The sequence below is a fragment of the Erythrolamprus reginae genome, chromosome 4 (assembly GCF_031021105.1).
Source record: "Erythrolamprus reginae isolate rEryReg1 chromosome 4, rEryReg1.hap1, whole genome shotgun sequence".
Lineage (NCBI taxonomy): Eukaryota > Metazoa > Chordata > Lepidosauria > Squamata > Dipsadidae > Erythrolamprus > Erythrolamprus reginae.
The window spans coordinates 30,246,693-30,823,408 of NC_091953.1; the positions used below are offsets into that span (position 1 = coordinate 30,246,693).

General features: G+C 40.0%; 2 protein-coding genes and 2 non-coding genes across 4 annotated transcripts; 1 reads left to right on the plus strand and 3 right to left on the minus strand.

Moving 5' to 3' along the window:
- Window positions 1-9,654: 9,654 nt before the first annotated feature.
- TEX55 (testis expressed 55) lies at window positions 9,655-101,269 on the minus strand. Its single transcript, XM_070749934.1, has 5 exons — window positions 100,937-101,269; window positions 27,744-28,011; window positions 22,080-22,511; window positions 17,018-17,080; window positions 9,655-10,599 (listed from the first exon to the last, which is right to left on the minus strand). The coding sequence occupies exons 2-5, from the start codon at window positions 27,807-27,809 to the stop codon at window positions 10,528-10,530; spliced, it is 633 nt and encodes a 210-aa protein (XP_070606035.1). The 5' UTR covers window positions 27,810-28,011; window positions 100,937-101,269; the 3' UTR covers window positions 9,655-10,527.
- IGSF11 (immunoglobulin superfamily member 11) lies at window positions 100,874-328,120 on the plus strand. Its single transcript, XM_070749933.1, has 7 exons — window positions 100,874-101,704; window positions 300,124-300,287; window positions 308,237-308,444; window positions 314,119-314,274; window positions 319,178-319,300; window positions 323,993-324,143; window positions 325,336-328,120. The coding sequence occupies exons 1-7, from the start codon at window positions 101,635-101,637 to the stop codon at window positions 325,775-325,777; spliced, it is 1,314 nt and encodes a 437-aa protein (XP_070606034.1). The 5' UTR covers window positions 100,874-101,634; the 3' UTR covers window positions 325,778-328,120.
- TRNAQ-UUG (transfer RNA glutamine (anticodon UUG)) lies at window positions 288,888-288,959 on the minus strand. Its single transcript has one exon. It is a non-coding gene; the product is annotated as a tRNA-Gln (tRNA).
- Window positions 328,121-526,763: 198,643 nt separating the features above from the next.
- LOC139167417 (U6 spliceosomal RNA) lies at window positions 526,764-526,874 on the minus strand. The gene has a single exon (XR_011559129.1). It is a non-coding gene; the product is annotated as a U6 spliceosomal RNA (small nuclear RNA).
- Between the last annotated feature and the right edge of the window lie 49,842 nt (window positions 526,875-576,716).

Here is a 576,716-nt window from a genome sequence, read left to right on the forward strand (position 1 = left end):
TGGTGGTATGGAACATATGATTGGAATGTACTCCTAGAACAGGCCTGTAAAACTGGCGGCCAGCTGGCCAAATATGTCATACACAGGCCATGTCCACTTTGGCTTCGCAAAGGCAAAAAGGACTTCATGATACGTCACGATTCAGCCCGTGACGCAATCAGGTTTAGAAAGATATAAATTGTTCAAAGTAACAGACTCAACAAACAGGAGGAGTTGTACTATGAGTAAGAAAGCACTTCATATCTACTGAATGGAGAATACCAGGGATAAAAGCATTTGGGTGACTACTAGAGGAAAAAGAATTGACATTAGTGTAGGCCACCCTATCAAGCAGAGTAAATAGATGAACTTTTTGCTAATCAGGAAACAAACCACTGTAGTAGTGAAAGAATTTAACTACTCTGGCATCAATTGGAAGACTAACTTTGCAGCGAATGGGATATCAAATGATTTGCTGACATGCCTACTGGCAACTTTGTCATCCAAAAGATAAAGGAGGGACCTAGAGAATCAGCTTTGCTGTACTTGATTCTTACTAATAAGCAGTAAAGGGCTGCAAAAAGTTTTACTACCACACTATGGGTGTGGCTTATTTTGTGGGTGTGGCTTGTTGATCATGTGACCAGGTGGGAGTGGCTTGATAATCATGTGACTGGGATGGCTTAAGGGTCATGTGACTGACTTAAAGGTGGTCAACTTGACATCACTTATGTCAAGGTTTTGGGTTAGAGTTAGGGTGCCTGGTCTCTCCTCGCCTCAAAAAGATACAAGTTCCCTATTTACTATTAGTGAACATCCAAAATATACTATTTAATTCTATGTATATATGCCATATGGGTACATACATATTACACACAGACACACAAAAATATACTTTATCTACTATATAAACTGAGAGAATATGTACCAATGACAAATTTCTTGTGTGTCCAATCACACTTGGCCAATAAAGAATTCTATTCTATTCTATTCTATTCTATTCTATTCTATTCTATTCTATTCATTCCACTCTATTCCGTCAGGAGATGGGTGGCTTATAAATCTAACTAACTAACTAACTAACTAACTAACTAACTAACTAACTAACTAAATAAATAAATAAATAAATAAATAAATAAATAAACAAGACAGATAGACAGACAGACAGACAGACAGACAGATAGAATAAACGAATTAAACAAACAAACAAACAAATTCTATTCCATTCCATTGCATTTACTATGTTTGTTAATTTTGCTGAGATGTTTGTGTGTGCTGCTTATGTATTCAGTGAATCCAAGCTGTTTGACTGATTTTCTCTGAATATATTGAGTGAATCCAGAAAGTAGATTAATTCAATATCTAAGGTAAACATGTTGTGTGAACTCATCTATAAGATCACTGCAAGCCAGTTGTTATGTCATTGACAATCAACCTCCTCAAATTGCACCAGGGAGGAAAATAAGATGTAAGGGAGCCTTGTACATGTTCTGCATTATGCTTCTCAAAAGAAAATGGAATATAAATGTAGTAAGACAGTTTGCTGTCTTGCCTCTACAGGCCATAAACTAAAGCAGTTTCTGATGAAATTCTGAAAATGATATTAAAAGGAATGGTTTCATTCAAGTCCATGTGAGTGTTCATATTGGCCAGTGGTGGATTCCTACTAGTACGATATGGTCAGTGAAGGGCTACCAAAATTTTTACTACCACACTGTGGGCGTGGCTTATGCAGGACGCCCCGCATTTTCTTTCAACATCTGGCAATCTCACACTACTTACCAGAGCTTACAAAACTTTTGCCAGACCCATCCTCGAATACAGCTCATCTGTTTGGAACCCATATCGCATCTCAGACATTAAAACCCTTGAAAATGTCCAAAGATACTTCACCAGAAGAGCCCTTCACTCCTCCACTCAAAATAGAATACCCTACGAGACTAGACTTTCAATCCTGGGCCTAGAAATTTAGAACTAAGACACCTTAAACAAGATCTAAGTATTGCCCACAAGATCATATGCTGCAACGTCCTGCCTGTCGGCCACTGCTTCAGCTTCAGCTTCAACCACAACAACACAAGAGCACACAACAGATTTAAACTTAATATTAACCGCTCCAAACTTGACTGTAAAAAATATGACTTCAGTAACCGAGTTGTCAAAGCGTGGAACTCATTACCGGACTCCATAGTGCCAATCCAAAACCCCCAACCCTTTACCCTTAGATTATCTACGGTTGACCTATCCAGATTCCTAAGAGGTCAGTAAGGGGCGAGTACAAGTGCACTAGAGTGCCTTCCGTCCCCTGTCCTATTGCTCTCCTATATCTCCTATACCTTTCTTCTATTCCTATATCTCTTCTTCTATTCTTTCATTGATATGTTCTATTACTATACCTTCTTTTCTATTCTTTCTTAGATATATTTTACTATGAGTATCTCCTCTATAACCTTCATCATGTATTTTACTATGTGTATATAGATATATACCCACTAAACCCCTCATTGTGTATTGGACAAAATAAATAAATAAATAAAAATAAAATATTTCAGTGCAGATTGGGTGGTCTGGGGTGGAGCTCCATTTTTGCTACCCCACTGCATTCCTCCCACCCGTCCGGGCAGTAGCCCACCCCTGGATAAGGTGCTGCACACCGGTAGGAACCCAATGATGATCTGATTTTCCACTGTTTTTTATCAGGTTTAGATGCCTTCTCTGCATCCTGTGCTTTCAAAAAAAAAGCCCTCCCACCCACCCTCCTGTTAATGCCAAACTTTATTCTTCATCTGAAGCGCAGCTGAGAAGCTCCTCAGCTGTGTTTCGGCTTGTAATGTCAACCTGAGCATGCGCGGAAGTGAAATTGTGCAGTGGGACACACACAGGCAGATGCGCATCAGTAGCAAAATGTACCTGGAACACACCCCAGATATTGGCCAGTACCACTGAGCAGTTGAAAGGTGCATCTCCCAAATAAGATGATACATCTGGCCTTATTTATTTATTCATAGAAACATAGAAGACTGACGGCAGAAAAAAACCTCATGGTCCATCTAGTCTGCCCTTATACTATTTCCTGTATTTTTATCTTAGGATGGATATATGTTTATCCCAGGCATATTTAAATTCAGGTTGGATTTACCAACCATGTCTGCTGGAAGTTTGTTCCAAGGATCTACTACTCTTTCAGTAAAATAATATTTTCTCATGTTGCTTTTGATCTTTCCCCCAACTAACTTCAGATTGTGTCCCCTTGCTCTTGTGTTCACTTTCCTATTAAAAACACTTCCCTCCTGGACCTTATTTAACCCTTTGACATATTTAAATGTTTTGATCATGTCCCCCCTTTCCCTTCTGTCCTCCAGACTATACAGATTGAGTTCATGAAGTCTTTCCTGATACGTTTTATGCTTAAGACCTTCCACCATTCTTGTAGCCCGTCTTTGGACCCATTCAAATTTATCAATATCTTTTTGTAGGTGAGATCTCCAGAACTGAACACAGTATTCCAAATAGGACTCTTCCTAATTTCTCTGCCCTTGACATCATAAATTCAAGGATAACATGGTTCCTCCCCAAATGCATACATCTTGATTAAATATTACATTCTGGTTTCATTGTTCTTTCATCTGATAGTTGTCTACAAAAGATGCCATGACTTGTTGGACCTCTGACTCTTGGCAGGGTTAGATTTACAGCACTGCTCAAGATGGCTAAAATCTCCCATTATTACTATTGTGTGCTTCTTTACAAATTTTGGTAACCAGACACAGAAAAAAAAAATCTGTATCTGCTGCCTCTCAAAGCAGTTTATAATAAATGCCACAGGGATGTCATATTGATATATCTCTTCTTTTATTCTTATGTCAAAGCTCTTAACAATACATGAATTTTTGGCACGTACTTTATTTATATGTAGCGCCACACTCTATTTTTGTTGAGGGCATTGCTTTCAAATAAGTTATAGCAACCCCAGGCTATGATTCAAGAACATGTGTCACCCTACCAGATTTCAGTGATGGCTATGACGTTTGTCATTGCGCAGGTTATCTATTCTACAAGCCATCAATCCCATTATCACATGGTTAACAATCTGGGGACATATCATTTGGATGGCAGCTATTTTCCCATTCCCATAATATAAAAGAGACTCAAAGATACACAGCACAAACACTCCGTTAACAAATGTGGTTATGGAGCCAACACATGCTGGTGAGACCACATTTGGAGTACTGTGTTCAGTTCTGGAGACCTCACCTACAAAAAGATATTGACAAAATTGAACGGGTCCAAAGACGGGCTACAAGAATGGTGGAAGGTCTTAAGCATAAAACGTATCAGGAAAGACTTAATGAACTCAATCTGTATAGTCTGGAGGACAGAAGGAAAAGGGGGGACATGATCGAAACATTTAAATATGTTAAAGGGTTAAATAAGGTTCAGGAGGGAAGTGTTTTTAATAGGAAAGTGAACACAAGAACAAGGGGACACAATCTGAAGTTAGTTGGGGGAAAGATCAAAAGCAACATGAGAAAATATTATTTTACTGAAAGAGTAGTAGATCCTTGGAACAAACTTCCAGCAGACGTGGTAGATAAATCCACAGTAACTGAATTTAAACATGCCTGCGATAAACATATATCCATCCTAAGATAAAATACAGAAAATAGTATAAGGGCAGACTAGATGGACCATGAGGTCTTTTTCTGCCGTCAGACTTCTATGTTTCTATGTAACACACACATTATTTGGTGAATTATTTAAAAATAATTACAACTTCCTACTGATTGTTTCAAAAGCTTCTCTCTCTAGATTCAGAAAGATGGGTGGGAAGAGAAAAAGCAGCTAAATTACTTTCCATCCAGAAGTCTCTTTGAAAAATTAACTGAATAGTCATTTGTCAATTGTAAAACTGCAAATATAGAAGACAAATTGTTTAAAACGTTCATCTTAAATAGCCATCTATTAAATATAATTAACAATGCTTTGTAGAGGTCCTTGGTTTATGGGGATATTTTTATTCATTTGCTATGTGTTTGAAATGTTAGAAATGGAGCATATTATGATGTATGGTGCTAAGAAACAAGAAACTTTTAACCACTGTAAACCTCCAACTATTCTGGAAGAACATAAATGTAATACTAATCCTATATGACTTCTGATTTGTTAGTGCGGAAGGATGATTTCATTTTAAATGGAGCTGAAGATGTAGTACTTGGAAAGATATATTATGTTCAGATTTTTTCTTTGACTTGTTGGCTTTGGGCTATATACAACCTGTTAATTGTTCCTTTACTTTCCTCCATCCCTGTTACCAATTAAGTTTCTTTAGCAAGATTATAAGCTTTGGATGCCATCTGGTGGTCACACACAGAAATGTTACAAAGGTTTTACCTTTATTTCTCCATTGCATTACAGTGATACCTCGTCTTATGAACTTAATTCGTTCCGTGACCAGATTCGTAAGATGAAAAGTTCGTAAGACAAAGCAATTTTCCCCATAGGAATCAATGTACAGTGATCCCCCGGTTATTGTGTCCCCGACCATTGCGAACAGGGTAATTTGCGATTTTTCAACCCGGAAGTAAACAACACCATCTGCGCATGCGCACCCTTTTTCTTTCTATGGCCACGCATGCGTAGATGGTGGAGTTTGCCGGGCAGATCAGCTGCTGGGCGGCTTCCCTGGGTCTTCCCCTCTTGCCGGGGTTTCCCCTTTGCGTGGGCGGCGGGGAAACCCCAGCCCCGCTTCCCAGCTGAGTGGCGCGAGCAACGGCGTGGGCGGGTGAAGGGCGGGCGGCGCTGGCTTCCCCTCAGGAGACGCGCCTTCTCTCTTTTTTTTCTTGCGGCGAGCCCGAGCCGTTCCTCTCTCGACCGCAGCCGAGCTTCCCTCGGCCCCCTTTGGCCCCGTCGCCTCCTCCCCGCCTGCGAGACTCTTCTTCTCCGGCTTTCGGAGCTCCTCCGCCGTCACCCGGCTTCTGGCAGAAGCCTTCTCTCTTTTTTTTCGTGCGCTTGGCGAGGAAAAGCAGGCGGGGAGGAGGCGAAGGGAAGCTCGGCTGCGGTCGAGAGAGGAATGGCTTGGGCTCGCCGCAAGAAAAAAAAGAGAGAAGGCTTCTACCAGAAGCCGGGTGACGCCGGAGGAGCTCTGAAAGCACGAGCGGCGGCCGCACCAGCAGCGGCGGCACGAGCGGCGGCGGCACGAGCGGCGGCGGCACCAGCAGCGGCGGCACGAGCGGCGGGGCCAAAGGGGGCCGAGGGAAGCTCGGCCGCACCAGCAGCGGCGGCACGAGCGGCGGCCGCACCAGCAGCGGCGGCACGAGCGGCGGCGGCACGAGCGGCGGGCAGACAAGCGGCGGGCAGGCGGGCGGGCAGGCGGCTCCTCAGCTGTTGGGCGGGGGTCTTCCCAGGTGCGGAAGTAAAAAACACCATCTGCACATGCGCGGCCATGAAAAAAGGGCGCGCATGCGCAGATGGTGTTTTTACTTCCGCAGCGCTACTTCGCGAAAACCCGCTCGTTGCGGGGGGTCCTGGAACGGAACCCTCGCAACGAGCGGGGGATCACTGTAAAAGCAAATAATGCATGCAACCCCATCCCAAAAGTCACCCCTTTTGCCTTGTGCCGCTGGGAATCCCTGCCTCTGGACTTCTGTTGCCAGCTGAAGCGCTGGGATTCCCCTGAGGCTCCCCTCGCTGGGATTCAAAACAGCGCCAGAAAAAATGAAGGGTTTCCCAGCGAGGGAAGCCTCAGGGGAATCCCAGTGCTTCAGCTGGCAACGGAAGTCCGGAGTTGGGGTTTCACTGTATTTGATTAATTAGAATTGCAAGAAAATAAATGTTGGGATGAGCCTGAGATGGGTTCTAACTTACCTCGTTGCTGGTTCACTTCCTCCCATGCCACATGGCTGTTCTTCATGGGTGCACACACTCTTTTCACGCACACAGATGTGCAGTGCTGAAAATATCCATTAAAAAAGCGCCAAAACCAAGATGGCTTCTGTGCATGCGCAGAAGAAAACATAACCAGAATATTTTTTTAAAAAAATGGCAGCGTCCATGGATTCACATCGACAGAACCGGTACCGTGATGTTACCATGATGTCACCAGCGGTTTACTAACGGTTCTATAGAACTGGTGCGAACCAGGAGGAACCCACCTCTGGGATAAGCGCTTCTATTATTTTGAAATGACTTATTTTAAGATATTCCATTCTATACAGATGCAGATATGTGCACACGACTAACAATAGCATGCAATAATCTCACAGAACTGTCTGGTTTTTTAAAAAAAAAAAACCTCCCCCCCCTTTGCACTACAATATTTTGCTGGATGTGGAGCGAGGAAGGAGAGATGGAAGGTAGGTGGGTAGGTAGATCTTGGACCTAAAAATATGCAGAATAAACTGCAGAACTAAAAGACACACATACAAATAAAAACCAATTTAAAGACACTTAAAATGCCTTTGGAAAAAATATTCAATCTATTATTTGAGATCTCAGAGCCAACCAAAATTACAGCAAAATTCTGAAATCACACACAAACACACACATTCTTCCTAGTGTAAGGTCTGCTTTCTTTTGACAAAATGTTGATTCATTGGTTGTGACAGGATTTGACTGTTTGTTGCCTGAGTCTGATATTGTGGGCTGAGGGTGTGATTGACTGAAGTCACCCAGACAGCTTTCATGTCCAAGATGGACTAGAACTCACAGTCCCCTGGTTTCTAGCCTGATGCCAGACCAAACTTGTTTTCTAAAATTCTGAATATATCCAGGTAGTACCGTACTTAACTTATAGCCTTTTGTTTAACGAACATTCAAAGTTACAACAACACTGCAAAAAGTGATTTAAGACTGGTCCTCATACTGTCACATCCCCATGATCATGTAATCAAAATTCAGGCACTTGGCAATTAGCATATATTTACAACAGCTGCAGCATCCCAGATCATGCAATCACCACCTGCAAATTTCCCAGCCAGTTTCCAATAGACAAAGTCTATAGGGGAAGCCAGATTTGCCTAACGATGGCGTGATTCATGTGACAACTGCAGTGTTTCACTTCACAACTATGCAAAAATGTCATAAAACTAGACACCACTCACTTAACAATTGCCTTGATTAGCAACAGAATGTATGATCCCAATTGTGGTCTTGAGTCAAGGACCATGGGTATGTCCTTTCATTCCTGGACATTCTGAAGACATAGGAAACACACAGCTGATTTCCTGGTTAATGAATACTTTCCATTTGCTTTTTCAACAAAATGTTGAATATATGGATGTGGAATGGGTAGGTGGGTGGATATAGAGATTGATTGATTGATTGATTGATTGATTGATTAGATTTGTATGCTGCCCCTCTCCGTAGACTTGGGCGTCTAACAACAATAAGACAATATAAACAAATCTAATATTTAAGTTAATTTAAAAAACCCTAATTTAAGAGACCAATCATAGATACAGACATACCATGCATAAATTTAGAAGATAGAAAGATAGGTACACAGACAGACAGACAGAGAGAACAAATGTGGCAAATGCTTTGCACTGCTTATTCCTTTCCCTTTTAGTATTAAACTGACAATAGGTCACACACTTTAGGGATTATAATTCTAGTACAGTTAGACCATGTATAAATGACAGACTGGATTTTATCACAGATTTTAGTAGTTATTTGTTATTTTATACTACAATTTTTAATTGTATATTTACGGAGTGTTTTTATTTGGCCTCTGACTGAACTAACACTGAACTGAGATAGATAGATAGATAGATAGATAGATAGATAGATAGATAGATAGATAGATAGATGATAGATAGATTAGATAGATAGATTAGATAGATTAGATAGATAGATTAGATGATAGATAGATAGATAGATAGATAGATAGATAGATAGATAGATAGATGATAGATTAGATAGATAGATTAGATGATAGATAGATAGATTAGATAGATTAGATAGATAGATAGATAGATAGATAGATAGATAGATAGATAGATAGATAGATAGATAGATAGATAGATAGATAGATAGATAGATGTTCTATTCCCAGGCTTTCAGAGTGAAACCACCAACTAAAACCCCACTACTTCAGTGTAAAATCACACTCTTTATTATGAAATTCAGCATAAAGCAAAAAGCAGTCTGAATAATTTGTCAGGAAGTATTTTTTCTCTGAGATGAAAAGCAGATAAGTTTCTGGGAAAGACACCAAATTCTGCCTAATGGCATTCCTTTGCAATAAGAAAGGGAATTCATCATAGAAGAGAGAAATCAGCTCACCAAGTTTCTAATAATCAAGCAGTGTCTGGCAAAAAGTTTTTAGCAAGACAAGAATCAGGTTTCGGGGGGGGGGAGTTTCAAACACCCCAATTCTAACACAGCTTCCATGAAGCGATGTTGAAACCCCACACCAAATTTCCCAAAATCCTTTGCTTTTATACTGGCTGGGAGTGGCATCAAACTCCTAAGAGGTAAATCTGCAAGCTTATTTCCTTTTACTATACAAGTCCTGTTGTCTTCTCAGAAACCTCCGATATCTAGCATCTAAGAGTAGATTATGCCCCCTAATGTCTTCTTCACCTTCCAACTGAGATCACTCCCCCATTGTTATATCAGCCTCCTCTGACAGACAGACAGACAGACAGATAAACAGACAGACATAAATACAGAAGGTGGAAGCCAAGGTAGAGTTTATTGTTTTGATGCTAGCATAAAACCAGAACTGCCAAGTCTGGGCTGGAAAATTCCAGATGGCTATTAGATGGTAAGAAATAATTAGTTTTCCAGTCTACATATGATTATCTTATTCACATTCATCACAATTATATCCATTTCCAAAGAGGTTCAATCAGAAATTGCAATGAATGTTTCCAAACAATATAATGCAAGATAAATTCTGGCACCTGGATTTTAAGTTTAACATGATATTAATTTCCATCACACTGTAAATTATGAAGAGTTCACTTGGTAGGATTGTCTATTAACCATAGCCAATTCATAATTAGGCTAAAAATGAAGAATTGCTGTTTCAACTAGTATGACACATAACTTCAGTGAAAGTTCACACCCAAGATGTAGCTCTTTAAACAGTACTGAACTGTATCCTTTCCATATTGATGAATAGTCAGGAAAAGGTGAGAATAATCTCTGAAATCCTACAATGTTTTTTTTTTATGTGAATGGAGTTTGTTTTTACAATCCCACTCACAGAAGGCAGGGAGAGATTATTTACATTACCCATTCTGCAGATCAACTACTTTCATAAGATCATACGACCTTTTGGATTATGAAGAAAATTAGTGCAACAGTACTAAGGAGAAGTACAGCACCAATGCGAATATGCATTTCCTAAATTCTCTGCTATCTGTGCCAAGACAACTATGGTTTTGTGGTTGCTGTTAGTCTAGGTATTCTAGCATCTGCATGGGAAGTATTCAGTTGCTACAGATATTGTTTATATTTATAAGATATGCATACAGACAGGATAAAAATGGGTAGCATGGCAGCATATTGCCCTCTTTAGAGTGTCCAAATTGTCTGTATTTATTATTCCGTTTCCGTATCATCCTTTTCATCTTCCTCATTTGGTTGTTTCCTCAGATTTATCATTGCCTGGACCTAGAAAACAACAGAAAACAAAATATTCAGGGTTTCAGCTATTATAGATTCTTCAAATATAACAGTAATTGCAGAAGACATCTTAATTAGAATTAATTAGATTCAAATTCTTTATTGGCCAAGTGTGATTGGACACACAAGGAATTTGTCTTTGGTGCATATGCTTCCAGTATACATAGAGGAAAATTTATTTATTTATTTATTGGATTTGTATGCTGCCCCTCTCCGTAGACATTTGTCAAGAATCAAGAGGTACAACACTTAAAGATTGTCAAAGAGGTCAAATAAGCAATCAGGAAAAAATCAATATTAATAAAAATCTTAAGGATACAAGCAACAAGTTCAGTCATACAGTCATAAGTGGAAGGAGATGGATGATAGGAATGATGAGAAAAAACTAGTAGTAATAGTAGCGAGGACTTATGAGCATGAAGTCTGTTTCATACTTTATATGTGTTGTGCTGTTGCACAGTAGAATGCCTAATGAATGCAATTAACAATATTCATACTGTTTTGGGTTACAGATAATGCAAACATTTTATGTAATTATCACAATTGAGACAATTACATCTTGCATACTAATTGCCAGCTTTTCTGGACCAGGAAGAATTCAGGTCCTTATTATCACATAATTGAACTACAGTAATTATGTGGAGCTGGTCTTGAGAACTACTCAGAACTTTAAACTGATACAGCTTGCAGGAGTACAGATAGACCCCTTTGAGACATAGCATTCTATTCTAGAATCTGCACTAACTGAAAATAATTTTTAAAACCTTGCTTCAAAGTGAATCTGTAACATTTTCAGGGGGCTTGGACCAAGGCTTTTTTAATGGCTATAACTCTAATAGAGAAGACGTTACCTACATATATGAACCATGTCTTCCCTCCTGGACTTCTGAAAAGGGGAAAAAAAACCCATGGCTTTGGAAGAGAGCCTTTAAGATGTTAGGTTTTCTTTTGTGATCTATCTCACTTGGTTAGGAGAGTACATAGTTATTGTTACAGTTTGATATTTTTAACCGTTATTTCTGATGTGTATTGAAGGAGAGTGGCATGGAAACACCAATAATAAATTCTTGTTATTCATATATGCATACTGTAAAATTATTGTCGATCAAAGGATCAAAGCAAAAGTTCAGTTCTCTCCTTACCGCAGGCCTAGCTTCTGCATAAATTAACACATCCATTTCTTCATTTCTAAAACCTAACAGCCAGTTTGGTCTAGTGCAGTGTTTTTCAACCAGTGTACATGGTCAAGTCTGCCGCGAAGAAGCAAGCTCAGCTTCTGGTCTTGCAACCTTTTGCTTAGGGCGCGAAGAGCAAAAAGTTGCGAGACTGGAAGCTGAGCTTCCTTCTTTGCACCTTCCAAGTTTTTCCGGCGGCTGCAGCACCCGCCTGGCTGGAGCGGGAGCGGGAGGGCGCCAGCAGCAGTGGCACTGGGCAGTAGCCATGGGACGGCGGCTGCGAGTGGGAGCTCCTGGGCGGAGGCACCAACAGCAGCGGCTGGACGTGTTGCTGGACGCCGTACATGCTGGTGCTGAGCTGGGCATGGGTGCGGGGCTGGCACTGGCCTACTGGCTGAGCCGGGACAGAGGTGCCAGCCCCATGCCCATGCCCAGTGCAGCGCCAGCATGTACGGCGTCCAGCAACACGTCCAGCCACTGCTGTCGGTGTCTCCGCCCTGGAGCCCCCGTTCGCAGTCGACCACCCTGCCGCCCCCCCACGGCTACCGCCCGATGCTGCTGTTGCTGACGTGGTGTATGAGAGAGAAAGAGAGAGAGATAGCAAGAGAGAGAGAAAGAGAAAGAGAAAGATAGCAAGAGAGAGAGAGAGAGAAAGAGAAAGAGAGAGAGAAAGAGAGGGAGAAAGAGAAAGAGAGAGAGAAAGAGAGGGAGAAAGAAAGCAAGAGAGAAAGCAAGAGAGAGAGAAAGCAAGAGAGAGAGAGTGAGAGAGAGAGAAAGAAAACAAGAGAGAAAGAGAGTGAGAAAGAAAGAAAGAGAGAGAGAAAGCAAGAGAGACAGAAAGAGAAAGAAAGAGAAAGAAAGCAAGAGAAAAAGAGAGAAAGAAAGCAAGAGAGAGAGATAAAAGGAGAGGAAGGGAGAGAGAGAGAGAGAGAGAAATGAGAGCAAAAAAGGGGATAAAACAGAAAAATAAGAAAATGATTTTGGTTGGTGGTGTGCCCCAGGATTTTGTAAATGTAAAAAATGTGCCATGGCTCAAGAAAGGTTGAAAATCACCGGTCTAGTGGATAAGGCACCAAGCCAGAAACTGAAGAGACTGTGAGTCAGGCATCAAAGCCGGCTTTATGACTTTGTACCAGTGATTTCCTCTCAGGGTACATCAGCTTCGGCAACAATCAATTCCTATCACAACCAACAGATCAACAGTTGGTTGAGTGGGGGGGTGGGGGAAGGGAAAACAAACTTTGCATTTGTAGAAAAAAATGCTAGGAAGCAGGGAGAAATCATTTACAAAAAATATATATATATAGGCTGCAGAGAAACAATTGATTTATTCTCTTAACTCTCTTAGGATAAGAATGAAAGACTGGGAACTTTACAGAGAGAGATCCAAACTTAGAAATAAGGAACAATTTTCCAACTTTGAGAGCTGTTAAATCATAGATTGGCTTGCCTCCTCGAGTCATAGATTTTCTATCATTAGAGGTTTTGGACAGTCATTTCATATGGTCTGAGGATTTCTGCCCTAAACAGGATGTTGAAATAGAAAACCTCTAAGTTCTCTTCAAATCATCCTATGAAGTATTTCAAACACTCTACCTCCAGTAATATCACTGCATTATGCCCCCTGTAGCCATTAAAGAAAAAAAATACTCGGAGGAAAAATATCTCCAATCAATGCTTTAGAGCCTGCCTAGGACTTTATACAGCACACATTATTTTTGTATCTATGTAGATATACTGATTAAAAACATGACAAATATAATTCACCTGATAGTAAGGTGGCTGTTTGTTACACAGGTAAAACTAAAAAAATCAGAATATTGTGCAAAAGTTCATTTATTTCAGTAATGCAACTTAAAAAGTGAAACATAATATATGAGAGAGACTCATTACATGCAAGGCAAGAGAGTTCAAGCTGTGATTTATTTATTTATTATATTTATTTATTGGATTTGTATGCCGCCCCTCTCCGCAGACTCGGGGCGGCTAACAACAATAATAAAAAACAACATGTAACAATCCAATTTAATAAAACAACTAAAAACCCTTATTATAAAAACCAAACATACACACAAACATACCATACATAACTTGTAATGGCCTAGGGGAAGGAATATCCTAACTCCCCCATGCCTGGCGACAAAGGTGGGTTTTGAGTAATTTTCGAAAGACAAGGAGGGTGGGGGCCGTTCTAATATCTGGGGGGAGTTGATTCCAGAGGGCCGGGGCCGCCACAGAGAAGGCTCTTGCCCTAGGGCCCACCAAACGACATTGTTTGGTCGACTTTGGTCGATTTGTCATAATTGTGATGGTTATGGGGTACAGGTCATAAAAACCCCAAATCCATCATCTCAGAAAATTAGAATATTACATGCAAACAATGAAAAAGGATTGTACATAGAACAATATCGGACTTCTTAAAAGTATAATCATGCGTATGTACTCAGTACTTGATTGGGGCCCCTTTTGCAGCAATTACTGTCTCAATGTGGCATGGCAGAGAAGCTAGCAGCCTGTGTCACAGCTGAGATGTTATGGAAGATTAGGTTGCTTCAATAGCAGCTTTCAGCTCTTCTCCATTGTTTGGTCTTATGTCTCTCATCTTTCTCTAGCCAAGGCCCCATAGATTCTCTGCGGGGTTCAGGTCAGGTGGGTTTGCTGGCCAATCAAGCACAGTAATCCCACAGTCATTGAACCAGTTTTAGTGCTTTTGGCAGTGTGGGTAGGTGCCAAGTCCTTCTGGAAAATGAAGTCAGCATCCCCATAAAGCTTGTCTGTGAAAGGAAGCATGAAGTGCTCCAAAATCTCCAACATCTTGAGGAGAAAAGAGGCACTCATAAGAAATGCATTGCCTTTTTCTGAATGTGATATCAGCTGCGTTGATCCTAGACTTAATGAAGTGGACCAATACCAGCAGATGACATGGCTCCCCAAATCAACACAAACTATGGATACTTCTCACGGGATTTCAAGCATCTTGCAGTGTGCGCCTCTCCATTCTTCCTCCAAATTCTGGGTCCTTGGTTTTCAAATGAGATGCAAAAGTTTCCACAGTCTGCGTTGATTTGGGGAGCCATGTCATCTTTTTTAAAAAAATATATATATTTTATTGATTTTTCAAAAAAACAGACATAACATATAACATTTAGTGGTGCTACAGTCGCTCCGCTCAAAGTGGAAGTCATCGTAATAATAAGAAAAAAACCCTTCATCTATAGAATATATATAGATATATAAAGTAAAAATATCAGTTTTAATATAGTAAATCAAATTTATAAATATATATATAAGAAAAAGAAATTTTAAGAGAAGAAAGAAAAGTTTATGCTTATATTAGTAAATAATTACCATCTAATACAATTCTAATACTGTATTCAAATATTCAAAATAATATAACAACACACTTATTCCTTTTTCCTTGTTTCCCACCAAGTATATACTTTCTGCCAAATATCATAAAATTCTGATTCTTCTTGGTTTTTTAACCGTCTCTTCATCATATCTAACTCGGCACAGTCTAGGATCTTCTTAAGAATATCTGTTTCTTTTGGAATCTCAGTATCTTTCCATTTTTGCGCAAAAGCTATCCTGGCTGCTGTTAATATGTGAACCATTTAATGGGAGCCATGTCATCTACTGGTGTCAGTCCACTGTGTTTCCTTAAGTCCAGGGTCAACACAGCCATCTACCAGGAGATTTTGGAGAACTTCATGCTTCCTTCCACAGATGAGCTTTATGGGGATGTCATCACCAAGCAATGCAGTCACATGATGATGTGCTTTATGATTGCAGCACTTAACGCCCCAATTGGTGTCATAACCTGAGGACTACCTGTTGCAGCAAATAAATCTGTGATAATGCCAGAGAACATTTGTATGCCCATAGCTGAATTAGAGGAAAAATTGTGTTGACTTATGGAAGGTAGTAAGTAAGGCTATGTAGTAAACTCGATTTGATCTGAAAGACCTTCTGTGGAACTCCGAGGAGCATAGGGCAGCATTTTTCCATGAGTCATTAAAGCAGCTGTGTTTCCATATTGCAAAGCTGCAGCAGAATCTTCTCACTGTTTTAATGAGTCCTGGAAAAAGTAACTGTTTTAATGGGTCCTGGGAAAAAAGGTGCTTTCTACTCCCATACATTTTGAAGCACCTCTTCCAAATCAAACCTAAACCATCAAACAGTTTTAGAAAACAAAGAGATAGACCAGATAATCCATATCTAAGTACCATCTAATAGTCAGTAAATTCTGCACGCTCCAGAAGTAGACAAATCTAATTTGATATGGAAATTTGGGGAAAGGAGCATAATTGTTTTGTTTATCAGTGAAAAAAATCATAAATGGCAAAACATTTTGTTTTTCATCAACTAGCAAGCCAAGTCTTTATGGCACCAACTGTGATAGAAATTAGAACACAGGTTTTGAATTGTGTATATTTCTTGTGCAGCGCTCATGATTTTGGCTTTTAGACAAAATCTGATAATACTTGTAATAATAATTGTTGCCTCGCAAGGAAAAATAGTGCTAACTTTCAAACCAACATCTTGAGGAGAAAAGAGGCACTCAATACATTGCCTTTTTCTGAATGTGATATAACTTTTAATCGGGGTTTGAAGCAAAATACATTCCCATAAACATCAAATTAGCAGATTAACAGGTCAAAATAAATCATCACACAACTCTAGAAAAAGGGAGATTAAGTAATAATAAGACTGAGCAGAGTAAATCTTACCTCCCAACATTTCTCTACCCACCAAGCTGTGTTTCATTGGCTAAAAATGGTACCTGCACAGGTATGAATTTGAAACCAATCAGTACTATAATTCCCTCTTGGGTTTGTTGTTTTTTATTTATTTTTAACACGATTATAGGGTGCGCTCTTTCAAAAATGCTAGGATTGAGAGGAAGTACAGATGAGGGCCAGAGCTTCATGGAGACCCAGAATCAGAATAAAATTATTCTGTCCTCTCTGCTCTTATTAAAAGAATGCATGTTCTGAATGATCCACTTTGCCTGGAATTTAATGTACCTTTAGCAGGCATATTTACAGGTGAAACTCAAAAAATTAGAATATCATGCAAAAGTTCATTTATTTCAGTAATGCAACTTAAAAGGTGAAATGCAATATATGAGAGAGACCCATTAAGATGCAAGGCAAGATAGTTGAAGCTGAGTATGCTGGACAATCAAGCCCAGTAATTCCACGGTCATTGAACCAGTATTGCAAACATACCTGATCTAATATAAACTCTAACGGCTTCTCTGGTTTTTCATATACCAAGTTTTCCGTGATCTCCTGAATATAAAGAAAGTAGTAATTGCATTTTTTTTCATGAAAAACAAGTAATAATACACACATACACACACACAAAGAACTGAAGGGTACATTAAAATCAAAATCATAGGACAATCAAGTCTACCATCAGCCATGGAAACACATTTGATGACTTTGAGCTAGTCACTCTCTCAGTCCAGCCTACCTCATAGGATCGTTGTTGTTGTGGTTAGCTCTGGCCCAGCTCCTGCCCCAAGGACTGTGCATGTGGGGGAGACATCCACATGCTGCAGGCCTGTTTTGCCCCCGGTGGAATCTGCTGATGAAGGCTCCTCTGACCAAGAAGACATGAGTAACAGGGAGGAGGAGAGTGTGGCAGACAGTTCAGAAGAAGATCAATTATCTAGCTCCTCTTTGGGTTCAGAACAACAGTTAATGATACAGCCATGCATGCGGAGAGCAATGCATAGGCAGCAACAATTGAGAGGTTATTATCAAAGAAAATGAGGCCACCTGTGGTTGGGCGGGGCTGTGGTAATTAGTGAGGTTTGGCCATTGAGGAGGATTATCTGATTGTTGTGTTTCGTGCCTGCTTTGCTGCATTTGACCTTTTATGTGCTGATTTTCCCCCGCTTTGAAACTAAACCAGGGCAAAGGGTGTTTCACTTTGTGAAAGAAGAAGGACTGTGAATTGCCTCACAGCTGCAAGCTAAGTATCACAGAACTGATAAGGGACTTGTACCAATTACCAGTTTGTTTGGAGATGAGCGCTCTTTGCTATACAAAAAGAGGGCTTAGTTTAAGTGAATTTTCATTATAAAGAACATTGTTTTGAATTTTCAAACATGTGTGTGTCTGAAATTTGTACTTGTGAATTTTCGGGAGGAGTCTACCCGAGAGCCCGACAGAACAGTTGTTGGGGTAAAATGATGGGAGATTCCCATATAAGTGGCCTTGTCTTCCTGGACGAGCAGGCAAATCCTGTGTGGTTGCAGTATCCCATAATCATTTGCGCTTTCCTGCCAGCTTCCCTATTGATTTTGCTATTGGAAGCCAGCAGTAAAGGCCACAAATAGTGAACATGTAACACTGACCACAGAACACTATAATGTCATAGTTGTGAACTGGCTGCAACCCAGGGCTGAAATGCTCCCTGTTCTCTCCTGCCTGTCAGGAGAACCGCCATTTGGGTTCTTTTACCCTCTGCGAATGCACAGAATGCTTTGCGCATGCAGAGAGTGTAAAAGGACCCAAATGAGGGCAAACTGGCAGTGGGTGGAGCCTCAGCTCTCCGATGACTGACAGGCACGAGCGAATCTAAAGCATTTCACACCTGTTGCCACCCACTCAAACTATGATCATATGACTGCAGGAATGCGGTATGACAACCACAACTACAATGACCCATTGAAGCCCCCCTTTGTTCAGCACCACTGCATCTTTGAACAGTCTTTAACCAAGTGGTCATTGGAGCAGATCCAGAGGTGTCCACGACAATGGCATTAAAACTTAAATCCTTAAACACTGAGGGCCAGGAATGTTTTGTCTTCAAAAAAGAGAAAAGGGATGTGCATAAAATAGGACTTGCAAAGATGTCACATAGAAAGAAGTGGAAGTCAAATTTAAAAGACAGATTCTGATTGAACACTAGGGGAGGGAAAGGATAGTATAAGAGCAGTTCAATGGTGGAACAAATTAGTGAAGGTGGGCTCTCCTTCACTGGTTGTATCCAGGCAGAGATTGGATATCCAACTATTGTAGTTACATTAATTCGATTCCCAGCACTAAGCAGGGGTTGGATTCACTGGCCTAAAAGGCCCCTTCCAACTCTATGATTCTATGAAAAAGATGCAAAAGTATATTGTCTCCGATTTTAAAAATGGGTCACTTTTTGAAACGGGAACACTAGGAGATAAATATACATTTAAGCTCAAGTGATTACATCATTTGGTATTTCTATATATAAATTCAGACATCTATTTGAAGAACTAAATGTCCAGGTTAAATGAATCTGATGATGCTGTCATGGCTGAGCTATCACACTTGTCCCAAAATCAGAATCACCATAGAAGCAGCATTAAAATGCAAACTCTCCAAGTATAACAAGGATCAACAGTCAAAAACACCAACAAAAAACCACTGATTTAGCATGTGACATATAGTACTTATGCACACTGGTATATCTTCACTGATACCGGTATCTGTTCTTTGTTTTTCAGCTTATATTAAAGTTTTCTTTTGTAGTAAAAATGAAGTGTCCCGGTGACTATGTTAATGTATCTCTGTGGCTTATTCTGTATTTTTCGGACTATAAGGCGCACCAGTGTATAAAATGCACCATGATTTCAAAGAGGTAAGTAAGAAGAAGTAGTTTGTGTCCTTCCCTGCCCCCAGGAGCACTCTGTAGGCTTGCCAACCCTCTGCGCACCCCATATTTTGCAAAAATGGACCCATTTTTCACCCATTTTTCTGAAAAATGGCCATGCAAATGATTTGGGATGTCTGCAGAATGCTCCTGCAGGCTAGGGGGAGGCAAAAACGCCTCCGTTTTCTCAGTGCCATTGTAACTTTGAACAGTCACTAAATGAATAGTTGTAAGCTGAGGATATGCTGTATTCAATATAGCAGTGCATAACTTATATTCAAAATTGGAACTGTTTTGTTTTATAAAGGCAAACTTGGAGCATAGGAATTTGTACTGTTTCTTGAAGGTTGTCCTTGATAATTTTTTCCCCAAGAATAACATTAATTCTTAATAGTAAACAGTTTTTCAGAATGTAAGACGCATAAATATAAAATATAAAATCAGGTGCAATTCAACATAACTATGCTTAGTAATAGAAATTCTCATCCCAATTATGGTCATAAGTCAAGGAATGCCGTATTTTTTGGAGTATAAGACACACCTTAGTTTGTGGGGAAGAAAATAGGAGGAAAAAGATTTGACTACCAGGTATTCATCTGACTAGCGTCTTTAGGCTGCTCAATCTTCAGCATGTTATTTTATCCCCTGGTTAGGGCTTTAAAAAACTTTCTTCAGAGCAAGTAGCAATGAAAAAAAGCCTGCAAAGACTTAGGGATGGAAAAAACCTTCTTTGGAGAGAGTAACAATGAAAAAGCCTGCACGCCGATAAGAGCTGGAAAGATCTTAGCACCTCGTTAGGTGTTGTGGTTAGCTCTGGCCCAGCTCATGCCCCAAGGACTGTGGATGTTGGGGAGACATCCACATGCTGCAGGCCTGTTTTGCCCTCGGTGGAATCTGATGATGAAGGCTCCTCTGACCAAGAAGACATGAGTGACAGGGAGGAGGAGAGTGTGGCAGACAGCTCAGAAGGAGATCAATTATCTAGCTCCTCCTTGGATTCAGAACAAAAGTTAATGATACAGCCACGCATGCAGAGAGCGATGCATAGGCAACAACAACTGAGAGATTATTATCAAAGAAAATGAGGCCACCTGTGGTTGGGCGGGGCTGTGGTAATTAGTGAGGCTGCTATAAATAGCAGCCTGTGGGTTTGGCCATTGTGGAGGATTATCTGATCGTTGTGTTTCGTGACTGCTTTGCTGACTTTGATCTTTGTGTGCTGATTTTTCTCCGCTTTGAAACTAACCCAGAGCAAAGTGTGTTTCACTTTGTGAAAGAAGAAGGACTGTGAATTGCCTCACAATTGCAAGCTAAGTATCACAGAACTGATAAGGGACTTGTACAAATTGCCAATTTGTTTGGAGACAAGTGCTCTTTGCTATACAAAAAGAGTGCTCTGTTTGCATTTTCGGTAGAAAGAACATTGTTTTGAATTTTCAAACGTGTGTGTGTCTGAAATTGTATCTGTGCATTTTTGGGAGGATTCTACCAGAGAGCTCGACAGAACATTAGGGCTGGGGAAAAAAGTTTCAGAAAAGATACATTCAGAGTATAAGACGCATCCAAATTTCCAGTCTCCTTTGGGGAGGAAAGAGATGCATCTTATACTCTGAAAAATGCAATAAGATTAATACTATTGTTATCTTGAATTGAATTAGATACACAGGACAGTTAAGTAATGAGGGGATAAATAAGGAATGTTATATTCTTGAAACTAAGATAAAATAACCTTAATCTCTAAACTGTTGGGTCTTGAACTCTAAAATACTTGGCTAAATAAGGATGGGTAAGATAATTCCACTCAACAACTGCAGTACAGTGGTACCTCATCTTACGAACGCCTCTTCTAACGAACTTTTCAAGATACGAACCTGGTGTTTAAGATTTTTTTGCCTCTTCTTCCGAACTATTTTCACCTTACGAACCCAAGCAGCTGCTGCTGGGATGAAGGGGTTTCTTTTCCCCCCCTTTTTTGAAGAAAGAAAAGGGAGGGGCTGCTTGGAGTAGGAAAGATTTTGCAGAGAACAACGTGCTTGCAAAGGCACTGAAAGGGTGTCTTTTTAAGAAAGAAAAGGGAGGAGGGAGGGGCAGCTTGGGGGAGGAAAATTTTTGCAGAGAACAACGTGCTTGCAAAGGCACTGAAACGGCGTCTTTTGAAGAAAGAAAAGGGAGGGGCAGCTTGGAGGAAAGATTTTGCAGAGGACAACATGCTTGCAAAGGCACTGAAAGGGTGTCTTTTTAAGAAAGAAAAGGGAGGAGGGAGGGGCAGCTTGGGGGAGGAAAGATTTTGCAGAGAACAACGTGCTTGCAAAGGCACTGAAACGGTGTCTTTTGAAGAAAGAAAAGGGAGGGGCGCCCCCCTTGCCTTTCTTCCTTCCCACTCACCCTTTAGCCTAGCCTTGCTTCTTCCACCCGCCCCCTTTAGCTGCTCCTCCCTGCCCTCTGTTCGCCTCCCTTCTAAAGTTTGGGATTTTCCTGAAGGATTTGCACGCATTATTTGCTTTTACATTGATTCCTATGGGAAACATTGTTTCATCTTATGAACCTGTCACCTTACGAACCTCCTCCTGGAACCAATTAAGTTCGTATGATGAGGTACCACTGTATTCATATTCAAGTTAAATAGCTGTGAAGGACAAGAAGAGAGGAGGTCACCTGAAATATCTGCAAGATGTTATGCTTCTCCACATATTGAAGAGAGATCTCAAAAGGGTCTAGATAAACTGTTGGCACTGGCTCATCCTCAGGAAGTTCCTCAGCAACTTCATCTGGTGGAGCAGTCTGTTGTACTTCTTGAGATGCTGTTCCGTGAACCTGCACAAGGTTTTCCACTGATCTGAGCAAAGTCCTTGGAAAATCATCTCTTTCCTCAGTTGGCAAAGATCCAAGAGTTTGAAAAAATGACGGAGACCGAATCTCAAGTTGTGGTCCTGAAGGTTTTGGAGATGGCTGAGAAGTTTCTGGTGCACGATCTATAGATAACACTACTTCAAGCAGTTGGGCATTAGTCCTAGATGTTTCAGTTGTAGACACTGGCAATGTAAGCTGTTCCTGCACATCAGCAATCAGAATGTTTTCAGGCAGTTCCTACAAATCAGAAAAACGTTAGAATCGGTTAAGAATCAGACACAAAAATGCATTTTTCTTATATATGATTTGATCTACAGTTACAATATAGACATGCCCATCAAACTATTCAGAGGAAGCTGCATTCTGCAAAAAAACAGAAAAGGAGTAAAAAGGAGAAAAAAAGTAAAGTAAACAAAAGAAAAAAGAAAATATATCTGCTGTATTTTTGGAGTATAAGACGCACTGGAGTATAAGACCCGCCTTAGTTTTTGGGAAGGAAAACAGGGAAAAGAATCTGCTTACCAGATCTTCATCTGGCTAGCATCCTTAGTTTGGTCAGCTTCAGCACAGTATTTTATCCGCTGTTAGGACTTTTTTAAAAAAACTTTATTCAGAGAGAGTAACAATAAAAGAGCTTGCAAGCCAGTAAGAGCTGGAAACATTGTTAGCACTTGGTTAGGGTTGAAAAGAAACTTATTCAGAGCAAGTTAGAGCAATGAAAAAACCCCTGCAAAGACTTAGGGCTTGGAAAACATTCTTCGCAGAGAGAAACCATGAAAGAGCCTGCAAGATAAGAGCTGGAAAGATTGTTAGCAGCTAGTTAGGGTCACCATGTCCCTGTAACTTATCCCTACTTCCTCTTTATTCATAGTCTGTGTTAACGCTTACCATCTCTTCCTTTTTCAGCATCTTTCATTAATTCCATCAATCCCCTTAGTCTAGAACCAATAATTATTCTTTCATACATCATTCATTTTTGTACTCAATCCACATTTGTTCAATAACCATTCATTCTTGAAAAAAACATCTGCACATACAGGGTGGAACTTCTGAGTCTTGATCTTTTCTATGAGTCAAGGTTTTGCTAGGTTTCAGCTGAAGCCTGTTGTTCCTATACAAAACTATAACAAACCATTGTTCAGGTTTATTTTTCTTTTGTGACTCCTGAATCTCTAATGTGTCTCCTGCTTCCAATGGCTGAGCTGATATACATCACATAAACAACAACAACAAAACAATAATAAGATACATCTAATACATAAGAATCTAGGCACCCAAGGCAACTTTAGTTTGCACAAAGGCTAGATTCTTTTATCAAGGAGCCAAATTCATGCTAACAGTGGCTTAGTGCAATGCATAAACCAGTCACTTCTCAGATCAGAAAAAATACAGAGCTGTCTAAGAAACAGGAAGTGGACATCTAATTCAATTTCTGGTTATGTATAACATATTACATCGTCTTGGTTAATCAGAGTAATTGCATCAATTTTGCCTAGCAGCTTGGCTATATATTTTGCATTTATCCATAATTTTCTCTTGTGCCTTTGGGGGAATTTTGAGTATGCCTTTAAAAAACAATACTACTATCACGCACTCTAATATTTAGCCAAGTATAGTAGTTTTCCTTTTATCTTCTCTCTACCGTGTTTCCCCGAAAGTAAGACAGTGTCTTACTTTCTTTTTACCCCCAAAAGCCCCACTACGTCTTACTTTCAGGGTATGTCTTACATTGGAAAAAAATTGAAAGGGTCGCGTTCCCGAAGGCATCTCCCCAGAGTCCAGAAGGGCAGCCGCGGGACAGGAGCCTCGTGAGCCCTTTTCCAAGTTCAACCTCAGGGCTCCAAGCGGCGTGCACGCGTGGAGCCACAGACGCGTGTCGGGGAAGCGTGTGTCTGGAGGAGAGGAGCCGCTCTGCGCAGTTGGGCAGCCCCACCTGCCTGCCGGAAAAGAGGCGGGCGAAGGAGGGCGCAGCTCCGGCCGCTCGCCTCGGAGCTGGTCGGCCTCGCTGGCCGCTTGCAGCCGAGCCTCGGCAGGACTCGGTTGCTGGGACGAGCGCCTTCGCTGCAAGCCGCCGCCCGCTCGGCTCGCTTCGGACCAGCGCCGTCCTTCGCTTTGCCAAGCCGGGGAAGAGGCGGTGGCGCCGCGGCGATGCAAAGGCGAGGGGCGCACGGGGAGTTTGGAAGCAACATCATCGGGCTCCCCCCTGGCAATACCCCCGTGTTTTCCCGAAAGTAAGACATATGTCTTACTTTCGGGGTACGGCTTATATTAGCCGACCCCCCTGAAACCCCCGATACGTCTTACAATCGGGGGTGTCTTACTATTGGGGAAACAGGGTAGTAGAACATTTAATTAGCTCATTCATTAAAAGTTTAAAACCCATTCTTCCAAAAATATATGCATCATTCAACCAATATATGCATCTCTCAACTTACAACCACAATTGGAACTGGAATCTTGATTGTTGAGCAAATTGGTTGCTAAATAAGGCACCCTTATGACTGCTTCACTCAACAAACATAACCCCAGCTGTTCCAATTGTGACAGTTAAACAACCATAGAGATTGTTAAGCAGATGGAGTAAAAAACCTGCCTCTGGAAGGAGGACAGGCAGCTCCATGCCATGCAGAGAAGGGAACTCCTGCAACGGACTGCAGAACCTAAATGTGCATCTTCAGGATCCAAGTTTTCATTCCTGTAGCCCACCAGAGGATTTCCCTCCCCTCGGTAGGCAGAAGGGAACCTCTGTAGCAGGGAGCAGAAACAAAACTTGGACCCTGGAGAGCCGAACTTCATTTCTACTGCTCTGACAGGCAGTAAGAATGCAGCTAGGATCTCCAGGATCTGATCTTCATTTCTCCACTCTGCTAGAGGAGTTCGGCTTCCCTTAGGGGCATGAAGGAGAAGACCTTTGAAAGACTGCAGAAAAAGGACTCAAAACCCCTGGCTCCATTTCTGCAGCCCTGTTATCCTTCTCTCCGTTTTCCTTTGAGGAGTTACAGAAATGGTGGCCAGACTTTCTGTAGTCCGATCTCCGTTTCTGCAGTCCTTCAAACTCTTTGAAAGGATAGCAGAAATGGCTAAGTTTCTCTCCTAGCAGGCAGCCCTTTCATTCTCCAAGAGCTGCCTGCCAGAAGGAGTCTCAGTTCTGCAGCAAGATCACATCCTTGCAAGGCGCTTGCCAACTGGTGGTTAGCATGCCAAGCACCCAGATCACAATCAGGTGACCAGGGAGGGGAGGGTGGTGTAAAGCATCCTTTCCAAGGCCACTATCAAGGACTTTCTGTACAAAATTAAATCATTCAAAAGAGAAACAAGAATGTCACTTAAAAACAAAAACAAATATCTAATAATTTGGCATACAAATCCAATAAATAAATAAATAAATAAAATTTGCCAATGGAAAAAATCTGGAAAGGTTAATGAAAGATCTCAAGTGAAACTCTTCGCTTGGCCAAGAAAGTTTCATGGTCAGTTTTTTACTGTCAGTCTTTTCAGAATTGGGACACAGTTGAGTCACAGCTGTGTATAATAAGCACAACAAATCTGTCATAAGGATAGATTTGTTTTAAATATGAAAGTTTATATATTTTGTAAAACTGCCGTAGCTGGTTTTTAACAATCTTAAGGCTGCAATGTCTGTCATTTCAAACAGCTTAATTAATTTAAAACATGATTACTATCATGCATTCTAATTTAACCTTAACTCTTAACACTTAGATTTGGAAATCCTGACCTAGAAAAAAAATGCTGTGAAAATACAAAGTTGATCCTATTTTTATTTGTAGCAATGAAAGAAAAATCATGTTGTATCAAATTGGATTATTTATCAGAGATAATTTAAATTCTATTTTACTTGATTCTTTTTAATGAAATTTTACTATGTTACTATATATTTCAATAGTTTGTTTTGTGTATTTATTACAAATATACAATAGTATATTTAGTATATCTGTACTGGGAAGTTGCAGAGGACTAAGCCTGGTTAGTACTTGAATAGAAGGCCACCAGGTAATACTAGAGGTATAGGTGGTCTGGGAAAGCCAAGGCAAACCTGTTATGTACTGTTGCCAAAAAAAACCATGAACATCTTGTAAAAATTGGATGTTGTTTGAGGGGATTTTATTTTATTTACATGTACTAATTTGGTTAGGTTTCATACCACTTCACCCTGGATGTCTAGGACTCAGGACTACAAGCTCATGTGCCCTTTATATTTACTTTGAAGTGAATAATTGGATTATTCCAGTTTGAGGGGATGGCAACAGGTGCAACTTGACAAGGAAAGAGTGATTATAAATACAACGGAAATGAAACATTGTTGTGTTTGAATTATTGCTCTTCCCGCACTGAATACAACTATGATAAAATAAATTTTAAAATTAAATTGTCTGTTAATCAAATCTCCCCAGACAGTGACAAGGAATTGTAAGAGTTGACTTCTCAAACTTTGGCTGGGAAAAGCTGCAACAAATATTTAAATTGTTCCCTTCAATTTCACGGCAGTTTACATTGCAATCGTACCTTATGTTGCAGTGCCCCTTGCTCATGGGTAACAAATTTAGAATTCCTCTCTAATAAAGTTTCTAGCCCATAACAACTTTTCTTCAATCAGATGCCCTTTAAAATTAAAGCACAGCCATCCTAGGCTCTTCTTGTCTGAGACTACAAGGTGTGAACATTTCTGGAGAGTGTCAATTTAAACCAAGTGTTTCCCAATCTCGACAGCTTCAAATGGGTTTACTTCAACTCCAGGAATTTGCAAGTAGCTTTGCAAGTAAAAAAGGATGTTGAGACTCTAGAAAGAGTGCAGAGAAGAGCAACAAAGATGATTAGGGGACTGGAGGCTAAAACATATGAAGAACAGTTGCAGGAACTGGACATGGCTAGTTTAATGAATGGAAGGACCAAGGGACACATGATAGCAATGTTCCAATATTTCAGGAAGAAAAGGGAGTCAGGCTATATTCTCCAAAGCATCTGAGGGTAGAACAAGAAGCAGTGGGTGGAAACTAAACAAGGAGAGAAGCAACTCAGAACTAAAGAGAAAATTTCTGGCAGTTAGAACAATTGATCAGTGGAACAGTTTGCCTCCAGAAGTTGTGAAAGCTCCAACACTGGAAGTTTTTAACAAGATGTTGGATAACCATTTGTCTGAAGTAGCGTAGGGTCTCCTGCCCAAGCAGGGGGTTGGACTAGGGGGGTCCAACTCTGCTGTTGCTGTCATCATCATCATCATCATCATCATCTATAATTAGCAATAGTAATAGCACTTAGACCTACATAGCACTTTATAGTGGTTTATAGATGATCTTAAAAGTGGTTTACAGAATCAGCTATCCATCCCTACGAGAGACTGTTATTTTTGCATACATAAAGATGGAGAAGATAGGCTGAAGGAAGATAGGTATCCTTGGAGGCTGTTCTATCAGACTCATGCCCCTTTCGCTCACCGCGGCGCCTCCTCACCTGTTTTTCCACCGACCCCGACCTCGGCACAGGCTCCGGTTCCGGCTCCGGCTCTGGTTCTGCCATCTTGTAGCAAAGGCGCGTTTCATCTCCCACCTGCCCGGTAAGGTCTTTCGCCGCTTGGGATGTTCCGTAAAGTTGTTGTGAGTTCTATTCCCCCCCGAGGGGGAGAGCCGGCGCGAAGACGTCGTAGTTGTTATGGAAACGACTCCTAAGCATGCCTTCCTGAATCTTATGGTAGGTCACGTAAGCAACAAAAAGCGATCTCCTAGGAAAGAGAGAGAACTTGTTTCAAGTCACCTGATTGGTAACCGGGCATTTGTCCCCGGGGTAGACATTTTTCTTGAGGGCAAAAGCGCTCTCGTGTATTCTCGGCCTGCTTTGAACATGGGGGTTTTCTGTTAGAAACGTGCTTTTTCCTACCAGAACGGTTCAATATAGGAACACGATAAAATATAGTTTTGGAGATAAGTTATAATAATAATAGCAACAGAGTTGGAAGGGACCTTGGAGGAATTCTAGTGCTCTAGCGCAGGGGTAGGTAAAGTTGGCTCTTCTATGACTTGTGGACTTCAACTCCCAAAATTCCTGCGCCAATCATGCTAGCTCAGGAATTCTGGGAGCTGAAGTCCATCTGTCATAGAAGAGCCAACTTTACCTACCCCTGCGCTAGAGCACCTCTGCTCTAGCGTGTCTACCGTACCTGTCCTAAGTTTCTCTCTTAGTACTAATACCCTGTATATAAAGTGTTATTTCTTTGTATACTACCAATACGTATTTGACAAAAATTGACATACATAAATGCATGCATGCATGCATACATAAAATAAAATAAAATAAATTAAACTTCCTGCTTGGGCAGGAGACCCAACACTACGTCAGACAAATATTTGTGGAATGAATATTTAACAGAAAGTTCATTGGGTATTTTTTTAAAGTGTTTGCTCTTTGGAAGTCCTGATAAAGAATACTGTATATTTAACATAACTAACACAATATTGTGGTCTTCGTTAAAAAAAAGAGAAACACTGGCAAAAAGGGGGTTATTTCCCTGATTATTAGATATCCATTATCTACGACTTTTCAAAATAATGTATCTCTGGTCTTACAGGAGAATGTAGAATTCAAACATAAAATGACATAATAATAAAACTATATAGTTTTATTATTGTATGTACAGATCTTTATTTCCCACCTGGAATACTTAGATTCAGTAGCCAACAAAGCACAGTAGGAGAAAAAGCTGTAATTCCAGGATGGTCAAAAATCAGAAGAAATCTGGTATTATTTTTTCTGAGCTCAAATTTTAAAAAAGCTTTCATGAACTGCAGCTCACTTTATCAGATACAGTATATAGAATGAGTAAAGTCCCTTAGGATTTAAATTAGAATGAAGCAGAGAGGGAAAGTTAAAACAATTGTTATTTGAAAAAAATGCTGCACTATGCCTAATTTTTAGTTACAGAAGGAAAACTCAAAAATACAACTCAAAATGCTTCTGTTTGGGGAGGAAAAAAATACTTCAACTATGGTTCTGAAGTAATTGGGCTTTGGAGTGGAAATGAGAGGAAAACTGCATCATTAATTTATTTAATTTATCTAATTTATCTAATTTATCTAATTTTATTTATTTTATTTTATTTATTTTATTTATTTTATTTATTTTATTTATTTATTTTATTTTTTAATTTTTTTAAATTTTTTTTATATATATATATATATATATATATATATATATATATATATATATATATATATATGCTGTTCTTTTGGTATCATAATAGTTTAACTTTCCTGCAAATTTATTGTTTTGATAAAATGCAAAAAAGAGAGAAAGTTACAAGTGTTGTTAGAGTTCTATCTTGTTTTTCCTGTTTTAGATAATGGGAATGTCAATTCATTTTTCTAAAAATTACGATGGACTACCTCAATAGGGGTGGGTGGGTCACGTTTTTCTTCCAGGGCATCATAATTTGCTCTCAAGAGTGAGTCAGACCCTCTCTCCAGAGCCCTATTTCTTATATACAAGCCTGAGTTTACAATTTATGTGAAAGCCATATTTGTTCTTCACACATTTTTGTTTTGAAGCAAGTGAAGATTCTGCTTTTTTAAGATCAACCAAGTGTTGATCCAGTGATAGTGACAGGAATCGATTGACCGGCTTGTCACTCAAGACTGACTTTCTGGACTGAGTGGGTGGCTGGCTCAAAGTCGCCAACCATCTTTCATGCCTAAGGCGGGACTAGAACTCATAGTCTCCTAGCTTCTACTCTGGTGCTTTAACCACTAGACCAAACATATTAAACAAATAGAATCCAAATTTCAAATTTTGCAATGAATACATATTAGGACTTGATTGATGCATTGTCCACAGTGTATTTCCTATGCACTTCCTTTTGTATTCTCTCATTAAAGACGTCAGACTTAAATAATATATATTAATTTGCCCGATTAATTTGAATTTGGTACTTAAACAATTTTTTTTGCTTTCAAAAATTAAATTTATTTATTTATTTATTTATTAGATTTGTATGCCGCCCCTCTCCGAAGACTCAGGGCGGCTAACAACAGTATAAAAAGACAATGTAAACAAATCTAATATTAAAAATAATCTTAAAAACCCCAATTTAAAGAACCACTCATACATACAAGCATACCATGTATAAATTCTATAAGCCTAGGGGGAAGGGAAATTTCAATTCCCCCATGCTTGACGACAGAGGTGGGTTTTAAGGAGCTTGCAAAAGGCAAGGAGGGTGGGGGCAACTCTGATATCTAAGGGGAGCTGGTTCCAGAGGGCCGGGGCCGCCACAGAGAATTGCACTGCTTAGTACTATACTATAGAGATTTCACAGCCAGCATACTCTGGTAAAACAGCATAAATGTTCTTGCTTCAGTCCATGGCATTTCCAGATTAGGTTGCAGAAAGACGGTTCTAGTCAGTGTTTAATGTTGCACTAACTCATTGGTCCCCAAACTTTTTCAGTCCACCGCCCTCTTGGTGCTACAAGCTCATCCTCAGTGCCCACCAGCCCCCAGCCCCACCCCCTTCAGGTGGTCATGGCTTGGTGGTCAGGTGCCTGAGTTGGCGTGGCCAACTTGTAAAATGTGGTGAAACTCACTTAACAAAGCTCTGGCCTAGCTACCAGAATTTGGGCTCAATTGTGGTCATATGTCTTTCTTTCTTTCTTTCTTTCTTTCTTTCTTTCTTTCTTCATTCTTTCTTTTTTCTTCCTTCCTTCCTTTCCGTTCTTTCTTCCTTCCTTTCACTTTCTTTTTTTCTTTCTTTTTCTTTCTACCTACCTTCTTTTTATTTATTTATTTCCTTCCTTCCTTTCCGTCCTTCCTTCCTTCCTTTCACTTTTTCTTTCTTTTTCTTTCTACCTACCTTCTTTTACTTTCCTTCCTTTCTTCTTTCTTTTCTTCTTTCTTTCTTTCTTTCTTTTCTTACTCTCATTCTTCTGCAGTAGAAAGCAACCTCCCCCAAGGCAAATATCTTGTGACAGCAGCTATGAAATGCTCCCAAAATTTCGAATTACTCACCAACTCCCAAGATGGAGGATTCCTGACATAGAGTTTATGGTTATAAAACAGGTCCATGTGTGCAGGCATATCTGAGTGAGAGAAAGTGAGGGTGTCCCTGAATGTCTGAATGCACATGAGAAACATCCATGCCTTTTCCAATCTTCTTACTTTCTCTTTCTCTCTTCTTGGTGGTGGAAAGGAGAAAATTCTCTGGCCAGCGCTTGGCTTACTTTCCTGCTGAGGCTCAAAGAGACTCACCCATCTGCTGGTTATCCAGACAGCACCACATTCTCCCTGCCCCACCAAGGCCCGCACCTGTCTGGAGGGTGGTGGATCCCTGAGGCTGGAAGGGACCTTGCGTGGGCAGGAAATCCTACACTACCTCAGACAAATGGTTATACCCACACATGGTATATGTAGTCATTCAAATGATATCTTACCATATTTTTTAGATCTAGAAGATAATTTAGAATAAACCAGAACAGAACAGAACAAATAGAATAACAGAGCTCGAAGGTACTTTGGAGGTCTTAGGCAGGAAACCCTACACTACTTCAGACAAATGTTATCTAACATCATCTTAAAAACTTCCCGTGTTGGAACATTCACAACTTCTGGAGACAAGCCATTCCACTGATTCGTTGTTCTAACTGTCAAGAAATTTCTCCTTAGTTCTAAGTTACTTTACTCCTTGTTTAGTTTCCACCCATTGCTTCTTGTTCTACCCTCAGGTGATTTTGAGAATAGTTTGACTCCTTTGTGGCAACCCTTGAGATATTGGAACACTGCTATCATGTCTCTCCTAGTCCTTCTTTTCGTTAATCTAGCCATGCCCAGTTCCTGCAACCATTTCTCATATGTTTTAGCCTCCAGTCCCCTAATCATCTTTGTTGCTCTTCTCTGTACTCTTTCTAGAGCCTCAATATCCTTTTTGCATCATGGCGACCAAAACTGAATAGAGTTTGGGCTGAAAGGCTCAAGGCTGAAATCCTATGAATTGTCTTAGTAACATAACATAATCGTAAAGAATCCAACTGTCTGTAAATAATTATATTAAGGATGGATCTGAGTATGGTTGTTCTCATTGCGAGAGAACGTTGCTAGAAATGTAAATAGTCAGAACTTTATTTCGAACTGTACTTTTTGGGGGGGATGGAGTAGGAGAGGAATGATTCTTCTGTAACAAAATATATAAAAATGGAACAACTAAAGAGTAATCAGAGAAGTTTAAAAAGGCTTTAAGGTAGCTTACCTTAGTCAGAAGTCTTCCAGACTTCAGTTTCTATAAATCTGAGCCAAAGGGACTGTTGATTTAGAATTATGGAATTATGGAACTTAGAATTCTTCAAATATGAAAGTTACCAGCATAGGAAACAGGGAAAAGAACATGTATGGATGTATGCGAAGACAGAAGAAACGGAAGAGAAGATATAGAAACCACTGAAAAAGTTGTATTTATAAATGAGAGAAAAGGATTGCATCTTTTACCTGTGAAAATTTCTCAATAGTTCATCTGTCAACAAAATCTTGTATAGCTGTAGGCCTAACATGCATTTTCAAATTAAATTCTACCTCTGAGGTTTGAAAGGCTATTATAACTATTAAAAGGCAAGTGAGAAATAATGTTGTCACAAAGTGAGGTCATGCTTGCTGAAGCATCACAAAAGATTTGTGGTGAATGCTTACTATTTCACATAACCGGGTCATTCTTGAGTAGCTGCTGAATTATTTATTTTAAAAAGTTATACCTTTTTTTTTTCTTGTTTTCCAAAAATGAGTTCAGGCAAAAAAATATTACAAGGATAGGAAGGAACTTATCATCCAGTTCAATTTCCTGTTCTAGAGCAGGAATCCACTACTGAAGTCCTCCTTGATAGATAACCATCCAGCCTTTGAACCATCCAGCCAATGAAGTAGAGGACATCACCTCTTGGGACAATATAATTTAAGAGTAAGTAACTATTATTATTAGGAGAGTTATCCTGAAGTTCAAATTAAATTAAATATCATTAATATTTTATTTTTGTATCTTTCTTTTGTCACGTACGTATTGGTGGTATACAAAGGTATAATATTCATATACATGATACTAGTAAAAGAGAATCATTAGGACAAGGGATGGAAGGCACTCTGGTGTACTTATGCATGCTCTTAGGAACTTACCGACCTCTTAGGAATCGGGAGAGGTCAACAGTGGATAGCCTAAGGGTAAAAGTTTGGGGTTAGGTCATGATACTACAGAGTCTGGTAGTGAGTTCCATGCATCAGCTACTCGGTTACTAAAGTCGTATTTCCTGCAGTCAAGTTTAGAGCAGTTTAGTTTGTATCTGTTGTGTACTCATGTAACATACTTATAACATACTTATATATAACATGCATATAACATACTTATATTATCATTAATGTCTTCCAACTTCCAAAATCTAAAGCTCTTTTGAATAGTTCCATTTTAACCAACTTCATAAATGCCAAGAGTAAGGATTACAATGCCACATGTATCACAGGGATCAGGATATTCCTGGGGTGGTGACCATAATGAAAAACATTAACTTCTCTTATAACAGAGGTGTCAAACTTGCGGCATCACACGACATGATCAGGACTTTTTCTCCCTTTGCTAAACTGGGCATGGGCGTGGCCAGCACATCCAGCCTGCGGGCCATGAGTTTGACAGCCTTGTCTTATAGCATCTCTCTTATAGGACAGGGAATGGGAATATGAGCTAGATAGGTCAATTCTTTTTGAAGCAGATAGTCCTGCATGTAATTATATATAAAGTCATATGGGATTTCTTTGGTCAAAACCAATGCTTTGAATTGCACCCAATATAACCAAGGCAGAGCCTGCACCACCGTTATTATATGGGGAAAGGAGCTCTCCGCTGCCAACAATTGGGTCTTGCATTTTGCACAAACTGCAGACATCAAGTCGTCTACAAAGGCAGCTCCATGTTGTGCACATTACAATAATTATAACACTCTATCTAGGAGGTGGTGAGGGTGTGACTCACTGTCACTAGTTAATAGTCAATCATCAGGGAAAATGCACACAACAATTGAATAAGTCATCCATTTCAAATAGAAGCCATGTTGATATTTTAACATGTATGCTTTTATATCACCCACACCTATAGTTTTATTTTATAGCATTAAAAATACTTTGTCATACTCCTGAACTTAACACTTGGTTAAGTTCAGGAGATGTTTGTTTATTAAATTGCTTAATCAACAAATAAATGCACTCTTGTCACAAGGAGACAAGCAAATTACCAGTCTACGGTTTACTGTAATGTGCTTTCAATATAATTTGTACAACAGTCTAGATGCCTCTTACCAAGAGTCAAATGAGAAGAGTTAAAACACATAACCAAAGGACTTTTGCAGCAGGGGATAAAACTTCAAGGAATCATTGGACAAGCACTTGCCAGATCCATTTTCTCAGACTCCTCCATACTTCTCAAAGGTTATAGGTTGTGCATGGATCTGACCTGTTTGTGGCAGAGGTTAAATTACAGATGACCCTATTTACTTTGTCAGGATCACATACCAAAATTAATCTCAGATCATATTGCAAGATTCTTTGACTCTACTCATTTCTCATCTAGCCAGGGTAGATTAAGGCAAGCTTATCTTGTTCCATCATCTAACTAAGGTGTCTCTTAAGAAGAAACTCCTCTTTTCTGAAAGTATCTGAGTTACAGTCACAAGGCACAGTCCACTGATGCAAAAAGAGAGAGAAAAGCTTAAACACGAAGTCTTAACTATGTCCAATCCAGTTCACTCTTGGTCTTCCTTTACCAGTGCTTCCTCAATAAACAGCACACAGGGAAATATCAGCACACAGCTCATGACTAGTCTTATAAAATAATTGAGGCAGTAGATGTTCCTAACCTTACCTCAGTTCTGAGAATAGAGGCTATATTTCTTCTCTACTAAAATCTGCCAATAGTCAGAGGTGGAATTGAAAACTTTTAGCAACTGGTTCTCTGCCTGGTTGCTGGGTGGGCATGGTCTTGGGGACATGGCCTACTCGGCTTCCTGTACCATGGCCGGAGTGGGTGGGTGGGCATTTTCAATCTCCCCAGGCTCTGGAGGCTTTCTTTGAGCCTCTGAGAGGGAAAAAATAGCGTTCCCTGGGTTCTGGAGGCCTTCTGGAGGCCGGAAATTGACCCATTTCCAGTACTTCTAGTAGGCCCATTTTTTACCCTCCCAGAGCTTCCGCACAGGCGATGCAGGTACCTCAAATCCAAAATGGTCCCCATGGAGATACCTATGAGAGATGAGGTGGCTGGGGTCAGCCAGTCCTTGCAACTACTGGTTTGGTGAACCAGATGTAAAATTAACATCCAGTTTGCCCAAACCGTCTGAATCCCACCCATAGTCCAAGATAAATTGAAGGAGGTCAGAAAGAGGCCTTACCCTGTGGCAAATTACACAAGCAGGATCCCGATACATAAGCAGCTTGCCCTCATGGCATAATGACACATGCATTCAGAAATCTTCATTTTTACAGCAAGTCACTGCCGTAATCCCAGTGGATGATAAGGTCCCACAGAGTTGGCCTTCTTCGGGTCCTGTCGACTAAACAATGTTGTCTGGCGGGCTCCAGGGGAAGAGTCTTCTCTGTGGCAGCCCCAGCCCTCTGGAATCAACTCCCCCCAGAGATTAGAACTGCCCCCATCCTCCTTGTCTTTCATAAATTGCTTAAGACCCACCTATATCGCCAGGCATGGGGGAATTGAGACATCTCCCCCAGGCTTATATAGTTTTATGTATGGTATGCTTTTGTTGCATGGTTTTTAAATGTTGGGTTTTTAATGTGTTTTCTTTTAAACATTAGATTTGTCACATTGTGCATTGTTTTATTATTGTTGTGAGCCGCCCCGAGTCTGCGAAGAGGAGCGGCATACAAATCTAATAAACAAACAAACAAACAAATCTAATAAATAAACATATTTCCTCAATCAGACAATATTTGACATAGGACCTGAAAATCAGAAGGACAAATTTTGAAAAAAAACTAAGACCACTGTCCTACCCCAACAGGTCCATACAATCATCCACAAGCCATTGCCTGGTAAGCATGGGCTTGTTCTCAGTTCAGCTTCCATTTTTTAAAGTCCAAGAAAATGTTTGACCAAATTTAGAGCTGGGCTGGCGCAGGAGGTAGTGTGCTGTACTGCATGCCACTAAAGCTACTGTAGATCTGCAGGTCAGCGGTTCAAATCTCATCACCAACTCAAGCTTTCCATCCTTCCAAGGTGGGTAAAATGAGGACCCAGATTGTGGGGGCAATATGCTGGCCCTCTTTTTTAAAAAGTGCTATTGCTAACATGTTATAAGCCACCCTGAGTCTAAGGAGAAGGGCGGCATTAAAAAATTGAATGAATGAATGAATGAATAAATTTAATCAATAAGTCCAACAATTATTTTCATGTAACATTCCTGCTGCTTCTATTTCTTGAACTAAATGTTCCCTTAGTAATTAGCATTAGTCAAAAATTGCTTATCCTTATGCCTTCTTCCAATAAGTTATTTAAAAAAAATCAGGAATTTTCTTAAAGAACCATCCTTGGTGTCTCAACAGATGTCAAGTAATTAAAATTCCATCAGAACTTCATACAGTTTCGTTTTAGAAAGCATCATCAATGTGCTTTTTTTTTAAAAAAAAGTAGTAGACTTTCATTTATTACTGCTCCAATTTTATTAACATTTGCTTTTTTAAAGCTATGTTCAGTTTTATTAAGTAGCTGGATTCATGTGCTCTAAATTAGGGGTCCTCAATTCCTGGGCCATGGGCTACTACCAGGCTGTGAGCTGTACAAAACTTGTGCAAGCAGTGAGTGAGCTCATGCACCGATGCTCCATTTGCATGCTACTTGTGCAAAATGGACCTGTATGTAGGCGTGTGCTTGCCAGCCACTGCATGGAACCATCCCCTCCCCTTTGCTGTTCAGCAAAGCCAGAAAGTTTAGGAAACTCTGCTCTAAATGGTGTTTTATCTTCCCATTCTATTAAATAACAAAAAAGCAAGGTTTGAAGATGTTTTGATTTTATTTTATTTGTTTGTTTGTTTGTTTTGTCAAGTACGCATTGGTGGTATACAAAGATATATTTATATACTGTACATGATACTAGTAAAAGAGAAACATTAGGACAGGCGATGGAAGGCACTCTAGTGCACTTATGCACTCCCCTTACTGACCTCTTAGGAATCAGGAGAGGTCAACAGTGGATAGTCTAAGGGTAAAGTTTTAGGGGTTAGGTCAAGGGTAGGCAAAGTTGGCTCTTCTATGACATGTGGACTTCAACTTCCAATTCTAGCATGATTGGCTCTGGAATTCTGGGAGTTGAAGTCCACAAGTCATAGAAGAGCCAACTTTGCCTACCCCTGGGTTAGGTGATGATTACTACAGGTGATGATCTTTTCTCTTCAAAGTACATGATTTATGAGCAAATCTTTTCTTTCCATAATTTTCCATAATCTTGTTTCCTTTGAACCTTTTAATTATGAATTAGAACTGAAGGATGATACTTTTGAATCTTGATTAAACTGAGTTTGACTTTTGTAACTTTAAATTTAATGCACATTATATGGGCTCTTTCTTAGTAATCCATTTGTTGTGCCACTCTAATGTCCAGCAGAGAGCAGCAGAAGCTTACAACTCTAAATTGCTAAGACTTGAATTGTATTAGGAATATGCTGTTATGTGGCTTTACTGGCTTAAATGTTTAATGTTTCATTTATTAAAACAATATCCAGTATACAGTGATACCTTGTCTTACAAACTTAATTGGTTCCAGGATGAGGTTCTTAATGTGAAAAGTTTGTAAGATGAAACAATGTTTCCCATAGGAATCAATGGAAAAGCGATTAATGCGTGCAAGCCGAAAATTCACCCCTTTTGACAGCCGAAGTGCCTGTTTCTGCACTGCTGGGATTCCCCTGAGGCTCCCGGGTTTGTATCTCAAAAAGTTTGTATGACGAGGCGTTTGTAAGACGAGGTATCACTGTATATTATAATGTTAAAATTAGTATAGAAGAAAGATTTCATATTCTTTCCAGATCAGTTTCTTCTTTACAGTCATTTGTATAAACACATCTCTCAATTCTTGCCTTCCTCGTCTCGAATTTGTATTTGATACAAAGGTTATCCTTTCTGTGCAATTTGCAGCAAAGTTTTCTACCACAAGCACGACAGAAAGGAACTAAGTGCATTACACATTATGCATTTCAACAGGGTTCTCACGTACACCAATTTCGCTGTGTGTCAATATGAGTGTGCATGTGCACACATAATTTAGTAAATGAAAACATTTGCTAAAAATAGGAATGTATCCACAGAAAGACAATGCTTGGTAACTAAGGTTACCATCTGTTCCAGAAATAAAACATCACTATCATTTTCATATGTTAATTCTCTAAAATTGATGCCAGTTTCAAAGGACTTTGCTTTATAGTGAGGCTGAGTTTGGGCAAATCCAACAATATGATTTCTGAATAGCAATTATACAGAGTCTGCTCTGTTAAAGGAATAGAGAAGGATAAGTAAAATTTAGACTTCTGCTTCACTGTTTCTTTACTTACTTTTCCAAGTCAGTTCTTTGCCTTTTCTTATTGGATTGGATTAGATTTATCTTGAAGGTAACTATCAGTTTCCTTCTTCTACACCTTTCATCTGTTTTCCTTTTGACTTATTTTTTCCCCTTGCTCTGTTCAGCAACAGAATCCAGTGCAAGAGACTAGAAATTATGTTTGCTACAAGTCTTTTAAAGGAAATATTACTCTGAACAGTTCCCCTAAATTAGTCATACCAATGAGGTAATGCGTAAAAGAGGCCAAATAAATTCAATTACTTGTCCAATTTGCTTTAGGTTTTGCCAAATTTAGACCAATTGTGGTAGCACCTTATATCTTATTCCCCACATAAATGCAAAACACAAAAATTTACACTCTCTCTCCCCTCCTCTCTCTCAGAAACACATACACAAAGCTCCTGGCTCAATATATTTTTATCATTAATTTGAGCTCAAATACTTTTTGAGCCATTTCATTATGCCTCCACCTTTTACTTACCGTAGTTACATAAATCAAGGTCAGAATGAATTAAGCAAGATAAAAATGTATTATCTGGTGAAAAAACTTGACTATAAAAAATATGACTTCAGTAACCGAGTTGTTGAAGCGTGGAACTCATTACCGGACTCCATAGTGTCATCCCCAAACCCCCAACACTTTACCCTTAGATTATCTACAGTTGACCTATCCAGATTCCTAAGAGGTCAGTAAGGGGCGAGTACAAGTGCACTAGAGTGCCTTCCGTCCCCTGTCCTATTGCTCTCCTATATCTCCTATACCTTTCCTCTATTCCTATATCTCTTCTTCTATTCTTTCATTGATATATTCTATTCCTATATCTTCTTTTCTATTATTTCTTAGATATATTTTACTATGAGTATCTCCTCTATAACCTTCATCATGTATTTTACTATGTGTATATTGATATATACCCACTAAAACCCTCATTGTGTATTGGACAAAATAAATAAATAAAATAAATAAATAAAAACAAGGCCTTTTCACTCATGATTTTACAACCATAGAACAGGTTTCCCTTTCACCTTGTATTATATGATCAGACTACAGTTGGAGCTTTATAAATCGCAGATGGTGGGTTCTTGTAGTACACCAAGCCCTAAGCCAGGGCTGTCAAACTCATGGCCCATGGGTCAGATTTCTCATGTGCTGGTCACGCCCATGCCCAGTATGGCAAAGAGGGGGAAAGCCATGCTACATTAAGTGATGATGTCGTGACGTGAGTTTGACACCTCTGCCCTAAGCAAATTAACTATCTCACTGTCTCTGTACACATACCTCCAACCATACTATGAAACTATGACCACATTTTGAGACTGGAATACAGCATTATGTTTTATTTGTGGATGGATGGCTGATTCTCACATGCAGAATATTCTCACTTACTCTCCTTTATCTTTATAGATGGGAAGGATTGCCAGGAATTTTTTTGGAACATATATATCTATGAGCCGGGGTGGTGCAGCAGGTAGAGTGCTGTACTGCAGGCCACTGAAGCTGACTGTAGATCTGCAGGTTAGCGGTTCACATCTCACCACCGGCTCAAGGTTGACTCAGCCTTCCATCCTTCTGAGGTGGGTAAAATGAGGACCCGGATTGTGGGGGCAATAGGCTGGCTCTGTTAAAAAGTGTTATTGCTAACATGTTGTAAGGCGCCCTGAGTCTAAGGAGAAGGGCGGCATAAAAATTGAATAAATAAATAAATAAATAAATAAATAAATAAATAAATAAATAAATAAATAAATAAATAAATAAATAAATAAATAAATAAATATGAAATAAGCATTAATCAAATACAGGTAATCTTTGACTTACAACCTTTTGTTTAGTGACTATTCAAAGTTACAACAGCATTGAAAAAAAGTGATCAATGGCCATTTTTCATAATTAATTATTGTTGCAGCATTTCCCTAGTCACATGATCAAAATTTGGGTGCTTGGCAATTGGCTTATACTTATCATGTTTGCAGTGTCCAAAGGTCATGTGATTACCTTTTGTGAACTTCTAATAAGCAAAGTCAATAGGGAAGCCAGATTCACTTAAGAACCATATTACTAAGTTAACAATTTCAGTTATTCATGTAACAACTGTGACAACATGGGTTGTAAAATGGATCAAAACTCAACACCTGCCTTGCTTAACAATAGAATTGTAGGCTCAACTGTGGTTGTAAGTCAAGGGCGACTAAGCTAAAATAGTATTATTTGTGACTCAACTTAAAATCCATCAAGTGATAAAAGATTTATCTCCTTCACAAAAATAGTACTTCTTAATATTCTATCATAATCTCATGGTTGTCTGAAAATCTAACAATACGTGTGAACATTGGTCATCATTATTGGATGTTTCTTTCCAAGCAGTCATTTTGAGGAAACATACAATATCTGGTTGAGGAATAGGAACTTAGTGGAGTCTGTCTGTCTGTCTGTCTGTCTGTCTGTCTGTCTGTCTGTCTGTCTGTCTGTCTGTCTGTCTGTCTGTCTGTCTGTCTGTCTATCTATCTATCTATCTATCTATCTATCTATCTATCTGTTGTGGTTAGCTCTGGCCCAGCTGCTGCCCCGAGGACTGTGGATGTGGGGGAGACATCCACATGCTGCAGGCCTGTTTTGTCCCCGGTGGAATCTGCTGATGAAGGCTCCTCTGACCAGGGAGGAGAAGTGTGTGGCAGACAGCTCAGAAGGAGATCAATTATCTAGATCCTCCTTGGATTCAGAACAAGAGTTAACGATACAGCCACACATGCGGAGAGCGATGCATAGGCAACAACAACTGAGAGATTATTATCAAAGAAAATGAGGCCACCTGTGGTTGGGTGGAGCTGTGGTAATTAGTGAGGTTGCTATAAAGAGCAGCCTGTGGGTTTGGCCATTGTGGAGGATTATCTGATCATTGTGTTTCATGACTGCTTTACTGACTTTGACCTTTTGTGTGCTGATTTTCCCAGCTTTGAAACTAAACCAGAGCAAAGTGTGTCTCACTTTGTGAAAGAAGAAGGACTGTGAATTGCCTCACAGCTGCAAGCTAAGTATGACAGAACTGATAAGGGGCTTGTACAAATTACCAGTTTGTTTGGAGACCAGTGCTCTTTGCTATACCAAAAGAGGGCTTGGTTTATGTGAATTTTCATTATAAAGAACATTGTTTTGAATTTTCCAACGTGTGTGAGTCTGAAATTTGTACCTGTGAATTTTTGGGAGGAGTGTACCAGAGGGTTCGACAGAACACTATCTATCTATCTATCTATCTATCTATCTATCTATCTATCTATCTATCTATCTATCTATCTATCTATCTATCTAGCTAGCTAGCTAGCTAGCTAGCTAGCTAGCTAGCTATCCATACACTGTATGTGTGTGTGTATGTATATTGGACACCAAATTTCTCAGCTTAGCCTTTGGCCCTTCTGCTTAAAGAGGGATTGTCAATAGTCAGTTGGAAAAGTTTCCTGACTCTGAAAAGGATTCTTGTGTAAACTTTCTCAGTTCTGGTATCGAATTATCTAGTTCTTGTCATGTGTGTAAATTAGCTACCCTCCAACTGCTGAGCAAAAAAAAATTTCTTTAAGAAAATAGGAAACTTACAGTTGGATGGTCATTTATGGCTTGCCAAAAAAAAAAAGCAGTGCATCCCTCTTAAAAGGACAAAAGAGGACAATCAATATTAATGCCAGCCTATCCTGATTAATCAACAGTACTAGATATTGTCTTTTTCCTTTATTTCTATTACCCACAAGAAGCATAACATGCCTGGTTTTATCCTGAGTTCTTAGATGTGGGTAGCCAGATGTTATTCTATGGGGTTTAAAACTCTCCAACAGAAATTGAACTCAGAGACTTTTGCACTTTAGATTATATATTGTGCATTAGCTATGCAGATTCTAGCACTCAGGGGTTACAGGATGAGATATCTAGAAAAGGGGTGAAAAGCTCTCGGTTCGCTCGTCCCTGTCAGTCCTCCAAGAGCCAGTCACGGAGGCAGTGCAAGGCTCCGCCCACCTGCCCGGATGCTGTTATTTGGGTTCTTTTACCCTCTGCAAATGCACAAGAGGACAAAAGAACCCAAGTGGCGGCATCTGGGTGGGTAGGCAGAGTCTCACAGTGCCTTCGCTACTGGCACTCCAACAACCAATAGGCATGAGCGAACTGGGAGCATTTCACCCCTGATCTAGAATAATGGTATGCTCCATCCACCATTTCTTTAGGCGCTCAAAACAGAGAGGTACAAATATTGCATTATGTCAGGTCCTCACATTTGGATTTTTGCTTCTACTCCCCGCTTTTGAGGAGGGCAATTTCTCTCCTTTTACAAAGTGCATATCCTGTATTGTATTTTCAGGTATAATTGACCCCCAGGAGCCTTAACATGACCAGTTTCATCCTTAAATAAATAATTTTTCCCCACCACAGGGAGGTGTGACCTCAAGCAACCTATGAATCTCTCTTTTCTGAGAATTGAAGAGAAGTCACTTTTAGAGAGCTTTCCTTTTTTTCCTATTGCAGAGATATGTGTATTCAGAGTAAAGAATCTGGCAAGGATTAGCTCAATCCTAGACATGTTAAACAGTAATGAATGTTAAACAGTAATGAATGCTAAGCCATAGGGAATAACCTGCAACCTGATTGGGCCAGAGCATTATAAAATATAAAGCACCTTTACAATGGGTGTGGTGATGTTTTAGGTGGTTGTTAGTGGTTGTTCAAACTGGCTGAAGCAGTTTGAACGTGAGTTAAGTATTGAGTTAGAGCTGTGGTGTTGATATGGAGAAACCAGGATTGGTTTAGTATCATAGAAACATAGAAACATAGAAATATAGAAGTCTGACGGCAGAAAAACCCCTCATGGTCCATCTAGTCTGCCCTTATACTATTTTCTGTATTTTATCTTAGGGTGGATATATGTTTATCCCAGGCATGTTTAAATTCAGTTACTGTGGATTTACCTACCACGTCTGCTGGAAGTTTGTTCCAAGGATCTACTATTCTTTCAGTAAAATAATATTTTCTCATGTTGCTTTTGATCTTTTCCCCCAACTAACTTCAGATTGTGTCCCCTTGTTCTTGTGTTCACTTTCCTATTAAAAACACTTCCCTCCTGGACCTTATTTAACCCTTTAACATATTTAAATGTTTCGATCATGTCCCCCCTTTTCCTTCTGTCCTCCAGGCTATACAGATTGAGTTCATTAAGTCTTTCCTGATACGTTTTATGCTTAAGACCTTCCACCATTCTTGTAGCCCGTCTTTGGACCCGTTCAATTTTGTCAATTCTTTTTGTAGGTGAGATCTCCAGAACTGAACACAGTATTCCAAATGTGGCCTCACCAGCACTCTATATAGCGGGATCATAATCTCCCTTTTCCTGCTTGTTATACCTCTAGCTATGCAGCCAAGCATCCTACTTGCTTTCCCAGGTGGTAGGGAAAGCAAGTAGGATGCTTGGCTGCATAGCTAGTGTGCAAGTAAGCTTTACTGCACATAGCTAAAATAAAGTTTGTTCCTGCAAATAGAAGACTATGTCAGAAGATATTTTGCTTGCACTGAAGAGTAAAACTGTTTACTACTGTTTTTCTACAAAAGTGTCTTCGTTATTTATCTGAACTGGATCCTGAATTGCCACACTATAAACTCGGGTATCCAGACAAGTCCTATCCAGTTGCTGTGCATCTCAGTATATCCGGACAGAATCAAATGAATGCTCAGAAAGGTAAGCAAGAGAGGGACTGAAGATGAAATCGCCAGTTTGGTGGCGGCATGACTTGGCTTTCAGCCGAAGAACTCCCCTTTCCTTCCTACTGATGTCATCTTTTGAAGGCTTCTGCCAACATGAACCAGATTACATAGACACCAAGCCCACAAGTCCAAATTAAAGCCTCGCAGGGTTCTCCCTGGATAAAGTCTGTCTTCCTTTCAAGCTGGAAACTGCACCTCCTTTCTGAGCTGTTGCTTTTCTTTCCGCAGAAAAGGTGCAATTAGCTGCTGTATATCACCCGGCTTGAATGCTTTGCCTTGTTTAACACAGGCTTTAATTAAAGACCCCACAACGTTAGAAAGCCACAGTAATTATTCATCTGAAAACATTTACACAGAGTCCCCTGTTTCCCTTCTTCAATAAATTATCAACTGTGTATCTCCATAATTTATCAAAATGACTAAAAATACATTGTCTCAGCCCCCATGACCTCACTTCTCGCTCTGGCTTTTGTGTTTCCAAAATGTGATCAGTTTGTTCTCTTAATGAAAACATTTCCTGCTGACCAAGAAAAGAGAGGAAGAATGCAGGAGGCCTTTGATGGAGACGGTGGGCTTTTGTCCTTCTCCAATCTGAAAATGATGACAGCTATCACATTTGATGGCTTGAGTGGAAAACATAAGAATTAATTGGATTACTTTCGGGGGGGGGGGGATAGATAATGCAAAACAACATAGTCTTTATGAGCTGAGTCTGAGCTTTGTCAGTGAACCATGCATTATCTCCCCAGTCCCTAGAATCTGTCCTTTTTTTCTCTCGGTTCAGTACTAATTTGACTGCTGGCTTATGTTCTCAGTTGTACACATTGTTGTAAATGGTAATATTTATTTTTGGCTTTGACTGTGTGCACTCAGTGATTATGGCCTCTCCACTATGGTTTGCTTAGATCAGTGTTTCCCAAGCTTGGCAACTTGAAAAGATCTGGACTTCAACTCCCAGAATTCCCCAGCCAGCATTCGCTGGCTGGGGAATTCTGGGAGTTGAAGTCCAGATATCTTCAAGTTGCCAAGCTTGGGAAACACTGGCTTAGATAATGTACAAGTTACATTACCATGTGGCATTGCCTCTCCCTGAGGTTATTTGCCTATTCTACCAGATAGAAACATAGAAACATAGAAGACTGACGGCAGAAAAAGACCTCATGGTCCATCTAGTCTGCCCTTATACTATTTCCTGTATTTTATCTTACAATGGATATATGTTTATCCCAGGCATGTTTAAATTCAGTTACTATGGATTTACCAACCACGTCTGCTGGAAGCTTGTTCCAAGGATCTACTACTCTTTCAGTGAAATAATATTTTCTCACGTTGCTTTTGATCTTTCCCCCAACTAACTTCAGATTGTGTCCCCTTGTTCTTGTGTTCACTTTCCTATTAAAAACACTTCCCTCCTGAACCTTATTTAACCCTTTGACATATTTAAATGTTTCGATCATGTTCCCCCTTTTCCTTCTGTCCTCCAGACTATACAGATTGAGTTCATTAAGTCTTTCCTGACACATTTTATGCTTAAGAGCTTCCACCATTCTTGTAGCCCGTCTTTGGACCCGTTCAATTTTGTCAATATCTTTTTGTAGGTGAGGTCTCCAGAACTGAACACAGATCATATAAGGGTGGGTGCATTTCAGATCCCCTCCCTTAAATGTTGTAATAGAGCAGTTGCTCTAGGACAGGGCATACTGATTGGTAAATTATGGGAATCCACAAGTCTTAAAGTTGCCAAGTTTGGAGACCTCTGCTCTAGGAAGTGAACATCCTTTGTAGCAGCCCTATCCCATGGAACATCCATCTCTTTCCCCACAAGATTCTAGAATCTGTTTTGGAAACTGATTTTTATTTTTTTCTCTAGATTTTTATTGCTATTGATGAGGGCTACCCAGAGTTATCAGTTGTAATAAGAACAGTTTCCCCCCGAACACCATCACTCTACTAAACAAATAATTCCCTCAACGCTGTCAGACTTTTTACTAAATCTGTACTAGTTTTTCTCATCATTCCTATCATCCTTTTCCTCCCACTTAGAACTGTATGACTGTAACTTGTTACTTGTATCCTAATATTTGTATTAATATTGATTGTTTCTTCATTGCTTATTTGACCCCTATGACAATCATTGTGTTGTACCACATGATTCTTGACAAATGTATCTTTTTCTTTTATGTACACTGAGAGCAAATGTACCAAGACAAATTCCTTGTGTGTCCAATCACACTTGGCCAATAAAATTCTATTCTATTCTATTCTATTCTAATAAGTATCATAAATACATAAATAACTAAACTATGAATTTGTATTATTTAAGTCACCATTCCCATGAAGCTTGTATGTAGATGGAAGCATGGAGCCCTCCAAAATCTCCCGGTAGATGGCTGCATTGACCCTGGACTTAATGAAACACAGTAGGCGAATAACAGCAGATGGCATGGCTCTTCAAATAAACACAGACTATGGAAACGTTACACTGGACCTCAAGCTTCTTGCAGTGTGTGCCTCTCTATTCTTCCTCCATACTCTGTGTCCTTGGTTGCCAAATGAAATGCAAAAGTTTCCACAGTCTGTGTTGATTTGGGGTGCCATTGTCATCTGCTGGTATTCGTCCACTGTGCTTCATTAAGTCCAGGGTCAACACAGCCATCTACCAGGAGATTTTGGAGAACTTCATGCTTCCTTCCACAGATGAGCTTCTAGAACTTATCTTGTAAATTTGCTTTCTAATATAAGTGTTAACTGCTATTAATGCTTGTCATCATTCTAATGATCTTTCTTTCTTATATGGAGTTATTTCCAACATAGCACTACTGGAATATGGTGTCCCATTCCAGAAATAAATAGAATGGATATAAATAAATCTAATATGCATTATGAACAAACTTTGGGACAATTGAATTGCTTCCAAGAATTGCTTCTAAGTGTCATGTATCAGAACAAAGCTTGGGGTCAGATCTAATGCTTTGATCTTTTATTCATTTCTCAATCAACCCAATATTGTAGGTTGTGGTCACTCCAGTTGTCCATTTCTACCAGCACTAGCAATTACTTCTCAATGTCTTATACAATCGCCATCTCATTTCTTCTTTATTTAGAGCTATTTCTCAGATTCTTAAACATATTTCTTCTTAAACAAATAGGGTTTTAAAAAGACTTCACAGAATATATTAGAGTGCAGTACTCAAAACTGTCTGTCTTTATTTGGCCCTTTAATAACACCAGCTTGGCAAGTGATAGAGAGAAATTGTAAATGTTAGGATATTGCTTCTCAGTACCCTCAATATTTGTTCAAGAAGTAATTACTTTGTGGAAGGTTTTGTACTTTTTTGCCGTTTTCATTAACCAGAAATATCTACGTGAAATATCTGGAAGAGTCCACAAATAGTTCTATCTTAGGAAAGAAATATATGATTGCTTTAATTTAATTATTCCTATCTGAGGATAGCTGTGAAGGAATTGGATAAATATAGAAGTCTCCTTATTTCAGAGGTGATGTTAGTCTTCTGTGGCCAGTGATGGGATTCAAGGAATTTAACCACCGGTTCCTCCTAGTGACAGGTTGGGTGGGCGGTGTCATGTGACTGGGCATGGCCAACTCAATGTCAGTCACAACAAGATAGGATGTGGCAGGTAGGCCAATGCTGCCCCACCCCCACCCCTTGGGCTGACAAAATAAAAGCCCATCTAAAGATCACAACTGGTACATCCTGGCAAAAGGAGGCTAGGGGGGAAAAAGAGATGGGCTGATGGAAACACTCAATTTTTTTGCCATTTTTGGGACTGTCTGCACTGTGCTGGATCAGGATGGGTAGATGGGGGGAGGGGTAAGCAAAAAGCCTACTCAGTCTGCATAGATTGTAACTATTAGATTTGTCATTGTATATTGTTTTTATCATTGCTATGAGCCGCCCCGAGTCTACAGAGAGGGGCAGCATACAAATCTAATAAATAATAACAATAACAATAACAACAACAACAACAATAATAATAATAATACACCAGCACAATGGTGAATCTTTCTTCCAGCTTGTCAGTTTGGACATTGGAAGCTTGAGGAGTAGATTGTGTGCCCTGAAGTTCATCTGCTGTTCCTGCAAGCCTGGCTCTGGCTGCCGCCAACCATGGGCCAATTTTCTTCCCGCGCTTAATATGCTGCTAAATTCCTGGGTTCCTTGCTGTCACTTGAACCCAGGACCTTAGCGGCAGCATATTGCATGCCTTAACAAGCCCACCGGTAGCCTCTGCAATCAGAGCTGGGCTTGGAGGAGAGCCGACAGACTTTGGGGTGCGCAATCTACCCCTCAAACTCCCAATGTCCGAACTGACAAGCTGGAAGAAAGATTCACCATTGTGCTGGCGTATACAGACTGAGTAGCCTTTTTGCTCCCTCCCCCAATCCACCCATAAAGATGGAGGTGTGGGGAATGATGCATATGTGTCTTGTTGGGCTTTCCAGAGGCACCAAGGGAAAATGGGTAGAAATCCAAAGTTGGTGAATATCTTCTGCTGATACAGAAGACCTCTACCTCTACTACATGTTCTTGAAAAAATAATCTATGTCAAAATATTTGCAGCTTTCTGAAGTATTCATTTGTGTATTTCTTGCATTTTTATTTTATGTTGATAGCTAATAAAAGCATGGTTACAATTAGGGCTGATCTTTCTTTTTGTTGATTCATCTGGTAGGGTAGGGGTGTTTGATAGGAGTGGGTTCTAACTTACCTTGCTGCCGATTCACTTCTTTCTTGTGCAGCATGGCTGTGCTGAAAAATCCCCAATCAAGCCAGAAACAAGATGGTGATTCATGCGCCATGCTGGAAACTCGGCTTCTGGGCATGCTCAGAAGAAAACATTTCCAAAGAAATGTTTTTTAAAAAAAGATGGCAGCATCCATGGACTGACACTGACTGAACCGGTTCCATGATGTCATCATGACATCACCAGCAGGTTACTACCAGTTCGGGCAAACCAGTCCAAACCGGGAGCAACCCACCTCTGGTATTTGGATATAAATTATAAATTGGATATAAAAGGTAGGAGCCTTGGTGGCACAGTGGTTAGAGTACACTACTGCAAGCTGCTCATGCTGACGGCTGGCAGTAGTTCACCAGTTCAAGTCTCACCAGGCTCAAGGTTGATTCAGCCTTCTATCCTTCCAAGGTGGGTAAAATAAGGACCCAGATTGTTGGGGGCAATATGTTGACTCTGTAAACCAGTTAAAGAGGGCTGTAAAGCACTGTGAAGTGGTATATACGTCTAAGTGCTATTGCTATTCTGAAAAGACAAAAAAGAGAAATCAAAAGTTTGGAGAGAGAGGAGTATTATTTTGGGATGGAAGAAAATCCAGCCCTCTTTTAAAGCCAAGTATTTCTACTGGCTGAAGTAGGATGGAAATTGTGATCCCACTACTCTACTTTCCATGCATGTCTCTGGATGAGCATTTATCCTATTTTCAAGAACCAGCAGGTGGGGATACCAAAATGGAAAAATGCAAATGAGATGGATAAGCAGATAATAAGTTGTCTCTTTGTAAGTTTCTTAATACTTACTGCTTTTTCGTTCTGTACTTCAAACACTCCCATAGCACTTTCTAAGCCAGATTCTGATGTATGTCATCCAAGTGTAGATAAATATTAAGCCCAATTGTACCATATCAGCCTGTTAATTGTGTTCATTCAGCTTAATCTATTTTTTTGAAAAAAGAGAAAAATCTTAATGAGTCTCTGAATTATTAACTTAAACCCATTATTGGCTAGCTTGAAGATAAAAAGTAAATTCTTCTTTTTGCTCTCTGTATCTACATCTGTATTTAGGGTTTTCTTAATTGAGTAAATATTGTCATGGATGACAGCCTCTTTGGTAGCAGCAAAATTGCTTTTTTGGAACTTAGTTCACTAATTCCATTTACGTAAAACTGACTTTGTTGGATGTGAAAAAGTTACAGTGGCATAGTCAGGATATCTAAGACATGCCAATACCTTATTCCTGCAGTACAAGGTTGAAATTATGGAATTTATTACCAGAAAATATAGCAATGCTTACCAAATTGTATGGTTGTCAGAAATGTATGATAAGCCTTTTCATAGGCAATTAAAAAGATAAAAGCTCCCTTCAGTTTCCCTTAATCTCTGGTGACTAGTGGACATATCCAAACAATTTTCTTGACAACAGTATACTGTAGTGGTTAGTATTGTTTTCTTTTGAGTATTTTCTTTTACTTCAACTGGTATTTCTTACTAATGCAGGACATAATGCATGCAATAATTTGATGCAGGTTATCTTCTTCTCTAACCTAGCACCAATTATAGATTTGTGCTCAAGGGAGCTTGATCTTTTGTTGCTAAATCTTCTGTAAAAACAGCTTGGATACGGAGAGGGGTGGCATACAAATTTGATTAATAAATAAATCTCAGTTTCCATGTAGGGGTGTTTTTGATGAAGCCAGCAGTTACTTTAGTGGCATGTAAAATTATCAATACTACTAGTACTCAATATTTTGCATACTCCTTTCTTAGCCATTGATAAATAGACTTCAATCTATTGGTTTCTATATCATTCTCTACATTTGCTGCATAGTTTGCTAACACGTAATTGATTCTTCCTTTGTTACTTGCATACTTCTGGGGATATTTCATTAATACCTATAACCTTCTAACTTAGCAGAGTGGTGTCTAGTTTCATCATGTTTGTTATTTATTTATTTTGTCAAGTACGTATTGGTAGTATACAAACACACTCAATACTCAAAGCAGCATGAAGCCAATAACTTCAGCCTGATGATGGTGAATGTGATTTTGCCAAAATGTCGCAAAGACATTCAAAATATTACAAGGGGAAAACCCCAACTCACAACAATCTATAGCTATAACAATGTTTATATAAATGATGCTAGTAAGAAAGAAACATTAGGACAGGGGACGGAAGGCACACTGGGGCACTTATGATACATCTGATATTAGAAATAAACATGGAAATTTTTCAAAGGTGTTTTGGATATTGGCATCCCTATTATATGGCTTTTCAGTATACTGCTTCTACAGGGTGTGTGCAAAAAAACGGAAACACCTTGAAAAATCATCAAAATATCTTTTAATATGGTTGTTGGTCCACCTTTTGAGGCAAATACAGCCTCAATTGTCCAAGGTATTGATTCATACAAATTGTGAATTGTTCTTCTTTTAATCATTTATCCATTAACGTCTATTAGGCAACCACTTTCTAAGACTCCTTATTTTTCTCTATTTTTTTCTCTCTCTCTGTCTCCCCCTCCCTCCCTCCCTCCCTCTCTTACAGGTGTGGTCACAATATGACCTGCTGCCTCTTCTAACAGTTTTCTGAAATTCTTTGTTCCTTTCGGAGATCTTTGTTATTCTTGGATGTAGCTTTTCTTTTCTTCTGGGCAATATCCACTATTTCTTCCGACACCCAGTTTGCTTTATTCTGCTCCTTGGTCTTTGGAGTTCCTTTTCACATTCACCCTTAGCAGTTTCTTGGATCTCATCTAGTTCCTCTTTAATTGAGGTTCAGGATTTCAAAACCATTTACTTGATAAAATAGAAGTACTTCCTCAGAGTCTTAAATGATGTTTCTGACATCTTCCTGCATTGCTGCTACCTGATACAGGTTCTTTATTGCCTTAGCTGGTAGCTGGGATGACCTCAACACCTTGGGTGACCCTTCTGGGAATATATACTCTTGGTGTACACTTCCAGCATTGTTTTCTCATCCCTTCCAGGAACACTGCCACCAAGAGAAGGCGGTATAGCAGGACTTCAGGAAGAACAGAAAATGTACCAAACCGCAAAATAAATATCCCAAAATATCCAGGGAAAGGACATCTTTAATGGAGCAACCTTTAGTTAAAATGATTTACTGGCTAAGAACAGTAAAGGAGAAATAAAAAATGGCACAAGCAGTTAAATATGGGACTGAAATAGGAATATATAGGACAGCATTTCCTAAAGTAAATAGATTTGAATTATGGGACTATTGTGCAAATATGGCATTGGATGTTGGTTGTTGAATGTGAAAAAGAACAATATATGAGGGACGTAAACGATAAATAAAACTAAATGGATGCTTGGTGCTTAGTGAACGCTTGGTGAATAGTTAAACATGGGAGCAGCAAGGCAAGGATATATAAAGCATTTATGTATATGTGCGTAAGGAATGCCTGTGATGACATTAGAACTGTGTCAGCTGTAGACATGAACATATGTATATTTATATATTCAAATAATTCGACTTTGCTGGCTGAGAAACCAAATGATGTGTAGCAACTGTATGATGCAAAAAGGAGTACAGATCTGATAATTAGTATATCCAGAGCTATAATAGTTGTATTTCACAAGGAAAATGAAGTGAATAATTACATAGTACCATACAGAGTAAAAAAAATTAGAGCAAGTACATGAATTTTTGCATCTTGATAGAATATTTACTAAAAATGGGAGCAGAGACTTTTTAAAATGTAAACATGCTGAGAAGTGTATAGGCTGTTGCAAGATATAAATGTTTGCCCAAAGAAGCAAAAACGTCTGTATGTACATTTTTTCTCCACTTATAACATGAACAGTTATCAAAGTTTGTCCATTTGAATACATCAATATGGTTTTCTGACCTAACATAACATTACTACAATATCCTATCATTGACTACTTCAGCTTCAACCACAACAATACATGAGCACATAATGGATACAAACTTAAGGGTGTGGTGTAAACCGCACCAAACTCAATTGCAGGAATAGGACTTCAGCAACAGAGTGGTCAGTCCCTAGAATACACTGTCTGACACTATGGTTTCTAGTGCACCAATATGCCTACCACCCGTCCCAATGTCCCTTTTTATTTGTATTAATTTCATCGATTAATAACCCTGTTTATACCTATACCTATATTACATGCTCCATGGTTTTCTTCTTTTTTCAATAGAATAGTTTTAAGTGAAGGACATATGATTGACTTTTTCTTTATTTCTTCAGCCATAGAATTCCTTAGCAGAAAGAATTCAAATGTGGAGCTCTGAGTACCATAAATACTGTACTAGATAGTCTTCCTTCCTGAAACTCCTGAATATTTGCATGAAACCATTTTAAAATATAAACCAAGTTAGGTGCCCAGAATAGTGTAGCTGTTTTATGACTGTATTTTCCAAGCTGCTTCTTGGAGTATCTGTTAGGAAGGAGCCAGTTGGAACAGTCTTAAAGCTGGCAACGGATTGTCCATCTTGAGTGTCCTAGTCCAAACTTAGAAATACTTTTCTCAGTCAGTTAAAACTCCACGCAAATGGTTAAATCATACAGGTTACATTTATTGTTTGGTATCTCCGTATCATAGGCTTACTAAGAGATGAAATTCCTCAGATTTTATGTCCATAATCTGTCCCATTACACGTAGGGGAAAGAGATTCATTTCTCCCATCTGCAAGCAGTTGCACAGTCCTTTGTTAAGACTTAAAAATGGCTGCTGGAGAGCATGGCACAATTACCCAGCTGCCTAGGTATAGCTCAATGGCCAATAAGAACACACAGAAGAGGTCACATGTCATGGACTACATTACCCAGAGTGCAATCTGTTACTACATTTTCCTAATGTAGGGCCAGTGATGGCGAACAATGTGCCACAGGTGGCATGCGGAGCCATATGTGCTGGTACGCGAGCTGTTGCCCTAGCTCAGTTCCAATGTGCACATGTTTGCCAGCCAGCTGATTTTTGGCTCTCACAGAGGCTCTGGGAGTGTGTTTCTGGCTTCCAGAAAGCCTTTGGGGGGATGGGGGCGAATGTTTTTACCCTCCCTTGGCTCCAGGGAAGCCTTTGGAGCCCGGGGAGGGCAAAACATGACCCTATTGGGCCCACAGGCCATTTCTGGCCTCCAGAGGGCCTCCGGGGAGTGAGATAAGCTGTTTTTGTCCTCTCCAGGCATTGAACTATGGGTGTGGGCAATTGTGCATGCACAATAGCACATGCCCACGCTCATTCAGCACCCGAGGGAAAAAAGGTTCGCCATCACTGGGTTAGGCAAAGTTGGCTCTTCTATGACATGTGAACTTCAACTCCCAGAATTCCTGAACTAGCATGATTGGCTCAGGAATTCTGGGAGTTGAAGTCCAGAAGTCATAGAAGAGCCAACTTTGCCTACCCCTGCCCTAATGCAATCTCTTAAAGAAACAGCTCTTAAACTGAGATAAATTTCCTTTTAGTCTATCAGCACATTGGGGAATGTTGGTTATCACGTGAGACTATCCATTCAGAAGTGGTTCAGATTCATGCCAGTTAGTTTCTAACCCTACACATGCAGCAACAAATATTCCAGATTTGAAATTCTATTCAGGTGGAACTGGTTATACAAGAACGTAATTCTGTTCTCATGACCAAATTATTCTCTGATTACCTGATTTGATCACCAAGTTGTGGTTAGATGGACAAGCTCCAGGTTTCATTTTTAGAAATGAAATACCAGAGGCAGAAATGCTATTGACAGTTTGGAGGGTGTATAATACAAGACAGAAAAATTAATAAAAGGGTAAACACCCATCCACCCACATCAGCCCTCTATTTTCCCCAAGAATTGTTACTATTTCCAATATTGCTTATTCTCTGGGCAGAAAAACCCTATCTCTTTCATGGAGATTAAAGAATCTCAATTCACAATTTAAAAAAAAACCAGTACAGTGGTACCTCTACTTAAGAACTTTTCTAGATAAGAACCGGGTGTTCAAGATTTTTCCCCCTCTTCTTAAGAACCATTTTCTATTTAAGAACCCGAGCCCGGAAAAATTTCACAGGAAATTTGAGAGCGACACGAAGGCCCAGCCTGTTTCCCGCCATTCCCCTTTTAATCCCGGCCATCTCGGGCTTTTCTGGACTGCCAGAGGAACCTTTTGGTGGTGCTTAAGGAGGCTTTGGCAGTCCAGAGCGAACAAAGCATTTTCCTTTCTCTGGCCTTTTGGAGAGGGAATAAACCTCTGCCAGCGCCCAGAGAAAAGAAACACTCCCTTCACCTTGGGCAGCGACTGTCCTCCTCCTCTTCTTTTTCCTCCTCCTCCTCCCACCCAAATTCCAAGCTTTTATTTCTTTCCTAATGGGTTTGCAGGCATTATTTATTTTTACATTGATTCCTATCGGAAAAATTGTTTCTACTTACAAACTTTTCTACTTAAGAACCTGGTCACGGAATGAATTAAGTTCTTAAGTAGAGGCACCACTGTACAATTTAGGTAGGGACTGCTACTGAAGCAACTGTTTCAGTCTGCCAAGATGTTAGGGATGTCCCTGAATTGGGACAAAAAAAAATCAATCTTCATAGCATGCTGGGACACATTATTATCATGTTAAGGCCAATTTAGAGTTGCCCACAGCTGCCTGTAGCTTTTGATGCATGCCTATGCTGTAATGGGATTGATGGGTAAGTGTAGATTGCAGATGGCCGCAGATGTGCACACCTCCCAAATCCCAGCTACGTGTTGTGCAGAGATGCACATCCTGCGTGCTGATTGGTTGATCCGACTTTCTGTTCTGTGCTTTGCTGTTTGAATGGCCCCTAGCCAGAATGTTACATTTGCAGAAATATAAATGGAGTGCCTATGCAAGTGTCCCTGAACAACAGATGTATATGTCCCACTGACGTGCAGTGCCAAAGAAATCTGCTCAACCCTGTGCTAATACTCACTGCATTGTGGCTATGAGTGATTTAAAGCTGTCTCCGTGTGGGGGTTGCATTCTGAGGATTAGCTGATGTTATAGCTTTGAGGATGGCAACCAATTTGTCATTTATAGCAACATATTTTGCCCGCTTACTAAGTGCAGAGTTGATTTCAACCATAGAACAGCAATAATTACTTTCACAAAATTTAAAAAAAGAAATGAAGAACAATATTGCATAATTCTCCTGCCAAGAGAACAACAATGGAAAAGACACAGAACAGGATGATTCTTTGGTGCGTACAAGAAGCATTTTGCTTTCTGATGCAGGCAGTGCCCAAGCAGATCCAATTCAGGCATCAAGAGTTTACAGCATTTTCACACTGGGTGATTATTTTAAAGGTATCCGTTATAGATCTAATAGGTGTTAATGTGAATGTAAAGATGTTGCTAGGAAACTTGTGGAGAGCTAAATGAAGAGATGCTGCTAATAAAGGCACTGACAGAACAGAGACAAAATGTTTTCAGCTTTTCTGTAAAATTACATATGCAGCAATTAAACATTGATTTTATTATTTAAACACATCCCCCTTAGTTCTTTGGTGAGTCAGCGTAGAGCAGATGAATGAGAACCAGGGAGACCCAAGTTCAAATCCCAGCGACCAGTCAGGTCCCACAGAGTGGGTCTTCTCCGGGTCCCGTCAACCAAACAATGTCGCTTGGTGGGACCCAGAGGAAGAGCCTTTTCTGTGGCGGCCCCGGCCCTCTGGAACCAACTCCCCCCAGAGATTAGAATTGCCCCCACCCTCCTTGCCTTTCGAAAGTTACTTAAAACCCACCTCTGCTGCCAGGCATGGGTGAACTGAGATATACTTTCCCCTATGCCTTTACAATTTTACGCATGGTATGTCTGTATGTATGATTGGTTTTTATATAATGGGCTTTTAACTGTTTTTAATATTGGATTTTGTTATATATTGTTTTATTGCTGTTGTTAGCCGCCCCGAGTCTGCGGAGAGGGGCGGCATACAAATCCAATAAATAAATAAATAAATTCCTGTTCAAATATATTTGCTCATTGGGTGAGTTAGGGCTATTTGTTAACTTTTAACCCAACCTATTTTATGGCACTGATTTCATGAGACAACAAAGACACAACCCCATGAATATTTTAGCTCTTTTGGATTTCTACATTTGATATGGATTATTAATGTAATAGTATAATGTAATGGCAACAACAATAACAGCATACATTATTATTATTATTTATTAGATTTGCATGCCGCCCTTCTCCGAAAACTCAGGGCGGCTCACAGAATAAATATAAATTATAAAAACAAAACAAATCTAATACATTAAAAAACTACAGCTAAAAACTCTATATGTTACTTAATCAGACAATCGAATCACACCATGCATCACATTTATTGGTCAGGGGAGCAAGATCTAATTGCACCAGGCCTGGCGACATAGGTGAGTCTTAATACTCTTGCGGAAGGCGAGGAGGGTGGGGGCAGTATGAATCTCTGCAGGGAGCTGATTCCAGAGCCCCCTCCACAGAGAAGGCTCCCCCTAGGTCCCACCAAACGACATTGTCTGGTTGACGGTACCTGGAGAAGGCCAACTATGTGGGGCCTAACCGGCCGCTGTGATTTATGCGGCAGAAGGCAGTCCCGTACGTAATCTGGTCCGATGCCATGTAGGGTTTTGTAAGTCATTACCAATGATTATTACCAATCGGCAACCAGTGCAGTCCGCAGAGTGTTGGAGAGACATGGGTAAATCTAGGAAGATCCATGACCACTCACGCGGCTGCATTCTGCACGATTTGAAGTTTCCGAACACTCTTCAAAGATAGCCCCATGTATAGGGAATTACAGTAGTCGAACCTCGAGGTGATAAGATACATGCAATAATGAGACTAACAACAATATCACACTTCTGATTGAGCTTTGTAGTCCACAATAGGACAATCTCTATTCCTCCACTTCAAGAAATAGGAGTCCTATTATCAGCTGAAACTGTACTTTCCTTTAATTAGTAAGAAATGAAGGTACTGTGATACAATGACCAGACTCTTGAACAAGAGCCCTACATGGCATTGGGCCAGAATACATCCGGAACCTCCTTCTACCGCACGAATCCCAGCGGCCGATAAGGCCCCACAGAGTTGGCCTTCTCTGGGTCCCGTTGACCAAACAATGTTGTTTGGCGGGCCCCAGGGGAAGAGCCTTCTCTGTGATGGCCCCAGCCCTCTGGAACCAACTCCCCCCAGAGATTAGAACGGCCCCCACCCTCCTTGTCTTTCACAAATTACTTAAGACCCAACTTTGTCGCCAGGCATGGGGGAATTAAGTTATCCTTTTCCCCTAGGCTATTACAAGTTATGCATGGTATGTTTGTGTGTATGTTTGGTTTTTTATAATAAGAGTTTTTTAGTTGTTTTTATTAATTGGATTGTTCATGTTGTTTTACCACTGTTTTTAGCCGCCCCAAGTCTGCGGAGAGGGGCAGCATACAAATCCAATAAATAATAATAATAATAATAATAATAATAATTGGAAACAGCCAGAATCAGATACCCACAAAATCTGACTATTCTCTCATTCAGCATATCCTAAGTTTATGTGTGAATTAAAATGGCATGCGTGGGGGAGATGCCTCCCATTTTAGAAGATGAACAGATAATTCAAAATTGCCTTTTGCAATTACCATCTTCAAGGAGATTTACGAACTCACTGCTAAATCGAGATTAAAAGGCAGGTAAATTATATGCCTGCCACAGAGGGGATCCATTAGACAGCTTCTCAAACCTGGCATTATCGCAATCCTTACAACCAGGATAGCTTTGCTTGATGTGGTTCTTCCCACCCCACACAGTTGGACTGGGATGCTCCTTCTATGGCGTGAATCTGTATTGTGCACCAGGAGCTGTCATCTTTGAATGAACCATAAATTAGGCATCTTGGGTGATAAAATTCTCTGTTTGGCAGCGTAGAGGTGTTGGTGCTAAGATCTTGGCTTAATTCCCACTTGAGTAATTATATTCTGCTTCCTTTTGCAGTTTCAACAGGGTAGCATATTTTTCACTACCTGCCATAATGTCAGAAATTGTTTAAAGAAAAACCAGCCGGAGAAATTCTATGACAACAAAATAAGTGAAGAAATTATGAGAAGCTAAAATAAAAAAAATTAAAAAGATATAAACTTACTTAGAAACCACCGTAACATGATGTTTAGATTGGTGCATTTCAACTGGGCAGCATTTCCATATAATTGAAATCTGCATTGGCAGCTCTACTTCAGCTTAATTTAGGTCATAGACACAGTCATCTGTTCCTAACCATTTTGATTGTGATGTCACAATGGAAGCTCTGTCTTTTCCTACTTGTAATGGGTTGCACATTTTGCTCTCCTTACTGAAGGTCACAGAACTCTTGTTAGGACTACCGGTGAATTGGGAGTAGGGTGAGCCTGGTATATTTTCTTTATAGATGAACAACAATTAATAATTACATTTCAGAGGACAATCTATATTTTACCACTTTTAAAAGCTCCATTATAGAAACAAGTGTTTATGTGTGCTTGCATATGTGCATGCATTCTATAGCACATATAAAAACATTTTAAATGTTAACCGTTTAAATCTTAAAATACAGTGTTCCCTCGATTTCTGCGGGGGATGCGTTCCGAGACCGCCCGCGAAAGTCGAATTTCCACGAAGTTGAGATGCGGAAGTAAATACACCATTTTGGCTATGGACAGTATCACAAGCCATTCCTTAACACTTTAAACCCCTAAATTACCATTTCCCATTCCCTTAACAACCATTTACTCACCATTATTACGGGTACTCACCATTGAATAAGACACTTAGTGATCCTGATATTTATAAACATAATTATTTATTAACAATAATTATTTTTTGTTATTTATTTGCAAAAATTATTAGTTTGGCGATGACATATGACGTCATTGGGTGGGAAAAACCGTGGTATAGGAAAAAATCCGTGAAGTTTTTTAAAATTAATATTTTTTGAAAACCGTGGTATAGGCTATTCGCAAAGTTCGAACCCGCGAAAATTGAGGGAACACTGTACATTTAAAGGCAAGTAACATATGATTTGTCAATATGAACTGTTAATATTGCATATTGCATAAATTCTATGATATGCTTAAGTTGTTAGGTATTATTTATTTTCTGAGCAAAGGCTGTTTGTAGATGCAGGGCATTTTCCATTGGTCTGGATCTGGTCTGCATAGGAACATTTAAAACGCAGCATTTGAATGTAGATTGAGCTTTACCGCATGCGCTGTTTATGATGAATGTGTACTCACGCCCTCTGACTTATCACATTCAGAATAGAGTTATGCCATTATTGCCACATATTGTCCAAAGAGTTTTTATAGTTCAAAATTAAATACAGAATTCAGCACATTCATAGCAAGGGACAAATTGGCTTTTGATCATATGTAGATATTTACTCACTTATTAGTTAAATTTTAATTTTCATTTTTTCCAGAGTTCAAAGTAGTGTGTTTACCTCTCCAACATTTTCTGCTTCACAGCAACAATCTTAAACTGCATGTCCCAAATTTATCCATTGTTCTTCTGTGGCTGCAGATTGATTTGAACCTGGTTCTTCTTGATTGTAGTTCAGCAAATTCTCATGTCTTCTCCATATTGTCTGTCTGATTATTTTTCCTTTTCCTATTCATTTCAAATATTTTACAAATATACAAATAAAAATAGGGAACCTATTTCAAAGTTCAAAGTTTCAGGTTGTTTTTAAAGTTCTGTTGCTTCATAAAGTCAAGTAGTTTCTTTGAATCTAGAAGTGCCTGAAACCCGGACAGATAGGAACCAATTAGTTATTAAAGGTTCTTTTTTTTGTTTTAATATATTTTTGTAAACTAAAATTAATTTGATCATGGTGGCAGTCTGAGCAGAGAAAAAAGAAGGAAAGCTACTTCTTTTCCTGGAAACATAATTTATCTCAGTATCATCTTCTTTATCTCCTACACATAAGAAGGGAAATTATGGAGATAATATTTATGGAGATTCTCAGTCATCCAGGTCATGGTTATCCCAGAGGTGTTTTTTAAAAAACAATTTCTATTAATTTTTTCCTTTAAAAATATATACATTAAAACATACAAATACATACATAAAATAAAACAGAAACATAAATTATCATTCTTGCAACATTTCCGTTTCAGTGTTATTTATTTATTATTTATTGGATTTGTATGCCGCCCCTCTCCGTAGACTCGGGGCGGCTAACAACAGTAATAAAAAAACAGCATGGAAATCCAATACTAAAACAACTAAAAAACCCTTATTGTAAAAACCAAACATCCATACAAACAAACAAACATACCATGCATAAATTGTAAAGGCCTAGGGGGAAAGAATATCTCAGTTCCCCCATGCCTGACGGCAGAGGTGGGTTTTAAGGAGCTGTCTCTCTTCATATTTTTATATATTCATTTACAATTCCCAGTTGTTTTCTTTATGTTTTCTATATATTGTTTCATATTGTGTTTATTTATATCATTATAGTATTCCACATACATTTTTATTTAATGTAATCCAATGCATATTTCAAGTTTCCAACTCATTACTCTTATTCATTTTCTTATTCTCTATAAGCATTATACTATGGTTTGCAATAACTCGTGTGTAAATATTCAAGTATAACTTGGAGGAAAGAGGCAAAGATCTAGAAGCAAAGTATTCCTTTATAATTTGCTAGTAGACTTTTTAGTGTTAAAAATTCTGCCCTGTACTTTGGAATGTTAGGCAAATACAGGAGACTTAAGAGGCAGAATATGTGTAAATATATTAATGTATTAGTGCAATTTATTGCAGTTAAAGACAAGAAGCTTGAGAAAGTCCAGGTTATGATTTTCAATTAGCATTAATATCAGTTGATCTTTCTTGTTGGAAATTTATTTTATGAAAGTTAATAAACTTCCTACTTTTAGAAATGGTCCCCTAAATTGTTAGAAATTATTTTTGATTATAAAAATAAGTGAAGAAGTACTGATGGAGAAGCTCATTAAATCTGAATAGAAGAATTTGAATAAAGCTTGCATTGTAACTTTATTTCTCTGTATCACTAGAGTGGCAGCATCTCTCCAAATGTTGGCAGGTTTCCATAGGAGAAACATCTGTGCATCTCTAGTTTCTATACGAGTTACTAAATCAGAGTTGCTTCAGATTAGACCAATCTATTCTGGTCCATGTCGGTTTTGGATATTTCTCCATTCTCTTTTGTTTCCATGTTTTCTATATCAGTCTACTGTTTTAAAAATCAAATATGCTATTACGTACATTAATGTACATTTTCCACAAAAAATATATGCGGTACATAGTTTGTTGTAATACATAACTTTATATGCACTTTGGTAATTAAAATATAAATAAATCACTACATTTGGATAAATATGAAATTCAATAGGTCTGCAGTTTAATAAGGGAAGTATAAATTAGACAGCTTTGCTTTTAAACCAAACAAAATATCAACTTAACTTAAAATGTGTGAGAGCTTCTACTTTGAATTTCCAAAACTGAGAGCATTTATCCATGAAAGAAATTGTCCATCAAAGAAATACATGTAGCGCAAGGTCAAATAATGCCAGTATCCTGATTTTAACTGCTGCTTGTCTGCAGTAAATCAGTCTTCCATATGGACTTTCAAGATGCTTTCAGAACATGAGCTGCTTATTTATCTAGTGACAAAATGCAAATTTGATTTGACATTAATTACATGAATTCAATTAATATGCACCATTAAAATAACAAGATGACCACAGGAGACAAAATTTAGTATTTTCTCCTTTTGCACTTTGGTCATAGGTAAAAGCCGAGGTTACCTTTTTGGCCAATAGGATTAGTCCCACAAAACCTCATGGAGAAGAACTTTCTTGAACAAATTATCTTTATTTGGATTATTTTCATCTTTTTTACTCTTAATAACATGCAACTGATAGCAGTTTGTTGCTATTTATATTTATTGTTTTTTAAACAATGCATATAATTATTTTAATTTTACTAGGAATTATTTTAGGTTCTTTTAAGTTAGGATTTAAGAGAAGCTATATTTTATAGATGTTAAGTTTATTTTTTTTAAAAATTCTTGTTAATTATATAGTTTTGAGTCTTTACAGGTGTGTTTTAATATAAACGTTACATAATGTTAATTAGATTCATTCATGTATATTTTTGAGTTTTATAGATCTTAGCCGTATGTCATTTTTATGCCAAATTGTTAATTTATAATGCTACCAGTATGTTACGTTATTAACTGCTGCTAATATTGTAGCCTGCTTACACTGTAATAGGAACACCCAATATATCTCATCCAACCTCACCTCACCTCACCTCTTAGGTACCATAATCCATCTGCTGCCCCAACCCTTTGCTCAGTGATGGGATTGAAAACATTTAGCAATCAGTTCATTGCCCAGTTGCTTTGTGGGCATGGGCATAGGTGCCTCCTGCATCATGGTGGGTGGTGGGCAGTGAACGGCTACCAAACTTTTTACTACCACACTGTGGGCGTGGCTTATACAGGACGCCCTACATTTTCTTTCAACATTTTTCAATGCAAACTGGGGTGGAGCTCAATTTTCACTACCCCACTGCATTCCCGCCCCGTCCGGGCAGTAGCCCACCCCTGGGTGTGGGTGTGTTTGTCCTCCCCAGGCTCCAGAGGCTTTCCTTGAGCTTCCAGGAGAACAAAGACTGCATCCCTAAGTGCCGGAGGACTTCTGGAGGCCAGAAACAGGTCCGTTACTGGATTTCTGCTGCACAAATCCCAGTGACCGATTACGTCCCACAGAGTTGGCTTTCTCCACGTCCCGTTGACCAGACAATGTCATCTGGTGGGATCTAGGGGAAGAGCCTTCTCTGTGGTGGGCCCGGCCCTCTGGAATCAGCTTCCTCTAGAGATTCGCACTGCCCCCACCCTCCTTGCCTTTCGTAAGAGCCTCAAGACCCATTATGTCGCCAGGCATGGGGCAGTTAGATCATGCCCCCCCTTTCTGACCATTAAATGTTATGTGTGGATTTGATTGAGTTATTGACTGCTTTTTAATGTAATGGGATTTTAGCTTACAGTTTTTAATTATTAGATTTGTACGCATATTGTTTTCTGTGAGCCACCCCGAGTCTTCGGAGAGGGGTGGCATACAAGTCTAATAAATAATAATAATAATAATAATAATAATAATAATAATAATAATAATACTTGTAGGCCCATTTTTCACCCTCCCAGAGCCTCCACACGGGCCCTACACTTAACTGGCATCCAAAATGGAATGTGTGGAAACTCCTGGAAGGGGCGGGTGAGGTCAGCTAGACCCTGGAACAACCAGTTTGATGAACTAGATTAAAATTAACATCCGGTTCATGCGAACCGATCTGAACCGGCTGAATCCCACCCCTGACTTTGCTGTAGTTGTAAATGTTGTAAACTATGGGTTATATATGTTATGGTTTTCAATTTTTTCATTTTAATGGAGAGATTATTTCAAACATTTCATCTAGGATTAAAAAGTCAGCAAAGGCTGGTCTAGAATTGGACAAAATATTAAAGCCCTGAAAAATTCCCTGCTTTGAAATTTTGTTAGATTATGGCAAGGAGCATATGTAAAAACATGGGTTCGTTGTGCCTTAAGTGCTTCAAGATAAGGCAGTTTAAAATGTCTTAAATAAATATATAAAAATCTCTGGTGAAACTCTACGGTACATATTTTGAATTATATATGATGCTCTGATGGAACACCTTAAGAGCAGGAATTCTATATTCTAATTGAGGGTTATGAATGAGTGAAAAGAACATGGCAGGACACTCCCAAAATAAAAGAATTAAGGAGAGGGGACAAATTGACCTCATGATGTACTTCCATAAAAAGAAAGTTGTTTGAGTTGATCAAAAGTTTTCCTCAGGGACAGAAGCCTAATTGGTGTTTCGTTGTTGTTGAAATATACTGCTTAAAAATAAAGGGAACACTTAAACAACAGAATATAAGTCCAAGTAAATCAAACTTCTGTGAAATCAAACTGTCCACTTAGGAAGCAACACTGGTTGACAATCAATTTCATTTTGTTGTCAGCGCACTCAACTTTGTACAGAACAAAGTATTAAATGAGAATATTTCATTCATTCAGATCTAGGATGTGTTATTTGAGTGTTCCCTTTATTTTTTTGAGCAGTGTATATTGGGCAAGACCCTGATAATAAAATTGCTATGTTCACAATGTCTCTTCCTATTGCCGTATAAAACTTATTGGCATGAACCCACCCATCAACAATTGTCTTGTAGACAGCAACATTGGATTCCCTGTATCAAGGAGAAGCAGTCAGTGTGAGTTTAAGAATGGATTCTTCTAGTGCCAGTTTCTTTTTAGAAAGAACAATTTGCTGGTTCTCAGAGGGCAGCTGGCAATAAAATGCAAAGCAATCTTTCAAAAATATCTTGAGAAAACAGGAGCTGCAAATCATGTGAATTGAGAACAGACAATGGGAACACCAACCAAGAGTAGAATGTTGTTACAGATATAAATATTTTTGTATTGTATTAAAAAAAACATTGTCCCTCCTTCAACCCTGCAATGAAATAGGCATGATACAAGAGAAAGAGGAATGTGGAAACTGGAAACAAGAAAGTCCATTACGTGCATTCTAATATTTACTTTTTTTTTTTAGTGTTTCATTTGAAAAATAATTAGTTCATTTAAAACACAATGATAATTAATGTGATATCAAATTTACCAAGAGTTGATTTTTATAGCAAAGTATATATACAGGAGGAGAACCTGTGGCTTAGAGGTTAAGGCTACTGACTTATAAGCAGGCAACTGGGGTTCAAATCCCAGTGGGGGTATGGCTAGCTAATGAGAGCGCTAAATAGCTTGAAATAGATATATACTAGTTTCCCTTAATTTTCATTATCAGCAAAAATGTGTTATAAACACACATCTATCTGTCTGTCTGTCTGTCCGTCCATCCATCCATTCATCCATCCATGCTGATCCTAATCCCTAAAATCTTTTATTATAACCCAAGGAACTTGATTTCTAAGCTATTATTTCTTTATACATTTCGTATATTACCCAGAGAACATTTTGCACACACAGAGAGAATAATATGTACCGAGAGTAAAATATTTTTCAGTAGTAAAGTACTAAAAACTAGAAATTTTCTGTCATATTACAACCACACTCACTTTAACTGATAATGCTGTTAAAATGTGCAAAAACGTGTGGCTTGTGTTCTGGAATGAATTTAGTTTAGAGTAGGTGGTTCTTTTAATAGCAGTGGGTCCAGTTGAGAATGTTAAATCCATTTAATTAAGTTGTACTTTTAAAATACTACAGGGAAGAGTTAGCTTAATAGTCTGAAACATACTAAGAATAGAAATTATCAGGTTGGAAAATGACACTGTATATTATGATATTGCTGTTTGCAGTAATTATGGAATACAGTGATACCTCGTCTTACAAACCCCTCATCATACAAACTTTTCGAGATACAAACCTGGGGTTTAAGTTTTTTTTGCCTCTTCTTCCAAACTATTTTCATCTTACAAACTCAAGCCTGGGATGCCCTGCCTCTGGACCTCTGTTGCCAGCAAAGCATCCGTTTTTCCACTGCTGTGATTCCCCTGAGGCTCCCCTCCATGGGAAACCCCACCTCCGGGCTTCCGTGTTTTTTTGATGCTGCAGGGAATCCCAGCAGGGGAATCCCATCAGCACAAAAACAGGCACTTCGCTGGCAACGGAAGCCCAGAGGTGGGGTTTCGAGGACTTCCTTGTTTTTGCGATGCTGCAATTTCACTGACGCTCCCCTCGCTGGGAAATCCCACCTCTGGACTTCCATTGCCAGTGAAGCACCTGTTTTTGCGCTACTGGGATTCCCCTGCTGGAAGTCCGGAAGTGGGATTTCCCATGGAGGGGAGCCTCAGGGGAATTCCAGCAGTGCAAAAACGGGCGCTTCGACTGGCAAAAGGGGTGAGTTTTGGGATTGCACACATTAATCACTTTTCCATTGATTCTTATGGGAAACATTGTTTCGTCTTACAAACTTTTCACCTTACAAACCTCATCCCGAAACCAATTAAGTTCATAAGATGAGGTATCACTGTACTCATTTAAGTATTGTGATAATAGTTTTGAACAGAACTACTCTAGAAAAACTATTGCTATTCTACATAATCTGCACTTAAAATTTCCTTAATCATGGCAGTCAGCACTACATCTTCCATTGGTAACAGGATGTTTTATGCCTTTCTAATTAAAATATTTTTAATGGCTGATAATTTTGCTAAATCTTGTGATATTGTAGTGATTTCACCAAATATTTAATGATGTCTCTCAGTAAAATACTAACATTTGAGACCACTTAATGTAAGATATTACAAGTGTTCTGTAAGTTTTATATTTCAAACATCATATATTGAGGGAGAATGAAATCTATTGAGATTTATTTTTATTGTTCTTGTTGTCAATGCAACTTTCTATAAGGCATTTGAATCTACTAACATTAATGAAAATAAAACAAAAAGTTTTAAACTCTGATAAAAAAATAATCTATGTAAATAGTCAACTAAAAATGAAATAACAACAGTTGGAAGGAACCTGGGAGGTGTTCTAGTCCCACCCCCTACTCAAATATATGGACCAGAAATTAAAGCAACCTTAGAAGTTTCTCTCCTGTTGAACCTAATGTCAAAATAGGTTTATATTGAGCTAGGTGGTTCCTTAGCTGTACCCCAAGTCATTTAAAGCTTTGAAGTCATGACATCATTTCATGTATTGAGGACCTGGACCTGAAAAGTCTACCAATCCTAGACTTAGACTTTTGTCTTTGGCTATCGTCATATCTTGCTTCATTTATATCTATATCTCTATATCTATAACTACATCTCTATATCTAATCTATATCTATCTATATCTAGTTCTCAATTATTTTCTGTTATGCCCCCCTCCCTGGAAGAAATAAACATTTCACACACACCCCAACTCTCCGCTGGGATGATTGCTTGCAATATTCAGTACATTTTCGCTGAAAAAACTCAAGTGGTTTATCAGAGTGATTGGGGTATAATGTGTTTAAGTGATGCCTTAATTTATTTAGCTTCATGCTGTCCCCTGCCAACATTTTTAGACACAGTAAACATACCGATCTTTCCTCGTCTCCCACCGTAGTCACAGTGAAGCTAAGCACTACAGATGCTTCATCATATTTCCTCATCTTAGTTTTCGGGAGTCTTACATTTATCTCATTATCTCCGTCTCTCTCCTCCTTTCTGTTCTGTCGGACTCTCTGGTAGAATCCTCCCAAAAATTCACAGGTACAATTTCAGACACACACACGTTTGAAAATTCAAAACAATGTTCTTTATAATGAAAATTCACTTAAACCAAGCCCTCTTTTGGTATAGCGAAGAGCACTCGTCTCCAAACAAACTGGTAATTTGTACAAGTCCCTTATCAGTTCTGTGATACTTAGCTTGCAGCTGTGAGGCAATTCAGTCTTTCTTTCACAAAGTGAAACACACTTTGCTCTGGTTTAGTTTCAAAGCGGGGAAAAATCAGCACACAAAAAGTCAAAGTCAGTAAAGCAGTCACGAAACACAACGATCAGATAATCCTCCACAATGGCCAAACACACAGGCTGCTATTTATAGCAGCCTCACTAATTACCACAGCCCCACCCAACCACAGGTGGCCTCATTTTCTTTGATAATAATCTCTCCGTTGTTGTTGCCTATGCATCGGTCTCCGCATGTGTGGCTGTATCATTAACTCTTGTTCTGAATCCAAGGAGGAGCTAGATAATTGATCTCCTTCTGAGCTGTCTGCCACACTCTCCTCCTCCCTGTCACTCATGTCTTCTTGGTCAGAGGAGCCTTCATCAGCAGATTCCACCGGGGGCAAAACAGGCCTGCAGCATGTGGATGTCTCCCCCACATCCACAGTCCTTGGGGCAGGAGCAGGGCCAGAGCTAACCACAACACTTTCTATTCACCCGTTTAATATTTTTCCATGGTGTCTCTTAAAAGTTTGTTATATGCACATCATATCTCCTGTTCTGTGCTATTGTTTGGTGCAAAAAATCCTACTCTCTGCAGGAAAAAAGCACATTCCCTGGGGTCACACGCTCCCCCCAGCATCGATGTGCCCCCCCCAGGGGGCCTCACCCACTATTTGAGAAACACTGATCTATACCTATAGCCGGGGTGACGCAGCAGGTAGAGTGCTGTACTGCAGGCCACTGAAGCTGACTGTAGATCTGTAGGTCAGCAGTTCAAATCTCATCACCGGCTCAAGGTTGATCCATCCATCCTTCCGAGGTGGGTAAAATGAGGACCCGGATTGTGGGGGCAATATGCTGGCTCTGTTAAAAAGTGCTATTGCTAACATGTTGTAAGCCGCCCTGAGTTTAAGGAGAAGGGCGGCATGAAAATAGAATAAGTAAGTAAGTAAGTAAGTAAGTAAGTAAGTAAGTAAGTAAGTAAGTAAGTAAATAAATAAATAAATAAATAAATAAATAAATCTCAGTGATGAAATCAAATTTTATAACTACCAGTTCTGTGGGCGTGGCTCAGTGGGCATGGCAGGGGAAGGATACTGTAAAAACTCTATTCCCTCCCCACTTGTGTGCTAGAACTATTCGAAATTTCCGCTATCATTTCTCAAGAACCTGTTAGAACCTGCTGTGGACCGATTCTGGTTATTTTTATGGAAAAGGTTCTCTATGCTCTCCCAGTGTTTGCATTTTAATAAGCCTAACTCATGTCCTTCCTTTTTCCACACTCTTGCAGTTTGCTGTTCATTTATATAAGCTAAAATTCAATCAGCGGAGTTTTCACTATATCATCATGCTTGGAGAAGCTTTGCTTGAGATTTTTATGGCTTCCATTCAGCTATTAAAAACACAGGAACCCTGCCAGAAAAATAATGTCTACCAGTGCAGTTCTGTAATTGCTTACTCAAACAGAAGTCCTATTAGGTTCAGCAGAATTTACTCCCAGGCCATCCAGGAGTCTTATGCCTTTCACACAGGGATGCTCAGTTTCTTTTGGCTAAAGGCATCACTCGGCCTTGAGTGGCATGCCAGGAGCCATGTTTCCAAAGGTTATGAATGCAACCCAAATGAAAACTAAATCCTACTCCTTCTCATTTCCATTTTAGCTTAATACTGGCAGATAAAGTATTAAAAACTAATACTAATACATTTGTGTTTTTTTTTTAAAATCATTTTCTGTCCCACTAAAAATGTGTGCCCTGGACCTTTGACCTTATGCCTCTGCTTTGACATTCACATGGCAGTATGACTTTCCACCGTATACATTAGACTGAATTGCTAAATGTTAGAAGCCATGACAAAGGTACATTCACGTAGTTGCACACAATCTTTTTGTACATTTTTAGTGTTAGCCATTTCAAAAACACACGTAGACTGTGAGCCGCCCGAGTCTTCGGAGAGGGGCGGCATACAAATCCAAATAATAAATAAATAAAATAAATAAATAAAGTAATGTTTCCCCCCTTTTATGTAATATCAATGTTTGTCTTCTGTCCAGTGTTCCCTCTAATTTTTTTTTTTTGGGGGGGCGGAAAAGTATAGTGTCTGAGCGGCAGTCCCTTTGGGACTGGGCGGCAAAGAAATAATAAATAAATAAATAAATAAACAAACAAACAAACAAACAAAAAACCCACACTGTTTTGCCTCAGAGAATTTCAAAATAAAATACTGTACTGTGTGTCTATAACAGTGAGCTCATAATAAAGCAACTTTATTTTAGGGCAACTCTATCAATATCAAAATGCCACTTAAATAGTTGAGCTAGTTTCAAACTAGATTTTGATTTTCTTTCTCTTTTCCTTACTCCCATTCTTTCTCTTTCTCTTTTCCTTCCTCTCTTTTTTCTATCTGTTTCTCTCTCTTCCTCTCTTCCTCTCTCTCTCCTTCCCTCTCACTCTTTCCCCCTTGGCTTCTGGGCAGGTTTGGAAAACTCTGAGTTGATGATGATGTTTAAGTGAGTGATTGCTCACTGCTCAGCTTAGAGGGAACTATGCTTCTGTCAGTAAGAAATTATACAACTTGAGAGAAAAAGGTACCCCTGGGTTATGAAAAATTATATATGTAGAAAGGACAACTGCTAATATGTTGAATAAATGAGCCAGCAGTGTGCAGCAGCTGCCAAAAAAAAAGCCAACACAGTTCTAGGCTGCATTAACAGGAATAGAATCAAGATCATGTGAAGTGTTAATATGACTATATAATGTCTTGGTAAGGCCACACATGGAATATTGCATTCGGTTTTGGTCATCATAATGTAAAGACTCTAGAAAGAGTGCAGAGAAAAGCAACAAAGATGATTAAGGGGGCTGGAGGCTAAAACATATGAAGAACAGTTGCAGGAACTGGGTATGTCTAGTTTAATGAAAAGAAGGACTAGCAGAGACATGATAGCAGAGTTCCAATATCTCAGGGGTTGCCACAAAGGAGTCAAACCATTCTCCAAAGCACCTGAGGGCAGGATAAGAAGCAATGGGTGAAAACTAATCAAGGAGAGAAGCTACTTAGAACTAAGGAGAAAATTCTTGACAGTTAGAACAATTGATCAGTAGAATGGCTTGTCTCTAGAAGTTGTGAATGCTCCAACACTGGAAGTTTCAAAGAAGATATTGGATAACCATTTGTCTGAAGTAGTGTAGGGTTTCCTGCCTAAGCAGGGGGTTGGACTAGATGACCTCGGAGATGCTTTCCAACTGTATTGTTGTTGTTGTTGTTGTTGTTGTTAGTCATCGTCATAGTAATAGTAGTACTGTGTTTCCCAGAAAATAAGACACTGTCTTATATTAATTTTTGCTCCAAACGTTGTGCTACGTCTTATTTTTGGGGGGTGCCTTATATTTCTCAAATAAGACAAATTCACAGGCAGAAAAGCTGACACCCCCAAAGAAAGTGTACCGTACGGTATACTGATTACGGTACGGTACCTGTCAGTATGGCACCCACACACACAAATGACGGCACTTATATGGTACAACAGTATACTCCCGCTATTGCAGCTTCCGGCCACCAGAGGAACTACAGTCTATGCACTGTAGTGGAGACTGTAATGGCAGTGAGACAGCAGCAGACTGTGTCTGCTGTACTGGACGGTACAAAGCAATGGAAGGGGCCAGCAGGGGATGCCACATTATTACGGTACCGTTATGAACAGCTTTGAATGCTACCGTATGTTTTTCCACTGTACCGTATGTAAACTTGACTACGTCTTATTTTTTGGGGGGTGCCTTATATTAGCAAATTCTGCAAAACCTCTGACATGCCTTACTTTCTGGGTACATCTTATTTTCGGGGAAACAGGGTAATAGTACAGAGAGAGTGGGTTATATTATTTCAGATCAGTAGGTGTCTGAAATAACCTTAGAATTAATGGTTCTTGTTTGTTTTGATTTACATGATAGATTGCAATAATCTGAGACTGGGAAAGTGACTTACTGAGATTAGACTCAGAGACAGTTACTCACATTTTACTGCTAAATACAAACTATTCCAAGAAGCCTGATGGAATATTTGGTGCCTGGAAAAAATGAACATTAAAGGAACATTCTTATACATCTTTAGAATGTAGATGGAATTTAAGGACATCTGGGAAAGGGAAGACAGCTTTGATGAGCTTGGAGCCAATGACTGTAGCGGAATGAAGAGCTGGCGAATGGACTGATTCTAATTCCTCTCCAGACAAGGAATGGACTGAAATTGCCCACGAGAAGTGACCCAGATGCTGCTTCTCATGAGCAGACTGAAAAGTTGATAGTGAAGGATCATCATATTTCCCCATATCTTGGTTTGGTGCCTTTAAAAAGGACACAGGATTCACATACCCTGTTTCCCCGATAGTAAGACACCCCCGATTGTAAGACATATCAGGGGTTTCAGGGGGGTCAGCTAATATAAGCCGTACCCCGAAAGTAAGACATATGTCTTACTTTCGGGGAAACACGGGGGTATTGCCGGGGGGGGAGCCCGATGACGTCGCTTCCAAGCTCCCTGCGCGCCCCTCGCTTTCGCCTCGCCGCGGCGCCACCGCCTCTTCCCCGGCTTGGCAAAGCGAAGGACGGCGCTGGTCCGAAGCGAGCCGGGCGGGCGGCGGCTTGCAGCGAAGGCGCTCGTCCCAGCAACCGAGTCCTGCTGAGGCTTGGCTGCAAGCGGCCAGTGAGGCCGACCAGCTCCGAGGCGAGCGGCCGGAGCTGCGCCCTCCTTCGCCCGCCTCCTTTCCGGCAGGCAGGTGGGGCTGCCCAACTGCGCAGAGCCTCCCCTCCAGACACACGCTTCCCCGACACGCGTCTGTGGCTCCACGCGTGCACGCCGCTTGGAGCCCTGAGGTTGAACTTGGAAAAGGGCTCACGAGGCTCCTGTCCCGCGGCTGCCCTTCTGGACTCTGGGGAGATGCCTTCGGGAACGCGACCCTTTCAATTTTTTTCCAATGTAAGACATACCCCAAAAGTAAGACGTAGTGGGGCTTTTGGGGGTAAAAAGAAAGTAAGACACTGTCTTACTTTCTGGGAAACACGGTATGCCCCCTTTTAATAATCTTCGGAAATTTATTGTTAACTGTTTTTTGGATATTAATGGCAAGTTTTATTACACGGGGTGAGTTTCCTTCAGTCCTTAGGAAAATAACTTTTATACAAGTTTAAGGACTTAAATTTATTTATTTTTAAATAAACAGCAGAAAAATTAGTACAGTGGTACCTCTACCTAAGAACGCCTCTACTGTAGAACTTTTCTAGATAAGAACTGGGTGTTCAAGATCTTTTTGCCTCTTCTTAAGAATCATTTTCTACTTAAGAACCAGAGGCCGGAAAAAATTCCCAGGAAATTTGTGAGTGGCACGAAGGCCCAGCCAATTTCCTGCCATTCCCCCTTTAATCCCGGCCCTCTCGGGCTTTTCTGGGCTGCCAGAGGAGCCGTTTGGTGGCGCTTAAGGAGGCTTTGGCACCTTAGTGTGAACGGAGGGAGGTGCGTGCTCCTCGTCGCTGTCTCAGAGTCCCTCTCTTTTTTTTAAGCCTTAAAGTTTTGGATTTTTTTGATTCCCCTCCCCTTACCTTCTTCCTTCGGCAGTGACTGTCCTCCTCCTCCTCCTCTTCCTCCTCCTCCTCCCACCCAAATTCCGAGCTTTTATTTCTTTCCTAATGGGTTTGCATGCATTATTTGCTTTTACATTGATTCCTATGGGAAAAATTGCTTCTACGTACAAACTTCCCTACTTAAGAACCTGGTCATGGAATGAATTAAGTTCTTAAGTAGAGGTACCACTATATACAGTTGATTTTGGAAATATTAAAATAGACTGTTGATAGAGAGTAAGAGATTCAGCCCATGGTTACTCTTCTGTGGTGTGCTAGGTACATAGGACTTGCTACATTGTCCACTCCCATTTAACATCTTCATGAATCTGTTGGATGAGATCATCTGTCACCATAATTTGAGGTATTATCAATACTAAACTGATACAAGTATTGCTGTCACTGCCCTGTCACAGTGCCTAGAGGAAGGCCTGGATGGAGGACAACAAGCTCCAGCTGAACTTTGGCAAGACCAAATGGCTTTGGATCTGGGACTTTGACATCCTTAGCTCCGGATGGGATGGTACTATTACTACTACAGTGATCCCCCGAGTTTCGCGATCTCGATCTTTGCGAAACGCTATATCGCGATTTTTCCACCCGATGACATCACTCCCTTCCTTTCTCATCTTTCTTTCTCTCTCTCTTTCTCTATCTTGCTTCTTCCTCTCTCACACTCTCTTCCTCCCTCTCTCATCTCTTTCTTTCCTTCTCTCTCTTTCTCTATCTCTCCCCCTCTTGCTCTCGAGCGGCGGGTGGCACCCAGGGAAGGTTCCTTCGTCCGCCCACCAGCTGATCTGCTCAGCAGCACAGTAGCAGCGAGGAGCCGAAGATGGGGTTTCCCCTTTGCGTGGGCAACGGGGAAACCCCATCTTCAGCTCCTCGCTGCTACTGCGCTGCCGAGCAGATCAGCTGGTGGGCGGCCGAAGGAACCTTCCCTGGGTCTTCAACTCCCAGAGCGGCGGACAAGCGGAAAAGCGGCGGACAAGCGGGCAGGCAGGCGGCTCCTCAGCTGCTGGGTCTTCCCAGGTGCGGAAGTAAAAACACCATCTGCGCATGCGCGGCCATGGAAAAAGGGGCACACATGCGCAGATGGTGTTTTTACTTCCGCACCGCTACATCGCGAGAAATCGATTATCGTGAGGGGTCTTGGAACGGAACCCTCGCGATAATCGGGGGATCACTGTACTCCAGACAGATTTGATCCACAACTTGGTTTTTTTTCTTGACTCACAACTTCTGTTCAACTCCTGGGGCAGTTACAGCTAGGAAAACCTTTGCACAAATCTGGGTTGTGTACCGGTAGTGGCATTTCCAGGATCAAGAGTACCTGCACTCAGTCATTCAAGCTCTAACAATCTCATGCTTGGATTTGCAATGCAATGTACATGGGGCTACCCTCGAAGAGCTTGGGAAGCTTCTATTAATGCAGAGAGTGGAGGTTCCTTCCCCTTTCTTTGGAATTCATTCATTCATTCATTCATTCATTCATTCATTCATTCATTCATTCAATTTTTATGCCGCCTTTCTCCTTAGACTCAGCACTTTTTAACAGAGCCAGCCTATTGCCCCCACAATCCGGTTACGGTTCCTACAGTCAGCCATGTTACACCATATTCCGAGACCTGCTGCTGCCAGTTTGCTTCTGGATGAAAATCAATGTGTTGGTTATTACCTTTAAAGCCTTACATGGCCTAGGTCCTGGTTACTTGAGGAAGTGCTTTAGCCTTATGGGACAGGCCTTCCCCACAAGTGCTTGCAGAGGAGGCAGGCTGCAGATACGGTCAGTCAAGGAATTCTGGCTAGTGGGGTTCAAGAGAAGAGCCTTCTCTGTTGTGGCCCCAACCCTTTGGAACATCTGGTCCCGAGGTGAGATTGGATCCCTTCTCCTGATATTTGGCAAGACCCTGAAGATCTTGCCAGTTGATTTGGGCCCCTAATGGTGGAGGTGGTTGATCAACTAATAGCAGTTCCCACATTCTTCCCATATATTCTGCTTCCTTCCTCTCCATCTTAAGTTATAACTTGTATTTTATTGCAATTTTAATGTGATTTTACACACGCACACACATATTTTTGCTGATAATGAAAAGTAAGGGAGACTAGTATAGATCTATTTGAAGCTATTTTGCTCTTATCAGCTACCCATACCCTTAATGGGATTTGAACCCGGGGAGTCTGCCTGTAAGGCTTTAAGCTGCCATGGTTATATGTGTGTGTGTGTAACAAATTTAATTAATAAATGCAATAATGATAATAATTGGCATGAGTTCCTCAAGGTATCATCAAATACAACTAGTTCCCCAAAGCATCATCATCATTTGAAACTATAGCTAAGCCCGAGTACAATCCACATGACTCTGCAATAGTTCTAATAGATATCTCTACTATCCTTTGCACTTTGCTGTATTGACTGCAGTTTGATGGATGATGTTTTGCTCTGCTTGAGATAGCAACACACTGGGGACCCAGTGCAATGGTACAGAAAATAATTCCTACACTCAGAAAAGGCAATTACAAAATGGGCTGAAGTGGTAAGTGGTAAGCAGAGCCAGTCACAAAACATCCAGAAGTAAAACTATGGCGCTTTCCCCCAATAAATACTGTAAATATAAGTTCCCTGATATTTTATTTCCTTATTTATTAGATTTACAGACTATTGGATTTCTAAGGTGCCTGGCAGCTAATATAAGTCATATATTACAAATAATTTAAAGCATCAATTGTAAAAATATAAAAAAACATCTTGGAATAACAAAAATCAAACGCAAAGATGGCGATAAGACATTAATTTCCAAATGGTCTCTGTCTTCAGATTAGAAAAAAATAATAAAGAAGGATGATTTCACTATTGGGGGATGCTGTTCCATAGAATTATACCCATCATTTAAAAGGGTAAAAATGCCTGGACCCAGCCTCATCTTATGAAACAGAGGCTTCACCAGTACTTTCTCTTTGAGAGGAATGTCAGATGAGTCTAATCTGGTTGATGGAGGTGTTCCTGCAGGGACCTAGTCACCCAAGCCATAAGGAGCTTTATGCTATAATTAATTGATCTTAGCCAAAAGGCTGAGAAATGATAGAGTTTTATAGATGAAAATCAGCTTTGAACTGCACCCAAAAATCTCTTCCATTTTACAATGGGGAATGCTTTCTGTCCCATTGCATGGCTTAACACTAGTAATAAAACACTTATGAGAAGCCATTTAGCAAAGTCATAAAATTAAATGTCTTATGAACACAAGAGAAGAGCTGTACTCAGAGCCAAAAAACCCCAAATCAAGTTAATCAAACCAAAGGATTATATGGCCAAATGCATCCTTCAATTCAAGGAAGGAAAACTCAAGAGATTAGGTTTATGACACCATTGGTGAATTAACAATAAGGCTGAGAAGTTAGTTCTCTGCAGCCTTGTCAAATTGAATGGGAGCTGCTTATGTTTTATTGTATGCCGCAAGCAACCTTAGTGGAAAATGTGGTTTTGAAGAATGACATGCAGAAATTACCATTTATAAGTTCTACCATGGCAGCACAATTGATCTACAAGCTTGTGGGGCATCTCTCATTCTACAAAGTCATATGCAATGTGTTAAGCCAGAAGCAAACCATAATATAAGTTAGTGTGTTATGTGAATTGGGCTAGTATAGTCAATGTTGAATGACTACATATGAAAAACCTGGCTGAACTACTGCCTCCTTAAAAATTTTTATGGGTTTTGCTCTGATGATTGGAAATTCAGGGATTATAGTCATAACACATCTGGACCGTAGCAAGTAGAGGAAGCATATTTCTATGTTTTATAAGCTTTTCTCTTAGACTAAATAATAATTGAATTTAATGAAGTGGAGCCAATCACCTAAAGTGAGAACACTGTGGTATTGAATGTGAAATCTCAGAAAAGGTTTTTAATAAATATGCCCCATCACTTGTTACTTTTAAACCTACATTGAAATTGGCACCCCAATCTATTTTTCCTCCCTTGTATGGTTAGATGACAATTAATGCATTTTATAAATTGCCAACAGATGGCAGTATTGATGTGCCTGAAACTCTGATGTGTTCTTTGGCATCTCTTTTTTTACTTCAGCTGGCAGGAAGTTGCTGTGAAGTTGCTACTGTTGGTGAAATGGAGACCTGCACTTTAAGCAATATGCTATGATTGCATTTTTGCTGCAGTTGAATTTTTGCTTCAGTTAAAGTTTCTCCAATTGAAATTCACTGATAAATGCAATTTGTTTATAGTGATGACTGGGTTGATGTGAGACCTACACACTGCAGGACCAAAAAAATATAAGTAGGAAAAAGCTAACTTGTAAAATCAATAACAAAAGGGTTGACCTATGAGAGGAACCAATGTTTCTCTTGAGAAAAGTTAATGAATTTATTAAGAACAATGGCAAAACACTCTTAAGAGAAACTGCTGTCAAGCTTGGCATTTCACAAAAATGTGTGGATCATATTTGTTGATGTTTTTCAAAATCAACATCTCTTTGTGAAAGTTGGGTTCCTCAACTGTTGTGTACTATGGGGATTAAGGCAAGGAATGTCTTCACAGCATTGTGACAGCTTACAAAACTCAAGGCTCATCTTTATGAGCCAGAGACACTGATTGTATTATTCACATGGATTTTCCTTGAAAACTGGTGCTATTATCAACTCAGGGCATACATACAAAATCCAAAACTTAGAAACAACAATTATAGAAACATAGAAACATAGAAGTCTGACGGCAGAAAAAGACCTCATGGTCCATCTAGTCTGCCCTTATACTATTTCCTATATTTTATCTTAGGATGGATATATGTTTATCCCAGGCATGTTTAAATTCAGTTACTGTGGATTTATCTACCACGTCTGCTGGAAGTTTGTTCCAAGGATCTACTACACTTTCAGTAAAATAATATTTTCTCACGTTGCTTTTGATCTTTCCCCCAACTAACCTCAGATTGTGTCCCCTTGTTCTTGTGTTCACTTTCCTATTAAAAATACTTCCCTCCTGGACCTTATTTAACCCTTTAATATATTTAAATGTTTCGATCATGTCCCCCCTTTTCCTTCTGTCCTCCAGACTATACAGATTGAGTTCATTAAGTCTTTCCTGATACGTTTTATGCTTAAGACCTTCCACCATTCTTGTAGCCCGTCTTTGGACCCGTTCAATTTTGTCAATATCTTTTTGTAGGTGAGGTCTCCAGAACTGAACACAGTATTCCAAATGTGGTCTCACCAGCTTTCTATATAGCAGGATCATAATCTCCCTCTTCCTGCTTGTTATACCTCTAGCTATGCAGCCAAGCATCCTACTTGCTTTCCCTACCACCTGACTGCACTGTTCACCCATTTTGAGACTGTCAGAAATCACTACCCCTAAATCCTTTTCTTCTGAAGTATTTGCTAACACAGAACCGCCAATACAATACTCAGATTGAGGATTCCTTTTCCCCAAGTGCATTATTTTACATTTGGAAACATTAAACTGCAGTTTCCATTGCTTTGACCATTTATCTAGTAAAGCTAAATAATTTACCATATTACAGACGCCTCCAGGAATATCAACCCTATTGCACTCTTTAGAGTCATCGGCAAATAGGCAAACCTTCCCTACCAAACCTTCCCTTATGAAGCATTTGGAAACACAAGAAAGAAATGTTGTTGTCACATGAACAACAATAGACCCTATATTTGTTTTACATTGTTTTATTGTTGCTGTGAGCCGCCCCGAGTCTACAGAGAGGGGCGGCATACAAACCTAATAAATAATAATAATAATAATAATAATAATAATATACTCTATATATACTCTATATAAATGACCTTTGCAATCACATTACAGGCAACTGTGTTCTCTTCGCCGATGATGTCAAGCTTTTCAACACCACACTGCTACCCTCCAAAAAGACCTTGACTTTGAGTCACAATGGTCAAACATCTGGCAACTCCAAATCTCAACCAACAAATGCTCTGTCCTACACATCGGGAAAAGGAATCAGAACACCAAATACAAGCTGAATAGACAAGACCTTGCAGACAACTCTCACTCTGTAAGTAACAACAGATACAAACTCAAAGTAAACCACTCCAAACTTCACTGTAGAAAATACGACTTCAGCAACCGAGTAGTTAATGCCGGGAACTCACTACCTGAACTCCGTAGTTTTGTCACCAAACCCCCAAAACTTTACCCTTAGACCAGTGATCGTGAACCCTTTTTTCCCCAGGTGCCGAAAGAGCATGCGTGCATGCTATCATGCATGTGAGAGTGCCCACACCCATAATTCAATGCCTGGGGAGGGCAACAAACGCCTTCCCCCACCCACCAGAGGCCCTCTGGAGGCCGGAAATGGCCTTGTTCCCCACCTTCTGGTGGACCCAGTAGGCTCGTTTCCCCCCCCCCCCCAGGCTCCAAAGGTTTCCCTGGAACTGGGGAATGTAAAAATACCCTCTCATCCCTGCCCCTGAGGCTTTCTGGAAGCCAAAAACACCCTCCCAGAGCCTCTGTGTGAGCCAAAAAACAGCTGGCCAGCACACACATGCATGTTGGACCTGAGCTAGGGCACTGCCTTGTGTGCCAGCAGAAATGGCTCTGTGTGCCACCTGTGGCACCCATGCCATAGGTTCGCCATCACTGCCTTAGACTATCCACTGTTGAACTCACCCAATTCCTAAGAGGTCAGTAAGGGGTGTGCATAAGTGTACCAGCATGCCTACCATCCCTGTCCTAATGTCTCCCTCTTATTGCCTAATATCTGTCCTAATGTCTCCCTCTTATCATATCTCCCTCTTATCTGCCATATCTAATCCTGCTCCAGTTAACAGTGGCATCCCACAAGGCAGTGTTTTAGGACCTACTCTTTTTATACTCTACATCATGGGTCCTCAAACTTGGCAACTTTAAGACTTGTGGACTTCAACTCCCAGAATTCTCCAGCCATCTCTGCTTCAGCTATGCTGACTGGAGAATTCTGGGAGTTGAAGTCCACAAGTCTTAAAGTTGCCAAGTTTGAAGACCTCTGCTCTACATAAACGATCTCTGTGACAATATCACAAGCAATTGTGTTCCCTTTGCTGATGATGTTAAACTATTTAATACTTCTGACAATACTTCTACCCTTCAAAAGGACCTTGACCATGTAGCTGAATGGTCTAACAACTGGCCACTTCAAATCTTTACCAACAAATGCTCCTTCCTGCACATTGGTAAAAAAACCCCAAATACTAACTACATATTTGGTAAAACTGAACTCACAGAGGACCCTCACTCAGTCAAAGACCTTCGAGTACTCATTTCCAATGACCTAAGTGCTAGAGCCCACTGTAACAGCATTGCCAAAAAAGCACTAAGCATTGTAAACCTAATCTTACATAGCTTCTTCTCTAGAAACACTGATTTATTAGCCAGAGCATACAAAACATTCATCACATCTATTCTAGAATACAGCTCACCTGTGTGGAATCCACACTGCATATCAGACATTAATACAATTGGAGTCCAGAAATATTTCTCAAAAGGACTCCTTCACTCCTCCTCACGTAACAAATTACCCTACTCCTCCAGACTTCAAATACTACATCTAGAAAATTTACAACCTTGTCGTCTCCGAACTGATTTAACCGTTGTTCATAAAATCATAAATCATAATGTATTCCCTGTCAGTGACTACTTCACCTTTAACAACAACAACACAAGAGCATGTAATAGATACAAACTGAATGTAAATCGCTCCAAACTTGACTGCAGAAAATATGATTTCAGCAATAGACTGGTCACCGCCTGGAACTCATTATCTGACTCTGTTGTTTACCCCCAACCCCAAAATCTTCAACCTTACATTATCTACAATTGACCTCTCCCCTTTTCTAAGAAGTCTGTAAGGGGCACTTATGTGCTTAATGTTCTTGTCCTACTGTCTTATTATCCTTTTTATTACTATTATTATTATGTCAGTACAACACAGCAAACGAGATCATTATGCTGGATTTCGTGTTTCATCACCAGTCGGGCGCTTCCCAAGCACCTAGGACTGAGTGATGTAGCGGCGAATTATGTTTGCCGATCCCAGTAAAGCGGCCTTTTCCAATTGACAGATGGAGATTTTGTCAATTCTGATGGTTTTCAAATGTCCGCTTAGATCCTTTGGCACTGTGCCCAGCGTGCCAAGTACCACTGGGACCACTTTCACTGGCTTATGCCAGTCGTTGCAGCTCAATTTTTAGATCTTCGTATTTCACTAATTTCTCTAGCTGCTTCTCCTCAATTCCGCTGTCTCCTGGGATTGCAATGTCGATGATCCATACTTTCTTTTTCTCCACGATCACAATGTCTGGTGTGTTATGCTTCAGAATTCGGTCAGTCGGAAGTCGGAAGTCCCACAGTAGTTTTGCTTGCTCATTTTTGACCACTTTTTCGGGCTTATGATCCCACCAGTTCTTTGCCACTGGTAAATAATAATAATAATAATAATAATAATAATAATAATAATAATAATATATTATTTATTATTTATTTATTATTAGATTTGTATGTCGCCCCTCTCCGCAGACTCGGGGCGGCTCACAACAACAATAAAACAATGTACAACAAATCTAATAATTTAAAAACACTAAAAACCCCATTATTAAAAGCAAACATACATATGTTCTACTTATGTTATGTTATGTTAATATGTACTATAATACTATACTTGTTTGACAAATAAATAAATAAAAAAAAATTATTGGTACCCATCTCATGTATATAAACTGCATTATATCTATGAATACTATCAATACATACTTGACAAAATAAATAAAATAAAATAAACTCAGCCATCAAGAAATCATTGCAAAGTTGGATCTTACAATCTTACTTTCTCTGCCATTGAATTTAGATTTTGGACCCGGCAACTTCCACCTTATGCAGCTTCCACTATATATAACTGCTGTAGATAAATAGGGAGCAAACCTCAAGCTCACTTACACTGATGTCTATAAGCAATTAGTCAAGGTCAGGGAGCACCAGGGACTTTACAATTTAACTCTGAGCTACAGGCATTCCCTTTGATTGGAACTCCCACCTTTTCCCTGATTGAAGCAATATCTCTGTGGGCCTTTGCCTGAAGGGGTAGAAAGGATTGTCAGGGCCTGGCTACACAAGCAAAATATTGTGATAACCAAAGTCACAGTGGCTGGAGAGACTATTTTTATCCAATTCTTGTATATCTGGATACTTGTTTGTACACTGGATAGCCATTTGTATCCATCTTGCATAGTTTGAGATAGGAAGGATATAGGCGTGAGAGTACCGGAATATCAGGACAAAAACAAAGTGAAACATAGAAACATAGAAGTCTGACGGCAGAAAAAGACCTCATGGTCCATCTAGTCTGCCCTTATACTATTTTCTGTATTTTATCTTAGGATGGATATATGTTTATCCCAGGCATGTTTAAATTCAGTTACTGTGGATTTATCTACCACGTCTGCTGGAAGTTTGTTCCAAGCATCTACTACTCTTTCAGTAAAATAATATTTTCTCATGTTGCTTTTGATCTTTCCCCCAACTAACTTCAGATTGTGTCCCCTTGTTCTTGTGTTCACTTTCCTATTAAAAACACTTCCCTCCTGGACCTTATTTAACCCTTTAATATATTTAAATGTTTCGATCATGTCCCCCCTTTTCCTTCTGTCCTCCAGACTATACAGATTGAGTTCATTAAGTCTTTCCTGATGCGTTTTATGCTTAAGACCTTCCACCATTCTTGTAGCCCGTCTTTGGACCCGTTCAATTTTGTCAATATCTTTTTGTAGAAACAATTATTTGTGACACTAGAATCGCCTTCATTTCTTCCTCTATGGTAGCAGAGTTTCTTCAAGCATGACTTTGCGGCATCTTTGTCCACAGAGACATTGTGCCTCATTCTTGTTCCTTTCCTTTGCCAAGTCCTTGTGCTTTCAGCCTAAGTCTGAGCATCCTTCACATTCAGCCCATCTGTGGTGTGACTGGAGTATGCTAACATAAAGAGAAGAGTGCATTTCTTATGCCAAGCTAGTTCCACCTGCTGGCTCTCAAATGATTGAATCCTGCCATGAGCAAGATATTTCTAGCAGGACTGTCATAATTGCTTGCAGTATCAAAGAGTGCACACATAAATCCACTGCTTTATGGTCTTGCTTTTACTATATGACTTTTGCAACTATCACGGGAAGGGATAGAGCAGAATGATTATATGCAACCTAGTAGTATTATCTAAGATGCTGTATAACAAAGAAGGGTGTAACATTCTGAATAGAGTGGTACCTCTGCTTAAGAACTTAATTTGTTCCGTGATGAGGTTCTTCAGTAGAAGCATTTTTTCCCATAGGAATCAATGTAAAAGCAAATAATGCCTGCAAACCCATTAGGAAAGAAATAAAAGCTCGGAATTTGGATGGGAGGAGGAGGAGGAAGAAGAGGAGGTCACTGCTGAAGGAAGAAGGTGAAGTGAGCACCCCCTTTTTCCTTTCCGCGCCCAGACGCTCCTGGAGGCAACCTCGCGACAGGTGTATGGGAGGCAGTGCGAGGGAGTCACCACAGCGAAGTGGTCCATTCCCTCTCCAAGAGCCCAGAGAAAGGAAAATGCTCTGTTTGCTCTGGGCTGTCAAAGCCTCCTTAAGCACCACCAAAGGGATCCTCTGGCAGCCCAGAAAAGCCCGAGATGGCCGGGATTAAAGGGGGAATGGCAGGAAACTGGCTGGGCATTCGTGCCATTCTCAAATTTCCTTGGAATTTTTTACGCGCTTAGGTTCTTAAGTAGAAAATGGTTCTTAAGAAGAGGCAAAAAAATCTTGAGCACACGGTTCTTATCTAGAACAGTTCTTAAGTAGAGGCGTTCTTAAGTAGAGGTACCAGTGTACTTCTATGCGATTTCATAGAAATGTAATATAAATCTGTTCTTATTCTGACCAAGGGCAAACAACAAACTCATTGGTCCTCTGGGAAACAGGTTAAATTTGCGTCCAGTCGGAAGACCTAAAGTATTGCTCTTATTCTGCCTAGTCCATGCAAACGAACGAAAAAGAATTGATCTTCAAATCCAAACAATAGAAATTTCATCGCTTTAGATTTTGATGTTATATGTAAGGGCTAACAAAGCCTCTGACATTGATTTGTCAGCTATCCTGTGGCCGAAAGAAGGAAATGTTTCTAAGACGTCTAATAAAAAAACTTTAGCTATATTCTATGAAAAGTCAAGGCCTTCAGAAATTGGAAGGAGAGAAATGGAAGGTGAATGATTTCTGTAACTACCATATCGTAAATTTTTAAAAATGTTATATTTACTGAGCCTACCACCATATTTCCAAGGCTGCTTAGGTTATCCCTGATTGCAGTACAGTGTTCCCTCGATTTTTGCGGGTTCGAACTTCGGGAATAGCCTATACCACAGTTTTTCAAAAAATATTAATTAAGAATACTTCACGGTTTTTTTTCTATTCCACGGTTGTTCCCGCCCGATGACATCATATGTAATCGCCAAACTTTTGTCTGCCATTGCTGATTGGCTGAAATCTCGGCCAATCAGGGTTATCGGGAAAAAATATTAATAAATAATTATGTTTATAAATATCAGGATCACTAAATGTCTTATTCAATGGTGAGTACCAGTAATAATGGTGAGTGAATGGTTGTTAAGGGAATGGGAAATGGTAATTTAGGGGTTTAAAGTATTAAGGGATGGCTCGTGATACCGTTCATAGCCAAAAATGGTGTATTTACTTCCGCATCTCTACTTTGCGGAAATTTGACTTTCGCGGCCGGTCTCGGAACGTATCCTCCACGAAAATCGAGGGAACACTGTATTATTTATTTTATTTTATTTATTTAATTGGATTTGTATGCCGCCCCTCTCTGAGGACTCAGGGCGGCTCACAGCATGTACAAAAACAGAAAAATAATATGAATCCAATTAATAATACATCAAACCAATCATTCAACAATCATACAGAAAACACTCATTGGTCGGGGGGGGGGAATCTAAAAACCCCAAGCCTGGCGGCAAAGATGAGTTTTTAAACACTTTCGAAAGGCGAGGAGGGTGGGGGCAGTGCGAATCTACGGGGGGAGCTGATTCCAGAGGGTCCGGCCCCCCACAGAGAAGGCTCTTCCCCAGGTCTCGCCAGCCGACATTGTTTGGTCGACAGGACCCTAAGGAGACCAACTCAGTGGGACCTCACCGGTCACTGGGATTCGTGCTGCAGAAGGTGGTCTCGGAGATAGTCTGGTCCTATGCCATGTAGTATAATAAAAAAGGATCTGTTAAATGTCACAATTAAAATTGCAATTGACTTGATCAGAAAATTCCATCGTCTGTATTCTCTTGTTCTTTACTGGAATCTCCAGCTACCACTGGGAGATGATTAGTGATGGGTTCCTACCAGTGTGGCAGGTGATTCCGCACTGGTAGCAGCTGCCAGATTGCATAATTTGTGCGCGACCGCTCCAGTGTCAGTCTTTTGGGCGTCATCTTTTTTCTTGATATTTTGGGGGCGGGGTTTGCTTTCTACACATGCGCAGAAGCAAAATCTCCTGAGGGGAAGCTAGTGTGTGTGAGATTTCAGCATTTTTTTGCATATTATATATATAAAACAACAGATTTTTCTGCCGCCCTTCTCCTGGGACTCAGGGTGGCTCATAACAAAGAATACAATACACGAAGAAATCTAATATTTAAATATTTAAATGTACTAAACACTCACTACTAAAAACATAAAAATCTAATTTACATTAATTCTAAAAACCCTTACACATTTAAGAAACAGACATCCACATTCATCTTCATTATTCTTCATTCATGGGTCAGGGATATCAAAAGTTCCTAGTGCCTGTTGACAGAGATGCGTTTTCAGAGCTTTGAGAAAGACTGGGAGGATGGAGGCTGTGTGAATCTCCAGGGGGAGTTGATTCCAGAGGGCTGGGGCCACCACAGAGAAGGCTTTTCCCTTAGGTCCCACCAGATGGCACTGGCTGGCTGACAGGACCTGGAGAAGGCCAACCCTTTGGGATCTAATCAGTTGCTGGGATACATAAGACAGAAGACGGTCCCATAGGTAATCTGGTCACGTTTGACAGGTTTTGAATTTTTACTTATGGAAATCTGTTCAATCCATTTTCATGTCAAATCTGTTCAATCCATTTTCATGTCAAAACCTTTCATATATATATACCCCCACCCTGCATATGGAAGGTACATCACAGCTTCCTTTTTGCCTGTCAGCCATTGCAGCCATTCCAATGCAGATAAGCTTTTTATAGCCGACAGCTATAACCTATAAGGTATAACTTATTTTTGATGATAATGAAAAGAGACTACTATAGATCTATCTATCTATCTATCTATCTATCTATCTATCTATCTATCTATCTATCTATCTATCTATCTATCTATCTTAGTGTATGTGAGGCTAAAGCACTTGTAACAAAGGTAGTATTGAGATTTAGGCTGGCTCCACTCTTACCACCTGGTGTGTAAGTGGGTGGGTGGGGGGAGGCGGAACACACAATCAGGTTTCCAAGTTTCTGCTACTTTAGCCCAATGAACAATAAAGTACAGTTTTAGTCTTTCCTTGGAGTTGATTTCAGCTCTGATTTACCTTGTGTGGCTGATAGACATACCAAACAAAAATAAATTCTGTGCACTGGATAGACCTGTGAACCGCCAAACCTATAGATCATTTCTGAATGGACTGGTGTGGAACTTTCTATGCTTGAAGAAGTGGTTGTTTAAGATAATTAATAGCCTTTTCAGGTTCATTAAATTTCCTCACTCTGGTTTCCAAGGTAAGTCAAATATTGCAGGATAAAGAAAGAAAGTCTTTTCCCCCTGGTTGCCTGGCTAATCAGATAAACCCGGTGGAATGTTCTGCATTTCTGTGGAACTCTGATGGGTAGATCTGGAAACATTTTTTATATTTCAAATTTGTTGTTATTTTAGCTACTTGAGATTGTGTCTCAGTCAGCTCTCTGGAGAAATTTAATGATAGTAGGATCAATAGTTTGTAAGGAACCATGTCTATAATAGGCTGCCTCTATAGATTCAGCACAATCTATCTGAAACAGGTTTTTGTGTCTCTCTGTGTGTGATTTCTTTTAAATATACTTATGCTGTTGATCAGATAATTCAAGCAAATATTATTATTCTACTTTTTTGACCTTGGATATGTTCCAAGGTTTCCTGGCAGGACACCAACATTTTACTATCTGTCATGTCACGAGCTGTTAAAGCATCAGTAATTCCTTCGATCTTAGCGTGTTGTTCTTTTAGCTGCTTCTTGATCTCATCATATCTTCTCTCCATCCTTTCAATCCTATCTCCAAAATCTAAAAATGTCTATTCAGTGAATTCAACAGAACAAGAAAGGCTGTATTGTTTATTTCTTGAGGCATGAATGACATCGCTTGGAATTTCTTAGTAAATCTAGTTTTCTCTATAACTTCAATTTGATTTAGAGCAGAGGTCTTCAAACTTGGCGACTTTAAGATTTGTGGACTTTAATTCCCAGAATTCTGGAAGTTGAAGTCCACAACTATTAAAGTTGCCAAGTTTCAGGACCCCTGATTTGGAGTGTCAGCCAATTCTCTCCATGTGCCAAGATGGAGAAGATAGCTTCTGACTCAAAACCTTATTCCCTATATCTGTTATAGTTTCTTTAGAAGCCAAGAATGGGAAAGAGCTGAATGATAGATATTTTTAATTATCTTACCAGCTCTCTTTAAAGTCAATTAATAATAGAGCTGGAGGGGGACCTTCAAGGCCTTCTTGTGCAACCCACTGCTGAAGCAGGAGATCCTATACCGTTTCAGACAAGTGACTATCCAGTTTCTTCTTAAAAAATCTTCAGCGATGAGGCACTCACAATTTCTGATGGCAAGCTGTTCTACTGGCTAATGGTCCTCACTGTTAGGAAGTTTCTCTTTAATTCCAGGTTGTTTCTCTCCAGATTCCATCCATTGAAAGAAAAAAAGATACAAAGAAGTAGCTTCCACCATTCTTCATAGCAGTTATACAGTAAGTACTATTACATATTTTTCAGAGTATAAGATGCACCCCCCCCCCCCAAAAAAAAAAGGTGGTGGAAATGTAGGTGCTTTTTATAGATGGAATACAGCAATTTCTGGCCTGCTGAAGTCCCACTCTCACATCTTGTTTTTGTGAAACAAAAAACTCCCCTGTGAAAAAGGGACAAAAACCAGGCTGGTTTTTTAAAATGGTGTTTTTTCCTCCTACCAGCCCCCAGGAGCACTCCGCAGGCCTCCCAAAACCTCTGTGCACCCAATTTTTGCAAAAAATGTGAAAATTGACTGATTTTCACAAAAATGGGGGCATTTTGGCCTTCACCCAGCTCCCAGAAGCACTCTGCAAACCTCCAAAACCCTCTGCACAGCCCATTTTTGCAAAAACAGGGGTGAAAAATTGCCATTTTCCACAAAAATGGGGACGTTTTTGCCTTCTACCAGCCCCCAGAAAGCAGGCTTGTGTGCTCCATTTTTCACGAAAATGGGTGAAAAATAGGTCCGTTTTTGTGAAAAAAATCAGGTGCTCAGAATCTTTGGGAGGCCTGCAGAGTGCAACCATTTGGGCTCCAACCCAGAGGCCTTGCATGAGAGATGTAGGCCTGAAAGGTGGCTGAATACCTCCCCCCCGGCAGCCATTCAGCTGAGCACGGCGGATTCTTATTCTTTCCTTCCTGTTCCAGCCCATGTGGCTCACATCGCTATACTCAAGGTGAGGTTTGATGAGCGGTGCAACTCTGTGTCCCTGCGTGCTGGCTGCATTAATTCCTCTCGGCCATGTCCAGCTCAGGGGTCGAGATTTCTGCACAGATCACCAAAATTTTCTTGCGGACCACTAGTGGTGCACAGACCACCAGTTGATGACCTGTGTTCTAGATAATTTCTCTGGTGTCATGTACCAATGCTACATCATTTTATAAAAATTATCTTTCAAATCATAACATATCTTTTCCTATTGATACATTTATACATTATAAACAAAATTCTTAGCCCACTCTTACCCCAATTTCCTTTATAGAATAGAATAGAATAGAATTTTATTGGCCAAGTATGATTGGATACACAAGGAATTTGTCTTGGTGCATATGCTCTCAGCGTACATAAAATAAAATATACATTTGTCAAGAATCATGTGGTACAACACTTAATGATTGTCATAGGGGTCAAATAAGTAATGAAGAAACTATCAATATTAATAAAAATCTTAGGATACAAGCAACAAGTTACAGTCATACAGTCCTAAGTGGGAGGAAAGGGATGATAGGAATGATGAGAAAAACTAGTAGAATAGAAGTGCAGATTTAGTAAAAAGTCTGACAGTGTTGAGGGAATTGTTTAGTAGAGTGATGGCGTTGGGGAAAAAACTGTACTTGTGTCTAGTTGTCTTGGTGTGCAGTGCTCTGTAGCGACGTTTTTAAGGTAGGAGTTGAAAAAGTTTTTGTCCAGTATGTGAGGGGTCAGTAAATATTTTCCCCGCCCTCTTTTGGACTTCTGCAGTATACAGGTCCTCAATGGAAGGCAGGTTGGAAGCAATTGCTTTTTCTGCAGTTCTAATTGATGTTTTCTGTTGCTGTTTCTCTGGAAGAAGTAAGGAAGATTGTCACATTTCTGAATTAAGGTAGTTTTTGAGAGAGCATGGAAATGGGGTGGCTTAATTTATAGACATTTCATTTTCAATATTACTTATAGATATTTCCCCTCTGTTCATTTTTGGTGTGTGTTTTCCGACAGTATATATGCAACATGTACTGCTCAAAAAAATAAAGGGAACACTCAAATAACACATCCTAGATCTGAATGAATGAAATATTCTCATTGAATATTTTATTTGCACAACTATTCCATTTGCACAACAGCATGTGAAATTGACTGTCAATCAGTGTTGCTTCCTAAGTAGAAAGTTTCATTTCACAGAAGTTTGATTTACTTGAAGTTATATTGTTTTTTAAGTGTTCCCTTTATTTTTTTGAACAGTGTATTTGCATACATGTATACTGTTATTTCCCATAGATGCTATGATTTGAGGAAATGTTCCTTTCATCTGGAATTGGTAATCATAGTTTGACAAGATGGAGAGATTAGGTATGTCTGTTTTCATCTTTGGTCTTCCCTTTGTGTGGCATTGACTTTAAATTAAACATATCTGAATTTAAATTCAAGAGTAAATTCAGCAAGTGTATTAGAAGTATAGAAAAACTAGATATATCTTATGTGTTTGCTAAATATGGAATAGGTACACAGTCTTACTACTCATTAAGTACTCCTCATTATATTGCATATCACTTCTATTAAAAACATGAGCGAGATATATACTTAACTTCTGATTTGGATTTTGTCAGCTATTCTTTTATATGTGTAGGGGCTCATAATTTCAATTTCAGTGACAAATTGTCATCAGGAAACTGAGCCCATAAAGAAAATGGCACAGTTAGTTACTATTGTCTCTTTGTCTTGAGCTGTAAATGTATTTCAGTAATCAATACGCAGAATAATAGATAAATTGTTTCAGCAACAAGGGAATTCCTTGTCTGAAAACAACATGTGGTTTAGATGCTATAATACTTTGTGGTATAGTGTTTTGTGAGACTTGAATGGCTAAATATAATATTTTGATTGCTGTTATGCTCAGCTACTAAACTCAATATTTAAACATTTTCAATCCCTATCCTTGCTGCCTGATGAAATCTCTTAGTCACATTTCTACAAGATCACATTATTTTAAATATTTAAATAGAAATATAGCCTTTTGCAAAATGAAGTGCCAGTTCCTAATGTTTTTATATATCTAAACCTATATCTGTCTGCTGCAGGAATGTCTTAATTGAGAGCAAGCTGGGAGTTAAACTACAGACCTATCAGCCTGACCTCAATACTAGGGAAGATTCTGGAAAGATAATCAAGCAGCAAATCAACGAAGAGCTAAAAGTAAAGGAAATAATAACCAAAAGCCAACATGGGTTTGTCAAAAACAGATCATGCCAGACTTATTGCATTATTGGACAAATTGTCAAAATTAGTAGACTAGAGCAATGCTCTTGGACTTCAGTAAGGCATTTGATAAAATAGACCATAACCTACTATTAGCTAAAGTAGAAAAATGTGGATTAGACAGCAACACCTCTAGGTGGATTCAAAACATGTAGTACTCAATGGAATTGTATCTACATCGAGAAAAGTATGCAGTGTATCTCCTCTATAACCTTCATCGTGTATTTTACTATGTGTATATAGACATATACCCACTAAAACCCTCATTGTGTATTGGACTAAATAATAAATAAATAAATTAATTAATAAATTAATTAATTAATTAAAAAAAGTGAAGTACCCCAAGGCTGTTTTAGGCCCAGTACTCTTCCACATCTTCATTCATAACTTGGATGAGGGGATAGATGGGGAATTCATCAAATTTGCAGATGACACCAAACTGGCAGGAATATAGGCTCAAGATACAGAAGGATCTTGACCAGTGATGAGCTACCAAAATGTTTGCTACCACACTGTAGGCGTGGCTTATGCATTTTGTTTCAACATCTTTCAGTGCAATTTGGGTGCTCTGGGGTGGAGCTCCATTTTCGCTACCCCATTGTGTGTCCCCCCCCCCATCTGGGCAGTAGCCCACCAGATTATCTACTTTATAAAGTGTATGTGAAAACACGCACACGCAGCTCTTCTAAAATTATACACATTCAACCTCATTTACTGAAATAGGAAAAAGTTACCCAGAGCCCAGAAGGGAAAAAAAAAATCAAAATCAAAATTATGCTACTGGTACTGTGTACCTGACCAAAATTTTGCTATCGGTACTGCATACCTGACCGTACCTGTAGGAGCCCATCACTGATCTTGACAGACTTGAATATTGGACGCTATCTAACAAAATGAAATTCAATGGTGAAAAAAGTAAGGTTCTATATTTAGGCAAGAAAAACAAAATGCACAGGTATAGTATATGTGGTACCTTGCTCAACAGTAATAATTGTTGATCCACTAGGATCTTGAAGTCCTAGTGGACAACCATTTAAATATGAGCTAGCAGTGTACAGCAGCTGCCAAAAAAGCTAATACAGTTCTAAACTGCATTAACAAAGGGCTAGAATCAAGATCACATGAAGTGTTAATTTGACTTTATAATGTCTTAGTAAGGTCACACTTGGAATACTGCATTCAGCTTTGGTCGTGGGTGGCTAATTGCCATTAACGGGCAGAACAGTCGCCATTATGCAAAAAGGATGGAGACTCTAGAAAGAATGCAGAGAAGAGCAACAAAGATGATTAAGGGGGCTGGAGGCTAAAACATTTGAAGAACAGTTGCAGGAACTGGGTATGTCTAGTTTAATGAAAAGAAGGACTAGGGGAGACATGATAGCAGTGTTCCAATATCTCAGGGGTTGCTACAAAGAATAGGGAGTCAAACTATTCTCCACAGCACCAGAGAGCAGAAGCAGCAGTGGGCTGAAAGTAATTAAGGAGAGAAGCAACTTAGAACTAAGGATAAAATTCCTGACAGTTAGAACTATTAATCCGTGGAACAGCTTGCCTCCAGAAATTGTGAATGCTCCAACACTGGAAGTTTTTAAGATGTTGTCTAACCATTGGTCTGAAGTGGTATAGGGTTTCCTGCCTAAACAGGGAGTTGAACTAGAAGACCTCCAAAGTACCTTCCAACTTTGTCATTCTATTCTATTCTATTCTAAATTATCTTCTATAAAATACGGTAAGATATATTTTAAATGAGTACATGTACTATGCATGGTTATACTCACTACATGTTTCCAAATGTTAAATAAAAGTTTAAAAGAAAATTTTAAAATATTCAACTCAGGTAACTTCTCTTGTTCAAAATTGGTTACTCTGTGAACTGCTTGGAGAGAGCCGTAAAGCACTTTGAAGCATTATATGCATCTACTGTACAGTAAGTGCTATTGCTATCTAATGCAATTATTATTTAATTGTGTTTATATTTATAGTACATTTATATAACTAGAATGTTTTTAATCTTCTTTATTTTGTATGAATGAGTCCCATTTTTTATTTGTTCATATAATGTCCATCTTTTGGCAGGATGGTAGCAAATGCAATCAGGTCTTCAATCCATTCAGTGAAAGGGACCATACATTTATCTTTCCAATGCTGCAAGATCAGTCTTTTATCTATAGTAAGGGCAAGGAGAATCTATTAATATTATCCAGTTGGTCAAATTCCAAGTACTAGGTATATATTTCAAGAGAATATTATGCTCTGAAAAATTCAGCTTTTGTTGTACCATTATATTTCTTTCTCCCAACATTTAGTAAGTGTAGGACATGGTAAAAGCATGTGTTTTTAAATAAGCATTGTCTGTATAAAATGCAATTTCCTTTTCTATGCAGTTCCACTGCTGTATCATTGTCCATTTTTATTGGAGCAGATGGGAAATTCTGCTGCTTTTATGTATTTCCCAATCATTAAAGATGACCTATAGAATTTAGCAAGCTCTCATTACAATAAAAATACCCCATAGCTTTACTACAGGATGGCAAGGCTAGGCTTCTCAAGTCCTCTAGATTCGTTGGGACTACAGTTCCCAGAATGTCAAGCAAAGATGAATTGGGAAAGACGATAAAGATGTTCAGCATTTCAATCTCTTGTTCAATCCACCTCAACCTTGAAGATATAACAAGATGTTATATATATCCTCTTATTATACACATTGACTTTATGTACTAAAATGGGAATGGTAAGTATGCCCCTATGAGCATTTGAATGGAGGTGGAATATTAATCTGATATATGTATGCAATTTACATTATTTGTTGAACATTGGCTGGATACTTTATGTTGTACACTGGCTGGATACTTTACAGCCTCTTTTATGGCACATAAAATTGTATTTTTGGTAGCTAAAAAACTGGCTTGCAGATACATGTGGGAATGGCTTAAGATGTCCCAAAATGTTGCCTACTTCTATTGGAGGCAATCCTTCAATAATTCTTGTCCAAAACCATTTCAGATATATAGGCACCAACCAGCAAAACTGAATTTGGAAAAGAGGAAGCTTATCCAGAAAAAAAAAGGATCCAAGTATTTGAAGATTTGAATTCTTTCCAATAGCAGCCCCACGCAGATCTCTTTAGAATAACGCAATCTGGATATTATTAGGTTATGCAACATTTTAAATTTAATCTCAAAAATGGTTCAGAGCATTCAGAGACACTAATACAACACTTGTTTCAACTCCTTAAAGCAGCTGCATCTTTTCTAAGGGCCACACAAATGCTGTGGAGGGAAACTGAAATCCTGGGAAAGATGCAGCTGCTATGAGTTGCTGGAGAGATATAAGTTACGTTTTATTCGGGCTGAATTCCAAAGGGCTGCAGAATTTTATCTACTACGTCAAATACTTTTTTGGCAGATCTTTCTTCCCAAGGAAAGTGATGCCCCTAAAATATCCATAGAATCATTGCAGTAGTGTCTATGTCAAATTACAAATAATCTAGACATTTTGATTAGTAAGATACTTAAGTAGGGCTGGGAGGAGTGAATCTATATAGCAACTGGCTTAAAACTGCAGTCAAAGAAAACTCATCAGCAGTTCCTATCAACTTAGAGTGGCAGGTCACGTGGAGTTCCATGTGGCCTGGAAATCTTCCACTCACGATTTATTTAGATTTAGATGAGGAGAGATGTATATCATATTTGCAGATGACACAAAGCTGCAATAGTTTTGAAATAAACTTCTACATTTTCTTGATGTCTTCAATCAATCAATTCAATTTACTGTGGTTGTAAACCAGTACACATGAGAGATAAATTAGAGGGCTGAAAATGTCAGAATGAGATTTAATCAGGAAAAAAAAAACCGCCCTTCAGATGCATTGCTATAGGGTGCGGGAATTATGGAAAAAGGATGTCTGCATTGCAGTTTAATCCAAGAAGAAGTAGTTTGATGGCTGCTATAAAGGCAATGGCATTTTAGGCTGCATTAATATCATTTTCAAATCACAGGAAGTAATATTTTATCATATCCTGTCCTAGTCAGACACCACTTTGATTACCGTGTCCAGTTCTGACATCAGACTTTTAAGAAAATTTCAGAGATTCTGTAACAAAAACAATGGAGATTAATAAGGATGATCACGGGACAAGATGCAACTTCCTTTGAATCCAGAAAACACAATTGTGACAGCAGGTAACACTTTTCAAATATCTGAAGGGGAGTCGTATAGAAGAAGCTAAAATACGTTTTCTGAAACGGAATAATAATTTTGTTATAAAACAATATAAACAATAATAATAATAATAATAATAATAATAATATTTACTGGGATCGGCAAACATAATTCACCGCTACATCACGCAGTCCTAGGTGCTTGGGAAGCGCCCGACTGGTGATGAAATACGAAATCCAGCATAGTGATCTCGTTTGCTGTATTGTATTGACATAATAATAATATCATCATCAACAACAACAGAGTTGGAAGGGACCTCGGAGGTCTTCTAGTCCAACCCCCTGCTTTAGCAGGAACCCCTACACTACTTCTATCAAGATCTAGACTGACTGTAAGGAACAATTTCCTAGCAGTTTGATAGTGGAATTGAGACACATGATGGACTTCCTTTTCTAACAGTAGAACGGACTTCGCCAGCACTGCACATAGCTAGAGGTCTATTGTTCGGGGATGGATGCATAGGTGTTCCATTTATATTTTTAGGGGGCATTCAAACAGTCAAAGAATATGAAGTTGGACAACCAATCAGCATTTAGAATGTGCACTTCCACACAACACACAGCTGGGATGTGGGAGATGTTTGTCAGTCTGTCTGCAGCCACTTGCAACCACAACACTTTTGCAATGTAGGTATTAGGCACAGCTACAAGCAGTTATGGGCCTTTATGGCCCCCCAGCTGTTCCATTTTATGTATAGTTTATTTGGATTGTATGATTGCTTTTATAAGGGTTTTTAAAATTGTTTTTTAATATTGGATTTGTATCTCATGTATTATTTGTTGTGAGCCGCTCCGAGTCTTCGGAGAGGGGCAGCATACAAGTCTAATAAATTATTATTACTATTATTATTATTATTATTATTATTATTATTATTATTATTATTATATCAATACAACACAGCAAATGAGATCACTATGCTGGATTTCGTATTTCATCACCAGTCGGGCGCTTCCCAAGCACCTAAGACTGCGTGATGTAGCGGCGAATTATGTTTGCCGATCCCAGTAAAGCGGCCTTTTGCAATTGACAGATGGAGATTTTGTCAATTCCGATGGTTTTCAAATGTCCGCTGAGATCCTTTGGCACTGCGCCCAGCGTGCCAAGTACCACTGGGACCACTTTCACTGGCTTATGCCAGAGTCATTGCAGCTCGATTTTTAGATCTTCGTATTTCACTAATTTCTCTAGCTGCTTCTCCTCAATTCTGCTGTCCCCTGGGATTGCGATGTCGATGATCCATACTTTCTTTTTCTCCACAATCAGGATGTCTGGTGTGTTGTTGTTGTTGTTGTTGTTATTATTATTATTTAGACATGTTCAACTTGAAATCTGACAAACATCTGTTGTGAAACCATGTTCAAATCTACAATTTGCTGGATTTATATATTCAAAAAAAAAGAAGAACAAGCAATGCTTTACATTTTCCTATGAGATTACACAGCCTCGGCATTTCACATATACTGTTATCACAATAGTATCAAATGTTTGTGAAAAATTCTGGTTGACGGGATCCATATCATACAGAGCACCTTCATGTGAAGAAAACACCTGATGTCAACATTTACTCTTAACATATCTGATAGAATTTACATGACAAAAATTGAAGGGATGAAGCCATTATACCCATGTTGACTTTAAAGCTGTGTTTACATACCCTAATAAGCCATGATGTATGGGTTTTTTTTGGTATGTTTGGTTAACATGTGAACGTATTCAGCAGTGAAGGGCTGCAATTGTTTTTACTACCACACTGTGGGCATGGCTTATTGTGTGTTGTGGCTTGATGGTCACATGACTGGGTAGGAATAGCTTGCCGGCAATGTGACCAGGTGGGAGTGGCTTGACAATCATGTGACTAGGGGTGGTGGCTTAAAGGTCATGTGACTGGGCGGAAGTGGCTTACTAACCAAGATAAGTTTTCAAATTGGACTCTTTTTCAGTTGATTAAGTCACATTATTGAATTGCTATTAAAAATGACAAATGATATACAGCATAATTTGTTGAGAACAGTAACATTTTAAGGTTTTGTGCTGAAGTCACAAAGTTCAGTATGATAACAGATTAGGCAAGTAGCTCCATTTTCTTTAATTGCTATAAAAGTTCTGTTCTAGATAATGATTAAAGCATTTATGGGTAAAAACGTACTATTTAATTATTTCCTATTTTAAAAGTAATTAAGGATCATATTAAGGTACTAGAGAAGAAAGAACAACCTCCGCCCTGTTAATTATTCAATAAATAATGCATAAACCTACTACTCCCACTATTTATTTATTTATTTATTTATTCAATTTTTATGCCGCCCTTCTCCTTAGACTCAGGGCGGCTTACAACATGTTAGCAATAGCACTTTTTTAACAGAGCTAGGCTATTGCCCCCACAATCCGGGTCCTCATTATGTCACCCCCACCCCCATCACTACCATCCAATAGCTTTCCTCACACTTGGTTCATGCATAACTGAAGCCAGAATTATGGTTTATAAGTAAATAAAATAAAAGAGAGTTTGGCGTAATGGCTAAGGTGCTGACCTAGAAAACAGGAGACGGTGTTTCGACCAGTCTCTCTCAGCCCCAATCCACCTCACAGGGTTGTTGTGGGGAAAAAGAGTGCTGGCGTTTTTTATATAAGGCTGAGCAGCATTACAGATTTGAAGGCAAATGTCATCTAGTGCATGTATGGGCATGCACACAGCCCTGTATGGCAATTCCATAAATGAAATGTATTTTTTGCTGGGATTTTCTTGCAGCTCTGAAGAATATGCCGCGAAAAGATGCAGCTACTTAAAGGAGCAGCAGGAAAAACGTAGGTGAGTGTCATGGCATACTCACCCCCACCCTCCCCATTATGCCTTGCCTAGTTATAGTTTCAGGTTGCATCGCTACACTAGACACCCTACTCCATCACAAGACTTTAAATAGCATCTATAAGCAAGCAGAATGGAAGGGTGCATGACTTGCACTTCCTTTGCTGTTTCGCGTTTCTGACCAAACCCGGCAATAAGGATTTATGGATTTCTTTTTTCTTTCTTTCATTGCATTAACTCCACAAGAAGGTACATTTCAACGAATCTCTCCGAAGGGGAAAACGTGTGCAAGAACAATGGCCTCCAAAGAAGAAAAACCCTAGCAGCGTAAATAACAATAACAACAGAGTTGGAAGGGGCCTTAGAGATCTTCTAGTCCAACCCCCTGCTTGGGTAGGAAACCCTAAACTACTTCAGACAGATGGTTATCTAACATCATTCTACAGAGCAATCATTGAGTCTGTCATCTGCACCTCTATAACTGACTGGTGAGGTGCTGCAACCCAACAGGACCGACACAGACTTCAGGGGATAATCAGAACTGCAGAAAAAACAATTGCTGCCAACCTGCCTTCCATTGAGGACCTGTATATTGCATGAGTCAAAAAGAGGGCAGGGAAAATACTGATCCCTCACATCCTGGACACAAACTATTTCAACTCCTACCCTCAAAACATTGCTACAGAGCACTGCACACCAGGACAACTAGACACAAGAACAGTTTTTCCCCGAACGCCATCACTCTACTAAACAAATAATTCCCTCAACACTGTCAGACTTTCTACTAAATCTGCACTTCTATTTCTACTAGTTTTTCTTATCATTCCTATCATCCTTTTCCTCCCACTTAGGACTGTATGACTGTAACTTGTTGCTTGTATCCTACGATTTTTATTAATATTGATTGTTTCTTCATTGCTTATTTGACCCCTGTGAAAATCATTAAGTGTTGTACCACATGATTCTTGACAAATGTATCTTTTTCTTTTATGTACGCTGAGAGCATATGCACCAAGACAAATTCCTTGTGTGTCCAATCACACTTGGCCAATAAAATTCTATTCTATTCTATCTTAAAAACATCCCGTGTTGGAGCATTCACAACTTCTGGAGGCGAGCCGTTCCACGGATTAATTGTTCAGGTCTTAAAATGCCGGGTCTTTCCACCTTTTCTCCATTCGCACCCAAAGTCATCTTCACCGCTTCCTGCCAAAGACTTTTGCCACCAACTTGGAAGCCGCGCGCCGCACGCCCCTAGCGGGCCGGCGTGCGGTTGTCAGAAACGGGATAATTTTGCGGGTCCCCCTTTTCAAGCCTGCGCGTGATGTCAGAAGTTCATCGTGGCCACGAGGATCCCGGGTTGCAATCCCGGGTTTATTACTACTACCACTAGGGCTTTATATACAAAACTGAGGCGAAGTGTTCCAACTTCTTGTAGGTCGGATAAACCTGAGGAGAAAAAAACCCAAAACGGGTGGGGAACAAACCTTCTTTTCGCCTGTAGTTGACCGGGGCCCCGTCAGTGAGCCGCCTCAGCAACGTTGGGGGCGGCAGCAAACCACAGCAGAAGCGGGAAGAGGTGCCGGTTTGGGCAAGGGAAGGCGCTTGAACTTCGAAGCCGCCAAAAGGTGCAATTGGTGGCCCTGGAAAAAGCCGCTGCGTCTCCCGCTGCGTCAAGAGGGGAAAGCGGCCCGGCCTCCCGCCCCCGCCCTGTAGTGAACCCCACCCCGGGGTAGCCCGAGCCAGACTGGCGGGGACGGCGGCGAGCGCGCGTGCCGTGGCCCGAGGAAGGCGGCGGCTCTTCTACCTCACCGCTTGCGGCGGCGGTGGTGGCAGTAGCTCGGGGAGCCGCCAGGCTGCGCTCTCGAGCCGGCTCGCGGTCTGGCTGCGGCCCCCCGGGCTGCCGGGCTCCGGAGCACCAGAAGCCTCCCGGGGAGCAAGCAAGGCGAGCGGTTGGTCCCGGGACAGCGGCAGCGGCAGCTGCTGCAGCAGCAGCGGCGGCGGCGGGAGGAGCCGGAGCGGCTCGCTGCTGCAGCGGGAGCCGCCCCGGCTCGGAGCTCTGCCTGTCCGGGTTGCGGAGACAACACCTGGCTCCCCTCAAGCAAAGGGGCGGCTTCGGTAGGACTCGGACGGCCAGAACGACGCGCCGCCGCGGCTGCCCGCTTAGCTCCTTTCCGCGCCCGGCATGACTTGCAAGGGTTCGTCGAGCTGGGCACTTTGGGTGGCCCCGTTGGCTACGCTGCTGTCTCTGCGAGGTAAGAGAAACCTGAGGAGTAACGGTGTGTGTGTGTGTGTGTGTGTGTAGGCCAGAGGGTGCTGGGCAGGCGCCGGACAAGTAGCAGAACCCTGGAAGGCGCAAAGACGCCCATCTTTTCTCCGGCAGTTTTCTTCCATGCTGGATTCGAACTCTCAACTTTAGCGCCGGAGCTAGGCTGCCGCTCTGGGGTCGGCTGAACGAGCTTGCTAACTGCAAGCATAGAAGATTGATGACACTTCTCCGAATAGTTTGCTTCCTTTGCTGACCGAGGAAGTTGCTATAAAGTTGAAGGAAAGGGGTGGGTGAGTGTCCGGGTGGGTTTTTTCCTCTTATCCAAATATCCGTCTGGATTATTTCGCAGAATAACCAGATTTTGTATTCTAACACGCTTATCCCAGTCTTTCCCAACCTTGGCAACTTGAAGATATTTGGACTTCAACTCACAGAATTCCCCAGCCAGCGAATGCTGGCTGGGGAATTCTGGGAGTTGAAGTCCAGATATCTTCAAGTTGCCAAGGTTGGAAAAAGAGCAATGTGCACCACAGAGTTATGGTACAGCCAGTTTCTCTCTGGACAGGGGTGTGTGTGTGAAATAAGTCCAATCTACTATGTGACCTTTTAAGGAACAAGCTCTCCAAAAGTGAGGTTAGAGAACTTGGGCTTTACTGTATTTGGCTCTCTAGTTTTCCCCCCCTTAATGCAGGAGTGTAAAAATTGATAGAGATACTATTTCCAGCAGGTGTGGAGAGCACTTATTGTTTTTCATTTTTAGACCTTGAATATAATTCTTTCAGTCTCACAATACATGGTATTTGAATTTAACTTTTTAAAGCGCTCATTTTCATGTCCCAAGATTCTTTTTCTTAGTTAAAGGGCCATATATTCTTAAACATGTCCTTATTATGTTAGTTAAGTATCTTGTTCCCATTTTCTTATCCGACATTTCATTCCCACTGCACTAAACTTAAAGTAATAAAGTTTGTAAAACTTTCTACTCTGGCCTTGTAGAGTTTCTCTTGAAAGCATGCAAGACGTATGATGTGGAGAACTTTATCAGGAAAACAGAAATGCTAGCAATCTACAGAAATAAGCCTGCTGAAGATCAGATGAGGAATTATAATAACTCCACATTCCTAAAGTTGAAGCCAGATTTTATCTCATACCTTACCTTTTGGTACAGCTTTTGTCCTCATTCCCTTTTGCTATGACTAAACCTCGTGGACACATTTAAATATAAATATTTAGTGGAATAATTTATTTTTGCATCGTTCTTATTCTTTTTTTTTAATTACAGATTTTAGTACAGGCATCTAGTGGCCCAGATGCATTCTGGAAGTATTGTTTTTCTGTTGTGTCCTTATGATATTTTCATCTCAGTTTTCCTCCATGAATGAGACAGTTTTATATAGTATCTCTCCCCTCGTTTCTCACACTGTTCAAGGGCATCTTCAATGTGTATAAAATATATTAAGCTTTGTTACTTTTAACCTTGGAGGGAAGTCACATGACTGGTGGTGACTAGGAACAGAAGCAGTAGAGTTGAGAATAGGAATCAGCAGTTCAAGAATGGGTGGTCAGCTGAGGGAAAGCATATAATCAGTTAATTCAGTATTGACTGCTCTATTCAAAGACAATGGATTTGAAGTCACTGAAATAAAAAAAAATGCATTGCTTATTTTAGTATTCTCATGTCCATAGGATATGCAGTACAGTACAGATACATGGAATGCCTTTGTAGAAGAATAAAAAACTGAACTCCAAGGACTTTTTTTGACACCCATTAATTAAAATAAATGGGATTTGAGTGTAGGTCATTGTGTTTAGGATCAAAGCTCAGTTTACAAAAACTTAGATGTGCCTAAACGCCACATCAAATGTCTAAATGAAGATAATTATTAATTGCTTATGATTCATCTTGATAATTCTCAAAGGTCATGGTGGGTGTTTAAAGAAAATACATCTTTTATTCTCATTTTCCTCTTTTTTGTCATGTGATTGGTAGTTTTCCTAGCATGTGGTGTATTCATTCTGGTTGTTGACATTAGTAATGCTTGAAGCTTGAAAGAATGAGGGCCCTGCAGTTAGGATCCAGATGCAGGAGTCTGCCAGCTGAGAGGCAATTTGTTTTGTACATTTGCCAGTACACCTTCTTCTGTGCTTGTATTTTTGCTAGGATTTTCTTAAGTACCTTTGAAAAACTAGAGCTCAATCTTATAGCCAGTATTCCTAGTCTGGACATGTAGCATGTCTACTTTTTTCCTTCTCATCAGCAAGCTACTGCTTTTTGAAGCATCCTTTGCACCCTCAAAGTCAAGCAAGTATCATTTAGTTCAAGATTTGTTTCCAATTAGTGTTCTAGCTCAAGGGAGTTGATGTAGGACAGTGGTGGCACACAGAGCCATTTCTGCCGGCACGCAAGCCATTGCCCTAGCTCAGCTCCTGCATGCATGTGTATGCCGGCCAGCTGATTTTTGGCTCACACAGAGGCTCTGGGAGGGCATTTTTGGCTTGCAGAGAGCCTCCGGGGGGATGGGGGAGGGCATTTTTACCCTCTCCCAGCTCCAGGGAAGCCTTTGGAGCCTGGGGAGGGCAAAACACGAGCCTACTGGGCCCACCAGAAGTTGGGGAACAGGGTGTTTCAGGCCTACAGAGGGCCTCCGGAGGGTGGGGGAAGCTGTTTTTGTCCTCCCCAGGCATTGAATTATGGGTGTGGGCACACGCACATGCGTGATAGCGCACACCCATGCTCTTTCGGCACCTGAGGGAAAAAAGGTTCGCCATCATTGATGTAGGACATCCATATCAGTTCTATATGCCAGGGTGGCGCAGCAGGTAGAGTGCTGTACTGCAGGCCACTGAAGCTGACTGTAGATCTGAAGGTCAGCGGTTCAACTCTCATCACCGGCTCAAGGTTGACTCAGCCTTCCATCCTTCCGAGGTGGGTAAAAGGAGGACCTGGATTGTGGGGGAAATATACTGGCTCTGCTAAAAAGTGCTATTGCTAACATCTTGTAAGCCGCCCTGAGTCTAAGGAGACTCAGATAAATAAATAAATAAATAAATAAATAAATCAAATAAATAAATAAATTAAATAAATTAAATAAATTAAAAAAACCTAGCTTTGGATAACCAGTCCAAAGTATGTAAAGCAGTGGTGGGTTTCTACTGGTTCATCCTGATTTGGGTGAACCAGTAGCAGCGATGGAGGGAGGCTCCGCCCACCCATTCAGTCATCATCACAGACGTTTTGCGCATATGCAGAAGTACCGCGCACACTCCCGTTCCTGAACTGGTACCAAAGGTAAGTGAAACCCACCACTGATGTAAAGTATGCTATTTGAAACTGAAATTTGCTTTTAGAGCAGGGTGCTTGTTCCATAGCAGTGCTGACTTGAATGCAGAGTTTAGTTTGCATTAAGCCAGAGCCTCCAGTTCTCTGACCATTAACATGAAAGCAAGCCAGGTTAGAATTATTGTAGCTGTAGTGTATGGAACACAATTGAGCACAAAATTTATGTTGCTAAGTGAGACAGTTGTCAAGCAATTTTCCTCCCATTTTACGGCTTTATTTGCCCCAGTTGTTTAAATGAATCACTGTATTTGTTAAGTTAGTTACATGGTTGTTAAGTGTATCTGGCTTCCACATTGACTTTGCTTGATATTAGATCACAAAATTGTTATAAATTGAGGACTACCTATGCTGAAGAATTCTGCTTAATGGAAACCAAGAATATTATGCCAGAATTTTTGTGTGATGGAAAGAATATATAAACTTATCACTCCATAAAGCAGTATTAATCATTTCAGTCAGTGGATGATTATTTTCGTTACACTGTTGTAGGACTAGGATTTTTTTTTAAATAAAAGTTAAGAATATTATGTAGATATTAGAAATATGTGAACACTGATCCTCTCTTCCATCTGAAATATTTTTTTCAGGTTTTCTTAGGACTTTGTTCAGTTTCCAGTGTGTTTGGATTACTTAAATATTGGCATGTATCTTTCAAAAAAGGAAGTTTATAATGACACGTGGGAAGTTATGCCCACATTCCATGATGCTCACAAACATAATGCATTATAAACTTTTGCTAATGTACTGTAAAGGGATATGTAACTAAAATGGAAAAATGTAGGCGAGACATTGAAATGCTAGAATAGAAAGAGCAATGATTGTTCAAATGAAGCCATACATTTTGTAAATAGTAGTGGATTTTGGATCTGAACATTGAGATTACAGAAAATGGTAGAAGTTCGATTTACCATTGCTCAAAAGCCTATACTTAAAGTAACAAGTACCATAAATATGATATGGAGATGATTAAAGTGGAATGAAGTTGAATTATTCATCAGAGATAACTGCTGTCCAGGACCTTGACCCTTGATAGTCATGGAAAAATATTGCCTCATATAGTTATAACTGTTACTCAGTTTGTCAAATTGACAAGATAATTAGGACATTGTGGGATAGATGCACTGTGGATGGAATTTTAGGCCGTATCCATGTAAGTGTAACCAAGTGCTCCACTTTATTCTGCTTTGGTCATACCTTTCCACAAGTATTATATTTTGGGCATCATATTGGAGCAGGTTCTGAGAAAAAAAATTAAAATTACTAGAGGTCTAGAAGACAAATTGAAGAAGTAGTGTACCTTTAGCTCTGAAAATATTGAAGAGGGGTATGTGATTCTTTAAATGTCTGAAAATATGTCCCATGAAAGAAAATTAAGACCCTTTTTTTCCTCATTCCAAAATGTAGGGCACTGGATAATGGTGTAAATTACAGGAAAACAGATTCCAACTGAATATTAGTGGGGAAATAAGCCCTTCCACACAGAAAAATTCAACAGTAGAACTATTGACCCAGAGAGGTGATTGTCCCTCTGTATTTGATGTGTTCGAGTGAAGGCTTTGGAGCTTTTTATTTTGAAGTGTTTTAATTTGGATTCTGCAATGAGCGGAGGTTTGGACTCATTGGCCCAAACCAGTGATGGCGAACCTTTTTTGGCTTGGGTGCCGAAAGAGTGCCTGCGTACGCATCAGTGTGCCCATTATTATTATTATTATTATTATTATTATTATTATTATTATTATTATTATTAATTAGACTTGTATGCCGCCCCTCTCCGAAGACTCGAGGCGGCTCACAACAGTAATAAAAACAAAATAGTAATGGAACAAATCTAATATTAAAAAACATATAAAACCCTATCATTATTTAAAAAACCAAACAGCACATTCATACCAAACATAAAACAAAGTATTAAAAAAAAGCCTGGGGGAAAGGTGTCTCAACTCCCCCATGCCTGGCGGTATAAGTGAGTCTTGAGTAGTTTACGAAAGACAAGGAGGGTGGGGGCAGTTCTAATCTCCGGGGGGAGTTGGTTCCAGAGGGCCGGGGCCACCACAGAGAAGGCTCTTCCCCTGGGGCCCGCCAAACGACATTGTGCCCACACCCATAATGCAATGCCCTCCCCCTGCACATTTGGACAAACCCACTGCTCCCCCTCCCCATGCAGGCGGACAGGCCTCACTGAGGCCTCAGGACTTCTTTTAGGCCCATTGGACTGTTTTTTGCTTTCCCAGGATTCTACTGGGGATCGTGAAAAATGGCCCAATGGGGCAACTGAACATTTGCCCGTTAGACCATTTTTCGCCATCCCCAGGCTAAAGGGGCCTTTCCTGAACCCTGATGACCGCAAAAAGCAGTTCAGGAGGCTTTCCTGAAGCGTGGGGAGAGCGAAAACACCCCAAAATTAGCTGCCCAGTATGCACATGCGTGCTGGAACTGACATAAGACAACGCCTTGCGTGCCCTCCGATATGACTCTTCCTGCCACCTGTGTGTGGTACGCGTGCCATAGGTTCGCCATCATTGGCCTAAACTGTTCCTTCTGTGAGTGGGATACGCTGCCTATTTGTTGTATGAAAACAAGGAATGGATCATGCTGAGCCTTGAGCAGTGCGGAACATACGGTAATTTTCTTCTTTCTTGTAGAATGAAAAGTACAGCAAGCTGCTTCTTCCCCATGTTACAACATGTACTGCCTGCTATGGTTTAGAGCTCCTTTGCTTGTAGAATAGGAGATGAATGACAAAAGAGAAGCATTAGTAAAAGTAGACATCCACATGTGGGGACAAGTGAGGGGAAGATGTGTTGTGTTATGACACATTATATGTTTATATCATTTTGTATCTTTGGCACAAGCATGTAATCTGCAGTTTTTAAATCAAGATCTCATGATGTGCATGGTGTCATGCTGATAATTGTGGCTTTTAATACATGCTTATGTTTGTGAGTATATTGGGACACAATATATTGTATGTTAGAATTTACAGAGTGGATTATTGAGATTTGCCATTGCTTTAAGAAATGTATTCACGTACTTCAGATAACCATTCATTCATAAACAATTGGCTAAAACTTTAGAAATAGCAATGCCTACAAACAATAAAATCCAGAGAGAGAAATGAAATCGAAGTACATATACCTATACCCATAGCACAAAGGTAAAATTAGTTTAATATAAATATTAACTTATTAATGACTCACACATCATATTGGCCCAATGGTGAAGGGAAAAACTGGTTCTGGATTTTGGAAAGAGCTACCACCCATGTGACAGGCACTGAAAAAGAAAAAGAACATTTCTAGGTCCTGCTAGATGGCACACTTCAACATATGGGATCTGGAACCAATCCTTTTTAGGCAGGCAGGAGAAATTGATGCTGGGGACCTTCAAATATCGAGTCATGTGCTTCACATGAAGGATTTGATTGGGTATATCTAACAGCATATATTCACCCAGATGTCTATTTGAAAATCAGTTTAGCTTGTGCAGAAGTAGTATTACTTAAGGCAGTGATGGCAATCTTTTTGTGGATTTATGGCAACGAGTGCCAAAAAGGGAACACTTCTCACAAACGCGCACGCTCGTCTGGGCTGTGGCCAAGAAGAGGAGTTGCTCAAGGGCATGCGCACATCAAAAAATGTATCTCCAGTTTCCAGGGCACACATGTGCACTGGCCCGCAAGTCTTCTGGTTATTGCCATGCATATGCATGCACCAATCAGCTGGCCGACATACATGCCCATGCTAGAAAACCAGTTCTTCTAGTTTCTAGCACTGCCGCAAGCACAAAGGTCAGCTGTTTGTTGCATGTGCATGCATGCCAGAAATCCAGAAGAAGAACGGGCAATGCTGCATGTGCCAGGTGACATGGCTCCTTGTGTCACTTTGGGCATGGGACCCATCACAGGCCTAGGGCTTGGGACCCTAACCTCCAGCCTGTGGACCAGCACATGTCCACCACGTGCCAGAAACTGGGCTGTGCTAAAAACTGAAGATTCATCGGGATGCAAAAAGCACGTGAAACCACACACCCTCCAGTCCACGGAAAAAAACTGTCTTCACAGAACTGGTCCCTGTTGCCCAAAAGGTTGGGGACTGTTGGCCTAAGTGTCTGATTATCCCTTGACTTCCATCTGTCTGGGTGTTTTGATCTTGCAGGGTTGGCGTGCTCCAGGTTCCTTCAATTAAACAATCTCATGTTTTGGGACCCCAGAATGTACCTGTAGCAGAGCTGTAGCTATAGCTCTCTGAAGTGAGGTTTCTCCTGAGAGCCGAATCACCCTATTCTGCTGCTGTTTAGAAGAGCTGTGCAGATGTGGCTCTTGGCCCAGGCCATTGGCTGGGGAGAATGGTCCCTTGGTTCATTTCTATGTAGCCGGTCTTCTTGCCATTTTTAATTTTTTAAAAAGTTTTCTTCCCATTTTTAATACTCTATCTTCTCCTATTTAGCTTGTTTTATTGTGATTATTGTGATTTGGGAGTTAAGTGGCATTTAAAGTATTAACAAATAAACCCCAAGTCTTGTGTGTAACTTACTAGCAATGCTGTACTCTGAACCAGCTGTAGCTTCCAAATTTTAATTTAATGTTCTTTAAATTAAATTTAACAATTTTCCATCAAAGTTACATGCCATTACCAAATTATTAGTGACAATACATTAAAACAGAACAACCATCATAATAACAAAATCAAGTTAAAACTATAACAACGTTAGAGAGTATAGTAATATATTTATTATCGCGGCTAGTTTGGTATAGTGGTTAAAACATCAGGCTAGAAATAGGGAGTGTGAGTTCTAGGCTTGCCTTAAATCAGGGGTGTCAAACTCACATCGTCACGGTAGCATCATGTGACATCTCGGAACTCCCCCCCCCTTTGCTAAATCGGGTGTGGGTGTGGCCAGCGCATGATGCCCCCGGTCTGCAGGCCAGGGCTTTGACAGCCCTGTCTTAGACACAAACCCAGTAGGATAACCTTGGCCTAGTCATTTTCTCTTAGCCCTAGGAAACAGTCAGTGGCAAAACACTTTCGAAATCTTGCCAAGAAAACCACAGGATCTTTCTTGGCAGTCACCAAGAATTATCAATAACTCAAAAGATTCAACAAAGTTATAAAATACATTTATTAATAGTATTCAGTTTTATATTGTTCCTAATTGCTTCCCAAAGACTTTCCTGTCTTTATTACCTTATGGAAGGCCACATTGAAGGAACAGCCTTGCTTTTGAAATTTGTTTCAGAGCAGAAAAACTATTTTGTGATGGTAGGCCTCATTATAGAAAATTGGGAAACCATCAGTAGCTTGTCTGAGGAAGATTTTCTCGGTAGTGGTGGATTCCAGTAGTAGTTGAAGTACCTGAATGGCCAGCAATGTAGGGCTTATAAGTCAAAACTAGCCCTTTAGGTTCAATCCAGAAGTAAATAAGTGCAGGGGTGTAAATGGTGTCAGTTAGTATATAATCACTGCACTTAGGATTGATTAGTATAAAATTATGTGATGGTTCTTAGCTACTGTAGGCAGATCCTTGAGTTCCATGAGCATCAACCAGAGCTAAGGGCTTATGGGCCATAGCTTCCACCTGTTTATCTAGCAACAGCTGTGAGTTCAACTGGACCAAAACATAGACATGCTCCCTCAAGGGCATTAATACTCATTCATGAAGTTACCGAAACCCACAAAGAATTAATAGTAACTACAACTGAATTACAGTATGTTTCATCCCATCTAATCTTGGACATTAGGGGACCATATTTAGAAGGCATCTCTCTAGGTACATGGGGGTGTAGAGGAATGGCAGCAGAAGGCACTACTAACTGCCATTAGCACATTGAAGATGCCACAACTTGAACTGTTGCATGAACCTCTTCCAGTGGCTTCATATAACTCTACACACTATTAAAACTCTTGTTCCTATAACCTTTAACTGGGTAAAATGGTGCTTATAGGACAATAATTTTTGAGCCAATTTATCTCAAACTTACAGAAAGTATCCAAAATCTGAATCCATGATTCTTGTGAAATTGAAATTTGGCAAATTTTATAAAGCATTTTATGATACAAACATCATCATAAAGCAGTTTATGACACAATGCAAAAATTATTTATTTATTTAAAACATTTATATTGCATCCCAGTTTGCAGAAAGTCTGATTGGTTCACAATCAAAAGTTAAAATACATAAAAGCCATATTAAAACTATTAAAACCAAATACATAAAAACAAAAATTTGATACCAAGTCAAGCTTCTGATGTGCAGTCACCTCATCTTATCCTAGCACTTGGGGAAAAAGCCAGTACAGTGTCCCCTCGATTTTCGCGGGTTCGAAATTCGCGAAAAGCCTACACCACTGTTTTTCAAAAATATTAATTAAAAAATACTTTGCTGTTTTCCCCCCTATACCACGGTTTTTCCTGCCTGATGATGTCATAGGTCATCGCCAAACTTTCGTCCACCTTTAATAATTTAAAAAAAAAATAAACTTTAATAAATAAACATGGTGAGTAATAATCTAAATGGTTGCTAAGGGAATGGGAAATTGTAATTTAGGGGTTTAAAGTGTTAAGGGAAGGTTTGTGACACTGTTCATACCCAAAAATAGTGTATTTACTTCCGCATCTCTACTTCGCAGAAATTCGACTTTCGCGGGCGGTCTTGGAACGCATCCCCCGTGAAAATTGAGGGAACACTGTATTTGAGGGATAATCTTTATGGGATGATAGGAAGGTAGCTATCATAAAACATTTACTGTAGTTAATTTCAACTGTGGTATACAATTCAACATGGGCTATTTTCAAGGCAGATTCGTCTCTGAATGCATCCCATTTTTTCCACAGAAGCTAGTACATTAGAAGTTCTGTTATTGATGAAGGCATTGAGAAATATGATAAATATCTTTGAAAGAATGATCTGTCAGGCCATGAGTTGTCTAGTACGCTACTAAAACTTTTGTGTTTGTAAACTTGAACTGGGAAAAGTGATGTAATCTCGAGGCAAAACATTTTCAACTACCGTAAGTTACCTCAAATGTACTAACTTACAGAATGCTTCAAAATCTGGGACCCCTGTGGAATTGAAATTTGGCAAATCATGTAAATTATTTTATGACAAATTACTATAAAGCAAATGCAGGTTCCAGTCTACGGAGAGGGGCGGCAAACAAATCTAATAAATAAACAAACAAACAAATAATAAATACAAAACATTTCCTATGGTCAGTTTATGATGTTTGATTGTGCAGTACAGTTCAACATGATTGGCTGCTTCCAAGGCACATGCATCTCTGAATATCTCCATGATTTTTTCAAGTGTATTAGAAGCTCTGCTATTGTTGAGGGCATTGAGGACTCTGGTAGGGCAATATCTATGAAATGATGACTTAAGTGATCATGGGTTGTTTAGTGTTAAAAGAGAGAGAAGACTAACTTTATGGACCTCCTGAAGAAAGTGATTATAAGGCTGACCTGCAATTGCTCTTGATTGGGATTATCTACTGAGGTAGAAATGGAACATTGTGTTCCAGTCTCCAATCCTTGAGGTAATCCAGGAGGATACCTTGATTAATAGTGTCAAGTGTTGCAGAGACATTTAAATGAGCCAAGAATTATGTATTCTGCAGCTGAATCCCTACCATGTACTCAGCAATGTAAAGGGGGAAGATTTAAGTAATCCTTATACCCTAATAGTATACTGCGAACCAAAGCTTAAAAAACATTTGTTAGACCAATTCTGGAATACAGCTCACCTGTCTGGAACCCACATTTGCATATCAGACATTAATACAATGGAGAATTCGCAACAAAATACCTTATTCTACTAGATATTGGGATTAGACAATTTACAACCAGGTCGCCTCCAATCTGATCTAAATGTAGTTCATAAAATCATATACCAAAACGTCCTTGTTAATGACTACTTCACCTTCAACCACAGCAATACACAAGCACACAATAGTTTCAAACTAAATGTAAACCACTCCAAACTTGACTGCAGAAATTACAACTTCAGCAAGAGAATGATCAATGCTTGGAATGCACTACCTGACTCTGTGGTTCCTTCCCAAAATCTCAAAAACTTTAACATTAGGCTATCTACAGTCTACCTCTCCCCATTTCTAAGTGGTCTGTAAGGGGCATGCATAAGTGTACCACTATGCCAACTGTCACTGTCATACGGTCCTCTTTTATCATGACTTTTTACTTATGTTTATATAAACTTCTACTATCCTATACATGTTTGACAAACAAATAAAATAAAATAAGAAATACCTACAGCTCTAGATAATCTCTCTTAGGGTGAGGTGTACTATAGCCACCTTCACGTTTCTTGCCATCTGGACTGAGGTTGTTTATAAAATAAAATGACAGTGTACCTGCTTTTTATTTCTTGATTGACTTACCACAGTCTTTCACATTGTGAGGGGTTTGAGATACTCATCTGTCCATTTCCCCTGACCAAAAAGAATCCCAGATAACTGTTGTGATTGGCTCTGGCCCAGCTCCTGCCCCAGGGAATGGGGAGGTGGATGCAGGGGAAACTTCAACATGTCACAGGCCTGTGTTATTGCCGACAGAATCAGTTCAGAGTTTAGTTTTCTCGGACGAAGAAGAAGGTGAGAGTGACTTGGCAGAGGAGGGCTTGGCACACAGCCCAGGCAGTCACTCTCCCTTATCTTCCGTTGATTCAGATGATGACATTTTGGACTCACGCAAGCGCAGAATTATGCGTAGAAGAGACCAAATAAGAACATATTACAGGAAATAAGGGAGGCCACCTGTGTTTGGGTGGTGCTCCAGTAATTAGGGCTGCTGCTATAAATAGCAGCATGTGGGTTTGGCCGTTGTGGAAGAATATCTGATTGGAGTTCGTCAGGAATCTTGTGTTGCTGGACTTTGTTGCTTTTTCACGCCTTTGAAACCAAAGCAGAGCAACGCGTGTGTGTGTGTGTGTCTCACTTCGTTGGAAGAAGAAGGGGTGTGAAGTTTCTTCACAGCTGCTAGCTAAGTACTTAATAACTGCTTAAGGGAAATTGTACAGACTACCTGGTTGTTTTGGGAAGAGTGCTCTTTGCAATACAAAAAGAGTGCTTTGTTTATTTTGAATTTTTGTGATAAAGAACATTGTTTTGAATTTCCAAACATGTGTGTGTCTGAAATTTGTACCCTTGAATTTTCGGGAGGCTCCTAACAGAGAGACCGGCAGTACAATAACCGGACAGATAATACCCCAGTCAGCACTGTAGACTCTGTTCAGGACTGAGCAAGACTAGGGTGATTTTCTTGGCAAAATGGTAAACAAAACAATTATAACTGCCAAACACAAGATCTTCCTGGACATCCCTTCCTAAGAGGGGATTTATTACCCTAAACAAGGCAGCTGGTTGACAGTCTGCCAATGCAAAAGGGAGGATGTATGATGATACTTTGCTTCTTTTATTATGCTGATGTAAGTTTTAACTTGAGCTTTTACCTTTTTTGATAAATTCACTTTTGGACTTTCCCCTGCTATATACCAAGCTTATTTTTAGTGATTTGTGTTCTGGTACCTCTCAGAAGATCAACATGTGCTTTAAGATCAGGAAGCACTTATTCAGAGGGCAAGGTCACTGAAACATCCTATGAGATGTTTGGGTTATTCATCAAGGATTGTTCAGAAATCCTGTGGATTCCTCAGATTCCTGGGGCAAATCGCATTAACAGGTCCTTACTCTGTAGAGGTCCGAGGTGGCTTAATTTAACTTAACTTAATTGTGCCAAGAAGTAAATCTGACTACAGCAGTGGACAAGATGTAATGCCACCCATGTTAGGGACACTAGTCAATCACTCTTGAGACAGAGGCATGATTTCTGTATAACTGCCTGTATGAGTTAGACCAGATATTATTTGGCAAACTGGGCAAGGTAGGTAGGTTGAGGACTTACAGCATCAGAATATGAGTGGATCCCAGCACTATCCCAGAGATCAGATCAACAAGCTTGGAAAGGGAATCAACTGAACAGTATGATTGCAAGTATATAATACCTGTATATTTATGAGTCTTTATATAAACTGCTTTAAACGGACATCGCAGCAGCTGGCAGGACTTAGATCAGTGATGGCAAACCAAGTCTGCAGAGAGGGGCGGCATACAAATCTAATGAATAAATAAATAAATAAATAAAGAAAGAAAGAAAGAAAGTCTGGAGGACAGAAGGGAAAGGGGGGACATGATCGAAACATTTAAATATGTTAAAGGGTTAAATAAGGTCCAGGAGGGAAGTGTTTTTAATAGGAAAGTGAACACAAGAACAAGGGGACACAATCTGAAGTTAGTTGGGGGAAAGATCAAAAGCAACATGAGAAAATATTATTTTACTGAAAGAGTAGTAGATCCTTGGAACAAACTTCCAGCAGACGTGGTAGATAAATCCACAGTAACTGAATTTAAACATGCCTGCGATAAACATATATCCATTCTAAGATAAAATACAGAAAATAGTATAAGGGCAGACTAGATGGACCATGAGGTCTTTTTCTGCCGTCAGACTTCTATGTTTCTATCAATCAATCAATCAATCAATCAATCTTTTTTGGCTCGGGTGCCAAAAAGGTGTGTGTGGGTGCAATAGCCTATCACCGTTCCCCGAAAGCTGCACCCGCGCGTGCCTGCGCGCCCCAAAATACACCCCCGCGCAGCCTTTTTCACGGCCGTGCGCTCCCATCCCCAGGCCAGCCGCGGGGGGGGGGGGGGCGGGGAGGCGACGGCAGCAGAAGGGAAGGGAGCCGCGGCCGCCCCTGCCTCCCCACAGTTCCTCCGGCCCCTCGGCCTTTCGGCGCAGCTCCTCCCGCACCTGGAACACACACCCTGCCCGTCTCACCTTTGCCGAGAGCACTTTCGTCCCGGGCTCTCGGCAAGGGGATTGCAGGAGAGGCGGAGCAGGCATTCTCTCAGCGGAGGCCGGCGAAGGTGATATTCAATGTCAGGGGCGCGCGAGCGGTTGCGCGTGCTCCCTATCTCCCTGCTAGCCCGCTCGGAATATTCAAAATAAGAAAAGCCTTCGCCGGCGAAGGCTTTTCTTATTTTGAATGTTCCGGGGGGCTAGCAGGGGGATTTGGAGCGCGCGCAAACACCCGCGCCCCCCCGACATTGAATATCACCTTCGCCGGCCTCCGCTGAGAAGAATGGAAAGAGAACGAGAGACAGTGAGAGCAACAGACAGCAAGATAGAAAGTGAGAAAGAGAGAGAGAGAGAGAAAGGGGGGAGAGAAAGAGATAGCAAGAGAGAGAGAACAAGAGAGAGAAAGAGTGTGAGAAAGAAAACAAGAGAGAAAGAGTGAGTGAGAGAGAAAGAAAACGAGAGGGAAAGTGAGAAAAAGAGAGAGAAAGAGGGGGGGAGAGGGAAAGAGAGAGAGAAAGCAAGAGAGAGATGAGAGGAAGGAAGAGAGAGAGAGAAGAGTGGAAGGAAGAGAGAGCGAAATGATAGAAAAAAGGGGAGAAAAGAGAAATGAGAAAATGATTGAGGCAGAGAATGACAGGAAAGAGAGAAAAACAGAGAGAGAAGTGACTCTTGATTTAAAGCATATGGTAAAAGCACTTAAATAATAACAGAAAAAAAACCCAGCCCTCACCTGTTTTTATTAATAGTTATGTTTTTGGTTTTGCTGGTTGATTTAGTTTTAATAGTAATGGATTTTGGTTTTTTTAAATTATTAATTTCTTTTAATAAAAAAGAAGGGATTTTTTCTTATTTATTTATTTATTTATTTATTTATTTATTTATTTATTTATTTATTTATTTATTTATTTATTTATTTATTTATTTATTTATTTATTTATTTATTTATTTATTTATTCTTCTATGCCGCCCAGTCCCAAAGGGACTGTCGCTCAGACACTATACTTTTCCGCCCACACTGAAAAAAAATTAGAGGGTACATTGTAGCCTATGTGTCCACACCCTTAATGCAATGTCCTCGTCCTGTACATGTGCACAACCCCCATGCTGCCCTCGTGCATGCGTACAACACTCGCCCCCCCGCTGCCCTCCTGTGTATGCATACTCAATGAAGCCTCCAAACTTCCGGTTGGCCCGTTGGGCCATTTTTTGCGATCCCCAGGGTTCAGGAGGCTTTCCTGAAGTGAAAAGGGCCAAATAGAAGGCCAAAAATCAGCTGGCCAAAAATCATGCGCATGCGTGGTGGAGCTGTCATAGGGCAATGTCTCGTGTGCTCTCAGATATCACTCTGCATGCCACCTGTGGCACATGTGCTATAGGTTTGCTATTACTGACCTAGATTATATTGGTTGATCTCAGAAATGCTGAACAGGATCAGATCTGCTTAAAACGTGCTTAGGAGACCACCCTGTAAGTTGAGCTGAAAAATTAAGATATATTTCTCAGGAAAACAATGGTAAAATGATGGTCATTTCCCCCCTCCCCAAAATATATGGAAATATCCATGTCATCACTGATAAGGAAAACATTATCGCCATTTTGCAGCTGCGAGAGCAGTCATGGGCCTACCTAGGTATGCCCATGTTTCACCATCACTCCGCAGTCTGCATTGGTTGCCGATCAATTTCCGGTCACAATTCAAAGTGTTGGTTATGACCTTTAAAGCCCTTCATGGCATCGGACCAGAATATCTCCGAGACCGCCTCCTGCCGCACGAATCCCAGCGACCGATTAGGTCCCACAGAGTGGGCCTTCTCCGGGTCCCGTCAACTAAACAATGTCGGTTGGCGGGCCCCAGGGGAAGAGCCTTCTCTGTGGCGGCACCGACTCTCTGGAACCAACTCCCCCCGGAGATTAGAACTGCCCCTACTCTTCCTGCCTTCCGTAAACTCCTTAAAACCCACCTTTGCCGTCAGGCATGGGGGAACTGAAACATCTCCCCCTGGGCACGTTTAATTTATGCATGGTATGTCTGTGTGTGTGACTGTTAGCATATGGGTTTTTTTAAATATTTAAATATTTTAAATTTGTCTGATTGCTTATGATTTGTTTTTTACATGTTGTGAGCCGCCCCGAGTCTTCGGAGAGGGGCGGCATACAAATCTAAGTAATAAATAAATAAATAAATAAATTTTAAAAGGGGGAGGTCATCTTGTTATCATTGACCATTATTCTTTACAATGCTGCAGAACAGATGTATATTTGCTTTTGTCTATATAAGTCATTTGGTACCTATGTTAGTGGAAACATAATTGCATAATCTCAGGGGAGGTTGTCTAAAATTTTCTAATTATAAATCATTACATTCAGAATGACATTGGGCTATGTTTACCTGATCCAGCCTTCTGTACTACCTATATTTGCTGTTTCTTTAAGTAGCAGTCATTTGGACAAATGAACATAGTTGGAATAGAATATAGGAATCCAGAAAAAGTAAAGGAAACATGAATAATCTTTCTTTATAAACTTTCTTTATAATTATTTTAGTTTCTCAGTTTTGAATAAGTGAAACGAATGCTGAAAGAATATAATAATAATAAATAATAATATTTTTGGGATTTGTATGCCGCCCCTCTCCGTAGACTCGGATATAGTTTCCAGGTAACTCAGGCATTGCCTTTAAAAGAAGAATATAGTTTCCAGGTAACTTAGGCATTACCTTTAAAAGAAGGATGACAATGGATAGGATTTTGTATGCTATCTTGAATAATAACTATTTTGCAAAAAAATATGTGACCATGTTAAAACTATATTAAAACTAATCTTACTGTCAGATGATCATCAGCAATCTACTCTGTCAACATCTGATTCCTAATGTTGGTACTTATAGCACTAGTATTTAAAATACTGTAATGGGATTTCCCCCCTCTTTTTTATTTCCCCTCAGAATCAGATATGGTATTCTCTGCCTAACTTTGAAATTGACTGTCATATGTTAGCTGATTCAGTCTGTTGCCCTTTGCTTTGCTTCGTTTAGTAGCAAGAAACTTGATAGATAAATTAGTGAAGATTGGACTTAATCCCTGGATAGTTCAGTGGATTTCAAGCTGGCTGAAGCATAGACATCAGAGAGTTATTGTTAATGGCGAGTATTCTGAGCAGAGACAGGTTACAAGCGGTGTGCCACAAGGGTCTGTTCTGGGTCCTATTCTTTTTAATATGTTTGTGAGTGACATAGGGGAAGGTTTGGTAGGGAAGGTTTGCCTATTTGCCGATGACTCTAAAGTGTGCAATAGGGTTGATATTCCTGGAGGGGTCTGTAATATGGTAAATGATTTAGCGTTACTAGATAAATGGTCAAAGCAATGGAAACTGCAGTTTAATGTTTCCAAATGTAAAATAATGCACTTGGGGAAAAGGAATCCTAAATCTGAGTATTGCATTGGCAGTTCTGTGTTAGCAAAAACTTCAGAAGAGAAGGATTTAGGGGTAGTGATTTCTGACAGTCTCAAAATGGGTGAGCAGTGTGGTCGGGCAGTAGGAAAGGCAAGTAGGATGCTTGGCTGCATAGCTAGAGGTATAACAAGCAGGAAGAGGGAGATTGTGATCCCCTTATATAGAGCGCTGGTGAGACCACATTTGGAGTACTGTGTTCAGTTCTGGAGACCTCACCTACAAAAAGATATTGACAAAATTGAACGGGTCCAAAGACGGGCTACAAGAATGGTGGAAGGTCTGAAGTATAAAACGTATCAGGAAAGACTTAATGAACTCAATCTGTATAGTCTGGAGGACAGAAGGAAAAGGGGGGACATGATCGAAACATTTAAATATGTTAAAGGGTTAAATAGGGTTCAGGAGGGAAGTGTTTTTAACAGGAAAGTGAACACAAGAACAAGGGGACACAATCTGAAGTTAGTTGGGGGAAAGATCAAAGGCAACATGAGAAAGTATTATTTTACTGAAAGAGTAGTAGATCCTTGGAACAAACTTCCAGCAGACGTGGTTGGTAAATCCACAGTAACCGAATTTAAACATGCCTGGGATAAACATATATCCATTGTAAGATAAAATACAGGAAATAGTAAAAGGGCAGACTAGATGGACCATGGGGTCTTTTTCTGCCGTCAGTCTTCTATGTTTCTATGTTTCTATTGTGTCCTTATTCCTTTAGTTGTACAGAGTAAGAAACTTCAAAACATTGAGACTCGGATGCCATTTCCAAGGTCTCCTGAAGGAGAGCTAAAATAGTTTGCATCCGTATTGCACAGCAGAAAGTAGAGGCACTCAGCAGTTCCGGTCTGCGCTGCAATGAGTAGATGTCATATTCTTGGCTCCTTGGACCAAGTCTTAGTCACTAGAGAATATTTTATATTTTATGGCAAAATATACAGTATTCTCCATGGTACCCCTTAGGGGATATTTAACTACTCCTTTTCTGGTGATTCATCTATTTGGCAAGATGCTTCTATTATACTTTTAAAAATACAGTATGCAAGAGTGCTTGTAAACAGTTTCTTTCAAGGGGAATTGCATACACAACATATTTGGAGTTGTTCAGAGCAATATGCTGGCCTTCCTTTGTTTTTAAGGTCTATTCAATCTTCTGAATAGTTATTCTGCTTTAATTTTCTGCTGGCATTACTACATGGAAGCAATTTATGTGGTTATTCGACTTTGAATTTTCAAAGAACTCAGGAAGTTTACTTGTACATAAGCTGGTACGTCAGAAATGAAGCTTGGCATAGCTCAGAAATGTGTTGAGCCATGACAGGTTCTTACAAATGTCCATCATTTCAGAACCATAACGTCATGCTCTTTTTTAAAAAATTTTTAAACTCCGTGGTAAAAAGTATAAACTAAAGACTATAAACAATGTCGCTTGGCGGGACCCAGGGGAAGAGCCTTCTCTGTGGCGGCCCCGGCCCTCTGGAACCAACTCCCCCCAGAGATTAGAATTGCCCCCACCCTCCTTGCCTTTCGTAAGCTGCTTAAAACCCACTTCTGCCGCCAGGAATGGGGGAATTGAGATACGCTTTCCCCCTAGGCCTTTACAATTTTATGCATGGTATGTCTGTATGTATGTTTGGTTTTATAACAAGGGTTTTTAACTGTTTTAGCATTGGATTATTATTATATGCTGTTTTACTGCTGTTGTTAGCCGCCCCGAGTCTGCGGAGAGGGGTGGCATACAAATCCAATAAATAAATAAATAAGTAAATTTCTAGAATATAGCCATCATACCAGAGTTGAGTTGCTCTCAGTGTGGTAGGCGACTGCACTCTGGTAGCGGCTGCCATATTGCGCAATTTGCATGCAACCACTCCGGTGCCAGTCCAAAAATATGTTATTTTTTGCTTCCTGCACATGCGCAGAAGCAAAATCTTGCGAGGGGATATGCGCCGGAGATTTTTGCGGAAGCAAAAAATTGCCCAAATCTCCTGTGCGTGCACGTCCCCTTGTAAGATTTTGGCATGTTTTTGCTTCCTCAGCATGCACGGAAGCAAAATGATGCTGGGGAAAGCGCGCATGCACATGTGACTCTTCATGCTCATATATAACATTGGTTGTGTTTACATACCTTGCAGCAACCTTCCTGAGCATATCTGGAAATCACCAAATTTGTGGGAATCTATTATCCTAAGTAGAAGCCGATTCTGTGTTATTGTTGTAGTATGTCCAATTATTGAAATTAATCTCCCTGATTACATTCTGAAGATGTAAATATGCAGTGATATACAGTAATAGACCTTGATTGAATGTCAGCCAAATGATGGGACTTTTATATGATAAAGCATGCAGGATGCAATTGATTCTGATCATGGTGGGTCTTGGCAGTCAGATCATAATATCACCAGATAACATCACCATGTGTGATTGTGGTACCAATTCAAAATATTACATAGACTCTGAAGTTTTAAGTGATTAGACTCAAGGGTATTTGAATAAATTCATATCCCACTAGAGAGGGATAATTTTTGTGAACTTGAGTATCAAACCGGGTTTTTATGTAGCATGTCAAGGATCATGCCTTAAAATAGGACAAGAGCATTTTTCCCTTTGGTATTTTTCATTTCATTTCATTTAAAATTTATTGTGAAAAGTACTTTATAAACAAATTCCAACTTTTTCAGCTTTTACACACAAATAAGATCTATTACTGCTACATTAAGAGCACAACACTATTTTTCGGTGATACTGCTTACTGTCTAGAAAAAGTGACCGTAAAAAGGCTGGCATATAAATTTAATAAAGGGAAAACTTTAGAATTTTTTAAGCAAAAAAATAAAGATTTGGCAATAGAATTTATGCTGGGGAGAGTTTGTAGATATATATCTTCAAACTTTTCAAGCTTTTCAGAGGCTCAACAAAATTATTGTTCTATATCTTTTTGTATTTTAATTTGCATTGTGTTGTTTTATATTGTACATGATCTACAGCAGTGATGGTGAACCTATGGCAGGTGTGCCACAGGTGGCACATAGAGCCATATCTGAGGGAATGCAAGACATTGCCCTATGCCAGTTCCAGCATGCACGTATACACTGGCCAGTTGTGTTTTGGCCTTCTTTTTGGCTTTTTTCATTCTCTCCTTGGTGAAAACAGCCCAATCGACCAACTGAAGTTCATGTGTGTTCATCCTCAGCTTCATTTTCACTGTCAGAGGTCTTCAGGAACTTCTTTGGTTTCGGACAGTTGTGACCAGGCTTCTCATATCTCGTCCCATTTCTTCTGCAACCAGGAAGGCTTTCCTTAAGGCCTGTGTAGCCGATAACAGAGCTCTGGATTGATCTGGCGGTCTGTTATCAGCTGCAGAAGTCTTTCCTAAAGGCCTTCCTTGAAGGCTTGTGTAGCCGACAGCAGAGCTCCAGCGATCGACCCGTAGCTCTGTTATCAGCTACACAGGCCTTCAGGAAAACCTTCCTGGCTACAGAAGAAATGGGACGAGGTGTGTGAGGCCTGGTTGCAACTATCTGAGGGTAAATAGTAGGGCAGCTCCACTTCCTTTCATTTCTGAATTTCCAATGGGCCCTTTGGACCATTTTTCGCTGTCCCCAGGCTTCAGGAGGCTTTCCTGAACCCTGGGGAGAGCAAAAAATAGTCGAACAGGCCTACTGGGAGTCAAAAGGCTTCAGTGAGGCCTGTGTACATGCGTGGAGGCAGCAGAGGTGGTTGTGCGCAGGCACAGGGCATTGCATTGTGGGTGTGGGCATACACGTGTACAATATTGTGTACATGAAAACCCTTTTGGCACCTGTGCTGATCTAGAAAATGTTGATCTGGCATTCTAGATGGATATCTAAACCTGCACTGCATATGTGTTTTAAGGATGTTCTTTGGAGGCTATTTACTGAATTGCCACTAAAGGAATTAAAATTGGCAGGCAGTAAAAAGATGCCTCCTTTGTGGTAGTCCCTAACGAGTGGATTTTTTTTTTTTTTTTGCATAGAGAGCCAGATATGCATGTTTCTTTCCAAGGCTCCTTTCTTCAATTCAGGAAGCTTGAATGAATGTTTTAGATATTTGATGCATTCTCAGAAATGAAGAGCATGCCTGAGGCTAGCATTTTGTTTTACATCATGCCAGCTTTCCATTTTTAAAATACCTTTTAATATAAAAGGTGAGGTGGGAAAAGAACGCTTGAAAGGAATAATTTAAAAATATTTTTTTGAACTAGTTACTAATTTTTCAGTGGGAAGAAAAATGAATAAAATAATAGCGATTGAGAAGAAATGTTGTAAATATGTACAGTAGCTTAATTATCAGAGAGATGTTAGGGATTTTTTTCCCCATTCTTCTTTGTCTCTCTATTTCTTCAAATGTTTTATTTCCTTTTCTTTACATCTGGGAAAAAGAACGGCAGTGTTATTTTATAGAACAGCAAACATCTTTTCTGTAAACTACTTTGGCTGCATATTATTTTAGCAGTTCTCTTAAATGGGATGCTACACATATTTTTTTCCCCTGTGGTAGTCCATAATGAACTTTGTCTTGAATGGGTAGAAGCAGAAAAGTATGTTTCTATGCAAATGCTTCTTCACACGTCAACGTTATCCCTGCAGTATGTCAACGAGATTGCATAGAAGAGAAAAATTAAACATGTGCCAAAAGCTTTGCAGTAAAACTGTTGTGCGTGTTACATTTCTTCAAATTGTCATTACTATACACATTTGACGTAATCAGTCTATGTTGCCTGGATCCCTAGCTTTGTTAGATCAACATTTCCATAAAGGGAGGCAGTGCAGAATTGCAGTGTTTCCCTTTTTTGGAACAGGACAGGCGCCCAGTCTCTTCTGTGCTTTTGAAAAATCTTTACTTCCCATTGCTATTTTGAGGATTTGAAAAGGAAGACTGGTTACAAGATATGTAAGTTTCTTAAAACACAACTAGAGATGTAGTGCCAGGAATTTCTTATTAAAATATTATGCCTATTGCACACTATTGCCTAGTGCCCTCCCAGGATTGGTGAACATGTAGATCTTAGATACTGTTTCACAACTATTAGCATCCAGGATGCAACATGATGGCCATAACAGAAGGGTCAGAAATCTCCCCCCACTTTCCCCCTGCAGTTCAGGTTGTGATATTTCCTATTACAGAAGAATACTAAAATGGGGAAGCATAAACATCTATGAAAGTTCTTGTAAAACTGTGATTCTCAACCTTTCTAATGCCGCCACCCCTTAATATAGTTCCTCATGTTGTAGTGACCCCCAACCATGTTTAGTCCTATATTTTATATATCTTTTCTCCCATCCATATATCCTTCCTCTACTCTTCATTGATGTATTCTATTCTCATATCTCTTCTTCTATCCCTTCCCTGATATTTACTACTACACGTTTTTATTCTCCTTAACTTTCAATTTGTATTGGACTAAATAGATAGATAGATAGATAGATAGATAGATAGATAGATAGATAGATAGATAGATTAGATAGATTAGATAGATAGATAGATAGATAGATAGATTAGATAGATAGATTAGATAGATAGATTAGATAGATTAGATAGATTAGATAGATAGATAGATAGATAGATAGATTAGATTAGATTAGATTAGATTAGATTAGATTAGATTAGATTAGATTAGATAGATAGATAGTGCCAGTTCTCCCAACAGAGCTTTAAGATGATTGGCAGAAAGGTCAGAAGGACACCCCCATTGTAAATGCCTTATTGGTCGGATTGTAAAAATATGTTCCTAGGCACCAGAATAGAAGCTTTAGTTCCTAACACCATGGGGAATTTGTCTTTTCCCATGGTCTTAGGCGACCCCTGTGAAATGGTCATTTGACCCCCAAAGGTTCTTGACACCCAGATTGAGAACCACTGTTTTAAAAGATACCATCCTAATGATGAGTAGTGTTTTAGACAGCCACATGTTGGTACTTTCAAGTGAGTATTGACTTCTGGTGACTGTCTGGAATAGTTATTGCAGTTTTTTTGACAGGGCTTCAGAGGTGGTTTGCTACTGCCTGCTTCCTCGGGCTAAGAAAGAGTGGCCCAAGGTCACTTAGCTATAATAACTTCATGTCTAAGATGGGACTCTTGGTTTCTAACCTTAACCACTATACCAAACTGGTCCTGTTAGATATAATTACTGACATTTTATATATATTCCAATCAATGAAGGGCTACCAAAATTTTACTACTACACTGTGGGCATGGCTTATGCAGGACGACCTGCATTTTCTTTCAACATCTTTCATTGCAAATTGGATGCTCTGGGGTGGAGCTCCATTTTCACTACCCCACAAGGTCCACCACCACCCCGTCCGGGTAGTAGCCCACCCCTGGTTCCAATTATCTTCTGCCTTTTTAAGTTAATGGAATAACAGTAATTTGCCTCAGTCCTAAGAGAAAAACTATTTAAACACTATCCCAATGCATATTTATTTTTCATTATGCAAATGTAGCCATTTAGTTTATCCAAGTGCATTTAGTTTATCCAACTACAATTCTAAATGTAATATTATTTGGAAGTAAAACTCACAAAAAACAATGGAAGCCACTGGTAGATAAATAATTTAAAATAAAGTTTATGGTGACATTTGGTAGATGACTACAGATAAGGCTGCATCTCTAAGCAGAATTCCAAGATAATGACATACATATGAACTCATATTTACAACATGCTTAGAATCACAGTAGCATGCACGTTTACTGTATTTTGTTTACAGTTTTGGTATAGTGCAAGGCAAAGATAAGATAGCCCATTGCTAACCCATGCAAATCTTTGTTTGTACATGTTGCTGATAAATATCATGATAATTATATCATCACTCAGTTGAACTGTCACTCTAAAACGATGCCCTAAGATTTCCCCATGGACTCGAAACTTCCAGTGTCAAAGCCAGGGATTAAAATTCTGTTTAAAATTTAGGAGTGGATTGACAAGGGAAAGTAGGGTTTTATTTCGTGTTACTCCAGGATGTGTCATTAGGAGTGAAATAACTCTTCTAATTGGTTCCAGATCACAAACATAATATGGTAATAAGGTAGATATCAATCAGAAGGTCATCAGTTATAAATTTATCAGTGATCTTATCCTGTATTATATCCAGTTGATAACCAGAACCAAATGGTAATAGCAAAAGATCTACACTTTTCTCCTGTTCTGAGTTGATTTTCCATATACATAAACTACTTTCTTATTTTTGTAACCGCTCTTATTTATTTATTTATTTATTTATTTATTTATTTATTTATTTATTGATTTGATTTGATTTGATTTGATTTGATTTGATTTGATTTGATTTGATTTGTATGCCGCCCCTCTCCGCAGACTCGGGGCTGCTAACAACAGTAATAAAACAGTATATGACAATAATCCAATACTAAAAACAGTTAAAAACTCATTATATAAAAACCAATCATACATACATACCATGCATAAAATTGTAAAGGCCTAGGGGGAAAGTGTATCTCAATTCTCCCATGCCTGGCGGCAGAGGTGGGTTTTAAGCAGCTTACGAAAGGCAAGGAGGGTGGGGGCAATTCTAATCTCTGGGGGGAGTTGGTTCCAGAGGGCCGGGGCCACCACAGAGAAGGCTCTTCCCCTGGGTCCCGCCAAGCGACATTGTTTGGTTGACGGGACCCGGGGTAATGGACGGACAGATGGAATTGTCCTTGGGAGGCAAGACCCACAGCCACTCCGTCTTGTCTGGGTTGAGTTTGAGTTTGTTGACACCCATCCAGGCCCCAACAGCCTCCAGGCACCGGCACATCACTTCCACTGCTTCGTTGACTGGACATGGGGTGGAGATGTACAACTGGGTATCATCGGCATATTGATGATACCTCACCCCATGCCCTTGGATGATCTCGCCCAGCTGTTTCATGTAGATATTAAATAGCAGGGGGGAGAGGACCGACCCCTGAGGTACCCCACAAGGGAGAGACCTAGAGGTGGACCTCTGACCCCCTACTAACACCGACTGCGACCGACCGGAGAGGTAGGAGGAGAACCACTGAAGAACAGTGCCTCCCACTCCCAACTCCTCCAGCCGGCGCAGAAGGATACCATGGTCGATGGTATCTTGCCAAAGTAAGAGTTGCATCCAGAGAAAATGTAAAGAGCAAGCGTTTAAAAAGTGCCGCAGCTCATCAGAGATCAAAATACTTTCCAATGGGTTGAAACATATTGATGCTTTGATTAATTCCCTTCTTGCATCTACTTTAAGAGAAAGTTAATATATGTGCAAAGTTCTTTTTCCCTATATCCACAAAAATATGAAAACTCATTTATATCAGACATAGAATGAATAAAAACCTGAACTGTATAAACTTTATTATTGTAGAGCAAATATTGTGTAATAGCGATGTTTGAATGCTAGCTTGTTTATATAATTTTGAATGAATTTGAAAGCATAATTGTTATATCAGGTCTTGCCAAATAGGTTTAATGATCTATGAATCCAAGAATGCTTATAAAAGTGAAGTGCAGTATTTACTAACATTCCATATTCTGCTTAGATTATGATACTAGAGAAAGGATTTGTTAATATTTTCTCTATTTGTGTTTAAACATTTGTATAATCATTCTGTTCTGGTTAGCTGGACATATATTAAAACGGAATAATAGTCAGAACTTAATTATTTTTAATAGATTAAAAATGATTTTTAGAATAATCTTTATAATGTAATAGTGAATATAAGGAAATATTTGAATACATTTTTTACATTTGAATATTTGAATACATTTGAATACATTTTTTCAGGAAAAAACCTCATACCTCTTAATTTTTTGGCATCTTAAACTTCTACTACTTTATTAACTGGAAGAAGCCATAGATCTCAAACAACATTTTTCAAAACATCTGTGAACAGAACAAAATGAGGGGATTATTTCAACATTTATTTTGGAATTGTTTAATGTATCTTATATATACTGATGTAAATTTATTTGAGTTTAATGTGTCCCCCACCAAACTGTTTTCAGACACAGCTGTTATATACCTCATATGTGCTTGGCAAAGGTCTTTAAGCTTGGCAACTTTAAGACTTGTGGACTTCAACTCCCAGAATTCTCCAGCCAGCAGACTGGAGAATTCTGGGAGTTGAAGTCTACAAGTCTTAAAATTGCCAGGTTTGGGGACCCCTGGTGTTTGGATTATGGTTCTGAGTGATTCCAACCAGCATAAAAAAGAAAAATAGGTTAGAAAAGATTCTTTATATATAAAGGTATGGCTAGCTGATAAGGGCAAAATACAGTAGCTTGAAACTACTCTCCCTTCCTTTTCATTATCAGCAAAAATACGTTTTATATATTTCTTTATCTGTTCTTTGCATGTTTGGGATACACACACACACACACACATACATTGTGTGTGTGTGTGGTAAAGGTATGGCTAGCTGATGAGGCCAGAACAAGGCTGAAATAGCGCTATACTAGTCTCCCTTAATTTTAAAAATTCAGCAAAACTCCCTAGGGTACAGAGTGGCTCACAGAAAAATAAATATGGATCAATATAAAAAACCAGTACAATTTAAAATAATTGCAATAGGCATTGAATCCTTCAAATATTTTCATATTTAAAGTAAGTTAAATTTACTTCATAGAAATGTATAGAACGTTAGGTCAGTGCTAAAATCATTTTCTAAATTTACTTTTATTTATCTTAATTGAATAGCTGCCTATTTTATACAAAAGTGATTTTTATCAAATACTGTTTATTCAGCTAGAGCTATACGTGATGTTCAATTTCCTCATATATATTTTTTGAAAATTCAGTTTTGCAATTTGAATCAGAATCTAAGGGGGGAAAGATTAATTCTTTTGTTTGCAGTAGTTTATATCGAAAATTGTTTTCACACTGCGTTTCTTTTCTAGCATAATGTATAGATTATTTTCCAGCAGAAGAATGAGATTGAAGTGATTTTAAAACAGTTTGGTAAAAGAATGATGTGGCATCCCATATATTGTTTCATATATTAGCTTTCACAGTTACAGTGTGTGTGTATGTATGTGTGTTTGAAATGAGGGAAAATCTATGCAACCCACACTTGTAATTAGTTTTTCCCATATAGTGCTATCCTGTGGAATTTATTCAGTCATGCATAAAATAATTATAAACATTTTAAACTACTACCCAATTGTTTATTAAAGCTGTATACCGAATAATTTCTGTACCTTTCTCCCTCTCTTTGTTCTACGTACTAGGTTTTGTAAAACTAATACTGAACCTCCAGATATGTTTTACTAGTATTTAGGGATACTTTAGGATTAAAGTTTCTATAGAGACAGAAATGTTTATGAGAGGCTTTTTTATGGCTTTGGAAAAGCTTACAGTACAAATGTTTTAACTAAAGTGCCCATGAGGGAAAGATTATCTGTCAAGGGCATTAATAGAAGGGCTACAGTTGGTGTATTTTCATGCATAATGTTGTGTTAGATGAGAAAAGGTTTATCCTTACCTACTTCATTTTTTAAACCTTCTGTTCATCATTATCGTTATAGTTAAGCTGTTGATAATAGTTCAGTTGCTATAGAATTAATTAATTTTGGTAACTTTTAAATTGTGTTATCGTGTAGTCTATACCAGTGTTTCCCAACCGTGGCAATTTGAAGATATCTGGACTTCAATTCCCAGAATTCCCCAGCCAGCATTCGCTGGCTGGGGAATTCTGGGAGTTGAAGTCCAGATATCTTCAAATTGCCAAGGTTGGGAAGCATTGGTCCATACCAAAGCAAAAAAGTAATATGCTCTTTAAAGCAGATGGATTGGGAAGAAATGTTGTGTTAGAGTGCTGGTGTTGTATATAGAGCGCTGGTGAGACCACATTTGGAATACTGTGTTCAGTTCTGGAGACCTCACCTACAAAAAGATATTGACAAAATTGAATGGGTCCAAAGACGGGCTACAAGAATGGTGGAAGGTCTTAAGCATAAAACGTATCAGGAAAGACTTAATGAACTCAATCTGTATAGTCTGGAGGACAGAAGGAAAAGGGGGGACATGATCGAAACATTTAAATATGTTAAAGGGTTAAATAAGGATCAGGAGGGAAGTGTTTTTAATAGGAAAGTGAACACAAGAACAAGGGGACACAATCTGAAGTTAGTTGGGGGAAAGATCAAAAGCAACATGAGAAAATATTATTTTACTGAAAGAGTAGTAGATCCTTGGAACAAATTTCCAGCAGAAGTGGTAGATAAATCCACAGTAACTGAATTTAAACATGCCTGGGATAAACATATATCCATCCTAAGATAAAATACAGAAAATAGTATAAGGGCAGACTAGATGGACCATGAGGTCTTTTTCTGCCGTCAGACTTCTATGTTTCTATGTTTCTATCCTGAGATTCTTCAAAGTTTCTTAAATGAGTTTGAACAAGGCTAAAGAAGTGTGAATCCTAAAATATGCAGATTTGTGGATATTTGTGTGTTTGTGCCCTCGGGTCAGTAGCTTGCCACACCCCACCAGGACATGGCACTCGTGAATGGCAGGGCCATGTCCCACAAGGTCATGCCCAGAAAAGGCCAAGCCCTAATAGGACATGGCCGGGCAACTCGCCCCATTGATTGCATGTACAGCCACGCCCACCTGGAAATGACAATTTCCAACACCTGGGATACCAGACAGTTGGCTTCTTTACATTGCCTCTGGCACCAGCATCCAGCTGAAGCAATATATAACCTTTTCCCAGTGCATGTGACATTGCTTTCTGACATTTGGCAGTAGCCTGTCAGTATTGCCATTCATTATGGTCTCCAGGGCATCATCATGTGCCACCTCTGACTCTACAAAGGGTAGTAAAGGCCGGCACAGAGCAGATGATAGGAGGCACCCTTCCAAGGCCTCCAGTATGGCCATTTCCTTGTCATAGTCCTCTAAATCGACCAGTGCTGATGAACAACGTCATCATAGGACACTAGACAAAATCTGTGATAAAGCAGCAGCCAGGGATGAGCAATACTTCTACTACTACTTCTAAGCAGGATGAGCAATCTCTGACACTGGTAGCTGGTCCTTCGGGAATTGGTGTCTGAACTCTAGACTCAATTGTTCCCAGCTCCAATTGTCAAGTCTGTGGCCCGGGGAAGAATTTCCTTCCTCTTACGAAGGCTTCCCCGGCAGCTGCTAGCCAGAGTGTCAGAGTGCCAGAGGCCACCTTCATTCCTATGGCTGTTGGCCTCAGGTCACTGGATGACCCCAGGCTGGTAGTACCTGACAACATGAAAACAGTTGTTGCAGAGGAAATTGGCCAGGGCATCGCTGAAGGCCTTCAACAGTCCAGACAGCAGTGTCAGATTGATTCTGTAAACACAGAGATTATCCAGAGTAGGTGCCGGCAGCGTATTATGACCCTTCATTGGATTAGGGCTGTGGCCACTATTACGGTGATGAGCAGTCTCAGGCATTGGGAGGAGTTGGAGCTGTCAGAAGGGTTTGAACAGCTGTTTTCCATCGGCCTGTTTTCCATACACCTGTTTAAGCCATTATTGCACAAGGTGAAAATTGTAGCTGGCCTTGCACCACCAACTCCCAACCAGAGCAACCGTCAGTGCACGACTTCTTGGAATGCACTTCTGAAGTGGTTCCTTCGCCGAAACTATTTGTATTCATTATTTCCAGACAGCGGTCCCAGTCCTTCGTCAGATGAAAAGAGGTTGTATGATGTGGCCCCTGACCTAGCCAAGACTCTGCAGTCCCTTCAGTGGATACATCAATTGCAGAACTACACACTTCCACCAATCTGCTCAGGGATTCAGCAGAGTCATTATGTCCTGAGGATCCTAGGTCTGAACAGTCCCTTCTCCCGGCTCACCAGGCAATGGCATGGGCGATCTAAGCATCAACTACGGCATGCTTTTTCTTGTGAACATCTCTCATCTGACTCTGCCAGATACAAGAGAGGACACTGCCAGCTGATGCTCGCCTCTGACAGTACGTCAGTAAATTGATATCTACCCAATTGATGGTGGACGTGACCTTGAACGCAGTCCATTTTGCGTCCAAATCCATTGGTGCCTCAGTAGTGGCTTGACTATTATGGCTCAAAAATTGGCAGGCAATTACATGCTGTTTTTATCATTGTTGTTAGCCGCCCCGAGTCTACGGAGAGGGGCAGCATACAAATCCAATAAATGAATGAATGAATGAATGAATGAATGAAGGAAGGAAGGAAGGAAGGAAGGGAGGAAGGAAGGAAGGAAGGAAGGAAGGAAGGAAGGAAGGAAGGAAGGAAGGAAGGAAGGAAAGAGGTTGTGGTTAACAGCCACCTATGTGGCTATTGTGGCTGTGGGGAATGTTTAGATGTGAGGGGTCAGTAAATATTTTCACTGCCCACTTTTTTACTTGTGTAGTATATAGTTCTTCAATGAAAGGCAGGTTGACAGTAATTGTATTTCTGCAGTTCTGATTATCTTCTGAAGTTTCTGTCTGTCTTGTTAGGTTGCAGAACCTAACTAGACAGTTATAGAGGCGCAGATGATAGACGGTTCACATTACTTCTCATAAATGGTTCAAGATGCATTTACTTTCCGCTATCTTGGACATTAGGGAGGGCGACTTCCTCTATTCCATTGACCTTGCAGAGGCATATTTGCATGTCCCTCTTATCCTGCATCATAGACAATTCCCGAGATTCCAGTTCGCTGGAAATCATTATCAATATAAGGCAATGCCATTTGGGCTTTCATCAGCCCCTAGAGTATTCACTAAATTATTAGCAGCTCTGGCAATGTTAAGGCCATACCCGTCAGTTCAATGTAACCTGGATGACATCTTAATTCAGTCATCCTCCCCATCTCAGGCTTGTGAGGACCTGAACAGCTTTGACAGTCTCAGTCCAATCAGAAAGCAGATGGATTTAACCCATTCCTGGATGCTATATCCACCTCTCCGAGGCTTATTTCTTTTCTCTTGAAACACTTGGTGTTTCTCTGCCTTTTTAAATATCCACAGTAAGCATTACCTGTCTCCTTGTTGTCCAGGGTGCAAATGGTTTGTCTCTTTCTTCTGGATGATACATGCGTAGTCTTCTTTTGCATATGCAACATCTATTTTTGTTTCTGTATTTTTTCTAATATTTTGTCATTTACTGTAGGTTCCTTCTTTACAAAACCATTTTTCAAGAAGGTATTTATAGCTTCCATAGAACTTGACCGATTGCCAAACTGAAATATCTCTATATACATTTATTTCTGGAGGTTTAAAGTGGTGATGGACACAAACAACGTTTTGCATTGTGTTTGGGCCTTCATTTGGATAATGACCTGTGTAGACAAGAGAGCGGGGGTTTTCTTTCTTTCTTAAGTCATGTTTTTTAACGGCAACTTTAGTTGAAATGGTCCTTCTAGCATCAGCAGTATCTTGATGTAATTGACAAGAGGTGTGGGATACCTGCTGAGTCAGCCAAGTCTGCGCTTGCCAAGTGACTGCAGTAGAAAGAAGGCTTTCGCTATCCACAAATAGAGCAAAGCCAGTATTCTTGGGGGGGGTGGGGGTGTTGTCCTGTTGTTTAATGCCATCTTAACTTTGTGCTCCTTTCTGAGTTGGTATAAACTTTACAGTAAGAGTAGTTGCTGCTGTTCTTTTTCTGAACTGATTTTCTGGGTTGGACTGTGTTATGAATCTTTTAATTCATTTTACCAAAAATGAAATAAGGCAGAGTATTTTGTCATGTTTGTGTGTGTGTATATATTTCCCATAAAATAGATCATCCTGTAATAGCCCGACTCTAACTTTAATCTACTGAGTTTCTATGACTGAGTGGGTTCCTAGTACAATTGTTGAGTCTGTCAAAAATTATCATGGATGGATGTAACTAATTACTGAAACTTATTTTTTGATCTCACTTAAAAAACCTGTCTCGAGCTTTCTAACAAAAAGTATCATTTCTGTTTTATTTCAGTTCAAATTTGTTCTTCAACAGTTCTATTTACAATACAAATAGACACATCTGTCACTATTCCTATCATGAGAAGCCTGAATTTAACTTACTAATATAAAAATATTGTTTGTGTAATGTTTTGATTACATTGGTTTACAAATTATTTTTGGCATAACGCTGGCTTATTTATTATTTATTTTCAGTTTGGGAGACTACAGGTAGTCCTCAACTTACAACAGTTCATTTAGGAATTGTTCAAAATTACAACAGCACTGCAAAATGTGAAGTATGCTCAAATTTAAAACCTTTGCAGCATCTCCACGATGATGTGATCAAAATCCAGATGCCTGGTAACTGATTCATATTTATAATAGTTGCAGTATATTCAAGTTCATGTGAACCTTTTCCCAAGAAAGGTCAGCAGGGAAGCCAGATTCACTTAACAACTGCATTACTAATTTAACAACTGCAGTGATTCATTTAGTCGGTGTGGCAAGAAAGGTCATAAAATGGGGCAAAACTCATAAATGTCTAATTGAATAACAGAAATTTGGGGCTCAATTGTCATAAGTCAAGAACCACCTCCAACTTGTATTAGAAGATGGTTATTATATTTACCTCTAAAGTTACAGTATGTCACAGAAGTGAGTACACCCACTCACATTTTGTAAATATTTAAGTATAGCTTTTCATGTGACAGCACTGAAGAATGACAATGCAAAGCAGTGAGTATACAGCTTGTAAAGCAGTGTAACTGTGCTGTCCCCTAAAAATAACACAACACACTGCCATTAATGTCTAAACTGCTTGTAACAAAAGTGAGTACAGCCCTAAATGATAATATCCAAATGGGGCCCAAAGTATCAATATTTTGGGTGGCCACCATTATTGTCCAGCACTGCCTTAACCCTCTTCATCTTAAACTTCTTCACCAGAGCTTCACAGGTTGCCACTGGAATCCTCTTCTGTTCCTCCACTATGACATCATGGAGCTGGTGGAGTTAGAAGCGTCACACATCTCCACCTTCCATTTCAGAATGCCCCACAGATGCTCAATAAGGTTTAGGTCTGGAAACATGCATGGCCAGTCCATCACCTTTACCCTCAGGTTCTTTAGCAAGGAAGTGGTTGTTTTGGAGGTGTGTTTGGGGTCATTGTCATGTTGGAATACTGCCCTGTGGCCCCGTCTCCAAATGAAAAGGATTATGCTCTGCTTCAGTATGTCACAGTACATGTTGACATTCATGGTTCCCTCAATGAACTGTAGCTCTTCAGTGCCGGCAGCACTCAAACAGCCCCAGACCATGACATTCTGACCAACATGCTTACTCTAGGTAAGACACACTTGTTTTGTACTCATAGAAACATAGAAACATAGAAGTCTGACGGCAGAAAAAGATCTCATGGTCCATCTAGTCTGCCCTTATACTATTTTCTGTATTTTATCTTAGGATGGATATATGTTTATCCCAGGCATGTTTAAATTCGGTTACTGTGGATTTATCTACCACGTCTGCTGGAAGTTTGTTCCAAGGATCTACTACTCTTTCAGTAAAATAATAGTTTCTCATGTTGCTTTTGATCTTTCCCCCAACTAACTTCAGATTGTGTCCCCTTGTTCTTGTGTTCACTTTCCTATTAAAAACACTTCCCTCCTGGACCTTATTTAACCCTTTAATATATTTAAATGTTTTGATCATGTCCCCCCTTTTCCTTCTGTCCTCCAGACTATACAGATTGAGTTCATTAAGTCTTTCCTGATATGTTTTATGCTTAAGACCTTCCACCATTCTTGTAGCCCGTCTTTGGACCCGTTCAATTTTGTCAATATCTTTTTGTAGGTGAGGTCTCCAGAACTGAACACAGTATTCCAAATGTGGTCTCACCAGCATTCTATATAGCAGGATCACAATCTCCCTCTTCCTGCTTGTTATACCTCTAGCTATGCAGCCAAGCATCCTACTTGCTTTCCCTACCGCCTGACCTGGTTGCTACCACAAACGCATGATACCATCTGAACCAAAAAAGTTTATCTTGGTCTGATCGGATCACAGGACATGGTTTCAGAAATCCATATCCTTAGTTGGCTTGTCTGCAGCAAATGGTTTGTGGGCTTTCTTGTGCATCATCTTTAGAAAAGGCTTCCTCCTGGGATGTCAAATGTGACTTTTTTAAAAACAACAACATGTTTGAAGTAGTGGTTAAGGCATCAGGATAGAAATGGGAGTTTATCAGTTCTAGTTCTGCCTTATGCACAAAGTCGGCCAATGACTTTGGGCCAATCTCTCACTCTAGGAAGGAGACAAGGGCAACCACTTCTGAAATCTTGCTATGAAAACTGTAGGTTTCCCAGGCAGTCTCTGAGAACTGCAAACAAAAGACAGCAACACAAAGTAGTAATTCTTGCTTTGAGGTTCAGAAGTTTATTTCAGTAATAATTTGGAACATAAGACATCCATTATAACACAACTTACATTAATAACCAATTGCAATGAGGTCCACTGACATAACTGGACCAGTAAAGTCAGCTGTGGGCCAGCGGTCCTGATCTGTTTTAGAACTCAATCTCTAATGGTCCCACACATACGGAAATTTACTTGCACAATATAATATATGGCAAACTTAGCTGTATAGGATGGAAGTCTATGTGATAATAACTTCTTAAAGCAAACAATAAAATTCATAACACAACAATAAAGAGTAAATTGTGTACATATGAACATATAAGTACTGTAAGATATTTTTAAAATTAGCATTTACTTTGAAGACTAATATACATATGCCATGTGAATTATATTCTATCAATTTCACTAAGTGCATACTGTCTATTGCTAATAACCTGATTTTTCCATGAAGAAAATGATTTTGGTTATCATGACGTATTCCAGAATACTTTTGATTAAGTGAATGTGTGATATCTAGCTTGAATTGCAGGACCTTGGATAGCTCTAGGCAGACAAATGTATTTGAGGAGAGCCCCAGCCCCAGCAAGGCATTTGAAACTATACTTGGCTGATATAGGGGTATTGAGTCCTTTCTGATTTACTAATCTGCTTGTGTTGAATGACAGTCTAAAGGAAAATTTTGTGTCTGGATTAGAACACAAGCTGAACTTGCTGAATAATAGAAATAGGAATTGAACACAAATCCTACCTGGTGTTGAATTACTAGTGCAATTGAAAAGAAAAGTTAATACAGTGTTCCCTCGATTTTCGCGGGTTCGAACTTCGCGAATAGCCTATACCACGGTTTTTCAAAAAATATTAATTAAAAAATACTTCGCGGTTTTTTTCCTATACCACGGTTTTTCCCACCCGATGACGTCATATGTCATCGCCAAACTAATAATTTTTGCAAATAAATAACAAAAAACATAATTATTGTTAATAAATAATTATGTTTATAAATATCAGTTTCACTAAGTGTCTTATTCAATGGTGCATACCAGTAATAATGGTGACTAAATGGTTGTTAAGGGAATGGGAAATGGTAATTTAGAGGTTTAAAGTGCTAAGGGATGGCTTGGGATACTATTCATAGCCAAAAATGGTGTATTTACTTCCGCATCTCTACTTCGCGGAAATTCAACTTTCGCGGGCGGTCTCGGAACGCATCCCTCGCGGAAATCGAGGGAACACTGTACTACCTTAGCCATTAGGAAAGGATCCAACTCTTCTTCTTGGAAGAAAAGTCTCCTTGAAGTTATTTGTACTTCTTCATTTTATTCTGTTTAGGACTCTTCCCTTCTCTCTGAGTGAAATATCATAAATGGCTTGGCCTGAAGCCTACATTCTGTCACACAATTTTTGAAATCTGCTTTTGAACTGAAGAACAAGTAGAAGCAGATACTTTGAGTGTTCCTTGACATCCAGGTGATTGAAGTTCCTGGGACATCCAGGTTAAAGCTCATTGTGTGACTATGAGTCAACCGTTTTCCCTCAGCTCTATCCATCTGACAGTGTTATTATAATGAGAAAAATGAGATGAGGAAATACTAACCAACATTCATGATCTCCTGGTAGAAAGATAGACTATATGTAACAAATCAGCAAACGTGCAAATTGAATAAGATGATTTCGGCGCACACAGATTCTCTTTCATGGAACTTTGTTTGAATTGTTCTGACACAAGCTAATAGACTTTGACTTGTCTAGGTCTAAATTAAGTTTGTATCACTTGCGTTTTAACCCATTGTTATAATTATGGCCTGTCTTCAATTGTGATTTTTAAGTTATGCTGCTTTATTTTAATTTCATTAAGTGTTATGGTTTTGCACAGTATCTTTTTAAAGAATCAGCTGCCTTGTAAAGAAAAATAAATGTATAAATGTAAATAAACATTCTGATTGTAATGATTTGTGGTTGATTTCATGGAGTAAAGTTGAATGTAGGTGTTTTAAGATATTTTTGCATTTTGTGGCTGAATAATATTTTTGTATATCACTTTACTAATGCTTCTTTTATCTCAAAATCAAAGAAAGACATGCAAGACTTTTGTGATCTTACCAAGAATATGTATTTCTCTGCCTAAACGAATAAGGGGGGGAAAACTTGTTTGTAAATAATCTGTACCACAGATGTAGATTTTTTATCTCCAGTGCAAGGAATTCAATTACAGGGAAGGACAAATACCTGAATCACATAGATTTTACCTGACTTCCCTACTTGACCACCTCTGGAAATGTTTGGACTGGGATTTTCAGTTTTCAATTAACAGAGGAGCTGTAGCATCCACATAATAGCAATTGGAGACAATTCCCAATAGTTGAGGCTGATCTACTCAGTCCATCTAAAGGAATTATAAGTTAAGAAGAAATAAATCCTTTGTTTAATATTCTTTTTTAATTCAGTTGGATTTTCATTAGAGTTTTAAAACCTGCCTATATTTTTGAATATCCTTTCTATTTTATTGATTATTTTATTTTTATTATTTTTTTGAACTTTTGAAGGATTATTTTGGTTGAATAAACTAATACAAATGAATGTAAATGATTTTCATTCCCATTTTCAAGGCAATGTTTGGAAGATTATTGATTTAATATCCCAAAAGATCTAATAAAATATTGCTAAATAACAGTGTCATTATTTCAATTGATTATTGCTGCATTTTTTTAAAAATGCAGCATTATATTTCTTTTGGCAGTGTCTTGGCTAGCAGGCTATAACAGATCTTCTGAGCCTTCCAACCAAAATAAAAATGATAAAGTTCCAAAGTTCTGCATAGGTAGAAATTTTATTCTTGGCTTTTGGATATTTCTCTAAAAGCAGAAGATAAATCTAAAATTTGTATGGACTGTTAGCACTTTTTTCAATGTGAATGGTGGCTGGCATCCTTTATGACTTGAATGATCAGCAGGTTTGGACATTTAGGATAACAACTGGATGCTATAACTTGAGTTAACCGTCTCACTCTTCCTGGCTCTATCTCTACTCCCACTGCAACAAAAAGATGGTTCCATAGCAGAACTTTATATAATATCTTTAGTTTGCATTTTTAAATGCGGGTGCTTTCCCTCCTCCAGTGATTAATTGAAGGCATGGGTTATGGCAGAAGATGCAGAGTACAAAATTGTACTTCTTTGCTGAGGCCAGATTAGAAGACAGTCGCTGAGATTGAGGGTTATAATGAACTGCTAAATTAGAAAATGAAAGCGAAGGGGAAAAGTTGGCGGCCTGGCAGTTGTAGCTGTGGAGCTTTTGGAGTGCTACTAAGAAAAGAATGGTCTGATAGCGATGGGTCAGCAGCAGAGATAGGGCTGATGGGGAGAGGATCCAAGTGAATGGAAGACAGAGAAATGTTAAGTGTAGACCTGCAGGCTGGTGATGAGGCTTGGAATGTTGTGCTTGGTGGGAATGGAAACAGCGACATGTGCTTAGTTTGTTAATACTGTCCAAGTAAGAAGTTTGCAGAGAAGAGATGACATGTAAACAAAGAAATATTTGAGGCATTATAATTTACCATCAAAGACATTCCAAATATGATACTGACTATATCTGTCAAGAGCATTGCCAACATTTACACTCCCCAGTTGAGTCTCCTCGACTCAGGCAGGTGAAAGCTCTGGTCAGGATATCACTTCTACAACTGATGCATTAGTTATATCAACTCCTGGGAGAAGAACAAGTAGTAATCATGTATTCCATTATCACCACCAGGATAAACTACTGCAGTACGCATTATATTGTATTACCTGTAAGGACTGCTCAAATACTACAGTTATATAAAATGTAGTTGCCCCTACTGGTAAATGGAGCCATGTTAAGCCAATAGAGCAAGTGCTTTACTTATTGTAAAGAGGTTTCTGGATAAAGTCATAAACCATATAACATTATATAATAAGTTGCTGAGCAGAGAAACTGCTGCTTCATTGCCATCTTAGTTCTGCCCCTTCTGTATAAATAACATTCTATAATGTTATTTCTGATTTTTACAGCTCTACCTGATACCTTTCTGTCCACTTCTTCGTCGAGGATTCCCCCCCCCCCCCAGTTATTCTGAGGTTATTCTGGCTATGAGTAAGTGGGATCAGTGAGAGGGCCTATGTAAGTTATAGTCCTCACTTTATGAAATAGTGGGATCTGTGCCTTCTTTTTGCCAACCAGCTAGACCAGTGATGGTGAACCTATGGCCTGGATGCCACAGGTAGCATGCCGAGCCATATCTGCTGGCACGTGAGTCGCTTTTCTAGCTCAGTTCCAACGTGCATGATTTTTGGTCCACACAGAGGCTCTGGGAGGGCATTTTTGGCTTCCAGAGAGCCTCTGGGTGAATGGGAGAGGGTGTTTCCACCTTCCCCCGACTCCAGGGAAGCCATCAGAAATTGGGAAGCTGGCCATTTCTGGCCTGCAGAGGGCTAGAGGGCCTATGGGGAATGGGGAATGGGGGAAACTGTTTCCGCCCTCTCCAGGCATTGAATTATGGGTGTGGGCACTTGTGCGTGCATGATAGTGTGCGCCAACACTTTTTGCACCCAAGGGAAAAAAGGTTCGCCATCACTGAGCTAGACTTTAGATTTTAACTCCACAGAGCAGTAAAAACTGAGCTGTTGCATAGAGTCTTTGATGGTTAAGGGTACATATGTTGGTGATGCTAATAACTGATGTACTTAGACATAATATTGATTTATCAATATCCTTTTTATTGAAGTGCTTGGTCCCATTTTATTATTATAAAAGTTGTATATCGTATATTTTTGGAGTAGAAGACGCACCAGAGTATAAGACACACCTTAGTTTTTCGGGAGGAAAATAGTGGGGGGAAAATCTGCCTACCAGGTATTCATCTGGCTAGCGTCCTTTGGTCAGCTTCAGCACATTATTTTATCCCCTGGTTAGGGCTTTAAAAAAACCTTATTTTGAGAGCATAACAAAGAAAAAGCTTGCAAGCCAGTAAGAGCTGGGAACATTGCTAGCACCTCCTTAGGGTGGAAAGAAACATTCTAAGCAAATAGAGCAATGAAAAAAAGCCTACAAAGACTTAAGGGCTTGGAAAACATTTTTCACAGAAAGTAACAATGAAAGAGCCTGCAACATCAAAGCTCCGCCCATGGAATTTCCTATTGGAATTCCCCACCTCCTTTCCAGCCTCCAGATCGGCCGAAAATGCTGCCGCCGATTGCAAAAACGGCGCTCCGGTGAGCGGCGGCGCCCGGCTGTCACCTTCTGAAACAGCCGGGCGCTTCTCGGCGGCCTCCGGAACCAGAACCCGAACTTAGAAAAATAGAAACATAGAAGTCTGACGGCAGAAAAAGACCTCATGGTCCATCTAGTCTGCCCTTATACTATTTTCTGTATTTTATCTTAGGATGGATATATGTTTATCCCAGGCATGTTTAAATTCAGTTACTGTGGATTTATCAACCACATCTGCTGGAAGTTTGTTCCAAGGATCTACTACTCTTCCAGTAAAATAATATTTTCTCATGTTGCTTTTGAGCTTTCCCCCAACTAACTTCAGATTGTGTCCCCTTGTTCTTGTGTTCACTTTCCTATTAAAAACACTTCCCTCCTGGACCTTATTTAACCCTTTAACATATTTAAATGTTTCGATCACGTCCCCCCTTTTCCTTCTGTCCTCCAGACTATACAGATTGAGTTCATTAAGTCTTTCCTGATACCTTTTATGCTTAAGACCTTCCATCATTCTTGTAGCCTGTCTTTGGACCCGTTCAATTTTGTCAATATCTTTTTGTAGGTGAGATCTCCAGAATTGAACACAGTATTCCAAATGTGGTCTCACCAGCACTCTATATAGCAGGATCATAATCTCCCTCTTCCTGCTTGTTATTCCTCTAGCTATGCAGCCAAGCATCCTACTTGCTTTCCCTACCGCCTGACTGCACTGTTCACCCATTTTAAGACTGTCAGAAATCACTACCCCTAAATCCTTTTCTTCTGAAGTTTTTGCTAACACAGAACTGCCAATACAATACTCAGAGTAGAGGGTCTCCTCCTGCTTGAGGAGGGGGTTGGACTAGAAGACCTCCGTTCAGACACAGCTCTATCTTTCCGTGGGTCGTATTTTGGATTATCTGGAAACACAACTTCTTTCTTTCTTTCTTTCTTTCTTTCTTTCTTTCTTTCTTTCTTTCTTTTTATTTATTTATTAATTAGACTTCTATGCCATGCCTTTTCAAACGACTCAGGGCGGCGACATTTATCAACATTAGCCACTCTTTTAAATATTAAACAGTATGCTATTTACTTGGCATAGATGTCAGGTCTGTAGCAGCTCCACACAGCTAATTACCTAAGCCTGAGGCTCCCCAAAGGCCCAAATCTTCCTTCTTCACAAGCTTTATTATTGATCTACCCCCATAGAAACATAGAAACATAGAAGACTGACGGCAGAAAAAGACCTCATTGTCCATCTAGTCTGCCCTTATACTATTTCCTGTATTTTATCTTACAATGGATATATGTTTATCCCAGGCATGTTTAAATTCGGTTACTGTGGATTTACCAACCACGTCTGCTGGAAGTTTGTTCCAAGGATCTACTACTCTTTCAGTAAAATAATATTTTCTCATGTTGCCTTTGATCTTTCCCCCAACTAACTTCAGATTGTGTCCCCTTGTTCTTGTGTTCACTTTCCTGTTAAAAACGCTTCCCTCCTGAACCCTATTTAACCCTTTAACATATTTAAATGTTTCGATCATGTCCCCCCTTTTCCTTCTGTTTTCCAGACTATACAGATTGAGTTCATTAAGTCTTTCCTGATACGTTTTATGCTTAAGACCTTCCACCATTCTTGTAGCCCGTCTTTGGACCCGTTCAATTTTGTCAATATCTTTTTGTAGGTGAGGTCTCCAGAACTGAAGACAGTACTCCAAATGTGGTCTCACCAGCGCTCTATATAAGGGGATCACAATCTCCCTCTTCCTGCTTGTTATACCTCTAGCTATGCAGCCAAGCATCCTACTTGCCTTTCCTACCGCCCGACCACACTGCTCACCCATTTTGAGACTGTCAGAAATCACTACCCCTAAATCCTTCTCTTCTGAAGTTTTTGCTAACACAGAACTGCCAATGCAATACTCAAACTTCCGGGTTCGGCGTTAGGGAGAACGCCGAGAAGCCCCCCAGCTGTTTCAGAAGGTGACAGCCGGGCGGCGACGCTTCTCGGCGGCCTCACAAACCCAAAAAGTTCAGGTTCAGGTTCAGGTTTGGGAGAATGCCGAGAAGCCCCCTGGCTGTTTTAAAAGGTGACAGCTGGGCGGCGGCTTCCCGCGGAGTGCCATTTTGCGATCTGCGGTGGGTTCGTAAGCCGAAAAAAGTTTGTAAGAAGAGGCAAAAAATTTCCGAACCCCGGGTTCGTATCACGGGTTCATATCACGAGGGGTTTGTATCACGAGGTACCACTGTACCTGGAGTTGGAACTTCTGCTTCTCCTTTCTGGGTTGGCAACCTGATACAGTGATCCCTCGATTAGCACGGTCTCGATTAGTGCGAAACGCTGCAACGCGGTTTTTCAAAAAATATTAATTAAAAAATACTCCACGGTTTTTTTTGCTATACCACGGTTTTTCCCACCCGATGACGTCATACGTCATCACCAAGAGTCACTTCTCTGTCTCTTTTTCTTTCCTGTCACTATGCTTCAATCATTTTCTCATTTCTCTTTTTTCTCCCCTTTTTTCTATCATTTCTCTCTCTCTTTCTTCCTCTCTCACACTCTCTTCCTCCCTTCTCTCCCCCCCCCTCCACTTGCCCACGAGAAGAAAAAAAGCAACCTCTGCCGGGCAGCTCCCCTTGTGCCCCCGCTTTGTGCCTGCCTCTTTTGGGGATTTCTTTTTCTTTTCTTTTTTGCGCTGGCAGCGGGAGCTGTTGGGGAGGGCTCTGCCGGGAAGGCCTCTCAGCTGCAGAGCCGAATGGGGGCGGAGGCAACAGCGGAGCCCGGCGCTGGGGCCATGCGAGGCTGTTCATCCAGGGGGGCGTGGACTGGCAAGTCGCCCTCCTTTCTCTCTCTTTCTCAAGATCGCTTGCCGCTTGCCGCTTGCCTATTGCAGCGAAGGAGGCGAAGCAAGGCTCCAAGCTGCAAAGCGGCAAGCGATCTTGGAGTTTCCCCTTTGCCTGGGCGGCAGGAAGACCAAGGGGAGGTTCCTTCAGCTGCCCAACACCTGATCCGCTCCGCAGCGCGGCAGCAGCGAAGAGCCGAAGATGGGGTTTCCCCTTTGCCTTTACCCCATCTTCGGCTCCTCGCTGCTTCCGCGCTGCGGAGCAGATCAGCTGTTGGGCGGCTGAAGGAATCTTCCCTTGGTCTTCCCCGCCGCCCACACGCAAACTCCACCATCTGCGCATGTGCGGCCATGAAAAAAATGGCGCACATGCGCAGATGGTGGTTTTTACTTCCGCATCCAGTATAACGCGGAAATCGGTTAGCGCGGGAGGTCTTGGAACGTAACCCCCGCGCTAACCGAGAGATCACTGTATATGTAAAAGATCCAGAAGAATAATTTTGGGAGGTTAGGTTTGCTGGTTGGATAGGCTATGCTTGATAAACATTTTTTTTTCAATAAGATGAAGGGGTAATCATTCACTAAAATCCAATAAAGAATACACAGTAGTGCCAAATGACATTGTAAATTACTGCATTGGCAAGATCCTTTTTTGTTAATTTAGTTTTGCATGCTTAATTTCTTGTGATACTGATATTGGTTGTGCTGCAGAAAGGAAATAAATAACAAGGAAGGCATATTTGTTATTCTCAGAGATGTTGAGTTCAGAATTTTGTACTTTTCCTGATATGATCCTTGTTCCTAGGGAGTCTCGGAGAATGACAAGGAGCTGTTTCTTCTTCTTCCAATTCTGGCTTTCATACCATGCTTCTATATCTATCATGATCTTTTTATTCACCAATGCCTACTTTTCTTGGCGGTGTGTGTGTGTGTGTGTGTGTGTGTGTGTCTATCCCTATCTCAGTTGCTTTGAGTTCTTTCTCAGTTTCCTCCTCGCCACTATTATTATTCTTAGGGAACTTTTTGCTATTTGTCAGCTTTTTTGTCATAAGATATTTTGCCTCTTTAACTATTTCTAGTTATTTTATCTTTATTTTGTATTTACTTCAACTGGATATATTTGCGATTAACACATGATAAATCTAATAAGCTGAAAGGATTTGCGACTGCTAATGTAATATAAAATGTTCTGTATCTTTTAAGAAAATTATAATATATTTCTCCTGAGTTCTAAGAAGAAGGGTGGCATAAATATGTCACATGTTTTTTTTGCTGAATTTGAAAATAGAGGGAGACTAGGATATATCTATTTTGCCTTATTTTGGCCTCATCAGCTAGCCATACCCACTGGGACTTGAACCTGCAACCTTTGCCTTGTAAGGCAGAGAATTATCGTCTAGGCTACAGTATCCAATCCCTTCAGCTCTGCATACATATGCTGTATATTGGATCTGTATATAATGATGTATCACGTAACCAAAATTTATATACATGAAATAGTATACCATTACAGAGATTATCCATTGTCATTGCAAGGAAATATTGTAATAAATGTTGTAAAATCATTACGGAATTGAAAGGACAGAGAAACTTCATTGTGCTGTTTCTGAAGTAGTGAATTTTGGTTTCTTGGAGATACTGAATGTCCATCTCTTGTGGCCACTTAAATCCTGTTCTATTTTATGAGCTACTCTAATATAATTAAATCAGAGATGCAATCTTCCACTGAGTGGATTAATTTGCTGCTGTTAGTTTGGGTGTGCTAAATCTGTCAAGGATTAGATTAGATTACTTTTGTGTCTCTTCCAGCCCCATATTTCTACACAATTAAAAGTATATGAGTTTTCTATAGACATGCAAGGGAGGTTTAAACATACAGTGAGTCTTCTGAATAATATAATCATCTAGTAGTGCCATTGTATTTAATTACATGTCTATCCTATTTACTATTGAATATTTTAGCCTATGACCAATCGTAATAGAATGGCTTTTTTACCAAACAAAATGAGGATAAAATTCTTTATTTATAGTGGCAAGGGATCAACTTTAATCCTTTTAACCCATGAGATTCTAATTTTAATGCAGTTCTGATTGTCAGATCCTAATATGTAAGCTGAATTTTGTTTCTGCTTTTTGTGCCAGATTAATAAAGATAGAGAGATATTGTAGGAAATAGAGTGTGTTTTCTGCCCAAGAAAGGCATAATATAAAATGATGTGAAATAAATATATGGGTTTTAATTAGTGATGACTTATATCGCTGTACTTTCAGGTCAGATTGTATATATATGTTAGAGTTTATATTTGTGTTTTACTCCAGAATTTTTATGTTATCTAGAATACTGTAAGGAAAAGACAATTAAGGAATTTTTATTAAATAGATGGCTGACCATTAAAAATACATTATTGATCTCCTCTGTTAAACCTATATGAGTAGTTGTAGTATAAAAGTTAACATGAATCTACCATAACTAAAAACCTGATAGAAGACAAGGAGCTCATGTCGTGATTGTGTTAAGCGGTAATGTAGTTTATTTGATTAAGGGTGATGAAAAAGATACATGCCTTTTAAGCATCAGTCTGTATTTGAGAGGCATGCTGGTTTAGGTGTTCAATACATATTACTTTTCTTTCCAATAATAACTTTATACAAATACAGTTGTACCTCTACTTAAGAATGCCTCTACTTAAGAACTTTTCTAGATAAGAACCGGGTGTTCAATATTTTTTTGCTTCTACAGTGATCCCCCGGTTATTGCGTCCCCGACCATTGCGAACAGGGTAATTCGCGATTTTTCAACCCGGAAGTCAAAATACCATCTACGCATGCGTGCCCTTTTTTTCTATGGGCACGCATGCGTAGATGGCAACCGGGAGATCAGCTGCTGGGCAGCTTCCCTGGGTCTTCCCCCTCTTGCTGGCATCAGCGAGGAGTTTCCCCACCGCCCACGCAAACTCCTCGCTGCCGCTCGCCCGCCCTTCGCCTGCCCACGCCGTTCGCTCCCCCTCTTGCTGGCGGGAGGGCGAGAAGCCCTCCCCAGCACCCGCTCGCCCGCCCTTCGCCCTGGTGGAGAAATTCCAGCCCCCACCTGGTCCCGCCCGATCCTCCTCCCTGAGGCAGCTCGCCCTCCCATGGCCGCTTCCTCCACCCTCCATCGCAAGCCCTCGCCACCGCAGCCAACGCGCGCTGCAATCTTCAAGCCCGGCTCCTTTCGGCCCAGCATCCCGGGCCAAGCAGCTGCCTTCCGTGACTGAGCCTGGCTGGCCCGGAAGATCGTAGCGCGCGTTGGCTGCAGCGGCGAGCAAAGCCAAGTCGGCAGCAATGTCGCCGCCGCTGCAGCCAACGCGTGCTACGATCTTCCGGGCCAGCCAGGCTCAGTCACGGAAGGCAGCTGCTTGGCCCGGGATGCTGGGCCGAGAGGAGCCGGGCTTGATCCGCTGAGCCTGGCTGGCCCGGAAGATCGTAGCGCGCGTTGGCTGCAGCGGCGGCGACATTGCTGCCGGCTTGGCTTCGCTCGCCGCGCCGCCCCCCAATCTTCGGCTCCTCAGCGGCGAGCGAGCGAAGCCAAGCCGGCAGCAATGTCGCCGCCGCTGCAGCCAACGCGCGCTACGATCTTCCGGGCCAGCCAGGCTCAGCGGATCAAGCCCGGCTCCAATCCCGGGCCAAGCGGCTGCCTTCCGTGACTGAGCCTGGCTGGCCCGGAAGATCGTAGCGCGCACATGCGCAGATGGTGTTTTTACTTCCGCAGTGCTACTTCGCGAAAACCCGCTCGTTGCGGGGGGTCCTGGAACAGAACCCTCGCAACGAGCGGGGGATCACTGTACTTAAGAACCATATTCTACTTATACAATATCAACTTTATTTGATTAGTCAATCGACCATATCAAAGCGAAGAAAAGGACCACATCGGTCATCATAAAACTTAAGAACCTGAGCCTGGAAAAATTTCCCAGGAAATTTGAGAGCAGCACGAAGGCCCAGCCAGTTTCCTGCCATTCCCCCTTTAATCCCAGCCATCTGGGCTGCCAGAGGAGCCTTTTTGTGGCACTTAAAGATGCTTTGGTAGTCCAGAGCGAACGAAGCGTTTTCCTTTCTCTGGGCACTTGGAGAGGGAATAAACCTCTGCCAGCGCCCAGAGAAAAGAAACGCTCCCTTCTCTCTGGACAGCCGAGGAGTCGCCACAGCGAAGGAAAGGCGCCGGCTACAAAGCGAGTGAGCGAAAGGAGAGGGGAGCCCTTCAGCATGGGAAGGAAGAGGCATCAGGTAGCAGTAGCAGCTCTTGCCGGGTATATTGGAGGTGTGTGCTCCTCCTCGCCGCCTCAGAATTCCTCTTTTTATTTTTAAGCCTTAATGTTTTGGATCTTTTTGATTCCCCTCACCTCACCTTCTTCCTTTGGCAGCGACTCTCCTCCTCCTCTCACCCAAATTCTGAGATTTTATTTCTTTCTTAATGGTTTTGCATGCATTATTTGCTTTTACCTTGATTCCTATGGGAAAATTTGCTTCTACTTAAGAATATTTCTACTTAAGAACCTGGTCACGGAACGAATTAAGTTCTTAAGTAGAGGTTCCACTGTACATGTATTTATATATGTATTTGTGTATTTCTCATGAACTGTTGCAAATGGGTTTATTGAAATGGGAAGGGTAAATTATTTAATGACATTCTAGAACATTGTAACATTTGATGACTTTGTGTTTCTAAATTATATTCTTTTTTCCAGAAATTGCCACAGTAAGTTATTAGTGACTGCAAATCAGCATTCATTTAAAAGACAAATATGGATGTTATTTATAAGCATACTACCTATGATATCTGAATATCATTGTTATAAACTGAATTACACAGTAATATATATTTTTGAATTTTTGAACAGGGATGTGTTTGATGTGTTTTTTAGTGTGCAAGATTCTAGGATATAGACTGCAACAGATTGCAAAAATAATAATTTTATTTAGTAAAAAGCTATTCTAAGAAGCTCTATTACTTCAAATCTTTTTTATTAAGTCTCTCTTTTTTGTAAGAAATAACTTTTAGCAGGTGCCCTGTAACCTTTGGACTTTAAAGTATGTTATTTTCTCTGTGGCTGGAATTTCTGGATCTTGATTGAACACAGATATTTTAAGTCCTGTGATTTAGGCATTCTACTTGCTGTTTCTTTGCTTAAAGCTGGTATTGAGGATGTCAAGAATATTACTCCTGGATTACTTAAGTTTTAATATTGAATATCTGGGTTAACCCAAGATTCAATGACATTAATAATAATCAGTTTATATTTTTTCCAATTTTAAAAAAAACATTTGACAGGGAGATGCTTATTATATTTTGATTTTTTTGGTATTTAAATTGCTTTGGGGTGGGATGGGTAGAATGAATCAACACAAATAAAATAGTTCAGATACTTTTCGTCATAGTATTTCTAATTTAACCTCCCTCTCTTTTTCCCCCTCCCTCCTTCCCTCTTTCCCTCTGTGATTGGGATTTTGCTTCTTTTATTCTTATTCCCAGATTGTGAAATTCATCAGCCCAATTCTGAAATTCTCAGTTCAGATAAGAGTTTAATTGAGCTATATTAGTCCACTAACAAGATTACTGTCTGTCCCCAGTCTTATCTCTGCGTATTTGCAGCTATATTAGAAGCTCCTAATGGCTGTGAGAAGCCTAATTTGAAAATTAATGGATTGGAACTACAATTCTATATTGAAGAGAAACTTCTGGATGCTGCAGGTTTGCTTTAGTATAAGAATAGAGACAATTGCAATAGTTGGCATGATCTGGAAAGTTGCTTGGTTTCATTTATATAAATCTTTACTCAGTAAATTCATATACTATTAGAAATAAAACCTAAGGTAAAATTGTAAAAATTGGCAATGTAAGGGACTATGCCATATTTGTATAAGTAAATCTGTAGTTTACTTATGGTAGAGCAATAGACAAGAGTTTGGCTACTAACTGTAGAATATGTTGCATTGATACTTTTAATTGTTCAATAAATGTATTCTGCAACCAGATTTGTATCTGTAGAATCTACTTCCAATGCTTAGTGCTCATAAGCCTCATATCTGTGGAATGATTTCCAACAGATGGCTTACATTTTACAGGTTTGATTTTGTCATGAGTACAATTTCTTCCATTTTTTAAAATGTGTCAAATAGTTTATGCAAACTGGTTCATATAACTGCCTGCATTGTTACAACAAAAGCAATTTTATAGACTTTTAAAATAAAGTGATGCATAGGTTTTTTTTATCACCTTGTATGCCAAAGTGTAGTTCTTTGCAAGATTCCACCACTTATGTTTAGGATAAGAATTCATGTGCAGGATCAGGTTCTAAAAGAGTATTTAAAGGACATCATTTTCTGAACAAATACAATATTTAGAAGAATACAGAAGTGGTATTCAGCCGTTTGGACTGGTTCAGGCGAACCGGTAGTAGCGACCTGTGGGTGGGCCCTTAGCGACCTGTGGGTGGGCCCTTAGCGACCTGTGGGTGGGCCCTTAGCGACCTGTGGGTGGGCCCTTAGCGACCTGTGGGTGGGCCCTTAGCGACCTGTGGGTGGGCCCTTAGCGACCTGTGGGTGGGCCCTTAGCGACCTGTGGGTGGGCCCTTAGCGACCTGTGGGTGGGCCCGCCCGGGCCCGCCCACCCGCTCCTAGGCCGTCCTGTTTATCCGCATTTTCAAGCCGCGCGCATGCGTGCAAGCAAGCACACAGGTGCATGGAAAGCGCATACATGACTGAAGTGAGCATACACGCATGCTCACATTTTTGGTGCTGGGCAAACCAGTAGGGAAATTATGTAAATCCCATTCTGGAAAAATAGATATGTTTCATTAATGCCATTGGTCCCTCTTTGGTAAAAATCATTTTAAGCTTTTTTTTTGTTTAATCAAGTAACCATATGGCTGCTGCTTTTTTAGTTTGCAGAGTTTTGAAATGCCCCCTTTCAAAGATGCTGCTAGCTTCTGAGCCTTTCTAAGCTATGGTCTCATGTCCTTCATGTTTGTTATTTACAGCATATTCCAATACGTTAACAGGATTAATTATAGCTAAGATTTTGTAACTAAATCTTAGGGTGGGGAAGGAAGACTAGTTTGGCAATGAAACTATAACAACTAAGTGGTCTCCCTTTCCCTAGTTATATTCAACAGCCATCTGCTAAGATGCTTTAGTTTTGATCCCTGCAATAAGCAAGACATTGGATTTGATGGCCTATCTGTCCCTTTCAATCCTATGTCTCTTTTTAAGAGCGAGCACTTTCATATAATCAGGCCAGCTGCTAAGAAAATCTAATTTATCAAAAAGAACAGAAATATAAAATCTCCCCTTATCAGAAAATGGGTATGTTAAATAACCTATGCCTGCTTTTGAGTTTTCCATCCAATACAAATAAACACAGCAGTCTTAAAAGTACATTTTTGTGTGAATGCACAAATCTTGCAGTCTTGTGAGAGTTTCAATCTTGCCTTTGTATCCCTATTCTGTTCTAGCTCCAGCATCTCTCTACAATCAAACAATACAATGAAAAAAAAACCCAAGAGGTAGAAACAATACACAGATTTATGCATCCTCAGCTGGAGCAAATGTTAGACAGATGGGTCTTCCACCCCGATTATCCTAACTTCCTAAATATAGAACTGTCTTTTTAAGATACATTTAAATTACTCAAGGGGGTGGTGTTAGTTCATGCCAGGATAGTTGTAATAAGTGCAATTATAAATTACTTGCATACAGGAGTTGGATCTCACTGATCTCGGTCTTGTTCACATTTCCTGTCCCCTCTGCTGTGTTCTCTCTCTTTGATAGAAACAGTGTGGCATGCAGCGGATGAAGGCTGTATTCAGCATATTGTCCAGATGGTATACATCACAAAATGAAGGAACAGTAAAGGTCACAACAATCAAATCATAGCCGTTTAGATTTTTACACTATCTCAGCAAGGCTGGTGAAAGGAGTGGATAATGTTCCCTAATAGGTACATGCTATTTTTCCAATCAGAAGCTTTTCCAGGAGATGGTGCTGTAGAGTAGAGACTAATCCAGAGTTTGCTACTACAGGTAATCCTCACTTAACAAATTATTATTATTATTATTATTATTATTATTATTATTATTATTATTATTATTATTATTATTATTATGTCAGTACAACACAGCAAACGAGATCACTATGCTGGATTTCGTATTTCATCACCAGTCGGGCGCTTCCCAAGCACCTAGGACTGCGTGATGTAGCGGCGAATTATGTTTGCCGATCCCAGCAAAGCAGCCTTTTGCAATTGACAGATGGAGATTTTGTTAATTCCGATGGTTTTCAAATGTCCGCTGAGATCCTTTGGTACTGCGCCCTGCGTGCCAAGTACCACTGGGACCATTTTCACTGGCTTATGCCAGAGTCGTTGCAGCTCGATTTTTAGATCTTCGTATTTCACTAATTTCTCTAGCTGCTTCTCCTCAATTCTGCTGCCTCTTGGGATTTATTTATTTATTTATTTATTTATTTATCAGATTTGTATGCCGCCCCTCTCCGCAGACTCGGGGCGGCTCACAGCAATAATAATACAATATAAACAAATCTAATATTTAAGTTAATTTAAAACTCCAATTTAAAAATCAATCATACATACTAGCATACCATGCATATATTTTATAAGCCTAGGGGGAGAGAAAGTATCAATTCCCCCATGCCTGACGTCAGACGGGGGTTTTAAGGAGCTTGCGAAAGGCTAGGAGGGTGGTGGCAACTCTGATATCTGGGGGGAGTTGGTTCCAAAGGGTCGGGGCCGCCACAGAGAAGGCTCTTCCCCTGGGTCCCGCCAAATGACATTGTTTAGTTGACGGGACCCGGAGAAGGCCAACTCAGTGGGACCTAACTGGTCGCTGGGATTCGTGCGGCAGATTGCGATGTCGATGATCCATACTTTCTTTTTCTCCACGATCACAATGTCTGGTGTGTTATGCTTCAGAATTCGGTCAGTTGGAAGTCGGAAGTCCCACAGTAGTTTTGCTTGCTCATTGTATTATTATTATTATTATTAGTATTAGTATTAGTATTAGTATTAGTATTAGTATTAGTATTATTATTTAAATTTGTATGCCCTGTTTAGCAACTGTCCAAAGTTAAAACAGTGCTGAAAAACTAACGTTATGACGGTCCTCACACTTACGACCATTGCAGAATGTCCAAGGCCAAATTATGAGTGCTTTGGACCTGGTAAGTATTTATAGCTTTCTAAGCATCTTATGGTCACATGATTAGCAATTGCCAACTTCCCAAATGGTTTCTGATAAACAGAATGAATGGAGAATAAAATTTCAAGTCATGAACCATGGTCATTGCTTAATGACTGTATTACTCAATGACAAGAGTTGTCTATCCCATTTAGTTAAGCAGCTTGTTCATTTAAAGCAAGATATATATTATAATGCTGTAGGTCACGAAGAGGTCTTTGTTCCTGAATCTCTTTGTGTGTTGGTTTTTATGAAAGCAAGCACTCTGCTGGCACTCGGGCCTTACTGGCATGGGAGCCAATGTATATACAAGTGTACTGTGACAGATGTTTATGCCATAGATGCAGCTGCCTTTTACAAAGTGATGTGAGACACTTGATGGGGCAGTTCTGTTTCGTCTCTCATATTTTATGCACTTTCAGTAATTTGTGCATATGGTTCAAGAAACCAGCTTACGCTTGCCAAAGATTTCCTTTCTCAAATGAATAATTAAAGTAGAAAATGTATCTCTCATCACCTTTTCTGTCTTTTAATTCTCGATTAAGAAACATTTTTGTATATAGGCTTCAAATATTTTGTTTAAGTTTATTGCATTTTTAGGAGTGTAAGACATCTTATACACCAAATGTAGCTCCACCCAGCTACCCCCATCCTTTTGGTCTCTGTCTCCCAGCAATTTACCTCCTTGCAGCAAGCAGGAAATTTCTCCTTAGTTCTAGATTGCTTTGCTCATTCATTAGTTTCCACCCATTGCTGCTTGTCCTGCCATCAGGTGTTTATGAGAATAAGATGTCTCTCTTCTTCATGGCAGCCCCTCAACTATTGGATCCCAGCTATCATGTCACTACTAGTCCTTCTTTTCATAGACTAGATACACTCAATTCTTATAAATGTTCTTCATATGCTCTAGACTCCAGTCTCTTAGTTTTCTTGTTGCTTTTCTCTGCAATCTTCCTAAAGTCTCAACATCTATGAAATATATTTGAATGTAAGTAGCTCGGGTTGGCAGTTGGGCTATTGGTCTGAGCTCCGAGCTTGGCAATTTGGTTGCAAATGCTTCATCTCCATTTGAGACATCATGAGTATGCTTTGAATTGAAATTGAAATTCAGTTGTTGTTGTTGTTGTTGTTGTTGTTATTATTATTATTATTATTATTATTATTATTATTATTATTATTATTATTATTTAGATTTGTATGCCGCCCCTCTCCGTAGACTCGGGGCGGCTCACAGCAATGATAAAAACAATATACAATGACAAATCTAATAGTTAGAATCTAAAATAACAATAATACATTTTAAAAAGTCTAGAAAACAAGAAACCCCAATGTATAAAAAACATACATACAGTCATATCATACACACACACAAAAAAAAACCTGATATGAGAGGAGTGTTGCAAATTTATATCAAAAGAACAGCAGTGTTTTATAAGTAAGAATCACATTTTGTCTCATTTCAACCATCGATGGGCCGGAAGGTGATGCTGTCCACGGTCAGCCACTAGAGACCATCGACTATAGCCAGAGTGTATGAGCTTGTGCAGGCATCTTCTAGGCACCTTGCAGTATGCCATCTCCAGGTAGTGACCTCAACTCCTGGAAATATAGTATGCTGAGAAACAGTATGTTAGTGGGTCCAGATTGTGGGAATATAAATCTTTATTGGAATTCTATGAGCCGGGGTGGCGCAGCAGGTAGAGTGCTGTACTGCAGGCCAATGAAGCTGACTTGTAGATCTGAAGGTTAGCGGTTCAAATCTCATCACCGGCTCAAGGTTGACTCAGCCTTCCATTCTTCCGAGGTGGGTAAAATGAGGACCCGGATTGTGGGGGCAATAGCCTTGCTCTGTTAAAAAAGTGCTATTGCTAACATGTTGTAAGCCACCCTGAGTGTATGGAGAAGAGCGGCATAAAAATTGAATGAATGAATGAATGAATGAATGAATGAATGAATGAATAAATAAATAAATAAATAAATAAATAAATAAATAAATTCTAAATTAATTTACAAAAGAGTAAGCCTACCCGGAACCATATTTTTTGAGAAAACTCACTTAGAATTATGCTATACGTTTTGGAAAAACAGGAGGAAATTAACCATTTTTAACTTTAGAATCTTCTACCACTTGTGATATTTTTAAAAATGAAAGGTGCCTTGGAAAAATTAATCATCAAGTTTTATAATGATTGGATTATTGCAGAAATAATCAGTGAAAAGGGGCTAGCTAAAAAGAAGAAGAAGAAGAAAAACACCCATGTTTTACCCTGATTCCTCTGTTTGGTTTCTCTGAAATCTCACGTATCTTGATTTAAAATCTAGCAATACATCTAAGAAAATGTGTTTATCCTTTTCTCCTCATTGGACTTTGATTTCCATATGAATAGCAGGCTTTCAGCCAGCACTTTCCTGTGCAGTTCAGGCGAGAAGACAAGGAGGCCACTGTTCATGGACTGAATGTTCAGCCAGTTTTGATGTCATCTGCCTTTATCAATGCATTTTATTCAGTGTTCTTCTGTATGCATGGTGTGGGCATGGGTGTTGGCATTCAGGGGAAAGGGAGAGTTCACTTCTGTTAAACAGACTCAACTAATCTGTGATGTACTTCAAAATTCTAACCCTTCCAATTCTAAAGCTTTACAACTTATTGTGGCTTTTTTTAAAGATTTGCAACTAGTTTTTTATTTTAAAAAATCTTAGCATTACCTTTGCTTTTGTATAATTACATGTGACGGTGTTTGTGATTTATTTACTTTATTTACTTTTCTCTCTGTCTCTCTGTCTGCGTCTCTCTCTCTCATTTCCCCTTCTTTTTCACACTTTGTTATGCTGCTTTCCAGCAGTATTTCTTACTCCATAGGTCCCTTTCTTTCTTGCATACACTCTCATTCAAACAAGTAACATGTGATTTCCTAGATTTACGGTGCTTCGTGGCAATCCTTTCGTTGTAGACATGAGGTGGGTGATTTAGAGCGAGAGCCTCACCTCCCATCTGGTCGCCGTCATCTTTCAATACATAGCTTTCAATACATAGCTGCTTATAGTCTGTCACTAGTTTCTGGAACTTTGCTGATGTGAGCCGCCCTGAGTCTACGGAGAGGGGCGGCATAAAATTAAACAAACAAACAAACAAACAAACTTTATCATTAAAAACAGATTGTCCTAGAAGTGCTTCTGAATTGAAAGACCTGACATTGTTATCCTTAAGAATTGAAAGAGAATACAGTGATACCTCATTTTACAAACGCCTCATCATACAAACTTTTCGAGATACAAACCCGGGGTTTAAGATTTTTTTGCCTCTTCTTACAAACTATTTTCACCTTACAAACCCACCGCCGCCACTGGGATGCCCCGCCTCCGGACTTCCGTTGCCAGAGAAGCGCTCATTTTTGTGCTGCTGGGATTCCCCTGAGGCTCCCCTCCATGGGAAACCCCACCTCCGGACTTCCGTTGCCAGCGAAGCGCTTGTTTTTGCGATGCTGGGATTCCCCTGCAGCATCGTAAAAACACAGAAGTCCGGAGGTGGGGTTTCCCATGGAGGGGAACCTCAGGGGAATCCCAGCAGCGCAAAAACGGGTGCTTCGGCTGGCAAAAGGGGTGAATTTTGGGCTTGCACGCATTAATTGCTTTTCCATTGATTCCTATGGGAAACATTGTTTCGTCTTACAAACTTTTCACCTTAAGAACCTCGTCCCGGAACCAATTAAGTTTGTAAGACAAGATATCACTGTACTCATAATGATTAATATATTAATAAGAAGTTCACTTTGTTCTGAGTTTCAGTTTGATCTCACACATCCAGTTTGTTCTTGTAAACACCGAAAAGCTTTGAGATATTTAGAAATTTGCTAGAAAGTAGTATCATCAACATATTTCCAACAATTCCCAATAAAGAATAGAAAATAGAAAATAGAGTGTTATAGGAAAACATAGAATATTTCCCAGGGGATAAGTGGAAAATAGGAAATATCACTTTCTCATAGTGCCCAGAAAAAATAGAGAATACAAATGCTGGTTTGCTTAAGCACCACAGGATATCAGTGCCATTAGTATCAACATCAAAGAGTATCACCAGAGTTGCACTCCCCTCTATTCTACTATACATCATCCAACAGAGCAACCAAGGCTGTTTCCATGCCAAGTCCAGGTCAGAGTCCAAACTGAAAAGGACCAGGATAATCTGCTTCATCTAAGCTCTTACAACTGCTGCACCATTGCCTTTGCCACCAGATTTGCTAAATATGGAATATGGGACACAGCTGTTAGTTGTTAAAACCAGCCAAGTCGAAGATGTTTATTAACAAAGACCTTATTACCACTTTCTGTAAGGGCAGGAAAATTTGCTGTAAAAAGAGAGGGCTTGTCAAGATATCATTGACAAGGCAAAAATGTATAAATCAAGCCAAGAGGGATCAAAATTTTTGTTGTTAATAATGTATAAACTACCCAACTCCAATAGACTATTGGTTGGCATACAAAATTAGAACACCATCCCCTTCCACCCCACCCCCCCAAACCCAAACCCTAAAAAAAGATCATTAAAACAAATAGACAACTCAGGCAACAAAGTCAAATAATACAGTAATACCTCCCTAGTTCTGGGACCAAAATCAAAATTTTCAAAAAAAGAGAGAAAGAGGATGGCATCCTTATATATGGGAGGATGTTGTTCCAGAGGGTGGAGACTATAGTCGACTAAGCATGCTTCTTTGGTTATACAACTTGGCAATGCTTAACAAAGGGGATCTGGAATGCAGTGACTATACTGGAAAGTTCTGGGCAGGTAGAAACAACTGGAAACAAGTGGTCCTTCAGCTACCAGGCCCTCTGCCATATGGATGATTGTGCAAACTCTTGAAGAAGCATGGAGTGTTCCTGCTTGCAAAAAATATCCATAATGAAGAGAGCTTGGGTGCTGTTCGGGGCTAATGAAAGAAAGAAAGTTGCCTTAACTCCATTTATGAAATCATGGAAGATCTCATAAATACTTTCCCACTCGATTGTTGCTTAGATTTTATGACAATCTTGCCATTATGACCAGTTGTACGCACTATTGGATCTGCACTATATTGTAATTACATATATCTTCACATTTAACCTTGGAAACTTTCTGTAAACTATGGGTTCCAACACAGGAATACCAGCATTTAGGATCTACTGTATTAATTAGCTGAAAAATTTGAAAGTGAGATGCTGCAATCAGATTGGCCTAGTCAGGATTGAAAAAATCATCATAAATCATCTCATTAGATTTATCAGCTTGTGCCAGTAGAGCAACCTAAACTCATATTTGCTCTTATGGGGGAAATAAGCTCTAACATTTGAAATTTTACCAGGTGATTGTCTGCACATGCCAAGGATATAACTACTAGACGGCGGTGGGCTACTAGCCAGAACGCTAAATTGGGCTCGCCACCGCGGCTCATGAGTGCTTGCACAACCAGCACAATTTTCTTCTGCACCTGTGGAGGTAGCAAAATTGCACACAGAGCCTCGGGTGTGCCCGTGTTTTGATATGTGCGGAAGCAAAAAAAAACCCTCACTGAAACACAGGCACACCTGCAGCTCCGTGTGCGATTTTGCTACCTCCACAGGTGTAGAAGCAAAATCGTGTTGGCCCCACAGGTGCAGAAGCAAAATCGTGCTGATCCCTGAATTGGGATCGAGCCATGGCTGCGATCCCAATTTAGTGTTCCGGCTAGTAACGCTGTGCTGCTTCTAGGTGTCCTGTAAATTTACCATTTTGTCAAAGAAAAAATTTGAAAGTTTCACTTGCTTATAGGCAGACCATTGGGAAGAAAGATACACAGATGATACAGGGACCGCCTTCTGCTGCATGAATCCCAGCGACCAGTTAGGTCCCACAGAGTGGGTCTTCTCCGGGTCCCATCAACTAAACAATGCCGCTTGGCGGGACCCAGGGGAAGAGCCTTCTCTGTGGCGGCCCCGGCCCTATGGAACCAACTCCCCCCAGAGATTAGAATTGCCCCACCCTCCTTGCCTTTCGTAAGCTACTTAAAACCCACCTCTGCCGCCAGGCATGGGGGAATTGAGATACTCTTTCCCCCTAGGCCTTTACAATTGTATGCATGGTATGTCTGTATGTATGTTTGGTTTTTATATTAATGGGTTTTTAATTGTTTTTATTATTGGATTATTATTGTACGCTGGCTTATTATTGCTGTTAGCCGCCCTGAGTCTCCGGAGAGGGGCGGCATACAAATCCAATAAATAAAATAAATAAATAAATAATAAACCTGCTTTAATTTGATTCTGCCTGCATATTGCTTTATGACTATTCTCTTAATAGTCATGGTTAAGGATTACACATTATAGTTGCCAGCGTAATCTGATTTAATGATTGGTAGCTCTTAGAATTCACTAGATGGGGATAAAGAATGGGAATTTTAAGAAGCCGCATTCTGGTTCTTCTAAATGGCTATTCAGGAAATGTTCCCCATGGATTCCAGAACTGAGCTAAGTATAGTGTAAACCTACAGTCGCATGTGTAGAAATATTAGTATTCTTAATCATTTTAATTTGCAACATGGATGTTAAATGAATGAATGACTTATTTGTCTTGATGAAAGGATGGGGCAAAGGACTACATAGAAATTACTGTAAAATGCTGTTATTCGTAGCACTCTCTCTCCCTCCCTCCCCCCTCTGCCCCAAGTGATAAAGAGCACTGACATCCTGTCTGCTTTATAGTCTTCTGTCATTAGCAGACAACTGTTGGTTTAATCCCCAAGGTTGTCCCCTGTGAGAAAGAAGAAAATAGCCATTTTCTTTGAGAATATCGTAAAACTCCAGCAATAAGAAAAGACCTTCCAGATAATAGAATGTTTCTATCACAGCTACTTTTTCTACATTTTAGCTAAAGTTCCTAATTAATTTAAAGAATTCCATTGGGAAAGGTTTTGGAAGAGAAAAGCTATTTACTTACCTTTAGATTGATTTCTTTATCTCATTAGAATAATGACAGTTTTCTGTCTATCCAGGAATTACTATATAACTAACCTATCTTGAGTATTTAATAGATAGAGAGGCAGGACATAAGACCAATAAGGTGAAGCAAGTTTATTATTGCAAAACAGCTATCCACATCACAATCCATTCAATTATTCATTTATCAAAATAGAAAAAATAGTAATACGTGATTATTATCTCACTACATTCAATTGAGAGTACTTCTGGCCAGTAAAACATTCCTTACTGATTTCTTCGTATTCACACAATCATGCAAAAGTGCAGCCTTGTCTACTGGAGACAGAAAATGCCTAATATTTCCTGAGCCCTTATAATAGGAGATACTGCCCAGATGTTATTTTATTAACGCCTTTTCCTTATGGCCAAGCTAGCAAAAATGGGTGGGGAAGAAAAATAGAAACAATCCCCTCTCTCAATGGAGGGAATGCTTCATCAAATTCACAAGAATTGGCACTTTTTGCAGCATCTATCCAGCTACTTATCCTTCAGCCTTCTGTATAAATGCATTTTTAATACTCCAGCTATTATATTGTACTGTAGTGATGGGGAATTGTTAGATAGTTATTAGCAAGTGGGAGATCCCTCTCTTGCTTACAAGGATCTTTTATTTGAGATCTAGTCTTATAGTTGGACGACATTTCTCCTGATACTGATGTTGCTTGATGAAAAAAAAGCTCATAAAAACCCAGTTTCCAGTGCCAAATGTAATTTCAACTGCAGTGACTATTGGTAGTGTGATATAGTCTCTTTTTGTCCATCCATCCATCCATCCATCCATCCATCCATCCATCCATCCATCCATCCATCCCTCCGTGGGTTCTAACTTCCATTGCTGCCGGTTTGCTCCCTCCTTTGCTAATGGCCACGCATGCAAAGCTTGTATGTATGCATTCATATAGCTGAAAAAAATAAAATAAAAATCCCCCCAAAAAAGCCAAAAACAAGATGGCAATGCATACCCAGTACCAAAAATTCAGCTTCTGTGCATGCACAGAAGAAAAAATCCCAGCAAAAGTCCCCCCCCCATTTTTTTTAAAAAATTCCAAACAAATGCCAAAAAATAGATGGCAGTGCCCATGGACTGGTTCAGTGATGTCATCATGACATCACCAGCAGTTTGTGAACTGGTCCGGACCGGAAGGAACCCACCTCTCCATCCATCCCATCTAAGCTGGTTCCTTCGAAATACAGAAAAGTTATCTGTCAATTTCAATAAAATAAAATGCAATTCAGGTTGAATATCAAAAATGAAAACCTGATTTTAAAAACAGCTAAATTGAATCTCAGTTAAAGGATCCTAGCAATCTTTACACACACCTGCACACGCCCGCATACATTACATTAACTGACAACTATTACTATCTTTGTTTTATTGGAGCAATAGAGCAGCAGAATGTGTTTTGACACTATGGGTTTTTTTGTATCATTCCTAAAGGTGGACATAAAGTTGATGCCTTGGGAATCAAGGCATATGTATGCCATTGGCAGGTTAGTTGGGTTATATAATTGTCTCTAATTAACACTCTTGGAAATGGTGTGACATTCCTTACCTGCAGCCCTGGCCTTCAAAGGTGTGAAAATAATTTGCAGATTCCAGCAAAAAACTGCTTGCTGGTCTGAACTTTACATTTAAAGGCCAAGTAATCTGACAATTTGTCACAAAAGCGATACAGCTTCATTTTCCTAGATTTATAGTCTCTATCTCCTACAAGAGTTAGCTACATGAAGCATCTACTTAATGAATACGACTTTAGGGACTCTCTTAGCTACAATTTAATGAAGACAAAAGGGGAAATCTTGTGTGAATTAACAAAGAACACTGAAATGTAAATGTGTAGATTGCTGGAAGAAGTTAAGTCTCAAATTTAATGCAGTTAAAGCAAACATATTCCTCTCAATCAAGCTTTAACTACAGGCCATCTGCTTTTTACATATCGATTTACTCCTAGTCCAATTAGAACACCTTGCTTGCAGTTAGTTAGAATTCTCCCACGAATGGGTTTTGTTGCATATATACCATTGCCCTTGTGATTGTAAAAGTCTTTTTAAAGATATGAATCGTAAACCAGTAATTTTTAAAAAGTTCAGAGATCTATATTATGGTCAGTTAAAACCCCCACACTGTAGCCTAAATTGTTTCTCTCTTATGCTGCCCCTGACCATTTCTTGTTAAAATTAATGTTGTCTTTCAAATTCCCACTCTGTAGATCTTCTCCATATGTATCTCTAAATGTCAATGTCAGGTATCCAGTATGTGATGACTTATTCTATTAGATAGTTCCTATACAATATTTTCTACAAAGCTCTTCTATTCCATGGCGATATTAATGTCTAGGTCTCCATGATGTAATAGCTTCTCAAATCCAAGATGGCAAATCACCTTCCAAGCCAACACGTCATTTCCTCAAATATATAGGGGAACAATTTTGATAAAACAAAAACAATAATCCAAATGAAAACCAAATCATTTCTGATCTAAAATTCCATCTTTTTTACAGCCATTTTCTTCAAAAATAAGAGAAAATATTAGGTATTTCGCTGCCGCTGTTTGCCTCCCTTCATGAGCAGCCGCTGCAATCTATTTCCAGTTTTTCTAATTCCGATCGCAACAAATTCTCCAACAGATCCATTTAGATTTTTTTAGCACTCCAAATTCACCAGCACACCGCTTAAGATTTCTTCACCTCGCTAATGCTTAGACTTTATTCCCTTCCCAGATGTTACCGGTCTTCTTCAATCTCCTGTGTTGCATTGTCGTCCATGGCTAGTGTCGACGCAGGCATTGCAGCCTGGCCGACATCGCGCCACCGCCAGCGCGAGACCAGGCCGGTTCGCTCGGCGGGTGTTTGCCGATCCCCAACCAGGCCCCCAGTAGCATCCCCTACATCACCTCCCCTTCAGGGAAGATCGGGCCCGGTTCATCAGAAGCGAGACCTCTGGACAGTGGCGATTCGGGGCTACCCTCCATGGAGTGAGGGCAGCCCCATGTTGCCGCAGCCATTGACCCCTCCCCTCTCCCCTGACCATTTCTTAACCAAACATCAAAAATTCCTTTGGTTGGCCATGGAAACCAGTTGGTGCACAGTCTGGACTACGTCTATTGTAAGACTGGGTTGGTGGCTCTATTACTTATTCTTCATATCCATGCTAGAAGATAAGCCTTGCTTGCTGGATTCTACATTGACCTTTTCCTTTTAGGGATTATTTCTCCCTCACTAGTCTTCTCCTTCTTGTTTCATTCCTATATATTTGTACATGTGGGTGCTTTATCACTTCTTCCCTACATCCCTCCCCAACTCTTTCGACACATAGTTCCTTCCTTCCTTCTACTATTCTCTTATGGCATTATCATGGTATCATACTACAATCAAAACAATAGAGAGCAAATTGTTTTTATTCCTACATTATTCTTCACCCAAGGGGAATTTTTTTTATATTTTAGAATGATATTTCAGCTTAAGAATAAAGTAGCAGGATTTCTACATTCCAATTTAAATTCCAGTTCCTTGTGTGTCCAATCACACTTGGCCAATACATAATTCTGTCCTATCCTATCCTATCCTATCCTATTCTTGATGTGTAAAAAATAAAGGAAAAAGAAGTAAAGCTGTACAGAGAGCAGAGTCTGGGACTAAGGGATAAATATATAAAGTTTGATTTATTTTTTTCCCTTTAAGTTGGCAGTTTTAATTTAGGTTAATTCATGGATTTGTTTATAGAATTGTACAGTAAGATTTTTGTCTTGTACTAGTGAAGAAAACATTGTGAATAAAATAGAACAGAACAGAATAAAATTCTTTATCGGCCAAGTGTGATTGGACATACAATGAATTTGTTTTTGGTGCTTATGCTCTCAGTGTACATAAAATAAAAGATACATTTGTCAAGAATCGCAAGGTACAACACTTAATTGTCATAGGGTAGAAATAAGCAATCAGGAAACAATATTAATATAAATCGCAAGGATGCAAGCAACAAAGTTACAGTCATATAGTCATAAGTGGGAAGAGATGGTGATAGGAATGATGAGAAAACGAATAGTAATGCAGCCCTAGTGAATAGTTTGACAGTGTTTAGCAGAGTGAGTATGGAATAATTAGAAGAATATAGAAAAATCCTGGCAGTAATTGACAAATACAAATGCCTTTGTTCTTGAAGATGGTAGAATACTGGTAACAAGTTGAAGAAATGGGACAGTCTGAAGGATTTGGATCTCAGAGCTCCAAAGAACTGGTATGAGACTTTGAGTCCTCGTATCTGAAGCTGTTTGGAAAGATTCATGTTCTTGGAGTATAAAAATGTTGGAAGCCAAAAATGAGATGAGTCAAATGAGGGATGCTTCCAGTTAAGAGTACTCGTCAGAGCAAATCTCTTGTTGCTGCCATTAAGAGTTAAAAGTTGGCTTAAAATGAAACCAGAAGAGACAAAATCTGCTGTTTTGACTTGTGTTTGTAAGCTGCCTTATTTGAAGGTTACTTTATCATGACTGGAAAGGGAAAAAAAATCCACCAAGGCTGAAAGAACAAATTAGCAGCAACAAAACAGCATGAAGCATGTAACCAAAGGAATTGTAGTGAATTGCTGCAGTGAAAAACAAGTTGGTAAAAGTTTTTTAACGTTTTCAGTTCCATATATAATTCTGAAAATGCCCTGAAGATGCTAAGTAGTTAGAAAAAGCACTAGTGCCTCATATTTCCAAGACAAGGGACAAAAAGGACTAAAGAAAATATTCCTCCTTAAAGCTATAGAAGGGTATAATCTTGAAGAAAAAAATGTAAGAACAGTTAAGAAAATATAAAAAACTTTAGGAAGGAACAGAAGTGTGAGAAATTCCAGATGACTTCCCCATGATTTTATATGGTGTAAGAGGGAGTAGAGATGTTAAAGATTTTATCATTACAGTATACCCTCCATAATAATGTAATAATATGGATTTCAAGTAGTCCTTGTGTATCAGTTTCTGACTTGACTTTATCGAGCAGACAATAGTAAAACTAGGAGTTGCTGCATTGCTTACTAATTAGGCTTCTAGGGCCAATTCGGAGAGATAGTTATTACCAGCAGCATTGTCTTGAAAAATTGAAATCAGCCCACCTGATCTAATCATTTAGAGCAGTGATTCTCCGTACTGAAGGAGCGGGTCCAGCAGTCACATGGGTTGCTCATGTCCAATCCGGTGGAACTGAGCCTAGTGTTAAAAAAGCTTGCCGGATCCGCCCCTTCCCCAGAATTCGCTCAGTTCGCATATCCTGCGGTTGTATTGTGATAGCTCGTTCAACATTCTAACACCTTCCCTTCGATCTTTTCCTTCAAAAGTAGTAAGAATTGTTTTATCCTTATTATTTACTTGCACTAATAGCGCCAGCCGTTTGTGGCTCGGCTTTTTTCCTTGGAGAAGTTGCGGTTTCGTTTTCCCCCGGCGGTTTTGCCGGTTACGATTCCCGCTGCCGCTTGTGGATTCTTTTAATCCTTTGGCCTGGAGGTCTTGGTGCAAGTATTGATTTATTGATTTATTGATTCATTATTGTATAATATTAAAGGGCTTAAGAAATACCTCCTGCGGAGTGAGACGTCTTTCTAGTCTCCTGGACTTAGTCGATCGCTTTCCCTTTAAGAATATTACGGAGCGATTTTTCGGCGCGAAGGCCTTCGCGCCCTTTTTAAATTTAGGCCTCTCGTGTTGGCCCCCTGCCAGCCGCGTAGGCCTCAGTCCACCGCGTGGATCCCGGAGCGGGTCTTGGGACGCCCAGGCTTAATTCTCCACCGGCTAAGCCTCCAACCAGAGTGCCTTGGTTTACTTAATTAAAAAGTTTAGGGAGGCTGGCCCCGCTGGATTTGGGGACACGAACTCTGGGTTTGCCCAGATTGCCCTCAAGTCTCAGCAGCTTCGAGGCCTCGAAGCAGGATCCATTCCTCTTCGGAAGTCCTTGAAATTCTTCTCCTTAATTATTCAGTTATTGGCTCAGCCTTGTCTTCTGTTAATTGTCAGACTATGGCTACTTTTCCCAAGAGAGGCACAACTAAAGGTCCCAGAGAGGCCAGGCCTACAGGCGATGAGATTACTAGTATCCCCCAGGCCTCTTCCTCCTCTTCTCCAGGGGCCCGCCCCTCGACCAAGGTCACCAGGGCCGAGAAGAGAAGGGACCTAGCCCTACAAAGAATCCATGACAAATCAGCAAAACGTTTGAAAGTACAGGCCCAAGTACTCAGTAGTCAAGACCCCCCAGAGGCTTCTAATCTACCTCCTTCTGGGGTCCCTGTGTTATCTCTGGATGAGCCTAACCTAGACAGACCCCAACCTAACCTATGGGGCATAGGTCCAGAGGAACCAGATATTATTGAAGATTCCCCCCAGCCAGGATCCTCCCAGGCCTTTAGGGATTCTTCTGCCTTTCCTGCTGATATTTCCAGTTTACCTCCTGAGTTCCAATCTATTTTTGCTGTGTTGTCCAAGGCCATTGATGCCAAACTCTCCACCATCAATGAGCTTCCCTTACCTCCTCCTCCTCCTCGTCCCTCCCGCCCCTTGGGTTCTTCCCCAGCGGTTAGAGCTCCTATTCAGGATGACTCAGATTCCTCTCAGGACGAATATGAGGATATGGAGGATGATGAGGATCCCTTTCAAGGTCTCTCGGATGATGAGGAATCCCAAATAAAGGTTCCTTCTCCAATTACTATTTTTCCTTCTCAATTATTCAAATCTCTCCTCCTCAAAGCTAGAATTTCTACGGGATTAGCGGCCCAGGAGAAACAAGCCTCCACTGCCACTGATCCTCCGGAGGAGAATTTACCTTACTTCACAGAGGAACAGGAGGATAACGAGGTAATTCCTATGCCTAAATTGTTTAAAGATGCTTTACTCAAACAGTGGGATTTCCCAGCCTCTGGCCTTAATCCCTCCACCAAGGACAGAAAGTTGTACAAACTTTCCTCTTCCTATGAAGAGCTTCTATCCTTTCCCAAACCAGATGAACCTGTCAAGATCCTTCACTCGGCAGCGGCTGTGCCAGGCGAAGCGGAGGAAGTCCTTCGCCCAGAGGACAAGCGGATTGAACAAATGCTCAAAAGAGGATTCACCGCAGATTCCTGGGCCATTAAAAGTTCTGCAGCAGCTTCCTTTTTCTCCAGAGCCATGCTTCTGTGGCTTCGCCAACTTCAACAGCATATTCCTCCCGATGACTTGAGAGGTCAACAAGACTTCAACAAGGTCTTTGCAGCTGCCCAGTACGTGGCTGATGCCACCTTGCAATCTACTAGATTTTCTGCTAAGTCTATTGCAGCTTCTACAACGGCAAGAAGACTCCTATGGATTCGCCCTTGGCAAGCAGGAGTACGCCAGAAGTGGCAGTTATCCCAGGGACCCTTAAAGCGCGACCTTCTTTTCGGTGATCTTCTGGATCCACTCCTCACGGAAACCACGGACAAGAAGAAAGTTTTGGGTCCAACCACAAAAAAGGCTACCAAAACGCAGTCCTTTCGTCGCCCAGGGCGCCAGCAAGATCAAGCGGCGTCCTATCAGAGATCTCCAGGTCAGTATTCCCCCCGCTTTCGTTCCCAAGGTAGGAACTCCAGGGGCAGAGGTTTTCGCTTCCAAAGGGGAGCGTCCTCTAACAGGGCTTCAAAAAAACCTAGATGGTAATCTTTCCTCAATTCCCATAGGGGGTCGCCTAGCCCATTTCGCCTCTAATTGGCGTCTCACCTCCAAGGACCCCTGGGTCATTGACACTGTTCAAACAGGTCTTCTTCTAGAATTTATTTCTCCTCCCCCGAAACGTTTTATTTCCTGCCCTTCTCCCAGGTCCTCCTCAGATTGTAACCGTATGGAGGAGGCCATTTCTCATTTATTGTCCATCAGAGCCATTCAACCGGTTCCTTCCGGTCAGAAGGGCCTAGGTTTTTACTCCATCCTATTTATGGTTCCAAAGTCCTCCGGAGGTTGGAGAGCTATTTTGGATTTAAAGAAGCTAAACCTATTCATCAAATATAGGAAGTTTAAGATGCACTCCTTATCTTCTATTTTGGCCGCCATCCACACGGGAGATTTCATGGTCTCCTTAGACCTCACTGAGGCCTACCTCCACATTCCTATAGCCAAATGCCACAGAAAATTTTTACGTTTTTCCTTTCAAGGCAGGCATTTCCAATATAGGGCGATGCCATTTGGCCTTTCCTCGGCCCCTCGGGTCTTTACAAAGCTCTTGGGGTCCCTGGCGGCCTATATCCGGGCGTCTCCCATCCACATTTTATGTTATCTTGATGATATTTTGATTCATGGGAACTCCCTAGAGAAAGTGAAAACAGACCTTTCTGTCACCATGTCAGTCCTTCAGGACCATGGATTTTCCATCAACTTTGATAAAAGCCACCTCCAACCTTCCACATCCATCTTACACCTGGGATCCATTATTAATTCAGAATCCTCCCAGGTTTTTCTCTCTCCCGAGAGAAAACTCAGTATAGGGGAGTTAATTTCTAACATTTTATCTAATTCTTCAGTATCCATAGTAACTCTGTCATCCCTTTTGGGGAAGATGGTGTCATGCATAGGCATCATTCCCTGGGCTCGCCTTCATGCTAGGGAACTCCAGTGGCTCCTATTACCCTTTCAGAGATCGGGGCACAGCAACTCAAATCGTCGCATTGTCATCCCACCAAGTGTTCGCAGATCCTTCAAGTGGTGGAAGTCTCCGGCCATGGACAAAGGATCCCCGTTCAGGTGCCCGGATCAATTTGTCATCACCACAGATGCCAGTCTATCGGGATGGGGCGCCCACGCCCAGGGGATGATAGCCCAGGGCACGTGGTCCCCGGAGGAAGCTTCCAGGCCAATCAATTGGCTAGAATTAAGAGCCGTTTCCCTGGCTCTGAAGCATTTCTCTCCTCGCATTCCCAACCGGCACGTTCTCATTCTCACCGACAACATTGCCACAAAAAGCCATATCTGCAGACAGGGGGGCACGAGATCCAAGGCCCTCATGAGGGAGGCCCTCAAGTTAGGCCTTTGGGCGGAAAAACATCTTCGGTCGCTCCTAGCAGACCACATCTCGGGGAGCCTCAACGTCCAGGCGGATTGGCTATCTCGGGCAACGATAGACCCAGGAGAGTGGAATCTCCATCAAGACCTGTTCCACCAAATCAGCCTCAGATTCGGCCTACCAATCCTGGATCTCTTCGCGACCAATGCGAACGCCCAACTCCCTCGCTTCTTTTCCAGATTTCCATCCCCGGGAGCGGAAGCAATCAATGCCCTCCGGAGTCCATGGCCTCCAGGCCTACTCTACGCATTTCCTCCAATTCCAATTCTCCCGGACGTGATTCACAAGGTCCTCACCGAGAGGGCCCGAGTAATCTTAATCGCCCCTCATTGGCCCCGCCGGCCCTGGTTCGCGGATCTCCAACAGCTGTCCGTCCAGGACCCTTGGCGACTCCCCGTTTCGGGGGATATGCTGCGGCAGGGGGCTTCATTTCATCCAGACCCGGAGTGGTTCCACCTCACCGCCTGGCTGTTATCAGGAGAGACTTAGAACTGCGTGGTCATGACCCCGATTCAGTGGAGGTCATTTTAAAGGCCAGAAGGGGTTCGACCAATCGAATCTACGACCACACGTGGTCCAAGTTTCACCAGTGGTGTCTACAGGAAGGTCTCTCCCCTCTGTGCATCCCCATACACAGAATCATTTCCTTCCTTATGCAAGGCTTCCATAAAGGACTTTCCACCAGCACCCTCCGGCGTCATCTGGCAGCCATTTCATCTGTCCTAGGGGGTCCCCGCAGACAGCCTCTCCGATCCTTCCCTGAAGTTCAGGAATTCCTCAAGGGCATAGCCAACCTCAGACCTTCCAAGGTCCACAGGTACCCATCCTGGGATTTGCCACGGGTTCTCCATTCCCTCACGCAGGCACCATACGAACCCTTAAAATCGGCGTCCCTCAGGTACCTATCCTTTAAGGTAGCATTCCTGGTGGCTATTACCTCTGCACGACGCATTTCGGAGTTGGCTGCCCTCTCGATCAGGCAGGACCTTTGTCAATTTCATCAGGACAAGGTAGTCTTGCGACTGGACCCCACCTTCTTACCCAAGGTCAGTTCCATGTTCCACAGAACTCAGGATATTGTCCTACCATCCTTCTGCCTCCAACGAGATCATCCCTTGGCAATTAGATGGCACACCCTGGATCTTATTAGAGCGCTGAGAATCTATATCCAACGCACTGGACCCTTTCGGAGGTCAGAAGCACTGTTTATAGCCTATCACCCCAGAGTCATGGGTACCAAAGTGTCTTCAACAGTAATAGGCCGTTGGATCAGAGGGACTATATCTAAGGCCTATGAATCGGCCTCCCTCTCAGTCCCAAGGAACATCACAGCGCATTCCACCAGGAGCGCAGCCACCTCGGCCGCTTGGGCGACTCAAGCCCCGTTGGAGGAGGTCTGCAAAGCAGCCACTTGGGCCTCGCCAAATTCCTTCATCAGGCACTACAAGATTGATGCTTACGCTTCAGCGGACGCTGCCTTCGGCAGAAGGGTACTCCAATCCGTTATCTCACACGATAGCAATCTAATCCCTCCCTAGGGACCATCTCTTGGGTATGTCCCATGTGACTGCTGGACCCGCTCCTTCAGTACGGAGAATAGGCGTTGATTGCTTACCTGAACGCCTCTTCTCGTACGGTGAGCGGGTACAGCAGTCACTTCCCGCCCTTGTATGTGTCTTCTTTACCTTCTATAATCCTTTTTCCTCTAACAATAAGAGTTGAACACTACAGAGCTTCACAGCTGAGCCTAGTCTATGGATTCGCGAATTCTGGGGAAGGGGCGGATCCGGCAAGCTTTTTTAACACTAGGCTCAGTTCCACCGGATTGGACATGAGCAACCCATGTGACTGCTGTACCCGCTCACCGTACGAGAAGAGGCGTTCAGGTAAGCAATCAACGCCTATTTCCAACCTTTTTTGAGCCGCGGCACATTTTTTACATTTACGAAACCCTGGGGCACATTGAGCGGGGGGGGGGGGCGCTAAAAAAGTTTGGACAAAAAATTCTCTCTCTCTCTCTTCCTCCCCTTCACTCTATTTCTTTCTCCCTCCCTCTTTCTCTCCCTTCCTTCCTCTTTCTCTCTCTCTCTCCATCCCTCTTTCTTTCTCTTCCTTCCTTCCTCTCTTTTTTGCTCTCTTTCTCTCTCCCTCCCTACCTCCCTCTATGTCTTTCTCTCTCTCTCCTTCCCTCCCTCTTTCTCTCTCTCTCTTGCTTTCTCTCTCTCTCCTTCCCTCCCTCTTTCTCTCTCTCTCTTGCTTTCTCTCTCTCTCTTGCTTTCTTTCTCTCTTTCTCTCTTGCTTTCTTTCTCTCTGAGTTTCGCGGCACACCTCACCATGTCTCACGGTACACTAGTGTGCCACGGCACACTGGTTGAAAAACACTGATTTAGAGAGCCTATTGTAGTTTGACCTCCTCATGATTTTCTTGGAGCATGGCCCCCTTTTTATGGAATATTTTCCCTCTGCAGCTACAGGTCTCAACCTCTATACAAATATTTTGGAATCAGTAGGGTTTCAGCAGGCATTTCATTTTTAACCTAATTGAATTTAAGTACTGTTGGTTTTTGTTATCTAGATGTATTTCTTAGTGTACTTTTTGGATTTTTTTTATATCTTGCTCAAAATCCATTTGGATTTGGATAGGTTATAAATATTGTTAAATAAATAAATAAGAGCAACTTAATAGTTTTGCTTTCTTGCTTTTGATTTTTGCAAGATGAAATATTTTTTTTGAATAGCAGGCTACTCTTTCCAAATCTTGTTTATGTTCTTAGTTTAAGTAATGTCCATCCATTACCTTGGGGGGGAATTATTGACCCCCTCGGAGAGGGTCCGCAACTTGGGTGTCCTCCTCGATCCACAGCTGACATTAGAACACCATCTTTCGGCTGTGGCGAGGGGACGTTTGCTCAGGTTCGGCTGGTGCACCAGTTTGCGGTCCTATTTGGACCGGGAGTCACTGCTCACAGTCACTCATGCCCTCATCACCTTGAGGTTTGATTACTGTAATGCTCTCTACATGGGGCTACCTTTGAAAAGTGTTCAGAAACTTCAGATTGTGCAGAACGCAGCTGCGAGAGCAATCATGGGCTTCCCTCGATCTACCCATGTTACATCAACACTCCACAGCCTGCACTGGCTGCCGTTCAGTTTCCGGTCACAATTCAAAGTGTTGGTTATGACCTATAAAGCCCAACATGGCATCTGACCAGAATACCTTCGAGACCGCCTTCTGCCGCACGAATCCCAGCGACCGATTAGGTCCCACAGAGTCGGCCTTCTCTGGGTTCCGTCGACAAAACAATGTCTTTTGGCGGGAGCCAGGGGAAGAGCCTTCTCTGTGGCGGCCCCGGCCCTCTGGAATCAGCTCCCCCCGGAGATTAGGACTGCCCCTACCCTCCTTGCCTTCTGCAAACTCTTAAAAACCCACCTGTGTCACCAGGCATGGGGAAATTGATTCCCCCCGCTGTCCCGTTTTATGCATGGTTTCTTGAGTTGTGTGATTGTTTTTAATAAGGGTTTCTTAATATGTTTTGTTTTAATATTGGATTTGTAGACTGTATTGTTTGTTGGAAGGCGCCTCTAGTCCTCGGAGATGGGCGGCATACAAATCAAATCAGAGAGAGAGTATTCTTCCAAGAAATTTAATCCAGAGTATATTTATCCTCCCTGTAAAATAAGTGATGCTAAATTAGTACCATAAATAACTGAATGTTATTCTACTTATCTATTCATTACATTTAGATCCCACCTTTATTTTCTACACTCTATAAGACTGCTATAAGTAATGTTTGCTCCTTATATTTTCCCACAACATGCCTCTTGTGTGGATTGTTTCTGTGAAAAAGTGAGTAGCCCATAATCACCCAGCCACCTTTTGTGCCTAGGAAAGAATTCACTTTCCCAGTTTTCCAGAATTCTGGTCCAGTACTTTAACCACTATACCACTCATCTTCTAAACTTTGTGCTAATCCTGCATACAGTATGTAACTTCTAGGAAACTGATTATGAAGGATTGTGAAATAAGATAAAATAGAACAAGGAGACCGAACAGTTCCCAGTTGAGTGTTCCTCTAGAAACAGCTTCTTAACAAATAAAGTGATATAATTAATGTGTTTGGCAGGTGTTCAAATCTTGGTTGTTAATGCAGAACTATGTTTGCTGTTAAGAAATTGATAAGCTTGTGGATTAATATCTGTTTACTGAAGTCTGTTCGATGGGACTTCTTTGAAAAGGTTGTAATGGGGTCTCTACCTCCTTCTTGCATTATGAAATCTATATGCCAAAGAATCTGACTTATAATAATTGAAATCCTGCTATTATCTTCATTTCATCCTTCTTTACTCAAAGTTGGCTAAGCAACTGGAATAAGAAAACTCTTGGGAAATCCAAAATGATATTTATTTCTGGACAACACATGTGTTGTTCCTGTCCATGACCCTGTAAATGATTAGAATAATTGCTTGTTCCACAGTTTCTGACTGGATATTTTGACAGATATTTTGGTAAGTGTCTGGGACTCATTTTTAGCTTTTTTGTTTCCCCTGTAATATGTACTATCTATACACATGCGCACACTTAAAAGGCATTACCAACCTCTGTTTCAGATGGATTTTCCCAGACCATTCTTGTCCTACACCCAGATCCATTTGCATCAATAGCCTCATGGGAAATATTCTAGGTTTTTAAAAAAATCATATTTATTTATATTGTTTGAAAACCATTTTGGGAGGATTGTTACCCTAAAAATCAGGACAGAAATAATTGAAACATATAAATATAATTATATTCTTATCTTCTTTTTTATGCTTCACTATACAGTAATACCTCGTCTTACGAACCTAATTGGTTCTGGAAGGAGGTTTGTAAGGCGAAAAGTTTGTAACATGAAACAATATTTCCCATTGGAAACAATGTAAAAGCAATTAATACATGCAAGGGGAAAAAAAATCACAAAATGGCGCTCCGTTGGGTGCCGCCGCCCGGCTGTCACCTTTTAAAGCAGCTGGGGGGCTTCTCAGCATTCTCCCGAACCCGAACCCGAACTTTTCGGGTTCTGATTTGGGAGGCCGCTGAGAAGCGCTGCCGCCCGGCTGTCACCTTCTTAAACAGCAGGGGGGCTTTTCGGCGTTCTCTTGAATGCCGAACCCGGAAGTTCAGGTTTGGGTTTGTGTTCTGGAGGCCGCCGAGAAGCGCCCGGCTGTTTCAGAAGGTTACAGCCGGGCACTGCCGCTCAGCGGAGCACCGTTTTTGCGATCGGCAGCGGCATTTTCGGCCGATCTGGAGGCTGAAACGGAGGTGGGGAATCCCAATAGAGAATTCCATGGGCGGAGCTTTGACATCACGAAGATGTCCTTCCTGGTCGGCCAAAGCCCCCCTGCTGTTTAAGAAGGTGACAGCCGGGCGGCGGCGGCCAGCGGAGCGCCATTTTGCGATCTGCGGTGGGTTCGTAAGGCGAAAAAAGTTCGTAAGAAGAGGCAAAAATTTTCTGAACCCCGGGCTCGTATCTCGAAGTGTTCGTATCACGAGGGGTTCGTATCACGAGGGGTTCGTATCACGAGGTACCACTGTATTTACTTTTACAACTAAGTTTATCTGGTTTTAAGTAATTTTGAATATTGTTTTCCAACAGACACACAATAAACGAGTGAGTGAATGAATAAATGAATAAATAAATGAACTTGTGTGAGGAAAAAAAGTAATAGGTTGGGAGATTATTCGGTAATATTTAAATATTTATTTTTCTCAATATTACATTCAAAAACTGAATGTATTTTTTAGGTTAGAAGAGCCACATTGAATTAGATTTGCCAATCTTCAGCTGACATGGCTGGATAAAATACTATATTTCTGTTATAAACACAGTCACAGGGCATAGGGCAACAACAGCTTTTTTAAATGTGTTTGTCCACATCAATCCAAAGATATCATTTGGTTCCATATAATGGTTTGGATTCTGTTCATTCTAGTTATCAATCTATTCTTTTCCTATCCATTGAAGGTTTCCTATCCATAGAAGCCTTCGTTCATGATATACTTATACTGTAGGACCATGATGACATACGTGCTGGAAATCCAAAGACCAGCTGGCATGTTTGCACCAGAAATCAGAAAAACACATGATTTCCAGCACGTATGCATGCACACATTTTGGTTTGTGCACTTGATGCCAAAAAGTTCGCCATCACTGTTGTAGGTGATATGAGCTGTACTTTTATTTATTTTTTTAATTTTTATGCCGCCCTTCTCCTTAGACTCAGGGTGGCTTACAACATGTTAGCAATAGCACTTTTTAACAGAGTCAGCATATTGCCCCCACAATCCGGGTCCTCATTTTACCCACCTCGGAAGGATGGAAGGCTGAGTCAACCTTGAGCCGGTGATGAGATTTGAATCGCTGACCTGCAGATCTATAGTCAGTTTTAGTGGCCTGCAGTACAGCACTCTACCTGCTGCGCCACCCCGGCTCATTTACTTTCCTGTGTAATAAGAGGAATTTATTATATGCCTCTCTCACCCCTTACATATAATCTTTCTCGTCATTCTGCATCACTGGTAAATGTAAAATGTTGCTAATATTTCATGATAGGGGATTACTTTACCAAGGTGAAATTTAAAATACAGTGTCACTTTGCAGGTGGAATCCTAGTTTATTGCAACTACTGAAAAATTTATAAATGTGTATTTTTTCATTCATGGATTAATAGCCTCAAGGCAGAAAGTTTTATCCTGGAAACGTCTACTGCCTGAAAAACTAGTGTTGTAATTCTGATCAAATCTGAAGTCTGTAGTATTTTGTGGTATAAATGAGAAGCATAGAAAAATCAGGTGACAACTTTTCTGCATCGTATCTTATTTAGTTCTATTGGTGGAAGTTAATATATAACAAGGGAGATTAAGGAGAATGTTTTCTCTTGCCAAAGAAACTACAATTTTTCTGTCTCATATTCAGGATACTTTAGAATGTTAAGATTATATATACACATATGTATATGTATACGTATGCATATGCATATACATATAAATACAGTGATACCTTGTCTTACGAACTTAATTGGTTCTGGGACGAGGTTTGTAAGGTGAAAAGTTTGTAAGATGAAACAATGTTTCCCATAGGAATCAATGGAAAAACGATTAATGCATGCAAGCCCAAAACTCACCCCTTTTGCCAGCCGAAGCGCCCGTTTTTGCGCTGCTAGGATTCCCCTGAGGATCCCCTCCATGGGAAACCCCACCTCCAGACTTCCGTGTTTTTGTGATGCTGCAGGGGAATCCCAGCAGCGCAAAAACGGGTGCTTTGCTGGCAACGGACGTCTGGAGGTGGGGCATCCCAGTGGCGGCGGTTTGGGTTTGTAAGGTGAAAATAGTTTGGAAGAAGAGGCAAAAAAATCTTAAACCCTGGGTTTGTATCTCGAAAAGTTTGTATGACGAGGGGTTTGTAAGACGAGGTATCACTGTACATACACACACACACACACACACACACACACATTACACACAGTATTTTTAAATAAATCACATTTTTATTAGGGTGTAATTTGATGTAATGCTTAAGGACACTCTTCTAGAAACTAGAAGTACATAAATTCATCCTGTCATCCTGACATGAAGCCAGCTGGGTGATCTTGGGCCAGTCACATACACACTCCCAATCCTAGGAAGAAGGCAACAGCAAATGTTTTGTGGAAGGAAAAGGATGGATGGTTGCCAAGAAAATCCTATGAACTTGTTTAGGCAGTCATCAAGAGTCAAGATTGACTTATCCGGAATGATATGTGCAGGATAAAATACTTGAAATAAATATGACAATGGTTTCAAAATTGACCGGTGTTTAATTGGGGAAACACTAAAGGTTACAAAAAACCCAAAGGCAAATAGGGACATTTCCTGACTTGGGTTAAAGTCTGACATATAGTATGAATGAATTAGGAGATTTCACAGTTGAGCAGGTGTTGGAAAGTGGTCCATTTTAGTCCAAACTCATTATTTTGTTATAATCTTTTGTCTATTATTATTATTATTATTATTATTATTATTATTATTATTATTATTATTATTATTGGATTTGGTATTGTGTACTGTACTGTTTTTTATTATTGTTGTGAGCCGCCCCGAGTTTGCGTAGAGGGGCGGCATATAAATCCAATAAACCTAAACCTATTATTATTATTATTATTATTATTATTATTATTATTATTATTATTATTATTATTAATTAGATTTGTATGCCGCCCCTCTCCGTAGACTCGGGGCGGCTCACAACAGTGATAAAAACAATACATAATGACAAATCTAATAATTAGAATCTAAAATAACAATAGTACATTTAAAATGTCTAAAAAGCAAGGAACCCCTCGCCACAGCTGAAAGATGTTTCTCTAATGTGAGCTGTGGATTGAGGAGGACACCCAAGTTGCGGACCCTCTCTGAGGGGGTCAATAATTCCCCCCCCCCCCAGGGTTATGGACGGACAGATGGAATTGTCCTTGGGAGGCAAAACCCACAGCCACTCCGTCTTATCAGGGTTGAGTTTGAGTCTGTTGACACCCATCCAGGCCCCAACAGCCTCCAGACACCGGCACAGTTGTCTAAGCATCAGAAACAGGTCTTGCCTTTTGCTTCAAAGCTTATGGAATTCTAGCAAATTTCTGTCAACTTTCAAAGCAATAGTCAACAGCCAAACTGTGACTAAAATTCAAAAGTTGTGAATTTTACGTGCTTTATGTGGAAGACTGTCTTTCTCCTTCTCTTTATGGACAAGGTCATCCTTTCTCCCAGTCCTGCCAAGTCCACTGGCAGCACATCATCTACAAATACTTCATAGGATTTTTGTTTTTGTGTGTGCCTATTTTAAAACTACTTATGAGTTATGTCCGGTGCTGTGTTTATGTATTCATGAGTTTTGTAATCTGTATATGTGTATGTGTCTACCTATATGACATGTATCCTAAAAATCATACATTTGATGTAAATATTTTTTTATTTTTATTTATTTATTTTGTCCAATACACAATAATACACAATGAAGGTTATAGAGGATATAGTAGAGAAGAAATATGAGATATTATTATTATTATTATTATTATTATTATTATTATTATTATTATTTATTGGATTTGTATGCCGCCCCTCTCCGCAGACTCGGGGCAGCTAACAACAGCATGTAACAATCCAATTAATAAAACAACTAAAAACCCTTATTATAAAACCAAACATACACATAAACATACCATGCATAACTTGTAATGGCCTAGGGGGAAGGAATATCTTAACTCCCCCATGCCTGGCGATAAAGGTGGGTCTTGAGTAATTTGTGAAAGACAAGGAGGATGGGGGCCGTTCTAATCTCTGGGGGGAGTTGATTCCAGAGGTCCGGGGCTGCCACAGAGAAGGCTCTTCCCCTGGGGCCTGCCAAACGACATTGTTTGGTCGACTGGACCCGGAGAAGGCCAACTCTGTGGGACCTTATCAGCCGCTGGGATTTGTGCGGTAGAAGGCGGTTCTGGATGTATTCTGGCCCAATGCCATGTAGGGCTTTAAAGGTCATTACCAACACTTTGAATTGTGATATAGGACAGACTATAGGACAGGGGACAGAAGGCACTCTAGTGCGCTTATGTTCGCCCCTTACTGACCTCTTAGGAATCTGGAGAGGTCAACCGTGGATAGTCTACGGGTAAAATGTTGGGGGTTAGGGGATGATACGACGGAGTCCGGTAAGGAGTTCCATGCTTCGACAACCTGATTACTAAAGTCATATTTTTTACAGTCAAGTTTGGAGCGGTTAATATTAAGCTTGAATCTGTTCTGTGCTCTTGTGTTGTTGTGGTTGAAGCTGAAGTAGTCTTTGACAGGCAGGACATTGCAGCATGTGATCTTGCGGGCAATACTTAGATCATGTTTAAGGCGTCTTGGTTCTAATCTTTCAAGACCCAGGATTGTAAGTCTAGTTTCGTAGGGTATTCTATCTACTTCAATATTCTTTTGCAACATGTTAGCTCATTTACTCTCATCTTTATAACTTTATCCTGCTTTTGAGTCCCTTTACATGTACCATTTTCTGGGGTTTTTTTCCAAATACCCATTAATTTAAAAGGCACTCTACCTGCCAATGGGCTTGTGTTTTCCCCCCCTGTGTTTCGAGCCTAGTTGCAGTAATGATGATCAGCCTGCTTGAACACTACTAACTGAGAATTTGAGGAGTAAAATGGTGATGACATGTGAGGATTCTCTATTTGAATGGCTATCCTTGGAATGTTTGAAAGTGCTAATAATGATTGTTATTCATGTTGAATTATTTTTTTATTTTAATATTTCATTGCATTTTTTTAAAACAATGCCTGCAAAACAACTGAAAACAAAAAAAGAAAGAAAAGCAGATAAAGAGGTAATATACACCTGTCTAACAGATAATCTGAATAATTGTCAGTTATATATTATCAAAGGAGAAAAATGAGAAAATGAATATTATTATATCAAATGTTGATATAAATTATGTAAATAACCCTTGAAATATGCAATTTATCACCTAAATTTATTATAATACAAATATTGTACATATTTAGTTAGTATACAAAAACTAGCATAACCAAAATTTTGCAAAATTGTTAGATTCCATAAAGTTGGGATTAAATTCAAAACAGCATTTGCACCTTTAATATCAAGATTCACCATATTAGAAAACAATTACAGATAATCATCCATTTATGATGGGGAGAAAGTGGCAAGAAGGTGACAAGTAACAGATGTTGTTTTGCATCTGTCTTTACATAAAGAGAAAAAACAGTCCAACCTATCAAAAACAGCATGACAAAAAACATATTAGCAACACAAGTTAAAATAGGGAAGAGAAAGGTAAGTGCGCACCTGTCTACACTAGACAAATTCAAATCACCAGGGCCAGATGGATTATACCCAAGGTTCTGAAGGAACTGGCAGACAAGATCTATATCTTTCAAAGATCCTGGAGCACCAGGGAACTTCCAGAGGACTGGAAAAGAGCTTATTATTATTATTATTATTATTATTATTATTATTATTATTATTATTATTTATTAGATTTGTATGCCGCCCCTCTCCGTAGACTCGGATGTAGTTGCTACCTTCAAAAAAGATCATGTGACTACAGAGATGCTGCAATGCTGTGTTAAAAATGTCATAAGTCCCTTTTTTTCAGCACCATTGTAACTTCGAACCATTACTAAATCAACTGTTATAAGTTGATGACTATCTGTACCATTAAGACAGACAGACAGACAGACAGACTGGATTTATATGCCGCTCCTCTTTGAGGACTCAGGGCCACTTACAACATACTATATATATTTTTAAAAAAACAATGTGAACATCCTAATCCAATTAATTTAAAATTACCGTATTTTTCGCTCTATAAGACGCACCTGTTGATAAGACGCACCTAGATTTTAGAGGAGGAAAATAGAAAAAAAATATTTTGAGCCAAAAAGTGGGCTAAAATATTTATTACAATAACAGAATAACTTAACAGCTGGGAAGCGGGTTTCGGGGGGGTGCTGGGAAGCCCCCCAGGCCGGCTGCGATCTTTTAAAACAGCCGCGCCGCTTCCCAGCTGACTCCTGAAGCCAAAAGCCAAAGGCGAACTTCCGCGCTTCAGGAGTCAGCTGAGAAGCGGCGCGGCTGTTTTAAAAGATCGCAGCCGGCCTGGGGGGCTTCCCAGCACACACCCCCGAACCCCCAACTCGGAACCGCGTTCAGACGATTCCCCCCCCGTCCCCGTCCCTGCGCCTCCTCTGCTCCAGCGCCTCCCCCCCCCTCCCTGCCTGCATCTTCGCTCCATAAGACGGGGCTGATTTTTCATCCTACTTTGGGAGGAAAAAAACTGCGTGTTATGGAGCGAAAAATACGGTAGTGATCTAAAACCCCCAGTGCTTATAACATAGAAACAATATACAGTGATCCCTCGGGTTTCGCGAGGGTTCCGTTCCAAGACCCCTCGCGAAACTCGATTTTTCGCGATATAGCGGTGCGGAAGTAAAACACCATCTGCGCATGCGCACCCTTTTTTTCATGGCCGCACATGCGCAGATGGTGGAGTTTGCGTGTGGGCGGTGGGGAAGACCCAGGGAAGGTTCCTTCGGCCGCCCAACAGCTGATCTGCTCCGCAGCGCGGCAGCAGCGAGGAGCCGAAGATGGGGTTTCCCCATTACCACGGGGAAACCCCATCTTCGGCTCCTCGCTGCTGCCGCGCTGCGGAGCAGATCAGCTGTTGGGCGGCCGAAGGAACCTTCCCTGGGTCTTCCCGCTGCCCAGGCAAAGGGGAAACCCCAAGATCGCTTGCCGCTTGCCCGTTCACCCGCCCGCCCAGCTGCTCGCTTGCCCGTTCACCCGCCCGCCCGGCCGCTCCGCTTGCCCGTTCGCCCCGGCCGCTCCGCTTGCCCGTTCACCCGCCCGCCCGGCCGCTCCGCTTGCCCGTTCGCCCGCCCAGCCGCTCCGCTTGCCCGTTTGCCCGCCCGGCCGCTCCGCTTGCCCGCCCGCCCGCCCGGCTGCTCGCTTGCCCGTTCACCCACCTACCCGGCTGCTCGCTTGCCGCTCGAGAGCAAGAGGGGGAGAGATAGAGAAAGAGAGAGAAGGAAAGAAAGAGATGAGAGGGAGGAAGAGAGTGTGAGAGAGGAAGAAGCAAGATAGAGAAAGAGAAAGAAAGAGAAAGAGAAAGAAAGATGAGAAAGGAAGGGAGTGACGTCATCGGGTGGAAAAATCGCGATATAGCGTTTCGCAAAGATCGAGATCGCGAAACTCGGGGGATCACTGTATATCGAAATCCAAATAAGTAAAATTCAAAGTTACCACTAAAAACTAAAGAGCCAATTAAAATACATACATAACCAATCAATCACCAAACTCACTATACATTCATCGGCCAGGGGGGAGAATCTAATGACCCCAAGCTTGGCGGTATAGGTGAGTCTTTAGACTCTTACGAAAGGCAAGGAAGGTGGGGGCAGTATGAATCTCTGGGGGCAGAAAAAAATCAATCAATTAAATGTGACAGTATTACTTCCAAAAAGAAAAGAAATCAATAGACCAAACCATGTGGGTTAACATACCTTCAGTTTTTTTTTCATTCCAATAAAGAAAATCTACAATTATGCTTTTAAAATACATTCTTTGGATATCCTTTAAGACTTTGATAAATTTTCAACCGTCCCAAAACATCTGTACAGATTACATAAACCAACCTCTTTTATTCATGAATTAATTTATTACACACAAAGAAAGTAAATTATATTTTTTCAAAACAGTTGTATAACCCAAATATTTACCATTCTGTTTGACAAACATGATCAAGTTAGACGATGAAGTAATTAGCCAATACAGTGTTCCCTCGATTTTTGTGGGTTCGAACTTCGCGAATAGCCTATACCACGGTTTTCAAAAAAATATTAATTAAAAAATACTTCACGATTTTTTTCCTATACCACGGTTTTTCCCACCCGATGATGTCATATGTCATCTCCAAACTAATAATTTTTGCAAATAAATAACAAAAAAATAATAATTATTGATAATAAATAATTATGTTTATAAATATCAGGATCACTAAGTGTCTTATTCAATGGTGAGTATCAGTAATAATGGTGAGTAAATGGTTGTTAAGGGAATGGGAAATGATAATTTAGGGGTTTAAAGTGTTATGGGAAGGCTTGTAATACTGTCCATAGCCAAAAATGGTGTATTTACTTCCGCATCTCTACTTCGCGGAAATTTGACTTTCGCGGGCGGTCTCAGAATGCATCCCCCGGGGAAATCAAGGGAACACTGTATTAGCAAAGTGTCATCATCATGTAAGCATAATTTATACTATGATTCTACCAGTGCAAGTCAAATAATCTCATGATATTGTCTTAACACAAATTGCATATAGTTGAACAATTAAAATAAATATGCACCAAGAAATTGAACAGCTTTGATAAGGGTCATATTGTAACTCAACTGGTCCAGAAATTAATTGATTGGTTATTATTGTTACTTTTGACTGCAAATAGTAAATTGCAAAGCATTTACTATGGGCAGGAATCCATATTTATAAATAACTTGCTTTATAAAATTAATCTGAGCCATATCAAAAGGTTTTTTCAGCATCTAAATGTATTAGTGCAGTAAAATCGAATGTATCTTGAGTTATATCCAAAATATCTATTAATAAACATAAATTATTCAAGCTGTTCTACTTTTAACAAATTAGAACTGAAATGAATTATGTATGGTAACACTCCCTGCAAATACCTAGCTAACAACGCAGTTAATAATTTCCTACTATCTGTATTAATTAATGATGCAACTTTATAACATGCAGTATTTAGTTATTTACCCAGTTTTAAAAATGTTGTATAACCTTCATAAAAAGATAAAATGAGTCTACTGGATTTAAATGTTTTATTACTCACTTCTAATAATTAAATTATTGTATAAAAAGATTTATATAATTCAGTAAAGTCCATCCAGATTGGGCTCTTCGTTTTCAGCAAATATATGGTCTCTAATACAAGCCTACTGGGCCCATCAGAAGTTGGAAAACAGGCTGTTTCTGACGTCCAGAGGGCCTTCGGGGGGGGGGGGGACTGTTTTTGCCCACCTCAAGGCATTGAACTCAACATATGGTACAATATTCCAGGCCTGCCGAAAAGCCAGGTCTTAACGGCTTTCTGGAAGACTGGTAGGGTGGAGATAATGCGGATCTCTGGAGGCAGTTGGTTCCAAAGGGTCAGAGCCACCATAGAGAAGGCTCTTCCCCGATGTCCCGCCAGCCGACATTGATAATATTATAGTCATAGAAGCAAAGTTTAGAGTTACAAAATTAGACATCTTCCAACTTTTCATCTTACTCTGTTTTAAATTCAGCACACTTCGTTTTCTGCACACTCCCCCCCCCCCCCCGATAAATGAATGTATGGAGTGGTCCTGCTACTCTTCTGAGCTGTACTGGGAGATTTAATCCATTACATCTTGTTGACTCTTTATATATAGTGTTCCCTGTTATGATGTCATCCAGAAATTGACTTTCAAAGCCCATAATTACTAATTTGCAGAGCATCAAAAAGTAAATAAGAGCTTGGAGGGTTAATCAAAATTGAGCAACTTTGATTGATTAATTACTATCAAATTAAAAGACTGATAACTATATAGTGTAGATTAGAAATTGATTCTAAAACCCTTTGCTACTGTCTCATGTGTTCACTTGTGCGTGCATGTGATGTTTCTGCGCATACAAAGATGTTTCTACACAGGCGCAGAAGCATCCTGGGTGAGGTGGATGGAGCCTCCCGCCACCGATGCTACTGGTTCACAGAATCTACTAATTAATATTAATTATTAATATTAGCATTAATCTACTAATCAGAGCATACTAAACATTTGCTAGACCGATTCTTGAATACAGCTCATCTATCTGGAACCCATACTGCATAACAGTTATCAGTACAATCAAGAGAGTCCAAAATATGTCACAAGAAGAGTTCTCTACTCCTTTGCTCACAACAGAATACCTTATTCCACCAGACTTGGAATTTTGGGCTTCGGTAGATAGAACAGTGATGGCGAACCTTTTTTTCCTCAGGTGCTGAAAGAGCGTGGGCATGCACTATCGTTCATGTGCAAGAGCCTTCTCTGTGGCGGCCCCGACCCTCTGGAACCAACTCCCCCCGGAGATTAGAACTGCCCCTACTCTCCTTGCCTTCCGTAAGCTCCTTAAGACCCACCTTTGTCGTCAGGCATGGGGGAACTGAGACATCTCCCCCGGGCATATACAATTTATGAATGGTATGTCTGGATGTATGTTTGTTTAGAAAATGGGTTTTTTAAAATATTTTTAAACAGTAATTTAGATTTGTTGTAAATTGTTTTCACTTTGTTGTGAGCCGCCCCGAGTCTGCGGAGAGGGGCGGCATACAAATCTAAATAATAAATAAATAAATAAATGCCCACATCCATCATTCAATGCCTGGGGAGGGCAAAAAGAGCTTCCCTTGCCACCACCACCCCCGAGGCCCTCTGGAGGCCAGAATAGGTCTCTTTCCCAACTTCTGGTGGGCCAGTAGGCTCATGTTTTGCCCACCCAAGGCTCCAAAGGCTTTCCAGGAGCCAGTGAAAGATAAAAATCCCCCCCGCATCCCACAAAAGCTCTCTGGAAGCCAAAAACGCCTTCCCAGAGCCTCTGTGAGAGCTAGAGACTCGCACAGCGAGATGAACTGTGGCAACAGCTCGCGTGCCAGCAGATATGGCTCCGCGTCCACCCGTGGCACTCGTGCCATAGGCTCACCATCACTGGCCTAGAACTTTGTCACCTTTGATCTGACCTAAAATGAAATGTATAAAATAATTTACCTGTCAATGATTTATTCAGCTTCAACCACAACAACACACAAGCACATAATCGATTCAAACTTAATGTTAAACTGCTCCAAACTCAATTGCAGAAAATATGACTTCAGCAACAGAGTGACCAATGCCTGGAATGGATTACGTGACTCTGTGGTTTCTTCCCCAAACCCCTCTGTGGTTTCTTCCCCAAACTTTAGTCTTATACAGTCGACCTTACCCCATTCCTAAGAGGTCTGTTGTGAGCCGCTCCGAGTCCTCGGAGAGGGGCGGCATACAAATCTAATAAATAATAATGATAATAATGATGATAATAATAATAATAACAACAACAACAACAATAATAATAATTTTATTTATTTATTTATTTATTATTTGGATTTGTATGCCGCCCCTCTCCGAAGACTCGGGGCGGCTCACAACAAGTGAAAAACAATCCAATACAATCCAATTAATTAAAATATTATAAATTTAAGAAAATCCCCTATACTAACATACACACATACAAGCATACCATATATAACTTCAACGTGCCCAGGGGGAGATGATTAGTTTCCCCATGCCTGACGGCAAAGGTGGGTTTTGAGGAGTTTACGGAAGGCAGGAAGAGTAGGGGCAGTTCTGATCTCCGGGGGGAGTTGGTTCCAGAGGGCCGGTGCCGCCACAGAGAAGGCTCTCCCCCTGGGGCCCGCCAACCGGCATTGTTTAGTTGACGGGACCCGGAGGAGGCCCACTCTGTGGGACCGAATCGGTCGCTGGGATTCGTGCGGCAGAAGGCGGTCTCGGAGATATTCTGGTCCAGTGCCATGAAGGGCTTTAAAGGTCATAACCAACATTTTGAATTGTGACCGGAAACTGATCGGCAGCCAATGCAGACTGCGGAGTGATGGTGAAACATGGGCATACCTGGGTAAGCCCATGACTGCTCTCGCAGTTGCATAATAATAATGGTCTGCAAGGGGCGTGCATAAGGGACATCCCTGTCCTACTGTCCCATTGCCTAATTTACTTGTGCCTACTTTGCTAATGTTTATGTTTATACAAATACCTACTACCTTGTACAAGCTTGACAAACAAACTAACTAACAAACAAACAAACAAACCTGGCCGAACTGGGAGCAACCCACCACTGCTGTGAATATAAGTTTTATTTATTAAAATCTGTTCCTAACTTGGTCCTTACATTTTCCAAAATTTTACCCCTCTCTATTGGAAATGAATCAATCCACACAACAGCCTTTTGTATGTCTACCTTCCTCTCTTCTTTTCCCTTTTCATGCTGGGATGTTGAAAACAAAGTCAGAAAAAGTATTTTACTCGATCCTTCCTGCACCCAAACAAAGATATCTGTGATCTGGATTCTGCTTACCAGTTTCTTTGTTTTGAGTAGAAGATCTTCAGGCTGTTCTGTTCAAACTGGCAATGTTGGGGACTGAGGGCATTTTCATACAAGTATTCTATTTTGGCTGAATTCTGTGTGAAATAAGAAAGAAAGAAAAGTTTTGGAGCAAGACAGTTGGCAAGCAGACTTATTCCTCTTTTTCTACAGTGCAGATAATAAACATGACCTTGGAGTCACATGAAGGACATACCGTAATAGTTTATTCTTGATTTACAACTTTACAATTTTTTATGAAGTTCTTTATTAGTGAATTGGTCATCTTGTATGAGTATACAATTTTTAAATGAATAAATTTGCAAGATCTCTTTAGTTTATTCTTAAACTAAACAGATCTTGCAAATATATTCATTCCAAAAAAAAAATTGTATACGCCTCTCTAGTGGCTGTCTTTTCCTAAATAATTGCTATAGAAATTACTGAGGATGTGAATCCTATTTATTTTATTATTACTGTATATCTTAGAGTTTGTCCTTTTAAAAGTTCATAATATAAATTAAAATAATATGGTGTGACATGCTCCTAGTTTTGGTATGAAAATCATTGAAAATCTGACAAATAGGCCTCATTTTGAATAGACAAAAATTAAGCTTTGGTTTCCTAGAAAAGACTCTCCATGTAAACTCTTTATATAAAGTCAGAATTGATAAACACCAGACTGCACCTTTATACTTCCATTGTAGGTCTCTTTTTCCCATAAATTTCTTTTTATGCTTATAGATTTGGCTTCAGCAATTTTATAAGGGAATGTCTCTTTAAAAATCCACCCTTAGTAAAAACTGCAGTTACATACCACAAGGTTTGTTCTCCATTTTTGGAGTTTGGGAGAATAATGTATTTCTGAGCCTCTGGATCAGGGAACATTAACCTTTCTAGATATCATTGCATAATTTCTCACAATGCCCCCTTCCTAAGTCATTTAGAATATGGCAAGATCATTCAAGTCTTGGGAGATTATGGTAAACTTTGTTCTTGGTTAATGACAATACAGTGGTCCCTTAACTTTTGCGGGTCTGACATTCGCGGAAAGGCTATACCACGAGTTTTCAAAAGTTATTAATAAAAAAATACTCTGTGGTTTTTTTGAACAAAATGGATTTTTACTACCACAGTGTGGTAGTAAAAGTTTTTTGTAGCCTTTCACTGGTGTCAACTCACAAAGTATCCCTGGCCTGAGGTTGTTAAGTGAATCTTAGGAAACTAACATTCAGGCAGGCATATAAGGTGTGGTACTTATTTATTAGTTAGTTAGTTAGTTAGTTAGTTAGTTAGTTAGTTAGTTAGTTAGTTAGTTAGTTAGTTAGTTAGTTAGTTAGTTAGTTAGATTTCTAAGCCTCCCAACTCCTTGTGGACTCTGGACTTTTTAAAACAATCAAAACAGTAAAACTCCAGAATATAAAAGAAACATTTATTCTACTTGGCCGGAGCAAGATGATACAGCTGGGATGGCTGCTGATGGGCCAGGGAAAGTGTGTAAGTAGCCTGTGAAGCATGGCACAAGTACAGTAAGGCCAGAAGTGGCTACTTCTGGGTGGAGAATGGTGTGAGTAACTTACCTGCCAGGTTCCTCATTGACTTTATTTGTAAGAAGCTGGCAAGGAAGGTTGCAAAACTGCAAACTGGTTGTCCATTGCCTAGGCCACACAGTCTTGTGACTGCAGTCTTCAGGGAAGTCTTGAACTTTCAGGACTGGCCATAAGCACTACTCGTTCAGTACTATTGTAACTTCAGTTGCTGAGTGAATGGTTGTTAAATGAGGACTACCTCAAATCTCAAGCATTTTACAAGATTTTGAACATTCTTGGCGAATTTTGAGATTCGTCAATCTTTCATAAGAGAACTTTGTGATGTCCCTCATTTTTAAAATATTTAATTTTTGCATTAAATGTAGTAATGAAAGTGAAGACATTCTTTTGAGGTAATAGATATCCAGGGGCTATGAATGGTGCATGTTAACTTCTGTTGTAGACCAACATTAAAAACTTCTGTCTGTCTGTCCGTCCGTCCGTCCGTCCGTCCGTCCGTCCATCCATCTATCCATCCATCTATCTGCACCAAGATAAATTCCTTATGTGTCCAATTACACTATCTATTCTATAAAAAGAGAAGAAAAGGTCATATAGAATAGAATAGAATAGAATAGAATAGAATGTTATTGGCCAAGTGTGATTGGACACACAAGGAATTTGTCTTGGTGCATATGCTCTCAGCGTACATAAAATAAAAGATACATTTGTCAAGAATCATGTGGTACAACACTTAATGATTGTCATAGGGGTCAAATAAGCAATGAAGAAGCAATATTAATAAAAATCTTAGGATATAAGCAACAAGTTACAGTCATACAGTCAACATGGGAGGAAATGGGTGATAGGAATGATGATAAAAACTAGTAGAATAGAAGTGCAGATTTAGTAGAAAGTATGACAGTGTTGAGGGAATTATTTGTTTAGTAGAGTGATGGCGTTCAAAAAAAACCTGTTCTTGTGTCTAGTTGTCTTGGTGTGCAGTGCTCTGTAGCAACGTTTTGAGGGTAGGAGTTGAAACAGTTTATGTCCAGGATGCGAGGGGTCAGTAAATATTTTCCCCGCCCTCTTTTTGACTCGTGCAGTATACAGGTCCTCAATGGAAGGCAGGTTGGCAGCAATTGCTTTTTCTGCAGTTCTGATTATCCTCTGAAGTCTGTGTCGGTCCTGTTGGGTTGCAGCATCAAACTAGACAGACAGTTATAGAGGTGCAGATGACAGACTCAATGATTCCTCTGTAGAACTGTATCAGCAGCTCCTTGGGCAGTTTGAGCTTTCTGAGCTGGCGCAGAAAGAACATTCTTTGTTGTGCTTTTTTGATGATGTTTTTGATGTTAGGTGACCATTTTAGGTCTTGAGATATGATAGAACCTAGATAGTGATGTCAATAAAAAGCTATTATCCTTCAGTAAAGCGGAATTGTCCAGCATCTGAGGCTTCCATAGATTCCAAATTTAGGTCTGCTAACAATGTACAGAGAAATTTCCCCGGGGGTGTATTAAATATTTTTAAAGAAACAAAAGAGATGCAGTCCTCATTTAGCAACCAATTTGTTTAACAACTGTTCAACAGTTGTATTATTGATTAAAAAATAGTAACTTTGCAATCAGCCCTTGCCTTTTATGACAAAGGAAAGCTGAAGTAAGATTGTAAGCACATTTGTGTTTCATTTGATGACTTCTTTGGTCTAGTACCATTTTGCTACTCCCAATTGGGCTAGCTAAATAAGAAATACCTATAATGCTGTTTTAAGCGCTTCTTCAACAGAATAGGGTACACATGAACTCTAATATTGTTCTATTTGGAATGCAACCTGCTTATAACGTTTCTTTTGTTTGTAGCTTAAAACAAATCCCATCCCTACTTGGAGTAGCATTTCCTTCCTCTCTAATCCCTGCCCATATAGATATCTCTAGTAGAAAAACTTAAATAATGTCATCCCTTTATCTACTTTAAATGTCAATCCATGTACAGTATATGGATATATGGTAGGAGGATATGAGAGAGTTACTGTTGGTATCAAAGTGGAGAGGGTGAGCTTCTTGGGTCAACATATCAGAATATTTTGTCATAGAAACCTAATCTTAAAACATATGTGTAACTTGGGAAAATTAACTGTATTCTGCTCAATGCAACATTTTGTCCCAAATGACTAGAAGATTCAGTGAACAGAAAGCAATTATTAAACCATCCAGACTGCGAGACAAGTCTATGTTTAACAATTCAGTAAGGCTTATGTATTATTTATATTACTGTATGTTAAGTTACTTACTGATCATTTCCTATTACAATTACCTTTCCGCAATTTGGTATTATTTGAGAATATATTTCCTAGGTAAAGCACTTATAAAAGGCAATAAGTAATTCGTATAATGAATGTATTATTATAAATGTATTATAACAAATTCTAAGACAGTTTTTCCCAACCTTGGCAACTTGAAGATATCTGGACTTCAACTCCCAGAATTCGCCAGCCAGCATTCGCATACAAACTAAATACAGTGGTACCTCGAGATACGAGTTTAATTCGTTCCGGACCTGGGCTCTTAAGTCGAGCAGCTCTTATCTCGAACGACTTTTCCCCATAGGAATTAATGTAAATAATTTTAATTGGTTCCAGCCCTCAAAAAACTCACAAAGTTAGTCTAAATTATGCAGAAAGACATGTTTTTAATGAAGAAATGTACATGTACATATAAATGAATAATGAAGTTTCTTTCACTTAACTTGTAAACTTTCTTAAACTTTTAAATTTACATATGTTCAACTTCTCTGCCACCCAATCCTGTAGGACAGAGGTCCCCAACCCTTTTTGCACCAGGGACCGGCTTTAAGCGATCAAGAGAGGAATGGGTGAATGAATGGACGGAGGGTGGGAAGGAAGGAAGGAAAGAGGGAAGGGACAGGAACAGAGGAAGGAAGCAAGGAAACTTATGAAAGGGGAGAGTAAGAGAGGAATGAGTGAAGGGAGGGAGGGAGGGAAGAAGGTGGGAAGGAGAAAGAAAAGAAGAAATAGAGGAAGGGAAGGTAAAAGAGAGAAAGAAAAAGAGCAAGAAAGAAAGAAAGAAAGAAAGAAAGAAAGGGGGAAGGGACAGGAACAGAGGAAGGAAGCAAGGAAACTTATGAAAGGGGAGAGTAAGAGAGGAATGAGTGAAGGGAGGGAGGGAGGGAAGAAGGTGGGAAGGAGAAAGAAAAGAAGAAATAGAGGAAGGGAAGGTAAAAGAGAGAAAGAAAAAGAGCAAGAAAGAAAGCTGCAAGCCCCCCCCGAGCCCCCCAGGCCGGCTGCAACCTTTTAAAACACGCGCGCCGCTTCGCAGCTGTCTCCTGAAGCCGAACGCGGAAGTTAGCGTTTGGCTTCAGGAGACAGCTCCTTGGCGCTTGTATCTCGAATTTGGGCTTGTAAGTAGAACAAAAATATCTCTCCCCTCCCAGCTCTTATCTCGAGTTGCTCTTAAGTAGAGCAGCTCTTATGTCGGGGTTCCACTGTATACTTGTATACAAACTAAATAAACAAAACCTGACAAACAACCCCCACGCAGTAAAAGACCTTGGAATACTAGTATCAAATGACCTAAGTGCCAAAGCCCACTGCAACAATATCGCCAAAAAGGCGTCTAAAATTGTCAACCTGATCGTACGTAGCTTCTGTTCCGGCAATCTCACACTACTCACCATAGCTTACAAAACTTTCGCCAGACTCATCCTCGAATACAGCTCACCTGTCTGGAACCCATACCGAATTTCGGACATCAACACCCTAGAAAAGGTCCAACGATACTTCACCAGAAGAGCCCTTCACTCCACCACTCGAAACAGAATACCCTACGAAAATAGACTTACAGTCCTGGGTCTAGAAAGCTTAGAACTACGGCGCCTTAAACATGATCTAAGTATTGCCCACAAGATCATATGCTGCAACATCCTGCCTGTCAACAACTACTTCAGCTTCAACCGAAATAACACAAGAGCACGCAACAGGTTCAAACTTAATATCAACTGCTCCAAACTTGACTGTAAAAAATATGACTTTAGCAATCGAGTTGTTGAAGCGTGGAACTCATTACCAGACTCCGTGGTGTCAACCCCCAAGCCCAACATTTTTCCCTTAGACTTTCCACGGTTGACTTCTCCAGATTCCTTAGAGGTCAGTAAGGGGCGAGCATAAGTGCATTAGTGTGCCTTTTGTCCCCTGTCCAATTGTCTCTCCTATATTTTATATATCTTTTCTCCCATCCATATATCCTTCCTCTACTCTTCATTGATGCATTCTATTCTCATATCTCTTCTTCTATCCCTTCCCTGATATTTACTACTACACGTTTTTATTCTCCTTAACTTTCAATTTGTATTGGACAAAATAAATAAATAAATAAAATAAATAAAAAAGTTGCCAAGGTTGGGAAACACTGTTCTAAGACACAGTTACAAATGGTTTAACTGAGAGTGGTATGTGTGCTCTCCTTAAAGGGTGCAAAAATTTAATCTCATAGAAACTTGAGATATAAAGAATTGCAATAGTATGTGTACAAATAGTGGTCTTCTGCTTTGGATTATCATCCAATTCTAATTTGGCATTTTAGAGAGGGGGGAAAGATGTAAGAAAGGACCTTGGTTTGGATCATTTCATTTTGTGTCATACATTCTGACCTTGGGATAGAATTATTTCTGGTAAGAAATTTCAGGTAAGAAAACTGTAATGATTTCCTTTAGTATTGACAGTAAGTCTCAGAGTCCCTCCCTCCAAACACACACACTCACACACAGAAAGATTTGAATGTACTATGTATGCATGCCAAAGTCTGAAACCTTTTTACTATGGGCTAATTTGAAAATACTTCTGCCATAAAGTATTTTTTTAAAAAATGCTGTTCTATCATAATTAAATCTTAATTTCCTCTTGAAATGACATGATGTTGATAGATGGGTAATGGATGTATATGGTATATTGTATGATATGATGACTTATCAAAAGACACAATGGCAATTATAGAAGCAAGGATAATTTGCAAAAATAGGTATAAAATAATCTAGGAGAAGCTATATTCTCTTTTTTCTTATGTCCTTAATTTATTTTACAGCTCCTTTCTCTTTTTATGTAATATTATTTATCTCAGAAGAAAAATAGTGAAGTAGCTATAAATAGTATATAAATTAAAAGAACATATTGAGATAATACAGTTTGGACCAAGAATATACAACTTTTTCTGGTCTGGGGATGACACTGACTTTTGAATGTCATGCTAGGGGGAAAATGAGGTTGCTATGATTACTCTGCAGTCATTAATTTAATAACTTTCACCTTCTGTCATATTAAAAGTTATTATTGGATTATACTTTTTGAGATCTCTGGGGCATCTTCCAAGGATTATGGAAGGTCAAAGATCATGCATATATAGTTAGTGGTTTAAACATATTGCTACATCATCCATATATATATATATATCTATAACATCATTTTAAGATTTTCAAAAGTAACTATTGGATTAGGGAGAAAAATCTACAAAGAGATCAGTTGTTTTGAGGCTGTGCTCACAGTGAGACACGACAAAGGGATCAATTGTTTGATCTTTTAGAACAAAAAGCATATTTAAGTTGATTCTTAGATTTACATCTGATTAACAAAACATAAAATAAAGTGAAAATATGTAAATAATCGTTCCTAGGTCTAAGTACAATAGGAAGCATTCTGTGACTAGCTGAACTTTTTTAAAGTTCAATAATTTGTTCACTAAATTGTTGAATTTGCAAATATCCTCATAAATTTGTTAGCTGGGTGATGATAACATGGTTTTTGTTTTTAAATAGTTTTTGTTAAATGGTGATGATAATATGTTAATGTGATAAGCAGCTGAATATATCTGGAATTTCTGTGGGCAAATTTTTGCCCATATAATAAAATTAAGAAAATATATGGACCTTTGATTGATTCTTTTTTATTATAATATAATTTTATTGAACTTTAAGTATCCTCTGTGAGATCCTTGAGAGCATCTTATTCCTTGCAGTGTCAGGGAAATTAAGGCAAACCTGTACTCTAATTTGATTTGAACTCTTGGCAATTTCAGGGAGCTTTTGAATACCACAATGTGAAAATTACAAAAAGAGTAATTTTCTGCTCTGTGACATACAGTGTGTCCAGTGTTGCATTTATACCAGGATTGTGATTTCTGCAGAGCAATGTGACACTCTGTGCTCTAGTTTAGCTTCAATATAGATTTATTTATTTACTAGATTTACATCTTTGTTTTGTTCAACTGAAAGCAGTATATATAATACTTCCTCCTATTTTCCATACAACAACTCATCTATCTATCTATCTATCTATCTATCTATCTATCTATCTATCTATCTATCTATCTATCTATCTATCTATCTATCTATCTATTAGATTTGTATGCCGTCCCTCTCTGAAGACTCGGGGCAGCTAACAACAATAAAAAGACAATGTAAACAAATCTAATATTAAAAATAATCTAAAAACCCCAATTTAAAGAACCACTCATACATACAAGCATACCATGTATAAATTCTATAAGCCTAGGGGGAAGTGAAATTTCAATTCCCCCATGCCTGACGACAGAGGTGGGTTTTAAGGAGCTTGCGAAAGGCAAGGAGGGTGGGGACAACTCTGATATCTGGGGGAAGCTGGTTCCAGAGGGTCGGGGCCGCCACAGAGAAAGCTCTTCTCCTAGGTCCCGCCAAACGACATTGCTTAGTCGACGGGACCCGGAGAAGGCCAACTCTGTGGGACCTAACCGGTCGCTGGGATTCATGTGGCAGAAGGCGGTCCCGGAGACATTCTGGTCCGATGCCATGAAGGGCTTTATAGGTCATAACCAACACTTTGAATTGTGACTGGAAATTGATCGGCAACCAATGCATACTGCGGAGTGTTGGTGTAACATGGGCATACCTTGGGAAGCCCATGATTGCTCTCGCAGCTGCATTCTGCACGATCTGAAGTTTCCGAACACTTTTCAAAGAACTCTATGATGTAGTGCAATTAAAAGAAAATGGCTGACTGAGAGTCATCCAGCTGGTTTCTGTGCCTAAAGCAGCAATGGGTTCTAAATCACATTGCTATTGGTTCAAGTGCATGCTTGCGTGCTATAGTTCTGTGCATGGACGGAACCTCCCACTGCCGCTACTAGTTCACTGAACTGGGAGCAACCCATAGCTGACCTAAAGGGAAACTGACACTCAAGGTTAACTCCTTTAACAGTGAATTTAAGGGTCAGTATGATGGGAATAGAAAAGCAAAAATATTTTTTTTGCTATTCTTATACAGTATATGCCATCCAATCCCTAAATGAAAATAATGATTTCATGGACAAATATGATTTGCTGGACAATGGACAAAACATCTCAAGAGACTTTTCTCCACCAGTGTAAATAAATGTTTTAATTATAGTTTGGGCATATTTAGAACCATGATTGGTCTGCAGTAATTAATATGAAAGTTTACTGTAGGTGAATATTTTATTGTATTTATTCCTGCTATTTCTCCAACAAATTCTCTTTATATGTAGCGCTCCCTACTACGGTGTCATCCAGAAGTTGACTTCAGATCCCACAATTACCATAAATTAGAATGGTTAGAATCAGAATGTATTTATGGTCTATATACTCTGTGAAATTCTTACTCATTTCTGCAACATTCTGCTAGCTTAATGGCTTGTGGTGAGTATGTAAAGTATTTATAGGAATGTGTAAGGGGATAATCTACAAATAGGATTAGAAAGTCCTATAGCCCACAGTTTTGAGCCTTAGTTGATGAAAGAAGATGGTGATGTGATTGATAATACTCAGCAAATGTTCATCAGACACAGTATACAAAAGCTTGAGGACAGATTAGACATTTCATGAAAAACAATGTACTAACTATGTGCTGATACAATGAGTAGTTATGGTAATGGACATAAATAGGAGACTTTAAGGTCAGAGACCACAACGAAATTGATCAAATTATGAAATATACAATTTAAGATAGGACCACCATAACCATATCACAAACTTTCACATGGCCATTAGATATGGCAGAAAAGAGATTAATAATAATAATAATAATTATTATTATTATTATTATAATTATTATAATTATTATTATTATTATTATTATTATTATTATTATTATTATTATTATTTGTAAGATTTGTATGCCACCCCTCTCCAAAGACTTGAGGAAGCTCTTTTTGCTGCCATCTTCTGATTATTCCTGTTTCTACAGCCCAAATATAATCATGGCTAAGATTGTGGCTGACATACCAATAACTTTTATTATATTCATACCAGCAAATTTATGATAGTGTTTGCAGCCCAGATCTGTTTTAATAATCTCAGATTTATAAAATTGCAAAATAATTGGCTTGAGTTTTTGAATACTGACATTGCTGAAAACCGTATGAAACCTGGAATCTACGGTTGACCTATCCAGATTCCTAAGAGGTCAGTAAGGGGCGAGTACAAGTGCACTAGAGTGCCTTCCGTCCCCTGTCCTATTGCTCTCCTATATCTCCTATACCATTCTTCTATTCCTATATCTCTTCTTCTATTCTTTCATTGATATGTTCTATTACTTTATCTTCTTTTCTATTATTTCTTAGATATATTTTACTATGAGTATCTCCTCTATAACCTTCATCATGCATACTATGTGTATATAGATATATACCCACTAAAACCCTAATTGTGTATTGGACAAAATAAATAAAAAAATAAAAAAATAAGAAAGGGAAGGTTTAATGAACAGTCACAATACCCTCAAATTTCAAGTTTTTAAGGAGAATTCTTTGATTAACTGACTTCAGGATAATCTTGTTCCATCACCAAAACTGCCCCCAAAAAACCATTCAGTTTTCCTTCCATAACCACACTTCCTTTTTTATTGCAATGAGATGGCAATTTATGTCATTGAAATAAAATTTGTACTCCCTCTTTGGCTTCTAAATTGTGGACAATTTAGATTGTGCCTGGTGGGAAACTTTGGGCAATTGAATTGTACAATATCCTTAGGGATTAATTCATTCTAGTGCAGCCTTGCCAGTCAATTCACTCTACATTAAATCAATAACATTGAATTCTACTGTTCTCTATCGTGGCCTGCATTTTTTTAATTACATGGTATGTTTAACCCTGTAAAATCTCTGTCCAGTACTTTTACTCTCAAATAGTTTCATAAGGAATTTTGGATTGTTGAATAAAAATTTGATACTTCATTTAATACTGCAGTTTAAATTTGATGCTCCCTTTTATTTCATGGTTGGTTAAGAACACTCTATGGAAAGGCAATTACCATTTAATATTATACACTTAATATATAAAAATGTGATATATTTGTTTAAGCAGCTTTTGCAAATCATATCGTATATGTAATGTATTAATTATCTGTGCCTCCTACTATATACCATAATTACCATAATGGCACTATATACCATTATTCTATTCTATTCTACACATTTTCTTTCTCTAATTCCAGCAAATAGATAGATTCCATTATATGTATTAGCTATTTAAAAGCCTGTGTGGAAGCTATAATTGTGTAGTTGCTGTAACATATGGTGGGTACACTTTGCTCTGTTCTTTCAGATGGGGTACCTTTTCCTGTTCCAGAAGACCCAACAGTTAGAGACTTTGTTCAATACAGTAGTCCCTTGCTATACCGCGCTTCACCTACTGCGGCTTCACTTCATCGCGGGTTTTCAAGAAATATTAATGAGAAAAATAATTCGCGGATCTTTGCTGGTTCACAGGTTTCTGAGGAAGTCGATCGGCAGATTTAAACAGCCCGCCGAACTCGATCGGCAGGTTTTTCAAAAAAAAAATATCTAAAATTGTAAATACTGTATTTAAATACTGTATCTAAAATAAATACTGTGTGGGAAGGGTTTATAAACACTTAAAACAATGAAAACTTACCAAACAATTACAATATAAAAACTTAAATAAGTACTATCAGTCGATAAATTCCCCATCGCGGATTTCACCTATCGTGGCTGGGTCTGGAACGTAACACCAGCGATAGGTGAGGGACTACTGTAGTACTTATATACTGCTCTATAGTGCTTTACAGCCTTCTTTACTGATTTTACAGAGTAAGACTTATTATTCCCAACAATCTGGGTCTTTATTTTACGGACCTCAGAAGCACGGAAGGCTGAGTCAACTTTGAGCCTGATGAGATTTGAATTGGCAAATTGCAGATAGCTGGCAGTCAGCAGAAATAGCCTGCAGTATTACACTCCGACCACTGCGCTACCATAGCTCACTAAAAGTGACTATAATTATTTTTCTGCTTCCTTTATGACAAAACTAAAAATTTCAACTGAATTTATATGCAGTATACCGTATATCAATGAAAATAGCATTCAAATGTTTTTCCTTACATGGAGCTTGGTCCAGAGTCTATTTTTTTTAATCTGATCAGCTAGGCATATACCGTATATACTCGAGTATAAGCCGACCCGAGTATAAGCCGAGGCACCAATTTTTGCCACAAAAACTGGGAAAACGTATTGACCCGAGTATAAGCCGAGGTTAGAAAATGCAGTGGCTACTGGTAACTTATAAAAATGGAAAACAATAAAATTACATTAATTGAGACATGTTTTAGAATATTTATTTTAAAGAAAACCAGTAAACTAGCTCTGTAAATTTAAAAGAGGGTAAACAAATTAACAATATTAACAATAAATTAAAAAGTAAAAAAAGTAGCTCGATCAGGAACAAAGCTAAAACCTAAGAGTTAAAATCCTTCAAAACTGGATTCCTTCTCATCATTAATTGGATTTACATTATTGTTCTGTTTTTATATATGCTGTGAGCCACCCTGAGTCCTTGGAGAGGGATTGCATACAAATCCAATTAAATAAATAAACAAACAAACAAACAAATAAATAAGTGTATCCAAAGAAGAGCTTCAGCATTAGCTGCTGTGAGGTTATCAGCATAGAAAACCAAATAGATAGATAGATAGATAGATAGATAGATAGATAGATAGATAGATAGATAGATAGATAGATAGATAGATATAGATAGATAGATATAGATAGAAAGATAGATAGACAGACAGACAGACAGAAAAATAGATAGATAGATAGATAGATAGATAGAAATAGATACAGATAGATAGATAGATAGATAGATAGATAGATAGATAGATAGATATAGATAGAAAGATAGATAGACAGACAGACAGACAGATAGAAAAATAGATAGATAGATAGATAGATAGATAGAAATAGATACAGATAGATAGATAGATAGAAAGAAAAATAGATAGATAGAAAAATAGATAGATAGAAAGATAGAAAAATAGATAGATAGAAATAGATACAGATAGATAGATGATAGATAGATAGATAGATAGATACAGATAGATATAGATAGAAAGATAGATAGACAGACAGACAGATAGAAAAATAAATAGATAGATAGATAGATAGATAGATAGATAGAAATAGATACAGATAGATAGATAGATAGATAGAAAAATAGATAGATAGAAAAATAGATAGATAGAAAAATAGATAGATAGAAAGATAGAAAAATAGATAGATAGAAATAGATACAGATAGATAGATAGATAGATAGAAATAGATACAGATAGATAGATAGATAGATAGAAAAATAGATAGATAGAAAAATAGATAGATAGAAATAGATACAGATAGATAGATAGATAGATAGATAGATAGATAGAAAAATAGATAGATAGAAAAATAGATAGATAGAAAGATAGATAGATAGATAGAAATAGATACAGATAGATAGATAGATAGAAAGATAGACAGATAGAAAAAGAATTCCTGTCTAGCTCTGCCTCATAACACATTATTAGATCCTATCCAAGCAAGGACAGCAACTACCACAAAATACCATTTTTTAAACAGTTTAAATCCTTTCAAAGGAGGGGGAGGAGAATCTGACAGCAGGGGCCCTTTTTAATCCGACTAAGGGTAATGCAGATAGAGCAAGGAATAGTTACATTGCTATTTCCCCCTCTCGGTTGGAGCAAATGGCTGCCTCATTTGCTTGAGGCAGGGAGAGGAACTACGGCGTGCCAGAGGGGACAAAAGCTGGTGCCTCCTCGCTCTGGCTCAAGCAATGGCGCCCTCGTGTGGTGACTTTGTCAATGACCCGAGTATAAGCCGAGGCTGTGTTTTTCAGCCCATTTTTTGGGCTGAAAAACTCGGCTTATACTCGAGTATATACGGTACTTTAAATGAATAGCAAATCTTTGATCCTAGAAATTCTTTGCATTATGCATAGAATATTCCTGCCTAATGCATTGAAACAGAAGGAACATTTAACATCATTTGATGGGCATGCGAAAAAATCTAAAAGTACTGAAAAGATTTACATAGCACAATGCAGAAAATTTCTGAAAGTAAAATTTTAATGAAATCACAAATTAGTATAATCTCAGACTACATCAACAAGAAATACAGTAATCCCTTGCTACTTCGCAGTTCATCTTTCACAGATTCGCTACTTCACAGATTTTCAAGGGGGGTTTAAATCCATTAAATTCATTGAAAATTTTAAGTCCATTAAAAATTCATAAAATTCTTCTACAGTACTACTGTACTCTATTAAAGAAACTAGTAGGATATCACATGTAGTTCCAGGTGAGAAACATTATAGAATGACTGTTTAATGCAAAGGGTGGGTTTTAAAAGTCCAAATACTCGTTAAATACATAAAAAAATATATTTGCTCTACTTCACGGAAATTCATTTTTCACGGTCTTGGAACACATCCCCCGCGAAAAACGAGGGATCACCGTACAACAATTTACTGAAATACATGCTCTTGTAGCCTAGAAAAAAAATCAAATGATTTAAATACAAAATAAGAAATATTATACCTTTTATTTTGAAATATTATTCTCTATTTCAGATCCATACATTGCAAGAGGAAACTGCAAAAAAATAATAATTCTAGTACGGCGTTCATTCCAAATTCAAGTTAACCAGGTCCTCTTCCAGAATCATTTTAATTCTACCACTATTATTCTGCATTTTTAGCTACTAGGGTTCTGAATGCTGCATCCACCAAGGACTGTAAAATGCATATTGTAAAATGTATGGGTGGAAAGTACCCTGTTTTCCCCAAAATAAGACCTCCATGGATAATAAGCCCTATCAAGCTTTTGAACACACGCACTAAAATAAGCCCTCCCCTAAAATAAACCCTCCTCAAAAATATTGTGCCGCTGGTCCCCACCATTTCCTCTACTTAAGGTTAGGTAGACATAGCTGGAAATCAGGTAAGAGGGCAAGAGGAGCCCCGTCTTACTCCACCCCCCCCCCCCCCCAATAGCAAGACCTCCCCGAAAATTAGGCCAAGTGCTTATTTCGGAGTTTAAAAATATGTAAGACAGGGTCTTATTTTCAGGGAAATATGGGTAGTTTTTGCTCTTTTGCAAGTGGTTAACTTAAGCTTATTTTTCTGTAAAAGTAGGTACTGTTCACATTTAATTTTTATTCATTTTTATTTAATCACTTTTTAATTTATTTATTTACTTCATTTATTTTTTTATAACTAACTCAAGATAGTGGACATACCTAATATTTCTTCTTTCTCCCATTTTCCTCAACAATCCTCTCACTTAAATTGGTCCTAAGGCAGAAATAGAACTTCATTTCCTGTTTTATAGCCCGGTGCCTTAACCACTAGACCATCAAAGTTTGCTATAAGTATGCTCCAATGCCTATCCTTGGAGAATGGCTCAGTCAAATTATCCAGTAGCTGAATAAGCACAATATCAGCTTCTCTGGTTTTCTGCAATTGTATTGATTTCCTGCAGCAACTTTTTACATCTTTGTTGTAAACAATTCGCTTCTTGTAATCTTACAAATACAGTGATACATTGTCTTACAAACTTAATTGGTTCTGGGATGAGGTTCTTAAGGTGAAAAGTTTGTAAGACGAAACAATGTTTCCCATAGGAATCAATGGAAAAGCGATTAATGCGTGCAAGCCCAAAATTCACCCCTTTTGCCAGCCGAAGCACATGTTTTTGCACTGCTGGAATTCCCCTGAGGCTCTCCTCCATGGGAAACCCCACCTCCGGACTTCTGTGTTTTTGCCATGCTGCAGGGGAATCGCAGCAGGTGAATCCCAGCAAAAATGAGCGCTTCACTGGCAACGGAAGTCCGGAGGTGGGGTTTCCCATGGAGGGGAGCCTCGGGAATCCCAGCAGCGCAAAAACGGGTGCTTCGATGGCAACGGAAGTCCGTAGGCGGGGCATCCCAGCAGCGGCGGTGGGTTTGTAAGGTAAAAATAGTTTGTAAGAAGAGGCAAAAAAATCTTAAACCCTGGATTTGTATCTCGAAAAGTTTGCATGACAAGGCGTTTGTAAGACGAAGTATCACTGTATCTCTTCAGAATGAAAGGGCCATAATATTCAATAAGATGAATAGTGTGGTAGCCTAGAGGTTGAGCGCTCTTCTCAAAATCAAGAGGCTGGGGATTCAATCTCAGGTAGTGGCAGATATTTCTGTGGGCGCAATAAGTGTCTGCCACAAACTCGGCATAGGTGTCGGGAAGGGAATCTGACCAGTAAATGCTCAGCTCCATTCAGTCACCCCTACTCTACTACCCTAATGCCAGGGTTTACAGGGTCATTAAAGGGGGGGGAGGGCAAGAAGTTCAGTAAGACATACCAGAAGAAAAACATACATGGACTATAGCTGGTCTTGTGTCCTCCTAAATTAGCCTTTTGGACTGGAAGACTTTGAAGGTCCCTTCCAACTTTGTTAATCTGTTATTTTAAACTAACCATTATCATATTTTTGTTTGACTATAAGCTTTGCTATTTATTTGCTATTGTTATTTATTTTTCTAGCTATATTTCTGGTCCATGGTTGAATATTCACTGAATTATTTCTCTTTCTGCCTGTCAGTCTCACCCACGTAACTGTGTGATAGCAACTTTAATTATTTCATACACAGTCAAAACAATTGGTAGTTTAGTACTCTACTACTAAAGTAAATTATATGCTGCAAATTGTACAAACCATTTTTAGGAATTTATACTTTGTTTTACAGAACTAATCAATCAGTAAAATCTTTTAAAAAGTTTGAAATGAAAAAAAGATTTATTCTTTTATCAGTATCATGTAAATAACATTTCAGATGCAAAATATATTTTGGGTTCAGTTGTGGTTGTAAATCAAGGACTGCCTGTATTCCCTCCCTTTTGCCTACGTGTTATTCAGTTTGTGAATAATCAAGTTAAACCTGGACTTGGTACCATCCCTTTCCTTATTTTATGGAAAACTTTCAGTTTTAATTATTTATTTTCCTTTCCTTTCAGAATTATAAAAGCTGTCTCCTGTCCTCTTTATATTACTGATTGTTTTAATCATTTGTTCTACAGACATAACATGTAAAGATTTTGAATGTGTTTTAGTTGCTGCATTTGATTGGTCTTGTATTGTAAATAAAGAAGCAAAGAGCATTTCTTTTTACTTATCAAACAGTGTCACCTATGTCACCACAAAAAACACTTGTCAGTTTACATAGAGAAAGTACTTACCAGGGGGGGATTCTAACATACCTCACTTCCAGATCGCTTCCTCCAGCGACATGTGGGTGCACCATGTTGGCACATGTACGCGTGCACATTGGCAATTTTTAAAAATAAACTACCCCCCCAAAAAAGCCAAAACCAAGATGACGACTGCATGCACAATGCCAGAAACACGGCTTCTGCACATGTGCAAAAAGAAAAAAAACACAGAAAAAATGTTGGCTTGTCTCGGTTAGCTAGGCTATGAAACCTTCGACAATACCGAGCAGAGAATTTTAACAGAGCGTGGATGTGTGATAAAGCCAAGACACAGACTTATTTAAATAAGTATTATTTACAAATAAACAAAATATAAACAATACAGAATAAGCAAATACAGAATAATACGCACTGAGCAATTACAAGATTAGCACAAAGCAAAATACAATATAGATAATAAGCATGAAGCTAAAATACAATATAGATAATAAGCACGAAGCTTATACAAGCACGAAGCTTAAACACGACTCCCCCTCTCTCAGGCAACAGTAAAGGAAGTGACTGAGCAAAATAATGAGCTTTTATAGCTTCAATGAGGAAGTGACGAAACAGCCTTGAATATTAACTCTTCAAGTACAAGTTAACCCTTTAAGTGCACATTAACTCTTTAAACACAAGTTTGGTACAAGTGTACAATATGCAGTTTACAATGGCAATCCCTAACAACCATGTACCCTGTACTAACAAAAAAAAAATCTAAGACATTTTTTTAAAATTAAAAAGATGGCAGCACCCATGGACCAGCACTGACCAAACCGGTTCTGTGACATCACCAGTGGGGTTGCTACTGGTTCAGGTGAACCAGTCTGAACTGGGAGGAACCCACCTCTGGTACTAACCTAAACATCTGCAATAAAAATATGAAAAATGCTGACAATACAATAATGTAATACAACAGTACAAAAATATAACAGTATAAAATAAAAATAATTAAAATTAACAGTACAGTTGCTTTAATCTTTCGTGTGCATGTGAAAAATACATGCAACAGATCTCAGCTGAGTTATCTTAATTAATTTTATCAGATAATGTAAAATAGGTATCCTCTACATATTTGATGAACATTTTTTCTGGAACAAAGCTGCGGTTTGTTCTTTTGATCACTAAAAATCTGCAAATGTCATTACAGAAATTGGGAGGAACTATTGTCCCCCTTTCAATGCTTTTCTAGGCATTGGATAAGAATGAGAAACCCCCGGACAGCAAAATGTTCCAGCTTTCAGAGCAAACTTTCCAACCACCCTAGATCAGTGATGGAGAACCTATGGCACAAGTACCAGAGGTGGCACATAGAGCCATATCTGAGGGCACGCAAAACGTTGCTGTATGTCAGTCCCAATGCGCATGGGCATGCTGGCCAGCTGATTTTTGGGCTTCTTTTGTGCCGTTTTCATTCTCCTCAGGCTTCAGGAAAGCCTCCTAAAGCAAAAACGGTTAATTGGGCCAATCAGGAATTCACTTATGTGCGTTATCCCCAGTCTCCTTTTCGTTGTCAGAGATCTATGGGAACTTCTTCAGCTTTGCACAATTGCAGCCAGGCCTCCCATACCTCGGTCCATTTCTTCTGCAGCTGGCAACGCTTTCCTGAAGGCCTCTGCAGCCAATAACAGCGCTCTGGATTGATCCAGAGCTATAGAATCGGCTAGAGAGTCCTTTAGGAAAGGCCTCTGCAGCTGATAACACAGCTTCAGACCTATTCAGAGCTCTGTTATCAGCTGCAGAGGCCTTCAAGAAAGTGTTGTTAGCAGCAGAAGAAATGGGCCCAAGGGTGCAATGCCTGGTTGCAACTATCTGAAGGTAAATAGTAGAGCAGCTCCACTTCCATTTTTTTTCTGAACTTCTGATTGGCTCTGTTTTTCACTGTCCCCAGGCTTTAGGAGGTTTTCCTGAACCCTGGAGAGAGCGAAAAACAGCCCAACAAGTCTACCAGTAGAACGAACGCTTCAGTGAGGCTTATGCGTATTCATGGGTGTGTGGGGTGTGTGCACATTATTATTATTATTATTATTATTATTATTATTATTATTATTAATTAGATTTGTATGCCGCCCCTCTCCGTAGACTCGGGGGGGGGGGGCTCACAACACAATAAAACAGTTCATAAAAAATCTAATAATTTACAATTTAAAATATTTTTAAACCCCCATTATTAAGCAGACATACATACAAACATACCATACATAAATTGTATAGGCCTGGGGGAGATATCTCAATTCCCCCATGCCTGATGACAAAGATGGGTTTTAAGAAGTTTGCGAAAGGCAAGGAGGGTGGGGGCAGTTCCAATCTCTGGGGGAAACTGGTTCCAGAGACTCGGGGCTGCCACAGAGAAGGCTCTTCCCCTGGGGCCCGCCAACCGACATTGTTTAGTTGACGGGACCCGGAGAAGGCCCACTCTGTGGTTGGCAAATTGTGCCGCACATGCATGGTGGTAGCCGGTGTGTGTGTGCATGCGTGGGGGAAGGTTATTGCATTATGGGTGTGAGCATGCGTGCACACACTATCTCACAAGTCTGCACCCTTTTGGCACCGAATCGAGAAGGGTTTGCCATCGTTGCCCTAGATCAGTGATGGCAAACCTATGGAATGTGCGGCACATGAAGCCATATCTGCCGGCACACAAGCTATTGCCCAAAATCAGTTCCGGGGCATGCTGGCCAGCTGATTTTTGGCTCAAATGGGGGCTCTGGGAGAGCATTTTCAGCTTCCGAAGGGCCTCAATGTGGGTGGGGAGGGCATTTTTGGAGCCTGAGGAGGGTGAAAAATGGGCCTACCGGGCCCACCAGAACTTGGGAAAAGGGCTGTTTCTGACTTCCAGAGGGCCTACAGGGAGTGGGGGGAGGCCATTGACACCCTCCCCAGACATTGAATTATGAGTGTGGCCACTCGCGCATGGACAATAGTGCACATACATGTGCTTTCGGCACCCAAGGAAAAAAAAAGGTTCGCCATCACTGCCCTAGATGTTTCAGACAAGTGCTGTCAATATTCAAGGGTAAATTAGGTACATTTTGGAGTTAAGAGTTTGGGATTATGAAAAGAGGATTAAGAGTGAAAACTAAAACAATTTGCCAACCAGAGAGCTTCTGCTTCTATTTCCTCCCTCCCTCCCTCCCTCCCTCCCTCCTTCCTTCCTTCCTCTGCTGATGCTTGCTGAATTTTGTCAACACTATCCCTATGGTGCAGATTCATTACTGGAATGAATATGGCTTTAGTTGTCCAGCCTCAGGTAGACCATAGATAACAAATCACTGCCATATGAAATTGTAGTATGCTTAGGTTAAGAGTTGAGAGAGCCTGAGGCCTTACTGTTCCTTATTACTAAAGGAGTGCTGATAGATTATTATTATTTATTATTATTAGATTTGTATGCCGCCCCTCTCTGAAGACTCGGGGCGGCTCACAACAACAATAGAAACAATATAACAGTGAAACAAATCTAATATTAAAAATAAAACATATATAAAACCCCAGCAATTAAAACCATACAACACATACATACCAAACATAAAATATAAAAGCCTGGGGGAGGATGTCTCAGTTCCCCCATGCCTGGTGATATAGGTGGGTCTTGAGTAATTTGCGAAAAACAAGGAGGATGGGGGCCGTTCTAATCTCTGGGGGGAGTTGATCCAGAGGGCCGGGGCCGCCACAGAGAAGGCTCTTCCCCTGGGGCCCGCCAAACGACATTGTTTGGTCGACGGGACCCGGAGAAGGCCAACTCTGTAGGACCTTATCAGCCGCTGGGATTCGTGCGGTAGAAGGCGGTTGCGGAAGTATTCTGGTCCAATGCCATCTTGGGCTTTAAAGGTCATTACCAACACTTTGAATTGTGACCGGAAACTGATCAGCAGCCAATGCAGGCCATGGAGTGTTGCAGAAACATGGGCGAATAGATACTATGTATTATTTGGCATAAGCTACAGGGCCAAGTTTTCATACTTACATTTTTGATGAGTGATTTTTCTCACTACTTTTTATATGCTTTTATTTCATTTTCTCCCACTTGAATTCTATTATATTATGAGCTACCCTTAAATACATTTCTTACAATGCCAAAACATTATGATTGGCTTTTACAGCTAGTGACAATCGTGGCATAAGTGATACATATCCTATGTAACAAAGAGGAGGAGGCCATATATCCATCTGAAATATTGCTGATTGTATTGTTATTAGGAAAGTTTTAATAGATTTCTAGGACATGCTGAACTCTCTAAGCTAAAATGTTTCTTTAAAAAGAAGAAATGTTCTGGGCCTGATTTTGGCAGATCTATGTAAAATTTGCTGTCTACTTTGTAGATAGCTATACAAAAATCTAGGTTAAAACCTGGGGATATTTTAATTTAGCTATTTTAGCTGTTTTACTTTAATTAACAGGACTGTTCTTTTTAATCTTGGAAAGAAATCAGTTAAGAGCTAAATATTAAGAATTATCTCTAGCATTTAACTTGTATATCTGCAAGTAGATTCATTGCTAATCTAGATCTAAGGCAAAAGATCCACGTAAAAAATACAATATTTATTGATTTTATCGTCTGTTAAAGGTTTACCAAAGTGTCATTTTTGAGATGCTTTAAATTACTCAATAAACACTTGAGAACTGCAATTGATCTGCAATAGATATTTAAAGATAATGAGGCACTAGCTTTGAGATTTAGTGAGATGGTACTACCGTGTTTTCCCCAAAATAAGACCCTGTCTTATATTTTTTTGAACCCTGAAATAAGCACTTGGCCTTATTGCCATGCAGAGTTGTCTTCTTTGGGGGAAACGGTATAAAATATGAAACCCATGGGAAAGGAATCAGAAATCAGTTTATAAAACTAAGTGATGAAAAATTCTCCTAAACGTTTATCATGTATATTAGTGTGTGCATTTTTATATAAAGAACTTATATATAGTATGAATAAAATATATTAGCAAAACTTTAAATACAATAATATAAAACCAGTAAAGTAGCTAAATACATAAAATAATATAGTTATCGAGTTTCCTACTGTAAAAAGCACACATTGGTATGTTTATTTTTGGCCTGGAAAAATATCTTGTCACATTTTGAAAGTAAATATTAAAGCATAATTTTTTAATGATTTAGGATGTATACATATTTTCTTTAAACCTGAGTAAAATCTGACATGATACATGCCCTACTTAAATAGATATAATTGTTGAGATGAATACTCATATAGTTATTTTCAGTGAGATGTAGGGAGTAATTCTTAAAACTTAATTCTTCTTTATTCCCAAGGCCAGGTCTACTTTGCTTCACTCTACCATTGTATGATAATGTCATATCTTTGTTTTTTCCACTTTTTGTTTCCACTTGTGTTGTTTCCGCTTTGTGATATCTTTGCAAGAGTATATCTGTTCTAATCTATGCATGAACCTAACATATGCTCTGTGTCTATCTAAAGTTGAATCATTTGTGCTTCAGTCTGAGTAAAGACAGTACAATACTGTCTGATTCTTACACAGAATGTTTTGTACATCACAACTTAATTGTTTCTTTAAAAGACTTAATTTCAATCTTTTAAAAAATTAAAGTGCTGTATATGAGGCCACATCTTTTCTCTAGCATATACGCTTCCAAAACTACTACCCATTCCAACAAATGAATTGGAATCATCATTTTTTTGAAGAAAGGAAATAATAATAATAACTCATGTTAGAAGCCCAATGATAGCTACTTTGACATTAATTCTTCTTCATTGAAATATGTGTAATTCTTATTAGCTCATTCCTTTCAGCCTATGGTCTTTATTTAACTCTGTAAAATTTATTATTTATTTTACAGGGGAACAGTAAGTCATGTTACTTTAATTGCAATAACCACAATTCTATGAAAAATTATCAGAAACATATTGAAGGTCATTTTTATTTCTTGAATAACTTGAGCTTTGATTTGAGGTATACAAAACCTATACAGTAGTACCTTGTGATATGAACCCCTCGTCTTACGAACTTTTTGAGATACGAACCCGGGGTTTGGGATTTTTGTGCCTCTTCTTACAAACTTTTTTTGCCTTATGAACCCACCTCCGCAAACGCCGAACCCGGAAGTTCAGCAAAAGTTCGGGTTCGGCCGAGAAGCGCCTCCCCCCCCCAGCTGTCACCTTTTGAAACAGCCGGGGGGCTTCTCGCCGTTCTCCCGAATTCGAAACCCAGACGTTCAGCAAAAGTTCGGGTTCGGGAGGCCAACGAGAAGGAGAGACGTCCTTCCTGGCTGACCAAAATGTGGACTCCAGGAAGGATGTCTTCGTGATGTCAAAGCTCCACCCTTGGAATTCCCTATTGGGATTCCCCACCTCCATTTGAGCCTCCCGACCGGCCAACAGCTCCGCGGCTCTTCTGCAAAGGTGACAGCCGGGCAGCGGCACTTCTCGGCAGCCTCCTGAACCCCAACGCCGAACCGGAACTTTTGCCGAAGTTCCGGGTTCGGCGTTCAGGAGAACGCCGAGAAGCGCCCAGCTGTTTCAAAAGGTGACAGCCAGGCGGCGCCGCCCAGCAGAGCGCCGTTTTTACATTTTTTTTCCTTGCACACATTAATCCATTTTACATTGTTTCCTATGGGAAACATTGTTTCGTCTTATGAACTTTTCGCCTTATGAACCTCCTCCCGGAACCAATTAAGTTCGTAAGACGAGGTATCACTGTATACTGTATTTGCAAGATTAAATTTGAACACTGTGCTGAACTGATTTCTTAGATACCATTATATTTATTACGATGATGTTGTAACATTGTTTCCAAGAAATAGATTTGCAGAATTTCCAATATGTCTGATTTCAAATAATTTAAAAATTACACTGTATGTTATAAAGGCAGTTTAGATAGTGAACAATGTTTCCTTGTACTTATCTGAATTATTTTCTGTATCTGAAATTTAGAAGATGCTCAGAAAATTCACAATAGCCTAATTCTTATTCCCATTTCCCCTCCCTTTTATAATGGGTTCCGGAGGAATATAAGCATGGTTAACACAAGAGCATTGTTTAATGCTGCTGCTAAGATATTCTTCCAATGATTACTAATTGTCTTCAGCAGCAAGAATGATTTGTATATAACCATAAAAACTTCATTCTAAGCAGTATTTTATACTATTCAGGGCATTTCTTCAATGAGGATGTTCAATTAAGTTTGTAGTGAAATATACCCATGCATTGATATATAAGAAAAGTAATCTTAAAAGTATAAGAGCCAGGGTGGCGCAGGAGGTAGAGTGCTGTACTGCAGGCCACTGAAGCAGACTGTAGTCAGCGGTTCAAATCTCATCACCGGCTCAAGGTTGACTCAGTCTTCCATCCTTCTGAGGGGGGTAAAATGAGGACCCGGATTGTGGGAGCAATATGCTGGCTCTGTTAAAAAGTGCTATTTCTAACATGTTGTAAGCCACCCTGAGTCTAAGGAGAAAGGCGGCATAAAAATTAAATAAATAAATAAATAAATAAATAAATAAATAAATAAATAATCCTAGAAGTGGCACTTGTAAAATTCTGAAGACAATATTATTTCAGGAATTTTATGGATGTTCATAATTGTAGCACATATGAAGACCTGAAAATATGATTTTATTATACCATATTATTATTATACAATTTATAATTGTGACCAGGAGTTTGCTGCTTACTGTTGTTAGTTGCGAAGTTTTGTCTGACCCATTGCGACCCCCTGAACTATTTATTTATTTGTTTGTTTGTTTATTGGATTTGTATGCTGCTTCTCTCCATGGACTGGGATTGGCTCACAACAAACATAGAATATGTTCTTTTATACTCCTGTTCAGTTTGGAGATTTTACAGGTTCTGATTCAGAAAGTGTTTATGTATTAGTGGCAGGGCCTGATTTACAGGCAGAAGAAGGAGGAGGAGACCAACCACAGGACTTTCCTATGAGTTCAGATTCAAGTGAAGGAGAAACAGATATTTGATGGGTAAAACCTTCTTTCAGACGCTTACAGAAGCAAAGGGAGCAAGTGTCAGGGAAGAAATATTAAGGAGAGGAACGGGTTAAATAATTAAATAATTAATTCGTCATGTCCGGGTGTCAGCGGAAGAGAAGGGTGGAGTTTTCAATCTGCTATTAAGAAATATGGAGGTGTCTTTCAGCGGCTCTAAAAGTAAGCTTTGCTTTATGTGCTTTTAATTGCAGTTTTTATTACCCTGGGCTAACGCTGCCTAGCCATAAATCTTAGAATGACTTGTGGAATGCTTTGATGATTTTGATGTTGCCTTGACTACTAAAGACTGAGATAAGATAGCCTGCGTGCCGAGATGACGCAGTTTGTAACAGAAGGAAGAAAAATAAAGATGATGTTTTGTTTTTACAAATCTCTGCATTTAGCAAGCCTTTATTCCAATTAACAGTGGCCTTAGCCGGAGATCAGAACAGAATACATAATAAAACAATTTGATCCAATTAATAACAGTTAAAAGACTTAAAAAACATCCTAAAAACTTTAAAAACATTCAATTATCATTCACTCAATCAATAATTCTAAACACATTTGTTGGTCAATGTACTTCCATGCCTTCCTGTCCTTCTGCCATCCTCTGGAGTCCATTTAAGTTCATGCCTTCTGCTTCAGTGACTCCATCCAGCCACCTCAATCACTGATGTCCTGTTCTTCTTTTGTCCTCAATCTTTCCCAGCAATAGGCACTTCTCCAGTGAGTTCTTCCTTCTCATTAGGTGGCCAAAGTATTTGAGCTTCATCTTCAGGATGTAGCCTTCTAAAGAGCAGTCAGATCTCCTCTAAGACTGATCCGTTTGATCACCCAAAACTCTTGGCATGTCCCATCAGCAAGGTGGGGAAAATAGCTCCTATAATAATAATAATTGATAATATTGCACGCGTAGTACAGTGATACCTCATCTTACAAACGCCTCGTGATACAAACTTTTTGAGATACAAACCTGGGGTTTAAGATTTTTTTTGCCTTTTCTTACAAACTATTTTCACCTTACAAACCCACCGCCACCGCTGGGATGCCCCGCCTCCGGACTTCCGTTGCCACCGAAGCACCCGTTTTTGCACTGCTGGGATTCCCCCCGAGGCTCCCCTCCATGGGAAACCCCACCTCCGGACTTCCGTGTTTTTGTGATGCTGCAGGGGAATCCCAGCAGCACAAAAATGGGCACTTCGCTGGCAACGGAAGTCCGGAGGTGGGCTTTCCCAGCGAGGGGAGCCTCAGTGAAATTGCAGCATCACAAAAACACAGAAGTCCAGAGGTGGAATTTCCCATGGAGGGGAGCCTCAGGGAAATCCCAGCAGTGCAAAAACAGGCGCTTCGGCTGGCAAAAGGGGTGAATTTTGGGCTTGCACGCATTAATCGCTTTTCCATTGATTCCTATGGGAAACATTGTTTCATCTTACAAACTTTTCACCTTAAGAACCTCGTCCCGGAACCAATTAAGTTTGTAAGACAAGGTATCACTGTATTTTGAATGCATTCAAGCATTATTTAAAATGCAAGTTTCTTGAAAGGTGCCAGAAGGCCATTTTCTAAATTGGGCGAGGAAGAAATGTCTCTCGTCAATCATCACTTGGATGAACGCATGCGTCAAACTGTGAAATGTGATCTGTGCTTCTGTGCTACCGCAGCGAGTGGTCCTTCTCTCCCTCTCGCTCTCCTCCTCTCTCTGTCTTTTTTTCTCTCTCTCTCCCTTTCTCTCTCTCTCTCTATGAACCGGTATGCATATATTTATGTCGAAAAAAATAAACTGAAGTGAAAAAGAATAATGGAAATTAGAGGCCTGATCTAAAAACATGTTACTCTTTAGGTAGTGAGTAAGGTTTTTTTTTTTTAAATCCTTTAAAGAAGACTGTTAGCACAGGGGATACAGGTATCCCATTGGCATACCATCTGCCTCCATTACTGTGGCTTGGGCTTTATGCCACAGTGCACTCCCTTGATGCAATTGCAGAGTCATCTTCCCCGCACCCCAGGGAACAATGCCATCTGGTCTTGCCTGCAGATACCATTTGCTCTATATTGCTAATAAAGCAGTTGATGCTACCCCAGGTTTTTTGTGGGTTTTTTTCAGGGTTTTTTGAACAATAACCTTTCTTCTTTTATCAAGTACATTTAGTTAGTTAGTTAGTTAGTTACTTACTTACATAGATAGATAGATAGATAGATAGATAGATAGATAGATAGATAGATAGATAGATAGATAGTTAGTTAGTCCAATACACAATAATACACAATGAATGTTATAGAGTATATAGTAGAGAAGAAATACGAAATATAAGAGAGACTATAGGACAGGGGACGGAAGGCACTCTAGTGCGCTTATAGAAACATAGAAGACTGACGGCAGAAAAAGACCCCATGGTCCATCTAGTCTGCCCTTATACTATTTTCTGTATTTTATCTTAGGATGGATCTATGTTTATCCCAGGCATGTTTAAATTCAGTTACTGTGGATTTATCAACCACGTCTGCTGGAAGTTTGTTCCAAGGATCTACTACTCTTTCAGTAAAATAATGTTTTCTCATGTTGCTTTTGATCTTTCCCCCAACTAACTTCAGATTGTGTCCCCTTGTTCTTGTGTTCAGTTTCCTATTAAAAACACTTCCCTCCTGGACCTTATTTAACCCTTTAACATATTTAAATGTTTCAGTCATGTCCCCCCTTTTCCTTCTGTCCTCCAGACTATACAGATTGAGTTCATGAATTGATATTGTCTGGAGCATATCAAACACACTGTACTTTAGTCACTATTGCTTGAGATAGATTTCTTAGCAATTTGTAATACAAGTCAATGGCCTTTTCCCGTTATGCTAATAAAAATAGCTTCTTCTAAAGTTCTGTTTATGGGAACAATTAATAGTTGATGCATTAATAAAAAATAGTTTTAATTCAAGTTTTACTAAAAGGAGACTTTGTTGTATGTGCTGTGTAACCTGAGATCCAAATGACTTGTGCAGATAGATAGTACTTAGAGTCCGCGGAGAGGGGCGGCATACAAATCTAAATAATAAATAAATAAAATAAAATAAAGATATGCACCAGAATCTAGATATGTACCTTATATATGCACCTTCCTTAAGTTTCTGTCAAGTAAAAGTGTTCGGTGTGACAGGAGGAGGAAATTATTGATTACATTGTGAGTGATTTCATCAAATGTACTTAATGACATAGGTTTCTAAAAATTTGGTTCTAATCAATACCCTTTAATTGTATTTCATTTTTGCTTGTTGGCGCACAGTCCTTAGCAGATCCTCCAAAATCAAAAGTAATGCTTGACCTAAAATACTTTAATGTAATACTACTTTATAAGTGAAAAGCTGTAGGAAGGCAATACATCAGAGCTCCAGGACAATGCTGCAGATAGTTCTTGACATTCAACTGTAATGGAGCATGCCTGTTAAGATGGTTATAAGTTGGGCCCCAATTGACTAGACCCATTGTTATAATAGCAAGCTGGTGGTGAGATTTGAACTGCCAAATTAAAGACAGTCAGCAGAGGTAGCCTGCTGTACTGCATTCTTACCCCTGCACTACCATGGCTGTTAGTGAATACAATACCACGATCATAAAGCAGCTACTCCTATTATTTAGCAACTGCCATGGTGGTTAAGTAAACATCTGTGGGTCTTCGTTATTGAAAACTGAAATTAGTTTTTGTGAAAAACATTTTAAACTTCAGTCACATGACTAGGACACTGCAAATAGGTATAAATATGGGATAGTTGCCAAGTACCTGAATTGCAATCATGTGACTTGGGGAGGGGATGTCTACCTCTCAGAACCCAGGAACCTGGTTGTAAGTACCTTTTGGGTAGTATACAAAGCAAATGGTTGCTAAGAGACTAATTGTAAATCTGTAGTTTATTACTTTTGAATGTATGATCTTGGAGAGGAATATCTTGTTTCCTGTTATTTTAATTAACTGGAATTCAATAAGATGCAGTGACTTATGAATGAAAATCAAGTAGCCTGTGGCTTCCTTCCACTACTTTAAAGTATCTTTATTTAATTTAACATTCAAAAATCCCTGTTCTACCTTTCTGTTTCAAAGTGACTAAAACACCAACATTAAAGCAGATGGCAGTGACCTACTTAAAATATGATACTTCAGTTTTTCCTCATATTGCGACTTCGGTGGACTTAGAATAATAGAATTGGAAGGGACCTTGGCGGGCTTTTAGTCCAACCTCCTGCTCAAACTGTAGACCCTGTAACATTTCAGATAAATGATTGTCCATGTTCTTTGGGAAAATTTCCAGTGATGGAATACCAACAATTTCTGAAGGCAAATTGTTCCACAGCTCTTCAGGTTCTCAACACCATCCAGGGAAGTAGTTCATAAAACCTCTGATCACAACCACAATTTGTTCCATAACTTTGGTCACAAACCAATTTGGTCTTCACCTGAACCTAATTTTGGAAATTTGGCGCTTACTTCACCCTCCAAAAGGGGAAATCAGCTGTGGAAAAAAATGTATTTTTTGTTCGGAACTCAATGCGTTTGTAACCAGAAGTTATACTGTATTTACAGCACTATTTGAGAAAGGACCTTCTGTTTTCTGTGTTGCGTTATAGTTAAAATGATTACGAATGCCACATTCAGAAGTGTCCATTCAGGACATAGTAAAGGAAACTCAAGATGGCAGCCATGATGTTATAATTGATGCTCCGCCTGTTTTCTATGCATGTTTCAATTTGGTACAGAATTTCATTTGTACCAACATAGCCATCATCTTGCCATTTTAAAACCACATTCTTGGAAAATTTGTAGCTTTCCCTTGTCTACTTTACTATGAGAATCCTTCTGCCTGAGATCCTAAAGCGCCTATGCCAGACTGAATAGGCCATTGTGGGCTACATCTTATCTGATATAAAGCAGTTTTCCTTGTTCACTGCTATTAACCTCTTATTTCAGCAACATGAACAGATTTTTAAAAAGTAGCACTTTTCGCATGCTAGTTCAAATGGGTTGAAACGTTCAAAAAACACTCATTGCGTATAACTTTGATTAATGTTTCTGCTACTTTTTTCCCCCATAAATATACTGTGACTGACTAGTATATATCATTGTTCTGCAGATTTAGAAACAATGCATTGGAATTTGACAGAGCTGCTAATTTGGCAGATTTAAGTAGCCATGCAAAGGTTGACCATGTAACCGTAGGCAAAGTAGTTGCATGTAGCCTGAATCCAAGCTTCCTCAGTTATTTGGTTCAAAAAATTGAAAGATTTCCGTTTCATTTTTTCAATTGAAGTGGGCCAGTTTTATTTATCTGGTTGTTTTAGTCCAGTAAAAAGGGAGTTCTAAAGTCTATTTTTGTTTTTTTACTTACTTACCAAAGCAAATGAGAGCAGTGATGGTGAACCTATGGCACATCTGCTGGAAGTGGCATGCAGAGCCATTTCTCAGAGCACATAAGCTGTTGCCATTGCCTGTTGCTCTTTCGGGTTCCAGTGCACCGACCAGCTGGTCTTCACATGAACGGGAGCGCCGGAAATCAGAAGAGCAACTATCTGGTATGCATGTGCACTTGAGGAAGATGATCTTCCAGGTTCAAGCACATGCATGTGCACTGGCCAGCTGTTCTTTGTGCATGTATGTGTACTAGAAACCAGAATACTAGGTGGCCAGTGTGCATGTGCGTGCTGGAAACCAGAATATCATCTTCCTAGTGTGCACATGCGCACCATCCAGCTATTGGTTTCTAGCATGTGCACGCACATGTTCCTGTTTCAGCACTCTGTGCCAAAAAGGTTCGCCAATACTAGACTACAGCATTCCAAGAGTGTTACACAAAAATCATCTTGTGATTCTGATTTTGTGATTCTGATCTGAACCAGAAATAACTTGTCTACTGAGGATGATTTTAAAATGAAGCACCATGCAATCTAGTCACTTGTTCCTAGAAAAAGATACAGGTAATAGGACTTTAGTAACTGAGTAGTTGATGCATGGAACTCACTACCAGACTCTGTAGTATCATCACTTAACCCCCCATACTTTACCCTTAGAGTATCCACTGTTGACCTCTCCCGATTCCTAAGAGGTCAGTCAGTAAGGGGTGTGCATAAATGTGCCAGAGTGTTTTCCATCCCCTGTCCCAATGTTTTTCTTTTTCTAGTATCATGTATATAAATATTATATCTTTATATACCACCAATATGTACTTGAGAAAACAAATAACAAAATCAAAATGTTTTTATTTCCCATTAAAACTTTTAATTATTAGTATACAAACTCAAACATTGTCTAAACCAGTGTTTCCCAACCTTGGCAACTTGAAGATATTTGGACTTCAACTCCCAGAATTCCTCAGCCAGCGAATGCTGGCTGGGGAATTCTGGGAGCTGAAGTTCAAATATCTTCAAGTTGCCAAGGTTGGGAAACACTGGTCTAAACAACAATAGCATTTTATCCCAATTATTCAGGTTTCACCTCATTACCAACTTCAGTAAATTCTCACCCAACTGTTATGACATAACTATTTTAAAACCATCAGACAGCAAGTTATCTGTAAGTTCACCATAAATGCTATACTATACTAAAAGGTGTGCTAGCATTAGTTTGTAAAATATCAGGCTTTTCTTTACAATAAACTTACAGTAACAGTCCCAATTACAGTAATCAAGGTTATGTCATAAGACTATATATACAGACACACACACACACACATAAACAAACAAACAAACACGTAGCACTTTTTCCCATGCAGTATCTTTTTCATTGCAGTATCTTATCCTTGTCAACTGGTCATTCAATTACTCTCCTTCTGTCAGACCTGCTTTTGCAACTCTTTCTAGTTATATATAAATATCATGTCAAAATGTGGGTCTTGATTACTACTTGGGTTCACACCTGCTGTGAAGTTTTATGGGATCCATTACTGACAGAGAAAATGTCCGTTGAGCAGTTGGTTCTTATGCAAAGCTCCGAAATCTTGAGATGTTCTTCTTTTAAAGAGAGGGGAGTTTTGGTGTCTCCATCCTCCGTCTCACAAGGATACAGTTACCAAAGGCCGCAGCGCGGGGAAGTATCTATTCTGAGGAATAGTATTGGATTACCCCCCTTTCACTGAGGCTGCATCTTTAGCATTTTGAAGACAGTTTGACTCTTACAATGGCAAGTTATTTTTATTTGGTGGTCCATTCCTTCTTGTGCATATAGCTTAGTATATGTGGGAAAAGAATCATCTGGAGATTCACATCCCTTTGGGAAAAGAATTACATGTACTCCTCAACTTATAACCATTTGTTTAACAACTCTTAGAAGTAACAGTGGCACTGAAGAAAAGTGACTACAAAGTCATAATTTAGGTGCTTGTCGGACAGTATAGCATTAGCAGAAGCATTAGGCTTATATATCGCTTCACAGTGCTTTATGCCGCTCTCTCAGCCATTTATAGAGTCAGTATATTGTCCCCCAAAATCTGGGTCCTCGTTTTACCGACTTTGGAAGGATGGAAGGTTGAATCAGTTTTGTGCCTGGTGACATTCGAATTGCCAAATTACAGGCAGTCAGCATAAGTAGCGTACATTACTGCATTATTGCCACTGTGCCACTGTGACTCGTATATACAGTAGTACCTCGTGATACGAATCCCTCATACGAATTTTTCAAGATACGAACCCGGGGTTCGGAAAAATTTTGCCTCTTCTTACGAACTGTTTTCGCCTTACGAACCTGCCGCCCAAAGGCTGAACCCGGAAGTTCTGCAAAAGTTTGGATTTGGCGTTCGGGGTCATAAGGTTGTTGAGAAGTGCCGCTGCCAGGCTGTCGCCTTTTGAAACAGCCGGGGGCTTCTCGCCGTTCCCCCGAATGCCGAACCCGAACTTTTGCCGAACTTCCGGATTCGGCGTTCGGGAGGCCGCCGAGAAGCCCCGCCGCCCGGCTGTCACCTTGCCAGAAGAGCCACGGAGTTGTCGGCTGGTTGGGAGGCTCAAACAGAGGTGGGGAATCCCAATAGGGAATTCCATGGGCGGAGCTTTGACATCACGAAGACGTCCTTCCTGGCCGGCCGAAACATGACTCCAGGAAGGACCTCTCCGTGACGTCAAAGCTCTGCCCATGGAATTCCCCATTGGGATTCCCCACCTCCGTTTGAGCCTCCCAACCGTCTGACAGCTCCGCGGCTCTTCTTGCAAGGTGACAGCCGGGCGGCGTGGCTTCTCGGCGGCCACCCGAACACTGAACCCAAACTTTTGCCGAACTTCCAGGTTCAGCGTTTGGGAGAAAGCCGAGAAGCCCCCCGGGTGTTTCAAACAGCGACAGCCGGGCGGCGTGGCTTCTCGGCGGCCTCCTGAACCCGAACACTGAACCCAAACTTTTGCCGAACTTCCAGGTTCAGCGTTTGGGAGAAAGCCGAGAAGCCCCCCGGGTGTTTCAAAAGGCGACAGCCTGGCGGCGGTGCTTCTCAGCAACCTTACGAACCCGAACGCTGAATCCGAACTTTTGCAGAACTTCCGGGTTCAGCGTTCGGGCGGCGGGTTCGTAAGGCGAAAACAGTTCGTAAGAAGAGGCAAAATTTTTCTGAACCCTGGGTTCATATCTTGAAAAATTTGTTTGAGCCTCCCAACCGTCCGACAGCTCCGCGGCTCTTCTGGCAAGGTGACAGCCAGGCAGTGGGGCTTCTCGGTGGCCTCCTGAACCCGAACTTTTGCCGAACTTCCGGGTTCGGCATTCGGGAGAATGCTGAGAAGCGCCTGGCTGTTTCAAAAGGTGAGAGCCAGGCGGCGGCGGCGGCCAGCGGAACGCCATTTTTGCAATTATTTATTTTTTTACTTGCACGCATTAATTGATTTTACATTGTTTCCTATGGGAAACAACCTCCTCCTGGAACCAATTAAGTTCTTAAGACGAGGTATTACTGTATTTACAATAATTGCAGTGTTTCAGGATTATGTGATTGCCATTTGCAAACTTCCCAGCTGGTGACTGATAAGCAGTGTCAATGAGAGAAGCTGGATTTGCTTAACAATTGCATGACTCACTTAACAACTGCAATGATTAGTTTAACAACCATTACAAAAATAAATTGTAAAATCAGGTATGATTAAACAATTGCCTCGCTTAGCAAGGGAAATTCTTTTCCCAATTGTGATTGTGAGGGCTATCTGTAAACTGTCTCTCAATGATAACCACATGAGGAATAAAGAAGGGCTTTACAAAGGTCATATTCCTTTTCAGGATATGACACAATATTGCATGGTATGGCTCACACATGATTGATCTGATAAAAGCAGCAGCAGCAGCATCCTGTGGACACTCCTGCTGTACCCATTTCAGTGGTGCCAGTGCTCTTAACTGGTTCGCTGGTTATTTGGCATCCTCTGACACATTTACAGAGGTTGTATAATTGTGGATATTTTTGTGTGTGTGTGTGTGAGAGAGAGTTGTGCTAATGGTTAGTTCTTTTTAGAAACTTTCATAATATTTCTCTTTCTCCCAGAAACTTGGTGAATCTTCACACTGTACCTGAAAAAAAACCTATTTCTAAATGCTTCTTTTCTTGAAAATAATATATATTACACAGGGCAAAACCCGAACTCAGAACAATCTACATTATATATTATATATTATATATTATATATTATATATTATATATTATATATTATATATTATATATTATATATTATATATTATATATTATATATTATATATACATATACACACACACACACACACACACACACACACACACACACACACACACATATATATATATATATATATATATATATATATATATATATATATGTCACATGTTTTTTTGCCGAATTTGAAAATTAAGGGAGACTAGGATAGATTTATTTCGGCCTTATTTTGGCCTCATCAGCTAGCCATACCCTCACTGGGACTTGAACCTGCAACCTTTGCCTTGTAAGGCAGAGAATTAACCTCTAGGCTACAGTATCCAATCCCTTCAGCTCTGCAGCAGGGAAGTGTTACATATTTTTGTGTCGAATCACCCTGGTGTATTGAAGGAACATCACAGCTCCTTTTTTGCCTTTCTCGGCCCAACCCAGGGCCATTTCCAAGGCAGTTAATTTTATTGATAGCCGACAATTCTATCTGTATATGTCACATGTTTTTTTTGCTGAATTTGAAAATTAAGGGAGACTAGGATAAATATTTCGGCCTTATTTTGGCCTCATTAGCTGGCCATACCCTCACTGGGACTTGAATATATATATATATATATATATTAAAAAAGTAAAAAATGCCCTGACCAGGAATAAATTAAGGGGGAAGGGAAGAACTAGGAGGCCAGGCTACAATCTTCCATAGGGTTATTTAAAAAAATAATTGCAAGGAGGTTAATTTGTATAATTTTTAAAAGGCTGCGGCATAGGAAACGTTGATGCATATGAGCTTCTAAACAGCCGTTCCTATAAAATTAACAGCTCAGAGACAAAATGATGTAAATGCATGGCTGATTATTTTTGCTTTCCTCTCACAAATAAATGAAGCATTTTGCAGTAATATCTATTACTGCAAAGCATACAACATTTTTTTTCAACAGGAAAGCTCAAGATGACTAAAAATAGTAAGATGCAAATAGCAATATAAAGTAGGGCAATAGATGAGCCCCCACCTCACCCCAGTCCAACACTCCCTCCTGCAGTAGGGCTGACCAGCTGCTGCTGTTTGGAGCCTCCCTAGAGTATGGGAACAGATGGCCTTAAAAGGCCAATGAAAATGACTTTCTGTTCTGTTATTCTGCTTTTGCTGAATGGTACACTGGGCAGTGGTTTAGAGAGTCCAACAGGGGAGGACAATTGGTGGCATCTGAGAATGTATATGCAGTGATTAAAGTAAAACTGCTGATAATCTACAGTACTTTTTATAGCAACAACTAAGATTTATTGGTAACAATTTAAAAGGAATGAGATTGAAAGACTGTTGATATGAAAAATTTACCTTTTCATACAAATTAAGAAAAGCTGCACATTTTACTTCAAAGTGAATTCTAAACGATGATGAATTGCAAGGTCATGGGCTACTGTGAACATCAGTAAATGAGTGTTAGAGGATTTTTTTCCCCTGCCGTAATAGCACAGCATGGCTGATGGATGAAGAGGCATACTTTAGGGATTTGGGCAACGTGGTGCTTAAAGGATAATAATTGTGATGATGTCAAAATTTGCCCTAATCAAATTAAAATAATTCTCAAATGAAGGCATGTCCCAGGATATTGTTGCAAGATCCAATCTTGGTCGGTCACCGGAGGTTTTGTCTTCCGGACTCATATTGTAGCTCATCCTCAAGGAACTTATCTGAAATTGTTTTAGAGCAGGAGTAGGCAAAGTTGGCTCTTTTATGACATGTGGACTTCAACTCCCAGAATTCCTGAGCTAGTATGATTGGGCCAGGAATTCTGAGAGTTGAAGTCCACAAGTCATAGAAGAGCCAAGTTTGCCTACCCCTGTTTTAGAGGATCGTAAAATAATTCACTTTACAATTTATTTTTACGGATTGGAAGTGTATGGAATTCTGCTGATTTCATCCAAGAATAGCAATAGCACTGATTTATATACCACTTCACAGTGCTTTACAGACCTCTCTAAATGGTTTACAAAGTCAGCATATTTTCCCCAACAATCTGGGTCCTCATTTTACCAACCTTGGAAGGATGGAAGAATAAGTCAACCTTGAGCTGGTAAAATTCAATCTACGAAACTTCTGGCCACCGGCAGTCATCAGAAGTAGATTGTAGTACTATATTCTAACCACTACACCATCATGGGTCATATTATGGCAAAGGTTTACTTCAGAACACCAAATTTTAAAATTATGGTGTGGTGCAGGGGAAGTTGAAATTCGAAGAGGGGAAAACATGAAACTTTGACTCTGGGTTTTGCTTATTAGATAGATTTATTGTTATAGAAATGGCTAGCATATACTGTACTATTATATAAAAATAAGGAATTGAACTTGTAGGGTTTTTATTTATTTATTCTACAGCACTAAAAAGAATCGGAAGTTTACATCCATCTTTCTTTTACCCCTTTTAGCTTACACTTTTCCCCTCCTCTACTTTCTATTTTCATTTTTCTTCATATTTTATATGTTGATAAACTAATAAAAATTTGGAATCATACATCCAGCCGTGCCTTGAAATCAGTGATATTCCTCACTGGAAATGTATAGATGCATGGTTTATGCCTCAGAAAGCAAAATTGTTTGGAAAAATGAATTCGATATTGCAGACCATCCCAAATTCACATTAGATAACCTGCTACATTGTGCCTCATTTGGACTTAGTTCTATGACCATATTGTGTAGACATACTATAAGAATTTAATCTGTAGTTTCAATGACCCGATAACTATCATAGCTTTGCTGTTAGGGATTTTTTTTTCACGGCCAGAAAATGTGTAGCAGAAAGGGATTATAAAATGCATCCTTGCATCCAGAAGTAATATAATCTCAAGGATTGTCCCCTGGCTGTAGAGACTTGATTAAGTGTAGAAGGATAAACATTATCTATAGACAGTTATCCGTTCATGGAAAGTTTTCTGGTCATCACACTTCTAAGTGACATGCTATCAATTTCATACTATTAACCTTTAGCATACTTCATTGCACATCACCCAAACGGTGCTTAAGAACCAAAGCAACTGCTTCTGGATCTGATGTTACTTGGGGAGTGGCAAGAAAGCTAGTTGTTAGAAATACAGTGATACCTCTACTTAAGAACTTAATTCGTTCCGTGACCAGGTTCTTAAGTAGAAAAGTTTTGTAAGTAGAAGCAGTTTTTCCCATAGGAATCAATGTAAAAGCAAATAATGTGTGCAATCCCATTAGGAAAGAAATAAAAGCTTGGAATTTGCGTTGGAGGAAGACGAGGAAGACGAGGAGGAAGAAGACAGTCGCTGCCCAGAGCAAAGGGCGTGTTTCTTTTCTCTGGACGCTGGCAAAAGTTTATTCCCTCTCCAAGCGCCCAGAGAAAGGAAAATGCTTTGTTCACTCTGGACTGCCAAAGCCTCCTTAAGCGCTACCGGTAAGCTGCTCTGGCAGCCCAGAAAAGCCCAAGATGGCCGGGATTAAAGGGGGAATGGCAGGAAACTGGCTGGGCCTTTGTGTCACTCTCAAATTTCCTGGGAAATTTTACCGGGCTCGGGTTCTTAAGTAGAAAATGTTTCTTAAGAAGAGGCAAAAAAATCTTGAATACCCGGTTCTTATCTAGAAAGGTTCTTAAGTAGAGGCGTTCTTAGGTAGAGGTACCACTGTATATCAATATCACCATACTCCTAAATATACTGCTCTTTTCTAGAGAACTAGCATACTCCCTATTTCATTAGATCAGAGGGCTATTAAACTGCCATAGGATCAGGCTTTTACTTCGAGTGTTGGTTTCTCACCATAAGCAATCTCTGAATATTTAAAAGGACCAAGTGGTTTTAAATTCTTCCCAAAGTTAGCAATCCTTTTTATTGTCTACATATAGATTTTGAGCATGACATAATGATAACTAAAGAATATTGACTAAACAGCAATTGGTTGCTCTTAAAATCAAGTGTTTTAAAAAAGAAACCTCTGTTTTTATTTCCTTATCTACATATTGGTGAATAAGAATATTCAGTAGGAGGAGGACACAATAATTGCATTACATGCCTAAATTAATTTTCTTGTTAAGTATACTCTTAAGTCCCCTTGTAAAACATATATTGACAATTGATGATGGGAACTATTATGCGCCTTTATATTCATAGTACCTGTCCTCTGGAATATTATCCCTTGGGAGATTCAAGTCGCTCTAATTTTGCTGTCCTTTAAATGGGCCTTGAAGGTCTGGCTTTTTCTTAGACTGCTTAATGCATTTTGTATAATAATCTTTAGGTTGCTACCTCTTTGTTTGCATTGCATTGAATTGCACTGCATTTATCTTGGATACCACCCAAAGTCACAATGAATTGGCTGACTGATAAATTAATTAGATAAATGATAGATAGTCCAGGTGATGATTAGAGATATAATAACATTTCTTTCAAATAAGATCAGCTAATTTGAAAAGATCCAAAGAAATAATGACTCCCAGGACCATTTTCTTGTACTAGAGATGATCCATCGATTATGTGATGTCTTAATTAGGGATACAGTGGTCCCTCAATTTTCGCGGGTTCGAACTTCGCGAAACGGCTATACCACGGTTTTTCAAAAATATTAATTAAAAATACTTTGCTGTTTTTTTCCCTATACCATGGTTTTTCCCACCCAATGACGTCATACGTCATCGCCAAACTTTTGTCCGCCTTTAATAAATATTTTTTTAATAAACTTTAATAAATAAACATGGTGAGTAATAATCTAAATGGTTGCTAAGGGAATGAGAAATTGCAGTTTAGGGGTTTAAAGTGTTAAGGGAAGGCTTGTGATACTGTTCATAGCCAAAAAATAGTGTATTTACTTCCGCATCTCTACTTCGCGGAAATTCGACTTTCGCGGGCGGTCTTGGAACGTATCCCCCGCGAAAATACAGGGAACACTATATTACTAATCGATCCCATGCATGTTTTGAGGAAGAAGAGATAGGAATCAATGCTTTTCAGTGCCCCTTGTGTGCATAATCAGAAATTTGGAGGGCGCCCTCCTTGAGAGAATTCATAAGGGTCTTTGGAACTTGCAAAATGATGATGTAAGAAAATATACTACTGGTGGAGAATGTGTTCCAATATTACAATACACATTTGATCATTTGTCCGTCCTCATGGATGCCTATGGCTGTTGAGAGAGATCACATCAATGTAGCTTAAATAAAAATAAAAGTGAATGCTAAGTTGCAAGCCACTGTCGCCTCAATGGAAACCCATAATAACTAAATTTTTCAGGTCCCCTGCTAGTGGATGCCAATAAAATTGGGTGGAGTAGAATGGAGTGAAGGTAGGGAAGTGCTGAAGGCAAAGTCACATCATAACGTCACATGTTTCTTTTCTAGATATTTGACTGCTCAAATGAAAGATACAAGTCTGTGACAGGCTTGTATCGGCTGTACCACTTTAAAATAACTTCTTAAAAGCACTTTAATGGGGCACGTTCATAATGGATGCATTTTGCTTTTGTTTTCCTGACTACTACATTAAAGTAGAACCATGGCTGCTTTGTTTTGCTCAGTTCTTAATGTTAGCAACCCTTTAGATCTTAGTGGATTTATTTTTATATCCTGTTTCATTTTTAAGTGTGCTTTCCTTATCTTAGTATGTATGCCATACTCAGTTGTTCATGCAACTGAGCGCTGCTAGTATTATTGTTTGTGATTATAATAAAAAGAGACCAACTTTTATAGCCAGCAAATACAAGAAAACTATTGGTAAATGGCTTGATTACTGATGATGTCCTTAATTGCAATAGTGATTACATATAGTATGAACATTTATTGATGCAAGTAGAAGGGACATGAACCTAGTCAATGATTTTAGACTAAAAGTAGATTTTGTGTTCATTTCATGTTTTTACTAGACTTTTACTGTATTATATTAATCAACATGATATACTCCAAACATTAAGGATTGATTTTCTTTCTTATTAAAATATTATTTGGAAAAAATGTAAACCTAAGCCACTTTTGCAATATTATTATTTTTAATCATTTTATTAAAAGTGTAAATTACGATAATAGAAGATATTGCAAACTTAAAAAAGAAAAAGAAAGGAGAAATGTAGAAATGGAGTAAAAGATATAAGAAAACAAATGAGAAAGGAAGGAAGGAAAAAATCCTAAGAAAAATTTTCTGTCTCATCACAACTATAAAATTTCCCTTTTGACATCTTCTTAATTACCATATTTTTTGGAATATAAAATATACCCTTCCCCCCCTAAAAGAAGCTTAAAATCTGGGTGTGTCTTATACTCTGAACGTAGCTTTTTCTAAGCTTTTCCCCCCAGTCCTTATGAGGCGCTAATGATCTTCCTGGCTCTTACTGGCTTGTAGGCTTTTTCGTTGCTACTGTCTCCGAATAAGCCCTAACTAGGGGATGAACTAATGTGCTGAAACTGACCATATTAAGGACGCTAGCCAGATGGAAATACCTAGTAGGCAGATTCCCCCCCCACCAAATTTTCTTCCCAAAAAACTAAAGTGTGTCTTATATTTCAATGTGCAGTGGTACCTCCACCTAAGAACGCTTCTACTTATGAACTTTTCTAGATAAGAACCGGGTATTCAAAATTTTTTTTGCCTCTTCTCAAGAACCATTTTCAACGTACAAACCCGAGCCTCCGAAATTGTAACCGGAAAAGGCAGGGAGAAACCTCCATGGGGCCTCTCTAGGATTCTCCAGTGAGGAAACAGGGCTGGAAAAGGCGGGGAGAAGCTTCCATGGGGATTCTCTAGGAATCTCCGGGGAGGAAACAGGACCGGAAAAGATGGGGAGAAGCCTCCATGGGGCCTCTCTGGGAATCTCCTCGGAGGAAACAGGGTCTCCACCCTCCCTGTGGTTTCCCCAATCGCAGACATTCTTTGCTTTTACATTGATACTTATGGGGAAAATTGCTGCTTCTTACAAACTTTTCTACTTAAGAACTTGGTCACGGAACAAATTAAGTTCGTAAGTAGAGGTACCACTGTATCTTATATTCTGAAAAATACGGTAAGAAATAGAAAAGTCCCATAACTCAACTATTTCTCCATAAGCAAATTCAATAAGTAATTTTCAAGCCTTTTCCAATCCAGGTTTCAACAATCTAGGTTCAAATAGATCTCTAAAATAATATTAATTAATAAATGTAAAATCATTCCGTATCTCAACATTCAATTGCAAGAAAACCATATTTAGAAGACTCTTTTCTACTACAGGTGGCCCTCAACTTAATGACCACAATTGAGTCCAAAATTTATGTCATTGAGACATTTGTTAAGTGAGTTTTTCCCCATTTTATGACTTTTGCTGCCACAGTTGTTAAGTGAATCACTGCCGTTTGTAAATTAGTAACCCACCTGTTAAGTGAACTTCGCTTCTTCATTGGCTTTGCTTGTCAGAAGGACTCAAGCGATCACATGATCTTGGTGGACACTGCAACCATCATAATTATGAGTAAGTAGCCAAGCACCTGAATTTTGATCACATGACCATCGGGATGCTGCAAAGATTGTACCTGAAAAATGGTCACGTCACATTTTTCAATGTTGTAACTTTGAACTGTCACTAAATGAACTGTTGTAAGTCAAGAACTACCTGTATAAACAAAAGGTTAAAACACTTTTTGCTCCTTTCTATGAAAAAGCATGAATTAAATATCTGGTGCAGTATAAAATGTCAAAACTGTTAGTTTTTTGAAAGATTAATAAATTATTTGGGACATAAATATTTATGGACTTGAATAGGATTTATGCACAAGATCCTCTTGATTAACTGTATCCTTGCTGAATTGTGCAGTAATTCTGTTAATAGATTAAGATGTTTTAGAGACAGGGTATAGTTGTGGTTACATATTCCCAAAAAGGCAGTACTAAAAATTGCTTCCTTTTGAAGGCTCTCAGTACTGTATTTTATAATGACTGAGACATTGGAACAGGGAGAGTTAAATAAAATTTCCCCTTCGTCATGGAAGTTATTTGGATAACTTCATACCAATGACTCAATCCATATAGCTCACAGATTTATGGTGGAATATTGGTAGGGGGAATTTATTTTATTTATTTATTTATTCTTTCATTTATTTATTAGATTTGTATGCCGCCCCTCTCCATAGACTCGGGGCGGTTCACAACAACAATAAAACAATTCATGACAAATCTAATAATTTAAAAACATTAAAAAAACCTGTTATTAAAACAGACATACACACAAACATACCATACATTAAATTGTATAGGCCCAGGGGAGATGTCTCAATTCCCCTATGCCTGATGGCAGAGGTGGGTTTTAAAAAGTTTACGAAAGGCAAGGAGGGTAGGGGCAGTTCTAATCTCCGGGGGAGCTGGTTCCAGAGAGTTGGGGCCGCACAGAGAAGGCTCTTCCCCTGGGACCCGCCAAACGACATTGTTTAGTCGACAGGACCCGGAGAAGGCCAACTTTGTGGGACCTAATCGGTCGCGGGATTCCTGCGGCAGAAGGCAGTTCCGGAGATATTCTGGTCCGATGCCATGAAGGGCTTTATAGGTCATAACCAACACTTTGAATTGTGACCGGAAATTGATCGGCAACCAAAGCAGACTGCGGAGTGTTGGTGTAACATGGGCATACCTTGGGAAGCCCATGATTGCTCTCGCAGCTGCATTCTGCATGATCTGAAGTTTCCGAACACTTTTCAAAGGTAGCCCCATGTAGAGAGCATTACAGTAGTTGAATCTCAAGGTCGGATGAGGGCATGGAGTGACTGTGAGCAGTGACTCTCGGTCCAGATAGGGCCGCAACTGGTGCACCAGGCGAACCTGGGCAAACGTCCCCCTCGCCACAGCCAGAAGATGGTTCTCTAATGTGAGCTGTGGATCGAGGAGGACGCCCAAGTTGTGGACCCTCTCTGAGGGGGTCAATAGATTCCCCCCCCCAAGGGTTATGGACGGACAGATGGAATTGTCCTTGAGAGGCAGAACCCACAGCCACTTCGTCTTATCCGGGTTGAGTTTATATGGTATATGGTGCCTTGGATTCCTGAGAAAAGCAAGAAATAAATTGTAATGAGTCATAAAATAATAAATTTATTTATTTGTTTATTGGATTTCTATGCTGCCCCTCTCCGAAGACTCGGGGTGGCTTACAACATACTGTATTAAAAAAACAACAACCGGTAAATCACTGTAATATCAAATGTAATAATATGTTGCTTATTTACCAGTCATTATATGTTCCTCCCTCTCTCTTGCTCGCTCCCCTCCCCTCCTTCTCTCCCTCTGAGAGAAATGGGTGGACAATTTGTGCACAGCCTGTTATCCATTCTCATAATTCAGTTTGCAAATGAGAGAAACAAAGAAAATATTTTTGAAAAATTGATGCCATTCAATATACTTTACTGCCTTAACCATTTCTTTCTTATTAGGAATTCTATTAGGGAAATATCTATTCGGGTCATTAACAAGCAATTTGGGCAGTAAAAAAATATTTTTCTATTACTATATGCCTATGTTTAGAACCTGAAATCAACAAAGCATCCCTTAATTCTTTTCTATGTATCCTCATGATTGGAATATTGTCTACTTATCAAGTTGGGCAGTACTTGAGAAAATGTCCATCAAACCCTTGAGGAAATGATAGTGCTATGGAAAGTGAAATGCTTATCTTCTTTTTATAGATCAAAAGAACTGAAAGGAATAGAAAGCATCTTGTAACTTGCAATCAGTAGTATTGTGGCTGCTGATTATGATACTGTGGGATGTGATCTTTCAATGACTTTCTATTCTACTAGAACGCTCAGATCATTCTAGTAGAAATATATTTCGCTGTTCTCTGAGCTTCTGTTCTACCATGATATAAAACAATAACTGTTGGGACAATGTTAATCTGCATAGTTAATGTATTAATTATTAATGATTTATGAAAAAACCATGAAATTTTATTTTTCATTCTCTGCAGACAGTGTAAGTTCTTACATTTTCAAGACTACAGTGATCCCCCGGTTATTGCGTCCCCGACCATTGCGAACAGGGTAATTTGCGATTTTTCAACCCGGAAGTCAAAATACCATCTACGCATGCGTGCCCTTTTTTTCTATGGGCACGCATGCGTAGATGGCAACCGGGAGATCAGCTGCTGGGCGGCTTCCCTGGGTCCTTCCCCCTCTTGCTGGCATCAGCGAGGAGTTTCCCCACCGCCCACACAAACTCCTCGCTGCCGCTCGCCCGCCCTTCGCCTGCCCACGCCGTTCGCTCCCCCTCTTGCTGGCGGGAGGGCGAGAAGCCCTCCCCAGCACCCGCTCGCCCACCCTTCGCCGCTCGCCCGCCCTTCGCCCTGGCCGCTTCTTCCCAGCGGAGAAATTCCAGCCCCCACCTGGTCCCGCCCGATCCTCCTCCCTGAGGCAGCTCGCCCTCCCATGGCCGCTTCCTCCACCCTCCATCGCAAGCCCTCGCCACCGCAGCCAACGCGCGCTGCGATCTTCAAGCCCGGCTCCTTTCGGCCCAGCATCCCGGGCCTAGCAGCTGCCTTCCGTGACTGAGCCTGGCTGGCCCGGAAGATCGTAGCGCGCGTTGGCTGCAGCGGCGAGCGAAGCCAAGCCGGCAGCAATGTCGCCGCCGCTGCAGCCAACGCGCGCTACGATCTTCCGGGCCAGCCAGGCTCAGTGACGGAACGCAGCCGCTTGGCCCGGGATGCTGGGCCGAGAGGAGCCAGGCTTGATCCGCTGAGCCTGGCTGGCCCGGAAGATCGTAGCGCGCGTTGGCTGCAGCGGCGGCGACATTGCTGCCGGCTTGGCTTCGCTCGCCGCTGCAGCCAACGCGCACTACGATCTTCCGGGCCAGCCAGGCTCAGCGGATCAAGCCCGGCTCCTCTCGGCCCAGCATCCCGGGCCAAGCGGCTGCGTTCCGTGACTGAGCCTGGCTGGCCCGGAAGATCGTAGCGCGCGTTGGCTGCAGCGGCGGCGACATTGCTGCCGGCTTGGCTTCGCTCGCCTCGCCGCTGAGGAGCCGAAGATTGGGGGGCGGCGCGGCTCTTTTAAAACATCGCCGCCGACATGGGGGGCTTGCTAGCACCCCCCAAACCCAGGTTGGGGGTTCGGGGGGGTGCTAGCGAGCCCCCCATGTCGGCGCCGATGTTTTAAAAGAGCCGCGCCGCCCCCCAATCTTCGGCTCCTCGCTAGCGCTGCGGAAGTTTAAAACACCATATGCACATGCGCAGATGGTGTTTTTACTTCCGCAGCGCTACTTCGCGAAAACCCGCTCGTTGCGGGGGGTCCTGGAACGGAACCCTCGCAACGAGCGGGGGATCACTGTATAACAAGGAATTATATTCTTTTAAGAGAGAGAAGAACACTTTTGAATTGGTATTTTGCAGATCATTTTAATTTCATGCATAAAATTCATCAGATACTAGAAAATATTTTGGATAATGCTTTACTGTGTAGTTGTATGCAATTGCAACAAACAAATCAGTCAAGCCCCATGGGATTTACTCTGTACATCAAAATTGTATACTGGATTGCTGACTGAGTTAATTTCTTCTAAGGTTTGTTAGAATTTCAGATTATCCCCCTTTAAACAATTTTGATATGAACTGTTTCAACTCCTACCCTCAAAACGATGCTATAGAGCACTATTCACCAGAACAGCTAGATACAAGAACAGTTTTTTCCCGACAACCATCAGTCTACCAAAGAAACAATTCCCTCAACACTGTCAACCATTTACTAATTCTTCACTACTATTAATCTCGTCGTCTTTATCACCCATCTCCTCCTATTAATTAATTAATTAATTAATTAATTTATTTATTTATTATTTAGATTTGTATGCCGCCCCTCTCCGCAGACTCGGGGCGGCTCACAACAAAGTGAAAACAATTTACAACAAATCTAAATTACTATTTTAAAATATTTAAAAGATCCCATTTTCTAAACACACATACATACAAACATACAATTCATAAATTGTATATGTCCAAGGGAGATGTCTCAGTTCCCCCATGCCTGACGACAAAGGTGGGTCTTAAGGAGCTTACGAAAGGCAAGGAGGGTAGGGGCAGTTCTAATCTCCGGGGGGAGTTGGTTCCAGAGGGCCGGGGCGCCACAGAGAAGGCTCTTCCCCTGGGGCCCGCCAACCGACATTGTTTAGTTGACGGGACCCGGAGAAGGCCCACTCTGTGGGACCTAATGACATTATGACTGTAACTTAGGTGCTTATATCCTTACTATTTATATCGATTGCTTCCTAGTATGATTTGATTGCTTGTTTGTACCTGGACAATCATTAAGTGTTGTATCTTATGATTCTTGATCAACATATCTTTTCTTTTATGTACACTGGGAGCATATGCACAAGACAAATTCCTTGTTTGGCCAATCATACTTGGCCAATAAAATTCTGTTCTGTTCTATTCTATGTTCTATTCTATGCAGAGGGTGAGACCTTCTAGTGGCAGCAGTATGCGAATGCAATTTGTTTCTTTCCTTTCACGAAGTTTCGAAATGTAAATTTTCACTTCCATAGTTTTATTGTCTACAGTGACCTCTCCATGGTTCAGAAAGGCGATTGATGCAAATGGGGGAATAGGTTCCAGATAATGGAATTTGCTTTGTTCCTGACCTCAGGGCAGATGGATAGGGAACAGAGCTGGGAACGGTCATCATATGCCTGTTATGAGTCAATTAAAGTCAATGTCAATTACAAGACCATTAATTGAAAAATATGTGTTGCTTAGAGCGAAAATAACCCTTTATATTCCGTGTCTCCTTATAAAAAAACTAATTGCTGCAGATTCCAAAACTGGCTTTTCAAAGGCTAGTTCCAGTTTTGAAACTTGGTCACAATGCTTGAAGTGCAAGTCCCAGTATCTCAGTTTGTTGTTTTAGAGCATCTTGAATATTTGTTCGCAACAAATTGTTGGATTATCATTGTTTACTGATAGTTGGATTAATTACAAAGATAATAATTCTCTACTACTACAAATTGCTTCAGCACCTTATAAACTGTATAAAATATTGATATTTATGTCTGACAATATCCTGCCACACGAATCAAGAGACCGGTTAGGTCCCACAGAGTTGGCCTTCTCCGGGTCCCATCAACTAAACAATGTCGTCTGGCGCGACCCAGGGGAAGAGCCTTCTCTGTGGCGGCCCAAACCCTTTGGAACCAGCTCTCCCAGAGATTAGAATTGCCCCCACACTCCTTGTCTTCGTAACTTCTCTAAAACACACCTCTGCCACCAGGCATGGGGAACTGAGACATCTCCCCCGGGCCTATACAGTTTATGCATGGTATGCTTGTGTGTATGTTTTCTTTTTAATAAGGGGTTTTTAAATGACTTTTAATTATTAGATTTGTTTTATATTGCGTTATTATTGTTGTGAGCCATCCCGAGTCTACGGAGAGGGGCGCATACAAATCTAATAAATTGAATTGAACTGAATTGAATTATTTCTGATTTTAGGTCATACTATATCATAATATGGTTTTTATGTGGAAAAAAATAGATGGGATTTGGAATATTAAGTTTAATAACTAAAAATTACCAAACACATTTGACTGTCTGGTTTATCAAAGTTGTATCTTTACCAGAATGTTTAATTCACGTGGATAGCTAAAATGAAATTTATGTAAATTTGCAAGCAGTAAATTTATCATAATTCTTGTAGCAGAGATGTAAAATTTCTAAAAGATTTACTACAAGTTAGGAAAAATAAAGTTAAGGACAAATGAATATGAATAGCTTGTCTTGTCATAATCATTGTTCTAAAATATTTTTTGAGTTTTTATTCTTTCTAAAATATTTTTTTTAATATTTTCAATTAGTGTAAGAAACAAGACATTGGGGTAAAAAAAGGAAAAATCATTTTTTTCCGAGTCTTTAAATGTCTGTATAGATCAAAACCTAAGGCAGGGTTGTGAACTGCTTGTGAATCAATGATATCTTCCTTTAAGAAATTTGGAATTAGATATAGCTGTTCTTTTTCTAACTTGTTGCAACCTTGTAGTCGTAAGAGAATTCTTTTGCTCCTTTGGATTGACTGAAATGAAATAATTTTCACAAAACACAAAAGTATCTACTCATTTCTTGAACAAATCTAAAGTGCCGTCTCACTCTAAAGTACCCTAGTAACCTTGTCATTTAATACCAAAATGCATTTAATTATAATTGCATGGCGTGCTCTTTCTATTTATGGTTTTTTTCACACAATCCCTATCCAGATTAACGCCACCACATGCTCGCTGTTCTGAATTAAAATCTTTTCTGATTCAGATGTTTTCACAACTTTCCTTCAGCTTTCATAAACTTCCATCTGTCAACAATATTATAGAAATTGTGGAAGAAAGAAAAGTTTCCCCCCGTATATAAAAAACAAAGAAGATATGAAGTAGTACAATATAAAGGTCTGGATACAAAATTGTAATGAATTATGAATCTTGCTAATTTGGGGGGGGGGGGCTTAGGGGGGGTCTATATTAGGAATCATTTTTTGAAATGACCCTTTTCCCTAATTTTGGCATATTGATACAATTGCTTGAATTTATATTTTAAATCAGAGTTCCAACCCCATCCATCACATGCCAGCAACTAAGTCATGCAAACAAGCAAAGACATGTTTTCTCTGGTCCGCGGAAAAACCTTTCTCCACGGAACTGGTCCTTGGTGTCGAAAAGGTTGGAGGCTGCTGTTTTAAATCATAGAGCATAGAACATAGAACTGGAAAAGTGGCTATATAAAGCCCTTGTTTTAATGCAAATGTTCAGGACTTACTAAAAAGAGCACATACATAGCAACACTGATGATCCACCATTCCCGGCACCACCGGAACGTGTCGGGAGTACGCACATGTGCACAGCACTGGATTCAGTTTTGCGCACGCACAGAATCTGAATCTGGCACGAGGACGCACAATTTCCAGCAAATGCGCAGAAGCAAAAAAGCCGAAAAACAGTGAAAATCAGGTAATTTACCCCTGCCGCCTGCCCTGCCCGTTTGCTCACCCGCCGCCTGCCTTACCTTTCCCTCTGGTGCTTGCGTGATGGCTTGTCCCTCGCCGCGCCAAGAAGATCGCATGCGGCATGGAGAGGAGGCCCGGTGGCCCCGAGCTCCAGCCACATGGCCTGCTCTGTTCTCTCCCATGCCACAGGCATCTCTCGGTGCGGTGATTTATTTATTTATTTACTTATTAGATTTGTATGCCGCCCCTCTCCGTAGACTCGGGGCGGCTCACAGCAGTAATAAACTATATAACAAATCTAATAATTTAAGAGAAACGCTAAAAAACCCATTATTAAAAGCAAACATACACACAAACATACCATACATAAACTGTATAGGCCTGGGGGAGATGTTTCAATTCTCCCATGCCTGATGGCAGAGGTGGGTTTTAAGGAGTTTACGAAACACGAGGAGGGTGGGGGCAATTCTAATCTCTGGGGGTACCTGGTTCCAGAGGGTTGGGACCACCACAGAGAAGGCTCTTCCCCTGGGTCCCGCCAAACAGCATTGTTTAGTTGATGGGACCCAGAGAAGGCCAACTCTGTGGGACCTAATCGGTCGCTGGGATTCGTGCGGCAGAAGGCGGTCCCGGAGATGGTCCCCTGAGTGAGTCGTGGCCTTTGGGAGCACAGCACTGCTACTCCCAAAAGCCACAACTTGCTAAGGGTGCCATTGCCATACCGAGAGATGCCTGTGCGTGGGAGAGCAGAGAGCAGGCCATGTGGCTGGAGCTCGGGCAGGCTGCTGTTGCTGCTGGCTCCAGCTGCCACTCTAGGCGCGGCAGTGAGATTTGGCTCCTGCGCATGTGTAGCAGCCAAAATCTCGCGTGGACATTCTTCTGACAGCAAGATTTGGGCAAAAATTGCTGATTTCTTTGCCTTCACGCATGCTCAGAAGCAAAAAACCCCTGTAATTTTTACCGGAATTACGCTCCATTTCCGCTACCGGAACGGTGTTCCTGCAATTCCGGGCCCGGGCCCATCCCTGCATAGCAACTGTATTAAACAACTGGACTTGTGAAATATGAAAGGAAACAACAGTTCTGCTGAGTATTCCACCCCCATCAATTGGCAGCTTGGATGTCACTATCCCATATAGTGATATTGTACACTTCGTTCTGCTAAAGCAGGACATAGCAGTTGTGACTCAGTGTGTATAAGTGATGTAGGTAATCTCTTTATATCTATTTTTGTCTATCTAATGTGTTGGGGCATATAACAGCTTCCATACTTGAAAGTCAGGGGGTAATCTGTATTATGAAGCTTTAGTTATCTGTTGACTATAAAGTAAAAAGTGAATCCCCCAATTTTTTTCTAGAGTTAAATAAAAGGGGTGCAGTTACTATCAGCTAAGGCAATTTTCCCCTTTTTTCAGAACAGTAGTTTCAGCATGACTAGTTTTTTGCCCTGGTTTATTCATAATGGTGGTACAATAATCTCTTAGTAGTACAAGGTAGGATTAAAGTATAGAACTCTAGCTGGAGATATTTATCCTCTTTCTCATCTGCTGTAGATATAGTGATACATATGTAGTCCTATATAAAAAAATTGAAGATGGGGTTTTTTAAAGTACTTTTTAGTATTTTGAAATAATTGACATAACACCAAATGCATTTTATAATATATCATAATATATTTATTGCATTGAATGTGATTTGTTTTTTGGAAAACATGGCAACTAGGAAGCTCCTACTTCTTTTTAAGCCTGCTGCCATTCTCATTTTGTGTTACAAAAGCTGCATTAAAACCCAAAACAAAGAAACAAATAACTTTGGTTTAAAGCTCAGAGCTCATGAGTCTGTGATGATCAGTACATGTGGAAAATTAAAAAAAATGTATTTCATGTAATAGCCAGTAGGAAAATTATTAAAAGGAGAAAGTGGAACAATAGAAGATCAAAATATTATTTCAGTTCCCAATTTATAAGCTGAATTTTAATATATAGGCAACTTTAATATCTGAGAATCATGAGCATTAATCTTCACTATTTTGGACTGGTCTCTATATTAGATTTTTAAAAATTCTACTGTAGTATGGATCCAAGCCACTGCTAAACAGTTAAGTGTAGTGCCAAGAGAAAATTAGGAGCTATGTTTGTTTCCTATATATACAGTGATTCCTCATTTTTCGTGGGGGATGCGTTCCAAGACCACTTGTAAAAAATGAATTTCCGCGAAGTAGAGGAAAGATTTTTTTAATGTATTTAATGAGTATTTGGACTTTTAAAACCCACCCTTTGCATTAAACAATCATTCTATAATGTTTCTCAGTAGGAACTATATATGATATCCTACTAGTTTCTTTAATACAGTACAGTACTGTAGAAGAATTTCATGAATTTTTAATGGATTTAAATTTTTTAATGGATTTAAGCCCCCTTTGAAAAAACCCATGAAGTAGCGAATCCGCGAAAGATGAACCGCAAAGTAGTGAGGGATTACTGTAATTATAAAAACTGCATGATAGACATAGAATCAGAAATTTTCTTTGTGACAGAATAGGAAATGACTATATAAAACAAGGTCGACTCTGACAGGCATGCTTATCTAAATATATAAAAACTGCCTCCAGAGCAGTGTTCCCTCTAATTTTTTTGGGGGGTGGGCGGAAAAGTATAGTGTCTGAGCGGCAGTCCCTTCGGGACTGGGCGGCACAGAAATAATAAATAAACAAACAAACAAACAAACAAACAAAAAACCCACCCTGTTTTGCCTCAGAGAATTTCAAAATAAAATACTGTACTGTGTGTCTATAACAGTGAGCTCATAATAGGGCAACTCTATCAATATCAAAATGCCACGTAAATAGTTGAGCTAGTTTCAAACTAGATTTTGATTTTCTTTCTGTCTTCCTTACTCCCATTCTTTTTCTTTCTCTTTTCCTTCCTCTCTTTTTTCTATCTGTTTCTCTCTCTTCCTCTCTTCCTCTCTCTCTCCTTCCCTCTCGGCTTCTGGGCAGGTTTGGAAAACTCTGAGTTGATGATGATTTTTAAGTGAGCAATTGCTCACTGCTCAGCTTAGAGGGAACTATGCTCCAGAGTCAGTGAAATTGTGGGTGAAATTGCTCTCTCATCCAAAAGAGTGTCCGCTGCGAAAAGAGTGGCTCCCAGCTTGTCACTCCTTTCTCCGGAAAGTAATTAGGGGGTGCTTATTTTCAGGGAGGGGCTTATTTCAGCTCATGCGCTGGAAAGGCTAATTGACCTTATTATGGGGACATGTCTTTTTGGGAAACACGGTATTATATACCAGCGGTCGGCAACCTTAAACACTCAAAGAGCTACAAAGGTCCTAACTGAAGCCCCCTTTCAATTCTGGAGCCAACCGGACGTCCGGTTCTCCCATCATAGAGTCTCCTCCTATGTGTCATCCTTTTTCTTCTATCTGTCCTGACCCAAACTCTATCATTTATGAAGCTGACTGGCTACAGGGAGCCGCAGCAGACAGAGCATGTGGCTCCAGAGACGCGGGTTGTTTACCCCTGCTATATAGTGTACATACAGTGTTTGTGAGTGTGTGTGTTAAAACATCTGGGGGGGGGGAGTGGGGAGGGAAGAGAAGGAAAATTATTCTTCAGGGTATCTTTTTCAGGACCAGCCCTTCCATATGTGTCTTTTGAAAAACCACATAGATAAAAAGGCAGAAATACAGTAAGCAGTATATTCTATAAAGAAACCTGCCTGTAAATTTGAATTCCCTTCTAGGCTAGAAGAGTTGTTTAGCAACACACAAAAGTCAATATGTAATTGAACTAACAAGATCAATAGGTGTTTCAATAGTACGCATCACTACCACACACTCCATCACAAAAAGTGCTGGCCATTTACCTAAGAAAGATAAAAGACTGCACCAACTCTGTAGGGAGTATAGCTAGGTTAGCTATTGCATTTTTATTTTGACAGTAGGAAACCTTACACATTGATTTCAATTTTACTTAGATACTAAAGCCAATACTGTATGTTTTGTTTTGTTTTGTTTTTGATTTTAAAGCTAATTGCTCTTTAGATATATCTTGAAAGAATTTGCTACCTTTTTTATTTCTTTAAAAAGAAAGCATTGTTTACCACTGGAGAAATTTTAAGGAGGAACGGGATAGGCCAGAGGTATTCAAACTTTGCAAGTTGTTTGGAGATTTATGGGAGTTGAAGTCCACAAGTTGCCAAGCTTGAAGACCCCTTGGATAGGCAAATCAGCCCTGTCAGGTAAACCAGACCGGAAACACAGCTAAATTAGCTAAATCTAATTAATCTCTAAGGCTGTACTAACAGAGGTTTGCAAGTTTGAAGATACAAGCTTCCCAGGACTACTTTTAACCATCAATATTGGCACATCCTTACTAAATGTCTTTCTATGACTGATAAGCCAATGCCACTTGTCTTATTGTTTCTTACGCAGTCATCTCTTTCCCTCCTCCCCAAGATCATTCACACATTCTATTGCAAGACATTGATTTTGGAAACTGTTCTGTCTGGGTCCCCCCAGACGCCAACACCAACCAAAAAGAGTAGCCAAACACACTGGTAAAAAGCAAATGCAGTTTATATACTGGAAAGCAAACACAGGTAACAAAAACTGTTCTTACAGACAGGAATATGATGAAGCTTCACAGAGGTTTCACGAAGGCCAGGCAATAAAACAAGATTCTTGCTGGCAAAAACAACACTGGAGATAATAAAACCCATGCCTCCCCCAAGTCTTTCAGCCTTCTAGGCCACAAGCCAAGATCAGAGACGCCAAGAATCGAAGCAAGGTCACAGGACTCCCAGTTGATAACTCTCCACAAGACTGTAAGGGCGGGCCTGCCTTTTCAACCCTGCTGAGGAGAACCACACCCAAACCCAGCTGTTGCCAATTCAGGGATGGAAATATCTTTCTAATTGGCCCCTTCTTTGAGCTGCACGTCTCTGCCTCATGTCTATTATAGCCTGTGCATCTTCATCCAATGAATCCAGGCTACTAGCTGGGGAGAGGCCCCCCCGGGGGTCTCAGGCTGCTCTCCCTCCTCCTCTTCCTGACGTTCCTCTCCCCGTCTGCCTGGTCCTCCCCCTCCTGGTCACTGTCCTCCTCCTCTGGGCATGGATCCGGCAGAGATCCAGCTGGTCCCTGAGGAGCCTCAGGCTGAACCACAACAGAAACAGCTCTGAAAAACACATTTGAAAACTTGGCTAATTAAAAAAATAGATTGTAAAAATTTTCATCTCCCTTTAGAAGTGCCATTTGGTGTAGAGGTATTCCTAGGGTTGTGACCACTCTCTCATTCCGTGACTGTTCAAAGTTACAACTTGGAAGACTTACAATTAAGTTTTTGAGTTCTGGCTGTTGCAGTGTTCCACATTTAAATGATTTTCTTGGTGCTTGGTGCCTAGCTTGCGATTGTGATACCACAATGTAGCAGAGACAGATGGTTGTAATCAATGACTTTCCCTGCTGCCTGCCACCAGCAGCCAAAGAGGAAGCTATCGGGAAGTTGGAAGTTCTCCTTCCCCTTGCCCACTTGCACCTTGTAGCAGTTACAACTCATAGTATTCATATACTCACCCATTCCCTGTTGCTTGCCTTGAAGTCCCATTTCTTGCCTTTTTAATGATCTGTGTGGCCCTGGGATTACACTGGCAACTTGGACTACCAGGATTGTCATTGCTAACCAATGTGGTCATATGATATTGTGCTTTGCAACTGCATCATTTAATGATGGAAATTCTGTTCACAGTTGTGCTTGCAATCTGAGAATTACTTGTTCTCCCTCCCCTAATTAGCTTAGTTAATGTACAGATAAAATGCCCAAGCCATTACAATAAAAATAAACCTGTTGTGATTCAGCCTGAGGCTCCTCAGGGACCGGCTGCGTCTCTGCTGGATCCAGGCCCGGAGGAGGAGGACAGTGAACAGGAGGGGGAGGACCAGGCAGACGGGGGAGAGGAAAGTCAGGAAGAGGATGAGGGGGAGCAGCCTGAGAGCCCCGGGAGGGGGGGCTCTCCCCAGCCAGTAGCCTGGCCTCATTGGATGAGGAAGCACAGGCTATAATTGACATGAGACAGCGACGTGCAGCTCAGAGACGGACCAATTAGAAAGGTATTGGCATCACTGAATTGGCAACAGCTGGGTTTGGGTGTGGTTCTCCTCAGCAGGGTTTAAAAGGCAGGCACGCCCTTTCAGCCATGTGGAGCGTTATCAACTGGAAGTTCTGTGACCCTGCTTTGCTTCTCGGCATCTCTGATCTTGGCTTGTGGCCTAGAAGACTGGAAGACTTGGGGGAGGCGTATGTTTGTTATCTCCAGCGTTGTTTTTGACAGCAAGAATCCTGTTTTACTTCATGGCCTTCGTGAAACATCTTTGAAGTTTCAGCGTGTTCCTGTTTGTAAGGACATTTTCTGTTACCTGTGTTTGCTTTGAATTCTATAAACTGCCTTTGCTTTTTACCAGTGTGTCTGGCTTCTCTTTTTGGGTTGGCGTTTGCTTCTGGAGGGACCCAGACAGAACAAAACCTATGGAGGTAAACAGTTTAAAAAAGAGAATAATAAAGAGAATAATTAATAGGTTATATGACAATGCCATTCAAATACAATCCCAAATGAACACTTCCAATATTAGATTTAAGTCTTCCTTATAACAATTACTATCAAATAGAATTAGTAATATTGCTGGTTACTTCAACAAGAGAACGACTGTCAATCTTTTTCCAAGTTAGCAGAAGTATGAAAACTATGTCAAAATAGATTTACAAATGAAACCAGTTGATGTTTTAATAATTAAAGGGGACATACAAATAATAAATCAGAAGGATGACTTGAAAGGCCTTCTTTCTTTGGATTTACAAAAGCAATGCCTGGAACCAAGGAAATATTCTCTGAAAAGAGACAAAGAGAAACTGATCAAGCTGTTCCAGGAAGAACACAAAGAAGAAATCAACTTGTGTGACACTGCTTGATGGGACTTAATATCAAGCTTTTTAAAAATACAAAGAAATGAAACTGTTTGATAGGAGTTAAAACATATATGTTTTGGCTTCTGTTGCCTGTTAATGGGATTTCTTTTTGACCAGGATTTAAATATTTGTTTATAAGTAGGAATATATTTGTTCTGTTTTGTCTCTTAGAGAAAATGATGAATTTGGATTATAAAATTGAATTGTTTGATTAAGATTAAAATATGTAAGTTAATATTTCTGATAATAGATCTTTGCTGATCAGAATTGAATAATGTGGAGTTTTTTATAGTTTAACTATTGATAAGGGATGAGATATGATTTTAAAAAAAAATTGAAGTACTATACTAGCGAATGTGTTAAGTTGGCCAAATAGTCTATACTTGTGTGGAGGGTAGGGAGAGTGATCTTGCCCAAAATCTCTAGAATATTCTAGGCACACACCAGCAGAGCATTAACATAACTGCCAACAAATTAAAAATAACCATCTTCTCAGGCGATTTGCCCCTAGAAACATAGAAACATAGAAGTCTGACGGCAGAAAAAGACCCCATGGTCCATCTAGTCTGCCCTTATACTATTTTCTGTATTTTATCTTAGGATGGATATATGTTTATCCCAGGCATGTTTAAATTCAGTTACTGTGGATTTATCAACCACGTCTGCTGGAAGTTTGTTCCAAGGATCTACTACTCTTTCAGTAAAATAATATTTTCTCATGTTGCTTTTGATCTTACCCCCAACTAACTTCAGATTGTGTCCCCTTGTTCTTGTGTTCACTTTCCTATTAAAAACACTTCCCTCCTGGACCTTATTTAACCCTTTAATATATTTAAATGTTTCGATCATGTCCCCCCTTTTCCTTCTGTCCTCCAGACTATACAGATTGAGTTCATTAAGTCTTTCCTGATACGTTTTATACTTAAGACCTTCCACCATTCTTGTAGCCCGTCTTTGGACCCGTTCAATTTTGTCAATATCTTTTTGTAGGTGAGGTCTCCAGAACTGAACACAGTATTCCAAATGTGGTCTCACCAGCATTCTATATAGCGGGATCATAATCTCCCTCTTCCTGCTTGTTATACCTCTAGCTATGCAGCCAAGCATCCTACTTGCTTTCCCTACCGCCTGACTGCACTGTTCACCCATTTTGAGACTGTCAGAAATTACTACCCCTAAATCCTTTTCTTTTGAAGTATTACCCCTTTGCAGGTAAATCACCTAACTACTTTACTATTTCACCGAAACGTATTATTGCTGATATCTTGTAATGATCAGTCTGCTACAAAGGAAGCAGAAACATCCATTGCGGTGCTGCAAAGTCCCTGATGAAGACAATGTCTTCAGAGGGGCTAAGAGCAACCCAGCCAAGGGGGGTCACTCACGAACGCGAATCCTAGAAAGAAGACTTGGACACATTTTCTCTCTGGGTGAAGTGACACAGCACAGAGTTGTGTACCCCTTTTTATTTGGGAGCATAAGCAGATGGGGATAATTACACGTACATGTCAAGTGATATACAAACATCCAATAACATAACTTCAAACATGACATATCTTTGAGTCCTTCCTTTCCCCAGATATCACAAACCAATTTCCTTGAATAATTTCCTTTGAGCAAATGTTTCTCACACCTAATTTCTCTGAAGCCTTCTGCCTTATCACAACCAATCTCCTTTATCACAGTCCCATCCTGTTTTGCTTCAGGCAATGTGAATTTCCCCCTTTGATCGTAACGTCCTGTTTGGAGTGATGTATATTTGTTTATCAGTGAGATGTTTATTGAACCCTTTTACGGTCAGTTGTCTTCCTGTTGCAAATTCACCAGAAATGCAGACTTAAGCAAGTTAATACCCTCCTATCCTGGCTATAATAGAATCAGGGTAAACAGAGCATTTTTATGCTAGAGGTCCAGATATATATAATATGATATATTCCTATTCTAACATTTATGCGACGCTGCAACAATCCATATTGTCTGTCTTTGCAAATTCTTCTTGAGAAACAACTGTAATGAGAAACAGCTTATAAATTTACATACCCCTGAAGAATTTATAATTTCCTGGCCATTTTTCAGAGAATATGAATGATGACATGAAAACCTTTTTATCACTCGTGGTTAGTGTTTGGCTGAAACCATTTATTTATCAATCAACTGTGTTTACTCTTTTTCAATCCTAATGACAACAGAAACTATCCTAATGACCAGTGGTCCCCAAACTACGGCCTGCGGGCCGGATGCGGCCCGCTGAGGTCTTTTAACCGGCCCGCGGCAGCACACGAGATTTTACCGATCAATATAATAAGAGGGAGAAATAGAGAGGGAGAGAGAAATGAAGAGGAGAGATAGAAAGGGAGAGAGAAAAAGGGAGAAATAGAGAGAGGGGGAGAGAGAGAAAGTGTGAGAGATACAAAGAGGAAGAGTTAGAAAGAGAGTGAGTGAGAGAAAGAGAGAAGAGAGAGAAAGAAAGAGGGAGAGATAGGGAGAGAGAAAGGAAGAGGAAGAGATGGAAAGAGAGAGAGAGAAAGAGAAAAATGAGAAAATGATGGAGGGAAAGAACGAGGGAGAGGAATATGAAACAAATGAGAAAAGGAAGAGGGAAGAGAGAAGTGGAGAGGAAGGAGGGAGGGAAGGAAGGAGAAATGGAGTTTGTTGATTTAAGTTTAAATTTACTTATTAAAGAAGTATAAATTACTTTATTACTTAATTATTAATTACTTATTACGTCTTCTTTATTTTAAATATTGTATTTGTTCCCATTTTGTTTTTTACTTTAAATAAGGTATGTGCAGTGTGCATAGGGATTTGTTCATAGGTTTTTTTTATAGTCCGGCCCTCCAACAGTCTGAGGGACAGTGAACTGGCCCCCTGTGTAAAAAGTTTGGGGACCCCTGTTAATGACCCTCATCAAAAAGTTACATACACTGGTGCTTTGGGCCTCATAACATGCACGTAGGTTGATCCAAAGGGGTGTAAATAACTAGTGAAGGTATCTATCCTCACCCGTGATCTCTTTACGTGTGATCAGTGTGTGTCTATAAAAGACCAATGAGTTTTTGGCTTTCTGACAGACCCTTGCACTGACGTGTCTGAATTCTGAGTCATGGGGAAAGCAAAAAAATTGTTAAAAAAGATCTATGGGAAAAGGTAATTGAACGGTATAAAACATGAAAGGGAACAAAGGAAATATATGTTGGGTCAAAAATCTTTTGGGGCAAACATGTAATTGCCTGATGAAATGTGAAAAAGGATGAATAAAAGTCCTTGTACATTTCTGTACAAAGAGTCACTCCATAATGGAAACCAATATTCCTGTAATAGGAAAACGAAACCAGGACAGAATAGAAAGGTCATCTTTTAGAATTCAGTTTATCCTTTGCATAATTTACTGAACCTTTGGGAAGACTTCCAGAAGGAGGGGGGGGGGGATGGGGTGAATATCCTTTTTGAATATTTCAGGATGAATTTCCTGGTACAAACATATGTGCAGAGATGCATTTTAAAGGGAAAGAAAAACAAAATTTTGATTTAAATCCTGTATATGACCTTGATATATTATTTCTATATACATAGTCTTGGCCTTTCGGTTTCCTATTACCTTTCAGGCTCTGGATAAATAGATCCCTTTACATGTAAACTGAGCACATTCTGAGCAAAAAAATAGTGCAGCGAAAGCCTGATTAATAATAGTTATATGCATTGCAGTAACTTCCCATCCTAGGATCTCAGAGAAATATGGAACTGTGAATTAATTCAGTATTATTGTGTCCCATGAGAAGATGTCAAATATTATCCACATTAATAACTTTCTGTAATTGTTATGGAACATGGCATTCTGAATTTTTTACAAGAGAATAGATAAATGAAATGCATTCATTTATTTGTTGAAAACCACAGCTCATCAGAAAGTACATATACAGACCAGTGTTTTCAGTTTGGCAACTTTAAGATGTATACATCTGTCCATCCATTACCCTTGGGGGGGAACTACTGACCCCCTCAGAGCGGGTCCGCAACTTGGGCGTCCTCCTCAATCCACAGCTGACATTGGAACATCATCTTTCGGCTGTGGCAAGGAGGGTATTTGCCCAGGTTCGCCTGGTGCACCAGTTGCAGCCCTACTTGGACAGGGACTCATTGCTCACAGTCACTCATGCTCTCATCACCTTGAGGTTCGATTACTGCAATGCTCTCTACATGGGGCTACCTTTGAAAAGTGTTCGGAAACTTCAGATCATGCAGAATGCGGCCGCGAGAGCCATCGTGGGGCTTCCTAGATTCCCCCACGTTTCTGCAACACTCCGTGGCCTGCACTGGCTGCCGATCGGTTTCTGGTCACAATTCAAAGTGTTGGTAATGACCTTTAAAGTCCTACATGGCATTGGTCCAGAATACATCCGGAACCGCCTTCTACCGCACGAATCCCAGCGGCCGATAAGGTTCCACAGAGTTGGCCTTCTCCGGGTCCCGTCGACCAAACAATGTCATTTGGCGGGCCCCAGGGGAAGAGCCTTCTCTGTGGCGGCCCCGGCCCTCTGGAATCCTGGTTTGGACCAGTTCGCCTGAACCGATAACGACCTGCTGTAATATCGTGCTTGTCTATATATGTGGACGCCACCATCTTTTTTGAAGGGATTTTAAAATATTTAAAAAATTATTATTATTATTATTATTATTATTATTATTATTGTTATTATTATATCTAATAATAAAACAAAGAAAAGTGTAGACAATTATATTCAAAGCACTTAAAAAAAAGAAAACGGTTATCTCTTCTGAAATTAACCTTTTGACTTTTCCCATCTAACTGGGCATAATTTGTACATTGAAAAACTTACATTTTTCAGTTTATCGCTAATTTATAATTTACACATCTAGAACCTTATATTTTCAAAAACTCCCTCCATTGCTCATAAAATCAAGCCAAATCTGACTAAATGTTGTTACATGTTCTCATATTCCATGTCAGGCTGAATTAATTCAGAAAAAGTCAATTTTTCCAAAATATGTTTATTCTCTGAAGCCTGCTCACTAAGCTATTGATGGGGGAGGATATAGAAAAGCAGAGCATGTATGAGCTCACCCACAGAAGAGAAACATTTTTTCCCCAAAAAAGAGTCCAATCCAAAAAGAAAACCAGGAAAAAGCTGTTCTCTTCCGATTGAAAACTTCCTGCTGAAGTTACCAGTTTGTGTTGGTAGGTTAAGTGAATCAGTTGCTCACTATGGGGCATTTTTTTGCCAGAAAATGGAAGTAACATGGAATTTTTTCTTTTAAAAAAATCAGAGTTATATGACCATAAGATGTTGCAAATACCGGTAGCTACAAATGTGGGCTGATTACCAAATGCTCAAACAAACATCAGAACTTTGAATCTGAGTCACCAGTCCCCTTTTCAAAGTCTGTTGTGATTTCAGTAAGCCAACAGCTATAAAGTTTGAGAGGACTAAAAAGCCCACTGCAACATCATCTCCAAAAAGTCATTAAGAGTTGTAAACCTAATATTATGTAGCTTCTTGTCTGGTAATATTACACTACTAACCAGAACATACAAAATATTTGCCAGACCAATTCTTCAATACAGCTCATCTGTCTGGAACCCCCAATGCATACTGGAAATTAATACAATAGAGCTGACATAGTTCTCGGCGGCCACCCGAACCCGAACTTTTGCCGAACCTCCAGTTTCAGCATTGGGAGAACACTAAAAAGCGCTTGGCTGTTTCAAAAGGTGACAGGGATTTGGAGGGATTTGAAAATAATTGTCAAAGGAGAATTTTAGGTTCTTCCTACCTATATTCTAGATGATTAGATCTAGAGGCCAAATACTGTCGTTTTCCTAGTTTCTCCAAATCTGTTTGGAGATTCAAATTACAGGTTACGTGACACATTTTACAGTATTTAGCATATTCCAAAAATTAGCACCATTTAGCAATTAAGCAAAATGAAAAAGAAAAAAAACTTGCTTAGTAATGATTTTTTTTCAAAAAGATCTTACTGAAAATTCTGCTTGGAACTTGGGGTTAGCATCTTGTTTGCAATTATGCCAGTGTATTTTTCTGTTTCTAATTTTAAGATAAAATGAAACAATTACTCTTCCACTACTATCCACCTCCCTGTGTTAAAATGAAGCACTAGAAGTCCGTAAATAAGTAAGGAATAGATTAGTGTTACTAGCAATTAACCCGCACGTACATTTTGAGTTTTGATAACACTAATATTAGTGGTTTTTATAACAGCAAAATAATTTACTGATGTAAACAATAAATGTTAAAATTGATATTTATAGTAGGTAAGAGAAAGTAATTAATTTTAGCAAAGTTTACCCATTTAGTTTACTTTTGTTAAAGTCTAACATTAAGGAGAAAATACTACAATTTAATTTACTTACAAAGTAATGTTCAAAATAAGTTTAAAAAAAACACTCCATAGAAGTATTGGGAAGAATAAATCCATTTTATCCAAGTTGGAAGATTATTCACATATGCTCATTGCCAAGAAGAAAACTAGAAAAGCCTCAGAGGTGGGTTCCTCTTGCATACTGGTGTGCTTTGCATCCTGATGATTCGGGCACTTGCACCTGCGTGCATGCCCCTTGCATGATTTTGCTTCTGCACATGCGCAGGAAGCAAAAAATTACCAAAATCTCATGAGAGGGGGGATACTTGTGCGCATGCAATTTTGGAAATGTTTTGCTTTTTTGCTTTTTTTTTTGGTGAGGAACCAAAAAATTGCTGAAATCTCACATTCACGCGAGCGTCCCCTTGCACAACTTTGCTTCTGCACATGCACAAGAAGCAAAAAAGGCCAAAAATTGAAAAAAAAGATGGTTCTGCGTGATGGACCGGTGAAGATGGCACTAGAGCCATTGTGCGCAAATTGCGCAATTGATGGGCCGCTACCAGAAAGGCACACCCTAGTGCACTCGTAGGAACCCACCACTGAAAAGTCTGCCTTAAATGCTAATCCTAATTCCCCATGAAAGTAAAATTTGGTGTAAAATCTTACAAAAAGCAATAGAAATATATAGAGAGAAATGACAAATAAATAGGTAGATTTCAGAAAAGCCAGTTAAACCTATGATTAGACCCAGAGGTGGATTCCTCCCAGTTCAGACCAGTTCACTCGAACCAGTAGCAACCTGCTGGTCATATCACAGGTTTATTTGGTACCAGTCTGCAGGCACCACCACCTTTTAAAAAAAAAATTGGAATTTTTTTGAATTTTGTTTATTTTTTATTTCTTCTGGGCATGCACAGAAGCTGAGTTTCTGGCACTGTGCATGCATTGTCATCTTGTTTTCTGATTTTTCCTTTTAATTTTTTGCCACTGTGAATGCTCAGGAGGAAGTGAAACATCAGCGAGGTAAGTTAGAACCCACCTCTCATTAGACATGTTAAGATGGATAATGACTAGTGCAAAAAAAATACAGTAATACCTCATCTTACGAACCTAATTGGTTCCCGGGGGTGGTTCGTAAGGCGAAAAGCTCGTAAGATGAAACATTGTTTCCCATAGGAAACAATGTAAAATGAATTAATGTGTGCAAGGAAAAAAACCCTCAAAAAACCGCCGCCGCCTGGCTGTCACCTTTTGAAACAGCCGGGCACTTCTTAGTGTTCTCCCAATGCTGAACCCGGAGGTTCGGCAAAAGTTCGGGTTCGGGTAGCTGCCGAAAAGCCCCGCCGCCCGGCTGTCGTCTTTTGAAACAGCCGGGGGGCTTCTCGGCGGCCTCCTGAATGCCGAACCCAGAAGTTCGGGTTTGGCGTTCGGGTTCTGGAGGACGCTGAGAAGCCCTGCCGCCCCGCTGTTAGCTTTTCAAAAGAGCCACGGAGCTGTTGGGCCGGTCAGGAGGCTGGAAAGGAGGTGGGGAATCCCAATAGAGAATTCCATGGGCGGAGCTTTGACATCACAAAGACGTCCTTCCTGGAGTCCACATTTCGGCCGGCCAAGAAGGACGTCTTTGTGACATCAAAGCTCCGCTCATGGAATTCCCTATTGGGATTTCCCACCTCCTTTCCAGCCTCCTGATTGGCCCGACAGCTCCGCGGCTCTTTTGAAAAGCTAACAGCTGGGCAGCGAGGCTTCTTAGCGTCCTCCTGAACCCGAACGCCGACCCTGAACTTTTGCCGAACTTCCGGGTTTGGCTTTCGGGAGAACGCCGAGAAGCCCCCCAGCTGTTCCAAAACGCGACAGCCGGGCGGCGGGGCTTCTCGGCGGCCTCCCGAACACTGAACCCGGAAGTTCGGCAAAAGTTTGTGTTTGGCATTCAGGTTCAGGACGACGCTGAGAGGCCCCCCCGGCTGTTTCAAAAAGCGACAGCCGGGTGGCGGGGCTTCTTGGCAGCGGCGGCAAGTTCGTAAGACGGAAAAAGTTTGTAAGAAGAGGCAAAAAATTTCCGAACCCCGGGTTTGTATCTCAGATTGTTCGTATGGCGAGGGTTCGTATAACGAGGTACCACTTTACAAGGAAATGATTCATATTTTCTTCATCAATTAAAGCAGTACTTTGGATTATATAACTCAGGCTTTATATGTTGAAGCATCTAAATAGAAAGGTTTGTAATAGAACATTTGATTATTTTTCCAAGGAATCTTTACAAAGAACAAGAAGCTATTATAATAACTAAATTTAGAAAAACAAAAGTGGTTCAGAATAGAGAAAGGGGTCAGACAAGGAAGCCTATTGTCCACATATCTGCTTAAATTATTCAGCATATATATAAAGGACAGGACTATAAGTTAGGAGAACAGGAATCAAAATTGGAGGTCAAAATACTAAACATTTTGAGATATGCAGACAATGCAATTTTTTTAAAAAACAAACAAATCAAAAACAAAAAAACCCTTATAGAGTATGTTATGAAATGAAAATAGAAGGTGGGCTAATGCTATTAATAAGGCAACCAGTAGGGTTACTGATTGCATGTGATTGCAAAGAACTGAAAACAGTAGAGAATTTAGGGATGTTAAGACAAACTTAAACGAGTCCATGAAACGATAAGGACATTTCCAAGATAAAAAGATCAGATTTGTAAAAGCAACAGATAACATGCAACTATGAAAGCTAGAAATGAAAAATAAAAAGAAGGCAAGTCATTTTTGAATATATTTAATTAGACATTCTTATTGCAAGTGTAATGGATTGGAGGGGGGGGAAACACCTTGTCATTGTAACCTCAGACAGTGAGACTGCATTTATATAAAAGGAGTTTAAGGGCTTGATGACAGTAACCTTATCTAAACCATCCTAATTGTTTCCGACTACCCTAAAGGAATGAGTAGAATGAATGAAGCTTAGTCATTTCTTAATGAAGCATCTAAGCAAGCAGGAAGGGATGTGGCAGTGATAATAATAATAATAATAATAATAATAATAATAATAATAATAATAATAATATAATTCTCTCCGTAGACTCGGGGCAGCGAACAACAATGATAAAAACAACATGTGACAATCCAAGAATAAAACAACTAAAAACCCTTATTTATAAAACCAAACATACACACAAACATACCATGCATAACTTGTAATGGCCTAGGGGGAAGGAATATCTCAACTCCCCCATGCCTGGCGGTATAAATGAGTCTTGAGTAGTTTACGAAAGACAGGGAGGGTGGGGGCAATTCTAATCTCCGGGGGGCGTTGGTTCCAGAGGGCCGGGGCTGCCACAGAGAAGGCTCTTCCCCTGGGGCCCGCCAAACGACGTTGTTTAATCGACGGACCCGGAGAATGCCAACTCTGTGGGATCTTATCGGTCGCTGGGATTCGTGCGGTAGCAGGCGGTTCCGGGGGTAATCTGGTCCAATGCCATGTAGGGCTTTAAAGGAAGAAAATCATCAGCATAATGGACTAGCATAAAACTACAGGAAGTCCTTGATTTACAACAGTTTGTATAGTGACTGTTCAAAGTTACAACAGCACTGCAGAAAGTGATTTACAATTATTTTTCCCGTATATGACCATTGCAGCATCCCCATCAGCATGTCATTTATATTTGGAGACAGCTGACTCACATTTATGAGGGTTGCAATGTGGTCACCTTTTGAGACCTTCTGATAAGCAAAGTCAGTGGGGATGCCACATTCACTTAACAGTTTTTTACTTATTTAACAACTGCAGTGATTCATTTAACAAATGTGGGAAGAAAAGTTGTAAAATGGGGCAAGGACTCACTTAACGAATTTCTCACTTAGCAACATGAATTCTGGGCTTAATTCTAGCCGTAAGTCAAAAATCACCTGTATATGCATGCTTTGCAAGATAGATTGCAAAGCTTGTCCAAATTGAATAATGGACTCGCAAAAACCCTGGAGAAGCCGCGTCCACGTGTACTGGGAAAAAAATTGGTAGCATTTTAGAATAGAATAGAATTTTATTGGCTAAGTGTGATTGGACACACAAGGAATTTGTCTTGGTGCATATGCTCTCAGCGTACATAAAATAAAATATACATTTGTCAAGAATCATGTGGTACGACACTTAATGATGGTCATAGGGGTCAAATAAGCAATGAAGAAGCAATATTAATAAAAATCTTAGGATATAAGCAACAAGTTACAGTCATACAGTCAACATGGGAGGAAATGGGTGAAAGGAATGATGAGAAAAACTAGTAGAATAGAAGTGCAGATTTAGTAGAAAGTCTGACAGTGTTGAGGGAATTATTTGTTTAGTAGAGTGATGGCGTTCGGAAAAAAAACTGTTCTTGTGTCTAGTTGTCTTGGTGTGCAGTGCTCTGTAGCGACGTTTTGAGGGTAGGAGTTGAAACAGTTTGTGTCCAGGATGTGAGGGGTCAGTAAATATTTTCCCCGCCCTCTTTTTGACTGGTGCAGTATACAGGTCCTCAATGTAAGGCAGGTTGGCAGCAATTGTTTTTTCTGCAGTTCTGATTGTCCTCTGAAATCTGTGTCGATCCTGTTGGGTTGCAGCACCAAACCAGACAGTTATAGAGGTGCAGATGACAGACTCAATGATTCCTCTGTAGAACTGTATCAGCAGATCCTTGGGCAGTTTGAGCTTCCTGAGCTGCCGCAGAAAGAACATTCTTTGTTGTGCTTTTTTGATGATGTTTTTAAAAAGTGTGATGAGGATTCTTGAGCTAAGGTTGATCTGAAATAAGGCCATACATGTGGTCTAAGTGGTCAAATTTACTCACTTCTCCCTTGGGAAGCTGCTGCAGTGCTGGTTGAATAAATTTAAGGAAGTACAGATTATTTCTTAACTTGACCTGTAGGATAGGGATAATGCTACTTTTGCTTACTGGATTATTGTGAGATTTGCAGAACATATAAGCAGTCAGAAAAATTACTGTACTATAAAAATAGTATTCTTATTGCTTTCCTCTAGTAATTATAAATTTTAATAGATATGTTACAAATACATGACGTGACTATGTTTTGCTACTGCAGCATTCTAGCTATTCATATTGGAAAATATAATCTCAATCCAGGGGTCTCCAAATTTGGCAACTTTAACACTTGTTGAAATCTAGAAATCTTAAAGTTGCCAAGTTTAAGGCCCTCTGTCTTAATCCTTCTTTCTTTCTGGTACCACATGCCATTAAGGGATTGGTTATAAATTGAGGACTACCTCCCCCCCCCCCGTACACCTGCTTTTGAATGTAGATGTGGAAAATATATCCCCCCCCCCCCGTCAAAAAGGAAATTTGTTTACAATCTTTTCTCCCCTCTTTTATTCATGAATACTTTCATAAAAAGAAAGATTGTTCCATAAATCAGTTGCCGTCTATGGTGTTTAATAGTAATAGACATAGCATAAATAAAGAAGTATGACTAAAATTCACAGAGATGGAAAGAAACACAAATTCCCAACAACTGAATAGTAGATTGTAAAATTAATAGAACTGACAGAGATGGTAAAATTTATTACTTTGATGAAAGACTTTGTTTTTACTTGGAAACAAACCACTTTCAAACATTTTTCCTTAGGAAAGATAATGAGGAAGTTTTTATTTTAGGTTTAATGATTAGATCTGTTTTGATTACAGAAATATTGTGCATTTTTATACCTAAGTTTGAACAGAGAAATAGGTTATTTTGTCATATAATTCTAATGCTGTTTTGATTGTTTAATCTTCATTTTTATATGAAGTTTTTTGCTTTTGTTTTAATTTAGTATTAGAGATTGTTCTATTGTACTGTATAAAAAGCTGGAAATATTTTTTTTTTAAAAAACCTCTTGTCACAATTTTTTTCTTTTTTGTTATTTTGTATTTTATTTCTTTGAAACTTAATAAAGTTGATTAAAGAAAATATGTAACAAAATACGATGAGTTTATAGTTTATAGATAGTTGGCAATCACATCACTTATGACTAGATTTCATGAATCTATTGTGATACTAGTAGTCCTTAACTTATGAACTTTCTTGCCACAGTTGTTAAATGAATATGGCTTCATTGTATAGAATTTTTAGTATTATGAAATGAAAAAAACTGATCACTGTAATCTAGGGATTCTCAATTATTTTCTGTTATGCTCCACCAGTAAGAAGTAAACATTTTGTGACACCCCCCCTAACTCTCCACCAATATGTGTCTCGCAGCCCGCCCTGCCACCCTCAACTTGCGCACCACTGCAAGATGCAGTATTTATACTGCTACCTCTGTTGCGTTCCTTGGCGTTGTGTCCAGGGAAGCCTGTTCTAAAAGAAAACGGCTCGCGAGTTCGAGAAGTTTGATTGAACTCGCAAGATATTTTATTTTAGAATGGGCTTCCCTGGACAGAATACCAAGGAACGCGACAGAGGTACATAGAAACATAGAAGACTGACGGCAGAAAAAGATCTCATGGTCCATCTAGTCTGCCCTTATACTATTTTCTGTATTTTATCTTATGATGGATATATGTTTATCCCAGGCATGTTTAAATTCAGTTACTGTGGATTTACCAACCACGTCTGCTAAATGTTTGTTCCAAGGATCTACTACTCTTCCAGTAAAATAATATTTTCTCACGTTGCTTTTGATCTTTCCCCCAACTAACTTCAGATTGTGTCCCCTTGTTCTTGTGTTCACTTTCCTATTAAAAACACTTCCCTCCTGAACCTTATTTAACCCTTTGACATATTTAAATGTTTCAATCATGTCCCCCCTTTTCCTTCTGTTTTCCAGACTATACAGATTGAGTTCATTAAGTCTTTCCTGATACGTTTTATGCTTAAGACCTTCCACCATTCTTGTAGCCCGTCTTTGGACCCGTTCAATTTTGTCAATATCTTTTTGTAGGTGAGAAATCACTACCCCTAAATCCTACCGGTACAAGTGTCAGGTAAGGGTGCATATCCTATTCCCTGCAGCAAAAAAAAAACCACATTCCCTGGGGCCACACACACACCCTCCCGTATTGCTCCACCTTCCCCCACGGGGGGGGTGGGGGTGTCGCACCCCACTATTTGAAAAACACTGCTGTAACCCAACATAAAGATGTACAGAGAAATTCTACTCGGGTAATATAGACTTCTTCATTCTCCATCTGAATCAGGTTTAGATCATGCTTTATCATATAAATGAAACAGTCCTCCCCTACACATTTTTTTAAAATAATAGAGAAGCCACATGGGCACTTCTGCTTCAGATTTCACCTGGGAAAACAGTGTTAAATGACACCTATCATTGAAAGTAGAAAGTAATTTTCTCAGTGGAGTTTGGGTTGTCATTCAACTTATTATTTCAGTGGGCTCCCCCCACCCTCCATGCAAAGGCAAACTAGCCAGCCTCACATAATTTTGCAGTTCTGAAAATGGTAGTACAGGTAGGTGAAATAGTTACAGCAAAAAAACAGAGTCTTGTGGTAGTTTAAAGACAAATATGTCTTTTTAGGATCGGTAAAGATTCTTAGCCATTAATCAGGACTTGTACACTTTTCCCTAAAGACTTAAAAATATCATTGGGCTTAGTCACTTTCCTGGAACCTTAATAGTCCCACTTGGGGAAAAAAACAATTTGCATATTTTTGTATGAACAGGAGTTGTTGTGAAGCTATTATAAATAAATAGATACCGCGGATTCGTAATGTTAAGTTGGTATAAAAAAACCCATTGTGAGTTATATGTATGTAAATGAATGATGCTCAACATCATATCTGAGTAGATTTATGCACAAAAGAGTTGCTACTATTAGAAGTCATTGACTGCCAAAATGGCTCCCCTCTGCATATTTTAATATTGAGTTCTTTTTTTAGTTACCCTAGTCTGTGGCAAAGAGAGAACATCTATATAATACAATTTTAATTACATTATAATCCATATATATAAAACCCACAAATCTCCCACACATCATCACAAAATCTCCAGAACCATAAAGCCTACAAACTTGAAACTTGGTACGTATGTTCCTCTTGGCTTCTATGTGCTTGGTAAGAAAGGATTTTTCAAAATTACCATCAGATCATTAGTATTTCTTATATTATTAATACACTCTGATGCTAAGAAGTTAGATGTACTACTCCCCCCTCCACCTGAAAAGAGCTCTGTTCCCACTGCCAGTTGGGCATGGCCAGCTTGTGATTCATTCTGCCTGTGGGTTGGGAGTTTAGACATTTTACTCTCCATTCCCACCTGAAAAGAACTCTGTTCCAACTGTTTAGAGGTAGGGGTAGAGGACGGAAAGGGAGGGAGGGAGGAGAACGGGAGGAAAGGAAGGAAGGAAAGGAAAATATAAAGCAAGTAGCAGTTGGGACAGAGGGAGGGGTGGAGGGAGAGGGAAAAGATACGAAGGAATATAGGTAGGAAAAGAGATGGAGAGTAAGGGAAAGAAATGGAAAGTGATAGAGGATAGGGGAGGAGAGGGAAAGGGATGGAGGGAGAGGGAAGGAAAGAAGGAGAAGAGAGGGAGAAAGGAAAGGAAAGAAAATATAAGGCAACTGAAGTTGGAAAAGAATTATAATATTTTCAAGCTTTAACTGTCAGTTTATCAAGTCCGAACACATAATTTTGTAGCAAAGCCTGGGTATCCAGCTACTAGTTAAATATACAGTGGCCCCTCGATTTTCGCGGGTTCGAACTTCGCAAAACGGCTATACCACGGTTTTTCAAAAATATTAATTAAAAAATACTTTACGTTTTCCCCCCTATACCACAGTTTTTCCCGCCCGATGACGTCATATGTCATCGCCAAACTTTTGTCCGCCTTTAATAAATATTTTTAAAAATAAACTTTAATAAATAAACATGGTGAGTAATAATCTAAATGGTTGCAAAGGGAATGAGAAATTGCAGTTTAGGGGTTGAAAGTGTTAAGGGAAGGCTTGTGATACTGTTCATAGCCAAAAAAAATGTATTTACTTCCGCATCTCTACTTACTTCGCGGAAATTTGACTTTCGCGGGTGGTCTCGGAACGCATCCCCCGCGAAAATCGAGGGAACACTGTATTCTGAGAGAAAAGTTCATTGAAGATGTCTGGAAGGCTCAGCAGGGCTTTGATTTTTACATTTTTTGTGGAATCAGGTTTCATTAATTTTAATGGATTCTTCTTATTGGTATTTCCCCCTCATTTGCTAAAGGGTTGTAGCTGTTGTTGTGGATGATGTTTTTTGTACAACTAAAGCCTGATGAGGTCATTCATGGCCGTGTCCATATAGGGCCAGTCAGCTTACTGATGCTACTAAGATGGTGCTGGTTTTACTTGCCCCACCCACCCACCCCCACTTTCCAGAAACCTAGATTGTACTAGGCAGAAACACAAGTTCCCTGTTTTCTGTGTTTTTGTTTTTCTTCCTTCTATGACTTTTTCATGTTGGCTTTTTTAAATAGAGAAATGATGAACATTTTGACCTGCTATCTGCAGTGGGTTCAGGGAAATATATTTAATAGGGAGCCTTTGTTTACATGATGGAGCAAGAAGCTTACAGGAGAGACCTGTCACAGAGCATTTGGGATTTGGTTAATCTTCTTAGAAATACATTAATCTGGGGGATCAGATGCTGTCAACAATACTATCTGCCCTTACTATGCTTCCCTGTCATTCCTACCTTCTGTTCCTACCCTTTGCCCTTCGTGTTCTCTTTTCCTAACTATGAAAAAGAGTGGGTAATGAGAAACAAGAAGATTAAAGGGAAATTAATGAGTGAAATATTAAGCCTGGATCTAAAATGAAATTTAGCATGTATTTAGGATGTTTGTATTTAAAGTTCGGAAGAATCTCAGGCAAAGAAGTGTATAGGAAACTAGATCCTCATCATCTCTTCTAAATCTACAGATGTATTGTAGTATAAAACCAGAGTCTCTTTCATATGCGTTGGACATTACTTCCCTGCGACTTAGAATTCAAACATAGTATTTATTTATTTTTATTTATTTATTTATTCATTTGTCCAATACACAAATGCATAGGAAGGAAAGTAGACATGTGATAATATAAAAAGAGGGTGAAAGTGAACTTAGAGGAGAGGATATATGAAAGGAAGAGAATATATAAGATAGGTGAAAGAAAGGAAAGACAATTGGACAAGAGGGGACAAAAGGCACTCCAGTGCATTATGTCCGCCCCTTACTGGCCTCTTAGGAACCTGGAGAGGTCAATCGTGGAGAGTCTAAGGGAGAAGTGTTGGGGGTTAGGGGTTGACACAATTGAGTCAGGTAATGAGTTCCACGCTTCGATAACTCGATTGTTGAAATCATATTTTTTACAGTCAAGTTTGGCGCGGTTCTTATTAAGTTTGAATCTGTTGCGTGCTCTTGTGTTATTGCGGTTGAAGCTGAAGTAGTCATTGACTGGTAGGACGTTGCAGCATATGATCTTGTGGGCAATACTCAGATCGTGTTTTAGGTGCCGTAGTTCTAGTAATTGCCAAGACTGGACTACTAAACTATAGTTGTAGGCTTGCTTGCCCTTTAGTAACAGCATCAAGAGCCAAGTCTTGTTTTCTGCTGGTTCTATTTAATGCAGCTGCAAAGGAATCACAGGTTATATACACTTAGAGATCTACTCAGGCCTGTTGGTCTCTTTAACAAAATACAATTTATTTTGGCATAGGACTTGTCATTTGGCTTTGTGCCTAGCTATCCGCCTGGTATTTTCATATCCATGTTTTTGGCTCATCTCTCTGTCATTTCTTCCCTGCTCTATTTCATGCATGCATATTTATGTTCCATATTTTGACTGCTCACACAATTTTTGTTTTGTTGTCCTTTGTTGTATTTGACCTGTGATTCATGCCAGCTGATAACGGCTGTTTTAAGATGCCTCCGTGTGAATACTTTGAAGCCTATTATTTTACTATCATAACAGCTTTTATGTTACCGTGGTGAAATATTTTTACATCTTCCAAAGTTCTGGGATAATCTCAAGAAATTATTCTATAGGATATAAAACTGAAATTCACACATTGGGCAGATTTTTAACTTTTCTAGTGTGGGGACTTCCACCAGATGGGTTTATGGTCTTCTGACTTTAGTTAACCATAATAAGAAAAACATGTTCGTTATCCTCTGTTGAGTATAAGAATTTAGCACATATTATGGTGTTAAATAATAGAGGTCCGATAAAAATTGTTATTATTATTGTTGTTTGTATGCTTTATCAGATAACCGCCATCCTTTCTTATTGACAACCATTAAAAATATATACTATTCAGACCTATATTCTGAAGCCGGAATCTATGATAAAGACAATAACTTACAGCAGTTAATAGGAGATGACACTTAAATTAGATTCCCATGCAGTCTTTCATCCCTATTGAAAACTGTTCTCAGAGTGCACATATAGAATTGCATTATCAATCCAGCAAATAAAACCTATCCTCTTTACTAGTTACCTTTATGTGGCGATGAAACATGTATTTAAGAGAAAAGTATAAGCAAATAGTTATAATATACATATAAATCATAGTATAATAAATAATAATATTTTATTTATCTTTCATGGACTAAAAAAACCCAGGCTTATTTTCATGATATAAGAATTAATAGTTTATTATACTATGATTTATATGTATATTATAACTATTTGCTTATACTTTTCTCTTAAATACATGTTTCATCGCCACATAAAGGTAACTAGTAAAGAGGATAGGTTTTATTTGCTGGATTGATTGTTATTAGTTTTTTATTCTACCTTTATTACTTTATAAGTAACTCAGGGCAGCAAACATACATAATACTCCTTCCTTCTCCTATTTTTCCAATAACAGCCCTGTGAGGTGGATTGGGCTAAGAGTGACTGACTCAAATGAGATTGGCCCAATAATGCCAGAACATTTCGTAAATATGTTTGTTTATTTATTTATTTATTTATTTATTTATTTATTTATTTATTTATTTATTTATTTATTTATTTATTTATTTATTTATTTATTTATTTATTTTTTGATTTGATTTGATTTGATTTGATTTGATTTGATTTGATTTGATTTGATTTGATTTGATTTGTATGCCGCCCCTCTCCAGAGACTCGGGGCGGCTAACAGTGACAATAAAACAGTGTACAATAGTAATTTGGTATTGATGATTAAAAATCTATTAATATAAAAACCAAACATACATACATACATACCATGCATAGAATTGTAAAGGCCTAGGGGGAAAGAGGATCTCAATTCCCCCATGCCTGGCGGCAGAGGTGGGTTTTAAGTTGTTTACGAAAGGCAAGGAGGGTGGGGGCAGTTCTAATCTCTGGGAGGAGTTGGTTCCAGAGGGCCGGGGCCACCACAGAGAAGGCTCTTCCCCTGGGTCCCGCCAGGCGACATTGCTTAGTTGACGGGACCCGGAGAAGATCCACTCTGTGGGACCTAACTGGTCGCTGGGATTCGTGCAGCAGAAGGCGGTCCCTGAGGTAATCTGGTCCGGTGCCATGAAGGGCTTTATAGGTCATAACCAACACTTTGAATTGTGACCGGAAACTGATCGGCAACCAATGCAGACTGCGGAGTGTTGGTGTAACATGGGCATATTTGGGAAAGCCCATGATTGCTCTCGCAGCTGCATGTTATAAGTAAGGCTGGGTCAATGGTTTATAGCTGTATTGGATTTAGCTAAAACAGGCAATTTTAGTGCCAGGCCAAGTCAACCCTGCAGTAGTTCCCAGAGTACAAAGGGCTAGCTTCCTACTACAACATTCAAGTTGGGAGCCCTGAAGTTCTTCCAGGTTGAAATGATTGAACAGCGACATCACTGTTGCTTGGTGGGCTCCTTTCACGTCCCTGATAAGTTGCCTACCAAAGTGGTACCCCTTTACGGACTAAAAGTCACCACTTTTGAACTGCTGAGTTGGCAGGTGCTAGAGCCTGTGAAGGGAACTTATCCCATCCCAGGGCAGCAACCAGATCTCGAACAGGAGCTTGCCAATCGTCAGTCCAGTGTCTGAACCCTCATGAGCCACTGCGATCTTTGGCTAGCTTTCTGCTCCTCCTATATATATGTATTCCTTGGTTAGTCTTGGCAAGTATGGACAAATTCTTGATTTATCTTTTTTTCCAAATGAGAGGGGCAGATGTCACTATCTTTATGCTACCGTTGGCAAAAAGTTTATAGTGTTGTCCCAATCTCCTAAAAAAAGCAAGGAAGGAAAGTAGCAATACAGTATATGTTTTGTCATTCAATTGCTTTATACAGTTTTTAAAAATCTATAACAATTAATACTTAATAGTGCTGAAAAAATGGAACAAAGAAAACTTGCTTTAAAAAAGGAACTGAGGGGATGAGAAACATCATCCTATCCTTCTTTCCCCCCACCATATAGCAAAAACTCCTTATTTGTTTTACTAGTATTATTAATCGTTATGAAATTTTGTATGTACTAGTATGCCATAACTGGCTGGGATTTTTTTTTTCTTGATTTCCCTGCAGATAGCTAATGGTATCAAGCACAGAGGGGCAGCTTATTTGTAGATGTCATTCCAGCAGAAGAGAAATGCTGAGTTCAGTAATTTTGCAAACTCCTGCATCTTGGCTTCAGCCCAGAAAGGAGTAATGAGCCACTAATAACCTTCCCCAATCCTTGTGCCTTCCTAGTAGCCCAGCATCCTAAAGCTCCTCTGCGAGATACATCACAGGATTCTTGGCAAAGCGGAATCCATAAATTTGGGGGAGGGAGGCAGAGATTTGGATTTTGGAACAAAATTATTCAGATGGAAGAAGGATATCTTTAGTTACTTGTCTTTCTTAAGCATACATATGAAGTGGATGTGCTGATTTAACAGGGAAATATTTATACTTTTCCCATACTTGCTGTCTTACAAAATTTTCTTTCCCCTCAAAAAAGCCCAAACCTATTAAAATACAGTGATACTTCGTCTTACAAACACCTCACCATACAAACTTTTCGAGATACAAACCCGGGGTGTAAGATTTTTTTGCCTCTTCTTACAAACTATTTTCACCTTACAAACCCACCGCCGTCGCTGGGAAACCCCACCTCCGGACTTCCGTTGCCAGTGAAGCGCTCATTTTTGCGATGCTGGGATTCCCTGCTGGGATTTCCCTGCAGCATCGCAAAAACACAGAAGTCCAGGGGTGGGATTTCCCATGGAGGGGAGGCTCAGGGGAATCCCAGCAGTGTAAAAATGGGCACTTCGGCTGGCAAAAGGGGTGAATTTTGGCCTTGCACGCATTAATCGCTTTTCCATTGATTCCTATGGGAAACACTGTTTCGTCTTACAAACTTTTCACCTTAAAAACCTCGTCCCGGAACCAAGTAAGTTTGTAAGACAAGGTATCACTGTACTTAGAATGAAAATTGGAGCAAATCATTCCAAAATAGCAAAATACTAAAAAAAGGATTAAAAATAAGTATAGTCTGCTTTGCAACAAGCATTTTTGTTAGGTAAGTAGTCTTTTTTATCCACATATCTAACATAGCATTTGCAACTAGTACCTGATAGCTTGCTCACTGTCTCAGAAGACAAGCCTCTTATTAAAGGAAAATGGTCTTACCTACTAAGGTAAAAGCAAAATGCAGCTGCGAGAGCAATCATGGGCTTTTCCAGGTATGCCCATGTTACACCAACACTCCACAGTCTGCATTGGTTGCCGATCAGTTTCCGGTCACAGTTCAAAGTGTTGGTTATGACCTATAAAGCCCTTCATGGCATCGGACCAGAATATCTCCGGGACTGCCTTCTGCCGCATGAATCCCAATAACCGGTTAGGTCCCACAGAATTGGCCTTCTAAAGGTCCCATCAACGAAACAATGTTGTCTGGCGGGACCCAGGGGAAGAGCCTTCTCTGTGGCGGCCCCGACCCTCTGGAATCAATTCCCCCCGGAGATTAGGACTGCTCCCACCCTCCTTGCCTTTTGCAAACTCCTCAAAGCCCACCTCTGTCGTCAGGCATGGGGAAATTGATTCCCCTGGGCCGTTTCCGCTTTATGTATGGTCTGTATGGTCTGTATGATTATTTTTATACTAAGGGTTTATACTATACTAAGGGTTTAAATTGTTTTAATGCATTGGATTTGTACTGTTTCTTGTTGTGAGCCGCTCCGAGTCTCCGGAGAGGGGCGGCATACAAATCTAATAAATAAATAATAAATAAATAAACTGCTTTTAATATAATGTAAATATTTGAAAACACCATAGCAGTGCTACAATCACTGACCAAATTATTTCCAGTTCTTTCTCTGATGTACAAACTACCATATATCACTAGTATTGTACTAGAGCAAAATGTTTTGAAGGGCAAATACCAAGGAGGAAAGAGAAGGAAAAAACTTCCTTCTTTTTTCTCCTGGAAATTGATGTTCTGAAGTTGTCCTAAATGATAAACTGAACTTTAAAGATTAGAAAGATTGGCAGTGAAGTTAGGTTCAAATGTATTTCAAAATGTCATTGAATTTGGCAGACAAAAAAGTGGAAGTTTTCTCAATGCAGAGGAAGAAGAAATTCTGCAGTATTTTTTTATTTCATTTTTTAAACATAGATAAATAAAGCAAATAACAAGTAAACAAAACAAAAAACAACAAAAAAGAGGGGGAACAATACAATAAACATCACATATAATAATACAAAAACCCAAAACATATAAATACAACATTTGGGAAACAAAAGTTTCCCCACTTCTTTTTTGAATGTTCAATCAGAGAATTTTCCTTTGTCATTGAATATTTCTTTTATTTGACGAGTTGCTTTGCTTGAATTTTAATTATTTCTTCATTGTTCTTTTCTTTAACCAATCGTAAAAATTTCTCATATCTTATAGCAATCTGAGTCTTTTTTTCCCTCAATTTTTTTTGACATCCTGTCCATCTCTGCACAGTCTAGTATTTTTTTTATTGTACTTTCTTTTGGTGTTTTATCTGTTTTCCACATTCTGCAATATTTTCAAGGATCCAATTTTTAGTAATGCCATTAAAAGTCTAACGGAAGAAGTTTTTTTGGTATTCTATCTGAGATTTAACTGAAGTGTGGGGATCTAGGAGTGATTCAACTTTATGATGAGATTGTAACTAAATAGAAAACACATTCACACATAGTAACTTCAGAACTAAGCTAAGTACATGAACATTATTTTATATTATTAAGAATTTATTTGCCATTCTTTTTTCTTTGAAATAATTGAAAAACATTTCCTTTATTAAGTTGAATGAGAACAATTATTAGGAATGAAGGTAAATATATGTCTCCCTGGATAATGTTGCAAGATCGAATCTGGGTCAATCACCAGAACCAGACCTTTTGGACTCGTGCTAGAACCCATCTTCAGAGAACTTCTCTCTACTGCATTTTATTAATTCTGGTAACTAGTTTTGGTGTTCTAGTTTAAGGACAGGTAGATAATTGTTTTAGTAATCAATACCCATTAGCTGTAGATTTCTTGTATCCATCTTTCTAACACATTGATAGAAAAAAATAATATGTACCTCCTTATTTATTTATTTATTAGATTTGTATGCCGTCCCTCTCCGAAGACTCCTTGCCTATTGATAGTTCCCTAATCTATTTAAACTGGTCCATTCTTTTTGTTAACTCACTATGCAGAAACTGAACCTTAAAAGGTCAAGGAAGATTTTCGGGATTGAAGTATTTAATTCCAATGAGCTTCTTTAATCTCATGTTCACATTGGATCACAACTGTCAGAATTCTAAGTCAGTTGAGTCAGATTTGGGTATTAGTTTTTGGAAAGCAGATTGAAAGGGTCAAAATTGTCCAGAATAGAGTTCTTATTGCCTTGCATGCATGAGCATGCATATATTTGTTTGGGATCTTTCAATCTTGCCTTTCAGTCAAACAATATTTAACTCCATCAATAAAAGCAATCACTAATGCAAACAAAGCAACCTTGTCAAATTTTAATGACATTTAATTATATAATTAAAGACTGGAAGTTTCAGACCTAAATGCAATTTCTAGTAAATGCAATTTAATCTCCTGTAAAAATAGAAATTTCTGCAGTAAAAGTGACATTTGAGAAAGATGAATCCAAATGGACATTAGTGAAAGTTATATATGCTTTCTTTGCTTTTGACTTCTTTCAGCTTTTTGTTCTCAGTTCAGTGCAGTTGCCACCGTCATCCTCAAGGGAAAGTTACATTTCATTTCAGCTTTTAAAAGGTATAATTCTGCATACTATAATTTTTATGCCAGGCTATACAATCATTTTGGCATCCTGCAGGGTGGAAAAAATAAATATAAATACTAGGTTTCATTTTAGCGTTGCTAGTTCTGATATCTAATTTCAGTCTTTTGTGTAATCAGAGTGGATTTTTGCCGCAATTTATGGCAACTATTTTTAATCCTTTTATGTGCGTAAGTAAGTTAACTTGTTGGTAGCACATACTTTTATACCATTCTCTTGATGCAGCAAATGGTCTGCATTATGCTTGTTTGTTTATTTCCAGCCACTTTTAAGCTGGAAATTGTCTGCCAAAAAGCTTGCATCAATCAAACATTAAATATGGTGTCTGGGCACGGGTTGTGGATAAATAAAATTGAAGCAGAAGCTCCATGTTCACACTTGTAACATAAATACAAAGAGAAGAGTGTAGAAGATAATTCAAGCACGAAGAGGTATAAGCAAATATTTATATCCAGTTGGGGGAAAGGGATTTTTACTTTGTGGTGTTGTTACAATAGAAATGCCTTAATGGCTGGCCTTGTTTGCCCTAACCCTATTTTTCTGGGAAAAGAGATTTCAATTTCTTCTCTATAGATCTTTTTCCTGGCAGAGGTTACTTGATCTTTATGTAGAGTGTCCATATATCAGATCATCTATTTTCGACCAGTCAGATATCTTGAATGATTCTCCTTCTGTCCCCTCTCCTCTATTGACAGAAATTGCTAATAATGCTATACGCATACTTCCTTATTTCCATTCACTATAGTCACTCATCACAATCCAGATTTTTCTAAAGCAGGGGTCCCCAAACTACACAAGGGGCCAATTCACTGTCCCTCGGACTGTTGGAGGGCCGGACTATATAAAAAAGCTATGAACAAATCCCTATGCATACTGCACATACCTTGTTTTAAAGTAAAAAACAAAATGGGAATGTACTATTTAGAGGGGGGAGTTTATGTTTTGTTTTTAATTTTCTTTTGTTAACATCTGATTGGCTATACTGTACAAGGTTTCCTTGGCTTATGAAAAATGTATAAAGAAAGAAGGAAGCACTTTGGCATAATGGTTAATAAGTTAGAAATATAACTGGTATTGCACTTTTTGAAGGAATATTAAGGAGGAAATTTAATTAAAAGAAAATGAATGTAACTGGATGACAAAATTAGAAAAAAAAACTTGCAACTTTTTTGGTGATTGATATTAGTTACTAACAAAATACTGCATTTTATTCATGGAAAATTAGATGGTACACTGTGTTGTTTGAATGTATGTTGAGAGAAAAAATTAAAAATATTACCCCCCCCCCAAACAGTCCTTCCTTCCTCTGTCCCTCCATTCATTTCATTCTTCCTTTCTTTCTTCCTTGTTCCCTCCATTTCTCCTTCCTTCCTTCCCTCCTTCATTCCTCTCCACTTCTCCTTCCCTCCCTCTCTTTCCCTTTTCTTTCTTTCTCTCTCTCTTTCCCCTGTGCTCTTGTCACTCACTGGCAGGCCGGATAAATGGCCTCAGTGGGCTGCTTGTGGCCCGCGGGCTGTAGTTTGGGGACCACTGATTAGAGTGTCCATATGTCAGGTCATCCATTTTCTACCAATCAGATATCTTGAATGATTCTCCTTCTGCCCCCTCTCCTCTATTGACAGAAATTGCTAATAATGCTGTACGCATACTTCCTTATTTCCATTCACGATAGTCACTCATCACAATCCAGATTTTTCTAAGGTATGGCATTTGCATCTATCTGTGACATTTTCCATCTATAAATTTCTCATTCATTTCAGCAAGTTGTTAAACACAGCACAATACACACTGGTTGAGTTTCTTCTTTGATTTGCTTAGGTTTATATGCTACTTCATATTGGGAATGGAGATATCTTTATAAGTGCATGTGATTTCTGAAGTAACAGTTTACACCTGTAGTATACAAGAGCATTTATAATTTATCCACCATTTACTCAGGGGAGAACCCAGGGGCAAAGGGCTTGGCTGATGCCACACCTTAAACCTGGTGGGGCATATTCCAAAGAGGGCATCCTCCCCAAACCTAGCCAGGGCTTGGTAATACATTCCAGGTTGGCCTGCTCCTCATTTATAATGTCTCAAATAAAGGAGCCTTGTTGTCAATCAACTGGCACTCAGCAGCAGGAGTCAAAAAGCTTTGCTATTCCCACAATGATTATGAAAGAATGGCACGAAGGCATATTTATAGTTGCTTTGGCTGTTTTAGTGGTCTTATGACACCAATGAGCTACAAGTGAGTGTGGTTTCATCCCTTCGCCCTATTAAAGAAAACAAGCCCGTTCTCATAAAGCACAGAGAGTGCCTTGTTTTCATGCCATTCTTTCAAAGCATTTCTCTCGCCCAATTCATTGTCCATAGTTTTGGCTCCGATTTCACTGCCCATTCTTTTCACTGTAGCAGTGTTTTGTTAAATTTGGGTTACAAGTTCTCTGTTAACCTTCTTTGAAGGCTTTTGGAAGAATCGGTGCTTGATTAATTTTACTACAATTCAGCCAGAGTTGTCCCCTTTACTTTTCTTGAATGTGGATTTTTTTTTTAAGTTTCTTTATTATATTTTCACATTGAAGAATTTTCAGATCATATTTTGTTCTGTTTTTACAGATCACAAACCTTTTTTGTTAGTGAGTTACATTATTTTTTAACCTACTACATTCATTAGTATGCATTATTTCTTATACATTTGTTGTCTAATATTTATTACAATTCCTGAATGATAAATAAAAATATTTACAAGGTATCTGTCGTTCATTTCAATTGTACTGTTGCCTGTTATTATATTATTTCTATATTATCTTTTCAATCCATTCATGCCATTTTTGCCATGTTCTTTTTGATTTGTTGATTTTATTTCCCTTAATTGAATTAGTAATTTCATCCATTTCCACACAGTTATATATTTTATCTATTATTAAATTGAATGTGGATTTTAAAGCACATCTCTGAAGCTATTGCTTAAAAACAGGATGATGCCTCTTCATCGTTTGGCATGCATTTTAAATCATAAAATCTTACTGCATTTCTTTTTTTTCTTAATTACTTTGCAAGTTAACCTAAGTAGACTGTCAGAAGTACCACTGAGAAAACATACAAAAATGTTTTCCAAAGGCAAAATGCCAAAGAAATAATCCACTCAAATCTCCATTTATTTTTAGCCATTTTAGCTCGTTATATATTTTATTATTACATACAGTACAAGTTAGAGTATACATACTATGATTACACAGGAATAAGAAATGTTCCTACTTATTTTGCATTGAGGCTAAAAAAAAAAGAATCCCTTAAAGCATGTTCAGAATGTATGCACCTCCTACAGCTGGGATTGCCATGCATAGCTGCCACTACATTTTATCTATAAAGTTTGAAATAATGTTTAACCTTAAATCACATTTTACTGTGTTCCTTGATTTTCATTAGTAGAGCTTGCCAGTTGTTTGCATTTTAATCATCAGAGTAATGTAGGTAACATAGTGCAAGTTATTGATGTTTCTTCTTTCAGATTTAAAATTACACTCATCTTCTAATTCAGCCTGTGTCAATATCTATTTGACAGGTGACAAAGAGAAAGCACTATACAGTGTTCCCTCGATTTTCACGGGGGATGCGTTCCGAGACCACCCGCGAAAGTCGAATTTCCGCGAAGTAGAGATGCGGAAGTAAATGCACTATTTTTGGCTATGAACAGTATCACAAGCCTTCCCTTAACACTTTAAACCCGTAAACTGCAATTTCTCATTCCCTTAGCAACCATTTAGATTATTACTCACCATGTTTATTTATTAAAGTTTATTTAAAAAATATTTATTAAAGGCGGATGAAAGTTTGGCGATGACGTATGATGTCATCGGGCGGGAAAAACTGTGGTATAGGGAAAAAAACAGCAAAGTATTTTTTAATTAATATTTTTGAAAAACCGTGGTATAGCCGTTTCACGAAGTTCGAACCCACGAAAATCGAGGGACCACTGTATATACTAATTTTGTCCCACTCCTTTGCATATTTGAAACCATTCTGCTTTACCATATTCTATGTAGGCCCGTGAGAGCAAGCCTATGGCACGTGTGCCACAGATGGCATGCGGAGCCATATTGGAAGGCACACAAGACTTTGCCATGTTTCAGCTCCAACGTACATGCATGTGCTCGCCAGCTAATTTTTGGCCTTGGGAAAGGCTGTTTCATCCTCCGGATGCTTGAGGAAAGCTTCCCTGAAGCCACGGAGGCAAAATAATCCCCCAATGGACAAACCAAAAGTTCAGAAAAATGCTCTTCTGGTTTTCCATTGTGCTGTTTTTTGCACTCCGGAGGGTTCAGGAAATGCGGCCCTCCCAAGCTCCATTTTCACTGGCAGAAGGCAGCTGAAAATGGAGCCCTCAAGCTACCACAGGCACCTCTGACACAAATGACGCTGAGTTGGCCATGCCCAGCCTGGTCCCCAGAGGTCAAACATAACCCTGATGCAGTTCTCAATTAAATCGAGTTTGACAGCCCTGACTTACTTACTTACTTACTTACTTACTTACTTACTTACTTACTTACTTACTTACTTACTTACTTACTTTTTATTTATTTATTATTTATTTATTATTTATTTATTTATTAGATTTGTATGCCACCCCTCTCCGTAGACTCGGGACGGCTAACAACAGTAAAAAGACAATTTGAACAAATCTAATATTAAAAGCAATGTAAAAAAAACCCCAATTTAAGAAACCAATCATACATACAGACATACCATGCATAAATTTTATAAGCCTAGGGGGAAGAGAATATCTCAGTTCCTCCATGCCTGACGACACAGGTGGGTTTTAAGGAGCTTACGAAAGGCAAGGAGGGTGGGGGCAACTCTGATATCTGGGAGGAGTTGGTTCCAGGGGGTCGGGGCCGCCACAGAGAAAGCTCTTCCCCTGGGTCCCGCCAAACGACATTGTTTAGTCGACGGGACCCGGAGAGGGCCAACTCTGTGGGACCTAACTGGTCTCTGGGATTCGTGCAGCAGAAGGCAGAAGTGCGGCAGAAGTATCAGTGATACTCTTAAAAGTTTCTGAAACTTATAGCTTATTTTTAACCAAGAGGATAACTGTATCTTAGTTCTTTTGGGTTCTGTTGCACCTGTCCACCTCACCAGAAATGTCTATCAGAATGGATGCCTTCATTCTTTGGTCTTTTGCTGATGAACACAAGTTACCATTACACTTCAGACTTATTTCATTAGCATAAATGATCTTTGAAATGGCAGAATAGCAGGCTGATACATCAGCTGATATTTTCACAGCTGATGAAATTAGTGGTTCAACATTTTATTTCATTTCTTTTTCAGTGATACTCTTAAAAGTTTCTGAAACTGCTACTAAGGAAAAGGGAACACCATGGTTGTTCAGTTTGTCTTGCGGTTGTTGTTTTTTAGGAATGAGTGTGAATTTTTATTTCCTTCTTTGATAGGAAATTCTTTGACTTTTCAATAAAACTATGAAGGAACTTCCGATATAATTAAATCTGTCATGTAGAAAAAAATGAAACTGACAGATCTTGGAGCTGTGTATTCACTGACATTAGCTGTGTTGTTTTAGACTTGCATTTTGACATTCTTTACCTTTAGTTCGAAATAGCAAATGTTTTTCAGGCAGGTCAACAAGATCTTTTCATCTCTAAACGTAGTGAGGCTTTAATTTTGCTTTTTGCTTTGAGTTACTGGCAAGTTTTTTCCTAAATGCAGGAAAAAGCAAAACTGATAGGTCTTCCTTTTGTGGTTTACTCTATTCCAGTTTCTCTAAAGCAGTGGTTCTTAACCTTTCTAATGCCGCGACTCCTAAATATAGGTCTTTATGTTGTGGTGACTCCCAACCATAAGTCGAGCACCAATTCTCCATATAGAGCTTTAAGCTGATTGGCAGGAAGGTCAGAGGGACACCCCCACTGTAAACACCTGATTGGTCGGATTGTAAAAATGTGTTCCAAGGTGCCAGAATAGAAACTTTAGTTCATAATACCATGGGAAATTTGTCTTTTCCCATGGTCTTGGGCATCTCCTGTGAAACAGTTGTTCGACCCCAAAGGGGTCCCAACCCCAGTTTGAGAACCACTGCTCTAAAGGCTTTCAAAAAGGATTGCCCTAATATATTTGTTCTGAGACTGAAAAGCCCCTCCCCCATTTAGAGATGGATGGATGGACGGTGGGTCACATTTTTTAAATTTAAATGTTGCTATTTATAGAATCTGTGAGTAATCTAAACATTTTAATAGTCTCAGTCAGAATCTGTAGCTTTCCCAAATTTCTACAATGTATTATTATTATTATTATTATTATTATTATTATTATTATTGTTATTGTTATTGTTATTGTTATTGTTATTATTAATTGATTTGTATGCCGCCCCTCTCCGCAGACTCGGGGCGGCTAACAACAATGATAGAAAACTACATGTAACAATCCAATTTAATAAAACAACTAAAAACCCTTATTATAAAAACCAAACATACACACAAACATACCATACATAACTTGTAATGGCCCAGGGGAAGGAATATCCTAACTCCCCCATGCCTGGCGACAAAGGTGGGTCTTGAGTAATTTGCGAAAGACAAGGAGGGTTGGGGGCCGTTCTAATCTCTGGGGGGGAGTTGATTCCAGAGGGCCGGGGCCGCCACAGAGAAGGCTCTTCCCCTGGGGCCCGCCAAATGACATTGTTTGGTCGACGGGACCCGGAGAAGGCCAACTCTGTGGGACCTTATCGGCCACTGGGATTCGTGCAGTAGAAGGCGGTTCTGGATGTATTCTGACCCAATGCCATGTAGGGCTTTAAAGGTCATTACCAACACTTTGGATAGTCTCTTCTGCTGTCTATTAAGCACTTTATATAGCATGGATAACAGAGTTATTTTCTTCATCCATTTCTCCCACTGCCATCTTGTCATCATCATTTTTTATTTTAACCCATGCACAAAAAAACCTTCATTCTAATGTTCCCGTATTGGCTCATCTATTCCCCATGGGCCATCTGTCCGCTGTACCTCTTGGGAATTCCCCCCCCCCCTTCTCTATCGTGATCTATTATTGATCATGTTTGGCCTTAAGTAGTTTTCTTTATTAGGCAGTTTATCACCCCATTTTTCAGCAAGGAGAAGGAAATTTACACATCTGACTATAAATCATTTACGAGGCTGCTGGGCCATTAATGTATTTTTTATGGATCGGCAAACAGGAAATAGGAACAAGCCTCTTGGCAGAGTCTCCCTGACCTGCTTCTATTCCCCTGCTGCCAGCTCAGATCCTGGGTTCTGGAGCAAGCAGATTCATCCTCCTGCAGAGATTACCGGCACTTCACAGTTCCCCAGAGCATCTGCATTGCTGTGTTAGCAAAGGAATGCAGGCTGCTGTTGCTGCGCGGCTGCGCCGCTGACTGTACTTGGCACCAATCCACAGCACAGTGCATCTTTGCTGACTTGGCTCAGCTTGATGAATCTGAACAGAGACACTGGCAGCAGGGGTGGGTGAAGGAAAAAAGTAAGTGATAACAGTGGTAGCGGTTTTGCATTACTACTGCCTTTAGCTCCCTGGGAGGAATGCTAATTAGACATCGACCCTTTGTGCTTTTTGTCACTGGTTTAACTTCAGATTTTGCAGCCTCTAAATTATTTTCTGGGGCTTGGCTGGAAGGCAGTTTGATTCTCATTAAGAGAAACTCTTTTAGCGTGCACGTGGCCCTATGTAGGCGATTCCACTTATATTATAATATATCACAGCTGGGCTCAGCTCTTTCCTCTGTGTAATGGAGGAAAGATGACACTGATGCTGGGCTGAAGTGCACCTTGCAAATTCTTTAATCAAAATTAATGAGCACCGAGAGGAAAACACATCGCTGGAAACAGTCGCTGGGTGTAATTGTTCTTGCCATTGTTATCAGTTGCCTGCAGTTATTTGGGGAGCTTTGAGTAAATGAGGGTAAGAGGTTTGTTCAAGTGATTTTAAAAAAAATGAAGATAGGCGCATATACACACACACACACTGCTCAAAAAAATAAAGGGAACACTTAAAAACAGAGTAAATAAAACTTCTATGAAATCAAACTGTCCACTTAGGAAGCAACACTGATTGACAGTCAATTTCACATGCTGTTGTGCAAATGGAATAGTTGTGCAAATGGAATATTCAATGAGAATATTTCATTCATTCAGATGTAGGATGTATTATGTGAGTGTTTCCTTTATTTTTGAACAGTGTGTATATCTATCTATCTTATCTATCTATCTATCTATCTATCTATCTATCTATCTATCTATCTATCTATACCTATATCTATCTATCTATATCCATATTTATATCTATCCATATCCATATCCATCCATATCCATATCTATCTATCTATCTATCTATCTATCTATCTATCTATCTATCTATCTATCTAATATACAGTGATCCCCTGGTTATTGCGTTCCCGACCATTGCGAACAGGCTAATTTGCGATTTTTCAACCCGGAAGTCAAAACACCATCTGCGCATGCGCGCCCTTTTTTTCTATGGCCACGCATGCGTAGAAGGCGCCGGGCAGATCAGCTGCTGGGCGGCTTCCCTGGGTCTTCCCCCTCTTGCTGGCGGGAGGGCGAGAAGCCCCCCCCAGCACCCGCTCGTTCGCCGTTCGCCCCGCCGTTCGCCCGGCCACCCGCCGTTCGCTCGCTGCTCGCCCGGCCACCCGGGTTCGTTTGGCTTGAGGGCTCAGTTGGGAAGGCGCGCGGGTGTTTTAAAACGTCGCCGCCGACATGGGGGGCTCGCTAGCACCCCCCCAAACCCGGGTTGGGGGTTCGGGGGGGTGCTAGCGAGCCCCCCATGTCAGCGGCGACGTTTTAAAACACCCGCGCGCCTTCCCAACTGAGCCCTCAAGCCAAGCGCCAAAGGCGAACTTCTGAGCTTGGCTTGAGGGCTCAGTTGGGAAGCCGCACGGGTGCTTTAAAACGTCGCCGCCGGCATGGGGGGCTTCCTAGCAGCCCCCGGACCCCCAACCTTGGAACGGCGGGCGCGGCAGCAGCGAGGAGTTTGCGTGGGCGGCGGGGAAACCCCAATCTTCGGCTCCTCGCTGCTGCGGCGGAAGTAAAAACACCATCTGCGCATGCGCAGATGGTGTTTTTACTTCCGCAGCGCTACTTCGCGAAAACCCGCTCGTTGCGGGGGGTCCTGGAACGGAACCCTCGCAATGATCGGGGGATCACTGTATATATATATATAATTCGACACAAAAATATGATTCGACACAAAAATATGTAACCTTTCCCTGGCGCAGAGCTGAAGTGATTGGACACTGTAGGCTAGAGCAGTGATTTTCAACTTTTTTTGAGCTGCGGCACATTTTTTACATATACAAAATTATGGGGCACATTGAGCGGGGGGTGGGGGTGGGGGGGTCTAAAAAAAGTTTGGATGAAAAAATTATATATCTCTCTTCCTCCCTTTCGCTCTATTTCTCTCCCTCTTTCTCTCTCTTCCTTCCTTCCCCTCTCTGTCCATCCCTCTTCCTTCCTTCCTTTCTTCCTTCCTTCCTCTCTTTTTTGCTCTTTCTATCTCTCCCTCCTTCTCTGCCTCTCTTTCTCTTTCTTTCTTTCTTTCTCTCTTTCTCTCTTGCTTTCTCTCTCTATCTCTCTTTCTCACTCTCTCTCTTTCTCTCTCTCTTGCTTTCTTTTTCTCTCTCTTTCTCTCTCTTGCTGAGCTTCGCGGCACACCTGACCATGTCTCGCGGCACACTAGTGTGCCACGGCACACTGGTTGAAAAACACTGGGCTAGAGGTTAATTCTCTGCCTTACAAGGCAAAGGTTTTAGGTTCAAGTCCTAGTGAAGGTATGGCTAGCTGATGAGGCCAAAATAAGGCTGAAATAGATCTATCCTAGTCTCCCTTAATTTTCAAATTCAGCAAAATAATGTGACACACATATATAACATGTTTTTGCTGAATTTGAAAATTAAGGGAGCAAATTCAAATTCAGCAAAAACATATTACACGTACAGAATATAGTGTGTCGGCTATGAATAAATTAATTAACTTTCTTGGAAATGGCCCTGGGTTGGGCCGAGAGGCAAAAGGAAGCATTAAGCTCCTCCCATAATTGGGTATACCAGGGTGATTCAACAGGAAAAAAAAGTGTGTTTGTGTAAAAGCAACAAAGACAAACATAATCTATCTACCTGGATAGAAGGCTTTAAGTGATTTCATATTTCTTTAAATTTACTCTATTTGTGCTGCTGAATTGTCTTTTTGGTTCTCCTCATGCAGAAGAAAGTTTTAATCATTCAGCATGACAGGACTAGCAAATAAATTTCATAGCTGTATTTGAATCTACAGTTCCCTCCAATATTTAACTCAGAACATTATATCATCTGTATTCAGTGACCCAGTTCTGCTATTAAACTATTAAGGTAACTGGAATCAAAATGTGTCTAAGCAGCACAATTTAATATATATTTTTTAAGAACTTGATACAGTAACAAAAAAAATTCCTCATTTGGCTTGTTTGAGATTGCTGGTGACTCTAGATCTCTAATCTTTGTTTGGACCACTGGATTATTGTGGAGATTGAACCATCAATATTTGAAGTGTGCAAATACAGTAAGACCTCACCTATCGCTGGTGTTACGTTCCAGACCCGGCTGCGATAGGTGAAATCCGCGATGGGGAATTTATCGACTGATAGTACTTATTTAAGTGTTTATATTGTAATTGTTTGGTAAGTTTTCATTGTTTTAAGTGTTTATAAACCCTTCCCACACAGTATTTATTTTAGATACAATGTTTAAATACAGTATTTACAATTTTAGATATTTTTTTTAAAAAAACCTGCCGATCGAGTTCCGTGGGCTGTTTAAATCTGCCGATCGACTTCCTCAGAAACCCGTGAACCAGCGAAGATCCACGAATGATTTTTCTCATTAATATTTCTTGAAAACCCGCGATGAAGTGAAGCCGCAGTAGGTGAAGCGCGGTATAGCGAGGGACTACTATATTATCTGCCCTGGATCTGTCTTCCAAAGGATGTTCTGACTAAAAATCATACAAACTGCATTTAGATGAAATAGATTGGAGAGGGTATTGTGTCCAAAAGCATTTTAAAACATAAAAAAAAACCAGTGGTCACCAACCAGTGAGTCGTGGACCACTGGTGGTTTGCAGAAAAATTATTTCCATTTTTTAAATATTGCACTAAATACTGTTTATCTTTTCAAAAAATTCATATTACTGGTCCGTGGGATTTAAAATTATGAATTTAGTGGTCCCTGAGATCCAAAAGGTTGGTGACCCCTGTTTTAAAGTATACCTATAAGATTTAAACATAGATGCAACAGTGTAAGCTCTGAAATATGCCAGATGTGCATCATTCAGGTACATTGGTCCTGTAGTTATGGTAGTTGCAGTTGCCTATCAAGGTTCCATCCAATTACAAAGTATAATGTGTAAATTGGTGTACAGTGTTCCCTCGATGTTCGTGGGGGATGCGTTCCGAGACCGCCCGCGAAAGTCAAATTTCCGCAAAGTAGAGATGCGGAAGTAAATACACTATTTTTGGCTATGAACAGTATCACAAACCTTCCCTTAACACTTTAAACCCCTAAAGTGCAATTTCCCATTCCCTTAGCAACCATTTAGATCATTACTCACCATGTTTATTTATGAAAGTTTATTTTAAAAAATATTTATTAAAGGCAAATCAAAGTTGGCGATGACATATAACATTATCGGGCAGGAAAAAACGTGGTATAGGGAAAAAACCCCGCAAAGTATTTTTTAATTAATATTTTTGAAAACCCGTGGTATAGACTTTCCGCGAAGTTCGAACCCGCGAAAATCGAGGGAACACTGTATATTGTTTGATATGTCGTGAGCTGCCCTGAGTCTTTGGAGAGGGGGCGGCATACAAATCAAAGGAAGGAAGGAAGGAAGGAAGGAAGGAAGGAAAGAAGGAAAGAAGGAAAGAAAGAAAGAAGTAAAAGACTTTTTTCTTTCCAGTGACTTATACAAAAATACGTGATTTCTTTGTTGGTATTACAAAAATTTCAGGGTATCTAGGAAATTCTTTGAAATAAGTAGGATCATTTGTTTGTGTGAAAAACGTGCAGTTATTAATTATAAAAATTGGTCACATAGTTTAAGGAAATACAGCGATCCAGATTTGAATGGCAAAATGTGAATCAGAGTACATGTGGAAGCATGTATCAACTGTTGGAAACATCTTACAGAAATTACATCTTTTGTCAGAAGTAGTACCCAGGAACAAATACAGCTGTTTTAAAGTGTTCCAGATGCAACACCATATCACATTTTCCCCTTTACATTTTTTGCCTAGCCTGATATGAATGCAACTAGAAACACATTCTTCAAAAGAGCCTTAAGCTTAGAAAGTTTTCATTCATTGTAAACTATGGTACAAATATGCAAGATGTATTAGAACTTGAAACTGTAGTAATAAAACATGGACTTTAATTCAGCTGTTCTGTTTGATCACGAGCAGGTGGGTAATTTGTGAGCAAACATGCTCTCTCAGCCCAGTCTCCTCTTAGGGTTGTTGTTACGGGGAAAATAGGAGGAAGAAAGTATGTTGCATATGTTCATTGCCTTGAGTTATTTGTGAAAAATAATAAAAGCAGTATACAAACAAATAAATAAAATGGCTTGCTTTGCTAATGCATGCTTTTTCTTGTAAACTTCTTATAATCTGAGTGAGGGAAAAGGAAGAATAGCAGTTTGAGTAAGTAGTTATAGAAGAACTTTTTGTTTTGTGTGTTGTCCCCCCCCCGCCCGCTTTCTCTAAAATTATTCTATATACCCTGTTTCCCCGATAGTAAGACACCCCCGATTGTAAGACGTATCGGGGGTTTCAGCGGGGTCGGCTAATATAAGCCGTACCCCGAAAGTAAGACATATGTCTTACTTTCGGGGAAACATGGGGGTATTGCCGGGGGGGGAGCCCGATGACGTCGCTTCCAAGCTCCCCGCGCGCCCTTCGCCTCGCCGCGGCACCACCGCCTCTTCCCTGGCTTGGCAAAGCGAAGGACGGCGCTGGTCCGAAGCGAGCCGAGCGGGCGGCAGCTTGCAGCGAAGGTGCTCGTCCCAGCAACCGAGACCTGCCGAGGCTCGGCTGTAAGCGGCCAGCGAGGCCGACCAGCTCCGAGGCGAGCGGCTGGAGCTGCGCCCTCCTTCGCCCACCTCCTTTCCGGCAGGCAGGTGGGGCTGCCCAACTGCGCAGAGCGGCTCCTCCCCTCCAGACACACGCTTCCCCGACACGCGTCTGTGGCTACACGCGTGCACGCCGCTTGGAGCCCTGAGGTTGAACTTGGAAAAGGGCTCACGAGGCTCCTGTCCCGCGGCTGCCCTTCTGGACTCTGGGGAGATGCCTTCGGGAACGCGACCCTTTCAATTTTTTTCCAATGTAAGACATACCCCGAAAGTAAGACGTAGTGGGGCTTTTGGGGGTAAAAAGAACACGGAAACACGGTAGTAACCAGAATGTGTAAACTGGGCCAAAGTTGTTAAACTCCCAGTTAACTCCCATGTTGACTGTATGACTGTAACTTGTTGCTTATATCCTAAGATTTTTATTAATATTGCTTCTTCATTGCGTATTTTACCCCTATGACAATCATTAAGTGTCGTACCACATGATTCTTGACAAATGTATATTTTATTTTATGTACGCTGAGAGCATATGCACCAAGACAAATTCCTTGTGTGCCCAATCACACTTGGCCAATAAAAATTCTATTCTATTCTATTCTATTAATGGGTAGTAATGAAGGATGTTGGGATCCGATATTCAATAATGGGTTTTATCCATACACGCACCGTTAATAAAGATGATTGGCCAAGTAGGTTATATGGCCAAAATGAAAAAGAATAGCTTTTTATTTATTTGTTTGTTTGGTCAAGTATGTATTGGTTGTATACAAAGATATAACAATATTTATGTACATGATACTAGCAAGAGAGAAGAGTAGAGCCGGGACGGCGCAGCAGGTAGAGTGCTGTACTGCAGGCCACTGAAGCTGACTGTAGATCTGTAGTTTAGTGGTTCAAATCTCATCACCGGCTCAAGGTTGACTCATCCTTTCATCCTTCCGAAGTGGGTAAAATGAGGACCCAGATTGTGGGGACAATATGCTGGCTCTGTTAAAAAGTGCTATTGCTAACATGTTTTAAGCCCCCCTGAGTCTAAGGAGAAGGGCGGCATAAAAATCAAACAGGTAGGTAGGTAGGTAGGTAGGTAGGTAGGTAGGTAGGTAGGTAGAGAAGGAGAGAGAAAGAGAGAGAGAAACATTAGGACAGGGGATGGTGGGCACATTGGTACATTTATGCATGCCCCTTGCTGACCTCTTAGGAAATGGGTGAGTTCAACAGTGGATAGTCTAAGGGTAGAATTTTGAGGGTAAGGTGATAATACTATAGAGTCAGGTAGTGAGTTCCATGCATTAACTACTCGGTTACTAAAATTTTATTTCCTGCAGTCGAGTTTGAAGCAGCTTACTTTAAGTTTATATCTGTTGTGTGCTCATGATGTTTTGATACATTTTTGCTCAATCTTTTCCCATTCTAGATAAACTCAATCTGATTATTGGTTTGTTGTTTAGCATTACATGTAAACCAGAAACCTTGGCTTGCTTATGCTGACAATTCAGAGTTGGATGGCCTGCCATTGTCTGCAGTCACAAATAGCAACATGAATTGTACATTTGAATTACAGCTAAATTCTTCATTAAGCAGAAGGAGCGATGAGAGAATGTACTGTGATTTTGGAAAGTGTTCCTTGTTTTACTTAACAGCCTTTCTTTATTCATCAAAGCATGAAAAGAATCACCGAGCCTTATCGGTACAGTTGTTACAAAATTCCTCTGCAATCAAATGAAAGTGCAGAGACCTCAAGGTCTAACTCTTTAGAAAAAAATGCTCGTTCTCTAGACTTGAATGTTAGATGCATCAAAAGAACTACATTAACTCTCTCATAGTATAACCAAGTGGGCAGTAGCATATACAATGGAGAGGAGAGATTCATGTATGTCACTGAAATTAATGAGGATTGATTAACATTATGCAAGTTAGCATCAATCTAGATGCTATTTTTATTCCTATCAGTGTACTTTGTTGTTATATTTATAGACCTGCTAATAATATAAAACAACTTCAGAATTGCATTTAGATCTTCAAAATGCAAGCTTTAGGAAAACAAGATAAAATGTATCAGGAAAGACTTAATGAACTCAATATGGAGGACAGAAGGAAAAGGGGGGACATGATCGAAACATTTAAATATGCCAAAGGGTTAAATAAGGTTCAGGAGGGAAGTGTTTTTAATAGGAAAGTGAACACAAGAACAAGGGGACACAATCTGAAGTTAGTTGGGGGAAAGATCAAAAGCAACATGAGAAAATATTATTTTACTGAAAGAGTAGTAGATCCTTGGAACAAACTTCCAGCAGATGTGGTTGGTAAATCCACAGTAACTGAATTTAAACATGCCTGGGATAAACATATATCCATCTTAAGATAAAATACAAAAAATAGTATAAGGGCAGACTAGATGGATCATGAGGTCTTTTTCTGCCATCAGTCTTCTATGTTTCTATGATTCTAAGATAGGAATGTAGAAGAAAAAACAGGATTCTCCAGTCATGGAACAAGAAATATTAAAGGAATTGGGCAAGTAGTAATTTTATTTTTATCAAAATTGCATACTTGGTTTTCTTCTAGATATATGGGTTTGTTTTTAAAACATTCCTTTTCACCCTGTGCTATAGAAATCTAAAGCTCTGTAGATGTTATGGGAGTACAGTGATCCCCCGGTTATTGCGTCCCCGACCATTGCGAACAGGGTAATTTGCGATTTTTCAACCCGGAAGTCAAAATACCATCTACGCATGCGTGCCCTTTTTTTCTATGGGCACGCATGCGTAGATGGCAACCGGGAGATCAGCTGCTGGGCGGCTTCCCTGGGTCTTCCCCCTCTTGCTGGCATCAGCGAGGAGTTTCCCCACCGCCCACGCACACTCCTCGCTGCCGCTCGCCCACCCTTCGCCTGCCCACGCCGTTCGCTCCCCCTCTTGCTGGCGGGAGGGCGAGAAGCCCTCCCCAGCACCCGCTCGCCCGCCCTTCGCCGCTCGCCCGCCCTTCGCCCTGGCCGCTTCTTCCCAGCGGAGAAATTCCAGCCCCCACCTGGTCCCGCCCGATCCTCCTCCCTGAGGCAGCTCGCCCTCCCATGGCCGCTTCCTCCACCCTCCATCGCAAGCCCTCGCCACCGCAGCCAACGCGCGCTGCGATCTTCAAGCCCGGCTCCTTTCGGCCCAGCATCCCGGGCCAAGCAGCTGCCTTCCGTGACTGAGCCTGGCTGGCCCGGAAGATCATAGCGCGCGTTGGCTGCAGCGGCGGCGACATTGCTGCCGGCTTGGCTTCGCTCGCCGCTGCAGCCAACGCGCGCTACGATCTTCCGGGCCAGCCAGGCTCAGCGGATCAAGCCCGGCTCCTCTCGGCCCAGCATCCCGGGCCAAGCGGCTGCCTTCCGTGACTGAGCCTGGCTGGCCCGGAAGATCGTAGCACGCGTTGGCTGCAGCGGCGGCGACATTGCTGCCGGCTTGGCTTCGCTCGCTCGCCGCTGAGGAGCCGAAGATTGGGGGGCGGTGCGGCTCTTTTAAAACATCGCCGCCAACATGGGGGGCTTGCTAGCACCCCCCCAAACCCGGGTTGGGGGTTCGGGGGGTGCTAGCGAGCCCCCCATGTCGGTGGCGATGTTTTTAAAGAGCCGCGCCGCCCCCCAATCTTCGGCTCCTCGCTAGCGCTGCGGAAGTTTAAAACACCATCTGCACATGCGCAGATGGTGTTTTTACTTCCGCAGCGCTACTTCGTGAAAACCCGCTCGTTGCGGGGGGTCCTGGAACGGAACCCTCGCAACGAGCGGGGGATCACTGTATTACTTCCAAGAGCCTAGCTATTGGGTTATTGGATTTCTGGACTAAAGTAAATTCAACAGCTTCTTAAATTTACAGTTCCCCTGCTTGGATTGAGATGGCAGCTAACAAGAGAATGAAGATAGAAACAAAAAGGAAAGGATATAAAGACCAAGTATATACCCATGTGTTCAGAAATAACTGTACATATAATTAAACCCTGTTTTTTTATAGGAAAGTTGACTCTGTCAAGATAATTCTATATGTGACCAACTAGAGTCAAAACTAACTCAATGGCATGTAGTAAAATGTAACCATATATTATTAGAATTTTCTGTTAACATAGTTTTCCTTTTATCATTTGTAAGGGAAGGTCAGGTTTTCAGAGGTTAACTGGGCATTAATGAGAAATGCATATATTGTAATTCTATTGCTGCCATTCATTACAGATGGGAGCAATTCTGGGAGGCAAGCGTTAAGGAAAACAGGTGCTTTTCCCCACCGCTACCTAGTATATTCCTGCTCTATAGGTTTCACGTCCTCTTGTTTCTCCACTGAATTGGAACTGCATTTGTTCTTTTGTTAGAGACGATATTCTATAATATGACAATAACTTTCTTTGATCTTCTAGAAACACCGGCAGGTGCTATACAGTTAAAGGTTTATGTATAATAGGAAAGTGAACACAAGAACAAGGGGACACAATCTGAAGTTAGTTGGGGGAAATATCAAAAGCAACATGAGAAAATATTATTTTACTGAAAGAGTAGTAGATCCTTGGAACAAACTTCCAGCAGACTTGGTTGGTAAATCCACAGTACCTGAATTTAAACATGCCTGGGATAAACATATATCTATCCTAGGATTAAATACAGGAAATAGTATAAGGGCAGACTAGATGGACCATGAAATCTTTTTCTGCTGTCAATTTTCTATGTTTCTATGTATGCTAAACTTTCATACAGGTAGGCAAGTGCTAATGAGAAGAGGAAGCACAGAAAGACTATCAGGACTATTTTCCACAGCCTTTTATTAATGCCTAACCCAGTGATGGCGAACCTTTTTCTCCTTGGTTCCAAAAGAGCAGGGTGGGTGTGCGCTATCGCATATGCACAAGTGCCAACACCCATAATTCAATGAATGGGGAGGTTGAAAACAGCTTCCCCAACTCCCCCAGAGGCCCTCTGGAGGCTGGAAACAGCCTGTTTCCCAACTTCTGGTGGGTCCAGTAGGCTTGTGTTTTACCTTTCCCAGGTTCCAAAGTCTTCCCTGGAGCCAGGGAAAATAGAAACATAGAAGACTGACGGCAGAAAAAGACCTCATGGTCCATCTAGTCTGCCCTTATACTATTTCCTGTATTTTATCTTACAATGGATATATGTTTATCCCAGGCATGTTTAAATTCAGTTACTGTGGATTTACCAACCACATCTGCTGGAAGTTTGTTCCAAGGATCTACTACTCTTTCAGTGAAATAATATTTTCTCACATTGCTTTTGATCTTTCCCCCAACTAACTTCAGATTGTGTCCCCTTGTTCTTGTGTTCACTTTCCTATTAAAAACACTTCCCTCCTGAACCTTATTTAACCCTTTAACATATTTAAATGTTTCGATCATGTCCCTTTTCCTTCTGTCCTCCAGTCTATATAGATTGAGTTCATTAAGTCTTTCCTCATACGTTTTATGCTTAAGACCTTCCACCATTCTTGTAGCCCGTCTTTGGACCCGTTCAATTTTGTCAATATCTTTTTGTAGGTGAGGTCTCCAGAACTGAACACAGTATTCCAAATGTGGTCTCACCAGCACTCTATATAAGGGGATTGATGCCGCCCCCATCCCTCTGGAGGCTCTCTGAAAGCCAAAAAATGCCCTCCCAGAGCCTCTGTGTGAGCCAGAAAAATAGCTGGCTGGCACAGACATACATATTGGAGCTGAGCGTGCCAGCAGATATGGCTCCACATGCCATTGTGTCACCCATGCCGTAGGTTCGCCCATCACTGGCCTAACCAATATCCATATATCCGCTGTATTCCATTTAAGTGAACAATTGTTCCTTCAACAAAAACCAAATAAAAAGAGCAAAGTAACCTTTCCGAAAGATCAGAGCAAGCTCCAAGAAACGTAATTTATTGCTCCAACTATTTTAAGCCGTACTTATCGCCTCGCACACTGAGTTTCTCCTCTTCTGTATCAGTGAACTTGGCACGGAGTGGAAGGTAGATATACTTTCAGTTATCTCTGGGAACAGTGGCCAACTCTCCTCCCAGGGACGGTAGAGAGACTCCATTCTGCTGTGGGAGAGAGGAGTTACACTGTCTTATCACTGCTCACAAAGGCAACAGGGAATCCAGAGCGCAGCATGAATCAAAGGGGCTTTGATAATCTGGCAGTCCTTCTGTTTTATTTCTGCCAGGCCCAGACACACACTATCAGCTCTATCAAGGTCAGGTGGGAAATAGCACAGATGTATGGGTAATGAATGTGTCTGCCAATACAATGGTTAGTATAGTGGTTGCTGATACCTAGGAACCTGTGGGCCACAATATAGAAACATAGAAACATAGAAGACTGACGGCAGAAAAACCCCTCATGGTCCATCTAGTCTGCCCTTATACTATTTCCTGTATTTTATCTTAGGGTGGATATATGTTTATCCCAGGCATATTTAAATTCAGTTACTGTGGATTTACCAACCACGTCTGCTGGAAGTTTGTTCCAAGGATCTACTACTCTTTCAGTAAAATAATATTTTCTCACGTTGCTTTTGATCTTTCCCCCAACTAACTTCAGATTGTGTCCCCTTGTTCTTGTGTTCACTTTCCTATTAAAAACACTTCCCTCCTGAACCTTATTTAACCCTTTAACATATTTAAATGTTTCGATCATGTCCCCCCTTTTCCTTCTGTCCTCCAGACTATACAGATTGAGTTCATTAAGTCTTTCCTGATACGTTTTATGCTTAAGACCTTCCACCATTCTTGTAGCCCGTCTTTGGACCCGTTCAATTTTGTCAATATCTTTTTGTAGGTGAGGTCTCCAGAACTGAACACAGTATTCCAAATGTGGTCTCATGTATCATGTCTGTCTGCTTATTTAAATATCATGTCTGTCTGCTTATTTAAAGTGTTGCATGGCACGTAGGCATTTACTATGAGATGAAAAGAAAACAGCGTACTTTATTTTCTGTTGTCTTGTTAGATTCCTTTTCCCAGTTCTAAAAATGCTTAGGTTAGCTTTTTTTTTTTCCTTCTGTACTAAATCAAAATCTTGGACAAAGGTATTTTAAATGAAAAATATATAGTGAAAATAGGGTCACTGAGAAAGTAAAGGGAAGTATTACTAGGCTTAGGGGAACCGCAGGCTTTGAAAATGCAAAAAAAAATGTTTTAAATATACTTAACAGAGAAGTACGTGCCCAATGAAAAATAGGCATGTTGAGTAGCGTAGCATAGTAATGTCAATGTAATAAAAACTTGAAAGAATACATGGGAGATGGGAGGAGAATGTAATCTTGCCCAGGTGTAAGATGAATTGAAGCATCTATCTCTCCTGCCACATTCATAGACACATTTCAGGTGAAATAGAAACACTCTTTAGTAATCGCACTTGTGCTTAAGGAGTTCCTGCCAAGAAAGATTAGGTGAGCCCACCTTTTATTATACTACTGCCACAAGCAAGACCCTTTACTTTTTTCTACAAGGCTTTAGGTCTGTAAGCTGCCCTTACAGGATTCTCTCTTTTGTTCTATTTTTTATTTGTGCATTTATTTATTAATCTTACTTATATGCTGCCCAGCTCCCGAAGGACTCTGGATGGCTTCCAGCAAGAAAAAACAATATTTAAAAAAACAATTTAAAATATTTAATTAAAAACCCCTAATAACACATATGTAATACTCACTTTCACTCATGGCTGGATCTAAGCGATATTTCATCCAATCAATGGCAGACAGTCCATTTTATTTCTAATTATTATTCTATTCCTTTCCATATTTTGGCCTCCTGGCTGTCTGGCTTGCTTCATGCTGCTGATCTATTTTCCCACCAAGAAAGCATTAAAAGGACCCAACCCCCTTTTATTATATAAAGAAGCATGATGATGATGATGATGATGATGATGATGATAAATAAAAATTAAAATAAATTAAAATAAAAAAAGGAGGTTCCACCGAGATTTGAACTCGGATCGCTGGATTCAAAGTCCACAGTGCTAACCATTACACCATGAAACCGGCGACGCTTCTGCACTCTCTTCCAAGCAAGTAAAGGAAGGTCCTTTCATGTAAAAATATTTTTTTTAATTTTCATGTGAAAGAACACCCCAGCCATGCCGTAAGCACAAGGAGCTGGGGAATCCCACGATGGGGGCGGAGCTTTGATGTCACACAGACTTCTTCCTGGCACGTGGCTTTATTTCGGCCAACCAGGAAGAAGTATAGATGACATCAAAGCTCCGCCCCCGGAATCCCATCAAGATATTCCCTACTCTCCTCCCGGGCGGCGGCGTGTCGCGGTGTTTAAGCGAACGCCGAACCCAAACTTTATCTGAAGTTTTTTTAAAAATGGGTTCGTGTTCGGCATGCCGAACACTGCAAAGTTCGCATGGATTTGCAAGTTCGGTTCGCCCAACAATAATGACAGGCCGTAGTCTTCGAAAAACAGCATAGCAAATTTGATACAGTAGAATTGTCAAGGCTCTGATTGTTATTGTGAGAAGCTAAACCTGTGTTCTACTGTGAAAGGAAGGAGATGATAATGAAGTAGCACTAGACATATTTGAGTTTCTAGTCTTTGTTCAAGACAGGAACCATATTGGCATTTAATCACTAGCAGGCAGCAAATTGGCATTGTAACAAGAATTCCATACTTAATAAAGCCAGAGAAATCCAGCTAAAACGTGCATATAATGCTAAAGCTGTATATAAGAAATGGCTATAAAATAGTATAAGTTCTATGAATCTATGCAAAGAAGAATTTAAATGAAAGCATTTAATTTCAATACATCAAGGCCAGAATATTTTAAAGAAACAAACTCTGGAGGGTTGCACAAAAACTATTCCACTTTGGTTAGGTTGTTAGAAACTAGCCGTCTTGGCTCATTACAAAATTGCTCCCCCGTTGCTAATATAAGTGAGTAGAATTCTGAGTGTGCATACAGCAAGCTGGTCTGTTTCCAAGACCGAATTGCACAAAGAAGTGGTGCCCAAGATAATACAAGATTTGATGCTTTTGTGGAAAAACAACATCATCAATCCATAGTCTTATTCTGTTTTTGTGTTATTTTTATTACAAATACGAGGGTCACCCAGAAAGTAATGCACCATATTTTTTTTCTTCAACAATTATTTATTGAACACAATGAAACTTACACACAAGAAAGAATGAAGTTTTTTTTAAACTCACTATTTTTCCACGTAATCTTCGTCCCGTTCTGTGGCCTTCCTCCAGCGAGACACAACGGCGTGTATGCCCTGTCGGTACCACTCCTTGTTCTGGTCACAAAGCCTTGGAACTCTGCTGAACCATCTTCTAATGGCCCCACCCTCTGTGCCCAGCGACTAACCGTACTTCTGTCGACTACAGATTCTCCAAAAACTGTACACAAATGTTTGTGAATGTTCCCAACAGTTTCTTTCTCTGCAGTGAGAAATTCAATGACAACACATCACTTACAGACACCTTTCGAAATACAGCTGCAGCTACGCTATCTGTCTGAAGAAACACAAAATTTATACACACACTCCTGACAATTCAAATAATGTACAGTGTTCCCTCGATTTTCGCGGGGGATGCGTTCCAAGACCGCCCGCGAAAGTCGAATTTCCGCGAAGTAGAGATGCGGAAGTAAATACACCATTTTTGGCTATGGACAGTATCACAAGCCATCCCTTAACACTTTAAACCCCTAAATTACCATTTCCCATTCCCTTAACAACCATTTATTCACCATTATTACTGGTACTCACCATTGAATAAGACACTTAGTGATCCTGATATTTATAAACATAATTATTTATTAACAATAATTATTTTTTTTGTTATTTCTTTGCAAAAATTATTAGTTTGGTGATGACGTATGACATCATCGGGCAGGAAAAAACGTAGTATAGAAAAAAACCCGCAAAGTATTTTTTAATTAATATTTTTTGAAAAACCGTGGTATAGGCTATTCGCGAAGTTCGAACCCGCGAAAATCAAGGGAACATTGTATATCTAAAGTTTCGCATTCGTGCCATTATACTGTAGGCTGAGAAAAAAAATGTGGTGCATTCCGTTCTTCCATTTTCCAAGTCAGGGCACCATGCTCATATTATTACTAATATTTTAATCTACACATAACCATGTTTTTTGGCCCCTGGAAGTCATCTGTGTGGCTTTCCATAAGTCATAAATGCCATTCATACCTAATAGAATGGTCGCACAAAGCTTGCTGGTTGTGTTCTAAACATGCTCCCTTAAACTACTTTCATTGGACAGAACATGGAAATGCTGGTTTGTTTAATTTCAATACCAAATGCAAGGATGGTGAGGGAATTGTGTCTGGACATAAATATATATACATAAATATATATCGTATGCTTCTTAAAACCCACCTCTGCCGCCAGGCATGGGGGAACTGAGATACTCTTTCCCCCTAGGCCTTTACAATTTTATGCATGGTATGTCTGTATGTATGTTTGGTTTTATAATAAGGTTTTTTAACTGTTTTAATATTGGATTGTTTATATGCTGTTTTTATTACTGTTGTTAGCCGCCCCAAGTCTATGGAGAGGGATGGCATACAAATACAATAAATGGATGGATGGATGGATGGATGGATGGATGGATGGATGGATGATAAATGTGAATACATGAGAAGTGGGACTGGAAGTGTGTTTCAATATGTTACTGTATGTGATAGAAAGAATAGGGAAGATATAGCAAATGAACTTTATTGAGACAATAAGTGTTTTCAATTGGATTTTCTTTTGGGGAAATCTTACAGACAACAAGCGACTTTTTTGTGCTTCTGTTGCCAATGAGGTTTTATTATACAAAAGTAATTCCTTTCCCCCAAAAATGGAAGGTAATCACTTCTTTTTGGATCGATCTCTCCCTGCCTCCCTCCCCCCTCCCTCTATCTGCCTGTCTCTCTTTCTCTTTTTGTCTCTCATTCTCTCTCTCTCTCATTTCATGAGATTCTTACCATGCCTGTAGCTTTTCAATAAATTTCTTGTCCAGCCCCCCATTTTCCTTTACAGCCAGGATTGACTTGCACAAACTGTGCAAACAATTATCAGGCCTTATCTCACTCCATCCTCCGTCACTCTTCCAACTACGAAATGCTGGAGATAGTTTTCTTTTCTCCTAAAACTGAATTATAGCCAACATTTAGCCAGATTAGATCCCTTTGGTTGCTGGCTGGCATTTATGAGTCTTTGGGATTCAGTATAAATTGCCTCTCAGAGTTATGAAGGGTATGGCCAAAAAAGATGAAGATGATTATTGATGGTGATGATACAAATGAGTCCTATCTGCTTTTTATGTACAGGGTGTGTTCCAAAAGTAATGCAATTATTTTTTAAAGTAATTTATTGAACAGATTTACACAAACACTTAAAATTCTTCAAAGTACTGTCCTTGGGCCTCTACACATTTTTTTCAGGGACTCTGCCATGACCGCTACATGCCTTGGAAGGCGTCTTCAGGGACCTCTTGCAAGGTCTTTGTCACGGCTGATTGGATCTCTTCTATGGACGAAAAACGTGCCTTGCCACAATGCGCTACAAGTCCGCGAGTTCCTGGCGAAACACCAGGTGCCAATGCTGGCCCACCCCCCCTATAGTCCTGAGTCGCCCCAGCAAACTTCTTTTTGTTCCCAGCTGTGAAAGGAACCCGTTTTTCGTCCACAGAAGAGATCCAATCAGCCACGCCGAAGACCTTGCGAGGGGTCCCCGAAGACGCCTTCCAGGGCGCGTACCGGTCATGGCAGAGTCGCTGGAAAAATGTATAGAGGCCCAAGGACAGTACTTTGAAGAATTTTAAGTGTTTGTGCAAATCTGTTCAATAAATTACTTTTTTTAAAAAAAATTGCATTACTTTTGGACGCACCCTGTACAGTGTTCCCTCTAATTTTTGGGGGGAGTGGGTGGAAAAGTATAGTGTCTGAGCGGCAGTCCCTTCGGTACTGGGCGGCACAGAAATATTAAATAAATAAATAAATAAACAAACAAACAAATAAATAAAAAACCCACCCTGTTTTGCCTCAGAGAATTTCAAAATAAAATACTGTACTGTGTGTCTATAACAGTGAGCTCATAATAGGGCAACTCTATCAATATCAAAATGTCATTTAAATAGTTGAGCTAGTTTCAAACTAGATTTTGATTTTCTTTCTCTCTTCCTTACTCCCATTCTTTTTCTTTCTCTCTTCCTTCCTCTCTTTTTTCTATCTGTTTCTCTCTCTTCCTCTCTTCCTCTCTTCTCTCTCTCTCCTTCCCTCTCACTATTTTCCTCTCGGCTTCTGGGCAGGTTTGGAAAACTCTGAGTTGATGATGATTTTTAAGTGAGCGATTGCTCACTGCTCAGCTTAGAGGGAACTATGACCCTGTATATCACCCCATTTCAGTCACATCACACTCTGAGACACCTGAACCTCTGCCTGGATTTTGACATCCTTGGCTAGGGTAGATTTATTACCAGCACGGTGTTGCTGTATAAGCAAGTGTGCCTGTTGGTGTTCACAGCTGTTTTTGTCTCTTTGATCTCTTCACAGTTCTCAGCCACTTGTCTTCTGAAACAGCTGTCTCATTTCACCTCCACTCACCCTCTCTAAACAGGTTTGGCGTTTTCCAAGTTGGCTCTGTCCTTAGTGCCTTTGATCAGCCCCAGTTCTCATCTCATTTTCCAATGAGTGTTTTCTCCTGAGGGAACCCCAATCATATATGTGGGGTTCTTCTTTTGCAGCTGGAGCACAGGCTTGGTTCAGCTAATTTGGCTGCATCAAAATCCAGGAGGGAAAGGTTTTAGAAACATAGAAACATAGAAGACTGACGGCAGAAAAAGACCTCATGGTCCATCTAGTCTGCCCTTATACTATTTTATCTTACAATGGATATATGTTTATCCCAGGCATGTTTAAATTCAGTTACTGTGGATTTACCAACCACGTCTGCTGGAAGTTTGTTCCAAGGATCTACTACTCTTTCAGTGAAATAATATTTTCTCACGTTGCTTTTGATCTTTCCCCCAACTAACTTCAGATTGTGTCCCCTTGTTCTTGTGTTCACTTTCCTATTAAAAACACTTCCCTCCTGAACCTTATTTAACCCTTTAACATATTTAAATGTTTCGATCATGTCCCCCCTTTTCCTTCTGTCCTCCAGACTATACAGATTGAGTTCATTAAGTCTTTCCTGATACGTTTTATGCTTAAGACCTTCCATCATTCTTGTAGCCCGTCTTTGGACCCGTTCAATTTTGTCAATAGCTTTTTGTAGGTGAGGTCTCCAGAACTGAATGTGGTCTCACCAGCGCTCTATATAAGGGGATCACAATCTCCCTCTTCCTGCTTGTTATACCTCTAGCTATGCAGCCAAGCATCCTACTTGCTTTTCCTACTGCCCGACCACACTGCTCACCCATTTTGAGACTGTCAGAAATCACTACCCCTAAATCCTTCTCTTCTGAAGTTTTTGCTAACACAGAACTGCCAATGCAATACTCAGATTGAGGATTCCTTTTCCCCAAGGGAAAAAAGGGGGAGAAATGAGAGTCTTGTGCAAACTGTGGTAAGGTCATCCTTCCAAACTACTTTCTGTTATCATGCGAAAACCAACACTTGGAGTTGTACTCCCACTGTGTCTGTAAGAGTGGGAGAGAAAGAGCAAACTGGTGATTATACAAAGTTTTCCTTAGTTAAGGCTCTTTTGGCATATGAGGGAGGAGGCCTTTAGAATTAATTAAGGTCATCAGGTTTGCAAAATCGTGCAAAAATCAATTTCTGCAAATGCAATTGCATATATCCCAATCACATCTGAGCTACAGACCTAAGTGTAAATAAAGTATAGCAGGATTTAGATTCTTTTTCCAATAAAGCAAGCTATACATTGTGAGCAAGGCCAAAGGAGAAAGAAAGTAACTGCAATGGGGATTTCATCTAAACCCACCAACCTCCCAGACATTCCAGAGCTACTCAGACTTAATAATAATAATAATAATAATAATAATAATAATAATAATAATAATAATAATAATATATTAGATTTGTATGCCGCCCCTCTCCGAAGACTCGGGGCGGCTCACAACAACAATAAAAACAATATTCTAGCGAAAACAAATCTAATATTAAAAGCACATAAAAAGACTTGCTCTTAATATTCAGGGGTATATGGCTTTTCCTTTATTAAACAAGTGATTAGATTCATATGCTTTCCTTGAGAAGTCAATAAATAAACTTTTTGTGTAACAGACTAATTCTCTATTCTCTGAACTGAAGATCTGCCATTAAATGCTAGTTTTGTTTAGGCAGGGATTCATTTTAAAAATGCGAAACTATACTTTCACACCCAAAGCTGCAACTTAAAAGCCGTATCATTGCAAAGAATTTATTGGATGTTTGATTAGTTATTAATGGAATAAGTATTCATATTGGTCTGTTTCAGAAACCATGTTTGTTCTGGGTGTCTTTAGGATTCTATAGCTGCAGTTTTTGTAAACTTAATGCTAAGTTGTGGAATATGATGTTACCAACTTTATTTATTTTTTTTAATATTTTTTATTATTTTCAAAAAGGACAAACAAAGACATACCGCATTGAACATTTAAGGAGCTACCATTGCTCCGCTTGTCATAGAAGTCTAACTAATACAAAATATCAAAAACTCTAACTATTACCAGATCTAAGCAGAAATACCACAATTACAAATTACATTACCATTAAATTTAATTCTATGTTTTTAAAATTAAAATTATTAACTAAATTTCTTTATATAGATATATATGTAAAAAGCAATAAACAAATTATTAGTAATACAAAAATAAAATAAAATAAACACTTCTAAGTTAGTTATCATATAAACTATTCAATTCTATCTTATAATTTTCCAGTTAGTCATTTATTCTTGTATATTCAGTTTTTATTACTATTTTTAACATTCCACCAATCATATACTTTATCCCATATTTTGTAATATTCTGTTTCGGTTTGATTGTTCAAACATTTAGTCATCATGTCTAATTCTGCACATTCTATAATTTTTTTGAATACCTCCATGTTTTTTGGTATCGTCTTTTCTTTCCATTTCTGTGCAAATACTATTCGTACCGCCACCAATATATGTATTATTAAATAGTAAATTTATTTTTTATACTTTATATTTGAGATACCCAATAGAAAAAATTCAGGAGATTTTTTAATCTTCTCCTTTGTTATTTCGCTTATCCAATTCTCTACTTTATTCCAACTTTATTTTTTTTAATCTTTATGCTGTTACAGAGTTGTTTACAACCCTAGGATTGTCATAGGAGTACAAATAAGCAATCAGGAAACTTATCAGTATTAATATAAATCATAAGGATACAAGCAACAAGTTACAGTCATAAGTGGGAGGAGATGGGTGATAGGAACGATGAGAAGACTAATAGTAATAGGAATGCAGCCTTAGTGAATAGTTTGACAGTGAGGGAATTTGTTCATTTATTTATTTTATTAATTGGACTTACCGTATATACCATTGGAATAGTTTGGAATTATTTGTTTAGCAGAGTGATGGCATTTGGAGAAAAAACTCCTGTTCTTGTGTCTAGTTGTCTTGGTGTGCAGTGCTCTGTAGTGTGGTTTTGAGGGTAGGAGTTGAAACAATTTATGTCCAGGATGCGAGGGGTCTGTAAATATTTTCCCAGCCCTCTTTTTGACTTGTGCAGTATACAAGTCCTCAATGGAAGGCAGATTGGCAGTACAGTGATCCCTCTATTATCGCGAGGGTTCCGTTCCAAGACCCCTCGCGATAATTGATTTTTCGCGATGTAGCGGTGCGGAAGTAAAAACACCATCTGCGCATGCGCGCCCTTTTTTTCTATGGCCGCGCATGCGTAGATGGTGGAGTTTGCGTTCCCCGCTGCCCACGCAAAGGGGAAACCCCGATTCGGCTCCTCGCTGCTGCTGTGCTACCGAGCAGATCAGCTGCTGGGCGGCCGAAGGAACCTTCCCTGGGTCTTCCCGGCTGCCCACGCAAAGGGGAAACCCCGGCTCCTCGCTGATGCCCGCCGCTCGCCCGCCCGCCAGCAAGAGGGGGAAGACCCAGGGAAGGTTCCTTCGGCCGCCTAGCAGCTGATCTGCTCGGCGCAGCAGCAGCAAGCAGACGAAGATCAGGGTTTCCCAGCCGCCCACGCAAAGGGGAAACCCCGGCTCCTCGCTGATGCCACCGCTCGCCCGCCCGCCGCCCGCCAGCAAGAGGGGGAGAGATAGAGAAAGAGAGAGAAGGAAAGAAAGAGATGAGAGAGGGAGGAGGAGAGTGTGACAGAGGAAGAAGCAAGATAGAGAAAGAGAGAGAGAAAGAAAGATGAGAAAGGAAGGAAGAGAGTGACGTCATCGGGTGGAAAAATCGCGATATAGCGTTTCACGAAGATCGAGATCGCGAAACTCGAGGGATCACTGTAATTGTTTTTTTTTCTGCAGTTCTGATTATCCTCTGAAGTCTGTGTCTCTCATGTTGGGTTGCAGGCAAGTCTTCTAGTAGTTCCCATGTGGGACTGGAGCTTTGAAAGGTTACATTCGGAGACTCTGAGATTCTGTTTGCCCACTCCTTCAGAACCCTGGGATGTAAACCATCTGGCTCAGGGGATTTGTATTTTGTAAGGGATTCTCTTACTAATTCCTTGCCTGCTTTGATCTTTATACCTGTTCAGTCTCCCTCGCTGTTCAGTCTCATTTTCTCAGGGTTTTCCAAGCATCTTGAACTGTTTTTCCTTATAAGATTTCTATCAAGGGAATCCTTCCTACTCTCTCTCTTTGCTTGTCGAAGTCAATTCTGTTAAAATCTAAAATACTAGTCAGTTCAGTTGCTAGTGGTTGCATTATAGTGAATTCAATGATGACACGGTTGCTCTCCCCCAAATTTCCTATAGTTTTAACCCCCTAGCCATTTCATTCATGTTATTCGTTAATTTATTATTAAGATTTATAGGCCGCCAAACTCCCTACGGATTGTTAGTACGGGTAGCTGTCCTTCTAGTTCCCTCCTCTAACTTTTGTATAATAAAGCTGTTTGGTAAGCATGTAAGAGTTTGCTTCCTAGTTGATGTCATGGTAGTAAAGTCCCCCAATACTACAGTGCTGTGTTTCCTCCGCTTCTCACCTAACCAGCGGTGGGTTGCTCCCAGTTCTGACCGGTTCTTAGAACCAGTAGCACTGGGGTTGGGAGGCTTCACCCACCCACCTGGGACGCTTCTGTGCATTTGCGCGAACTAGGGGCAAAATCATTTAGAATCCAACACTGCACCTAACTGATCAGCTTGGTCTAACACCTGGCAACTTCAAATATCAACCAACAAATGCTCTACCCTCCACATCGGCAAAAAGAATCCAAACCTCATATATAAACTGAATAAACAAATTCTCACAGCCAACCCACACTCAGTAAAAGACCTTGGAATACTAATATCAAATGACCTAAGTGCTAAAGCCCACTGCAACAATATCGCCCAAAAGGCTTCTAGAGTTGTTAACCTGATCCTACGTAGCTTCTGCTCCGGCAGTCTCACACTACTCACAAGAGCCTACAAAACTTTTGCCAGACCCATCGTTGAATACAGCTCATCTGTCTGTAACCCATACCACATCTCGGACATCAACACCCTTGAAAACGTCCAAAGATATTTCACCAGAAGAGCCCTTCTCCACTCGAAACAGAATACCCTACGAAAATAGACTAACAATCCTGGGTCTAGAAAGCTTAGAACTACGGCGCCTAAAACACAATTTAAGTATTGCCCACTAGATCATATGCTGCAACGTCCTACCAGTCAATGACTACTTCAGCTTCAACCGCAACAACACAAGAGCACGCAACAGATTCAAACTTAATATTAACCGCTCCAAACTTGACTGTAAAAAATATGACTTTAACAATCGAGTTGTCGAAGTGTGGAACTCATTACCGGACTCAATAGTGTCAACCCCTAACCCCCAACATTTCTCCCTTAGACTATCCACGATTGACCTCTCCAGGTTTCTAAGAGGGCTGTACATAAGTGCACTAGTGTGCCTTTTGTCCCCTGTCCAATTGTCTTTCCTTTATCTCATATATCATATACAGTGTTCCCTCGATTTTCGCGGGTTCGAACTTCGCAGAATATCTATACCATGGTTTTTCAAAAATATTAATTAAAAAATACTTTGCGGGTTTTTTCTCTATACCACGGTTTTTCCCACCCGATGACGTCATATGTCATCGCCAAACTTCCATCTGCCTTTAATAAATATTTTTTTTAATAAACTTTAATAAATAGGACAAGGTAAGACGATATATGACGAGCAGAAACCAAGACCAAGCTATAAGAAATAAATTGGAATCACTCTATAATATGTAAATAGATATATTGCTCTTGGGTCAAGTGGACTATACAAGAAACACCCCCGATTTGGTGGTGGGGAATGTGTGTGTGTCTGGGTGGTGGGCACATTTCACTATGCACTGTTTTATGTTGTGTGTAATATAAATTTGTTAAAAATTAATTAAAAAATGTATTTAAAAAATAAAAAATAAAATAAACTTTAATAAATAAACATGGTGAGTAATAATCTGAATGGTTGCTAAGGGAATGGAAAATTGCAATTTAGGGGTTTAAAGTGTTAAGGAATGGCTTGTGATACTGTTCATAGACAAAAATAGTGTATTTACTTCCGCATCTCTACTTCGCGGAAATTCGACTTTCGCGGGCTGTCTCGGAACGCATCCCCCACGAAAAGCGAGGGAACACTGTATATTTTCTTCCTTTCATATATCTTCTCCTCTATTTTTACATATTATCTTTATATATATTACTTCATGTCTATTCTCTTCCATATGTATTGTGTATTGGACAAATGAATAAATAAATAAAATTTCCTCCAATTTGTTGGGTGGCCTTTAAGTATACACATATAGCAAAGTCATTTGTTTTTTCTTACACTTTCCATCTGCATACTGTGTACCGGGGTAAAAATGTTACTACTGTTTTTTTGGATTCCTTGTGGCAGCAGAAAGTCTTGGAAAGTTAAGCAAGGAAGCATCTTGGTGGTTGTAAGCGCAAGAGAAGAACACTTTTGTGTGTGTGCCAGGAAAATACAAAGTCGATTATCCCATTTGTTACTATATTAGTATATCATTGCAAAATGAAGATAGAATATATTATCTTGCTCTCCTTTTTTTTTAGGTCTAGTGAGTCCCTTGGAGGTCTTCATGAATACCAGGAGTGTTGAAGTTGCTCGGGGTCAAACAGCGATCCTGCCCTGTACTTTCACCACTAGTGCTGCACTCACTAACCTTAATGTCATCTGGATGGTCACGCCTCTTTCCAATGCCAACCAACCTGAACAGGTACCAAGTCCTATTGGAAAAACAAGATGAGATCCCTTTTACTTTTCTCTCTTATTTAGGATTATTTCTGCCACATTTCTCCTAATCAAACTGGAATTTTTCAACTGCGGAAAAGGTTACGCAAATCATTTCTATAGTATATCAGATGGATAAGAGGAATTCTCAGTCTTGCATTTCCTTAAGCTTTTATCTGAATCTTGGGGTAATAGCTTTATTTTTTTGCCAGACTCTTTCAGGATATTTTGTAAACGAAAAAATACGAGTGTTAAGGCAGATCTACAAGCACCATGATTTCTCCAGTTTCATGGAATAAAGTACATTGCAGAAATCCGTATTTGGAGTTCAGCGCCTGATCATCAGTCTTATGATTTCAGCCATGTGGTACATAGTAGAGCTCTTTATGGGGAAAAGAATGTGGAGTAATTTATTACTGCTCTGACATGGTAACTAGATCATCATAATACAAGTAGCAAAAATATTACAAGCTAGAAAAATAAGTAGTTTTTTCATTACTTTTTTACTGTTGAAACTTTTAATAATTAATTAATAATAATTTATTGGATTTCCGTAGACTTGGGGCGGCTAACAACAATAATAAACACAACATGTACAATCCAATAATAAAAAACAACTAAAAACCCCTATTATAAAACCAAACATACACACAAACATACCATGCATAACTTGTAATGGCCTAGGGGGAAGAGCTATCTCAACTCCCCCATGCCTGGCGGTATAAATGAGTCTTGAGTAGTTTACGAAAGACAGGGAGGGTGGGGGCAGTTCTAATCTCCGGGGGGAGTTGGTTCCAGAGGGCCGGGGCCGCCACAGAGAAGGCTCTTCCCCTGGGACCCGCCAAACGACATTGTTTAGTCGACGGGACCCAGAGAAGGCCAACTCTGTGGGACCTTATCGGTTGCTGGGATTCGTGCGGTAGCAGGCAGTTCCGGAGGTAATCTGGTCCATTGCCATGTAGGGCTTTAAAGGTCATGACCAACTCTTTGAATTGTGACCGGAAACTGATCAGCAGCCAATGCATTCCACGGAGTGTTGAAGAAACGTGGGCGAATCTTGGAAGCCCCACGATGGTTCTCGCTGCTTTGTTCTGCACGATCTGAAGTTTCCGAACACTTTTCAAAGGTAGCCGCATGTAGAGAGCGTTGCAGTAATCAAACCTCGAGGTGATGAGGGCATGAGTGACTGTGAGCAATGACTCCCTGTCCAAATAGGGCCGCAATTGGTGCACCAGATGAACCTGGGCAAATGCCCTCCTCGCCACAGCCGAAAGATTATGTTCCAATGTCAGTTGTGAATCTGTTTACTGTTTACTGATTCATTCACCTTTCATTTTATTTCACAGCTGATGTGGAATTATACACTGATGTGGATAAATACACACACACATACACAAAAACCTAACCAGTTTCCCATCATGGGTGGATTCAGCATTTAGGATGGGTTGTACTTGTCCACTCAGAAAGAGAAGGATTTAGGGGTAGTGATTTCTGACAGTCTCAAAATGGGTGAGCAGTGTGGTCAGGTGGTAGGAAAAGCAAGTAGGATGCTTGACTGCATAGCTAGAGGTATAACAAACAGGAAGAGGGAGATTATGATCCCGCTTTATAGAGCGCTGGTGAGACCACATTTGGAATACTGTGTTCAGTTCTGGAGACCTCACCTACAAAAAGATATTGACAAAATTGAACGAGTCCAAATAAGAATAGTGGAAGGTCTTAAGCATAAAACGTATCAGGAAAGACTTAATGAACTCAATCTGTATAGTCTGGAGGACAGAAGAAAAAGGGGGGACATGATCGAAACATTTAAATATGTCAAAGGGTTAAATAAGGTTCAGGAGGGAAGTGTTTTTAATAGGAAAGTGAACACAAGAACAAGGGGACACAATCTTGAAGTTAGTTGGGGGAAAGATCAAAAGCAACATGAGAAAATATTATTTTACTGAAAGAGTAGTAGATCCTTGGAACAAACTTCCAGCAGACATGGTTGGTAAATCCACAGTAACTGAATTTAAACATGCCTGGGATAAACATATATTCATTCTAAGATAAAATACAAAAAATAGTTTAAGCGCAGACTAGATAGATCATGAGGTCTTTTTCTGCCCTCAGTCTTCTATGTTTCTAGGACTGAGTCTGTTAGCTTTTGCAAGATCCACCTTCCTGGGATCCAGCTTCGACTCAGTCCTCAGACTGGACAGACGTGGCTACTTAGATCTCCCTTCCTGAATGCTTGTTCCTGCTCTCTTTGGCTTCAACTACAGATTGTTTTGGACTTCATGAGTTTCTTGCCCAAGGCCTCAGTCATCCAAGGTGCATGGACATTTTTGCAGCTGACCTTCAGCTGCCCCCCCCCCCCAATGTTCGGTTCTTTTTCCCCCAAAAAAGTTTTTGTTTTTATTTTTCTCCACAAACTCCATTTTTATAACAATCCACAATATGCCTTAAAATATATCAATGACATACATATACATTTTCAGCTTTTCGTAAACCATTATCTTATTTTGGACCTATTTTCAACTCCTATTCTTCAGTCTATCCGTACACTCCCCTCTCTCAACCTTCATCTCCTTTTCCTGCTTTCTTACTCCTTCTCTCTTCCTTCTCCTTCCCTCCACTCATCATCTCTCTACTAGCTCTATCTTCTGGTTCTTTCCACTCCTCTTCTCTCTCCCCCATTTATTTATTTATTTATTCATTCATTCTTTCATTCATTCATTCATTCATTCATTCATTCATTCATTGGATTTGTATGCCGCCCCTCTCCGTAGACTCGGGGCGGCTAATAACAGTAATAAAAAACAGCATCTAAATCCAATACTTAAACAACTAAAAAACCCTTATTGTAAAACCAAACATACATAAAAACAAACAAACATACCATGCATAAATTGTAGAGGCCTAGGGGGAAAGAATATCTCAGTTCCCCCATGCCTGATGGCAGAGGTGGGTTTTAAGGAGCTTACAAAAAGCGAGGAGGGTGTGGGCAATTCTAATCTCCGGGGGGAGTTCGTTCCAGAGGGCCGGGGCCACCACAGAGAAGGCTCTTCCCCTGGGCCCCGCCAAACGACATTGTTTAGTTGACGGGACCCGGAGAAGGCCCACTCTGTGGGACCTAACTGGTCGCTGGGATACGTGCAGCAGAAGGCGGTCCCTGAGATAATCTAATTTACTTCTTCTCCCTTCCTCTCTTGCCATTCCCTGAGTGTCGCTCATCCTCACTCAACTTATATTTGATAGACATATCTTGTTCCAAATTTTTATTCTCACGGTTATACTCAAGGTGTACGAATTGTCTGCGATGATATAGCCAGTGGGGATTACGGCTCACTTTACACTAGTGCAGCAGCATTGGCGGTTTGGGCGACCCAGGCATTCTTGGTGGAGGTTTGTTGGGGGGCGACCTGGGCATCTCCTCTGTTTATCCGCCACTGCAAAATCAACTCATACTCTACCCTTCAGCCAGAGGTTGTTGCATAGGAGTACCACTGAATTGGACTTGGCCTTTTCCCACCTGGTGGACCTTGGCTTTGGTATGTCCCATCTTTAATGCTGGCTCCACCCACGATGGAGAAGGGGCGTTGGTCTTACCTGATACACCTCTTCTCATCAGGTGGACCCAGCATTCAGCCCCACCCTTGAGGGATCCGTTCCTAGATACAGTAGTACCTCTAGATACGAGTTTAATTCATTCCAGAAGGGAGCTTGTATGTCGAACAACTCGTATCTGGAACAAATGGCTTTAGACTTTGTTTTTCCCCTCCGAGATAACCAGAAGCAAGGATTCTTGCGCCACCTAGTGGACGCTCAGCTCATATCCCGAATTTGAGCTCGGGTCTCCAAAAAAAATGTCTCTCCCCTCGTGGCTCGTATCTTGGAATACTCGCATGTGGAGCAGCTCGTATCTAGAGGTACTACTGTACTTCTCATTTGTTAGACTGGCATCATTCCTTTTTTCCTTGGACTGACTTTTTGCATGGTGGTCTCTGCTGTATTGATGGTGCTCAGGAGGGGGAGCCTTTTTATTGTTGACTGTGTCCCGTTGGTAGCCACATCGAGTCTGCTTCTTTGGATTCATCAAATCTGAGTCCTAGGAGGGTGGATCTGGCAAAAAGTAACAGATTTTTTGAGTGGACGAGGACAACCCCTCCTGAATGCTGGTTCCACCTGATGAGAAGAGGTGTATCAGATAATTTTCTCCTGTCTGTAACTTCAGGCAGGTCCTAGGATGCATGCTACTGGTAGGAAACTGAAGGAATTCCAAATAAAATCCTGTTTCTTGCTTGTTTCCATTGAAGCCACGCTGGAGCAGCCTTTACAGCAGGGGAAGGCAATTTTCCCAGGGTCAGGAGTCACAACTTGCTCCTTCAAGCAGGTAAAGGGCTGCATGTGACATCATTAGGTAGGCGGTGAAGTCACAGAAAGGATTAATGTAGGAACCCGAGTCCTGCTGAAAAAATTACAGGCCTGCTGTAACCTTTACCTGGACCAGAGTACCTCCGGAACCGCCTGCTACCGCACGAATCCCAGCGGCCGATAAGGTCCCACAGAGTTGGCCTTCTCCATGTCCCATCGACTAAACAATGTCGTCTGGCGGGCCCCAGGGGAAGAGCCTTCTCTGTGGCAGCCCCGGCCCTCTGGAATCAACTCCCCCCGGAGATTAGAACTGCTCCCACCCTCCTTGTCTTCCGTAAACTACTTAAGACCCACCTATACCGCCAGGCATGGGGGATTTGAGACACCTTTCCCCCAGGCTTATTATAATTTATGTTTGGTATGTATGTGCTGTTTGGTTTTTAATTATGATAGGGTTTTTAGGGTTTTTTAATATTAGATTTGTGCCAGTATTACATTGTTTTTATCATTGTGAGCTGCCCCGAGTTTTCGGAGAGGGGCGGCATACAAATCTAATAAATTATTATTATTATTATTATTATTATTATTATTATTATTATTATTATTGTTACAGACAGAGGATAACATTCTTTTAAAAATTAGCACCATGCCTATAAAGCAGAGGTCTTCGAACCTGACAAAATTAAGACCTGTAGACTTCAACTCCCAGAATTCTCCAGCCAGCTGGATGGAGAATTCTGCCAGTTAAAGTCCACAGGTTGCTAGGTTTGAAGACCTCTGCTATAAAGTTTCAGTTAAAGACAGCAAAGAGCTCTAGAGCACTTTAATAGCAAAAACATTTTTTTAATGAATTATTCCTTCCTTCCCCCCCCCAAATACACTCCGCTATTACAGATAAACATAAGAATTTTTTTTCAGAATCAATTTCCGCAAACGTTATTGCTATTAGTTTTCTACTCATGCGTGACATACTATGTGTGAACATAGTACCTTAAATTTTATTGACGGTTTTCTTCAGTTAGATAATGGTTTCTAGATTCATGCAAATGCGGTCATCAAACTGAAAATTGACAAAACGTCTAATGCTGTTATACAACTTTCTTCATATATAACTTTGGAGAATGTTAGCCTGTATTTCCCACAGCAGCAGATCGTTAAACTGTGGCCCTGGATTTTTCATTTATGTAGACTGTCACCTGCTATCAAATTGGCTCATATCCAAAGACGGGCTACAAGAATGGTGGAAGGTCTTAAGCAATAAACGTATCAGGAAAGACTTAATGAACTCAATCTGTATAGTCTGGAGGACAGAAGGAAAAGGGGGGACATGATCGAAACATTTAAATATGTTAAAGGGTTAAATAAGGTCCAGGAGGGAAGTGTTTTTAATAGGAAAGTGAACACAAGAACAAGGGGACACAATCTGAAGTTAGTTGGGGGAAAGATCAAAAGCAACATGAGAAAATATTATTTTACTGAAAGAGTAGTAGATCCTTGGAACAAACTTCCAGCAGACGTGGTTGGTAAATCCACAGTAACTGAATTTAAACATGCCTGGGATAAACATATATCCATTGTAAGATAAAATACAGGAAATAGTATAAGGGCAGACTAGATGGATCATGAGGTCTTTTTCTGCCATCAGCCTTCTATGTTTCTATATGATTAATCAATATCTTCAGGAGAAAAAAATGTTGTTTTTTGCCTTCTAAACACTGATTGCTTACTTAGCACCACAAATTTAAGTTTGGAATTCAAGGAGAAAAATTGAAATCCGTGGATTTCAATCGGAAGGAACATCTGATTTCAAGTGAATTCTATTTCTTTAGAAATAAATAAATAAGTTTAGGAAGGAATGGGCACGAAAACTTTGAGGCTAATTTTTCTGTGTTAAGTTTTGCCTTAGTTCTTCAAACAACCTCAGTAATTTGGTGCATTTGTGCTTATCTCTGTGCAATAGTAAATAATATTTCTTTAAGTTATTTTGTGATTTCGAATCCTATTTTAAACTTTTACAAAAACTCTTTTTTTAAATTGAAACCAACCACTGCCATCTAGTGGTCCCTTTGGATTTTTCATCTTGATCAATTTGCCAAGAGTTTAATTTGCCTATTTAATTAACTTATCATATTTTGTTGAATTGAGAGTTTTATAATTTTTTACATAGCATGTTTCTATTTTAATATATAAAACTAAAAAGTTCTTTTTACATATTATATGTTTTTAAAATTGAAACCAACCACTGCCATCTAGTGGTCCCTTTGGATTTTTCATCTTGATCAATTTGCCAAGAGTTTAATTTGCCTATTTAATTAACTTATAATATTTTATTGAATTGAGAGTTTTATAATGTTTGATATTGCATGTTTCTATTTTAATATATAAAACTAAAAAGTTCTTTTTACGTATTATATGTACTTTTATTACAAAAAGTTTGATTTTATTTATTTCTTGTGACTGCTACTATATCTTTTTATGCTGTATACACAAACACCGATTTTACATTTATATTTCCTCATTTATATCTATATAATAGTGTGTACACTCTTTGATTATTTTATTCTACTTTTCTATATGCATTTTTCTTTAAAAAAAAGATCTTTGACCATAAATGAAGTAAAAAGGGAAAAAAGCATGAAAACTTCTCCATACCAGAAATAGAAGAAATGATGTGCAAAACAATAATCCAAAAACTCAGGTTTATGCTATTTTCTCAACCTGGGGGGGGGGGGGGGTCGGGACTCCTTTCGGGGTCGAATGACCGTTTCACAAATAAATTTCACATGGTGTTAGGAACTAAAGCTTCTATTCTGGCACATTGGAACATATTTTTACAATCCAACCAATCAGGCGTTTACAGTGGAGGTGAACCTCTGAACTTCCTGCCAATCAGCTTAAAGCTCTGTTGGGAGAATTGGCCACTAGATTTATGTTTGGGAGTCACCACAGCATGAGGAACTGTATTAAGGGGTCACAGCATTAGAAAGGCTAGGAGGGTGGGGGCAATTCTAATCTCTGGGGGGAATTGGTTCCAGAGGGTCGGGGCCGCCACAGAGAAGGCTCTTCCCCTGGGTCCCACCAAGCGATATTGTTTGGTTGACGGGACCCGGAGAAGACCCACTCTGTGGGACCTAACTGGTCACTGGGATTAGTGCAGCAGAAGGCGGTCCCTGAGGTAATCTGGTCCAGTGCCATGAAGGGCTTTATAGGTCATAACCAACACTTTGAATTGTGACCGGAAACTGATCGGCAACCAATGCAGACTGCGGAGTGTTGGTGTGACATGGGCACACTTGGGGAAGCCCATGATTGCTCTCACAGCTGCATTCTGCACGATCTGAAGTTTCCGAACACTTTTCAAAGGTAGCCCCATGTAGATAGCATTACAGTAGTCAAGCCTCGAGGTGATGAGGGCGTGAGTGACTGTGAGCAGTGACTCCCGGTCCAAATAGGGTCACAACTGGTGCACCAGGCGAACCTGGGCGAACGGTGGGATATTGTAATCAGAGCATAATAAGCAAATACTTTCTTACTCTAACCTTTAGTTTGCATGATTTGGTTACTTGTCTTTTTCAGGTTATTCTTTACCAGGGTGGTCAGATTTTTGATGGTGCCGTCCAGTTTCATGGGCGAGTGGGGTTTGCAAAAACAATGCCAACCACCAGTGCCTCCATCTTCATCAACAATACCAAGCTCTCAGATACGGGGACTTACCAGTGTTTGGTGAATAATCAACCAGACCGAGGAGGACGGAATATTGGAGTCATTGGGCTCAACGTCTTGGGTATGATCTCTCTAAAATGGATGATAGATTTAAAATATGGAGGTGAAATGATGTACAACTTTCCTTTTAATTTTAATTGTAAGATTCTAGAACAGAAACTGCTGCTATGTCAGCGGTCCATCAGTTTTGCACAAGAGTGCTGAATAACTATAATTGACTTTAACTTTATGATTCTTCCAAGTTTCATTCATATCTGAAATGATACAACAGTAAAACAATGGGAAGAGGTTAGAAGTCATAATTAAAATTGGTCTCTCTCCAAAACTGCTATTAGCAACTCAACCCTGTATATTTTTTGTTCGTTACAGCCACTCCTCATTCAGTAACTGTTCTGGTTTCTGGTAGAAATTTAGTAATTACAAATAACTCTCATTAAATGCATCATTTCATGAATAAAGCAACTCCGTTTATTTCTCTGCTCTCCTGTACTTCAATCACATTCCATACAGCACTTGGTCTGTTATCTCTCCCTTAGCTGCATTTCTCACATTCCTTTTCCTGCTTCACTTACACAAGATTTATTTTCCTACCCAAATAACTTTGAAAAAACAGCAGCACTGACTGAATACAATACAAAATACTTTGGCTTACTTTAGCGTAGTAAAAACACATCCATTATTCTTTTCGGTAACGTAGAAACTCTACCCTTCTTCTCCACTGAGCCCTTGACGTGCCAAATACGTCACTACAATATTTAACCCATTCCTCTCCTTAATATCTTCTTCCAGACCTCTGCTCTCTACGTCTCTGGACCCTTCTGAATTTAGGGTTAACCCAGCGAGCGTCTGATTCTCCCTCACTAGATCCTGAACTCATAGCCCTATCCTGTGGCTGGCCTCCCACCTGTTCTACTACCTGTAATCCCGGGCCCCCCACTACTTCATAAACACTATCTGAATCCGAGTCCTCAATATCGTCATCATCCTCCAACTGATCAAGAGTATGTATAACAGTAACTACTTTGGTTAGGGACCATTCACAAATGTGAGATTAATAAGTTAATAAAAATTCATTTTCTGCCCAATATGTGCAATAACCAGCAAATCTCAGGTGCCTAAAGCCTGCCAGAGGGTCTTAATAAACTAATTAAGATCAGAGAGCTGAGCTTGTTAACACAGTTAGCACTTTTTAGAAAAGTGCTGCCTGAGGAAAAACGCAGGAAGAGATAGCTTCTTTAACCAATGTCCCATGAGGGGGCAAAAGTGTGTGTGAGGTGGGGGAGGATCAGACATGACACATTGTAAGAGAAACTTTTGTCGGAATGAGAGAAGAGCAACAGTGACCTTTGAAATATCTCTTTCTCTCCCTTCAATGCTTACTTAGTGACCATTTCACTTAGCTAAGTTATTTGGCAAAGTGTAGTCAGTAAACAAGGATCGGATGTAAATACTTGCTTACAATTATGACAGAGTATAGGAAAGGAGGCATACAAAGCAATTTGGAGATAACTGAATATTGTACTTAGACCCACCTTGTTCTGACCCAGCTCCACAAACACAACAAAACCTCTGTACTTAAATCAGTAATTCCTTTATTAGGAGCTCCGAGAGCTGCCCCAGAAAGAAGTTTCTCTCTCACCGCAAGCTAACTAGTCTGTCTGGCATGGAGATGAAAATTTGTCTGTCTCATCTATTCATTTCTGCCCCCTGTTGCACATACTCTTGATCAGTTGAAGGATGATGAAGATATTGAGGACTCAGATTCAGATAGTGTTTATGAAGTAGTGGGGGCCCCGGGGTTACAGGTAGTAGAACAGGTGGGAGGCCAGCCACAGGATGGGGCTATGAGTTCAGGATCTAGCGAGGGAGAATCAGACGCTCGCTGGGTTAACCCTAAATTCAGAAGGATTCAGAAACGTAGAGAGCAAAAGTCTAGAAGATATTAAGGAGAGGAATGGGTTAAATATTGTAGTGAGATATTTGGCACGTCGGGGGGCTAGTGGAGAAGAAGGGTGGAGTTTCAACATTGCTGAAAAGAAATATGGAGGGGCTTTTCGCCACGCTAATGTAAGCCAAAGTATTTTGTATTGTATTTAGTCAGTGCTGATGTTTTTTATAGCTATGTAGTTAGGAAATAAATCTTGTCTTAATGAAGCAGGAAAAGTAATGTAAGAAATGCGGCTAGAAGAGAGATAACGGACCGATTGATGTCTGGAATGTGTTAAAGTACGAGAGAGCAGAGAAATAAACGGAATTGCTTTATTCATGAAATGATGCATTTAATGAGAGTTATTTGTAATTACTAAACTTCTACCAGAAACCAGAACACCCCCTACCTTTTATCCCTAGAGTTAGGATAGGGCTTTACTAGCAGCGATGACTCTTCTATCCCAACGATCGGCCAAAACATTTCCATTGCTCTCCTCTCAACTGCCTTCTGCGCATCTATGCAGGAAAAAAAATGTGGTGCATTACTTGCTGGGTGACCCACGTAGTTTCTGCTGTTATGCTTGACAGATGCTTAACCTGCTGGTTGGTGACATATTTGTTTGTTTATTTATTTATTTATTGGATTTGTATACCGCCCCTCTCCAAGGACTCGGGGCGTCTCACAACATATCAAAACAACATAGCAAATACATCTAAAAATCAAATTAATATGGCTAAAAATGACTTTAAAAACTCTAATATAGTTTATAAACATTCATCATCATTCGCTCAACAAAACATATTAAAATACTCACTGGTCAGGTGGCTAAATGGCCCCAAGCCTGACGGCATAAATAGGTCTTTAAACTTTTACGGAAGGCGAGGAGGGGGGGCAGTGCAAATCTCCAGGAGAGATGATTCCAGAGGGCCAGTCCCCCCACAGAGAAGGCTCTTCCCCTAGGCCCCGCCAAACAACATTGTCTGGTTGACGGGACCATGAGAACAAGGGGACACAATCTGAAGTTAGTTGGGGGAAAGATCAAAAGCAACGTGAGAAAATATTATTTCACTGAAAGAGTAGTAGATCCTTGGAACAAACTTCCAGCAGACGTGGTTGGTAAATCCACAGTAACTGAATTTAAACATGCCTGGGATAAACATATATCCATTGTAAGATAAAATACAGGAAATAGTATAAGGGCAGACTAGATGGACCATGAGGTCTTTTTCTGCCGTCAGTCTTCTATGTTTCTTTGTTTCTAAGGCCGACTGTGGGACCTGACCGGGTGCTGGGATTCATGCGCCATTCATGTTGAAGAGGGAATACAGTAAAGCCAGCTAGTTAAGCCCATCACTGTCTGTTACAAAAGCCCACTCACAAATTAGAGCAATACAAATTAAAGAGATTGGAAACTGTGAGAATAACAGCAGAAAAGAATGGCATCCCCATCATCATGTGATCAAAATTCATTTGCTTGGCAACTGATTCCTATTTTTGCAGTTGCAGTGTCCCAGAGTCACCTTTTGTGATCTGACAAGCAAAGTCATTTCACTTCTTTTTTTTTATTTTTATTATTATTATTATTATTATTATTATTATTATTATTATTATTATTATTAATTGGATTTGTATGCCGCCCCTCTTCGGAGACTCGGGACGGCTAACAGCAATAATAAGACAGTGTACAGTAATAATCCAATACTAAAAATGATTAAAAACCCATTCATATAAAAAACCAAACATACATACAAACATACCATGCATAAAATTGTAAAGGCCTAGGGGGAAAGAGCATCTCAATTCCCCCATGCCTGGGTTTTAAGTAGCTTACAAAAGGCAAGGAGGGTGGGGGCAATTCTAATCTCTGGGTGGAGTTGGTTCCCAAGGGCCGGGGCCGCCACAGAGAAGGCTCTTCCCCTGGGTCCCGCCAAGCGGCATTGTTTAGTTGACGGGACCCGGAGAAGACCCACTCTGTGGGACCTAACTGGTCGATGGGATTCGTGCAGCAGAAGGCGGTCCCTGAGATAATCTGGTCCGGTGCCATGAAGGGCTTTATAACCAACACTTTGAATTTTATTAAGTGAAGCCAGATTACTACCTATAGCAACTGCAGTGATACCTTTAACAACTGAAGCAAGAAAGGTCGCAACATGGGACAAAACTCTGTTAAGAATTATCTCGCTTAGCAGCATAAATTTTGGGCTCAATTGTTGTAAGTTGATAACTTTCTGTAGTGGGGAAAAAGCAGAGATAAAACCATCGGCCACCTGCATCTTGTGAATTAAATTTGTTGCCAATATTGTTCTCCTTTTTAAAAAAAAATCAAAATAGATTCATTTTTCTTAAAATGCCTTTTAAATTCACAACTGCCTTAGAGATGAAAGAATAGTAATTTTGTTAACACTGCAGCAAGGAAGAAATAGTTCAAACGTAAGCTATTAAATATTAGTATTATGTATCGCTTAATCCTTAGTTGTATAATATATGTGTATGTGGATACTTTGGATTCATTCGGGGATCAGAATGTCCTTGACCAACATGTATATAGGATCCTTACCCAACATGTATATATTTAATATACAGGGCATTCAGGAAGTATTTAGACCACTTTTGTCAATTTTGTTATGCTGTAGCCTGATTCTACAATTGTTGAAATTCATTTTTTTCTTAATCTATACTTAGTTCCCCATAATGACAAAGTGAAAATAGGATTTTAGAAATTTCTGTACACAAAATTGACAAAAGTAAGGGAAGGGCTGAATACCTTCAGGAAACCTAGTTGCCTGATTTCTAGGGAGTGGGGGGAGAGATGGAAGACTCTTTCAACTTTTACCCTTAAAAGATATATTTTGTAGATTCTGGTATAAGTGGGACAGAAGTGGGTTGTGAGAGATTCAAGTTAGCTTTAGATAGTAGAAGATAGGGGTGGTAATAGGAGCCAGAAGTATATGATAGAACAACTTAGAGCAGGCAAAGAATTCTTTTTCTATTTTTGATTTATTGTGGTACATTTTCAAAAGTTTTTGCTAGTGTTATAACTACCTTTAAACTCTGTATAGTTTATTTTTAGTACTTGCTTGACCATGTTTATGTTTGGTACTTTTAAGAATTTGGTACCTACTTTAGCCATGGTCATACTATTTTTCTCTATATAGGTATTAAAAATAAATCTCCTAACCGTATCAAGATAATTATATTTAGCTTTCAAGTAAAGCATTTTAATAGTATCTTTACTGTGATAATTGAGATGGACTACAGATATTGTCCTTCCTTCTGTGGACAATAATAAAAATGGCCATACTTAAGTCTACAATTATGACTGAGCTCAGTTGCCAAAGATTAACAGGTTGAAAGTTATGATGGACTTGAAAAAAGCGACTTAAGCCATATTCTCAAAGTTACGACTGTTGAACCAACCCCACAATTACATGATTGCATTTCAGGCACTTGGCAACTGGTTCACATTTACGAGTGGTTGCAGCTTCCTGTGACCATGTAATTTGATAAACAATTGTGTAGTTCACTTTAATGAAAGTTTTTAAAAAGGCCATAAAATTGAGTCAGATCACATGGTGCTTCGGCTTACAACCATTGTGGCTTGCGACTAAAATATCAGTCCCATATGTGGTCATAACTTGAAAATTACTTGTAGTTATAAAAGTGTTATAACTGTTGCTTCCTTATTAGTCTTCAACTTATATATCCTCTCACTTTTTAAAAAGCTGTTTGTGTTTGTAAAAATGACAAGAATGTTAAGAAAAATTACCGTACCATAAATAATCCATGCTGTCTTCTATTATAACAGTTCCTCCATCTGCCCCTGACTGCAGAATTCAGGGTTCTTTGAATATTGGTAGTGACATCACACTGAGTTGTAATTCAGAAGAAGGCATCCCTCGGCCAACTTACAACTGGGAAAGGCTGGATAATGCTCCCAAGCTGCCTCCAACATCCATTCAAGGTGATCATTCTATCTTTCTTTCCGTTTCTTTTGGATGCTTGGGTTTTTTTTCTTAATTTATTTTGGTGGTAATGTGGTCTTAAGTTTTGCATTTTTCCCCAAACTTCTGCTTTAGTTACTTTGGCAGAGCACCTGATTCAAGCATGTCATGGAAGAGAGGAAAGCAATTAATGTTGTCAATTAACGCTGATATTATCAATTAATGCTGATAATCTGAATGTAAAAACTCATTAATAGTAACAAGCAAGAGAAGGGAAATATCTGTTTTGAGTGATTAAAAACAACCAGACCTGTAAAGCATTGGGTGCCCTCTAGTGGAATTCTAATTAGTTTAAATATTTTTGTGTATGAAATTAAGTAGCATACAATACAGTGTTCCCTCGCTTTTCGTGGGGGATGCGTTCCGAGACCGCCCGCGAAAGTTGAATTTCAGCGAAGTAGAGATGCGGAAGTAAATACACTATTTTTGGCTATGAACAGTATCACAAGCCTTCCCTTAACCCTTTAAACCCCTAAATTGCAATTTTCTATTCCATTAGCAACCATTCAGATTATTACTCACCATGTTTATTTATTAAAGTTTATTTTAAAAAATATTTATTAAAGGCAGACGAAAGTTTGGTGATGACATATGACATCATCGGGTGGAAAAAAACGTGGTATAGGGAAAAAATCCGCAAATTATTTTTTAATTAATATTTTTGAAAAACCATGGTATAGACTTTTCGCGAAGTTCGAACCCGCGAAAATCAAGGGAACACTGTACTTTGATGGCTAGCTATTTTGGCAAATTTGCCAGAAATCCTATGGGTCAAATATTGTTATTATAAAATATACTATAAAACATAATAGCCACATCCTTAATTATTTTCCCTTTGTTATATATTTTAGAGGAATAGTGATACCAGGCAATCAGGTTCATACAGCTAGGGTGACTGAAATATCACATATCCCATAACAACTGGTGATATGATATCACAAAGTATTTCACAGATTCAGCAGTGCTCTCTGGCCTCACATGAAATAAATGCTTAAAAATTAAAATAAAACTCTAAAGAGGAAGATTCAAAACAAAAATATCGAAGAATAGATGCATGTTATTCTGCTTGTTTCAGGGGTTTTTTTAATAAAAAAGAATCATATTCACAGAAGTCATAAAAGATTACTGTAGTAATTCAATTGTATTGTTATTCCAAATAAGTTTATATTTGATTGTTTCAGGAATACAGTACTTGGTATTTTTTAAAATGAATGTTCAAAACATCTGCGTTAGGGGTGTCGAAATCGTGGCTTACGGGTTGGATGCGTCACATGTTGGCCCCGCCTCCACCCGGTTTAGCGAAAGGAGGAAAAAGTCCCAATGCATCACATGATGTCACTGTGATGACACAAGACAACCCTGATCTAAGTATTTGCAGCATAATTGTTTTTTTAAAAAATTGTATCAGTAAAAAATGCAGATAGCAGTCACTTTATTCCAAAAGTCTTATTAGATACATACAGTTATATTTCATCAGCTGATGAAAAGTGAATAATTTTGTACTTAGAATAGTAATTGTAGATTGTAAATAGGAAGCTTTTGAATAGAAAAGTGATCTGAAAATTCAGGAAAATAGATTGCAGGAACAGAATACCCTACGAAAATAGACTTACAATCCTGGGTCTAGAAAGCTTAGAACTACGACGCCTTAAACATGATCTAAGTATTGCCCACAAGGTCATATGCTGCAACATCCTGCCTGTCAACAACTACTTCAGCTTCAACCGCAATAACACAAGAGCACGCAACAGGTTCAAACTTTATATCAACCGCTCCAAACTTGACTGTAAAAAATATGACTTTAGCAATCGAGTTGTTGAAGCATGGAACTCATTACCAGACTCCGTGGTGTCAACCCCCAACATTTTTCCCTTAGACTTTCCACGGTTGACTTCTCCAGATTCCTTAGAGGTCAGTAAGGGGTGAGCATAAGTGCACTAGTGTGCCTTCCGTCCCCTGTCCAATTGTCTCTCCTATATTTGATATATCTATTCTCCCATCCATATATCCTTCCTTTACTCTTCATTGATGTATTCTATTCTCATATCTCTTCTCCTATCCCTTCCCTGATATTTACTACTACACGTTTTCATTCTCCTTAACTTTCAATTTGTATTGGACAAAATAAATAAATGAATACATACATACATACATACATACATACATACATACATACATACATACATACATACATTTTGATTATTGATCCCAATCCTCAGTTGAGGTACCCAGAGCTTCTTCTGCTTTCCTCCATCCGTTCCAAAATAACTTTACAAAGTCTTTTTCCTCCCTTGAGATGAATTTGGAGGCTCTGTGTTTGAATGTTAACACCCGTGTGTCTGTTGTTTTGGAACACTGTTGAGTACATTCCAGATTGAAAAAAAATCCCCAGTTTCTGTCAGGTTAATCAGCAATATTTCCTGCATCCCTTTTTTTGACTAAAAGAGAGAAAAATGTCAGACTGAAACTAATATTGTTTCAATGGCAAAGAAGTAATATTTTGATATTGAACAAAACATACTTTGGGAAAAAATAAAGTTGTTTAAATTTATTAAAGTTTAGATAAAGAGGCCAGAAGTCGGACTGAAAGTTTATGTTAAACATTTATTATTATTTTATTTATTATTTAGATTTGTACGCCGCCCCTCTCCGCAGACTCGGGGCGGCTCACAGCAAAACAAAACAATTCATGACAAATCTAAATTATAATTTAAAATATTTTTAAAAACCCATTTACTAAACAAACATACCTACAAACATACCATGTATAAATTGTATATGCCCGGGGGAGATGTCTCAGTTCCCCCATGCCTGACGACAAAGGTGGGTTTTAAGGAGCTTACGAAAGGCAAGGAGAGTAGGGGCAGTCCTAATTTCTGGGGGGAGCTGGTTCCAGAGAGTCGGGGCCGTCACAGAGAAGGCTCTTCCCCTGGGGCCCACCAACCGACATTGTTTGGTTGACGGGACCCGGAGAAGGCCCACTCTGTGGGACCTAATCGGTTGCTGGGATTTGTGCGGCAGAAGGCGGTCTCGGAGATATTCTGGTCCAATGCCATGAAGGACTTTAAAGGTCATAACCAACACTTTGAATTGTGACCGGAAACTGATCGGCAACCAATGCAGACTGCGGAGTGTTGGTGAAACATGGGCATACCTAGGGAAGCCCATGACTGCTCTCGCAGCTGCATTCTGCATGATCTGAACTTTCCGAACACTTTTCAAAGGTAGCCCCATGTAGAGAGCATTACAGTAGTCGAACCTCGAGGTGATGAGGGCATGAGTGACAGTGAGCAGTGAGTCCCAGTCCAGATAGGGCCGCAACTGGTGCACCAGGCGAACCTGGGCAAAGTCATAAGATGCTTCTTGCAGAACCTATGTATACTGTATCACCAAGTTGAGTGATAAACCAACCATTGGTAGCATTGATTGCAGACTATTGGTTATTAGTTATAATGCTTAACAATAAACTTGGAATTTAGGTCCTGTTAGCTTTAATTTTTTAAATTATGCCGCATTTTTTTCATTGATTATGTAGTGTTTCATCACATCTTAGAAAGCATCCTTGGGGAAAAACTCTAAAAATATACAAAATAAATAAAGGAAATCAATACAAATAAAATAAACTGATTTTTTTTTTTTTTGCTAGAAGTTGTCTTCAGCAATTTGTAACCACAACAACAACCACAAAAGGATTTTAGCAAAGTTTTAGCAAACAGTTACTTCCAATTATACTATCAGTGGTTCAAAATCACAAACAGCTATTCTACTATAGTGAAACTGATTGTGAACATAGACTTTGGGTCAATAACGCATGGGGAATATCTGTCACAGTGGAGGCAATGATGACAGTCTATAAATTGAAAATTGCTCACCTGAATCTTATTGATATGTCAGTAGTACCTCCTACATGGGAATTTTTTTTTCCAGGAACCAAAGTTATAGCCTAGGTTCATTATTTTTTTTTCTAAAGGTTTCTTCATAGTACATTATATGTATAGTACTTATGAAATTGATTGGCGTGTTTAGCTAAGCTCTTAAAACTGAGGATTAGATCAAGGGGGTTGCAGCAAGGACTGGAATAAAAATAATCTTCCTGGAAACATTATCTAAAACTTCCTATGGTCCCAGATTGAGAAACAGATTGCTTGAAGCATTTTAAAAGCTATATCACATTCCTCCTACTAAATATTTCATACTGTATAACAAATATGTTTATTTTGCACCCCAAATTTTAGTTAATATTCATGTATTTTTGATTTGCAAAACTCTGTTAATTTTCATTAACAAAATTTAGAACAGCCTTCTAAAATATGATATTTTTCTGGGAGTCGGTGTATTGGCCGGGAAGGCTTGATGGAGAAAAAGCATTGCATAATGTGATCTGTGGTTGGTTTTCTTAAATTCATTGGTTGAGCCTTGATTCACGGCTGAAATATTTTCTTTTCTGGAAAAAGAAAAACAGAACAAAAGGAAAACCATGCAAAGACAAGACAAAACAGAAAAGAAAAAGAAGAAAACAAGTTGACTCGTTCAAACACTGTCCTCCATTTCCTTGTTAAAGTGATAGATTGATGATAGCTTTTTTTATTAATTATTTTCTTATTGTGTTTCTTTGGTCTTAGGCTTTCAAATTATAATAACAATCTTTCAATTCTAAGCTTCTTACACTCTAGTCTCATTTGTAAAAGATGCTTTCATCTGAAAGTTATTTTGTAATCTGTCTTTTAAGAGCCTTACATTACAACTTAGGTTTTGTTGGATTTGCATTTTCAAAATTCTGGTAAAATGGCTCTTCTCCCTTCTATAAATTGCACTTTAATTTATAAGATTTTGTTTATTTTGTGTTTTGTCTTTCCTGACTAGATCTAGTTCAGGGTACTCTTCTTCTGCGCAATATTAGTACTTTTTCATCAGGACGTTACCAATGTATGGCATCCAATGTCATTGGAAGCAGCACCTGTTCTCTTGAAGTTCAAGTGATTACACGTGAGTTAGATTTACTATTCAGAATTTGTTGTCTTGTATTGGAACCTGTGCATCTTTATAACTCTCTCTATATTATCATTGCAGAAATTCAGGTAATAATCCTTTGCTTTGCTGTTTTATATTAGAAAAACCATTAAGATTAAAACTTATATATATTATCAGCAGCACGTGAGAATATATATACAGTAATACCTCATGATACGAACTTAATTGGTGCAAGGAGGAGGTTCGTAAGACGAAAGGTTCGTAAGACAAAACATTGTTTCCCATAGGAAACAATGTAAAGTCAATTAATCCGTGCAACCAAAAACCCCCCCGCAAAAAAACGGCTTTCGGCGACTGCTGGGAAGCCGCGCGGCTGTTTTAAAAGGTGACAGCCGGCCTGGGGGGCTTCCCAGCACCCCCCCGAACCCGGGTTTGGGGTTTGGGGGGGTGCTGGGAAGCCCCCCAGGCTGGCTGCGACCTTTTAAAACACCCGCGCCGCTTCGCAGCTGTCTCCTGAAGCCGAACGCGGAAGTTCGGCTTTGCCGTTCGGCTTCGGGAGACAGATGGGAAGCGGCGCGGCTCTTTTAAAAGGTCGCAGCCAGCCTGGGGGGCTTGCCAGCACCGTCCCGAACCCGGGTTTGGGGTTCGGGGGGGTGCTGGCAAGCCCCCCAGGCCAGCTGCGACCTTTTAAAACACCCGCGCCGCTTCGCAGCTGTCTCCCGAAGCCGAACGCGGAAGTTCGGCTTTAGCGTTCAGCTTCAGGAGACAGCTGGGAAGCGGAGCGGCTCTTTTAAAAGGTCGCAGCCGGCCTGGGGGGCTTGCCAGCACCCCCCCCGAACCCAGGTTCCAAGGCGGCTCCATGAGCCAGATCTAAGCATTCAATAGACCGTGGGACTTGAGTTTGGCACCCCTGACCTAGGCATTATGCAGAAGTACAGGAACTATTCAGGCAAAGTATGAATAGAGAATCATAAAAAGGTTTAGTATTAGGGTTAACCCTAACCCTAACTCTTTATTGAGGAGACATATATGAAAATGAAATACAGTGGTACCTCATCATACGAACTTAATTGGTTCCAGGAGGAGGTTCGTAAGGTGAAAAGTTCGTAAGATGAAACAATGTTTCCCATAGGAATCAATGTAAAAGCAAATAATGCGTGCAAATCCTTCAGGAAAATCCCAAACTTTAGAAGGGAGGCGAACAGAGGGCAGGGAGGAGCAGCTAAAGGGGGCGGGTGGAAGAAGCAAGGCTAGGCTAAAGGGTGAGTGGGAAGGAAGAAAGGCAAGGGGGGGCGCCCCTCCCTTTTCTTTCTTCAAAAGATACCGTTTCAGTGCCTTTGCAAGCACGTTGTTCTCTGCAAAAAAATTCCTCCCCCACGCTGCCCCTCCCTCCTCCCTTTTCTTTCTTAAAAAGACACCCTTTCAGGTCCTTTGCAAGCACGTTGTTCTCTGAAAAATGTTTCCTACTCCAAGCAGCCCCTCCCTTTTCTTTCTTCAAAAAAGGGGGGAAAAAGAAACCCCTTCATCCCAGCAGCAGCTGCTTGGGTTCATAAGGTGAAAATAGTTCAGAAGAAGAGGCAAAAAAATCTTAAACACCAGGTTCGTATCTTGAAAATTTCGTTAGAAGAGGCGTTCGTAAGATGAGGTACCACTGTATAAATGAAAAATAAAGATTTTTCTTACTGTAAAAAAAAAAAAAACCCAAGGGAAGAAGTCCAGCATTGATCTATTTGTTGCAACAAGAAAAGCTAGAATGGCATTTTAGCAGAAGTATTTTATACTTTGCTGGTTTGCCTTTTTGGCATTGCATAGAACAGTGATGGCAAACCTTTTTTGGTTTGCATGCCAAAAGGGGATGTGTGGGTGTGCTAGCATGTGTGCACATGCTTATACCCCTTCCCTTCCCCCCCACGCATGCACACAGGCCTCACTGAAGCCTGGAACATGAAAAGAATGGACTTCCGGTTTGCCCATTGTGCTGTTTTTTGCACTAAGGAGAGTTCAGGAAAGCTTCCTGAAGCCCCAGAGAGCAAAAAAACAGCACAACAGGCAAACTGGAAGTCCGTTTTCCGAACTTCCAGTTTGTCCATTCAGTGGAGATATTTTTGCACTCCAGGGTTTTAGGGAAGCTTCCCTGAAACATCCATAGGATGAAACATCCTTTCCCAAAGCTGAAAATCAGTTGCATGTGCTAGACCTGACATAGGGCAACATCTCACATGCCCTCCTATATGGTTCCATGTGCCACCTGTGGCACGTGTGCCATAGGTTTGTCATCACAGGTGTAGAATGTCTACAAAATGTGTGAACTATTAAGTATTTCACAGTTTCCCACTTTTGGCATTCTATAGATTTTCCAGTCATTCTATTAAATGACTAATATCTCACGTTGATGGTAACATATATAAATAAAATTTCTCTAATATCTATCTTTCATATATGGACTTATATTTCTACAATATGATTTTTAATATGAATGTCTCTTTTACTGAAAGAGTAGTAGAACCTTGGAACAAATTTCCAGCAGACGTGGTTGATAAATCTACAGTAACTGAATTTAAACATGCCTGGGATAAACATATATTCATCCTAAGATAAAATACAGAAAATAGTATAATGGCAAACTAGATGGATCATGAGGTCTTTTTCTGCCGTCAGATTTCTATGTTTCTATGTTCATTGAAAAATATTTATGCAGTCTTTTGCATAGTCTTCTCCAAATAGAGGTTTTTGTTCGGGGTTATTGTTCTAATTAAATTGATTTTTTTTTTCGTTTCGCCTAAGTGATAGATGCTATTGTTATCTGCTGCTGCTGCTGCTGCCTATATTACTGCAAAGCCTATCTTTGTAGACTCTACCAATTCATAGAAATTCTGTGGGAAATTTCTTTAACATCCCTAATCTTGCTGGTTCTGATCATTCCTGACTTTTCTTTCAAGAAGGTCAGCATTAGAGAAAGGTTTTCTGAATGATAATTGACTTTTCTTGTACAATTTTATTCCCCCCCCCCCAAATATCTATAAGTGATTTAGTTTTTCCAGGAAGGTCTATTTTCTGCACACATCTCAAGTCTAAATTACATCTTAGAGCTGTTATTTTAGAAAGAGAAACCTAATAACTGTACAACCAAGGCAATATTATTGGGACGTTGAATTGTAACTGCGGCATGGTAGAAAATCTCGTTTCTGTATTTTGGATCCAATCCACATCGGAAGGCCTTGGAGAAGATAAAAGCACTTGGGGAAAATTTTAGTTTAGTAAAACTATTATCTGTTTTACCACCTTATATGATTTTGTGTTTCAAAATCAAATGCTTTTTTCTGCCATGTTTTTTTTTTAAAAAAACTGACACATTTTGTTCTAGAAAACAAAATGAAATGCTTGCATTGTCATAGTTAATAGATATGGCTGTTTTCAGCAGAGGAAACATCCTTTCATGCCTGTTCAATGCAAACACTACTAAAGGAGAAGTTTCTGTCAATAATCACTGAATAACTACACTGCTCAAAAAAATAAAGGAAACACTTAAACAACACAATAGAACTCCAAGTAAATCAAACTACTGTGAAATCAAACTGTCCACTTAGGAAGCAACACTGATTGACAATCCATTTCATTTTGTTGTCAGCACCATAGTTCCCTCTAAGCTGAGCAGTGAGCAATCGCTCACTTAAAAATCATCATCAACTCAGAGTTTTCCAAACCTGCCCAGAAGCCGAGAGGAAAATTTTATTATTATTTCTGTGTTGCCCAGTCCCGAAGGGACTGCCGCTCAGACACTATACTTTTCCGCCCATCCCCAAAAATATTTAGAGAGAACACTGGTCAGCACATTCAACTTTGTACAGAACAAAGTATTCAATGAGAATATTTCATTCATTCAGATCTAGGATGTGTTATTTGAGTGTTCCCTTTATTTTTTTTGAGCAGTATATTTAAAGTTAGAGCAGCCTCATTCATACTGTGCATCATTGCACCTGACTTGTTACAACAAGAAGGGTGATAGAAATAAAGACTAAGGAGGGCCTTGATGTGAAAATTTTCATATACCAGTTTGCCTCTGTTTCTATATTGGCAACAGACATACCCCAAAATTCAGTCATTCGGTCACTTAGTTGAACGCAAAGTTAAGGCTGTCTTAGTGGATAGACAAAATTCTTTCTCTTTAAGAAGAAAGTAGTGAAGTTTGTGAAGTTGTTTGCTTTTCCAAAAAAAGAGAACAAAAAATAAAATTCACACAAACACATAGACACAGCAATCCTTCATTAGATTCTCTGTATAATTAATAATTTGCCCTATCACCTTGTCCCAGGACTTCAGACATTCATAATGGGTTTAAAGCTGTTTTGGCTATGTGCAGATTGCATGGAATAATTTCACTTTGCTAAAAGCTGTCTTGTTTGGATGAATGCCAGAATCCACTCCAAGATGTGCATATGGAAACATTTCTAGTGTGACAAAAGGTTGGGAAGATGTTAATAACCTCCAGTGTTGTATCGCAAGTTATGAGAATATGTAAAACAACATCCAGCACATATTTATTCTGCACCAGAATTCTTACCCTGAACTTTTCATTCTTTTTTGTAAGTGATTTTTGGTTACTCTTAGGAACGCAGCTGGTCCTTTTATGATGCCTGCTGTGGTTCTTTGAACATGCTCATGTGTTCTTTCTACTCAGATTTTGCATGTGTTCCATGTCCCACACAGCTAATCCTCGGAATATTGGTCTGGTTGCCGGAGCTGCAGCAGCAGGGGCAGTTGTGCTTATTGTCTGCATTGTCTTGGTGGCTGTTACACTCTTTTATTGGAAAAACAAACACAAGGAGGAAGAGGAAGAGGAGATTCCCAATGAGATAAGGTTTGGCCTTGGAAAATACTTTGTCTACCCTTCCAAATTTTTTCCCCTTTCTTCCAAGCAAGATGTCTCCAGGTTTCAAGAGGAAGACATTACAGTAACTTCTCATTTGAGCGTAATGAGTCCAAATTAGATGTTAGCATACACAATTCTCATTCCTAATTCTTATAATACCAGTAATAGGGTAGCTATGCAGTGCCAGTTATTAATGGAGTAGGCATAAGTGCAGTGCAAGTCTCATCCATCATCTTTTCTGACAGGTTAGCAAAAGGGCTACAGGCAATATTCCTGGTAAGAGAAGTATAGTTTTGTTAATTAGTCACAGCAATCAAAACAAGCAATAAATTCTTCAAGACAAAATAATTCCTTTTAATGCTAGCTAATGACAGTAACATAAGAAATAACCAAGAAATAATTTCTGCCTTGGATATTGGCATGAAAAATTAGAATGTAAAACTGAAAAGTTGTGGTGTCCGTGCTTGCACTTTTGAGCAATAATTAATTGATATCAAAAAAGTGAAATGATTGGTTATTGTTGTTTTTTGCTGCTCAATGTTAATTACAGTGATACCTCATCTTACAAACGCCTCGTCATACTAACTTTTCGAGATACAAACACGGGGTTTAAGATTTGTTTGCCTCTTCTTACAAACTATTTTCACCTTACAAACCCACCGCCGCCGCTAGGATGCCCCGCCTCTGGACTTCCATTGCCAGCGAAGCACCTGTTTTTGCACTGCTGGGATTCCCCTGAGGCTCCCCTCCATGGGAAACCTCACTTCCGGACTTCCGTGTTTTTGTGATGCTGCAGGGGAATCCCAACAAGGGAATCCCAGCAGCGCAAAAACGAGTGCTCCGCTAGCAACGGAAGTCTGGAGGTGGGGTTTCCCATGGAGGGGAGCCTCAGGGAAATCCCAGCAGCGCAAAAACAGGCGTTTCGGCTGGCAAAAGGAGTGAATTTTGGGCTTGCACGCATTAATTGCTTTTCCATTGATTCCTATGGGAAACATTGTTTCGTCTTACAAACATTTCACCTTAAGAACCTCATCCCGGAACCAATTAAGTTTGTAAGACAAGGTATCACTGTATTCAATATTTGTCAGTAAGTGAGGAAGTGTTCTGTCTGTCTTGGAAGTGAGCGGATGTTGAGGAAATGGTGTGAAGGGAATTGTAGTTATGTCTTTCTTTTCCTTAGGGAGGATGACTTGCCACCCAAATGCTCTTCATCCACGAAAGCCTTCCATGGCGATGCTTCCTCATCTGAAAATGACACTCTCACCTCCTCCAATACCTACAACAGCCGATACTGGAATGACCCCAAAGCAAACCATGCTACAGACTCCTTCACTCACCTCAACAATGACGCCCGGCAGGCCTTCTCTCGTTCTGGAAGCACCAATGCCCGCTCTATATATGCTAACGGAGGTCACCCAGCACCCCCTCCACCGAAGACATTGGTAGTGACAACCAATACAGCTCCATCTCCACAGGAGATGGCCAGGAGTAATGGGTCTGTGAGTCGGAAGCCGCGGCCCCAACACACGTGGTCCTATGCTGTCAGCCAAGCAACGCTGGAGAGGATAGGCGCTGTGCCTGTAATGGTCCCAGCACAGAGCCGAGCGGGCTCTTTGGTGTAAAAAAAGAAAAGGGTTGTGGTTCTGCGAATCTGTTACAGTAAGCGGGAGTGAAGATGGGCCCAATAAGAGACTCTCCTCTTCCTCCTGAGATGGAGGGGAAGATCTGTGTTCTTCCCTTACCCCAGTCAACTGAACCCAACTGATGTGACGATCCTTCCTTTATTATCCCACCCTCATGATCTCAGGGGCTCCTCAGCTATGGCTGTATGTGCCAAGGTCAAAAGGAGGCCATTTTAAGGCGTCAAGGGGAAGGAGACCATACTCGCTTTCTTAGGTCTGCTGTTTCTAGTATGGACTTTATAAAGTCCAGAGGTCAGTAGATCAGTACCAGCTGCCTTGGGGTTAGCCCATTGCTGCTTGGCTTGAAACAGATAAACGTTGAGGGAGAACGGGTGACATTCTGTCTGTGACTACTGATCTCAGAGTAAAAAAGCAGAGGGAACAAACAGAAATAAGCTGGGGCAAAAGGAAGTGGGAGGGAGGGCAATTGACTTGAGAGTTATATTTTATTTAATTCTTTTTTCAGGAGTTCTTTATTTCTATCGCCCTCCCTTCTCCTGCTTCCCGTCATTCCCCTAAATGGATTTTTTTCTCCCTCCCCCCTTGCACTAGTTTTCTGGATGCTTCTCACACCCCTTGCCACTTCCATGGCAACTCTGGTCATTTTGGCCTTGGCCTTGTTCCCTGAAGAGCTGCTTGGCATCTGATTGGCCTGCTGCTGTTGCTGTTGTTTGGCTGTGGTTGAAAGGAGGGATTCGGGGAGGGCATGGTGTGGGGTTGAAAGCTAAAGCCTCCGTTGCTTAACCGAACTGGCTGTGTATTTTCTAGGGTGTGTGGCTGGCATTTCTCAAAAGAGCTAGATTTCCAAAGCTTTCGGCATCTGCATGGCATGTCCCCCCCCATATATGGCTGTGTGGGGCTGGCCTGCATGGTCAGGTTGATAGTTTGACCGTTCACCCATTCAAAGCATTCATTTTAACCCTTCCTTTACAGGATATCTTGGACTTATATATGTATATGAGGGAGGGAGGGAGGGAGGAATAGAGGACGAATAAAGCAAGAAATCTTAAGAGGGGCAGAAAGTTGGGTTGTAGCTACATGGCTCCTCCTTTCTCTTTTCTTGTGGTCTGCTCTAAACAGTAGCCCATGGTGACATTGGTCACTCTTGTAATTTCATTAGCCTTAATTGAATAACAACAACAGAGAATTCGGAAAGGAAGAAAGACAAATGAGCGTCTTCCATACTTCATACGGAGCTAGGGATTGGGTGGGAAGGGAATACATTTCTGAATACCTCCAGGAGGCAACAGCCAGGGGCACATCACTGAGTCCGGCTGTCCGCACCTGCCTCATTGATCACTGACACACTGGTCTTAAATAAAACTTCCTTTGGGAAGTTCCTAACAGGATTTCAACTTCTCTGCACTGACAAATATATATCCTTCTGATCAAAGCCTGGAATTAGGTAGGCCTTCTTCCAGGTTCCAAACTGCATTGGGAATGAGGTTCCTAGGGAATCTCAACTGCTCTTTCGCCTCCCATTCTGCTTCACTCTAATTTCATTCCTCCTTCCCCCCATTTTCCAAATGGGTGTTAAACCATTAGGAGAGCTCTCTGCATAGGCCTTATATACCAGTGTTTCCCAAGCTTGGCAACTTGAAGATATTTGGACTTCAACTCCCAGAATTCCCCAGCCAGCGAATGCTTCTGGGAGTTGAAGTCCAGATATCTTCAAGTTGCCAAGCTTGGGAAACACTGCTATATACCATCCATACGATGCCATCCTCAAGAGAGCCCTCTAGGTTGAATTAGGTTTAAAGCTTAGCTGTGCCTTTTTTGCTTGGTTTTTTTTAAAACACCTCTCCTTCTCATTTACTTTCCTTCTGTTCCCCCCTACCCCCACCCAAAAATACTGCTAATGGACTTGCCTCCATCAGTTTCAGAGCACACCAGGAAGACAGATGGCTGCTGAATTTATACATGTTTCCTAGGGAGCAGTATCTCTCTCCTCCCCTATTCACTGCTGGTTTCTCCTTTTTATTATTTGGAAATTTTGTGACGGCATTGCTGGAGTGGGGATAGCTTAGAAGAAAGAAGAATGGCTTTTATTTTTTAAAGGTAGCGCAAAAAACCCCAACCCTCCATAAACACGGTTTCTCCCTCTCTGCTTTTTTAACAACGGGAAACACAAGAGGCGTTTTCAAGAGATGCTGCTTGATTAAAGCAGCCTACATCTAGTGCTCAGAAAGCTCTTCCTGGTTCTACGGTTCACTCTCCTCTTTCTTTCTTCTTTCTAATTGTCTAAAAAATAATAATAAAATTTTATTCATATAAAAGAGGAAATGGTTGGTCTCTGAATTTGGTTATTTATTTACTTTCTATGTTATATATACATACACACACACAGACTTAAGGTGCAAAGATAATATCAACTTTTGTTTGCAGGACCTTTCTCTGCCCACAATTGCTAAAAACGGGCACTGCGGTTTCCCATTATTCTGATGGGAACAAGAAAACTGTAATTAAGTTCTAAAATAAAGTACCACAGTCCTGACGCCACAAACTAAATAAAAATCCTCGACCCGCCCACCTATGTTACACGATCCTTCTCACTTTGTATCTTTTCCCCATTCCGTGTGGCCCTGTGCATTATCATTATTCTAATAAATTCTACATCGGTTTTGCAAAATGCATACTTTGTGCAACACAAAGTCCCAGCTTCCAGCTAGACCATCTTTGATTAAAAGAATCAGATTGGAAATTCTGGGGCAAAAAACTTCTCTGCCAGAAGCTGCCAAAGAATTGTTGCCAGCCACAAGGACAAGTAGAAATAGAAAGCCACCAAAAGGATGAGCCGATATTTAGAGCACCGAAAAGCTATAATCATATTGCTCTTTTTTCAAATGGAGCACACCTACATACCATTGTCAGGAAGTTGAATTGTTTACCCAGTGCTATAAGCTATTACAATCAAGATAGAAATCAGATGGGTGTGGGGATTGTTGTCCCATAGTGTCTTCATAGCTTTTGTATGGACATTTATGTATTTATCTTTACACAGAAAAACCCACTTGCAGTCTGTGTAACCCTATACAGAACTTTGGGTAAAAAAGATGGGGTGGTGTTGCTTGGATTATTATTATTATTTTTAAATTGGGATTAGAAAAAGGAAATACAAGTTGCACTGAAAAGAAACTATTTAGCTGTTGTTTTCCCAGAGCCTTACATTTGAACTTAATTGTGATTAAAAATGGGCTCAAGCAATGTTTATATACAACTAAGAAATGGACTAAAGTCATGTTTATGTACAATTAGCCCCTTATTGCTAATTGCATTATGGAACGGCTGATGGACCACTGTCCAGGAAATGTAGACTGAATGCAAATTTGAATATGACTGGAAGAGTCCAAAACAAAGAACTTTTATAAAGCAGAATTGAACCTTTTAACAGGTAGAGTAAATGTCCCCACTGTTAAATTTAAATAACACTTTCAGCATTGTGATTGGGTAAGCACTATTTGTTGGCAATCACAGTCTACCAGCCTCGTGGAGCTTTCAATTACCTTATTTTCACTCCAGTGTGCCAACTCTGAAGAACATTCAAATTCCCCAGTACACAATTGGAATTAAAACAGTATGATCTTTTTTTAAAAAAAAAATTGGAGTAGAAATATTTGTGTAGAATGTTTGTTAAGGAATCAGGGTAAATTGCCATCCGTTTTCCTAGGTTTTCCCCCTATTTGCAGAACAAAATTGTTTGGGGGTTGTTTGTGTTGCTGAATATCACAATGTGGACATTGATTTTGAACAGGGTTGTTGGCAGATGAAGGGTTTTCCCTTGACCTCCTTATAATCCCTGCAGATGAAGTAATTGATTCTCCACTTCTTTTTCTTTTCTTTTAATGTTTTATTTTGATTTTCAGTTACAATAAAAAGGAAAAACATCTCAATAATCAAATGCAGATCGTTGCCCATTTCAGATTCAGTTTGTGTATATCTTATGTCTAAATTGGTTACATTCATCAAAAAGAAGAAAAATTTAAAAAGTAAATAAATTTTATAGAGTTATACATTGTATTTGTATACATTATTTGTCGTATTCTAAGTTTATGTGATTCTCTTTACTGATTTTTTTATAAAATTCACCCGGGAAACCATCTGGACCCGGGGATTTGTTATTTTTCTGGTTTTTAAAGAGATGTTGAAGTTCCTGGATTGTTATCCTTTCATTTATCATTAATCTATCTTGCTCATCTATTATCGGGAGGTTACTTTCATTTAAATAGTTTATGATTTTGGTAGTGTCAACAGGATCTGGTTTATAAAGATCTTTATAATACTAGAAAATTATTTCTTTTTTTGCCTGTTCAGAGTATTGTAGTGTTCCATTTTTGTCTATTAATCCAATAATTATTTTATTACTTTTTTCCTTTTTAATTTTTTGTGCGAGTCATCTCCTTGGTTTATCTGCTTCCTCAAAGTATGTTTGTCTAGATATTATATATTTGATTTGAAATGCTTAAATTCTAATCTAAAAAGCTAATGAGAATAGAGGGAAGAAGTCTAGAAAAGGGGGACAAGAAAACAATTTATAGGTTAATAATTGTATATATTACTATATGTGTAAGCAGTATTTCCTATACTATATAAAGATACTCTTATCTATTTTAAATATCTAACTTTTACATTACTATTAGTCCATGTCTCTTCTTAGTTCAGATTAGAGACAACAGAGAAAAAAAGGGAAAAAAATTGAAGCTTTAGGGTTTCTTCCTTGTAACCCTATACTCTATACCGCCCAAAGTGCTGCCTTAAAGTTCTCCCCGCATCCGATATTCCCCTGTGGTCTCAGAAATGTAGTCAGAAACACAGACACATTCACCAACACCAAACCAGCAGCTGTCTCCCCTCGATCTGTCCAGGAGCCAGGGTGGGAAGGCCAAACAGAAGAATATCAATAATATTTTTTTTAAAAGCTGAGAGAGGAATTGCGACTTCGCTCACTCTCCATTACTCCGAGCAATTAAATTCCAACGACTAGTACGAACGGACAAACTTGCAGCGAGCAAAAATGCTTCCAAAAACCGAAAGCTCTCTTCTACAGTTGTCAGGCCCACAACAACACCCCAACTCTTGTATGCCTAGTCCTTTACCAGAGCGATTATTTGTTCTATTCGGCTCCGCACTTTCAACCGCCTGTCAGCTGATTGCCAAACTCCGTCCGGCAGATGATCTCGTATAGGCTTTAAAACCTATTCCCAGGACAGTCAAAGTAACTGTTTTCCTGTTGCTGATGATAACATACACCAATCCCAACCACAGAAAGAGAAGCTGTATGGCAGAGTGAGAGCAGTGGTTTATTTAAGGTAATCCTATTAACACTAGTGTAGGACATACATAGAAACATAGAAGTCTGACGGCAGAAAAAGACCTCATGGTCCATCTAGTCTGCCCTTATACTATTTTCTGTATTTTATCTTAGGATGGATATATGGATATCTGTATTTTATCTTAGGATGGATATATGTACCACTTGGAAGCCTCAAATTTAGCACTACATTGGTACCTCTACCTAAGAACACCTCTACTTACGAACTTTTCTAGATAAGAACTGGGTGTTCAAGTTTCTTTGCCTCTTCTGAAGAACCATTTTCCATTTACAAACTCGAGCCTCCAAAACTGTAACTAGAAAAGGCAGGGAGAAATCTCGTGGGGCCTCTCTAGGAATCTCCTGGGAGGAAACAGGGCCAGAAAAGGTGGGGAAAAGCCTCTGTGGGGCCTCTCTAGGAATCTCTTGGGAGGAAACAGGGCTGCAAAAGGTAGGGAGAAACCTCCACGGGGCCTGTCTAGGAATCTCCTGGGAGGAAATAGCCTCTACCCTCCCTTTGGTTTTCCCAATTGCACGCATTATTTGCTTTTACATTTATTCCTATGGGGAAATTGCTTCTTCTTACAGACTTTTCTTCTTAAGAACCCGGTCACAGACCGAATTAAGTTCGTAAGTAGAGGTACCACTGTACTTAAATCAGATTTTTGAATTGTGCCCACCCTGCTGGCTCAACAGCATTCTTTTTTGCATTGCTATCCTCTTGGAAAGGAAAACAAATCACAGGTGAAATAATGTAGATAAAAAGGCTCTTGTTCCCAGCTGAGTCTCCAAGGCAAAAGGAGCCTTGGTAGGCCAGATGGTATATCTAATCTGTGTCTTGGAACTATATTTTAAAAATCGACCCACATTTAGAAGTTTAAGGATAGATGTAAAAAAAATATTTGTGCATATGTTCACCACCTATCCTTTGGCATGCATGCAGGTAGAATCAGTCCAGACAGGATAGGTTCTACCTACTGTAAGTAGTTGCTTAATCCTGCTTTCTTTGAACTCACAAATTGGCAAAAGTTGTAAAATTCGAGTGGGAAATGATTCCTTGTTCTGCATAGAACCTAAATGCAGAATGCAATAACACGGTGATTTAAATGTCTCAAAGTGAAGCTGAGTTCATTTCCTGAGGCTGTCTATTCCACTGACAAGCATCACCTTCTGTCAGGAAATTTCTCTATATTTCTCTGAGATGTATTTACCCGCAGCTTCCAGCAATTCTTTCCACACCCAAACTCTGAAAAGACAGAGAATAAGCCAGAATACTGAAAAGTACCAAATATTCTTTTGAGAATGGCTTGGATAATTGTTTACAGAGATTCAGATGCCAAATTCTTCAGGTCAGGTTGCCAATTATTCTCTGTGTGTGTGGGAGAGAGAGAGGCAGGCAGACAGAAAAAGAGCTTATATACCTATATCTTACCTATGCTACTATATAGCTTATACAGGCTGTCTAGTACCATGATGGTGAACCTATAACACACATGCTACAGGTGGCAAGCGGAGCTATATCGGAGGGCACCAGTGTTCCCTCTAATTTTTTTGGGGGGTGGGCGGAAAAGTATAGTGTCTGAGCGGCAATCCCTTCGGGACTGGGCGGCACAGAAATAATAAACAAACAAACAAACAAACAAATAAAAAACCCACCCTGTTTTGCCTCAGAGAATTTCAAAATAAAATACTGCACTGTGTGTCTATAACAGTGAGCTCATAATAGGGCAACTCTATCAATATCAAAATGCCACTTAAATAGTTGAGCTAGTTTCAAACTAGATTTTTATTTTCTTTCTCTCTTCCTTACTCCCATTCTTTTTCTTTCTCTTTTCCTTCCTCTCTTTTTTCTATCTGTTTCTCTCTCTTCCTCTCTTCCTCTCTCTCTCCTTCCCTCTCACTCTTTCCCTCTCGGCTTCTGGGCAGGTTTGGAAAACTCTGAGTTGATGATGATTTTTAAGTGAGCGATTGCTCACTGCTCAGCTTAGAGGGAACTATGGAGGGCACATGAGATTTTGACCTGTCTCATCTCCAGCGCGCTTGGCCAGCTCATTTTAAACCTTGGGGAAAGGCCGTTTCGCCCTCCGGATGCTTCAGGGAAGCTTCCCTGAAGCCCAGGAGGCAAAAAAACCTGCTCAACGGACAAACCAGAAGTTCAGAAAAATGGAAGTGCAAAAAACAGCACAATGGGCAAACTAGACGTGCATTTTCCGAACTTCCATTTGCCTATTGTGCTGTTTTTTGCACTCTGGAATTCAGGAAGCTTATCTGGACCCTCTAGAGTACAAAAAAATAGTACAACAGCAAACTGGAGGTGCGTTTTCTGAACTTCCATTTGCCTATTGTGCTGTTTTTTGCACTCTGGAATTCAGGAAGCTTCCCTGAACCCTCTAGAGTACAAAAAAATAGTACAACAGCAAACCGGAGGTGCGTTTTCCGAACTTCTGTTTGTCTATTGTGCTGTTTTTTGCACTCTGGAACTTCAGGAAGCTTCCCTGAACCCTCTAGGGTACAAAAAAATAGTACAACGGCAAACCGGAGGTGCGTTTTTCCAAACTTCTGGTTTGCCTATTGTGCTGGTTTTTGTACTCTTGAATTCAGGAAGCTTCCCTGAACCCTCTAGAGCAGAGGTCCCCAACCTTTTTAGCACCAGGGACCGGCTTTAAGTTAGACGAGTTTTCCACGGCCCGGTGGGGGGGGGGGGCTTTGGTCATATGGGGGTGGGGTTATGGAGGGGTGGAGCTTAGTGACGCAGCCCTCCACACTTCTCCACAGGGCGGGGAGAATCAGGAGGCTCCTTTGGCGGCTGGGGGCTGCCTGGCTTTGTGATTTTGGCTGGGGGGGGGAGTTAGGAAGGTCCTACTTCTCCCCCCCCAGCCAAAAATTCAAAGCCTATCTGCTAGATACGGGCGATGAGTGGGACAGAGCGGCGCGGAAGCCTCTTGCAGCAGCTGCCACAGCCACCGGCTTCGGCGCCGCTCGTCCCGCTCATTGCCCGTGTCTGGCAGAAGCTGCTGCCCGAGTGCTCTTGGCCGGCGGGATTTAAAGTGCTGGGGTGGGGGGTGTCCCAGCGGGAGGCGAAGCACTGGGGTGGGGGGGCTGTCAGGACACCCCCCACCCCAGCACTTTGAATCCCGCCGGCCAAGAGCACTCGGGCAGCAGCTTCTGCTGGATACGGGCGATGGGCGGGACGAGCGGCGCCAAAGCCGGTGGCTGTGGCAGCTGCTGCAAGAGGCTTCCGCGCCGCTCTGTCCCACTCATCGCCCGTATCCAGCAGATAGGCTTTGAATTTTTGTCTGGGGGGGGGAGAAGTAGGACCTTCCTAACTCCCTCCCCAGCCAAAATCACAAAGCCAGGCAGCCCCCAGCCGCCAAAGGAGCCTCCTGATTCTCCCCGCCCTGTGGAGAAGTGTGGAGGGCTGCGTCACCGCCCGACGCCCCACCCCGTCCTGCATAATGTTCTCTGCCGGGAGGGCAGCGGCATCGCGGACCGGCTGAAAACCCCCAACGGCCCGGTCCTGGTCCGCGGACCGGCGGTTGGGGACCTCTGCTCTAGAGTACAAAAAAATAGTTCAACGGCAAATCGGAGGTGAGTTTTCCGAACTTCCGTTTGCCTATTGTGCTGTTTTTTGCACTCTGGAACTTCAGGAAGCTTCTCTGAACCCTCTAAAGTACAAAAAAATAGTACAACAGCAAATCGGAGGTGCGTTTTTCTGAACTGCTTTGCCCGTTGTGCTTTTTTTTGCACTCCAGAGCTTCAGGAAGCTTCCCTGAATTCTCCAGAGTGCAGAAAACAACACAACGGCAAACCCAGAGTGTGTTTTCCCAAACCTCTGGTTTTCCTAGAGTTTGGTTTGGGGATATTTTTTTTTACGTACCAGGCTTCAGTAAGGCCTGTGTGCATGCACGGGGCAGCGCAGGGGTGTGCATGCATGGCGGAGGGAAGTGGGGTGGGCACGTTCACTCATGGTAGCCCACCCATACACACTCTTTTGACATGCGAACAAAAAAAGATTCGCCATCACTGGTCTATTATAGCAATTGTAATTGGGACTGGAATGGCCATCACCAAGTCATAATGTGACCGCTTTGTTTAGAGATGGCAATCCTGACAATTCCCCATTGCTGTCGTTAAAATGAGGATTTCAGGTTATTAAGAAAATCCCAGGGATGGGTTGGAAAGAGTCTAAAAAATGGACATTGCAGAATTGGTACTGGTACATGGTGGATCACATTCATTTTGAAATCATGGAATCATGAAAACAATTTTGATGAAAATAAATTGGAGAAGCTGATGGTATGATGGAATAAGGTGAAAGATTATATGTTGAGTAGAATTTGTGACGAAAATGTGAAAAATAAACTCCAATCACTCTTTGAATAGTAAACAAATGCAAATTAGAGCTAAGGAAATAAAAGAACATAAATTAGTAAATATTTGAACCCCCCGCAATTGGTGGTGATGGTGGTGGGTATTGTCAGTCGGGTGATGGGCACATGCACTGTGCACTGTTTTATGTTTGTTTTATGTTATTTTCAAATGTGCAAAACCAATTAAAAATTTTTTTTTAAAAATCCCAGGGATTTGCAAGCAGGTACATGGCTGTGGCTGGGTGGGGCATATGGGTAGCCAGTGATGTGTGAGCAGGGGCAGGGGTCGCTGCTGCCAGGCCAGGGAAAATGCCAGAGTGATTTATGACCTTTGTCTGCTGGCTTCCCCACTGATTTTTCTTGAAGGAAACCAGCAAGATTTCAAAGGGTGATCACATGACTGTGGCGGCTGCAACCATTGTAAATGAAAGCCAGTTGCTAAGCACCCAGATTGTAACCACACGATTGTGAGGACGCTGGGATGCCTGGAACTTTGAAGACTAATGAGCTGGGGTGGCGCAGCAGGTAGAGTGCTGTACTGCAGGCCACTGAAGCTGACTGTAGATCTGAAGGTCAGCGGTTCAAATCTCATCACCGGCTCAAGGTTGACTCAGCCTTCCATCCTTTTGAGGTGGATAAAATGAGGACCCGGATTGTGGGGGCAATAGCCTAGCTCTGTTAAAAAGTGCTATTGCTAACATGTTGTAAGCCGCCCTGAGTCTAAGGAGAAGGGCGGCATAAAAATTGAATAAATAAATAAATAAAATAAATAAATAGTTGCAAGTGCCTCTTGTTCAACACCGTCATAACGTTGAATAATTGCTGAACAAGTACTTGTTAAATGAGGACGGCTCCTAGGTCCAGGTAATAGTTCTCCTTGTGGAGTTGCGGCAAATCTTATTGAATTATTTTCTTTTTCAGTTTAATATAAGCAACCCCAAACAAATGATTATCATTTTAAAAAAGAGTTATTAAAGCTGAAATTTGATGGGGGGTTTTATCCCATAGTCCAGTGATGGCGAACCTATGGCACGAGTGCTACAGGTGGCGTGTGGAGCCCTATCTTCTGGCACGTGAGCTGTTGCCCTAGCTCAGCTCCAACATGCTTATTTGTGCTGGCCAGCTCATTTTTGGCTCGCAAAGAGGCTCTGGGAGGGCATTTTTGGCTTCCAGAGAGCCTCCGGGGGGATGAGGGAGGACATTTTACCCTCCCCCTGGCTCCAGGGAAGGCTTTGGAGACTGGGGAGGGTCAAACGTGAGCCTACTGGGCCTACTGGAAGTTGGGAAACAGGCTATTTCTGGCCTCCAGAAGGTCTCCAGGAGTCAGGGGAAGCTGTTTTCACCCTTCCCGGGCATTGAATTATGGGTGTGGGCACTCACGCATGCACAATAGTGTGCGCACACGCTCTTTCGGCACCAGAGGAAAAAAAGGTTCGCCATCACTGCTGGGGAAGGCGAAACTCAATGTACTGAGCCCACCAGAAGTTGGGAAACAGGCTATTTCTGGCCTCCAGAAGGTCTCCAGGAGTCAGGGGAAGCTGTTTTCACCCTTCCCGGGCATTGAATTATGGGTGTGGGCACTCACACATGCACAATAGTGTGCGCACACGCTCTTTCGGCACCAGAGGAAAAAAAGGTTCGCCATCACTGCTGGGGAAGGCGAAACTCAACGTAGTGAGCCCACCAGAAGTTGGGAAACAGGCCGTTTCCGGCCTCTAGAGGGCCTCCGGGGAGTGGGAGAAGCTGTTTTTGACCTCCCTGGTCACTGAATTATGGGAGTGGGCACTCACGCATGCGCGATAGCACACACACATGCTCTTTCAGCACCTGAGGGAAAAAAAGGTTCGCCATCACTGCCATAGTCCATTGTTTTCTCAATGGGTTTCCCCAATTACATAGGATACAGGTATGAAACTCACCCTGTCTCATTGCCATCACATGATGTATCACAACATGTTTTACCTTCACGGAGCTGGGGTGGGCGTGGCTGGTGTGTGACGTACCTGGCCTATGGGCAGCCAGTTTGACACCCTGGTCTACGAATAAGTATTGTCAAAGCAGAGCTTACATTTGCTCGTTATCTCCATGCATGATAAGCTTCACCTGTTGTGCTACACTCTAAAATAGATTATTTGCTACCAAAGATTCTGAGATGTTGCATTGGCACTAGGAAAAGGGTGGGATTTGTAAACTCTCAAGAATACAAAGTATCTCAAGAAGATGTACATCTCAAGAAAATGCACAGGAAACGACAATGAATATTTTCACCATAGGAAAAGAATAGATTTGTTGAAAACAATGCCGGGTTGACTAAGCTAAGAAACAGTGTGATAAGAATTTTCAAATATTTTGGAAAACAAAAAGTTAGGACTAGCTTTCTATTATCTAAATGTTTCCTCCATGCATTTAATTAGCATAAAGGACCATTGAACTAACATGTAGAAGCAATTCAGCAGATGAATGTATCATTCAGTATTAGAACAGTGCCTAGACTTTTTCTTCGATTTCATTTGTTGCAAAATACAGTGTTCCCTCAATTTTCGCGGGTTCGAACTTCACGAATAGCCTATACCACGGTTTTTCAAAAAATATTAATTTAAAAATACTTTGTGGGGTTTTTTCTATACCATGGTTTTTCCCGCCCAATGACGTCATACATCATCGCAAAACTAATAATTTTTGCAAATAAATAACAAAAAAAATAATTATTGTTAATAAATAATTATGTTTATAAATATCAGAATCACTAAGTGTCTTATTCCATGGTGAGTACCAGTAATAATGGTGAGTAAATGGTTGTTAAGGGAATGGGAAATGGTAATTTAGGGGTTTAAAGTGTTAAGGGAAGGCTTGTGATACTGTCCATAGCCAAAAATGGTGTATTTACTTCCGCATCTCTACTTCGTGGAAATTCGACTTTCGCGGGCAGTCTCGGAACGCATCCCCCATGAAAATCGAGGGAACACTGTAATGCTGAATATTAAGATACTGCCTTGGACATAATTAACATCAAGGTATAGCTAGACATGTAATATATGAACTCCATAGCAGGGATCTCCAACCTGGACTACAGACTGATCCCAATCTGTGGCCCATTAAGAGCCAGGCTGTATAAGTGGTGGGCAAGTACACAAAACTTCATTTGTGCATGCATAACAGTTAAATTGTGCACATGAGCCTCACCCATTTATTACTGCTACTGTTGCTGCCAGTACATGGAGCTGGAAAAGTTGGGGGAGCTGTTGCAGCTGTTCAGGGTTTTGTTTTGATTATAGAACTAAAATCACATTTTACATTGTTGATTTGGTTTGGAAGGTAAGTTCACACACAGCTGGAAAGAAACAGCCTTACAACTAAAAAAACAACAACAACTCTCTGCTAAGAATTTGCTTGTGAACAAGAAACATTTATTTGTCTTAGTTACCTATAACACAGTTCTGTAGTCATGATAAATGGACTGTTTCCTCCTACCAATTTCCCATATTCAGCATGTCTCTTTGTATGTAGTGGACATTTTTTGATTCATTGGGAGATGTTTCCGTGTCCTTAAAAACACAAGGTGTCATTGAGATTTGCCCTCTGGATATAGGCAGTAAGTAATTTTTGTTTAAATACTGGTGGTCTGGCATCTGCTGGAAACCCCTAGAACTGCAGAATTGTCTGTGTCAATTGATTGGTTATGCCTTGCTAAGTCTTGCAAAGCAAGCAAGATAACCGATGCTTTCCGACTAAAAGCCTGAGGAATTCTGGGAGCTGAATTCTTAAAGTTGCTAAAGTTGGCAAACATCAGTGCAGAGATTGGCTTTAAGATGAGCTTAAAACGATGAATGTTTGTTTTCCCAGCTCCCAGGCCGTCAGGAAAGTTAGCCTGACTGAATAAGATCAGAGCAGAGAGAGGAAAAAGGATGCTGTAAGACAGTCTCCAGGCCAGGAGTGACATCCAGCAGGTTGCAACAGGTTCTGGAGAACTGGTAGTGGAGATTTTGAGTAGTTCGGAGGACTGGCAAATACCACCTCTGGCTGGCCCCAGAGTGGGGTGGGAATGGTATATGTAATGTAGATTGTTCTGAGTTCGGGTTTTGCCCCGTGTAATATTTTGCATGTCTATGCGACGTTTTGGTGAAATCACATTCACCATCATCAGGCTGAAGTTGAAAGCTTCGTGCTGCTGTAAATATAGTTTATATTATTATTATATTATTTATAAACTATATTTACAGCAGCACGAAGCTTACAACTTCAGCCTGATGATGGTGAATGTGATGTGATTTCACCGAAACGTCACATAGTGTGTGTGTGTGTGTGTGTGTGTGTGTATGTGTGTGTGTATATATATATATATATATATATATATATATATATATATATATATATATATATATTTGTTTTCGTAAATTTTCACGGGTATATGTATGTAGATTGTTCTGAGTTCGGGTTTTGCCCTGTGTAATGTTTTGCATGTCTATGCGACGTTTCGGCGAAATCACATTCACCATCATCAGGCTGGAGTTCCAATCTTTGTGTTTTTGCAAATGAATATTAGCAACTGACATTTCTTCTTAGCATGTAGTGTGGGGGTGGAGATTTGCTTTGAATGTAGCAAATAGATTGGGTGACTATGCTTCAGTGATCTGATTGGTTGGTGTAATCATGGTTATTAGAAGGAATGGCATGAAGATTATGAAGTGTTTTCTTTAAGGCTGATTTCCAAATATAAAATTCTAAAATCATAATAATTAAAGGATTGACATATTGATTATAATGAAGTGTTTATTTTGTTTAAGGCTGGTTTCCAAATCTCTGGCAGGCGCGAGGTATCATCCCTTTTATTTAAACAAAAGGATCTCTTTTCAATTTCGATAGCTTCTAGAGAGATTCTTCTATATAAATTCTCTGTTTTGTGGAGTAATTTAGTTTTTTCAAAGTCAATTTCGTGCCCTGTTCTTTTAATGTGCTGGACAAGGGAGGAGGTCTTCTCCTGTTTCTTGACTGCATTCATATGTTCTGCCATGCGCTGGCTCACTCTTCGGTTAGTTTGTCCAATGTATGTGGCTGCACATGTTTTGCAAGGGATTTCATAGATTCATAAAATCCAATTAGAATACCAAGGAATCTATGAAATCCCTTGCAAAACATGTGCAGCCACATACATTGGACAAACTAACCGAAGAGTGAGCCAGCGCATGGCAGAACATATGAATGCAGTCAAGAAACAGGAGAAGACCTCCTCCCTTGTCCAGCACATTAAAAGAACAGGGCACGAAATTGACTTTGAAAAAACTAAATTACTCCACAAAACAGAGAATTTATATAGAAGAATCTCTCTAGAAGCTATCGAAATTGAAAAGAGATCCTTTTGTTTAAATAAAAGGGATGATACCTCGCGCCTGCCAGAGATTTGGAAACCAGCCTTAAACAAAATAAACACTTCATTATAATCAATATGTCAATCCTTTAATTATTATGATTTTAGAATTTTATATTTGGAAATCAGCCTTAAAGAAAACACTTCATAATCTTCATGCCATTCCTTCTAATAACCATGATTACACCAACCAATCAGATCACTGAAGCATAGTCACCCAATCTATTTGCTACATTCAAAGCAAATCTCCACCCTCACACTACATGCTAAGAAGAAATGTCAGTTGCTAATATTCATTTGCAAAAACACAAAGATTGGAACTCCAGCCTGATGATGGTGAATGTGATTTCGCCGAAACGTCGCATAGACATGCAAAACATTACACAGGGCAAAACCCGAACTCAGAACAATCTACATATATATATATATATATATATATATATATATATATATATATATATATATATATATATATATATATATATATATATATATATCGGATCAAATCCCAGTAAGGAAGGGTGTGGCTAGCTGATGAGGCCAGAACAAGGCCGAAATAGGACCATCCTAGTCTCCCTTAATTTTAAAATTCCAGCTAAAAACATTTCACACACACACACACACACACATATATTCCTCCTTTTCCCCTCTGAAAATGTAGGTAAACATTAAACATTCTTCCCAAATTTATCATAGAAACTGCTGGTGGATAGTGGAGCTGAACATTTTAAAAAGGTAAAGAAGAATTTGAGAATTCAATTCTCCAATCGTACTAGCAAATTTCTTTTATTTCTCTCAGAACAAAATTGACAGAAATAGAGGAGGGAAATGATATTTATTGTCTTTGTTTCTTCGCTCCTGATAAATACAGTGATACCTCATCTTACAAACGCCTCGTCATACAAACTTTTCGAGATACAAACCCGGGATTTAAAATTTTTTTGCCTCTTCTTACAAATTATTTTCACCTTACAAACCTACCGCCGCCACTGGGATGCCTCACCTCTGGACTTCCATTGCCAGCGAAGCACCTGTTTTTGCACTGCTGGGATTCCCCTGAGGCTCCCCTCCATGGGGAACCCCATCTGCAGACTTCCGTGTTTTTGTGATGCTGCAGGAGAATCCCAGCAGGGAAATCCCAGCAGCGCAAAAATGGGCACTTCGCTGGCAATGGAAGTTCAGAGGTGGGGTTTCCCAGCGAGGGGAGCCTCAGTGAAATCGCAGCATCGCAAAAACATAGAGGTCCAGAGGTGGGGTTTCTCATGGAGGGGAGCTTCAGGGGAATCCCAGCAGCGCAAAAACGGGTGCTTCGGCTGGCAAAAGGGGTGAGTTTTGGGCTTGCACGCATTAATCGCTTTTCCATTGATTCCTATGGGAAACATTGTTTCATCTTACAAACTTTTCACCTTAAGAACCTCGTCCCGGAACCAATTAAGTTCGTAAGACAAGGTATCACTATACATGGAAGACGGGGTTCTGTTTAGATTTATTCATGCCTGAGACTCTGGAACAGAAAACCTGGTTTATTGAACCAGCCGTAGTAAACTCGAAAACTCTTTTTAAACCACAATTAGTATAATTTGTTAAACTGATAGTCCATGTTAGGATTTGGTATTATAGTTAAATCCAGTCTGAATGTAGAGATAAGGCCTATCAGAAGTTTAAAGGGACATTTCACTTCAATAGGTTTTATGCAAAGTATTGCAAGGTGACATTGAAAAAAATGACGGCTTTTAATCCCTCCAATTTAAAAGTGATGCGGAATTATTGGAAATGCTGGACCAAGCTTCTTTGTCTGCTAGTGGAACTGCAGGTTGAAGTTTTAAGATAAAAGAAAACCTGACTGCCCAGAACAGTCGTATATGTGTGGGTGTCTGAGTGGATTAAAGCAATATGCAATTGTTGCTATCGGAATTAATAAAATAAAATAGCCATTAAGTGATAACCAGAACCAAATTATCTCTATAGCCACAATCATAGAAACATAGAAACATAGAAGTCTGACGGCAGAAAAAGACTTCATGGTCCATCTAGTCTGCCCTTATACTATTTTCTGTATTTTATCTTAGGATGGATATATGTTTATCCCAGGCATGTTTAAATTCAGTTACTGTGGATTTATCTACCACGTCTGCTGGAAGTTTGTTCCAAGGATCTACTACTCTTTCAGTAAAATAATATTTTCTCATGTTGCTTTTGATCTTTCCCCCAACTAACTTCAGATTGTGTCCCCTTGTCCTTGTGTTCACTTTCCTATTAAAAACACTTCCATCCTGGACCTTATTTAACCCTTTAATATATTTAAATGTTTCGATCATGTCCCCCCTTTTCCTTCTGTCCTCCAGACAATACAGATTGAGTTCATTAAGTCTTTCCTGATACGTTTTATGCTTAAGACCTTCCACCATTCTTATAGCCCGTCTTTGGACCCGTTCAGTTTTGTCAATATCTTTTTGTAGGTGAGGTCTCCAGAACTGAACACAGTATTCCAAATGTGGTCTCACCAGCATTCTATATAGCGGGATCATAATCTCCCTCTTCCTGCTTGTTATACCTCTAGCTATGCAGCCAAGCATCCTACTTGCTTTCCCTACCGCCTGACTGCACTGTTCACCCATTTTGAGACTGTCAGAAATCACTACCCCTAAATCCTTTTCTTCTGAAGTATTTGCTAACACAGAACTGCCGATACAATACTCAGATTGAGGATTCCCTTTCCCCAAGTGCATTATTTTACATTTGGAAACATTAAACTGATCAGAGGTGTTGAGTGGCAAATATATCCCATATCACATCTCTACCAGGAAACTAGAACATCTGTCAGAACACAGGTTGGAAATGATTTTCTTATGCTGTGAAGGTTTCGTTCTCCCAAGTGTGAATAACATCCAATAGCTTGTTCTCCCCGACATAAATTATGCCTTAAACTCTGCTGGTCACTGCTTTCTTTTATGGTCATTGAGCACACGCCTTTGTCCTAATTCCATGCTCTTATAGCAAGCCTGCTGGTGCTAGCTAGCAGACTCAGGGTTATAGATGATAAATGTTCCATAGCTTGCAAGTCATTTTTCCTCGCTCTCCGATTTAAAAGGAAGGACAGAAATGTTAGATATCCCCACTAGAGGTCACTCTCGCCATGAGATGTTCAGTCATGCTCTTAAGCAACCAGATGTAAATTGCAGCCGGAGTCTGAATAAGCAGCCTTTTGAATTTAAATTTGGGGACATGGCTACAGTTCAAATCCCAGTCCATCAAACTGTGTGTCTGTGATCCCTTAACATACAGCATATGCATCTCATTTCCCTATTTATTTAGCTACTTGTAAACCTAATTTAAATTAAAACTTTCAAAACACTTATTACTGTGGAAAGCTCCAAAGGAAGGCAAGTGTTGACAGTAGTAAACAACCCACCCCCCCCAACTGTAAAAGTGCTAAGCTTTTGGTTCTCAGATTTTCCTGCACATAAAAATAGGGAAGCTTTTCCTGCGATCAGAGTTTTTTCTAAGTCATGTCCTTGAGATATTGCTTGGTCAACACTATGACCCACAAGTCTACAAAGACGTGTACAGTATATTCAAAGAACAAAACACTAGGGGGTGCTGTTGCTTATGGAATGTCATGAAAACAAAAATCTTGGGTTAGGTACGGTATGTAGCTAATTGTATATGATGTGTCTTTATTGTAAATAGTCTATTGTATTTTTTTCCTGTTTGTCTATTTTTGTTGAAATATGTACACTTTTTAAAGGGAAATTCAATAAAAATAATTTTTTTTAAAGTCTCAGGAGGTATATCAAGGTGAATATATTTCAGAATGCTGGGAGATGCATATTTTTATTTTTATTGATTGATTTTGTCCATTGCACAATGAGAGTTATATTGGGTGTACATATAGTAAATATATAATGAAGGTTATAAAGGATATACTCATAGTAAAGTATATCTAAGAAAGAAGAGAAGAGAAGAAAAAGGAATGAAATAATATCAATGAAAGAATAGAATAAATATAGGAAAGAAGAATGGTATAGGAGATATAGGAGAGCAATAGGACAGGGGACAGAAGGCACTCTAGTGCACTTATGCACACCCCTTACTGACCTCTTAGGAATCTAGAGAGATCAACCGTGGATAGTCTAAGGGTAAAATGTTGGGGGTTTGGGGATGACACTACAGAATCCGGCAATGAGTTCTACACTTCAACAACTTGGCTACTGAAGTCGTATTTTTTACAGTCAAGTTTGGAGCGGTTAATATTAAGTTTAAATCTGTTGCGAGCTCTTGTGTTGTTGTGGTTGAAGCTGAAGTAGTCGCCGACAGGCAGGACATTGCAGCATATAAAGGTTTGGAAGCCAAGAGATATTCATGATTCAGGAAGGGTCATCCACAAAGCACAATGATGTCATCCTGTTTAGAACAGACCAAATGTGTGTACAGTGTTCCCTCGATTTTCGCGGGTTTGAACTTCGCGAATAGCCTATACCACGGTTTTTCAAAAAATATTAATTAAAAAATACTTCACGGGTTTTTTCCTATACCACGGTTTTTCCCACCCAATGATGTCATATGTCATCGCCAAACTAATAATTTTTGCAAATAAATAACAAAAAAATAATTATTGTTAATAAATAATTATGTTCATAAATATCAGGATCACTAAGTGTCTTATTCAATGGTGAGTACCAGTAATAATGGTGAGTAAATGGTTGTTAAGGGAACGGGAAATGGTAATTTAGGGGTTTTAAGTGTTAAGGGAAGGCTTGTGATACTGGCCATAGCCAAAAATCGTGTATTTACTTCCGCATCTCTACTTCGCGGAAATTCAACTGTACTTCTATATAGCATCTACAGAGCTTTAGATTCCTATAGCCGAGGTGAAAAGGAATGTTTTAAAAACAAACCCATATATCTAGAAGAAAACCAAGGTTTGCCATCACTGGTCGAGTGACTAGTCAGTTTCTCTCAGCTCTAGGAAAGAGGTAATGGCAAACCATCGCTGGGGGGAAAAAACTTGGTAAGAAAATAGCAGGGATTTGTCCAGGCATACTTTAAGAATCAGACATGATTGAACAAAAGGGGGAAAAAAATGATGTCCAGTTCTTTGATTGAAGAAAGCTTGTAATCAGTAGTGGGTTCCTACTGGTATGGTTGACACCATTGTACTGGTAGTGAAAATTGAGATCTGTACCCAGCTCTGCGTCTCCGGCATGCGTGCGCTTCTTAGAAAGATTTAGTTTCTGCAAATTCACAGGAAGCAAAATCTCACAAGGGGGCACATGTGTGCATGAGATATCAGTGATTTTTTGCTTTTGCACATTGGTGGAAGCAAAAAAACCACCAAAATCTCACACGCATACGCAGGAGCAAAATCTCACTGGACGCACACATGTGCACACCAGAGATGTAGAGCTGCCCCTGCCTGCTTGTAATGACATTTACCTGAAGGAATTTATGAGCTCCTGATAGTGTTTAGGGTCAAATAGGTGCACAAGGCATGCTTTCTCTATGGATTGTTATGTTGGGGGGGGGAATTGAATGCTTCCACCCCCAATTTTTAAGAGGCATTCACAGCGACTAAATGTTAATTGAATTCCTCTTTTTCTTTTCTCCATTGCAACATCTACAGTACATCTCTTAATTAAAAAACCAAAGGAAGAGACATAAGGCTTCCGTGGAAAGACAAGTCAGGCAAATGGCTTCTATCTTTCTCTTGTAGTTACCTCTGTTGGATTTTCATGTCCTTTAATTTGCAGAGAGATGTCATAGATACAAGATTATAGATGAATGTGAAGAGATACAGGGAATGATGTGGTATAAATTACGAATTAGATTTCCTTTTCTATTCCATCAAGTTGGCATTGACTCTTAATAATGACATAGATCAGTGATGGTGAACCTTTTTCTCTTCGGGTGCCGAAAGCACATGTGCATGTGCTATTGTACATGCGCGAGTGCCCACACCCATAATTCAATGCCTGGGAATGGCAAAAATGGCCTCCTCCACCCCTCCCAGAGGCCCTCTGGAGGCCTAAATCAGCCCATTTCCCAACCTCTGGTGGGCCCGGCAGGCCTGTTTTTCTCCCTCCCCAGGGTCCAGAGGCAAAAATGCCCCCTCCGGAGAATCTCTGGAAGCAAAAAATGCCCTCCCAGAGCCTCCAGGTGACCCATAAATTAGCTGGCTCACATTCACATTGGAGCTGAGCTAGGATAACATCTCATGTGCCAGCAGATATGGCTCCGTGTGCCATCTCTGGCACCCGTGCCATGGGTTCGCCCTCACTGATATAGACTCTTTCCATAATAATCTATCCTCAACTTGGCCTTTTAAGTCTAATGGTGTATTCATTTCTGTTGCAATCAGATCTATCCACCTTGCTACTGGTTATTCTCTTCATTTTCCAAAGCATTATGGATTTCTCTTCCCATAAGGTAGCTGATTCAATATCCATTTGCTTGTGGTACACCATGCTAACTATGATATTTTCAAGAATCTTCACTAGAGATGGGTTCCTACAGGCACGGCTCCGGTAGTGGCCCACCAATTGCACAATTTTGGTGCGAGGGCTCCAGTACTGTCTTTGCCAGTCCGTATGCGCCGCCATCTTTCCCCCCCTACTTTTCAGCACTTTTTCAGCTCTCTGAGCATGCCCAGAAGGAAAATCGTCCCTCTGCACATGCACAGAAGCAAAATCCTGTTAGGGGATGCACACATGATGCACACAGCACACTGGTAGGAAAAGGTAAGAAGTACCCGCCCCTGATCTTTACCAATGCTAAAACTTAAAACTGTTAATACTTATTTTATCCTGCTTCTTAAAAGTTTAACCGCATGAATCCCAGCGACCAGTTAGGTCCCACAGAGTTGGCCTTCTCCAGGTCCCATCGACTAAACAATGTCGTCTGGCGGGACCCAGGAGAAGAGCCTTCTCTGTGATGGCCACGACCCTCTGGAACCAACTCCCCCCGGAGATTAGGATTTCCCCCACCCTCCTTGCCTTTTGTAAACTCCTCAAAACCCACCTCTGCCGTCAGGCATGGGGGAATTGAGACATCTCCCCCAGGCCTATATAGTTTATGCATGGCATGTTTGTGTGTATGTCTTGCTTCTTAAGTAAGGGTTTTTTAGATATTTTAAATATTAGATTTGTTATACATTGTTTTTATTATTGCTGTAAGCCGCACCGTGTCCATGGAGAGGGGCAGCATACAAATTTAATTATTATTATTAATAATAATAATAATAATAATAATAATAATAATAATAATAATAATGTCTCAAGGAAAACTATTATCTGGATGGTTCCAATTTTTCTAGGTATAGACATGTTGTGGAATCCGAATATCCTTTTCAAGACCTACTGTTCCAGTCTATGTTTATGTGTGTGTAGTTTGTGTATACACACACACAAACACACACACACAGAATTTTGTAGTAATATATCTATTAATCCTGCCTTATGGCTGATTTTTCTTCTAATGGTGAAAGAGGCACAATCTACCAAACATTTTTAAATTGAATACTTGATGATCCATGCATCAATCTTTGCAAACTAGCTCCATCAATTCAGAAGTCTCATCTTTTTATACACCAAGTTAGTTTTTTTCCTACTTTCTCTGCCCTCAAAGCCCTCCGCCCACTGCACAGACTAGTTACTGACTTTTGTCATTGTTTTCTCCCAATTACGGCTGGGTTTGAAACAAATTTAAATGCCAGGATTAGACTGGGATAATTACTTGAAACTGACATTGCCCTCGAGCAAAGTTCATTCAATTGCTTTCATTTCTTAACTTTGCTAATACAGATATCAAAGCAAGGCACTTTATGATCTCAGTACCTTTCTGAGCACTTCGCTTAAGTATTCATTGTATGATACAAAATACCTGTTGGTGAAATAATTAAGAGAAGGAGTATTATCACCATATCCCAACCTTACATTTTGGCTTTGCAAAAATTAAATGGCATCTCAACCATTTATCCTTGCCAATACCTTCTGAAGCAAAATTCCTGTTGTAGAACAATATGTCTACTATTTGCATTGGATCAAAAACATGAGATGCTGCTAAAATAGGACATCGTAAATTAAAATAGGAAGGAAGGAAGATGCCTTATATTGAGGGGGAATATTGCAATTATTCTTGGAAATATATGGGACCCTGGGAGCATGTTGTGTACCAACAAATAGCAGTGGTTTTTCTGAATATATGCAATATTTGCAAGAGGACCATACGGATGTGTGACAATGCTACTAATGAATAAAGAATAATGGAAAGATAGACAATGATTTCTGGATCACCCATACAGACAATTTGATATCATATAGTAAAACGGAGGGGGGAGTCATCAAAGAATGATAGAAACATAAATATAGAAAGATCATTTTAGTCATCCACATGAGAGTGTCCCTGATGGACAGCTATTTAATATCTGCTTAAAACCATACAAAAAACAGGAGACTATCATGAAGGTAACTGGTCCCATTACTAAACATCCGGTACCATTTAGATACTTTATTTAAATTTCTATCCAGGGGTGGGTTCCTCCCAGTTCAAGCCAGAGTGCCTGAACCATTAACAAGTCGCTGGTGATGGAATGTTGGTGTCACGATCCAGTTCTGTCTGTGTCGGTCCGCACTCACCAGCATCTTTTTTTTAAAAAATGTTCAGCCAATTTTACTTGGGATGGCTTCTCCTCGTTCTGTGCAGTGAAAAAGCCCTCCTGCCCACCCCTGGATTAATACTGACCTTTATTTCTTCACTTGAAGCATAGTTGATCAGCTCCTCAGTTGTGTTTTGGGCTGAATCCTCCTTAGGAGCATACGCAAAAATGAAATTTTGCGTGGAGACACTCATGCATGTGGAAAATGTTGCGATGTCCACTGGAGGTGAAGGAAAGCAGAACCCACCCCTGTTTCTATCCTACCACCTGTTCTGACTGGGTCACTCTGGAAGCTATAACCAACCCAAAAAGATAAGCCAGACACACCGGTAAAATTCAAATACAGTTTTATAATGTTCAAAGAAAACGAAGCTAACAGAAAATGTCCTTACATCAATATAGGATTCTTGCTGCCAAGACGAGGCTGTAGATAACAGACATACACCTCCCACGGTTCTTCAAGACTGCTGGGCCACAAGCCAGGAACAGAGACGCCGAGAAACAATGCAGGTTACAGGAACTCCAAACTGATAACACTCCACATGGCTTCAATAGCTTGCCTGCCTTATAAACCCTTCCCTGCTAATGAGGACCACACCCAAGCCCTGGTGTTCCTTATTCAATGCTGATAATATGTCCTCAATTGCTCCTTCCTTTGATCCAAACGTCTCTGTCGCATGTCAATGACAGCTTGTGCCTCATCGCCTAATGACTCCAAGCTACTGGCAGGAGAGAGCCCCTCCCCGGGGCTCCCATGCTGTTCTTTCTCATCACATTCCTGACTGGACCCTCCCCCATCCGACTGCTCAGCCCCCTCCTCTTCGCTGTCAGTCTCCTCCGGGCATGGAGCCAGCAGAGACACAGCTGGCCTTTGATCTGCCTCAGGCTGAACCACAACACCACCCCTGTTTCTATCCTACCACAATCAAAAGTATTTAATTTAACTATAATTTGTTTTGCTATATGATGAATTTGCATTGATGAATTTTCAGTGATGGCGAACCTATGGCATGGGTGCCACAGGTGGCACGTGGAGCCATATCTGCTGGCACGCGAGCCGTTGCCCTAGCTGAGCTCCAACATGTATGTTTGTGCCAGCCAGCTGATTTTTGGCTAGCACAGAGGCTCTAGGAGGGCGTTTTTGGCTTCCAGAGAGCCTCTGGGGGAATGGGGGAGGATGTTTGAAGGGCCTTTGGAGCCTGGGGAAGGTGAAACACGAGCCTACTGGGCCCACCAGAAGTTGGGAAACAGGCCATTTCCAGTCTCCAGAGGGCCTCCAGGGGGCAGAGGAAGCTGTTTTGGCCCTCCCAAGAGATGGAAAATCTAAAAGACGACACTAGCCTTCAAAATGTTTGGGACACTGCCAAAGCTGTTATTAGAGGGATAGCTATTTCAATCATGACTAGAAAATTTAATCAAAAAAAACAGAAGTTAGCTAATTTAGAAGAAGAGTACAGGGCCTTAGAAGAAGAACTTCAGAACTTCCCCACTAAAAAAGAAATCAAACAAAGTATGCTACAAATTAAACACCAACTAAACATAATTAACCAACAAAATTGGGCACAACAATTAAAAAGAACTAACCAATATAACTTTGTGAATGCCAACAAACCTAGCAAATGGCTAGCCAACAAACTCAGGAAGCAAAATGAAAAGAAACTTATAAACTGTCTAAAAGACAAAAATGGGGAACCATGCCATGACCTGGAAAGGAAAAAAACGATTGCTAGCGATTTTTTTAGTAAACTCTATGAATATTCTGAAACTATACTAAATAATACGCATGATACAAAAATTCAAGAAATCCTAGAGCAGGCTAAACTCCCTAAAGTACCGCAAGAAATGGTCAATACAATCAATAAACCGATCACAGAAATAGAATTAAAAGAGGCAATAAAAAGTCAAAAAAACAACAAAGCACCAGGTCCGGATGGACTCCCCACAGAACTTTATAAAGATCTTCCCAAGGAAATGGAAAAAGTCTTCTTAGAGACGTTAAATGATGCTCTAGATAGTGGCAAAATTCCAAATTCATGGACAGAAGCAAACCTAGCGTTAATTTCAAAAAAAGATACAGATCAGACTGATATAGCTAATTACCGCCCGATTTCTCTTTTAAATGCCGATTACAAAATTTTCACCTCTATCTTAGCGAACAGAATTAAAGGTTTTTTAAATTATTTTATACATCCAGATCAGAACGGTTTTCTCCCCGGGAGACAGCTAAAGAATAATATTAGAATCGTGCTTGACACGCTCGAATATTACGAAGCCCATAATGAGAAACAAGTGGCGTTAATATTTCTTGACGCCCAGAAGGCCTTCGACAATGTGTCTTGGAAATTTATGTTAAAACAGCTTGAATATATGGAATTTGGCTCCAAATTTATTAACGCAATAAAAGCAATTTACTCTATTCAATCGGCATATATAATTCTCAATGGGGATACATCAACTAAAATCTCTTTATACAAAGGCACAAGGCAAGGTTGTCCATTGTCCCCTTTACTATTTATATTAACACTTGAAGTACTAACAAGAATAATTAGAGACAAAGAAGACATATGGGGTCTAAACTGTAAGAAAGAAATTTATAAACTCCAAGCTTTCGCAGACGACTTGGTATTCATCTTAGAAGATCCTTTAAATTCAGGTCCTAAACTATTAGAAGTTCTGGAAGAATACGGTACAGTGGCAGGTCTCAAAATAAACAAAACCAAAACCCAAATTTTAACAAAAAACATGCGACAAACACAAAAAGATATCTTATCTGCCAAAATGGACATGCAAATTGTCACAAAAATTAAATATCTTGGTATCAATCTGACAAATAGAGTGTCAAGCTTAAAAGCAAACAATTATGATACATTATTGGACAAGATTAAAAAAGACCTGTCAAAATGGAGGAGTTTACAACTATCTTTTCTGGGAAGAATCGCAGCCATCAAAATGAACACTTTGCCCAAACTATTGTTTTTATTTCAAACTATCCCTATACAAGTAAAACAGGATTTTTTTACTAATTTGACTAAAATAACCAACAATTTTATCTGGCAAAACAAGCGGCCCCGAATTCGACTAAAATACCTACAAGGAAAAAAAGATGAGGGCGGTTTGGCACTTCCAAATTGGAAGGACTACTACACTGCTGCATTGCTAGATTGGATAAGAGATTGGATGAGTCTAACAAACACTAGACTTCTTAAATTAGAAGGCCACGACCTCCATGCAGGATGGCATTACTATCTCTGGGACGAAAAGTCGTCAACCCACAAATACTTCTCCAACCACCTGATTAGAAAATCGTTAATTGGCACCTGGAAAAAAACTAAAACGAAATTATACAAAGGAATTCCCATGTGGTATGCTCCTTTAGAAGCCTATGTACATCCCAATCTACATAAGAGAAATAATATATTAAGATATAAAGACATCTTAAACCCAAACGGGACAATCAAAACAAGATTAGAACTTGAAAATTTGGGCCAAAAAGTGGAATGGTGGGAATACCTCCAGATCCAGTCTAAATTTAACAAAGACAAAAAAAATTTCGGGATTACCAAAAACGCTCTGTTAGATAAGCTATGTATAGGCCCCCAAGATAAGATAATCAAAAATTTTTATGGCTATTTAAACTACAACGACTTGGACACCTTTAACCAAAAACCCAATGTTAAGAAATGGAACCGCGACCTTAAAAAAGAGATAACAGAGGAGGAATGGCAAATAATTTGGACAAAGAACTATAAACTGACTATTGCCACCTCTTATAAAGAAAACCTGGTCAAAATGTTTTACCGTTGGCATATTACCCCAGTTAAATTAACCAAAGTGAACAACAAACTTTCACCAATCTGTTGGAAATGTCAACAAGAATTGGGTACCTACTTTCATCTATGGTGGGAATGCAATAAAGCCAAAACCTATTGGGAAATGATTGGAAATTGGATTGAAGAAATATTAAACTTGACGCTTGACAAGACCCCTGAATGTTTTCTACTAGGTTTAGTTAGGCAAAAATTGTCGAAACCCCAAGTTCATCTAATCATCCACTTAACTACCGCAGCAAGACTAACTTACGCGCAGTGGTGGAAAAATGAAGACCTTCCCCCAAATGAAGCAATATTAAGGAAAATAATGTACTGCGCAGAAATGTCAAAACTGACCCTATTAGTCAGGAACGAACCGTTAGATACGTTTAACAAATGTTGGGACCCTCTCTATAAATGGATAGGTAGCAACAGAGAGACCAATAGGCTTTAAGGGAAAAAAAAAAAAATGAACTGACACAATTCCGGTATAAAGGACTTTATTATCTAATATTATTACACGAGACTGTATATGTATTTAATTATGTAAACTTACCACTATTACTGATAACTTCTTAACAAGATTTGTAAACGCAACACTGGTATTTATCATTTTTGATAATCTAGCCGAAATATGTTACTGAGCAATAATATCTTGACCTAATTTTCGTTTTCAACTCAACCCCCCTGCTTATTCGCCGATATTGTTACCAGTTTTGTTTTTGTTTGTATGTTTTGTTTTTTGTTTTTTGTCTTCTTTCATTGTACCATATGTTGTATATATGATGTATATGTTTACATTTTAATAATAAAATTTATTTAAAAAAAAAAAAAAAAAAATGAGTGTGGGCACTCGCACATGCACGATAGCGCATGGGCATGCTCTTTCGGCACCCGAGGAAAAAAAGGTTCACCATCACTGCTCTATATGGTATAATAAATCCAACTCAATAAACCCCAGCGTTGCCTGAGTCAGGATAGTCAATCTATAACTCACATGCAATTTCCCAACACTCATTTTCAGCCTTCAGATTATTTCCAGAATGTATCACTTGCTAAAATCCTGATTTTTGGTTTTCCAATTACCTCCTCCCTTTTTCTTATGTTTAACCAATGGTTAAAATGGGTGTTTTGAGCCTCTATAAAACCAAAAGGTACCCCAAAACCTGTAACGTCTTTCTCAAAATTGTTGTGCTATGAACCTGTAGCTTTCCTGGGATAAATTTCAAACTGCAAAGATGGTTTTCACCGTCAATCAGGTTGATTTAAATCAAGCAGTACCAGCCACAGCCTTTTTTTTTTTGGCATTTTAAAATAGAAAAATTATCATGCCATTAGAAAAAAACCCTGTGCTCATGAAATTATTAAACATATGCACATATACAGCATGAGCATTGGTAGGGAGAAAACTTTCATTTGTATACATATCTCAGTTACATTTACTGACTTCCCATTCAATTGTGGACCAAGACTGAATAATTTTCTGAATAGTAAAGAGCTCTACTCCTATTTCAAGCTAATTATGAACAAGTGTTAATTATTTTGAGGGTAAATTAAAAAGTGTGCCTCTTACATTTCCACCTCTTTCATTGTGCTGGAGAAGGAAAACAAACCTCTTTGTAAAAAATCTGTACTGTAGGTAAGAGAGTAGGAACAGGAAAAAACACCCATTTTTAAAAAGCAAATTATAAGACAATTCATGTAGTCTGCTTGCAATGAGTAGGCATTTTCCATTCCTACATGCCTAGAGAAAAAAATAATCATTACATGCAGGCAAACTGATCTTCAAATGGGTGAAATATTGCAAACTAATATTCAGGGCTTTCTGACTTATATAACAAAGATGGTTTCTGGTAAGCAAGTCAGGAGGTAACATCACTTGGCAAATAAGCCCCTGTTAAGAGCATTTGCTGGAAATGTTTATTCTTTTTTCCTGACAAAAAGTGCTGAGTGCATGGATCACATTACACATAGGTTAGCTGATGTAATTTTGGAGTTATGGGAACTATGAAGGACCTCTATTTCCCTTCAGTGTATCTCTTGGGGATGGGGACTGCCTCAACCTCAAAGGATATTTCTTCTAAATCACACAGGAAGAAAAGGTTGTATAGTAACCTCCAAAACTATAGCACAATGAAACCAGCAATCCTCTTCCTCTTTAAGGAAGTATTCTTCCCCATTCTTCAGAGAGGAAAAATAATCTGTATTATACAAATGGAGAGACTTTTTAAAAAAATAACAAGCAGGAAGAGGGAGATTGTGATCCCGCTGTATAGAGTTCTGGTGAGACCACATTTGAAATACAGTGTTCCCTCGATTTTCGCGGGTTCAAACTTCCCGAAAAGTCTATACCACGGTTTTTCAAAAATATTAATTAAAAAATACTTTGCAGGTTTTTTCCCTATTCCACGTTTTTTCCCACCCGATGACATCATATGTCATCGCCAAATTTTCATCCGCCTTTAATAAATATTTTTTTAATAAACTTTAATAAATAAACATGGTGAGTAATAATCTAAATGGTTGCTAAGGGAATGGGAAATTGTAATTTAGGGGTTTAAAATGTTAAGGGAAGGCTTGTGATACTGTTCATAGCCAACAATAGTGTATTTACTTCCGCATCTCTACTTCTAATTCGACTTTCGCGGGCGGTCTCGGAACGCATCCCCTGCAAAAATCAAGGGAACACTGTATTATGTTCAGTCCTGGAGACCTCACCTACAAAAATATATTGATAAAATTGAACAGGTCCAAAGACAGGCTACAAAAATCTTGGAAGGCCATGAGCATAAAAACTTTCAGGGAAGACTTAATGAACTCAATATGTATAGTCTGGAGGAGAGAAGAGGAAAAGGGGGAAATGATCGAAACATTTAAATATGTTAAAGGGTAAATAAGGTTCAGGAGGGAAGTGTTTTTAATAGGAAAATGAACACAAGAACAAGGGGTCACAATCTGAGGTTAGTTGGGGCAAAGATTAGAAGTAATGTGAGAATATATTATTTACTGAAAGAGTAGTAGATGCTTCAAACAAACTTCCAGCAGACGTGTTTGGTAAATCCACGGTAACTGAATTTAAACATGCCTGGGATAAACATATATCCATCCTAAGATAAAATACAGGAAATAGTATAAGGGCAGACTAGAAGGACCATGAGGTCTTTTACTGCCATCAATCTTCTATGTTTCTGTCCTATCAACATGGCCTGCCCAGTGTGTCTGGGCTTTCATTAGCAGGATGGGAATTGATGCCAGGCCTACTCTGGAGAGGACTTCTGTGACTGGCATCTTATCCTGCCTTGAGCTACTTATATATATAAGAAATTATAAAGCTATTTAGTTACTGCAAGAAGATTTCACAGGTTATAAATAAGAGCACAACAAAATAGCAACAATGGTACATTGGAAAATCTGCAAGAATGGGTGGGATGACAAAACAGACAAACAAGAAATAAAGAAGCTGAAATGCTTTGGGACTTTGGGAAAATTCAAACAGACAAGCATCTGCCACACAATATGCCAGACTTAACATTTGTTGATAAGAAAGATAAAAAAAAGTCTGTATTGTGGACATTGCAATACCTGGAGACAGCAGAAGAGAAGAAAAAGAACAGGAGAAAATTGCAAAACACAAAGATGTGCAAATAGAAGTAAAAGAACAATTGCGAAAGAAAACAAAGATAGTACACCAGTAGTAATAGGCATATTGGGTACAATCCCCAAACATCTGGAACACCACTTAAATACTGTTGGCATTGACAAAATGTCAGCTAAACTGCCAAAGTTAGCTTTATTTGAATGTAGCTTACATTTTGAGATGATACCTTTAACACCATCAAACAACAGAAGCTGACTATCCCACTGGAAGTCCATAGAGAGGACTCGCTGGTTGACCTAATGCCAAATCCAGTCCAAACATCTGGCTGACTATGCAACCAAGCATCATAATAATGTATTCGGAGTATATTGCAACAACCATAATAAATACCAGGCATGCCTTTCCTGGGAAGCTCATGGAGATAAGTCCTCAACTTGTGTCTAGTTGCTTAATGGCTTACTCAAAGTTATGACAAACATTTCCAGAGCTTCTTATAACCCACTTTGGAGTTATGAGGGCTGCACAAAGGGGTGGGCTGCTAGCCAGAATGCTAAGTTAGGCTCGCCGCCACGGCTCGTGATTTTTCAGGGCCAGCACGATTTTGCTTCTGTACCTGTGGAGATAGCAAAATTGTGCACGGAGCCACAGGTACGCCCATGTTTCAGCATGCACGGAAGCAATAAAATCTTGCTGAAACATGAGCGCAGCTGTGGCTCTGTGTGCAATTTTGCTATCTCCACAGGTGCAGAAGCAAAATCGTGCTGGCCCCGCAAAAATCATGGGCCGTGGCGGCGAGGCTAATTTAGCATTCCGGCTAGCAGCCCACCCCTTTGTGCAGCCCTCATAACTCCAGGCCCCACAGAGTTGGCCTTCTCCAGGTTCCGTCGACTAAACAATGTCGTCTGGCGGGACCCAGGGGAAGAGCCTTCTCTGTGATGGCCTCGACCCTCGGGAACCAGCTCCCCCCAGAGGTCAGGATTGCCCCCACCCTCCTTGCCTTTCGTAAACTTCTTAAAACCCACCTCTACCATCAGGCATGGGGGAATTGAAACATCTCCCCCTTGCCCATGTAGTTTTTGTGTATGATTCGATTGTGTGTTGTTTTTTATACAGTGGAACCCCGACATAAGAGCTGCTCTACTTAAGAGCAACTCGAGATAAGAGCTGGGAGGGGAGAGATATTTTTGTTCTACTTACAAGCCCAAATTCGAGATACAAGCGCCAAGGAGCTGTCTCCTGAAGCCAAACGCTAACTTCCGCGTTCGGCTTCAGGAGACAGCTGCGAAGCGGCGCGCGTGTTTTAAAAGGTTGCAGCCGGCCTGGGGGGCTCGGGGGGGTGCTTGCAGCTTTCTTTCTTGCTCTTTTTCTTTCTCTCTTTTACCTTCCCTTCCTCTATTTCTTCTTTTCTTTCTCCTTCCCACCTTCTTCCCTCCCTCCCTCCCTTCACTCATTCCTCTCTTACTCTCCCCTTTCATAAGTTTCCTTCCTTCCTTCCTCTGTTCCTGTCCCTTCCCCCTTTCTTTCTTTCTTTCTTTCTTTCTTTCTTTCTTTCTTTCTTTCTTGCTTTCTTGCTCTTTTTCTTTCTCTCTTTTACCTTCCCTTCCTCTATTTCTTCTTTTCTTTCTCCTTCCCACCTTCTTCCCTCCCTCCCTCCCTTCACTCATTCCTCTCTTACTCTCCCCTTTCATAAGTTTCCTTGCTTCCTTCCTCTGTTCCTGTCCCTTCCCTCTTTCCTTCCTTCCTTCCCACCCTCCATCCATTCATTCACCCATTCCTCTCTTGATCGCTTAAAGCCGGTCCCTGGTGCAAAAAGGGTTGGGGACCTCTGTCCTACAGGATTGGGTGGCAGAGAAGTTGAACATATGTAAATGTAAAAGTTTAAGAAAGTTTACAAGTTAAGTGAAAGAAACTTCATTATTCATTTATATGTACATGTACATTTCTTCATTAAAAACATGTCTTTCTGCATAATTTAGACTAACTTTGTGAGTTTTTTGAGGGCTGGAACCAATTAAAATTATTTACATTAATTCCTATGGGGAAAAGTCGTTCGAGATAAGAGCTGCTCGACTTAAGAGCCCAGGTCCGGAATGAATTAAACTCGTATCTCGAGGTACCACTGTATATTGGGGTTTCCTTCTTTGGACTTTTTAATCTAAAACTGTAACCTAGATTTTTAAATATTAGATTTGTTACTATGTATTGTTCTTCACCATTGTTGTGAGCCGCCCCGAGTCTGCGGAGAGGGGCGGCATATAAATCCAATAAATCTAATCTAATCTAATCAATCTCCACAGGTGCAGAGCCACAACAGCGAGCCCAATTTAGCGTTCCAGCTGGAGCCCACCCCTGGCTGCACATATCCCTGTGGTCAAGTGATCACATTTTGGGTGCTTGGTAACCGGTTCACTTCTAAGGCCATTTGCAGGGTTTCCACAGGCATGTGATTGTGACCTGGGTAGGTTGTTTTGCTATTTTCCGTCATTTTTTCCTGACTTCCAGAAAAAACACACCAATTGGGTAAAATGGATTTGCTTAACGACTGCTGCATTCACCTAATGACCATCATAAAAATGATTGCAGCTCTGAGTCCAGTCATCTGTTGCCTCAAATTACGATCCCAACAACCTATGACCATAATCCTTCCTGTTAAAGACTACTTCACCTTCAAATGCAGCAATACACAAGCGTGCAATAGATTCAAACTTAATGTAAATCGCTCCCAACTCGACTGCAGAAAATACGACTTCAGCAACAGAGTGATCAATGCCTGGAATGTACAACCTGACTCTGTGGTTTCTTCCCCAGATCCCCCAAAACTTTAACCTTAGACTGTCTATTGCCGACCTCTCTCCTTTCTAAGAGGGCGTGCAAAAGCCCACCACTGCGCCTACCATCCCTGTCCTACTGTCCCATTGACATCTTTTATCATTACTTTTTACTTATGTTATGTTTATACAAACTACTACTATTCTGTACATGTTTGACAAAAAATATAAAATAAATAAAATAATAAATAATTTTTATTTTTTTAAAAAAAATGGTCTCAATTACAATCATAAGGCAAGGACTTCCTGTAGTTGTAGGTTGCTATCTTGGTAGATTTCAACATTTGTTCTATATACAAACTAGTTAAGAGGTGCAGAGAGGACGGGCGGCTTATAAATTGAAGCAAAGAAACAAACAAATAATAATAATCAGTTACAGACTAACACGTTTTATATCTAAACCATGGATCTCCAACCTTGGCAACTTTAAGACATGTGGTCGTCAACTCCCAGAATTTCTCAGCCAGCAAGGCAACAGTTCCAACAGTTGCAAGAATGTTCCACACCCATTTGCACTACTCAGGTTACCTTGTTGATACAGATAAATCTCCAGGTGGCCTCAATGACTCTCTAAGAGAATGCAAATGACCAGCTGTCTGCAAGGAATACAAATCCTCCCATTCCCCACCATCCATTCAAAGCTGAAGAAGCTTCTTGGATCAGAAGAGAAATCAGAAAGTCCAGTTGCTTCTTGAAAAAGCACTTTCAGGATTCGAAAGGAAGTGATTCATTCAACAGATCCCTTTTTACTGCCAATGTCTGATCCAGGAGCATCTGTTGCAAAGCTGTTCCTTAGACATGTCTTTCTGCAAGTACTCCCTCAGGTGTTTTACACTAGTCCACGAACTGCTGTCAGAAGCTTGAATTATTGCAGGAAATGTTTTATTATAGACTTCACCCCAAAATGTCTAAATTTGGGATATCTTGGGAAGGTCATGCCAGTGTGTACTAAGTCAATAGTAGTAACAAGGCAGCAGTGAGAACAAAATTATTATATTATTATTATTATTATTATTATTATTATTATTATTATTATTATTATTATTATTATTATTATCATCATCATCATCATCATTATCATTGTTGTTGCTGTTGTTGTTGTTGTTTTATTATTATTAATAATAATAATAATAATAATAATAATAATAATAATTAGATTTATATGCCGCCCCTCTCCAAGGACTCGGAGAGGCTTACAGCATATAAAAAAAACAATACAAAATATCTGAAATCCAATATTAAACTAAAACTAGCAATCTGAACCTCCAATTTAATTAAAAAACCAGTCACTTCTAACAGACAAAACATACATTCCATTCATAGGCAGAGGCTGATGACTAATGTCCCCAGGCCTGTTGGCACAATTGCGTCTTCAGACTCTTATGGAAGGCAAGGAGGGTCGGGGCAATACAAATCGCCAAGTCCTCGGAGAGGGGCGGCATACAAATCTAATAAATTATCATTATTATTATTATTAAATATCTAGGGTAAGGTGACCAGACGTCCCGCTTTCCACGGGACAGTCACGCTTTTTCATAATCTGTCACGCATCCCACGCCGTTTCAAAAATGTCCCAATTTTCTTCCTTCCTTCCGCTCTCTCTCTGCTCTATGGTGACAGCGGAAGGAAACAGTGAAGGGTCTTGGGGTCATCCTGGGCGGGTTGTACTTCCTGTGTCTCGTGCTCGCAATGAGCTTTCTGAAGAATTCTTCGGAACTGAGTGAGTGGATCTGGCTGCGGCAGCCTGTTACTGAGGCCATGCTTGCAAGACACAGCCTTGGCACCGGCAGCCTGTATATCGCCAAGAGGTGAGGGTGTGTGAGAGAGAAAAAAATGAAAGTGTTTACACACACACATGTCAATGGTGTCCTGCTTTAGCAAAGCTGAAATCTGGTCATTTTACTCTAGGGGGAGCTGATTCCAGACAGCTGGAATCCCCACAGAGAACCCCTAACTAGTCGCTGGGGTTCATGCGGCAGAAGGTGGTCACGTACGTAATCTGCTACAGTGCTGTGGGATATACAGTATATAAGTACAAATTATTATTATTTACGTATTTATTTATTAGATTTGTATGCTGCCCCTCTCCATAGACTCGGGGTGGCTCACAACATATAATAAAACAATTCACAACAAATATAATAAATTTAAAAAATTTAAAAAACCCATGATTAAACCAGACATATACACAGACATACCATACATAAATTGTATAGGCCCGGGGGAGGGGGGAGCTGGTTACAGAGAGTCAGGGCCGCCACAGAGAAGGCTCTTCACCTGGGACCCGCCAGACGACATTGTTTAGTCGACGAGACCCGGAGAAGGACAACTCTGTGGGACCTAATCGGTCGCTGGGATTCGTGCAGCAGAAGGCGGTCCCGGAAATATTCTGATCCGATGCCATGAAGGGCTTTATAGGTCATAACCAACACTTTGAATTGTGACCGGAAATTGATCGGCAACCAATGCAGACTGCGGAGTGTTGATGTAACATGGGCATACCTAGAGAAGCCCATGATTGCTCTCACAGCTGCATTCTGCATGATCTGAAATTTCCGAACACTTTTCAAAGGTAGCCCCATGTAGAGAATATAACAAATATTGTATTTGTACTTTACTACTGTATTGTAAATTTTAATAATAATAATTATAATTTATTAGATTTGTATGCCGCCCCTCTCCGAAGACTCATGGTGGTAAAATTTTACTTGGTGGTAAAATAACCACCAAGCAGCAATAGTAATGGGGGGGGGGGAGAGAGAAGACTTATAGTGGAGCTTAACCAAGACCCTCCTTGCATATTTGATTTTGGACACATTCCACAGCCTTAGCTTAAGTTTTAAAGCTTTAAATGCTTTCTACCTGCTGTCAGATGGAATCTGCCACACTTTCAACATCTTCTTTTAAGACCGAGATTCTCAAGCATAGGTCACGAGCCACTGGGGATTGTTAGCAAATTTGAAGGGAGTTGCAATTGGGAGAGGGTTGCGCACCCACAAAGCAGGGAAACCTTATCAGGACTTGCTCCTGTTCATTCTTGACAAGCCATCTGTCAGCTTGTCCAATCAAAGCAGCGATCAAAGCCCAGGGCATTGTCTTGCAGGACTCCATATCTGTGTGCCCTTGCCAAATGACTTGAGAACCCATTTCTGTCAGAATTCCCTCCACTTTGCTTGGACGAGCCAGAAACCGGCTCATCCAAGCTCGCTCTGGAGCAAGTTCTAAACAAGTCTCTATCTCTGCATATGCATGCCTTATGGCTTGCATGTACAAAGCCCAAGTGCTGTCAGATCTTCCTCCTGCTCTAACCAGACAAGCTGGCAATTGGTTTGCCCAAGCAAAATGGGAAGGAACGCCTGGAGCACAGCCTGAAAGAACCTTGGCTTGCTATGAGCAATCTCTGCAGCTCACGTATCCTAATTTAGATTGCTGTCAGAATTTGTTCCTACCTGGACAAGCTAGGAGCAAAGTTAGAATTGTCTATACTTATTGTGAGAAAGAGCAAAAGAAAAATAATGTGGCCAGAGAAATGAGAATGCCTGTCTGGAAAAAAAATAAAGCTTGTTTTTAATAATTATGTAAAACTTTCTTTCATAGAAACATAGAAGACTGACGGCAGAAAAAGACCTCATGGACAATCTAATCTGCCCTTATATACTATTTCCTGTATTTTATCTTAGGATGGATATATGTTTATCCCAGGCATGTTTAAATTCAGTTACTGTGGATTTACCAACCACGTCTGCTGGAAGTTTGTTCCAAGGATCTACTACTCTTTCAGTAAAATAATATTTTCTCATGTTGCTTTTGATCTTTCCCCCAACTAACTTCAGATTGTGTCCCCTTGTTCTTGTGTTCACTTTCCTATTAAAAACACTTCCCTCCTGAACCTTATTTAACCGTTTAACATATTTAAATGTTTTGATCATGTCCCCCCTTTTCCTTCTGTCCTCCAGACTACACAGATTGAGTTCATTAAGTCTTTCCTGATACGTTTTACGTTTAAGACCTTCCACCATTCTTGTAGCCTGTCTCTGGACCCATTCAATTTTGTCAATATCTTTTTGTAGATGAGGTCTCCAGAACTGAACACAGTATTCCAAATGGGGTCTCACCAGCGCTCTATATAAGGGGATCACAATCTCCCTCTTCCTGCTTGTTATGCCTCTAGCTAACCCCTTTAATATATGGGTTAAATTAATTGCTAGGTCATTTCTCATGAAAATGTTTTATATTCAATGAAATGGTTCTATAACTGTTTTATTAGATATATACATTAAAATGGGCGGATTAAGGGAAAATGGCATATTTAGCTCTTGCCCAACCCTAACCCCAAATGAAATAATTTAATATGTGGGCAGAATATTATCCAAATTTATGAATCATTTTATAAGTCAAGGCTTTGATGAGGAAGATATGTAGCAGACCTCTGTTTGGATTGGTGGGAATGGAGATTTTGGTGTTAGATAGGTTTCAGAAAAAGATTAGAAGGGAATCCTGGGGTGTGGGGAGACAATTGGGAATGTTGTGGTGGGTAAAGCAATATATGAGAGATTTGCTCTGTTATTTCTGGCTGCCAGGTCCAACTATAATAAGGTTTCTTTCATCCGTGATACAACTATGGATGAGCTGGTTAAGTTGGCATGCATACTGAGACTTGGTTGGTTGGGATAAAAAGCTATTACTCTTTTATCTGAACCAGCCTGATGTGGCACCAGCAGAGACTCTAGGATAGAGGTGGGAGTGCAGCCATTATCCAGAAAACTCTGGAGGTTTCCTGGGACAGCTATCCACTGAAAGGTGGATGTCATGGCCTCATCAAGCCATGACACCATATTTAAGAACTTTGAATGTAAAGATCAGTAGGTACTCAGGTTTATGTATCATACTCTCTTTTAAACAGCAGCTTTCCTGACTGAACTGCTTGACTCTGTGGCCATCAGGAGTAAAATTCAAAATTTTTCCTGACCAGATCTGTGGGCGTGGCTTGGCAGGCATGGCAGGGGAAGGATACTGCAAAATCTCCATTCTTTCCCCACTTGAGGGGAAAGATACTGCAAAATTTCCATTCCCTCCCCACTTCGGGGGAAGAATACTGCAAAATCTCCAATCCCTCCCGCTCCAGGGGAAGGATACTACAAAATCTCCATTCCCTCCCCACTCCAGGGGAAGGATACTGCAAAATTTCCATTCCCTCCCCACTCCAGGGGAAGATACTGCAAAATTTCCATTCCTTCCTCACTCCAGGGGAAGGATACTACAAAATCTGCATTCCCTCCCCACTCCAAGGGAAGGATACTACAAAATCTGCATTCCCTCCCCACTCCAGGGGAAGGATACTACAAAATCTGCATTCCCTCCCCACTCCAGGGGAAGGATACTACAAAATTTCCATTCCCTCCTCACTCCAGGGGAAGAATACTGCAAAATTTCCATTCCCTCCCCACTCCAGGGGAAGGATACTACAAAATCTCCATTCCCTCCCCACTCCAGGGGAAGGATACTACAAAATCTCCATTCCCTCCCCACTCCAGGGGAAGGATACTACAAAATCTGCATTCCCTCCCCGTTCCAGGGGAAGGATACTACAAAATTTCCATTCCCTCCTCACTCCAGGGGAAGAATACTGCAAAATTTCCATTCCCTCCCCACTCCAGGGGAAGGATACTACAAAATCTCCATTCCCTCCCCACTCCAGGGGAAGGATACTACAAAATCTCCATTCTTTCCCCATTCCAGGGCAAGGATACTGCAAAATCCTCACACATCTTGACAGTGGTGAGAATATGCCTGGCACAATATTGGAAACATGGAGATGTACCGACTGCTAACATAATCACGAGAAAAATCTTAGAATGTGCAGAATTATATAAATTGATGATAGAATTAAACCAGAAGGAAGAATCAGACTATTTCAAAGTTTGGAAGTTATTTTATAATTGGCTGGAAAGGAAGAATGATAATAAAAAAGAAGATGTATAAATGTATATATTGTTTATCTAAAGAATGATCATAGGCTTATATAAGTTGGATTATAATAAATATATATATTTATTAATAGATACATAATCAAAAACTGGGAAAATACAGATTTTGTTTGTTTGTTTGACTTTTATGCTGCCCAATCCCAATGGGACTCATGAAATACACACAAATGAGAATTTAACGTTAATTTACCATAGTAGTACCCCAAAAGTTTATACGTATATCTGTAAATGCATTGTTTTGTTTTGTTTAATTTTTTTTCATCTTTTTAAAATGTTTCTACTCAAATAATAACTATTTTTTTTAAAAAAAAGAAAATGGCCTTTTCATTACTTTTCAACGCTATCATGATTACATTGCAATTGGTTTGGTTTGTAGCTTGATGAGTTTTGTAGTTTGATTATCTCTTTTCCTTTACTTGCTATCTTGACAGACTTTGTTAATAAAAGACAACAATACAGCTTGATAGCCCAATGTTAACATTCTCCTCATTCAGAAACACATATGTGGGTGCACCCATGTTCATGTTATATTAAATAAGGGTACCAGACTTGTTCAGTGTTAGCTGAAGTTATTTACACAGAGATGATTATGTAAACAAGGCTCCTATTTACTCAGGTTCTTTATTAAACAGTACTATATTAATGCGTAAATAGGTTAATCATATATACAGAGTTCATTTCTTCTTGCCACTTCCTTCTTCTTCAACAATATTCTTCAGGCTCTTAGCAATCTGCAAAGTGCTTTTAACTCCAAGGACGTTTTATTCTGCACAGCACACTAGTGGTCTCCTTTTCTCCTATTGAAACAATGAAGCCATTTTCTTTGTTGCTTTGTTATAGAAAAAAAAAAATAGAGCTCACGGAGGATCAAGTCCTTTGCTGGAATTGGGTTTTGTTTTTGTTTCCATTTAAAAGCTGTTGTGTTATTTGCATCCAGACACTTTCAGCTTCCAACCAGTCTGATCCTTTCCTATAGATTTTTTTAAAAAAATCTTCTTTCACAAACTCTTGGAATATCTTCCTTGTATAGGAGCTGTGGTGGTGCAATGGTTAGAATAGAATACAGTGGTACCTCGAGATACGAGTTTAATTCGTTCCGGACCTGGGCTCTTAAGTCGAGCAGCTCTTATCTCGAACGACTTTTCCCCATAGGAATTAATGTAAATAATTTTAATTGGTTCCAGCCCTCAAAAAACTCACAAAGTTAGTCTAAATTATGCAGAAAGACATGTTTTTAATGAAGAAATGTACATGTACATATAAATGAATAATGAAGTTTCTTTCACTTAACTTGTAAACTTTCTTAAACTTTTAAATTTACATATGTTCAACTTCTCTGCCACCCAATCCTGTAGGACAGAGGTCCCCAACCCTTTTTGCACCAGGGACCGGCTTTAAGCGATCAAGAGAGGAATGGGTGAATGAATGGACGGAGGGTGGGAAGGAAGGAAGGAAGGAAAGAGGGAAGGGACAGGAACAGAGGAAGGAAGGAAGGAAACTTATGAAAGGGGAGAGTAAGAGAGGAATGAGTGAAGGGAGGGAGGGAAGAAGGTGGGAAGGAGAAAGAAAAGAAGAAATAGAGGAAGGGAAGGTAAAAGAGAGAAAGAAAAAGAGCAAGAAAGAAAGCTGCAAGCACCCCCCCGAGCCCCCCAGGCCGGCTGCAACCTTTTAAAACACGCGCGCCGCTTCGCAGCTGTCTCCTGAAGCCGAACGCGGAAATTAGCGTTTGGCTTCAGGAGACAGCTCCTTGGCGCTTGTATCTCGAATTTGGGCTTGTAAGTAGAACAAAAATATCTCTCCCCTCCCAGCACTTATCTCGAGTTGCTCTTAAGTAGAGCAGCTCTCATGTCGGGGTTCCACTATAATTTTTTATTGGCCAAGTGTGATTGGACACACAAGGAATTTGTCTTGGTGCATATGCTCTCAATGTACATAAAATAAAATATACATTTGTCAAGAATCATTTATTTATTTATTTATTTATTTGTTTATTTATTTATTTATTATTTATTTATTTATTTATTATTTGGATTTGTATGCCGCCCCTCTCCGAAGACTCATGTGGTACAATACTTAATGATTGTCATAGGGGTCATATAAGCAATGAAGAAGCAATATTAATTAAAATCTTAGGATATAAGTAACAAGTTACAGTCATACAGTCAACATGGGAGGAAGTGGGTGATAGGAAAGATGAGAAAAACCAGTAGAATAGAAGTGCAGATTTAGTAGAAAGTCTGACAGTGTTGAGGGAATTATTTGTTTAGTAGAGTGATGGCGTTCGGAAAAAAACTGTTCTTGTGTCTAGTTGTCTTGGTGTGCAGTTCTCAGTAGCGACGTTTTGAGGGTAGGAGTTGAAACAATTTGTGTCCAGGATGTGAGGCGTCAGTAAATATTTTACCCGCCCTCTTTTTGACTCGTGCAGTATACAGGTCCTCAATGGAAGGCAGGTTGGCAGCAATTGTTTTTTCTGCAGTTCTGATTATCCTCTGAAGTCTGTGTCGGTCCTGTTGGGTTGCAGCACCAAACCAGACAGTTATAGAGGTGTAGATGACAGACTCAATGGTTCCTCTGTAGAACTGTATCAGCAGCTCCTTGGGCAGTTTGAGCTTCCTGAGCTGGCGCAGAAAGAACATTCTTTGTTGTGCTTTTTTTTAATGATGTTTTTGATGTTAGGTGACCATTTTAGGTCTTGAGATATGATAGAACCTAGAAATTTGAAGGTCTCTACTGTTGATACTGTGTTGTCTAGTATTGTGAGAAGTGGAAGGGTTTTTCTTAAAGTCTACCACCATTTCTACGGTTTTGAGTGTGTTTAGTTCTAGATTGTTCTGGTCATACCACAAGGATAGTTGTTCAACTTCCTGTCTGTATGCAGATTCATCGTTGTCTCGAATGAGTCCGATCACTGTTGTATCATCTGCAAACTTCAGTAGTTTAACAGATGGATCGTATGAGATGCAGTCATTAGTGTATAGAGAGAAGAGAAGTGGTGAGAGTGCAGTACTGCAGGCTACCTCTGCTGACTGCCAGCTGCCAGCAATTTGGCAGTTCAAATCTCACCAACTCAAGGTTGACTCAGCCTTCTATCCTTCTGAGGTGGGTAAAATGAGGAGCCAAATTGTTGTGGGAGCCTGTAAACTACTCAGAAAAGGCTGTAAAGCTCTGTGAAGTGTAATATGAGTCTAAGTGCTAGTGCTATATGTCTACAATAAATTTAAATTACTTACCTTGTTCAATGGATGAAAGAAATACTTCCATGTCAACCTAGTACTGTATATCAAAAATGCATGTTAGGACTTAGTGTTGAAAGTGGACTAAATTATGGACTAAAATATTAGTACTTTTCAATATTGTCAGTTCCAACCTTTGTGGTAACTTTTGGATAACGTGGTACCTCGGCAGGTCAAATATTATTATCTGTGGGCTAATTTGTCATATTGGAACTGCCCATACATTCCTGAGGATCTTTGTCACCCTCTACCAGATGAAATTTTAGTCAGCCCTTCACCATACAAAACCATAAATCACTCTGCAAAAATTCTGGTGGTGGCACCCCTTTGAGGGTTGCCAACTGGAACTGCAAGGGAGGGAAGTGACAAGTTGTTACTGCTACAAATTCACACATGATTGGTGAGTTGACAACAACATATTCCTTCATTCTGAAAGAATCCAGTGGTGGTCACAAGAAGGAAGGATACTATTTTAAAAGTCTCATTAATCAATTGTGCTGATATCCAGAATTTAATGCATGTTCTGTGGAACCCAGATAAGAGATTAAAATTAGTTGGAATGATGTATAGAAATAGCATATTTTTCAGAGTATAAGACACATCTTAGTTTTGAGGGAGGAAAACAAGGAAAAACCCCTCTGCCTTCCAGTAATTTTCCAAACAGCAAATAGCCCATATGATATACACTGTTTGCTGTGTATTTCTGTGCATGTGTGCCTGAACCATAGAAATAGGAAAGCATTGGAGAAATGTACATTAGAATAGAATAGAATTCTTTACTGGCTAAGTGTGATTGGACACACAAGGAATTTGTCTTGGTGCATATGCTCCAACTCGGTTGCTGAAGTCAATTTTTTACAGTCAAGTTTGGAGAGGTTGATATTAAGTTTGAATCTGTTGCGTGCTCTTGTGTTGTTGCGATTGAAGCTGAAATAGTCATTGACAGGTAGAACGTTGCAGCATATGATCTTGTGGGCAATACTTAGATCGTGTTTTAGGCGACGTAGTTCTAAGTTTTCTAGACCTAGGATCGATAGTCTGCTTTCGTAGGGTATTCTGTTACGAGTGGAGGAGTGAAGGGCTCTTCTGGTGAAGTATCTTTGGACATTTTCAAGGGTGTTGATGTCCGAGATGTGGTATGGGTTCCAGACAGATGAACTGTATTCAAGGATGGGTCTGGCAAAAGTTTTGTAGGTTCTGGTGAGTAGTGTGAGATTGCCAGAGCAGAAGCTACGTAGGATCAGATTAACAACTCTAGCAGCCTTTTTGGCGATATTGTTGCAGTGGGCTTTGGCACTTAGATCATTTGATATTAGTATTCCAAGGTCTTTTACTGAGTGAGGGTCAGCTGTGAGATTTTGTTTATTCAGTTTATATATGAGTTTCGGATTGTTTTTGCTGATGTGGTTGAGATTAGTTGAGACTTCTCAGGTATATACTCACCTCAACTTGGGAAATGAAAGTATCAATTATAAATGCTGATTTTGTAAATCAGGCAGCCATTTTTAATAATTGTACCTAAATGACCAAGCCTGGGTACTGTGAATCAGAGGGTGGGGAAAGAGAGGGAGAAAGGGAGAGGGGGATACACACACACACACACACACACACAGGCAAGCACAGAAAAAAGAAAAAAAGAAATTGAGATAGGAGAGAAAAAAGGAACTCAAACTTCCTTTTAGTTTGCAGAACTGATCTAGCAATAATGTCCATCTGGATTTGAAATAAGATTTTGAAATCAATTGCCAGAATCCTTCCAATGAGAAAATGCTGGGGTTTTTTTACTTCTTTAGAAAAAAAAGACCATGATAGGATGGAAAATTGAATGTTGGACACTACTGCCTCATCTAGGCCATCCTAAACAATGCTACTCAATGGTGGTGCCAAGGTTGGGCCTGAATGAAACCAAATGTAACTTCTGCCAAGGCACAAAGAGATCTTTCAGTTGCCCTTCTTTGCCTCTCTTCTCTCTCTCTCTCTCTTTTTCTCTTCCCTTTAGTTGTAACCAGGATCCAGTTCTCTGCTTACCGAAAGATATTTTTTTCCCTCATTAATAGAGAATAAGGTTTTCTAGGCTTCAAGCTTTTCCCAAACACCTTTTTATAATTTCTCTCACACATTCACTCCGTTCCTTCTATTTATCTCTTTTCTCTTTCTTTTCTGAAAGAAAAGTGAAGCATTTTGGAGAATTTTCCACAATTCCTTTTCAATATTTAAAAGTGGGCCTTTTATTCAAGGTGAGTCTTTGCAGCAGAAGCAGAAAAAATATACTCTGTCTCTGTGGGGAAACCAATAGAAACCTGTTCCCTAATCTCAGTGTAAACTTCAAAGACACACCCTCAGTATGGCAATGTTCTTTGTCTCCCTCTCTCTTCCCGTTCTCTGTTCCCTTTTGATCCTCTGCTCTTCATATCCTGCTTTCATTGTGAGCACGTCTTAAAAGGGACATGCAGAAGAAAAATAGATGTTGCCCTCAAGGGGTCACCCCTAATTAATATCCTCTGAGGCAGCTCCCTAATTAGCATGCAGATCTGATTTAAACTTAGCTTATTAATGGGTTCATTCTTCTGAGAATAGCAATTAGGCAAGGCACTGATATACTGTGTCATGGTGTGAATTTGCACCCTATAGGACCCTTGTCCAGTTATAATCGAATATGTTTGCAGTAGAGCATAATACAAGACATCACAAATTCATGATGAAGAACCCCTCTGGCCAAATTCAAATATGAGCTGTGAATGCTGAATAATTTTCTGTTCCCAAGTTTCCTTTATAGTAAACAAGTTAGGGAATACCAAGAGATGAAATCAGATGTAACGATCAAGGAATGCCCTTCTGAAATAATCATATACATATGAAAAAGGTGATTCAGTAAAGAAAGTTTCGCTAATCATATATAGGATGAATTTCTGGGGGGGGGGGAATCCATCGGGAAATAATTCTTAACTTAGCTTTCCCAAATGTATATGGTTGGATATAAAGTTCCACATAAAGAGCTGATAGATAAATTAGTGAAGATTGGACTTAATCCCTGGATAGTTCAATGGATTTGCAGCTGGCTGAAGCATAGACATCAGAGAGTTATTGTTAATGGCGAGTATTCTGAGCAGAGACAGGTTACAAGCGGTGTGCCACAAGGGTCTGTTCTGGGTCCTATTATTTTTAATATGTTTGTGAGTGACATAGGGGAAGGTCTGGTAGGGAAGGTTTGCCTATTTGCCGATGACTCTAAAGTGTGCAATAGGGTTGATATTCCTGGAGGCGTCTGTAATATGGTAAATTATTTAGCTTTATTAGATAAATGGTCAAAGCAATGGAAACTGCAGTTTAATGTTTCCAAATGTAAAATAATGCACTTGGGGAAAAGGAATCCTCAATCTGAGTATTGTATTGGCAGTTCTGTGTTAGCAAAAACTTCAGAAGAGAAGGATTTAGGGGTAGTGATTTCTGACAGTCTCAAAATGGGTGAGTAGTGTGGTCGGGCGGTAGGAAAAGCAAGTAGGATGCTTGGCTGCATAGCTAGAGGCATAGAGGAAGACGGAGATTGTGATCCCACTATATAGAGCGCTGGTGAGACCACAGTCAGAATACTGTGTTTAGTTCTGGAGACCTCACCTACAAAAAGATATTGACAAAATTGAACGGGTCCAAAGATGGGCTACAAGAATGGTGGAAGGTCTTAAGCATAAAACGTATCAGGAAAGACTTAATGAACTCAATCTGTATAGTCTGGAGGACAGAAGGAAAAGGGGGGACATGATCGAAACATTTAAATATGTCAAAGGGTTAAATAAAGTTCAGGAGGGAAGTGTTTTTAATAGGAAAGTGAACACAAGAACAAGGGGACACAATCTGAAGTTAGTTGGGGGAAAGATCAAAAGCAACATGAGAAAATATTATTTTACTGAAAGAGTAGTAGATCCTTGGAACAAACTTCCAGCAGACGTGGTTGGTAAATCCACAGTAACTGAATTTAAACATACCTGGGATAAACATAGATCCATCCTAAGATAAAATACAAAAAATAGTATAAGGGCAGACTAGATGGATCATGAGGTCTTTTTCTGCCGTCAGTCTTCTATGTTTCTATGTTTCTATGGATATGTGTATGTTAAATAAATTATGTTGTGAGTACCAAATGTTATACATCACAAATTTATTTTTATTTATTATTTAATCTTTAATTTGAATTATATCCAAAGGCATAGGAACATAGAGTATGCAAATACAGTGTGTTAATGCTTCTTTGCTTTCTGTCATTTATCTTTGATCGTCTCTAACATTACGATAGCAACCATCCCTCAACTGATAATTTGCAAGCCAAATTTCCATTGTATAACATACAGATAAAGAGATAGAAGATTACAAAGACATTGGCATCTTGTTTTACTGTATGCTCTGTGAGAGGATCAGAGCCTTCACCACCTATATCAGTAGTGAGTTCTAAAATCGCTTGCTACCGGTTTGTACACGCGCTCACACATGACACTTCTGGGCATGCTCAGAAGTATACCAGGTGGGTGGGTGGAGCTTACTGCCACTAGTACTACCGGTTCACAGAATCGGGCCGAATCAGGAGCAACCTACTGCTGACCCACATCCTGCTAATCATTTCCTTCTCCTCCTTGTCCAGAAATGCATGCCACTAAAGAATGAATATTATTTCAGTACCACTTTAACCAAGGGGCCACGCATAATATTTCCTCTAAATAAGGTCAGGTAAGTCTTAACATTAGATCCTCATTTGTTATGTTAAATAACTGAATAATGAAAAATCATGATAACTTGCGAGTCTACGGAGAGGGGCGGTATACAAATCTAATAAATAAATAAAATAAATAAATAAATTATCTTATTGATAGTATGGTTGATCATTGCACAATTATGTTTTTTACCTGTGAGAACTGTGGTGGTGCAGTGGTTAGAATGAAGTACAATGAAGTACCGTGACCAGGTTCTTAAAAAGAAAAGTTTGTAAGTAGAAGCAATTTTTCCCATAGGAATCAATGTAAAAGCAAATAATGTGTGCAAACACATTAGGAAAGAAATAAAAGCTCGGAATTTGGGTGGGAGGAGGAGGAAGGAGGAAGAGGAGGAGGACAGTTGCTGCCAAAGGAAGAAGGTGAGGTGAGGGGGATCAAAAAAATCCAAAACTTTTAAGGCTTAAAAAAATAGAGGGATTCTGAGGCAGCGAGGAGGAGCACATGCTTCTAATTGACTGAGATTATGTCAAAACTGATGATCTTCAAGTGCTCCAGATGTTTTGGAATTGCACCCAGTAATGGTTTCCAGGCAGGAGTGTGCTAACATTCCTGGCCCTACTGGAACAACAGCAGCATGGGCGGTGGGGGGAGCCGGCGTGAGAAGTGAGCAAGGGGCAAACAGCAGGGGAAGGCAGTACTCGCAGCAGGGCAGAGCAGGCGTAGGTCTGGGGAAGTGTCAGTGGCATGTGCACGAACGTGCATGCCGGCATCGTCACCGGTGCTAGCCTACGCATTACATGGCCCCCACTGGAACCACGTTCCCCACCATTGAGGCTGGGGCCCACCATTGGTTCCAGGTTATGCTATCTGGTACACCATCCCAGTAGGGAAATCTGGGATGCACATGCAGACGCATGCACACATGCGAGATTAGGCTTTTGCGCATGCACAGCAAGTGAAATCTTGTGTGAGGGTGCTTGCGTGAGTGAGATTTCACCAATTTTTGCCAAATTTTTGCTTCTGCATGCGCGGAAGCAAAAATATCTGTGAAAATCACCAAAATCTCATTCGCGCACATAAGATTTTGCTTGCTGTGCATGTGCAGAAGCCAAATCTTACATGTGCATGCCCACAATGGCCTCGGAGGGTGTAGCGGTAGCACCAAAGATGAGCCGCCCTTCACTGCACACATGGTACCTATTGCTATTGGTTCTATCGTTGCTTTCTTTTGTTACAGTTGTACTATTTTCAAGTCTTTGCATTTTGTCATTTTCTCCAGTCCTTCCCTCCACCCCCACTCTGTTGTCTCTAGCTACAGCAATGGCTACTCTCCAGACTTTTTTTGTGCGTCGGTTTTTCTTATCAATATTGTTAAGTCTGGTTGAATTTTCAAAGCCCAGATCATTTAGCTTGTTCATTTTCTATTGTTTTGGCTATGTTTGTGGTCCTGCACCCTTGCTTGAAGGAAAGTAGTAGTAATAATAATAATAATAATAATAATAATAATAATAATAATAATAATAATAACATATTCGATTTGTATGCTGCCCCTCTCCGAGGACTCAGAAAGTGATGCTTCTTGCAGACATTCCAATATATCATTGCTGCTATTTATTATGCCATTGCTTGTAAACCAGTTTGTGCGATCTTTGTGTAGCAGCTAACAAGGTCGTCCACTGTTTCTTCAGTTTCTTTACAGAGGCAGCATCTGCTCAGGTTGCTGTCTTCTTAATGCTGGCTTTGTATGACATTTGTTCTTAAGACTCGGTCTTGCTACAGCCATAATTAGCCCCTCTGACTCTTTCCTCAATTTTCCTGCTCTTAGCCATTGCCAGGTCTTGTTATTATTTGCTTTCCCTGCTATTTTTTTGTTGTTATTCTTTTTGTGTACCACTAATAATTTGTCTTGCCATATCTCTTTGGTCTCTCCAGTAATCAGTAAACCTTCATGACACACTAACTTCAATGCGTCTTCCCCTTTTTCCTCCAGATATTACACCAATGCCCCCACTTTTTTCCTCCATCAAATATCTGGTGTACTTGCAACATTCCACGCCCACGTATTTTGCTCGGTAAATAGAGTCTGTCAACCTCACTGTATGGTTGAAGGCATGATTCGTTGTCATTATTTTTCATTATTTTTACTACCAATTCCCCCCGGTTTCCCTCTACAATCTAAGCTATTTCTGGCAAGGCTTCAAATTCTTTGCCTTAGGTATACCTTTGCAGTTCTTCAAATTCAACTTCTGTGAATTCCTTTTTTTTAAATGTGTTATAAATCACTGTAGATCTGCTAGCCTCTGTTATTTTTTATTCTGGATGGTTTCCCCTCCAACCTCCAGAACTGGTGCATTCATTTCAGATAGCGTCTTCTTGTGGATTTGATTTGTCATAACAGATCATTATTCTTTTTTGTTTCCAGTCTTCATTTATTTACAATTGGTAGACCACTTTTTTTCCAGTAGGCCTGTACTGCTGGCCCTCGGTGCCCAGCCAACAGTCCTAATTCCTCAGCCTATTTGTCAAGAGATGTCCAAGAACTCCAACACCTTGCTGACCCAGATGACAACTGATTTGGTATGGGTTTCTGTAAATGATGTCAGGCCGAAGCTGTCATTCATTTGGAAACTTTAACCTGCCACACTTTATGCATTATTATTATTATTATTATTATTATTATTATTATTTATTAAATTTGTATGCCGCCCCTCTCCGAAGACTCAGGGTGGCTCAAACAGTAATAAAAACAATATAATAGTGGAACAAATCTAATATTTAAAAACATATAAAACCCAATCATTATTTAAAAAACCAAACAGCACATTCATACCAAACATAAAACAAAGTATAAAAAAGCCTGGGGGAAAGGTGTCTCAACTTCCCCATGCCTGACAATATAAGTGAGTCTTGAGTAGTTTACGAAAGACAAGGAGGGTGGGGGCAGTTCTAATCTCCGGGGGGAGTTTGTTCCAGAGGGCCGGGGCCGCCACAGAGAAGGCTCTTCCTGTGGGGCCCTCCAAACGACATTGTTTAATCAACGGGTCCCAGAGAAGGCCAACTCTGTGGAACCTTATCGGTCGCTGGGATTCGTGCGGTAGCAGGTGGTTCCGTTAGTCTGGAAAGGAACCTACTTCCAGCCTCCAGAGAGTTTCCGGAGCCCGGGGGAGGCTGTTTTTGCCTTCTTGGAGACTCAAGGAAAGCCTCTGGAGCCTGGGGTGGGTGAAAACGCCCCTCCTGTCAAGTAGGGGGAGTAGGCCACACTTACCATGGCCACGCCCACCCAGCAACCAGGCAAAGAACCGGTTGCTAAAATTTTTGAATCCCACCTCAGCTTCAGACCCATAATTCCATTCAGCAACTCCATCCTTGCCCTAATGTATTGCTCTCTACCAGGGAACTTGAATATGGTCCTGTGGTGCTCCTTTGAGAATCATTCCCTCTTTCAGTGCAGGTCAAAGGTGGCATCTCTTCTGCTTCCCATGAATTGAGCCTTCCTAGATGCAGGCTGATCTAGCCACCTTAAAGATATTGAGCCTTCAATTGGAGAGGGAAATATGTCCTTTTATTATGATTATTTTTTAAATAACGAATAGGATTCTTAAGTGGGACTAGCAAAATTTGGAATTTTATGTATTATTTTCCTATTCGATTTAATGTGCCTTGTGCCGCTGACGTTACTTTGATTAGTTCCTGATTTATCATTTATTCTAATTTAAACATTTTAGTTAATTGTATTGCAATTGCTTCATTCCATCAATCATTTTATTAATCATTTTATAGGATTCATTTACTCTGCTTTAAATATTTTATGCTCCTTTGATATGTTTTAATATCATATTTTATGAATATTTTACCTAAAGGTTTATTACTATTTTATAGTATATTTAATTATTCTATCACCTGCCTCCACTTAGTCTATTCTTCTTATTAAATTGACAAATGCTATTTATGCAGTCTTGACTTGCTGATCATCCTCAGTAATATTGCTGAAGCAACCTGAGATGGAGATAAAACAGGCTGCTTTCAGTTATTAGTCCTGATGTTTTTCTTGTGAAATTCCACCAATGAACAGGCATGTTTGTATATCAGTAAGACTCACCAGGAAAAGCAATCAGTCATAGATATGATTACATCAAGACTGCTTTCTCCAAAGTATTTTATCAATGTCTATGTGAGCATTCAGAAAGAACAAAGTTCTATGTTTGTATTTTGGGAAGAATACAAAAATAAAATAAAATAGGAACTGGGGAAAAAAATAACCCAGTGTGTGCACATTTAATTCTCCTCTGTGGGACAGAGGAAAAAAAAATCATTTCCTATTCCACCAAATGCAAGAATGTGATTTATTTATTTATCAGATTTGTATGCCGCCCCTCTCCGCAGACTCGGGGCGGCTCACAGCAATAATAATACAATGTAACAAATCTAATATTTAATTAATTTATAAAACCCCAATTTAGAAACCAATCATACATACTAGCATACCATATATAAATTTTATATGCCTACGGGGAGGGAAAATGTCAATTCCCCCATGCCTGATGACAGAGGTGGGTTTTAAGGAGCTTACGAAAGGCTAGGAGGGTGGGGGCAACTCTGATATCTGGGGGGAGTTGGTTCCAAAGTGTCGGGGCCGCCACAGAGAAGGCTCTTCCCCTGGGTCCCGCCAAACGATTCCTCTTCAGCATGTAAGAACTTAACTGGAGTAAAGTCAGTCATGCTTAAAATTCCTGAAATCAATACTGATTAACTGAGTTAAGCTCAATAAGGGAAGGAAGTTTGAATGTTAAAATATGAATATGAATAATCCATCCTCCACATGTATTACCCTTCAGGGTATCAATTCATGCTCAAGAGCAAATAGAATCTCTTCACCTTGGTTAGTTGGCATTTACACAGCTTTTATTCATTTTCGAGTCAAACACTTGCAGAACTAAAGCATTACAAGTATGGGGGAGCAGTTACTTTTATATACTGTAGTTCCATCTGATACCTTCAACTCTTTTGCATAGAAGGCTTAGTAAACGGACATGCCTCTGTAGGTCAGAGGGAATGAGAAAAGTTGTGCTAGAAAATGGGATGCCTTTCAGGTTTCTTTTTTAAAATGACAACTTATTATTATTATTATTATGTTTGTAAATTGTTGTTGTTACACATGTACACTGCCCAAGGAACTGCTGATTCAGTTCTACAGAGGAATCATTGAGTCTGTCATCTGCACCTCTATAACTGTCTGGTTTGGTGCTGCAACCCAACAGGACCAACACAGACTTCAGAGGATAATCAGAATTGCAGAAAAAACAATTGCTGCCAATCTGCCTTCCATTGAGGACCTGTATACTGCACGAGTCAAAAAGAGGGCGGGGAAAATATTTACTGACCCCTCACATCCTGGACACAAACTGTTTCAACTCCTACCCTCAAAACGTTGCTACAGAGCACTGCACACCAAGACAACTAGACACAAGAACAGTTTTTTTCCAAACGCCATCACTCTACTAAAGAAATAATTCCCTCAACACTGTCAGACTTTCTACTAAATCTGCACTTCTATTCTACTAGTTTTTCTCATCATTCCTATCACCCATTTCCTCCCATGTTGACTGTATGACTATAACTTGTTGCTTATATCCTAAGATTTTTATTAATATTGCTTCTTCATTGCTTATTTGACCCCTATGACAATCATTAAGTGTCGTACCACATGATTCTTGACAAATGTATATTTTATTTTATGTACGCTGAGAGCATATGCACCAAGACAAATTCCTTGTGTATCCAATCACACTTGGCCAATAAAATTCTATTCTATTCTTTTATGTACACTGAGACCATATGCACTAAGGCAAATATCTTGTACAGTGGAACCCCGACATAAGAGCTGCTCTACTTAAGAGCAACTCGAGATAAGAGCTGGGAGGGGAGAGATATTTTTGTTCTACTTACAAGCCCAAATTCGAGATACAAGCGCCAAGGAGCTGTCTCCTGAAGCCAAACGCTAACTTCCGCGTTCGGCTTCAGGAGACAGCTGCGAAGCGGCGCGCGTGTTTTAAAAGGTTGCAGCCGGCCTGGGGGGCTCGGGGGGGTGCTTGCAGCTTTCTTTCTTGCTCTTTTTCTTTCTCTCTTTTACCTTCCCTTCTATTTCTTCTTTTCTTTCTCCTTCCCACCTTCTTCCCTCCCTCCCTCCCTTCACTCATTCCTCTCTTACTCTCCCCTTTCATAAGTTTCCTTGCTTCCTTCCTCTGTTCCTGTCCCTTCCCTCTTTCCTTCCTTCCTTCCCACCCTCCGTCCATTCATTCACCCATTCCTCTCTTGATCGCTTAAAGCCGGTCCCTGGTGCAAAAAGGGTTGGGGACCTCTGTCCTACAGGATTGGGTGGCAGAGAAGTTGAACATATGTAAATTTAAAAGTTTAAGAAAGTTTACAAGTTAAGTGAAAGAAACTTCATTATTCATTTATATGTACATGTACATTTCTTCATTAAAAGCATGTCTTTCTGCATAATTTAGACTAACTTTGTGAGTTTTTTGAGGGCTGGAACCAATTAAAATTATTTACATTAATTCCTATGGGGAAAAGTCGTTCGAGATAAGAGCTGCTCGACTTAAGAGCCCAGGTCCGGAACGAATTAAACTCGTATCTTGAGGTACCACTGTATATGAAATCACACTTGGCCAATAAAATTTCTATTCTATTCTATCCCCATTCCCATTCTCATTCCCATTCCATTCTATTCTTGATTCAGGATGCATTTTTTTCTTTGGAAAAAAAATTCAATTCATGTGTCACTTGACTTCAAATTGATTCTGGGCAGGTCACAATATCTTTATAAATAAAAATGTAAATGTTCGTTTGTTCAAAATCTTAAATCTCCATAAGTTCTTCATCTGTTGCTTTGAAATTTTGACACAACATTGCATTCGAATATGCACATGTTTTTATATACCTACTATTATTTTATTATGTTAGGTTATGTTACGTTATATTATATTATATTATATTATTCTTTATTAGATTTCTATGCCACCCTTCTCCTCAGACTCAAGGCGGCTCACAACAAAAAAAATACAAAACATCTACAAATCTAAATCTAAAAACATCCTATTATATAGATGTCACACCTGTGACAGGTAAAAACATGCATGTGCTTAAAACAGGACCATCTTCACTGACTGCTTTGAAATTTTGACACATTGCATTCTAATCCACATGTGTTTTTATATCCCTATTATTATATAGATGTCACATGTGTGACAGGTAAAAACAGCAGTAATGATGCTGTATAGTCAATTCTTTCATTTCCCATACATGAACGAAGGGCCTGTTGTCATAATTAGATTGATTCTGGCAGCAATGCAATTCCAAAATGACATAGAATTGGCTTTTGCATCATTCAGAATAGCTGTGACATTGCTACCAGATGGAAGAACTGCTCATCCTGCTTTGAAATTGCCTTTCAACATGCAACATGCAAAGGTCTTGACAGGACCTTTCAAAGGTGAAGATGTCCTCATTCCTCACATTCCTAGGATTCCAACGGATATGCCATTTCAATTTCAGAGATTGCAATTCCCAATTTGATTGGCATTTGCAATCACCATCAACAAAGTTCGAGGCAAATCTTTAGAATTGTGTCGTTTAGATGTACACATGGATTGCTTCTCACATTATATGTTACATATTCTAGAGTTGGTAAATCAGACAAACTGGATTGAGCCACAGCAACACGTGGCCAGGTACAGCTAGTAACTATTGCAGGAGAGGCGGGGTAACGACACGGACACAAGAGCTGGATTTAAAACTGGGTCATTTTTATTAAAATAAATTTGCATAATTTATTTAATCAAATTATCATAATCAACATAAATTAACTATGACCCTAACAAGGACCCGCAGGGTCAAACAATTGCTTCCGGGGCGGAAAATGACGTATAATAAACTTCTGGGGCAACTTATGGGCGTAGCTCCATGCTAATCCAGGTGAGGGACCCCTCCCTCACCTGAGACCATGCCATGCACTTGCCTGTGGGAGGTCCTGCCGGCTACCCCCTAAAAGGGGAATTAAATGGGCGGGACCCAAAGACAGGTTCCCCCCAACTGCTCAGGTCGCCAATACCACAAGATTTGGAGAGAACCTGTCAATCATCCCCAAAGATGCCCAACGGAGAACATGCAGTTGCTAAACCACCACCCAGTTTTCCGCCCCTAACCTGCCTACCCAAATGACCAAAGGTAAGCCAATTAACCTAAAAGGGTGCAAGCACCCCCTAACCGCTTTATCCGTTTCCCCAATGAGGAATAGGTGAAAAAACGGTCATGGCTAAGGGGCCAGACCGCCAAAAATTCCTATTCGGCCCCATAGGGTGACCCACATTAGCTCACTGTAAGATAGGGAGGGCGGGTGGGTGTCTGCTCAATTGACGAGTCCGGGCGAAAAGGGAGAGCCTCAGGCCTGCACGCCCTTTTATAGGGCAGGCAGGCCCCGCCCGGACACGTCACCGATCAGGCCACCCTGGCCTGATCATCGGCCGAGATCTCGCGAGATCTCGCGAGATCTCGGCCGAAAACAAGATGGTGGCTACACCATGTGGCCGTTGTCTCCCTGAGCCTCCAGCAAAAGGCGCCGGTGAGTGAGTACCACCGACGCTAATTTAAAAAACCCTAATAGCTAATTTAAAAAATACAATTCACAACAAAACAAGTTGGGATTTTGACCTGGATGTACTTTGTTAGAACACGGGGGGGGGGGGGACATTCATTGCAACATTCATAATTATATTTTGGAGTTTATTGGCTAGCGAAGAAGAGAAGGAATCACACTCATCTGAAAGTCTTGTTTGAGTCTAAGTGGGATAGGTGGGGAGAGAGATTAGACATGGAGGAATTTCATGGGGTGGGGAATGGGAGGAAGGTAAGAACAATGGTGATTCTCTAAGAGAGAGAGGAAGGTACAAGGGTCGCCAGAAAGCAATGCATCACATTTTTTTTCTTAGACTACAGTAATGTTACAAATGCAAAACTTTAGATATACATTATTTGAATTGTCAGGAGTGCGCGTGTAAATTTTGTGTTTCTTCAGACAGAAAGCGTAGCTGCAGCAGTGTTTCGAAATGGCATCTGTAAGTGATGTACGTTACAAGCAATGTGTCATCATATGAATATCTCACTGCGGAGAAAGAAACTGTTGGGAACATTCACAAAGGTTTGTGTACAGTTTATGGAGAATCTGCAGTCGACAGAAGTACGGTTAGTCACAGAAGACGTTTTGAGGATGACAAAGAGGTAATTCATACAGTGCAGAGATGGCTTCGTGACCATAACAAAGAGTGGTACCAACAGGGCATACATGCCCTTGTGTCTCACTGGAGGAAGGCCGTAGAACAGGACGGAGATTATGTGGAAAAATAGGAAGTGTAGAAGAAATATCATTCTTTCTTGTGTGTAAGTTTCGCTGTATTCAATAAATAATTGTTGAAGAAAAAAATGTGGTGCATTTCTTTCTGGGTGACCCTCGTTTTAAGACAGGAAAGAATATTAATTTTATATATGCTTTCCATAACGTCAGACAACTTTTTAATAGATTTTGTCAGTAATAAGCTTTTAATAACATTATCTTAACTGCATAGAGAAATTAGATAGATATATTCCAAAAATGTGGGTGATAGGAGAACAATGTAAAATTATTTCTTTAAATGTTAAAGGTCTGGAAGATTCTATTAAGAAGAAGAAGAAGATTTAATTATGTTAAATCATTTAAACCTCATGAGTTTTAAGAAAACATTCACTTATAATTGATAATTGGTATAATTAGTATAAAAATTAGTAGCAAAACAAAGACTAATTCAAACTTTGAAAAAAAAAAAACTTTTTTCAAGATACATACAAATGAAACAGCCACAAGATTACATTGGCATGCGATGAAATTATTAAGAGGAAAGTGTATAAATAGTTATGATTAAAAATATCAGCACAAGGACAAGTAAGCTTTATTTAAAATTAATGTTTTATTTGCAAATTATAATAGAACTGGATTAGAGAGTATTTTTATAAACAGCTGCTAAATAAAAGGAGAGTTGGATCTACTCTCCTATTATTTTTTGCCAAGCAAAGATACTATGAACATGATAATTAGAATTCTAGAATCCTGGCAAAGAAGCTATAGATATACATATGTTATTAAATTAAAAATAGTGAGGATCAAACTGTGGTCAAAACTAAAGGTATATTTTAAAAAAATATTTTTTTCAAAAGTGAAAATAAATCAATATTTAAATAGATTAACATTCCCCCAAATTGCTTCAGATTATATAAAATTCATGGAATTTCCATTTTCTGTTTCAGAACTGATGAAGTCTTTAATGCCATTCAAAATTGGAAATTTCCTAGCCCTGATCGATTATTACAGGAATTTTATAAATAATTTAAAGATATCTTAATTCCTGTTTTTTCTTTTATGTAATATATTCCATAATAGGATATATAATGTGAGAATAACCAAGTCTTCAAGGCCTTATGGGATGCTAAAAGGGTAGGAGCCACATTACTTGGACTTCAAGAGGCATCATATTCAAAAGAGCAGGTGAGATAGTCCTTTAAATAATCCGTCTATGTCATATGGGGCTTTATAGGTGATGATCACCACCATAAATTGTATTCATAAGCATACTGGCAACCAGTACAGTTCATGAAACAGTCATATGGGCATATTAAGGAGTGCCCTTCTCAACATTCTAAACCAATTAAATCTTCTGAGTGATTTTCAAGGGCAACTCCATCTATGCCACATTGCAATAGTCAAGGTGACTAGGGCATGAGTCTGAGGGATTTTCTGATTTGGGAAATGGCCCAAATCATGGAGCTATGCAAAGTCCCACTTGATCACAACTGCAACCTGCTCTGCAAAAAGCAGTACTGGGTTCAGAAGGACCCTGGATTATATATTATCCTCGAATGGGATAATAATGTTATTCCATCCTATATATAGGCAGAAAATTCCTAGGTTCAGAGGCCCATAATTAGAGGTGGGCTCCTACCGGTTCTCACTGATTCTATAGAACTAGTAGTAAACCGGTGGTGATGTCACAGAGATGGGTCTGTCAGTGGTGGTTCATGCACTCCGCCATCTTCTTTGGGGGGATATCTTTTGAATTTTTTGCTTCTGTGCATGCACAGAAGCTGAGTTTTTGGCATTGCGCATGCATGCGCATGCATGGCATGTCCATGTGGCATGCAACGCATGAAGGGCCACACAGCGCATAATGTGTGCACAGCCATATGGAACGGGAGGAAGCAAACCGGCTGTGAGGTAAATTAGAACCCACTCCTGCCCATAATATCTGCAGTCACTCCCTCTGTGTAGGATTGAGCTGAAGTCAGTTTCTTCCCATTCAAATCTACACAACCTGTAGGTCAGTGATGGCGAACCTATGGCACGGGTGCCACAGGTGGCATACGGAGCCATATCTGCTGGCACGTAAGCCATTACCCTAGCTCAGTTCCAATGTGCATGTGCGTGCCAGCCAACTGATTTTTGGCTCACACGGAGGTTCTGGGAGGGTATTTTCGGCTTCTGGAGAGTGTCCAGGGGGGATGGCGTTTTTGCCTCTGCAGCCTAAGGAGGGCAAAAAATGGGTATAGGAACTCTGTGCTTGAGCAGGGTGGGGAATGGGGTTGGACTAGATGACCTGCAAGGTTCCATCCAACTCTACTAAATAAATAGATGTAATAATAATTAATTAATAATAATTTATTAGACTTGTATGCCGCCCCCTCCGAAGACTCGGGGGGGCTCACAACAGCAATAAAACAGTACAGTACAAATCTAATAGTTAAAACTATGGCTAAAAACACGCTATCTTAAAAAACAATCAATACTATACAATCACAACCATACATACTGTAACTCTTAATGGTTAGAGAAGGGGATACATTAATTGTCCCATGCCTGATGACAGAGATAGGTCTTCAAGGTCTTGCGGAAGGCGAGGAGGGTGGGGGCAGTTTGAATCTCCGGGGAAAGTTGATTCCAGAGGGCCAGGGCCGCCACACAGAAGGCTCTTCCCCTAGACCCCACCAGATGACATTGTTTAGTTGACAGGATCCGAAGAAGGCCAACTCTGTGGGACCTAATCGGCCGCTGGGATTCATGCGGCAGAAAGCGGTCCCGTAGGTATTCTGGTCCAATGCTATGTAGGGCCTTATAGGTCATCACCAACACTTTGAATTGTGTCCGGAAACTTATCGGCAACCAGTGCAGGCCGTGGAGTGTTGACGAAACATGGGCATATCTGGGACGACCCATGACTGCTCGCGCGGCCGCATTCTGAATGATTTGAAGTTTCTGAACACTCTTCAGAGGTAGCCCTATGTAGAGAGCATTGTAATAATTATGATGCTTGTTGGGACATGGAATCACAGTTTAATATCTGTAAAACACAAGTCCCATCTCTATTATGGAATCTCACAAGGGTAATAAAGGATGCAATACTTTTCCCCCACATGCTTGTCCAAAATGACTAATATTCAGAGACAAACATGAACTCCTTGAATGCTGGCAATTGGGAGCGTGAGATTTTTTCCCTGTATATTCTTCAACTTAAAACATTTTAATCATGTCTATATAGTTCTGCTCTTTTACAGCTTTAAGTGTAAGATTCTGCCTGGGCTCCTTACATAATACATTTCAGTTCTGAAGTTCAATTCAATTTCTAGCAATAAGAAAGGTGGTGGCTTTCACATACTGTGCTATTAAATAGATCTGAATAACATGTTCACAGCATACTTCAAGTGGAGCTAATGTCATGGATTGGACAGACTTCGCCTTTTGAAGTTCACGGGGCATAGTTCACCTCTCCAGTACCTTTAAGATTAATAATATGTATATTTATAAAATTCAGAGTTTATTCATATCTAATCAAGACCCTTTTGTGGGGATTTTCAACTTTATAAAATTGAAAAAAGAGTCAAAGAGAATGATTAACTATACTGCACCAAAAAAGTATAACAATAAAGCTTCCAAAATGGCAAAAAATGAATATATTAACATAATGTCTCAGGAGCCATTCTTCCAAAGTGCCTAGAATATATTCCAAACATTTGAGATATTAGAGCCTGAGGTCAGTCAACCCCAAATGATTGGTGATGCTCGCTTCCATGCATTTGATAAAGGGGATCTAAACTACATATTTTTGAGCATTAATGGCCCAGATATTTTCCAGATGTCTCAAGAGCTTTTATTTATTTCCCTGAAAAATGTTAGGGTGATTATGAACAAACATAATTAATTATGAGCCCTCGGAGAGGGGCGGCATACAAATCCAATTAATAATAATGCTAATAATACTAATACTAACAATACTACTACTACTACTACTACTACTACTACTACTACTACTACTAATAATAATAATAATGCATTAGCTGACTATGTGAAGGGGAGCAAAGAGTCAGTGTTGATGGAGGTCAACAATAGGAAGCTTCTCAAGGTGAAGCAAACTAAGGACCAGTACAGAAAAAATGTAACTCAATGTCGTATGGACAGTTGGTGGAACAAAGCATTGCATGGACAGTTCTTGGAGAAGATTGAAGGCAAAGTGGATAAAGAAAAGACCTGGTCATGGCTTACAAGTGAAACACTCAAAAAGGAGACAGAAGGACTAATACTGACGGCACAAGAACAGGCCATTAGAACAATGCTGTCAAAGCCAGAATTGAAAAATCAACAGACGATCCAAAGTGCAGACTCTGTAAAGAAACAGATGAAACAATCGATCACATACTCAGCTGCTGCAAAAAGATCGCACAGACTGACTACAAGCATAGACATGATTCTGTGGCACAGATGATCCACTGGAACTTGTGCCGGAACTACCATTTACCAGTGGCAAAGAACTGGTGGGATCATAAGCACGAAAAAGTGGTCGAAAATGAGCAAGCAAAACTACTGTGGGACTTCCGACTTCAGACTGACCAAATTCTGAAGCATAACACACCAGACATTGTGATCGTGGAGAAAAAGAAAGTATGGATCATCGACATCTCAATCCCAGGAGACAGCAGAATTGAGGAGAAGCAGCTAGAGAAATTAGTGAAATATGAAGATCTAAAAATTGAGCTGCAACGACTCTGGCATAAGCCAGTGAAAGTGGTCCCAGTAGTACATGGCACGCTGGGCGCAGTACCAAAGGATCTCAGCGGACATTTGAATCATCGGAATTGACAAAATCTCCATCTGTCAATTGCAAAAGGCTGCTTTACTGGGATCGGCAAACATAATTCGCCGCTACATCACGCAGTCTTAGGTGCTTGGGAAGCGCCCGACTGGTGATAAAATATGAAATACAGCATAGTGATCTCGTTTGCTGTGTTATACTGACATAATAATAATAATAATAATAATAATAATAATAATAATAATAATAATAATAATAGAAATGAAACCAATATTGGTGGCAATATTTGGGAATTTAAAGGGGAAAAACATCACATCTCAGGAGCAATCATAAATCATTTCCATATTGCTGCTAAGAAGACTACATAGATATGTCCATTTGTTTATCAGGAACCACTCTTTATTCAAAATATTCTTTATTTTGAATAAACTAGATAGGGAAGCAGGCAGGACATGGCATTTGGAATTCTTCCAATATCTTTATCAGCAATGGAATGGAACAACAGGAATGAATTATATTTGAATTGTGTCTATCCCTCTCTGCAGGTAACCAAAGGCAAAAACAAAAGCAAATGTCTCATAGCAAAAGGAACCAAAATAACGTGATCAGAGTGTGTTCTTCCTGGTTCGGACTGATTCTAAAGAGCTGGTATTGCCAAACTGGGAGTAATGGCTGGCTGGCCATGCCCTCAAGCTGGGTCTCTCAGAGGTCCCATAGACCCCACCATCTTGTTTTTTGCTTCTGTGAATGCACAGATGCTCGGTTTCTGGCAATGTACATGCATGCGTGACCATGCGGCCCAACTGTGTGGCACACAATGCACATGCGCCCACGCAGCACGGGAGGAAGCAAACTGGCAGTGAGGCAAGTTAGAACCCACCCCTGGGCATGATGGGTCATGTGATTGAAGTAGAAACCTTTCAGTGGCAAACATTAGTAAAATCAATTTTTAAACTTTCTTTTCTAACTTAGATGACAGATTGATCAGCTCAAGTATTTTAATTGTCATGATTTATGGCTTCCAAAAGAGGGGTGGGACTGTGGTGATTCTTCTGGATTGTTTGAGAAATTTAATAGCATTAGATTAGATTTATTGGATTTATATGCCGCCCCTCTCCGCAAACTGGGGGCGGCATATAATCAAGATACTACCACAATTCCTGAGACATTTCATAAGTTGGTGCTGTTCTTTGTCATATGAGAGTTGTCCTCACTCTTTTCTCTCTAGAATTTTTTTTTGATGCTAGTTCTACCTGACTCTTGTAAAGTGACAAAGTGTATTGCTTTATTGCCTTTTCTTTTTAGGTCTCTCTCCATTATTTTGCAACGTCGGAAAGGGGCGGCATACAAGTCTAATAAATTAAATAAATTTAATTGAACCTTTCTGGTTGTCATTGTTTTTCCCCCATCATCCACTATGGAAGAATATATTTATTTTCTGATTTTTTTAAATTTATTTATTTATTTATTTATTTATTTATTTATTTATTTATTTATTTATTTATTTATTTATTTATTTATTTATCTATCAGATTTGTATGCTGCCCCTCTCCGTAGACTCGGGGCGGCTAACAACAACAATACAATGTAAACAAATCTAATATTTAAGTTAATTTTAAAAAAACCAATTTAAGAAACCAATCATACATACTGATATACCATGCATAAATTTTATAAGTCTAGGGGGAAGGGAAAGTCTCAATTCCCCCATGCCTGACGACAGAGGTGGGTTTTAAGGAGCTTACGGAAGGCAAGGAGGGTGGGGGCAACTCTGATATCTGAAGGCAGTTGGTTCCAAAGGGTCAGGGCCACCACAGAGAAGGCTCTTCCCCTGGGTCCCACCAAACAACATTGTTTAGTTGACGGGACCCAGAGAAGGCCAACCCTGTGAGACCTAACTGGTCGTTGGGATTCGTGCGGCAGAAGGCGGTTCCGGAGATATACTGCTCCGGTGCCATGATTATGCAAAGAATTATCTTAAGATTTAATTAAAACATGGGACTACTGGAGAGATGAATGTACAGTTATAGATTGCCTCTTTACCACCCCTTAGCAAACTAAATACCAGAAGCCTGCACTCAACTTGTTAAAACTTCACTGAATTTTTATTCCCAATTTAAAAATTCAAAAATATTTCTTGCACCAAATTGAACTGGAACTGCCAAAAATGCAGAAGTAGTGACATTTTTAAAATGGATTGAGGATCTTATGTTTTAGTGGCTCGCACACCTGAGAGTTAGTATTAGAAAGTTATTTCTATATTTGCACTATTCCAAAAGGTTTTTTTAATCTTTCAACCCAGTGCTGCAAAGAACTAATATAGTAACAGAAATCTAAATGACTCTGCATCAGCTTACATGGATAAAAGGGGCTGATTAACTAGGAAGGGGATTAACTCAACCCTCTCTCATTATTGTCCTTCAAGTCATATTTCTTAGTCTCTTATCAATCTATTTTGACATTCCAGACATATTCTTCCAATGTTTCAAGGAAAAAAGTTCAAAAAGAAGCTTTTGAAGGATGAATAGTCCAGGGAATAAAATCCTTTCTGACATACTCTATCCCTCTGTTGCCTGATATATGGTTCATTGTCTTCCATTCTGCCATTTTAGTTGTCATTATGTGTAAACAGTTGGGTTGGCAATATACACTGCTCAAAAAAATAAAGGGAACACTTAAACAGCACAATATAACTCCAAATAAATCAAATTTCTGTGAAATCAAACTCTCCATTTAAGAAGCAATTCTGATTGATAATCAATTTCACATGCCGTCGCGCACATTGAACTTTGTACAGAACAAAGTATTCAATGAGAATATTTCGTTCATTCAGATCTAGGATGTGTTATTTGAGTGTTCCCTTTATTTTTTTTTGAGCAGTATATAAACAAGCTAACAATGAAGTACTATTGTATTTTGTTGGCTATGGAAAAAATCATAGGGCATTTAGATTTTGGGAGAAAGGTACTAAAATACATATATTAGTGCTAAGTTTATGGAACATGTTTGCTGGAATAAGCTAGAACAAGAAGATAACAGAATAAAATGTAGTGTCGTTGTTGAAACTCCAATGTTTAAAGATAGTAATACTATTAGTAGATACGTTGAAAATAATGTTGAAGAGGAAGATTCATCAGTAGGAGAATCCTCTGTGAATGGTGATAGAGATTCAATAGGGGAGGTAAAATAGAAGTAAAGGAAGAGGACATTCCTAGTACAAGTACTGATTTGCCTAGGAGAGGTCCTAGAGAAAGATGAGCACCTGATCGATTCCAGGCTAGTATTGCTTGCCAAGTGAATGTAGAAAGCCCTTCATGGCATCGGACCAGAATATCTCCGGGACTGCCTTCTGCCGCACGAATCCCAGCGACTGATTAGGTCCCACAGAGTTGGCCTTCTCTAGGTCCCGTCGACTAAACAATGTTGTCTGGTGGGTCCCAGAGGAAGAGCCTTCTCTGTGGTGGCCCCGACTCTCTGGAACCAGCTCCCCCTGGAGATTAGAACTGCCCCCACCCTCCTTGCCTTCCGTAAACTACTTAAAATTCACCTCTGCCATCAGGCATCGGGGAATTGAGGCATTCCCCCTCCCTCCCCCGGGCCTATATAATTTATGTATGGTATGTCTGTGTGCATGTCTGGTTTAATAATGGGGTTTTAAAATGTTTTTTAAATTTATTAGATTTGTTATGAATTGTCTTATTGTATGCTGTGAGCCGCCCCGAGTCTACGGAGAGGGGCGGCATACAAATCTAATAAATAAATAAATAAACAAACAAACAAACAAATACAGTAGAACCCCGACTTACGAGACTAATTGGTTCCGGAAGGAGGCTCGTAAGTCGGAACGCTCGTATGACGAAACATTGTTTCCCATAGGAAACAATGTAAAGTCAATTAATCCGTGCAACAACAAAAAAAACCACTGCCGCCGAACGCGGAAGTTAGCGTTCGGCTTCAGGAGACAGCTGCGAAGCGGCGCGGGTGTTTTAAAATGTGGCAGCCGGCCTGGGGGGTTCGGGGGCTTCCCCCTGAGCCCCCCAGGCCGGCTGCCACGTTTTAAAACACCCGCGCCGCTTCGCAGCTGTCTCCTGAAGCCGAACGCGGAAGTTAGCGTTCGGCTTCAGGAGACAGCTGCGAAGCGGCGCGCGTGTTTTAAAAGGTTGCAGCTGGCCTGGGGGGCTTGCCAGCACCCCCCCGAGCCCCCCAGGCCGGCTGCAACCTTTTAAAACACGCGGGATACGAGCACCAAGGAGCTGTCTCCTGAAGCCGAACGTGGAAGTTAGCGTTCGGCTTCAGGAGACAGCTGCGAAGCGGCGCGCGTGTTTTAAAAGGTTGCAGCTGGCCTGGGGGGCTTGCCAGCACCCCCCCGAGCCCCCCAGGCCGGCTGCAACCTTTTAAAACACGCGGGATATGAGCACCAAGGAGCTGTCTCCTGAAGCCGAACGCGGAAGTTAGCGTTCGGCTTCAGGAGACAGCTCCTTGGCGCTCGTATCCCGAATGTGAGCTCAGGAGGCGAACAAAAATGTCGCTCCCCTCCCAGCTCTTATCTCAAGTAGCTCGTAAGTAGAGCTGCTCGTATGTCAAGGTTCCACTGTACATAAATAAACAAATAAAACCTTCTAATTTTAAATGAAATAAGGTTGCATCCTGAAAACATTGGCAGGAAGCAATGGATAAGGAATTAACATCTTTAAAGGGTCTTGATGTATATTAGGATGTGAAGTTACCACCAGGTGAGCATGGAATAGGTTGCAGATGGGTGTATAAATTAAAAACTAGTTGGCACTGTTACCCATAAAGCAAGATTAGTTGCTCAGGGGTTTGCTCAACCAGATAAGGATTATGATGAGGTATTTGCACCTAGTCTGAGAGCAAATACTTTGAGAGCAGCATTGGTGTGGGCAGTCAAGAATAGATGTGTTGTAAATCATGTAGATGTTGAAACTGCATGTCTACATGCACCTTTACAACATACCATTTATATGAAAAAGCCATAAATCTAGGCTGCATTAACAGAGGGATAGAATCAAGATCGCATGAAGTGTTAATACCAGTTTATAATGCCTTGGAATACTGCATCCAGTTTTGGTCGCCTCAATGTAAAAAGGATGTTAACACTCTACCAAGTGTGCAGAGAAGAGCAACAAAGATGATTAGAGACTGGATATGAAGAACAGTTGCAGGAACATGGTATGGCTAGTTCAGTGAAAAGAAGGACTAGGGGGACATGATAGCAGTTTTCAAATATCTCAAGGGTTGCCACAAAGAAGAGGGAGTCAAACTATTCTCCAAAGCACCTGAGAGAAGAACAAAAAGCAATGGGTGCAAACTAATCAAGGAAAGAAGCAACTTAGAACTAAGGAGAAATTTCCTGTCACTTAGAACAATTAATCAGTGGAACAACTTGCCTCCAGAAGTTGTGAATGCTCCAACAGGGGACGTTTTTAAGAAGATGTTGGATAACCATTTGTCTAAAGTATTGTGGGATTTTCTGCCTAGGCAGGGGGTTGGACTATTTATTTATTTATTCATTTATTGGATTTGTATGCTGCCCCTCTCAGAAGACTCGGGGCAGCTAAAAGCAACAATAAGGCAGCATATAATAATAATCCAATACTAAAAACAATTAAAAACCCATTATAATAAAAACCAAACAGACATACAAACATACCATGCATAAAATTGTAACGGCCTAGGGGGAAAGAGTATCTCAGTTCCCCCATTCCTGGCGGCAGAGGTAGGTTTTAAGTAGTTTACGAAAGGCAAGGAGGGTGGGGGCAATTCTAATCTCTGGGGGGAGTTGGTTCCAGAGAGTCGGGGCCGCCACAGAGAAGGCTCTTCCCCTGGGTCCCACCAAGTGACATTGTTTAGTCGACGGGACTAAGACCTCCAAGGTCCCTTCCAACTCTGTTATTCTATTCTATTCTGTTCTGTTCTATCCCTACCTTTTAAATTTTAAGTCTAATTTAATGTTATTATTTATTCGTTTAAAATTTTTATTAGTTTCATTGGTGTTCTCGGAACTTGGTTAGAACTTTGAACCTTGAGCTTGGTGCGTTCTTCAATTAGAATATTACTTGTACATGGTTTTAGGTAAAAGCTTTCCTTTTGAAGGCAGAAATATTAGATTCATGCAATGAAATGGGAGGTATCACGCAACCTTTAAAATTATTGTAAAAGTGTTATGATCCTTAACAGTTTTCTATTTTGTATGCATACCAGTCCTTTCTCACCATTCACTGAATAGTCCTTAAAATGCTGCAATCATGCCATATGTTCATTATTCTATGTGCTAATTCTATTAGAGAAAAAGCATCATTTACACTGATGTTGATCTTTAAAATATAGCCTTGTGAACATACTAGTAATCCCTGAGATCATAAAAACAAAATTAATGGAAAATGCTTCTTTTAAAAAAGAATATTATATTGACAACTATGTAATAGGGTATGATTGGCTGTGTGCAACTGAATCCTGAACTGGAATCAGTTGCAAAGATTTAGAAGTTGTAAAAATCAAAGCAGGGTTCATCAGAATTGACGTGAATCCAAAACTGAATATTTCTGAAGCTTTTACAGGGTACAGTTAGACTTTTATAAAAACTGATAAGCACAAGTGTTTTAAGAATGAATGTTCATGTGTACAAATGTCACTACTAAAGGTACAGGCCCCAAACTCAGTACAGCTAATGTTTGAGTTACAGAAGAATCAATGCATACATAAATAATTTGTGAAGGTTTCTTCAGCACAGAGATCACTGTTGTATACATGGATGCTTGTGCTTAAATGGTGTCATAAGACACAACATTATTGATCTTCGGTGTTCTAGAATTTGGGCAATGTACAAAGACATCTGAGTCTTTAAACCTGACATGTTTCTCTTCAAGTTAACCACATGTGGAGGAGGAAGGATATAACTTTATGACTTTAAAAATATTTTAATGTTATTTTATAATATTATGTTTCAGTTGAGAAATATTTTTGTGATACCCTGTTCTCGAAGCAGGGCTCATGGAATAAATTGCTCCTGTACAAGCCTCCCTGCTGTGTAACAACATACCTGCCTAAGCTGTTGCTGCCCATCTCAGGCTTCACAATGAAATTTGCCAGGCTTATGGTCCTTGGGAGCTTCAATCTGCCGTCCTGGGTTTGCCCTTGGATGTATGCCAGGAGTTCATGGCCACCATGGCGGCCATGGGTCTCTCCCAAATAATCTCTGGTCTGATTCAGAATAGAAGAGCCCTTCACTCCTCCGCTCGAAACAGAATATCCTACGAAAATAGACTAACAATCCTGGGCCTAGAAAGCCTAGAACTACGGCGCCTAAAACACGATTTGAATATTGCCCACAAGATCATATGCTGCAACGTCCTACCGGTCAATGACTACTTCAGCTTCAACCGCAACAACACAAGAGCACGCAACAGATTCAAACTTAATACGAACCGCTCCAAACTTGACTGTAAAAAATATGATTTCAACAATTGAGTTATCGAAGCCTGGAACTCATTACCGGACTCAATTGTGTCAACCCCTAACCCCCAACATTTCTCCCTTAGACTCTCCACGATTGACCTCTCCAGGTTCCTAAGAGGCCAGTAAGGGGCGTACATAAGTGCACTGATGTGCCTTTCGTCCCCTGTCCAATTGTCTTTCCTTTCTCACACTTATCATATATATTCTCTTCCTTTCATATATCCTCTCCTCTAAGTTCACTTTTACCCTTATATATATTACTACATTTCTATTTTTTTTCCTATGTATTTGGGTATTGGACAAATGAATAAATAAAATAAAAATAAATAAATATAATTGACTATATAAGACAGTGATGGCAAACCTTTTTTTCCTTCAGTGCTGAAAAAGCATGTGTGTTTGCTATCACACATGCGTGAGTGCTCACACCCAGAATTCAGTGCTTGGGGAGGGCGAGAACAGCTCCCTCCACCTACCCTGGAGGACATCTGGAGGCCAGAAATGGCCTGTTTCCCAACTTCTGGTGGGCCCAGTAGGTTCATGTTTCACACTCCTCATGCTCTAAGGGGTTCCCTGAAGTCAGGGCGGGGTGGGGGAGGGGGTAAGGGTAAGGGTAAAAATGCCCTCCCCCATCCTCCCCAGAGGCTCTCTGGAATAAAAAAAAATGCCCTCCCAGAGCCTCTGTGCAAGCCAAAAATCAGCTGGCTGGAATACACATTCACAATGGAGCTGAGCTAGGGCAACGGCTTGAGTGCCAGCAGATATGGCTCTGTGTGCCCCCTGTGCCACCTGTGCTATAGGTTCGCCATAACTGATATAAGATCTCACCTCGCCCACATGTGCATCTTGCACCCTTCCTTCACATGTTTGTTAATTTTAAGAAGCATTCAACGTGATTAGATTAGATTAGATTAGATTGGATTGGATTGGATTGGATTGGATCGGATTAGATTAGATTAGATTGTTGCCCTTCTCTAGAGACTCGGAGCGGCTCACAACAGCAAAACACAGTACAAATCCAATGATTAAAAAAACAGTTAAACCCCTTAATATAAAAAGCAGTCATACATCCCAGACAAACCATACATAAAACGGAACAGCCCAGGGGAATCAATTTCCCCATGCCTGATATTATTTATTAGTTTAAAGTTTCTATTGGTTTTAATGATTGAAAGCCACCAGCAGCAGCTGAGATGGATAGCATATGAATTGAATTGAATGAATAAATAAATATGTATCATTTTAACACAGTCTTCCAATGGTATGTCGTAGCATGGTAAGATGCAGGCAAAATCTAATTCAAAGTGACTTTAGAAACTGCAGCCAGGTCAAGGAGGGTGAAAAATAATTTCATATTTATTAAAGTCTCTTTGCGTTACCAAAGTGTATTTCCCTCAAACAAGTTCTGTAAGCAGGGGTGGGCTACTGCCCGGATGGGGGGAACACAGTGGGATAGCAAAAATGGAGCTCCACCCCAGAGCACCCAATTTGCACTGAAAGATGTTGAAAGAAAATGCATAAGCCACGCCCACAATGTGGTAGTAAAATTTTTGGTAGCCCTTCACTGTCTGTAATACTATAAAAGAATAAATGATGACATTGAACAACAGTTTGAGATTCTGTCACTTCTCTTTCCTGTTTTCCTCTCATTCACAGCATTAGTGCCCAAACCCTTCTTGAAGAGTTTGATTCAAACCAAATCCCAAAGGTGTTTTTCAAAGGGCAACTAGATTTCTTTGTTTTTCCTTGAAGACATTTCATGTACTATCCAAGAAGCTTCTTAAGTTCTGACTAAAGTTCTGATATATATCTAGCTCCTCGGATGATAAGCAAAACGCCTTCAAGGAAAATCAAAGAAAGTTCAGTTGCCTTTTGAAAAAAAGACCTTTGGGACAACTATGAACCAGATGACTGAGAAATTCCATACACGATTAAAACCACACAGCAAATAACCATAGTATTGAGGGAAACAAGACAGAGAAGAGAGAGAAAAGTTACAAGAGTTCATATTTACTAGTAGGGGACACTACTGTACTTAACATTACTGTACATCTTTATTAAAGATGATCTATTTTATTGATCTTTTAAATTCTTTAATTCTTTTTCTTTTTGTTTCCTTTATAAATTTTGTTTTTGGAGTGTTTGCCAGAACAGGAAAAAAAATCAATTAAATAAGAATAAACTGATATCCCCACTGTAGTACAGTGATACCTCGTCTTACAAACACCTCGTCATACAAATTTTTCAAGATACAAACCCGGGGTTTAAGATTTTTTATGCCTCTTCTTACAAACTATGTTCACCTTACAAACCCACCACCACCGCTGGGATGCCCCACCTCCGGATTTCCGTTGCCAGCGAAGCGCCCATTTTTGCGCCGCTGGGATTCCCCTAAGGCTCCCCTCCATGGGAAACCCCACCTCTGGACTTCCGTGTTTTTGTGATGCTGTAGGGGAATCCCAGAAGCACAAAAATGGGTGCTTTGCTGGCAATGGAAGTCCGGAGGTGGGGTTTCCCAGCAAGGGGAGCCTCAATGAAATCGCAGCATCGCAAAAACACAGAGGTCTGGAGGTGGGGTTTCGAGGGCTTCAGTGTTTTTGCGATGCTGCGATTTCACTGATGCTCCCTTCGTTGGGAAACCCCAGCTCCGGACTTCCGTTGCCAGTGAAGTGCCCATTTTTGCACTGCTGGGATTCCCCTGCAGCATAGCAAAAACACAGAAGTCCGGAGGTGGTTTTCCCATGGAGGGGAGCCTCAGGGGAATCCCAGGAGTGCAAAAACAGGCGCTTCAGCTGGCAAAAGGGGTGAATTTTGGGCTTGCACGCATTAATCGCTTGTCCATTGATTCCTATGGGAAATATTGTTTTGTCTTACAAACCTTTTACCTTAAGAACCTCGACCTGGAACCAATTAAGTTTGTAAGACAAGGTATCACTGTATTAATAAAATAGAAAAAAAAATATTTTCTTTCTTTCTTTTGCAAAGTCTACCAACTTTCCCAATTTCCAGTATCTCAGAACCAAACTGTAGGCAATCTGAGAGAGCACGCTACTGGACAGCTGGCTGTAAAGAGATAATGAATGTAAAACTCTTTTGTCCAAGAAGAAAAAGAAAATGTGTAAAGTATAAATTGAAGAGTTCGGGGGATTAAGCAGTTAACTGCATCATACTGGTTCAAAGAGAATTTTTTATTTTGTGTCTTTTTAATCTGGTTCTGTTCTTTCCCCCCTCCTGGGTTTTTTTTTTTTTTTTGCAATCAAATGAAATTCTGTAGTTGCCATAGGGAACAACGGAATAGAAAGACAGTCATAAAACAGCCTTTAATTTTCCAAATGCATACGAGATCCAAAGGCTACAAGCAGAAGTTGAGAGGAAATAAAAATTGGCAATGAGGCAAATTTGTACAAATGATGAACAGTCACTGTAGAAGGTTATCCAAAAGTGTGTCTAATGAATTATCATTTAGAGACTACAGAGGCTGTGAAGTCATTCATATGCTACCCAGCAACCATTATAAGGTGGTTTTATTGTCACGTGAGAATTTTCTAAATCTTGGTTAGGGGGAAAGGACATCCTATCAAGCAGAATGGCTATATTTGTAGTCATCTTGACTTAAATACCTTTCAAATGTTAGTTCTTCACCAAGAGATCATTTTTTATATCGAGAGCTTTCAAAATTAATTTGGTACTAACATATTTTAACTGTATTAAAACTCCTAGAATTATACTGCTGAGTTATTTTACTGATAGCCAAAAATAGGAGTCCACATAGAAGCAGTTATAAACTTAGTTTATTTATTTTATCAAATTTAGAAACCACTCAGAGAGGGTCTTTGGGCAATGTACAAATAAAATATTAGAAACAAAAACAATATAGAAATTTAGCATGGCGACAATGCTTGTTAAAATTCAATATTAAATGTTAATTAAAAGATGGGGAGTGTCTTCAAGGAATTAACCATCCCTAGGATGTATGCTGTTCTTCTGGGCTCTCTGGTAGGAGCCACCTGAAAATTCAAGGGTACAAATTTCAGACACACACACATTTGAAAATTCAAAACAATGTTCTTTATCCCAAAAGTCAAAATCAACTAAGCACTCTTTTTGTATTGCAAAGAGCACTCATCCCAAAACAACTGGGTAGTCTGTACAATTAACCTTAAGCAGTCATTAAGTACTTAGCTAGCAGCTGTGAAGAGATTTCACACCCCTTCTTCTTCCAACGAAGTGAGATACACACACATTGCTCTGCTTTGTTTTCAAAGGCGTGAAAAATCAACAAAGTTCAGAAACCAGCAAACCAGGATTCCTGACGAACTGCGATCAGATACTCTTTCACAATGGCCAAACCCCCACGCTGCTATTTATAGCAGCAGCCCCAATCACTGGAGCCCCACCCAACCACAGGTGGCCTCATTTTCTCTTGTAGTAATCCTTTAGTTGTTGTCTCCTATGCATCAATCTACGCATGCATGGATGTGTCATTAATTCTTGTTCAGAATCCAAGGATGATACAGATGATTGGTCTCCTCCTGGGCTGTCTGCCAAACTCCCCTCTTCCCTGTCACTCATGCTGCCTTGGTCACAGGAGGCTTCATCGGCAGATTCCATTGGGAGCAAAACAGGCCTGCGGCATGTGGATGTCTCCCCCACATCCACCTGCACATTCCTTGGGGCAGGAGCTGGGCCAGAGCTAACCACAACAGTATGCCAATAATGGGTTTCACTTGCCTTTGCAACCAGTTTGTAGATATGCACGCAGAAGCTTCTGTGCATGTGCAGATCATCCATTATGACATCTGGGTGGGTGGGTGGAGCCTCACGCTGCCCCTGCTACCGGTTCACTTGAGCCAGGGCAAACCGGTAGCAGCCCACTACTAGTATGTGCTCTTTTGTGAGCCTTAGATGAGATGTAGAAGCAGGTCTTTATATATTTTCAAAAGGCCAGGAGTATGGAGACCCATCTCGCCTCCGGAGGGAGAATGTTCCAAAGGGTAGGGGAAGAAGGTTTCTTTTGGAACCCTACCAGTCAAACTTTTTTTAGCTGACAGAATATGTAACATACCTTTCCGCTTGGATTGGGCTGATTGATGAACCAAATACAATTATGTAGGTAACTTGGGTTGTAGATAAAAGTGGTAGTTGAAGTTGGGTTATAGGCAAAGGAATGAACTCATAGAATGTTGGGGAGAAAAGGTATGTTCTTTATATCATCTTGAAATACTTTCGGTGCTGTAATAACCAAAGTAAACTTCTTTTAACCAGTAAAACCCCACATGGTCTAGGCTGGCAGTAGTAAACTCATGGCTTTACACATTTCAGTAGATGATGGTTATGTCTTTCCAGCATGGACATGGTAGGAAATCTCAGATTGCCTAACACTAAGGTCCTGTTGGCAGAAGACTTAAAGAGATAGTGTAATAAATGCTCGGATTGCAAACTGGTTCAATTAGCAGTTTATTGCTCTTTTACAAGAATACCAAGTAACCGCGAAGCGTCTAAGTCTGGAAGAAAGCGCGGGAGTCTCTAACTATTTATATGACCTTCCCCCAGAAATAGGCTCAGTTTGACATTGTTGCAATTTTCCCGCACAAACAAAACAGCCAATCAACACAGTTCATGCAAATCTGAACTTTGGATACCCTTTTACACTTTACGTATTTAACAGATAGTTCACTTGATTAAGATCTGTATTGCGAACAAAAGACTTTAGTTATAAAAGGTGAATTTATGCCTTAAATTGGTGGGTTCTACTGAATTAATCAGTACATAGCACAGCATTCAACAGTGCTATAGATGGAAAGTTGACCATTTGGGACCTGTGACCTGCCTTGTCCCTTTTAAGATCCAGTCTACATGGCCAATAGAAAGTTGTGATGAAACTGCCCATGTTACTCCAACACTCCGCAGTCTGCATTGGTTGCCAATCAGTTTCCGGTCACAATTCGAAGTGTTGGTTATGACCTATAAAGCCCTACACGGCATCGGACCAGGATATCTGTGGGACCGATTGCTGCTGCACAAATCCCAGCGACCTGTTAGAGTTGGCCTTCTCCGGGTCCCGTCGACTAAACAATGTTGTCTGGCGGGACCCAGGGGAAGAGCCTTCTCTGTGGTGGCTCCAACCCTCTGGAACCAGCTTCCCCCAGAGATTAGGATTGCCCCCACCCTCCTTGCCTTTCGTAAGCTCCTTAAAACCCACCTCTGCTGTCAGGCATGGAGGAATTGAAACATCTCCCCCTTGCCCATGTAGTTTTTGTGTATGATTTGATTGTGTTCTTGTTTTTTATATATATTGGGGTTTCTTTTTTTTTTGGACTTTTTAACCTAAAACTGTAATTTAGATTGCCAAATATTAGATTTGTTACTATGTACTGTTTTTACCATTGTTGAGAGCCGCCCCGAGTCTGCGGAGATGGGCGGCATATAAATCCAATAAATCTAATCTAATCTAATTTTTTAGATCTGCCATTGCACTGCTTCATTCTTGCTTCGCCTTGATGGCAACCTGCCATAAAGTATGGAAAATGGGGATAAAGGGATTCAGAGAGAAGGAACAACAGGAACCAGAAGTGCCAATTGATAGTTCACGCAATTAAATGCTGAGAAAAGATATAATGAAGGAATCCTCATGTTGGAACAAATTTCATTTGACTAATGGAAAGACAGAGATGGCGAATTTCCATTCATAGAAATCAAAGAATTTAGCTGCTTCAACAGATTCACCTTGAATCTAAACAGCCATCTATGTGTGATGTTAAATTCTGGGTCCCTGTGTACTATGCATCAGGTTGGGTTTGATAGACTAAGTGATACTTTCAATTATAAAATTTTATGTTTTTTATGATATGATTAACGATCCTTTAATACGTTTGTTTTTGATCAAGGAATTGGAGCAACCAGAGAGAGTAGAAAATTATAGAGATGGCTACAGCATTCTCTGATGTTTGCGATAAAATATTCGACACACCGTAAAAATATACTCATGAACTTTTAAAGCACTCTGAGGATAAGGTGATTAAACAGGTTTTTTTCCCCCACAAGGGTGAGAAGACTTCTGAGAAATTAGGAGAGAGATTTCATTATAGTATTAATTACCCAAAATCCAATACCATGCCAAAGGGCAATAAATTAGGTTAGAGGTACAAGGCATTTGTTTTATTGGCGCACAAGAAAGTGTTCGAAAGCTATATTATCTTCTTTGATCCCTGTGTGATTTTTCCACAGAGAGATATTTCATCCTGACTAATTGTATACCTGGTCAATTATGTTACCCAAGTTGTTCTGAGGAGATATATGAATGGATTACTCACAGATAGTGGGATTATATTAGAGCTCATTTTAGAGAGGAGATAAGAGTCTTGCATTGATTTCTTTAAATTTATTTATCCCCATGAACCTTTCAAGGAATAACAGGTGACAGAGCAATCTTACTCAGATTTATAAAGAGGCAGGCCCCACTGAATTGTTTTCCCCACATATATAAAGCCACAGATTATACTTGGTAACAGGGCACATCTGTGCATGATTTAATATCCAACAAAAGTTTCCATCATCAAAAGGGATGTCCAGAATCGAGTATTCCTAATTTTTTTTAAAAAAATGAATTTTACATCCTAGGAGGAGAGAGAGTGGATTGACCATAATGAAGATTTCCAAGGATTCCAGCTGCCTATCACAGCTAAGTGAAGTAATTGATTGGCATCATTGGCCGCTCCGACTCTTTGGAGAGGGGCGGAATACAAGTCTAATAAATTATTATTATTATTATTATTATTATTATTATTATTATTATTATTATTATTATTATTTTACCCAAAATCCAATACCATGCCAAAGGGCAATAAATTAGGTTAGAGGTACAAGGCAATTGTATTATTATTATTATTATTATTATTATTATTATTATTATTATTATTATTATTATTATCATCATCATCATCATCATCATCATCATCATCATCATCATCATCATTTCAATCCTGTTGTGAGCTGCTCTTTTGGACTGCAATCCTGGAATTTCTGATAGTTTGCGCAATTTTTCCTCTTTTTTCTCAGTCTCATGTTTAAAATAGTTTTCAACTTGAAAATGGTTTCATGCTGCTATATCTTCTTAACTTTTCAAAATTAACAAAGTTTCCAACAAATTGGAAACTTTTCCCAGAGAAATGAGGATGAATGATTTTAATAAACCAAGTTTGCCTATATAAGCCAACAAAGACTTTAGAAATAATAAGATATAAATAGTTACAGTACTGAATACTATGTTTTTGATGGATCAAGAAGTCACAATAATACAGAGAAAAGCAGAATAGAGTTCCTGTTACATAATTACTGCTGTCATTATAGCTTGTTGTTATATATCCTCTTCTTTCATTACATCTGATTCTCAGTAGACTAATTATCTGCCTCTATTTCCAGGGGGAATACCACAAAGAAATGTAATATCTTTCTGTCCTGTATTAGTTTTCAAATTTCATGGAGTACTTTATTTTGCTTTAAAACGTACCGAAGAATATTGTGCTATTTACAAGTCATAGTACAGTATACAGTGGTACCTCTACTTATGCACTTAATTCGTTCCGTGACCAGGTTCTTAAGTAGAAAGGTTTGTAAGAAGAAGCAATTTTTCCCATAGGAATCAATGTAAAAGCAAATAATGTGTGCGATTGGGGAAACCACAGGGAGGGTAGAGGCCCTGTTTCCTCCTAGGAGATTCCTAGAGAGGCCCCACGGAGACTTCTCTCTGCCTTTTCTGGCTCTGTTTCCTACCAGGAGATTCCTAGAGAGGCCCTACAGAAGTTTCTCCCCATCTTTTCCAGCCCTGTTTCATCACAGGAGATTCCTAAAGAGGCCCTACGGAGGCTTCTCCCTGCCTTTTCCGGTTACAGTTTTGGAGGCTCAGGTTTGTTCTTATCTAGAAAAGTTCGTAAGTAGAGATGTTCTTAGGTAGAGGTACCACTGTACTGTTCTTTCTCTCCCAAAACTAAGTTTGTCATAGAATGTGATTGCATTTTGAAAAGTGATAAAAAGCAATTTCCAAATGACAATTAATTAATTAATTAATTGGACCACTTTCACTGGCTTATGCCAGAGTCATTGCAGCTCAATTTTTAGATCTTCGTATTTTGCAAATTTCTCTAGCTGTCTCCTGGGATTGTGATGTCGATGATCCATACTTTCTTTTTCTCCACAATCATCATTATTATTATTATATTCCCAGAAAACCTTAATACAAAGCAAATGAGATGGATATGCTTGATTTTGTTTCACAATAACATAAGTCGAATACTTCTCAAGCATCTAGGACGGTGTGATGTATTTTCATATGAAGCGCACAGATCCAAGTACAGTGGCCTTTTGCCACTGACAGATCGTGATTTTTTCAATGTTTATTGTTTTCAAATGCTGGCTGAGGTCTTTTAGCACAGCACCCAGTGTGCCGATTACTATTGGGACCACTTGTACTGGTTTATGCCACAGTCTTTGTAGTTTGATTTTAAGATCATGATATTGGCTATGTTTTTCTTGTAGTTTTCCATCAATTCAACTGTCACCTGGTATGCCGACATCAATGATCCACACTTTTTTCTTTTCCACAATCGTGAGATCCAGTGTATTGTGTTTCAAAACCTTGTCAGTTTGAATTCAAAAGTCCCAAAGTATTTTGGCATGTTTGTTTTCAACTACTTTCTCAGGTTTATGATCCCACCAGTTCTTTTCCACTGGTAGATGGTGGTTGTGGCACAGGTTCCAAGGAAGCATCTGGGCCACATAGTTGTGCCTCTGTTTGTAGATTATTATTTATTATTATTATTATTATTATTATTATTATTATTATTATTATTATGTTTGTAAATTGTTGTTGTTACACATGTACACTGCCCAAGGAACTGCTGATTCAGTTCTACAGAGGAATCATTGAGTCTGTCATCTGCACCTCTATAACTGTCTGGTTTGGTGCTGCAACCCAATAGGACCGACACAGACTTCAGAGGATAATCAGAATTGCAGAAAAAACAATTGCTGCCAATCTGCCTTCCATTGAGGACCTGTATACTGCAGGAGTCAAAAAGAGGGCGGGTAAAATATTTACTGACCCCTCACATCCTGGACACAAATTGTTTCAACTCCTACCCTCAAAACGTCGCTACAGAGCACTGCACACCAAGACAACTAGACACAAGAACAGTTTTTTTTCCGAACGCCATCACTCTACTAAACAAATAATTCCCTCAACACTGTCAGACTTTCTACTAAATCTGCACTTCTATTCTACTAGTTTTTCTCATCATTCCTATCACCCATTTCCTCCCATGTTGACTGTATGACTGTAACTTGTTGCGTATATCCTAAGATTTTTATTAATATTGCTTCTTCATTGCTTATTTGACCCCTATGACAATCATTAAGTGTTGTACCACATGATTCTTGACAAATGTATATTTTATTTTATGTACGTTGAGAGCATATGCACCAAGATAAATTCCTTGTGTGTCCAATCACACTTGGCCAATAAAAATTCTATTCTATTCTATTCTATTCTATTCTATTCTATTCTATTCTATTCTATTCTATGTATGCAGGAATAGTGTTTCAGTAACATTTAAAGAACCACAGATTTCTCAAACCAACTTTAAAGGTTTGTGAGATTATGTTTTTTAGTTTGGAGCCTGCCAGTGACAGGCATCATACTCAGTTTTCTAAAAAGGATGAACCTGTTCTTAATTAGCAGACCAGAAAAATGTTTGATGGTTTTGATCAATAAAAAACAGTAGTCAGGTGTATTCACTTTGTAGTGAGCTGCTGTTTCTGCTTTCCATAGACAGCATTTTGACAAAATCCTTTGGCTGATCTACTGCCAGTGTGGTCTTCAACAGGCTTCTGGTAAATTATTCAAGTTTTTTTTCTCTCTGAGACTTGAAACTGCTGATCTCTTTATTAATCTCCTGTCTGCTACTGACTCAGTTCAGATATTACCCAGGAAGCTATGGTTTCCTACTATGAAAATGAGACATAGTGAGTCCCAAGGGGAAGATCAAAGAAGATTCAAGGAGTTATCATTTGTTTCTACAGGAGAGGCCGCACTGGGAACTGTGTTTTGAATATAATCTTTTCTTCCTAATGATAGCATGGGGGAAAAAATCTTAAAGCCCCATTGCTCTCCAGTTTCATAATTCAAAAGAGTTATGGCTTGAACAGAAGATACTGCTTATTGCCTCTTCTGACATACTGGGAAAATTTGGGCGAATATGTGAGCCTGAAATTCTTCAAGATTCTCTCAAGTCATTGTGAAATCGTAATTCCTCATTCAGGACATTGTATCTTGCTCCAGTTTTAATCTTTAATCCATAATTTATCAAAAACTAAGTACATTATTTTTGATTGGGGGACAGGATCGCATGGCCGCAGGACCGGGGATATTTCCCTCTCTCCTGGGAATGTCCCAGAGTCCCATTGCCCGGGGGTTCTGGTCCTTTTGGACAAGACCGGATCTCTCCTGCAGGGAGAGTGATGCATGGGATGCTGCCAGAGGCCTGGCAGGGGATGGCATGCCCGGCCAGGTGAACTGGCTTGTCTCGCACTGGGTGTGGTGAAACTGGACAGGCAGACATGCCTATGCTGACACAGCTGCGAAGACTATGCAATGCCAGGATGGTAGCCGAACAATTCCATCTGGAAAGAGAGTTGGAGAGGTTACCTTCAGAGGGGAAGAAGGGATTTCCTGTCTATGGTGGTAAGAGGAGAGTGCCTGAACGGGATTTTAGACTTTTGTTTCTGCGCTTGGTTGCTGGACAGAGCTAAAATGGCCTGAGATTGAAGAAGGCAGCTATTGGTGCAACGTGGCATTTCAGGGGAAGCTTTGAAAAATAGCGAATTGCCCATCATTCGACTCTTTCTAGTTATCTAATTGGTTTTCTTTGAAATTTGCCTTTTGGAATTTGGAATTCTAAACTTTTGTTGTGGAATCTTTATTTTTATTTACTTTTATAAACAAAGAGGAACATAATACCGGAAGAACAAGTTACTAAAAAACCAGAAGGAACTATAAAAGCTATTCAGAGAAGACTTGGAAAAATTGATCATCTAGTGACATCGTATGGCCAGAGTAAATATAGCAGTTTGCTATATGTTTAAAGACTTTGATATTTTTGCTTTGAGAAGATGGATCAGCTAATGCATGGAAGGAAGAAAATGTTCAAGATGAAATTGTCTGAACTGAACTGAACTGATTTGAACTGATTTGATCTAATTGGACTGTTTGATTTGACTGAAACTACATTTAGACTGCCTGATTTGACTGAAATTACATTGAATAATATAAATTGAAATTAAATACTCTTAAGAATTTAATACTTTTAAGAAAATTAAAATACTTTTAAGAAAATCTAGAAGATACTAAAAGATATTGGCACTTTCTTTTTCTCTTTTCTCTTCTCTCACAAAGTTATAAATTATAAAAAGAATTGAGTATGCATAATGAATTAGATTTATTAATATTTTAATCTTATGGGAGTTTACTAATGAAAATACATATACTATATACATATATACAAATATATAAGCAAGTGATATAAAGTGAAAAATGGAAGAATTGTACAAGAGAAGAAAATTTAATGGCTTATAAATGAGAAAATTGAAAATAGCTCTGATTATTGCGCATAATATAGATGAGATATTTGATAATGATTATAATTTCTGGTTGACTTTTTTCTTTTTTGCTCTTTTCTCTCTTTTTAAATTCTGATTGGTTGAATTATAAATTGTCTATCTGATTTATGGTGATAAATAAAATAGGAGGAAGGGGGAAAATAAAAGGAAGTAGGATTAATATGGGATAATAATTAGCACTAATAATGTTAGGCATCATAAGGAAAGACATATGAAACAATGAAGAGTTAAAATGAATAGATTAGGGAAGATTATCACACTGAGTTCAATAGTGGAAGATATTTAGAATTAGGGATAATATATAGATTAGGGAAATATATAGATTAGGGAAGATTATGGCACTGCATTTAGCAGTGAAAATAATTAGAATAGGGAAGATTATTGCACTGATATGATAGTCACACACAGATTAGGGAAGATAATTACACTGGGATTGACAGTGGAATTTATAGATTAGGGAAGATTATTACACTAAGAACGGCAGTGGAAAATATCTAGATTAGGGAAGAATATTAATACTTTGTCTTTTTTTAATGGATGATACTTTTCACACAAAATAATGGAATAGTAATGATTTATATTTATTTTGATCTGTTAAAGTAGAAATGATGTACTGATATAATGAAAGAAGTGAACTCTATTGTTAAGGGCAGCTACGATAAAATGAGGGAGTTTTCAAATGAAAGTAGGAAAGGGACTGAAGCACGATGGCACAGTTATGAAAAATAGCAAATAGCTAAGAGAAACTTAGATAATTATAGCACTTTAAATATAAATGAAAGCAAAGAACATTATCTAAAATCCGGATGGTAGCATTTGGAAAGGAGGTAGCACAGGATGAATGATATATACCAGAAATAATTGAATGAAGTGAATTCTATTGCTAAGGGCAGCTACAATAAAATGAGGGATTTTTCAAATGAAAGTAGGAATGCGTTTTCCAAGGACTCGTTTAGAAAATGTGTTTTCTAAGAACATTATCTAAAATCCAGATGATAGCATTTGGAAAGGAGGTAGCACAGGATGAATGATATATACCAGAAATAATTGAATAAATAATTAGAAAATTTGATTAATTTGACTAGGAATTTGGCATTTGATATTGTATTGTATTATATTTTAATTTGAGGTATGTAAACTGGAATCTCTGTAAGGTGTGAAAAACAATAAAAAATGTATACCCCCCCAAAAGAAGTACAGTGTTCCCTCGATTTTCGCGGGTTCAAACTTTGCGAATAGCCTATACCACGGTTTTTAAAAAAAATTTAATTAAAAAAACTTCACGGTTTTTTTTCTATACCACGGTTTTCCCCCACCTGATGACATCATATGTCATCGCCAAACTAATAATTTTTGCAAATAAATAACAAAAAAAATAATTATTGTTAATAAATAATTATGTTTATAAATATCAGGATCACTAAGTGTTTTATTCAATGGTGAGTACCAGTAATAATGGTGAGTAAATGGTTGTTAAGGGAATGGGAAATGGTCATTTAGGGGTTTAAAGTGTTAAGGGATGGCTTGTGATACTGTCCATAGCCAAAAATGGTGTATTTACTTCCGCATCTCTACTTCGCAGAAATTCGACTTTCGCGGGCGGTCTCGGAACGCATTCCCCCGCGGAAATCGAGGGAACACTACTTTATTTTTATGGTCTTTTATTTGTTGATGTTAATAAGGAAATCCTTATTGTCCTATGAAAGGAATGAAACTACATATTTATATAGTGATACACTGAAAAGGAAAGAAGCATGCATTTAGCTGCCATTATTCAATTGCCAAAGTAGCAAGCCAGCTGTCTTACTCTGCACTTGAATTTCACAGTTTTTTCTGGTTTGTGCCACATTTTAAATGTGAGAACATTTTAGTGTAGGATATTGAACAACAGGCATGGCATTTGTTGTATCCTATTATATATAGTACAAACTAAATATTGTGAAGATAAATCATTCAAATGTTATGTGATGTTATCTATTGAACATTGTGTACTGATACTACATAATAACAAAAAAAAATAGTAACAAAATTAGTAGCAGGGATTTTTGTTTTATTATTTATTTATTAGATTTGTATGCCGCCCCTCTCCGTAGACTCGGAGATCTCAGATATTCAAAATACAGTAGAACCTCTGGTCATGGATGCTTCTGACCACAACCAAGTCAGGTTCTGACTAAATTTCCAAAACTAGATTCAGGACCTGAGCAAATCTGGTTGCAGCGAAACTTATGGAATGAATTATGGACATGAACATGGTTCTATTGTTTATATTTTACTTTATTTGATTAGTTTTGATTAGATGGGCCTATAACCAAAAATGAAAAAGAGAGCTGTTAGATAACAAGAGCTGTGTGATTTGAGGACTTTCAGATGTACAAATCTCAATTAACCCAGCTATTGAGCTTGTGCAATGGTGTGGGATGCCGAGATAAGAAATTCAATGTTTTTTTCCCCAGTCTCCCACTTGTGTGTGTGGGAGAAACAGAGTGAGAAAGAGAAAAAGAGAGAGAGAGTGAGGGAGGAAGAGAGGCAGATAGCACATATAGTTTCATGTTTTTAATGAAAATTAAATATTCCTCATTTCTCAAGAAGTCCATTTAGTGTATATTAAGAAAACAAGATTATACTATTTTTATAAGGAAAATCTATAAATAGCAACTGACAAGAAAGCAGCAGAAGGGACTGTGTAAATATGATCAGGCTTATCAGTCAGCTTTTATGAGGCCTTCCAGCGAAAAAATGTGGCTGTGTTAATGAGGTGAGATGAGCCCCCTGTTGATAACAAAGTTATAATCAAGGTCTTGAAAATGTGAGCCCTTCTGACGTAGATCTATGCACTATATATAATGTATGTAGAAGGGGATAATGTTATTTCAAGTCAATGTAGAATAGAAGAGAATAGAATAGAATAGAATTTTATTGGCCAAGTGTGATTGGACACACAAGGAATTTGTCTTGGTGCAGATGCTCTCAACGTACATAAAAGAAAAAGATACATTTGTCAAGAATCATGTGGTACAACACTTAATGATTGTCATAGGAGTCAAATAAGCAATGAAGAAATTATCAATATTAATAAAAATCTTAGGATACAAGCAACAAGTTACAATCATACAGTCCTAAGTGGGAGGAAAAGGATGATAGGAATGATGAGAAAAAACTAGTAGAATAGAAGGGCAGATTTAGTAAAAAGTCTGACAGTGTTGAGGGAATTATTTGTTTAGTAGAGTGATGGCGTTCGGGGAAAAACTGTTCTTGTGTATAGTTGTCTTGGTGTGCAGTGCTCTGTAGCGACATTTTGAGGGTAGGAGTTGAAACAGTTTGTGTCCAGGATGCAAGTGGTCAGTAAATATTTCCCCTGCCCTCTTTTTGACTCGTGCAGTATACAGGTCCTCAATGGAAGCAATTGGCAGCAATTGTTTTTTCTGCAGTTCTGATTGTCCTCTGAAGTCTGTGTCGGTCCTGTTGGGTTGCAGCACCAAACCAGACAGTTATAGAGGTACAGATTACAGACTCAATGATTCCTCTGTAGAACTGTATCAGCAGCTCCTTGGGCAGTTTGAGCTTTCTGAGCTGTATTGCTGTTTTGTGCTTCTAAAGCTTCTTATGCCATCATAAAGAATCAACTGCCCCCACAAAATTCTGAGAATCTGGAGGCAGGATAAGATTCCTGACACTGAGGTCCTCTCCAGAGCAGGCCTGCCATTATTTCTCACCCTGCTGATGAAAGCCCAGACACGCTGGGCAGGCCATGTTGCTAGGATGCCAGACCTTCGCATCCCTAAACAGCTCCTCTATGGTGAGATGTCTAAAGGAAAGTGATCGCATGGGGGACAAAGGAAGCAATACAAAGACATGTTGAAAGCCTCCTTCAGGTCCCTCGACATCGACACCACCTCCTGGGAAACCTGGCACAAGAGCAGCTAACATGGCGCATGCTGATCCACCAAGGCTGCCAGACATATGAGCCCGAAGAACATTCATAGAGGAAGAGAAGTGAACACTCTGCAAAGCCAGAGCTGCAAATGCTGCAACAATTATTATTATTATTATTATTATTATTATTATTATTATTATTATTATTATTTATTTTTTTTATTAGATTTGTATGCCGCCCCTCTCCATAGACTCGGGGCTGCTCACAGCAATGATAAAAACAATATAACAAATCTAATAGTTGGAATCTAAAATAACAGTAGTACATTTTAAAAAGTCTAAAAAAACAAGAAACCCCAATATATAAAAACATACATACAGTCATCATACACAAAAACTACATAGGCAGGGGGAGATGTTTCAGTTCCCCCATGCTTGACGGCAGAGGTGGGTTTTAAGGAGTTTACAAAACGCAAGGAGGGTGGGGGCAGTTCCAATCTCTGGAGGGAGCTGATTCCAGAGCATCAGAGCCACCACAGAGAAGGCTCTTCCCCTGGGTCCCACCAAACAACATTGTTTAGTTGACGGGACCCAGAGGAGACCAACTCTGTGGGACCTAACCAGTCGCTGGGATTCGTGTGGCAGAAGGCGGTCTCGTAGATACAATGGTGCCCACACATGTCGGTCCAGCATGTGGCAGAACATTTCATTCCCGTATAGGCCTGGCCAGTCACCCGTGGACACATTGTTTACAGCCCACAACTCATTAGATGTCAAGGTCCTCTTCGAACAAGATGGATGAACATTAATGCTATCATTGGAGGAAACCGTTGGTTCATATTTGCTTTCCAAGCATGATTGGGAAAAAGTTTAAAGTCAATATTCTCGACATGAGAATATGGTTTGCTTGCATTTCAATTCTCTCTTTTTATACAATGAAAGGGTTATTTGTTTAGACGTGGACCTGAGGAAGGGATAATTTTTTATTAAATGGCTAGCAAGTAAACTAGCAATTGGTTGACCACTTACTGTGTCCAACTATTGTGGGAAAGGCAACTGCTGATAGGGCAGTGATTTTATATGTTCTCTGGACCCACAAACATAACATTATGCAGGTGTGTTTAACTACATAATCTCCAGACCGAAGTGAAATATTAAATTGTATTGTATTGGATACAATACAATTCAGAAAGGTTGAGAAAAAACAAAGGATGGCTCTCTGAGTGACCTATGAATGTTCTTTGCGGTGTAAGTATTTTTCAGATCAGGATTGAAATAAAAAGACATTAATATGTCTATATACAAAGAGCAGTTCTGATTTTGTTGTGAAACAGAAGAATAAAACACAAGAAGACTAGACCAATAAAACACCTTTATAAGTGACACATCAATTGCTGACAAATTAATTTATCCTTCCATCCTCACAATTCTTCTACCTTTGAATTTCTCACAAATTTCCTCAAAAGTGTTTTGAATTGATTCAGCAATCTTTAGGCTGCTATTATTTATGAGAGAAAATAGCTATTCATTGTTATCTTAGCAGAATTTGTTAAGCAATAAAGCTACTGATATTCTTGTTAAGAATAGGAAATACCAGCAGGCAAGACCTCAAAGAATAAAGACTGAATTTATGTGCCAATTAACATTAGAAAGCATGACTAAATAATTGTCCACATAAAATATATCTTGGTGAAGTATGGTTCTGTTCCTATGTTGTGACCTGCCAGCTACCAGTGGAGCTGGCAGCAGACTTGGACAGTGAGGAGGTTGGGGAGAAACTTTGGCCAGTCCTGGAGTTTTGGAAAAGCTCTAATGCATGCTTTGGGTCAGAGGCAGAGACAGGGCCAGGGCCGTCTGACATTTATCAGCTGCCTTTGGAGTTGGAGATGTAGGGCAGAAGAATAGCTGGAGCCTGTTTCGGATGCACGTATGCACAGAGATGTCAAAAGAAGGGAACAACTAAGGAATGGGTCGACTTGGAAATACAGACACAAGTGGGTGCTGAATGGCCCCACCCATAGGGAATAAACAGGAACAAAAGAGGAGTAGTTTTGCAGGAGATAATTAGTTCACTTATTATTGGGAAGATTTGCTTATCTGAGTTTGTGCCTCACAGAGACTTCTTGCCAGGTATTTCATTTTACAATGTTGCAACTAGAAGCTCTTGGTCTGGCAACTATCCAAGGACTGATCAGGTCTTTTTTTGCACTTAAACCTTGTAAGGATTATTACTGGGACTTTCTGCATGTAAATACCAGAAATTCACAGGAGGGGTTTTTTTCGGGACAAGGAGTCTGTTTTGTGATTCTGTTAAGTCTGGATCAGAACATGCTGATAGATATTTGTGAGTGTAAAGCCAATGGTCATCTCAATTAATTAAGATGGCATGCATGGGATTACCTTCTAGGATAGACACCAAAACTATTTTAATCAAGAGAGGGAGGCAAAACTAATGAAATAATATTATGACTATTGATAAAAGTCAGAGGACAGGACCTACAATCCACTCCTCTGCTAGCAACAGAATATCTTATTCCACCAAACTTGAAATTTTGGGCTTAGATAGCCCAGAACTTTGTCGCCTTTGATTTGACCTAAATGTAGTTCACAAAATCATCTACCACAATGTCCTACCTGTCAATAATTTCTTCAGCTTCAGCTGCAACAATACACAAGCACACAATTGACTGCTGCAAATTCAACTGCAGAAAATACGACTTCAGCAACAGAATAACAAATACATGGAATGCACTAACTGACTCTGGTTTCTTCCCCAACCCCCCAAAACTTTACACTATCTACAGTCGACCTCACCCCATTCCTAAGAAGTCTGTAAGGGGCATGCATAAATGCACCATTGTGCCTAATGTTCTATTGCCTAATTTACCTGTACCTACCTTGCTAATGTTTATGTTTATACTAACACCTACTATTTTGATAAAATAAAATAAAACGGAGCTCATCAATGGATTTGGATTACATGAATTTTCTTAGATGACCCCTGATTTTTCGAGCCTGCCTTATCTACATTTCCTTGAAGAACAATAGCTGGTTGGGGAGAAAATGTGGACTATTAATACTCTACACAGTGTTATGACAGGGTACAGAAGATAATGTGGTACACTATAATTGTGTCTCTGTGATTCATACTGTCATTGGCACTAATTATGTTCTGCTATGATACTATTGAGATGCCAGTAGCCATAGCAGAAGGAAATGCTTTGAAATGTAGAACTTCACTTTTTGTCCTACCCTCAGGAGCTTTGAAGAATAAGCTGATCCTCTCTGTGGCAGCCGTCCATGTACTGAAAGACTGCTATCATATCATCCTTAATTCTTTTCTTTGTTGGGCTAAACATACCTAGTTCCCTTACAAGATTTATCCTGCAGACCCCTAATACTTGTATTTCCCTGAAAATAAGACCCGGTCTTATATTTTTGGGGGCCCCAAAATACATATTAGGGTTATTTTAGGGAAACATGGACAACACAGGCAAGCTGAGAGATGGTGGGATGGATTGACACCTGATTTAAGGGAGGAAGGTGATTCTTTTTGTTTGTTTTGTAAACTTTTCTTTTTTCTGTCCACAATTTCCATTTATATATCAATAAACATACCTTCAAAGGTGTCAATAACATACACATTTATGCATGTCAAAGATCAATATCCTATTCTGCACCTATTTTTAACTCCTGTTCACCAGTCTGTTTTTCTTCATTCCATTACACTCTCCTCCCTCTATCTCCATTTCTTCTTTCTACCTTCTTACTCTTTCTCTCCCCCTCCTACTTCCCTTCACTCCTTCTCAATGGAGGGCTCCTTCCAGTATGGCTAATTTCGTGCAGCTCCACGGCTCTGGCATGTAAGTGCAGGATCAAGCGCAATTTTGCTTCCTGCGCCTGTGCAGGTAGCAAAATCTTGCATGGGGATGCATGTGCGCACATATTTCAGCAAGTTTTTTTGCTTCCATGCATGCACGCACATGTGTCCCTGTGCAAGATTTTGCTACCTGCACAGGTGCAGGAAGCAAAATTGTGCTAGATTCAGGAGGCGATCCTGATGCATCATGCGGGCTTCTCTCCTGTCACAGCCATGAGCAAAGTGAGAGATGGTGGGACGGATTGTTACCGAATTTAATGGAGGCACACCTGTTTCCATTAAATTGGATGTCAATCTGTCCCACATCTCTCAACTTGCCTGTAGTTGTGACATCACAGAAGCCACTTATCATGTTGGGATTGCCTACCTTCCCCTTGTGCCTTTGCTTGCTGCTGGTGCCACCACACATCAGAATTACCTGCCTCCTATTGTGGCCTGCCAGCTGTCTGTGCAGCTGGTAGCTGATTTGGACAGCAAAGAGGCTGGAGAGAACTCGGTGCCAGAAGCTGAGATTCAGTCAGGGCCTTCAGAACCTCCAGTAGTTGCCATAAGTGAAGATGAAGAAGAGGAGCCTATTCTCAATGTGTATGCACGCAGAGCTGCCAAAATGCAGGAATGGCTCTTGAGCAGAAGGACTACTCGAGAGTAAGGCTTGAGGTAATTGGCCATTCCTATAGCCTATTTAAGTGTTGAAATCAGAGAAGGAGTTTCCAGGAAGTAATTAAATTCATTCCAAGTCCTGGTCGTTGAAATTCAAGCCTCTGTGAGTAGTCCGGTTTGAATGCATCACATTTGCCTGCAAATTCCTCCTGGGCATTTTGCCAAACATTTGTGTTGTTTGCTGTTATCTAGGAGACTCTTTGTCTGACTTAAGCTATTTTGTTTGAACTGTTGCCGGATGTTAAGGAGCTTAATTAACAGCTGTTGCTCAGAAAAGACTGCTTTATAATTTATTTGACTTTAGAATGACTGCTAGATAAGCCAATTAGTAGCTGCTATTATTAAACAAAGTTTGTACAGATGCTGTGTTGTATTGGGGTTTGTTATCAGGAACACCTCCCTCCTACCCCAGTGCCTCTGCTTGGAGGTCCCAACCAGTGGTCAGAGAGCTGGGATTCACCTATGCTGCATGGACTTTGGCTGCTGCTGTACACTGTCTATGCTCATGTGCTCACCACCTCCTGCGCTGGCCACACCCACCCCTCCCCACCAGCTGATGAAGATCTTCACTGGAGCTTATTTTGGGGGTAGGACTTATACTTGGAGCATGCTTAAAAATCAAGCAAGAGATTATTTTTTGGTCAGGTCTTTTTGGGAGGAAACATGGTATATCTGGTCCTGGCAATTTAAACTTTTCTGGAGTGGAGAGGTGGGGTTTTTTCCCCCATTTCTTTGCCTATATTGGTCTGCATTCATATTCTGGCTTATCTGAGATAGTTTCTCAAGGGTTTGTTTTTTTTAACCAGACTGAAGAACTTGCTTATCTGACTGTTACCTTGGTAGCAGCTCTTCCTACTATTCTTCAAAACCACTCCTTATGCCTGGTACAAAATCTCTCCCTACTAAAACTTTGAAATGGCAGAAATTGAAGTTGCTGGATTTTTATCATTGACCGCATAACTCTAAAAGAGGTAGACATTTCATTTCTAATAAAATTAGGCACTTCTGTTTCCTTATATGATAGAAATACACATTGTTCAATGTTAGTCATTTTGTGACTTACCACACTATGACTCTAGCTGTCTAGCTAAGAATGATATTTGACCAATTTACCAACCAGCTTTTTACATTCTCTCATGAGCTTTTAATTTTTTTAATATGATTAGAAGCCTCTACCAAATAGACATAGGTAAAATACATTTAAAAATGGGGTCACCACAGACATCAACCTATAATCCCTGCATCATTAATTTGTTGTTGAATGTGGATACCTAAGGTTTTACATATGAGTATTCATTAATCACTGGCATTTTTAAATCTCCAGTATCATATTTTACATACTTAAAGCAAAATACTTAAAAGCAACATTTAAAATATTTAAAGCAAAAATTGTAGTATAAAGTACAAAGCATCTCATATTTGATTCTTTTTTTCAACATTCATAATAAATTGTAGAGAGAAGACACATCAAAGATGGGCTATTGGCATGCTATACTATTTCCTAGGGGCAAATGTTAATCTAATAATCAAGGGAAATATGTTTATGTAAAATGGCATACATGAGATAAAGAGACTTAAATATGCATCAAATTGACACAGCCAGAAACAAATCACAACAGAGTTAGAAAATGTATCAAAGGTAACCGAACAATAAGTAAAAAGCCACTGACAAAAATGGAATAAACTAACATGCCCTTTATTTCTTGTCAGAACATACTTAGGGGATTTAAAATGCAAAGTAACATTCAAAATTGTAATATTTAGAGAAGAAAATATACATTTCACACACACTATATTTTCAGCTTCCATAATGATTTGTTTAGAGCAGTTTTTCTCAACCTGGAGCCCTTTAAGAGGTCTGAACTTCAACTTGCAGTATTTCCCAACCCACATGGGAGTTGAAGCCCACACCTCTCAAGGTTGAGAAACAATGGTTTAGAGAAAGCCCCTTTACGTAGGTAAAATTTAATTTCCTGCTTTTTCTATAAAACAGATTTGGCAGTTCAAGGATCTGAAAAATGAACTGGCGAACTACGGCAGCAGTCAGCAGAAGCAGCTTGCAGTACTGCACTCTAACCACTAGGCCACCAAGGTTTAAGTTTTAAGTTTTCAAAAAGCTCATATTCTGCATACACAGAGTCCTTCAATAGAAACACAGAAACATAGAAACATAGAAGATTGACGGCAGAAAAAGACTTCATGGCCCATCTAGTCTGCCCTTATACTATTTCCTGTATTTTATCTTACAATGGATATATGTTTATCCCAGGCATGTTTAAATTCAGTTACTGTGGATTTACCAACCACGTCTGCTGGAACTTTGTTCCAAGGATCTACTACTCTTTCAGTAAAATAATATTTTCTCACGTTGCTTTTGATCTTCCCCCCAACTAACTTCAGATTGTGTCCCCTTGTTCTTGTGTTCACTTTCCTATTAAAAACACTTTCCTCCTGAACCTTATTTAACCCTTTAACATATTTAAATGTTTCGATCATGACCCCTTCTGTTCCTTCTGACCTCCAGACTATACAGATTGAGTTCATTAAGTCTTTCCTGATACGTTTTATACTTAAGACCTTCCACCATTCTTGTAGCCCGTCTTTGGACCCGTTCAATTTTGTCAATATCTTTTTGTAGGTGAGGTCTCCAGAACTGAACATAGTACTCCAAATGTGGTCTCACCACATTTAAGGAAATTAAGGAGCTTTACAGCAAATCTAGCATTTTTTCCTCTGGATCTCTGGAAATGATGTGTTCAAAACAACATAAGTAGAAATGTCATGCCATGGTTCTTCTGGAGAAAGCCACGTGTTTCTGGGTCAAGAGCCTTGCCAATCTCTTCTATTATGAACTTGGAAGAGTTTCCTGATGATGTCTCATACCCATCCATGTGGTTGTCTCTGAGATAAATTCCCACTGCCTTGATCATGATATGATTTCCATATCGTATTTATTCAGACTATGTTGGTTTTGATTTTCTCAGCCCTGCGGGGTTAACCTGGCTTATGAAATTGTAATGCACACCATACATATTCTTTTCCTGAAGCTATTGCATCCATCGCCCCCAGCATCAGTTCCTTTCATGTGCTTTGCACATCTTAAAGAAGACAGAAATAGATAGACACACATGCATATGCACAATCTTTCCTCCTTGGCTCATAAAACAGCTTTCTCTTTTTATACCGGAAGTTTTGATGTATCCAAGACATCTTCAAAATACTCTGGGTTCTTACAGCTAGTCCTTTTAAAAAATATTCCCTTCACAAGCATACAGAATTGAGCTGTAGCAGAGCGCCAGAACTTCTAATGGTAGAATGTATCAAGATATGAATTTGTTTAAATTGCAACGGTGCTTTATTAAGGAAGCAAGCTGCCGAAGGGGATATTTTTATCTTCTAGTGATTGACTGCATTCCTGTTTAGAATTTGCTATTATCCGATGAGATTGGAAGCAATGGATTTCCCCCCTTTACTGATGTCAGTGGGGTTTCTGCTATACCATTTCTATTTTGAAAGGATCTAGGGATTATTGAGGGATTTTTGTATCATATATTCCATTAGCTTAAAAATATTGCACTTTTTAAAGAAAAAGAACCATGTAAATTCTGTGAATAGGTACAGCAAAGTAATTCTCCAACTACCTTCTCTTGACTGATCTAGCTTTACTCTGCAAACAAAAGCATCTTAAAACTCCTGTCATATTTCCTCCAGCCCTCGTTTCTTTCATCTTGATTAAAAACTATAACCGTGGGGTTGAAGCAGCTATAATGGAGTGTTAGAAAGTCATAACACCTTACATCTATTGCAAGGGCTTGTATACTGTATGTTTAAAATAATAATAATCCTTCCTACAAATAAGTCTTCAGCTGCCAGAAAATTGCCAACCCTAATCTAACTAGCTATTATCTCCATAGAGAACAGTGCTTCCTATGATTTCAGAAAAAAAACAACACCTCATTTAGCCCTACATGGAGACAATAAAAATTGAGGCTGGGATCTGCTTCATGCAAAACAGGTACTCAAATATTGCACAATGACTGCTTCCCAGTCCTAAATACTTGATATGTGCAATTATAGTTGCTTTCTTGCTTGCTTGCTTCCTTTCTTCCCTCCCTCCCTCCCTCCCTCCATCCATCCATTCATCCATAGTTTATAGGCTGCTCCAATCTTCTGCCTTCTGAGTGGCATATATTTATTTATTTTATTTATTAGATTTGTATGCCGCCCCTCTCCGTAGACTCGGGGCGGCTCACAACACAATAAAACAGTTCATGACAAATCTAATAATTTACAATTTAAAGTATTTAAAAAACCCCATTATTAAACAAACATACCATACATAAATTGTATAGGCCCGGGGGAGATATCTCAGTTCCCCCATGCCTGACGACAAAGGTGGGTTTTAAGGAGTTTACAAAAGGCAAGGAGGGTAGGGGCAGTTCTAATCTCTGGGGGGAGCTGGTTCCAGAGAGTTGGGGCCACCACAGAGAAGGCTCTTCCCCTTGGGCCCGCCAACCGACATTGTTTAGTTGATGGGACCCGGAGAAGGCCCACTCTGTGGGACCTAATCGGTCGCTGGGATTCGCTAACTCTCTCTGCCACCCCCAAATTATACCCCACTATGATTAACATGATGCAACCACTTTTTAAAAAAACCTACTGTAGAAACTATTCCTGTGGAACCAAGGGTCATGACTAAAAACATTTACAGTCATTATAATATGTAAGAGAAACATGAAAACTATCTCAGAAGTGCTACAGATGGCTTGCTCCCTCAAATAGATATCAATCAATGCTTGTTTCCATTTTTAAATACACAGTTGTAATTTTATATGAGAATGTTAATACAATTCGGTGGTGGGTGGCTGCCGGTTTGGACTGGTTCTAGAGAACTGTTAGTGGAAATTTGGCATGGTTCCCTGAACCAGAAGTGATCTCTGCCTGGCCATGCCCCTGAACCGGTCCCTAATCATGTCTCTCAGCCATTGCATGCAGGGAAAGATTTTGCAAAATAAAGAAAAACTTCTTGTAGGGGCAAGAAGTTGTTAATTCCCTTGCATTCACGAGAAGTTTTTCTTTACTTTGCAAGGTTTTTCCCTGTATGCAATGGTTGAGAGACAACCGGAGCTGCCAGTCTGTAGTAAGTTGCATGTCTTGCAGCCTTTCTGCCCCATCTGCCACCCCCAAATTACACCCCACTATGAGATGCACATCTTATTGAAGACTGACAGTTCCTTCACATCTCTCACCCATTGCATGCAGGGAAAAATATCTCATGGCACTCACGAAAAGTTTTTATTTACTTTACAAAGTTTTTCCTTGCAAGAAATGGCTGAGAGATGACCTGGAGCTGCCAGTCTCTGGTAAGATGCAGTCTTGTGGCCCTTCGGCCCCATCTGCCATGCCCAAATTGCCCCCCACTGCAAGATGTGCATCTCTCCCACTCCCATCCCACAATTTGGTGGTGGCAGAAGGGGCAGGAGCAGTGATGGGCTGCCAAATTCTTTACTGCTGCACTGTGGGCATGGCCTCTTTAGTGGGTGTGGCTTGATGGTCATGTGACTGGGTAGGAATAGCTAGTTGGTCATGTGACCAGGGGGAGTGGCTTGACAATCTTAAAGTCATGTGACTAGGTGGGTGTGGCTTGCTGACCAAGATAAGTTTTCAAATAGATGTTGGACTCTTTTTCAGTTGATTGATATGAATAGTCACAAAAAGGACAAATGATAGACAGCATTATTTGTTGAGGAGCACAGTAACATTTTAAGGTTTTGTACTGAACTCACAACATTCAGCATTGTTAAATATGCACTGAGGTAAATGTAAATAGTTGAAATGGATGGTGCTTTCTGATTGGCTAAGAGTTTGACAGTAGGATTTTAGTGGGAAAAAAGAGTATAAAAGGAGTGTACTGGGCACTGTTTATCCCAGTCGCGTTCTTACTTGAAGTCACTTACAAAAAGAGCTTTCCTATCCTATACAATAAAAAGAGCTTAAAAAGAACTGACAGACTCAGTATTTTTCAAGTATGATAACAGATTAGGCAAGTAGCTCAATTTTCTTTAATTGCTATAAAAGTTCAGTTATAGATAATGATTAAAATGATTAAATCATTTAGGGATAAAACATACTACATGTATTTAATTATTTCCAATTTTAAAAGTATTAAGGATCATATTAAGGTACTAGAAAAGGAAGGACAATAAAAAACATATTAAGTATTGAATAAATAGTGCATAAACTTACTACGCCCCACTGTGTCCCTCCTTAGTGGGGGCAGCAGCCCGTTACTGGGCAGCAGGGCCACAAGATGTACATCTTACCAGAGACTGACAGCTCCATGTCATTTCTCAGCCGTTGTATGCAGGGATAAACCTTGCAAAGTAAAGAAAAACTTCTTGTGAGTGCCACAATAAGTCTTTCTTTACTTTGCAAGGTTTCTCCCTATGCACAACGGCTGAGAGATGCAACGGAGCTGCCAGTCTCCATGCATCTCGCAGTGGGCAGCAATTTGGGGCTGGCAGATGGGGCAGGGGATGGGGTGGGGTGGTGCCGCTAAAGAAGGAGGAATTTTCTTTCCTTTTCCTATGGGTGTGGCTTTGTGAGGGTCATGTGAGTAGGCATGGGTGTCAGTGATGTCACATTGGCCATGCTCACTCAGTCACATGATCATCAAACCACACCCACAAAAGAAGCCACGCCCATGATCCTGTGGCAAAAATATTTAGAACCCACTCCTGATATGGTTCATAAACTATTCTGACCATTGGGAATCAAGAAACTGTAATAAGGGGCACATTAACAAATACAGTAAAGTTATGGCATCCAGCATGACCTTATAACTAAAATGGAAGGGAATACCCACCAGAAGAAGCCATATTTTCAATTTGGTGTGTTATTTAATTTAAAATAAATGATTGAGGTCCTGAAACAGGAATTAGCTGTCTTCATTCAGATATATATATTTAAAACTCACCTGAGCTGTAAGACGAAAGACAAATTCCTGCTGTAAAAAAACTTTCAGTCTAAAGTTTTCTAGTCAGAACTGAGGAATATAAAGGGGAGAAATGTAAGAATTATTTATTTATTTATTTATTTATTTATTTATTTATTTATTCATTCATTCATTCATTCATTCATTCATTCATTCATTCATTGGATTTGTATGCCGCCCCTCTCCGGAGACTCGGGGCAGCTAACAGCAACAATAAAACAGTGTACAATAGTAATTTGGTATTAGAAATGATTAAAAATCTATTAATATAAAAACCAAACATACATACATACATACCATGCATAGAATTGTAAAGGCCTAGGGGGAAAGAGGATCGCAATTCCCCCATGCCTGGCAGCAGAGGTGGGTTTTAAGTTGTTTACGAAAGGCAAGGAGGGTGGGGGCAGTTCTAATCTCTGGGGGGAGTTGGTTCCAGAGGGCCGGGGCCACCACAGAGAAGGCTCTTCCCCTGGGTCCCGCCAGGCGACATTGCTTAGTTGACGGGACCCGGAGAAGATCCACTCTGTGGGACCTAACTGGTCGCTGGGATTCGTGCAGCAGAAGGCGGTCCCTGAGGTAATCTGGTCTGGTGCCATGAAGGGCTTTATAGGTCATAACCAACACTTTGAATTGTGACCGGAAACTGATCAGCAACCAGTGCAGACTGCGGAGTGTTGGTGTAACATGGGCATATTTGGGAAAGCCCATGATTGCTCTCACAGCTGCATTCTGCACGATCTGAAGTTTCCGAACATTTTTCAAAGGTAGCCCCATGTAGAGAGTGTTACAGTAGTCAAGCCTCGACGTGATGAGGGCATGAGTGACCTGAGCAGTGACTCTCTGTCCAAGTAGCGTCGCAACTGGTGCACAAGGCGAAACTGGGCGAACGTCCCCCTCGCCACAGCTGAAAGATGTGATTGTTACTTTGAATGGCATGTAATTGCTTAGACTGAATTAAAATGTGTGAAAACATTTTCAAAAGGTTTCACAGGAAGGATATGAATTATGACTAAGAGACAATGCTAATCCTCCACTCTCTAATTGCAGAGGTGTGACAGTCTTCCTCATATAGACTAGCAGAATTATTCACAGCAATTAGCATAGTTGCCAAATAGTGTACAGAGGTTCTAAATCAGTGTTTTTCAACCTTGACAACTTTGAGATGTTTGCACTTCGAGTCATGTAATCCACCACCCCAATCAGCAAGCTGGAGGATACATCTTAAAGTTGCTAAGGGTGTGAAACATTGCTATAAATCAGTGCATCCAATGCTTGGAACATCCATCAGGAATCAGTTCTGGTAACACTGTATAACTTCTTTGTTGCAGCTCCTGAGATATTGGAAGACTGCTATCACGTTACTCCTGGTCCTTCTTTTCTTTAAACTAGACATACTGTTATTATTATTATTATTATTATTATTATTATTATTATTATTATTTATTAGATTTGTATGCTGCCCCTCTCCGAAGACTCGGGGCGGCTCACAACAACAACGAAAAACAGTATAGACAATGTAATAAATCTAATAATAATTAAATAAAAAACCCCAACTGTTAAAAAAACCCATACAACACATACATACCAAACATAGATATAAGAGAGCCTGGGGGAGATGTCTTAGTTCCCCCATGCCTGGCGATATAGGTGGGTCTTGAGTAACTTGCAAAAGACAAGGAGGGTGGGGGCCGTTCTAATCTCCGGGGGGAGTTGGTTCCAGAGGGTTGGGGCCACCACAGAGAAGGCTCTTCCCCTGGGGCCCGCCAAACAACATTGTTTGGTCGACGGGACCCGAAGAAGGCCAACTCTGTGGGACCTTATCGGCCGCTGGGATTCGTGCGGTAGAAGGCGGTTCCGGAGGTACTCTGGTCCAATGCCATGAAGGGGTTTAAAGGTCATTACCAACACTTTGAATTGTGACCGGAAACCGATCGGCAGTTAGTGCAGGCCACGGAGTGTTGTAGAAACGTGGGTGAATCTAGGAAGCCCCACGATAGCTCTGGCGGCCGCATTCTGCACGATCTGAAGTTTCCAAATACTTTTCATACCCAGTTCCTGCATCCATTCTTCATATGTTTTAGCCTCCAGTCCCCTAATCATCTTTGTGGCTCTTCTCTGTACTTTTTCTAACATCCTTTTTGCATTGTGGCGACCAAAACTGAATGCAGTACTCCAAGTGTGGCCTTACCAAGGCATGATAAGTGGTATTAACACTTCACATGATTTTGATTCTATCTCTATGTTAATGTAGCCTAGACCTGTGCTGGCTTTTTTGGAAACTGCTGCACACTGCTGGCTCATATTTAAATGGTTGCCCCGCTAGGACTCCATGGTCCCTCTCACAGTTACTACTGTTGAGCAAGGTACCACATATACTATACCTGTGCATTTTATTTTTCTTGCCTAAATGTAGAACCTTACTTTTTTCACCTCTGAAGTTAGCAATTTGTCTGAGAAATTGGTTTAGATAATTGCACTACGACTTTAACTTGGTAGCCACTCACAATTCCATTGGTTGGATGGGTAGTTGTATGAATGTGTTAACTAAATAAAAATTGAAATATGCTTAAATATACTATTTAGTTGTGAAAGAATCTGTATCCACTGATGTTTTAAAAACATATTCTTTGCATTGAACTCTTAGTTCTTACTGCAGCTCTTGAAGTAATCAATAATTATGTCAGTTTTGTCCTGCTAAATAAGGTAATTTAGCAAATGGAAACTGTGTATTTGACAGCAACATAAATAATTTTTAAAATCCCTCCTGGATCAAGCTGAAGGTTCATTTAGCCCTGCATTCTGCTTTTAATAGGGTCTAGCCAGATATTATTTAGAAGGCTATAAACTGAGGATACAGCAGTATCTCTTACTTTATACCAGATGGTATTTAGAAGTCAATTGCCTCTGATCCTGGAACATCCATTTTACTATCAGGGCTAATAGCTGCTGAGCATTATCCTCTATTTGTCTATGACTGTTTAGAAGACATATAACCAATAAAATCAGCATCGCATTAGTAACAGAAGGATGGATGGATGGATGGATGGATGGATGGATGGATGGATGGATAGATAGATAGATAGATAGATAGATAGATAGATAGATAGATAGATAGATAGATAGAGATATAGATAGATAGATAGAGATATGCAGGTAGGCAGGTATTGGTAACAGTTAGTGATATACAGATAGCTTTTTTGACATCCTGACAGTTCTGCCAGGTATAAATAATATATAACCATTCCTCTACTTATCACACTATGCTTTTTTGCAGGTGATACAGGGAAAATGAATAATAAGTGTGTGTGTGTGTGTGTGTGTGTGTGTGATTTTTTGTCAAGTCACATTGGTATATTGAAGGAGCATCACACCTTTCTTTTTGCCTCTCAGCCCCAGAAGGGGCCTTATTCCAAGGTGGATAAAATTTTTATAGCCAACAACTATAATCTATAAATGTAACACACACACACACACACACACACACACACACATATATACATACATACATACATACATACACTCACACAGACACACACACACACTGCTGAAAAAATAAAGGGAACACTTAAACAACACAAGTAAAACACAAGTAATTCCAAGTAAATCAAACGTCTGTAAAATCAAACTGTCCACTTAGGAAGCAACACTGATTGACAATCAATTTCACATACTGTTGTGCACATTCAACTTTGTACAGAACAAAGTATTCAATGAGAATACTTCAGTCATTCATATCCAGGATGTATTATTTGAGTGTTCCCTTTATTTATATATATATCTCAAATATAAATGTATCAAAAAAATAAAGGGAACACTCAAACAACATATCATAGATCTGAATGAATAAAATATTCTAATTTTGTAAGATGAAAAGTTTGTAAGATGAAACAATGTTTCCCATAAGAATCAATGGAAAAGCAAATAATGTGTGCAAACCCAAAACTCACCCCTTTTGCCTTACGCCGCTGGGAATCCCCGCCTCCGGACTTCCGTTGCCAGCCAAAGCACCTGTTTTTGCACTGCTGGGATTCCCCTGAGGCTCCCCTCCCTGGGAAACCCCACCTCTGGATTTCCATGTTTTTACAATGCTGCAGTTTTGGTGAGGCTCCCCTCCCTGAGAAACCCCACGTCTGGACTTCCATGTTTTTGCGATGCTGCAATTTCACTGAGGCTCCCTTCGCTGGGATTCAAAGCAGCACCGGCAAAAATGAAGGGAATCCCAGTGAGGGGAGCCTCAGTGAAATTGCAGCATTTCAAAAACACAGAAGTCCGGAGGTGGAGTTTCCCAGGGAGGGGAGCCTCAGGGGAATCCCAGCAGCGCAAAAACGGGCGCTTTGCTGGCAACGGAAGCCAGAGGTGGGGTTTTCCAGTGAGGGGAGCCTTCGGCTGGCAACGGAAGTCCAGAGGTGGGGCATCCCAGCGGCGGAGGCTTGGGTTCGTAAGGTGAAAATAGTTCAGAAGAAGAGGCAAAAAAGTCTTAAACACCGAGTTCGTATCTCGAAAAGTTCGTATGAAGAGGCGTTCGTAAGACGAGGTATCACTGTATTCTGTTGTTTAAGTGTTCTCTTTATTTATATTCCCCAATATATACATATTGGATTGTTACATGTTGTTTTTTTAATCATTGTTGTTAGCCGCCCCGAGTCTTCGGAGAGGGGCGGCATACAAATCCAAATAATAATAATAATAATAATAATAATAATAATAATAATAATAATAATAATATTGCTCAAATGTATATGAGTGATTTTATATATATATGAGTGATTTTATGTGTATGTATGTATGTACGTGGACACAAATGTCAGGAATATATGCTATGGGTCGTTGGAAGAAGTAGTATGCTATAACTAGCAATCCACTATGATTTAGGGAACATTTTAAATATATTTCCTATGGTGTAGTGGTGTGCCACTTGATATATAATTAAAATATTCCTTGAAGTCATCTTGGCCAATTTTCTAATAGTGCCGAAGTAATTTGAGAGGGATTAAAAACAGGTGTCTAGTTATATGCTGATATCCTGCTGGACATTACATCTAATTATGGGATAAGCAGTTCTACCATGGGAACAGCAGAACTCTTCAATACAGAAGACTAACCATTGAGGAAAGTTTTGGTGTTTGGAGAGCGAACAGCATGAAGATTTGCTTCTTTCCATTGTTCCTGCTACTTATGGAAGGAGGAAGAAAAGGAGTGGAGAAACAGAGTAGGGAATGGTTCCTTTGTTGCGAGCTTTCCAATCCCTTCAGAGAACTTATAGCAAAAGACCTGCTTCCTGCTTCTTTTTCCTACTATGGGATGCAGTGAGTAATTTTTTTTTGTACCTATTCACTTTGGTTTTCCTGCCCTCCTGGATATCTAAATATGAAAAGTTATTTCTTCCTTCATTCCCTCTTTGCAAGTGAACTTATGTCCTAAATGGGGAAATGAGAACTGCAATATCTTGTCACAAGAACTAGATGACCAGGAGGTTGCAATTTATATATATATAAATTCAGCAAAAAAAACATGTGACACATACAGATAGAATTGTCGGCTATCAATAAAATTAACTGCCTTGGAAATGGCCCTGGGTTGGGCCGAGAGGCAAATAAGGAGCTGTGATGTTCCTTCAATACACTAGGGTGATTCGACACAAAAATATGTAACCCTTCTCTGGTGCAGAGCTGAAGGGATTGGATACTGTAGCCTAGAGGATAATTCTCTGCCTTACAAGGCAAAGGTTGCAGGTTCAAGTCCCAGTGGGTATGGCTAGCTGATGAGGCCAAAATAAGGCCGAAATAGATCTATCCTAGTCTCCCTTAATTTTCAAATTCAGCAAAAAAAACATGTGACACACACACACACACACGCACACACACACATTCTCTTTTTACCTTGTAACCATCAGAAAGGGAGTAAAAATTGTAAGCATGGATCTCATAAGACTGGAAAAGACCATCAGCTGAGGTGCTTCTTGGAACATAAGTGATGACAGTATTAAAATGCTAGCACAAGGTGCAGTTGTTGGGCATAGGCAGTGTTTCTGAGAGAAGTGGTTGGAGACCTAGCTTAAGGACTAAATCATTCAGCTACAAGTACAAATTAGTGCAAATTATTTACAGTACTGATGAAAATATTTGATTGCTATTTACCTTTTAATTGTTAATTTTATGTTGGTCTTATCAAATATTTTCAGCATAAATCTTTCTTTTAAGTTCATCTGTTGATAGATGTGCATTGGGAAACTTGGATGACATACAGTTTGGAATCTAGTCAAAACAATGAATTTGGGGGAAAGGGCAATTTGATAGTATTATAGATTATTTATATGGATGACAGAATTTAATGTGAGTCCACTAATATCTAGTAAGCAAGCAAAGTACTGAAAGAATAAAGGCATTTTTCTAGCATTTAAAAGGATTTATGAGATGTGATAGCATGAAACAGTAAAAAAAAAAAGATTTTGTTCAGTATTGCCCGTCTTAGGTTCATTGGAAAGCTGTAAATAATTTAAACGACAAGCTTGTGAGGAATTTGAAGTACAAGACAATGAAATGATTAGATCAAACCAGTAAGTTTCAAACAATATAGCTTAGCTGTTAAAGCAGCCTGAAGATTATTGGCACAGTTGCAGTGGCACAAATTAGATTCCCAGTTTTCATAGACAATTTGTACTTCTCAAATCTTTTTGTCTCAAATTAGTACATACATGTTCATGTTATTTTTTCAACAGTGAACTTCAGTTCCATTTATCTGGAGAAAAATCTTGTTTTTCATCTGTTTCTGTTATACCACAACTTCTTTCCAAAATCAGAGGTACAATAATGTAAGATATTTTGAGGTTCCATATCACTTGTCCTTCAACCAGTTCTTTCTCCATTCAATCCACCATTTCTGCCCATTCTGTCTTTTTCTGTAATGCTAAAATTAAAGATTTTCTATCTCCCTTCATTGTTAAATCAGAGCCAGCCGGTCATTTCCTATCACCCTTTCTTTTTAAATTTTCCATTTCAATTCTTTCTCTTTCCTTTTTCCTTGTTTTTCTCTTGGTGAGTAGAGTTTAATACTTCTTGCCTAAGTTTTCTGTAAGATTCCTACTCCTAACCAATTTTGTTGTATACGAAGATGTAGAAGATGTAGTGATACAGTTCACGTGAAGGACCGATGTAGACTGCTAATTACACTTAATAGGCTGGGGCAACCTTTTATCATCTATTTGGAAATTGAAATGGTAATGGAACAATTCTATTTATTTGTCATCTTCATAGATTGATCAGTGATGGTAATCAAAGAAGCCAGGACAGAGTATTGCTATTAGGTGTTCGATTTTCAAAAGCTCAGCTGAAATATTACCACCTGAAACTTCATCGTTTTTTAGTTGGAAAATTATTTTAAGGATCTCTGAAGTAGAGATGGCTCAGTCATCAAAAGAATCACTCATGAATGAAACTATATACCAGGTAACTATACAAAACTGATAGCTTAGATGAGTTAATAAGATCTTTTAATCATAGAATAAGATGGTATAGATTAGGCTTCATGGTTTCTGATCAAAGCATTTTGCAAAATCACCTTGTTGAAAAATATTGAGGAACATTTTATGTCACCTTTACTTATTTTAATGTGGCTTTTAGATTGATCCATTGTGAGTAAATTTGACAAAAATTAACCCCCTCCTCTATTGATGATAAAATTTTTGCTCCTAAATAATTTTTGTGGTATATAAGTCCAATAAATAAATAATTAAACAAACAAATAAACAAACAAATAAATAATAATGCTTCATAATGAAGTTAAAATGCAGTGGAATCTTAACAATGTTGATCCCTGAACAAAAGCAAATTAAGCAAGAGTGATTTCTTGCCCTTTTTAAATTTAAATTTTATTTTAATGGTTTTTATTTATTCGACTTCTATGCTACCCAATCCTGAAGGACTCAGGGCAGTTGCACTGGTCATCTTCAAATCATTCTTCCTTGCTAGACAATGCACTAATTTCTATGTACAATACCTTCATATTGAAGAAACATCTTGGACAAGAAGCAAAACATTTTCCAAAAACCCCCAGAAAGTCCATTTGGCTCTTCAAAAAGTATTTTTGGGACTACCTTCATGTTGAAGACCCTGCTACTTTTTTCTGTAATTCAAATTAGCCTCCATTGTAGGCTTTTGATACTAGACAAACATTACCAAATTGTGGGTTTGGGAATAAACTATTCTAAAACAAAGCTGCTTCATCCAGACACATTAAATTTACAGTTTTTCCAGAGTAAAAACTTTTAAACATTTGGTTACCTATTTTCAGTCTTCTACTTCCAAGAGATCTAAAAGACCCCAGCACAATTATTAGATTTGCTAGGTGCAATCACTCTCTGTGACTATTAAAGTATTTAGTACTAAGAAGCTAATCCAGTTTTGTTGAGTATCCAGTTTTGTGCATACAGTGGTACCTCTACTTAGGAACGCCTCTACTTAAGAACTTTTCTAGATAAGAACCTGGTGTTCAAGATTTTTTTGCCTCTACTCAAGAACCATTTTTTACTTAAGGACCCAAGCCTGGAAAAATTTCCCAGGAAATTTGAGAGCGGCATGAATGCCTGGCCAGTTTCCTGCCATTTCCCCTTTAATCCCGGCCATTTTGGGCTTTTCTGGGCTGCCAGAAGAGCCTTTCGATGGTGCTTAAGGAGGCTTTGGCAGCCCATAGTGAATGGAGTGTTTTCTTTTCTCTGGGCACTTGGAGAGGGAATAAACCACTTCGCTGTGGTGACTCCCTCGCGCTGCCTCCCATACAGTGTGAGGTTGCCTCCCAGAGCATCTGGGTGCAGAAAGGCAAAAGGGGGTGCTTCACCCCAGCCAGATCAACTCGGCTTCAGCCAAACCAAGGAGTCACCACATTGAAGGAAAGGCACCAGCTACAAAGTGAACAAGCGAGAGGAGAGGGGAGCCCTCCAGCATGGGAAGGAAGAGGCAGCAGGTAGCAGGTAGCAGGAGCAGCCGACTCTCGGTCAAAGGAGTGGGAGGTTCCCCCCTTTGCCCGCCTGGGTTTCTCTCCTTGGTGCAGTGTATGGGAGGCAGCTTCATGCTGAGCATATGGAAGGTGCATGCTCCTCCTCACTGCTTCAGAATCCCTCTTTTTTAAGGCCTAAAGTTTTGAATTTTTTTGATTCCCCTCACCTCACCACCTTCTTTCGGCAGCGACTGTCTTCCTCCTCTTCTTCCTGCTCCTCCTCCCACCCAAATCCCAAGCTTTTATTTCTTTCCTAGTGGTTTTGCATGCATTATTTGCTTTTACATTGATTCCTATGGGAAAAATTGCTTCTACTTAAAAACTTTTCTATTTAAAAACCTTGTCACGGAACGAACTAAGTTCTTAAGTAGAGGTACCACTGTATTTTGAAATTCAGTCTGAATTCATTAGAACTCTTTTTATTTTGAGTCTCTCATTTCATGCTGAGTGCCCTTCTATAGCTAGAACTTAAATGCCCTTCTTTAGTACTTCAAATGAAAATCTGCCACTTGAAATACCGGGTGAGATATATTCTGAGATGACCCACTGACCATTCACTTTAGTCCGTTTCCTCTTGAAAAAAACAACAACAACCATGCCCAGGAATTTGTCTTCCTGCAGCTTCTAAAATTCCTTGATAAAGCTATGCCACAGCTAATCAGAGAATCCTTGATTTGAATATACAGAATGACAGAGCTAAAATTTCATAATGTTGTCTCAAGGACTTCTTTAATGGCTCTTCTGTGTTCCTAGCTGTCTTTATACGATTACCTCTGCTACATATAGAGCAGCACTTATGTTATCCACATTTAATTCTTTAACTTCTACATTAATGGAACGGAAGATACATAACATTCTTTGTGTGGAAAATCAGTTATCTTTGCCAATAATGACAAAAGATTCAGTAACACCTGTCTTGCTTCATCATGTCTTTTTTTATGTGTAATATGCAGGAATCACATCTTTTTTGTTTTTTGTTGTGCTGGGAGAGTTGGGCTAAAACCCAAAATCACTTTTTACTTGCTGGTATTATATTTGACATTTCTAGGAGTGTAGTGAATTTTTTGCTGTCAGAAGGCTTTGGTGCTAATGTTGATTCACCTCACCTCCACATTTGACACAGAGCTTTTGTTGATAAATAAAAGGCCAATGAGATGATGTCAGTTATGGTTAGGTTTAGGTTAGGTTTATTGGATTTATATGCCACCCCTCTCCACAAACTCGGGGCGGCTCACAACAATAATAAAAAACAGTACAGTACACAATACCAAATCCAATGCCCACCCATCCAGTTCCAATTGAAATTAATAATCTCATAAAAAGCAGTATATATAAAAAACAGGCACACAGTCAATCAATCAACAAAACAACATGGGCAAGGGGGAGGTGTTTTAGTTCCCCCATGCCTGACGGCAAAGGTGGGTCTTAAGGAGTTTACGAAAGGCAGGGAGGGTGGGGGCAATCCTAATCTCAGGGGGGAGCTGGTTCCAGAGGGTCGGGGCCCCCACAGAGAAGGCTCTTCCCCTGGGTCCCGCCAGACAACATTGTTTAGTCGACGGGACCCGAAGAAGGCCTACTCTGTGGGACCTAACCGGTCGCTGGGATTCGTGCGGCAGGAGGCGGTCCCGAAGATATTCTGGTCCGGTGCCATGAAGGGCTTTATAGGTCATAACCAACACTTTGAATTGTGACCGGAAACTGATCGGCAGCCAATGCAGACTGCGGAGTGTTGGAGTGATATGGGCATACTTGGAGAAGCCCATAATTGCTCTCGCAGCTGCATTCTGCACGATCTGAAGTTTCCGAACACTTTTCAAAGGTAGCCCCATGTAGAGAGCGTTACAGTAGTCGAGCCTCGAGGTGATGAGGGCATGAGTGACTGTGAGCAATGACTCCCGGTCCAAATAGGGCCGCAACTGGCGCACCAGGCGAACCTGGGCAAACGCCCCCCTCGCCACAGCTGAAAGGTGTTTTTCTAATGTGAGCTGTGGATCGAGGAGGACGCCCAAGTTGCGGACCCTCTCTGAGGGGGTCAATAATTCCCCCCCCAGGGTAATGGACGGACAGATAGAATTGTCCTTGGGAGGCAAGACCCACAGCCACTCCGTCTTGTCTGGGTTGAGTTTGAGTTTGTTATATATTTTTATACATTTTTCTTCCAATTAGGATTACTGTTTTTCAAGTTAATTAGTCATGATTTAGAGTGGACAATGATATGTCTCATACGTTTCCTACAGTGTTCTCTCAGATCCTCTGTTGACTCACTTGGTCTTTTCATAACTACTTGGTCTGACAAGTAACAACAACAATTTCTTTCACTGCCCTGCATACATCTCTCCTCTCTAAATCTCTGTACTGGTTTCCAGATTCCTGGTCCTAACAGTTTCATTGCTTCTCCCCTTCAAAGCTTTATCTGATATCTCTGTGTTGACATAATCCTCCTAGTACATGTTTATCCTTCCAACTCCATCACTCTCAATTTTGAATATGTCTTTCCATGAAAAAAAACCCCCTCTGCTTTTTATTCTTTTTTCTGCTCTATACTTTGAAATGCCTGCTTTCAGAGTAACTACATAGAACCAACAAATTTACTTTCAGAAGATCCTCCATTTTGCTGTCTTTTTCTATTAAATATTCCCTTACTTTCTATGCACAATAATAGCACAGGCAATTATGAAGCTTGTATTTTATAAGCTGCGTCTGTCTCTGCATGTCGAAGATGCAAAAATATTTCACTTTTCTTCAAGGGGGAGCAACATACTTGTGCATAACACATATGTGGGGATACATGAAACCTATTCTGAAACAAAAGTCTGTCAATTATTGTTGTGGTCAGCTCTGGCCCAGCTCCTGCCCCAAGGAATGTGGAGGTGGATGTGGGGGAGACATCCACATGTCGCAGGCCTGTTTTGCTCCCATTAGAATCTGCCGATGAAGTCTCCTCTGACCAAGGAAGTGTGAGTGACAGGGAAGAGGGGAGTTTGGCAGACAGTCCAGGAGGAGATCAGTTATCTGTATCATCCCTGGACTCGGAACAAGAATTAATGACACATCCACGCATGCGTAGAGTGATGCATAGGAGACAACAACTGAAGGATTATTACAAGAGAAAATGAGGCCACCTGTGGTTAGGTGGGGCTGCTGTAATTGGTGCTACAGATAAAAGTGCAGCCTGGTGTTTTAGCCTCGTGGCAGTTTATCTGATTCATTGTTTTGTCAAGATCGTGGTTTTTGCTCTTCAGGATTGTTTTTGTGGACTCTCTGGATTTTAGAATTGGACTCAATTTCCCAGTTATTGGGTGAGCAATTGGACTGCATTTAACCTGTGCCTTGTGTGTACCTGAAAATCCCTTTGACATTTAAAAAGAGAGCTGTTTCTGTTTTTCTGTTTATAAAAACTTTTGGGTTTTCCTTTTATCGTGTGGTGTATGTCTTCCTGGACTAATTATCCTGTAATTACGGGTGGTTGAGACACGCCGGCAGAACAATTATCAGGTTATGATTGTCCCAAAGTCGCTTTTTCAGGAGGCAACTGGACTTTCTTGTTTTTTCTTTGAAGACGTTTTGCTTCTCACCCCTGAAGCTTCTTCAGGTCTGACAGGGTAGCGGGGAATGGCAGGATTTATATTCCTTGCAGACATCTACTCATTTGCATCCTTTTAGAGGGTTGTTGAAGCAGTTGGAGGTTTATCTGTGTCCTCGGGGTCACCTGAGAAGTCTTTCTAGTTGCTCTAGAAATCTAGAAATCTTTTTGCTCTAGAAATCCATCCCTACTCCGATGCCATTCAAAGTGTGTTCATCCCAAATTGTATGGCTAAAAGCCTGTAGAGATTCACAGTCATCCAGGTCATGGTTGTCCCAAAGGTGCTTTTTCAGGATGCATCTATCTATCTATCTATCTATCTATCTATCTATCTATCTATCTATCTATCTATCTATCTATCTATCTATCTATCATCTATCTATCTATCTATCTATCTATCTATCTATCTTATCTATCCTATCTATCTATCTATCTATCTGTCTATCTATCTATCTATCTATCTATCTATCTATCTATCTATCTATCTATCTATCTATCTATCTATCTATCTATTGGGTTTGTATGCCGCCCCTCTCTGAGGACTCGAGGCGGCTCACAACATATCAAAAGAACATAGCAAATACATCTAAAATCCAATTAATATGACTAAAAAACTTAAAAAGCTCCAATATAGTTTAAAAACATTCATCACCATTATTGCCATTGGAAGGTGGGTTTTTTTTTTAAATGAATCCAATACAAACCTATCTGATATGTTTAAACTGCAGTTTAATGTTTCCAAATGTGAAATAATGTACTTGGGGAAAAGGAATCCTCAATCTGAGTATTGCATTGGCAGTTCTGTGTTAGCAAAAACTTCAGAAGAGAAGGATTTAGGGGTAGTGATTTCTGACAGTCTCAAAATGGGTGAGCAGTGTGGTCGGGCGGTAGGAAAAGCAAGTAGGATGCTTGGCTGCATAGCTAGAGGTATAACAAGCAGGAAGAGGGAGATTGTGATCCCCTTATATAGAGCGCTGGTGAGACCACATCGGAGTACTGTGTTCAGTTCTGGAGACCTCACCTACAAAAAGATATTGACAAAATTGAACGGGTCCAAAGACGGGCTACAAGAATGGTGGAAGGTCTTAAGTATAAAACGTATCAGGAAAGACTTAATGAACTCAATCTGTATAGTCTGGAAGACAGAAGGAAAAGGGGGGACATGATCGAAACATTTAAATATGTTAAAGGGTTAAATAGGGTTCAGGAGGGAAGTGTTTTTAATAGGAAAGTGAACACAAGAACAAGGGGACACAATCTGAAGTTAGTTGGGGGAAAGATCAAAGGCAACATGAGAAAATATTATTTTACTGAAAGAGTAGTAGATCCTTGGATTAGATTAGATTAGATTAGATTTATTGGATTTATATGCCGCCCCTCTCCGCAAACTCGGGGCGGCTGGAACAAACTTCCAGCAGACGTGGTTGGTAAATCCAGAGTAACTGAATTTAAACATGCCTGGGATAAACATATATCCATCCTAAGATAAAATACAGAAAATAGTATAAGGGCAGACTAGATGGACCATGAGGTCTTTTTCTGCCGTCAGTCTTCTATGTTTCTACGATATTATAATGTTCAAAAACACAGAAGTGAATTCTGCATTTCTGGATGGCATAAGATATTTAGGGACTACTAATGCTCAATATCTTGTGACTATCTTCTCAACATGACATTCTAAATTTTATCTATTTAACTAATGAATCAATTTTCTATGTGATGGAAGTATGTGTGATCAATAGTTCCAATAGTGAAACACATATCTTCCCAGCTCTATATTGGGCTGCCACTAAATTAGAGAGTGGAATTCTTCATCTTCCTTTTGCACTGAGGTTACAATTTTCAACATTATTTCAGTAAATGTAAGAACTAGAAATACAGAAATTTTTTAAAAAATGTATTCATCATATTTATATGATGTACAAAACACGAACATTTTACTCATGAATGAAAGAGAAACGCAATCCAACTGAAAAATGTATTTGAGAACTTTGATGCAGGATATAATAAATTATTGTGGATTCTCATTATTTCAATAACTTTTATCTGCCAATCAGAATGGAATGCCGATTTCCTCAATAGGTGACTGAGTGAATCAAATAATATTTATAATAGGAAAATGCAAATTATATTAAAACACAAGAGAAGTTAAATTAGAAATTGTTATGGTTAGCTCTGGCCCAGCTCCTGCCCCAAGGACTGTGGATGTGGGGGAGACATCCACATGCTGCAGGCCTGTTTTGCCCCTGGTGGAATCTGCTGATGAAGGCTCCTCTGACCAAGAAGACATGAGTGACAGGGAAGAGGGAAGTTTGGCAGACAGCTCAGAAGGAGATCAATTATCTAGCTCCTCCTTGGATTCAGAACAAGAGTTAATGATACAGCCACACATTCGGAGAGCGATGCATAGGCAACAACAACTGAGAGATCATTATCAAAGAAAATTAGGCCACCTGTGGTTGGGTGGGGCTGTGGTAATTAGTGAGGCTGCTATAAAGAGCAGCCTGTGGGTTTGGCCATTGTGGAGGATTATCTGATCGTTGTGTTTCATGACTGCTTTACTGACTTTGACCTTTTGTGTGCTGATTTTTCCCTGCTTTGAAACTAAACCAGAGCAAAGTGTGTTTCACTTTGTGAAAAAAGAAGGACTGTGAATGGCCTCACAGCTGCAAGCTAAGTATCACAGAACTGATAAGGGACTTGTACAAATTACCAGTTTGTTTGGAGACAAGTGCTCTTTGCTATCCCAAAAGAGGGCTTGGTTTAAGTGAATTTTCATTATAAAGAACATTGTTTTGAATTTTCAAATGTGTGTGTGTCTGAAATCGTATCTGTGCATTTTTGGGAGGATTCTACCAGAGAGCTTGACAGAACAGAAATATTGCCTAAATATTTCAGCAAAATAACATGTTCAGAAACATTAAGCGTTCTTTTTGTGACTTAGGTTTTGCATAGACATGGTAGGAGAAGACATGACAAGAATACTTTCATAAAAGCATGAGCAACAGTGCAGGGGAAAAAAGAACATTTTAAGACAAAAGACATTAAGAAGCTAATGCAAAAAAAGATTTTGAGATATTTACATTTGTGGTCTAATTTCTTTTATAAGAATACAGAGAATCATTTAATCATTAATCTAATTGGTGATGTATATGAGAACTAAAGAGAGTTTATTGAAAGTACCACTGAAAGCCATAAACACATTGATGAGAGAAAAATGGAAAGGCTTATAACTGAACATTAGTTAAAGAACTAATTAGTTCTTAGCTAAATGGCTAAGATCATCAGTAACATGGAATGAGTTGGGCTTAATATTTTAATGCTTTTAAAAATTTTGGGCACGTTACCTGAAAGATCCATTTTGGTACATAAATTCCTCATAAAATAGCTCTTTTTAGGGAATTTTTCAAGATTTAAATACCTGTTTTGCTTCTTAAATATCCTGACCTGCATAAAATGACTTCAAGAATATTGCCTACTCTAGAGAGATTTTAGGTGCAAATAAGATGCAAGGAGTTACATTTAGCCTGGTGTGTGTGTGTGTGTTTGTGCACTAGATTTGCTTCTTACTGAGCAACATGGTTTCCATTGGTAAATAGGAAAAAAGGCATGGAGGAAGTTCAAAAGAGTACATACTCCTGATATATACTTAAGAAGATGATTAGGTTCTTCCCTTCACCTCCAATAATTATTTTTTCATATTTTGTTGCATGCAAGACCTTATGTATTAATTAATTAATTCCAGTGCTAAGTAGAAGGGCAAAAGCGAAAGCAATAATTCTGGGATTTTCACTAGCAATAAGAATTCAGCATCTATTGCTGGTATTCAAGTGAAGGACATGAAAAATATATTAGAAATGCAAATATAGAGGCTGAGGCCTAAGAGATAGTAAGTTAACGTAAAAAGGTAAGGGGGATTAGAAGGCAACAAAATAGATATTTGACTGAAGGCAGGGGACATAAATTGAACAGGCAGGAAGACTGAACTGAGAAGTAGAAAAGAATTCCTGAACATTTACCAGGGAACATGAGAGGAAAAAGATTGATGAGGAGGAAAGGAAAAGATTATGTTTCTATGGAATGAAAAGGAACATTAAAAAAGCAGGATCAAAACAGTAAAGGAAAACATAGACTTTATCTTTACATTGTAATGATATAAAATTAGATAGCATATAAGATGGAGGCAGGGGTAGGCTACTGCCTGGATGGGGGGAACACAGTGGGGTAGTTAAAATGGAGCTCCACCCCATAGCACCCAATTTGCACTGAAAGACATTGAAAGAAAGTACAGGGCATCTGCATAAGCCACACCCACAGTGTGGTAGTAAAAACTTTGGTAGCCCTTCACTGGATGGAGGCTATATACAGTATATCACAGACATGAGTACACCCTCTCACATTTTGTAAATATGATCCCGCTATATAGAATGCTGGTGAGACCACATTTGGAATACTGTGTTCAGTTCTGGAGACCTCACCTACAAAAAGATATTGACAAAATTGAATGGGTCCAAAGACGAGCTACAAGAATGGTGGAAGGTCTTAAGTATAAAACGTATCAGGAAAGACTTAATGGACTCAATCTGTATAGTCTGGAGGACAGAAGGAAAAGGGGGGACATGATCGAAACAATTAAATATATTAAAGGGTTAAATAAGGTCCAGGAGGGAAGTGTTTTTAATAGGAAAGTGAACACAAGAACAAGGGGACACAATCTGAAGTTAGTTGGGGGAAAGATCAAAAGCAACATGAGAAAATATTATTTTACTGAAAGAGTAGTAGATCCTTGGAACAAACTTCCAGCAGACGTGGTAGATAAATCCACAGTAACTGAATTTAAACATGCCTGGGATAAACATATATCCATCCTAAGATAAAATACAGAAAATAGTATAAGGGCAGACTAGATGGACCATGAGGTCTTTTTCTGCCGTCAGACTTCTATGTTTCTATTTAAATATATCTTTTCACATGACAATACTGAAGAAATGACACTTGGCTATAATGTAACATAGTCAGTATGCAGCTTGTATAACAATGTAAATGGGCTGTACCCTTGGGGCATAGAGTTCACGCTCACCCTCGCATTTTTGGTGCTGTTGGGTGAACTGTATAAATTATGTGAACCCCATCTCTGGAACAAATGTTTCCCCCCCCCACACACAGCATGTTTTCTTAACTAGAAAAAAATAAATGTCTAAAAATGATCACTGTTTTTGTTTAACCCTACTTTTTATGTTTAACCCATCAATCAGATTAACTTTTTAAAGCTGCTCCTATGTTGTTTCAATGAATCAAGTGTAAACAGCATACAAAACATTCTTTGTTTTTGTCTCTCTCTCTCTCAACACGCACAACATAAGCTCAAACATAATCTTCTTTTCACGGTTGCAACCTGTGAAGAAAACAGTCAACAGTAGACCAGCTTCAGAAATCCTGTGAGATGGGTTGGGTTGAACTATTCATTTGATATATTTACCCAGTTTGATTAAGACAGAAAGTGATATAATTTGCTGCTAATATATTTGAAAGAGAAAGACTTTTGGTTGATATCTGGAGACTTACTAGCAGAAGCTGAAGGGGGCATTAATCAACAGATTATCTTAGGAAAGTTGGTGAAATTTGTGGAATAGAAGCATCATATGTATCTAGAAGATAGCTGTCAATGAACAGGAAAAAGTATTGAACAAGTGTTATGGAAATATCTTCAATGGAGATTGACATTCTTTGGAATTGACAAACAGATGTTTGGAAAGATTCCATTTATAATTTTAAAGGAAAGTAAAGATGATAAATTATCAAGAATCAGTTGGTGGTATTTGATCCTGGATGAAATTAAAGATAATGGTTGCAGTGGGTTTCTGAGAGACTAGAGGCTGCCTGTGGACTTCTTACTAGATCATGTCCCCCTTCTGTTCCTTCTGTCCTCCAGACTATACAGATTGAGTTCATTAAGTCTTTCCTGATACGTTTTATGCTTCAGACCTTCCACCATTCTTGTAGCCCGTCTTTGGACCCGTTCAATTTTGTCAATATCTTTTTGTAGGTGAGATGTCCAGAACTGAACACAGTATTCCAAATGTGGTCTCACCAGTGCTCTATATAGCGGGATCACAATCTCCCTCTTCCTGCTTGTTATACCTCTAGCTATGTTATGTTATACCTCTAGCTATACCTATGTTATGTTATACCTCTAGCTTTACCTCTTCTCTTCTCTTTCTCTTCTCCCCTCTCCTCCCCTCCCCTCTCCTCCCCTCCTCTCCCCTCTCCTCTCCTCCCGTAATTCAATTTCAGTTAATATTTTAAAGTAGTTACTCACATTGAGCTAATTAAATTTAATTATTTGAAGGCGGTGATCGGATGGTTTACAGGTATTCTATGATTTTAAAATAAAAAATCTCTAACATATAAAAAATGTCATAGTTTATATGTATTGTCATCCAAAGATGTAATCCAAAATTCTAATGGATATCATCAAAGCCCTGGGGGGCCAATTATAGCACAAGGTTGCCACCCAATGGTGTAGTATTTAGTGACAGTTTCACGAAGATACCCAATCTTAATGTTTCTTGGAATATCCAAATGAATATCTTTTCTTAATAATTATATCTATTTTATGGCCAAGGTTAATTTTAAAAAAATAATTATATAGATAATTTAAAAAGGAATAGAACTCAAACTTATATGGATAAACTCACATCACAAGCAGTCTTCTCTTCAATTACTGAACAAGCCTAGTTCAGCAAAGCCACTGAATCTCTCAGACAAGTTGATAGAAAATTGGAACGTTTACACACACGCACACACACACACACACACACACACACACACACACTTTCTCACTCTAACGTATAAACATAAACAGACCAAAGTGACAAGAACTAAGTAAATGACATTTCTACTGATAAAAGAGGAGTTCAAGATTGGATTTCTATGGAACACCAGGACTGCATTTAGTAGCTGCCAATGGGTTTAACCTAGAGTTCCATGAATAAGTAGAGATCAGTAAATGTTTTTAAAATAATCACTGATTTTTTTTTAAAGGAAATTTTGTGCTCCTCGAAAAATGCAAAGCTTTATATTTCATTTCATTTTATCTTTCTTTCTTGTCTACATTTTATTTGTCAGCCCTGGTGTCTTGACTTTCTATAAATAATTTTGTTTTCAACCAGGAAATATATATTTGCTGTACAGATGTACATTCTATAGCAGGGGTGTCAAACTCACCATACCATGTTGCAACTTTCCCCCCTTTGCAGAGCTTGGGTGGACGTGGTCTGCACTTTATACATCCAGCCCACAGGCCATATCCCTGGTCTATACTCTGCATTTTTCCTGAATATCATTTTTATATTACAAACAATTGTCACCAGCATGAATTACTGATGTGTGTAAATTTATTCAGCAGAAAACATCATTTCTAAGGATGTTGATGTCAGCCTTCCCAGATAAACCAGACAGGAAGCAGGACTAGATGAACTAATTCTAATTTATTGTAAAGTTACATTAATAGAAACTTGGTGTTGGTTATGACCCATAAAGCCCTTCATGGCATCGGACCAGAATATCTCTGGGACCGCCTTCTGCCGCACGAATCCCAGCGACTGGTTAGGTCCCAAAGAGTTGGCCTTCTCCGGGTCCCGTCGACTAAACAATGTTGTTTGGTGGGACCCAGGAGAAGAGCCTTCTCTGTGGTGGCCCCGACCCTCTGGAACCAGCTCCCCCCAGATATCAGAGTTGCCCCACCCTCCTTGCCTTTCGCAAGCTCCTTAAAACCCACCTCTGTCGTCAGGCATGGGGGAATTGAAATTTTCCCTTCCCCCTAGGCTTATAGAATTTATACATGGTATGCTTGTATGTATGATTGGTTCTTTAAATTGGGGTTTTTTAGATTATTTTTAATATTAGATTTGTTTACAATGTCTTTTTTATTGTTGTTAGCCGCCCCGAGTCTTCGGAGAGGGGCGGCATACAAATCTAATAAATACAAATATAAATACAAACTTGCAAGTCTGAAAGTACATAGTTTCTGCTACCATTCTTAATGGCTTGTTCTATTATGATGTCCCTTCCTATATTTCATTGACTGATCATTAAGCTACTGGGGGGGTCCTGTTTCTCTTATCTGATTGTTTCCTATATTTTCTTTCATTCCCCAAAGCCATTCACACATTCCATTTCAGTTAAGCAAGTTCTCATATATGCTAAATTTGTATTGATAAGGATAGGCAATGGTTGCTTTTATTTTTATTTATTTATTTATCTATTTTGTCCAATACACAATGAGGGATTTAGTGGGTATATATCTATATACACATAGTAAAATACATGATGAAGGTTATAGAGGAGACACTCATAGTAAAATATATCTAAGAAATAATATAAAAAAAGATATAGTAATAGAACATATCAATGAAAGAGTAGAAGAAGAGATATAGGAATAGAAGAAAGGTATAGGAGATATAGGAGAGCAATAGGACAGGGGACGGAAGGCACTCTAGTGCACTTGTACTCGCCCCTTACTGACCTCTTAGGAATCTGGATAGGTCAACCGTAGATAATCTAAGGGTAAAGTGTTGGGGGTTTGGGGATGACACTATGGAGTCCAGTAATGAGTTCCACAGTTCGACAACTCGGTTACTGAAGTCATATTTTTTACAGTCAAGTTTGGAGCAGTTAATATTAAGTTTAAATCTGTTGTGTGCTCTTGTGTTGTTGTGGTTGAAACTGAAGTAGTTGCCGACAGGCAGGACATTGCAGCATATGATCTTGTGGGCAATACTTAGATCTTGTTTAAGGCGTCTTAGTTCTAAACTTTCTAGGCCCAGGATTGAAAGTCTAGTCTCATAGGGTATTCTATTTTGAGTGGAGGAGTGAAGGGCTCTCCTGGTGAAGTATCTTTGGACATTTTCAAGGGTGTTGATGTCTAAGATGCGATATGGGTTGCAAACAGATGAACTGTATTCAAGGATGGGCCTGGCAAAAGTTTGTTTCAATTTATTTCATCTATGCATCATTCCTCCTCCTATCACTATTTGACTTCACTTTATATTAAATACATTCATGTCATAATAGAAAGAGTCATTATCTGAGAACAAATCTTGTTTTCTCGAAAGCTTTTCTGGCTGAAGTAGCATGAGCTTCCTTGACTCACCCAGTGAGTTTCAATTGTTTTTTAAAATCACCAAATCAGGAATTATTATATCTTTATTTTAACTAAACCAGTAGATAGAATTGAATATTTGATTTAATTAAGATTGAAAACAAAGTTGCAAGAGGGTTGGAGCAGGGCAGTAGAGTAGCTAAAAAGAACATGTTGAAATTTGATTGTTAGACTGTAGTAGATCTGTTGGTAGTGGGAAAACAATGTCTGCAAAGCCATGAAAAAAAAAAGAATAGGAAACTAGATTGCATATGATTCTGGAGTGGTCTAAAATAAGTGGAACTGGGAAAGGAATACCTAATGGGGAAAGCAGTATTCCCCTAGTCAATAGATTTTCTTCTTATTAATGCAAAATGTGTTACATGTGGTCTGTAATTGAAAGATTTCAACATATCTGTGATAAAGCCAAGCAAAAGTTGCTAGGCAACCACATCCTGCCCTTAGGGTACCATTAGCCAATGAGAGCTTTTTCTTGGATACTGTTCTTGCATCACTTACTCCACAAACTGTACATATCTTGTAGAGAATGAAGTACACAGGGAACTCAAAGCTTTGAATTTCCATCTCAATTTGGTGGTCAGCTTGCAAAATTGTTGAGCACCAACAATCAGTTCCCATATCCTCTTTTCACTGTCTGCCAAGATAATAAACATAGAAATATAGAAGTCTGACGGCAGAAAAAGACCTCATGGTCCGTCTAGTCTGCCCTTATACTATTTTCTGTATTTTATCTTAGGATGGATATATGTTTATCCCAGGCATCTTTAAATTCAGTTACTGTGGATTTATCTACCACGTCTGCTGGAAGTTTGTTCCAAGGATCTACTACTCTTTCAGTAAAATAATATTTTATTGATCATAGCACTAGGTATTTGTTTATGTTTTTTATTAGAGTTGAAAGGGACCTTGCAGATAATCGGGTCCAACCTCCTGCTCAAGCAGGAAACCCTACACCACCCCAGCCAGATGGCAGTCCAATTTCCTTTTGAATGTATCGAGTGATGGGGCATTCAGAACCTCTGCTGGCAGGCCATTCCACTGGTTGATCGCTCTCACCATCAGAAAGTTCCTCTTTATTTCCAGGTTGAATCTCTCTTTGGTCAGTTTCCATCCATTCTATCCATTGCTCTTGGTCTGGTCCCCTGGAAAATAGTGTCACCCCCTTCCCCTCTGTGGCAACCCCTCAAATATCTGTATACTGCTATCATGTCCCCTCTGGCCCTCCTTTTTGCTAAACTATTCATGTCCAGCAACTACTCTGTCTTGGTTTCCAGCCTCCTTATCATTCTGGTTGCTCTTTTCTGTATTTTCTCTGGAGTTTCTGTAGTGTCCAGATGACAGTTATGCCTTGTACCCGCCCCACATTCCTTGGGTGGGAAAATACTGCAAGGTGATTGGTTGGCTCAGCCTGGCAGCCCGGCATATATATAGCTGCCAGGCACGGCCATGTTTGTCTTGTTTCCAGTTCTGTAACCATTACTTCTGTTAATAAACAACCGTTACTTATTACAAGACTGTAGTCCTTCATTCCTGCAAGGATCTAACAGTTTCGATGTCCTTTTTGTAGTGAGGTGACCAAAATTGAATGCAGTACTTTAGGCGTGGTCTGATTAGGGCAGTGATGGTGAACCTTTTTTCCCCTCGGGTGCCAAAAAAGCATGGGCGTGCATTATTGTGCATGCGCGATTGCCCACACCTATAATTCAATGCCTTGGGAGGATGAAAACAGCTTCCCCTGCACCCTGGAGGCCTGTTTCCCAACTTCTGGTGGGTCCAGTAGGCTCGTGTTTTGCCCTTCCCAGACTCCAAAGTCTTCTCTCGAGCCAGGAGAGGGTAAACACTCCCTCCCCCGTCCCCCTGGAGGCTCTCTGGAAGCCAAAAACGCCCTCCAAGAGCATCTGTGCGAGCCAAAAATCAGCAGGCCAGCACACATATGCACGTTGGAGCTAATCTAGGGCAACAGCTTGCGTGCCAGCAGATATTGCTTCACGTGCCACCTATGGCACCCATGCCATAGGTTCGCTATCCCTGGACTAGGGCATTGTAGAGTGGCATTAGTACCTCCTTAGTCTTGGAGTGTATCCCTCTGTTGATGCAGCTTAAGATTGTGTTGGCTTTTTAAGCTGCCGCTGCACATTGCTGGCTCATATTTAGTTGGTTATCCACCAAGATTCCAAGATCTCTCTTACAGTAAGTGAGGTTTCTCCCAATTTGTATGCATGTCTTAGGTTTTTCTTACCTAGATGCAGGGGTGGGTTACTGCCTGGCCAGGTTGGGTGGAATGCAGTGGGGTAGTGAAACTGGAGCTCCACCTAAGAGCACCCATCCGGGCGCTAAACTTGCACTGAAAGATGTTGAAAGAAAATGCAGGGCGCCCTGCATAAGCCACACCCACAGTGTGGTAGTAAAATTTTGGGTAGCCTTTCGCTGGCTAGATGTAAGATTTTGCTTTTTTCAATATTAAATTTCATTTTGTTAGTTTGAGCCCACAGTACTAATCTATCTAGTATTTTCTTCAGGGTTGATGATGAAAGCATTGTATACATTTTCATTTAGCTATAACAATTTTATAAGTTACTGTGATATAGACATGATGCAAGCCAGGGGGGGATTTGACTTACCTTCCACACCAGTTTGCATCACGGCAGAAGCGCACATGTCACACACACAGACATTTCTTCCAGGACATGACCTTCTGCGCATGCTCAGAAGCCTTTGCACATGCACAGAGGTTTTTTTTAAAAAATTCACAGCGACCGGAGGATTAGTTCGGGAGCATGGACCGCTGGTCATTGCTGCCGATTTGGTGATCTGTGCCAAATTTCCGCTACTAGTTTTAAAGAACTGGTGGGAACTGGCAGCAACACACCACTGATGCAAGCCCTCAGGAAGAGCACCTGAAAAAGTGAAAGCCACATTTGCTGGTGCTAAGAGTGAAAGCATGCCCCAAATGGGTGAGCAATATTGGTTATTCTGCTTACAGTTTTTTGAGCCCAATAATAAACCTGACTACGAGATAGATTCTTTTGAAATATACAACTCCTAAAAAAAAAAGCATTTATTTTTTTTACCAGGGATAATATGCGGGTTATTACTAATTCTAATGAAAAAACTATTAGAGAAATTTGAAGAAAGGACATGCGTGTATAGGGTGGGGTCGGGCTGAATTTTTTGAATTTTTGATTTGACTATATAAAGGATTGATTTTTCTTCCAAGTCAGGGAGTGCTTCTCTTTTCCAATTAGTGCCATGTTTATAGCCCTCTGCTGCAAGCTTTGCTAGATAGGCTGTACCTCATTAGTAAAATGTCAATTTTGCAAGGTGTTAGAATCAGTCCCCAGAATTTTCTGGTAAAAATCATATTTATTTATTTTATTTTTATTTATTTATTTTGTCCAATACACAAAACATATTGACGAGAATAGACATGAAGTATTATATATAAAGAAACGATATAAAAATAGAGAAGATATATGGAAGGAAGAAAAGATATATGATATATGAGATAAGGAGAGACAATTGGACAGGGGACGAAAGGCAGGCTAGTGCACTTATGTACGCCCCTTACTGACCTCTTAGGAACCTGGAGAGGTCAATCGTGGATAGTCTAAGGGAGAAATGTTGGGGGTTAGGGGTTGACACTACTGAGTCTGGTAATGAGTTCCACGCTTCGACAACTCGATTGCTAAAGTCATATTTTTTACAGTCAGGCTTGGAGCGATTAATATTAAGTTTGAATTTGTTGCGTGCTCTTGTGTTGTTGCGGTTGAAGCTGAAGTAGTCATTGACAGGCAGGACATTGCAGCATATGATTTTGTGGGCAATACTTAGATCGTGTTTTAGGCATCATAGTTCTAAGCTTTCTAGACCTAGGACTGATAGTCTGCTTTCGTAGGGCATTCTGTTTCGAGTGGAGGAGTGAAGGGCTGTTCTGGTGAAGTATCTTTGGACATTTTCTAGGGTGTTGATGTATGAGATGTGGTATGGGTTCCATACAGATGAACTGTATTCAAGGATGAGTCTGGAAAGAATAACTTAATAAGAATATCAGGAAGAATAACTGAGTCTATGAAAAATAACTGGCTGTAGCAACTAAGTATTTGAGGAAATTGCAAAAAATCAGATGTGAAGACTACCTATACTTCAGATTTATGAACAAAGCAGATCATCACTAAGACATCTTTGGCAAAATAATATTTTAGTTTAGGGTAAATCAGAACCAGGCCAGAATTAGGCTAAGATTTCAGCTCCTAATTCTTCCCTCAGATATCTGGTCATCTATCTACAAATTATCATTAGTTTTGTATATTTGTTTTAATCATTAAATTAATTTTATATTATAGCCACATGTTAAGAGATTATTTTTAAAAAAAACAAAAACAAATCCAAACCTTTCAGTATCCGGGAAGATACCATGCATCCTTCTCTAATTAGTTAAATCAACAGCAACGTTGACCTCTAAATTAGGTTTAATGGGCTCTGCCATGACAAATATAATTGTTCTGTATGTGATGAAATCCCAGGAATGAAGGAGGTTAATTATGGAGCAATTCCTCCTTTTACCAACTGGCTACCACCAGCTGATACGGATCTTTAAGAGATGACACTGAAAACCACTGCAGGGTATACAGTAGCATCCAGACATTTGTTTTAAGCAGACAATAGAAATTGCCTGTTAGTTTGTTTCAAGGAAGATGATTCTGCTGTGAGAAAAATTTCTTTCCCATGGAGCTATCTAAACATCACTGCTAGGGTCTCTGCATCCCTACAGGAAGATGGTCTCCTTTCCCTCCTCAGCTCCTTCTCATACTGTTAAATTGTCTCAGGGGATTCATCAGACATACACACTGGATTTGCTTACAACAACTTAAAATAATTTCAAGGGTTTTAAGCCACAGGAGGAGTCCAATTCCAAGCACAGAAAACTCAATGGTAAGGTTGGTTCCCTATGGACAGAGTATCAGATGAAAAGGTCATCCTCATCAGGGGTTCCATAAACTCCCCAGGATAGGGTTGCTGGCATTCATAAATATATTATTATCATAATTTTGCCTCATCGCTTTTGGCTATTTGAATCTTATCCAGTGTTTTAGTTAAAACTATGAGATCCAGAGGTCACCCAACACTTGAATATATGACCGACTATAGATGCAAATTAAGATACGTTAAGAGTGATGCCAACAAAGGGGAGCAATTATTCGATGTAGCTAATTCTGAAATAACTTCTATGCCTCCCAAACAAGCATTGGTGTGGGAAGCAAAGTATGAGTTGTGCTTTCCTAATATCAATTTAGAACCCATCGCTATAGCCTCCAAGGGGAGCTGAAATATACTGATTGACCCAAAGGACCACTGCAGATTCATATTTGATTGCTCATAAAATAATCTTCACAGAGTGTCTGAGTGGATTAGAAAGATAAATTCAGGAATAGGGAATTTTTTTTTGACTACTTTGATGAGAGGAATGATGCAATTATGTATATTTCATTGGCTTCTGTTTCTAAATATGCCTTCAGTACTGAAATTGCAAGCAATCTGGCATTCCATTTGTAGACCAGATGGATATCCCATCAGGAACATTTTTTTGGAGGTATCTATGCCCATATACTTATTTTCACTGTAATTGGTTTTGGACAATATTTCTTCCTATCAATAATGCCTCCCCAACCACTAATATTGTTTTACATTATAAGGGTAGGGCAAAATTTCAGCAATATGATCTTGTAATATATATACATTTACTACCTTCCTTTCTACTTGCCTATGAAATTATTGATTCAGTGCAGGGATTTGTCATTGTATAAGGGTTATGGTTTTTGAAACTGCTTTGAAATTTTCCTTTAGGCTGAATGTAGATCATATTTGAGATTTTGCCTTGGACAGAATCAAAATGCAACCCTATACTTACCAATACCTGCTAATATACCCTGAAGGCCAGAAGCTAGACCAGATCTTTAGCCCATTAAGTCATTTAATAACACTATCCTATTTATTTATTATTTATTTATTGGATTTATATGCCGCCCCTCTCCACAGACTTGGGGTGGCTAACAACAGTAATAAAACAGCATATAATAATAATCCAATACTAAAAAGTTAAAAACCCATTATTATAAAAACCAAACATACATACACATATACCATGCATAAAATTGTAAAGGCCTAGGGGGAAAGTGTATCTCAATTCCCCCATGCCTGGCAGCAGAGGTGGGTTTTAAGCAGCTTACGAAAGGCAAGGAGGGTGTGGGCAATTCTAATCTCTGGGGGGAGTTGGTTCTATGTAGAATCAGAATCAGCTCACATCATATATTCTATGAAAAGGTCAGATTGTTTTTCCTCAGGGGTGAAATCCAGCAGGTTCTGTCAAGTTCTGGAAAACCAGCAGCAGAAATTTTGAGTATTTCAGAGAACCAGTATCAGAAATTTTGAGTAGTTTGGAGAACTTGCAAATAACCACCTCTGGCTGGGAATGGAGATTTTGCAGTACCCTTCCCCTGGAGTGGGGTGGGAATGAAGATTTTGCAGTATCCTTCCCTTGCCACACCCACCAAGCCACACCCACCATGCCACGCCCACAGAACTGGTAGTTTAAAAAAAATTGGATTTCATCACTGTTTCTCCTGAGGGACAATCTCAGGTAGCAATAATAACAACAACATGGAGGCCTCAATTCACATCATGTAATCAATAATCTATTTATTTATTTATTTTGTCCAATACACAATGAGGGTTTTAGTGGGTATATATCTATATACACATAGTAAAATACATGATGAAGGTTATAGAGGAGATACTCATAGTAAAATATATCTAAGAAAGAATAGAAAAGAAGGTATAGTAATAGAACATATCAATGAAAGAATAGAAGAAGAGATATAGGAATAGAAGAAAGGTATAGGAGATATAGGAGAGCAATAGGACAGGGGACGAAAAGTACTCTAGTGCACTTGTACTCGCCCCTTACTGACCTCTTAGGAATCTGGATAGGTCAACCGTAGATAATCTAAGGGTAAAGTGTTAGGGGTTTGGGGATGACACTATGGAGTCCGGTAATGAGTTCCACGCTTCAACAACTCGGTTATTGAAGTCATATTTTTTACAGTCAAATTTGGAGCGGTTAATATTAAGTTTAAATCTGTTGTGTGCTCCTGTGTTGTTGTGGTTGAAGTTGAAGTAGTCGCCGACAGGCAGGACATTGTAGCATATGATCTTGTGGGCAATACTCAAATCGTGTTTTAGGCGCCGTAGTTCTAGGCTTTCTAGGCCCAGGATTGAAAATCTAGTCTCATAATGTCATGACTGGAAGAACTAATATAATGTATTAGATGGTCTTTACTTTGTTTCTTTGATATATTTAAGACGAAACATATTTTATCAGGTCTGAAGTTGATCCTAAAGACAAAAGTTGAAAGATCCAAGACACACAGAAACACTGAAATCTGTTTTCAGATCTTATTTAGCACTAAAGCACTCATTTCTTCACAATGGTTTGAATATTGAGAAATCAGCCAGTACATTGTTGTATGAAAGACATTCAGATTAGTAAGGGATTTCAATGAAGGTACAAATGCTACCTTTTTTACTGAGATTATTTTTTGAACAACTCTCTTCCATCTCTTTCAGTCTATTTAGGCCACCAGAGGCACAGATTTGTAGCAATTGTATGCTATTGTCTGATCTGAAAAAATCAGATGCCACTCAGGCTATGGTAGAAATCCCTGCCCTATTTTCACAGGAACATTCAATCCTAATGAAATTGTAAATATATGATAGCATATTTAGAGACTCACATAGGCAAATTATAACATTTTTTAGAGTACAGTGATACCTTGTCTTACAAACTTAATTGGTTCCGGGATGAGGTTCTTAAGGTGAAAAGTTTGTAAGACGAAACAATGTTTCCCATAGGAATCAATGGAAAAGCGATTAATGCGTGCAAGCCCAAAATTCACCCCTTTTGCCAGCCAAAGCGCCTGTTTTTGCGCTGCTAGAATTCCCCTGAAGCTCCCCTCCATGGGAAACCCCACCTCCTGACTTCTGTGTTTGTGTGATGCTGCAGGGGAATCCCAGCATCGCTAAAACGAGTGCTTCGCTGGCAACGGAGGTGGGGTTTCCCAGCGAAGGGAGCATCAGTGAAATCGCAGCATCGCAAAAACACCGAAGTCCTCGAAGCCCCACCTCCAGACCTCTGTATTTTTGGATGCTGCGATTTCACTGAGACTTCCCTCGCTGGGAAACCTCATCTCCGGACTTCCATTGCCAGTGAAGCGCCCATTTTTTTAAAAAAATTATTTATTTATTTATTTATTTGTTTGTTTGTTTGTTTGTTTGTTTATTTATTTATATTTGTATGCCGCCCCTCTCCGCAGACTCGGGGCGGCTCTATTTTCTTCCATTTTTGTGCTGCTGGGATTCCTCTGCAGCATCACAGAAACACGGAATTCAGGAGGTGGGGTTTCCCATGGAGGGGAGCCTCATGGGATTCCCAGCTGTGCAAAAATGGGCTCTTTGCTGGCAACGGAAGTCCAGAGGCGGGGCATCCCAGCAGCGGTGGTGGGTTTGTAAGGTGAACATAGTTTGTAAGAAGAGGCAAAAAAAATCTTAAACCCCGGGTTTGTATCTCAAAAAGTTTGTATGACGAGGCATTTGTAAGACGAGGTATCACTGTATCAGTAATGGAATATCTATAAAACTACCCTGTATTTTTTCTTCTTAGCAGCTTGGCTACAAAATGTTAATTATGTCTGAAAAAAAGATGGTCATAATGTCAAATAGGCTCTTAATATGAATATGGGGAAGAGGAATGATTACACAATCTGTTCCAAACTGAGAGGTGATAGACTTTGACTTCTCTTGATCTGTTCAGCCACATTGATCTATGGAATAGCTCATTTTCTCTGGTTCATGAAGACAAAACAATCAATTAGTAGATACTGGCTAAAGAAGAGTTTGTGGTGCCTCACAGTTCAAATACTCTTGAATTAGTTTTCATCTACCTAAACGACTTCAATATTTTCCACTTAGATTTTCTATTTTCTTCCCTCTAGTAATCCAAACCTCTTCTATGTTTGGTTCTCTGATTTCCTACCTACATTCATATATTTGCATTTTCATATCCTTCATAATGCAAAGTGCTTTATCTAATTACTGTGTTATGTTTTCTACATTTGTGCGCCAGCTCAGGAAACTCAAACTGCCCGAGGAGCTGCTGATAGTTCTACAGAGGAATCATTGAGTCTGTCATCTGCACCTCTATAACTGTCTGGTTTGGTGCTGCAACCCAACAGGACTGACACAGACTTCAGAGGATAATCAGAACTGCAGAAAAAACAATTGCTGCCAAGCTGCCTTCCATTGAGGGCCTGTATACTGCACGAGTCAAAAAGAGGGCAGGGAAAATATTTACTGACCCCTCACATTCTGGACACAAATTGTTTCAACTCCTACCCTCAAAGCGTCGCTACAGAGCACTGCACACCAAGACAACTAGACACAAGAACAGTTTTTTTCCGAACGCCATCACTCTACTAAACAAATAATTCCCTCAACACTGTCAGACTTTCTACTAAATCTGCACTTCTATTCTACTAGTTTTTCTCATCATTCCTATCACCCATTTCCTCCCATGTTGACTCTATGACTGTAACTTGTTGCTTATATCCTAAGATTTTTATTAATATTGCTTCTTCATTGCTTATTTGACCCCTATGACAATCATTAAGTGTCGTACCACATGATTCTTGACAAATGTATATTTTATTTTATGTACACTGAGAGCATCACCTCGAGGCTCGACTACTGTAACGCTCTCTACATGGGGCTACCTTTGAAAAGTGTTCGGAAACTTCAGATCGTGCAGAATGCAGCTGCGAGAGCTATCATGGGCTTTCCTAAATTTGCCCATGTCACACCAACACTCCGCAGTCTGCATTGGTTGCCGATCAGTTTCCGGTCACAATTCAAAGTGTTGGTTATGACCTATAAAGCCCTTCATGGCACCGGACCAGAATATCTCCGGGACCGCCTTCTGCCGCACGAATCCCAGCGACCAGTTAGGTCCCACAGAGTTGGCCTTCTCCGGGTCCCGTCAACTAAACAATGTCGTTTGGCGGGACCCAGGGGAAGAGCCTTCTCTGTGGCGGCCCCGACCCTTTGGAATCAACTCCCCCCAGATATCAGAGTTGCCCCCACCCTCCTAGCCTTTCGTAAGCTCCTTAAAACCCACCTCTGTCTTCAGGCATGGGGGAATTGACATGTTCCTTCCCCCTAGGCTTATAAAATTTGTGTATGGTATGCTAGTGTGTATGATTGGTTTTTAACTTGTGGTGTTCTTAAAATTAATTTAATATTGGATTTGTCTTGTATTGCTGTTGCTGTGAGCCGCCCCGAGTCTGCGGAGAGTGGCGGCATACAAATCTGATTAAACTATAAACTATAAACAACTATATGCACCAAGACAAATTCCTTGTGTGTCCAATCACACTTGGCCAATAAAATTCTATTCTATTCTATTCTATTTGTAATGACCACAAACAGCTCTCTAGATACACAATGTTGTCTTAATTCCTTTAAAAAGTATCAGGTTACAAGGATCCCAGTCTTTTATCTGTTTTTTTTAATCACCATCTCTGTTGTGGTTACCACATTTAGTGTCCAAATAATTAGACTATTCTCTTGATACTTTTGTAGATAAAAGAATCTTTCAAAATTTATTTTTATTATTATTCCTTCCTTTAGGGAATAGACAACTTTCTGTCTGAGAGTAACACAATGAAAACAGATTTACCACATGGTGGTGTTGCAGGACACAATACTCCAATATTCATTGCATTTACTATTGTAAGCACAGGCCATTTTGAAGAGGTCATGAATTTCATTATTATTGTTAAGTGCTGCTTAGTTCTATTACATGGTTTTGAGCTTGTTGTCTCAAAATCAATCAATTTATTGCAATAAGAGGCTTATTTTCCAATTATTTTAAGGGAGAATTCTCAACTATATCATTGAGATCAACTTATGTTCTTTTTTTTCAAAATGCCCTACCAAAAAATAGCTTATATTTCTTTTCCCTTTTCAACCTTTTAGGTTTTACTATTTTTCCTCTCGTTATTTTCTTTAGATCCATCCATAATTATCCACTTCTATTTATGTCAATCCCTCTTAAATTGTTTTTCTTCTGTTAGTTATTTGTGTGCAATAATATTTTTTACCATCCATAATCTTATCTTACTTCTTCTGATTATTTCTTTATTATTTTGATTTCCTTTTTGTTCTGGATTCACTTTACCCTCTTCATTTTTAATATAATAGTATCCTGGAGATATTTATGAATTGTATGTGATCATTTTTTCATATTTTTGTGGTTTCCCTCCATATAGAAACATAGAAACATAGAAGACTGACGGCAGAAAAAGACCTCTTGGTCCATCTAGTCTGCCCTTTTACTATTTCCTGTATTTTATCTTAGGATGGATATATGTTTATTTTGCCCATGTCTTCTCATTTCATTCTTGAAAAGAAATCAAGGCTTGAATGATAGCATAGAGGGCATAGGAACAGAAATAATTTCTTCTTTTAAAATGCTACAGTTCTCATAGAAACCCAACAGACAATCACAATTTGCCAAGAAGTTAGAATAATGCAGTGTTTGCTGGCTAGTAGCCAATGTGTGCTCATCTATTGGCTATTCAAATTAACATCGTTTCCCATCGAAAGATCGAATCAAAAAACTCTTCCACCCTTATGAAATATAAAAGCATTACATCACTGGCATTATCATATCATGGGTAGCACACTCTTACTGCTGTGAAATATATACAGTGTTCCCTCAATTTTCTCAGGGGCTGCGTTCCGAGACCACCCGCGAAAGTCGAATTTCCGCGAAGTAGAGATGCGGAAGTAAATACACTATTTTTTGCTATGAACAGTATCACAAGCCTTCCCTTAACACTTTAAACCCCTAAATTACCATTTCCCATTCCCTTAGCAACCATTTAGATTATTACTCACCATGTTTATTTATTAAAGTTTATTTTTTAAAAAAATTATTAAAGGCGGACGAAAGTTTGGCTATGACATATGACGTCATCGGGCAGGAAAAAGTGTGGTATAGGGGAAAAAACCACAAAGTATTTTTTAATTAATATTTTTGAAAAACCGTGGTATAGACTTTTCGCGAAGTTCGAACCCGCGAAAATCGAGGGAACACTGTATATATTTTCGTTCTTTATCACTTCTGACGTGGGCATATGTCATTTGTAAGAAAGATGCAACTTGGGCAAGAGTAGCTAGGACTTGATGCTACATCCATATACAACAGTGACATCAGCTGATAAGCAAAGAGCGCCATCTGTTTCTAAGTGGATTAGAACCAACATCTGGTAATATAACAGAACATACAATGACTGAAATCTTTAAATATCAGTTGATTCAAAAATAATATTGCCTCGTGATTGGTAAAGCAGATGGCATTTAAAAGCCTGAAAGACGTGTAGTTTAACTTTCTGATTTGAAAAAAAAAAGTGAGGATGGTTTTTTTTTTCTCCTTTGCAGGCATGCCACGATGAATTTAATAAAATTCCAGATGGCCCAAGAAAATGAGTCTGTCACTGCTATACAATAAGGGCCTTGCTCACTATCACCTGCCAAATGATTTGAGATAATGTTTCTTCTTGAACCTCATTCCAGATCTGGGATTAATTGCATTTGAAATCAATCCCAAATCCCATCATTAGTTCCTTTTCTTCTAACTATTGAAAAAAAATGCATTTAGAGACTCAGCATATAAATAAATTAAGTAAAGCAGACATGAGTTTAAATATATGATTGTGCCATAAAGAAATGGTTCAAAAATCAGAATCTAGCAGCAGAATTTAATATAATATAATATAATTCATTTGACTTCTGTTTTATTTATTTATTTATTTGTTCGTTCGTTCGTTCGTTCGTTCATTCATTCATTCATTCATTCATTCATTCATGTATTCTAGATTAGATTAGATTAGATTATATTAGATTAGTATGCCGCTCCTCTCCGCAGACTCAGGGCGGCATACAAAGGACTCGGGGCCTTACAACAATTTTAAAAAATTACAATAATACAACAACAATAACAACAACAACAGCAACAGCAACAGCAACAGCAACACAACACAACAGCAACAGCAACAGCAACAGCAACAGCAACAGCAACAGCAACAGCAACAGCAACAGCAACAGCAACAACAACAACAACAACAACAACAATAATAATAATAATAAGTCAAACAACAATAATAAAACCCCATAATCCTAACAACCCATTTAAAAAACACCAAATCAATCTAACAACATACATACCAAACAAACATAATTCGGGCACGTCTGATGTTAACTTCATGGCCCGCAGGCCTGTCGACAAGGTTTTAACAGCTTTTCATAAAGCCAGTAGAGTGGGAGAAGTGCGAACATTGGGGGGGGGGGGGAATTGGTTCTATAGAGCCGGGTGGCAAAAGAAAAGGCCCTCCCCCGTGGTCCCGCCAACCCACATTGTTTGGTCAATGGGACCTGGAGGAGGCCGATTCTGTGCAATCTAATAGGCCTCTGGGAGATATGTGGCAGGAGGCGGTCCCGTAAATAGTCAGGCCTTAAGCCAAGTAGGGTTTTATAGGTGATAGCCAACACTTTGAATTGTGCCTGGAGACTAAAAGGAAGCCAGTGCAGCATGCAGAGTGTTGGTGTTATATGGGCGTACCAAGGTGCACCCATAACGGCTCATGCGGCTGCATTCTGGACTACCTGCAGTCTCCGAACACTCTTCAAGGGTAGCCCCATGTAGAGCACATTGCAATAATCAAGACGGGAGGTAATGAGGGCCTGAGTGACTGTGTGCAAGGCCTCCTGGTCCAAATATTTGATGCAAATCTGTAATGCTCTATGTTTTGGACACATGAGTGGGGTCTTTCTTTGTGTGCCAGGTAGGAATAGATAGGACACAGTCACAGTGGAAAATGAATTGTTTTGTTTTTGTTTTAATTGAGAAACATATTTCATTTTATAAACAAAATCTTCCCACCAACTTGCAGGCCCCCAGTCTTGTCAATCGTTCCATTTTAAGAGAGCATAAGGAATGAATACTTTCCTATCCTTTTCATTTTTTATCTAGATAAGCTTCATAGTCCACTGAGAGAGAGAGAGAGAGAGAGAGAGAGAGAGAGAGAGAGAGAGAGAGAGACAGAGAGACAGAGAGCGAGCAATGGTCCTTGAGAATTAAAATGGTTTCAAGGAACACTATTATGTGTAATAGCCTTTCTGAAGGCTTCAGATTCCCAGCCATCATAAGCTTGATGTACTGTGGGGAACATCACATGAAGAAGATGGAAGGAGTGGAGGAATTTTTTTTCTATTATTCTTCCTTTATTATCACTATAGCCTCTTTATTTCCAGTTTTTTGTCTCCTCAGTCATCTTTCTGTTTGGTTATCCCTCCCGCCCCGGTATACTGGGATTCCCACTATAAGTGTACATACTTGCAAATGGGTAAAATTTAAGACAAAATTATTTTCTTTAAGGATGGGAAAGACAAACTATTTTGGAAACAAGATATTTTGGTGTATGCCTCAGTGTTCCATTCTAACTCAGACTACAGTGATCCCTCGATTTTCGCGATCTCGATTATCGCGAAACGCTATACCACGGTTTTCCAAAAAATATTAATTAAAAAATACTCCACGGTTTTTTTGCTATACCGCGGTTTTTCCCACCCGATGACGTCACTCTCTTCCTTCCTTTCTCATCTTTCTTTCTCTCTTTCTCTATCTTGCTTTTTCCTCTCTCACACTCTCTTCCTCAATCTCTCATCTCTTTCTTTCCTTCTCTCTCTTTCTCTATCTCTCCCCCTCTTGCTCTCGAGCGGCGGGCGGCGGGCGGGCGAGCGGCGGGCGGGCAGCAGCGAGGAGCCGAAGATCGGGGTTTCCCCTTTGCGTGGGCGGCGGGGAAGACCTAGGGAAGGTTTCTTCGGCCGCCCAGCAACTGATCTGCTTGGCAGCGCTGCTGCAGGAGGACCCGTGTCCGAAAGCCGGTGAGAGGGGTGGATCTGGCGGGCGGGCGAGCGGGCGGTAGCGGCGAGGGCGCCGGACGCACTGGGGGTGGGTGGGGGCAGCCGACATTCAAAGCAATCTTTGTCGGCTTCCGCACTTTCATCGCTCCCCGGCTCCACCATCTGCGCATGCGCGGCCATGGAAAAAGGGACGCGCATGCGCAGATGGTGTTTTCACTTCTGCACCACTATACTGCGGAAAATCGATTATCGCGAGAGGTCTTGGAACGTAACCCTCGCGATAATCGAGGGATCACTGTATACCAATCTGGCTTTTTCAAGTGCAGTTCATTGTAAATAAATATTCTGGAGCTGGAAGTAATTCATGGTGTTTTAGTTGTAATTAGGGTCAATATATTTTGGACTATCCAGAGGCAAATCACAAGTGTTAAAATATCACCTTTTTGTCATATTGCAAAATCCTGTTATATATGTCAGCTCCAAACAATTTCTTTCCACCTCATGAATGCATAGTTTGGTCAAGAAATAAAAATATAGGCTTTGTTAGTTTTTTCCTCTACCTAAATTATTATTATTATTTATTATATTTGTATGCCGCCCCTCTCCATAGACTCGAGGCGGCTCACAACAGCAATAAAACAATTCATGACAAATCTAATAATTTTAAAACATTTTAAAAAACCCCATTATTAATCAGACATACACACAGACATACCATACATAAATTGTATAGGCCCGGGGGGGAGATATCTCAATTCCCCCATGCCTGGCAGCAAAGGTGGGTTTTAAGGAGTTTAAGAAAGGCAAGGAGGGTGGGGGCAGTTCTAATCTCTGGGGAGAGCTGGTTCCAGAGAGTCGGGGCTGCCACAGAGAAGGCTCTTCTCCTGGGACCCGCCAAATGACATTGTTTAGTTGACGGGACCTGGAGAAGGCCAACTCTGTGGGACCTAATCGGTCTCTGGGATTCGTGCAGCAGAAGGCGGTCCCGGAGATATTCTGGACCACAAAACTCTCCACTGGAGCTGAGGGCAGGTCAGTTGTCTTGATGTCAGAATATAATGAAATTTAGGCTACTCTTGATGGCACAATGGTTAGAGAGCAGTACTGCAAGCTACTTCTGCTGATCATCCGCTGCCAGCAGTTTGGCAGATTAGAGAGGAGGGCTGCAAAGCCCTGTGAAGCGGTATATAAATCTAAATGGCAAATCTGAATGCTATCCTGGATTATACTGAATCATCAGTAATGAAAGTTTTGCAACCACTTAGTAGGAAACGTTCAGAACAATTATTCTAATTTTAAAGAAGATGAAATTATAGAGAAGGGAAATTTTATAGTGGAAAACTCTGTATCACTAATATAAAATCATTGACCAAAAGAAGAAGACTTACCTCTTATGTTCTAGCTCTAGTGCTACTGCCTTATATTATTGGTTACACAATCACATATATTCAATGAATGACATGTATCTAGCGGGCAGTTCATGCTCAGAAAGCCAGAGCTCAAGTTCATTTTTCATCTTTGCCTGTCATTCAATGTACAGCTACAGGCAATTCCCCCACAGAACTTCATCACTAAATCTTCCATATATAAACTAGGTGAGGATTACCTCTTTTTAATACGCATCTAAATCTATATCCTGTGAGGTGTCAGAAAACAAGTATTGCTCAGTCTGCCAAGTCTCCAGACTCAGGAGACAAATTCAGTTGATGTCACAAAGAGCAGGAAGAATTCCTTGATGATGTCACAAGATAAAACTGGTGACTTCACTGACTGTTGACAGAGATCAGGTGTCAATGCCTAGAAAATGGTTTGGTGCTGCAACCCAACAGGACCGACACAGACTTCAGAGGATAATCAGAACTGCAGAAAAAACAATTGCTGCCAACCTGCCTTCCATTGAGGACCTGTATACTGCACGAGTCAAAAAGAGGGCGGGGAAAATATTTACTGACCCCTCACATCCTGGACACAAATTGTTTCAACTCCTACCCTCAAAACGTCGCTATAGAACACTGCACACCAAGACAACTAGACACAAGAACAGTTTTTTCCCCGAACGCCATCACTCTACTAAACAAATAATTCCCTCAACACTGTCAGACTTTCTATTAAATCTGCACTTCTATTCTACTAGTTTTTCTCATCATTCCTTTCACCCATTTCCTCCCATGTTGACTGTATGACTGTAACTTGTTGCTTATATCCTAAGATTTTTTATTAATATTGCTTCTTCATTGCTTATTTGACCCCTATGACAATCATTAAGTGTCGTACCACATGGTTCTTGACAAATTCCTTGTGTGTCCAATCACACTTGGCCAATAAAATTCTATTCTTCTTCTTCTAAAAAAAATATGGTTGGAAAAGATTAAAGGCAAAGCTGAGATCACCCCTGTTTTTAGAGGATACAGAAAATCTCTTTCCTTACAATGTTTAGCAAAATCATTCTAGCCTTTTTCTCAGTTCCTTATGCTAATTTGTCTAACGATTCAGTAACAACATGAGCAGGGCCTGTAACTATTCTGTGAATTGCTGAAATGTGTAATTGTGAAAGCTGAATGGTCAAGTAATATATGCAATAGTTATCACAGACAGGCAGATAGCATCATTTACTCCGGGGCACTTGCATACTGCGAAGCTGCTCTCAAGTGTTCAGGAATTCATGATTAGCTAATGACTTGGAAATTTATTTTTCTGCAAATTATCCTCATTTCTGAATCCTGGCAAACTAGGTAGAACAATCCCCCAGCAATTTTATCTGAAGAATGGTGCTGAGGGTGAATTCATATGATCACTTGTCCATGATGAGCAGTTACCATGGCCATTTGCAACTTTGCATACATAGAACTTTTTATTTTAACTTGTCACACCGGAATGGATTGGAATAGGTTTATAGCTTTCATAAAATTGGAATGGTATCAACCAGGAACATGAAAATAGTGGATTGTGAATTTTGTGAAAGAGTAAAAGTAGCCCATGCTATTACTTCTCTGTAGTGTGTTTCACTGTGGAGAGCATCAAAAGAGAAGATATTCAATCAAATGTCTATGTCTTATCCTATTAAACAAATTTAACAGTACTAAATAAGCTTTATGAAGTCCAATGGTGGGATTCAATATTTTTTTACTACCAGTTCTGTGGGCGTGACTTGGGGGCGTGGCAGATGAAAGGTACTGCAAAATCCCCATTCCCTCCCCACTCCTGGGAAAGGTTACTGCAAAATGCTTGTTCCCTCCCCACCCCACTAACTTGCATTACATCTCTATTCAGGGCAACAAAAGAAGACCCAGCCAATCAGTTGGGAGGCAGCAAACAGATCAATTGAGTGCCCAGACTTACAGGCTAGGCCTTCCTGCAGCCACCTGGGAGCAAAAACGGGATGGGTGGCACCCTCCATTCCCCATTTTGGGCCTAGTGCAGACCTGCAATCACCCCTGATCATACTTTTTGTTCAAATTATCAAACGTCATGTGTTAGTTTGATACTAATCTTGTGTATTGTTTCTTTAAAAAGAGTTAAAATACCTATTGTCTTTTCAGAATAGAATAGGATAGAATAGAATAGGATAGAATAGAGTAGAATTTTATTGGCCAAGTGTGATTGGACACACAAGGAATTTGTCTTGGTGCATATGCTCTCAGTGTACATAAAAGAAAATATAGATTTGTCAAGAAACATGTAGTACAACACTTAATGATTGTCATAGGGGGTCAAATAAGCAATGAAGAAACAATCAATATTAATAAAAATCTTAGGACACAAGCAACAAGTTACAGTCATACAGTCCTGAGTAGGAGGATATGGGTGATAGGAATGATGAGAAAAAACTAGTAGGAATAGAAGTGCAGATTTAGTAAAAAGTCTGACAGTGTTGAGGGAATTATTTGTTTAGTAGAGTGCAGTGTTCCCTCTAATTTTTTTTTGGGTGGGCGGAAAAGTATAGTGTCTGAGTGGCAGTCCGTTCGGGACTGGGCGGCACAGAAATAATAAATAAATAAATAAATAAATAAACAAACAAACAAACAAACAAAAAACCCACCCTGTTTTGCCTCAGAGAATTTCAAAATAAAATACTGTACTGTGTCTATAACAGTGAGCTCATAATAGGGCAACTCTATCAATATCAAAATGCCACTTAAATAGTTGAGCTAGTTTCAAACTAGATTTTGATTTTCTTTCTCTCTTCCTTACTCCCATTCTTTTTCTTTTTCTTTTCCTTCCTCTCTTTTTCTATCTGTTTCTCTCTCTTCCTCTCTTCCTCTCTCTCTCCTTCCCTCTCACTCTTTCCCCCTCGGCTTCTGGGCAGGTTTGGAAAACTCTGAGTTGATGATGATTTTTAAGTGAGCGATTGCTCACTGCTCAGCTTAGAGGGAACTATGGTAGAGTGATGGCATTCGGGAAAAAACTGTTCTTGTGTCTAGTTGTCTTGGTGTGCAGTGCTCTGTACCGACGTTTTGAGGATAGGAATTGAAACAGTTTATGTCCAGGATGCGAGGGGTCAGTAAATATTTTCCCCGCCCTCTTTTTGACTCGTGCAGTATACAGGTCCTCAATGGAAGGCAGGTTGGCAGCAATTGTAACTTTTGAGATGAATAAGATGGATTCATCACAGGAGAGAATCTACCCCCCCAAAAAAATACTCCTTTAGACGAGTGTTTTAGCTTCCTAGCCCTATGATTACCCCATTATTGATCTCACAAGATGTTGTGAGTATTTAAGAATATCTTCAATGCCCTTTGTTTATACAAGAGATGAAAGCAAATTATTCCACTGTTCTTTCTTGCCTGTCCTTCATGACATAAACCTACAGCTAAGGTGAAATCCTGATCTTTTCTGCTAGGGCAAATTTAGCAATGCATAGAAATCCCCTAAGAATTACAAAAATCTTGCTTGTCATGTAGTATTTTAACTCTGTGTTGGAATGACGCAGAGCCAACATCGCCATTACACAGAGTGAAATTGCATTAGATAGCAGATATTGGGTGATGGGAAATACCAAGTAATTTACTAGACAACAAAATATATAATGAACAACCTCCCCTTCAGATATAACAAAAGAAATAATGTTCAACTGTCTGTTTGGTTGCCTTATATCTTTACAATGAGTAAAGGTACCAACTTGTATTTCATCTTAGGTAGCAAAATGTGATGAGCCAGCCTGGATTTCTTAATAACATAGACAAACAAACGCCTTTCCATTTATGTCTTCCCAAATATAAAATTAATAATGAGAGGAACGTTGAGATTTCAGAATGTTGTAATGTCGCATTTTCAATTCAGAGCTATAATACGAGGGGGTACTGATAAGTCTTTGGCTTTGTGATCTTTTTTTTGTTTCTATGGTAACGAATGTTACATCACATGAAAGCCTTATGTGTCTAATATATGTTTTCATAATTTTGTGTTTGTAGCTTATGGCAACAGTGTTCTATGCATTTGGGAAAACAAAATGGCGGCATCTAAGGTGATATTCACAGCAAATGAGAGCAGAGGAGTGATAAAATTCGTGTTTATGCAAGGAAAGTCCGTGAATGATATTCATGGTGATATGTCGCAGACATTGGGGGATCAATGCCCTTCATATTCTACAGTTAAGAACTGGGTTGGCATACTTAAAATGGGCTACTTTAGCACCAATGATGAGGAACATCCTGGATGATCGAAAGCGTTTGTTGTTCTGGAGATTGTCGATATTGTGCTCAACCTCATAGTGAAGAATCATTGAATTTCAGCTGTAGCAATAGCTGACACCATGGGGATTTCCCACGAAAGTGTTTGTGTCATTATCCATGAACATATGGACATGAAGAAGCTATCTGCAAAGTGGGTCCCAAATGTTTGACAACAGATCAGAAAAGCATGTGAATGAAAACTTCCCAGTCTATTTGTCAGTGTTTCCAGACTGATAAGAACTTCCTGGATCGACTGGTCACTATGGATGAGACCTGGATTTATTTGTATGACCCTGAAACCAAGGAGCAGTCAAAAGAGTGGAGGCACAGTGGTTCTCCTCACCCAAAGAAGTTCAGGGTGCAAAAATCAGCCTCTAAGCTCATGGCATCTGTGTTTTGGGATAAGGAGGGCGTGCTGCTAGTGGACTACCTTCAAAAGGGTTCCACCATCAATGTAAGACCTCACCTACAAAAAGATATTGACAAAATTGAACGGGTCCAAAGACGGGCTACAAGAATGGTGGAAGGTCTTAAGCATAAAACGTATCAGGAAAGACTTAATGAACTCAATCTGTATAGTCTGGAGGACAGAAGGAAAAGGGGAGACATGATCAAAACATTTAAATATGTTAAAGGGTTAAATAAGGTTCAGGAGGGAAGTGTTTTTAATAGGAAAGTGAACACAAGAACAAGGGGACACAATCTGAAGTTAGTTGGGGAAAAGATCAAAAGCAACGTGAGAAAACATTATTTCACTGAAAGAGTAGTAGATCCTTGGAACAAACTTCCAGCAGACGTGGTTGGTAAATCCACAGTAACTGAATTTAAAGATGCCTGGGATAAACATAGATCCATCCTAAGATAAAATACAGTAAATAGTATAAGGGCAGACTAGATGGACCATGAGGTCTTTTTCTGCCATCAGTCTTCTATGTTTCTATGTTTCTAAGGTATTACATTGAACTTTTGGACCAATTAAAGACAGTTCTGAAGGCCAAAAGGCATGTCAAGCTATCCAAAGGAATCTTGCTCCTGCAAGACAATGCCTCCGCTCACACTGCACAAGCAACCATGGCAAAACTGATGGAGATGGGCTTCTAGCTGGTTGACCATCTACCTAATTCACCAGATCTAGCTCCCTCTGACTATCATCTGTTTCTAAACATGAAAAAATACGTCAAGGGTACAAAATTTCACAGCATTTCTGATGCCATGGCTGCTGCGGATGCCTGGTTTGAGGCACAACTGAAATCCTTATTTTTGCAAAGCTTACAGAACTTGGAATACTGATGTAAGAAGTGTGTTGACATAGTGGAATGTGGAATAAATGTAAAGTTTCATCTTCCTATCTTGTTTCTTTCTTGGTAAAGCTTATCAGTATCCTCTCGTATCTCTGTCTTTGAAGCACTTTATAAACCTAAGCAGATAAATAAATATTAGACTTTATATATTAATTATTGGATTCTCAACAGCTCAGGTAAAAAAAAGGGAAGATGGCAGTGGAACAAAACTAAACTAAAAACTAAAATGTCTAAGTGTATATTAGAATTTGCATTACATTCACAATTAATTGGCAACTGTATGTATATACTAGGTCTGTGTTTTATACTTTCTTCCAGGATTTTATTTAGCATTCAGTAGGATTACGTTTTTCAATTTCCAGTAATTGTTTAGTAACAGTGTTCCGCAATGTGTGCTGTCATTCTGCACAATTGGCACATGAAGCTTAGGTTTCATTTAGAAATACTCAGATATTAAAGAAGATATACCTTATCTCTAGATGCAACCAATTTCTCCATCAAACATTGGTATGATATTATGCCAAAAGAAAGGTGTTCTTTGATTCTTTCAAAGGAAGTGTGTGTGTGTGTGTGTGTGTGTGTGTGTCTGTGTCTGTGTGTGTGTGTCTATGGAGTGGTGTGTGTGTGTTAGAGAGAGAGAGAGAGAGAGAGAGGGAGGGATGGAGAGGGAGGGAAAGAGAGAGAGATATTCCTAGGTATTATTCAGTTGGTGTATACTATATACCAGTGATGGCAAACCTTTTTTCCCTCGGGTGCCAAAAGCATGTGCACACACACTATCATGCCTGCATGAGTGCCCACACTCATAAGTCAGTGCCTGAGGAGGGCGGAAATTGCCCCCCCTGCCCCCCCCCCAGAGGACCTCTGTAGGCCAGAAACAGCCTGTTTTGCAACTTCTGGTTGGCCCTGTAGGCCCGTTTTTCACCCTCCCCAGGCTCCAGAAACTTCCTCATTCCCCAGAGGCCCTCTGGAAGCCAAAAATGCTCTCCCAGAGCCTCTGCATAAGCTGAAAATCAGCTGGCCGGTGTGCACATACATGCTAGAGCTGAGCTAGGGCAACAGCTCACATGCCAGCAGATAAGGCTCCGTGCCATAGGTTTGCCATCACTGCTATATACCAAACATTCATTCTCTCATGGGGCAATCATATGGACCAGAAAGGAAAGAATAGACAGAAAAAGTAAAGAAAAAAGAACTGGACTTCAACAGGAAAGCATTCAAATGTGTATAATATTCACCCAATTCATATGTACTTATTTGGATGGCAAACCCCTTCCTATTGATGAATAATTTTAATTATTGCCTTTTTTGGGGAGGGGAGGGGAAAGTTCCCTTTTCTGGTAGATAAATAAATCATAAGGGTGAGCTTATGAAAAGTATCTGCTCTAAAGGATTGTAGACTTCTCATACATATTCGTCCCATGCATTCTGAAACATATTTTAGACATCATATCTGAATCCTTAGTGCTAAATATTAGCAAATCCCATTAGCATTATATAAATGACAATGGAAAAGAAACACTATTTTCTACCACAATCTAAAAGAGAGCTATATAATATTTTATACATTATGGGTCTTGATCTTTGAGTAGCATTCACTGTATATTCATTTACATTAAAGCAAAACGAAGCGCATTAAAGCTGATCATTCTCCATCCATGGATTTGATAATATTCTCTTTATAAAAACATTAAAAATATAATTTGAAAACAATTCTTGGAGGATTAGCTACTGAATTCTTGGAGATTAGCTACTGAATTCAGCCTTGGAGTCTCAGATTATTTATCTCTGATTTTAAAATTAGAAAGGAGCAATTTACATCTATCACTTAAAAAGGCCTTATATTCCAAAAGAGTGGGTGGGAGGAGTTCGATATAAAAATCTTAATTTTTCTTATCATAACCCTAGACCCCCTGATGGTGAAACTATGGCAAGTGTGCCCAAAGTGGCACATGGAGCGATGTTGCCTGGCATGCACGGTGTTGCTCATTCCTCTTCTGGGTTTCTGGTGCATGCATGCACATTGGCCAGATAGTCTTTGGTTACAGGTGCACATATACATATACAGCAGTGCCAGAAACCAGAAGATCAGCCAGCCAGCTGATTGTCACACACAGATGCATGCCAATAACCAGAAGTCTAGCTGGCTGGTGCGCATCTTCATTGCTTATTTGACCCCTATGACAATCATTAAGTGTTGTACCACATGATTCTTGACAAATGTATCTTTTTCTTTTATGTATGTTGAGAGCATATGCACCAAGACAAATTCCTTGTGTGTCCAATCACACTTGGCCAATAAAATTCTATTCTATTCTATTCTATTCTATTCTATTCTATTCTATTCTGCTCTGCTCTGCTCTGCTCTATTCTATTCTATTCGCCCCAGAACATCCACCCACTTGCCAGCCAAGAGCGCTGCCGCCAATCGCTCACCTGCAACTGTCCACCTGCCTTGTCTCATGAAGAAAGGTCCCGAAGCTGAGCTGCGGAGGATCTATGTGGGCTACTGTAGGGGGAGGCCAGGAGCAGATGGGGAAACTTCCTGTTTTGCTGCTCCCCCTGCAGTGTGGATTCTCATTCCGGCTTCTCTGAGGTTCAAAAGCACTCTCCACCAGAGGAAGCCCATTCCCAATCCTCCTGTCCCTCAGAAGCCCTGAATTTCATTTTTGTTTCGCTTCCCTTCATTCTGTGTTTGTAGTGTGTTTGCACGAGAATCCAAGTGCTTTGCTCCTGCCGTAAGGGGGAGGAGGTGGCCTACTGAATAGCAATGGAAGAGGAATATATTTATTTATTTATTTATTGGTTGGACTTATATGCCGCCCCTCTCCATGGACTTGGGGTGGCTCACAACATCTCAGTAACAAAAATACAATATGTAAACATTTCTAGGTCCAATTAATAATGATAATGAATTTAAAATTATTAAAAAGTTAAACTTTTAAAAATCAAGCATTCACATACATACTACTCCATCCAACACATTTACTGGGCAGAGACTGGGGTCTAGTGACCCCAAGCCTGATGGCATAACTGCATTTTCAGATTCTTATGAAAGGCAAGGTGGGTGGCAGCAGTGCAAATCTCTGGGGGGAGTTGATTCCAGAGGGCCAGAGCCCCCACAGAGAAGGCTCTTCCCCTAGGACCTGCCAAACGACATTGTCTAGTTGATGGGACCTGGAGAAGGCCAATACTGTGGGACCTTTCCCTCTTCTCCGTGGGGATGCTAGTTGATCCAGAGAAAAAATGCCTGGCTCCCCAGCCCACCTCTTCACTCGCTCTTTCGCCCGCTTCTTCTCCTCTTCTGCTTTCCTCCCATGCCTCAGAGGCTTCTCCTTCTCCTTCATGAGAAAGCTTCTGCTGTGGTCCCAAGCCTTTGCGTGGGGGCGCAGCCTGCTCTTCCTGCAGCCACCATGGAAACAGCAATGTGAGAACCAAGCATTCGGGGGTGAGGGTGGCAGAAATAGCGGGCTGGGGTTTCCCTGTTGAGAGCACGAGACTGGGAGGAGGAGGAGGAGGAGGAGGAGGAGGAGCGGTGGTGACAGACCATTTGTGCTGACAAAGTTTGGTACAAGAGGCTTTCCAGGCCCAAAATGAGCTAAGGGGCATATGCAGGGATTTTCACATTTATTTATTTTATTTATTCATTTTGTCCAATACACAATGAGGGTTTTAGTAGGTATATATCTATATACACATAGTAAATACATGATGAAGGTTATAGAGGAGATACTCATAGTAAAATATATCTAAGAAAGAATAGAAAAGAAGGTATAGTAATAGAACATATCAATGAAAGAATAGAAGAAGAGATATAGGAATAGAAGAAAGGTATAGGAGATATAGGAGAGAAATAGGACAGGGGACGGAAGGCACTCTAGTGCACTTGTACTCGCCCCTTACTGACCTCTTAGAAATCTGGATAGGTCAACCGTAGATAATCTAAGGGTAAAGTGTTGGGGGTTTGGGGATGACACTATGGAGTCTGGTAATGAGTTCCACGCTTCGACAACTCGGTTACTGAAGTCATATTTTTTACAGTCAAGTTTGGAGCAGTTAATATTAAGTTTAAATCTGTTGTGCGCTCTTATTTATTTATTTATTTATTTATTTATTTATTATTTGGATTTGTATGCCGCCCCTCTCCGAAGACTCGGGGCGGCTCACAACAAGTGAAACAAATCATAAATAATGCAATTAATTAAAATATTTAGAAATTTAAAAAACCCCATAAACTAACAGACACACACACAAGCATACCATGTATAAATTAAACATGCCCAGGGGGAGATGTTTCAATTCCCCCATGCCTGACGGCAAAGGTGGGTTTTAAGGAGTTTACGGAAGGCAAGGAGAGTAGGGGCAGTTCTAATCTCCGGGGGGAGTTGGTTCCAGAGAGCCGGTGCCGCCACAGAGAAGGCTCTTCCCCTGGGGCCCGCCAACCGACATTGTTTAGTTGATGGGACCCGGAGAAGGCCCACTCTGTGGGACCTAATCGGTCGCTGGGATTCGTGCGGCAGGAGGCGGTCTTGGAGATATTCTGGTCCAATGCCATGAAGGGCTTTAAAGGTCATAACCAACACTTTGAATTGTGACCAGAAATTGATTGGCAGCCAATGCAGACTGCGGAGTGATGGTGAAACATGGGCATACCTAAGCTCTTGTGTTGTTGTGGTTGAAGGTGACGTAGTCACCAACAGGCAGGATGTTGAAGCATATGATCTTGTGGGCAATACTTAGATCTTGTTTAAGGCGTCTTAGTTCTAAACTTTCTAGGCCCAGGATTGAAAGTCTAGTCTCATAGGGTATTCTATTTCGAGTGCAGGAGTGAAGGGCATGTGCAGTTTGGGGCACATGGGGGCAAGCGTGCATGCACAGGTGGAGAGTGCATTGCATTGTGGGTTCTGGAAGGCATACACACTATTATTTATTTATTTATTTATTTATTTATTTATTTATTTATTTATTTATTTATTTATTTATTTATTTATTTATTTATTTATTGGATTTGTATGCCGCCCCTCTCCAGAGACTCGGGGCGGCTAACAGCGACAATAAAACAGTGTACAATAGTAATTTGGTATTGATGATTAAAAATCAATTAATATAAAAACCAAACATATATACATACATACCATGCATAGAATTGTAAAGGCCTAGGGGGAAAGAGGATCTCAATTCCCCCATGCTTGGTGGCAGAGGTGGGTTTTAAGTTGTTTACAAAAGGCAAGGAGGGTAGGGGCAGTTCTAATCTCTGGGGGGAGTTGGTTCCAGAGGGCCGGGGCCGCCACAGAGAAGGCTCTTCCCCTGGGTCCCGCCAGGCGACATTGCTTAGTTGACAGGACCCGGAGAAGATCCACTCTGTGGGACCTAACTGGTCGCTGGGATTCGTGCAGCAGAAGGCGGTCCCTGAGGTAATCTGGTCCGGTGCCATGAAGGGCTTTATAGGTCATAACCAACACTTTGAATTGTGACCGGAAACTGATCGGCAACCAATGCAGATTGCGGAGTGTTGGTGTAACATGGGCATATTTGGGAAAGCCCATGATTGCTCTCGCAGCTGCATTCTGCACGATCTGAAGTTTCCGAACATTTTTCAAAGGTAGCCCCATGTAGAGAGCGTTACAGTAGTCAAGCCTTGAGGTGATGAGGGCATGAGTGACCGTGAGCAGTGACTCCCGGTCCAAGTAGGGTCGCAACTGGTGCACCAGGCGAACCTGGGCAAACGTCCCCCTCTCCACAGCTGAAAGATGTTTCTCTAATGTGAGCTGTGGATCGAGGAGGACGCCCAAGTTGCGAACCTTCTCTGAGAGGGCCAGTGATTCTCCCCCCAGGGTAATGGACGGACAGATGGAGTTGTCCTTGGGAGGTAAGATCCACAGCCACTCCGTCTTGTCTGGGTTGAGTTTGAGCTTGTTGACACTCATCCAGGCCCTAACATCCTCCAGGCACCGGCCCATCACTTCCACTGCTTCATTGGCTGGACATGGGGTGGAGATGTATAACTGGGTATCATCGGCGTATTGATGATACCTCACCCCATGCCCTTGGATGATCTCACCCAGCGGTTTCATGTAGATATTAAATAGCAGGGGGGAGAGGACCGACCCCTGATGCACCCCACAAGGGAGAGACCTAGAGGTCGACCTCTGATCCCCTACTAACACCGACTGCGACCGACCAGAGAGGTATGAGGAGAACCACTGAAGAACAGTGCCTCCCACTCCCAACCCCTCTAGTCGGTGCAGAAGGATACCATGGTCGATGGTATCGAAAGCCGCTGAGAGGTCAAGAAGCACCAGGACAGAGGACAAGCCCCTGTCCTGGGCCCGCCAGAGATCATCCATCAACGCGACCAAAGCAGTTTCCTGCTGTAGCCGGGCCTGAATTATGCGTGCACACACACACTTTTGGCATGAAACCAGTAAAAGGTTCGCCATCACTGCCGCAGACCATCGCTAAATTATTTCCCTCCAAATATATCTTGCAGTTATTCCACGTGAACTCAAAATTGTGCAAATAACACCAATTTTCTACATTATATTAACCTTACCCCCATAATGACAAATGCAGACCAAGCTATCTAGTCCAATCTATCTTCACAGCTGAATAAGGGAAGGAAGATCCACACTTATTTACTTTGCATTTTTAACTTATTTAGGAAATAAATACCCAGATAATGAAAGCCAGTCATCTGCCACTAAAATATCTATGAAACCTGTTCATTTCTTAAGCTGCAAAGAATGAAAAGCTTTTTCCTATTTAGCCTAATTTATCGTATGTCCTGAAATAGTTACCAAAGATATTTACTGTAACTAATACATTTAGCATAAAATGAAAATGTACAGAAACAAATAAAAGAAAGGCATTTACAGGCTAATGGCTATAGAGGAATGTTTAGTAATAATGGAGAAAATACAGTACCCACTGGGGTTTTTTTTGTTTTTTTACATAAATTAAATAATGGAAAATTCTTAGATTATTTTCTTCTGCATTTTTACAATAGTAGGAACAGCCCGAGGCAATGATGTGATATAGGCAGAACAATCCTATGCATGTTTATTTGAAAATAAGGTTCATTGGCTCCAAGAAATCTTTCCAATCTTATTTTAGCAGTGGCCATAGATGGTAGCCTATGGGAACAAAAGAGTGTGTATGTCTTTATGTCTAAATGTTTCTGTTTTTCTCTGTCTGTATACTTCTGTGTGAATGGTGTAGACATAGTCCTTGGTTACAACCATTCATTTAGTGACTATTCAAAGTTACAATGTCACTGAATAAAGTGACTTGTGGTTATTTTTCACACTTACAACTGTTGCAGCATCTCCATAGTCACATGATCAAAATTTGGATGCTTGGGAACTGGAATGTATTTAGAATGGTTGTAATGTCCTGGGATCGGGTGATCATCTTGTGAGACCTTCTGACAAGTAAAATCTATTTATGAGACCGTCTCCTGCCATATACCTCCCAGAGACCAATTAGATCACAAGGAGTTGGCACCCTCCAGGTTCCGTCAATTAAATAATTCAAGTTGACGGGCCCAAGGGGGAGAGCCTTTTCTGTGGTTGCCCCAACATTATGGAACCAACTACCACCCCAAAGTCCGTATTGCAAGTTGACGGGCCCAAGGGTTTGGGTTAGGGTGCCTGGCCTCTCCTTGCCTCAAAGAGATACAATTTCCCTATCTATTTACTATTACTGAACATCCAAAATATACTATTTAATTCTATGTATATGTGTACACACAAAAATATACATTATCTACTATATAAATTGTATGTGTATGTACACACACAAACACATACACAAAGCTCTTCTAAAATTATACACATTCAACCTCACTTACTGCGATAGGAAAAACACATCCAGAGTCCACTTTCTGCCACACATTTAACCATAACTAGAACATTACACATGTCTTCAGATATACTTCCCTAGCTTGCACATCCCGTTCCTCCCCGTTCTGCCTGCTGCCAACCCCTGATGCCATGAGAGGCAGGTAGTTTTATAAATCTTTCATGAAGTCACATGGGCATCCAGGCCATATAGGCATATGTTATAATAGGCCAGTGGTGGCGAACCTATGGCACAGGTGCCACAGATGGCACACAGAGCCATATCTGCTGGCACGTGAGCCGTTGCCCTAGCTCAGATCCAATGTGCATGTGTGTGCTGGCCAGCTGATTTTTGGCTCACACAGAGGCTCTGGGAGGGAGTTTTTGTCTTCAAGAGAGCCTCCGGAGGGATAGGGGAGGGCGTTTTTACCCTCCCCCTGCTCCTGGGAAGCTTTGGAGCCTGGGGAGGGCAAAACATGAACCTATTGGACCCATCAAAAGTTGGGAAACAGACCGTTTCTGGCCTCCAGAGGTCCTCCGGAGGGGTGGGGAAAGCTGTTTTTGCCCTCCCCAGGCATTGAATTATGGGTGTGGGCACTCATGCATGTGCGATAGCAGGCACACACGCTCTTTCAGCACCCAAGGAAACAAAGGTTTGCCATCACTTACCTAGGCTGACTCAATATAATTTATTTTACAAATTCAGGATTCCTGAGCCTATTTAGGAATCACACATGTGATGAGTAAACACAATTGCATTGATTTGAGGCACACATCACATGAAATCATAATTTGTTTGTCCATCATATGTTCATAAAATCACAATTGGCTGGATTCACATATCACACTTCGGTAGTGAATGAATCATTTGATGACTAGAACCACAGTTAAAAGTTTTAAAAGCCCAAGCAACACAGTAAAGAGGCAAAAATGCAATCTGGAAGGGTTGGATGCTTCTTTGGTTCTGAATGGGAGAATCCATGAGAAATTGTGGAGAGGCAGAACAATAATGGAATTAATATAGACGTAAAAATCAAGAGCCAGGATTGTGGTGCACTGGAAACATATCTACTAGGTCACATGGCAATCTGGGAAGAAACAATTCAAAATGTTCCAAGAGTCTTCAATTTAATGAGATCAAATTAAATGAAATTTGGAAATTCCTTTTGCATTTTCCAAGATTCTATATTTGCCTATAACGCTAGCATTAAAGGAAATGGATTGATGATTGTGTAATTTCTGCTTCCTTAATATGTGTGGGGTTGATTGTTTGTTGCCTTTGCTGTTGTAGATTAACCTGTCTTGAAAGCATTACATGCAAAAATGCATTACATGCAAAAATGCATTACATGCAAAAATGCATTACATGCAAAAATGCATTACATGCAAAAATGCATTACATGCAAAAATGACAGAAGAAATGCAGAGATTTATTCAGCTCAATTTTCTACATCACTTTGTGGATGATGGATTATGATGCCATTTCCTAAGAGAATAAGAAAACGTAGGTGGCTTGACAAGATTATGGGAACAAAATCTTTCCTTGTGTTCAATGGCTTTTTAAAAACTTTACTTATTTCAACATGTATTAGCTAACTGTGCGTTTGTAAAAAATGGTTCTTAAGTTTCGCACAGTGAATGAAAGGGGAAAGAGGAAACACCCACACCCACATATTTTCTCCTAACTCAAGAATGTTGAGGGATTAGTGGTTTTAAAAATGCTGTAATTGTAATAGCAGAGCAATCGGTTTTTCTTTTAGGATCCAAAAAATTGTTTTGTTCACTTGTGGCAATAAAAGGAAACCTACCACTGTGTTATTTGTTGCTTCATTCTTTTTCACATAGTTTTCATTCTTTTTCACATCATGTTCTTCATGTGAATTATTGCTTTCAAAGAAACCCTTTTAAGTAGCTAGAGTATTGAACTCTACCATCCAAATGCCAAGAAGATTGATATCTAATGCAATAAACCTGGCTCTCTCCACCACTGCAACCATCATTGAATCCTTATATCATTTTGTAGAAAAGGGGAAAAAAATAGTATGTTTCCTTCTACCAAACGCTTAAATATCTCAAATCCCATACACATAAGGGATTTCCATCTCACCTGTTTTTATTTGAGATAACTTTTGTAAATATTTTGTATGCAATTATTTATTTATTCAATTTCTATAGCTGACCTCTCAGCCAACTGACCATGGGAGGTTTATAATTCTAAAAGTATCATACAGTTAAAATAACTTATTTTTTTAAAAGTCCAAAGATTACTATAAAGTACAGTGGTACTTCATGATACAAACTTAATTGGTTCCAGGAGGAGGTTCGTAAGGTGAAAAGTTCGTAAGATGAAACAATGTTTCCCATAGGAATCAATGTAAAAGCAAATAATGCGTGCAAAACCTTCAGGAAAATTCCAAACTTTAGAAGGGAGGCGAACAGAGGGCAGGGAGGAGCAGCTAAAGGGGGCGGGTGGAAGAAGCAAGGCTAGGCTAAAGGGTGAGTGGGAAGGAAGAAAGGCAAGGGGGGCGCCCCTCCCTTTTCTTTCTTCAAAAGACACTCTTTCAGTGCCTGTGGCTGTTCTCTGCAAAGTCTTTCCCCCTCCAAGCCACCCCTCCCTTTTCTTTCTTCAAAAGACACCCTTTCGGTGCCTCTGCAAGCACGCTGTTCTCTGCAATGTCTTTCCCCCTCCAAGCCGCCCCTCTCTTTTCTTTCAAAAGACACCCTTTCAGTGCCTGCAAGCACGCTGTTCTCCTACTTTTGTTAATGCAAAGTCTTTCCCCCTCCAAGCTGCCCCTCCCTTTTCTTTCTTCAAAAGACACCCTTTCGGTGCCTCTGCAAGCACGCTGTTCTCTGCAATGTCTTTCCCCCTCCAAGCCGCCCCTCTCTTTTCTTTCTTCAAAAGACACCCTTTCAGTGCCTGCAAGCACGCTGTTCTCCTACTTTTGTTAATGCAAAGTCTTTCCCCCTCCAAGCCGCCCCTCCCTTTTCTTTCTTCAAAAAAGGGGGGGAAAAGAAACCCCTTCATCCCAGCAGCAGCGGCTTGGGTTCGTAAGGTGAAAATAGTTCGGAAGAAGAGGAAAAAAAATCTTAAACACCGGGTTCGTATCTTGAAAAGTTCGTTAGAAGAGGTGTTTGTAAGATGAGGTACCACTGTAGTTGGATATGAGATGGGCAGCAAATAAATGTTACAAATAAACAAATAGACAAAGATATGGCAGCCAAAATAGTTAACCAATTAACTGCAAAGCTAAGAAATGGCCCCTAACATATTCCAAGCCAGAGGTGGGTTCCAACCACGATGCACCACTCTGGTAGTGGCCTGCCAATTGCACAATTTTGGTGTGACAGCTCCTGTGCTTTCTTGGCCAGCCTGTGCATGCCACCGTCTTCCCCACCCCCTAATTTTTGGCAATTTTTCGGCTTGCTGATCATGCACAGAAGTAAAATTGTCTTTCTTCACATGCATGGAAGCACAATTCCACTAGGGGATGTGCACATGTGCGTGAGCATAGTGAGCATGCATGCAAAAAGTCATGATGCGCATGCAGCACACCGGTAGGAAAAGGTAAGAAGAACCTACCCCTGTTCCAAGTCATAGGTCCAAGTACACAACTAGGTTTTTAAAGCCTTATGAAAGATCAAGAGGGTTGGAGCCCTTCTAATTTCTGAGGAGAAAATATTCTACAAAGCAGGGGCTACAGCAGGGAAGGTCCATCTTCTAGTTCTTGCTAGAACGTTCTTTGAATACGGGATCTGTAGCATGCCTGATCTGCTGGATTGAATTGGGTGGAACAGACTCTTGGAAAAGATGATCCCCAAGACATGTAGGGTTTTAAATATGAAACCAGAATCTTGAGTTGCATCTGGAAACAAACCAATAGCCAATGCAGCGCACATATACCAGAATATCTTTGGGACCGCCTGCTGCCACATGAATCCCAGTGACCGATTAGGTCCCACAGAGTTGGCCTTCTCCGGGTCTCATCGACAAAACAATGCCATCTGGCAGGACCCAGGGGAAGAGCCTTCTCTGTGGCGGCCTTGACCCTCTGGAATCAGTTCCCCCGGAGATTAGGACTGCCCCCACCCTCCTTGCCTTTTGTAAACTTTTGAAAACCCATCTATGTCGCCAGGCATGGAGGAATTGATATATCCTTAGCTGTCTTGACTTTATGTATGGTGTGTTTGCATTGTATGATTGTTCTTTAATAAGGGTTTTTAAAACTGTTTTAATATTGGATTTGTATATGATGTTTTTACTTGTTGTGAGCCGCTACGAGTCCTTGGAGGGAGGCGGCATACACATCTAATAAATTATTATTAATTATTAATTATTATTATATAATACCAGTATTGTACATACTATGTATCTGGAATCATTTACAACCAATACAGTCACATTACCAACTGGAGTTTCTGAACATTCTTCAAGGGCAGACCCATGTATTGCAGTAAGCTAAGTGAGAGTTAGTTACAGTGAGCAAGGGTTCCCAGTTAAGGAATGGGTGCAAGTGGCACATCACCCAAATATTCTACTTGTGCTAGCTGTTCTAAAATGGCAAGGTACTTATAAGGTGTGGCTAGTGAATTTATTAGAAAGTTGAACCACCATCCCAAAATAATGGGTGGAGGGGCACAGAACCAGTCAAACAGAAGAGTTTATCCAAATGCACAATTCCATGTTTATTTTTACGTGAAAGGACCGCCCTTTGCTTGCAGCGCCGCTGCGGCATCCTTTTTCGTAAAAATAACAATGTTTATTTTTACATGAGGACCTCCCTTTGAAGGAGCTGGGGAATCCCTCCCATGAAGAGATTCCGGGGGTGGAGCCTTGATGTCACCGGCATGTTGCTAAGGATGCCAAGGTGATCGCTTCCTGGATTCCATGGAATCCAGGAAGTGATCAACTTGGCATCCTTAGCAACCTGCCGGTGACATCAAAGCTCCAAACTCCGAGCGCGACCCCGAACTTTGCCCGAAGTTTCAAAAAAAAATGGGTTCATGTTCGGCATACCGAACACCGCAAAATTCAGTACGGACCCGAATTGTGCGGGTTCAGTTCACCCATCACTAATCACCATCCATTTTGTTGCGGAATGTGACAGTAGTGGGTTCTGTTTACCTTTGCTACCGGTGAGAGAATGGGAGCACGCTTTGCATGCATTCAATGGTTCTGCGCATGCACAAAAGCTTCTGCACAAGCGCAGAGCGTTTTTTTATGATGTCCAGGTGAGTTGGCGGAATCTCCCGCCACCACTACTGGCTTGCCACACCAGATTGAACTGTTAGCAATCCACCACTGGAACATGAGCAAGAAAGTGTTTTTGTACTCATGGCTAGTGTCAGCAAACCTATCAGCTTTCTATAGATAGTAATTCAAAAATGAAATATTGAATTAGACAAATGTTTGGCTAAATTTATAAGACTGTTTAAATGCAGAAGATGCATTTTCCATTTCTTTCTTTCCAGATTTTGACTCCTTCCCTCTTTCCTTTGCAAGTAGCAAACTGGAAAATATTGTGTGGGTGTTTCTGGTAAGGATGAGAGTGCCCCCCCCCCCAATAAAGCATGTGCCTACATTAATGCACAAACTGGATACATATAGATCAGGGTGGGTGTGCCATTCTACATATTTAAATTGAGGTTAGGAAATTATCTTAGATATTGACTATTGAAAACCTATGCTCTTTTCTACAAAAATTAATGAACGAATCAAGGTATATAATCAAGTGATTTCTGGCCTCTTATGAATCCTCAGATTTCTTCTAAAAACCAAACAACAATGGCTGATGAATGTGATTGTTCCTTTCAACCATCACATTCATCAGCCATTGTCTGAAATAGCTCAAACAACTGTGGATTTTTTAAAAGAATAGAAACAAGGTGGAGGAAATAGTGAGTTGCGCAAGATTGTAAAAGGAGAATAAAGAGATTAAAATTATTGCGCAACATTGTTTATACATTTGTGTCAATGATTTTCTCTACTATTCCTTTACTACTAACTGCCAAGAGAGAAACATGCTTGTTTCAGTCACCTTCCTTACTAATTTTAAATTGTAATTAGATTGGTGGGCATTGGATTTGTTATTATGTACTGTTTTTTATTATTATTGTTGTGAGCCGCCCCGAGTTTGCGGAGAAGGGCGGCATATAAATCCAATAAGTCTAATCTAATCTAATCTAATCTTCCTCTATATTCGATGCATTTTCCTTAGGCCAATGTACAAGTCTGCTTCTAAAACCAATAAGAAATATATCCAACTTTCCATGAGTTTTACAGATCAAAAATAACTGCACACACACACACACACACACAAATTTGTGGTGTTTTTTAAATTAACTTAAATATTAGATTTGTTTTACATTGTATTGTTATTGCTGTGAGCCGCCCCGAGTCTGCGGAGAGGGGCGGCATACAAATCTGATGAAATAAATAAATAATAAATAAATAAATAAATAAATAAATAAATAAATAAATAAATAAATAAATAAATAAACCATAAAGTCTGGCCCCCTAGAATTTATCAGATGAAATAGAGGAAAGCATCAAATCTAAGAAGATAGTGGTTTGAATATCTTATTTAAAGTAGGATGTCCACAAATGGAAAAAAAAGTGTCTTGCCATCTTATATAAGCCACATTCATATCAGTAAAACTAAACTGGAATACATTTTCTAGTAATGTATGTACCTTATTGATCACCATTGGTTGGCTTTTTTTTCTCCTGCCATATGTTACAGGATGCTAGTTCTTAAGTGTAAGCAGGGAACATACCCATCAGAATAAGTTCTGTGTTTGAAGGAACCCTGGCAAGATATCTGGCCTGGGACCTCATCTTCAATTGTTCTAGTTATCCAATAGTGTTCCAGTTTTCCTTTTAATTTTTAATAATATGCCAGAATAAAGCAGTATCAAGAGCACAACATGAAACCTGATCCCTAAGTGTCACTGATCAGTATACTGCTAAATTGTTGAACAGTAATAAGAAGACTGTGGGAGCTGTCCAAGGATGCTGAGTGCTGATGCTAATCCAGATGTTAATGGCTAAGTAGAATTCACCAATTAGTTTCATGCTGTTTGATCTGAAACATAATTTTATTGAAGTAATGAGGAAAAATGGAAGTCTTTCACATTTACAAGCAAAGAGTAAAGAATTAAAACATTGCCACCCCTGGTCAAAATATTACTATAAGTAAGATTTATATAATTTTCTTATTTAGATCATTTTACTGTCATTATTCATTAAAAGAAATATTGTGTGAGATGAATCATTAATCCATTTCAGTATAAACGAGTATCTAAATTTTTGTGTAATATAAACAAATTTGATTAGTAAATAAGGTGTAACTATTCCTGTCCTCCACACCTTCCCACCATAAACATTAAGAATAAAAATTAACAGAATTAATATTCTGCATAATGCAACATTGTATTGCATGCTTCAGGTACCACAAGTTCCTTACTAATGTGGTTTAGTTATGTAATATAATGTGATATAACAGATATTTACAATACTGCTGAATACAGTTCCAACCTTTTCAATATGTTCTTCAATTCAGTCTTTGTTGACAGCAATGGATGCTGCCCCACATTTCCTAGTCGTATCATAACTAATTGTAACAATTTACTACTTATAGATTTTACAGCAGATAACATTGAAACAGTACTACGTAACCTAAAGCTATCTTGATCTATTGGCCCTGATGGGTTATGTGCCTACTTCTTAAAAAAGCTTCTCACTCTCAGCTGAATGCACAATCTATGAGGTTTCTTTCAGAACCGGCTCCTTGTCTGACCTATGGTCATTAGCCACAGTCATACCTATCTTTAAAAAGGGAGACCCTAGTCTAGTAGAAAATCACAGACCAATCTCATTGTGTTGCATCACCTCTAAAGTCATGGAATCAATTATGGAAGTGAACATAAAATAGTAAAAACAAAACAAAACCTTAATTGACTGTCTAAAACACAATTGGCAACACATGTTTTGAGATAGAAAATCCAAAGTATAGTTAAATATATAATTATAAAATTGATTAAGTCAAAGTAGTGTGTATTTTACAAATAGTAACTTAAAACTTAGTCATATTCAGAGAGACAAAATTTCATTAATTGGATAATAGTAGCACTAAATAGTATGAATCTGGGTGGCCTGTAAATCTGACTAAATGAGGAGTTATTGGCTGTAATTGGCCATTTTTTGCAATAAGACCAATGTAACCATCATGGCTTACTTCTCAACATCCCCCCCCCCCAAGGATAAGTTTTTGTTGAAATGGAACATCCTGAAATTTCCTCTAAATGACATTTGTTTGAATGACATTGAATCTTTTCAGACTTAGGGCTTTTCTGAACTTGGAAACTATATTTGGTTTAAATATCTTGCTAGTGTGAAAAATGAGACATGATATCTAGCAACACATCTTTAGGCAGGGCATCCAGATCTAATTGGATTCCCGCATTCATGCCTTACTATTTAGGTGGCCTTTTTTTATATCCCTCCATCAAAACTGAGGTGAGAAATGGTAGTATTTCAGTTTCTCATGCTGTGACTTACTCAAAGGTGAAGCAAAACCATTAATTAAAATCCCACTCCACAGAGGAAAGAAGTAGTGTTAGCCAATATGAGAGGATATGTGCCCTTGTTGAGTCTAAGGTTTTGTCATGTTAGCCCTGTGATGCAGAGCTGTGTTGGGAACACATAGAATAGAATAGGATAGAATTTTATTGGCCAAGTGTGATTGGACACACAAGGAATTTGTCTTGGTGCATATGCTCTCAGCGTACATAAAATAAAATATACATTTGTCAAGAATCATGTGGTACGACACTTAATGATTGTCACAGGGGTCAAATAAGCAATGAAGAAGCAATATTAATAAAAATCTTAGGATATAAGCAACAAGTTACAGTCATACAGTCAACATGGGAGGAAATAGGTGATAGGAATGATGAGAAAAACTAGTAGAATAGAAGTGCAGATTTAGTAGAAAGTCTGACAGTGTTGAGGGAATTATTTGTTTAGTAGAGTGATGGCGTTCGGAAAAAAAACTGTTCTTGTATCTAGTTGTCTTGGTGTGCAGTGCTCTGTAGCGACGTTTTGAGGGTAGGAGTGAAACTTGAAACATATTCCTTGGGTAGTGTATACATTCTTCAACGTGGTGGAGCACTTCTACAAATCCCTGTGGGATTTGAGTAGAAATTGGGCCCACAGTCCAGCTGAAAATACTTTCAGTGAAGCCACATGTGAATAAAGCACCTCTAGAATAATATGAAGATTGTAGGGTGGTTGCTGGTGAAGCATATTGAACATCGCTCAATATATAGCCTGTATTTGCCAGAAACCTAAAACTCTAGCCCTAGATATTTGAACAATTTTACCTGTTAAATTGGGTGATTACTCAGTTGCAGGCTTGAATGGCTTTTAGGATGTTTGGCAAAAACTAAGATCATTTTTATGTAATTAATGTTGAGCACTCCTGTACTGAAATGGATGGTAAAGACATTCAAGGCTTGTTTTATGCCAACTTGGCACCTAAAATAGCAATCTAGCAATATTGCCCTCTCAGGTGCCAAGGAGGATTGGAATATAACTCTCCTTCAATTTCAGAGAATGATGAGCTTGATTATTTATTTTAGGTACTAGAAAATTGATATACAAATTAAATAGCAGTGGTGTCTTGCCTAAATCTCTGCAGAAAGAATTTGCATGGTGTAATGGCCCTGGTGGAATTCTCATAGAGTTTGTGCATAAGTAGAAGCAGGCATCTATCTATGGTAACATTCTTGAATTTACACATCAATGCATTTCTTATTTAGAAATAGAATAACAGAGGTGGAAGGGACTTGGAGGTCTGCTTAGGCGGAAAAAACTATACCATTTCGGATAAATGATGATTTAATCTCTTCTTTAAAAACTTCCAGTGTTGGATCATTTACAACTTCGAGAGGCAAACTGTTCCACTGATTAATTGTTCTAACTTTCAGGAAATTTCTCCTTAGTTCTAAGTTGCTTCTCTAGTGGGATACATAAAATAAAATAAACACCAAGGCTCCCAAGTCTAATACAAACTGGTTATCACCTTTAAAACACTCTATTGAGCAAGATTGGCATGTATCAATGCCTTGCCAAAATTGAGTCTATCCATCTCAAGAGATTTTCTATTGTGGATCTTTCCTTCTCTTGTGGAACACCTTCTCATTTGTAGTCCTTCTTTTATGGAATATTCTGTTTGGGAAGCATAAGTACCACATACCCTACAAATATTTTGAACAGAAACCAAAGCAACATTTTCACAGTAGTTCAGTCGGTCAATCAGAATAGAGCTGGAAGAGATCTTGGAGATCTTCTAGTCCAATCTCCTGCTCAAGCTATTAGGTATATGGTGCCTTTCATTTGTTAGGTTTTTTTCTAAACAAAAACATTGATTTCCATTATTTATATATGTTTTAATGTAATATTTTTGGATTTTGTAGTACCCTGTCAACAGTCCATTAAAAAAAGGTGGATATAAATACTGAATAGTAAGCTGAAGAAATGATGGACATGGAGACATGATTTCTAAAACAATGCTTTGTCCAGGTTGGAAATTATTATTATTATTATTATTAAGTTTCTATGTTCATTGATTGTTTTGTCTTTATATCTTGGCTCATCATTCAAACACACGATTATTGCTTATGTAATTTGCCATGTTTTAACTGTCAATTGTCATTTTATGTTTTTTTCATGTATTTATTGTATATTTGTAAATAAAAAAAGAAATTATTATTATTATTATTATTATTATTATTATTATTATTTATTGGATTTGTATGCCGCCCCTCTTCGCAGACTCTCTGGGATGAGCAGCTTCTGATGTCAAGCTCTGATTCTCCTGGAGTCACAGTTTATTTTTTATAACAAAATTCTTGTGTGTACATTTACAATTATTGATTTGCCCCAAAGATACTAATATACAGCATACAGATAGATCATACTAAGTAAGCAGGTGAGCACATGATGGCTAGTTTTAACCTTCTGCTCTTAGCTAGAACAGTAAAATAGCTGAATTAGCAAGCAATCTTTACCCTAGATACATAGAAAGTAGGCAAATAATCTTTTAGTTTTAAATAAGGCAGAAGAATAAGATGCTTTATTAGCAAGATATGTTTGCCTATCATTGCAATAACTGGCAATGGCCTACAGTAAGCCACTAAAGAAATAAGCATCCAGTAGCTGTTCACATAAAGTTATGATAGACAACAGGATTCTCATTTGCCCACTGCTGATCCATGTATTCATGAGAAGTCAGAAATCTAAAAAAAAAAAAAAAAGGTTTGTAATAAGATCATGATTTTGGGGGGAAATAACAATATATACTGTTCCATAGTGCTTTACAGCAACAATCCCCAGTCTTTTTGGAAGCAGGGACCAGTTTCATGGAAGCCATTATTCCCCATGGAATAGTTTTAGTTTCTCTCCCTTGTCTGTTGCTCATTCTAGCTGTGCAGCCCGGTTGAGGACCCTTGTTTTACAGGACTCTCTGAGCAGTTTACAAACACAGTATATTGGTCCCAACAATCTTTACCAACCTCATAAGGATAGACGGCTCAGTTAACCTTGAGCCTGTCAGGCTCAAACTCCAGACTGTGGAAGGAGTTAGCCGGAAATACAGTGTTCCCTCGATTTTCGCGGGTTCGAACTTCGCGAATAGCCTATACCACGGTTTTTAAAAAAATATTAATTAAAAAAATACTTTGCGGGTTTTTTTCTATACCACGTTTTTTCCTGCCCGATGACATCATACATCATCGCCAAACTAATAATTTTTGCAAATAAATAACAAAAAAAATAATTATTGTTAATAAATAATTATGTTTATAAATATCAGGATCACTAAGTGTCTTATTCAACGGTGAGTACCAGTAATAATGGTGAGTAAATGGTTGTTAAGGGAATGGGAAATGGTCATTTAGGGGTTTAAAGTGTTAAGGGAAGGCTTATGATACTGTCCATAGCCAAAAATGGTGTATTTACTTCCGCTTCTCTACTTGGCGGAAATTCGACTTTCGCGGGCAGTCTCGGAATGCATCCCCCGCGAAAATCGAGGGAACACTGTACTGCATTTTAACCATCAAGAGGGATTCTGCATGAAGTTGCTTATCAAACTGCAACTGTTTGATTTTCCCCAATGCCTTCATTTTCAGGATCTGCAATTCCTACATCACTTACTAAGTCTTTCCTGAATGGAAAAGTCTTTACCAAAGTGCAAGTACAGGAAGCAACTTTCAGTTATCATGTGCAAACATCTTTGTGTGAATGTTCTTGTCCCACATAAACAAAAGGTCTGAAATGGATTATGGTATGATTCCACACCAGTCTAATTTCCCAGGATTTTATGCCCCATAGTCTTGATAATATGTTCCAGAATTCCTCAGTCATAGCTACAGAGAACACTGAGACAAAATACTAAAATTTCATGAAGTGTGAGCTGAGAAGTGATTAAGGAATTATCTAGCCTAGTACTAAAATTATGAGGCATGTTATCTCCCTCACTCATGCCTCTGCTTGAGTTTTGATTTGGAATAATCTCCTCACAATTACAATTTATTTTAAAGAACCATTCACACAACTGCCAATTGTGTGAAAGCTGTTGAATTTGATTTGACCCTAGTGCTCCATCATTTTTGTAAAACTATTCAATGTATAGTTAAGTACTTGCTGAGACATGCATTCCAGCTTTCTCCGGAGCAAATATATTTCTCATGCTACAGCAATTGTAACCCTACAATGCAACTTGCATAAAAATGGATATAGATAGCAGATTTATCTTTGAACACATCTGAGTCAGAGAAATTTGGAAATTCAAATGTTGGAAGGAAGGTTTTGCTAATACTGTATTTAGAAATGGGATACAATGTTGAATTAACACTGGGGTTAATGGGACAATGGACAGTCTGTTATTAAAATGTATTTAAAAGTATGACATTTCATATCTTTTTTATTTATTTATGTAGGAATTTGCATAATTGCCACACGAATCCCAGTGACCAGTTAGGTCTCACAGAGTTGGATTTCTCCAGGTCCCGTCAATTAAACAATGTCGTTTGGCGGGACCCAGGGGAAGAGCCTTCTCTGTGGTGGCCCCGACCCTTTGGAACCAACTCCCCCCAGATATCAGAGTTGCCCCCACCCTCCTTGCCTTTCGTAAGCTCCTTAAAACCCACCTCTGTCGTCAGGCATGGGGGAATTGAGACTTTCCCTTCCCCCTAGGCTTATAAAATTTATGCATTGTATATCTGTATGTATGATTGGTTTCTTAAATTGGGTTTTTTAAAATTAACTTAAATATTAGATTTGTTTACATTGTATTATTATTGTTGTTAGCCGCCCAGAGTCTATGGAGAGGGGCGGCATACAAATCTGATTAATAAAATAAATAAATAAATAAATAATTGACATCATCATTATGCAAATGACATAAATCACCATGAAGGTCATAAAATTCTGGTTTAAATTAATTTAAATTTGGGTGCCTAACCTAGATTACTTTGGCTGCAACAAACTTGTTTCTTATTTTGAATGATGTCTGGATGGAACATAATAAGTATAAATAGGGATCTATTAAATCATAATTTTATTATGTACGTCTAAAAAGCGCAGAAAAGCCTATAGGTTTAAAAACAAACTTGCAATTTTATCTATGTTTATGTGTCCAATCCTATTGGCATGGTTGCATTTCCCTATGTATATGGAAAAGGATCTACTGCATTAGAATTTAAGGGGCAGATTATTTCACTCTAATCTTATTACTATATCCCATTGCACATTTTCACCAGAGGGATTGGCTGAACATTTCATTCATTTTTCCAACAGTGGATTGAAAAATAGAATTAGCTATTCCCCTTATTGCCCCCATGCTGGCAGAAACCTATTAATAATACAAGGCTACATCAATTTCCATCAAAGCAATTAAGTAATTTTAAATAAAATAAAGAAGAATAAAATAAAATGTCTACTCACAAAGTTGCAAATCTCTAGTATTAGCTGCCTTTTCATCTTCTTTTGTTATTGTAGAAAAATGGCTTATTTGCTGCATTCAACGGCAATTTAAAACTGTGGTTATAGGGGAATAATTGCATGTGGTTTTATGCAACAGAAGGATAATTTTATCTAAAAATCTGATCTAATGCTCCTGCGTAGGGACATATTCCTCTGAGAAGGGAAATGGGAATATATTAAAATAAAAAGAGACAAATGGTATGAACATGAGCTGAGGAAGAGCTATTATTATTCTCTCTTTATCAAGAGACAGTTTTTTCTGGACTTTTGCACAATTATAAAATGAGGGAGGTCTTCCCTTTTGACAAGCAAGGGATTATAGTTAAAAGAAGACAACTTTTTTCCCCCCTCAAACCATCTGACAAGCAGAGTAGAGAAACAAGTAGCGTGTCCATACAGGGAGATGACAAACCACTTCCATCTGGCTTGCCCAAAGCTAGCAAAGTAATTCAAATAAGCAAAACAACAGCAATAACAAGGCTGATTTGTTGACACTGAAATATGATCTCATTTTCCTCTATGGAAGAAGAACACATCCTCAGGAAGGTTCTTTTTACATAAATGCCACCCCCCCCCCCCCAAAAAAAAATATTATGAAGTCCAATTTTAACAGCTTTAAAAAACAAATGTTTTAGAGATGGTAAATATGTGCAAGCAACTACGGTAAGTCTTGCCATGGGCAGCCTAGACCAGTTTAGAGCTTAGTTAAAAAGGAATCAACTCACAGAACCGCATTCCTCTGCAGGGGTTTTGTATGGGAAACAAGCAGAGGGACAGCAATATTGCTTTCACATCCACTTCTCCTTTACAGAAAGTATGTAAAATCTAATTACTGTGGTGATTATTATTATTATTATTTATTATTATTATTATTTATTAAATTTCTATGCCGCCCCTCTCTGAAGACTCGTGGCGGCTTACAACATATAAAAACAGTATACATCAAGATATGATTAATTAAAATTAATATTAAGAATTACATTTAAAAAACTAAAAAAGCCTATTAGCATACACACATGTCCATTCAAACAAGCCCACTATACATTCATTGGCCAGGGGATAGAATCTAATGACCCCAAGTTTGGTGGCATAAATGAGTCTTTAGACTCTTACGGAAGGTAGGGATGTTGGGGGCAACATAAATCCTTGGGGGGAGTTGATTCCAGAAAGCCGGGGCTTCCACAGAGAAGGCTCTTCCCCTGGGTCCCGTCAAGTGACACTGTCTAGTTGATGGGACCTGGAGAAGGCTGACTCTGTGGGACCTAACTGGTCACTGGGATTCATGCTGCAGGAGGCGGTCCCGTAAGTAATCTGGTCCCATGCCATGTAGGGCTTTATAGGTCATATCAACAGTCCATCACTTTGTTTGAATATGTTTTGTACACTGAATACTGCAAGGTGCAACAATAAGACACTTTATGCCACACCAGTGTGATGGTCTCATGCCCTAGTACAGCGGTCATCAACCCGTGGCTCTGGAGCTGCATGTGGCTCTTTCATCCCTCTCCTGTGGCTCCCTGTTGCTCAAAATATGCATCACAACTGCCAATGTATGACACCCTCTGGCATGCAATTTATTGAACTTTTCAACACCTGCTAGGCCAACCATAGTTAAAGGTTAAAGCTATGGGACTTGAGGATATAACAACTGAGTCAGGTAGTGCATTCCAGGCATTGACCACTCTGTTGTTGAAATCGTATTTTCTGCATTTGAGTTTGGCGCAGTTTACCTTGGGTTTGCATCTATTGTTTGCCCATGTATTATTGCAGTTGAAGCTAAAGGAGTCAATGATAGGTAGGACATTGTGGCAGACAATGTTGTGTACTACGCTTAGATCAAACTGTAGGTGGCATAGTTCTAGATCTTGCAAACCCAAAATTTCAAGCCTGGTGGCATAAAGTATTCTATTATGAAAAGAGGAGCGGAGTGTTCTTTTTGTGAAATACCTCTGGACTTGCTCAATTGTCTTAAATTTATTTACTTATTTATTTATTAGATTTGTATGCCGCCCCTCTCCGGAGACTCGGAGGGGATCACAACAACAAAACAGTACAAATCCAATAGTTAAAAACAATTTAAAACCCTTAATATAAAAAACAATCATACATCTCATACAAACCATACGTAAAGCAGAAACAGCCCAAGGGAATCAATTTCCCCTGGTGGGTTTTAAGGAGTTTGTGAAAGGCAATCCTAATCTCCGGGGGGAGTTGGTTCCAGAGGGTCGGGGCCGCCACAGAGAAGGCTCTTCCCCTGGGTCCTGCCAGATGATATTGTTTCGTCGACAGGACCTGGAGAAGGCCAACTCTGTGGGACCTAACCAGGTGCTGGGATTCGTGTGGCAGAAGACGGTCTCGGAGATATTCTGGTCCGATGCCATGAAGGGCTTTATAGGTCATAACCAACATGTTGAATTGTGACCAGAAACTGATCGGCAACCAATGCAGACTGTGGAGTGTTGGTGTGACATGGGCATATCTGGGGAAGCCCATGATTGCTCTCTCAGCTGCGTTTTGCACGATCTGAAGTTTCCGAACACTCTTCAGAGGTAGCCCCATGTAGAGAGTGTTACAGTAGTCAGACCTTGAGGTGATGAAGGCATGAGTGACTGTGAGCAGTGACTCCTGCTCCAACTAAGGCCGCAACTGGTGCACCAGGTGAACCTGGGCAAATGCCCCCCTCGCCACAGCTGAAAGATGGTTCTCTAATGTAAGCTGTGGATTGAGGAGGATGCTCAAGTTGCGGACCCTCTCTGAGGGGGTCAGTAATTCCCCTCCCCTGGGTGACGGATGGACAGATGGAATTGTCCTTGGGAGGCAAAACCCACAGCCACTCCATCTTATCAATGTTGAGTTTGAGTCTGTTGACACCCATCCAGACCCAAACAGTCTCCAGGCACCGGCACATCCCTTCCACTGCTTCGTTGACTGGACATGGGGTGGAGATATCTGATATAGTTCCCAGGCAGACGAGCTGTATTTGAGAATCATCTGGCAAAGATTTTGTATGCCCTGGTTAGCAGTGCAATATTACTGGAGAAAAAGCTTTGCAAAATTAGGTTAACAACTTTTAAATGCCTTTTTGGCAGGCATTTGTGTAGGTTCATCTTATGTACTAATTGTGCCCTTTTCTTGCACATGGTAAGCTATGTCTTATCACTCCCTATTTAGATTATTGTAATGTGCTCTGCATGGGGCCAGTTTTGAAGAGTATTTGGAAGTTGTAACTGTCCAAAGTGCAGTGGCATGGAAGCATTGTATTATGCTCTTACAATACCACTGCTTTGCAAATTGCACTAGCTCCTAATAGGTTTATAAGGACATTTAATAATAATAATAATAATAATAATAATAATAATAATAATAATAATAATAATAATAATAATTTATTGGATTTGTATGCCACCCCTCTCCGTAGACTCGGTGTCAACTTGTTGGATCCAACATTGCCTTCTTGGTGGCAGTGCTATTTTATGAAAAAAGATTCCTGGATAGTCCTAACTCTGTTATATTTTCACAAAGTTCTGAAGAGGTGGCTGTTTTCCCAGACATTTGGGTCAGGAGGCAAAATGAGCTTGGCTGCTCTTGAAGCATTTTCTTTTTATAATTGGAGTTTATTGCTTTAACCTTGGATAACTAGGGTGCTATGTTGTGGGTTTTGTTCTAACCTCTGAATACTGCTCAGAATTGCACTTGTGAGAAGAATGATCATAGAAATTACAGTAGTACCTCTAGATACGAGTTTAATTCGTTCCAGAACTGAGCTCGTATGTCGATCAACTCGCATCTTGAACGAATGCCTTTAGACTTTGTTTTTCCCCACCGAGATAACCAGAAGCAAGGATTCTTGCACCACCTAGTAGAAGCTCGGCTCGTATCCCAAATTTGAGGTCGGGTGTCGAACAGAAATTTCGCTCCCGTCATGGCTCGTAACTTGGAATACTCGCATGTGGAGCAGCTCGTATCTAGAGGTACTACTGTATTTAAATAAATGCATTTGGTTCGATAAGGCCCAATGTTCAAATCTGCTAAAATCCTTTTGGATCTGTCTTCTGGCATATTAGTCATTATCTGCAAATTTTACAGCATATTTTTTTTTATTCTGCCATCTAAGTTATTTATGTAGATATTAAAGAATACCAGGCTGAGGAAAGAATACGGAGGTACCCCCGCATAGCTTATTCCATGTGGACATAGACCTATTACATGCATGCATTGGTTAGGGTTGTTCAGCCAACTGCAAGTCTGTCTAGTAGTGGGATCATCCATCTTCCATTAAGAAATATGACTTTGACAAATAAAAGTTGAATGAGATGAAGTCTTAAGACTACAACAGAAAGAAAGTGGAAGATGCTTTGGTGGACACCTCCCCAAGTCAGAGGACTATAAGGAGAAAGGATTGATATCAACTTACCACGTAGTCAAATATGGGACTTTAACTTTATAAGGGCTATTTTGATGGAGAGTGGATGTAATAAACATTTACATATGAACAATATTGATATTCTTCAACATCAGAAAATGTATTCAAGACGAGTTCCTCATATGCTAATGGCAGAGATGAAAACTTAAGATTTGAAATTTGCCAGAAATTGTTTTTACTGTATGGAAATGAATGTGATGAATTTCTTCATAGCATCATTATTGCTGTTGAAACAAGGTTCATTATTATTGTATGACCCCCCCAAATTAAGTGTCAGTCCATGGGAATATCATCACAACATTTCACCTGTAAGGCATGCAGAGTGGAGGGAATTGTTGGTTATAATTTGTTGAGAGGCAGATGGAATTGTTTATGTGGATTTCCTGGAATCTGCTTCCACTTGTAAATCAGAAATCACTCAAAAAACACAATTAATTAATTAATGATTAAGCAGAGTCCAGAAACACAAAAATAAAATTTTGCAGCAACATAGTAGTGTTAGTCTCACACCTAACACAGCCACCCAAAAAAACAATTGTAAAATTATATTTCACTGCTACACCTCATCTGCCATATAGTGCAAACTGTTCTCCCATGTCATGTTTCTTACAATTTAAGGAACACCTTAGTGGGCATCAGTTTGATTCTAATGAAGCAGTGGAATTGACACTAGGTTGTGTTGTGGTTGGCTTGCAGCCAGGGTCTCTAGTCATGGACTTTGAGCCTGATGAGTCAGGGTCATCTGGGCATGGCTGGCCTGTGTGGCTTCCAGAGGAGTCAGAGAGTGAGCCATAGGAAGAGGGAGAATCTGGTGTGAGGAGCCTACAGAGGCTATAGATCCCCCAATTGGGGATGTGCAGCCCCCAACTGGGACTTTGCCAGGGTCTGAGGATAAGGAGATAAGGGATCTGATCCTGAATGCTCGGGTGAGAAGGATGAGGGGCTGGCAGGAGCATTTGAGAAAGATCAGAAAGATGAAGTGAGCACGGCTGTGCATAATCAGCACTCCCTGGGAGTATTTAAGGGGGACGAGTTTAGAGCTGCTCTTTGCAAGAAGTCAACGTTTGTGCCTCCGGAGGAGAAAAGCCTGTAAAGAGTATAGTGCCTGACAAACCTGGATTCAGTGCTGGACATTTATCGGGTTAATCTTGTGAGTAGACTTTTGGCTGGGAAACAAGTGTGTGTGCCATTATCTTATCAATTTGGCCTCATGTCTGGATTTTGACAAAGGAAGAGACATTGCTTTAATTTGCGTTTAGGTAACAAACATCTAGTAAAAAGGACTCTTGTTTTATTTTGAAACCTGTGTGTGTGTTTGAGCTTTCATTTGGGCTAATTACCGGCTGGCTGCCGTGCAAGACAGAACAGGTTGAAGAGAAAAAGTCTGGAATTATTTCATATTGGTTTATTGGCAGAAGTTGTCAGAACTGTGTAGCAAATGAATATATGATAGCAAATAACTAAAGGTAACAAAGCAGGCTCATTTCAAGTAATATTTTCCTGTTTCATTTATTAAACTAAATTTAAACTAAAGCTATGGAGGTGGCAGCATTTCCTCATGTATTATTCTATTTCTTTGTAGAACAAAAATACACACATTGGATATGATGTGAAAAAAGGGGTGGGCTGCTGCCCGGATTTGAGGGGGGGGGGAATGGAGTGGGGAAGCAAAAATGGAGCTCCACCCCAGAGCACCCAATTTGCACTGAAAGATGTTGAAAGAAAATGCAGAGCATCCTGCATAAGCCACGCCCACAGTGTGGTAGTAAAAAAATTGGTAGCCCCTCACTGTGTCCAAAACTTAGCATTACATCATAAGCCAACACCTGAATAATAGTTGCAATGGATGCATTTGTATTTGTGCTGAGTACCAGCCTTTGATTCTAGAACCTATAAAGAGCAAAGTTATGTAAACTATTATGTGTGATTGGAAAGATCATTTGTTCTACCTGAAGGGTGTATTATTATTGCTTCTTATACTACTGTAATTTAGGTTTTCCTGTGGCTACATATATATATTCAAAAGTACTCAGCTCTTGCACAAGAGAGCTATTAGCAAACCAGAGTTAATTCCAAGGTTTTTAGGATGGGGAGGGAGATGCCATTTACATTGCAAGAAAAGAACAATTCTTGAAATGTTTGCCCTACCCATCCTACAGTTTCCTATTCAGAACTGGGGATAACATAAACAGAAGGCTTATAAAATACTTTGGGGATGTGCTGTTTTGAGAATTATAAAACCCCTAGCATCTGCTCACATAAAATGTTAGTAACCTGTACTCTGCACCTGTTTCCAGCATATCCCGACCGGTTCAGCAGCCAGAGGAAGGCAGACTCACAACTGGTTAATCATATGGCATTACTCTGCATTCCAGCTAGTAAGATTTAAATATAGGCTAATGACTGCATGTTTTCTCTTTAGTCAACACGCAAATCACTCTTTTATTATTACGGTTTATTTCCCCCCCCCCAATTGAAATTCTAATTGAATTATGCTTCAGTCTGTGAATTATTGATATAAGCCATATCTCAAATTTCTAGCTTGGCTTATTCTTCATTCCCCCCCCCCCCCAAATCACAACGTTGCCCTAATCATTTTGTAAATGATGGGGAAATAGTGGTGCTATGACCTCTCATGTCACAGAGATCAGAGCTGGGTTCCTACCAGTTTATTATTTATTTATTTATTAATTAGATTTGTATGCCGCCCCTCTCCGTAGACTCGGGGCAGCTAACAACAGTAAAAAGACAGTATGTACAAATCTAATATTAAAAATAATGTAAAAAAACCCAATTTAAGAAACCAATCATACATATAGACCTACCATACATAAATTTTATAAGCCTAGGGAATATCTGAATTCCCCCATGCCTGATGACAGAGGTGGGTTTTAAGGAGCTTACAAAAGGCAAGGAGGGTGGGGGAACTCTGATTAGATTAGATTTATTGGATTTCTGATATCTGGGGGGAGTTGGTTCCAGAGGGTCAGGGCCGCCACAGAGAAGGCTCTTCCCCTGGGTTCCGCCAAATGATATTGTTTAGTCGACGGGACCCGGAGAAGGTCAACTCTGTGGGACCTAACTGGTCTCTGGGATTCGTGCGGCAGAAGACGGTCCGGGAGATATTCTGGTCCGATGCCATGAAGGGCTTTATAGGTCATAACCAACACTTTGAATTGTGACCGGAAACCGATCGGCAACCAATGCAGACTGCCGAATGTTGGTGTGACATGGGCATATTTAGGAAGGCCCATGATAGCTCTCGCAGCTGCATTCTGCACGATCTGAAGTTTCTAAACACTTTTCAAACGTAGCCCCATGTAGAGAGTAGTCGAGCCTCGAGGTGATGAGGGCATGAGTTCCTCCTGGTTCTATGGAGCTGGTAGTAACTTTGCAGCCTGGGTTGTTGGAACTGGTAACGACCAAAGCCTGCCATGCCCCCTAGTCCTTTCGGTGGTGCTATAGGCATCTCCATCTTATTTTTTGTTTCTGCACATGCACAGAAGCTTCTTTAAAGTACTGCACATGCGAGTGTGTCCATGTGGCACGCCTCTGAGCGAACCAACATTGGGAGGAACCAGAATCCACCCCTGCTTTAGATTTAATCACAAGTTAAGACAGTAACAATTCCTCAACTGACTAAATGGAAGGATGTTCCATATAGTACAAAAAGGTCACATACTTAGAAGGAATCAACCTCTTATGGGTTGGGTCTCCTGACTGATGCCTTCCTTCATAGAATAGAATAGAATGGAATGGAATGGAATGGAACGGAACAAAACAGAACAGAGTAGAATAGAATAGAATAGAATTTTATTAGCCAAGTGTGATTGGACACACAAGGAATTTGTCTTGGTGCATATGCTATCAGCGTACATAAAAAAAAAAGCTACATTTGTCAAGAATCATGTGGTACAACACTTAATGATTGACATAGGGGTCATAATGTATCAGTACAACTCCAAGAATTCCCAAGCTTCAGATGAAGATAGTAGCCTTCCATGATAATATGGTATTAGAAACAAACTTGTGCATCTCAGTAAGGTTCCTAGAAATAAAATATTTAAGAGACACGATCTACTAAAATAAAATAAAAAATAGTTCTCCTTTTAAAATAAATAAATAAGAATTCTTAGTGTATGCTGTTTCATTTCCCCTGGCTTCTACTGGTGACATGAATGGGAACACTTGTTTAAAATGCTGAGCGTCTACACTTCAAGGGTGTTTGCTGTAGGCAGTACAATATTTCAAAGATAAAAATAGAGACATGCTCATCAACACTCCAGGATTTTTGTCTTGGTTCTATGGAGCATTAATGAAAACTCTCCTCTGCCTTTAAGAGATTTTCCAGCACTGACTAAGAAACCAATAGAATGCTAATTAATGTTAATCATTTAATTAACTATATACAGTACTTAAAAATGCATGTCCCTGTTATCAACAATTCAAGATATATTTTGATGAATGCATTATAAAAGTGGTCATAGATCAAATGTACATTAAAATGTATATACACTTGTACTTGCTTTGTGCAGTCGGGCCAAAGTATACCCATTTTTCCCATCCTGAGACTTAAAATTCAGATTCTCTGAATATATATACTCCTATATATATCTAGAGGACAATTATAACCTCTCAACTTTTTTATGTTCTTCGTAAGTGACATGAAAGCAGACTGGTATAAAGGGACCTGGGCACAGAGCAAGAAAACAAAACTCTCCCCAGTTCATAAAAAAAGTTGAGAGAAATATATTCAGACTTCCAAACTTCTGCTGCTATAGTTTTGCATTTAAAAATAATATTGATGTATAAATGCATTGATGCCCTGGCACAGTGATAGAGAATCCTTTTTGGCTCAGTTGCCAAAAAGATGGGCATGCATGCGATAGTGTGTATGTGTGTGCCTACACCTATAATGCACAACCACCATGCTGCCCCCACATGTGCACAACCCCACCACGCTCTCCCTCCACACATGTGCAAAGGCCTCACTGAAACCTCCAGACTCACAGTAGACCCACTGGGCTGTTTTTCAATCTCCCTAGAGTTCATGAAAACCTCCTGAGGCTTGGGGATGGTGAAAATGGATGAAAATAAGGATGAAAACCAGTTGGCGCATAGGAGTTAACCAGTAATGGGGAGCCAAGTTTTTTACTGCCACACCGTGGGTGTAGCTTAATGGTCATGTGACTGGGTAGGAGTGGCTTTCTGGCCATGTGACCAGGTGGGAGTGGCTTGAACAATCATCATCGTTCAGGTGAACTGTTAAGTCCTCAACTTACAACCTTACCAATGTCACTCGCTGGGGTGACATTTTGCTTTACGTTTCCCGTGCTCTCCTTCCTGGGTCACCCTCCCACCTCAGGCTGGGTAGCTAGGCGAATGGGTGGTGCCAGAAGCATAAATGCTGCCAGCGCTGCTTCCACCCACGCCTTCTACTTGCACCTCAGGCGGGTGGCCGTGTGAGGCTGGAGGGGAGCCGGGTAGGAGAGAGGGAAGCTTGTCTGAGGCCAGGAAGGAGGAAAGAGGAAAAAAGCCAGGAGCACAGATGCAGCAGCAGCGAAAAAAGGGAGAGCCGAGCTGAGACCAGTAATCCAGGAAGTGACAGACACTGATCAGCTGGAGCTGCACACGCACCTTCATTTCCACCGGTGGAACTGCATTCCACCTTGTCCTGTCTGCTGCCCATCCCTTGAGTTTACGTAGGGCAATGGCTCGCGTGTCCTCAGATATAGCTCTGTGTGCTACCTGTGGCACACATGCCATAGGTTCGCCATCACTGCCCTAGCTTGATGTATCCTGAAGGTCTCAGTTAAATCTTGAATCAGAGCCTCAAGAGAAATGCTAAATTCCCTCTGGTATATATTCCAAACTTGCAAAGAACTGAGAAAGAAATAAAGGGAGACTGATATAGATCTATTTCAAGCTTTTAAGCTCTTGTCAGTCAGCCATACCCTTCTATGATTTGAACCTGGGATGCTTATGCCTTGCTAGGCAGTGATCTTTCCTCTACGCCATATATATATATAATAATCAAGATATGACATCTAACATTCACATTGTCTATAGAGTAAATACCTTTCTAAAAATAATTCTCCTCACTATTAATTTCTTTCTGTTTAGGAAGCTGCAAATTTACTCAATTCTGATTAAATAACACTAATGTGTTAGAAGCTACTGCTTTTCTTTCTCTTCAATTTTAATTTTCACACATTATGACAATCTCATTTGAGGTTATAGCTTTTTTCCCTTAAAAAAGAAATAAGTGAAGATAATGCCTGTCGGAGAGAAAATGGAGAATGCTACTTTTTATTTTTTGAAATAAAACTTGAAAGCCTATGTTGTCCACTGAAGATGAATCATGGGAGATTCCAAAGAGAAAAAGGAAATATCTTTTTACATCCTTACTTCATACTAGAAGCACAATTTTCTTCCACAATATGTGAAAAAGGCCAAATTAAACAGCTATAAATGGGGCTTGACAATGAAGGTTTAATGGCTAGCAACTATGATGATTATGTTCTGGCTCCAGAAAAATATCCCTTTATACCATGACTTAGTTTCCCCAAAACTAACACCTCTCTGGATTATAAACCCAATTGGGCTTTTGAGTGTATGCCCTAAAATAAGCCTCCACTGAAAATAAGACCTTTGAAGTTCCTGGCAGCTCCCACCGTGCCTTCGGGGTTGAAAAGGGGAGGGACATGCCCCATGTGCTCCCTATACACCTGCCATCCATGCAGAAAGGCCTCGCAGAGGCTGTTCCCACAAATCCTCGCTACCGCACACCATCTCTTAGTGGTGACCATAAAAAGAGCAACAGGACCAGCAACATGTCTTGCCCATGCCTTCTTACCTGCCCGCAATGGTGCGATGATCTCCTCCAGCAACCGTGGCTGCTTTTGCAGCTACAATAGCAGCAGGAGGTCCAGCCACACATTGCTGGGCCTCCTTGTTGCTTCCTGTGCAAAGAGCATGACATGTAGAGGCAAGGAGGGGGGAAAGGAGGGAGGAGCATGCCCCATACACCCCACACGTACCTGCCATTCACATGGAATGGCTTCACAGAGGCTGCTCCCACAAACCCTGGCTCCCACATCCCTTCTCTTAGTGGTGTCTACAAAAAGAGTGGCAGGCCTAGCAAAGAGCCGCCCTGAGTCTTCGGAGAGGGGTGGCATACAAATCTAATAAATTATTATTATTATTATTATTATTATTATTATTATTATTATTATTATTATTATTCATGTACATCACGCAACACACCTGGCCAGCCCTAGCTCTGTCGACCTGGACTAAGAGGAGGGGGAGTTCACCAACCCTGCCAAACTGAACTAGCCAGACTATTGAGGAACCAGACTCAAGAAACCAGAAATGACCTTCAGCTAAGTATTCTGTAATACAGTAATGTTAATATTGGCTAAGATTAGCAAGTGGTATAGACTGCTGGGCGAATGTAAACAAAGTTGATATGGTGTCTGACCTGTACTTTTCAACTTTCAGAGTTTTGTTTTATCTTCATATTCTCAAGGTATTTAAAAATATGCACTTGGAATTTCTTCAGATGGCATTTTCAATGTTAAAAGGAATGTGAATATGTTCCCAAATAAAATCTCGCTGAGCAGCCAACCGCCACAGCTTGTTAAATGTGTTTCACTGGTTAATTATATATAAGAAGGCAAAGGTGGAACTGAATATCAGTCTTAGCACATAGCTTTAAGCCACAGATTTCATGCAAAACATGTTGAATTGTAATTATTTAATTTGTTTAAAATATTCTGATCAGAGAATTCCTTTTTTTAATCTTTTAGAATTTAGATTTTTAAAGTGAAAGGTAAATATATAAAAATGTAAAGATAATGCTGTATTTGTCCTCAGCAGCACATATCAGAATTTGATTCAACAGCATTTGGTCCAAGTAGAGAAAAGAAGCATCATACAGATACAGTGATAGGCTCCTACGGGTACGGTCAGGTACGCAGAACCAGTAGAAAAAAATTGATTTTTTTTCTTTTTTTCCTTTCTCGGCTCTGGATATGGTTTTCCTATTGCAGTAAATGAGGTTGAATGTGCATAATGTTAGAAGAGCTGTGCATGCGTGTATATACAAAATAATGTATATTTTTGTGTGCCTATGTGTAATATGTATGTACATATACGGCATATATACATAGAATTAAATAGTATATTTTGGATGTTCAGTAATGGTAAATAGACAGAGAAATTGTGACAGTGACATCAAACTCAAACTCAACCCTGACAAGACAAAGTAGCTGTGGGTCCTGCCTCCCAAGGACAATTCCATCTGTCCGTCCATTACCCTGGGAGGGGAATTATTGACCCCCTCGGAAAGGGTCCACAACTTGGGCGTCCTCCTCGATCCACAGCTAACATTAGAGTACCATCTTTCAGCTCTGACGAGGAGGGTGTTCACCCAGGTCCGCCTGGTGCACCAGTTGTGGCCCTACCTGGACAGGGACTCACTGCTCACAGTCACTCATGCCCTCATCACCTCGAGGTTCGACTACTGTAATGCTCTCTACATGGGGCTGCCTTTGAAAAGTGTTGGAAACTCCAAATCATGCAGAATGCAGCTGCGAGAGCTATCGTGGGGCTTCCAAGATCTGCCCACGTTTCGCCAACACTCCGCGGCCTGCACTGGTTGCCGATCAGTTTCTGGTCACAATTCAAAGTGTTGGTAATGACCTATAAAGCCCTACATGGCATTGGACCAGAATACCTCCGGGACTGCCTTCTGCCGCACAAATCCCAGCACCCAATTAGGTCCCACAGAGTTGGCCTTCTCTGGGTCCCATTGACTAAACAATGCCGTCTGGCGGGACCCAGGGGAAGAGCCTATTCTGTGGCAGCCTCGACCCTCTGGAACCAACTCCCCCCAGAGATTCGAATTTCCCCTACTCTTCCCGCCTTCCACAAGATGTTGAAGACCTATCTATGTCGCCAGGCATAGGGGGAATAATTATCTCTTCCCCCCACTACCACCTTTTTTTCCTGACTGTAATACATGAGAATGGTATGATTGTGCAGTAATGATTGTTTTTAATATCTATGGGTTTTAAATTTCATTTTTAATTTATATTGGATTTGTAGTCTGTATATTGTATTATTGTTGTTGTGAGCTGCCCCAAGTCTTCGGAGCGGAGTGGCATACAAATCTAATAAATATATATAAATATAATATAATATAATCAAGTTGGCCAGCTTTAAGCCAGTCACATGACCTTTAAGCCACCCCGGTCACATGATCATCAAGCCACTCCCAACGGGTCACATGCCCAGCAAGCCACACCCACAAAATAAGCCACACCCATAGTGTGGTAGTAAAAAAAAATTCAGCCCTTCACTGCAGAGATACATTGAAAGAAAAACAATCAGAAAAGCAACGGCAGTAAAACGCCTAGCAATATCTTACTTCCCTCTGTGTGAATGTCATTTCCAATTTTTCTGCCATAGAGGTTTTTTTTTTTTTTTTTTTTTAAAAAGAAGGTTCAAAACAGTTTATATTCTTCATTTATTCATGTGACTCAAAAAAGTTGAATTCATCGAAGAGAAGCTTAAGTCTGGTCTAGGAAGAATTTTCTCCATATGGTTGAATGGTTCAGCCACATTTATTTACTAGAAGCTACATTGGTATGATTGTTCCCCACACCATCTCTAGCCTCCAGGATATATCCCTTCTTTCCTCTGTTATTTTTCCTTTTTCCTGGACAGATGGAGCCTCTAGACACAGTCATGTAAGTAAAGACGATGCTAGAGGCTGATACTTTATTTCTGTAAAATGCTGCTTCATTTATCAATCTTTTTTCTTTAAAAAAGAATCCTTAAAATATAAAATTAGGAGAAGGGTGTCTGGCAGACAATTTGTGAGAACAAATTATGTATGCTTTTTAATGGTTGTTAACTGCCAGGAATTCTTGCAGATTATGGCAGTGTGCAAATCAAACAAACAAACAATTTTCATTGCATATCCTGTTTAGACTATGGGCTTAATGGCCTTGTTTTAGCAAAGAGGGTAGAGACAGCTGCATGTATTAATTTGCTTATGAAATGCACAATTAGCATTTTTCTTCTAGCTATACTGTCATTTCATTCTCGGCTGCAGCAAATGGAATGTTAATTTGGCCCTCTCCAAATGTGTTCACAGTTTCATTCCCCAAATTCACTGTTAGCATTCTGAGATTTTCTGGGGCGGGGGTGGGATGTAGTCCCAACCCTTGCAGTTTGGCCTAGTGGTTAAGGCATCTGGCTAGAAAGGAGAAGATTATGAGTTGTATACAGTGAAGGGCTGCAAAAAATTTTACTACCACACTATGAGCGTGGCTTACTTTGTGGGTGTGGCTTGCTGGCCATGTGACCAGGTTGGAGTGGCTTGACGATCATGTGACTGGGGGTGGCTTAAAGGTTATGTGACTAGCTTAAAGGTGGCCAACTTGACATGACTCATGTCAAGGGTTTGGGCTAGGGTTAGGGTGCCTGGCCTCTCCTTGCTGCAAAGAGATACAATTTCTCTGTCTATTTACCATTACTGAACATCCAAAATATACTTTTTAATTCTATGTATATATGTCATATGTGTACATACATGTTACACACAGGCACACAAAAATATACATTATCTACTGTTCTGTCTGGGTCCCCCCAGACGCCAACACCCACCAAAAAGAGTAGCCAGACACACTGGTAAAAAGCAAAGGCAGTTTATATACTGGAAAGCAAACACAGGTAACAAAAACTGTTCTTACAGACAGGAACACGATGAAGCTTCACAGAGGTTTCACGAAGGCCAGGCAATAAAACAGGATTCTTGCTGGCAAAAACAACACTGGAGATAATAAAGCCCATGCCTCCCCCAAGTCTTTCAGCCTTCTAGGCCACAAGCCAAGATCATAGACGCCAAGAATCGAACCAAGGTCACAGGACTCCCAGTTGATAACTCTCCACAAGACTGTAAGGGTGGGCCTGCCTTTTCAACCCTGCTGAGGAGAACCACACCCAAACCCAGCTGTTGCCAATTCAGGGATGGAAATACCTTTTTAATTGGCCCCTTCTTTGAGCTGCACGTCTCTGCCTCATGTCTATTATAGCCTGTGCGTCTTCATCCAATGAATCCAGGCTACTAGCTGGGGAGAGCCCCCCCCCCCCCGTGGTCTCAGGCTGCTCTCCCTCCTCCTCTTCCTGACGTTCCTCTCCCCCATCTGCCTGGTCCTCCCCCTCCTGGTCACTGTCCTCCTCCTCTGGGTATGGATCCGGCAGAGCTCCAGCCGGTCCCTGAGGAGCCTCAGGCTGAATCACAACATCTACTTTACATACACACACATACATGCACACACAGCTCTTTGAAAATCATATGCATTCAACCTCATTTACCGCGATAGGTAAAACATACCCAAAAGGGGAAAAAAGAAAAAAAAAATCAAAATTTTTCTACCCGTTCTGCGTACCTGACCTTACCCATAGGAACCCATTACTAGTTGTATGTAGTTCACCTTAGGCACAAAGCCAGTTGGGTGACCTTGTGCCAGACACTGTCACTTAGCCCTAAGAAAGAGGCAATACCAAACCACTTCTAAAAGACTTTGCCACAAACCCTGCAGGGACTTGCCCAAGTAATCCATTAGGAAAAGACACAAATTAGGAGAGAGAAGCAGTCTTGACCTATTCTGGGGATGGCTGGTGGGGGAAGGCTAGAGTAATGTCTTGGAATGGAGAGACCAAAACATGGACTTTGGGCCAGTCAGGTCAGCCAGTACTTAACACAATTCTTAAGAGTAAAAATGAGGTGACATCCTAATATATGCCATATTAAGTTCTTTAAAGAAAGGTTGAATATAGCTGTACTGTATAAAATATTAAAGCTATTATTTTTGGACTGCAAAACTCAGGAACGCGTTAAATGGCAAAAAGAGCCACGGAATAGTCTAACTGTAATAATGGCCATTTGGATTTTTGCTGCTTGTATTTGGTAGGGTTATTAAATACACGAATATGCTTTCCCTTAAAAAAATATAGACCCTGGGCCTATACCATTTCAGCAAGGTGGCTCTCCAGTGTTTTCTTAAAATACCTCCAGTGACGAAGCACCTACAACTTTTGAAGGCAAGCTGTTCCACTGTTAGGAAGTCTCCTTAATTCCAGGTTGCTTTTCTCCTTGATTTGTTTCCATCCACTATTTCTTGTCTTGTCTTCTGGTGCTTTGGAAAATAAATTGACCTCCTCTTCTTTGTGGCAGCCTCCCAAACATTGGAATACAGCCATCATGTCACCCCTAATCCATCTTTCCTTTAGACTGGCTCTGGACTACAGTTTCCAAGTAATGGCTAAATTAAATTAGTTTATTTATTTATTTATTTAATTTATTTATTTATTACTTAGATTTGTATGCCGCCCCTCTCCGAAGACTAGACTATAGTTTAAATATTGAGTGCTTACTTAGGCTTGTTCTCGCCACATTTCTTTGACTGTGTTTATTGAAATCACCATAACCTTAGTTGTATTGTGATATTTGCATGAGTTGCATGAGTTGCATGGGGGGAACTGGATTTTCAAGCCAGATCTTGCAGCACAACAGCAACCGAGGGAAATGTTGCTCTCCTGCAAAGTGCCTGTCTCCTGGGAAGATGGGAAAACTCTGTCCATCGCTGGTACTTCTTGCTGGCATTAAAACCATTAGAAGAATTAAAATGAAGAAAGATAACTATAGTATCATGGAGATTCTTTGAGTAACAAATAATATTTGTTGGTTACAAACTGTTCTGTCGGGCTCTCTGGTAGACTCCTCCCAAAAATTCACAGGTACAAATTTCAGACACACACACGTTTGAAAATTCAAAACAATGTTCTTTATAATGAAAATTCGCTTAAACTAAGCCCTCTTTTGGTATAGCAAAGAGCACTGGTCTCCACACAAACTGGTAATTTGTACAAGTCCCTTATCAGGTTGCAGCTGTGAGGTAATTCACAGTCCTTCTTCTTTCACAAAGTGAAATACACTTTGCTCTGGTTTAGTTTCAAAGCGGGGGAAAATCAGCACACAAAGGTCAAAGTCAGTAAAGCAGTCATGAAACACAACGATCAGATAATCCTCCACAATGGCCAAACCCACAGGCTGCTATTTATAGCAGCCTCACTAATTACCACAGCCCCACCCAACCACAGGTGGCCTCATTTTCTTTGATAATAATCTCTCAGTTGTTGTTGCCTATGCATCGCTCTCCGCATGCGTGGCTGTATCATTAACTCTTGTTCTGAATCCAAGGAGGAGCTAGATAATTGATCTCCTTCTGAGCTGTCTGCCCCACTCTCCTCCTCCCTGTCACTCATGTCTTCTTGGTCAGAGGAGCCTTCATCAGCAGATTCCACCGGGGGCAAAACAGGCCTACAGCATGTGGATGTCTCCCCCACATCCACAGTCCTTGGGGCGGGAGCTGGGCCAGAGCTAACCACAACAGTTACAAACCAAAGTGTTGGTTATGACCTATAAAGCCCTACATGCCATCGGACCAGATTACTTGCGGGACCTCCTCCTGTCACATGAATCCCAGTGACCAGTTAGGTCCCACAGAGTCGGCCTTCTCCAGGTCCCGTCAACTAGACCAGTGTTTCCCAACCTTGGCAACTTGAAGGTATCTGGACTTCAATCCCAGTATTCCCCAGCCAGCGAATGCTGGCTGGGGAATTCTGGAAGTTGAAGTCCAGATACCTTCAAGTTGCCAACGTTGGGAAACACTGAACTAGACAATGTCATTTGGTGGGACCTAGCGGAAAAGCCTTCTCTGTGGGTGCTCTGGCCCTCAGCTCCTCCCGGAGATTCATACTGACCCCACCCTCTTCGCCTTTCATCAGGCTTGGGGCGATTAAATCTTAGTCCCTGGCCAACCAATGATCGTATGATTGCTGTACGAATGGGTGTGATTAATTTTTAATTTATTTAGGGATTTTATATTGATTTGCAATTTTAATTTAATTGGACTTATTTTATTGTAATTTACTGGTTTTTATATGTTGTAAGCCGTCTCGAGTCTTCAGAGAAGTTAGGCATAGAAATGCAATCAATCAATCAATAAAATATCAAAAGCACTTTAAAGCTAACACTCAGAACTGTAGACATTAACACAGGATGCCAGGTTCTATTGTGAACAGCTGCCATAATGGACAGATCCCTATGGAGTTCTGAGGACATTCCAAGTTCCTGTGGCTTTAGTCACTTCATCGTGACATTGGTTTTCATCATAAATATAGATCAGGCAGTTATCCATTCTTAGTGTGCTTCCTTGAAATTGTCTGTTTGCATTTCAGATAATCTGAACAAAGCCAAACTCGCTTCTCCTGCAATTCTACAGTCTGAGAAACAGGCATCTGCTTTTTCATTGTAACCTCAATTGAATCAGAAGGCTAATAAGTTGCAATTTCATACCAGTAAGTGTAAGAGCAAATGAAATGAGATATTTAACAATCATTTTCCTGTTACGATTTTACTTGAGAAATTTTTGACTTGGTCTTCAAGGTAGAGCAATGAAGCCAGATGGCTGGACTAACTCTCAATTTTTGCTTTGGGAACAAGTATGTGCTTATAGTTCTTACACTATTCAAAATCCCTCTCTCTATTTTATTTGAAATCTAGATGGGTTAAGTTTCACCATGTGTCTTCTGCTGACATTTACCCTAGCAGTTGCCTTTCTTTGTCTACCGCACAAGTAGTCAATCACATGGAGAACCTAATTAGACTGTAAGGAAACCCAGGTGTCCTACTTCTTTCTACATAGTATAACATGTGCGGCTCCTTCATGAGTACTTTACATTGACTGATTAACAATGGCAGTAATGTACAGGCATCAAGAGAGATCAGTTTCTCCTTGCCTGACACTCAAAATGCAACTATCAAGTCAGCCCACTCTGCTGCACAGCATGAAGCACTAGCCTGAATACCTCATCAGACTTCACTATCTTTAGTCTTGGCCTGTTGCTGCACAGACTTGTATCTGAAACAGAAGAGTTTTTCAAAGGCATCTTGCATTTCATACAGTTTATATAAAGTGGATCATAAGCTTCCTAAAAAACAGGAAGCAGCAGGTGAAGCTGCATAGAATCACATCAGATACCTGTACAATTAGCACAAGTCCCCCCCCCCACCAAGGTTGTGTGCTCTCTCCACTTCTCTTCTCTCTATATACCAATGACTACATCTCTAACAATCCAGCTGTTAAACTACTGAAGTTCTCAGATAATACAACAGTGATCGGTCCTATTCAAGATAATGATGAATTCACAGTTGAACAACTAACTTTGTGGTGTGACCAGAACAATCTGGAACTGAATACACTAAAAGCTGTAGAAATAGTAGTAGATTTTAGGAGAAACCCTCCCATACTTCCACCTCTTACAATACTAGTCAACATATTACCAACAGTAGAGACCTTCAAATTTCTAGGTTCTATCATATATGTTGTTTCTGCGCCAACTCAGAAAGCTCAAACTGCCCGAAGAGCTGCTGATACAATTCTACAGAGGAATTATTGAGTCTGTCATCTGCACATCTATAACAAGACAGACACAGACTTCAGAGGATAATCAGAACTGTAGGAAAAACAATTGCTACCAACCTGCCTTCCATTGACAACCTGTATACTGCACAAGTCAAAAAGAGGGCTGTGAAAATACTTACAGATACCTCACATCCTGGAAACAAGCTGTTTTAATACCTACCCTCAAAATGATGCTATAAAGCATTGCACACCATAACAACTAGACACATAAACAGTTTTTTCCCAAATGCCATCACTCTGCTAAACAAATAATTCCTTCAACACTGTCAAACTATTCACTAAGTCTGCACTACTATTAATCTTCTCATCATTCCCATCACCCATCTCCTCCCACAAATGACTGTATGACTATAACTTTGTTGTTTGTATCTTTACAATTTATATTGCCTGGTTCCTAATATGATTTGCTTGCTTATTTGTACCCGGATTATCAACATAAGGTACAATACCAGGACAAGTGTTGTACCTTATGATTCTTGATGAACGTATCTTTTCTTTTATGTACACTGAGAGCATATGCACCAATTCCTTGTGTGTCCAATCACACTTGGCCAATAAAATTCTGTTCTGTTCTGTTCTGTTTGTTTTGTTTTGTTCTACTCTACTCTACTCTACTCTACTCTACTCTACTCTTCCCTAATTCTAATTCTAATTCTATTCTTTGCTAAGATTTTAGAAGAGGCCTAAAAAGTTTTGTTTTCTTTGCTGTTCTATGCTATGCAAACTGAATGGTGTCTGCCAAATCTTGGCCCAAAATTTTCATGAATTAAAAATAATGCTATGAAGCGCTAGTATCTTTTTAGTGGAGCTTTAAAAACAGAAACAATATTTTAAAACTCGGGTAGTAAAAGAATACTTGAAAATTCATATCTCTGCTACACATAGAGCATTTTTGTATCTGCTAACTTACATGCACAAACACAGAAAAATGCTCAGTTATGTAAACAGGGAATCGGGTAACCTTTCCTAAAACCTTTAAAAACAGGGGAATGTAATTCTTAGGCTTTTGACAATGCTAAAAAAGAAAATGCCAACTTGTGCAGTAGTATTTAAATTGCTAGGAGATAGGAGTTGAAAGTGGAGTGTTTCCCCTTATCTTTAATGTCCCCCCCCTTTCCCGTCAATGCTACTAGAAGAAAGTAGAAAGCATCAATTGGCAGAGTAGTTTTGTTCTGGATTTGCAGATTTCATGAGTGATGCCTGCTTTTCAACTATTTCTTTGCATTATTCTTCAGGCAACAGAATGGGCATATTTTGTGACAGTGGAAAGTTATTAAGTTCTAGTAAGATACCCAGTTTGTCTGACAGCACATAGAGCCACATATTCAGCATGCTGATCCAGCCTTATGCTCCTTTGCCTGTTTCAGTTTTGCATTTCAGAGTCTCTGTCTAAGATCTGAAGATAAGGTTGATTTGTTTGCTCACTATAGAAGACTTCAGCGAGATCAAACTTTTCATCTGCAGCTTACTGGGTGAGGCTTATAGTATCTGACACCCTTTCAAGCTGATTCTGACATCTCAAGCTGGGTGCTTACAATTAGCTGTTGTTTTCTGAAACATCACTTTTAATTCATTCATGCTTTGATAGAATGAAAAACTGCAGAGTGTGAGTGCAAGCACCAAATGTTGGTACCACAGTGCTTCTTTGTCAAACATGCATCAACATTCCTGAGAAATTGCAATGCTTCTGAATGGGAAAGGCTTCTCTGTATTTATACAGTCCCAATGATGCAATAAATACTAATCCTGGCATTAAAAACAAAGCAAGCCATAATTCCAGAAACTGCTTTGCATTTAGAGCACCAAGTGATTTTGAAAGAGTTTACTGCTTGGGACAGCAGCAGAACTTATCCATGACATTTAGGTTTATGAAAAAAAGAAGGAGAATTCACCATGGCTGATTAGACTTTCATCTAAAATAAACACATAAATAATCATCACAATGGCTAACAATGCACACAGACACCGTATATGTTATTTGCTGTTTCCTCTCTTCTTGGCTGACTCCAAATATGAAGAAAATGCATGACGAACAAATTCCAGTGCTGACAACATACCGTAAATAAGTTGAATACGAAAATGCATGAGGAGCAACATCCATTGCAGAACACACACACAAAAAGTCAAAATGTGAAGAAGTTTAAATGAGTTGTTGCTGGATAGCTGATGAAGTATGGGATTAACATAAGGAAAGTGAGGTTCACATTCTGCATCTAATTATGATTTATCAATCATGTTTAAAAAAAAGTTTTATTTATTGTTTTTTACACATTTAAAACAGAAAACATCTATTTACAGATCATTGCCCGTTTTTAATATACAGTTGCATTTTGTCTTTACTTCTATAATACAGGAAAAAGAAAATAAAATAACAGGAAAATGAGAAACTTATTTTGATCCAAAACGAAAAATATTAAGATAGCGAAAGTTGTGATTGTATACATATATTTACAGTAAGCCAATTGAAGAAAACATTATCAGATATTTCGATACACCTTTAGTCTGAAATTAACTGTCATTCTGTCTGATATCTTTTTTGAACCCACTTGTGCCATTTCTCCCATATTTTAGCGGTTTCATTATCTTTTGTTCCCTTAATGTCCTTTGTCATCTCGTCCATTTCTGCACATCTGTATACTTTTTCTATAAATTGACCTTCTGAAGGTATGTTTTTATTTTTCCAGATCTGGGTGTGAACTATTCTAGTTGTGGTAATTATGTGTGTGATTAAATATAATGTATATCTTGGGTATTTTGTGTTCCAAATTCCAAGTAGGAAGCCTTCAGGGTTGAATTCTATTTCTGTTTCTGTGATTTCTGTCAACTACCTGTGTACAGTCTTCCACATCAGTTTTACTTTAGAACATGTCCACCACATGTGGTAATAAGATCCAATCTCTTTATTACATTTCCAACATAATGGTGTGGATCTTGGAAACATTTTTGCAATTCTTGATGGAGAGGGATGCCAACAATAAAATAATTTATAAAAATTTTCCTTATAATTTTACTGATTATATTCCATGTTTTGTCCCATTCAATTAAATGAATGTTACGACCTACATTTTCAGCCCATGTAAGCATGGGTCCTTTTACTACTTCTTCTGGTTAATCATTTTCCAGAGATAATTGTATATCATTGTTATACCGTAATACCTCATCTTACGAATTTAATTGGTTCCCGGAGGAGGTTGGTAAGGTGAAAAGTTCGTAAGACAAAACATTGTTTCCCATAGGAAACAATGCAAAATGAATTAATGCGTGTAAGGAAAAAAAAACGCGACCGCTCGGCTGTCACCTTTTGAAACAGCTGGTCGCTTCTCAGCGTTCTCCCAATGCCGAACCCGGAGGTTCGGCAAAAGTTTGGGTTTGGGTGGCCGCTGAGAAGCCCCGCCGCCCGGCTGTCATCTTTTGAAACAGCCGGGGGGCTTCTCGGCGTCCTCCCGAACCTGAACGCCGACCCTGAACTTTTGCCAAACTTCTGGGTTCGGCGTTCGGGAGAATGGCGAGAAGCCCCCCGGCTGTTTCAAAAGGCAACAGCTGGGCGGCGGGGCTTCTCGGCGGCCTCTTGAACGCCGAACCCTGAAGTTTGGCAAAAGTTCAGGTTTGGCGTTTGGGTTCAGGAGGACACCGAGAAGCCCCCTGGCTCTTTTAAAAGGTGATAGCCAGGCAGCAGGGCTTTTCGGTGGCCGCCCGAACTTTTGCCGAACTTCCGGGTTCAGCGTTTGGGCGGCGGGTTTGCAAGACGGAAAAAGTTCGGAAGAAGAGGCAAAAAATTTCCGAACCCCGGGTTCGTATCTCGGATTGTTTGTATGGCGAGGGTTCGTATCACGAGGTACCACTGTATATCATTCATATTTTTGTGGACTAATTGTATTGAATTTTTTGCCTTTTATTTTTTTTTACAATTTTTGTAAAGGATTTCTCAGGTCAGAAGCTTGAAGTTCACTTTGGAAATTCTATCGTAGGTGAAGGATATGGAAGATTTATTTTCCTGTAATATATCAGCATTCCCATGTGGGTTATCTGTTGAATGGTCTCATTGCTGGTAATGGCAAACCTGCTGATAATGAGGCCATTACAGAAGTGGGCAAGGCAATTCAATTTCTGTCTCCTTTTCGACTCTTCTGCTTGGCCTCCTTTATCTCCCATGTCCAGAAAGCTGCTGCAAAGTAGGCAGACATCACTCTTGCTTGAAGTTTGAGCTGACTGCTTGCAGGAAGCTTTTGAAACTGGACCAAAGTCCAGATGAAATTAGATCATGTATAGCAAGCTCCCCATCCCTGCTTTAAAAGGAATTCACTGAGGCACAGTATAGTCAATCCTGCATGATTATTCTAAAAACTAGAGTAATAAGTTAAACATGAGTATTGAATATGCCTATTTTAAGGACTCAGATTTTTTTTTTAATATGTTGATTTCCCTACCACCAAGCAATTCATGACAGCAAACATTTTTCCCTATGTTTAGTCATAAAAATTATACAAGTCACCTGCTAATCACACTAAATGAAGAACAGTTTAACAGTTGCGGAATAAACTACAATTGATTATCTTTGCACCACAAGAATCATGATTTGACTCCACTGGAAATAATGTGGCAAGATCTCCCTATCTGAAGCTCCACGTATGTGCCAAACACACAAAAGGCTTGGGCTCAGTTTGCATTTTAAAAATTAACATTTCTGTCAGCACTTTAAGTTTTCCCCAATTAAATTGGAGCAATGTTTACTTTTTCTTAGGTAGGAGTCACTGCTGTTTAAAATGTAGCATTTTAAAATTACAGGTTAACTCAACCTAACATCTTCAAAATTGTTATTACATCTCCTTAATGTTATTCATTTACTTTGCATTCCTGGAGTGAGAATGCCTTCAAAAGAGCATGAAAGTAAACATCAAATATGCAAAGAATGACTGAAGCCTTTTATTCTTTTATCAGCTCTAAATTGATGTGAAATGTGTGTTCTCTCTCTCCCATTCCTGTTCTGTCTGGGTGCCCCCAGACTTCAACACCAACTGGAAAAAGCAGCCAGGCACGCTGGTAAAAGCAAAAGCACTTTATAGTTTGAAAAATAAACACAGAGAAAAACCTGTTCTTCCCAACAGGCAGGCTATGAGACTTCACAGCAGAGTCCTGATGGCCAGACAATACAGCAGACTTCTTGCTGGCACACCCACCACTGTAGAGAATAAGACCCACACCTTTCCCCCCCAAGGTTTCAGTATTCAAAGTCACAAACCAGAATTCCAAGACGCCAAAGATCACAGCCAGGTCCCAGGACTCCCAAAGATAATACTCCACAAGCCAGGAAGGGTGGGTCTGCCTTTTCAGCCTTTCCAGAGAGCACCACACCCAAACCCAGCTGTTGCCTCTTTAGTGCTGAAAGTACCTGGCTAATTGTCCCCTTCGTTGTGTTGCTCTTCTCTGCCGGAGATCGATTATTGCTTGTGCATTTTCATCTAAGGAATCCAGGCTGCTTGCTGGGGAGAGCTCCCTCTCGGGGGACTCTGGCTGTCCTCCCTCTCCCTCAGCCTGAGATTCCTCCTCCCCGTCTGCCTGAACCTCTTGTTCCTCATCCTCCCCCTCTGAGCAGGAAGCCGGCAGAGGATCAGCCGTTCCCTGAGGGGCCTCAGACGGAATCACAACAATTCCAAAATCCAGAAGGATATATTGCTAGAAAAATTGGGTGCGTTCAAATTCCCCTCTTTTAAAATTCCTAGTCAGCAAGTAGCAAATGAAAGAAAGTAAATATTGCCCCTTGGTGAACAATTGGAAGGGGTTATTTTAAACTTCCCTAGAGCCCAAGAGCTCATTTTCCAGATATAACGTCTATTCTTTTCAGATACTATATTAAAAGGAATTACATCTGGCAAAGCTCTGTATATCATGTATGTTTAAGCAAACTATGAAATGTCATACCAAATAATTTACCACTTTTCATTTAAGAATTTTGTTCCCCTCATATTTATAAAAGGAAAAAATATTCAAACCAACACTTTTTCCCAAATACTTCTGTGAAATGGAAGCCGTTTGGCCTCCATCCAATATAAATAGTCTTAAAATCAATGAGAAAGATTAGTTGCAATTCATTTAAGCCCCATTAATTTCAATAGAACTTAAGCATGAGTAAGGCACTCTAAGGTAGATACCATTACCAAATATGCAGTTTGTCTTAGCTTGCAAATTATTCAAAGCTTGGGTAATGAAATCCAGTAACTACTTCAGAGAAAAAGAGATAACTTCACTATCAATTTATAACTCATGAGTTTCTAGTACTACAAAACAATCATAGTATTTTTTTTTTGTTTTAATAAAATAAATAAATAATAAAGGAGAGTCAATTTGGTGTAGTAGTTAAGGTTAGAAACCAAGAGACAATGAATTCTTAGCCCATCACTTAGTGACTTTGGGCCATTGCCGCACGAATCCCAGCGACCAGTTAGGTCCCACAGGGTGGGCCTTCTCCAGGTCCCGTCAACTAAACAATGTTGTTTGGCGGGACCCAGGGGAAGAGCCTTCGGTGGCCCCAACCCTCTGGAACCAACTCCTCCCAGAGATTAGAATAGCTGCTACCCTCCTTGCCTTTCATAAGCTCCTTAAAACCCACCTCTGCCATCAGGCATGGGGGAACTGAGATATTCTTTCCCCCAAGGCTTCTACAATTTATGCATGGTATGTTTGTATGTATGATTGGTTTTTATAACAAGGGTTTTTTAACTGTTTTAGTATTGGATTGTGACATGCTGTTTTTATCACTGTTGTTAGCCACCCTGAGTCCACGGAGAGGGGCGGCATACAAATCCAATAAATAAATAAATTCACTGTCTCTTAGGTCGAAAAAGCAGCAATGGCAAACTACTTTTTAAATATTGCCATGGAAATTGCAGGGACTCATTCAAACAGTGACAAGGAGTCAACTCTGACTCAGAGGCATACACAAATACAAATTACACAGCAGCAATGAAATCTACTTACTTTTCCTACTGGTTTGGAAGTGCATACTTCACGCGCCCTCATTGTGCTTGTGCTTTTTCACCCTCACTCTGCTCTCACACATGCTTTTTCACCCTCTGCACATGCGCAGAAGGCTTTCCACATGCGCAGATGGTTAAAAAAAATAAAATGGTGGTGTTGGGGCAGGTGGGTGGAGCCTCACACTGCCACTACGAACCACTGGCAGCTTCTTCTACTGATATGCCTGAATTGGGCCAAACTGATAACATTTCACAAATTATAACTAAAACTAACATGGGGAGGAAAGGAGCAGGACATTTTGGGTGAGGTGGAAGCTGCTATTGGTTTATAATCACTTGCCATTGGGGCCTCAAGCCAACTGGTACAGTCAGGTTTTCTGGATGTTGTGGAAGGTCAGGAGCAATCTCAACTCAGGGTGATATATGTTCCAAATGGCCAGAGGCCAAGGCAGGAAAGGATCTTCTTCTGGGCTCAGCAAGCTAGAACTCCTTAACTGATGGGGCCTTGCTAGTGCAGGCAGAGTGGGCCTATCCCTTAGGAGTGAGACAATTTCTCAGGTAACCTGGACCCATGCTGTGAAGGTTTTTATAGGTAATAACCAATACCTTGAAACCACCAGCTGTAACATGAGCTACTCTAGGGCCCCGAAGACTGCCCCTTCATTCTTCATGAATTGAAGCTTCTGAATGTTCTTCAAGGCTAGCCCCATGCTGAGTGCATATAATGTGTTAGATATTTGCCTGGGTGACCTACCCAGACAGGGTAAAAGTCAAAAGTTCAGATTTGTTTATTGCATGTTGATTGGTTGCCTTCTTTTGGCTCTTAAAATGTATCTTTGTAAAACTGCCTGTAGCTGGGCTAGATTGTATAAATAGGAGAACTGTCATTGTATAGAGCTCTCATTACTCCATTGCTTCTTGACTGAATTGACTTCCTTGTCCTGTTAGCAAATAAACCTTGCTTGATTCAACCTTGCTTTGAGAGTTATTACATTGGCGACGAGGAGACCGACCCTCCGTGTGCTATCATGGCTACTCCATCGGTAGTCCAGCCACCTGAATTCTTCGACCCAGAAAGAATGACCTGGACAGCCTACATGGCGAAGTGTGAAATATTTTTGGAAGCGGCCAGCATGAAAGACGCTGACAGCGGCCGCAAGCGTGCCCTTTTCCTCAATTACTGTGGCACACAGATTTTTGAGCTGGCAGAAACAGTGAAATAATAGTAAATATTAAAATCATCTAAGAGGTTAGCAAAGCAGACATATATTTACTGAAGCTCTAAACCCACAGGGGGGCAATTTGATTTTTAATGGGGGCAATTGGAACTTTGTTTAAATCAAGATAATTTTAGTCTTCCGCCACATGAGGATGAGTTCACTTTTTGAATAGGAAGAAATATGTGTCAGAGGGAGGGGGGAATCATCAGAATTTTAGAGATGCTTTGGTGGGGCATGGCCCCCAAAAGGTTGGGAACCACTGCTCTAATCCAAGAGAGAATGTAGGAGTTATCCCATGGATTTTACTTATTGGTTTAATGATTTAAATAACGAGAGGGTGACATCTTCAAGAGGACTTTTCCAACTGACCTTAACAATCAGATACATTCGTAACAAGTGAAGCAAGCCAGCCCCTAAACCACATAGAGCTTTGAAGGTCAAAACTGTTATCAGTAAGCCATTGGTAATTCATAAAGGTCAGTAACAACATTGTTTGAACCTGTATCTTGCACTGTTTAATTATATAGCTTGTTGCATTTTATATCAAGGTAAACTTGCCACCAGTGCCTATAACAATCCAATATAAATGAAAACCAAGAACTTGCCAGGCACAGATCCTCATGATTTTGAATATATAATGTTAAACAAAATCACTTTCAAATCACCTTATGTTTCCTTTCATAAATTATTACTTATTCTATGTGAAATGGCTAAGAAAAACATTCTAGTTCAATTTTGCACATATTGATATGATTCTTGCAGATCTACGGCAATAATGAATACGGTGATTTGCACTGAACATGAGTGATTATACTAACAATGAATGATATGCCTTTTGAAATGAAGAATAATAATGCTCTCAGTTGGAACCATGATACTTTCTTATTCTGCTAGTTTCTTTAGTTCTGTTTCCTACTCACTTGTGTTTATTGATCACTTGTTTTTCATTCTGTAATCAACATTTCCCCATCAATTGGCTGGCTGACATGTCTGTAATTCAGTAGCAGGTTCTAAAACCCTTTACTACAGGTTTGCACATGCACTTGTGTGACACTACCACACATTTGGAGGAGCTTCTGCGCATGCATAGAAGCATCCTAGGTGGGTGGGCGGAGCCTCCTGCCACCCACGCTACCAATTCTAAGAATGGGTCTGAATTGGAAGCAACCTATCGCTGCTGTAATTTTGATAAGTTATAGGCATAGTATGTGTTATTACCTATGAACAAAAATGGTTTCCTTTATGTTCTGTTGGGCTCTCTTGTCGACTCCTCCCAAAAATTCACAGGTACAAATTTCAGACACACATTTGAAAATTCGAAACAATGTTCTTTATAATGAAAATTCACTTAAGCCCTCCATATATATTCTGATGCTATGGAATGAAAAAAAATCCCCTCATAATTACAAGGACCAAACCATAGGAATCATGGTCAGGAAAGCCCCAGGCATGAAGACGAAAGAATAGCTGGTAGCAGAATTTATGAAGAGCTATATGTTTCTAGATTTTGTACTAATTTCAAGAGTATTTAATATCTACATGAAACCGCTGGGTGAGATCATCCAAGGGCATGGGGTGAGGTATCATCAATATGCCGATGATACCCAGTTATACATCTCCACCCCATGTCCAGTCAACGAAGCAGTGGAAGTGATGTGCCGGTGCCTGGAGGCTGTTGGGGTCTGGATGGGTGTCAACAAGCTCAAACTCAACCCAGACAAGACGGAGTGGCATTGGGTTTTGCCTCCCAAAGACAATTCCATCTGTCCATCCATTACTCTGGGGGAGGGACTATTGACCCCCTCAGAGAGGGTTCGCAACTTGGGTATCTTCCTCGATCCACAGCTAACATTGGAACATCATCTTTCAGCTGTGGCGAGGAGGGCGTTTGCCCAGGTTTGCCTGGTGCACCAGTTGTGACCCTACTTGGACAGGGAGTCATTGCTCACAGTCGCTCATGCCCTCATCACCTCGAAGTTCGATTACTACAATGCTCTCTACATGAGGCTACCTTTGAAAAGTGTTCAGAAACTTCAGATCATGCAGAATGCGGCCACGAGAGCTATCATGGGGCTTCCCAGATTCGCCCACATTTCTACAACACTCCGTGGCCTGCACTGGCTGCCGATCAGTTTCCGGTCACAATTCAAAGTGTTGGTAATGACCTTTAAAGCCCCACCTGACAGTGGACCAGAATACCTCTGGAACCGCCTTCTACCACACGAATACCAGCGGCTGATTAGGTCCCACAGAGTTGGCCTTCTCCGGGTCCCATCGACAAAACAATGTCGTTTGGTGGGCCCCAGGGGAAGAGCCTTCTCTGTGGTGGCCCCGGCCCTCTGGAATCAACTCCCCCTAGAGATTAGAACAGCCCCCACCCTCCTTGTCTTTTGCAAATTACTCAAGACCCACCTATATCGCCAGGCATGGGGGAACTGAGACACCTCCCCCAGGCTTTTATATGTTATGTTTGGTATGTATGTGTTGTATGGTTTTAATTGTTGGGGTTTTATATATACTTTTTTTAAATATTAGATTTGTATTGCTATTTTATTGTTTTTGTTATTATTGTTGTGAGCCACCCCGAGTCTTCGGAGAGGGGCGGCATACAAATCTAATAAATTATTATTGTTGTTGTTGTTGTTGTTGTTGGAGTGGACCACTCTTTGACTTTCAGAGAAAGTTATCAAGACTCAAGAAAGTATGTTTACTATAGGTCATACTGAGAGCATGCTTACTTTAGGTTTGGAAACAACAATTACTACTATCACTCAAGACCAATTTCCCCTCAGCATGACACTCTACTTGACTGCACCAATAAGGCACAGTGTATACAGGACGAAATACTTCATGGCAAATTTCCCACTGCAATTAAGATTAATGTTCAATTTGCCTATAATTCAGATAAAGATTTTTGAACTTACATTCTTAGGAGCTTAATCTATTTCTGATTTGGCTGAGGGCGAACTAGGTATAATTGTGGCCCTTCCTCTTGTTCTGCTGGGGTCTCTGGTAGGAGCCTCCCGAAAATTCAAGGGTACAAATTTCAGACACACACACGTTTGAAAATTCAAAACAATGTTCTTTATCCCACAATTCAAAATAAACTAAGCACTCTTTTTGTATTGCAAAGAGCATTCGTCCCAAAACAACCGGGTAGTCTGTACAATTAACCTTAAGCAGTCATTAAGTACTTAGCTAGCAGCTGTGAGGAAACTTCACACTCCTACTTCTTCCAACGAAGTGAGACACACACACACGTTGCTCTGCTTTGTTTTCAAAGGCGTGAAAAATCAACAAAGTCCAGAAACCAGCAACACAGGATTCGTGATGAACTGCGATCAGATATTCTTCCACAACGGCCAAACCTACATGCTGCTATTTATAGCAGCAGCCCTAATTATTGGAGCCCCACCCAAACACAGGTGGCCGCTCTTATCTCCTGTAATATGTCCTTACTTGGTCTCCTCTACGCATAATTCTGCGCTTGTGTGGCTCCAAAACGTCTTCATCCGAATCAATGGGATATAAGGGAGATTGACTGCCTGGGCTGTGTGCCAAGCCCCCATCTTCCAAGTCACTCCCACCTTCTTCTTCGTCCGAGGAAACTAAACTCTGAACTGACTCTGTCGGCAATAACACAGGCCTGTGACATGTTGAAGTTTCCCCTGCATCCACCTCCACATTCCCTGGGGCAGGAGCTGGGCCAGAGCCAACCACAACACCTATTATACCCAAAGTAGATCAAGTAATATCTAAGATGACTGAATTTAAAAATGCATGATGGTTAAGCTGTTTAAATTTTTCATTGCTTCATATTTTTTTATATTTATCTGAAATGGCTAGATTTAAAGATTTAACTAAATATTTGTTTAGGATGGAGAGCAAAAAACAAGTTGAGTATTTTATTGTGAATATAATATATACAATGTGTGAACTACATTATACTAGGTGATCTATATGCAATGATAGTCCAGTATTAAGCTGATGTGGGATTTTCTTTTGATTCTCTGTCTGAGGTGCTATAAAATTGCAAAGAAGCAATACAAGGAACATTGATTTATGTTTTCTATATCATATATGGTTCACTGCTTTTCTCATGGCTCATACATCTTCCTTATATGCAAGTAGCCAACAAGAAAATAGGCAAGTCCCAATTATTTAAAGATCTAGCAATACTGCTCAGATTTCAACACACACACGACATGATATATGACATGATATTATGCCAGTGATGCCTTCAAGCTGCAATCCATATATCCATTTTGAATGTGTGTACTATTTACAGTTAATTTATTAGCAAAATCCTGGAACAGTGGTCCTTAAAGAAGAAATGGCTTTAAGACATCATTCCCCCGCTCTGTATCCCCCAGCACCACAATTATAGTTCTACTCAGAGCAGAGCAGTGCAAAAGTATCTTTATAAATTGATTTGTTTAAAGATTTATCTTTAAATAAACCCATTTATAATCACAATTTTATTTTAGATTTTTGAACCCCACGTTTGTTACTTTTATTTACATTTTTGCTGATTATTCCATAATTATTTTCTTAAATCCTTACATTGGTATTTAAACCTGTTTTTCACTAAGGACTGAAGGACACTCACCCAGTGTTCTGAAACCTGTTGTTGCAATGGTTCCTAATAGCTAAATGAAGTTAAGAAGCCATTTCTAAAACTAATAAGAAACAATGCTTGGTAAACATTATGTCAATATGGGCCACTGCATTAAAACTCTGAAAAAAGTACAGAAGAGAGCAACCAGAATGATAAAGGGACTGGAAGCCAAAACATATGAGGAAAGGTTGCAGGAAATGGGCATGGATAGTCTAGTGAAGAGGAGGGTCGGGGGGGATGGCACATGATAGCAATATACAGGTACTTGAGTTCTTGCCATATGCGGGGGTGTTGGGGGGCATGTATGCTGTTTTCCAGGGTACCATAGGGCAGTGTTTCCCAACCTTTTTTGAGCCGCGGCACATTTTTCATATTTTCAAAATCCTGGGGAACATTGAGCGGGGGGGGGGGGGGTGGTAAAAAAAAGTTTGGACAAAAAAAAATATCTTCCTCCCTTTCGCTCTATTTCTCTCTCCCTCCCTCCTTCTCTCTCTCTTCCTTCCTTTCTTTCTCCATCCCTCTTTCTTTCTCTCTTCCTTCCTCTCTCTCCCTCCTTCCCTCCCTCTATGTCTTTCTCTCTCCCTCCTTCCCCCCTCTATTGCTCTCTCTCTCTTGCTTTCTTTCTTTCTCTCTCTCTCTTTCTTTCTCTCTCTCTGTGTCTCTCCTGCTATCTCTCTTTCTCTCTCCTTCTCTCTTGCTATCTTTCTCTCTCTTTCTCTCTTGCTATCTCTCTTTCTCTCTCTCTCTTTCTCTCTCGTTACACCGCGCCGGCAACAGCGGCAACGGGCAGTAGCCAGGGGTGGCGGCAGAGTGGTTGACTGCGAGCGGGAGCCCTGACGGCGGAAGCTGGACGTGCTGCTTGTCCTTTGGGGCCCGGCAGGAGGGCAATGGCAGCGGGAACGGGAGGCTGCCAGCTGCAGCGGCCCTGGGCAGTCGCCGGAGGATGGCGACAGCGAGAGGGAGTTCCAAGGTGGAGGCACTGACAGTGGCGGTTGGACATGCTGCTGGATGTTGTACATGCTGGTGCTGCAGGGCTGGCACCTTGAGGCCAGACCAGAAGCAACGGATGGAAGCTGACCAAAGAGAGATTCAACCTGGAAATAAGGAAGAACTTTCTGAGGATGAGAGCGATCAACCAGTGGAATGGACTGCCTGCTGAGGTTGTGAATGCCTCAACACTGGAGACCTTCAAGAAGAGATTGGACTGCCATATGTCTGGGATGGTATAGAGTCTTCTGTACCAGCAGGAGGTCAGACTAGAAGACCCACAGGGTCCCTTCCAACACAAACAATAAATAAAAAAAAATAAAGGTCATTCCTAGCCACTTGGCTCAATATATAAACTTCAGTTTCTGCAGTCTACTCATGAGAAACAGTGGTCTGGCATACAAACTCTTCAGAATTCACCATCTGACCACCAATCTCTACTGCAATATTGCCCTCTTCATTCTGGGACACCATTCAATTAGGAGTCCAAGATTTAAATTACTGTGTTTAATATGGGGAAGCCATTAATTCAGAATTGGATCTCAAATCGTAACTTCAAAGTTTTGAATGGCGCTTTAAAACTAACAATATAAAATGTTCACACAAATACTACTTTTGTCTTTAATTTCTTGTTAGACTTTGCCACCTTGAAGATTAAATGGCATGGGGTCAAAAGGAGAGGCAGTGGGACATATAATGAATCCTGGAAAATATATTTAATAATGAGTTTCTGAAGAATTGAGAGATAAATATTAATCCTATTCCTTTATGTGAATTAATGTGATGCTATCACACAATGTTCTTTTTTGACCTTGACTGTTACTATCATGAGCTTCATATGACCTTCCTTTTTTCTGAGCATAATGGATTTATAGTCTATTACACACAATTTATATTTCTGTTATGTTATTTTCATAAAAAAGCATGTATGCATATAAAAAGAAAAAAATAAATATCTTTTATTTTTTATTATCTGTCTGTATTGTGTCATATTGTGTCATATTGTTATGTGGTTATGTTTTTTAAATGTTTTATAAATAAAAAACCATATATATATATATATATATATATATATATATATATATATATATATATATATATATATATAAATAAGTATCTGAATGGGGAAAAAATAAGGTAGAAAGGATTTTTTAAAATCCAAGTGGATAAGCTACAGTGTGGACCACCTGTTGTTCCTTGCAACATCAGAATTAATGCCCAGTACAAAAACATCCTCAGAACAATAGGGTATAAAAACCTTGGTATTTCTGTAGAGTAGTTCAACAATGTAGTTTTATTTTGAATGCTTATGCACATTTCAGAGAAATCATATTGAATTAAAAGTTTGATAACATAATTGTACCTGTCTTTTTATTTTTAAGATTTCCAGTAAATTTGCAGGGACATGAGTGCTTCGCCTCCCGCCGGTCAAGAGCGTTCGGGAGGCAGTTCTGCCGGCCAAGGGCAAGGGGCGGGGAGGACCAGGAGACTTAAGCCTCCTGCGGCGGCTGCGACAGCAGCAAGGCTTTGGGTTTTTGGCTGGGGTTGAGGCAGGAGGGCTGGCCTGACACCCCCACCCCAGCGCTTTGCCTCCCGCCAGGCAAGACGGCTTGGGAGGCAGTTCTGCCGGCCACAGGCGAGGGGCGGGACTGAGGGGTGGGGAGGACCGGGAGGCTTAAGCCTCCTTTGGCAGCTGCGGCGGTGGTGAGCCTTTGCGTTTTTGGCTGGGGGGGAGGTAGGAGGGCCAGCCTGGTACCCCTCACCCCAGCGCTTCATCTCCCGCTGGGCAAGAGGGCTTGGGAGGCAGCTTCTGCGGTGAGGGGCAGGAGAGGGGCGGGGAGGACTGGAAGGGTTAAGCTTCCTTCGGCTGCTGCGGTGGTAAGGCTTTGTGGTTTTGGCTGGGGGGACAAGAGTGCCGGCCTGACACCCCCCTCCAGTGCTTCGCTCCCGCCGTGCAGATGGATGAGGAAGGGGGGCATCTGGACCAGGCGCTTCGGCTGGCAGTCAGGAGGCGGGGAATCCTGGCGGGCACGGAAATGAATGGAAAATCCCATTGGGGCAGTCACAAGGCAGAGGAATCCCTCTGTCAGTAAGAGCGCACGCGCAGTAAGAGAGCCCACGAACCCAGGCTCAGGTTCATAAGATGGAAAGGGTCTTTAAGACGAGGCAAAGAAATCTTAAACCCTGGGTTCATATCTCGAAAGGTTCATATGACGAGGGGTTCGTAAGATGAGGTATCACTGTATTTGTTTATTAGGACCTATTATTTTTGAAACACTATTAAGATTAAATATAACATGCAGTAATGACAGCATGTAATAGTAGCCAGTCTTAGAATATACAATAACAACATAGAAGTGATGGATAGCTTATGCCTTTTGGGACTATCAAATGTTTAAAAAAGCAGCAATCAAAAATATACCCAAAATTAGCACTTTGTAGAGTAGTGATGAAGATATTCAGGAGCTGTGATGTGTCTATATATACAGTATAAAGATCAGAATTGTGTAAGCAATCCTTTTCCCTCGATACTCTATAGATGCAAAAGTTGAACTGTGAAGAAACCAGACAGAAAGAATATTCATGCTTTTGAACTTTGGTGTTCTTTGGAAGAGACTCCTGAGAATATCAGGGATTGCCAAGAAAACAAACAAATGCATCCTAGAGTGAATCAATTCAGAATTCTCACTTGAGGCACAAATGATTAGGCTCAAATTACCATATTTTGGACATATTATGCAAAGACCTAACTCATATGATGAATCTGTAATGCCTAACTCCTTGTGTCTTAATTATAATGTACTCTTTTATCCAATTTTCACTGACAGCATGCTGTCCTATCAAATAGAGCTGCTGATATTCCAGTAATGTTTCCTTATTATAAAACATTTCAGTTGATTATCCCAAAGTTATTTATCTTTCAGATAAATTTGCTTCTAAAACAGCAAATATTTTGAATTTAAGTTTGGAGACTTATCTTGTAGGGAAAACATCAGGAGACATAACATCAGGAGGCAAAAACTAATAACATTTGTTAATCTGAACAAGTGCCGCCAGACTCCTGATTTTTGGCTATCATAAATTAACACAGTTCGCATCCCCGATACTTACTGAGCAAGTGTGTATCATACACTTCTAGAATAGAATTTTTTATTGGCCAAGTGTGATTGGACACACAAGGAATTTGTCTTGGTGCATATGCTCTCAGCGTACATAAAATAAAATATACATTTGTCAAGAATCATGTGGGACAACACTTAATGATTGTCATAGGGGTCAAATAAGCAATGAAGAAGCAATATTAATAAAAATCTTAGGATATAAGCAACAAGTTACAGTCATACAGTCAACATGGGAGGAAATGGGTGATAGGAATGATGAGAAAAACTAGTAGAACAGAAGTGCAGATTTAGTAGAAAGTCTGACAGTGTTGAGGGAATTATTTGTTTAGTAGAGTGATGGCGTTTGGAAAAAACCTGTTCTTGTGTCTAGTTGTCTTGGTGTGCAGTGCTCTGTAGTGACATTTTGAGGGTAGGAGTTGAAACAGTTTATGTCCAGAATGTGAGGGGTCAGTAAATATTTTCCCCGCCCTCTTTTTGACTCATGCAGTATACAGGTCCTCAATAGAAGGCAGGTTGGCAGCAATTGCTTTTTCTGCAGTTCTGATTGTCCTCTGAAGTCTGTGTCGGTCCTGTTGGGTTGCAGCACCAAACCAGATAGTTATAGAGGTGCAGATGGAGAGTCCATTTATTAGAAGATCACATGAATTAAGAAGAATATTTACAATCTAAAGTCACTGTATGTCATCCAATTATTTCAGTAAGACGTCTAAATAGGCATGCTGATGAATCTATGTGTATGAGAGGATGAGATATTTTACAAAACTATTGTTGTTTAGATTATAAATTCAATATCGTGTACTTTTACATTAAAAATATGGAATGTTTCATAAATTTGCATGTTATCCTTGAGCAAGGACCGTGCTAATCTTCTCTGTATCATTCCAATTTTAGTATATCTCAGGGACCGCCTTCTGCTGCATGAATCCCAGCGACCAGTTAGATCCCACAGAGTGGGCCTTCTCCGAGTCCCGTCAATTAAACAATGTCGTTTGGTGGGACCCAGAGGAAGAGTCTTCTCTGTGGCGGCCCCGGCCCTTTGGAACCAACTCCCCCCAGAGATTAGAATTGCCCCCACCTTCCTCGCCTTTCGTAAGCTCCTTAAAACCCAACTCTGCTGTCAGGCATGGGGGAACTGAGATACTCTTTCCCCCTAGGCCTTTACAATTTATGCATGGTATGTTTGTATGTATGTTTGGTTTTATAATAAGATTTTTTTTAGTTATTTTAGTATTGGATTGGATTGTTACATGCTGTTTTTTTATCACTGTTGTTAGCCGCCCCGAGTCTAAGGAGAGGGGCAATCAAATCAAATCAAATCAAATCAAATCAAATCAAATCAAATCTGCTGAAGTAAATATACACTTTCACATTCCTATGCACAAGGACAGATTCACGATTCTTTAACAACTCTTACAGGAATGTATAAGTTCTGAAGGGGCTGGCAGACATGATCTCAGACCCACTGAACCATATCTTTCCAAGATCCAGGAGGACTGGGGAACTACCAGAGGACAGGAAAAGAACTGATAGGATTCCAATCTTCAAAAAAGGGGGGAAAATAACTCCAGGAATAATCAGCCTGACATCAATTCCTGGGAAGATTCTGGAAAAGATAAGCAAGCAATGAAACTATGAACATCTATAGCAGTGGTTCTCAACCTTTCTAATGCTGCAACCCCTTGATACAGTTCCTCATGTTGTGCTGACCCCCAGCCATAAGTCTAGCACCAATTCTCCCAACAGAGCTTTAAGCTGATTGGCAGGAAGGTCACAGGGACATTCTCATTGTAAATGCCTGATTGGTCGGATTGTAAAAATATGTTCCAAGGTGCCAGAATAGTAGCTTTAGTTCCTAACACCATGAGAAATGTGTCTTTTCCCATGGTCTTAGGTTACCCCTGTGAAACAGTCATTCAACCCCCAAAGGGGTCCCGACCCCCAGGTTGAGAACCACTGATCTAGAGGCAAGTAAAGTTATAACCAGAAGCCAACAGTTCATTAAATGTAACTACACCCATATGGAGAGAAGTATGCAGTGGAATATCTCAGATTTCCGTCTTAGGCCCAGTGCTCTTCCACTGGGTGAAATATTATCTAAATACCTCATCAGTATTCAGTAAATAGATATGAACATGCAGAGGCATGAATGAATAAATGAATGAATGATTGAATGAATGAATGATTATCTTAGGAAACATATTTAGGAAATATGAAACATGAAAGCAAATAGATCAAATGATTTTTGCTACCACAATTAATTAAACGGCATAGTTAGTGGGGATGGCAATAATATTTGAATTAAAGGCTAGTCATGACCAATGCTGTTTGAAGTGGTTCCCAAGGAATAATTTTTTCCCCTAACTAATCAGCTAATGACTGTATGACAAGTTTTCATGTTTTCTCCTAGACACTATATACAAAACATCTGCTGAACTTTACAGAATCAAAGAAACCAAGGCTAGGTTATATGTTCTTTTAATTTCAAAGTGTGGTAGTGGGAACAAACTATAACAAAAATTATTTTGGATGCCCATTTCTTTCATTTAACATTAAAAAAACCCCAACCTAATTATAATTCCTTGAAGAATTAGCTTTGGTCTATTAGTTAGCAGACTGAGTAGCTTTTGATGAAAAAAGGGATAACAAATCAGAATAAAACAAAATTCTCCTTTTCCTTTGCTGAATTTTTAATTTTTTTTCCAATGACATCTCTTCTTTACTTCCTCTTTTCTCCGACTTGCATCTGGTCCAAAAGCTTTTCTACAGGAGTAAAGGAGAAGTGAAATATACTTTGGGAAAAGTATCCCAAAGTATCCCATTCCATTCTATCACAAACATACAACTATAGAATTTAGGACAGTAGTGGAGAACGTATGGCACAGGTGCCACAGGTGGCACGCAGAGCCATATCTGCTGGCACACGAGCTGTTGCACTAGTTCAGCTCCAACGTTCATGTGTTTATTATTTTATTTATTTATTTATTTATCAGATTTGTATGCCGCCCCTCTCCGTAGACTCGGGGTGGCTAACAACAATAATAAGACAATGTAAACAACTCTAATATTTAAGTTAATTTAAAAACCCCAATTTAAGAAACCAATCATACATAGAGACATACCATGCATAAATTTTATAAGCATAGGGGGAAGGGAAAGTCTCAATTCTCCCATGCCTGACGACAGAGGTGGGTTTTAAGGAGCTTACGAAAGGCAAGGAGAATGGGGGCAACTCTGATATCTGGGGGGAGTTGGTTCCAAAGGGTTGGGGCCGCCACAGAGAAGGCTCTTCCCCTGGGTCCTGCCAAACGACATTGTTTAGTTGACAGGACTCGGAGAAGGCCAATTCTGTGAGACCTAACTGGTCGCTGGGATTCGTGCGGCAGAAGGCGGTCCCGGAGATATTCTGGTCCAATGCCATGAAGGGCTTTGTAGGTCATAACCAACACTTTGAATTGTGACCGGAAACTGATCGGCAATCAATGCAGACTGCGGAGTGTTGGTGTAACATGGGCATATTTAGGAAAGCCCATGATAGCTCTCGCAGCTGCATTCTGCACAATCTGAAGTTTCCGAACACTTTTCAAAGGTAGCCCCATGTAGAGAGCATTACAGTAGTCGAGCCTCGAGGTGATGAGGGCATGAGTGACTGTGAGCAGTGACTCCCAGTCCAAATAGGGCCACAACTGGTGCACCAGGCGAACCTGGGCAAACGCCCCCTTCGCCACAGCTGAAAGTGTGCTGGCCAGCTAATTTTTGGCTTGCACAGAGGATCTGACAGGGCATTTTTGGTTTCAAGAGAGCCTCCAGGGCATTTTTATCCTCTCCCAGCTCCAGGGAAGCCTTTGGAGCCTGGGGAGGGTGAAACACGGGTCTACTGGACCCACCAGAAGTTGGGAAACAGGCCATTTTTGGCCTCCAGAGGGCCTCCAGCAGTGGGAGAAGCTGTTTTCACCCACCCCAGGCATTGAATTATAGGTGTGGGCTCTTTCGGCATCCGAGAAAAGAAAAGTTTCGCTATCACTGATTTAGGAAATGAATTTTTGAATATTTGGGAATCTGGTCTTCTTTCATCTATTTTACTTTTCTTCTTATACATATCTTAAAGTGAGTTATAAAGACATTCAGAAAGAAGCTGCACTGTATTTCTATCATTGAAATCCAACTCATTTTCAAAGCATTAATTCTGGAATTCAAATCATATCTAGCTGGAATTGTATTGCACAGAAATCTGTGATATTTACTATTAGGGTTTTTTATAACGTGACTCAAATTTCCATTACTGCACTCCTTTTATCAACATTTTTTGCTATTCAGAAAAGAATCTTACAGGCGAGACTTAAACAGAACTGGGTTTCCATGAACACAAGGAATCTGTAATGTAATCCACAACCTTTCCAAAATTTTCCAGTTTTATAAATTAAACAGGGAGATCTTTTGAAATATGCTTTTTTTCTTCAGTTTAAAGCATGAGCAGATCGTTTCATCTTTGGCCTGAGAAAAAAATGATCTCTACTGATATTTATAAATCAAGTTAGCAATCCACTTTAATAATTTGAGAATCCATAATGCAACCAGTCTCATACTTTCATAAATATGTATCTTAGGCTATAAAATAAAAACTAAACTTGTAGAGGATACTAAGCTTAATGTGGCTTGCTTGTTTGTATTTGTATTATATAAATTCGGTGTAGTTTGTTCAGCAAACCCAGTTAAATAAACACTGAATTATTTAAACAGCTACAGAGTAATTGTATTCACATGTCACACTAAATTACAATATAATAAATTTGTATCTTAGAATATGGTATGAACTCAGCAATTGTGATTGGTCAGCCACAGTTTTTGCCCATGCTATATGAATCCAGCCAAACGTGATTACTTAATTTTTAAATCCTAGTTTAGTGAATGTTAATCTAATCAATAATTAATTATCAGAGTTCTCTCGTTTAGTTGACTATGACAAACAGAGGCTAGATTTATAAACGTAGTCATTCAGGGTTAAATTAATCATGCTTTACTCAACCCAATTTTATAAATACAAAGAATAAAGTAAAGATTAGACTATACACAGTGATGGGCTCCTGTGGGTATAGTCAGGTACGCAGAACCGGTAGGAAAAAAAACGAAGTATTTTTTTCCCTTCTGGGCTCTGGGTATGTTTTTCCTATTGCAGTAAATGAGGTTGAATATATATAATTTTAGAAGAGCTCTCTCTCTCTCTTTGTATTTGTATATACATACACATACAGTTTATATAGTAGATAATGTATATTTTTGTGTGCCTGTGTGTAATATATGTACACATATGGCATATATACATAGAATTAAATAGTATATTTTGGATGTTCAGTAATATTAAATAGATTGTAAATTGTATCTCTTTGAGGCGAGGAGAGGCCAGGTACCCTGACCCTAACCCAAACTGTTGATGTGAGTGATGTGAAGTTGGCCACCTTTAAGCTAGTCACAGGTGGACCTTTAAGCCATCCGGGTCAAATGATTGTCAAGCCACTCCCACCTGGTCACATGATTGGCAAGCCACACCACAAAATAAGCCACACCCATAGTGCAGTAGTAAGATTTTTTGCAGCCCTTCACTGACTGTGTGCAATAGGGTTGATATTCCTGGAGGTGTCTGTAATATGGCAAATGATTTAGCTTTACTAGATAAATGGTCAAAGCAATGGAAACTGCAGTTTAATGTTTCCAAATGTAAAATAATGCACTTGGGGAAAAGGAATCTTCAATTTGAGTATTGTATTGGCAGTTCTGTGTTAGCAAAAACTTCAGAAGTGAAGGATTTTAGGGTAATGATTTCCAACAATCTCAAAATGGGTGAACAGTGTGGTCATGCAGTAGGGAAATAAGTAGGATGCTTGGCTGCATAGCTAGAGGTATAACAAGCAGGAAGAAGGAGATTGTGATCCCATTATATAGAGTGCTGGTGAGACCACATTTGGAGTACTGTGTACACTTCTGGAGACCCCACCTACAAAAAGATATTGACAAAATTGAACGGTCCAAAGACGGGCTACAAGAATGGTGGAAGGTCTTAAGCATAAAACTTATCAGGAAAGACTTAATGAACTCAATCTGTATAGTATGGAGGACAGAAGGGAAAGGGGGGACATGGTTGAAATATTTAAATATGTTAAAGGGTTAAATAAGGTTGAGGAGGAAAATGTTTTTAATGGGAAAGTGAGCACAAGAACAAGGGGGCACAATCTGAGGTTGGTTGGGGAAAGATCAGAAGCAACGTGAGAAATATTATTTTACTGAATGAGTAGTAGATGCTTGGAACAAATTTCCAGCAGACATGGTTGGTAAATCCACAGTAACTGAATTTAACCCTGCTGTTCTGTTCGGGTCGTATGCGACCCGAAGCCAAGTTTGAGTCCCTGTAAAAAATTTTCCCTGCATATCTGAAACTTGAAATTTCATGCTGGTTCATCATTTCAGGGGTTCTCTCTATGAGAATTTTTTTGGGGGGGTGGGGGGCTTAGTTTTTGCTGGGCAAAAAAAGTTACAAATCTTATGTTCCTGGGTCACCCTGACCCGGACCGAAAACTCTTCATTTGCAGTGCTTATGTTTGGTCTTTTTGAAAGCTTTTTTCACTTGGAAAGTAGTCTGAACATTTCTGCACACAATGATATGAAAATTGAAATGAAAAAAGTAAATCTTATTGGTTTATTTTGCGGATATAATGCACGCCCCCCCCGTTTTTGTGAAAAAAATTTCAATTTATGGATAGTTTTGCTTGCAAAATGCATTCTATTTTACTGAAGTTGGTGTGGGATTGGTAGCTTGAACATTTCTGAATATAAGAAAAATATAAAGGAACTGAACAAAATGATTCTTACTGGTTTTTTAACATCAGAAATAAGGCCTCCCCTCCCCCCTCAGCTGCTTGCAACCATTTTCACTTTTTATTTTTTTATGCTCCAAATCCGAAATATTCTTTAAAATCTTAGGCATTCATTTACTCAATTTAACAATGCTGACCATCAAAAAAATATTTGTGGGGGTGGGGGAAAATTTTTTTTTCTGGGCAAAAAAAAAGTCACACTTAGTCTGTTCGGGTCATATAGACCCGGACCAAAATGATTTTTTTTAGGCACTTGAATTTGGTCTTTTTGAAAACCTTTTCAACTGGAAAACTAGTTTGAACATTTATGAACATAATGATATGAAAATTGAACTGGAAAAATTGAGACTTATATTTTTATTTTGATCAAAAAGCCCCTCCCCCCATCCTTTTTTAATTTTGTGTCAATTTCTATTTTTTAAGGCTACAAATCCCTAAGGAATTTTCCCCAAAAAGGTTTGATATACTAAATTGAACATTTCTGAATATAAGAAAAATATAAATGAACTGAACAAAATGGTTCTTATTGGTTTATTTTTGCCACAAAAGGGCCACCCCCCCTCGGCCTTGCTGTGTGCCATTATTGTCACTGTTTATACATATTTGTCTAGAAATATTTGGAATATCCTTTTGAAAATCAACCACATTGTAGCCAGAGAACTAATTTTATGAAACAAATCCATTTTACTAAAAAAAAGTATGTAAGTTTGAAATTAACAGCATAATTTTTATATAAATTGAAATAATTGAGGCATACTTTATGTGCAAAATAAACCAATATGCATCAATTTTTCCAGTTCAATTTTCATATCATTATGTTCAGAAATGTTCAAGCTACCAATCCCACACCAACTTTAGTAAAATAGAATGTATTTTGCTAGCAAAACTATTCATAAAGTGAAGACTATTTAAAAAAAACGGGGGGGGGCGTGCATTTCATCAACAAAATAAACCAATATGCATCAATTTTTCCAGTTCAATTTTCATATCATTATGTTCAGAAATGTTCAAGCTACCAATCCCATACCAACTTTAGTAAAATAGAATGCATTTTGCAAGCAAAACTATCCATAAATTGAAAAAAATTTCACAAAAACAGGGGGGGCGTGCATTATATCCGCAAAATAAACCAATAAGATTTACTTTTTTCATTTCAATTTTCATATCATTGTGTGCAGAAATGTTCAGACTACTTTCCAAGTGAAAAAAGCTTTCAAAAAGACCAAACATAAGCACTGCAAATGAAGAGTTTTCGGTCCGGGTCAGGGTGACCCGGGAACATAAGATTTGTTACTTTTCTTAAACAGAACAGCAGGGTTAAACATGTCTGGGATAAACATATATCCATCCTAAGATAAAATACAGGGAATAGTATAAGGCAGACTAGATGGACCATGAAGTCTTTTTTCTGACGTTAATCTTCTTTGTTTCTATGTTTCTATGACTACAGAATAGATTTACCAAAATCTTAGGCTAAAATATAGTTGACATTTGCAATTCATTTATCATTCCAAAAAACCCAGAGATGGAAGAAAAAAAATAAGTTTTACACATTCAAATTAACACTTTGAAAGATTTATGTGCTAAGAAAACTAAGGGTCATCTCCCTAGACGCATCTTCCTTCACTTCATTTGATGGGAAAGAGCTTACTCTGCTATACATAAAGAGGCTTCTTCAGAGTTGCAAAAAAAAGAAAAGAAATCTACCTACCTACCTACCTACCTACCTACCTACCTACCTACCTACCTACCTACCTACCTACCTACCTATCTATCTATCTATCTATCTATCTATCTATCTATCTATCTATCTATCTATCTATCTATCTGTTCTGTTGAGCTCTCTGGTAGAATCCTCCCAAAAATGCACAGATACAAATTTCACACACACACACGTTTGAAAATTCAAAACAATGTTCTTTATACCGAAAATTCAAATAAACTAAGCCCTCTTTTTGTATAGCAAAGAGCACTTGTCTCCAAACAAACTGGTAATTTGTACAAGTCCCTTATCACTTCTGTGATACTTAGCTTGCAGCTGTGAGGCAATTCACTGTCCTTCTTTCGCAAAGTGAAACACACTTTGCTCTGGTTTAGTTTCAAAGCGGGGAAAAATCAGCACACAAAGGTCGAAGTCAGCAAGGCAGGCACGAAACACAACGATCAGATAATCCTCCACAATGGCCAAACCCACAGGCTGCTATTTATAGCAGCCTCACTAATTACCACAGCCCCATCTAACCACAGGTGGCCTCATTTTCTTTGATAATAATCTCTCAATTGTTGTTGCCTATGCATCGCTCTCTGCATGCATGGCTGTATCATTAACTCTTGTTCCGAATCCAAGGAGGATCTAGATAATTGATCTCCTTCTGAGCTGTCTGCCACACTCTCCTCCTCCCTGTCACTCATGTCTTCTTCATCAGAGGAGCCTTCATCATCAGATTCCATTGGGAACAAAACAGGCCTGCGGCATGTGGATGTCTCCCCCACATCTACAGTCCTTGGGGCAGGAGCTGGGCCATAGCTGATCACAACACTATCTATCTATCTATTTATTTTTTATGCCACCTTTCTTTTGAGATTCAGGGCAGCTCACAAGATATGAATACAAAACATCTGAGAAATCTAATATTAAAACACATTAAAAAAGACAATGCTAAAACATGTAATTTAAATTCTACATTCTAAAACCCCAATATATTTAAAACCATTCAGAAAGAATTGTTTTCTTTTTAAAAAACAACACCTGTTGAATGTTTGACTTTCTGGGAATACATATTTTTTAAGGCCAACTAGCTAAAGATACAAAGCCATCTGAACCTATATATGTTTAATCCCCACCAAATCTCCAAGCTTGTTGCATTTTAATACTATAATTATATAGAAATTGTGCTGCACAAAAACTTGAAAAAATTACTGAGCAGAACCATGCCTAACTCTACATGAAATTCAATTGCAGGAAGCAGAGTGTTTCCATAATAAATAAGTGTCCTTGTGGTTTATTTATATTAGAGGTTCTCTATGGAATCGTCACAAAACTGTAATTTACCCTGAAATATAATTATACTGAATGTATGTGCATCCAAGTTATAGAGATAAACTGCATTATTTACCAAGGAAAATGCAACTTTGTTTATCACCCCATAAACCAGAAAGCGAAAAACCTGCCATTTCTGTTGACCCAAGGCATTTACTTCAGTTTTTTTTAATTCAAAACTCTTTTTCAACTCATACATAGAATTTATTATTATCCCGACCCAGGAAAGGGGCAAAAGAGATTTTCAGATACTGCTTAATTTATAACCATTTTTAAATTTGTTTATTTTGCTTTAACAAATATGGCTGAGTTTAGAAAACTAATTTCAGAAGAAATAAAACTGGATAAATGGGGAGTTGGTACTGTTGGAATTTCAACTGGAGAGCAATGGAAAGGAGTAAACTGAATACATTCACTCCTCCCATAAGTAGGGTACAGTTTTTTCCAAGCCCCAAGAAATACACTTTTGTTTCTTTCTACCAATCATAACTTATTTAAGCCTATCTAAATATGTCCATCAGATAAAGGGGCTATGGTTGAATCGGGATAACTAGTAAAATACTTATGGGTCCCTTTTAATATAATGTTATTGGGAATGCTGTTTCTGTGCCTCTGGGTGCAAGCAATAGCCTTAAAAGTATGACAATACTGTGGAACAGCAATCTAATATATTATGGGAGGAATATCTTGCAGTTAACACAAAGGTGCCTTTAGAAAAAGTCAAGTGGACTTTGTGAAAGTCCCGTTGACTTTTGAAAAAGTACCTTTGAGACAACCATGACCTGGATGACTGAGAATCTCCAGGGACCTCTTGTCATTAACACTGCATGCAATTTATGCAGAGGGATACGTCTTCTGACTTTTAGATAAGTAAATGTGGAGCAAATTTCTATTGCATGATTTTCATATTGATTTCTTTTTTTAATAAGGTTTTTTTATTTTTACACACAAACAAACATACAATACATAGGATAGGATAGGATAGGATAGGATAGAACAGAATGTGATAGAATAGAATAGAATAGAATTCTTTATTGGCCAAGTGTGATTGCACACACAAGAAATTTGTCTTTGGTGCATATGCTCTCACTGTACATAAAAAAAGAGTTGTATTTGTCAAGAATAATGAGGTATAACACTTAATGATTGTTCTAGGCAGTGAAGGGCTACCAAAATGTTTACTACCACACTGTGGCTGTGACTTATGCAGGATGCCCTGCATTTTCTTTCAACATCTTTCAGTGCAAATTGGGTGCTCTGGGATGGAGCTCCATTTTCACTACCCCACTGGGTCCCCCCCCCTCCCGTCTGGACAGTAGCCCACCCCTGATTATAGGGTACAAATAAGCAATCAGGGAACAATAAGTTTTCTTGTTGTTTTAATCCATCAGTGCATCATCTGTGTGTTTCTTTTGTGCCTTCTCCCTATTCCCCAATTATTTCTCATATCCTAGTATTTATCATTTCATTTGTTATAACATTTCACCCTTTCTTTACAATATTACTCTATACATATCTCTTTTCCAACCAATCATAAAATTGCCCGATTTGCATATTAATTTCTGACTGCATCTTTATTCAGCGAAATGCTTTTGTAAAGCTTATTATGAGTTATTTTCTTTCAAAAACATTCTAATTATTTTTATGTTGAGAAAATGTAATATTTTTCCTTTATTCCCTTTCATAACTGGAGTTTTGCAGTGTTCCCCTCCCCAAATATCATTTTATAAATTCACCATATAGGTATTTGCTGTCATGTAAAGGTGCTAGTCATTACCGAATCTAGGGGGGGGGGGGTGCTCATCTCTGTTTCTAAGCCGAAGAGCCAGCACTTTCTGATGACGATTCCATGGTCATGTGGCCAGCATGACTAAATGCCAAAGGTGCACAGAATGCTGTTACCTTCCCACCAATGTGGTTCCTACTTTTCTACTTGAATTTTTTACAAGTCATGTAGAACCTAGCTAAATTCTCTAATGAAGGGCTGTCAAACTCACATTGTCATGGTGACACTACATGATGTATCAGGATTTTTTCCACTTTGCTAAATGGAACATGGGCATGGCCAATGTGTGACACTTTCAGCCCATGGGACAGGAATTTGACAGCCCTCTAATGCTACCTCCAAGTTTTCTTGAAGTCTTCCCTAATTTGATATCCCTCAGCTATGAAATCTACTTACCTTCCCACTGGTTTGGAAGTGTGCACTCTGCATGTATGCTACTATTGAGCACACTACCAGTTCTCTCAACCACTGGTAGCTGCCACTACTGATACGCCCGAACTCGGCCAAACCAGTAGCATTTCACTCCTGGTTGCAGCTATAAATATTTCCAGCCGGTAGTAATCGAACCTCAGCTATTCTTCCAGAATTTTAAGATGTTTGGAGAGGGAGGCATATAAATCAAATAGTTAGGTAGCCAGATAGCCAGATAGCCAGGTAGCCAGATAGCCAGATAGCCAGATAGCCAGATAGCCAGATAGCCAGATAGCCAGATAGCCAGATAGCCAGATAGCCAGATAGCCAGATAGCCAGATAGCCAGATAGCCAGATAGCCAGATAGCCAGATAGCCAGATAGCCAGATAGCCAGCTGGCCGGCCAGACAGGCAGGCAGGCAGGCAGGCAGGCAGGCAGGCAGGCAGGCAGGCAGGCAGACAGACAGACAGACAGACAGACAGACAGACAGATATTATCCTCTTTTGGAGAAAATACAAATATCTTTCAGACTGGTTTAAGCTGTTTGTAGTAGTCTACTGGCTCAGCTATGGTAGAGTTCCTGGTCCCATAGCCAGCATTTCCAATATCATTCAGCTGATAATGCATTTGCTTTCTGTATATGAAGTAAGAAAATAAATTATGTCCGTTTGCAAAAAAAAAGTACCTTGAATTTGTTAGGAGTGATCTGTAATATTGAATTATTGAGAATATTGAATTACGTTATGTGGACTTCAGACTTTGATTTTAATTCTATAACAGCAAGCAAATAAACACAGACTTCTGCTATTTTACCATGACAATGAACACAGATTTTAAAGCTCCCACATTTTGCCAATAGAGCATTGTATTCTGTTATAAGAATTCATGACAAGGAGAAAGGACTACACAGGAATAACAAAAAGGGTAGGATATACAGTAATTGACCTACATAACTGTTGTGTGGTAAACTTTAGAGTCAATCCTTTTGAGAATAAGCAGTGGAAGGGAAAATAATGAAAATGGTCTAAAGGTTGCAAAGTTCTGAAATAGAATAACAGAATAGAATAATAACAGAGTTGAAAGAGAGCTTGGAGGTCTTCTAGTCCAACCTTCTGCTTAGGAAGGAAACTCTACATCACTTCAGACAAATGGATATCCAGCATCTTCTTAAAATTTCCAGTTTTAGAGCATTCACAATTTCTGGAGGCAAGCTGTTCCACTGATTAATTGTTCTGTCAGAAAATTTATTCTTAGTTCTAAATTGCTTCTCTCCTTGTTTAATTTCCACCCATTGCTTCTTGTTCTACCCTCAGATGCTTTGAAGAATAGGTTGACTCCCTCTTCTTTGTGGCAACCCCTGACATATTGGAACACTGCTATTATGTCTCCTCTAGTCCTTCTTTTCATTAAACTAGACATATCAGTTCCTGCAACCATTCTTCATATGTTTTAGCTTCCAGTCCTCTAATCATTTTCGTTGCTCTTTTCTGCACTGTTTCTAAAGTCTCGACATCTTTTTTACACTGTGATGACCAAAACTGAATGCAAAATTCAAAGTGTGGCTTTACCAAGCCATTATAAAGTGGTATTAACACTTCACATGATCTTGATTCTATCCCCCTGTTAATGCAGCTAGAACTGTGTTGGCTTTTTTGGCAACGGCTGCACACTGCTGGCTCATATTTAAATGATTGTCCACTAGGACTCCTAGATCCCTCTCACAGTTACAACCATTGTGCAAGGTACCACATATACCTTACCTGTGCATTTATTTTTCTTTCCTAAATGTAGAACCTTACTTTTCTTCACCATTGAATTTCATTTTGTTAGATAGTGCCCAATGTTCAAGTCTGTCAAGATCCTTCTGTATCTTGAACCTATCTTCTGACGAGTTGGCTATTCCTGCCAATTTGGTGTCATCTTCAAATTTGATGAGTTCTATCCCCTCGACCAAGTCATTGAAGAAGATGTTGAAGAGTACTGGACCTAAAACAGAGCCTTGGGGTACTCCACTGCATATTTCCCTCCATGTAGATGCAGTTCCATTGATACGACACATTGAGTGTGGTTGGTCAGCCAGTTTTGAATCCATCTGGTGGTGTTGCTGTCTAATCCCCATTTTTCCACTTTATCTAGTAGTAGGTTATGGTCTACTTTATCAAATTACTTATTAAAGTCCAAGTAAATTATATCAGCAGCATTCCTCTGGTCCATTAATTTTGTCACTTTGTCAAAGAATGCAGTAAGATTAGTCTGGCATGATTTGGTTTTGACAAACCCATGTTGGCTTTTGGTTATTACTTTGTTTGCTTCTAGATGTTCATTGATTCGTTGCTTAATTAATTTTTTCAGAATTTTCCCTGTTATTGAAGTCAGGCTATAGGTCTGTTATTTCCTGGATCTATATTTCCCCCTTTTTTGAAGATGGGAACTACATCAGGTCTTTTCCAGTCTTCTAGCAATTCCCTGGTGCTCCAACATCTTTGAAAGATATAGTTCAGTGGTTCTGAGATCTCATCTGCCAGTTCATTTAGAACCTTGGGGTGTAATCCAACCGGTTCTGGTGATTTGAACTCACCTAGTGTATACAGGTATTCACTTACCATTTTCTTCTCTATTTTAACTTTTGTTCCTAATATGATTTTTGTGATGCTTCTTTTTGATAGGTTGCACTGTTTTCAGTAGCTTTGTTTTCTCCCTGTTGTTTGTCACCTTGTCATTACTCCCTGCAAAAGACCAATTGTTTCCTTGACTTTTTTCTTGTTTTTAATATGTTGTAAGAAACTTTTTTGTTACTTTTTATTTTTGTCACAAGCCTTAGTTGGAGGCAAATAATTGTAGCTTGAAACAGTGTAAGGGAGTATAGTCTTTCCCCTTTGACCACTCATTCAGAGACCATTTTTTAAAAAATGACTTATGCTCAAACTCACAGCCATTACACCATCACCCTGTCATCTGATAAGGATGTAGGCATTTCTCAGTCTGTCTAAATTTACATTGAAAGAGTACTGCAAATCCCCTCACTCCATCTCCTGCAAGTCTATGCTCTTTTGGACACCATGCACAATGGCATTAATTGACAGCAGCACAAGAGCTGAAGTTGAGTTCCTAGTCCTTCAGCAGTCTCAGCCAGTGGCCACTGCTTCCAGCACCACTGCTATAGAAACATAGAAACATAGAAGACTGACAGCAGAAAAAGACCTCATGGTCCATCTAGTCTGCCCAAGGATCTACTACTCTTTCAGTAAAATAATATTTTCTCCTGTTGCTTTTGATCTTTCCCCCAACTAACTTCAGATTGTGTCCCCTTGTTCTTGTGTTCACTTTCCTATTAAAAACACTTCCCTCCTGAACCTTATTTAACCCTTTAACATATTTAAATGTTTCGATCATGTCCCCCCTTTTCCTTCTGTCCCCCAGACTATACAGATTGAGTTCATTAAGTCTTTCCTGATACGTTTTATGCTTAAGACCTTCCACCATTCTTGTAGCTCGTCTTTGGACCCGTTCAATTTTGTCAATATCTTTTTGTAGGTGAGGTCTCCAGAACTGTACACAGTACTCCAAATGTGGTCTCACCAGCGCTCTATATAAGGGGATCACAATCTCCTTCTTCCTGCTTGTTATACCTCTAGCTATGCAGCCAAGCATCCTACTTGCTTTTCCTACCACCCGACCACACTGCTCACCCATTTTGAGACTGTCAGAAATCACTACCCCTAAATCCTTCTCCTCTGAAGTTTTTGCTAACACAGAACTGCCAATGCAATACTTCTAGAGAAGCGATGGAGGAAGAGTAGGTCTGAATCTGATCGAACACTTGTAAGAGCTTTTATTAAGACTTACAAAGTGGCGCTCAAGGCGGCAAGATGCGCGTACCATGCCGCCTTGATTGCATCAGCGGAATCCCGCCCGGCCGCTCTGTTTAGGGTGACCCGCTCCCTCCTTAACCAGGGGGGAGTTGGGGAGCCCTTGCAGAGTAGTGCCGAGGAGTTTAACACGTTTTTCGCTGATAAAGTCGCTCAGATCCGGGCCGACCTCGACTCCAATTGTAAAACAGAGTCGACTGACAACGAGTCAGTCGAGGTGACTGGGGCACGTACTTGTCCACCTGTCTGGGAAGAGTTTGATCTGGTGACACCTGATGAAGTGGACAAGGCCATTGGAGCTGTGAGTTCCGCCACCTGTTTACTGGATCCGTGTCCCTCCTGGTTGGTCTCGGCCAGCAGGGAGGTGACACGAAGCTGGGCCCAGGAGATTACCAACGCTTCCTTGGGGAGGGGAGTTTTTCCATCACTCTATAAAGAAGCGCTTGTGCGCCCCCTCCTCAAGAAGCCTTCCCTGGACCCAGCAATACTTAACAACTATCGTCCAGTCTCCAACCTTCCCTTCATGGGGAAGGTTGTCGAGAAGGTGGTGGCACTCCAGCTCCAGCGGTCCTTGGAAGAAGCCGATTATCTAGGTCCCCAGCAGTCGGGCTTCAGGCCCGGTTACAGCACGGAAACCGCTTTGGTCGCGTTGATGGATGATCTCTGGCGAGCCCGGGACAGGGGTTTATCCTCTGTCCTGGTGCTCCTCGATCTCTCAGCGGCTTTCGATACCATCGACCATGGTATCCTTCTGCACCGGTTGGAGGGGTTGGGGGTGGGAGGCACTGTGCTTCAGTGGTTCTCCTCCTACCTCTCTGGCCGGTCGCAGTCGGTGTTAGTGGGGGGTCAGAGGTCGACTCCGAGGTCTCTCCCTTGTGGAGTACCCCAGGGGTCGGTCCTCTCCCCCTTGCTATTTAACATCTACATGAAACCGCTGGGTGAGATCATCCAAGGACATGGGGTGAGGTATCATCAATATGCCGATGATACCCAGCTTTACATCTCCACCCCATGCCCAGTCAACGAAGCGGTGGAAGTGATGTGCCGGTGCCTGGAGGCTGTTGGGGCCTGGATGGGTGTCAACAGACTCAAGCTCAACCCGGATAAGACGGAGTGGCTGTGGGTTTTGCCTCCCAAGGACAATTCCATCTGTCCGTCCATTACCCTGGGGGGGGAATCATTGACCCCCTCAGAGAGGGTCCGCAACTTGGGCGTCCTCCTCGATCCACAGCTGACATTAGAGAACCACCTTTCGGCTGTGGCGAGGGGGGCGTTTGCCCAGGTTCGCCTGGTGCACCAGTTGCGGCCCTATCTGGACCGGGACTCATTACTCACAGTCACTCATGCCCTCATCACCTCGAGGTTCGACTACTGTAATGCTCTCTACATGGGGCTACCTTTGAAAAGTGTTCGGAAACTTCAGATCGTGCAGAATGCAGCTGCGAGAGCAGTCATGGGCTTACCCAGGTATGCCCATGTTTCACCATCACTCCGCAGTCTGCATTGGCTGCCGATCAGTTTCCGGTCACAATTCAAAGTGTTGGTTATGACCTTTAAAGCCCTTCATGGCACTGGACCAGAATATCTCCGAGACCGCCTTCTGCCGCACGAATCCCAGCGACCGATTCGGTCCCACAGAGTGGGCCTCCTCCGGGTCCCGTCAACTAAACAATGCCGGTTGGCAGGCCCCAGGGGGAGAGCCTTCTCTGTGGCGGCACCGGCCCTCTGGAACCAACTCCCCCCGGAGATCAGAACTGCCCCTACTCTTCCTGCCTTCCGTAAACTCCTCAAAACCCACCTTTGCCGTCAGGCATGGGGAAACTAAATATCTCCCCCTGGGCACGTTGAAGTTATATATGGTATGCCTGTATGTGTGTATGTTAGTATTGGGGATTTTCTTAAACTTATAATATTTTAATTAATTGGATTGTATTGGATTGTTTTTCACTTGTTGTGAGCCGCCCCGAGTCTTCGGAGAGGGGCGGCATACAAATCCAAATAATAAATAAATAAATAAATAAATACTCAGATTGAGGATTCCTTTTCCCCAAATGCATTATTTTACATTTGGAAACATTAAACTGCAGTTTGCATTGCTTTGACCATTTATCTAGTAAAGCTAAATCATTTACCATATTACAGACCCCTCCAGGAATATCAACCCTATTGCACACTTTAGAGTCATTGGCAAATAGGCAAACCTTCCCTACCAAACCTTTCCCTATGTCACTCACAAACATATTAAAAAGAATAGGACCCAGAACAGACCCTTGTGGCACACCACTTGTAACCTGTCTCTGCTCAGAATACTCACCATTAACAATAACTCTCTGATGTCTATGCTTCAGCCAGCTTGAAATCCACTGAACTATCCAGGGATTAAGTCCAATCTTCACTAATTTATCTATCAGCTCTTTATGTGGAACCATATCAAAGGCTTTGCTGAAGTCCAGATAGGCAATATCCACAGCACCACCTTGATCCAACACCTTTGTGACATAGTCAAAGAAATCAATGAGATTAGTCTGACATGATTTGCCTTCAGTAAAGCCATGCTGATTTGGGTCCAATAAGTTATTGTTTTTTAGATGCTGATTTATCCTCTTTTTGAGTAGAGTCTCCATCATTTTAACTATAACTGATGTCAAACTAACTGGCCTGTAGTTACTAGCTTCTCCCCTACTGCCCTTCTTGTGGATAGGCACAACACTGGCCATTCTCCAATCCTCAGGAACATCTCCTGTTAACAGGGATTGGTTAAACAAATCAGTCAGGGGGGTAGCAATGACAGATCTGAGTTCTTTAAGAACTCTGGGGTGGATGCCATCTGGACCCATTGCCTTATTTATCTTTAATCGTTCAAGTTCTTCTAAGACATCGGCTTCTAAGATCACTGGAGCCGAATCCGCACAGTTGGAAGCAATGCTATATCCCTCTATAGTATTATTTTGTAAGGTGATTGTATAGATTGAATAGATTGTAAAGTTACTGTTGATCCAGTTTTTTCTTTTGTTAACATGGCTTTATCTGGGGACTCTTGTGTTGTTAATACAGGGTTTGATTTTTGTTTTTTTTACTTAATTGGGTGGTAGTAAAAGAACGGTCATGTTGATGGAGTCACATATACCTTTCCAAGATAACATATAAAATCCCCCCCCTTATAAATTCAAATTTATGTTTTATTTTTCTTCCAGTATTTATTTATACCAGTAGAACTATTATACTAATCAGAATGGTACACAACTAAGAATATTAAATATAAGCTATTATAAATATTATTATTGGAGATATAGTAAATATAAATATATCTGATTTCATGCAACAATATTAATATATGTTGTGGTTTTTTTTTAAATGAGGCAAATGATTTTTTAACAAATGCTAGAACACCCCCTTTAAATATATATTTGTAACATTCAAATATGTTAATTATTACAATTACTATAATACAACAGGAGATGCCTAATGAAATAGCTGTTCAACAATAACAAACATATATTCTATATTGAAGGGGATTATTTAAACTGTATTATTTCTAACAATTCGACTTTCAGCTCTAGGTGGTCGAAGTAGCAGTATATGCAAAAATGTACAAAAAGATTGCCTTCATAATGCCTTCCAACCTATCTCTGAGGGAAAATGTGAAGAAAATGGCTGCTGCTAAACCAAATGTTCCTTGTTACTATGGCAATTGTACTTTGGTAAGTCAAAAACTTTTACTATCCTTTTAGTACAGGCATCTTAAAAATACAATGAAATTTGCTTTGAGGACAAAATATTTAATATTAGACAAGTTGGTGAAACCTGGATTATAAAACAACCTGGACTTCATTCCTGTACCACCTTATGCCAGTGTTTCCCAATCTTGGCAACTTGAAGATATCTCGACTTCAATTCCCAGAATTCCCCAGCCAGCATTGCTGGCTGGGGAATTCTGGGAGTTGAAGTCCAAATATCTTCAAGTTGCCAAGGGTGGGAAACACTGCCTTATGGCATATCATTCCTGCAATATGATATTCATGTTGGTTTTATATTGGCTTTTCTTTTCCACTGACTGCAGAATACACACCAGATGGTCATTTCTCCATTCCGATATTTAGGAATGTGACTTTGCTATCACTAATTTTGGATTCTATGCATCTTATCAGTGAACACGGATTTAGCTGTGTTCCTCTGATAAAGAATTCATTCATTCATTTCTACAAATCTCAACTTTTCTGCCAGGGGTGGGCTGCTGCCCAGACAGGGGGGAAATGCAGTGTGGTAGCAAAAATGGAGCTCCATCCCAGAGCACCCAGTTTGCACTGCAAGATGTTGGAAGAAAATGCAGGGTGTCCTGCATAAGCCACACCCACAGTGTGGTCATAAAAAATTTGGTAGCCCTTCACTGCTCTCTGCCCAGGGGACTACTTTCCAAATTAAAAATATAAATAATAACAATGTTGTGGTTGGCTCTGGCCCAGCTCCTGCCCCAGAGACTGTGGAGGTGGATGCAGGGGAAAGTTCAACATGTCCCAGGCCTGTGCTATTGCCGACAGAATCAGTTCAGAGTTTAGTTTCCTCGGACGAAGAAGGTGGGAGTGACTCGGCAGAGGGGGGCTTGGCACACAACCCAGGCAGTCAATCTCCCTTATCTTCCATTGATTCAGATGAAGACGTTTTGGACCCACACAAGCGCAGAATTATGCGTAGAAGAGACCAAGTAAGAACATATTACAGGAAATAAGTGAGGTCACCTGTGTTTGGGTGGGGCTCCAGTAATTAGGGCTGCTGCTATAAATAGCAGCATGTGGGTTTGCCCGTTGTGGAACAGTATCTGATCGCAGTTTGTCGGGAATCCTGTGTTGCTGGGCTTTGTTGCTTTTTCACGCTTTTGAAACCAAAGCAGAGCAACATGTGTGTGTGTGTGTGTGTGTGTGTGTGTGTTTCACTTCGTTGGAAGAAGAAGGGGTGTGAAGTTTCTTCACAGCTGCTGGCTAAGTACTTAATGACTGCTTAAGGGAAATTGTACAGACTACCCGGTTGTTTGGGGAAGAGTGCTCTTTGCAATCCAAAAAGAGTGCTTAGTTTATTTTGAATTTTGTGATAAAGAACATTGTTTTGAATTTTTAAACGTGTGTGTGTCTGAAATTTCTACCCTTGAATTTTTGGGAGGCTCCTATCAGAGAGCCCGACAGAACAAATAATAATAAAAATAATAATTTCAGGTGTTTTTCCATGTTACACTTGCATTTTGTAAGGTATCTCTCTTCATTAATAACCTGGTAGTACAGTTATCCTTGACATGACCACAATTGAGTCAAAAATTTATGTTGCTGAATAAGAAATTGGTTAAGCGAGTTTCGCCTCATTTTACGACTTTGCTGGCCACATTTTTTAAGTGAATCACTGCAGTTGTTAAATTAGTAACCTGGTTGTTGTGGCACAGTGGTTAGAGTGCAGTACTGCAGGCTATTTCTGCTGACTGCTGGTTGACTGCAATTTGGCAGTTCAAATCTCACCAGTCTCAAGATTGACTCAGCTTTCCATCCTTCTGAGGTGGGTAAAATGAGGACCCAGATTGTTGGGGGTCTTGTTGGGGGATTATTATATTTTACTGCATATATTATTAATAATATAAATATATATATTATTATCATGAGTAATCCAGATTTGCAGCTATAGAGGAAAAAGGAGCATCGGAACTTGCAAAAAAGCCTCTTTACCAAAGAGAAAAATTTAGAAGGTTCTTATATAGATGAACAAATGTCTCCTAATCCAAATGAAACACGGACTGCGGAAGACAATTTTCTGTATCAAAAAGCAGATGCGTGAGTCAGATCTTTGGTTCCCTTAATGTTCCTTTTGAGCAAAAGTTAATTTGAAACTACACTGTAATTTTGGATAAGTAAATGATCAGGGGATCTCAGATAATCTCTTTATTATGTGGATGCAGAAATTGAATAAATTAACTTTGTACTGATCCTGTGCATCTGCATCTTGCCTGAAGCAGTTGTACAGTTGGAAAAGTATATGAATATGTGGAATAAGTGTATGCATTTATCCATATATGTATACTATATATTTAAAATGTAACATTTTTAATATTCCTGTAGAATTCTGAACTTGTTTGCTAAGGAATTAGCTTTCCTACCCTGCAAATTTTGTGTAATTCACAAATTTTTCGAACAGCTCTTATCTCAACTTAGTCATTTATGAAGATTCCCAAGACAGAACCCTGCAGTTCCTCACTGCGTATCTCTTTCCAACACATTGGCTATGTTTAATCAGTCAGTTACAAAACCATTTCCTAGTGCAGTGATGGCGAACCTATGGCATGGGTGCCACAGGTGGCATGCAGATCCATATATGCTGGCATGTGATCAATTGCCCTAGCTCAGCTCCAATGTGCATGTGTGTGCTGGCCAGCTAATTTTTGGCTCACACAGAGGCTCTGGGAGGGCATTTTTGGTTTGCAGAGAGCCTCCAGGGATGAGGAAGGGTGTTTTTACCCTTCCCCAGCTCCAGGGAAGCCTTTGGAGGCTGCTGAGGATGAAACACGAGCCTACTGATCCCACCTGTTGGGAAACAGACAATTTCTGGCCTCTAGAGGTCCTCCAAGGGGTGGGGGAAGCTGTTTTTGCCCTCACCAGGCATTGAATTATGGGTTTGAGCATGCGTGGTAGCATGTGCGCATGCTCTTTTGGCACTTGAGGAAAAAAAGGTTCACCATCATTGTCCTAGTGGGACCATCCAACTCACATTGGTCCAGTTGATCAAAAACAAAAAAACAAACCCCAAACAAACCCTATCGTCTACTTAATCAAATGCCTTACTGAATTTTAATTGTATTATGTTTATTTCATTTCCTTGGTATACCGATCTAGTCAAAGTTGTATGAGTTGTTTGGTGCAATTTCTTTTCAGCAGAACCATATTGGCTTCTAATAAAAAACTCTTTTTCTCAGTGATCATAAGCCTATCGCTTGATTCTCTTTTCTAGATTTCCCCAGGTACTGATGTCAACTTGATTGGTCTGTAGTTTCCTGGATCTACTTTTTTCCTCTCTTCAAATACGGAAATAACATTAGTATTTCTTCTTACTCCAGGATGTCTTAAACATTTCAGTCAATGGTTCCCAGATGACTTTAATGCCCTGGTCCAAGAGACTTGAATTCATTCAAAGCAACTAAACGTTCTCTTATAAATTATTTACCTATTTTGATTAGTATTTCTCTTCTGCTCCCATAGTTTATCTTTTGATAAGTTGGGCCACTTTTTTTTTCTTTTTCAAGGTAAGATTTTTTAAAACATATAACTTCATTGATTGTCAAAAAAAGTACAAAATTAAAAGGTAAGAAAAGATTTGAAAAGAGAAAAAAGTTAAAGAAATATGTAGTCATTCTTAACAATAATGCAATTTCACTTCTCTTTTTGCTTGATCTTTTCATCTTGGAAAAATGTATCCATATGGTACTGTATTTTTGCTCATATTCTGCATGTTAATGTACAGTATAGACATCTGAGTCCTCTAGTACTTCCCTTCTTAAGTATCCCTGCTGCATCTCTGGTGTATATTTGAGTACCTTCTTTTTCATTTTCTTTCTTACCTCTTCTTTCTAGATTGACAATATAACAAACCAATTTATCTTGCAAAATAAATGCCCCAGGATACGTTTAAAATATATGTTAGATAAAAAAGAGGATAGAGGATTGGCATTACCAAATTGGGAAGAATATTATCACGCCTCATCTCTTGTCTGGGTCCAGGATTGTATACAACTATCTAATAAATGTCTACTTACTCTAGAAGGTCATGACCTCCAATTTGGTAGGTATTTCTATTTATGGGAAAACAAACCCAAAATTCATAAATACTTTATAAATCATCTTATAAGAAAATCTCTGCTTATAAGTTGGCTGAAAATTAAAAAACAATTTTATAAAGGTATACCCACTTGGTATGCACCGTTAGAGGCCCTTGTTCACCCAAACTCAAAAAAAAGTAGTATAATCAGATATAAAGACATAATCAAAACTAATGGAAAAATAAAAACAAGGCAAGAAATGGCAGCTGAAGGCTTCAATACAGAATGGTGGGAATACCTGCAAATTCAATCGAGAATCGTCAAAGATAAAAACTCATCAGGAATTGAGAAAGAAAGACCCTTTGATAAAGTATTATTAGGTTCACAAGACAAATTAATATAAAAAACTTTACTGTTGTCTATTAATCAACAAAACAAATGCACCCGGAATAAAAACCAATATGGATAAATGGAACTTTAATTTTAAGTCAGAGATAAAAATGGAAGAATGGCAACAGCTATGGAGCAGGAATTACAGATTAACTCTGGCAACATCCTACAAAGAAAATGTAATCAAAATGTTCTATAGATGGCACATCACGCCAGTTAAATTAGCAAAAATCAACAAAAAATTATCACCCCTTTGCTGAAAGTGTCAAAAAGAATATGGATCATACTACCACATATGGTGGCAGTATGAAAAAGCGCAGATTTTCTGGAAAAAAATTGGGACATGGATTGATGAAATTTTAGAGGTAAATCTTGAAAAAACACCACAATGCTTTTTATTAGGGATCATTCGCCAACACTTTAATCAAAATTATATTTATTTGATTATCCATATCATCACTGCAGCTACACTAGATAACTGTGCATTCTTGGTTGGGTTACAATAATATTTTTTTATGCTGGATCATTATTATTACTAATATGTAATATATTTGACTGGGTTTGCAGATAACATTATGGTCAATATTATGTCAGTGGACATTACTCTGTAGTCAACCTTTTAAGAGATCCTGTGTCATTTGCAGTACATATTCTGCAATAAAGAGACACAACTCCTGTATTAATTCTTCATGAAAGCTGGGCCACATACTTTTGCAGCATCTGCAATGGTCTGTTTTAGTGAACAGATAACACCTGGAAGAAAAGGTTGGATTGTAAAGTTACTGGAACCCATCTGTTCTATAATAACACTTCTTCTTGTAGGTATCCATATAGGGATGACAACTAACAAATTCATCTTGTTGTTATTGAAACCATACTGGGGCTCCAGTTTCCCTTACGCTACCAACATATTACCATTAGGACATTTGATTTTAATGGACTTGCCTTCCAGCAGATGCTGGAAGCTCATAATGTATGCACTTCATGAACAGAAGAGATTTAAGCTAGCGTGTTTCAATATAGATAAATGCAGTATTTTGCAAAATAACTGTCTATTGTACCAAATGCAGCACTGAGGCTGAGAATGATTGAATTCTGCAAACTTGAGGACAAAGCAATTTATGTTCTAATCACAGCTTAGTAGGACAAATCCCTAGAGGTATAGATTGTAGTATGCTGAAGTCTAGTTAAGTACCATTATGTTAGATGATAGTTGGAGGCAAATAATGGTAGCTTGAAACAGTGTAAGGGAGTATAGTCTTTCCCCTTTGACCACTCATTCAGAGACCATTTTTAAAAAATGACATGCTCAAACTCACAGCCATTACACCATCACCCTGTCATCTGATAAGGATGTAGGCATTTCTCAGTCTCTCTAAATTTACATTGAAAGAGTACTGCAAATCCCCTCACTTCATCTCCTGCAAGTCTATGCTCTTTTGGACACCATGCACAATGGCATTAATTGACAGCAGCACAAGGGCTGAAGTTGAGTTCCTAGTCCTTCAGCAGTGTCAGCCAGTGGCCACTGCTTCCAGCACCACTGCTATAGAAACATAGAAACATAGAAGACTGACAGCAGAAAAAGACCTCATGGTCCATCTAGTCTGCCCAAGGATCTACTACTCTTTCAGTAAAATAATATTTTCTCATGTTGCTTCAGATTGTGTCCCCTTGTTCTTGTGTTCACTTTCCTATTAAAAACACTTCCCTCCTGAACCTTATTTAACCCTTTAACGTATTTCAATGTTTCGATCATGTCCCCCCTTTTCCTTATGTCCTCCAGACTATACAGATTGAGTTCATTAAGTCTTTCCTGATATATTTTATGCTTAAGACCTTCCATCATTCTTGTAGCCCGTCTTTGGACCCGTTCAACTTTGTCAATATCTTTTTGTAGGTGAGGTCTCCAGAACTGAACACAGCACTCCAAATGTGGTCTCACCAGCGCTCTATATAAGGGGATCACAATCTCCCTCTTCCTGCTTGTTATACCTCTAGCTATGCAGCCAAGCATCCTACTTGCTTTTCCTACCGCCCGACCACATTGCTCGCCCATTTTGAGACTGTCAGAAATCACTACCCCTAAATCCTTCTCTTCTGAAGTTTTTGCTAACATGGAACTGCCAGTACAATACTCAGATTGAGGATTCCTTTTCCCCAAGTGCATTATTTTACATTTGGAAACATTAAACTGCAGTTTCCATTGCTTTGACCGTTTATCTAGTAAAGCTAAATCATTTACCATATTACAGACCCCTCCAGGAATATCAACCCTATTGCACACTTTAGAGTCATCGGCAAATAGGCAAACCTTCCCTACCAAACCTTCCCCTATGTCACTCACAAACATATTAAAAAGAATAGGACCCAGAACAGACCCTTGTGGCACACCGCTTGTAACCTGTCTCTGCTCAGAATACTCGCCATTAACAATAACTCTCTGATGTCTACGCTTCAGCCAGCTTGAAATCCACTGAACTATCCAGGGATTAAGTCCAATCTTCACTAATTTATCTATCAGCTCTATTATTGAGAATTGCTGCCTCAATCCATATAACTTCACCAGCCACCCCAGCACCACTGAAAAAAGGTCCCAACTGCTGACCTTTCTGAGGTCTTGCAAGAACGGAGCATCTGCCAGTCTCCAAATAGTGTAGACTGCTGTAGGCCCAGCATCTATTTCAGCTGCAGCTCCAGCATTGCCACCAAGAATGCTGTGCAAGATGGCCAAAAGGGCATAGAACAGATAGAAGATAGGTGGGTTGGGAGAGATGCAATGCTCCTGCAGTTGTTAGCGATGCTAGCTCAGTTGGATGGCTGACTTTCCTAGGTTGGAACATGGTTGAGCCAGGCAGCTAGGTGGGCTGCAGTAATTGATGCTTTCAGAGGCAGCTGTGGCTTTGTACCACATCGCAGTAGCACCCCAATTCAAGTGAGAACTGCACAGGGCCTCCCTCACCACTCCTATGGCACTTCTTCATACTTGTTAACTGGGTCTTCCTCTGCTTAAGGGACCTGCAATTCTTGGGTTAACGATGGCAACCATGACTTATGTCTCCTTTAGCACAACAAGACTAGTTCACCTACTGTTCAGTTCTGAGTGGATGCAAGTGATTAATCCTCCAAATGCTGAATAAATTCTTTACAATAATTTACAAGTCTTAGTTCAGATCTAGCAAGTAAATTTGAGAAAATCTGAATAAAGTTGCTGAGCAGCTATCTCCAGAGTCAATAATCTTTTTTCATTGCTCTTACTGTCATTTCCACTTGTTTTGCAGCAGAGTTATTCTTTACTTCTTCTGTCACTTTATCTCCTTTATTATACTAAGGAAAATCCCCTAGCACTAAATACAACCTTTTTTTGAACTTAAAATTGATGGTACCTCCTGGTACTATCTTCTCAAGACATCTGCCAGCTGAAAAGTAAACTGAACATGCTAAGTATATGATAGGCTTTTTTGAAATGTTTATGTCAGTCAAATAAGTTTTGACTGAGAACTAATAGTGTAAGATTTTTTAAATCCGTCTATAGTTGATAAAATATGGAAACTTCAAAACATGTTTTTCTAGACAATTTATTTTAAAAGGTCACTATGAACAGCAAAATGAATTAAAGACAGAAATATACAGTAAAAGAATTGAAATTGAAATGGGCTGATCATATAGTAAAAGAACTAATGGCAGTCATAGAATGGATCCCACTTGATAAAAAAACATCCACGTAAGAGACCTAAAACAAGATGGATCAACAGCCTCATCAAAAATTGCAGCCCTAATTGGCAAAAAGAAAGCTCAGGATAGTATTGTTTGAAAACATGCAAAAGAGGCCTTCATCCTGCAGTGGATAGACAATGGCTAAAATGATGATGATGATGGTGGTGGTGGTGATAGAAATATAGAAGTATAGAAGTATGATAGAAGTACAGAGATTGAGAGAGAGATTGGGAGAGAGAGAGAGGGAGAGAGAGGGAGAGATTTCTACTATAAATCAAGTGACTGCTAGCTTCTCCTGTCAAATAATCAAGAGATTCAAGCCCTAGAAGGCATTCTAAGGAAATGAGTAACCACAGGACCAATAAATTTCCAGATGGGTAAACCACAAGCCAATACTGAATTTCAATACTGAAATGAGAGGTCAGGGAAAAGTGACTGTTCAACTAGAAATAGGAACGCTTGATTAACATAATGGATCTTTTCGTTGAATATATTGTATCTTTTCTTCTTCTTTCTTTTTGGCAGGGAGTCATCTAAATACCATTCTTCAGGCAAGATGGCATTTTGCTCCCTTGCAAACTGAATCTTGCAAAAGTAGGTCAGACCAATGGCAAGGTGAATAACCATGAGCAAAGAGCGAGCATGTTTGTAGCTATAGTCCATGGGATAAAATTTTATTATACATTTTATTGCAAGAAGCTAGGTATTGTTAGTAAGAATTTGAAAGTTGATAACTTATTGCCCCTTTTTTTTGCAAGTTCCTATGGGACTATAGCACTTTTTACAGAAGAGTGAGATGGAGAGAGTACTCTCTGCTACTTGGTTCTTTTAGGGATAGACAAATATTGTACAAGTTTGAAGTGGATACAGCCAAGAACATGCTTTTCTTCTATAATTACACAGTGTTTAAAGTTCAAAATGGATCTATTTGCTAATAGATCTCTTTCTAATTTACGTGACTTCTTGTGAACCAGAAAGTTTCTGAGATACTCTCACTAAAAAGATTCTATACCAGTGATGACGAACCTTTTTTTCCTTGGCTGCCGAAGGAGCATGTACATATGCGTGAGTGCTTACACCATAATTCAATGCCTGGGGAGGATGAAAACAGCTTCCCCCACCCCCCCAGAGGCCCTTTGGAGGCTGGAAACAACCTTTTTCCCAACTTCTAGTGAGCTCAGTAGGCTCGTGTTTCATCCTTCCCAGGCTCCAAAGTAGTAAAAATGCCCTCCCCCATCCCCCCGGGAGGCTCTCTGGAAGCTAGAAATACCCTCCCAGGGCCTCTGTGTGAGCCAAAAATCACTTGGCCAGCATACAGATGCACTTTGGAGGTGAGCTAGGGCAACGGCTCGTGTGCCAGTAGATATGGCTCCACATGCCACCTGTGGCACCCGTGCCATAAGGTCGCCATCACTGTTCTATATCTATGAATCTGTCCCTTTCTATGACTATGAGATTAAATGCTTAATCATATCCTCCAATAGCATGTTATTCCACATTTATTTTCTTCAATCTACATTTTTCTACAATACAAGTCAGGCTAGTAACCAGGAGACTGTGAGGTCCAGTCCCACCATAGGCATGAAAGTTATCTGGATGATTTGTTTTGGGGAAAATACGAGGAAGGAGTATTAGACATAGTTGTCACCAGTAATGGCAACCAAAATGTTTACTGCCAAACTCTGGGTGTGGCTTGATGGTCATGTGACTGGGTAGGAGTGGCTTGCCAGCCATGTGACCAGGTGGGAGTGGTTTGAACAATCATCATCATTCAAGTGAACTGTTATTGCGGCACGATGCCTTTTCATCTCAGAGTGAGGGCTTTGCAAGGGGAAAAAGACCGCAGCCCATACTACTTCAGCGTGGCACAGCTCTCCTGGCCTTGGGAGGCTGCGTAAGGCTGGAGGGGAGCTGGGCAGGAGAGAGGGAAGCTCGTCTGAGGCCAGGAAGGAGGAAAGAGGAAAAAAGTGAGGAGTGCACAGCAGCAGCAGGGGAAAAAAAGGAGAGCTGAGATGAGACCGGTAATCCAGGAAGTTACTGTCACCGGTCAGCTGGAGCTGTGCATGCAGCTTCATTTCCACTGGTGGAATTGTGTTCCACCCCGTCCTGCCTGCTGCCCACCCTTGGTTGTCACCATGAGGTTTTTATAAAGAAAAAATAAACATGGGATATAAATTAGATACATAACTTCCTATACATTTTTGTCTGCTGGGAGTTTAGGCTTTGGTCAGATTTTGATCCAACTATTCAAACCAGTTTTTGATTTCATTTGAAGTGTTCAAAAGTGCATATACCATCTCAGAATGATTATATTGGCTCTTGTGGTACTTAGACATGACTGGAATTTGGAAACCTGGAATAAATCATGTGGTTTTTCTAAGTAATTCATCTATGCAGCCTTTGCAATATATACAATGGCTGTATTATTGCATGGGTAACATTTCCCTGCCTTGATTAGCAATCTATCCTAGCCTAAATTTAAATCCCTATTGGTGTAAAGGGAAAGAATATGATATCCATAATTAAATCTCAAATGAATACAGGAGCTATGTTATTGAAAGATACCACTTCTAAAAATGTCAGAGGTTGCCATGAGCCAAGAGGTCATTTCTCTGGCTTCATTATTCATAATTTTTTTTAAGTTATACATAGCTAGAGCAGATATCAGATTTCTCTATCAAAAATATTTAGTTTCTGGTAAACACGTACTATCTTTGTTATATCTATTGCCATCCTTTTTCCTGAAATTCTTCTAACTTCTTTTGATAATTCAAAGAGATTATACCCATCTTGCACTCTATCTTAGAAATACTGCAAAGTCTCTGTGGCAGATGTTAAACTATCAATTGGCTTCATCTGGGAGAAAGTGGTTTCCTAGCTTTCCTGGCCCCAAACAATTTCAGGACATTACAGGCTGGAAAATGGCTTTCTTCTAAGGAATTCACAGTCGCCATTGTCTTCTTTTTTCTTTGGAAAAAGGGAATAATGGGAAATAAGGGAAGAATAAACAGTGAAGAAAAGAATGCTGGTGCTTATATCAAAAGTCTCATGAGAAAATGTGGGGTTTGAGAACACCTGTTTTAGAGGACATGCCGGCTTTGGACTCACCTTCAATGAAAATTGTTCTAAACAGCTTTTAAGTTAAAAAACATTCTTAAAGCAAATGGCAACTTCAAGCATGAGATAAGCAATCCCTGTTACATTTATTAGAAAGGTCAAATAATAGGGATAGGGCAATGGTCATAAGTTCAGCTTCTACAAGACATTTTCATATTTAATCTAAAGCTCTGTCCCTGTTGTAAATTCTTTAATTAAAATTATAATTTACATTTACTTGCTATTCTCCTTAGGTGTGAATGTGGATTTCAACATTACATTTTATAAATTTGAGGTGTACCTAAATTTTTGATAAAGTTTAATTCTTTGTATCGTGTCCCGCCCCCCTCGAACCATAGCTGACTATTTTTGCTAGCTTATAGGGGTGGTGAAGTGGTTAGAGTGCAGCACTGCAGGCTACTTCAGCTAACTGCTAGCTGTAGTTCAGCAGTTCAAATCTGACAATCAACTCAAGGTTGACTCAGCCTTCCAGCCTGAGGACCCAGATTGTTGGGGCTGATTCTGTAAACTGCTTAGAGAGGGCTGTAAAACCACTATGAAGCTGTATATAAGTCTAAATGCTTTTAAAAAAAAATTACAAGGCTGATGCTTTTCACCATAAAAAGATACATTTCATTTAAATGCTTACTTTATTTGTTTAATTGCTTAGCCACTAAGAAACATAGTGGGGCAAATCAAAGGTGGATTCCTCTTGGATGTCACAATGACATCACGAAACTGGTTCATCAATGTTGATTTGTGAGTACCGCCATCTTTTTTAAAAAATGGGATTTTTTTCCCTGAATTTTTTTGTTTTTTGTTTTCTTCTATGCATGTGCAGAAGCTAAGTTTCCAGCAGTGGGCCTGCATTGCGATCTTGTTTGGGGCAGTTTTTTGGGGGAGGGGGATATTTTTTGCTACTGCGCATGCCCCATGATACGGGAGGAAGCCAAGTGACAGCAAAATAAGTTAGAACTAGAAGTGGGCTGCTAAGGTAGAACGGTGACATGTACTCACCCCCATGGCTCTGAGTGCTAGCAGAGTCCAGTGCAATTCTGCTACTGCAGGTGTGCAGGTAGCAGAATCGCACGTGGAGACGCAGGTGCGCCCATGTTTTGGAAGCAAAAAGCCGCACCGGAATACAGGCACACCTGTGTCTCTGCGCATGATTCTGTTACCTGCACGTCTGCAGTAGCAGAATTGCACTGGATTCTGCTAGCACTCAGAGCCATGGGGGCGAGCACACGTCACTGTTCCACCTTAGCAGCCCACCTCTGGTTAGAACCCACCCTTGGGGCAAATGTTATCTCCTCTGCCTACTGCCCTTCATAACAACTGGTTGTAACTTGCTTTGTCAGAAGAAAAAGAAAAATTCTGCAGGAAAAACATACACACACAAAAGAAGAAGAAAAAACAGAAAAAGAAATAAGCAACCTCCCCAAACATTTTACCCTGCTATTGAAAGTACTGTACAGTTTTACTGAAAAGCCTAAAATCAAAGTTGCAGACTAAAGAGTGTAATTCTACAATATTTCCTAGGAAATAAAGCCCACAGTTTAGGCTTATTTCAAGGTGCAGACAACTGCCTTGGTTGCCTCAGAACCACTTACGAACTTCTTCTATTGAACTACTGGCTGTCAAGGAAGGAGTGGCGGCCTTGGCCGCCTCTTGCTGCCTCCTCCCAGCCTCTTTTCTTCTTTGCGTTAATTCCCTTTTGAAGGGTTGATATTTTATTCAGCAACTCCTGCTGGGCTTGAATCTGTGACAGAAGTTTCTCAAAAGAAAAACTCTCAGTAGACAAAATGATAACAGCTGCTCTTTGAAAGTCTTGGAGCCATGGCCCGCGAGGTGCTGGTGAGGAGAAAAGGCTGCGAAAGGCACTGTTTGTTAAGAATAATGAGGCAACAAAAGTGACAAAGGTTTTTATTACAAATAATAGACAGCAAGCTTCAAACAACAACACTGTGCTGTTTTTAAAAAACAAGCAACAAAGTTAAATAAATGTTTAATTAACAGCTCCAGGAAGGCTCCATGTTTTATTCTACAGCTTTGTAAGAGGCAGTCACTATATATACAAGAAATAGATTATGAGTTTACTGAAATTCATCTTTGTTCCTTACAGTTTGTTCCTGACCTCTCCAGATTCCTAAGAGGTCAGTAAGGAGCGAGCGTAAGCGCACCAGCGTGCCTTCCATCCCCTGTCCTATTGTCTCTTTATGTTTTACTAGCATCATGTATATAAATACTATTATTTCTAATGTTTTTTCTAATCTTTTATTCATGTATATTAATATGATTATATCTTCACATATCTACATTATGTACTAGACAAAATAAATAAATAAATAAATAAATAAACAAACAAACAAACAAACAAATAAATACATAAAAATAAATTTTAGTCCTTGGCTGCAAAAATGAGGGGAGGAAGAACTTCATAAAGCAATGTAAAAGTGTAGTGTAAGATAAACTGTAGGTGCCTGCTATCTATAGCTGTAAGATGCTTTTTGTGATAATAAAGGTTTAAAACAGTACACATGCACACACACACAAACATACACATTCTTTATGTTGCTTATACACTGCTAAAAAAATAAATAAATAAAGGGAACACTTAAGCAACACAATATAACTCCAGGTAAATCAATCTTCTGTGAAATCAAACTGTCCACTTAGGAAGCTACACTGGTTGACAATCAATTTCACATGCTGTTGTGCAGATTCAACTTTGTACAGAACAAGGTATTCAATGAGAATATTTCATTCATTCAGATCTAGGATATGTTATTTGAGTGTTCCCTTTATTTTTTTGAGCAGTATATAAAGCTACAATACACGTTGGTGTGCTCTCAACTGAGACATGAAGGAGGGACAAGAACTTGTTTGAATTCCCTCTCTGGGAAAGGAATAAGCAGGCAAGGTTGCACATTTTGGATACCTATTAAATTGTCCTTTTCATTGTTCTTGTCTGAATTAATAATTTTGGCAAAAGAAAGCAAAGCAATAGTAACAGTTGCTTTCTGTGAAATCCCAAAACAACTAGAATGAGACTTAAACAACGTTGGCATTGACAAAATTACTATCATTAGCAAAAAAGCAGCTTTCCTTGGAAGAGTTGCATCCCGCAACAATATCTTTTACATCTTCAAACAACATCTTCCTCTCCCAGGTCCTTGATAAGGGTAGGCGAACAAAACTTGATTATTTCCAAGTATAACAGATGCCAAGTTTAAGGAAGACATTTAATTTTTGAATTACAGATCAGATACATCAACATTGACAAGCAATTTGAGGATCTGTTAGTTGGGCCAGAGGAATAATCTGGAAGACATTCAACAATGTCATTGAGAAGTTTCTTGGCAACTTCAGAGCACCAAACTACATTCATCTGGTTGACAAATTTCTTACAGAACACAAAACTATGAAGTGCAACATGTATCTGAAGATTCATTTTCTGCAATCACACTTGGGCTTTCCCAAAAAAGATGTAAGTGAACATGCAAAGGGTTTAAGTAAAACATTGCCACAATGGAAAAATAGTTTCACAGCAACTGGATGCATATGAATATAGTACATCTATAATTTCAGCAACTGATGAAAGAAAGAAAGAAAAAAAAAATAGTAAAAGAAAGCTACTAATAAATAGCTTTGAAATGGTTGAACTTTTTTTAAATTAGAAATGACTCAGTATAAGATGATGATGATGATGATGATTATTATTATTATTATTATTATTATTTGTTAGATTTGTATGCATACAAATCTAAATAATAATAATAATAATAATAATAATAATAATAATAATAATAATAATAATAATAATAATATGCAAGGGATGTTTTACTATTAGAATTATATTTAGCTATTTTGGAGTGCTTTCTCCATTGTTGATCACTGTCATTACCTTATTGCCTTAGTCACTTACAGTATTTTCTTTTATGGCAATGGATGGCCAACCCTAATAGATTTTACCTCTCTCAAATGAAGAAAGTTAGCACCCACCCCCTTAGAAAAAATGAAATCTTTTAGGAAATATTAAAAGACAGGATATTATATTTCCCTGAATGAGAAATTGAGAAACATGCTCTATTCAGCCCAACCTCCCTGCCTCCAACAGATATTTTGGTGCCAGCTTATCTACAAGATAAAAGACGGGCATCTTATCACCAAGACAAAAAGCCTTCACCCTCAGAACATAATAGGATTAGCCCTCTACTCATCTAGCATCAGATCTCACTAAATGGCACCTGGGCACAGTTAGCCAGATTTATCTCAGACAAACTCCTAGGATTTGCACATGATCCCTACAGCAAACAATAGAATACCAGCCCTTGCCACAGTAACAGCAAGCTCAAGTTCAAAGCCCAAGAGAGGGTATAAATAACATTCACTCTTCACTCCATGTGTTCAGCTGCACCAGAACCATGTGCTAATGGTTCTGCTCCATTAAACCAGCTTTCCAACAAGCCTCTGTTTCTAGTGTCTTTCTCCCCACTTGGACTGAATCCAGATGGACATTTCTTCCAACATAGATCTTTGTTTAAATGATGTCAGAATAAAGGAGAAAATAATATGTTAATTTGGTATAGCTAGAAATGAATTGAGACTGGGTCACTCATGAGTTGTGCATGAAATGAAATGAAATCAACGAGATATTGCAGACCAAAAAAATATTTCCAGGCTTTTTGTGTGTGTCAAAGGGACCAAATATGAGTGTAATTATGAAAATTTTCATAGTGCTATTAATTCTCCTTTACATCTTTACATCCCCACCCCTTGTCCAGTCAGTGAAGCAGTGGAAGTGATGTGCCGGTGTCTGGAGGCTGTTGGGGTCTGGATGGGGGTCAACAGACTCAAACTCAACCCTGATAAGTGGCTGAGTGGCTTTGGGTTTGCCTCCCAAGGACAATCCCATCTGTCCATCCATTACCCTGGGGAGGAATCACTGACCCCCTCGGAGAGGGTCCGCAACTTGGGCGTCCTCCTCGATCCACAGCTCATATTAGAGAAACATTTTTTCAGCTGTGGCAAGGGAGGCGTTTGCCCAGGTTCGCCTTGTGCACCAGTTGGGGCCCTATTTGGACCGGGAGTCACTGCTCACAGTCACTCATGCCATCATCACCTCAGGGCTCGACTACTGTAATGCTCTCTACATGGGGCTACCTTTGAAAAGTGTTCGGAAACTCCAGATCATACAGAATGCAGCTGCGAGAGCTATCATGGGCTTTCCCAAAAATGCCCATGTCACACCAACACTCCGCAGTCTGCATTGGTTGTCGATCAATTTCCGGTCACAATTCAAAATGTTGGTTATGACCTATAAAGCCCTTCATGGTATCGGACCAGAATACCTCTGGGACCGCCTTCTGCCGCACGAATTCCAGCTACCAGTTAGGTCCCACAGAGTTGGCCTTCTCTGGGTCCCGTTGACTAAACAATGCCGTTTGGCAGAACCCAGGGGAAGAGCCTTCTCTGTGGCAGCCCCGGCCCTCTGGAACCAACTCCCCCCAGATATCAGAGTTGCCCCCACCCTCTTTGCCTTTTGTAAGCTCCTTAAAACCCACCTTGTTGTCAGGTATGGGGAAATTGAGATATTCCCTTCCCCCTAGGCTTATAAAAAATTATGCATGGTATGTCTGTATGTATGATTGGTTTCTTAAATTGGGGTTTCTTTTTAAATTAACTTAAATATTAGATTTGTTTATATTGTTTTATTACTGTTGTTAGCTGCCCCGAGTCTACGGAGAGGGGTGTCATACATATTTGATAAATAAATAAATAAATAAATAAACAAACAAACAAACAAACAAACAAACAAACAAACAAACAAACAAATAAATAAATAAATAAATTCACAATAGTATAATGTGATTTTGTACTGAAAACAAAACTGAAGCCTGTATTATGTTTTCTGGTGGTCACATTTTTTAAAAAAACTTGCCTTTTGTGAAGGTGATAATCTTTCAAATGGGTCAGTCATTATATTAGAAGACAGAACAATATAATATAATGGAATTACTCTGTGAGTGCAAATACAACAGAAAATCAGCAACCTTTGTAGTTTTTATATTTCCACCAGGGAAATTATATTTCAGTTAATTTGAAAAATAGAGCTAAAGCAAGTAATGGCTCGTTTTGAAATATTTGTATATAGTGGTGGTGGGATAAGGAAATAAGGGAACTCACATTCTTATCTATTATTTTTTCCATTGTTAGAGTTCAAAAAAAAGATTTGGATAATAGCACTGCAGTTTGGACTTAAAGTTTCAGAAACTGAGATGTCTATATATCATAATCAATATTGAAACATCATTTTTGTTATATATACTGCTCAAAATAAATAAATAAATGAGGGGAACACTCAAATAAGACATCCTAGATCTGAATGAATGAAATATTCTCATTGAATATTTCATTTGCACAACTATTCCATTTGCGCAACAGCATGTGAAATTGATTGTCAATCAGTGTTGCTTCTTAAGTGGACAGTTTGATTTCACAGAAGTTTGATTTATTTATTTTATTTTATTTATTTATTTATTTATTTATTTATTTAATTTTATTTTATTTTATTTATTAGATTTGTATGCCGCCCCTCTCCGTAGACTCGGGGTGGCTAACAACAGTAGTAAACAGCATATAACAAATCTAATGTTTAAGATAATTAAAAAACCCTTATTTAAAACCAAACATACACACAAACATACCATGCATAAATTGTATAGGCCTAGGGGGGAAAGGGTAATTCAGTTCCCCCAAGCCTGACGACAGAGGTGGGTTTTAAGGAGCTTATGAAAGGCAAGGAGGGTGGGGGCAATTCTGATCTCTGGGGGGAGCTGGTTCCAGAGGGTTGGGGCCGCCACAGAGAAGGCTCTTCCCCTGGGTCCCAGTTTACTTGTAGTTATATTCTGTTGTTTAAATGTTCCCCCCTTTTTTTGAGCAATGTATGTAAATTTATCATTTGTCCCAATATGACATTCCCAGATGTGTGTGACTACAGATTCCACCATTCCAGGAGAAATATTGACCATGTTGGCTGGTGACTGGAATTAGAATTCAGTGTCTCTGGAGTGCATCAGTTTGTGAATGCTATCTGAGGTGTGAAGACAATCTTTCAATTGATAAATGTAAAAATCAATTGCTTTGCATTAACACTTGTATTTGCCCATGCGGTAGAACAGATGCCTAAGTCAGCATTGTTTGCTTCGGTTTGTTCTTTCTACTTAATCATATTGTGAAATGTTGATGAGCAGTGGTAAGGAAATGCACTGCAGATTAATACCACTAAACAAAACAAGACAGAATATCTGCAAAGATCCATCAAGTTTGGAAAGGAAGAAATGACAAACATATTTTCCCCCCTTTGTCACAAGCATTAGAAAACTTTCCAGATTATAGCACCAGTGTCACCCCATTGAGGAAAGTGTAGTTCAACAGTCCACAAAATAATTCTGTCAGTAAAAATGGTGAAGAATGAAGCAAAACGAGACAAAAGGGGAATCTCCAGACCTTGAAGTGTGCAAAGTACCCCTTTCTCAAAAGAGTTTTGGGCTAACTTGTATAGCGATGAGATGTTGCACAGCGTTATCTGTACACAGGGCATTATTCCAGCTTTGAATCAGTGAAGGAGAACAGGAATTGGATATTGAGGTCACAGAGGGGAACAGCATGAAGTGCCATTTACCTGCTGAGAACAGGTATTGAGGATACCAAGGTTGGACTCGGAAGATTTTAAAGCAGTGATCTGAAACTACTGCATGTCACCTTAACCTGGCAGGCATAGTCAAAGAAAATGATGGAAAATTATGTCAGAAAAAATAGACACACATAAGGGCCACCGACTACATTCCATTTTTTAAACTAGTAGTAACAGGCTATTCGGTGTTTGCGATTTGTTTGCTTATTAATTTCAGTGAGTAGATCTTGTGTGCACCAGAAAGAGATTAACAATCAACTGACCTACATACAGATGTACCTCTACTTGCGAACTTTTCTATATAAGAACCGGGCGTTCAAGATTTTTTTGCTTCTTCTCAAGAACTATCTCTGCTTACAAACCCGAGCCTCCAAAACTGTAACCGGAAAAGGTAGGGAGAAGCCTCTGTGGGGCCTCTCTAGGAATCTCCTGGGAGGAAACAAGGCCAGAAAAGGCAGGGAGAAGCCTCCGCGGGGTCTCTCTGGGAATCTCCTTGGAGGAAACGGCCTCCACCCTCCCTGTGGTTTCCCCAATCGCACACATTATTTGCTTTTACATTGATTCCTGTGGGAAAAATTGCTTTTTCTTACAAACCTTAAGAACCTAGTCACGAAATGAATTAAGTTCTTAAGTAGAGGTACCATTGTATTAAGGGATGAGTTTTGTGCCATATCAATGGGATGCTAATTAAAGAGTCTTTGATGAGAAATATATACTTGTTTTATATAATTCTTGCTAATCTAGAAGTAGAATTTAAACCTTTTTAATGGTTTCATGTGAAAGGGGCTAAGAAAGTAAACATGGCAGTCATAAAACATGCTCCTTTTAATGCACTTCATTTAAAAACACCTGAAGCTCTGAGGAAACCTGGAAGGAATGTGAATAAACTCTGTCTATTTGAACAAGGTTTTCTTGTCCTGAAAGGTCTGATATTATTTAAATAAGCCCTTTAATGCAAGATCCGTTTCCAAGCAATAGATCAGAGTGTGTGATGGCCCCTTCCTGTGATTTTTTTTATTTTTTTATTTTTTGGCTTGTTTTGTTCTCAGCTTTATCATTTGATGATCTCTTTTCCCTGTTCTGACTTCTGCTTTCTGTGTTGGATTCTATTAAACTGCTCAAAGTCATAACGGATTGGACGGGCCTATCAAAATCAACAACAACTGTTGGATCCTTACAAGAATCAACTGCAGACTCTCTGAGTAAGTAACGGTTCTTTTTATTAGAGCAGAAGGTAACGGTTCACAGAAAAGAAACAAGACAACAACAACATGGCCGTGCCTGGCAGCTATATATATCCCGGGCTGCCAGGCTGAGCCAACCAATCACCTTGCAGTATTTTCCCGCCCAAGGAATATGGGGCGGAAACAAGGCCTAACTGTCCTCTGGACACAACACCAACAAAAATCACACTGCAGAATCTAGTCTAACGTTATTTTATATTTTGGGGCTGCAATGAGATGTAATTACTTAGGAGAAAGCAACAAAAGGCAAAAAGGATAAGTTGTTCATTTGATGCTGCCTTTTAAGAGTGATTGCTTTTATGTGGTTCATTAAACAGAGAAACCAGCAAAATCTATCTGCCCTGTCTGTAATAGTTGGAATATGTATTGCTCAGTACAAAATGGAAATCAATAAGTAGAGGAATTCTGTTATAAGGATCAATTAGAGCCGTGTCTCACTTTTTAATCATTTGTAAAACAGGACTGCTGTAGTACAGGAAGAGAAGGGGGGAATCACATCTGTCTCCCAAGGACATCCAACCAAATCTGCTTAGCCTCCTAATGCAAGCCTGAATAAGTTCTAATTAACTCACCCACAAGCCGTGACATTCTTTAATGTAACTAGGGAGTGCATAAATAGGTAGATAAAAATCCATTCCTACTTTTCCCAAAATATCAAACAAGCATACTTTCTTCACCCTCGTTGGATAGCTAAACAATCAATATGTGGAAATTCCTTTTTCTGTGGGTGCAAAGTCTGAAGCAAATATTGCCAATAAGTAGTACAATAATGAGAGATTTTTCAATATGTGGTATCTCCATAAGAGATACGGTCATATAAACGATTGTCAATAATTTCCTAAAGTTAGATCCTGTATTCAGTATAAAAATGTTTTATAAAAACTTGGGAAAATTATTTTAAAACAACTCTACTTCTACAATGGGTATTCTGTAGATAAGGTCTAAAAATGAACCAAGTACTTTGCTGTATTTGTTGAGTCAGTATTTTTTTAAATTTCAAGAAAACATAAAGAATCTCTTTCTGGTTACCTGCTTGTCAAAAAAAGGAGGGGGGAAAATCCTTGGTCTGAAATGTCTGAAAAAATATACTCTATACCCAAGCAATAAACACAAGAAAAAGATATTGCTTTAAATTAATTTAATCAGAATTAATTAACAATTTTCAGTTCTGCGCTATTATAGAGTCAATTATCTCTGCTCGTACAAAAAGCTAGAACAATATATTATGGCCAGGGGTGGGCAGCAGGCAGGATGGAGTGGAACACAGTTCCACCAGTGGAAATGAAGCTGTGTGCCCAGCTCCAGCTGACTATCCCCCGTCCCATCCTCTTCCTCCTCCTCGGAAAGTGGCAGGGAGACCAGCACTGGTAGGAGTTGCAGGGGGCCCATTTCCTCCCCCCTCTTTTCTCAACAGCTGATCGGCAACCATTTCCCTAGCTACCCAGCCTGAGGCATGGGACGAACCAGGAAGGAGAGTGTGGGAAACGCGAAGCAAATTGTCACTCCAGAAAGCGACACTGGTAAGATTGTAAATCGAGGACTTAACATTTCACTTGAATAATGATGATCGTTCAAATCACTTCCACCTGGTCACATGGCTGGCAAGCCACTCCTACACAGTCACATGACCATCAAGCCACACCCACAAAATAAGCCACACCCAAAGTGTGGCAGTAAAATTTTTGGAGAGGGGCGGCATACAAATCTAATAAATTATATTATTATTATTATTATTATTATTATTATTATTATTATTATTATTATTATTATTATTACTGTTGTTGTTTGTTTATTCTGTGAGCCACCCCAAGTTTTCAGAGAAGGGCAGCATACAAATCTAATAAATAATAATAATAACAACAATAATTATAATTGTCCATCAATCCAGTAACCCAATCCATTAAGCCACCTGATGTGGTGGTGGGATTAAGTTAAAAAGGGTTGTTTACAATCAATATGGATTGTAATCAATCTGGATTTCGCCATTAACTTTAATTTGACTTCTATGCAGCCCAATCCTGAAGGGATTTGCCTGTCAGGAGGTTGCAAAAGAAGATCACTTGACCCAGGGCTATAACCATCATCTGCAATATGGATCTTTTTTGCAAAAGGTCTTCCTTGCTGTGCTGGACCACATGGGTTGGGACAAACATAAACACTCAAAATATCATTATGTACTTCAGGCGGTATAGGGTACATCACTCGCCCACACAAACTTCATCCGGAAAAGTAGTGGCCCAGTGGCCAGGCTTCCCGGAGTGGTTGACGGCAGGCTTTTTCAGAGGGATGGCTACTGGTAACTGGAGTGACCATTACAGATATCGCTCACTCTTTTTGACCATGAAAGAAGTTGCCTTGTGACAAGGCCAGGCATGTGGATCATGTCACTTGCTCTTTTCAGCCATGAAAGAAGGGACCCGGTGGACAGGGGAGACACATGGGTCATATTACTTGCTATTTAGTCATGAAATGGATGGCCCGGTGGCTAGGCAAAGCATGTTAGGCAAGTGGGTCACTTTTTTCAACTGTGAAAGAAGTGGCCCAGTGTCCAGGCATGGCACATTGAGTGAGTGAGTTACTATTTTTGGCCATGAAAGAAGCGGCCTGGTGGCTAGGAAAAGCACGTGGGTCACATTACTTGCTCTTTTCAGATGCGAAAAAGTGGCCCGATGGTGAGACAAGGCACATGGGGTGTGTGGATCGCTCCTTTCAGCTGCAAAAGAAGCAGCCCAGTAGCCAGATAAGGTGCGGGGTAATATACCCCACAAAAAGAAGACCTAGCCATTTTTTCAGGGCTCAAAGGAAAATAAGGCCCAGTTGTATGTTTGAAGCAACACAGTAGTATTGTTCTGTTCAATTGAATATGCTGTGAATGCCTGCTGGTATACTGCATATAGCTAACCTCTACGTATAAGACAAGTTGACTTAGATGCCTCCCATTTGTAGTGAGATAATGAAAAGTGGAATGGACGGGATTCTGGCTACTTATTTCATAATAAGAGAGCATCCTCACTAGATGTCTGTTGTGGTTCAGCCTGAGCCAGATCAAAGACCAGCTGCGTCTCTGCTGGCTCCATGTCCGGGGGAGTCTGAGAGCGGAGGGGAGAGTTCTTTGCAGTCAGACAGGGGAGACAGCAGTCAAGAAAGTGAAGATGAAGCAAGGCCTGGGAGCCCTGGGGAAGGGCTTTCTCAAGCAAGTAGCTTGGATTCCCTGGAGTCCCTGGATGACGAAGCACAAGCTATCATTAGTATGCAACAGAAACGCATAGATCAAAGGAGGACTCAACTGCGTAGATATTATCAGGGCTGAATGAGGAACACCTGGGGGTTGGGTGTGGTCCTCATTAGCAGGGAAGGGTTTATAAGGCATGCGAACCCTTTCGGCAGCGTGGAGTGTTATCAAAGAGAAGTTGGTGTTATCTGCATTTTGTCTCAGCGTTTTTGTTCCTGGCTCGTGGCCCAGCAGTCTTGAAGACCCGTGGGAGGTTTGGGTCTGTTAGCTCAACAGCCTCGTTTGGCATTAAGGATCCTGTTTTTCTGTATGAACAATTGCCTTCATGTTGCTTTTGGAGTTCCAGTGCTTTCCTGACTTGTAAGGACATTTTCTGTTGGCTTCTTTCCTCTTTACCATTATAAAACTGTGTTTGGATTCAACTGGTGTGTCTGGCTTATCTTTTTGGGTTGGTCATAGCTTCCGGAGTGACCCAGACAGAACAGATGTCATATGAGATCTTTTTGTCCGCTGCTAGTTAGGTGATATCAATATTGTGATAAGTAGTATAAGGAAGATTGGGGTGTAAACGACATTGTTGGCTTTCAATTGCTGGTGATAAATATCTGAACTGCATTAGGGGATAGGATCAGTTGAACCCCAGTTTTAAGAAGTTCTAGATTTGTTGTTCATGGGAAACTTTCAAGCACCTTAACTGCATAGTACAGTAAAGGAATCAAGATTCACATAAATGTTCTTTAATTAGTGGTAGCTTTAATGCCAATAATTAGGAGTTAGAAAATTCTGCAGAATTTTCAGAATGAAGATAACAACCGTCCAGCCTTCCTTTATTAGATGGTTCATTAAAATAGGCTTTCTTTGAAGCTTTTGAATCTCTTTTTTTTCTCTTAATGTTTGCATATAGGACTGCATGTTGGTTTGTTAGATAAACCTATAAGGGGATCCCCTATCTGCTGATTGCATTTAGAGATACTGCCCTTCCTTTCTCGGCCTCAGCAAAATATTTTGTAAGGAAGGAGACTGACATCTGTTGATTCCCCACTTCTGGGGATAGAAACATAGAAACATAGAAGACTGACGGCAGAAAAAGACCTCATGGTCCATCTAGTCTGCCATACTATTTCCTGTATTTTATCTTACAATGGATATATGTTTATCCCAGGCATGTTTAAATTCAGTTACTGTGGATTTACCAACCACGTCTGCTGGAAGTTTGTTCCAAGGATCTACTACTCTTTCAGTAAAATAATATTTTCTCATGTTGCTTTTGATCTTTCCCCCAACTAACTTCAGATTGTGTCCCCTTGTTCTTGTGTTCACTTTCCTATTAAAAGCACTTCCCTTTTGAACCTTATTTAACCCTTTAACATATTTAAATGTTTCGATCATGTCCCCCCTTTTCCTTCTGTCCTCCAGACTATACAGATTGAGTTCATGAAGTCTTTCCTGATACGTTTTATGCTTAAGACCTTCCACCATTCTTGTAGCCCGTCTTTGGACCCGTTCAATTTTGTCAATATCTTTTTGTAGGTGAGGTCTCCAGAACTGAACACAGATAGATCCAATCCTGGATCACTGGTGGTTGTAACATCAAGTTGATGGTAAATAACAGATCCATATGTAAAAGGAACTTGTTTATCTGCAATGATGGAGAAGTACACATGTTGTGTAATACTGAATCTATTTGGGTAAGAAAGGCTACCCCCTGAGAGCCTATTCAAGAGACTCAATGCTGTGATTGAGAGCAGGTGATATGTCTAAAAGACATCTTACTTGAAACTTAGGGCCTGCTTCTAAATGATGGGATCTCAATATCTGTTTATTTGTTAGGCCAAAGGAACAAAGAAGAGATCCTGCAGATGTATTGAGCATTCCGATGCATGGTAAGGTCCTATCATGTCACCTTTTTCACTGCTGTTGTAACTTTGAAAGGTCATTAAATGGATGTTTTAAGCCAATGAATACCTGTAGTTCCGATTTACTTGTGAAAACCTGAATACATTATAATTTTAAAAATATCCTCCAAGACATTCTGACAGAGTTCAAATGCCTCCCCATGGTGAAGTAGATCTGCCTGTTTTATCTTTTAATGGTTCTGTTTAATGTATGCATTTATTTTAATTCATGTTTTAAACTTTTACTATTTTTTATTCGGTATCTTAACTTACTGACAGTCACCTTGAGTGCTTAGCTGAAACTGACAGATGAGATAAAAATCAAATAGAGTGGAAAGAAGGGATCTTCCCACCTATCTTTTTTCAATTATTTCTTTGCCCATTAAATAACATTCATTGTATTTTTATTTGCAAGCGTTTGAATTTATTGTTAAGCTGCTTTAATCCTAAAACCCAGGATATAAATAATTTTAATAACTAACTCACTAAATAATGAAATCTATTTATCTATTTACTTCAGCATTGCAAATTATGTGACAAATTTATTGAAATTTCCTTTCCTGAAAGTAGTTTGTTGTTATAGTTGGTTTTTTTTTTTAAAAAAAAAATCCATCTCAAAGTAATTTACCAATTCTTAACTTTTTAAAAATATTATTACTACATGGAGACAGAATAGACATCTCCCTCCTCTCCCTTGCTGCATGATTGTAATTTCTATGACCTCTTGGCTTCTTAATTTGTAAAGCTCACACAAAAGTTTCCATGGAACTGAATTCGCAGAAAGTACGAAGGTGTTGGAATGATTGCAAATGATAGGAGAGTAACAGACTCAAACTCAACCCTGATAAGACGGAGTGGCTATGGGTTTTGCCTCCCAAGGACAATTCCATCTGTCCGTCCAACACCCTGGGGGGGGAATTATTGACCCCCTCGGAGAGGGTCCGCACCTTGGGCGTCCTCCTCGATCCACAGCTCACATTAGAGAAACATCTTTCAGCTGTGGCGAGGAGGGCATTTGCCCAGGTTCACCTGGTGCACCAGTTGCAGCCCTATTTGGACCGGGAGTCACTGCTCACAGTCACTCAAGCCACCATCACCTCGAGGTTCGACTACTGTAACGCTCTCTACATGGGGCTACCTTTGAAGAGTGTTCGGAAACTTCAGATTGTGCGGAATACAGCTGCGAGAGCAATCATGGGCTTTCCCAAATATGCCCATGTTACTCCAACACTCCGCAGTCTGCATTGGTTGCCGATCAGTTTCCGGTCACAATTCAAAGTGTTGGTTATGACCTATAAAGCCCTTCATGGCACCGGACCAGGGTATCTACGAGACCGCCTTCTGCCGCACGAATCCCAGCGACCGGTTAAGTCCCACAAAGTTGGTCTCCTCCGGGTCCCGTCAACTAAACAATGTAGTTTGGCAGGACCCAGAGTAAGAGCCTTCTCTGTGGCGGCTCCGACCCTCTGGAATCAGCTCCCTCCAGAGATTAGAATTGCCCCCACCCTCCTTGCCTTTAGTAAACTCCTTAAAACCCACCTCTGTCGTCAAGCGTGGGGGAACTGAAAAATCTCCCCTGCCTATGTAGTTTTCTGTGTATGATATGAATGTTCTTGTTTTTTAGACTTTTTAAATGTATTATTGTTATTTTAGATTCTAACTATTAGATTTTTCATTATATATTGTTTTTATCATTGCTATAAGTCGCCCCGAGTCTACAGAGAGGGGCGGTATACAAATCTAATTAATAATAATAATAATAATAATAATAATAATAATAATAATAATAATAATAATAATAATAATAATATAGGAGTAGAGCAGCAGAATCTGGATGTGCAGCAGTAGTGGGTTCTAAAACCCTTTATTTCTGGTTCATGCACATGCTTGCACGAACGCATGACGTTCTGTGCCTGCACAGAAGCATCCTAGGCAGGTGGGCGGAGTCTCCTGCCACCAGCATTACCAATTCTTAGATCCGGGATGAACCCACCACTGATGTGGAGTCAACAGAGGATTCAGTTTAGAATTTTTACATGTCCACAAATGCTCCAAGTTTAGGCCCCTCTTGAACACCATTAACTCTTATCTTGTATAGGCTTGAGCAATAAATCTTCTGAACTGGAAGGTACCTATGAGCAGTTCAGGGATAAGACTGTGCATTTTTGGTGTGACAATCTAGCGGTTGTCCATGTTGTGAACGCCCTGTCCTCTAAGAGTGACAGGGTGATGCGGCTTGTCCGCCATTTTGTGCACAGGTCCTTGTCTTTGAACGCCTTGTTTTTGGCTAGGCACGTCCCTGGTTTAGATAACGGGGTGGCTGACGCCTTGTCCCGTGGTCAGTTGTCCAGGTTTCGGACCCTGGCCCCGTGGGCCCGAGAGTCGCCAGAGGTGTTTCCAGCCCACCTGTGGAGCCTGGGCGGGCTCTCGAGAGCTGGAGAGACGAGGCCTCCAGGGCGATTGCCTTATCGGTAGCTCCTAGCACCCTGCGAGCTTATCAGCGTGCAGGTAAGGAGTTTGGGGATTTCAGGCTGGGTAAGGGTTACCCCCATTGCTGGCCTGCCCCGGTTGAGCACCTAGCTGAATTCTGTGTCCTGCTGAAGGGGCGTGGCCTTTCAGTGAGGACTATCAGGGCTAGGTTAGCCGGCCTCGCCTTTCTGTCCAAGGCGGGGGGGTTTGGTGATTTTACGGGTGATTTTCGCATCCGGAGGATGCTGGAGGGTTGGGTGAGGGAGCGACAGGGGTTCCCCTCTGACACTCGTCGGGCCCTGATGGTTCAGCAGCTGTCTCTGATTAATCAGACATTTGGCAGTCTGTGTGCCTCTCTTTACGAGGCTCGGCTGTTCAGGGCAGCGACTTGCGTTATGTTTTTTGGGGCCCTCAGGGTCAGCGAGGCAATGGCCTCCTCACAGTCTGACTTGTCGCTCCGCGCCTTCCAGCTCGCTGATCTGACCTTTAGACAGGGGGGTGTCTCTCTGTTGGTGAGACACTCCAAGACAGATCAGTTACACAGAGGGGTTAGACTTGAACTTAGCGCAGCCACCGATAAGTCTGTTTGCCCGGTGGCTGCTTTGCAGCAATTTTGTGTTTTCCGTGGGTCAGGGCGTGGGTACCTTTTTCTACACCAGGATGGCACCCCCCTGACCCGGTATCAATTCTGGGCGATAGTGTCTAAGGCTATGTCTCAGGTAGGCATGGATCCCGCCGGCTATGGAACGCATTCGTTCCGTATCGGCGCCGCCACTAGCGCGGCACTTTCTGGTTTCCCGGCCCAACGGATTCAGGAGATCGGCCGCTGGCGGTCAGCGGCATATTTGGGTTATGTTAGGCCCGCTGAGGATCCGGGGCAGGGTTTAGGCTAGGTAACCTCTCTGTGTGTGTCCTCTTCCAGGTTCCCAGTCCAGGCAGAAACCGACGGCGCTCCTGTGTGGCCGCAGCATGGTCTTCTGGGCCGGCCGCTCCGCAGCCAGAAGCGCCATCGGGACCCAGCTGTCGTTGGGACGGTGGGTCAATGTTGTTTGGATGGGCCGGAGGGGTATGCGGTGGGAGGGGCTCCTACCGACGTTGCTGGGTACTCAGCATCTCAGGGCGGTACCCGGCGCTGCTGGGCGGGCGGCTACCCAGGGTCGCGCCCAGATGGGACTGGGTGGTCGGCAGCCCATAGCCGCACCCAGATGGCTGGTCTTGCACCTCGGTGGCAATGACCTATGCCTGCTTGGCGGTCTACCGTTGATCGTCCAGGCGCGCGAAGACCTGCGGCGGCTTCGCACGGTATGGCCCACCACGCAAGTGGTGTGGTCAGAGATCCTTCCAAGGATCGTTTGGAGGGACGCCATTTCCCTTAGGGCCATCCACCGGGTTAGACGTAGGGTGAATAAGGCCGTGGGAAAAACTGTCAAAGAATTAGGTGGGGTGGTAGTGGCCCATCCCCTCATCACCGTAGATCGGCCGTGGCTTTACCGGGCCGATGGCGTTTACCTGTCAGAACAGGGGAACGCCATTTTCTTACAGGACCTGCAGAGGTCTCTGCGTGAGCTGGCGCAGATAGAGGGGGGAGTCGGGGGGCCAAGATAGAGATCTGACCCCCGCTCCGTGGCAGGTTAGGGGCGGAAATCTGGGTGGTTTCAGCAACTGCGCGTTCTCCCTTGGGCATCTTTGGGGATGATTGACAGGTTCTCTCCAAGCCCATGGTGGGTGCTACCTGCGCACTTGGGGGGAACCTGTCTTTGGGTCCCGCTATTGAAGTCCCAGGGTAGGGGTGAGCCGGCGGGACCCCCCTCATGCGAGTGTATGGCAGGGTCTCAGGTGAGGGAGAGGTCCCTCACCTGGACCAGCATCGATTACGCCCATAGTTGCCCAGGAATGTTGACCTTTTACGTCATTTCCGCCCCGGAAGTGTTTGTTTGACCCTGCAGGTCCACTGTTTCCGGGTCATAGTTGAATATGTTGATTTATGCAAATTTATGCTAATTCATGCTAATTTAATTAATAAATTATGCAAATTTATTATAATAAAAATGACCCAAGTTTAAATCCAGCTCTTGTGTCCGAGTCGTTACTCCGTCTCTTCTGCAATATCTCATCACAGCACTAGCAATAAATCTTAAGAAAGCTAATTGCTTATAAATTAGCTTAAGAAAGCTAATTTATTGCAGTTATTCCAGTTTTTTTCAACAATTGCACAGACAGTGCAATTGTTTGTAGGTCTTTCTTTTGGCCCATCTGCATCCTGCACAGCTGGTCATGGATCCTGAGGATCAAGAGATGAGTGTGGGCTTGTACCCAGGGATGGGCAGCAGGTAGGATGGGGTGGAACACAGTTCCACCGGCGGAAGTGAAGATGCCTGCCCTGCTCCAGCTGATTGATGGCTGTCACTTCCTGGATTACTGGTGTCAGTTGGGCTCTCCTGTTTTTCCCTGCTGCTGCTGCTGCATCTGCGCTCCTTGCTTTTTTCCTCTTTCCTCCTTCCTGGCCTCGGATGAGCTTCCCTCTCTTCTGCCCAGCTCCCCTTCAGCCTCATGCAGCCACCTCCTGCCTGAGGTGCAATCAAAAGGTGTGGGTGGAAATGGCACTGGCAGCATTTATGCTTCTGGCAGCACCTGTTCGTCTATCTACCCAGCCTGAGGCGAGCGGGGTGACCCAGGTAGGAGAGCGGGGGAAATCGTCACCCTAACAAACCACACTGGTAAGGTTGTAAGTCGAGGACTTAACAGTTCACTTGAATGATGATGATTGTTCAAGCCACTCCCACCTGTCACATGGCTGGCAAGCCACTCCTACCCAGTCACATGACCATTAAGCCACACCCACAAAATAAGCCATACCCACAGTGTGGCAGTAAACATTTTGGCTGCCCATTACTGCTTGTACCCTAGGCCTGTGTACCTGGTACCCGAGTCTGATAGCGAGGAGATTGGAGAGAATGTGGTGCTAAAGGTTGAAAGCCAACCGGGGCCTTCTGTACCTCCTGAGGTGCGCATGAGTGACTCAGAAGAAGAGGAGCCTCTTCTTGATGCTAGGGTACACAGAGCTGCCAGAAGGCATGAGTGGCTAAGCAAGAGGAAGTCTCTGCATGAACAGATCTCTAGAACAATTGGCCATGCCCTTAGGCTTTTTAAAGTTGAGCCACGTGACGCTTCAGTGCAGAAGTCAACTTTTGTTATGTTCCAGATATCCACTCAGATTTCTCTCTTGGGATATTATTATTTCAATGATGAATTACCAACTGGAG

Bases quoted from the DNA above. Each gene is read 5' to 3' on its own strand.
- TEX55 (XM_070749934.1), bottom strand. From the start codon at position 27,809: ATGGCAGAACCAGAGCCGGAGCCGGAACCGGAGCCTGTGCCGAGGTCG. The intron at 22,512-27,743 runs GTGAGGAGGCGC...TCTGATTTGTAG, and splicing joins CGGGGTCGGTGGAAAAACAG to GAACTGCCTGAAAACATTCT. The intron at 10,600-17,017 runs GTATGTTTGCAA...GTTGTTTTCTAG, and splicing joins TAGAGTTTATATTAGATCAG to GTCCAGGCAATGATAAATCT.
- IGSF11 (XM_070749933.1), top strand. From the start codon at position 101,635: ATGACTTGCAAGGGTTCGTCGAGCTGGGCACTTTGGGTGGCCCCGTTG. The intron at 308,445-314,118 runs GTATGATCTCTC...CTATTATAACAG, and splicing joins CATTGGGCTCAACGTCTTGG to TTCCTCCATCTGCCCCTGAC. The intron at 319,301-323,992 runs GTGAGTTAGATT...TGTCCCACACAG, and splicing joins TGAAGTTCAAGTGATTACAC to CTAATCCTCGGAATATTGGT.